This window comes from Halichoerus grypus, chromosome 9 (assembly GCF_964656455.1).
Source record: "Halichoerus grypus chromosome 9, mHalGry1.hap1.1, whole genome shotgun sequence".
NCBI lineage: Eukaryota > Metazoa > Chordata > Mammalia > Carnivora > Phocidae > Halichoerus > Halichoerus grypus.
The window spans coordinates 8,867,264-9,443,979 of record NC_135720.1 but is presented as its reverse complement, the minus strand read 5'-3'; the positions used below and the strand labels follow the sequence as shown (position 1 = coordinate 9,443,979).

At 45.1% G+C, this 576,716-nt stretch overlaps 7 protein-coding genes, 3 long non-coding RNA genes and 1 other non-coding gene across 16 annotated transcripts; 7 read left to right on the top strand and 4 right to left on the bottom strand.

The window, feature by feature from the left end:
• Positions 1-22,129: 22,129 nt before the first annotated feature.
• On the top strand, positions 22,130-104,322 carry TULP4 (TUB like protein 4). The gene is made up of 14 exons (XM_078055855.1): positions 22,130-22,231; positions 22,954-23,082; positions 37,045-37,206; positions 64,658-64,838; positions 67,292-67,426; positions 73,636-73,802; positions 81,194-81,418; positions 82,379-82,613; positions 86,926-87,070; positions 89,919-90,063; positions 91,301-91,394; positions 94,245-94,388; positions 97,014-99,514; positions 102,156-104,322. The coding sequence occupies exons 1-14, from the start codon at positions 22,130-22,132 to the stop codon at positions 102,270-102,272; spliced, it is 4,482 nt and encodes a 1,493-aa protein (XP_077911981.1). The 3' UTR covers positions 102,273-104,322.
• LOC118547013 (U6 spliceosomal RNA) lies at positions 42,734-42,840 on the top strand. Its single transcript, XR_004922890.1, has one exon. It is a non-coding gene; the product is annotated as a U6 spliceosomal RNA (small nuclear RNA).
• An 8,822-nt stretch (positions 104,323-113,144) lies between the features above and the next one.
• On the top strand, positions 113,145-117,531 carry LOC118546977 (uncharacterized). The gene is made up of 4 exons (XR_004922874.2): positions 113,145-113,780; positions 114,426-114,614; positions 115,426-115,502; positions 115,630-117,531. It is a non-coding gene; the product is annotated as an uncharacterized LOC118546977 (long non-coding RNA).
• Positions 117,532-134,396: 16,865 nt separating this feature from the next.
• Positions 134,397-206,391, top strand: TMEM181 (transmembrane protein 181). 2 transcript variants are annotated; one of them, XM_036110080.2, is made up of 17 exons: positions 134,397-134,646; positions 166,196-166,299; positions 172,556-172,611; positions 174,667-174,757; positions 175,978-176,099; positions 179,207-179,317; positions 189,701-189,781; positions 191,733-191,832; positions 192,330-192,460; positions 192,697-192,788; positions 193,823-193,880; positions 197,210-197,312; positions 197,928-197,979; positions 200,506-200,588; positions 201,699-201,788; positions 202,658-202,724; positions 203,145-206,391. In XM_036110080.2, the coding sequence occupies exons 1-17, from the start codon at positions 134,516-134,518 to the stop codon at positions 203,221-203,223; spliced, it is 1,551 nt and encodes a 516-aa protein (XP_035965973.1). In that variant the 5' UTR covers positions 134,397-134,515; the 3' UTR covers positions 203,224-206,391. The 2 variants fall into 2 exon arrangements, with proteins under 2 accessions (XP_035965973.1, XP_035965975.1); XM_036110082.2 differs by lacking the exon at positions 134,397-134,646 and adding an exon at positions 154,184-154,303.
• A 674-nt stretch (positions 206,392-207,065) lies between these two features.
• On the bottom strand, positions 207,066-214,336 carry DYNLT1 (dynein light chain Tctex-type 1). Of its 2 annotated transcripts, XM_036110083.2 has the most exons (5): positions 214,243-214,336; positions 211,117-211,158; positions 208,237-208,360; positions 207,759-207,836; positions 207,066-207,470 (listed from the first exon to the last, which is right to left on the bottom strand). In XM_036110083.2, exons 1-5 carry the CDS (start codon positions 214,267-214,269, stop codon positions 207,400-207,402), a joined length of 342 nt encoding a protein of 113 aa, XP_035965976.1. In that variant the 5' UTR covers positions 214,270-214,336; the 3' UTR covers positions 207,066-207,399. The 2 variants fall into 2 exon arrangements, with proteins under 2 accessions (XP_035965976.1, XP_035965977.1); XM_036110084.2 differs by lacking the exon at positions 207,066-207,470 and having other exon boundaries at positions 207,761-207,816.
• Positions 214,337-214,614: 278 nt separating this feature from the next.
• On the top strand, positions 214,615-308,106 carry SYTL3 (synaptotagmin like 3). Of its 3 annotated transcripts, XM_036110074.2 has the most exons (20): positions 214,615-214,737; positions 215,299-215,392; positions 215,567-215,710; positions 221,579-221,648; positions 228,938-229,128; positions 230,498-231,129; positions 233,357-233,575; positions 252,085-252,149; positions 270,707-270,758; positions 272,362-272,431; positions 275,408-275,486; positions 279,233-279,357; positions 285,777-285,911; positions 294,475-294,653; positions 298,626-298,728; positions 302,201-302,371; positions 304,250-304,355; positions 305,351-305,453; positions 306,356-306,561; positions 307,759-308,106. In XM_036110074.2, exons 6-20 carry the CDS (start codon positions 231,020-231,022, stop codon positions 307,866-307,868), a joined length of 1,833 nt encoding a protein of 610 aa, XP_035965967.1. In that variant the 5' UTR covers positions 214,615-214,737; positions 215,299-215,392; positions 215,567-215,710; positions 221,579-221,648; positions 228,938-229,128; positions 230,498-231,019; the 3' UTR covers positions 307,869-308,106. The 3 variants fall into 3 exon arrangements, with proteins under 3 accessions (XP_035965967.1, XP_035965970.1, XP_035965969.1); XM_036110077.2 differs by lacking the exons at positions 214,615-214,737; positions 215,299-215,392; positions 215,567-215,710 and having other exon boundaries at positions 221,478-221,618; XM_036110076.2 differs by lacking the exons at positions 214,615-214,737; positions 215,299-215,392; positions 215,567-215,710 and having other exon boundaries at positions 221,478-221,648.
• A 136-nt stretch (positions 308,107-308,242) lies between these two features.
• EZR (ezrin) lies at positions 308,243-361,302 on the bottom strand. The gene is made up of 14 exons (XM_036110078.2): positions 361,165-361,302; positions 360,168-360,255; positions 333,834-333,917; positions 328,550-328,645; positions 327,406-327,680; positions 326,682-326,765; positions 325,661-325,807; positions 318,388-318,484; positions 313,180-313,343; positions 312,742-312,872; positions 311,947-312,107; positions 311,504-311,596; positions 309,733-309,984; positions 308,243-309,627 (listed from the first exon to the last, which is right to left on the bottom strand). The coding sequence occupies exons 2-14, from the start codon at positions 360,177-360,179 to the stop codon at positions 309,463-309,465; spliced, it is 1,761 nt and encodes a 586-aa protein (XP_035965971.1). The 5' UTR covers positions 360,180-360,255; positions 361,165-361,302; the 3' UTR covers positions 308,243-309,462.
• Positions 361,303-404,104: 42,802 nt separating this feature from the next.
• LOC144379028 (uncharacterized) lies at positions 404,105-409,485 on the top strand. The gene is made up of 2 exons (XR_013441044.1): positions 404,105-404,289; positions 406,667-409,485. It is a non-coding gene; the product is annotated as an uncharacterized LOC144379028 (long non-coding RNA).
• Positions 409,486-463,514: 54,029 nt separating this feature from the next.
• Positions 463,515-482,475, bottom strand: RSPH3 (radial spoke head 3). Its single transcript, XM_036110149.2, has 8 exons — positions 482,265-482,475; positions 478,448-478,535; positions 471,276-471,417; positions 469,609-469,754; positions 468,469-468,672; positions 466,751-466,913; positions 464,765-464,851; positions 463,515-464,005 (listed from the first exon to the last, which is right to left on the bottom strand). Exons 1-8 carry the CDS (start codon positions 482,342-482,344, stop codon positions 463,674-463,676), a joined length of 1,242 nt encoding a protein of 413 aa, XP_035966042.2. The 5' UTR covers positions 482,345-482,475; the 3' UTR covers positions 463,515-463,673.
• Positions 482,476-482,666: 191 nt separating this feature from the next.
• On the top strand, positions 482,667-541,651 carry LOC118546970 (uncharacterized). Of its 2 annotated transcripts, none has more exons than XR_013441043.1 (4): positions 482,667-483,216; positions 487,646-487,768; positions 506,522-506,674; positions 538,602-541,651. It is a non-coding gene; the product is annotated as an uncharacterized LOC118546970 (long non-coding RNA). The 2 variants fall into 2 exon arrangements; XR_004922866.2 differs by having other exon boundaries at positions 506,294-506,674.
• Positions 516,411-525,889, bottom strand: TAGAP (T cell activation RhoGTPase activating protein). Its single transcript, XM_036110073.2, has 10 exons — positions 525,745-525,889; positions 525,069-525,153; positions 524,927-524,980; positions 524,544-524,610; positions 522,719-522,885; positions 521,941-522,102; positions 521,368-521,477; positions 519,752-519,947; positions 519,055-519,169; positions 516,411-518,438 (listed from the first exon to the last, which is right to left on the bottom strand). Exons 2-10 carry the CDS (start codon positions 525,093-525,095, stop codon positions 517,165-517,167), a joined length of 2,172 nt encoding a protein of 723 aa, XP_035965966.1. The 5' UTR covers positions 525,096-525,153; positions 525,745-525,889; the 3' UTR covers positions 516,411-517,164.
• Positions 541,652-576,716: the final 35,065 nt, after the last annotated feature.

Genomic DNA, 576,716 nt, shown 5'->3' with positions numbered 1-576,716 from the left:
TTTTGTTTGCAGCTGTTAACAAGCCCATTCCAGTTTTCACTCTAAAAGGGAGTGCTGGGCAGAAGGGAAGTCTCTTGCTTGTTTAAGGAATTCTAGACAATTCGGGTTTCAGCAGGGAGTGCTGAAGTTCTCTTGGCTCTGGGTGTTTGGAGACAGCTAAAAATGCCTTTCATGAAGAGGCATGTGACTAAGGAAGCCTCACCACCTTTTCTCTGTGCGCTGCTCCTGGAGCTCTCTGCACATACTCCTAGCATCGTGTGCAGCGCTCACTGTTGAGTCATTACTTACCTGCTTGTCTCCCTGTCCAGAGCACTTCTGGGCGTGTGAGCCCAGGGCCGTACTTAGCTATCTCTCTGGCTCCAGCATGGTGTCTGGCATAGGGTGAATGCTCTGTAAACGTAGGAAGTCACTCGGGTTCCTCTAGTACCTCTTATACGTTTTGTTTTTTAAGATTTATGTATTTATTTGAGAGAGAAAGAGCACGAGTGGGGGGGAGGGAGAGAACCCTCAAGCAGACCCCCTGCTGAGTGTGGAGCCTGACACAGGGCTGGATCCCAGGACCCTGAGAGCATGACCTGAGCCGAAATCAAGAGTCGGTCGATTCGCTGACTGAGCCATCCAGGCGCCCCTCTTTTATACATTTTAATTGGGTATAGCCAGTGTCACTTGCATATTAATTCTGTGGTATCACCAACCCAGTACTTGTGAAGAATTGCATTGGAAATGACTTACATCATCCTGGTAATAGTTTTGGCGACGCAGAATTTCATTCCTAGCCTTTCGAAGTAAGAAAGACTCATACTTGAATTTGATACGAAGCACAGCTGGGTTTTTTCCCTCATAGTTCGTATTTATTTTGTGTATTTCTGTATATTGTATAACTTAAAAAGAATGATGACATTTCAGTTCTTCACACAGAACCATGATGGAACAGTATGGTGTTCTCGGCTGTGTATAGAAGGCCTCAGTAAGGCCTCTGGATTGAGAAAAGCTACAGGTAGTTGCAGGTTGACCAGTTTTTCCTGGAAATGAACAAGTATTGCATAAAGCATAGTGAATGTGTGTGCCTGCACTATTTTATCTGTTGACCTTGTCCTGGGTTGTAAGTGTAAAGTGTCCCACAACCCGAGAAATAAAAGGCAAATGTCAGACAGCGGTGAGTGACAAGAGCTGGAGCTGTGGGGCCTCTTTCACTGGGAAGCGCCCCTAAGGAGTGAAACCCCGGCCTAGGGTGTGGGCGCGGCCTTCCCAGCATCCGCAGAGGGACAGCTCTCAGTGACTTAACGGCTCATCCTCATCCTCCGTCTGTAGCTTGCCTGAGCCAGGCCTTCTCAGGTATGTCATTTCAAGTGCTTGTTTTCTAACTTTTACTGTATGTTGGAAATGCCCTAGGAGGTGGGGATTACACCTCCACGCTCTGTTTTTTTATTTGTCATATCTTTTCAGATGTACACAACTTCTTTATAATTCTGAGTAACCGTCTGGTTTTTGTAAACGTGCCTCAGTCTCAATCTGCATCTCATTGTGGTTGAAATTAATCACTCAAAAGCAGTGTGGTATTCTGGACTGATGTTTAGGAGCTGGAATCTTAGTGTGGCACTAAGATTCTGCAGAAATCAGGGAAAGGTCTTAGATAAAACTTCTGTGTATTTTGTCTTCTATGCAAAATGCTCTCTGACTTACGAGAAAGTTATGAAGGTTCCCATGGATATTATGAGGACAAGTTAAATAAAATTCTTTTGAGCTACTTTGAGCTTCAGAAGCACAAACATCATCAAAAACCTAGTTCTGAGTTGACCTCCTGTAGATGATTCATGTCTTCCATATGGCATTATCTTCTTAATAACCATGCCTTTGAAAAACTGAAAAAAAAAAAAAAAAAACAACTGAAATGCTATTTTTAAGGCATCAAGGAGAATCCAACAATAATACTGGAAATGCTGAAGTCTTCCCCCACCCCCACCTCTTTAACTGGGAGGTGAAAGAAATTTCAGTTAATTTTGATGACCACAACTTCCTGTGCAGAACTACCCCATTGTCATTCCTATTTTCTCACAGGCATCCATGCTTTATTATCCTCAATTTTGTGCTACAAGTAATTTTGTAACAGTAACCATGGTCGACACTCTCTGCCCACGGAATAAAAGAAAAAAACCGATCCGTGACTCCGTCGTGCACTCACTGTCTTTTCCACTTCAGTTCCTTTTAAACTGCTGAGCACTGCCCATGGGGGAGGGACTGCTCTGGCCCCGGTCGCACCCACGGTCACAGCACAGCGTGGTGCCCACGGGAACTCGGCTGAAGTGGAGGAAGGTAGCTGCGACGTGGGGCATGGAGCACCAGGGCGAGAAAAGCTTCCTGTGGGAGGTCAGGTCAGCTCTAGCTGGCGCATGGAAGTTGGTCCTCTGCGTATGCTGTCACCTCTGCGCCCCCGACGGCGGGCAGTACCGGCTGGCTCGGGCCTTCATGCTGCTGCCAGCTGAGAACGCTGGGGAGCTCTCCCTCGGGGTCCCTCGTCTGACTGGAGGCTGTGCCAATTCCAGGAGCCCTGAGGAACTCTCGGTTGAGACAGCCCTTCAGGAAAGCTGCCAAGGACTGTTGAAGGTCACTCAGTGGTATCACTGAGGGAGGGCTCCTGTCAGTTTCCTCCAGGATGTCCTAGTTGGTTAACAAGAACTTTTATTAAGGGAGCTACTTCTCCCTAGCACCAGGGTCCTGTGATGTGGGGAGCAGTGCGGGGAGAGTGGTCTCTCTGCCCATGAGTTTGTGGGTTGGCTTAAATACAAAATACAGGAATGTGAAATCATTTGAGAACTTATTAATGTGTGCAAAGAGGTTGACAGGGAATGCAGTCACTGGGAGGGGATGCGAGGAACTTAGCACTTAGAGGAGGATGAATGCACATCTATTTGGATTAAGGTGTCGTGTATGTCCGTTCAGTGGGGAACAGAAAATATGAATCTGGAAGAATGTGCCAAATACTTAAGACAGTTGTTTTGGAAGTACCAAATTTCAAGGCATTTTCTATTTTTTTTTTTTTTTTTGTAACGTCTGAATTTTTCTTAGTGTATATTGACTACTTTCATAGTTAGGGAAAAAAAGATTAAAGGGGAAAGTTATAATAAATATTTGACAAAAATTTTAAGGTATTTTAACTTAAAGCGTAAATATTGAGCCAGATGGGGAGCAGTCAGAAATTTAGAACAAAGTGTGTTAGTGATTCTCATGTTCGGCTGTGCATTAGTCATGGTTCTCCAGAGTCAGCCCGTAGGACACGTTTTTCCTGCCCTCCACTGTGGAGCACAGCCCACTCTCCCCTGCTAGTCAGAATCAGTCCCCCAGCCGGCGCGGGAGCTTCCTTCTCTCCCTGTTGATTCCTGGGCACGAGGAGCCCAAACTGGCTGGGTGGCAGTCTTACCTTCTGGTTTAATGGGATCCTTGTTGTGTTTCCTGGTGGAAGTATTCCTCTCTTTGGAACCAGCAGAACGTGAGGTCGTGGAGATAGGAAGCGATATTTTGCTGGTGGGTCACTAGGGGTAATTGTGTGTGGTGCCACTATCATTTCTACCCCTCGATTCCTGAACCTGTGAACCCTGGCTGTGGGGGAGAGACGGCACCATGCCTTAGACACTGATTCAGAGCATATGCAACCTCTTAAGGAACCTTGTCCCAGCCCTGCAAGGTAGTGCCACCTGGCTGGCACTGTAACTGAGTCTTCAAAAGGCCGTTTCACTGTCTGTCGGACTGGCTGCTTCAGGGTGGTGGGGAACATGGTAAGATCAGTAAATTCCATAATTACGGGCCCACTGCCATACTCTTTTTACTGTGAAGTGAGTTTCTTGATCAGCAGTGCAAGGTGGAATACGATGGTGGTGGATAAGGCCTTCTACAAATCCGTGGTTGGTAGTTTTTGCTCAAGCATCGTGTGCAGGGAAGACAAATCCATATCCAGAATGTTTCAATAAGACCAAAATGCTTCCTCTTCCAAGATGGCAGCAGGCAGGTAGCTGGCAGATCTCCCTACGGTAATGGCACAGTACTGGGGCTCTGCGTTAGTCTCTGCTGCTGGGTCAGCCTTGGTGAGCGAAGTGCCCGCTGCTGAGCCCACGCATAACCTCCATCCCTGCTGCCGTGGCACTTTGTTCGTGAGCCCACTGGGACATGACAGGGGCGGCTGGGGAAAGAGGCTGACCGGTGTCCACAGAACGGGCCATCCTATCCACTTGATTATTAAAATCCTCTTCTGCGGAGGTCACCTTTGGTGGGCATTTTTGGGACACCGAGATCTTCACTTTTTTGAGGACAGGTCTGTCCACATTCCTGTCCCCCAAATTTCTTTCTCACCAGTTGTCCAGTCCTGTTCCTTTCAGGTATCTGACCATCCATCAGCCAGAGCATGGCCACAGCCCAGGAATGGATAGATACCCGCCCAGGAGGCCATTTCTCCTTCCGAGCAACGTGAGCGGCCGGGCGCACTGCTCGACGTTCTGCCCACGGGGAGGATGTCCCTCGACCGTGTCCTTCAGGCATGTCCCGGGGAGGGGTTGTGGTGCTGCACCTGTCTGCTTCCGGGTGGCGTCTACATCCGTGCAGAACCACCTGTAACCCAGGCCTGAGTCTTCTCTTCCTCTGTCAGCTGATCTTCGACAGCTCCCCAAGCAGCCGTAGGTCAGGCTGGGAGAGAGAAGACGGTGTAGCAGGAGTGGGGACCGTGGGCGTTTGGGCCACTTGTCCCTATGGGGCCTGCTTGGGCCTGATCACGTATGTACCACTTCCGTTTGATGATGGAGTGCTGCCGTGCGTCCCCGACTTCATGGCCCGATGGGTCAGATGGCACCCAGTTCACGAGGGGCAGCTCAGGTCTCGCCGTAACTTGGGGGCCCATGGGTAAGCGTTTAGTCTCTCCTGAGGCCCAGTAGCAAACAAGAGCTGTTTCTCACAGGGGAGTCGTTCTCTGGGTGGGGATAGCAAGGCTTGGCTCCCAAATCCTAAGGGCTCGCGTTATCACTCAGCCCTGCCGAAGGCTCCAGACGGCATCCCTGTCTGCTCGGACACTGCAGGTGCTGTTGGCTGCCCTGGATCCGACGGCCGCAGCCTGCACGGCAGCCTGGACCCGCTGGGAAGCCTTCTCTTGTTCTGGGCCCCACTCAAAATTAGCAGGTTTTTGGGTCACTAGGTAAATAGTCCAGAGTATCACACCCAAATGAAGAATATGTTGCTTCTGAAATCCAAAGGGGCCCCATCAATTTGACACATAAAATTAACCATCCCAGTCAATGTGATACGATGCTTAGAAACTCAATTTATATGTAACTCTTGAACTAATTATTTAACAAGTAACATACCAACTTTGAATTGAAATATTACTCCAGTATTCACTGAGCTCTCCCCTCCTCCATCATCTCTTCACCCACCTCCTGTCAGGTGCATGCCATGATCTGTGTGCTAGATTTTTTTCTTAGATGGTGAATATTTTAAGAGTTGTAGGATATTGCACTTAGAAACAGGTATGTTATATTTGCTTAGTACTTGACCAAATAGAACCTAATGTATCAAAATATTAGATCTAGAAGATTCCTTAGAAGTTATCTAGGCCATCTTGATATTTCAAACAAAATGAAGAAGCAGAGTGTTAAAGCACAGACTAGCACTCAGAGTTTCTGTCGTCAGCTGAGAACAGGTTCTCTCTTCTGGCTTTGCTGTGCTCACTTGGCCTTGAGCGGCGTGCTTGGGGCTGCGTTGATGGTTCGGCTGTCAGAGATGAGCCCAGGTTCTATCTTCAGCTGCTAGCCAAGCAAATTTGGCTACGGATCAAAGGCGGCAGCAGTGTGTTTGGGGCAGTGCCATTTCCTGACCAAATGCTAGATGCGCTCGGCTAAAAGGGAGGGATTTTAAAAATCAGGATGTTGAAAATCCTGCTGTCTTAACTGCTCTGAGAATTGAACATCTTGAAAATTAATGTAGTAGATTAAATGTAAATGATGACTACAGTATACACCTGGTTGACAAGATTATTATAATATTTAAAATATAAATTTTTAATCAAAGTAGCCAAGTTAATTGAATTTAACTTTAATAATTGAGTTTCCCTTGCGGTGCCTGGGTGGCTCAGTCGGTTAAGCATCTGCCTTCGGCTCAGGTCTGATATCGGGGTCCTGGGATTGAGCCCCGAGATGGGCTCCTTGTTCAGCTGGGAGCCTGCTTCTCCCTCTCCCTCTGTTCCCCTCCCCTCTGGCTCATGTGCACACACTCTCTCCCTCCCTCTCTTAAGTAAATAAATAAAATATTTTTAAAAAATCATTGAATTTCTCTTTAGCAAATTTAGTGGAGGTTGGGCATGTTTAAGAGCTTTTTTTTTTTTTTGAGGCCATACCATTCCTGATGTCAAGAGCACAGTTAATGTTGATTTGTGGTCTTAGAGTCAGGTGGTGACATGCAGGTCCTCCAGTTCTTAATCCACCAAACGCCCCCAGGTCGGTGAGCTGCCTCCAGGCGTCCTTGGCCGTGCTGTCAGGCTCTGCTTCAACCCTGTCCAGTGTGTCCTGGTTCCTGGTTCCTTTTTTTTTTTTTTTTAAATTCACATAAAGTTTAAGCAGTCAAGTTAATGAAAATGTCAAAATTTTTGAGTTAGTGTATGGCAGCAGAAATTTAATTTTTGTTGCAGCTAATACAGTATTTGGTGTTTCCATCACTGACAAGCTGTGCTGCTGATGGGGCAATGGCGTTGAATCTCGATTCCTCAGGGTCACGTTCCATAAACTTCTTGCACATTTCTATGGCATCCTCTAATAATGGGCATCACTAGTTTCCCCATGGTTAATTGGAAACGGTTTCCATCCATCTACTTCATAGAGATGCCCATCTATATGAACTAATGCAATAAAATGAAGATCTACTTTTTCATCTACACTTGGTGCCTCAGTCTGACCCCCATGGGCACTGGTCTCCTGAGTGACTCGAATAGCGTCATAGTTCTCTAGGTATCTGGCTCGTTCTTCAGGACTCACTGACACAGACTCCTCGAGGAATTTTTTCAGGGTTGATCCAGATTCAAAGTGCATCTTGTCTTTATTGTTGGCAATAGCATGATCAGTCCACTTGTTCCACAGGCGTTGCTGACTGTAGGAGACAGCCCCTCCCATTAAGGGACAGCACTCCTTGTGAGCAAGTTCTCTTTCGTAGTAAACATGGCTTTAGTTTGTGCTGACATCTCCTAGTTCTGCCCTGAGGTTTTTTCTGGTTTTCTCAGAACTTTTTTTTTTTTTTTTTAAAGATTTTATTTATTTATTCATGAGAGACAGAGAGAGAGAGGCAGAGGGAGAAGCAGGCTCCCAAGGAGCAGGGAGCCCGATGCGGGACTCGATCCCAGGACCCTGGGATCATGACCTGAGCCAAAGGCAGACGCTTAACCGTCTGAGCCACCCAGGCGCCCTCTCAGAACATTTTTATAGCTCATTTTGGATGATCAAAAGTTCTAGACCAGAAATTGCAGCTTTCTAATTTAAACAATTTGAGCATTCCTCACAAATACAGTCATTTTCCCAGGATGAATAGGTGTTCCCAAGTAACGGGATTGTCAAATGATTCTGCCTTCCTTTATTTTTAGAAAAGGGAGACAACACTGGGCCAGGAATGGAAATACCTGGTTTCTGGCCCCTGCTCTGCTCCTTGCTAATTGGGTACTTTAGGCCAGTTCATCTCTCCGAACCTCAGTTTCCTTTTTTGGCAAAGTGAAGATAATGCCTGCTCCAGGTCCCATTCCATGGGGTCCTTTTGAGAATCAGATCCTTTTGTATTCAATCCATTTCCTCCAAGTATAGGATGTTCACTTCCTTGTTTTAGAATGGAACATTTTGAATCATAAATATGATTTAGCAGGAACTTAGATAACACAAGGTATGTTGAAAAGAACAGATGATGCTTTCTGGCATGTCTTGAAACTCAGTGAATATGGTGGGTTGACAATTTAGTTCATGCTTTTCTGTATTTATTATAGAGACTGAGGAATTTTAAAGAAATTCAAGAATAAAAAAATGTATGAGTTATACTGTGGAAACTAACAGATTTGTCGGCTTAAATTAACATTGCATACGTCTAGTCCAGGTCTGTGTAAAGATCTTGATTTGAGTTGGGCTCCCTGCTACAAATTGGAACCAAATCTAAATGCAATGAGTGGGGAGTGTCATTTGCTAATAGACAATAATGACTTTAAGACATTAATGACTTGCTAATTTTTATGGGATTAATGCTTTTTATTCAGAATACTAATTTAAAATCACAGACAACACTACACCTATTAGAATTTATTTTAGCACGCTCTTTTCCTTTTCAATTTTTTTCAAACGCTATCTCACCAACTGAAAGTGTGTTACTTATTGAGGAATTAATTCCAAGGTATGCAATGGGATTGTTTCACAGTTGTTTTTTGGGAAGTAATAAATATGAGTAAAAGGAAATAGTGATACAGTGTTTTAATTGAAATTGGTGCATGTGACACTAGTTTTGAGCTTTGTGTGGGTGTGTAAATTACTGTTTTACAAGTAATGCTTAGGTTTTTTTTTTTTTAGATTTTTTTATTTATTTGTCAGAGAAAGAGAGCACAAGCAGGGGAAGAGGCAGAGGGAGAGGGAGAAGCAGGCTCCCTGCTGAGCAGGGAGCCCGATTGTGGGGGGGACAATTGGGGGGGGGACGGGACTCAATCCCAGGTTCCTGGGGTCATGACCTGGGCCTAAGGCAGACGCTTAACCCTTAACCGACTGAGCCACCCAGGCGTCCCATGTAACACTTAGTCCCATATGATAACCAGCTTTTCTTAAAACTCATGTCTTTTTTGGATAAAACTCTTACATCCTCCTTTAATATTATTTGAACTTTGAAAGGAAATGACTAAAAATCTATTAAAGTATATGTATTATGTTTCAGTAACACATTTTTAAAAAGCAAATCAAAGCAATTATACTTGATATGCTTTTTCACATGCCCCCCATTTGCCTCCCCTGCCCCTAAATCTTATGATTCTGGTATATTCTCCATTCCCTTGTTGAGATGCACTGCCTAGCATGTTATTGTAGGATTGAATGGATACATAATAAAATACAGCCTTAAGCCTCAAAAAGAATGCTCTTAGTACTCTTTGTATAATATGTATCACAACTATCTGATATCTATATAAAGTATACATATTTTAAAAAGAATAACAGCCTTAAGTAGCTTTTTGTTACCAACAGGAGAAAGTCCAAGACCATAGCGTTTCTACTGGAAGACACTATTGGACCTGACTTAATACTTAGGAAATTTACACCCGAGGGGGGTGGAGGGGGGGGCGCCTGAGTGGCTCAGTTGGTTGAGCGTCTGATTCTTGATTTTGGCTCAGGTCATGATCTCAGTCCTGGGATCGAGCCCCATGCGGGCTCTGCGCAGAGTCTGCTTGTCCCTCCCCGAGTGGCTCAGTTGGTTGAGCGTCTGATTCTTGATTTTGGCTCAGGTCATGATCTCAGTCCTGGGATCGAGCCCCATGCGGGCTCTGCGCAGAGTCTGCTTGTCCCTCCCTGCCCCCTTCCTCCCCACTTGTGAGTGCTCTTTCTCTCAAATAAATAAATAAAATCTTTTAAAAAAAATTACACCAGGAAAACAGGTATTATATTTCCTTTGTTTATATCAGAAGAATATAAGGATCAACTAAGAAAAGCTGGGATTTGAACACACAAGTGCTAAGTGTTCTCAGAAGTTAATGTTAGGCATTCTAGTAGTTGTAGAGTTGTCTCACTGTGCTTTTTTTTTTTTTTTTTTTTTTTTGAGTTCAGAAACGGCTTTTCAGTTTTTTATTAAAACGGAATTCTTCAAAGACTATAGAAATACACCTGGCAATGACCTGTTAGAAGTCAACCATCCGCTTCAAACATACATAAGAAATAACTCCCAAATTCTGCCTCACCAGAATGTGTTAAGATGTACATATATATTATCAGACCACCACCAAAGTGGCTACATTTGACAGGTTCTTCTAAAGTAAACACAATTTTCTGACAAATTATGTTTCCCCTGGAGAAACGTTGTAACAACTGTGAAGGTTTTGAAAGATAAGCCTGAAGGGCCACAGTTAACTATCAGGGCATGCACAAAGGGCCTGGGAGGTGGGGGGCGCCGAGAGGGTGTGGCAGCCCCCCGTTTGTGCTGAGCGCACACAACACAGCAAGGAGACACAACACGAAGAGGAAGGCTTTCCCTCTCCCGGGGAAGGGACTTTGGGTTCATATTCTGGAATCACAAGACACCACACCCAGGAAGAGAACAGGAAAAGGAAACTCCCTACACATAGCCTGAGCTTCCTCCGAGGGACAACAGGTCAGTGCCGTTTTAGGAAGTGATCCATGAGGGCCACTGCCGTTGGGATGTGGAAGGAAGTTTGCCGGTGAGAATGTCCACTTTCATTCAAGCTTGCTCAAGGCACTTCACTGTGCTTTTAGTTAGCATTTCCTAGTGACTAATGATGTTGAGTATCTTTTCATATGCCATTTGTATATTTTCTTCAGTGAAAGGTCTGTTCAACTCTTGTACCTTTTTTTTTTTTTTTTTTTTTTTTTTTTTTTTTTTTAATTTAAGTAGGCTCTTTGCCCAGCATGGAGCCCAATGTGGGGCTTGAACTCACAACCCTGAGGTTAAGACCTGAGCTGAGATCAAGAGTCAGATGCTTAACCTACTGAGCCACCCAGGCGCCCCAACTTTTGTACCTTTTAGAAAAGATTGGGTTGTTCTTATTTTTGAATTGTAAGAGTCAGATCCAAACAATATCCATTACGTGCATTAGATTAATATGCTTTTAAAAAATCTTTTAATCTATAGATTCCTCATCTCTTTATTGTTTTCCTTGGATTAGGAAAACCCAGAACATGAGAAATTTTATAGGATAAATGGATTTTTCTAATGACAGCCCCCCAGGAGGTTGTTTGATATGTTTTTTTGTGTTCTGTATTTTTTGTAAACTAGTTGTATAGGTCTAGAAACTTCCAAGTTTGATTTTTTTTTTTTTTTTGGTACTAATTTATGGGGAATGTCATGCACACCATCAGGAGGTATATAATATATGATTATCTGCCTTTTTGTGATGTTAAAATTGATCAGTTTGTTAAGGGTCGTCATTTGGATCATACTATAGTCCTATCAACCTTCCACCTAATGATTTTAGCAACATTGACAATCGTTGCCTAGAGCCATTGTTTCATTAGTACTTGCAAAATGGTGATATCTTACTTTTGTCATTTCTTCTTTACTTATTAACTAGCATACTTACACCAAGAAAAATTTTGCCGTGTCAACTATTCATTTGTTATGGGGCACTGTTTGCAAGTAATGGCAGGCTAAATGTAGATTTGTTTTTTTTCCCTTTGCTTACCAGTTTTCAGAGTAATACATTTTATACCATTCTTCAAAGGTTAACAGAATTGTTTTGTTTTGTTTTGTTTTTTGAGATCATGAACACATGGATTTTAATGCATACATGAATTTTAGCATACTTGTTTCAATGCCTTGTACTAATTCTTTTTGATGCTCAAATTGTCCCATCCTTGGTCAGTGGAAACCCCTTCAGGTTGGTTCTAGAGGACTTTTGTCTTTTTTTTTTTTTCTTTTTTTTTTTGCGGGGGGAGAGAGAGAGAGAGAATCCTAAGTAGGCTACACACCCAGAATGGAGCCTGATGCAGGGCTCGATCCCACATCCCTGAGATCATAACCTGAACCAAAATGAAGAGTTGGACACTTAACCGACTGAGCCACCCAGGTGCCCCAAGTTCTGGAGGCCTTTTGATATTTGCCTTGCCTTCTGGAATAACTAGATGTAACATGTTGTTGTTGGGTTTTTTTTTTTTTTATATCAAAAGCTATTTACCCATTCTAGCAAGAGTGAGCACACCTAGATCTTGGTTTCTTGGGCCTAGCACTCAGATCTTGGTTTCTCATACCATTTTCTAATAAAAGGAACCACACACTCCATGGAGAAATGTGTAATTCAGGAACTGGAACAGGAAATATACATGATGAATCTGGAGCATCATGTAGTGTCAGAAAGTAAGGTGATGCTCAAAAAAACAAAAAATAAATGCACACAATGATGGGGATATGTCAAAGGGACATGGGAGCCAACTGAAAGAGCTCCCAGTGGCCAAAGCTGGAAAAATTTGAGCAACGAAATAAATGAATAGTATCGGATTATACCCCAAACTATAAAGTAAATATCCGTGTGTCCATGCTGATAAAATAACTAAACAAATGGAGAAGAATAGGCAAATCTCCCAGGCAGAGGAGTTATAAATAATTTATGTAGATACCTCTCCCTCAAGGAGGTGGAGCATAATTCACTACTCCTTAAGTGTAGGCTGTCTGTGGTCACTCCCTTCCAAAGAGTACAGTGTGGAAAGGGGGAAGAAAGAGTAACTTGACAGTGAAGAAACCTGACAAATGCTGCTTCCAGCAGGTGAATAAAGTTAATATCAACATTGAGAAGTCATATTGAGAGTATACACCCAGTGATGTGATGTGATGGGAAGGGCACTTCACCTCCGTGGTCATCCTTCCTAAACCCTTACCTTCAGCCTAGAATGGGAAAACATCAGACAAATCTCAGTTGAGGGGTATTTAACAAAATACCTCATGAGCCCTCCTTAATACTGTCAAGGTCATAAAAAACAAGGAAAGTCAGAAAAACTGTCATAGTCAAGAGGAGCCTAAGGAGACGTGGCAATGAAATGCAGTATTCTGGATGGGATCCAGGAATAGGTGAAGGACACTAGACTAAAACTAATGAAAGTTGAATAAAGTATAAACTTCAGTCTGTAATAATATATCCATGTTGGTCGATGAATAGTGACAAATACACTATACTAATGTAGCATGTTAATAATTGGGGACTAGATGTGGGACATACGCTTTTTCTAATGACTTTCTTTGTACTATCTTTGTGATTATTCTGTAAATCTAAAACTCTTCTAAAATTTAAAGTTTATTTAGAAATCTAAAAAGTTGTTTACCCTTTGGCAGTAACTTTAAGAGCTCATATTTATATAGCGCGTCAGTGTCTTCAGACGCATTTACAATTCCTTTCTTTGAGTTTCTTCTCTAGTTTCTAGTTAGGCAAGGGAGTTCTTTTTTTATGAGCATTAAACTCATATCTAAAAAACATGTAGGACCTAGTACCACTGTTAAAACAGAACTGGGGTGGTAAAGATCAAGCTTTAAGGGTGATCTCTTTTGCACTGGCTGTTTTTCTTCAGTTTATTATTTCACCACCACAGAGGGGACGTGAGCACCGTGTGAAGCCGTGCCTGAGCCCGGGGATCAGCACCGTGTCTCTGCTCAGACACCTCTCCCCCACCCCCGCACCCCCGTCCCAGCTGATGACCCGGGGGGGCAGGGAGGGGAGCCTGCTTTGCTGTGTATGACTCCTGCAGCAGATGGGGTCCTTCATGTGAGAGGAGAGCACTGAGGAGGAGCAGCCTTACAGGGAAGGCCGCCCCCAGAACCGCTGGGGCTGTGCTACGTGTGTGGTCTGTTAGGCATCCAAGTGGAGATCTTGGCTAGGATGTGGGGTAAGGGATTGAAGGGAAGAATTTGGAGGTCATCCGTGTTTAGATTTCAAGATGAGACTAGATCACTAGGAAATCAGGTAGGATGAAGAGAGAAGGGTTGTGACTGAGCCCTGGCGCTCCCCAGCAGAGGATGGAGGAGTCCGAGCTAGCAGAGAGAAGGCTGAGGAGAGTGCTGGAAACCACAGGTAGGGGGCGCTCTGAGTGCTGGCTGCTGTGGCTCACGCTGCCCTCCCCCCATTCCCAGCCAGCAGCCAGCAGCCAGGGACTGACACCCAGGGCAGCACAGAGGCTGCCCCTTGCCTCAAAGCGGGACCACCTGGGGTGCACCCTCGAGCTCTCCTGGGATCAGGGTGAGTCAGCTGGTCCCTAACCAACACCCCCTTCCTGTGAGCACTGAGGAGAAACCACAGTAAACCGTTAAGTGCACAAGAACCCCTTTCTCAGGCTCGAACTAAAGATGCCAAGTAGAGAGGTTTATTGAGGACTGAGGAAAGCACCCTAGTAAGTGGCAGCTAGCTATTATTCCTCCTTTTCCCACAACAAAACCTCCCCTTTCCAGACAGCATGGGACTCCCTCACAGTGGATGCTCTCCCCACAGTGGGAGTACTCTTCCTGTCCCCTGCTCCATCAGGAAAGGGTACTGAGTCTGGGCTGTGTCAGACAGAGGAGGCTGCCTCCTCCCCCGAGGCTCAGGGAAGTGATGAGAGCACGGGGGCTGGAGAAGACCAGTGGAGGGCCCAGGCAGCACACAGGAGGGAGCTCTTAGTTCTGCCTACCAGACGCGGAGACATTGGCACATTGAAGGATATCCTGCACCAATTTCGAGGCTTACCTCGGGGCCTGTGGGGGAGAGGCCCCATCTTTAGCTCTAGCGGGCTCAGCTGTTTGGGTTTTACAGCCTCTTTTCAGAGCCACCTAAAGCCTCAGCTGCCTCTCTACAGCCTCACAGTGGCCTCCCATCTCGGGGGTTCTACAGGCAGGCAGCAAGTTGCCAAAAAGGAATGAAGAGGAGGACACAGGAATTATGTGAATCTACCCTAAGTTGATCACATCTTTTGGCCAGCCGGAAACCCGCCACCTTCCTAATCTGTCCCATTCTTCCAGGGCTGCAGTCTGTGCTTCTCAAGGGCACGGCCGTGCCTTCTCTCTCTGCAGCCCTCACAAGGCCTTGTGTGGGGTGTGTTGCAGATGCCTCGTAATGACTCCTGGATCCCCAAGACTCGGATTTCTTCTTCAAGGAAATCATGAAGGCAGGTATAGTCGGTGGAGGCATGGCGTGGAACGGTCATTCTTTTCCCTAAGCGCAGTGGAGGAGACCAGGGAGAAGGAAAAAACCTTGGTATGTCTGATCAGAGCATGAAATTAAGACCTTCCAAGCTAGAGAGACTCTAAGTCTGTGGAGATAAATAAAAACCAGAAACAAGATAAATCATTTTACACCTGTCAGATTGGAAAAAATTTAAGAGTCTGGCATCGCGTATAGTTAGGATATAGGGCCAAGGTGAAGTGCTGATAGGGTGTAAAGCGTTCTGGTCTCTAACCTGGTGAGGTCTGTAAGGGCAGAGCTGCACATGCCTTTAGTGCAGTTACCCCGAATGGCACTCGTGCACGGGGGGCTTGCAGCAGAACGTCCGTAAGCAGCACTGTTAGTAAAAGCAGGAAGGAAGAGGAAGGCAGCCTAAATGTTTATCAGCAGGAGAACGGATAAATAAATTGTGGTATATTCACACAGTGAATATCAACGAGTTAGAGCTGTCCATGGGGATGAACTTTACAACATGACACTGAGTTAAAGAACACATAGTTTTTTAAAGCTTAAAAATATGCAGAAATGTTCGTTTTAAAGCTGGATTATGGGCACATGGAAGGTTATTATCCCAGTTGCATTTCTTTGGTGTATGTTAAAATTTTTCTGTAATATTTAAAATTTAAAAAGAAAATATTTAAATGAGGATACATTCATATAATATGTAAATATAAAAATGCATGTGAATTGAAAACATGAACTACCCACGAAAGCATTTTTTTTTCTTAGAGGAGGAACCCTGAGGTATAGGAAGAACACATAGGGTCTTTCAAGTAGTCCTGCTGGTATTTTCCTAAGCTGAATGGGGAGAGTACTTTAAGGAGGTGAATTTTTTAAAAAATCTTTTATATATGTCATAAATATTGCCCAGTTTTTAAAAAGTCTTAAAAAAAGTTTGGGGAGATTTGTACCTTCTCTCAGCTCTGCCTTTTTAATCTATAAAATAGGAAGGTTATAGTAATGGTAATACCTCCTTTTAAGATACTTACAAAGACAAAGTAAGCTAATGTATGTGAAAAGGATGCAAACTATTGATTATCATTGTTACTGCTAAGAGAAATTTTTCAAATTTCCTGTCAAGGGAGTATGAAAAGCTGAAATATGTTCATTGTGGGAAAATCAGAAGATGTAGAAAAGTTCTGATAAAAATTGTAATCCACTAATGCTAACATTTTAGTTTATTTTTTCTTAATATGATTTTTGTTTCCTTCTGTCAGAACAGAACTTGTTGATAAAAGTTATTTTTCAGAAATGTATGCATCTCAGGGGTATGATAGCAAGAGTACATGCTTATTAATAAGAAACAAAAAGTGAGGTAACTTCTTTGAGCGTTATGTCATGTCCTCCTTGAGGGCGGGGCATCTCTTCCATCTGTGTGTGTCCCTGTGAGCAGCACCCACGTGGTGCTGAGTGATAGGTGGCTACGGGCCAGTCTGGTTGACCTTGGGAATGGAGACAAGTGCCCGGAATAGGGAAGGAGACTGTGGCTCTGGCCTGGACCCTGACCCACCTGGACCCTGCTGTGTGACCTCAGGCAGGCCTCTTCACCCCATTAACCTCCCTTTCCTCCTTGTGAGACTGAATGGTTGTGTTAGCTCTAAATCGGCTAAAGCCAGTAACTACTTCTACAGCAAGTACACTTTTGTGAGAGTAAGTGAGAAGTGATGCTGGAGAAAACATGCTAGTTCCTTATGGTAAGGTGCTTTGAAACCTCAGTCAGGAGTGTTTGTGATTGAACATCCTTTCCAGTAAAATTTCTCTTCAGGAGATGGCAGCTGAGATTGGATGGAAAAGAAAGGAAATTAGAACCGTCAAGAGTATTCTTGCCACTGGATTTTGAGGTGTGTACAAATCAGTGGCTGAAAGTGGTCAGGAGATGAAGGGGCTGCATGTTGGGTTTTCTACAGACTGTTCATAGCATTTTATATATTGCTTTCATGGGAGACTCTTACTGACACTGAGTGGATCAGGCTGGGAATGGTGATTTTGCATTTCTGTCAGGAGACCTGGTAGAGTTCTTTGTTCGTAATGCAGCCCTGCCTGAGGATATAGACTCTATCCAGTAAGAAGATGTGTTATTTCCCAACAAGAAGGTTTGGAAAACATCAGGAAGAAATGTGTAGCTGTGAGTTTCCTGCGCAGTGTCCTAGAGAAGCTGGGTCCGAGAAAGTCATCCCCCAGCGCATTCCCAGTCAGAACCATTCAGAGGCCCTGTGGTCCCTGGATTCTAGGCTCTGACCTCATTCCTTTATTGTGTCTGGCCATTTCCTTTTTGGAGTTCTTCATCAACAACTTGGAACTGGATGAATGCATGAATGCATGAATGGATTTGTGGACATTTAAGTGAGAGAAATAAGATTATAGGAATAAAAGCTCAAGTTTTTTTTTTTTTTTCAAATATGGTCAGTGTTTCAGTGGGCTTAACAAGAAAAATTTCTCCCACTCAGTAAGAAAAAAGACAACTGAATTAAAAAGGGGCAAAGGATCTGAATAGACATTTCTCCAGAAAAGATATATAAATGCCCAATAAGCACTTGAAAAGATGCTCAACATCATTAGCCATCAGAAAAATGCAAATCACAACCACTTCACCTCCACTAGGATGGCTATACTAAAAAAGATATGATAGCAAGTATTGGAAAGAATGTGAAGAAATTGGAACCTTCACCACCCAGTGGTGCTGGGAATATAAGTTGGTGCAGCCACTTTGGAAAACAGTTCCTCTAGAAGGTAAACATAGAATTATCATTTGACCCAGCAACTCCACTCCCAGGCATATACCCAAGAAAAGAAAAACATGTGTCTGTATAAAAACTTGTACAGAAATGTTCATAGAAATATTATTCATAATATCCAAACAATGGAAACAACCCCGATGTTTATCAGCTGAGTGGATGGACACAGTGTGATGTATCCACACAATGGGATATTATTTGGCCATGTGAAGGAAGTAAGTCCTGTTATATGCTTACAACATGGATAAACCTTGAAAACATTATGCTGAGTGAAAGCAGCCAGACATAGAAGGCCACATACTGTATGATTGCATTTGTATGAAATGTCCAGAATAGGCAAATCAGTAAAGACAGAAGGAAAATTAGTGATTGCTTAGGGCTGGAGGGAAGCATTGGGGGGTTGATGAAGATGTTCTAAAATTTATTGTGTTGGTTGCACAGCTCTGCAGATACAGTAAAACCATTAAATTGTACATTTTAAATGAGTGAATTGTATGTGAATTTTGTCACAAGCTGGTACCAAAAAAAAAAAAAATCTCATTTGAACTAATCTTAACTTGATTTTTAAAAAAAGATTGTATTTATTTGAGAGAGAGAGAGAGCAGGAGTTGGGGGGGGGGAGAAGGAGAAGCAGACTCCCCGCTGAGCAGGGAGCCCCACACGGAGCTCGATCCCAGGACCCTGGGATTATGACCTGAGCCGAAGGCAAATGCTTGACTGACTGAGTCACCCAGGCGCCCCTCATTTGAACTAATCTTAACATCTTATTGTTGAGAGAGAATATTATAAAATTCTACAGAAATGTGGCCAGTCATCATTCAGGAATAGTCCCGTTTAGAAGGATTTGTGGAATGCCTACTGTGTGCCTGGCACAGGGCTGGGCTCCAGGAACGTGGAAGCAAAAAAGTTCTCGGGCGATGAGGAACCGAGATGTTTGAGGGAGTAAATGCAGGTTGTGAACAGTGTGGAAGGTACTGTGGAAGTGGCAAGAGGGAGCAGTGGGAATGTCAGGGCAGGCGTTACCACCAGGCGTTACTACCCAGTCAACGGGCAGAGGGGTATGTATTTTCGGGCAAAGGTGCCAGGAAGTATGTGGTGGTGGTGGTGATTTTTTAGGTACAGACTTGGGTGGGGAATGCAAGCAGCAGCAGGTGGGCCTGGGAAGAGGGACTGACTTTCCAACTCTTTATCTTCTATCAAAGAAGACGAAACTATACATGTAAATGCTGTGCTGAACTCGTCTCTCTATTCTGGAATTTTTAGCTCACACTTGAATAACATGGCGTTCTCACTGACTGGGTGTTTGCTGTGTGCCTGGAACGGTGCTAAGTTCCTTTCTCAACATACTCCTCACACACATTAGAAAGATGTGTTGCTGTTGCCCCATGGGCAGAAGAGGACCCCAAGTCAGTCAGCGAGTTGCTCTGGTGAATGGCAAGGCCAGGACTCAGGTCCAGAGCTTGCACGCGCCCCCAGAGCACTTCCCGGCCCTTTGTGCTGGCAGGCGTCAGTCTGGAAAACACTATGCCTGTTGAGTTTTTTCCCAGCTTCCATTTCAAGACGCTTTTGGTTCTTTGTTAGAATGATTAACTGTATCTAAAATTCATATCATTTCTAAAACTCATTTTGTTTTATTAAATGTATCTAAACTTAAACTGGCACAGTTGAACTTATTTCTGTTTCACTTAACCAAAATTATAGAATAAGAAAAACTGAATGGTGATAATCACAGGGATTTATTACTTGAGCTATTTGTATTTAGCGTTCATTCAAATTACATTCTTTTTAGGTTGAGGGAAATATTTCCAAGCATTGGTGATACTGGTCATTCACTGGGGTGGTTTCCTGTACATTTCTATAAAATAGAATTACATTTGTGTCTCCCAACACCATTTAAAAGATTTCTGCCTGAAAAGGTGAACATCTTTGAGATGGGTTAACTGACACTTGTTTGTTCTCCCTAAAAATAGATGGGGTGTAGGAAATGAGGTGACTTACTTAGAGCATTAGATTACATCCCAAATAGACTTTCAGCAGACCTGCCCTATATTTTTAATGTAGATTTCTATACCTTTAATAGTCCTCAATAAATATTTATTCATAACAGTAACTATAAAATGATAGAATGTTCGTCTAACATTGGAGAGAGCGACAGGTTGGCATTTTTTTTTGAATAATCAAAGACCTGCGTCAGTATTTAGCTTATCTTCTGACTTTTCAGTAGAACATACCCTTCAGCTGGTGCCCTCAACGCCCGAGTTCTTTTGTGCCGAGAGTAAACTGGAGCCCCGTTTCCTTTAAGAAGAGAAGGGGAGCTCTGCCTTAGAATGCCTGGGCGGAGGTTGAACACCCCGCCACGTACTGCGGGCGGCTGGGCCCCTGGTTGGTAGTTTCTCAGCACTCTGGGATGTCCTGACGTTGCCGGCTTGACCGGAAGGACTTGGAGAACAGGAAATAAGCTGCTGGGAGATAAGGCAGGCAGCTATGAATTGTAGACGAGAGAGGAAATGAGAATTCTAATCCAGGGAAACAACATTAGCAGTTTGACTTTATTTTTAAACCAAGAATCACTGGAAAGATTTCTTTCTCTAATTTAGGGGAGCTACCCACCTATTCAGCCACACTGGTTAGAACTCACAGCAGAGGTGTGCAGATGGGGACCGCGTTCGCATCCACTGCTGCCTCTGCACTGATCAGGAACTACAAAAAGATGAAACTGAGTCTGTGAACCTTTTATTTATTCAACAACTACTACTGTGTTGTCGTAAGACGCAGAAATCTTTAAAGTGAAAAATAACTAAAATATTTTTTGCCTTTGCTCTTTTGTGTCTGTGTCATGCTGCGACTCCATGGCTGTTTTCATGAAGAAGAGGGGTTTTATGATCGATGTTAACCTCATATTCAACCATACCTGGCAATGGATGTTCAAGGCAGAAAGGCAAAAGTATAGAAAATGTGACCAGTTTTTATTTTCTAAAATACGACACCTTGTCATCAAATGTTATCTATAGGGAAGGCCATAGCAGATGAATGGGCTCTATGTTAACTTAAGGAAATAATTTAAAAACTGATCAGTTGTGTACTATCATGCATTATTTGTCCTATTCCCTCCTATGGTGGCCATTCTGAAGTACACTAGTGATTGTGGGCTTGAACAATAACTGTGTGTCTTTAAGGACCAAATTGGAGCTGCATGCACGTTTGTGGATTGCAGTGCTCGGACCAAGTCATTGTGGATCTGAAAGAAGTTTATGAAGCTGGCCTTGATCGACTGTTTGGAAATTCTAAACTTTATGACACATTCAGTGTCATCTAAAGACGTTTGTTGTTGATGATGTTACTGGTTGTTTTTTAATTAGATCAGTGATTTAAATAGAGAATTTTATTTTTATTTATTTAATAGAGAATTTAAAAAACTGGACTTAAAAAAATGAATCTGGGTTTGTCCCCCACCCCCCAATCCACCTGTGTTGAGGCCCCCTCCTGTGTATGTTCACAACTCTGTAACTACATTTAGAGCACTATATTACGTCTGTTCAGTGAACTGAACTCCACGAGTGCAAAGATGTCTTAATCTCTATCCTCAGCACCTACAGTTCATAGTAGGGAGGCAAGTAGTGTTGGCTGTTGTTAAAATGCCTTTGGGCATTGAAAATAGCCTTCTGGACGTAGTTTTCAATAAACTTTTATAGTTCAAAGATATAATTGAATAAGGATCATAACTTCTAATTGTGTATTACTCTTTGGCACAACACACTCAGAATTACTGCGTGTCAGTATTCAAAGATGAGCCTGCCTCTGTCCCTTTCCTCGGGTGCACAGCTCAGTGGGGAGGTGTGCGTATAAACCAGGGGTTAGGGAGGATGGGGTACGTGCTGCAGTTGCAGAGCTGTGACCAGAGTGAGGCAGCAGGTCCAGCAGAGAGAGAAAGTGGGATGGGGCTGCTGAGGGCGGGGTTGGCAGCCGCATCCATGAAAGCTGACTTTGGCAGGGGAGCCATCAACTAGGTGAGATTTGCCTGGTGATTGCCAGGTCTCAAAGGATTGCAGCCTCACAGCTGTTTTTTGATTCTTTGCAGAGTTTTAAAAAAAGAGCTACAATACCCTTACATTTCAAGGGGGTAATAATTTCCTCTTAGATTTTATTACGCAAGTGTGGCAGACCAAGGCTGGGGGCCTGTCCAGCTCTCTGGTACCTGAAAACCAACGGAAAGACTTTGAGAAGCGACAGGACTTTTGTGTTAGTCTGTGGTTTGGATGCAGGGGGGCGTGAGGAGGGGTCTGGCCATTGCAGAGGTCCTTGACAGTTTGTCCTTGGCCTTACTTGCTTGCTGTTTTAGAATGTGGAGACCATTTACTCTGGTGCTGCGTGTTCATCAGGGTTATGAAGTGAAGTCCTGGGGGGAGACGGGATTCAGATCTTTCTTATGAACAGCAGCTATGCTCTGGCTGGGTAATGACAGTGCTCGTTTGACTGACACACATTATTAGTATATGTCTGTGCATCCATGGATGTTCTGACTACCGGATGGACTTTTGACTTCCCGAGTGTGGGGTCTGGTGTTCTCCATCTGGGCATTGGTCACGTAGTGTCACACAGTGTGAACCTAGTAAGTACGAACCAGATGTCTGACTGAATGAATGAATTCCTCACTATCACCGGCATAGGCCAGTCAGGTGACACTGGGGGAACATTTCCCACAGTGAAGGCAGGGTACCGTTTTGTGGTTCATGAGCTCCCAGGACCACTTCATAGCCCTGTGTACTTACTGGTTTTATTGGACTCTGTGAGCCCTGCCCTCGGGCTCCTTGGGCATTTACCTAATCCCACAGAACACCTACCAGAGAGTCCACCTTTTGGACGAGGGAGTGATAGTTGAGAAAAATGAGAGTGATTTGTCCAGGATCAGAATTTTTCAAAGTCAAAAATTAAGTTGTTATACTCACAAATTTTGAAGCTTATAATTTCTTCCTATTTCCTCTGTGATAAGTATTACATAGCTGAGGCATAGCAACTGTATTTTTTTCCAAGTTTTCTAGATGCTGAACTGTTCTTGCACTTGTGGGAATGGGCATTTTTGTGCCACAGCTTATTGTTTGCTCAGGTGTGTGCCATTTATCAGGAAGCCTTGTTATGGGGGTCTAGTTCCCTGTGATTCTGCCACCTGTGGGTTGTGCCCTGCTCTCTCTGCTAATCCCCACACCTGCCCGCAGCCGTTCATTCCCCTGGACAATGCCTTCTCTTTGGTTCTGAAGCCTCATCTCTTCAGAGACGTTCTTCTGGCCTGCTGCTTCATTACCTGTGGTAAATATCTTCTTGGTTATTTTCTAGGTTGTGCTGGTGAGGTGGAATGAGCCATACCAGAAGCTGGCCACGTGTGACGCAGATGGAGGGATATTTGTGTGGATTCAGTACGAAGGGAGGTGGTCTGTGGAATTGGTCAACGACCGAGGGGCTCAGGTGAGTGGGCAGGAGTCTCTTCCAGTGAGACATTGCTGGAGAGAGAATGCAGAGTGTGTATTCCAGGACAAATGGAAGCTCCTTCCAGAAATAGGTGGAGTAGAAATAAATAAAACTAGAATCCTGCTTCTCATTCCTCCTGAGTATATCACTTGATAAAAAGAGAAAGATCATACTTCTCTATTCAACTATTCTGCTGTTGTGAGAACTCTCCAAGTTTTAAGCTTTAATTAAACCTGTGAAATCATTTTTTACCATTCATTGTTGTGATTACATGTTAAATTTGGATCTCTGAAGTCCTTAGGGCATATCACTTCTTTGCTCCCTTTGAAAGGTACTTTCCCTGTGTTGTAATCTTCATAGTTCTCTGGCAGGGAGCTCCACACGAACTGTTCTCACAACCTCCTCATCAAGCTGAGTTTTTAACACTCTTTTCTCTCAGGTTTCAATTAGCGTGGCCACCTGTTGTCATCCTTCAGCTCTTCCTTTCTGATACAAATTTGTCTCTGCTCTGAGGAAAACAGGCGCTCCAGGGACTCCCTGCTGAGTGATGCTATTTTTAAACCTGCTCCAGAGATTCTTCTGGTTTCTGGTACAGATCTGGCTCTTCCCTCTTCCCCCTGTGATGATGGGCCGTGTGGAGCTCCGTGTCTCCTCTCGTGTACTTAGGAACACAGGTCCCATCCCCTCTGGCTTCAGAACCAAGTCCTCAGGGGACCTTTCTCCAAGAGGGCTGTCTTAGATTGTTTTACCACTCCAGGGATGGTTTCCTTGTGACTGCCTTTCTATACATTTCTCAGGAAGTGGATTCTCACCCTCTTTTCTCCCATCTGTTGCTTAAATAAGCTACAAGCTCCCCAAGTCTAAAAATATGACCAGTGAAGTGACACAAAATTGCAAGGAACAAAGATATCATTAACAGTTACTATTATACTAAGGGTCTTTGTAAGTTGTCATCACAGAAGACAAATCTACCTCTAGGTAAAATAGAACATTCTCTTTTGTGTGAGTTCATGTATTTGGTAGAGTAAATGTGATAATTTTGACTGACTCTGAAAAGGCCTCATCAGTTGCCTGTATACCTCCATGGAGTGAAAAAAGGAAGAGGTAGAACCTCCCGGTGACTACTAACCAGCCATCTTAATACAGAGCCACAGATGAGGAAATCCCCTTGAGCATGAGACATTCATGCTACCCGGAGGGTAGACATTGTGGTCAAGAGCATGAGCTCTGGAGTCAGACCACACAGACCAAGAGTCTCACTACATGATTTCTTAGTAGGAGATACTTACTCTCTGTGCCTCAGTCTTCTCATCTGTTGCATAGGGACTCTAATGCCTCCAGCCTCAGAGGATCACTAGGAGGATTAAATAAGATTGAACGTAGAAAGTACTTCGGACACTGTACCTGATAGTTGTCACCTCACACTGCTCTAGTGCCTATAGTAATATGAGGCACTGCGACCTCGTACCCCTAACCACAGCCATGATGTCGGGGCACCTGGGTGGCTCAGCTGGTTGAGCGTCCGACTCTTGGTTTCGGTTGGGCTGTGGTCTTGGGGCTGGGAGGCTGGGCCACACATTGGGCTCTGTGATCATTGGGGAGTCTGCTTGAGATTCTCTCCCTCTGTTGCTCCCCCAACTCGCACGCGCACGCTCTCTTTCTCTTTCTCTCTCTCTCTCTCTAAAATAAAATCTTAAAAAAAAATAGTAGTCATAATGTCATCACCAAGACTGTCTTCAGGCCTTGAGGCAGCAACACTTTGTGGCTTTCTGTGGAGTGGAGAGACTTCTCTGAATTCGTCTGTAAGGGTCTCTAAAATGCTCTCATTCTCCCATCCACCAGAGCATGAACTCATTTCCTTAGGTCCAGCGATCGAGTCAGACATGTCTTCAGACTTTGGACGACTAGAGGTCTCTAAAGGATTGCTCTGAGAAAGACCACAACGAGGAGCTAGGACAGACTCTGACTAGGTGCTCGTCGTTTTCATGTGTTGTCTCTCAGTCTCCACAGGAACCCTACTGGGCAGATGCCATTCTCAGTTAATGGAAGGAACAAACCCTGGTCAGGGAGGTTGAGTAAGCTGCCCAGGGAACTTCATGGGTGGTGAAGCAGAATTTGAGGCCAGGTTTGAGTCCAGAACACTCTGTCACACTGTCTTCTTCCCAGACAAGACACTTTTTTCTCTTTTAGCAGAAGTGCGTGTATTCATAGTATAGCCAAAAGAGCTCAGACTTCATTACCGTTAGAGAGTCCAGCCCCACCAGCCAAGCGTTGCTGCCGCCACACTGCTTTTCCTGACGGTAGCCTGTCTGAGGACGGAACCTTCTGTCATCCCCACATAGCAGCTGTGTGGTTTCCACTACCACCATATCCCTCAGCTTTTCTTTTCATTGAGAATTTGGCACAAAACATTTTAGAAACAAGAAAGGGAGGATGAATTCAGACCTGGAGGTGAATAAACTCATATGGACCGTAGAACACCTGGAAGCACCTGGAATCTCACAAATGCCTATCCCTGCCATGTTCAAAAAGTAATCACTGTACCTGTGATCTGATCTAGACTTTTTTATAATTTTGTTGTATGGAACTCTGATTCTGCAAACCTTGAAACCCATTGAGCAGTCGTCAACAGTGAACACTTCTTTCTCGGGAAGATTTGGTTGCTTTGAATTGTGTTGGCATCAGAACTTACCTGAGTAGAGAAACATCATGCCCTGGGGATGATGACTCACTGGTTGAAGAAGTACTGGCCGTCTGTGCCCCTGAAACAGTGCCTGGTAGGAGGAAGGACATTTTTTTGGCTTGGACGAGGAGGATCCTTAAAATCTGCTCAGAGAAAAATAAGACTTTTTAGAGGAAGTGCCAGGTGATGCACGTTACACAGCATGACTTGCAGTGTTATAAAGGAATCAAACGTTTGGCCAAAGCTAAGTGATGTTTTAACAGTTTCTTTTTCAGGAAATGATTATGAATCCTTTATTTCGACAGTGAGTCTGGAATAGTGCGTGTGTTGTTGTGTAGGATTAGTCACCAAGGGTGGTTGTGCCCCACGCACGCATTGGCCATTGTGGTGAAAGCTGCCTCGGGCCGAGCTCTGACCAGGCTGGTGCTCAGACGCAGTTAATCCGTGTCTGACACCGTGCTCGGTGAGGCAAGAGCACACAGCCTCTGCCACTGAAAGCCAACCACAAGGAGGGGGGCTTCCTGCTTATTTTCTTTACAGCACTGGGTATCAGTTCCCTTGTTCTTATTTTTCCAGTTGTGGTATATTCCTAACACTCTACGCTGACCTAATTTAATAAACCCAGTGAGTTCACGGAAACATCCTTTGTTATCATTTTCTCTGACTGCATGACCGGTGGTGTCTTGGGGAAGCTTCTTTTCACTGGCCATACCCTTCCACCCTCTAGTAGGATGTTTTTCTTTTTAGGACAGATCTCTTCCAAGGTGAATGATTTAGAATGCATGTAAATAAGTAGCATTACTTTTGCAAAATGAAAAGACTTTAAATTTTATTGCAGAATTAATGTTATCTCTAAAAAATGTTTTTAAGTTTCGTAAGAAAAACTAAATAGTGTAATTAGTTGAAACATAGAGTCAGTGAAACCAGGGTTTTGAGTTTACCCTACTAAGCAAACAACTTTTTTCAGTAACCTCAGACCAGCTGTTGAAGAGCTATTTCACAAATCATGCCATTGTCACGGTGGAGACATGTTAACCACTGAATACAAACCTGTAACCCCTGCTGGGAAAACAGCAAATGTTATGTCCTCTTGGTGTTTGTCCATTTATTTTATTTTTATCTGAAATGTGATATGTCCAGTAATGTCACCGATTTTAAAGAAAGTCAAACATTTCCAAGTAAAAGCAACCTAAAACAGTTTTATGAATGAAAAGGTAGGTATAACTATAGAGATTACCAGGTAATCAAAGGTAATTAAAAGGTAATTCAGTGGGGGAAACAGTAGTCTTTTTTTTTTTTTTTATTGAGCTGTAATTGACACATAACGTTATATTAGTTTCAGGTATACAGCATAACGATTTGATATTTGTACATACAGTTGACCCTTGAACGACTACAGTTTGAACTGCATAGGTCCAGTTACACATGGGTTTTTCTCAACACAGTACAGAGAGAAGGGCGGGGGGTCGAGCTAAGATGGTGGCATAATAGGAGGACCCTAGGCTTGCCTCGTCCCTCGAACACAGCTAAATAATTATCAGTCAAATCATTCTGAATACCCAAGAAATCAACCTGAGAACTGACAGAACAAACTGTGCAACTAGAGGGAGAAAAGAGGCCACATCAAGGAAGGTAGGAAGTGTGGAGACATGGTTTGGAGGAGAAACAGATTGCTGGTGCTGCAGAAGGGAGGGAGCCCTGGTCTCAGAGAAAGGTGGGAGAGAGAAGAGTGCATGGGATTGTACAAGGAGAACACATCCCCAAAGCCATTGGCTGGGAAAACGAGAGAGGCTGATTTTCATGATTTTTTGCAGCCAGTGGGGCTCACAGACTGGAGTTCTAGAGGTGGTGGCGTGGCTGGGAGAGAGCCTTCAGGGTGCGGCCTTACTCCTGCAGAGAGGGCAGGCAGGGAACCCGAGGCAGATGGCAGGGTCTGAGGCTCACCTAAGACGCACAGGGAGAAACTGTCCCCCCTTCTTAGAGCGCCTCTGTGAGAGGTAGCATTGCCTCCCTGGGGACAAAAGAGCCGGTGGGTGCCATTTCCCTCCCCTGCCCCTGAGCATAGGCTCAGAGACACTTGCTGAGGGCGGCTAACCTGGACACTAGCTCTTTAGCCTGCTTTGCTCCAAATCCCATGCCCCCATGCTCTGGTGTGACTGCCTTTCTGGGTCAAACCTGCATCATCCCAGCACAGCGAGACCCTCCACCACAAGACCAGTGCAGGTCCCCATCACACCAGGTCCCTAAAGTTCGGAGTTTTGAAAGTCAGCCAGCTTAGCTGGGATAGAGCCCAAAGTGCACTGCACTGCTCCAGGCAGGCAGGCAACCTAGAGACAGTGTGAAAACAGCGATATGAAAAACACATGGATGCATGAAGGAAAATTATTTGCTCTTCTGGGAGGGCTTCCCTGAGAGCAGCGAGCACGTGCTCCCCTCACCCAGGACAAAGGAGCTGGCTGGCTCCGTTCCCCTCCCCCGCCCCTCTGCATAAACCAACCTCAGTAAATAGCACAGTGCCAGCACTGGCTGACTACCCTGCTAATGCCAAGCCCTGCCTCCCACCCGCCCCCGCCCCACACTCTGCTGGTACTGCTTTTCTCCGCCAAGGGTGCCTAACGATGAGCACATCGTGGGTCCCTTCCCCAGAAGACCAGCAGAAACCCACACACACACCATGTCTACCAACCATAGAGTTCTGCAAGCCTTCTTTTCTAGTGGAAGTGGCATCTGGTCTCATTTGACAAGCAGACCAGAGTACACACACTTAAAACTCACCACACTTTGGCCAAGGTCCGAACACTGTCCATTGCAGACAAGGAGAGCTTCTGTAGATGACTGACCTGAGGGACAGAGCAGCCAGAACACAGCAGCAGTGCACATACAGCACACACTAGAGACACTTCTGAAGCACTGGGCCCTGGACATTGTATGACCTCTTCTTCATAAAGCCATTACTCTCAGGAGCAGGAAACATAACAGGATTTTCCAGCACAGAGAAGACAGAGACCTAGACAAAATGCCAGGACAGAGGAATTCATCCCAAAGAAAGAACAAGAAAATGTCACGGCCAGAGATCTAATCAAAACAGATTTAAGTAATATGCCTTATGCAGAATTTAAAGCAACAGTCATAAGGATACTCACTGGGCTTGAGAAAAGCACGGAAGAACTCAGGGAGACCTTTACCACAGAGATAAAAGAGCTAAAAAACAGGCAGAAATGAAAAATGCAATGTCTGAGATTCTAAACCAACTGGATGTCATGACCACAAGGATGGAAGAAGTAGAGGAATGAGTAAGTGATATAGAAGATAGAATTACAGAAAATAAGCTGAACAACAACAAAAAATTACGGATCACAAGAGTAGACTTGGGGAACTCAGTGATTCCATCTAACCTAGTAACATTCATGTCATAGGAGTCCCAGAAGAAGAAGAGAGAGAAAAGGGGGCAGAAGGTTTACTTGAGGAAATCATAGCTGAAAACTTCCCTAATCTGGGGAAGGAAACAGACATCCAAATCCAGGAGGCATAGAGAACTCCCATCAAAATCAACAAAAGCAGGCCAACACCAAGACATATTATAGTTACATTTGCAAAATATAGTGATAAAAAAATCCTAAAAGCAGCAAGACAAAAGCGGTCCCTGACACAAGGATAGACCCAAAGGTTAGCAGCAGATCCCTCCACAGAAACTTTGCAAGCCAGAAGAGAGTGGCATGATATATTCAACATGCTAAGTGGGAAAAATCTCAATCCAACAAGACTGTCATTCAGGATAGAAGGACAGATAAAGAGTTTCCAAGACAAACAAAAACTAAAGGGGTTTTTGACCACTAAACCAGCCCTGCAAGAAATATGAAAGGGGACTCTCTGAGTGGGAAAGAAAGACCAAGAGTGACAAAGACTAGAAAGGACCAGAGAAAATGTTCAGAAACAACAACAAAACAAGTAATGAAATAGCACTAAATACGTATCTATTGATAATTATACTGAATGTAAATGGACTAAATGCTCCAGTCAAAAGACATAGGGTGTCACAGTGCATAAAAAAATCTGCCTACAAGAGATTCATTGTAGACCTAAAGATACTTGCAGGTTGAAAGGGGATGGGGAAATATTTATCATGCAAATAGGTGTCATAAGAAAGCCAGAGTAGCAATACTTATATCAGACAAACTAGATTTTAAACCAAAGACTATAACAGGAGATGAAGAAGGGCACTATATCACAATAAAGGGGACTATCCCGACAAGAAGATCTAACAATTATAAATATTTATGCCCCCAACTTGGAAGCATCCAAATATATAAAGTGATAACAAACATAAAGGAACTCATTGATAATAATACAATAATAGTAGGGGACTTTAACAACCCACTTACATCAATGGACAGATTGTCTAAGCAGAAAAACAAGGAAGCAGTGGCTTGGAATGACACACTGGGTGAGATGGGCTCAACAGATATATTCAGAACAGTCATCCCAAAGCAGCAGAATATACATTCTTTTCAAGTGCATATGGGACATCCTCCAGAGTAGATCACATACTAGGTCACAAATCAGGCCTCAGCAGGTACAAAAGGATTGAGATCATACCATGCATGTTTTCTGACCACAACGCTATGAAACTTGAAGTCAGCCACAAGAAAAAATTTGTAAAGACCACAAATACGGGGAGGTTGAACAACATGCTACTAAAGAAAAAATGAGTCAACCAGGAAACTAAAGAAGATATTTGAAAACTACGTAGAAAACAAATGAAAATGAAAATATGGTGGTTCAAAACCTTTGGGCTGCAGCAAAAGCAGTCCTAAGAGGGAACTAAATATAGGCCTACCTCAAGAAGCAAGAAAAATCTGAAATAAACAACCTAACCTTACACCTAAAGGAGCTAGAAAAAGAACAACAAATGAAGCCTAAAGCCATCAGAAGGGAAATAATGAAGATTAGAGCAGAAATAAATGACATCAAATAAAATAAAAAAAAACAAACAGTGGAATTAAGCAATGAAACCAGGAGCTTGTTCTTTGAAAAAAGTAATAAATTGATAAACCACTAGCCAGACTTATCAAAAAGAAAAGAGAAAGGACCCAAATAAATAAAATCACAAATGAGAGAAGACAAATAAAAACTAACACCACAGAAATACAATTATAAGAGAATATTATGAAAAATTATATACCAACAAACTGGACAATCTGGAAGAAATGGATAAATTTCTAGAAACATATAAACTACTAAAACTGAAACAGGAAGAAATAGAAAACTTGAACAGACTGATAACCAACAAAGAAATTGAATCAGTAATCAAAAATCTCCCAACAAACAAAAGTCCAGGGCAAATGGCTTCACAGGGGAATTCAACCAAACATTTAAAGAAGAGTTAATACCCATTCTTCTCAAACTATTCCAGAAAATAGAAATGGAAGGAAAACTTCCAAACTCATCCTATGAGGCCAGCATTACCCTGATTCCAAAACCAGACAAAGACTCCACTAGAAAAGTGAGCTACAGGCCAATATCCCTAATGAACACAGATGCAAAAATTCTCAACAAAATACTAGCAAATTGAATCAAACAGTACATTAAAAGAATCATTTCATCAAAATCAAGTAGGATTTATTCCTGGGCTGCAAGGGTGGTTCAATACTTGCAAATCAATGTGATACACCACATTAATGAAAAAAAAAAAAAAAAGGATAAGAACCATATAATCCTCTCAATAAATGTAGAAAAAGCACTTGACAAAGTACAACATCCACTCATAATTAAAAAAAACCCTCAACAAAGTAGGGATTGAGGGAACATACCTCAACCTCATAAAGACCATGTACGAAAAACCCACAGCTCATATCTTCCTCAATGGGGATAAACTGAGAGCATTTCCTCTGTAGTCACGAACAAGACAGGGATGTCCACTCTCACCAGTGTTATTTCACATAGTACTAGAAGGCCTGGCCACAGGAATCAGACAGCAGAAAGAAATAAAAGGCATCCAGATTGGCAAGAAAGAAGTCAAGCTTTCACTATTTGCAAACAACATGCTATTCTATATAGAAAACCCAAAGGACTCCACCAAAAAATTGCTAGAACTGATATATGAATTCAGTAAAGTTGCAGGATACAAAATCAACATACAGAAATCTGGTGCATTTCTATACACCGGTAATGAAGCAGCAGAAAGAGAAGGAATCGATCCCATTTGCAATTGCACCAAAAACCATAACATACCTAGGAATAAAGTTAACCAAAGAGGTAAAAGATCTGTACTCTGAAAACCATAAAACACTGATGAAAGAAAGTGAAGATGACACAAAGAAATGGATAACGTTCCATGCTCATGGATCAGAAGAACAAATATTGTTAAAATGTCTGCACTACCCAAAGCAATCTACACATTTAATGCAATCCCTATCAAAATACCACCAGCTTTTTCCACAGAGCTGAACAAACAGTCCTAAAATTTGTATGGAACCACAAAAGACCCTGAACAGCCAAAACAATCTTGAAAAAGAAAAGCAAAGCTGGAGGCATCACTTCAAGTTACATTACATAGCTGTGTAGTGATCAAGACAGTAGAGTACTGGCACAAAAACATACACATAGATCAGTGGAACAGAATAAATATCCCAGAAATGAACCCACAACTGTATGGCTAACTAATCTTTGACAAAGCAGGAAAGAATATCCAGTGGAAAAAAGACAGTCTCTTCAACAAATGGTGGTGGGAAAACTGGACAGCTACATGCAAAAGAATGAAACTAAAGTACTTTCTTTTACCATACACAAAAATAAATTCAAAATGGATGAAATGAATGTGAGACAGGAAACCATCAAAATCTTAGAGGAGAACATAGGCAGTAACCTCCTTGAATCGGCCATAGAAACTTCTTAATAGATACATCTGCTGAGGCAAGGGAAACAAAAGCAAAAAAACCTGTTGGGACTTCATCAAAAACTCCTGCGCAGCAAAGGAAACAATCAACAAAACTACAAGGCATCCTTCAGATTGGGAGAAGATAATTTGCCAATGATGTATCTGACAAAGGGTTAGTATCCAGAATCTATAAAGAACTTACAAAATTCAACACCCAAAAACAAATAATCTAGTTTATTTTTTTTTTTAAGATTTTTTTTTTTTAATTTATTTTGATAGAGCGAGAAGGAACAGTAGAGAGAGAGGGAGAAGCAGGTTCCCTGCCAAGCAGGGAGCCCGATGCGGGGCTCGATCCCAGGACCCTGGGATCATGACCTGAGCCGAAGGCAGACGCTTAACCATCTGAGCCACCCAGGCGCCCCACAAATAATCTAGTTTAAAAATGGGCAGAAGATACGAATAGACATTTTTCCAAAGAAGACATATGGATAGTTAACAGACATACGAAAAGATGCTCAACATCACTCATCATCAGGGAAATACAAATCAAAACTACAGTGAGATATCACCTCACGCCTGTCAGAATGGCTGTAGTTAACACAGGAAACAACAGATGTTGATGAGGATGCAGAAAAAGGGGAACCCTTTTGCAAAGCTAGCGGGAATGCAAACTGGTACAGACACCCTGGAAAACAGTGTGGAGGTTCTTCAGAAAGTTAAAAATAGAACTACCCTACAATCTAGCAATTGTACTACTAGGTATTTACCCAAAGGATACAAAAATACTGATTTGAAGGGGCACATGCACCCCGATGTTTATAGCAACATTATCAACAATAGCCAAATAATGGAAAGAGCCGAAATGTCCATCGACTGATGAATTGATAAAGACGATGTGGTATATATTACACACACACAATGGAATACTACTTAGCCATAAAAAAGAATGAAATCTTGCCATTTGCAACGATATAGATGGAGCTAGAGAGTATTATGCTATGCAAAATAAGTCAGAGAAAGACAAATACCATATGATTTCACTCATGTGGAATTTAAGAAACAAACAGATGAAATAGGGGCAAATTTAAAAAAAAAAGAGAAGCAAGCCAGAAAACAGACTCTTAACTATAGAGAACAAACTGAAGGTTGCTAGAGGCAAGGTGGGCAGGGGATGGGGTAAATGGCTGTTGGGGATTAAGGAGGGCACTTGTGATGAGCACTGGGTGTTGCATCTAAGTGATGAATCACTAAATTCTACACCTGAAACTAATATTACATTATGTTAACTAACTAGAATTTAAATAAAAACTTAAAGAAATACAGTATAGTACTGTAAATGTATTTTCCTTATGATTTGGTTAATAACATTTTCTTTTCTCTAACGGGATTGTAAGAATACAGTATATAATAGCTATAACATACAAAATATGTATTAATTGACTGTCTTTTTTGCTATTCGTAAGGCTTCTGGTCAACAGTAGGCTATTAATAGTTAAGTTTTGGGGGAATCAAAAGTTACATGTGGATTTCCAGCTGCATAGGGGTCAGCATTCCTAAGCCCTGAGTTGTTCAAAGGTCAAACATATTGTGAAAGGATCACCGTAATAACTCTAGGTAACATCCAGGGAATAATCTTTGACAAATGGTGCTGAAACAACTGAATGTCTATATTTTAAAACAAAAACAAAAAAACCCTTGGGGCACCTGGGTGGCTCAGTCAGCTAAGCGCCTGCCTTCAGCTCAGGTCATGATCTCAGGGTCTTAGGATCGAGACCCATGTCGGGGGCCTCCCCACTCAGTGGGGAGTCTCCTTCTCCCTCTTCCTCTCCCTCTGCCCCTAATCCCACTTGTGCTCGCTCTCTCTCTCTCAAATAAATAAAATCTTTAAAAAAACAAACAAACCCTTGATTCTGACGTTACACTCTGTACAAAAATTAACTCTAAATAAATTGCAGATGTGCAGGTAAAAACTAAACTTCTCTGGAAACCTTGGGTTTGCAACCTTTAGGTAAACATTAGGTAAACATTAGGTAATTAGGTAAACATTCAATGGATTGGACACAAAAAGCATGAAGCATGAAAGAAAAAAAATTGATACTGGACTTCATCAAAACTTAAGACTTTTACTTTTTGAAAGGTACCACTAAGAAAATGAAAAGGCAAGCCACAGAGTAAGAGAAATTATTTGCAGCACACATACCTGACAAAGGATTGTATCTAGAATTTTTATCACACAATAAGGTTGAAAACTCATATATTCATATATACGCAGACATAATATATACATCTGTATGAATATTCATACACATAACACATATATATGAATGAATGAATAGATACATATAGCAAGGGATTTGAACAGACATTTCCCAAGAGATGATGTGCAAATAATCAATAAGCATGTGAAATGTTGCTCAAAATGGCTACATTGGAGAAATGCACAGTGTTCTATCACTATGTACCTACTCGAATAGCTAAAATAAAAGAGACTGACAACACCAAGTGCAGGTGAGGAGTGGACATGCTGGTACTCTCATACACTGCTGCTGGGAGTATAAAATGGCATAACCACTTTGGAAAATAGTTTGGTCATTTCTTATGCAGTTAGGCATGCACTTACCATACAATCCAGCAATTAATTCCACTCTTAGGTATTTATTTACTCAAGAGAAATGAAACCATGTGTCTTCAAAAAGTCTTGCATGTGAATGTTCATAGCAATTTTATAATAGCCAAATACTGGAAATAACCTAAATGCCTGGCAGTTTGGGTGGATAAATAAATTGTGGTATATTTATACAATGGAATAGTACTCATCTGTGAAAAGGAATGAACTGTTAATGCACGCAAGAATTTAGAATACTCTCAAACCATTTTACTGAGTAAGAGCAGCCATACACAAAAGTGAACATATTATACAGTTCCATTCATGTAAAATTCAAGAATAAGCAGCTAGTGAGAGAAATTAGATGACTGGTTGCCCTGGACCAAGGGTGAAGGTAGGGGATTGACTTCTGAGGGGGAACTTTATTTTATTGTATATAAATTATACCTCAATAAAGTTTATTTTTATTTTTATTTTTATTTTTTTAAAGATTTTATTTATTTATTTGAGAGAGAGAGAATGAGAGACAGAGAGCATGAGAGGGAGGAGGGTCAGAGGGAGAAGCAGACTCCCTGCCGAGCAGGGAGCCCGATGCGGGACTCGATCCCGGGACTCCAGGATCATGACCTGAGCCGAAGGCAGTCGCTTAACCAACTGAGCCACCCAGGCGCCCAATAAAGTTGATTTTTAAAAAGATAATAAATACTATCAGCAACTACTTGCCAACAGTTTGGAAAACTTACATAAACTGGAAATTTTTTTAAAAATAATTTAATAGAACTGACTCAAGAAGAAGTAAAAAGCTTAAAAGTTTGACTAATACTAAAACTATTAAGTAAATTGAAGCAATGATTAAAAATCTTCCTACAAAAAAATTCAGAGCCAGATAGTTTTATAGGCATGTTATACCAAGCTTTCAAACAACAGGTCGTCCCAGTTTATACAAATTCTTCCAGGCAGTGAGACAAGAGGAAGTACTCTCTAGCTCATTCTGAGAGGTCAGCATAACCTTGATAAATCCAGACAAAAACATTACAAAAAAGGAAATCATAAGTTTATTTCACTCATGAATACAGCTGTAGAAGTTCTAAACTCATTACTAAACCAACTTCAACTGTGTCTATAAAAGACAATACTTCACCTCCAAGTTTGGCTGCTTCTGGCATGCAAGGGTAATATAATTTGAGGAAATCCATAGAAGTAATTCACTACAGTAATAGATTAAAAGATTTTAAAAATGTGGTTACTTGAATGAATTCAGTAAATGCATTTGATAAGTGTATGTGATTTTTCCAATTAAATTTTTTTTTTAATTTTGATTAAGGGAATATTGTTAGCAAGATTGAGAAAGTTATATAATAAGAAACTGAGAACTTTACTATTTTGATAAGTGACCCAGAGACACTAATGGAGAATCTGTTACTGTAGGTGGGAGGTCATAGAACAATGGCACTGGATCATTCTTGGTGAGGCCATTCACCAGATGTGTGTGATCAAGGATGTTACCTATCACCTTTGTGTCTGTTTTCTCCATAAGATGGGCATAATAACACCTCCCACGAACAAGGCTTAAAGAATTAACATATGTGAAGCACTTAGCACTGCACTGACACTTGCTTTTCAAATTTATCTTTTATATTATATATTAGTGTTACAATACATATATTCTATATATTTTCTTTAAGGCCACCTGACTCTTAGCCAAAGGCTAAGTTAATGACTGTAGCCTTTGATAAAAGTGCTTTCCCTTTCAGATTACAAATTGACACCTTTTTGTCTATGTGTGTCTCAAAGGTGAGTGATTTCACGTGGAGCCATGATGGGACTCAAGCACTTATTTCATATCGAGATGGGTTTGTCCTGGTTGGTTCTGTCAGCGGACAAAGACACTGGTCATCTGAGATCAACTTGGAAAGTCAAATCACATGTGGCATATGGACTCCTGATGACCAACAGGTAAAGCCTCTTAAATGTGGGTGTGTAATGTTAAAACCGTGTGAGGTGAGGAGGAAGTGAATTGCATACAGTCACGCACGGAAGGGGTAGGGATGGGGGAAGCTGGCTCAGAAGCGCCTTGCATCACAAAAGTGAAGAACAATGAATATGTCCAGGTGGAAATTAAAAACTAAGTGAACCACAGATTGGAGAAATAATATTTCCCATCAATATGGTAATATTGAGTTAACATTTTAATTATAGAAAATATTCTTACAAATACACTTTTAAATCTATATAAATAGTTGGTAAATGGATAATGGACATAATGATTCACCAAGGAAGTTCAGCTAGTCAGTATTCATATGGTGGAAAAGTATGCATTTTTAGGAGAAAAATGCAAAATAACATAGTGAGGATATAGTTTCACTTATTAGCAAAAAATAATAAAATGATACAGATGATATACTGGTTAATGATAAGAGTTCAATCAAAGGATTCTTATTCATTGCTGGTAATAATGTGTACTAGACCTTTGGGGAAGCAATTTGGGCAGAATATGTCAAAAGTCTTAAAAAATTGTTGTCCACTTTGACCTGGTAATATACTTCAGGAATTTATCTAAAAGAAACAAAAGGGAAGAAAATAAAAGTTATAGTCATTAAAGCATTATCTATGATAGTAAAAATTCAGCAACAGCCTGCTTGTCTAAAAATAGAATGATTAAGTGAACTGTGGTATTACCACTGAGAGGATTATATAATAAGTAGTTCAGAAAATTGTGGGTTCTGGTTATGAAGACAATCTGAAAGAGCTCTTATGATATAATGTTGAGGGAAAAAAAATCAGGATATGAAATGGTGTAGGTGGTATGATTACCATGTCATAAAACAACCAAAGGAAACCCATCCACATGCTAGAAAGACCTGGAAGGAGACAAAATGCCACAGGTCGGTTGTTTTACAGTGAAGAGCTTTTGGGTCATTTTCTAAAACCCAATTTTAAAATTTTCTTTAATGTATCTTTTTTACTTTCATGATAAAATAATATATAACCTAATAAAGTTATATATTGATAATTCATTTTTTAAATAAAAAGATTGGCCAGGTAAAACCTTTGTAAATATGAAGCTTATGTTTTCCAAGCACAACAAAATCCAGAAAATGCCAGGACATTTCGTAGCAGAGATTTTAGTTTAATATTGGTAAAAGCAAGCAGTATAATAAGGAATCATAACTTTAATTTTTGAATCTTTTTTCTTTTCATTCTTTTTTTTTTTTACTGAATTGCTTTCCACTAATCACTAAACATTCCATGTTTCCTTTTTTTTTTTCGAGTAAAAGTGGTCAATATTCTTTCTCTTTCTTCTCAAAATTACTATTATGAGAGGGGCGCCTGGGTGGCTCAGTTGGTTAAGCGGCTGCTTTCGGCTCAGGTCATGATCCCAGGGTCCTGGGATCGAGCCCCACATCGGGCTCCCTGCTCTGCGGGAAGCCCGCTTCTCCCTCTCCCTCTGCCTGCCTCTCTGCCTACTTGTTCTCTCTATCTCTCTGTCAAATAAATAAATAAAATCTTTAAAAAAAAAAAAATAAAAAAAATAAAAAAAAAATTACTATTATGAGAGCTACAAAGCAACAGTTGCAACTCCAAGTTTCTTCCATGGCTCTGAGGCTCCTAAGTATCCAGTAGCATATGCATGTAACTCTAAGAAGCACTTGCATTTACTGTGACGTGTGTTTGCAGGTGTTTACTGCCCCTGGAGTCTGCTCTGAGAAGTCGGTGCAGCCCATTCAGTGGCCTTGCCCAGACACCTCTCCTTGCACGTTTCCTCCTCTGTGATGGGGGGTGTGAATTATTTCCTGCCTGTTTCCCCGGGGCTTTTGTAATGATCAGATGAGTGAACAGATGTGAAAGCACTTACAAATGTGGAAGTGGAAGTCTTGGCTTCACATTCTTCCCTTGCCTCGAGGGATGGAACGTGGGAGGCTCATGTCCCAATCCCCTGATGAGCTCTGCCTGCCTGTGTCCCCAGCAGACAGCATACTTGGCGTGTGACAGGCACAGGACCCAGACACGCCAGGGGCACAGTAGGCAAGACTTGGCACCTGCCTTTTGAGGTGCTGGGGCCCCCAAACATCCTGTGCTGCGTCCCAGCAAAGTGGCTGGGATAGCAGACAGCATGGTGTCGTGGGCATGATGGAGAGCAGATGGGCTGCAGCTTTAAAGCCAGGAGGAGGCCCTTGGACTTGGCTCTGTAGACCCGTCTGCAGGATCAGAGAGTGGCTTCGGCTGGTGGTTGGTCTCCTGGCCCACAACCTCTGTCTGAAAAACTGCTTTTACTGGGTCTGTATTTGGGGCTAACAGGTAGGATGTCATTGAAGGAAAGCGCTGCACTCACTGCCTTTCCGAAAGGTTGCAGACCCCCGAAGCAATGAGGATCCTTACGGGATACTCCCGTCAGTCATATTTGAACCGAGACATGGAAAAATAACATTCCTTCCTCCTTGTCTGTCACTCTTTCATATCTCTTGCTTGGTTTGAAAATTATTAATGAGAAAAGAGTATGAAGACAATTTGAAATGTAATGCCCTGAGCTCTTACCATTGGGAGCTGATGTTTAAAGCCGCGCCTCCTCCATCTCAGGCTGTCTCTTCCCTTGTCCCCAAGAACCTCCTGCACTTTACATAGAGTAAAATGTTGTCCACGATGAAGCCACCTCCTCCCCTCTTGAGATACTGCTGATCATACGGGATTTTAGGTTGTTTCTTAACTTTTTAAAATATAAGCAGTACTATTTTACAAGGGAGTTTGAGAGTCTAGGTATTTTCCTACTTGTCATATATTTTCTTCAGTTTAGAGTGGTGATCTCTATACCCTTTTGGGGATTGTAGACTACTTTAAATATCAGATGGAAATTGGGAACCCTTTTCCTGGAAAAATGTGCACACGTACATATGTGATTATATCTATCACTTTGCATAGAATGTTGGAAGCTCATAGGATTCGATGTTCCTCCCCCTTCAGATTCCTGATCTAAACAGTCTAGAGGCCACATTTGGGATCATCTTCCCCAACTTTCTGATGCATATATTCAAACATTACAGAAAAGTTGAAAGAATATACCTGCGTTAAATTCAGCAACTAATGTTTTCCTATATTTGTGCACTCTCTCCTCCTCTCGCCCTTCCTGCCTCCCTTTCTCCCTCTCTTTCTCTTCATACACGCACACATTTTTGCAGTACTGTTTTTGAAAATAGGTTGTAGACATTGTGCACATCACTATGAAATATTTGAACATGCTTGTCATAAGAATAAGATCATTCCTCCTACATTATCACCCCCAAGAAATTAGCAGTGATATTTTCTGGTATCCAGGCTACTTCATAGTTCCCTAATGGTTACAAAAGTGTGTGTTGTAAGCTTTTCTTTCTTTTTTTTGTTATTTGGAACTGGGATCCAAGTTATGTACAGCAATTGTTTGTTACATCTTCAGTCTAGAAAAATTTCCTTTTTTTTTTTTTTTTTTAATGACATTACCTTTCTCACAAGTTTAGTGTGGTTACTTTGTAGAATATTCTACAGTCTAGGCTTGTACGATTGTTTACCCATAGTATCATTTAACTTCTGCTAGCCTCTGTATTTTCTATCATCTGGAAGTTAGGTTGAGATTAGGTTTGGATTAAACAGGTTGGGTAAGGATAGTTAATAGGTGATACCCTATCATTCACATTGAGCCACATTAAAAGGCATATAATGTCTTGTTATCCCACTAGGAGGAGAGCTGAGTCTGATGGAACTCTTGTAAAAACAAAACTATTTTTCAAAACTATTGTTCTTAATTTCATCTATACTTATAGTGAATTTTTTCAAGCAATGTGTTTCATGTCAGGCTAAAATTTGTCTTCCATTAAATTGCAAGAAGGGAAGGTGATTCTACCTGGAGTTTATATAGTAGATGAAGACTGTCTTAGTCTCCTTGGGCTGCCATACAGAATTCTACAGGCTGGAGGGCTTAAACATCAGGCATTTCTCTCTCACAGTTCTGGAGGATGGAAGCTCAAGATCAGGCGTTGGCAGGCTTGGTTGCTCTTGAAGCCTCTCTCCTTTTTTTTTGTTAAAGATTTTATTTATTTATTTGACAGAGAGAGACACAGCAAGAGAGGGAACACAGCAGGGGGAGTGGGAGAAGGAGAAGCAGGCTTCCCGTGGAGCAGGGAGCCCAATGCGGGGCTCGATCCCAGGACCCTGGGATCACGACCTGAGCCGAAGGCAGTCGCTTAATGAGCCACCCAGGCGCCCTGAAGCCTCTCTCCTTGGCTGGCAGTTGGCCGCCATTTTCCTGTGTCCTCACATGGCCTTTCCTCTGGGTGCTCATCCCTGGTATCTCTTCCTCTTCATAAAAGGACACCAATTCTATTGGTTTAGGGCCCTATCCTTATGACCTCATTTAACCTTCATTATCTCTTTATAGGCTCTATCTCCAAATCCTGCCACATTAGGGGTTAGGGCTACTGCATATGAATTTCGAGTGGGATACAAATGTTCAGTCCATAGCCTCATAAAAAATATGACTCTTCAACAAATATTTTAAAGAATAGAAAATTCACAGAAAAGACACTTACATAAATTTAGCTTGATAAACTTGAGATGTATTTATAAATAGAACAGTCTTTGTAGGGCTTGGAAGAAAAAGCAAATGATATAAATAGAAAATGTCAGAGAAATAAATATAAATATGACTGGGGAAAAAATTTCTGCGGGTCCTAAGTTGATCAAGAGTAATGCAGCAGTGAAGCTTTTGCCATTTCGAGGAAGTACCCAGCATCACAGCACAGTGCGTAGGAGGAGAATGCTTAGTCCCCTCTACGTTATCCAGGGGCGTGGGAGAACACCATGCCTCTTGATATAGGAAAGTGCTTTGAGACATACACATTTACACACATCCATCTAACCATTCTCTGAGTCTTAGGTGAACATCAGTTCACTTTGAGAGCCTTTGAACCAGAGAAGGTTGTTGAGAACCTGAGGTGCATTTCCATCAGGAGAGTTAGAGATGCCAGCACATGATCCTTGTGTGTAGACATGAGCATGACTCTCCTAGAAGAACAGCGAGTAGCTTTGGTGGATCTGTGTCCATGGAAGATGGGACAGAAGGAAAAAACCCCAGACTCACATCTAGGAATTTAGGTTAGATGAGGAAGAAGGAGCCCACCTAAACCAGTACGGGAAGAAAACTCTAGTTCCAGCCCTTCTTGGGAGAACGCCTTGCAAGAAGAAAGCTCCCAGAAACACCCTTCTGCCATGGGTACAAGGAGGTCTGCCAAGAACTGCTTCTCCAGCAGGTGGTTTGTCTTTTTCTCTTCCCAGGTACCCCTTATCTACCACAGCTCCTGGAGTGTGGCGCATGCATAGTTTGGGTGCCTGAACCATTTGGATTTATTTTAAGGGGATCCCGAGGCATCGAAGCTGTGTACACTTTAGGGAGGTCAGCAATACCCGTTGTCACTCACAGTGCAGCCCCCAGATCAGATGCTGTGTGGTTCATCCAGTGCTCGCTTCGGCAGCACATACACTAAAACTGGAATGATACAGAGAAGCTTAGCTGGGCCTCTGCGCAAGGATGACACACAAATGCCATATGGTTCATCCAGGCCTCGCAGCTTCCTCCCTCTCCCTGACTCAGGGATCCTTTTCAGGGATCTCAGTCCTCGCCTGTTGGCCTTTCCTTCTAGTTGCTTCTGCTTTCTCCTCGGGCAGACCTGTCTCTTTTCCCGAGGCCTCCAGGGCTGTGGGGCTCTTTCCTCTTGCGAAACCTGTTCTCCAAGAAGCCTGGGGCTTCACATTGCCCCACCCAGCCCCCCACCCCCACTCTGACTGAGGCGTCTGTGACCCCAGGGCGCATATCCAGGCCTCATGCTTTCTCGACAGTGCTCTCCCCCAAAGCCAGTCCCTCTTCCAGCCTTGTCTTGCCTCTTCCCTGTACTGTCCTTCATACCCTGCTCCTGGAAGCCTTCCCAGCTGCCGCCTTAGCCCACACATCCACCTCGGGCTCTCGTGCTCGTTCCTCGTTCTCACCTGGTCCACTTGTCTAGGGCTCCAGTGTTGGGCATTTCCCCTTTTTTCTCTCCTTGGGGTGATTTCTCCCACTGTCAGAGCCTGTCAGCTCCCACCTGAGCGTGCAGGCTCCCCAGGCTGCGAGCTGCGTGAGCCATCGGCCCTTCTTGTCCCTCATGCTGAGCACCCGCTGCCTGGACCCTGCTCAAATCCAGCTGGGTCCCAGCTTAGCTTGTCAGTCTTCCTCCCTGCCCCCTCCTCTGTTGCTGATCACTTGCACCCAACCTGGGAATTCCACTGGACTTGCCCTCTTCCTTGTCTTCACCCTCCACTTAGTCACCAACGCCTGGTGATTCCACTTCTTAAATCTTTTTGTGTCAGCGATTGTTTATTTATATTTAAACACTAAAGATGGTTACATTCAGACCAGCTTAAAGGCAAGTGTTTCAACTCTGACACACCTTGCATTCTGTAACAGGGCTGCTGGACTTGGCGACTTGTAAGTTCTTCCCATCTTCAGCTTTGCTCCCTGACTGGTTCCTTCTTTTTGTCAGTGGCCGCTTTTGCCGCGCTGGGCTGCCCCTTTCCTGGTTCCTGAACAGTGAGGGAATGAGTGACTTTTCCAGTCTTTGAAGTTATTTAAAGATCTCCCTTTGCCTGCAGCCGTGGCTTGCAAACTGTGTTCCTCACAGAATTCTGTGGAGCTGCGTTCCTAGGGCAGGGGATGGAGTGAGCTTCAGGGAGGAGGGGGCCTGGAGCACCCAGACCAGATCCCCGGGCAATTCCACTTCTGTTTTAGATACGAAATGGGGATTATGTCTTACATTTTGTTTTTGAGGGAAAGTCTGTAAGATAAACATATGAGTCTGGTCCCTCTTTCTATTTATTTTTACTGTTTATTAAATTTAAAAGCAGTAGTTTTTAAAAGTCAAATAGTACTACTAGGCTTATAATGAAAAATATAAAAAACAAACAAAATACCAGCACCTTTTCATTCCCTGTGCTATCCCTCCCACTCCCTGATCCCCGCTCCCCGAGGCAGCCACTTGTAACTCTTTGTGTTTCTCTCCATATTTCTGAAAGATGGGCTTGTTCTGTCAGATCTTGATGTTTTGGACTCAGGTGTTCTCTACTAACTTCCTACCTGGAAAATGAGAAGCTGGCTTTCTTGGAATGCCCCTTTCCATACCCAGCCTCCCAGCGTGCTCCCGTCTCCACGGTTAGTCATTCTGTGCTCAAAGTGCGATTCATAGACGACGGGCACACAAAACCAGGGTTGCATTGTCTGCCTTGTGCACTGTTGGCTTTGCCCACAGTTAGTAATATTGCCTTACTTATTGCTTAGTTGTCTGTATACCAATCACAGATTAATTCCTACACCCCCCCCCCCAAATATTAGAAATCTCCTCCGAATGTGTTCCTCTGCTTGGGACTTGGTTTTCTGGTGCTGTCCCTCCTGGGGCCCTCAGCTCCCTGCCCCAGCAACACACCTGGCTCCCTGTGCCGTGGTTCCCTTCTCTCCCCTCGTGTGGGTGCCCCTATTTCTGCGATCACCTTTATTTCATGGTCTGGTGGAACCCTCATCATGGTGGAACATGTCTTCCAGGTGTTGGAAATTTCAAGACAGTTGTATGTTTAGCTGGGACACCATGACCCCTTTGCAACCCGTCCTTTCAGCTCTTTGGTATTTTCTTTTCCCTTTCTGGAAATCTTATTACTTAGATGTTGCCCTTCTAGATTGATGATCTGATTTTAATATCTTTTCTCTCCCAGTTGCTTTGCTTTGCTTGCTTATCCTATTATCTGGGCAATATCCTGAGCTATATCCTCCCAAGTTTTCTTTGACTTTTAAAAAATTAATGCTATTTTTAATTTTTAAGAGTTCTGTTCTGTTTTCTGATTGTTCTTTTTTTAAAAAACACAACATCATATTCATGGAGGATGAAACAACATGAAGATATTGATCGGAGGTTTTGAAGTATCTTGCTGTATTCTTCATTGTCTTTCTCCTTCACATTCTCTGTGGCTTTGTTTTGGCTTCTTTCATATTAGATGCTTTTCTCAAATGTCTGGTTGTCACTGGTCATCTGCTCGTATTTAAGAGGTGGAGACTAAAAAATGATCTGGACACTAGGCAGTGGTGGTCCTCTTAAATGATGGGCTCCGCTGTGGGGCGACCACTGGACTTGTCCTTCCACATGTCCCTCACCTGGTGACTGAGGTGGGCTCGTTTCCGGCACCGAGTTGCCGAGCTTTCCCTATAGGCCCCTGAGCTGTGTCTGTGTCCTGCCCCCGCCCCAGGCTTCTGTTCAGTCCCTCCAGAGGGTCAGACAGACGCACGCCTCCTGTCTGTGTGCACGGGAGAGGATGTGTGGAGGTTTGCCCATTCTCTTTCAGGGCTTCCACCCAATCCTCCTGTCTTCTCCCAACCCTCATGTCCATTTTCAGGAAGGTCTTTGGCTTCTGTGGCACAAACCAACTTACTCCTAGTCTTCCTTGCTGTAGGTTTGGGCTTCAGTTTGCTCAGGTCTCTTTGGTCATTTAGCATGCGTCCCATCTGCTATCCAGTTTCTAGATGTTGGCTTCTCTGTCTGCTGACCTCCTCTCTCCAGTTCTCTGTTAGAGTTTCACGCACATTACTGTTAACCGAGGGTTTGGGAAGGTGTCCAGGCCATCATATGACTCCCCATAACTTTCTAGCCTCCTCTCTGGCCCCCACTACCCTCCACACTAGCTACAGTGGACTGGTTTGATTTTCTAAATTCATATTGCTCTCCTGCCTTTGCACATGCTGTTCCTCTTGCCCTTGTCCCTTGTCTGTCCAGGGAAGTTCCACCTGTCCTTGAAAACTCAACCCAAACATCACCATCCGCTGCCTTGCTCCCCTCCCCACCCAGGCAAAGTAACCGTTGGTCTGGCTCACTGGCTCTAGTGTTCCAGGAGCTCCTCCTGTGTACCAAGAGCACATTTTGTAACATTTTCCACATTATGTTGTAACTGGTGGTTGCGTGTTTTCTTCCTTACCATATGTGAGGGCAGGCATCACGCCTCATTCTTCCCTGTAGCCGGGACTCCTCAGGGCAGGAGTAGAGGCATGCAGTGAGTGAGGGAAGAATGCTTTCCCTGGAAGTGCCAGCTTCCCTCCTCTCTGTGCCTAGGGATGATTAAGTCCATGGCCTCACCTAAAGAACTGCCATATTCCCTGCCCATCCCCAAGTACTCCCACACACACACACGAGAGGAATCACGCACACACACACACACACACACACACACACACATACACACATACACACACGTACACGAGAGGAATTCCTGGTTTACCCCACATCCCTGCCCTGGGAGGACCCAGCGTTAGTTTTTCATTCATTCTGTTTTATACAGAAAATACTATTTTATGCAGAAAAGTCTAAATTGGGGGATTTTTCACATTTGCCAGTATTGGCGTGGAGATTTCATTAGTTATGACTGATTAGATTCAGGTATTTTTTGTTTTGTTTTTCATTTTTCAGGCTATATGGTTATCACTCCTTTAGAAAGCAGTTTGAATGGGGATCCTAATGTCTGAATTCTTCTTCCTACTCAAATCCAAAAGCAGTTTCTGAATGTGAATCATTGTCAGTTTAATCCTAACCCATGGTATAGAAAATCCAGCTCAGTGAGAATTATTAGATATTAGGATACCCTGCCAAGAAAATACACGTGATCTCCTTGGATGAAAGCCTTTGCAAGATGACATGTTCCTGTTTCCTGGCATGGTGCCCCTGCCATGTTGCCTGAGGACAGCAGGATAGAATTGATGACATCTTCACAGACCACCTGCCCTAAGACTTGTTTTCACCTTTTCTTCCTGCGTCATATCTGTCCTCTCTTTACCTCTCTCCGTGTCTTCTTTGCTCTGTAGAAATGACAATTTTTATTTATCCTGAGCCAACAGACTTTTTTTGTGTTACAATTCTGAAATTCTCCTCTTTATCCAGTGTGCCTATGACACATTCATGATGAACATCCTGGATTTACATTTAAGAAGTTTATAGCCACAAGAAGGAAACGTTAAGCCTCATTTCCTTTAATGAGGACACAAGTCAGTATTTTTTTTTTTTTAAAGATTTTATGTATTTATTTAACAGAGAGAGACAGAGCAAGAGATGGAACACAAGCAGGGGGAGTGGGAAAGGGAGAAGCAGGCTTTCCCACTGAGCAGGGAGCCTGATGCGGGGCTCGATCCCAGGACCCTGGGATCATGACCTGAGCCAAAGGCAGACGCTTAATGACTGAGCCACCCAGGCACCCCCACAAGTCAGTATTTTTAAAAAAATCATAAAGGCAAATGCTTGTTGTTTATCAATTTTGGAAGTATTTATAGTTACTTCATAGAGTTATCCAGGTGATGAAAGATACAAACCATGATTAAATTATATAGCAGAGATTGTGTGTGAGGATCATGAACTTAAAAAAATATATCAAGAGCACAATCTCATACAATAAAGGAAAGAGAACTAGAGCTTTAAAAATACATTTTCTTCTCCAAAGTATGTACAGACGGTCCCCATCTTATGATGGTTTGACTTATGATACTTTAACATAATAATGGTGCAAAGGTGGTATGCATTTAGTAGGAACCATTCTTCAAATTTTGAATTTTGAATTTTAATCTTCTCCTGGGCTAGCATGGCACTCTCTCGATGCTGGGCAGGAGCTACAGCTCCCAGTCCACTGTGCAATCATGAGGGTAAGCAACCAATACCCTGATGGCCCTTCTGCACCCATACAACCATTCTGGCTTTCCCTTTCAGTATAATATTGAATAAATTACATGAGAGATTCAACACTTTATTGTAAAATAAGCTTTGTGTTAGATGATTTTGCTCAACTAAAGGGTAAACATTCTGAGCATGTTTAAGGTAGAACATCATAGGCTAAGCTGTGATGTCAGTAGGTTAGGTGTATTATATGCATTTTCAGCTTAGGGTATTTTCAACTTACGATGAGTTTATTGGGATGTAACCCTATCATAAGTCAAGGAAGATCAGTAAGGCACAGTCTATAAGGGAAAATGATGATTTCAACAGATACATACTGTACCTGACCTTCAATTAATTACAATAAGTAGCCAGCGGTTTCTCGTTTGGAATGTTCTGTTAGGAAAAAGGTATTTGTCACATAGTTGGAGTATTTTAATTATTTGCTGCAGGTGTTCATAGTCCTAATGAAATACAGGTATACTTATATATAGTAGATTTTAAAATGTAGGTGAACTGAGTTTTTGGAATTGTGATTATATTTTAATATCCACATAAAGAAATCTTCCCTATTTAAGAATACTCAGGGGGTGGCTGGGTGGCTCCGTGGGTTAAGCGTCTGCCTTCGGCTCAGGTCGTAATCTCAAGGTCCTGGGATCGAGCCCCGCATCTCCCTCTCCCTCTGCTGCTCCCCCTGCTTGTGCTGTCTCGCTCACGCTCTCTCTTTCTCAAATAAATAAATAAAATCTTAAAAAAAAAAAAAAGTTTAAAAGAATATTCAGTAGAAATTGCCCTTGCTTAGAAGGTGGTGGTTTGGTGTGAAATGAGAATTCTTCACCTAATACATTTTTTGGCTAAATGTCCAGACTTAGTTTTCCAGGACTAGAGGTAATATTTGTTTGTAAACACTAAAACTCTTTTTAAAAGGAGGTCTTGGAGCACCTGGGTGGCACAGTTGGTTAAGCATCTGACTCTTGCTTTCAGCTCCGGTCATGACCTCGGGATCGTGATATCAAGCCCCATGTCAGGCTCCACACTTGGCAGGGAGTCTGCTGGAGATAATTTCTCTCTGCGCCTCCCCCAGCTCGGGCTCTCTCTCTCTCTCTCTCAAGTAAATAAATAAATCTTAAAAAAAAAAAAAAAAAAAAAGGAGGTCTTAAGTAATTAAATAGACCTAATACTTCCTTAGGCACTTTAAACCATGATTTCAAATTAAGTAGAAGTCTGGGTCGGTACATCTTAAACAGCCCCAAGATAAGAGTTTCCGATTTTCAGGTTTAGCACCTGCAGATGTGAGTGGGGCTACATCTTCTCCTCTAGCCTCTGTTCTAGTTTATTATTGTTTTATTGTTTTCGTATTCTTTGACCTAGGAAGAGGGAAGGTGTATTCTTTTTGCTTTTGGATTCAAAGTGTAGGTCCCAAGCCTCTTCTCTGATCTGATAGGTGGCATCCACTGATGTGATTGGTGACCCTGAGTCCCGCAGTATTTGTCCACCACCTTTAAATCCTGCTGGTGCCGGGATGGGGACAGCAAAGAGAAACATCACTGAAAATACCTGTCGTACTCTGTGGCATTTATGAAAGGAATGCTGTTTTTATGTACATACCTTGCAAAAAATAGGACATTTATTTCCCATTTGGAGTGGAGCAGAGTCAGGACTTGAGTGGTTAATGGAGCAAGGTCATTAAAAGGGGGATTTCAGTGCAAGCTTTTTAATTCATTTCATTCAAAGAATTTAAAAACTAAAAATTTTACATTGTTTCTATACAATATCTTTTCAGAGATACTACTTGCTGAAAAAGAGACTGTCATAGATACTAATATACACTTAAAGCTTTAACACATTAATCAGTTACAAACAGTAATTATTCATTTACTTTTTAAGTATAAGGTTATGATTGAAGTACCAACATAGAACTCAAGGAGATTTGCTAACTCTCCAGAAGTATTCTAAGTGATAAATAATTCCGGAGGGTTTTTAATTAGGTAATTTTTAAACTGTGATTATTAAACCAGTAGTATATAAAAAATAAATAGAATAAAGAACTCACTCATTTTGCCACATTTGCCTTTTTATCCCTTTATTCTTTTTTTTTTAATTTGCTATACTTAAAGTAAATCCCCAGTAGCATGGTTTACTTCATTGTAAACCTCTTCAGAACGTGGCGTTTCTTTCCGTAACCTCAGGGCTGTGCTCACACCGCCTGTTTACTTTGAAGAAGGCTCTTGTCAGATTGAAGTAAATAACTTGTCTGGTACTTGGATTAGCCCATGGCTGTAAAGGAGGACATCTGTTGCATCAGAGGAGACCGGGTATTCATTCTGAAGTTTCTCTTTGTCTTGCACTATCACCTAGGAAACGGCTTATAAAGGAAACTTTAAAAAGTCATGTAAATCTTTGTTTCTCGGCTAAAAAAGTGATGTTGCCACCACAGTTTTATAAATGAAAAGTAAATGGCTGGTATTTGACTAACACGTAATGACTACGTCATAGATGAGGGCAACTCTTTGACAGAATAAAAGTCAAACTTACCAAAACCAAATTAAAAAGAATCACAGTATATTATTTGCAAGGAGTTTTTTATTCACCCTGAGAAAATACTTCCCTTTGCTGGCCCATTAAGTGCTGGTGTTTGGAGTGACTCTGCCGACTGCCCCTGGTCCTCCACCTGGTCCTTTAAGGTAGTAATTACAAGTGCTATATCAGTTTTAGCTTCACTGGACAGACTTGAAAGCCATTGTGCTCAACACAGCAAGAAAGAAACGTGGAGATCTCTCTCACATAAGCTCCTTTACTTAAATTATTTATCATTTTTAATATCCACCAACTCAATAGAATGACACCTCAATGATCCATTCCTATGCTGAAGACCCTCAATCATGAGTGAAGTGTAAGTAGGTTAAAGGACCTATGGAGTAGAGCTCCTATCTAGCAGTTTGTGGGAATAACTTTGAAATTAGATTTAGTTGGAAACCATTGGAAAGAGTGATTTTCTTCCTTGCCTCCCCATTAGATTTTTTTCATGACTTTTCAGTAGAGTGTGTACTGCAAAAGGGAAGCCCATTTTATTTTAAGCCCTAAACGGAACATATATAGGAATGGTTTTTGCCAAAATAAGCAGGGAGGATGTGAATAACAAAGAAAATAATGGAAACATACTTAGGAAGAGAAGTCAGGAGATGGCCTCCCACCCTTCACAGCTATCTTTCTGCAACTATTGACACTGTTTAGGTTTTTTAGATGTTTCTTTTTGTGATTCTGGAAGTTCTGTTGAGCTCTTCATAGGAGAAAATAGATTTCTTTAGCAAAAGCAGGTGCAGCTACTATGTTTATACTTTTTTGGTCAATGCTATTTTGGTTGACTGACAATGGTAATTAAGATGTTTAAAAATTAGGGATGCCTGGGTGGCTCAGTCGGTTGAGCGTCTGCCTTCGGCTCGGGTCATGATCCCAGGGTCCTGGGATCGAGTTCCACATAGGGCCTTGCTCAGCAGGGAGCCTACTTCTCCCGCTGCCTGCCGCTCCCCATGCTTGTGCTCTCTCTCTCTGATAAATAAACAAATAAAAATTAAAAAAAAAAAAAAGATGTTTAAAAATTAAATTGCTCTTTGTTATCTCTGGACTCAGATCATTGATGAATCACTATATAGAACACTCAGTATAGATAAATTATAAAATACATTAAATTAAAATCTTTCTTTCTTTTTTTTTTTTTTTCTTTTTTTTTTTTAAAGATTTTATTTATTCATTGGACAGAGATAGATACAGCAAGAGAGGGAACGCAAGCAGGGGGAGTGGGAGAGGGAGAAGCAGGCTTCCCGCGGAGCAGGGAGCCCGATGCGGGGCTCGATCCCAGGACCCTGGGATCATGATCTGAGCCGAAGGCAGACGCTTAACGACTGAGCCACCCAGGCGCCCCAAGAAAATCTTTCTTGAAATTTACATTGAACAGTTTAAGAATGAAAGATGGAGGGACACCTGGGTGGCTCAGTCGTTAAGCGTTTGCCTTCAGCTCAGGTCATGATCCCGGGGTCCTGGGATCGAGTCCCGAATCAGGTTCCTTGCTCAGCGGGGAGCTTGCTTCTCCCTCTGCCTGCCACTCCCCCTGCTTGTGCACTCTCTCTCTGACAAATAAATAAAATCTTAAAAAAAAAAAAAAGAATGAAGATGGGAAGCAGTTATTCATACAAATGGATTATTAAGTATCGTCTAAAAGAGTATGTTGGGCAGGAGCAGCGTCAGCAAGGTGGCTGAGTAGCAAGTCTCGGACCCTCCTTCCCCCAACAAACACACCAAATCAACAATACGCAGACCAATTCCCTTTGTGAGGAATCCAGAAACTAGTTGATTGAAAGGCTCCTGTACCCCAGGTGAGTGTGAAACCAGCCACATCAAAGCTGGTAGGAAAATTCAAGATACCCTCTTTCCGTAATGACTACCTGGCAAAGTGCAGTGTGATCGAGAGAAAACCCCCAGCCCCAGCTTCTCCCCAGGAAGAAAAGGAAAAACTGAATCATATGTCTAATATTCTGATTTTTTCTGGGTGTGGCTGAAGCACTGGCTTCTGTCTCACGTATCTCAAAGGGCTAGCAGGATGGCTGGGGGCCACTGAGAACTAAGATAGTGGTTTGAGTTAGTGTGGCAGTACTCACAATAGTCCCTCCCCCTGGCCCAATGCAGAGTGAGCAAGAGAAGAAAATAAAGACAAAAGGACTACAAGACTGGCATAAAACAATTAACAAGATGGCAATAGTAAGTTCTTTCCTATCAATAATTACTTTAAATTAAACAGATTAAACTCCCCAGTAAAAAGACATGGAGTAGTTGGGTGGATTAACAAAACACAAGGTCTAACCATATGTTGCCTACAGGATACTCTTTAGGTTTAAGGTCAGATGTATGCTAAAAGTAAAAGGATGGAAAAAGATAACTCCGTGCAAATGTTAGCCAAAAGAGAGCAGGGGTGACTGTATTTATATCAGACAAAATAGACTCTAGGTCAGAAACTGTGACAAGAGACAAAGAAAGACATTATATAATGGAAAAAAAGTCAGTTCACCTGGAAGATAGAACAATTATAAATATATATGCATGTAACATCAGAAAACCTAAATATATGAAACACTAAATACATAAAGCAAACACTAATAAAACTGAAAGGAAAAATGAACAGCAATATATATAGTAATGGTAGGAGACTTCACTATTCCACTTTCAATACTGGATAGTATATCCAGACAGAAAATCCGTAAAGAAGCACTGGACTTTAACAACACTATGAACCAAGTGGACCTAACAGATGTATATAGAACATTTCACCCAACAGAAGCAGAGTATACTTTCTTCTGAAGCACACAAGAAACATTCTCCAGGATAGTTCATGTGTTGGGTCACAAAACGAGTCTTAACAAATTTAAGAAAATTGAAATTACATGAAGTATCCTTTCCAGTCACAGTGGAATAAAACTAGAAATGAATAGTAGAAGTAATACTGGAAGATTCACAAATACGTGGATATTTAAGAATACACCCTTGATTAACCAAATGGGCCAGTGAAGAAATCAAAAGGGAAATTAGAAAATACCTTGAAACTAATGAAAATGAAAACACAACATGCTGAAACTTACGGGATGTAGCAAAAGTTGTACAAAGAGGGAAATTTATAGTAATGAATATTGACAGTGAAAAAAGAAAGATCTCAAACAATCTAACTTTACACCTCAAGGAACTAGAAAAAGAACAAACTTAACCCAAGTTAGCAGAAGGAAGGAAATACTAAGATTAGAGCAAAAATAAAATGAAATGGAAAATAGAAAAACAATAGAAAAAAAAATGAAACTAAGAGTTGATTTTTTTAAAAGATCAACAAAATTGACAAAACTTTAAGTAAAAAAAGATGACTCAAGTAAAATCAGGAATGAAAAAGGGGCCTGGCTGGCTCAGTCAGTAGAATATACGACTCTTGATCTCTGGGTTTTAAGTTCAAGCCCCACAATGGGTGTAGACATTGCTTAAAAATAAAATCTAAAAAAAAAAAAAGGAAACGAAAGAGGGGATATTGCAACTAATGTCACAGAAATAAAAAGGATCATTAGAGATTACTATGAACAATTCCATGCCAACAAATTGGATAACATGGAGGACATGTATAAATTCCTAGAAACATACAACTTACCAAGACTGAATCATGAAGAAATAGAAAATTTGAGCAGACCTATAACTAGCAACAAGATTGAATCAGTAATCAAAAACCTCACAAGAAAGAAAATGCCAGGACCAGATGGCTTAATTGGTGAATTCTGCCAAACATTTAAAGAATTAACACCATTCTTTCGCTCTCTCTTCCAAAAACTTGAAGAGCAGGGAACACTTCCAAACTTATTTTAAGTGGCTAGCATTACCCTGATACCAAAGCTTGACAGAGACACTGTAAGAAGAGAAAATTACAGACCAATATCCCTGATGAATGTAGATGCAAAAATCCTCAACAAAATACTAGTAAACTGAATTAAGCAGCAAGTTAAAAGGATTATATACATTAATCAAGTGGGATTTATTCCTGGTAGACAAGGATGTTCAACATACGGAAATCAACTAATGTGATACACCATATTAACAGAATATAGGATAAGAATCACATGATCCCCCTCAAAGATGCAGAAAAAACATTTGACAAAATTCAGCACCCTTGCATAAAAAAAAAAAAAAAAAATTAAACAAACTAGGAATAGAAGGAAATTACTTCAACATAATAAAGGCCATATATGAAGGTCCCACAGCTAATATCATGCTGTAACAGTGAAAAACTGAAAGTTTTAGCTCTGGGATCAGGAACAAGACAAGGATGACCATTCTCTCCATCTCTATTCAACATAGTACTGGGAATTTTAGAGCAATTAGGCAAGAAAAGAAAAAAAGACGTTCAAATAAGAAAGGAAAAAGTAAAACTATCTGTTTACAAATGATATGATCTTATAGGTAGAAAACCCTGAAGAGCACACACACACACACACACACACACACACACACACAATCTGTTAGAATAAACAAATTCAGTATGGGTGCCTGGGTGGCTCGGTTGTTAAGTGTCTGCCTTCGGCTCCGGTCATGATCCCAGGGTCCTGGGATCGAGCCCCACATCAGGCTCCCTGCTCAGTGGGAAGCCTCTTTCTCCCTCTCCCACTCCCCCTGCTTGTGTTCCCTCTCTCGCTGTCTCTCTCTCTGACAAAATAAAATCTTTAGAAAAAAAGAATAACCAAATTCAGTAAAGTCGCAAGATACAAAATCAATATACAAAAATCAGTTGCATTTTTATATACTAGCAGTGAACTGTCTGAAAAGAAGAAAACAATCCCTGTGTGCAATAGCATTATAAATGAATAAATTTAACCAAGGAGATGAAAGACTTGTACACTGAAAACTGAACAGTAATGAAAGAAATTAAAGAAGACACAAATAAATGGGAAATATTCAGTCCATGTTCAGGACTGAAGACTTAATATTGTTAAAATGTCCATACTACCTGAAGCGATCTACAGATTCAATGCATATCAAAATCCCAGTGGCATTTCTTACAGAGATAGAAAAAACAATCCTAAAATTCAAAAGGAACCACAAAGAACCTAGAATAGCCAAAACAGTTTTGAGAAGAACAAAGCTGGAGGAATCCCACTTCCCGATTTCAGAATACATGACTGAGCTACATCAATAAAACAGTGTGGTACTGGCGTAAATGCAAGCATAGAGACCAGTGGAGCAGAATAGAGAGCCCAGAAATGAACCAGTGCATATACGGTCAACTGTCTTCCAACAAGGCTGCCAAGAATATACAATAAGGAAATGATAGTCTTGTCAACATATGGCTCTGGGATGACTATATTCATATGCAAAAGAATGAAATTGGACCCTTGTCTTACAGCGTATACAACACTCTACTCAGAATGGATTAAAGACTTGAAACTGTAAAACTCCTAGAAGAAAGCATTGGGAAACTTCATGTTGTTGGTGTTGGCAATGATTTTTTGGTTATGACACCAAAAACATAGACAACAAAAGCAAAATTATTCAAGTGGGATTACATCAAACTAAAAAGTTTCTGCACAGCATAGAAAACAATTAACAGAACGAAAAGGCAACCTGTAGAATAGGAGAAAATATTTGCAAACTGTGTATGTGATAAGCTATTAATATCCAAACTATATAAGGAGCTCCTTCAATTAAGAAGCTAAATAAATAAATAAATAAATAAATAAATAAATAAATAAATAAATAAAAATAGCCAGATTAAGAATGGAAAAGGACTTGAATAGAAATTTCTCCAAACAAGTAGATGAAAGATGCTTAACATCTCTAATCATCAGGGAAATGCAAATCAAAACCACAGTCAGATATCACACTTGTTAAGAGTGCTATTGTCAAAAAAAGAAAAGACAAAAGACAACAAACAAATGTTGTCTAGGATGTAGAGAAATCAGAACTCTTTATACTGTTAGTGGATTGTAAAATGTTGTAGCTGTGGAAAACAGTATGGAGGTTCCTCAAAAAATGAAAAATTGAACTACCCATGTGATGCAATAATCCCAAAATTCTTTTGGGTATTTTTCCGAAAGAGTTGAAAGCAGGTCTTGAAGAGATATTTGCACAACCATGTTCATTGCAGCATTATTCACAGTAGCCAAGATGGGGAAACAACCTAAATATCCATCAGTGAACGAAAGGATAAAGAAAATGTGATATATATATATATATATATATCACACACATATAAATAAAATGTGATGTATATATATATCACACACACATATACATACATACATACATACATACACACAATGGAATATTATTCATCCTTAAAAAGGAAGGCTGAATAATACTTGGATAAACCTTGAGGACATTATGTTAAGTGAATATTCCAGTCACTGAAGGCCAAATACTGCATGATCTCACTTAAATGAGGTATCTAAAATAGTCAAACTCCTAGAAGCAGAGAGTAGAATGATGGTTGCCTAGGGCTGGGGGAGGGGAAAACAAGAAGTTGCTGTTCAATGGGTATAAAGTTTTAGTTATGCAAGATGATTAAGTTGTAGAGATTTGCTGGGTAACATTGAGCCTGTACTTAACAATACTGTATGGTACACTTAAAAACTTCACAGTATAGATCTGTTAAGTTCTCTTACCACCATAATATATTGAGGGTCTAAATTTATTTTGAAGTCAGTTCCTTGTTCATTTGGTATTATATTTTCTTCATAAGCCTTTATTAATACCATAGCATGGTGGTGGCTGCGGTTGGATGCAGAGCCCCTGTATGAGTGCCAGTGTTTGTTCGGATGGCTGAACTACAAGATTAAGTTTGCCAGGGTTCCCTGTAGCATTCCTGAACCACAGATGCATTGTTGCTCTTGTCAGCCCTACCCTTGACATTGAATATATCCTTGTGTCATGTTGAGGAGAGGTGACATGTGTGCTGCTACCAGTGACATTCTCCTGATTAAATTCTAGGCAGGCCCCACTGAGCCCTCTTCTTGACTAGGCCTCAACCTTGGCCTATAAAACTGGATTCTTGGGGCGCCTGGGTGGCTCAGTCAGTTAAGCCTCTGCCTTCAGCTTGGGTAATGATCCTGGGGTCCTGGGATTGAGCCCCGCATCGGGCTCCCTGCTCGGCTGGGAGTCTGCTTCTCCCTCTCCCCCTGCCTGCCGCTCCCCCTGCTTGTGCTCTCTCTATCTCTGTCAAATAAATAAATAAATAAAATGTTAAAAAAAAATAAAACTGGATTCTCATCACAAATGATTTCATAGGCACGCGTGTGTGCACACACACACACACAGCCTAAGAGGCTTGAACACTAGCACAGTTGCTGTCAACGCAAGCTGTGTTGCTGAAGATGACAGCTCCAGCCCCCTAACTTCTTGCGTGGGGAAACGCAAGGCTGCCGAAAGGATCTCCTCTTGTCCCAGACAGCACCTGACTAGTGCCCCTGCAACCCGTCTCTGGGGGTGTGTAGGACCCTCACTTCAGCAAGCACCAGTTAGCAAGCCCAGATGGCCCAATCACAGGGACAAACCCCGCCTTCCATTTTTTGTATTTCTACTTCTGACTCTGCTCAGCAGCACCCCCTGCCGGCCCCCATCATTCCTTTAAAATGCCCAGGCACCTCCGTACAGATGGAAGTGGAGTTCAGTTCATGCTGGACTCTGTTCCTTATGGCTGTAGTTCCTACTGGTTAAAATCTGTTCTTACCTCCTTAGCTTCTGCTTTTATCTTTGACACCAGTCACAGGTGCTGATAGGTCGGCTCCCCTCACTGTGTACTCTGTACAAAAGCTACTGGTGAGCCAGAGACTTCACTGTCCTCAGAGTCATTTCGGAAGTCATTTCATCTTAGCCCTTTTGTTGAAGAAGTTTATTAGTAGCCACAGGAACAAATTACTATTTTCAAATACTGAGAAATATATTTAGATATATTTTTAAAACTTGGAGCATTTTAAAACAGGAAAGGATCTGAGAGCCCATTTAATAAAACTTTTTTAGCTGACAGAGGAGACCAACACTCAGGGAGGTAAATGATGAATTCAAAGTTACATAAGTAGTTAGGAATTAAAATAGAACCAGATACCTGGCCAGCTGACTCCCAGTACTGAGTCCTTTGCAAACAAAAAGATGTTTCCCCCAACAGAGTCAGACTGTCTAACCAATCAGGCTAAGCAGATTCCAGTGTCACTTAGCATCTCCTTCCCAAATTAAAGGTACATATTTACCCCCAAGGACCATGTGTGGTGAGTGCCTGTGCTGGGCATTTTCACCCTACTGCAAAGGTCTGATACAGAGCTGTATTCCTAGAGCATTTTTCTCTACCTCATTCAGTGCATACCTAAAGATATATGTTTACGTATTTATATATGTGTGTGTATATATATATATAGTGCATACTTAAATATATATATTTTTATATATATTTTAAGATTTCTGTTTACTTGAGAGAGCATAAGTGGGACAAGGGGCGGAGGGAGAAACAGGCTCTTCGCTGAGCAGGGAGCCCGATGTGGGGCTCAACCCCGGGACTCCGGGATCATGACCCAAGCCAAAGCCAGACACCTAACCGACAGAGCCACCCAGGCGCCCCTTAAATATATATTTTAATAGTACATTCACGTGGTTTAAAATTGTAAATGTTCAAAAGGGTATACGATGAAAATCCCCTTTCCTCCACTATCCCCGGGCCACCCAGTTGTGTTCCCCAGACGTAATGGCATCTCCACTTACTATGTATTCTTCTAGAGATATCCTAGTTAAATGTGTGTTTTAATTAGTCTTAGACCATTTCCCTCCACCCCCAGAACCCATGTGTGGTCATCTTAGAAGGGTGAATAAACTTAAAAATGGAGTCTGAAAGATATGGGGAAGAATGTTCTAGCAACAGCAGTTGTTTAACATTAAAATTGATGCCTGAGGCAGATAGAGTATTTCCTTCTCTGAAACTCTTTGAACAGGATAGTATGTCATCTTTATGAGGTAGTTTTTAAGTGGTTATTCTGCAGTGAAGCAATGAAATGACCAAAATTACATGTTTAGCCCAAAGATACAAATTTTTTATTGTATTTTTGGTGAGTATTTTTGGTGAGATTTCTTTCCCATATTTATCAGAATAAGTCCTAAAAAGTCTGTTTTAGAAATGATTGTTGGGGTGCCTGGGTGGCTCAGTCAGTTGAGCATCCAACTCTTGATTTCAGCTCAGGTTGTGGTATCAGGGTTGTGAGATCGAGCCCGGCATCCGGCTCTGCACTGGGCATGGACCCTACTTGCCCCTCCCTCCCCCAACTCTCTCCCTCTTCCCCCTTTAAAAAAAAAAAAAAAAAGAAATGATTGTTAGAGTCAACTGTGAAATTACATTTCATCCTTTTTATTTAAACCAGGAAATATTCTGTTAATCAGTTGAGGAATTCTGTCATTTACAACAGTCTGGTTTCAGTGACTCTTTTTCTTTAGTTTCAAAATACTCAAATCTGGCCTTGAAGCATTTGAAAGCTAGTGCTCTGAAACTCCAACAGGGAGGTCTTTCAAAAATAAAGTTTTACTTCAGTAGCATCTCTGAACAGAAGATTCCTTCTAAAGGGCAAAGGGAGATCATGGTTTGTCCCTTCATTCCTCTCTCCACTGTGGCACATTTAGACATTTGCCACCAGTGGGGCTGAGATTACTAGTAGGAGCGTGTAATCACTTTGTTATCCGCTCCCCTAGCTTATTCACAAAAGCAAAATACATGGACAAAAAGGTCAACTCCTTCTGGAACTAGTTCCAATGGCTGCTAGTTAAATTCTACTACAAAAGAGGTGAACATTTATAGTTAGGAATTAAAATAAAACCAGATACCTGGCCAGCTGACTCCCAGTACTGAGTCCTTTGCAAACAAAAAGATGTTTCCCCCAACATGTATTTTTATAGTTGAAATTTCCTAATGTGGTCTTTATTCAAAAATGTAGATGAATACCGGTCTCCAAAAATAAAAGTACTGATGAGATATTATCACCGGTTCCAAAAGTAAATCTTCTGAATGATTTTACATCTTCTTCTTACCACCTTTGGCTCGTGGCTTGGTTCATTTTAAATTACTGGTAATAATTGTGTTATATTTTTAAGTAATACATCTAAAAATAGTTTAGAATGGAGTACACTGATATTAAACACTGCCTGCAATGAGGGACAGCCATTGAATGGGTATGGCCTGAGGGCCAGCAGGTTTCTACCAGCCTGTTTGGTTCTCGTTGTAGACATGACAGAGGGAGTATTGTCCCGGCCCCTACGTGAAGCCTGCAATCCAACAGAGAAAACAGCAGGAAAAATATGAGACAGAAATTTACTTCGTCCATTATTGAAAGTAGTTTGGAGGCCAGTTTTATGGGAGGATTTGAGCATTGGTTTATAATTTAAAAAAGAAAGGAAAGAAGTTTTTGCTTCCTTTGTAGGAAGACTTTGGGCACAAATACATTTACCAATAGTCCCTGAGGATCTGCCTGTGACAGGCAGCATGTGAGAATTTGGGGTGCAGACCTGCCCTTGAGAAGCTCACGGTTTAATGGGAAAGTCAGGTGTGCGAAAACAGAGCAAAGTTGAGAGTACTGAGGGGCCATGGCTAAAGTGAGATTAATTCCGTGTGGTGGGTCCCCAAAGCCTTCCCATGTGATGTCTGAGCCCCTGTTATACTAGACATTGTACTGGACATTGGAGATAAAACACAAGTCACAGTCTTTGCTTTGTTGTAAGAGGACCTGGCTGTGTGTGTGTGTGTGTGTGTGTGTAGATTGGGGAAAGAATGAAGTCATGTATTTCATCTGGGACATGTTGGTTCTGAAGGGCCTTTGGCACATTCAGGCGTAGGTGGCAGGTAGGAAATACCAGATGTGGGAGCCTGGAGCGTAGGGAAGAGGCCTGAGCAGGGACTCAGCCCTGAATAGGGCCTTGGGGCCATGGACACAACTGTAATCTCCTAGAGAGGGAAGACAGCCTAGGGCCAAGCTGGGAAGGAGCCAGCACCAGCTTATCTAGAGCTCCAGAATGAGGGGGTAGAAGCAGAGACTGATGTATGTGCCTATTTGTGTATTCATGATTATTAGACTTTTCTGTCTTGTTCTCTTAACGTCCTTTGCTCACATAAGCTTTGTCTCATTGGAAGTGATTAGGCATGAAAAGAACTTGAAATAGAGGAGATTTTTTAAAATCTGATTTCGTGTTGTGTCGGTGTTCTTCAGTTATCTGTGACGTACCTGTCCCCAAACAAAGTAACTTCTTCCATCATTGCTTGACAACTAGACTGTTAGTGCTGCTTTTCCCCCTCTCTCTGATCTTAATAATGCATTATCTTCCCAGGAGAGCAGTAGTTGGGATTGATTCATGGTGGAGAATTTGGGGGCTGGCTTTAGTGTAATGTTGAACACTGATGCCTCACTAAATCACCCATCCTTTATCCAGAAATTCAATGTCTGTTCTATTGTCTGGTATCTGTTCTTCTCTAAAATGGAAAAATGTGAGCATTACTCAAAAGATTCTTCCATGCAGAGGCATTTCCTCCCTCCCTTCACAAATACTTACTGCCGTGTGTCATCTACTATGGCAGGCCCTGGGGAGACAGTAGTGAGCAGAGCACACATAGGCCATGTCCTGAAAAGCTTATAGCCTAGCACAGCAGTCAGACAGAAATCACATAATGGCACAGTAAGGTCTGAGAACAGTGATGATTGCACCAGTGGAAGACGATAGGGTGATGTGACCTTGTAACGGGGGGCTTGGGAACTTGTTTGGGATTGATACAGATGATTAATTGTGAGTACTTGTGAAGAATAACTGTTGGCCGTGGCCTGCTAACGAGCTGTCTTTGTTACAGCAGTCATAAATGATAAAATAACCCCCCCACCCAGCACCGAGGTACATGGCCTCTCTTCAGAGCAGACTGGAGCAGTGAAGGAGAATGTAGAAAGGGGGACAAAAACAGTCTGCTTCTTGGGGACATCACCCGTGACATTGGCCTTACAGTGAGGCTCCCACATGTCTTTTTCTTTTGAAATATATCAATTAGGGGCGCCAAGGGGGGCTCTGTCGGTGAAGCGTCTGTCTTTGGCTCAGGTCATGATCTCAGGGTCCTGGGATCGAGTCCCGAGTCAGGCCTCCTGCTCAGTGGGGAGTCTACTTCTCCCTGCCCCCACCCCTTTCTCAAATAAATAAAATCTTTTAAAAAAAGAAATATATAAATTGTACATTTCAGTTAAAATTATGAGAACTCCTGTTCCATCTTTATCACCACTGAAAACTGCCTGGCAAGCTCATTCAGTGCCTCCTTGTCCAGGGCTTCAGCAGGCCTGACCCAACTCCGGTGCCCCCGTCCCTCTGTGTCTGTGCCTCATGAGGTCTTCGAAGACATGCCTGCCAGTACTTACTTTCTCCATTGGCAGCCAAAGATTCAGCATCTTCTAAAAGGTTTCATTGTGTTCCTAGTAGTTTGTGTGTTTCTTCTTTAAGCTGAGTGCAGTAATAGATTCCTCACTGCCCCTAGAGAAAACCAATTTAGCCTTTTTTTTTTTTTTTTTTTTTTTTAGTTTTCAGTCATTAAAATGTAGACATGTTTAAAGGAATATTTGATGGACAGTCAATTCTAAAACAGCTCTGTAAATTCTGTGAGCTTTTTACTACTTAAATGAAATACATCTTCCCTTGCAGTTGATCTATCTTAATCATCAGGATTCATGTCCTAAAATGCCTTTCGATGGTCACCGACTTTACTTCATTTAACAATAAATACTACTAAGTGCCCTCTGTACCCAAAGCTGTTAGGTACCAGGGGGACAGCTGTGGACAGTCTTTGCCCCCAGAGCTTAATGTCAAAATCTTAACAGCAAAAAGAGGCAAGGACCTAACAAGCCCTAAATAACTTTCCCTTTGTGTAAATCCTAGTCTTTGCAGTAAGATAGCCTGGTGGCCTGACCACTTAATGGCCTTGTCAGCTGCCCTAACTTCTCAAGTTGTTTCTGCATCTGTAGAATGGAATTTGCATGCTTCTCACAGTCATTGCTGATGGATACACAGATCTCAGTAAACACAAAAGATGTAAAGTTTTAAATGCCAACAGATGCAGAAACTACAGAGCCCACCACACAAAGCAGAAGAGAACATGGTATATTCCCCCACAGAGGTCCCACTTTCCATTGGCCCCGAGCTTCCCCTTGGTGTCATCCGTGGATGAGCCAGCTAGAAGACACAGCTCCTGTCCGGGGCTTCTAGCAGCCGTGAGATGCTCCTCTGCTGCCCTGGCTGGCGGGGTGCGGGGGGATTGACCCTTCCTCTGCCCTGCCTGTGCTTTAACTCTGACCATGTGTTTACCTGCACCCCCAGCACGTTCCTGAGTGTGTGTGCTCCAGGGCCAGGTGAAGTGAGGGGGGGCAGCCCTCCACACACCCAGCTGTCAGCCCATCTGAGCTCTGTATCTACAGTGCTGGTACTTAACTCCCAGGATTATTTTGACAATACATGAGGTAAAGCTCTTAGTACAGTGCTTAGCACGAAGTAAGCACTCAATGAATGTGTTAATACTGTTAGTACATTATAACATTAATTATTAACTAATACATTAATACCAATATTATTCTTAGATAAATAGAACATTAGACAAGCTATTTCAGGAGCATCTTCTTTCCAAGTGTGGTTAGATAACCTGCTTATATAACCAAATATATTTTCTCTTTTGTCAAACATACAGCTGAAGTTTTCCTTCTAAATTTGAGAAATTCTTAACTTTTGCTGCTGCTTTTTTTTTTTTCCAAGAAAAAGAAGTGTCATCTTCTTAACCCTCGTTTTCTAACCAAAAAACCCAAACATGCAAACAAAAACAACCCACAAAAAGTGAGGCAGTGATTTTGCTGGTATTATTTGTAAATATCCATACAGCATAACAAATGTGTTTATTTTGCCATTAGTCACATTTCAGTATTAGAGGACTAAAATTCTTGCAGTAATAGCCAGCTAAGTTTCTGGTACGTAATGCTTTGGTATCCCCTAAGCTACTTAACTGCTCTGTTTTTTTAGTCCTAAATACATTTTGTCCTTCTAAACAAATTGCGGTGACGAGGTTTGCCGGAAACCTCAGCCCCTTTTCCTCGTCCGTCAAGGGTCCTGGTCCTTGCTTGCAGGTGCTGTTTGGCACGGCTGACGGGCAGGTGATCGTCATGGACTGCCACGGCAGGATGCTGGCCCACGTCCTCCTGCACGAGTCCGACGGCATCCTCAGCATGTCCTGGAACTACCCTGCCTTCCTGGTGGAGGACAGCAGTGAGAGCGACACCGACTCGGACGACTACTCTCCGCCCCAAGGTAGCCAGCAGGAAGAGAGGGGTGACATACACACAGCACACCGACTTACTGGGAAGGGCTCTGGAGATGCGCAAGGCAGGATGGCGGACGATGTGGGGCTTGACTCGGCTGTCTTCCTTCTGCCTTCCCTTTTCTCACGATCACTGCTCAGGTTGATGAAGCTCCATTGGCTTCGGTTTCACTAGACATGAAATGACCCTTTCCGTGTCCCTAGGGTGTTGTGGGGCTTGGATGCTTAGCAAGAATAAAGAGAGCTGGAGATGAGGAATACTGTGCTATTACTATAACTTAATCTGTGGTGTTCCAAATCCCTAATGTCATTAAAGCCCGTAGCTTTAGTTGTGTGAGAAAAGGATTAGTTCTGCCGGTAATGCAGGCCAGTACGCTGGGCTGCCATCCGTGCCCTGTCTTTATTTTGGGTGAAAACTTCCTGTTCTCAGCTCAGAAGAACCGGTCTTCCCCACCCATAAGCCTCACAGTGGTGTTAGATTAGATCCATTGGCATCCAGTTTTTTAACATTTGAAAAGGCAGGGAAAGGTTTCAGGCTCTTGGTGGGGGTAATTTCAGATTCCAGCCTCCTTTGCCTTTGCATGTCTTTTATCCCTCAAATGTGTAAGAGACACCCCCCCCCCCAACCACCACAGACACACATCCACACAAAAGCAGAAGAAGCCTTTAATGGCCACGCCGGCCATCACCGACAACAGCATTCAGCACTGGCCTGCTCGGGGCTTTGGCTCTTCCCCAGTACTCCATCCCTCTTTTTGTTAAAGGAAAATATATTATGAAATCGTGGCAGATAAGACGTGGCCAGACTGCTACAGGACATCCACCCTTGGCCTGGACAGCTGCGTCCACGCTGTTCACCAAGCGCCCTTAATGGGCTGGACGGTTTCTCCCCTTTCCTGGGACTATGGGCATGTTCATCCTGTGAAGGGCTGGTCTAGAGAATATTCTTTAATTTTGTCCCCCAACAGCATCTGCCTCCATTGGTACTAGGAGTGCTCTCATTTTGTCTTCTCCTGTCCCAGATGTGATATAATACACGATGCTTCCCAGAGACAGACACATACTCATTCAGTCATTTGTTTAAGGAGAAGATGATGTTTGCACAGGGAAGAAACTTTAGATGGGCGGTGGTGTTTCAGGATGGGTGGGGCTTGGGGAGGTGGCAGAGAGAGTACTTCCATTTGAGACCCTTTCCTAGTAGGACCCTAGCCCTGAGTGAAGTATTGATCATTTCTCCATCCTCATAGGAATAAAGTCAGTGTCTTACAACATTGGATACTTTTCAGCATACTTTTAAAACAGAACTTGACTAGATTGAATGCAGGCTTACTCAGCCCCATGTATTATGGGAAGAAACAAGATCCAGAGACCAGGTTTATAAAGCAGGTTAAGAATAAGTCCAAGAATAGAATTTAGTCCCTGGCTGCTACTCTAACATGAGCCATGGGGCAGTTTGGAGCATGACTGGGATTTGCCTTTCACATAGAAAAGGGTTTTTCTTGGTGGCCCAGGGAAGTTGAGCATCTTAAAGTGAGCAAAGGAAAGTAACATCTGAGGATCCTCCACAGGCTCACAACCCGAGTTGGGGGTGAGCCTGTGGATGTCAGGCCGCCCCAGCCTGGATGGCTGCCAGGGATGAACTCAGCATGGGTGTGAGGCCTCCAGGGTTCTTCTGAAAGGACCCTGATTTATCCTGGCCTGTGGGAGGGACTGACTTTTACGTTTGAAACAACATGTGGAAGAGTCCAGAACATGACCCATCACATCACGGCTTTTCCTTAGCGTCCGTGAGTACTCCTTGAACTTAGAAAGCAGAATTTTCTTTATACTGGCTACGCACTGCAGATGTAGCAGAATTCTTTACGAGCCACATCCAGCCTTGGCCTGTCTCCAGATTTGGGGTCTGTTATGGTAAAAACTTGACAAAGAGCTCAGCGTGGCAGCTGTGGCTCCTCGTTTCTTACAATGTTCAATGAAGGAGCATTAGCTTTGAAAAGCGACTTTTCTCTGTGCATTGGGCCAGGATTCAGAAATCGTTTCCATCCCTCTTTCCACCATCCTTACACATTATATGACGTTAAAATAATTGATGTTTACACATCATTAGAAACATGACACATTAACACACAAGTTAATAATCTTTTCACACATATTCTCACCACCATACGACAGAGCCCAAGGGACCCCACTTGGTGCCTCCAGGGTTAGCTGCCCCCGTCTTTCTTTGATTCCAGAGTTCTCTGGTAAGCATCTCTCTGGTAACCAACCTTGGGTAGGTTCTGAGTGGTATAGAACCCGGCCGTAATCGGTAACATCCCAGCCCAGAGTCTGATCTACAGTGTCAGGCAGTTTTTCAGGCCGTCTGCAGGACTACAGCAGTGCGCCCTGGATTGGGGTCATGTGTGCCTTGCCTCCTTTTCACTCAGCACTTTTGTCCCGGCAGACGGTCCAGCAGCGTATCCCATCCCGGTGCAGAACATCAAGCCACTACTCACCGTCAGCTTCACCTCGGGGGACATCAGCTTAATGAACAACTACGATGACTTGTCTCCTACTGTCATCCGCTCAGGGCTGAAAGGTACAGAAGGCTGCACGGGACCCCAGGCCCACACATCAGCCCTGTGTGTATTTGCCTTCCAGTGGGTGTCCTACGCCCAGTCCTTATCCGTTCCCATCCCTCTGCAGTGACCTCTTCCAGGCTTAATGGAGTCTGTTAATGAAGGCCATTTCCTTTCGCTCCTCTGCTTATCTGACAAGTCGATACCCAGGCTTATCGTGAGGAGGGACTCCTGAAGGTCTTCGTCTTTCTGTTCTTTTCCTGCTATGACGAGAGTGATCTTTCTCAGGTGTGTGGTGTTGGCCTCTGGCTGACATTATGTCTGGACAGTATCGGACCTCAGCACCTGCTGTTCCTGAGGCAGCAGACCGTGCACGGCACAGCTTCACAGAGGCCCCCGTTACCTTGAGGCTTATTAAGGAGCTGATGGTTGCGTGGTAAAGTTACCTCAGCAGCAGACTGTGGAGGTCCCACAGTTGCCAGACTGAGGCACTGATGTAAACATCAGCCGCCAAGTGCTGACACTTTTCCTGACAGATGTTATGAAATCTGTTATCTCACAAGAAAATCGCTGTCCGTGGGCATTTGGTGTGTTCCAAATTTTGCAGTTTGAGAATATTCACGTTGTGACCCTAATGAGTTCTTTGGAAAAACGGTTCTGTCTCTTCAGGATTAAATGGTGCATGTAGAAATTTCTGGACTGCCTCTGGTCTCAAGTTAAAGGGACCTACTCTAATCTGAATGGGAGATCAAGGGCAAATCAGAACCTGCAGTTCAACTTGCTACTTTCATTCGGAACTGGCCCTCAGACCAGAGAGTCCTGTCATGTGCTTCTTGTCTGAATTATTCAGGAATCACAGGGATAGGGAGACTCAAATCCATATACTTAACTGTTGATTGCCTGGAATGCATCATACCTGCCTGCATACCCCCAAGCACTTAATAATTCTATTTTAAAACTATAGAATTTTTTTTAAAGATTTTATTTATTTGAGAGAGAGAGAGAGAGAGTATGAGCTGGGGGGGAGGGGCAGAGGGAGAGGCAGACCCTCCACTGAGCCAGATGTGGAGCTCAGTCCCAGGACCCTGGGATCATGACCTGCGCTAAAGGCAGACGCTTAACTGACTGAGCCACCCAGGCACCCCAAAACTATAGAATATTTTTAGAAGTTCTGCTCCCTTTTTTGGGTGTCCCATTTTGCTGTTTCAAAACTATAATTGTAAGGAATTATTTAGCCTATAAACTCCTGAGGGACATGAACTATGTAGAAGTCCTTCTTTATACCACAAATGGGCTCCTTTAGAAGCTAAGTATTTTTTGTGTGTGATGATGATAAACTTAAATTCCTTGGGCTTTTCTGTGTTCTTTTCTGAAAGTTCTGACCTTTGTGGAGCTAAAATGCAGGGATGGTCATCATAAATTCTCACATATATTTAGTAATCCAAGCTCTTCTTTTCTTCTTCAGAAATTCTATTTTCAGGGGCGCCTGGGTGGCTCAGTCAGTTAAGTGTCTGCCTTCGGCTCAGGGAATGATCTCGGGGTCCTGGGATCCAGCCCCACATTGGGCTCCCTGCTCAGCAGGGAGTCTGCTTCACCCTCTCTCTCTGCCCCTCCCCCCCACTTATGCTCTCTCTCAAATAAATAAATAAAATCATTTAAAAAAAAAAGAAACTATTTTTAAACTTTTAACCAAGTTGATTAATTTCATCAGAACTTGCCTCTAGTCTGGAGTCCTGAACTTTGTTCCTTACTGAGTATCTGATCAGGACTGAAAATAGCATACTTACCACTCAGTCCCACTGTGTTCTTTATATAGCAAATTTTTCTAATTCTTTGCCATCTTGCTTACCTGTGGAAACTGTTTTTTTCTTTCTTGGACATATTGGTTTGTTTTCTGTCTTTCCGACACATCCCCACCAGGTGTGTGCTGGAAGATTAGGAACACATGTAAGGTGGCTTATGAAGGTAACCCAGGGTGGCCCTCCCAAATGTGCAAGTTTTTGACTTGAGTTTTATCCTAAAAATATGGTCACATTTAGCATTCTTTTCATTGCCTGACTAGAAATCTAAATCTAATATGAAAGTGTTTTCAACCTTACACGTTCATGGGCGGACATGCTTTTGCACAGACTCTTCTCAATTGTAAGAAGTTAGATGAAATTTAAGTGAGTCAGTGTCATCTGTTAGGTACTGGATATAGGCAGTTTCTCTCTTCTGTCTTGGTTTCAGAATATTATGAGGACTTGGTCTTGTAATATCAACACCAGTTTTTTTTTTTTTTAATTCATTTGTTTTTTTTTGTTCACTACTTCATGGGGTATGTTAATAAATAGTGGGAAGAAGTAGCCAGAATGCTGCCAAGATGGCATGTGGCAACTTTCTCCATCCACGGGAATCTATCCTACTGTAGACAGGTCAGTTGCTTATCACATAAGGTGGACTAAAAGGGTCTCATCTTTGTTACTGTTTCAAAAGAAATATCAGAGAACTTTTCCAGTGAATTAACATGACTCATGATATTTTCAAATTTATCACCATCACTGTAATTTGTGTCATTGCAAAAGAACATAGAATGGCAAAGAGCTCATAGTCCCCATGACCAGCCTCTTCTCCACAACTATCAAACTTCATTTTCATTGCAGATTCATAGGGTGGTGGGTAATTTTGCTTTGCAGATGTTTGCTGAGGAAATTCTGCCTTGAGGAAAAGTATGCAGGGTATCCCAACTTTGGGGACTTATGTTTATCACATGGTAAACCATAAATTAGTTTACCTTATTTGGGGTTTTTACCCTTTGTTGTTACGATACTCTTCCTTGACAATGTAGGGGAGGAAAGACTTTTTCCTCTAGAAATCTTAGGTTCTCTGACTGGGGCCCTATAAGTTAGACTGACAAAAGACAGATTGATGAGAGAAAAAGTATTTAACGTGTGCATTGCATTTACCTGTGGAAGTGTTCAGAGATGAGTAACTCAAAGGGGTGGGTAGAACTTGGGCTCATATAGCATGTTAACAAAAGAATAATATGTTTTTGGAGAAGTGACAAGACAAAGGGAAAGGACTTGAAGTTTCTAGGGCAGCAGATTGTGGGAAGGTAAACATATGGGCGTCTAATGGAAGATAGGGCTCCTTCCTGAAGTTTGTCATGTAGATTCTCCTGGTGCTGTCTGTGGGCTGATAAGGGTCTAGAGATGTCTCCAGTGATTAACTTCTGTCCTTCCTGGTGAGAGGGTGTGGTGGGGGAGTGCGGCCTTCCCAAATTTACATCCTGCTTTTTGGCAAATAGGGAGGAGGGAGAGAGGTTTTTTTTTGTATCTGTTGCTTCTCAATTGCCTTTAGCTCAAACTAGTTTTTATGCCAGTGTGGCGTATTTCAAAGTGGCATATTCTGCTACCCTTCAAGGAAAAACAGTTCAGTGATGAGCTCAGAAATTCTCTGATCTAACCAGTTCCTCTCTTGTAGTAAAGCAAGCTCTCAAAGGCACTGCTCATTTCACCTCACATTTGTCTTAAAAATCAAAGAATTTAAACCTCTAGGCTTTGTTTCTTTGTTTTACAGAATTTCCTCTTTTTGTCACTTCATAGAACACACTGAGAAAGTCAAGAGGTGGTTTTGATTTTGAGGTAGAGTGGTTTTGGTCAGTGGTCCTGTCTACTCCTATAGTTCAGGCTGGTAGAGGTTGTACCCATCATCCTCACTGAGTACATGCTGATGTTCGGTCCTTAGTATGTTCACCAGAAGCACTGTTATTAAAGAAAAAAATGTACGTGTCATTTTACCATTACACAGTTTCCTACTTTGTGCACATACTCACTCTCTCCCTCTCAACACACAATCCATGTACACAAATGCAAGTACACATGTATCTAAGGATTAGTAAAAAGGCAAATCATCAACATGGACATGCAAGGGACAGAGGCCCCTGTGAATCTCAGACTTCTAGCCAGCAGCTTGAGTACTTGTGGTGTTTGGTAAGAGCACTGTTCTTTCTCCACTAATACTTGGCTGCCTCTTTTTGACCCAGCGCTAATACCACATGAGGGGCTCTTGTTAACACAAAAGCACTGAATTTTCTCATTGCTTAATACATGTAAAATTTTGACCCTCCAGGCTTTTACCAAAAAAGATCCATAAGATTGTCTGGATAAAGTAGAATAGTGGGACTATGTTAATTTTTTCTGTGTGTATGGTGTTTAAGAGACCAAAACTCCACAGAACACCTCAAAATCATCAAGAAAGGGGTGCCTGGCTGGCTCAGCCGGTAAAGCATGAGACTCTTAATCTCGGGGTTGTGAGTTTGAGCCCCATGTTGAGTGTAGAGATTACCTTAAAAAAAAAAAATCACCAAGAAAAGTTGGTACTTCGGGAGGATGGGCTTCTTTTGTGTCTTGGAACTCCCTACATCCCTAGAGACTGACTCTGTGCTAAGAACTTCAGGAAAAGTGAAAAAAGGATTACTAAGTAAAGCGTTAGTTCGTTCTTTCTGGCTTATATTTTATTTTTAAAGATTTATTTATTTATTTGACAGAGAAAGAGAGCACAAGAAGGGGGAGGTGGCAGGCAGAGGGAGAAGCAGACTCCCCGCTGAGCAGGGAGCCTGACGCTGGGCTCGATCCCAGGATCATGACCCAAACCAAAGGCAGACGCTTTAACCGACTGAGCCACCCAGGCGCCCCATCTTTCCCTGCCTTATGTTTTAAAAAAAATTTTTAAAGGTTTAAAAATTAAAAAATTATTACTAAAAGATTGGGCAAAAGTATTGGGGATTATTTTCTAGTCTAACATAAGATGGGCATAGCTTACAAGAACTTTCTAGGACAGGAAAGGTTCTGTCCTGACCACGTCTAGGTTTCTGTATCCTTGCTTCCTTATCCTAGTGTAGAGTTTTTTTCACTTCGGGGTTGTCTGTAACTGCCTTCACTCAGCCCTCTGCTCCCTCCGTCTCTGGCTCCTGTCGGTGGCTCACTTGATGCTCAAGCTCTCTCTTCCCAGGTCCAGAGAGCCGTCTTGTGCCAAGGACCACTGTTGGGTCTTCTGAGGAAGTCAGGGAGCACTGGTGACCTCACAACGCGCTGGTTTTTGTTTTTTTTTTTTAAGATTTTATTTATTTATTTGACAGAGAGAGACACAGCGAGAGAGGGAACACAAGCAGGGGGAGTGGGAGAGGGAGAAGCAGGCTTCCTGCCGAGCAGGGAGCCTGATGTGGGGCTTGATCCCAGGACCCTGGGATCCTGACCTGAGCCGAAGGCAGATGCTTAATGACTAGGCCACCCAGGCGCCCCGGAACACGCTGTTCTTTACGTCAGAATCAGCACTGCCCATGACGAAGGGAAAGCGGTGGTGGTCACGTGTGACCTGCTGAGGCCCAGGTGCGGCTGGCTTCTAGACCTGGCTCTGACCTGCATCCTGTCGTGACCAAGGACCTTCAGGCTCCAGGCAGCCTTGCTCAGAGAGGCCTCTGAGTTGTGGATTTCAACAATCTCTGGATGAGCCAGATAGAGCTCTCGGGTCTTAATGGGAAAGAGCTATGCTGTAGATCTTACTAGTACGAGTAGCTTGTTTGACCAGCCAGAATAAGTAAATTGCTCACGTTGGGATTAGACAAACCATTTCATAGCCATTTCTTACAGGTATGGAATGGTTTGTAGGTGGGCGTCACATCTCTAGGGTGAAAATTTCTGAAAACACTCCCATCCACCAGAAGTGTTTATCTTCTTTTCTAAGCCCCCACAACATCCCAATGTGGAATAAAAGTCAGGGGCCTCATACGCAGATATGTCCTTTATCTGAACTTTATCTGCCCAATAGTGCACAGAAATCAAATGAATGTAAACCTAGACTTTGCTCTTGACCTACTTTTTGCATCTGTAAACTCCTGGAGTCGTCGCTGGGCATGGGGGCACAAGCAGTAGATGGACAGTCCTAGGTCTGGTCATCTTACCTGTGCTCTCAGAGTCTTGCTGATTTCGGAGTTAGATATTTAACAGGCCGGCTTCGGCATATGTGCTTTTACCTGGTAGAGTTGTGTTTCAGGGGATCTGCACTCCCCATCCAGGTAATAGACTCCTGTTTAAATAGAGTCTGTATCGTCGTCAGAGAAATGGGTAGCTGTTGTCTTCGTGAGAAAAAGGGGAAGAGCCACCTTATATTTGCTCAGCAGCTGTTTTCTAAACAGTGAAGTTCAGGGAGGATCATGTCGTCGTGCTGACCGTCTTCTTTGTGATTTCAGAGGTGGTGGCGCAGTGGTGCACCCAGGGAGACCTCCTGGCTGTCGCTGGTATGGAACGGCAGACCCAGCTTGGTGACCTCCCCAACGGCCCTCTTCTGAAGAGTGCCATGGTCAAGTTCTACAATGTCCGCGGGGAGCACATCTTTACTCTGGACACGCTTGTACAAGTAAGGATGTGTGTCAGACCTTCACTGTGTTAGTATGCTCCCCAAGCTCTGTGAAATACCGAGACTTGGGTATGCTTACTGTAATTATCTTCAACAGATTTTAATCTCTCATTGACCTTAATTAAATTATGGAGTATAAACCAGAAAAAATAAAGAGAGGAACAAGTTTTTGCCTTTAACCAGAATACTTTATTACATTCCCCACTCAAAAGAGTGGACAGTGAGTAAGCAGAGTGAGCTGGTGTTTATCATCAGTCCCAAGTAGAAGTTAGAAACTTAGAGAAGTGTGTGCTGAATCTTCATTTATTTGCTCTGATTTTATGTTTTTTTATGCCAACAATGTACTTTTACATCTGAACCAAATTATTAAACCGTAGGTAAAAAAGCTTAAAGATATTTAGGAAAGATGCACAGGTAGCCCTTTCCTGTTTGTTTTTATTTCCCAGAGATCTTTAGACCAGTTCACTTCTGGTCTGGATCAGCTGTCATGGAGGACGAAATTCTCAGTCAGGTGTAGTGGAGATAGGTCTGCCAGTGAGTTGAGGATTGACAGGGGTGATAACACATTAGAGACTTACATCCTAACCTTACTCAGCTCTAAGAGGCAGGTATACCAGATTTGGGGAAATTTGTAATTAGATATAAACATTCATTATTTAAATATGTCTTTTTTTTATTTGTGAAAAAATACACATGACATAAAATTTACCTTTTTAAATCATTTTTAAGTGTACATTTCAATAGCATGAACTATATTACATTATTGTTTAATCAATCTCCAGAATTTTTTCATCTTACAAAACTGAAACTGCCAGTGCATTCCCCTGCAAAATAGTAGGTACTCAGTAAATATTTGCTTGGTATGATTGATGGGTGGACAAGTTGTCAACATATGCTTTCTGTAATTCTTTCTGTTGACAGTTTGAACCCGTAGGCTCTGTGCCTTCCAGTCAGATGATATGCTGACTTTCTGTCCCTAGCCTCACTGAAAGGCAAGTAGGAGAGGATGGGAATTTCCAGCCCTTTCTGAGTTAGTAAGGCTTTTACATTTATTAGAATATTTGTGAGTTGCAGTGCTGTAACACACTGCAGGTAAATTCAGCATTGTCCACTATTCTGTCTGACTCAGGGCGCCCCTCCTGCTGGCATTCTGTTCCTTCTACAAGGAATGTCCTTCCCCGCCATGTCAGCGTGGGGAAGTCCATCCTCCTTAATGCCAGCACAGTCATATCCTTTTGTAAATCTGCCAATGATTGCAACCCCTCTTCTCTGTGAAGCATCCCCTTGGGATGTTTGATATTTCTGATAATTATTATACTTTTCTGTCTACTTGTTTTATCTTCTTGAAGTCAAAGATCACATTTTCTTCATTTCTCTGATCGTCATTGTGCCTAGAATATGGTAGAGGCTCAGTGACCTCAACCACTGCAGACGTTTTCATCAACTATAATGTGAAACTAACATAGGTCTTGAATTTTAACTGTTTGGGGCTCAGGGCTAAGAAGGGAGCTTAGCTGATCTTCCTTTCGGGAAAAATATCCATCTAGTGTCTCAGCATTTTAATAAATTATTCTTTTTTTCATTTGAGGATGTTTCAACCATTGAAAAAATTGCCTCATTAATATAAAGTTAAATAATGATGCTATTAAAAATCAAGTACAACATTAATTGTAGGTGGCACCATCCTAACTTTTTTCTGTAATGATTCTAAAATCACAGGTTATCTGTGCTATGCTATTCAAGTTGTCCAAAGGAAGGGACATTTTTATAGCAGGAAGGAAGTTAGGAAATTTATTGGGCTGTTTATAGAAAGAACTAAATGCAATTTAGATTGGATAATTTATTTCCAAGTTAATTAGATTGTAGGTTGTGTACAAAGCCGTTGCTGGGCACAAACTTGTGGCAGCCTCAGCTTTAAAATTGATTCTCCTGATTTACTCATAACAGCAATGCTAATGGCTGAAGCTCTTATAAGGAAATATACTGCAGTTTGTTTTCCTTTACTTTCTACCTGTTGTAATTGAAAATTCTGTAATTTACCTCATTAGCTATTTCTGTGACCAGCTATATGTAATTGCATATCTGTTAATCTGACAACGGATTTTTAGAGTTAGCATTACCTGCTGAAGTTCACAGACTTAAGTAATTTGGGTCTGGGGTTTTGGTTGGTTGGTTGGTTGGTTTTGTTTTAGCTTTATGAATGTTTTTTGCATGAAAGTCATGTTGGAGGGGTCAACTTATGTTCTGTAAGTTTCAGTTGTTAATATAAGATATCTGGATAAAAAATTAAGAGAGAAGGGAGAGGAAGAGGTGGTGTGGAAACAAGAAATGAAATGAGAGATTGCATTTATGGTCATTGACTCTGTACTCCAGGAGTGTCCATTAGCAAAGGTATATATTGCCCCCCTTTGTTGAGGACTCACTGTACCTATTCTTATGAAGCTGCCACAAGAGTGCTTTCTCCCCCATTTGCTATAAATAGATGGTACTTCCTGAGGTTGTCTGCTTTCAGAATACAAGAATGGTATGTTCTTTTAAAACCGAGATGTGGGTGCCTGGATGCTGAGCTAGCTTTTACTACTGCACCTTAGTGGCCAAATCATTATGGCTTAACATTCAAAACTGTCCATGGCTCCAGCCAATATAGTTTGATGGTGACCACTCACCCAACTTGGTCTATTTAAAAGTGAACTGTTGTAGAAGGCTTTTTCTTTGTACACACTTGTACAAACATTAGGCATTCCCTTTGTATACACTTATACAAACATTAGACATCCTCTTCAAATATTAGACATTTGAAGTGTATTTCCTCTAAGACAGAGATCATCCTACCTTCTTAGGGGAGCTGCAGAAGGGAGGGGTGGAGCTGCAGTGACTGTGGGAGGCCAGGAGGGCCCTCTGACACCCACAGGATCGGACGCGTCAGTGGTCCACATCCCTAGTCCTCAGCCCAGGGCCCTCATCAGCCAGAAACTGTGGGTTCAGACAGCCTCGTGGTCCCTCTCTTGGGACAGCTGGCTTTGACTCTTTTGTTGTCTGTTGTCTTTTATCTTGCTTGAGCAGCTTATCTTTAATATGGAAAGAACATCTTGTTTTTTATTCCTCTTAAATTTTTAGAGGACTCCATGCAACTCACTGCAGATACAAAAATAGCAATACGGTGAGGAAGCTTTCAGTGTTTTAAAATTTAAATAAACTCCATCTGAGTCAGGCCTCTGCTGAAACTGCCTTGTTGGAGCAGCCTTCTCTGCTCCCCTCTGTCTGAAATGACCCCCTCACTCTTTCTCAAGTCCCTTATCCTGCCCTTCTTCACTACCTGACATGAACAGGTAGTCCTCCTCGGAGGGACTAAGATACGCATCTCTCTCCCTGTCCCACCTCAGAGTGTCAGCTCCATAAGGGCAGGGAATTTATTTTATTCAGTATCAGGCCCCAACACCTAGAACGTGTCTTACCCATCGTATACAACTAACAGTTACCTGAATGACTGACTGGATGAGTGTGTGGTGTGTATTGTATAGCAGCAGGAGGTAAGGTTGGGAGGAATGTAGCTTGTCTTCATGTGCCAGAGGGGCTGAAACCAGCCATTTATTAATACAGTCCATGAGCTGTAGCCGAGGAAGTCAGAGGAGCAGACTACCCTGCCACCCTCACGTGGCTCAGCATCAGACGAGACAGGGAGATCCTTGAGAGGACAACCTGACTGTGTGTTAGCCGCTCACCAAACCTCCATATGAGTAGCCTCTCTCTGCAGCTGAGCAATACCTCTCCTTGTTCCATCAAACTCACCAAAGCACTTGATTTCTCCCACACTAATGCTCCCTGAAATGTAGCTCATTTTCTTGTCCTTTTGCCTTGGATTTAGACGTGCAAAGTATGTGAACTTCCCTACACAAATTAAGATTTGAATGTTACCAACTTCACAGTTCTAGCCATTGGTTCTAAAAATAGTCATTTTGTGTGATTTGAGAGATTAAGTCCACAGATTTACAGCTGAGTTTTTCCCTAGCAGATAGCAGCTGTTCAAACAAAAGCATTCATCTGTGGGAGTTGTGTTAGTGTGCACCCTTATCTTGTTCCAGGTTTACTGGAATTAACCATTTGGTACGTTTCTCTTCTGTCGTGAGTCCTGGCTGGTGGGCAGTTCTTAGGACGGCGCTCTGTGGGTGAGGGCTGTGGGCAGGCAGGCCGTGGATTCGTTCTCTGCTGGCACCACAGATCCTAGGGGACGGAGGGCAGAAAGCACTGATTGGGAGGCAGCTGAATCGAGACACCCCACACCCCATGTCTGCGGGCATGTGCGTGTACATCCACTTTGAGTCTTGTTCTTTCCAAAACAACAGGACATTTGTAGGGAGGGCTTTGTAGGCTGAACTACCCATAAACAGCACAGGAAATTTGGCACCAAAAGGAAATGAGACTTTAGAAAAGTAAGATGACACATAAAAACGGTATAAAAGTATTAGAGAGGTATAAAAGGATTTCCTGTGTGGTTTCTTATTTGTTGATTTCCAGCTCTGTTGAGTTGACATGAAGGTTCTGTAAATTTCAAGTATACAAGTGTGGATTTGATACACTTGGGTATTGCAGTAGGATTGCATCATGAGATTCACTAATACCTCCATCACAACACATAATTATCATTTCTTTTTTGTGGGAAAAACATTTAAGATACAGTGTCTCTTAGCAACTTTCAAATACATAGTATAGTCTTTGTACAGGCTTACAGGACTTAGAGGTATCCTGAGGTCATGGCCCCACTGCCGCCCTCCTCCACTCAATGGGAATTACAATAATCAATTTCCCCACATCAGAGAGACCTTAAAACCTTCAGGCAAGAAGATCAGCTCTCACTATCTGTAAATTCTTTATTTTTCTGTTATAGCCTTAACATTTAGTGTAGAAAGGTACCAGTATTTATTTTGCTACTTTATCATCCTACGTGGAGTATATGCTGAAAAAATAACTTATATGAGCATGTGTTCCCCTCTTTACTGAAACAGACAATCACTGATGTGGACAAGTAAGTGAATGCTCACCCCAAACGCTGTGCTATAAATCCCTGTTGGTATTCTTGGTACTTCCCGGTAACCTTGCTCCGGATAACAGTTCCCCCTTTGAGACTCCGCAGGTATCATGTCCTCAGGCCGCTTACCTCCCGCCCTTTGCTCTGGGTTCTGGTTTTCACCCTTTCCCGCCCTATGAGTCCTCCTTGCGGAGAAGTCTGTCTTAGTGGATATCATGCGCAGGACGGGAGCACGGTCCTTCCTCACCTTCCAGACAGGCTGTCTCTTGCTGTCTTGTGCACGTTAACAGCACTTCTTGGCTAATTTATCCCCACTTTTGGGCCCACGTGACCTGCAGATTCTTTCCTGCCGTAGCGAATCATTCTGGTCATTGTCCGTTTGCTAATGACACAGCCTGTTTCTCCTCCTGTTTGCCTCTTCTGCAGACATGTTGTCCGGTTTGTTTCGGAGTCAAATTGCCTTGACCAAATGGATTACGGGGACAATTTGGGTCTCTTACTTCGCGACTGACAGTTCAGTTTGTTCGTGGGGCATTTGGCATTCTTTAGGCCATGTGTGGTATATGGACAGGAGAGGAGGGAACACCCAGGTAAGGAGCACAGCCGTGGGGCTGAAGGAAGTGGGCGAGAACCATGGCTCTCCTGGGTACTCGCTGTAGCTTAGCCTCTCCAAGCGCCGGGCTCCTGGGCTTCTGGCAAGGTAGGTGAGAGTAACGATACCTCCATGGCAGAACTGAAAGGACTAAATGGGCTGCTGTATGTGCTTGTGAGGCTGTGAGAGAGAGAATTTTCATCCACCTTGAAAGTCTGTGTTAAGTGGTTTAAGTTCCTTTATACAAAGATATGAGCTACATACTTATCATATGATAATTTTATGTAAGATCCTCCCAAAACATGTTTTAACTGCTACTATGAAAAGCAGAAGGCAGGACAGAGGGGACAGGAGGACAGATGTGTAACCTGCACTTCCGGGGATTGATGATAGCAAAGGAATTTTTTGTGTATTTTGTGTGTGTTATCTGCTTTGTCTCCAGTAGTGATTACGGCTTACTCTGTGAGGTCTGCCCCACTTGTGGGATCCTCTTGTAAGGAGGCTCATCTGGAAGTATCTGGAGGCCTGCACACTTGAGTTCCAGGCTCCGTGGTCCTCCTCCAGGGGGTCGCGGCTGGGGTCCCAACCTGCACTGCCTGGGCTCACAGAGATGGAAAGAGAAGATGGAGTATCTTCAGCCTTGCATTTTGTTTTGAAGTTGAAACCAGGATTAGCTGACCCTGGAGGCTATTTTAAGCAAGTGTCTTCATCTGTTCCTTTTATCTTGATGTTTGTCACTGAAGTGCTGTGAAAATTCTGTTCCTGTCACTCCTATAACAGATCTGACACCCCACTTCTGATCTTTCCAGCTCCTCAAGACCTCACTAAATTAGAGCCCCATCCAGCTGGACAGGAATGAACCGATTCTCCCGCGGCTTCCCCGTCACAGCCCTCCGCCTCCTCCTCCTTTCTTGGTGGATCTTACTTAGCTGGCACCCTGGAGCCTCGGAGTTTTTTCACTATAACTAGTTTCTGACTTGCATATTTGGAGTTAGCATGCCTTTCAAAGCAGCGGTGGTGGTCCCAGCCCCCTGGAGCAGCCACCACAGGAACTGTGTGTCCCCCCACCACTGTCCTCTCCCCGGGGAGCTTTCTGTTTTCTTCTTCTGGCCCGTAGCCAAGGGGAACCGTCATTCAGGGACTGTGGGTTATAGCCTATGATAGGTCTTGGAAGTACCTCTGGCATCTTCCCTCTCCTTTAATCCTCACAGCTCCCATTTTACTCCTGAGAACATGCGAGACATCCCGGGGTTGTAGATGAGTCCCCAGGTCACACAGCATGTGACCCGGACCAGCGTCGATTTCACTCTGAAATGCTCCTTGTCAGGACCGAAGGGAAGGGCCATCTGGTCTGCCTCCTCACCACCTCCCCAGGCCACAGGAACAACCACTGGTTTCTTGGGGATCCAGATAACCAGAGTTCAGTAAGGAATGTGGGTTACTGTACCCCAGGCTAAGTGCATCTTCCAGCAGAGACATCATTATACAGAGCTAAGTTAGGTTTTACGGTACCGAATCAAATGAGATAATACACATAAAAGAACTTCGCAAAACTATTCCAGTGCTTTGTGTTCTGGCCTGGGGACCTGACTATTTTCCAATGAAAATAGTGAATTTCTGTGATGTAGTATTTCATTGTCTATTATACTTTTCAAAACCAATATTCTCGGCAACTATTAGGTCACTTTATTTTGCTTGACACACCCGTGCATGACCTCCTGTGCTTTACCGCAAGAGCAGAACCTGAGTGTCGCCTCCCTCACTTCCCGGCAGCGCCCCATCGTCTCCATCTGCTGGGGACACCGGGACTCGCGGCTGCTGATGGCTTCAGGACCGGCCCTGTATGTGGTGCGTGTGGAGCACCGCGTGTGCAGCCTGCAGCTGCTGTGCCGGCAGGCCGTGGCCAGCGCCCTGCGGGAGGACAAGGACGTCAGCAAGCTGGCCCTGCCCCCCCGCCTCTGCTCCTACCTCTCCACCGCCTTCATCCCCACCATCAAGGTAGAGCCTCTCCACCCTCCCCTGCTCTTCCTCGGCCCCTGCCGGCTCCCCACTCCCAGAGGGCTGGCCAGGAGGGGGGCCGAGTCCTAGCAGGCGGGCCGGAGTTGTGTGTGCTCCTCGGCGAGAGTACCCGGGTGACACTGCTTCCGATTGCGGTCTGTCCCTGGCACCGCTGTTCCACCAGAGACTCGCCTTGTGCGAGGGGTGTAAGCTTCCTCGTGGCAAAGGCGGTCTTGGAGGTTGAGTGCCATGCCATCCTGATGCTCATTCTGCCTTGTTCAATCCTAACTTCCTGGCAGATGCTTCAGAAAAGTGGGAAACCTGTTCCGAGAAGTTTGAGTAGCTTGCTCCATCGCCAGTTACGGGAATGGTCAGGTTGAACCCTGTCCTGAGGATGGAGCCACTGTGCTGAGGAGGGGTGACCCCCACCCCGCACTCGCTATTGCTCGTCAGGTTTTTGGTGGTGTGTGGAACAGATCTGCCAGGGGCTGTTCAGGTGCGGGTTTTCCTCTAACCTCGGGGCCTCCGCACCTTACATTCTTGTCTGTGTTCTCTGTTCTGTATTCTCTCTGTGCTTCTAAGCGTCAGATTGACTTGTTCAGGTGATTTTTTTCTTAAAACATCAGTTTTAGAATCTGTTGTGATGTATTTTCAAGTTGCTTTACAATCTTGGTTGTGTACCAGGGATTCTCAACCCTGGCTGCACATTAAAATCACATGGGGAGTTTTTAGAAAATACACATGCCCATCCCCTGCTCCCAGAGATTCCAATTTCATTGTTTGAGGTGGGATTCTAGCTTCGCTATTTTTTTTAAAGGTCCCAGGAGATTCTTCTGCACACCCACAGTTGAGAATCACTGTCCCACACCACATCGTTAACCCTCCCCGAGCTACCAGCCAGTGCTCTGTTGGAGTAATCAGTGACGTCCATACTCGTTTCTTTCCATGTCCTGCCTCTAGCCCCCAATTCCAGATCCCAACAACATGCGAGACTTTGTCAGCTACCCCTCAGCCGGCAACGAGCGTCTGCACTGCACCATGAAGCGCACAGAGGACGACCCGGAGGTGGGAGGTCCGTGTTACACCCTCTACCTGGAGTACCTGGGCGGGCTCGTGCCCATCCTCAAGGGGCGGCGCATCAGCAAGCTGCGGCCAGAGTTCGTCATTATGGACCCCCGGACGGATAGCAAATCAGGTGGGCCTCCGCGCCACAGAGACTAAGACCTCATTCTTAGGTGTGGTTGAGGAATAGTTTTCCTGACACCGTGCAAAGACAGTGCCTACTTAGGAAACGTGAGCCTGTGTTTTGGCTGGCATGGAACATCCTGGAAGCTGCCCCGTTTCCAAAATTGTATCGAAGTTAATGATTCCCTAAATGTACTTTCTGATGGGTTTTTAACAGATCTGCCAGGGGCTGATCTCCGTAAGGCTTCGTGTGACTGGGGCCGTGGATAGAGGAAACATCAGCTCTCTGTCAGGGGGAAGCTGGCCCAGGCTTTCTGGGAACAGTAGATTCCTCTTTTAGTTACTCATCAGGTATTATCAAGGGCCTTAATGTACTGTTGAGACCAGCTGATACTAACAGGGAGGTACCTCTCTGCCCTCCCAGAGCGAGTGATAGAATTAAAATTCTCAGACCTTCAGCCTACTCCTCAGCCTCCTGCTAGAATCTTACTTCTGCTCCTCACTAATCCACTGTGAGCTGCTTTTTAGCTGATTACCGAGGAAAATTCCTTGCTCATCCATGAAGATTTTGGCATGATGACTCACTCTACCCTTCTAAGAACTCTCTCCTGTACTGATCTTCGGTACTCACTTGGCGTGCTCCGGGTGCTCGCTGCATGCTCGTCTCTGCCATCCTAGAGTGGGAGCCTCCAGAGTAAAGGGACTTGGCTGTTTCTCTTTGCACCGTGGATGCTTGCCCAGTGTCCTAAGCTAGTGACTGCTGAGGCCCGCGTGCCTCCCCAGCAGTATCGGCCGGCTCCCATGTGCTACTGCCGCCCCCCCCACCCCCCCCCGTGAAATCCTGCTCGTCACCAGCCTCCTGTGCTGGCCACCTGTCAGTCGGGCTGCTGGAGTCCTGCGGGGCCTGTGGTGGTTGTTGGGCCCGGCTCCGTCTGAGGCCTGGGCGGAGGGAACGGCCTCCTCTCTCCACCCCAGGGCCTGGCACGCGCCTGACCTCGAAAGGGATTTGTGTCACGGGAGCCTACCGCTCTCCACTCCCCTGCTCCTGCTGTCTCTCCCGCCCGTTAGACCGGCCTCTGCCCCCTATGTCCCTGCAGGCACGGTGACGCGCTAGTGTCACGGGCAGCGGGCCTTTCCGGCCTGGCGTGCTCGCTCACTCGGCTCGGGGCCGCTGCCCCACCTCTGTCTGGTCTGCGTTATTGGTTCAGCGTCCATGGCGGCATTCTGCTGTCAGGGTCACCGTGTAAAACCGAAGGCAGTAAAACTGTACTTTAACACGTTGGGTATTAGTCCATTTGTTTGTCTTTTGAGTCATGCGATGAACTAGTACCAAAAGCAGGGAAAGTGAGCGGAACTGGAGGCTGGTAGGGAGGTGGGTAGAACGGAAGGAGAGAGAAGATTGAGAAGGAAGGCAGGCAAAGCGAGGAGAACAGGAGGGCAGTGGGCACTGACCTCGAAGGGGAGGGGGAAGAGCCGGTGCTGATCAGTGCTGCCTGAGGGCGTGTGGGGCCCGGCAGTCTTCTCATGGGCGGAGGTCGTTGTGTCTGAGGCTCCCCACCATGTGTACAAGTTCATAAAACCTCTCCTCAGATTGCATGTTGAGGGAACGGATGTGAAGAGCTTGCTTCTGTCCCAAGTGCGTAAATTCCGCACTAAAAACAGGACAGAAGACGCAGGCGGGGCTGCCGAGGGGCACTGAGGCCTCGAGCTCCCAAACCCCGTGCTGGCTGGGGGCTTCTGCTCCTGCTTACTGTTCGCGTCCAGCTCACAGCAAACGCGGGTGGACTCGACTGCTGGCAGTCCTCTGGGGAATAAGATGTCTTATTTTTGTAATTAAAAGAATCAGAACGTTATAAAGCAAAGCAGATGCACAGTATGTATTCAGTGCTCCCTTTGTCCACGATCGTTGGGTCTCCCGTGGTCATGGGGCAATGTCCGGGTGTCTCTGCTTCCAGGGGGTTCAGAAACCTCTTTTGGGTGACAAGACAACACTCGAAAAGTTCAGTAAGAATGTCAAGATTTTAAGACCTCAAGACAGACGCAGAAGCTGTGTCACGAGGCAGAACATGAGTAATTGCCAAGCGGGTGGTATACGGACGCGGTTCAGAGCAGGAGCGCTGACTTCTGACTTCGGGGAGCCGGGAACTTCTCGTGAGCTGATTAACTCTTCGAAGCCTGCACATCCGTGCTTCTCAGAATGTGGTCCTGGGGTCACCTCCCTGCAGATCCCCTGGGGTATTTATCTAAATACAGGCTGCCAGGCCTGCCCTTTAGCCTCATTCGGTGGGTCTGGGGTGAGACCTCCACGTGTGCACCTGCTGCTGCCCGGCTGGCAGTCGGGCTTCGAAGCCTGTGACCCACTGTCGTAAGTGTTCTCCACGCAGCTGAACAGACACACGCCTCAGGATGTGTATGTTTATAATTGAGAGCATAACATGAGAGCATATTTTTTTTAAGCAAAAATCCACCAATTTTTAAAAGGCATCTTTAGTCAGAACTTAGTGTGGGTGGAGTTGTGTCCCCCTAGAAATTCCTACGCTGAAGCCCTTACCTCCCGTGTTACTGTATTTGGAGATAGGGCTTTTAGGGAGTGATTTGGGTGAAATGAGGCTGTCAGGGTAGAGTCTTAACCCAGTCGGATTGGTGGCCTTGCAAGAAAAGAGGGAGGGCTCTGTCTCTCCACATGTACACACACATGCTAAGGCAAGACCCAGCGAGCACACAGCAAGAGGGTGGCCGACTGCAGGCCGGGAAGAGCGTCCTCACCAGAACATGATCACACCTGCGCCCTGGTCCCAGACTTCAGCCTCCAGAATGGAGACAGATTTCTGTTGTCCGTAAGCCGCCCAGTCTGTGGCGTAGTGTTAGAGCATGAGTCAAGGACAACAACAAATGGCATGACATACAGCAACTGTGAAAAATCCTGGATGAGCAGGCAGGTCAGGAGCTGAGTGGACAGCACGTTACTGCATTTCCTCAGGCCTGTGAGCTGGCTCCGTGTTCACGAGCACACAGAAGCTTCCTGTGCGTTTACATGCTTGCGTGACTCATGGCCAAGCGTCTTTGGACTAAGTGACTCCTCAAGTAATGTAAAGCACTGCTCAGGGCATGTGAAGTAAGCCTTTTTATTTGATCAAACGCAGGTGCACACCTCCACGGCTTGCTGTCCTCATGGGTCGTGCCTTCTGATGGGGAAGTCGTTTAAGAAGAGGGTGACGTGGGTCTCAGACAGCCTGCTTCCAGGGAGTGTGGCGAGCTGTTTCTGCCTCCAGGGCCCTCAGACAGGTCCCTGTTCACAGATGTCCCTTCCATATGTTCAGAAACACTAGAGATGAGCTTATCTTAGCAAACTCATCCTTTCAAATGTAAATAGCCCTTTTGAATGATAAAGTCCCCTCAAATTCCGTAAATGATTTCATTGCAGTTGGACAGTTGGGCTTTTTTATAACCTGGTGAGGTTCTTGGAGCCTTGAGGGAATGAGGCTTTTGTCAGCAAAACGAAGTGGTTTTGCAGATGGGCTCCCTAGAGCGAGGGCAGAGCAGGGCTCGGGGAGTGAAGGGATGTGGGGGGTGGGAGGAAGGCAGTAAAGGAGGAGGGATTCCAAGGAAGGTGTCAGATATGACCTTCATCCGCTGTGCAGTTTCGTGATGGCCCAACCTCTGTGCGCACCGTCTTCTGCCGTAGGACCTCTCTGACCTTCTGCCCAGTGACAGATGGTGAAGCTCGAGCGGCTTCTGTACAAACACCCCCAGCAGAGCCCAGGACTGCCACGGACAGGCCTCCTGCACAGGCCTGCCTTCCAGCCGCCGCTCAGAGCAGGCCAGCGTAAACGTCTGGGAGTCCCTGCAGTGGACCTGACCTTGTCAGGTTTCTAGTCCAGAGCAGGCCTGGAACCAGCGGGGGCCTTGGCAGGCCCCAGGTCAGAAACAGGGTCTTGCGGGGGGTCCGTGAGTCAGCAAGCCCCTTGCTCAGCCTGGGTCCCCCAGTTGCCTGCAAACCTGTATGAACCCAGATGGGTGGTTGTGCTGGGAGGTTCCCGCTTTTTGTGCAGTAAACACTGCTAGACTATTTTGTACATTCCAGAGACACTGAAATTCTATGCCCACTCCGATAACAGAAGTTGTTGCCTCCTTTTGCTTAGAAAATTGTTACAGCATAAAAACGTAAAAGGGAAACCATGCTCTGGTCCTTTCTCTTTCAACCTCTGAACTTAAAATGCTGGCCTATAGAGTCGGTCTGTCCTGTAGTTTCCAGGGCTACTGATCCTCATTAGGGTCTTCCTGATAGCACTTTCCAGAGTCTGCTGGTTGTGTCTCACCAGATGAAATCTACGGAAACAGCTTGATCTCCTCCATGCTGGACAGCTGCAACTGCTCGGACTCCAGTGATGTGGAACTGAGTGACGACTGGGCTGCCAAGAAATCCCCCAAAATCTCCCGCGCTAGCAAGTCACCCAAACTCCCAAGGTAAGCTCACTCCCCAGGGCTGGTCGTCCTTGTTTGTGTCTGCAGCAGAACCTCACTGAAGCCGACGCCAGAAGAGCCCTGCAAGAGGGCTTCCCTGCCTTTCATCAGGAAGGTCTGCCAGCAATAATTAGAGCTTTCCTTTCTTCTCCCCTTTGGGTAGACAAATCCACCCATGGGAAGTTTGCTAAGTCCTCAGAACTCAGGGTTAGTACTGACAATGGGCAGCATGGGGTGGCAGAAGCTCCCTGGCGCATGTGGTGGTTCTTCCAGTCCAGAAAAGTAAGGAGAAGGGTTTACGATGAGTGTAACATAATGCATTGAACAGAATGCCCAGTTTAAATACCTTCTAATGCTGTAATTGGAAATAAATCGTAAACTAAAAAAATCTCACATGCCAAAGGTTTGTCCTAAAGAGTGGCAAAAAGCTAAGAGTAGATAGAAGGGCCTGTTGTGTCCTAGGTGAGAGTCCCCTCTGATCCTGGCTCCACTCCCAAAGGCCGTATGACCTCGGGGTATAACCTTGAATGAACTCGTGACCCGGATGCCAGTGTCCTTATCTGTGGAAGGTAAAGGGTGGGCCAGATCTTCACTAAGCTGTCTTTAGCTCTAAAATTCAATGATGCTGTGCAAAATTAAGATATAATTTATGTACAGGTACATATCTGCCCAGATCTCAAAGACATAATTTCCTGCACAGTTGATAAAGCAGAATATTTACCACCCAGTTGAAGGTAACATTTCCATCCTCCTGAAAAGTTCCTCGTGTCCCTTCTCCAGAGTAATCACTGTTCTGACTTCTGTCACCGCAGAGGAGTTTGACTTGTTCTTGAATTTCATATGAATGGAATCAAACAGTATATACTCCTTTTTTATTTGACTTTTTTTTTGCTCAACATAATGACTGAGATTCATTCGTGTGGTGTGTATCAGTGGTTTTTCTTTTTTGCTCTGTGGTTTCCATTGGAATGGATATACTACAATTTGTTTATTCCTTTTACCAATTGATTGATCTTTGGTAGTTTCCAGTCCGGGGCTATTACAAATCAAACCATTGTAGACATTCTTATACAAGACTTTTTATGGACACCTGCACTCCTTAATCTCGGGTATACACTTAGGAGGGGAGTTGCCGGATCCTGGCACACGTTTATCGGAAACTGCCAATAAACGTATTCCACCCAGTATTCCAGGGTGCCCGCGCTGTTCTGAGTTCCCGCCAGCGGCGTGTGAGGCTTCTGTTCTCGCCCACGGTTGCAGTGTCATTGTTAGAAGATACTCTTTATCCATTCTGGTGGGCATGTCGTGGCATCAACATGTCTAGTGATTGTTGCTGCTAACCAGTTTTTCATATGCTCAGTGGCCATTTGGAGCTCTTCTTTTGTGAAGTGTCTGTTAAGTCTTTTGCCCGTTTTTTATCGAGTTGTTTTTCTTTCATCAAGTTTCAAGAGTCTTTATGTATTCTAGCTATGAGTCTTTGGCAGAGATCCGGAGTGCCACGTATGTGGTGGCCTAACTCAATATGAATTTCTTCACTTTTATGATTAGTGCTTTTTGTGTCCTGTTTAGGAAATCTTTGTCTACCCTTAGGTCATAAAGACATTCTTTTGTTCTTTCCAGAAACTTTGTAGTTTTAGCTTTCATACTTGAATCTCAGATTCATTTTTGTGCATGGTGTGTGTTTTTCCCATATAGATAACCAGTTGCTCAAGCAATTTGATTGATTGATTTTTTCATCTTTATTCTAAGCTTGTTAAAATCTCAAATAAAATTATGAACTTTCCGACACTTCTACAGTGTTTCAGCTTTTCCCATTAATTAAGGGAGAACATTTAACACATAAGCAACCAAATCTTTCACCTGTAAATGTCCTTTTAAAGTTCCTGGATGTGGCAGTCTCTGCAGCTGGTCCTCATTCCTTCTGTCTTTCCCTGTGTTGGATCCTCCTGCGTGCCACAGCCGGGACTAATTGTCCTCGTACAGAGTTTTCACCAGCTCGGGCCCCCTGTCCACCCAAACTTTGGGAGCCCTCGCTATCATATCAAGCTCTCAAGCAGTATCTGTGAGGCTCAGGGCTTTCCTCTTCATGGACTGCCATTGACCTTAACAGCACTCTCTGGGGGGTAGACCGGCATTAACACATGTGTCCCTGTGTTACAAACAGAACTGAAGACCAGAGATAGAATGTAGGATCAGAAGGCAGCAGGAAAACTGTAGACCCACAGATTTGATTTAAATATGATCGCTGGTGAAAGGCTAGATAAATCTGTTGAAATCCTAACATTGTAGTAGGAATTGTAAAATCACTGTGGCCTTAAGGTGAAAACTGGCTCTTCCCACCTGCTAGTTTCCCACATGCAGAAGGCGTGTGGATGTTTCTAAACTTAACTATTAGTCCATAGAAAGTGAACCACATTTAATTCTCTGAGGTTCCTTACAAATGAATCACTTTGTCTAATCTCACCATATTTTTTTAAGATTTTATTTATTTAATTGAGAGGGGGAGTGGGAGAGGGAGAAGCAGGCTCCCCGCAGAGCAGGGAGCCTGATGTGAAACTCGATCCCAGGACCCTGAGATCATGAACTGAGCTGAAGGCAGACGCTTAACGACTAAGCCACCCAGGTGCCCCTGATCTTACCATATTTTTAAATATATATTACTCGATATGCAATTCTGTTCTTCTTTCTTCATATTCACAAGGCAAGAGCAGACGGGAGAGGCTTGGGTAAAGAGGCCTGGCCCCTGGGAACGTGGCGCCCCTGGTGGCCACCAGAGCGCGAAGGCGAGGGCCACGGCAGTGGGAGCCTCTCCCACATGTGGGGCCTGACCCTCCTGACCTTGTCTCCACAGGATCAACATTGAGGCCCGGAAGTCTCCCAAGCTGTCCCGGGCTGCTCAGGAGATGTCCAGGTCTCCCCGGTTGCCGATGCGCAAGCCCTCCATTGGCTCGCCCAGTCTGACGCGAAGAGAGTTTCCCTTTGAAGACATCACTCAGGTAGCACCTGGGGTCCAGGGCGGGCCCGTGTTTCTGATGCTCCCCTGCCTGTCTTCCCTCCTCAGTGTGTGCCTGATGGGGACTGAGTCCTGGGCACATCACCCCTGCACTTGCCACCCCAGTCTCCGTGCCTGTCCCTGCCGTTCCAGACACGGGGCATGGAGAACCAGAGCCCTGTTTGCCTTCCTCACCACCCCTGCCCTCAGGGAGGCCCCAGGACCTCCATATCCCCCAGGACCTCCATCCCACCTCAGACACCCCCCTGTTGCCACATGAGTCTTTTCACAGCTTGAGACCTGTCCACACTTGTCCCCTCTGCTCCCTCAAGCCATGTGTGGACTTTTGGTGTCCACAGGAGCCAGTCCCTGGTGGCAGCCCCACAGTCTGGCGCTGCCTGTCTGTCTCTCCTGGTCCCCCTCAGTGCCCTCCAAGTGCCACAGCCTCACTGTTGACTGGCCTCCTTCTACGTTTGTGCCTTTGCTGCGACTGGGTCACCAGGGTCACCTGCCCACCCCCCCCTTCTTGCTTCCAGATAGAACTCATCACGAAGGCTTCCTTCCCCGGCTCAGCCACAGCAATCCCAAAGCATCTTGTTTGTAACTCCCTTATCACATTCCTCAGTGACTTCCTTGTCTGCAAATAATTGTAAGCCTGTATCCTCCATTGGGTTATAAGCTCTTTGAGGAGCCGCATTTTATTCATCTTTATTATTGCTGTTCACACACATATACACACGTGGCTTAAGCATACTGATCATTTTTAAAAAATTTTTTTAGTTGAATGAGGAAACAGATAATGGGTCGTTTGGGGACATACTGGCATCAGTGCAGCTGGTGTTTCCAGGAGGAATATCAAGGATAAAAATGGATTCAGAGCTAGGTATACCCTCTCTAGGTCAGTGACTAGAGGGAAAGGAGAGGGAAAGGAAAACGTGCCCAGAGCAGCTCTGTGGCCTTTTTAACCTACGCGCGTGCGGACGCGCTGGGACACATCTGCTCCTCACCCCCCACCTGCAGATCTCACCTCGGTGAGCCACCGTTCGGAAACACGTGCCTGACATGTTCTCCTTAGCTCCTGGTCTGAAAAAGGGTAGAATGATACAGAGAATGAGTACTTCCAGCAGTGCCCACCTGTGACCTTTTTAAGCAAAGATGTTAACATTCTTAGTTCCTAAGTGATCAATAGAAAATACGAAAATAGATGGTGATTTTTTTTTTCCTTTTTTTCCCCCCCACAGCACAACTATCTTGCTCAGGTCACGTCTAATATCTGGGGAACCAAGTTTAAGATCGTGGGCTTGGCTGCTTTCCTGCCAACCAACCTCGGTGCAGGTAAAAACCATGTCCGCTTCTCTTCCCGCTCTCCCAGCTGAAACTGAGGCTAGAAAGGCCATTCAGATGAGCTCTTACGGCACCAGAAGATCAGCATGTACTTTATCTACCTCTAAACTTTGAGTCTACCCACTGTGATTTTGCAGAAATTAGAATTACTACTCAAATGGGTTTTTGCCGGCGGTGCCTTCCTTTATTTGTCTACGTCCTGATTTATGAGCAGACAGAACCAGCCACAGTCTTCCAACAGATCTGGTAGGCTTCTGGTCACTGTGACTTCCGGCCTTTCACTGTGGGCAGGTTTTGGTACCAGTATATTTAGGTTCTTGAGTCAGAAGAAAATTGAGGTTCAGAAAGGGTTAAAGACTGCAAGAAGCTGACTGTTAGTACAGTTCCATGTGGTAAATCCTTATGGATTTCACCCAGAAGCCCCAGATAAATACCCTCTCCGTGCGAAGTTTGAGACACTGAGGAAAACAAAACCAAGGGAGTCATAGCTGGGCTAGCACCTGGCATTTGCATTTTTTCGGTACTCCTGCTCGAGTGAGTAGTAGTAATGTGTCATGTTTACTTGGGGACAGTGAAGGAATGAAATGACAGAAGGTCCTTTTCAAAGCAGCTTCATGCCAGTAGGCACATCCCTGGGTGGGCTGCGGACACGTGCTGTCCCCTCAGCCTTGCTGGATTGCCTCATCATTTGGCACGCACACCTCTCTCTGGAAGGCCGGGCCTGCCTGTGGGTGGTGGTCCCATCTTGCACATCTCTGCGTAACCTACTAAAAATGGTTCTTGAAAAATTCTGAATCTGCCTATTGGAGTTGTTTAAGACATAGTTAGATCCTTTCAATTAAATAAGTTTTGCAAAGCAGATGTTAAAAAGACCTATGCCATGTATCCATCTTAAGAGACTTATTAAATTGTGCTGCATTCGGATTTTTCATTTTGAGGTTTCTCAGCTCAAAGAAAAAGAGGAATAAAAGTAAAATATAAAACTGACTTAGAAAATAAGAATAGGCTGTTCCTGCACATAATGCAAAGAAATCTCTTATAATATTTTCAACAACCTGGAGAGGCTCTGATGACCACGAAAGCGTGTTCTTCAGTAATGCAGCCGTGTGTGGCTGATGCACATGGGGATTCTAGTAGCTACAGTGTGGGTGTCACGTTACCCCATGCATGAGCTGAGAACTGAGCCATCTGCCCACAGTACACACTGAAAAGAGGAATGGAGTCTTAATGCATCTTTTCCTTCTGGATGTTGAATAGATCCACACATAAGTCACCAAGGACCTTGAGACGGGAGAACCTGTAGGTGCCCTCAAGTACATGGTGCTCCAGTGTGAGGAATTCAAGTGCCCAGGAGAAAAGCTTTCTGTTGGACTGTAGTGAAATCATTGTCCTAATCATGGACTGTTTTTTAAAAAGAGCATTTTAAGCTATTACTATTCATTTGTCAAGCTAAGAGAATTTTCCACTTGATTCTATCTCTTGGATTCTAGATGTGTAAGTTACTTGTGGCACCCTATTAATCTTTGGCACTCTAATGGATTTTAAAAGTGAGTATTGTTGGATATATTTTATATTGGATAATTTGTTTCCTTCAGTTAGAATTATCTGACCCATGAAATTTTATTTTTGATTTTTTGCTTTCTCAATTTAAAAAATATAGAATAAATTCCAAATTCAAAAGATTTGAAGCGGTATGCAGTAAAACTCTCTCTCATCTTCACCTTTGGCCACCTAGTTTCCCCCCCCCAGCGGCAACTGATGTTATTTTTTTAATCCCTCCTGAGATTTTAAATTTTATTTCTTTTATCAGTCTGAACAACAAAGAATAGCACTTTAATGCATTAATTTTTAAGCTGTAGAGAACTGTCCCGAATTTTTAAGCCAAAGTTCATATTCTCTTTTGTGGGCAAGAGAGACGAACACACAAATAAGGCCTGTGTCTTACTGGAAAAGTCGCCTTAGCCCACACCAGCCCAAGCGCCAGCCTTACAGAGGCATTTCATCAGAGAAGGCCTGCTGGGCCGCGGGAGTTCGAGCTGGTCAGCCACCGGGCGCTAGCGGGGACAGCTGTGGAGACACAGCTGGGCCTAACAAAAAATGAGAATAACAGTAATAATTTGAGAACTTCTACTTACCTCAGGAAAGAGCATTAAACAAAAGAAAGTTGATCCTGATTTTAACCTACCGTGAAACCTAAATTCAGATTCATTGTTCTTAACCAATTTTGTCTCCTCCAAATATTTGAGTCGCCATCCAGGCATCGTCTTAAATGTCCCTGTTGATCAAATATAAAACCTTAGCATGTAAAGAAATGGTGTGGAAGTTCCCTAAATCTCTGTCCTGATCATGAAGTTGAAAGTCAGGAAGATAAGAATCCAGTCCTGAGTAAGGGCAGTGTTCTATTCCAACCTGACCCATGTCACCCCTGTGTCCTGGGTTGCCTGAGATCCCCCTGAGCTTGGCACTCTGCTTATCACAACTATTTTTACTAAATTAAAATTCTGATCGCAAATGAGGCTTTTAAAAAATATATTTATCCTATCCCAGTTCATTCCAGAAAAGCATTTAAGTCTAGGACAGGTTTTTGACATTTGAAATGTGTGGTTCTGTAGACAGACCACTTGGCAAAGTGATTACGCTAGATGGAGAAGTTGCCGTTAGGGAAGCACGGCTGGGGTGGCCAGTGGTGTGCGGGAGGGAGACAAAGGCCCGCTGTCCCACTCTCCCCTGCCTTCTGATGGCAGGGACACCGCAGCCCCATTTCTCTTCCCGTGACCTTGCTGGTGCCTTGGCTGTCCTCGTGCACGTCTCTGTTAACAGTGCTTTCCTCCTCCCCTCCAGTAATCTATAAAACCAGCCTGCTGCATCTCCAGCCACGGCAGATGACCATCTATCTCCCAGAGGTTCGGAAGATTTCCATGGACTATGTTAATTTACCTGTCTTCAACCCAAATGTTTTCAGTGAAGACGAGGATGATTTACCAGGTGTGTTCTTAGGGGGTCATGACGGGGGCAGAGCAGTAACTAATGGAGGATCACAACATGTCAGTCCGTGCCCACCGCCTTGGTTTGGAAAAGCTATAACTTCCTCAGCTGGTGGGTGTGGTGGCACATCACAGGAGAAAGGTCATACTGTCACTGGTTTGGGGAGGAGGGGAGCTACCAGAGCAAGGACGATGAAGGTGACCATGACACCTCAGGTCCACAGGGCATTCTACCATCTTGTTTTATCTTCACAGTAGTCCTTAGTCATGTGCCCAGCTAGAGAAGTTAACAGGACTGTTGAGAACTCCACAAAATCAGAACTGAAACTGGCTCTCGTTGGCTGTAGGCTAGCCCTCATCCTTTCAGCCCTGCTTAGAGAGCAGCATCACTCCCATGGTCCTGTGGCGCCCACAGAGCCCAGTGTCTCAAAGCCACCCCGTCTCCAGGACAGAAAGCCTTCACATTCACACATCTCTTTCCCAGTGTGCAACGCACATCTCAGTGTACAGAAGCCTGGTCTGAGTTAAAGGTGAATTTCGGCACAAGCTTTTAAAATCCCAGTTTCCAAATTTTCAAATATCTATAGCATCTTAAATTAAGTGTTTTCTAGGGGGAGGGGATCCTATTTTGATTAACAGAGTAGAATGATTTCTAAGTAGTCTGCCAGTTATTTCCATGTAACTGTTCTCAAAAATATCTACCTGTAATTTTATAAATATGAAGACTCCTCTACTTAGAACCAAGCAGGGTTCTGAATGTCTCTGGTTTCTGAGCCAGAGGAATCCAAATGGGCCACTGACTTCTGTATCTGGTGGTTCTAGAACAGAGGGGGCTATGGTCCGCACCATGGGACAGGGACGGACACGCAGGCCAGCTCAGGCTCTGAACTTGGGGGGGTTGTTTACCTTCTCTTAGCCCAGTTACTTACCTTCTTCACAGGTTTTTACCTGCAAAATCATTTGTACAGTACTTTCTGACAGTAGCTGTTTTTGGTTTTCTGATGGTTATAGCAGGTGGTGTAGACTATCGAAGTCCTAATGGGCAAGGTTTTGCAACCACATAAACCTGCAGTTTGGTGAAGCCTCACACACTTGAGCTTTAGAAAGCACATCCCCTGCAATTTCAGAATCGTGGATCTAGAAGTATCTTTTAACACTTTACGAATAACGCCCACCCTGTGCTCCTGGAGTGTGACTAATAGAGCTCCCCCCTAAGGCTCAGCCCTTGCTGCGGCTATTCCTGTCTGGGCTTCCCAGTCCGAGGGGGGAGCATTTTGTCTCAGGGCTTTCACTTAATGCTGGTGACAGAGAGGCTCTTCTCTTTAGCAGGGAAGACACCTGCCCTCAGTACTTCATGCAGATGAGTGCACATCTGGAGGAGGGATCGGAACAAGAATAATAAAAAACTTGAGATGGGACCCAGATTCACGCAGCCACGAGATAGTTACGTCTCACTAGAGGGCCCCAGGGAAGGGGGAGTCTGACTGGAACCAAGGGTGGGCTTAACTTTTTTTTTTTTTTTAATATTTATTTATTTGAGAGAGAGAGAGCATGAGTAGGGAGAGGGAGAGGGAGAAGCAGGCTCTCTGCTGAGCAGGGAGACCTATGCGGGGCTCGATCCCAGGACCCTGGGATCATGACCTGAGCCGAAGGCAGATGCTTAACCGACTGAGCCCCCCAGGGGCCCCGGGCTTAACTTTTGATGAACTAGCTAGCTGCCTTCATTCTGTAGTTCTAGTAAAAGGTCAGACAGCCTTTACAATTAGCTAGTTAAATCCTGTGTCCTGCTCATATACTAGTTGCCACATAGCACTTACAGGCCCAAATAAGCAAACTTGCCAGTGCTCGATGGTACTTTAGACAGGCACCTGCCTGTGGTGTGGAGATCAATGCTCACATTCATGCTTCATTAAATTCCCTCTTTGTACAAATAGGATATAGTTTTACAGAGGTACAGTACTGTACCTTACATACTGTTTGAAATGCTGAAAAGCAGATAAATTTTAGGAAATGATCCTTCCCTAATAATGCTTATTTGCTGGAAGATTCTTTTCATTGGTATCTCCACTACATTTTACATGGTTCTATTTACAGTCTTAATTTACGTACAAGTTTCACATACACATCTGCTACATAACACTTCCCATATTAACCAATCCATAATTGTGGATAAACCCACTCAGGACCCTCGGCATTATGAGTGCTCAGTGGAGTGTCATGCTATATACCATAGTTCTCTTCTTGCATAAAAGAGTGGGCCGTTTTATGAATTCATGGTAAAAAAGCATCTTTAAACAGTTAAATATTAAAAAATAAAAATAAATAAAAATAAAAAAAAAACAACAACGTTAAGTTATGAGCCATGGTACCATTTAGGTACCAAATTCGGAAGGTTCGAAAGTATATTCATTGAAAAGCTTTGCCTGTGTCCTTCCAGAAACCTTAGAGGGACTGTGCATAACTTGTGTGAGAGGTCTAGCTTCCCCAAGCAAACTCCTCTCCATCTACGGCAGTTGCATTTTGTAGCACAAGGACTGGATGAGTTGATTCGTCGCTGTATCACTTACTCCGACCCAGTTTCGCGGCCCTGTTCTGGAAGCAGTTCACTTTTCCCTTTTCCTTCCAGTGACGGGAGCCTCCGGTGTGCCCGAGAACAGCCCGCCGTGCACGGTGAACATCCCTATCGCGCCCATCCACAGCTCGGCCCAGGCGATGTCCCCCACTCAGAGCATCGGCTTGGTGCAATCCCTGCTGGCCAACCAGAATGTGCAGCTGGACGTCCTGACCACTCAGACCACGGCGGTGGGGACGGCGGAGCAGGGCAGCGACGGCGCCACCCAGTACCCCGTCTCCAACCGCTACTCCAGCCCGGGACAGGTGATCTTCGGAGGCGTGGAGATGGGCCGCATCATCCCGAACCCTGCTCAGCTGTCCCTGCCGCCGCCCGCGCAGGGGGCCATCCAGCTGTCGGCGGTGGACCACGGAGACCGGGACCATGACCACCTGCAGAAGTCGGCCAAGGCCCTGCGGCCGGTGCCGCAGCTGGCTGCCGAAGGGGACGCCGTGGTGTTCAGTGCCCCCCAGGAGGTCCAGGTGGCGAAGATGAACCCCCCACCCCCCTACCCGGGAACCATCCCTGCCGCCCCCACCACGGCAGCGCCGCCGCCCCCGCTGCCGCCCCCGCAGCCCCCGGTGGACACGTGCCTGAAGAAGGGCGATTTCTCGCTGTACCCCACAGCGGCACATTACCAGACGCCCCTGGGCTATGAGAGGATCACCACCTTTGACAGCAGCGGCAACGTGGAGGAGGTGTGCCGGCCTCGGACGCGGATGCTCTGCTCCCAGAACACCTACACCCTCCCCGGTCCGGGCAGTTCGGCCACGCTGAGGCTCACCGCCACCGAGAAGAAGGTCCCCCAGCCCTGCACCAGTGCGACCCTGAACCGCCTGACGGTCCCACGCTACTCCATCCCGACAGGAGACCCACCCCCGTACCCCGAAATCGCCGGCCCGCTCGTGCCCGGACGGGGCGCGGCCCAGAGGCCCGACAGTCTCATCCACGCCACGCTGCGCAGGAACAACCGCGAGGTGGCGCTCAAGGCGGCGCAGCTGGCCGAGCCCCCGCGGGCCCCGCCGCAGCACCCGCCCAAGCCCAAGGGCGCGGCGCAGTTCCCGGCGCAGTTCCCGGCGCGGCCGCCGCCAGCCCTGTACACCTGCAGCCAGTGCAGCGGCGGGGGGGCGGGGGGGCGGCCCGAGCCGGGCGCCGGCGGGGCGCACGCCGCCAGCTCCTCCCCGCTGACCTCGCAGTCGTCCTACAGCCTCCTGAGCCCGCCCGACGGCGCCCGCGAGCGCGCCGACTACGTGAACTCGGCCTTTACCGAGGACGAGGCGCTGGCCCAGCACTGTCAGCTGGAGAAGCCCCTGAGGCACCCCGCGCTGCCCGAAGCTGCTGTGGCCATCAAACGGCCACCCCCTTACCAGTGGGACCCCGTGCTGGGGGAGGACATCTGGGTTCCTCAGGAAAGGACAGCACAGACTGCAGTGCCCACCCCCCTGAAACTGCCCCCTCTTACAGTAGGTCAGAGCCAGCACCTGGACGTGTCCCGAGTGCCCTTCGTCTCCCCGAAGTCTCCCGCCAGTCCTACTGCCACTTTCCAAACAGGCTATGGGATGGGGATGCCGTATCCAGGAAGCTATAACACACCCCCTTTGCCGGGAGTGCAGACTCCCTGCTCCCCAAAAGATGCCCTGTCCCCCGCACCGTTTGCACCGCAGGAGTCGGCAGTGGTTCTGCAGCCTGCCTACCCACCCAGCCTCTCGTACTGCACCCTGCCCCCCATGTATCCGGGAAGCAGCACCTGCTCGAGTTTACAGCTGCCGCCCATCGCCTTGCACCCCTGGGGTTCCTACAGCCCTTGCCCGCCTGTGCAAAGCCCCCAGGGCACTCTCCCCCCCAAGGCTCACCTGGTGGTAGAGAAGCCCCTCGTGTCCCCACCGCCCACCGACCTCCAAAGCCACTTGGGTACCGAGGTGATGGTAGAGACCACAGACAACTTCCAAGAAGTCCTCTCCCTGACGGAGAGCCCAGTCCCCCAGCGGACAGAGAAGTTCGGCAAGAAGAACCGGAAGCGCCTGGACAGCCGAGCAGAGGAAGGAAATGTTCAGGCCATCACGGAGGGCAAAGTGAAGAAGGAGGCACGGACTTTGAGTGACTTTAATTCCCTGATTTCCAGCCCCCGCCTGGGGAGAGAGAAGAAGAAAGTGAAGAGTCAGAAAGACCAACTGAAGTCAAAGAAATTGAACAAGACGAATGAGTTCCAGGACAGCTCGGAGAGCGAGCCCGAGCTGTTCATCAGCGGGGACGAGCTGATGAACCAGAGCCAGGGCAGCAAGAAGGGCTGGAAGAGCAAGCGGAGCCTGAGGACGGCCAGCGAGCTGGAAGAGTTCAAGTGCCGGAAAGCCAGCGAGAAGGAGGATGGGCGGCTGGGCAGCCAGGGCTTCGTGTATGTCATGGCCAACAAGCAGCCTCTGTGGAACGAAGCCACCCAGGTGTACCAGCTGGACTTCGGGGGGCGGGTGACCCAGGAGTCGGCCAAGAACTTCCAGATTGAGCTGGAGGGGCGGCAGGTAAGCAAGCTTGTCCCGGGGCATGGCCAGAATTGCTGCGTTCTGGTCTTGACTGGTCCGGGGTGGGGGGGTGGGGGGGGGAGGTAAAAACCTGGTGAAGGCTATCCGTGCTTTGGCCTGCCAGGAGCCAAATGAGAAATACGGAAAACAACTGCTGTCTCTTGAGTGGGGCCGGTCGTGGTTGTACTTTATGGTGTGCCCATTGCTCGCTTTTATTTACTTATCATCAGAGCAACACAGGTACTGATTTTTCAAAGTCAGATGATTCTGCGAGATCCAGGAGGAGAACTAGCAGGCCCCTCCCTGCCCAGCCCCTGGCCCGCTCCCAAACCCAGCTCTGGTTCTTCTGGTATTTGACACTGTATTTGTAAAGAGCGTGTTCCCACTTCTGTTTATTGATTTTTCAGTTTTTCACATCATGCATTGACTTCTTCCTGAGGAATAGGACGGTTAATTTTCTTCACCCCCCACTGCCATACATACACACATGTGAACTTCCCCCTTTTCCTACTTTACGTAGTCATTGGTTATCTCATTATGCCAATATATATGATTTATAGCTGAGCCACAGATTATGGCTTAATTATATTTCCTTTTTTATTGTCTAGTTTTTCTTTCCCTAGACATAATAATTAGCCAGTGTTTGTTTGCTTATTTCTGTGTATTTATGACTAAGTCATTCCCTGATTCTCTGGCGTGATGTAAATCCTCTCTCCATACATTACACATCGGGCGATTTGTCAGTTCTTCCTGCTACAGCCTGAGAGGGTAGCTCCAACCCCACTGCATAGCTGTCGTTCCGGGAACACACCTCTTCACCTCGCATATTTAAACCTCATTTTCATTAATTCACTCAACAAACATTTACTGAGCACCTGCTATATGCCTGGCGATCCTCTGAGCCAGGAGTCGGCAAACGGTGGCCCACAGACCGACCTGCTGCCTCTTTTTATAAATAACGTTTTATTGGAACACAGCCATGCACATCCACTTAAATATTGGCTAAGGCTGCTTTTGTCCTACAACGGGGTTAAAGTTGTGGCAAAGACCCTGTGAGCTACAAAGCCTAAAACGTTTATCATCAGCCCTTCACAGAGTGTTTGCCAGCCTTGCTCCAAGCGCTGAAACTAGAGCCTTGAGGAAAATAGAGAAAGTCCGTGTCCCTGTCTTCCATTTTTGGTAGAAAGACCATAAACAAATAAATACATATACATCATGTTATGTGGTAATATAATGTGGTTACAGGAAGTACTGAAACGACAAAGGAAGACAAGCTCAAGAGAATGAGCACCAGGGGAAGGAGGTGGACTGCATTTTATCCCTCTCTGAGCAGTGACATTTGACCATGACAAATGATGTGTCTCTTAACCCTTTATTAGCCTATAGATTCTTCCTTATACTTTTTCGTTCTCCTTACTGTTCCCTTGGTGAAGAAACCACTTTATTTGACCTGTGGAGCTTTCCACGCTCTGAATTTTTGCTTATTATCTTCCCATTGCTCTTTTTTTTTTTTTAAAGATTTTATTTATTTATTTGAGAGAGAGAGAGAGAGAAACAGCATGACAGAGGAGAGGGTCAGAGGGAGAAGCAGGCTCCCCGATGAGCAGGGAGCCCGATGTGGGACTCGATCCCCAGACTCTGGGATCATGACCTGAGCCTAAGGCAGTCGCTTAACCAACTGAGCCACCCAGGAGCTCCCCCCACTGCATGTTTAACATGTTCCCTCCCCCTCTTTATTTCTGACAAACTCATAGTGAGATCAAGAAGCTTGATCAGGGTGCCCCGCTGCCGCCGAACCACCTGCCCGCCCGCCCGCCCCCGGCCCGTTCAGCGCATCAGTAGGCAAGAGTTTGGTGGTGGGTGTGGAGCCTGTGGCCGTTCCCGCGGCCTCCTTCTCCTCCCCTTACCCCTCACCCCATCCCATACCCCGTTCCCCATCCCAGCTCCGTCACCCTGCCGCCCCCCCACTTTCAGGACAAGAATGCCCTGCCCAGAACAACCTAGCAGCGCCTAGATGGCTCTGGCCATGGTCCAGCGGTCGCCTACCCCGGCACCACCTCCAGCCCCTGCGCCTCGAGCTCTCATTCGGAAGACAGTGAATCAGCAGCGTCACTTTGCTGCAAATGTGAAGAATCAGATACCTTTAGTGGTTCTAATGCTCATTTGCAGAGAGATCATTTCATTGGACTACATACACAAATATAAAAAGGAAAAAAGTGAAAATTTGTTGCTAAGGAGATGAGAGTTTTATTAATGGCCAGTTAGCCAGCCGCAGACCGCTGTCCCACCAGAGCTGAGGGTTATTTGAATTGTTTCTGCATCGCCCCTGCTGCGTAGTAGGGCAGTTACTGATGAGGGCACCTGGTCAGAGAACGGGGTACAAGTGTTGCTGGTAGCAAAAAACATAGTTTCACCATGAATGGTATTCCTATTTTTCCCTTTGGAGGGAGTCTGATCTAAACGAATAAATTTTGTTTGTTTGTTAAAAAAAAAAAGCTTGATCAGAGTCACCTTGGTCGGCAAACCTGTCTCCTGGGCTGGGCTGTCCCCTTCCCTCAGGAGCCACACAGACGTGGTTGTGTTTCCCACCTTGTGTTCTTTTCATGTCTTCGCTTCTCTGCCCGCTCCACCCCCACCCCAGGTGATGCAGTTTGGAAGGATCGATGGCAACGCGTACATTCTGGACTTCCAGTACCCCTTCTCAGCTGTGCAGGCCTTCGCCGTCGCCCTGGCCAACGTGACTCAGCGCCTGAAGTGAGAAGACTGGTATGGGGCGGAAGGAGAGGCAAAGGAGCCTTTTCAGAGAGGTCTCCTCAGCGCTGCTCGAGGAGTCGCCCGGGGCCCCAGGTGCCCGGGGACCAGAAGACAAGAGCAAAACTGGAAGACTCTGTCAGGCCCAGGAGAGGGGACTGACCTTTAATTGTTGTCATTTGTTTGGGCTTTTATAATCCTTTATTGTTTCTCTTTCTTCTTTCTTTTTAAACAAAAAGAGAATGCAGAAGAGTGGTATTTGGAAGCAAAGGGTGCGAGGCACCTGGTGCTCCTTTAGGAAACACAGTTGCTGTGGTAATGTCCTCCTGTGTTTGCTTCTGTCAGCTGCCAAGACAAGGGGCCCTCAGAAGGAAGGTAGGCTGCCTTCCCACCGCTGTTCTTTTAGACTAGGGAGTGTGCGTTATCTCCGTTCTCCACACGTCTAGCTTTATTACTCCTTATCATAACCACTAGTGTGAAAACAAAAAACTCTTTAAAAAGACAACCAAAAGTCCTGAAGGTACAGGTTCTTGTAGGGGGATATTGAATTCACACACGTCCTGTTACTTCCGCAGAGTGACGGATTGATGGAGGGTGTCCCGGCAGGTGCGCGGGGTTTGACTCGTGGAAGCGGGCTGTGTACAGGGCTGCTCTTACCGGCTGGAAATACGGTTTGCTCGTGCTGACACGGGAGGAAGGCGCACCTGCACGTGGACGCGTGGGGGTGTACGCGGTGGGACTTGAATAGTACAGGGGCTCTGCTCCTCTCTGGAGGCTGTCCGCATTGAAGACCCCACCAGCTTTAGAACGTGTCAGAATTCCATCGGTTCAGTGAGGCTTGCCTTCGGGAGAAGGGGAGAGACGAAATGGAGCGGTGCTGGTGTGTGGTGGGTAGCGACCTGGCACCCAGCGCCTTGGGCAGTCACTAGGTACTGGCCTGCTGAAAAGCAACCTTTGCCCCCTCCCCCTTCTGTGGCAGAAGACATTCTCCTTCCCAATAGATAAGTGTACCACACTTTCTCTTTCTAAAAGTGCTGAGGACACTGATCTGAAAGCACGCCTTCTTCTCAGCCGCATTAAAATTCAGTTGACTAGAGATGTTTCCTAATAGTTTAGAAATGTAACAAAATTGTAAGCATTTGCCAGGGTATTAAAAGATAGAGATATAGTCATCTCTTTGAAAAAAGTCCCACAGTTGTATCTAGGAGAAAAAAAAGTTCCTTATTAACTGTACAGACTATTGGATAAACCACTGGGAACACATTAGTAAAACCATAGTACTTAAGACAGCTGCTTAATTACCAAAAAGAAAAAAACCCAGAAATCCCCTGGGATTATCTTTCCCCTCCACCTCCTCCTTAGGGGACACTTTGGGCAGGGTCAGCCCTGATAGCAAAACCCAGTTCACTGTTGTCAGTTCCTCAAACCTGTGATGTTTTTGGGCGGGAGCACAGGAACCGTGTACTGGCAGAGAGTCCTCAATCTGGATTTTGTTTGGAGCAGACAAATGAAAGACACTGTAGAAAAGTCTTTTGAAAGTACGTATTTTTACATTCCTTGTTTTGGTTTAAAAACTAGAAAAGAAACTGGCCCATTCCTTCCCCACAGCAAGACGACATCACTCACCATTCTCTCCAAACCCTGAAGAAACACAGATGAGGACATCTCCCAGCTAACATCCAAGTTTTCCATCTTATATTTTAAAATACTGAACCTGATTCTTTGTGGTTAATTCTTTGAGAAAGAATTTAGCAATGTATTCAGAATTATATAATTCTTTTATAGGAGTTTCTGTAGCTTGGTAAGATGTTTCAGTGCTTATTATTAGTTGTGCAATAATGGTTATGGCCTATTTCTAAAATAATTTAAATGCAGTTCCCCTGTTTTGTTGTCCAAGAGATTATTTATCTTGCTTTAATAGTGTTCTTAGGAATTATTTTGTTACTATGTACTGGTGAGCTATGCCCATTTTATTTATTTAGAAAAATAGTGTGTTTGTAATGAGTTATTTGGTAGCAGCATATTTTGCTGCGAGAAATAAAGAGGATATGATAGAAGGTTTTTTTGCTGGACAATTTGTAACTTTTCTAATTGGGAAAAAATTCCCATTAGTCCTTTAAAGGTAATTTTTTTTTTTTTTTTACATTCTTTGGTATTGATTATATACAAAGAAGTCGATTTCTTTGAGCTGACATATCCTAAAATAATATTGCCCCCTCTTTTGAACATTTTATTTTTAATTAAAAATAAAAGGTGCTACGAAATGAAAAGAGGAATGAGAGCAGCAAAGGAAGGCCTTATTGTCAGTAAGTAGTGTCCACCTTCCAGATTCTCGGATTGGTTCTTAAGATACAGAGACCATGAAAAAATGCATTTTAGAACTTTTCTTACTAAGAGCAAATATAGGGAGAAATCCTTGGAATAAAAACTGCAGATATATTTGTGAAGAGAAAGTGAGTATTTGTAGCAAATAACTGAACTTTCTCAATTCTGGGCTCACTCCCCAAAAGGCAGGCCTGTTCCGCACGTGAAGGCAGAGGCCTGGTCCGGGGAGGTTTGCAGACCTGAGGGACAGCAGGTGCCCAGCTCCATACTCTGGCCCAAAGGAGGAAACGAGCTCATGCAGCTCATACTTCTAGGTCTGCAGCGCTCGTGACGTGGTGTCTTTGAAGTTGACGGTGATGGTTCCACTTATTTTAAAAATCGTTTTCGTTCAGTCTCAATTTATTAAATACTGCTAAAGTCAGTACTTTGAACAGCAGAATTCTACATGCTTCATGTTTATTAATAGCAACTTATGAATATTAAGATACCTCATTGAACCTCTGCATTTAAAACCATCAGCCCAGTCAACTCCGTAAAGAATCCATGCCTTGTCGAGGGAAGCAGTGTATTAACAAACATAAAAACCAATTTTAAATTTGTTTCAACTCTAACCTCATCAAACCAAAGGCACAGATTTGTGTACAGTATATCCACTGAATGTATATCCTAAGAAAAATTGGTGCCAAGGAAGCAGGAAAATGCCGAGGCTCTGATGGCTGCATAAGTCAGGGTTTTGCCGGTTAGTCTTTTCCCCCCGTGTCCATCGCTCCCCAGTTGAGTGTCCGATGAGGCCATGCAAAAACATGTATGTTCATCTTGTAATCCTCTCAATCCTGGGGGCAAGCCTGCTCTGCCGTGAAGTTGGAGGGTGACCTTGGGCTTCCATTTGTGCATCTGTAAAATGAAAGGGACAACCTCGCCTGGACAAAATTCTCAACTCCTGTCCAGCTCTAACAGCCTGAGGCTCAAAATGTGACCGGCTCCTCATTCCACTGTACAAACTTGGAAGGTATGTTTCAAAATCATTGCCTTTTTATAGAGAAGTTTTTCTTTTCTGGCATTAATGATCTATCTCGTGAATGTAAGCCCATGCATTTAAAATAACCTTTAGCAGGTTCACCTCTAGAAACAAATGCTTTTGGAATGGTGTCTGTTCTCCTAAAATCACACAAAAGCACCAGTTTCAGCGGGAGCCTCCCCATGCGTGTGCTCTGCTTGGTGGACGCCCTAGAGAACAGCCCTAAAATAATTCACCATATGCCCCCACAAACCATAGAGTGGTTTGAAAAAAGAACCAAGGAGTCTATGCCCAGGCTGGTTGGAATTCTTGAGTGTGTTCTGCAGTGTTCACTATCTGCAAGTTGAAAAGATTTTTTGAAAGGAACCCATCGTGTCCCTGTGTGGGCCATCCATCCCTTGGCCAAGTCCATAGTTGTGAACAAAGTGAGTTGAGACAAAATGTGTCAAAACTGTTCTTTGAGTTCCTGGGATTTTGTCATGGCACACAACTCAGATCTCGTCACCATCTGTATTCCCTTAGCTCTGGCTGATGGAAACTCTGAAGGGTTGTGGCTTATTTTGTTTTCATTTATTTGGCTTTGTGCAATTTCCTTGTAACTTGTACCAATATTTTCTGTTTACAAGTTCTTTTAAAAGGGAGGGGTAGGGTTCTAAGATCTCATTGTTTGTTGTAGATAAATTTTTTTTCGTGTTGTAGAAAAGCATGGGTTATGCGTTTGACTGAAAAAGGCACTGTATTATTTACCAAAGGGGTATTGTTTTTGCATTTGTTTATAAATGCGTTATTTTGGTACTGTAAATTTGGACATAATTTCTGAGTTTATTACTACTGGCATTTTCTTTTTCTTTTCTTTCTTTTTTTTTTTTTTTAAACTGTAAGTGCACGATGCAGGTGCACAGGTCCCAGACCAAACCAGACCACCAGCATGTTCTTATCCAAACCTTGGGAATAGCACGCTGCTGTGTGCGCCTCAGTCCCACCCGTGTTGCTTTGTTTTTCAATTCCAGCATCCTGCTTTGTTTTCCTTTCCAAGCAAGATCTGTTGAGATTCCCACTTGCATTCTAACAAGCTCACCCTTATTTGCCTCTCTTCTGATGTATTTTGTGTATTAGATTGTGTGGGAGGTATTCTAGAAGGCATTAATGGTTTGCATTCAAAATGACGTGGTTTGTCCAAATTATTTTCTGTCTTTATTATTGAGATGGATTAATCTCCTTATTTTTTTCTTGATGATTTGAAGTTGTAAAAGTTGTCCAGCTATTGCTTAATAAAATTTTGCAGATCAAAAAAAAAAAATTACTTGTGTGCAGAACTGAGGTGTGGGTCTTGAGTCCTCTGGGAAAGCATCACCGCTCTCCGTTGGCATGACCCACCATCCTCCCAGTTGTCCCTTCGAGCCCTGGGTTACTGCCAGTGCTGCCTGGACACCTTGGGATTCTTACCCTCATGACTGTTTTTGAGAGGTCAGGGTTGTGCTGTCTTTTTGATGAGTTTGTTTTGTTTTTCTTGTTTTCTGAAGAGGACCAGTTCAGGATGCATCTGGCCTCGCACCTACGAGATCAGAGATGCTAGATACACTGACACCTTCTTTGTTACTTCGTAGGAAACAATAAAACCAGGTTTTGAGCAACTCCGCTCTCAGTGCTAACATAACTGTTAACTGTTGTTTTTCCTGATGAGTCTTCGTGCACGTCCTTGCTCTGATCTAGAGTTCCCTCTGACCTCTCTCTGAGGGAGGCAGGGACTTGGAGGCCATAGGATGCTCATCTGTAAACACTTTAGTTCATGTGCACATTTACACAGCTACCCTTTTGGTTTTCTCAGAGATAAGAGTAGATGCGATCGCTCAGACTTTAGAAGACAACCAAAACCATTGTCACCTCTCACGCATTAAGTTTTAAAACAATCACAGGACTACAGACTTGCGATTTAAATAGTAGTAGTCCTACAACACTAAATGACCCGAACTATGTCTAAGAATCAAAACATATTTCGTTGTATTATGAAAGGTTGTGAACTTCAAATTAATATTCATTCTGTCTCCATTACTTAAACCAGGTAGCAAGGAGACCTGGCCGAAAACAAACTCCCTCTTTCCCTCCCCTCACAAAAGCAAGGGACCCAGACCCTGACATCCATGCTGCAGCTGGGTCTGTGCTAAGGACCCATGTGTAGGATTGCCTTCTCCAGCAGCCCCAGGTCAGCTTTGGGGCCATTCAGTGTGAGTCAGTGTTTCCAGAGTGATTTATTTCTAAAGCTCTGGTAAGAAAATGTAGTAAGTCCCTTAAACTTATTTTGAAAAGGAGTCATTCTATGTTTATCCTTGCATTCAGTGTTCTTTTCCTGGCATCGTTAAAAGAATAGGGGATCGGCTCAGTTCTCCTCCCCTAGCCCCAAAAATTCGTTGCGGAGAAATGACTGCTTCATGGAGGTTGCATCCCACTGCTCCAAGAATGCACAGCTAAATCTCTAAATTCCACTCTAAAGTAGATGTCTTTTGCCTTCCTTTCAGAAGAAAACGGAAGCGTTAAAAGGCTGAAATGACTTCTGGATTCCATAGAAAAAACCAATTATGAAATAGAATCCACAATTTCTGGGTCACTTTAATGAACAGACCTAGTTTATGCCCAGCTTCTACCCTGGTGTTTTGTGATAATTTGCCTGTAATGAGTTATGAGCTATTCACAGTTTTCTGCAAAAACAGGCAGCATAGGTGGGCTGCCCTCACCCATCAGGCGGTGAGCTCATCCTCCCACCAGCTGAGAGTGAATGCTCATTTTTGAGCCGTCAGTAAGTGGCACATGCAGCTCTAGGCTCTATCACTTACGGGGGTGGGGCGGGTAGGGGGGCGTCACAAAGGAGCAGGTCTATGTGGATTTGTTCCTCTGCCTATCTTAGAAACATTCTGCTCAGTGCACTATTTCGTATCCGAAACCGCCATCCACGTGAAGGACAGGGTTGTTTCTTAAAGTTCCTGTTAGACTGATAGCTTTGAATAATAGAGGGTGCCCCAGTGTAGAAGCAGGACTCCAGCAGGAAACTGGATGTCAGGTGTAAAAATACTTTTGCCTCATCCCTTCTGTTTCCTCTTTCTGGATCTCCTGCTTTCAGGTCCCCTCGCTCTGCAAGGAGTGGGTTCTCTGTGCTTTAGGGGACGTCCGAGCCACCCCCCTCGACTCATGGGAGCCTTCAGTGCAGCTTCAAGACTTGTTCCTAGTTTAATGAATTTATTAAACCTTAGCCACCTCTCAGGATGCTGTCCCAAATACTTTTCAAAGCACTTTTTAACATATGAAATACATTCTTTTTCCCAAAGTGATTGGAATCAGCAATTCAGATATCCCATTTGCCATTTAGCTTCTGCGCTATTCTGGACCCTTTCTCAGCGCAGTGGTTCTGCAGCATTTTCAGTGCATGCATGCCTGCAGCCCCTCATCCCCAGACAAGATGGGGGGAGCTTGGACGATAAAGGCTGGCCCCATAGCAGGACCTCAGACTACTACTGAGGTTGCCTTCTCAGTCGTGCTGGCCACTTCAACCACGAGGATGTGGAGAGAACCCCGCACTTTCTCTTTCCACTTTTCTCCAAAATAGAGGATGGCCAGTGCTGACTCCATTCCCCATCGTGTGCAGGGAACCAAGGGTCACCGTGTCTCCTTTAGGTTTGGCCTCCAATTCATTCAAATGGTCTGTGATTTCTCCTTTCTCACAAATTAACTCAGCGTTTTCTGCCTCCCCAGGTGTCATCTTGAGGGTCTTCTCTGAACCACCTATCAAAATCTAACACTTCACCCAGTAGGGGGTACAGTCCCTGTCATTAAAAGGAGAAATCCTTTCATCTCTGTTCTTTTCATGTCTAGTATCATGGAACCAAGACTCTACCAGTATTATATTTTCTTTCCCCAGCTAAAAGGCAAGCAGCCCAGACATCGCGGTACTTGAGATACAAACATGTGATGGACTCCTGTAAGGAGAAGGATTGTCCTTGAGAACTCATTTCTTTCTGTGCTTGAGCCCTACGGGGTCCTCTGAGTCCTGCTTCCCTCGAGTACCTGCGTGGACTGCAATAAGCCCTGAAGTCCTAGGATTGTGATTTCTTACCAGTATGAGGTTTAACTTCGCTAAACCTTGAGAGAAAACATTCCTCTGACAGGAAGAGACTGTCTCCATTCATTCCACTGGAATGACCAATGCCAACCAAGTCCTCACATCCAGCAGCATGGAAGTCTTTCTAGCACCACTTGGTTCGTTTGCTGACCCTGGATCCCAAGCCAGTTGGGAAGGGAATTTGCTCTAAAAGCTGCATAGCATTCAATTTACGAGCTCTCGGGATCTCTGTCCCCTCTTGGGCCATGTGGGGTTAGCCTGCCTTCTGTCCCATCAGCGACACGCCAGTGGGTCTCACCGCTGCTTCCAGGGCTTCCCACCCATGGGATGAGCTCAGAAACTCTTTTCCAACCCACACTTCCAGCAGGTGCTGAACTCCTGGAAGGCTGAGGGAGAGTGCGTCCGACAGTCTTTTGAGGGGATCAGCCAAATTTCTCCACAAACCATTCCCAGACGGCAATGTCCCCAGGAAACCATTGGACCAGACCCCAGTCCAATGACCCACTCAGCTCCTGGGCTGTGGCTCACTGGGTGGATTTTGCCTGCCAGTGGCCAGAAGCAGTGAAGGTAAAACTCTGCAGCCAGCCGGCCTCCCTCGAGGGCTGAGACAGTGGCCCAGGATGCTGGCTCCGCTAACCCAGCGATCTTGGCTCCTAGTGTCGTATTTTTCATGGTGTGGATCTCTTGAGATTGTGCTTGAAAAATGTGATTCATCATTCTGAAATAAAGAACTAGTAAGCTTAGATTCAAAAACAGAACTTCTAAACACCAGCGAGATGGGTACACATGAGTGATCTGTACCAAGAGACTTTTACATGGAATCTGGTACTTTTTTATGTTCTCAGTACACTGTATACATAACAGCTAAAAATAATTTAATAAGCTAAAGTCTTCTAGCTATACGGCACAAAGCAAGAATACATGGCTATACGTGTAATAACCCAAAATAAAGCAAAGGTAAAAATGACACCAGCAACCCGACTCCATTATAAATAACAGCGAGTTCTGCAAGCCACAGTGATAACGTATGCCCTCGTGATGTCATAATTCCCTCTTCTCCAACCCTTTGTGGGCAGGTTTGGTCCCAGTGAAGAGGTGGGGAAATCCCAGGTAGAAATCCTAAGCAACTTTGCTCAAAGCCAGGCGGGGTTGAAAGAGAGCCAGGAGCAAATCTCAGAGCAGCCAAACCCCAGTTCCTCCTGGAAGCCTCCTGTGAGCTTTATAAATGACAGAACACGTACTGAGTCCTGGTGAGTGGAAGCCAGTGCTCGGTGTGGAAATCTGCCCTTCCAGGAAAACAGATGCCATACCCCCACCCAGGGCAGGGCTGCACGCTGTCCCTGACGGCTGCCTTCAGCTCCCTTCATCCTTTGCAGTCAGTCTTCCAGGAGGGATATGATGCTCCAAACACGTGTTCATCTTGTCCAGACCCCTGACCTGCATATCAGTTCATCCAAGAGGAAGTAAAAAGAAACTCAGTCAAAATTAAAAGAAGAGAGGCCAACTCTTCAGTTGAGCTGACTTTTCATCAGGGAACCTGAGGAGCCAGCCAGAAAGATCCGCCTGGACTTAGGGGGAAGTGACATAGGGGACAGGAAGGTCACCGACAGAGTGGTTGAAAAGGGATCTGGCCAAAGAGAAGAACTAGAAAGAACAGTATTCTCAGAATTTTCCACACCAGCCACCCTCCTGAGGGAAGGAGAGAGTTGATCTCTAAACCTCCCCCAGGGGCAGAGCAGACAACTGCAGGGGAGAAGGGCCCGACCCAAACCATCCTGCACAGGGGTCTCCTGGAGGCCACTCTGTGCTCTAAGATGCTCCAGACTTCCTCCTCCTCCTCCACTTCCTCCTCCCCACAGAGTAGTAAAGTGCTCTGCCAGGGGCCTGGTCTCCCAAATGCTTCAGCCCCCCTCAGCCCTGGTACCCGGTGCACTCCTGGCCATCTCCACTGGGAGGCGCTCCGTGCTGTTCAGCTGTGACCTGGTTACCAGTAAGGGATTAGGGGCAAACCAGCAGGATTTAGGCATTTTTCTTGGGAACAGTTTTTATTTTATTAAAAACTCCTAAAGTATTTATCTCCTTAACAAACAGTGCTGTGCACACAATCTGTCTATGTGTGTGTGCCTTTGGAGGAGAGAGTTCTGAGACCGGGCTTGAATGGAAAGCCCTTGGGAAGGGCTGGGTCACGGGTCTCATTTTCGTCAAGTAGTGACAATACTCTACGAACCGTGTGAAAAGAATTTTAGATCAGTGAGAATAGCTGGAAGGGTGGGTGAGTCGCTGGCCCGGGGAGCATGGAGAGGCAGGATAGGGTACTATGAAAGCCAGGAGATCAGGGAGCAGGTCCTGAGTCCGTCACCAAGAGTGTGCAACTTTGGCAGGCCACTCAACTCTGGGCTTCATTTTGCTTAACTAAAAAATGAGATTGGACTAAATATTTCCCAATATTTAGGATATTCCATATTTCCTCAGTAATTGTGCACATTGATTAAGTAAAACAGGCTTCCTTTACTTCCATAGGCTAATGTGCTATGCATAGTGACCACCAAGGGGAAGAAATTCCGTGCAGTGTTTCCCAAATTTTCTGCCCTTGGAATCCTATGTTAAGGGAACATCTTTTAGGATCAATGGCACAAGGAGGAAATAGGCTTTGTGAAATTGGACTGATGCTCTCCAGATTCTTCCCAACTTCAGAATTCTGTGCGTCTCTGAATTTTATGGAAAACTTAAAGCAGGTTTCTTTCCTCCCTATTCCGCTAGAATAAAAGATCTACGTTGCTTCTGCTCAAGTAGGTAAGAGAGACCAGACCCTCGCTTGAGTCTGAAGTATGTTTGCTGAATTGCAAAGGTGTAGAGTTGTGTTTTGTTTTTACTGTGTACTTTCTCCCAAAGCCAAGCTGATTGAAACGCAAATGAACTCTTGTCCACCACAACCAACCAAAATGCAAACATTTACCTTGTTCAATTTGCAATTCTAACTTATGTAAATACAGTCTTCTTAAAACAACAGACTGGGGATGCCAGACTCATTCTGACCTAGCTTATCTTCTATTCCTAATTAATACTTTGAGGTTCTGCCTCCCATTTAATTGGTGGTCCTAGAAATCTTTCACTCAGTTTAGAGAAGAGAACCTCTTTCGACCAACCAGGCATTTATCTGGGTTGAAGACAGTGGATTGCACTGGGCACCATGCTGAGGTCTGTGCCCTCCAGCAGTTAGGAGTTCATATACAGAAATGTCATAAATAAAACTCCCAACTGGGTGGGTAGGTGATATACAAAAGTAACTGTCTCACCTGAGGTCTTGCCAAAAAAAAAGGGAGGGGGGAGGCTTCTTGTCACTTTAGTTGCCAAAAATAGAGATCCAAGGGCTGAGAATATTCATCTGACCTAAAAGTCAGATAGCAAATAATGTCCCCGAGGAGCCCCTAAAAGCTGGCAGCCACCTAGGGGACTGCCTGCATGGAAGGGGGGCCCGGGCTCACTGTGTTTTCCTGGGAGGCTCCGAAGCCCCCGGTGAGGGCCCCAAAAAGTGCCCCCGGAGAGATGCCACAGTGTTGGCACCGGTTCCAGGGAGACAGCCCAGGGGTCAGGGTTGCCTCAAGATGATCTGGAGGTTCTTTTTTCACTTTTGTGGAAATAAAGACCAACCATACAAGGACAAGCAAAGGCTATTGATTCAGCACTTGCTGTCACAAGGGAGTCGGCCACCATCACTTGCACTTTGGCAGAGACCCCAAGGCAGGCTTCTTAGGGAAGGAAGGACTGGCTTCCGATGTGCACTGTGGGAGGCTGTGGGCATGGGGGAGCTGTGGGCATTGGAGGCAGCTAACTCGGAGCAGGGCATCCGTGTGATGGCTTACGGGTGCGTATTTGGCTTTTCCTGGCTGCTCCTAAACTGGAAGTAGGGACAAACATTAGAGGTGCTGTTAGTTGTTAATCAAGTCCTGACCATTTGGGGCCAATTATTACAGAGGTTATTGTTTGACTTCCTCAATCATCGCTGGGGATAGCAGTCTGACTTCAAGCAAGCTGGCTTCCTGGGGTGATTCCCGGAGATTGTAAGTTTTTATATATGGTGTGGCCATATATATATTTATATATTTATATATATTTATGTATTCAGTCTCTCGTTTTAAATAGGCAAGTTTCTAATTATCTTGAATTTTATTGTCATAAGAATGAAACGAACCTACCCCTAATGAACAATGAATTAGTCGACATTAGTAAGAATGGCTTACAGTTGCATAATTCTACTTTTAAATACACAAAGAGTAACAAATGCTGCCCAGAAATCGTGCATCTTGCCCCAGTTTCTAATTTGAGTTTGCAAAAATGGAAAAAGCACCGTGAACTACGTGCACTTTCAGAAACAATAGTAAAGGGAAAACACATGAGGAGCCACCAGAGATAATGTAAGAAAGATAATGAGGAAATGCTCTGTAGATCATACTCTAGCGACATTAACACTTTATCACAAACCCCATTTTAATTTTACTGCCTGAGTTCACCCCCAAGGAACACAAAAACTACCTGCAGAGCTCATGGTGTGTTCTTGAAAGCTTCAAAAATTTCTGTGGCAGAGTTGGAACAATGATTCTCTTCACTGACAGAGCTTAGTCCAGGGAAATCATGACCGGGCTGTGCTGTCGCCAGGCTGCTTGCTTTTGAAATATTTAAATAAGAATTTCCCCACCTCTATATAGTAATACCGTCTTGAGGAGGAAAATGGATTCTGAATCCCACTGGAGGAGGGAGGGATAGAGGCAAGGCAACTTTGAGCGAGTGTGGCAGCCCATTACTGTTAAAGGCGTCCTGTTTCCAGAAATTCGTAGGGCATCTAATTCTCTACTGATCCAGTCACCATACCTGCAAGCATCTCAGGAGAAGCCGTGGTGAGTGTAAAATGTAAATGGCAGCTTTATCAGAACTCTGACTTCTCTGTGCTCCCATTTAAGTAATTCAGCCTGCCCATGTCCTAGCTGCTGGGTAAACATAATTATCTCTACCTCTGCCTAAGCAGCGATCTTGTTGTTTAGCTATTGTCTCCTTCACCTTACCCTCTTTATGAGAACAATACTTTCAGCTAAGGGTTGAATGCAATGGCATCCTGGTAAAATGTTTAGCAACCAGCTCTCCAGAACAAAACCCGGAATGCATGAATATACATACATAAGCATATAAGTTAATAAATTATAAACCCTAATGATGTGAAGGACGTGTAGCACACAATTACAAATAATAAAATAAGCAATACTCTTTATTATGATCCCATGGAGCCAGTTGATTCTCACAGAATGCTTTTGTTGATTTCTTCAACCGCTTGTATCCATACCCAATCTACGGTTGCTATTGGTGAACACGTGTAGTTCTGATGTAAATGTTGGCTGACGCTTTCATTATATTTATGAGCAAGACAGAAGTGAAACAACAAAGATGTATGTCCAGTGAAATGTCAGAACTTTACTTACACATTAATGACATGAGCAATTTCTTCACTAAATTGAATTAATAGTTTTCAAATATTTGAAGAAAATTTCCTCAATTCTTTATGCTATTCACAATGTGATGGCAAGGGACACAACACACTTTTCTATTTAAACTGAATTATTAACACTGTCTCCATCACTTTCTTAAGTCTAGAGCTTGAAACAGTAAACAAAACTAAATCAACCCTTGATTTATGGCTTCTACTGATTTCCACAGTGTAGATATTCCCACCAGAGCCAATTTGAAGCAACCAACACAGTGTCACTGAATGAGGAGTTGGAAAGGGATGCATAGTAAGTAGCAATTTAATGTTTAATAATGACTTTAACAATCTGCTCTCAAGACTCCTGCAAATGTAACCACGTAGCTGACTCCCGCTCATCCTGGTTGTGTGGTTGCGTGTGTTGTGTTGTGTTTCAGAATGCAGAACTAGCCCAGGTGCAGCCTGGATGGCAACTCGGGGATTGTTCAGCCGGGCAGGCGAGGTACTCAGCCGGTGGGCTCAGGACGTAGATGTTTCTCTTGTCCTTCCATTAATTCGGCAATATTTAAGGGGTGCCTACTACATACCAACCACCATGGCGCTTGTTGAGCCCGGTCATCCAGTGGTGAATGAAGAGGACGCAGCGCTGCCCCACCGAGTGTATGGTCCCAGCCAGCTCTCTGTCTACCAGACTCTGCAGAATCCCCTTCTCTCCCGCTGGAGCCCGACGCAGGGCTCACAACTGTGCCAGCAAGAAGCCAGCCTCGACGGCTCCCTCACCTTCCTTTTCCATAGCAGTGCACCCCCACGTCCCGCCCATTTCTCCCCCTCCTCTCCAGACCTGCTGCTGCCGCCCCGAGTACAAGCCCCCATCGCCTCTCACCCAGCCTTCTTCAGGAACCTCCTAACGGGTCTTCCTGCTCCCCGTTACCCAGGCCACCTCCACCCACCAACCGGGGTGCTTTTCTTTTTTTAAAAGATTTTATTACTTTTAAGTAATCTCCACACCCCGCGTGGGGCTTGAACCCACAACCCTGAGATCAAGAGTCCCACGTTCTACTGACTGAGCCAGCCAGGTGCCCCTAGGGTGGTTTTTCTTCATTTAAAACAGAACAACTTGTTTTTGTATCATTCTGCAGCTTTAATGGCAGTCAAGCTTGGTGGTGAGAGACATCACCTCCAGCCTACATGGCTGCACTGCTCACCAGCTGGGTGACTCGGCCAAGATGATGTGGCAGCTCTGCATGTGTTCCCCCAGCTGCAGAATGAGGACAGTATGGTGCCCGTTGAATAGGGTAGTTTTGAGGATGAGTTAGCATCTGTGAAATGCTGAGAACAGTGCATCATTACCCTTCTCATCATTAGCATTAGGATAAAGACCAAACCCCTTACCTGCTCCGCCTGCTCTTCCAACTTCACCTGTCAACATTTGCCCTGCTGTTCTGTGCTCCAGAACTCTGTCCTTCTCTGCAAGGTCCTCGCCACACTGGCCCTTGTCCAAGCTCCTCTCACTGCCTGTCCTGGTTGAGCTTTAACTCAACTCCTCCTTCGGAGCTACTTCAAGACCATGCCTGCAGAAGAGCCTTCTCTCGCCCCGGTCTGGATCAAGTCTGGTGTTACATTCCTTCGGACCACATCTGCCCTTGTACTCAGGCATTCATGAGGATGAATATGTAACAGTTCGTGGACTGCAGGAGAGTGCCCAGTGCCTTGTACAGTGCTTAAAACATGAGAGGTTTCAATATATATATACTAAATAGGGCTTATCTAAGACCCATCTGAGAGACCACTTGTCATAGCAATGTCTCATTCAGCAAAATTCCAGTACGGATTAGAAAGTATAGCTGTATGCCTGGATTTGACTAAAGGTAGTATTTGGCATCAACTCTTGCACCCTGTTACCCCTTTCCCCAAAACTACCAAGGGCCCCGCTTCGTTTCTGCCAGGTGCGCAGCATAGCAGGAGAAGAACAAGGATAATATGAAGACTTGGGGGCCTTGCCAAAGTATTTTACCCTACAGCGTTGCCAGCTCTTGAGCAGGCTTGACTTCTCAAGGCCATGCTTACGATTCCAGTGACTAAAAGGTTCACAGACACTTGCTGAGCACCCACTGGATACAGGACATAATAGCAGATGCCTCATGCACCTCGACTCTGTTCTACCAGAAAAGAGTGAACTGGGTCAGCTTCCCAAAGGAGAACCAGAAAACCACGGAGGTTGAACTCACCAAGACTGAGCAATTCTTTGCATACAGGCACCTAACACAATGGCCTCAGCATATTTTGCTTTTATGTGCCTTATCTAGAGAAACATACATAAAGTATTGGAGTGAAATGTTTTATCTGGGATTTGCTTTAAAATATCCCGACAACAAAATGGTGAGGGAACAGATGAAGCAAGAATGACAGAGTGCTGATGACCGAAGCTGAGCGAGGGGTGGTGGGTACTTGGGCAAGAGTGAGGGAAAATGGATGAAAGTTTCTGTAATGAAGGTTTTTACATAGCTTCAAAATATATAAAGCAAAAACTGATAGAACTCTAGGAATTCATTGACAAATCCACCATGGTAGTGGGATCTTCCAGCATACTTCTTTCAGTTATAGATTCATCAACCAAAAGCTAAATTCCGTGGATATAAATAAAACTTGGCACTCAACAACTAGAGAATACAAAACCTTTTGAAACACACATGAAACATTTATAAAACTTGATCATACATTAGACCATAAGACAAGTATCAACAAAGTTCAAACAATTTCTACCAGGTAGACTATGTTCTTAGAACACAATCCAGGGCACCTGGGTGGCTCAGTTGGCTGAGCATCCAACCCTTGATTGCAGCTCAGGTCTTGGTCTCAGGGTTCTGAATTCAGGTCCTGCATTGGGCTCAATGCTGGGCATAGAGCCTACTTAAAAAAAAAAAAAAAAAAAGAACCCAATGCAATTAAGGTATAAATCAATAAATAGACAAAACTGTCTAAATGTTTGAAATTTTGAAATCATTCAAAACGTCAAAGAACAAGTGAATGATAATGAACCAAAACTTGTGAAATGCCATGAAAAACGTGGAGATAAGTTTATAGCCTTAAATGCTTACTTTTATATAAGAACAAAAGCTGAAAATTAGTGAGCAAATACACATCTTCAGACATTGGGGGGAAAAGCAGCAGAAAACTGTTTTTAAAAAAGGATAAGGAAGCAAAGATAATAGAATTTAATGAACATAAAAACCAAAAATACATTTAAGAGGGCCCATGATATCAAAAGTTAGTTCTTAGAAAAGATGGACGAATTTGACAAATACTTGGCATGGTATATGAAGAAAAAAGAGAAAGCGCAAATAGACAATATTAGGAATGGAAATGGGACATGACTTTGGATAGAGATTTTAAACAGTTAAGAGAGTAAGAATGCTATGAACAGTTGCATGCCATTAGATTTGAAAACTTAGAAATGTAATCATTAGTAGAAAAGCTTCCTACAAAGAAAATATCAAGCCAAATAGTTCTACTGAGAAGTGCCATCAACTTTCAAGTAACTTATCCCTCCTCTCTCATACAAACATTTCTAGAAATATTTTTTCTTTTGGGGAGGGGGAGGGGCAGAGGGAGAGGGAGAATCTCAAGCAGACTCCCTGCTGAGTGTGGAACCCGACGTGGGGCTTGATCTCACAACCCCAAGATCATGACCTGAGCCGAAATCAAGAATCAGACACTTAACCCACTGAGCCACCCAGGCGCCCCTAGAAATATTTTTTTAAGAGGAAACACTCTCCCCCATCCCTATGAAACTAGCACCCAAATAAGACAAGGACAAAATCAAAAAGGAAAATCTAGGCCATCTGACTTAAGCCTGGCTCATTTAATTTCATCTCCCCTTCATCTCCCCTTCATCTCCCCTTCTCCTTCCCTTTAGGAAATCAGTATTTCAACAAATTGCATATAACCAGCATTTAATCACTGAAGTGTGAATTTCCTTTTTTGGGTTCACTCAAAACTGGGCAGACCAGCCTAATGCTTAAGATTGCTCTTTGGGCCCCATTTATTTCACCTACTTAAACAAATTGTTGTTGGTTTAGAATTCTTCACACTTAGTTTCAAGCAATAGGAGAAACAAGGTAAATTAGCCTTAGTTTTTCTACAGCTAGAAACAAGTTACCAATTTGGTTGTCAATTATCCTCATCTTCAGGCCCGCCCGTGGCTGTCAGGATGGGCCGGAGTCTCTGCCAGGAGCCTGAGCTGCTTGGAGGAGCCAGGCTCCACTCGCATCCGGTGCCTCTTAATTAAATGAAAAGGGCATCGCTGCTTGAAAAGCCCAGTACCAACTCCCAGAACAGTGCCCTGCAATTAGAAAGGGCCAGGCCCATAAGCCTCAATAAATATTTGTGGAATAAATGTAATACAGGCAGATTTATTTCTTATGTATTCTCTCCTCTGGGAGAAATTGATTCAGAGGTAAAGTTTATATTTTTGTAAAATAATTAGATAATACACATGTCTGGGGAGAAAAAAGTGCTTAGCTACATTCTATAATGAGATACTTGGATAAATTCATAACTTAATAAAAGCCAAAGAGAGAAGGGGAAGGGAAATTTAAAGCTGTTATGTGCTAAGATTTCTTCTTGTGTGCTAGCAATCTTCTAGGAATGCATTTCCTATCACAGCAGAAACAAAAACTACAGGATAATAAGCATTCTCTTACTCAGAACGCTAGTGTCAAATAATGTCAAATTAACTGTACATTGATGAGTCTAAATTAAATGGTGGTCAGTGTTCAATGGCATGGGTAGAACTTTATGGGTAAGATAATAAAGCGTCAAGGAGGCACTAAGTCCCAAGTACAGATGCTGTGGTTGGCATTTCCATACCACGGCTCCTAGTGATGAATGTCGAGATATCTATATATCTGTATCTATAACATCGAGATGAAGTGGGTATGAACAAGCAGCTAAAAGAAAATGTATTTCTGGAACTAAATTTTGGTGCGTCAATGTCAGCAGAGGTAGAACACAAATTAATCAGTGAGCTAAGATATGCACGACTGGGAGAAAGGAAAGAATATTTTCTCCTGAATCTTCATTCCTGTGATGAAAGAATTGTGAACGAGTGTGCAATATAATGTGGGCGTAGAGTTAATCACCAGAAATGAACCAGTTCTGCTAGGTTGATGTGAACCAAAGTCCTTTTTGAGGGTCAAATGGTTGACTATTGGCAATTCTGTCTGGGTCAACATCATACATCCCCCGGCCTGAGCATGAGCCACCTGGCATTGTGAGGCTTGTCCGAAAGTGGCATTTCACTGTCCCCACAGCCAGCAGGGCAGTGAGCTGTGGGTGGGGAGGCACCGGCAGAAAAGAGCGGAAGAAGCAGACAACACTTAGCACAGTGTGCCCTGGTGACCGCCAAGACCTGGTTAGTAATGGCTACAAAGGCCAAGCACGCTGGTACAAAAGCCAAGATGTAGAAAGTAATGAGAAGGGAAAGAAGGGGAAAGATCTAGGGAAGAAAAAAGGATTTCTTCGTTTTTTAATGAAGAGGAGAGAAGTGCAGACCAAGGCATCCTGCCAGCAGGGGAGGGATGGCTGCAGGTCCACCCACTGCAGTGATGAGAAGCCTTAGCTCCGACAAGAGCAAGAGACCCCCTCCCAACAGCTCTGGGGGCTGGAGCAGCTGCTGACACAGCCCGTGAGGGTCTTGATACCACGTTAATTGCCCAGCTGCTCGTAGGTCTGTGGGAACATTTGATGAATAGACAAACTAAGCCTGTCCCTTCAGTGGCCTCTGGAACGGGATGGGTTTCACTAACGCCCCACAGGAACAAGTGGGGGCTAAAATGAGGCAGAGGACGGATCTCTAGTTGGTGCTGCCTTGACTCCACTCTGCCTCCAGGAAGGCAAAGGGCAGAAGCAGAGGATCATTGTCAGTTCTAAGAGAGAAAATGGACCTCCCTCCAAACGTACATCTCTCAATACAGTGTCCATTCAATCATAATTATGTGTCATAAGGAAAATAGTCAAGTTGTCTCTAGATGGAGTCAACGTAAGCTGTATATTATCACTGCCTCCCCATGATGAGATAATGGGACGAGAGCATCAGGCCCCACTGCCTGCACTTGATCTCAGTAAGAGGACCAGAAGCACAATTCCATCTCCGGGGTGCAGCCCATGAGTGCTGCTCACTTGGGGTGCCCAAAGCCAAAGTCACCGTCATCCCAACGATTGGCACTGCACTACCAGTCACCCAAGCCAGATAAATGAATCACCCCAGAGATCTCCTCCTCTCCTACCCAGATTCCAGTCTAGCAAATTCCGCCTCCTAAATGTCCTGACAACGATGATCGTCTGCATTCCATGCCACTGCCCCCGTGCCCTGGTTCTGGTCAACATCACTTCTTACCTGGGCAACTGTAACAGTCTCCTACCTCATCTCCTTACCTCTGTTCTGCTCTGCTGCTCCCCAGGAACCTTCTTTCTAAAACTCATTTAATCCAGTCACTCTTAAGCCCAAAGTCCTTAAATGGCTTCCACTACATTCAGGACAAAGCTCAAAGTCCTTAGCATAACCGAGAAGTCCCCTCTAGTCTGTCCCCTGCCTCCATGACCAGACTCATCTCTTGCCACTCTGAAGCCAGCCCTGTAGTTCGCCCATGCCGAATTATTACTGGTTCCTAAACACATCACTCTCAGATGTGCTCTGGTGTACGTACCGTTCCCCCTGCTTGGAATTTTTCCTCCCCCTTTCCACCCAGTGAGCCCTTCATTCCTCATTTTTAAACACAGGCATTCCCTCCTCTGTGAAGGCCTTCTCAATTCAGGTACCCTGGACTTACCTCCGCTGTAGACTTCATTACATTGCTTGGATCTGTTTATACGTGTGTCCCCCACTAGACTATGAATCCCTACTGGGCAGGAACTAAATCTTACTCAATTTTGAATTTCTAGTATCTCTTATTGTCTGGGACAAATGGGTATATAATGTTCAGTAAGATTAAAATGAAAGTAAAGTGCCCAATTCTGCCCCTATGCTCGATTGAAAGATCAAGATCTATCTGTTGTCCAGTGTTACTGGTGCCACCACCTGTGGATTCTGAGGAGTGGCCTGGGCCTTTCACGTGAGAGATGGCGTTAGAGGGTTGGTGGTGGCTGATGAGAAATGATCAGCAAACCTCAAAGCCAGGGCTCTTCGTGTGTTTTGTGTGACTCCTCTCTGAGCCCAGAATCTCACTTGACAAAAGTGGCAAAATCAGAGCGTGTGATCCTGTGGGCGGACATCTCAGCTGATGGCACCCATGAATCCGTGTCTGAGTCTCGGCTCTGTAAGGACAAACTGGCTCAGTGGCACTTATAGTAAACTTTGGTGGAAGGATATTGTACTGCTCTAGATATTTCAAAGTGGTTACTTACAAATGACCCGTCAAAACATAGCTAAACCAATGCTATTTCTGTCCTCTCTGTATGCTTTCCCTCAGCACCACACACTTACCTCAAAAAGCTGCCCTTTCCTACAACAAGGTAACCACGGGGCTGCCCTGAGAGCTGAGTGGGTGGTGGCGATTCCTGTATCACCTCCTTGCCCACCCGTGTCTCTCAGTGATTCCAGCTACAAACCAGAGAGCTGGTCCTTCTATAAGATGTGATTAGGTCAAATTTCCCCTACGTGGTTAGTTCCCCACAGAGCACCATTGTTAATTTCATTATAAGACATGGAGTCATTTTTATGTGGCTTGTGGCTGAAATTGTGTTAAAATTAAATAGGAAGAAAGCTTTGAGAAAACTTGGGGCTCTGTGCGAGATTTCCAGAAGTGTCTGGTGATGATGATAGTCTTACGGGACTAGATGTGCCTCGAGACCTGTTTAGAAAAAGATGGGCAAATGACCCTCATCAGGAGACAGGAGGACAGGGTCTCGTTCCCACTCTGCTACCGACTGTGCTAGCTTCTATTAGCTGCTTAGTCACGTTGGATCTCGACTTCCTTATCCTTCACAGTGTTGGTTTAGTATTGTATTCAAGGGCTCATAAGCCTTGTCTTTCAATGCTCTAGCACAAACCTTGAAAGGTGACCACAGCTCTCCCCATGGCTCCCAGTGCTGCCCTGGGCCAGCTAGCACGCTTCCCTCTCAGCTGAGGCTACTCTTGGGGCTGGCTTTGATTCTCTTATATCAACGCTCTACCATCAAGCAGCAAACTTCATGGATTCATTGATGCCGGAGCAAAATTCCGCGAGCGCCATATGCTGGCTATTCTTCTTCGCTTCGCTCCCCAGATCCATGTTCCCTGGGATCCATGAGCCCATCTCTGCTGTCTACTTCTGTGTCCCAGAAGGCTGACATCTATGGACTGCGTCGCCTGGGCTCCCTTGCTCTCTGGCTGCCTGTCAGATTTGGGCTGTAGGAGGCCCTGGCATGAGCCTGGAAGGCTGGAGGACAGGAATACTACTATTTTTGTATGTAATATATATGTATGAATATTACTATCTATCACAACAGTAACAAGATTCTAGAAGTTTTAGCCTCATTTATCCTTAAGTATAGGGAGTATCTTCGATGGGTTGTGTGATGCTACATGAAATCAGGGAAACAGAGCTGTTTTTTAGTAGAACTAAAATACCTCAATCTCCAAACACAATTGGTCTTTAATGGAGTGCCTCAGTAGACGCTGTGCCATATATTGAGTAAAACTGAGTTTTCTGAATTCAGACATGTCTGGGATCAAATGACATTCCTGTTACTTGCTATGGAATTATGAGCATATATTCAACCCCTCTATGCATCAATTATTTCAAAATGCTAGTAATAGTACTAGCCCCCTGTGATGGTTAATTTTATGTGTCACATTGACTGGCCATGGGGCGCCCAAATTAAACATTATTTCTGGATGAGATTAGCATTTGAATCGGTGGGCTTAGTAAAGTACATTGCCCTCCCCAGTGTGGGTAGGCGTCATCCAATCTGTTGAGAGCCTGAATAGAACAGAAGTCAGAGAAGGGAGAATTTTCCCCATTTTTTCTGCCTCACTATTTGAGCTGGGACATCTTATCTTCTCTGGCCCTCAGACTTGGACTAATGCCATTGGCTTTCTTGGTTCTTAGGCCTTTGGACTCAGACTGGAACCACACCATTGGCCTTCCTGGATCTCCAGCTTACAGAAGGCAAATAGTGGGACTTCTCAGCCTCCATAATCACGTGAGCCAATTTCTCATCTATCTATCTATCTATCTATCTATCTATCTATCTATCAGTTCCATTTGGTTCTGTTTCTCTGGAGAACCTGACTAAAATACCATCTCTTAAAACTGTTGAGATTACTGTGTATGACAGTGTCATCAAGTGCTTATCACAGTGTCTAGCACATAGTACATGCTCAATAAAATGGGTCTATTATTATAGCTGTTGGCAATAAAACTACCACTAGTAGTGTATCCAGGGAATATCTCAGTTAAGAGCCAGAAAAGTAAGAAACATTGCATGGTTTCTTTGAAGAGCGGAGAAAAGAATTGCATGTTTTTGATTTAGCAATTAATTAATCATCCCACCATAGTCATTGCCCTCCCCACCTCATCTTCTAGTTAGATTTTCTTATGGCTTTACTTTTTTTTGTCCCTCTCAAAGGATGAAAATTATCTGAAGAGTATTTCTGATTTACTTATGCTTTGCAAAGTGCCTTATTGTCTCAGAAGGAACAATGAATGCCCTTTAACACCTAATCAATAAATAAGCCAGTAACCATAGGAAAGTCTGTACAGAATGTAAATGTGTTTAACTCTGAGGTCTCTTACAATTTCATATTTCAAACAGGAAGGGATGCAAAGGATTAACTTTAAGTGGCATTTCTTCTTTTTTGCTACCAACACATTTTACAGATGTATCAAAACCATGAAGATTTACAAACTGTATATTCAGTTAATTTTTATTTAGAGGGACAATGTAGTTCACTTAGACAATGTATAAAAGTTGCCAGTCCCAAATATTATTCAAAACCTCATTAACATGATCTTGATTTTTAATTGAACAGTGGTGCAGACAGTAATAGAATAATAGTAGGGGACTCTAACATCCCACTTGTATCAATAAATAGATCATCCAGATAGAAAATCAATAAGAAAACAGTGGCTTTGAATGACACATTAGATGAAATGGACTTAACAGATGTACATAGAACAGTCTATTCAAAACCAGCAGAATACATATTCTTTTCCAGTGTACATGGAACATTCTCCACAATAGATCACACCTTAGGCCAGTCTCAATAAATTTAAGAAGATTGAATCAATCATGTCAAGCATCTTTCCTGACCACAATGGTATAAAACTAGAAATCAATTATGAAAAAAAAAAACTGGAAAAAACACAAACACGTGGAGGCTAAGCACCATGCTACTAAACAACAAATGAGTCAATGAAGAAATGGAAGAAGAAATAAAAAATACCTGAAGACTAATGAAAATGGAAACTCAATGGTTCAAAATCTTTGGAACACAGCAAAAGCAATTTTAAGAGGGAAGTGATACAAGCTTATATCAGGAATAAACAAAAACCAAACTTAATAGAAGGAAGGAAATAATAAAGATCAGAGCAGAAATAAATGGAATGGAGACTTTAAAAAAAGATAGAAAAGATCAATGAAACCAAGAGTTGGTTCTTTGAAAAGATAAACAAAATTGATAAACCTTTAGCCAGACTTATCAAGAAAAAAGAGAGAAAGCATTCAAATCAGAAATGAAAGAGAATTAACAACTGACACCATAGAAATATGAAGGATTATAAGAGACTACTATGAAAAGTTATATGCCAACAAATTGGACAATCTAGTAGGAATAGATAGATTCCTGGACACATACAATCTTCTAAGACTGAATCAGGAAGAAATAGAAAATCTAAACAGACTGATTACTATTAACAAAATTGAATCGGTAATCAACCCCGAACAAACAAAAATCCAGGACCTAATGGCTTCACAGGTGAATTCCACCAAACATTTAAAACTTAAAAAAAAAAAAATTATTTATTTGAGAGAGAGCACGAGCATGAGGGTGAGGTGGGGAGGAGGGGCAGAGGGAGAGGAAGAGAGAGAATCTCAAGCAGACTCCCTGCTGAGCATGGAGCCCACCGCAGGGCACGATCCCAAGACCCAGAGATCATGACCTGAGCTGAAATGAAAAGTCGATGCTCTCAACTCACCCAGGTGCCCCTCTACCAAACATTTAAAGAAGAGTTAATATCTATTCTTCTCAAACAAGTCCAAAAATAACAAAAGAAGGACAACTTCCAAATTCATTCTATGAGGCCAGCATTACCCTGATACTAAAATCAGACAAAGACACAACAACAACAAAAGAAAATTATAGGTCAATATCCTTGATGAACATAACATTAGCAAACCTAATTCAATGGTAAATATCAAGTGGGATTTATTCCAGGGATTCAAGGATGGTTCAATATTCGCAAATAAATCAGTGTGATACACCACAGTAACAAAATAAATGATAAAAAGCTTATGATCATCTCAATACATGTAGGAAAAAGCATTTGACAAAATTTAACACATGTTTATGATAAAAACTGTCAACAAAGTGGGTTTAGAGAGAATATACCTCAACATAATAAAGGCATATATGACAAATACATAGCTAACATCATACTCAAGAAGAACTGAAGACATTTTTTAAGATTTTATTTATTTGAGAGACACCTGGGTGGCTCAGTCAGTTAAGCATCTGCCTTTAGCCCAGGTCATGATCTCAGGGTCCTGGGATCAAGTCCTGTGTCAGGCTCCCTGCTCAGCGGAGAGTCTGCTTCTCCCTCTCCCTCTGCCCCTGCACCCCACTTGTGCTCATTCTCCCTCTCTCTCTCTCAAATAAATAAATAAAATCTATTAAAAAAAAGATTTTATTTGAGAAAGAGTGTGCACACAAGAGAAAGAACACGCGCGGGTGTGCGCGCACGAGAGAGCTAGTGAATGAGCAGGAGGAGGGGCAGAGAGAGAGGGAGAAGCAGGATCCCAGCTGAGCAAGGGAGCCCTACTCGGGACTCGATCCCAGGACCCTGGGTTCATGACCTGAGCTGAAGACAGTTGCTTAACTGACTGAGCCCCCCAGGCACCACTGAAAGCTTTTTTTTCTAAGATCAGAAACAAGACAAGGATATCTACTCTTACTACTTTTATTGAACATAATACTGGAAGTCCTAACCACAACAATCAGACAAGAAAAAAATATAGGCATCCAAATTGGTAAGGTAGAAGTAAAACTGTCACTACTTGCAAATGACATGATACTGTATATAGAAAACCCTGAAGATTCCACCAAAAAACTGTTAGAACTAATAAAGGAGTTCAGTAAAGTTGCAGATACAAAATTATTGTACAGAAATCTACCGAATTTTTATAGACTAATAATGAAGCAACAGAAAGAGAAATTAAGAAAACAATCCCACTTACAATTACATCAAAATAATAAAATACCTGGGAATAAATTTGATCAAGCAGGTGAAAGACCTATACTCTGAACACTGTAAGACATTGATGAAAGAAATGGAAGACAGCACAAACAAATGGAAAGATATTCTGTGCTCATGGATCCGAAGAATTAATATTGTTAATATGTCCATACTCCCCAAAGCAATCTACAGATTCAGTGCAATCCCTATCAAAATACCAATAGTATTCTTCACAGAACTAGAACCAGCAATCCTAAAATTTGTATGGAACCACAAAAGACCTCTAATAGCCAAAGCTATCTTGAGAAAGAAGAACAAAGCTGGAGGTATCACACTCCCAGATTTCAAGATATACTACAAAACTGTAGTAATAAAAACAGTATAGTACTGGCAGAAAAATAGACACAATGACCGATGGAACAGAATAAAGAGCCCAGAAGTAAACCCACACTTACATCCTCAATCAATCTATGATACAGGAGGCAAGAATATGCAAGGAGGAAGAGTCTCTTCAATAAATGGTGCTGGGACACTGGAGAGCTACATGCAAAAGAATGAAGTTGGACCACTTTCTTACACCACACACAAAAATAAACTCAAATGGATTAAAGACCTAAATAGCCATCTGACTTTCTTTATGCCTGCAAGCTAATTTTCTTTCTTTTTTTTTTAAGATTTTATTTATTTATTTGTCAGAGAGAGCATAAGTGGGGGAACGGCAGGCAGAGGGAGAAGCAGGCTTCCTGCTGAGCAAGGAGCCCGATGTGGGGCTAGATCCCAGGACCCTGGGATCATGACCTGAGCTGAAGGCAGACGCTTAACCAACTGAGCCACCCAGGTGTCCCTGCAAGCTAATTTTCATTGCTGTTTGCATGACTCCTTTTAGTCTCTCTTATTCCTGGCTGGATGTCCATTTCCAGGTAAAGTTCAAGGAGTGTTATGTTATTCAGTCGATCAGCAGTATTTATTGAACACCTGTGTTGTGGCCAACACTATTTTCAAGGATAAAGAAGCAAGTATTGGTAGAGCAAGTGGTTACCTGCTTTGTGTGACTTGAAAGACATTAACAGGAAGGTCTCTGCTAGAGAAAAGTGCCTCCTTTCAAACACATATTAAACCAATAACTGTTGCCCTAAGTTCCACCATTAGACATTTATTATTTTGATTTAGCAAGCATCCTCTTTTAAATGTCAATTCCCATCTTGGAGCTGGTTGATAGGTATGTAAGGTTTATTAACTCGTCTCCCTATATTTTTGAAACTTTATGTAATGTTAACATTTATATTCTTTTTGACCCAGTAACTTCATTTCTGATTATAAGGATAAAACCTGAAATTAGAAGATGTGTGCATAAAGATGCTCACTGCAGCATTGTTTATAAAAGCAAAAGAACCAAAGGAACAAAATGGCCAAGAATAGGGGAATGGTTAAGTACATCCCTGAGCTAGAACACTATGCAACATTTAAAATGATATTTAAGAAGAGTTTGTATAATGATGTGTCACTATATTCTTAAGTGAATAAGCAGTATTCCCAATAGTTTATATGATATTGTTCCAATTTTGCAAAATGTTAAAGATTGAGGGGAAAACAGAGTTATAGGGAACAACAGAAAGCCAGGGGTGTGGCATTTGGAAAGTAGTATGCATACTGTAGCTGTGCGAGATTGTAAGGAAAGATGCACAAGGACTGGGAACAGAATGAGTGAGGCCGTTTCCACACACACTGCCTTGGCTTGAAGGTGAGTTTTTGCTCTGTCTTATTCTTAAGTAAGAAGTTGAATAAGCAGAGGGGCAAGGGAGAGTTGGCCAGCCAACATCTGCATAAATTATAAGGAGACTGGGTAGGAGTGGGATTAATGATTAGTTGAATGGAAATGACCCATGTCCTAGCTGTAGAGAAGATCCTTTCTGCGATCACATTAGCAGTGAGGTGCTGGGTATCAGTGTTGGCAAAGGCAGTTTCTCTAATAAACCAGTTAGTATGGTTTGAGTTTGTGTCTCACCAATTATTCTATAAGGTATGGAAATAGCCCAACCAATCACTAAAGGAACTTGGGAAGTAATTTAATGTATTACATATATTATAAGAAAAGTATTTCAAAATGTTAACAGTGGGGGTGCTTGGGTGGCTCAGTCGGTTAAACCTGGGCCTTCAGCTCAGGTCATGATCCCAGCATGCTGGGATTGAGCCCCCGGCAGGCTCCCCTCTCAGCAGGGAATCTGCTTCTTCCTCTCCCCTGCCCCTCCCTCCCTACCCCACCCCTGATCGTTCTTTCTCTCTCTCAAATAAATAAAATCTGTTTAAAAAAATGTTAACAGTGATTATTTCCCAGTGATGGATATCACTTTCCTGCCTAAGCTTCTCTGTGCTCTATATGTTTTTAAAATGAGAAAGTATGGGGGTACCTGGGTGGCTCAGTTGGTTAAGCATCCAACTCTTGGTTTGGGCTCAGGTGGTGATCTCAGGGTCCTGAGATCGAGCCGTTGGGCTCCGCACTCAGCATGGAGTCTGCTTGGGATTCTCTCCCTCTCCCTCTGCCCGTCCTGTTCGTGCACTCTCTCACTCTCTTTCTCTCTCTCTCCCTCTCTTAAATAAATAAATAAATCTTAAAAAAATAAAATAAAATGAGAAAGCATTGATATCCTCAGTCTTGGGAGAAGAAATATGTAAATACCCCTGGGGGAGTTAACCATTAACGAGCACTTACTGTAGATCAGGCATTGCATTAAGTGCTCTACATAATCCTTCCCACAAATTCGTGGGGCAGCCAGTATCATCATCCTAGTTTTACACGTGAAAGGATGTTTTACATCCTTGTTTACACCCAAATACATGTACAAGAATGTTCATATTCATAATAACCAAAAACTGGCAGCAGTAGAACCGATAAATTGTCCTATATCCAAGCAATGGCCTGCTGTAGAGCAAGAGAATAAAAACGAAACCAAAATTTAGAGATATTAAGTATTCAACACAAGTTCACATTGCTAAAAAAGTGCCACTCGTCTTTCTGATTTGAACCTGTGTTCTTTGCCACAACTGAACGAATGTGCTTTTTTTCCTCTCAGTTATGTAAGAGCATCACAAGATAATGGTCCTTCTGATGAGTGAAAAAGTAGAAGGGGGGTAACTTGAGGGTATTCAACAAACGTTTATTAAGTGCCTATCTGAGGTGAGCACCAGAATAATATTGTTAATAAGGCATGGCCAAAATGAAGGTGGGGGATTGAACACACATTACTTCTGCTGAAACCTCGTGAAAACCCTAGAAATGCCGGTAAAACAACAATAAAGGGATTTTTTAAAAAATTGTAAACCCACAAAGACAAGGAGAATGGAAGAGGAGATAATAGCAACAAAATTTTGCAAATCGTAGGAAAAAAGGAACAGATATCAAAACCCAGGTCCTTCGACAGCAGCGAGGAAAGCCCAATCCACACCACAGATGCTCAAATGTTTCAGGAACCAGCAGCACAAGCATCTTCTTTGGAGGTGAGAGAAAAGATGGAGCAAAACCCAGGAGAATGGACTCCCATAGCCCATAAATAAAAGACAGATGAAATTCAGATTAGCGAGGACATGGAGCAACTGGAACTCTCAGACATTGCTGGTAGGAATGTAAAATGGTGCAACCATTTTGGAAAACAATCTACTAAAGCCAACTCTGCCTAATCTATCACCCAGTGATTCCATTACTAAGTATAAACCCAAGTAAAATAAGTGCATATACTCACCCCAAATACATGTACAAGAATGTTCATATTCATAATAACCAAAAACCGGCAGCAGTAGAACCGATAAATTGTCCTATATCCAAGCAATGGCCTGTTGTAGAGCAAGAGAATAAAAACGAAAAGAAGACAAAAAGTTACTGCTATAGGAAACAACATAAGAAATTTCACAGACATAATATTCAGCAAACAAAGCCAAACACAGAAGAATGCAAACTGTATCATTCTATTTATATAATACTAAAAAAACAGGTAGAATATATTTATAGGGATAGAAGCCAGGATAGTGGTTACCACTGGGATTAAGGTGGCTATAAAGGAAGACAGAGCTTTCTGGGGTGTCCTATATCTTCATGTTGGTGGTGGTTACATGGATGAATACATACTTGAAATTTGGATGATCTATACACTTAAAATTGCACATTTTATGTATGTTGTACCTCAATTAAAGAAAAAAAACAGAAGGATTGATCAAAAGTCCAAGAAGCAGCTAAATCTCCCAATCTTTTTCCACTCTGTGCAACTAAGCAATTTTCACTCTCTAACAGTCAGGAAACTAGAGGTTGATTCCCTAGGGCTATAAAATAGAGGGTGTCTGGACTGGGACACACTGGCCACAATCATGGGCAGGGGAACTGTGTTGAAATGGGAATAAAAGACAATCTTCAAAGATAACCCCAAACAATTTCCCTCCTCTCTTTTGGGCATGACGCCACTGCTATCAAGGGGTTGAGTCATGGTAACTCCATTGAATCTGGGCTGGCCCTATATACTGCCTTGACTTATAGGATGCAGAGACCGTGATGTCAATGGGACTTTCAGGCACTTCTAAGATACGCTCCATCAATAAAGAGAAAGACATGGGACCCAAACAGATAAGGTGAGAAGATCTCCAGGATGATGGTGGAGTGATTGCTTAGATAACAGCCGTACACCAGGCCTAGGGCAACCAGTCCAGAGCTGGTCAGAAGGCCAAGAAGAGATTTCACAAAGATGAAATGGATAGAACGCACCATTGTGCCTGAATATCTTAAGAGGGGAGTTAGGCAATTTGTGTGTGTGTGTGGGGGGGGACCTGAGGTTGAATTAATGATCAGTACATAGACAACTAAGGAATAAAAAAAGACCTTGGTAATTCTAGAGGACATAAAATGTACAGAAAAGGAAAAGTAATTATAGTACAATATATGTATATTATATGTATGTAATTATAGTATATTTATATATACTAATATATATGTATGTAAATATAGTATATTTATATATTTATTTATATATTATATATTTATATATAGTATATTTTTATATAATATGTATTATATAAAAGTAATTATAGTATAATATATATATGTATGCAGGTGTGGACATGTGATATTTTATCTAGCATTTCTAGCTCTTTGTGGTGAAAGAGATCACAAAATAGATTAGTATCCCACAATTTTGGAGCAGGAAAACTTGCATTGTCCTCTAGGAGCTATTGTGGTTCAAAGGGAAAAAAGGCTCAGGCTGGAGAAGTTAGGAAGTCTTCCCAGAGGGTTTTTTTTTTTTAAAGCATTCTAGTGTATCTTTGAGGCTGATTAATGTTTTCCCCAGTGATAAGCTCTCTGTAGCCAATCACAAAATATTTGAAGTGTGGCAGATGCTGGTCTCACAGTCTCTATCTCATTTCAGGAAACAAATCAGCACGTGTGCTTTCTGAAGCTCCTCTTCTTAGCATGCGTCTCTGCACTGTATTTTGGGTAGAGTCAGTTCTGAGCTCCATTCTTTGTCCTTTGGAGATTGTTAAATACAAACACTCATGTTAACGAATTAAGGGTAAAACTGAACTGTGCAGGGTGCAGGATGATCACAATTTATGGAGTTATTTGCAAGACTTGACAAGAGAGCTTAGCTAGCAGATAAAAAAATTGTTCCAAAATGTAAGGAGGAGGAGGAGGAAATAAAACATGGGGATAGGGGCTGGCTCAGTAGAGACTGCTTAAAAATAAAAATGTAAAAAAAAGAAAAAATGGGGATAAAAAAGAGCAAGGAAGACTGGGTTAAATTAGAGTATAGCATGGGAATTCTGAGAATATGTAAAAGTGACTGATCATTATACTCACCTGGGGAGCTTTGAAAAATACAGATTCCTGGGACCTGTATTCTATAATTTATATTCAATAGTGTAAGTGGGGCCCCCCAAATGTATGTTTGTAAAATGTTTCCCCCAATGCATACAAGATCAACAGTGCATGGAAATCTTGCACTCAGGTGGAAACACTCTGATCTCATGAGGAACAATTGTTTCTTCACTTATTATTGTAAAAACTCATCAGAGATGACACCATCACCATCTTTAGATAGATAGTCCCATGGAAGACGTGTTGATTTGTGAGTTTTAATTTTATACTCAAATGTTGAGCTTGTAGAGGATGAGAAACTCCCTTGCCTTTCACCCCTTCCCTCCTCCTCCCATGGTGATAGAACGTGTGGGAAGAGTCATCTCATTTGGACACATTCCTTTATCGTTAAAAAATATTTCTTATGACATAACCATAATGGGCTTGGTTTTAAATGTTTTTGCATTAGGCCAAGTAGAACCCAGGGCCGGGGGGGGGGGGGGGGGGGGCGGGGAAGGAGGAGCAGTCTGGGGCTGTCCGTGGTGCTGAACGTGGGAGCTGGCTCCAGTTTTTGACCTGTTCAGTCCTCCTCCAAGCCCCATTTTCCTTTTTTTCCTGTCATCTCCGGTTGCTTCCTTTTCCCAATACGAGCTGTAGCGAGGGTGGCCCTTCATATTTTTGTCCTGGGCGGCAGATGACCTTGTGTTGGATTTCCACGCCCCGGCTCCTTCTCCCTGGGCGGGGGCCGATGGGCGCGGCACCCTCCGCTGCTTAGGCCCCCACGGCTCGGGGGCGGACCCCGTCCGCACCCCGGCAGGCCCGGCTCCCCTCGTCTCGCGGCGGCGCCCTGAGCGCGCCCCGCCCCACCTTCCTCCGCGCCCCCTCCCCACTTCCCCCGCCGCCTGCTCCTCCTCCTTCTCGGTCCCGCCCAGTGCGCTGGCAGCCCCCCGGCCGCCGGAGCTGGGAAGAGCGGGGCGAAGGAAGCAATACAAAGGGCGGAGCGGCGGGAGGAGGGGACACCGGGCTCGGCGCCGGGAACGCGGGCGCGGCGCGGGCATGGACGCCGAGTACCCTGCCTTCGAGCCCCCGCTCTGCAGCGAGCTCAAGCACCTATGCAAGCGGCTCCAGGAGGCGTACCGCGAGCTGAAGGAGGACCTCACGCCTTTCAAAGATGACCGCTACTACAGGTAGGGGCGGGCGGGCGCCGGCGGGCCGGGCTGCGGGGAGGGGGCGCAGACCCGGGGCTTCCGGCCGCCCCCGCCGTCCAACCCCGGGACTCGGGTGCGCTGCCGGCCTGGCGGGGGTCCCGCCCTTGGGTCGCCCTTAACCCCCTGCTAGTGTCGAGCCCGGGGAGGGGCGGAGAGGGCGCTGGTCTGCGGGTTCTGGCCGCGGCCGGTCGGGAAGCTGGGGTGAAGAGCTGTTTTCCATTCCCTAGAAACCTGAGCCGAGATTCTGAAATCCGGAGAAGGGGATCCACAGGCATTTGTCCCTGCTTTGCTCCTCCCTCTCTTGCTCCCTTCCTGTCATCCCCTCCTACCCCCCACCCGCGTGCCTACCGCCCCCACGGTCTTGCTCAGGCCTTGCTGAGTACTGGTTTGGGGAGAGGATTACTCCCCCTCCAGCGTCAGGCAGGGAGGGCCCTGGCCTCTCTTTTGGGGTACTCGGGCCCCTGAGCTTTGGTGAAAATCTCTGAGGCTGGGGTGCTCCTGAGCGTTGGGGGCAGATGGCTTCTGGGCTGAGTCGCACCTGGGTGAAGATGTTGCGGGAGGTCACGGTTCCGCACGCACCGCGACGAGTTGTTGGTTTGGGCTTGTCTGTGTTCATCTCTGTCACCCTCTCCGTGTAGCCAAGGTGACAGCTGTGGGGGTTGCAGATTCTCGCAGCAGGGCACCCGCCCCTTCCTGTGTTTCGCTGTTCTGATGGGAAACCCGCCTCCTTCGCTCATGGCTGGGCTTAGCTGATGTGTTGTAGTATCGTGCAAGGACCCAATCTGGAGTCTGGAGTCTGGGGCCGAGGTTGATCTTTTTCCTCACTAGCTCTGTGACCCTGAGAAAGTTATCTGCTAACTCGCTTTGCAAGCTTCCTCATCTGTGAAATGGGGAGCTTGAACCAGAAGGTTTGTGGAAGGTGAAAATTCTAGTGATGATGTACTATTCACTGTGTGCTCAAGGATGGGCAGTTGATTGCACAGCTATCTCTGAAGTGGGGATACTCGTTTTTATACAGCGTACCCTAATAGTCAACTGTGTGCTCAGAAAACTGTATGTCACACTTGTCATCAGATCTTTTCAAAAGGCCAGTGGCTTCCCAGGGGCTGACCAATATATTGGTCACAAAATTTGTCACAAAAAATGGAAAAGCTCATTTAAAAATATATGTAATCCCAAGACCCTATTGTGTGGCTCTGGATGGGACTCACAATCTGCCTCATGCAGCCCGCCAGGACACCTGACAGTATGGTAAAAACAAACCACAGATAGTTTTAAATCTTATGTTTAATGTATATTCCAGTCTCCTTTCCCCCTAACCTCTCCCCGCTCTATTTTTTTTTTTTTTCTCTGTATTTTATTTTCTTGGGAACATTTCTTTGGCAAAGGATCCAGTGAAGCTAAATGGTCTTACTTCAGGTAGCAGATAAGAGAACAAAGCCACACCACTGGTTAATCCACAATTGGATCATCCTATATTCATTCACCCATTTCTCCAACCAATAGTCATTGAAGATCTCCTATGTTCCTCCTGCCATTCTAGGGGCTGGAGATACAGGGTCCCTGATGTTGTGGAGCTTATAGGCAATAAACAAGTGATTACATGTCACAGTGAGCACTCGGAAGATAATAAACCAGGTGCCATGATAAAGAGTGATAGGGGTGCTACTTCAGAGAAACTGGTCAGAGAAGGCTCTTGGAGAAGGTGACATTTGACTAAGAATGAAGAATGACTTGCTCACTAGCCAACGAGCTGGGGGGGAAAGTTCCAGAAGAGGAAGTATAATCACAAAGTCCCCGAGGCCATAAAAACATGGTACAGTAGTCTTCCTTTGCTGCAGGGATTGTGTTCTAAGGCCCCCAGGGGATGCCTGAAACCACAGATAATACTGAATCCTAGATATATTATGGTTTTTCCTATACATACCTATGATAAAATTTAATTTGTAAATTATGCACAGTAAGAGATTGACAACAACTAATAATAAAATAGAACAAGTATAATAATATAATCAGGGTTGTGTGAATGTGGTCTCTCTCAAAATATCTTACTGTACTGTACTCACCCTTCTTTTTTTTTTTTAAAGATTTATTTATTTATTTGAGAGAGCGAGAGAACGTGTGCATGCATGCACGCGCAAGTAGGGGGAGGGGCAGAGGGAGAGAATCTTCAAGCAGACTCCCTGCTGACCATGGAGCTTGACCTGCTGACCACCTATCAGAAGGAGGATTATCTTGCTTCTGGCCTGCAGGTAACTGAAGCGGCCATGGAAGGCAAAACCACGGGTAAGGGGGGGGACTACTGCATGTTCAAGGAATAAAAAGAAGACCAGCATGGTCAGAGAAATAGGCAGGGCCAGGTCATATAGAGCCTTGAATGCTAGACCAAGAAGTATGAATTTCATTAGAATTCCAATGTGAAGGCATTGAAGGGTTTTAAGTGTGGGGGAGTGACATGAGCAGTTTGGCTGCTGGTCCTACAGCAAGCATCTGAATCTAGGGTCCAGGGGCAACTCCACTAGTTGATCTGGATCTTGAAGACCATGAATTTACCATGGTTGGAAGGGGAAAGTGATGAGTTCTGTCTGCCCCACGGACATGAGGACAAGTCAGCTGCAGAATGCTTTACAATATTGTGTGTTGGCAGAGCAGTTAGGCTGAATCACAAAGACTGGTTTATAGTGAGGAGATGTTTTAGGTCACTGAACTGCCTTCCATTGCTCCATTGAATTTTTATATCAATGGGTTGTCCCTTTACAAAACTAGGCGAAAGATTCTTGGGTTTCCAAGTTGGGAAGCTGATAGTTACAGCTCCTGCATCTGCCTAGCTGGAAGATGCATTTGCTACTCTAATTTTTGCTCCTGCTTTTCTCACTGTCTTCGTGTCCTCATTAGTGATTTATGACTAAAAAGCACCAGTCCTTTTTCCCCCGGAGGACCAGGGCCTTGCCCCGTGTGGCTGACAGTTTCCTCAGAACAGGATGCAGCAAGGAGACAGCTGCTAATCCCCTCTTGCATAAGATGGTTGGTCCCTCCGTTAACTGGCATGGCTGTTGGCATATTGGCTACATAATTTGGCATCATTGACAAACGGCAGCTATGTGATCAAAGGACTCGCAGTCACGTGCACAAACTGAGAGATGACAGTGATACCGCCTGCTAGGAAGGGGGTGCTGGCATGATGTAGGGGGCAGAGCAGTAGGCTGGGTCTGAACTCTACCCTTTGCTAACTCCCAGGCCTTCGGGTAACCGTTATATTTCACTGGTGATCAGTTTCCCCATCAGAAAAATGAAGCAAGGATGTGGTAGGCTCAAGTGCTTTTGAAAATAACAAGGAGGATGCTTTCTAATACAGACAACAGAAAAAGTAAAGCAGCTGGGAGGTAATGGATTGAGTTGTTTGTTGATTCAGCAGCTTAATGATGTCATCAAGTCCTTTCATTTTAACTTGATGACAATTGGCCTCAATTGGCTACTAGTCATCATTTTGGCTATTGCTTCTCATTCACATCCATGGGGAGAATGGGCTGGCTTCCTCTAAATGAGAAGAGATAACTTGAAGCCTGCAGCAGAACTCCTTGAATCTCGTCTATACCCCCACCAAAATGGTAACAGTGAAGAGGACAGACATGTGTTGACAAGGACATGGAACTTTCATACACTGCAGATGGGAGGAGAAATCGGTCCAGTCCCATGTGGGACTGTGGAAGGCCGTTTGGCTGTATCTCCTAAAGTTGAATGTATATATTCCCTTCAGCCCAGCAATCCTTCTTAGGTATTTACCCTACAGAAGTGCATATATGTGTCCTCAATAGACAAGGACTAAAATGTTCATAGCAGCACAATTTGCTATACTCCTAAACCAGAAACCAACCAAATACTCATCAACAGCAGAATGGATAAATTTGGCTTATTCCATCATGGAATATTATACAGCAATGAAAGTAAGCAACTTACAACTCTATGCAATAAAAATGAGTCTCTCACACACATAATGTGAGTAAAAGAAGCCAGACATGGAGTATATACTGTTTGATTCTACTTATATAAAAAGAAGTATAAAACAGGCAAAATGACCCTGTAGTGTTGGAAGTCAGGACAGTGGTTACCCTTGAGGGAATAGTGAATGGAAGAGGGCAGAAAAGGGCTTTCAGGCTGCGGGTGATATTTTGCTTCTTGATCTGGGTGCTGGTTACACAGGCATATGCAGTTTGTGAACATCTGTCAAGCTATACACATGATACATGCACTTTTCTGTATGTGTATAATGCTTCAGTAGAAAGCTTAAAAGAAAACCAACTCCTGTGTCTCATTGATGACATCAGGGCACTTGCTCTTTCTTGAGCTCTGGGGTTGGAAACAGACTGAGGCAAATCAGAGCACCCCAGGAGCTGAGGGTGGGGCCAATTTCCTCTAAGGCCTATGTCCTCAAGGGAGGAGAGGTAGAGAGCAGAGCCCAGTTGCAGTTCTGTTAGGAAGAAGATGTGGGGAATGGATGCCAAGGAGGCAGTCAGTCATGTCCATGAAATAAATAGTCAGGAGCTAAAGAAAAGTGAAGGACAATAGATACAGTCCTTTAGAGCTCAGCTCTTGGAGAATTTGTGGTTGGCCATTTTGCCGACCCATACTTTGTTTCTCACGTTATTACTTTACCTCTGTAAAATATAGGAACAACCAAGATGGACTTGAGTTTTCTTGGCCAGTGAAGGGACGCCAGTGGTGTCCTCACCCAAGAGGTTACTTTTTTGGAGGTAACATTTTATTATCTTGGTGAATTCCTCAGGGCCCAGGGGCTAGTCCTCAGTCTTGCTGGCCTATTTTAGTCAGCCACATTGAGAGAGAAGGACCTATTCTCAGGGAAGGCTTCTCATTTTTTATTTTATTTTATTTATTATGTTATGTTAGTCACCATATAGTACATCATTAGTTTTTGATGTAGTGTTCCATGATTCATTGTTTGCGTATAACACCCAGTGCTCCATGCAATACATGTCCTCCTTAACCCTAACCCCCCTCCCCTCTAAAACCCTCGGTTTGTTTCTTGGAGTCCATAGTCTCTCATGGTTCGTCTCCCCCTCCGATTTCCCCCCCTTCATTTTTCCCTTCTTTCTCCTAATGTCCTCCATGCTATTCCTTATGTTCCACAAATAAGTGAAAACATGTGATAATTGTCTTTATCTGCTTGACTTATTTCACTTAGCATAATCTCCTCCAGTCCCATCCATGTTGATGTAAAAGTTGGGTATTCATCCCTTCTGATGGCTGAGTAATATTCCATTGTATATATGGACCACATCTTCTTTATCCATTCATCTGTTGAAGGGCATCTTGGCTCTTTCCACGGTTTGGCTATTGTGGACATTGGGGGTGTATATGGTCAGGGAAGTCTTCTCATTAACTAAGCTCTGGATGAATATACAGAATCAGAATGCCAGTTTATGTAATTGGCTGATGCAGACCCACGAGAACACAGATAATGTTGGGCATGGCATCACAGCCAGGGGAATTAGCTAGATTAGGGATTCTCAATGCTAGCTGCACATCATAATCACTTGGGGGAGCTTTTAAAAAGACAAATGCCCAGGCCGTACCCTCGAGAACTCTGATTTAATTGGCCTGGGCTGGATCTCAGCCAGGATGGAGAACCCAAGAACGGTGAGTGGAATGTTTAAGAGCATCCATCTCAATGGGACAGGCTTGCCATCAGGACAGGAATATCTGTCCTGGAAATCATCAGTTAAGGCTCCTCCCCTGCACAAAGCTCAATGGCCACTGTCACCAATCACCTTGGCTTTTTCCACACTTTTAGGCTGGCCAACCTCCCTTTTTAGGTTAAGCATCTGTTCAGGTTACAGGCAGATTTAAAGGTCTGAGAACCATTGTTTCCATTTAAGGCAAACCTGCATATATGTACTGGTTTTAATGTTAGTGACCCATCTGACCTGACCCATCTGTACTGATTTTAATGTTAATGTTTCAGCTGGCTGACATTTCTCCTTGTTTTCAAGTTGTTGGAGACAAGTCATTGTAATTAGAGTACTGACCTCTCTCTCTCTCTCTCTCTGTCTTTTGTGTCTTTGTTGGTGGGAGTAAAGGGTAAGTATCTCTGATGAGACAGTAATTTTAGAACTAGCTTCTTTATCTTCATCACTTCAAAGGTAGAAAAATAATATCATTAAACTTGAGAACTTAGAGTGATGTACACACTTGAGAACATAAGTTATGTACAAATCTGGCTCAGTGAGAAAGACTGATTTTCTGTTTGGGACAAGATACAGGCCCCAGAAGGGCCCTGGACCAAGGACCTGAACAAACACATGTATGAGGGGCCAGCGGTGGGCACCAGGATAGCTCAGCTGCCCTCAGACCTACCCATGCCTTCATGTAGTCCTCCCAGGGCCGCACCCCTCCCCCACGACTCTTGACTGCTTTCTTCTCCCTTGCTCTGGAATCTTGTTCTATTAATTATCCTCTCTTGTCCTCATGGGTGCAACCACACTGTCTTCTTCAACATATGTTGGTCTGCCTTTTTCCCCTACCATATTGTCGTATAAATGAGTTAAGGATGGTCCCTGTAGGTTGGCTCCCATGTTGTTTGTTTCTTCACTTATTTCATAGCGGGTGCCTAACTCGCTCCCATAGGTGCCTAACTCAAATTCTTACATATCCCCTTGCTCTACATATAGCCCCATTATGCATATTTTTAGCCATTTAGAGTCTGCCTGCTTTGTATACCTATGAAACAGCGCTCAACATCTGCTAGCCATAGATATGGCAAACCTCGTGGCTATAAAAGACCCCAAACTGTTGCTGCCCTCAGGGGTTCTCTGATCCAGAGGCTCCCTCCTCTTGCTGCTGAGTGACATCACCTGTACACATAAATGATTCACTTCTGCCCCGAGGGTCCCCTGCCCTATTCTTTGTGGTAAGGTCATGTCTTACCCATCTGTATGTCATGAGCACCTGATACAAAGTACATCATACAATAGGTGCTCAACTAACATCTGCTACATTAAAAGCATGAATGGATGAGAGAGAACAGAAGAAATTTCACTAAATTACAGGAAGGCATATTTTGCCCAGTTTTTAATAGGTAGAAACTATGAACTGAAGAGTTCCATGTGAGCTCCCAGTAAAACTGGGAATTGCTTGCTGGGCAGTGGTTGCTCTGGAGCAACCACCAGGAAAATGACTAATAATATATAGCAGAAAATTATTAAAGATATTAAAATTTACAATAGAAAATATTCAGTTAATGTAAAAGAAAACAGTAAAGGAAGACTAGAGGAAGAAAAAGAACATGAGACACACAGAGGATAAAAAGTAAAATGGCAGACATAACTCCAGCTCTATCAATAATAACATTAAATATGAAGAAACAAGACAATCCATCAAGAGGCAGAGGTTGTCAGAGGGGATAATAAGCAAGATCCCATTACATTCCATCTACAGAAAACAACTTTTGATTCTAAGATACAAATGAGTTGAAAGTAAAAGGATAGAACAAGATATATCATGCAAACAGCAAACTTAGAAAAGCTGGAGTGGCTAGACTGCTATCAGGTAAAATAACTTTTTAAAACAAAATATGTTACTAGAGATAAAGAGGGATATTCTATAATGATAAAAGGATCAATCCATGAGGAAGATATAACAACTGTAAACTTATATGCAACGAACAACAGAGCCCAAAATACGTGAAGCAAAAACTAACATAATTGAAGGGAGAAGTAGAAGATTCAAAAATAATAGTTGGAGTCTTCAATACCCATTTTCAGTGATGGATGGAAAAACTAGCCAGGAGATTGATGAAGAAATAGAAGGCTTGAACAACAATATAAACCATCTAGACCTAGTAGAAATCCACAGAGTACTGTGCCTAGCAACAGCAGAATACAAATTCTTCTCACATGCACATGGAACATTCTCCAGGATAGACCATACACTCATCCGTGAGACAAGATGTAATAAACTTAAAAGGACTGAAATCAAACAAAGGAAGTTCTCCAACAACCATGGAGTGAAACCAGATATCAGTTACAGGAAGGCATTTGGGGAATCCCCCAATATGTGGAAATTAAATAACACACTCCTAAATAACCAATTGGTGAAAGGCGAGTCACAAAGGAAATTAGGATTTTGAGATAAATGAAATGAAGACACCATATACCAGAACACCTGGCATGCATCTAAGGCAGTGCTTAGAGGGAAATTTATAGCTGTAAATGCCCACATTAAACAAGAAGAAAGAGCTCAAATCAATACTTAACCTTCTACCTTAAAACATTGGGGAGGGACACCTGGGTGGCTCAGTCGTTAAGCATCTGCCTTCGGCTCAGGTCATGATCCCCGGGTCCTGGGATCAAGCCCCACACCGGGCTCCCTGCTCCACGGGAGGCCTACGTCTCCCTCTCCCACTCCCCCTGCTTGTGTTCCCTTTCTCGCTGTGTCTCTCTCTGTCAAATAAATAAAATCTTTAAAAAAAAAACAAAACATTGGGGAAGAAAAGAAAACCCAAAGCAAGCAGAAGGAAAACAATAATAAAGATTATGGTGAAGATTAATTAAAGAAAAATAGGGAAAATGAATAAAACGAACATTTGGTTCTATGAAAAGTTCAGCTGGTTTGATAAACCTTTAGCTAGACTGACCAAGAAAAAAAGAAGAAGATGCAAATTACTAAACTCAGGAATAAAAGAGGGAACATTGCTGTCAACCTCACAGGAAAAGAAAGGACTACAAGGGAATGTCATTAGATAAATGTGGGTCCCGATAAATTCTACGAGACACTGTTACTGTGATACCAAGCCAAAGACATCACAAGAAAACCACAGACCAGTATCTCTCGTGGACATAGACAGAACAGTTCTCAAACAAAACAAAAAACTAGCAAACTGAATACAGCAACAGGATTATTAAAAAGGGATTATACACCATTACCAAGTGGGACTTGCGCCACGAACGCAATGTTGTTTTAACACTGAGAAGATTGGTTACTATGTAATACCACCATGTAATCCCATGGTGTTTTATCGTTTGGTGTTTCCAGGTGGTACAACTCTGTGCTTAAGGGCCATCCCGAAGGCCTTGACCTGGCCGCGGGTACGTGTATGGCGCCCGCGGTTCAAACAGCAGACGCGCTGTACTCTTGTCAGCACTCTTCCTGGTGGTTCACCGAAGCTGAATTATTTTCACCTGTGCCTTCATGTAAGCAGAGCTTTGGCCCATGCAGCAGAGTTGTTTTGTTCTTTTTTCTTTAGAGCTAGCTACATCTTGCTCTGAATGGAGAGGAAAAGATAAAGATCTTCTTTGGGGAGCAGAGCAGGTAGAAGGTGCCGACCGTTCTCCGGGGCCCGTCATCATTCAGCTGCAGCAATGACTCAGCTCTTGCAGTAGAAAAGCCTCATCTGCCGGATGAGAAAAGGCCTCCGAGCTGGGCCAGGACATCCGAAGCTTGACAGAGGAGAGCCGGGACTCTGGATTTGTCTTATAGGGCGGCGCTGACACAGGACCACAAACCGAGCGGCTTACACAGCAGACGTTTTGTGTCTCCCAGTTCTGGAGGCCAGAATTCTGAGATCAAGGTGTTGGCAGGGTGGTTCCGCCCAAGGCTGTGAGGGCAGGGCCTGTTCCGGCCTCCCTGACAGCTCGGGGTGGGGGGTGGGGGTGCGGCTCAGCTCTTCCTGGGCTCCTACGTGGCCGCTCGCTCATTTTCTCTGTCCTCCCTCGCTGTGCATCTGTCTCTGCATCCAAATTTCCCCTTGTCGTAAGGACACCAGTTGTAGTGGAGCAGGGTCCACCCTTGACCTCATCTTAACTTGATCATCTGCAAAGACCCTGTTTCCAAATAAGCCACAGTCACAGGCACTGGGGGTCAGGACTTCAACATCTCTGGGGGACACAATTACCCCCATAACAGGCTCTCCTTGAGCGGGACCGCCCGTGTGTTGCTACAGGGCTGTGGATTTAGATTCCCCTCCGAATATTTTCTAAACTAGCAGCTGACTGTTTGATGAGCAAGAGTCAGGAGGCCAGAGTCTTGGCTCTGTTGCTACCATCTTGGAAATCAGGTCTGCACATCTCATAGAATGACCGCAGATCCCTCCTGGCTCTAAAACCAAGACCACAGAGAGAGAGGGGGGCTGTGTCTGAGGGGGGCCCAGGGATGGCCTCCCCAGCAGAGGCGACTGCAGTCTTCTCAGTGCTGCCCAAACTGCCTGGGCTTTATGAAGTTCAGGTTGGGAAAGGTGCGTGTGTGGTGTGCGTGTGTGGAGCGCTATCTACGTGGTGTGTGTGTGTGGTGTAAGGTTGTGTGGTGTGTGTGGTGTGCATGAGGTGTGATGTAAGCGCTGTGTGGACGTGTGTGCACTGGGGTGAAGGAGGACATGGAGTGTGGGCAAAGGACACAGGCCCCTGCCCAGCCCTCTGTGCTGGGAAACCAGTTTGCTGTTGGTCCAGAGGTAGCGTGACCAAACTGTCTGGCTTTAGCACCGGAAGTCCAGTGTCCTGGGAACCCCCTCAGTCTCAGGAATATCAAGATGGTTGGTGACCCCAGATGTGTGACTCCAGCTGAAGCTGGCTGAGGAGGCTGGGTCTGGGGTGTCACCGTCAGCGTCCTGGGCAGAGGTGACAGAAGACACGCCCTTGAACTTCTCCACTCTGGAATGGTGGTTGTCCCTCCTTTGTCCCGCTTTCTCCCCTGTTCTCTTGGCCCCAGGCCCTGTCCGTCCTCCGCATTGAATAAAGACAGCCTTGTTGCCACAGGGCCGTGGTTCTCAGAGGAGAGCCCCCCAGGGCAAGAGAACCTCAAGGCTCTTCTAAAAATAACCACTATGTTGTGGCACTTCCTTTCCTATCCTGAAATGAAATTCCTGGGTAATATCTTACATGCTTCCATAACTTAAAAAACAAAAATACTGGGGCGCCTGGGTGGCTCAGTTGGTTACATGTCTGCCTTCGGCTCAGGTCATTATCCCGGGGTCAATCATCCCTGGGATCGAGCCCCCACACTGGGCTCTCCACTCAGCTGGTGGGGGGACAGTCTGCTTCTCCCTCTCCCTCTGCCCCTTCCCCTCCCCTCGTGCTCACGCTCTCTCTTGCTCTATCTGAAATAAATACATAAAACCTTTAAAAAACAAAAAACAAAACAAATATACCTACCCTAAATGTAATCAGAATAGGCAATGAAAGAAATGCACCAAGAGTATGCATTTCACCCTCAAAATGCTCTGACAAGTCACTTAAAGGAAATGCGCCAGGAGGCCGGATTTTCAGAAGTCACTGCTTTAGGCCCCTCTGTAGGCCTTCCCGGGGTGGGTGGGTGCCTGCGCTGCTCCCCATGAACCCCTGCCCTGGGGTTGCCCAGCCCAGACTGCAGGGCATTGCTGAGCCCGGTTTCGGACTTTTCTATGCCAGGGCTCCTGCCGCATCCCCTTCCCCCCCATCCCGTAAGTACTTGAGTTTTGCACCATTTAGTCCACGTCCAGGAAATCAGGATAGAGACCTTTGTTCTGTATGTTCAAGGCCAAAGCAGAGGGTTTCTGGAGCCCAGCGGCCCCCAGACCTGCGGCTGGACAGCCCCTTCGTGTGCCTGGAACTGGCCAACTCGGCGTATACTGTAACTTGGCAATTTGTGGCAAATGGTGGCTCTAATTTGAGCCGCTTAGTTTGTTGTGTGGGAAACGGCTTGCTTGGGGCGGGGGCGGGGGGCGCAGGGGGGCAGGGCTGGTCTTCTGCTGGTAACAGAGTCTGAAGTTAGAGACAGGCCCCGTGGCGAGCCCGGCCCCGGTGGGTGCTGCACACAGAAGGGGGGACGTGGGCAGGGGCGCTCTGTCCTGCCCACTTTGTCTCCTAGGGAATGAGGGAAGCAAACCGAACGTGGAAAAAAATACCGTAACCTGGGCACCGCTGTGCTCTTTCAATTCCTTTTAACACCCCCACGTGGCTGGGAAGGGGCCCTCCAGGTGTTGTGGTTCGAGGAGGCAGGGCCTCCTAACAAAGTCCTGTTGGTTTCCGATCAGCAAGCCTGGGAGTACTCGAAGACGGGGTTATGTTTCTCTGTGAAGATGATTCCCAGTTTCCCCGGGTTAGTTGTCTGGCATTTCCGACCTGCAAGCCTATGCTCTTAGGTGAAGAGAGCCCTCAATTTTGATTCAGGCCAACAGAGATTACTTTAAAAGTCAACTGGAAAGGGCGAGCACACCTACTGCTCAGTGGTGAATGATCGAGAAGATCCAGACCTGGCATTCTTCTTATCCTCAGCGTCCTGCAGGGCGCGAAATGGAAAATCAAACACCGTTCCTCCAGGTTGCCATAGGAATGATGGCTTTGCTGTAGTTCTCGTGGTCGAGGGCAACGTCAGGGACACCTACAGGCATTCACTGTTGCTTTACGGAGATGTGGAACAACAGTGTTTAAGACTATTGATTGTGGGGCGCCTGAGTGACTCAGTCGGTTAAGCAACTGACTCTTGGTTTCGGCTCTGGTCATGATCCCAGGGTTGTGGGATTGAGCCCCGCATCAGGCTCTGTGCTCAGTGCAGAGTTTACTTGTCCCTTTCCCTTTTCCCCTCCCCATCCCCAATGCTCTATCTCTGAAATAAATAAATAAACAAACAAATAAATAAAATCTTTTTAAAAAAGACTATTGATTGCAAGTATTAATTTCAGCCAAAAAGAAGGAATTTATTACAAAGATACAGAGATAATTTATAGAATCAAAGGGCGAAAATGCCCCTGGATTTCAGGAAGGAAATGGAACTGATTCAGCATGGGTTTCTAATCTCTCGCCAGGGCCCCAAACCATTGGTTACCAAGCCTGCTGCACATGGGGATGCTTTGGAGAGCTTTAACAATGACTGAAGCCCAAACCCTACTTCGGATTCTGATTTCATTGGTTTAGGGTTCAGCGTGGGTATTGGGCCTTTTTAAAGCTCTCCAAGTGATTTTGACTTCAACAAATTTTGAGACCCATTGTCCTAATTTGTTCCTCTACCCTTTGTCCTAGCTCCCTGGGAGCCCCCAGTCTTTGATCAATACCAATACTCTCTTCTCTGTGCTTATGCTGCTCGATTGCTGGAGGAAATCACCACCAGGCAGGCATTCGTAGAAGTCATCATTAACATGAGCTCAAAGACATCAGCTGGGGCCTCCACGAAGCCCCGGAATCCTGTTAGATTTTCCCAGGACGCCGCTCACTTCCTCAGTCTTTGCAACAACAATTTCGAACCTTCTCCGCCTCTTTGTACTGGATCAAATTGACAAATCCCCAGAGCCACTGGGCCCTGCCCACGTCCTCCCATCCTACTCCACCATGGCCTGTGCCTTGCTTCCTCAACTCAGTCATCCTGATAAAGGGTTACATAGTTCCCGGCCTCTCCCACCTCCGCCCCACCGCCGACAGACAGGGGAGGTTTGTTCACCCCACATCAGCTGGACTGGTACCCACAGGCCCGGGATCCCCAGTGGCTGCTTGCAGGGGCCTGGAGTATAAGCTAGGTGTGTAGGTCAGACTCCGGCCCACAGGACACAGATGGCAGGATAGAACTAACAGATCATTTCCAGACACCATCGTTTCGGGCAGTCTCTCTGGAGCTATCCTGCAAGACGGAGCGATTAGATGTGTTGATAGTGAAGCCAGGGACAGCTTGCACTCCCCTCAGTGTACTCTCCTGAGCCCTGCCTCCATGCTCTCTCCAAGCTTCCTTGGGCTCATACCTGCTTCCCATAAAGTTCACATGGAAACTCTTGCCTCAGATTCTGTTTTCGAGGGAAGCAAGCTAAGATATTCTTGAACATGACAGTTTTGCCCTGTAACTCATAGAAGAAATTAAGGCCAGAAGTAGCGTGACCAACTGTCCTGGTTTGCCTGGGCCTGCAGGACCCCTGGGATCGGGGCTTTTCCGGACTAGAACTAGAAAAGTCTCAGGAAAACCAGGACCAGCAAGGAGAGGAGACCTCGCAGAAGGAGGGGCACACTCAGCTTCCCATCTCCAAACGACACACTCGCTGGCCTGGCAACTCCTACCCTTTTCTCCCCAGAGCAGGTGTCCCCACAGCCTCTAAACTGTGAGAAAACACACCAGGATGTTGCCAGTCATCTGTCCTTCCTTCAGGACACGTCTTGGGGGTCTTTCTGCACCAGGCTTGGTGCCGGGCCCTGGAAAGATGAGGACAAATAAAGGCGGCACAGCGAAGTCACAGGGGATGGTAGTGGAATGGTACTTGTTTAGTGAAAGGGAGGTCTAACTAGGCACAGTGACCTCCAAAGGCTGAAGAAAAAGGCTAAGTCCAGCTTGAGGAGAAGTGTTTTTTTTAAGGGGACTTAAAAACGACAATTTTATATTGTGAATAACCCACCAAACTGAATGTCTGTGTTCTGGCATTACGAAACTTGGTAAGAAGGTAAAGCTTTGGAACCGATCAGAGGTAGACCATTGCTTCTACCGATCAGTTCTCAGGAGTCAAGAAGACAGTGAAGAGTAAGCTCCCACATTTGGTGCAACAAGTGGGCCAGAAGGCATAAGGCCTCCTGCAAATGACAGGAGGAGGTTGTGGGGACGGTGGCCTGGTGAGACAGCTGAGCCCTGATGGAAACACCTTTGTTCTGCTCTGCTTACTGCAGAGGGGATGAGTCAGCTGGAAATGGGTGTCCAGGAGCTGCTGAAACCCAGGCCAAGGCATGTCGCTAACATCCACTGTCATCAACTATCATCAGGCTCAAGGGAGAAGTGAGACTGAGGTTTTCCTGCCTTGGAACAAAGAATAGGTGATCAGAGTTGTTGGTACTGAATTCCTTAGTCTCTGCACTGAATATGTAGGGCAGTTTTACTTTTTAAGAAACCTTCCGTTTGGGGGTGTTAGGGACTGACAGCTCTCATTCATATTTTGAAGCCCTAACCCTCCCACTGTGGCTGAATTTGGAGTAAGGAAGGAATTAGGTTTAAGGAGGTCATAAGGGTGGGGCCCTGATCTGATGGGATTGGCGTCCTTATTAGAAGAGACGCCAGAGAGCTCCTGCTCTCTCTTCTCTCACACATGCACCAAGGACAGGCCATGTGAGAACACAGCCAGAAGGTGGCTCTCTGCAAGCCAGGAAGAGAGTCCTCACCAGAAACAGAATCAACCAGAACCTTGATCTTGGACTTGTAGCCTCTAGAACTGTGAGAAAAAACTTACCGTGGAAGCCATTCAGTCTGTGGTATTTTGTTACAATAGCCTGAGCTAACTAACACAATGGTTAGAGAGAGTTGCAGTAAGCTCTTCGTTTCCTTCCTGTTTAACTCCGGGCTCAACTAGAGCATGAGTACTTGATGTTAGCCATTATTGATTCTTACTAATAAGATGTTAGGAGATCACTATAGTCTATCTACAAAATTCTAGACAAATGTTCACTGTTACATTAGGAAGGGAATTTGAGTCCCCTGGAATAGACAACTGATTTCCTAGGGTATCAAGAGCATTTGCAGATAAACCCCTTGAGATGTTGCCATCAGCCTTGAAAAATGGCAGGGAGTCAGCAAACTGCAGACCGGTGGCCTTGACTTTGTTTCAATTCTAGAGAAAATGATTTCAAGGGATGGTTTGCTGGCCCTAAGAAAATGAAATGAGGGGCACTTGGGTGGCTCAGTCATTAAGCGTCTGCCTTCAGCTCAGGTCATGATCTCAGGGTCCTGAGATCGAGCCCCGCATCCGGCTCCCTGCTCAGCGGGGAGCCTGCTTCTCCCTCTCCCTCTGTCGCTCCCCCTGCTTCTGCTCTCTCTCTCTCAAATAAATAAATAAAATCTTAAAAAAAAAAAATGAATGTTAGGTATGAGTAGGTGTTTTTCTAAGAATATGTGGTATCAGACTAATCTAATTTCTGACATTTTGATCCTTTTCAAAACAAGGCTAGGTTTCAGATACATATACACTCACTTACCCATGGGTCCAATCTCCCAAGTAAATGGGATTACTGGGGGATGCTGTGAAACATTGTATATATGGATTTTAGAAGGCTTTTAAAATAAGAACAAAGTTGATACATGTGGGCTGAGTGCCTCTGAGGTTAGAGAGACTATATATATCTAATGGTCTGTTTGGTCCTGGCCTTTGCTGGTCACTCTGACCCTGTCACATTCTTCAACGCTTGGGACATCAACATTGGAAGAGCATGAGCTTGGGGTGAGGTCGTCCTAGGTTCTCACCAGTAGTTTTAGGTTTAAGACCTAAACCTCTTTAAGGCCTTAGTTTCCTATCTGTAAAATGAGGATAATGACCATGGATAACTCATCAAGTTGCTGAGAGAATTCATTGGCTCGGGCCTTAGGCTTTGCAGGTGATCAGTAATTGCTGGTTCTTCTCATTGGACAGCATGACCCTGAGCAGAGATCCTAGGAGGCATCAGGAGAATGGAATCATCAGTTGAATGAGCAGAAGCTGCCAGAATACCAACTCATTCTCAGGCTGATACAGACCTCATCTGAAATGTGCTCCATTCTGAGCTTAGTGAGGAAACTTGCTGAACAGAAGCATGTTCAGAGGAGGGGGCCTGGAGGTGACCTGGAGGAAATCTCCTGTGAGGGATGGTTGACATGTTAGACAAGCTTTCTTGGAGCCCCAGGATATGTTGGGCACCTTTCCCCTTACCATATACACTATCACTGTGCTCTTCTATCCCTTTTCCATCACAGTTGTACCTGTGTCGTTATTCGGTTATTTGTTTGCTGGCTGTGTCCTTCACCAAAAGATAAGTCCCAGGAGGACAGGGATTGTCCCACGTATTTGTGTTGTGTTTCTACAGCTGAAGGAAGTGCGTAGCACACACTGAATACTCAGTTAATGCTGGAAGAACACATAAATGAGAAAATGAGGGATCAAGTGATGCTGGACAGCAGGTCAAGGGAGGACCAATGTGGAGAATTTACCAGGAGGGAGTTTGGGTCTCAAAGAGGTCAACTCTTTTTAAAACCTGGAGCCATATGAAAACAGCAAGAGATCAGTGGGGATGTCTCAGAAGAGGCCAGGCGGCTGGCCCAGTCTCTGGAGTAGGCATTTTTCCACCAGATAAGATTGCCTCAGATTGGAGGTAAAAACTGGCTGCCTCTGGGCAAATGCAGCCAGCAAATGTGTTTTGTTTAGTCTTCCTGGAGTTCAAAATATTTTTTAACTAATTTCCATTACTTCAGAATTGGAAGGTGTGACATGCAAAGTTGTATCGGACGTCAGAGTCTTTCCAAGGGCCGAGTGCAGCTCCTTTAGATGGTGCCCACTCTGGTGCACAGTGCCCACCTGGCCAGTGCCCCGTCACCTGCCTGTCCTGCAGTCACTGGTGTTTATGCTCCCTGGCCTTGTTGCCGGGAAGACCCCTTTTTCTCCAAGTGTCTACGAAAAGAATCAGAGGAATAATCTTTTGGTATCATTTCTTTAAGAGTTGTGGTTTAGGATTCAGGGTGGTAATGGAATTTGTCATTCTTACTTGGTATTCAGTCTGTTGCTTTGCCTGGTGTCCCCCCCCCCCCATTCCCTCCAACTTCTCAAGCCCGTCCCACTTCGAGATCAGCCCAAACATTGAGCATTCTCTCCCCTCTCCCACCCAACCCTACCGCAGGTGAGTTAGGTGCCCTTCCTCAGTCTGTGGCAGTCTGTGCTTGTCACCCTAGTTTTGGTAACTGACTTTGCCTGTAAGTTTGCTGAGGGTGGGAACTGAATGCTATTCGTGTTGGTATCTTCCTGCCAGTACCAATGAGCTTGTTGGCAGCTTAGTGCATGAACAAGAAAACATTAGAAAGAAAGCTTGAGTCTTTTATTTTCCTCATTTAGATTGACTTTAAACCCATGGCAATAAGTGGACAGGGGACATTTTGACAAATGCTCCAAAGAGAATCTTGGAAATATCCAAAACTGTGGTTCTCCTCTGTTCTTGATCACAGAAATTTAGGACTGTATGCCAGGATCTTAGATCAAGAAAGTGCTTTTGGTCAGCTGATCTCGTCACACTGTAGAAAGAACTGCAACAGGATTGGCCCCTGAAACTTGCTCCTACTCAACACCTTAGCAGGACCCGGATTGCACCATCAGTTATGTTTTCAGCTCTGTGGGATGTGGGGTGTGGGAACCACACCTGCATGCTTCCTGAGGGACGGTGTTTGCACTGGGGATGGAAAATCTGCATGCTATGGTAGCTCTAATTTAGAAAAAGCTTGCAGAAACTACCAGAAAGAGCCTGGAAAAGCTATCCTGGCATCATTTAGGGGTGTCAGAGGTTTGCTCTGGCATTTAAGCTCTTTAGGTCACAAACCTCTTTGAGAATTTGGAAAGTTATAGATCTTCTCCCCAGAAAAATGCAGACACCCATAGCGTCTTTCACGCATCTGTAGGGCATTCATGGACTCCTATGATCCATTCTTATGCCCTGATTAAGACGCCCTAGAAGCCAGAGGGTGGATGTTTTAATGTTCTGTCTCCTCAGCAAGGGACAAGGAGTAAGAGTCAAGTCATTCATTCATTCATTCAATTTGTGAACCCTAGACTGAGCCCACCCACCGCTCGGGCCCGCCTCTGTGCTCTTGGGGCGCAGGGGAGGTGGACGCGCCGCGGGATCCCCTCCTATGGGGCCAGTGAGGGGGGTCTGTGCGGGGCAGTGCGGCCCCTCTCCGGTCCCTGCCCCGCTCCCCGGCCGCACCCCGCCTCACCCGGGCCGCGCCCCCGCCGCAGCCCCCGCTCACCCCGGCCCCCCGCGCCCCCGCCGCACCCCGCCTCACCCGGGCCGCGCCCCCGCCGCACCCCCCGCTCACCCCGGCCCCCCGCGCCCCCCGCCGCAGCCCCCGCTCACCCCGGCCCCCGCGCCCCCGCCGCACCCCGCCTCACCCGGGCCGCGCCCCCGCCGCACCCCCCGCTCACCCCGGCCCCCCGCGCCCCCGCCGCAGCCCCCGCTCACCCCGGCCCCCGCGCCCCCGCCGCACCGCGCCTCACCCCGGCCCCCCGCGCCCCCCGCCGCACCCCCAGCTCACCCCGGCCCCCCGCGCCCCCGCCGCACCCCGCCTCACCCGGGCCGCGCCCCCGCCGCACCCCCCGCTCACCCCGGCCCCCCGCGCCCCCCGCCGCAGCCCCCGCTCACCCCGGCCCCCGCGCCCCCGCCGCACCCCGCCTCACCCGGGCCGCGCCCCCGCCGCACCCCCCGCTCACCCCGGCCCCCCGCGCCCCCGCCGCAGCCCCCGCTCACCCCGGCCCCCGCGCCCCCGCCGCACCGCGCCTCACCCCGGCCCCCCGCGCCCCCCGCCGCACCCCCAGCTCACCCCGGCCCCCGCGCCCCCGCCGCACCCCGCCTCACCCGGGCCCCCCGCGCCCCCGCGGCACCCCGCCTCACCGGGCAGCGCCCCCCGCCGCACCCCGCCTCACCCGGGCCGCGCCCCCGCCGCACCCCCCGCTCACCCGGCCCCCGCGCCCCCGCCGCACCCCGCCTCACCCGGGCCGCGCCGCTCCCCGCCCCTCCCGCCGCCGCGCGCTCGCTTCCGCGCACGTGACGCCGGCAGCGCGTCGCGCTCTGACGAGTTCCACGGGGCCGCAGGCTCCCGGGCTGCTGTCGCTCCCGCTGCGGCTGCCGCGGCGACTGTGCGGCGCCGGGCGGGCTCGGGGCGCGGGCGGGGCTGCGATGGAACCGTGAGTGCCGGGCGGGCGAGGCGGGCCGGGGTTCTCCCCCGGCTCCCGGGCCCAGCTCCCGGGAACCCCGACGCCGGGCCCTCCGCCCACGTGGAGCTCGGGACCCCGGGGAGGGAGCGCTGGCCGGGGGGCTCCGCGGGGGTGGCTCGGCGCGAGCAGTGGAGCGGGAGCGAGCAGTGGAGACAGGGTCGGGGTTCCGGGACCGGGCTCGGCCAGAGTGCACCCCAGGAGGGCCCTTCGAGGCCGGCTCCGGCCCTGCTCGCTCCGGAGAACCGGTGACACCGCCCCCTCCCCGTCCTAAATGAGTGTCCGTCCGGGAGGGACACCTCACCGCCTTTCCTGGGGCAGCCCTGGGCCCAGCCTCTCCGCTGGAAGGGCGTTGGCCCCCTGCCGCGGGCAGGGACCCTGTTCATCACCTCTCGTTAAAGGCACCCAGAGCACCCCGCTCTTTGTGATCTAGCCCAGCCGAGGGTAAGGGCAGGTGCTTTCCAGTGGCTTTTTGATGATGTTGGCACGTTGGGAACCTGCCACAGCCCTTTTAGATCTCTGGGACACCGAGTTTTATGAGTTTTAATTTGCTGACGTTGGGCCTTATTTCCTCTGTGAAGTTCAGGGGTTTTAAGTGGAAAAACCTGTCCAGGGCCCCATAGACGCCATCCCTGAAGCTTGCCTTCGACGCAGCAGAGTCACCTGGGTGCCTCCCAGGGGACATCCGGGAAAAGAAAGAGAGAAAATAAAAAATAAAAAAAAGAAGTTTAGCGCTTGAGTTGCAAAAAGTCAGAAGTCACAGAGAAGGAATGCCAGGGGTCTCTTCGCCGCATGTGCGCGGGGGGCGGTTGGGAGGGCAGGTTCCCACAGCTGAAGGCGACCTTCAGACAGGACTGTGTGAGTCTCTGTATGTTTGGGGTTGTAGAGGCTGGAAGGGTTTGCGTTGGAGCGCTGCCGGTTTCTCTGACTGTGGCCATAGAGAAGATGGGAGGGTGTTGCCAGAACGCAGACACGTGTACTGGAGGGAAAGCTTTTCCCTCCTGCTGCCTCAGAAGTTTCTGACTCTGGTTGTCCATTTAAGTAGAGGAAGCCAGGGTAGTATAAAATGTGGATGCTGTAAAGGTCTTTCTCTTAATTAAACCCCAGGCAGAGGGGGGTGGGCGGGACCGCCTCTGCACAACTCCGGGGCACCATTCATTCGTGGTGTCTGTCAATAGCACGCTTGGAATGCGCCTGAAGATGCCTTCTGGCATTGCGCAAGTTGTGACCCGGTAGCAGAGTGACCACGAGCATGTTTTAGGTTCTCTCACAGAGTGAATCTCCTCGGGTCCCCACAGCACAGCAGCCCTGGGTGGTGCGTGGTGGTGGTATCCCTTGTACTTGGACGAGAGAGGCCGAGAGCTGGAGGTGGCGCGGGTCTCCTGGGGAAGTCGGGTGCCGTCTGTTACGTGCAGGGAGCTAGAGCAGGTGGAGGCCGCTAGCTGAAGGAGGACCTGTAGAGGCACGTGTGAATGAAGGATTTCAGGGGAGTATTCAAGTGTGTCCTGCGGGGGAGGGGGAGGGGACAGTGGGCAGCGTGATGCTCTCCTAGTCGCCATGCCCGACTCTGGTGAGCAAGGGGCCCGGCTGGTGGGATGTTGGGATCTGGAGGTCAGCCGGCCACCGCTGTCTAGCATTCAAGATGACGTGACAGATGTGGAAGTCAGAAAAAGGCTTTGGCACACATAATAATCTTACGAGGAAACAAGCCTGAAGATCTGAAGCGTGTCCTGGATCCAGGCTCCTGGTAGGGTCAAAGTGCTCTTGTTGCCAGATGCCACAGAGAGCCCCGCGGTGAGAAACCTGGGAAGGGACAGGAGCAGGAGAAGCCACAGAAGGAATGCGGTGGGGGAGGGGTGGGGGAGAGCGGAAGAGAAAAGAGCAGCCCGGGGGAGCTCGGCTTAGCGGGTGGGGGCTAAGTTCGGGGCCAGTGGTGCCACCTCCCTGCCCGACCTCCCTGACCTCCCTGCTCACATGCGGCCCAGCCTACTCTTTTTCAAAGGGCAGGAGAGATTGCTATCCAAAGCAGTCAGGATAAAGAGTTCCTGGTTCTTAGAGCTGTAAGCTGAAGTTTCCTGCAAACCCCGCTCCTTTTCTGATAATGTCAGGCAAGGGCCAGGTGCTGGGGGTTCAGGAGGAGAGGACAGTGTAGCGCAGGGCGGAGCGGGTCTCGGACACTTGCTACCCTGACGTCCTGCTGGAGCTGCAGCGCTGCACGTCGTTGAGATTTCTCAGGTTCCTTTGTTGCTTTGCCCTCTTGCATTTCCCTGCAGACTGGAATAAGGTTGGTGTTTTGTGTGTGTGTTGCTTGATATTTGCAACCAGTTTTGAAAGAGTATATTTTACGTGTGTCTCTTTCATTCTGGGTGCATTTAAGTGTCGAAGTGAATTAAGTAGACTCCTCTTCTGCCTGCAGTGAAGGGTGGCACAGACAAATCAGCACAAACCTTGTGGTTTCTGTGTCCCAGGCCTTCCGAGTGTCCCATTGCTTGCGGGGACACCAGGCCTGGGTCAGTATCCTATTCTTGTAACGACAGAGTTTTTTAGGATTGTGTCTCTTAGGAATCTTTTTTTTTTTTTCCTTTGCCCTGAACCAAAATGATCTCTGGAGCTAATAAACAATAAGTATTTACTCTGTACCGGATACTGCTGTGAGCACCTTTATGTGGGCCATTTCATGGGCTCCTCACAGCTGCTCTCCCCGTGAAGAAGTTTCTCTTAGCATTCCCGTTATGACAGGTGACAACACCGAGGCTCAGGGAAGTCACGTGAGTTTCTCAAGGTCACAGTACATCGCAGAACTGAGCCTGAAGCCCGAGTGGTTGGCTCCAGAGCCCATGTCGTGGCATGAGCACGCCCACCTCGCAACAGCAGCAATGACGGAGCACTTACAGGGGCTTTGGTATAATCGCTCGTTCAATGACCACAGCAACCCTGGGCGGTGGGCCACCTCGGTGGTGGGAATTGTAGAGCTCAGGGAGTGGCGGTCGTGAGAAGGACAGTGGCGCACCCCAGGCCATCCTGCTGCAGCCCCGCAGTCTGTCCTCAGGTTCTTCACCACCAGATGCACTGCCTGGAGCTGGGCCAGGGTGCTGCCCTTGGCTGGCACCTTGCCTGTGCCGACCAGTGTGTGGCCTGCTTCCTTGTTCTCTTTGCCTCGGGAAGGGTGTTCGGTGGCCTAACTACCACGCTCCTGGGTGTGAGTCACTGGGCTTCCAGCCTGGCAAGGATACACATGAATTCCCTGTTCCTTGAGGAGTGTAGAGGGGCATATTGTTCACTAAAATACATATTGAGGTTGTTGGGCCTTGGATGTTTGCATAATGGCTTTTTTGAATAGGTAATGATAAGTGATTTGTAATATAGTCAAGTTTGAAATTTGAATATATTCAGATATATTCAATATATTTCACTGATTGAAATTTCAGAGTTCTTATTCTGTTCTTCCCGCTAGAGTTTCTTCTTCTCAAAACCCATTCAGTGGTAGGTTTAAAAAGGAAAGATTTTGGTGAGGGGGCCAAAGAGTGAGAGTGAGAGAGTGGTGGGCCTTCTTTCTGCCTCTGTTCTTGGGGGTTCAGATCCCACCTCCACCTCCTGCCAGCTGGGACCTCAGCAGCGAAGGCTGCCCCTGGCCTCTATTTTCCCGTATGTAAAAGGGCTGATAATACCTGCCTTGCAGGATAGCCCCTCGCCTGGTCCTGAGTAGGTGCTTAGGGAATGACAACTGCCCTTTTCTTCAGTTGGTTGAGCTCTGAGCTGGAGGAGGGGAGATATTACATAGTGGATCCTCAGATATTGGTAGGATTAAAACAGATTTTTTTTAAAGAGAAAGTGGGGGGGTGGAAACGCACAACTATTATTACTGTAACAAATCTGAGCTCTTCTTGTATGCTTGCTACACTGTCCTGGGCTCGTCATGCTTTCATTTATGCCCCCCAGCGGCCCTGGCGCATTCTGCTTGTCTCTGATTTACAGTGTCTACTGGGGCCCGGAGAGTCACCTAGCTTGCCCATAGTTGCCTGCCTCGTGAGTAGGGGAGCCAGGATCCGAAGCCAGGCTGACAGGCACCAGGCCAGCGCTTTGGACCACGGGAGAAGAGATTATTTTTATACAGATTATGAAAGAAAAACAAAATCTTTCCTTAAAACATGCGAATGCACTGAGAGATTGCAAGTCCCTTCCCACTGCCCCGATGCTAATTTTTTAGTTCTAGAGGGGGAGATCTGGGAGTGAGTTGAACGAGTAGCAAAATCTGTGATAACGGAAATATTTATAATAACAGGTCTTGCCTACCTACTGTATCGTGACTTGATGAGGCCAGATAAAATAGGTATTCACAGAAGCACTTGGGCCTGCTGGCTGCTGTTCCCCCCTGCCTTCCGGCGGGGGCTGGCTGTCACTGAGGGTTGTAAGAGGCCCAGGTTCCGTCCCATCTCACCCACATCGCTGAAGGCGCCCAGAGGTGTTTTCTCGCATTCTCTGCTCAACCAAGTCTGTCCATTTCAGGGTCATTGTGCTCCAGGCCCATGAAGGGGCTCATTGAGTGTGTGCCTCCCCCACGGCTTGTCTCTAGTGCTGTTTTATTAACTCTTATGGGGCCTGCGTGGGAGGGGAGGTGTCTGGTGGGAAAATAATGTTGGCTCCAGCAGTGCTGGAGGCTCGGCGGCCCTAATGGGGACACTGGCCTTCCAGCTGGCCGAGCAGGGGCCTGCCTGAGGCTGTGCGCCAAGGGGAAGGCACTTGCTTGGAGCTGCTCTGGCCAGTTCCCAGACCCAGAGGGCAAAGGTCAGGGCCATAAAAAACACGAAAAGACAACAGTGGGAGAAAAAGTTCAAGTTTGTGATTCAGTGGTGTGTACTTTGTTCTAGCAGGGAAAATAGTAGAACATGAGGAAACGAAAGTAAAACCAGGGAAGCATGCATAGAAATGGAAGGAATCAATAGTTATTGGACTAAGGATCTAGAGTTAATGGCCTGCCATTAGTAAGGCTCAGTGCTGGACACCGAGAGGCCAGAGGGGAGCTCCAGGTCACTGGAGGCGTGGAAGTCTGTGAACGATTCTCACCCACGTTGAAATCCAGAAACGGGCATGTGCCTCTGCCCTGCATTTGAGGAGACATCTTCCTTTTCAGAGTGGTTGTGGGCAGCCTCAGGGGAGGCAGGACCTCGGCTGGGCAGGGAAAGATGGGTGCCTAGGGGCCGGAGGGCAGGGAAGGCCTCAGTGACCAATCATCGATGGAACGAGGAAGGCCAGCATCTTAGTGACAAGGATGCTTGGTGGCTGTTGCACATTCTGACAGGACAGTTGCAGGTGCCTTGAACTGGGAGGTTTCTATAGCTGTGTGACTTAGTGTCTTGAGTTTCATTTTTAATTGTGGTTTTTCTTTTTTCGGTATGCGTATTGAAGGGGAAGCTTTTGGTTTTAAAAGAATACCCATGAAAAGGGGCTTAAACAACAAGTGTGTCGAGGAGTTGAAGTAGGCTTGTCCAGGGTTAATTCAGTGGCTCCATGTCCCTGGTGGCCTGAGTGGTGTCCATCTTCGGTTCTCAGTCCTGGCCTGTTGCAGTGTCCACCCTCTTACGTGTGATGTGGCCATAGCCAGTCAGCACTTTCCTGCACGGTTATGCCCTGAAGACAGAAGAGGCTTTTCTCACCCATCCCTTCATTAGGCAGGGAAACCTTTCCTCGAAGTGCCTGGCTGGTCTCCCTCAGGTTCTGCATTCTGGCGGGGACGGGGGCTGGGACAGTGAGGCTGGTCTCCCTGGCAGGAGAGCAGGGGAGGAGGGGCAGACAGCCGGGGCACCTCTGCCCTGCCCCAAAGAAAATCCCTTCATCTCCCATGGTTCCTGTTCCTTCTTTAGAATGAAGTGGGGATTATGGTGGGAGAGTTGTGTTCAAAGAAACACCCATAAATTTGTTGTGCCAGCAACAGTTGGGGGTGAAGTGTTTGGCTATCACTCAAGGTGACAGGGAAGCCACTGGAGAGTTCTGGACTGAGAGCGAACACACCTGGCTTTCAGAGCAGCTGGGTGGAGAGCAGAGTGTCGGTGCCAAGGCCAGAAGCAGGGGGAGCAGGGGAGGCCCACTGCAGTCCAGTGAAACATGGCAGGGCCTGACTGGAGAGCTGAGAAAGGCCGAGACTCCGTATATTTTGAAGGCTTTGTGGATGCATTCGATGTGGGGAGTGAGGAGAAGACAGAGGTCAAAGAGGACTGCCGAGTTGGAGTGACCACTTCCTGGGACAGGGAACACTGCAGGATGGGGTCAGCGGAAGATCTGGAGTCTGGTTCCGGAGTCTGGACTTGGATACCCAAGTTGGGGGGTCAAGTAGGTGTTTCCTGCCAGACTGGGGCTCAGCTGGGCTGAGCTTGGAACGTGGGATTGTTCGCACCTGCATTGTCTCTGAAGCCTGAAACAGGAGGAGGTCACCGGGGAGTGAGAGGGCAAAGGGCAGCGCCGTGCAGATGTGTCCCGGACAATGCTGATGTCTGGCTGAGCAAGCTCTACACGATGGTTCTCCTGCTCTTTTGTTGTGGGGCTTGATGGCTGCCCAGGCTTCATGGGACTTGGAAGCCGTTCCTTGGGAAATGGTTATGAATATGCACAAGACGGGCAGGCGTGGCTTGTAGTGATTTGGATTATGGCTGCAGTTTGGGGGACTGGCTTTCCAATAGAGGTGTTTTTAGTTTCTCTAGGAAATATGTCTGTGGTATTTTATTTTATTTTTTTAAAGATTTTATTTATTTATTTGAGAGAGAGAGAATGAGAGAGAGTGAGTACATGAGAGGGGGGAGGGTCAGAGGGAGAAGCAGACTCCCTGCCGAGCAGGGAGCCCGACGCGGGACTCGATCCCGGGACTCCAGGATCATGACCTGAGCCGAAGGCAGTCGCTTAACCAACTGAGCCACCCAGGCGCCCTGTCTGTGGTATTTTAAATCACCCACAAAATTGAGGTTAATTAGAAGGGACCTAAAGAGTCCAAGCCTACGCTAAGGGATGGTCTGTTCCATTGCATTTGGAAAGTCTTCCAAGGGCCCTGGGGCTTCAAGGAGGCTTGCATTTTCCAGTCTGCGTATTGAATGCCTGCATGTGAGAAGAGACGCGGGCCTGGAGAGGAAGACTGGCGTATGGTCCCCTCAAGAAGAGAGAAAGGAGGGACAGCCGTCCTGAGCTGGCAGGGTTTTGCTCCAGGCCTTCCTGCTCTCATTTTCCAGGGAGGAGATCCTACCAGCTGCTGTGCTTGACTTGGCCACGGTGTTTGGGGAAATGTTCCCTTGTAGCTTGTTGCCAATTTGAGGGAAGTACATAAACACTTTTGAGATAATGAAGGAAAGTTGAGTAGGTGTTTTTGCGTGTCTGGCATCCACACAGGTAGATGGGTACTTTGTCTTCAGGCGCTCAGCCATGTGGCTGTAATAGGTTAAAGATGTGAGAGACAGCGAAGGGAGGGAAAGCTTCCTGGAGGAGGTGGGGCGTGCAGGTGAGCCCTGCTGAGTCCGATTTCGATGCTTTGGTGGTGAGAAGAGAGAGCATTTCCCATCAGGAGAGCAGTGTATGCAAGGGCTGGTCCAGAGTCTGGCTTGACCATGTTGGGAAACAGAATTTAAGCCCCGGATGCGGATGCTTGGGTTTAAACGCTTCCTCAGCCTGAGCTCGCTCATCTGGGAAATGTGCGTGGTGGTAGTACCTACCTCGGAAGGCAGCCGTGATGACCAGGGAGGTGGTAATGCACGTGGGGTACATGCAGCACGGTAGGAATCCCAGGCAGGGATTTGGGGGGACCTTGGGAGCCATGAGGAGAAGTGGAACCTTGACGGAGTGGCCGTGGGGAGCCAGAGGCTCCCTGTGCGGGGCAGCGTCTGGGAGGCCGGCTCCGCGCTGGTGGTGGCCGGGCCCGGGCTGTGAGGCCCGCACTGGGAAGGAAAAGTTAGGAAGCAGGACACGCCTCCTCCTGGTCGGCTGCAGGTGCAGGGTGAATGAGAGGCGAGCATCCTCAGAGGGGACCCTGAGGCTTCAGGATGTGGGGCTGGAGAAAGGGTAGAGGCAGGAAATGGGCAGTGGAAGCAGCTTTTTCATTTGTTATTTTGTGCTTTAATGGGTTCAGTTTTAAACTTACTGACCATAAAGTGGTGTGGAGTCCTAAGTGAAAATGTCCTGGGAGACACTATCTCAGAACAGGATCAGGGGCAGGCAGGGGCTTGGGGATGGTTCCTGGAGGCGGGAAGGGGCATGAAGGAGGAAGCAGGGGTCACCTGGGGTCGGAGAGTACACAGTGTGGGTCCCAGAAGGGGATGGGAGACAGTAGAGGTTGACATGGGTTAAGGCTGCTCGATCAGAAGCCTCTTGGTCATGGGCTCCATGCCTTTTCTGCATCACAGTCTTGCCTCTGAGCGTTTACAGAACATTCCTTCTGTTGGTGGCCTGATCATAGGGCGTAAAGGCTGTCTCCTCACAGAGACTTGGCTGGGCCGCTGGTTAGTTTAGCTTGATTGTCAGAAACACATTGGTGTTTCGGGTGGGAGGGGAGGTGGGAGGTAGGCAGAGAAATGACTGGGTGCCTGGTTTGGGCTGGAAGTGGCTGTGGGGCAGCTGGGGCCGGGAGATGTGAGCGAGAGCGGCTGGGGCTGCCTGGACTCTCCGCTGCCGCTGTCTTCATGTGGGCATCTCACGGTTGCGGCTTTGACCGAACAACAGTGGAGAGCTGTGATTTGTCTCAAATAGGAAGATGTTCCTGAGGTTTTGGAAGTCTCTAGAGTTTTGGTGAACTGCTTCAAAGTTTTAAGACATGAAGTTGAGAGTGGAAGGAGCCCTGGGGAGGAGGCACCGTCGCGCAGAACTGAGCTATCTTGGTGCTGGCCCTGGCCCACAGAACCCTGTGGCTGGAGGCGGTCTCTGGGCCCCAGATCCCCCAGCTGAGGGTGCCTGGAAAGGTTTACTGCTGGTCAGGAAGCTGAAGACCGAAGTGTGGCTCCTTCCCCAGCCGGTCCCCAGCAAGCTGAGGTCATGGACGTGGTTGTGCCCAGTGGCATTTTCTCGGGCAGGGGACTGCTTTTGCTTTCTCTGTGTCTTTTTTCCATTGAATTGGATGAGGCCTGATTTCTGAACCAGGAGAATCTGTAATAAATTGGATGTAAGTGGCAGTTTTAAGGAAGGGAAGCACTAGATCTGTATTGAGCCCCAGAGTGGGGAATGGGCACAGCGCCCCCGGGCGGGCGGGTGCTGCAGGAACTCGACCTTGTGCTCTTGGGGCCTGGCTGGTCTCTCCTCCCGTTCCCTCTCTTCTGCTAAGTAACTGCTTTCCTAACAAGTTACTGATAATGTATTTTAATGATAGAGTGTTTTAAAAATCAGAATTTAAATATAATTATTCTTACTCTGTTTTTCTCTGCTTCCAAGTAACCTCTTCTGGGCTCTTGCCTGTGCTGGGAGCCCTCCGTGCCCCTCAGAGCCCCCGCATGGGGTGGGGTGGGTAGGTCGCCCTGAGAGCAGCAGACTCCGGTGCCGTAAATGACTCCGGGTAATTTTTAAAATAACTTCAGATTTACAAGGAGAGCGGCAGAGATAGTACAGAGTGTCTGTACACCCCTCACCCGGCTTCCCCTCATGTTGGCATCTCAGCACCGTGGCACGTTTATCAAAACTAAGAGAGCAGCACTGGTGCCGTCCTGTGAACTACAGACTTCAGTTGTCTTCCCCAGCATCTGATCCGTTTAGCGTTGTGTCGGGGTTTTTCACAGTGAGAACGCCCCGTGCTTTCCCTCCTGCAGACTGTGTAGAGGAACTGCATTCTTAGCCTCGACACCTGTGGACAGCAGAGCGGTGACAGAGAAGACCTTGTTCTGATGTCGGCCCCACCTCCCCAGGGCTTTCCCCAGAAATGCAGTCGTGGAGGTGGGTCCCCTCAGCTCTTCCTGCTGCCCAGCCTCCCTCCTGGGGACCAGCAGTTACCGCCAAGGGGCAGAGCTGTGACCCCTTGGGCAAGTGTTCTGCAGTCTTGGACCTCAGTGTCCCCGTGTGTAAGTTGATGGGGTTGGACGTCCTCACTGAGGTCCTTTCTGGCTCTACTATTTTAAGGCTTTCAGGCCTCTTAAAATCTTTAGGGTCCAGGAGTGCCTGGGTGGCTCAGTCAGTTAAGCGTCTGACTCTTGACTTTGGCTCAGGTCATGATCTCAGGGTTGTGAGATCGAGCCCCGTGTCAGGCTCCACTCTCAGCTAGGAGTCTGCTTGAGATTCTCTCCCTCCGCCCCTCTCCCCACTGTCCCCCACCCCCGCACTTTCTCTCTCTCTCTCAAACAAATAAATAAATCTTAAAAAAAAACCAAAAAAACCCTTTACGGTCCCAAATTGGAGTTGGGGTCAGCCTACTTAATTCACTGGCTCTCATTTCTCATGCATAGTAGGGTCGTTTGTGGGTTGGCCTTTGGACCTGCGTCCCCAAGAAAAAGACAGAGGCACTCATTCCTTTATTTCTTCACTGGTGTCGTCATTCCGTGAAACACGGTGACACTGACCTCCGAGTTCACTCGCCCAAAGGCCTGGCGGGTCCTCTTGGAGAGAGCCGGCTTGGTAATCGGCAAAGCCACGTCTCAGCGAAGGTGGCTTATGGGCCCCAACCTTTGCCCCAAGATACCACCCAGGTGATTTCCTGCTCAGGAACTGGAATCTTGAGCGATGTGGAGGAGAGGTTGCGTGTGTGCACTCAGCACCATAAAAGCAAATAACCTTTCCCTCCGTTTCAGTTCTAAGTCTGCTTTTCCCTGGCCTGGGGTGTGTGTCCTGTTCCTGAGGCATGAGAAGTGCCTCCTTCTGTCTCAGCTCCCAAGACCAGGAAATGCTAGGGGAATAAAAATAATGTAAAAAGCAAAGCAAAACAGCCTCCCCCCTCCCACTCTCGTCTCTTTGGATTTATGGGTTTCCACTTTAGGTTATAGGGCAGGGGTCCGCCATTTGGGGGCCAAACCTGGCCCACCACCTCTTTGTGGTAGAGTTAAATCGGAACCCAGCCACGCACACGCGAGCACATGACGTCTGGGCCGCATGTAGAGGCGCCGTGTGGACTGGAGACAGAGACTGTGTGGCTGGCCAAGCCTCAGACAGTCATCGTCTGGTCCTTCATGGATTTTTCTTTTGTTTACTGACACCTGAGGTAGGGAGTTCTGGAAGAGAACTGATCCCTCCGCCACTGCCATTTTCTTCTGAGCAGAGGAGAAAGTAGGCGTGATAGGCAGGGACCCTCCTGCCGGGGTTGGGGGGCTGTTGGGATGGGTCCGCGCAGTTGCTCTCCACACTGGTGTAAGTCACAGGCGAGTCAGGCAGCTTGCTCAGTTGCATCAGAACCAGACCCACAGCGAAAGTCAGGCTGAGCTTCACCAGGAGGGCTGATGCAGGCGAGAGCCCGGCCGGGGAGAAACCAAGCTGTGGGCCACTGGAGGACCAGCTGGTGGCACCCGCACTTCCCAGTCTGGGCTTGATTGTGCCAGCTCACAGCTCAGGCCGTGTGTTGGCCTGAATGGGTTGGGGTCCTCTGTGCCCTCGGGCTCTGCTGTGGCCGCTGAAGGTGGGCGCGTGTGGAGGGTGTTCAGCCACCGCGTGTGTGGCGTGAAACATGCTCTCGTGGGCACCGAAGCCACAGCGCGCTCCTGTGCCATGAGGAGTGGGGTCTGGCTGGCCAGTCGCCCACCCTGCAGTGGTCCCTGAGGTGACTTAGGCACTGTTGTCGGGCAGGTCACCTGGGTTTAGAGTAGGTCCGCTTCTGAGGGGGGAGGGGGCGGCCTGATGCAGCCTGGGGGTGTTGCTGGTTCGGGGAGGGGCCTCCTGTGGACTCAGCACCCCCCACCTAACCCCCCGCCCCCGGCTTCTCTGCAGGCTGGCGCCCATGCGGCTCTACACACTCTCCAAGCGCCACTTTGTCCTCGTGTTTGTCGTCTTCTTCGTCTGTTTTGGCCTGACTGTCTTCGTTGGGATCAGAGGTAAGGTGCAGTTCTTGGTCATTTTATCATTTACAGTCACCCTGGTGCGTGCTTTTCAGCCTGGCCAAGCTGTACCCACTTTCTGTCACCTGCTAAGGGCCCCTTGGCAGAGGGTGAAGTGCCACTTCATTCTGAACCCACTGGGCAAGGGGTAGCCCGGGTGTCTCCCCTCGTAGCAGCCAGGGCTTGAGTTCAGCCTGCCAGCACCTGGTGGCCTTGACTGCGTACCTTTTATTGGACCGTCAGACATTTCCGTCAAGGCTCCTGTGCTCAGGACCCAGCCTGGGCGCTGGGGAGTTCAGAACATGCTGATAGACGGGGGCCACAGGCCAGGAGTGCACATTCTTGGGGGGGCATGAGACAGCTATGAGCACGGGGCTGCGGTGACCAAGGGGAGCCGGGAGCGTGACTAGTGACGCCCTGAACTCTTGGCAGGAGGGAGCCTGCAGATTGGCTTTGGCCTTGTGTGAGGGCCTCAGTGCCCCAGGGTTCCATGGCATGCAGTGTGAGGGAAGAGCCACACCGTAATGGTCTTCGCTTCAAAAATGCCTTTGAAATCACCCAGTCCAACCCCATTTCACACAGATGGAAAACAGAATGAGAGAAGTCGGCCCGTTTTCATAAGGTTCCCAGCAACCCGGTCTCTTCGGCCCTATCCAGGGGATAGGAGACCAGGACCTGCCTAGGTTGTTTCTTCTTTCCCTCTTAAATATCATGTTTGGTGAGCATGATTTCTGGGAGGTGTTTGTTTAATTACATTTCATATTAAAGCGTGAACGACATTAGGCTCAGCCTGTCCCAGAGGCAGTTGCGCCTCCAAACGCTAGTTCCTGAACCTCAATGTGACTGGGGCTGGTGACTGGCCCGAGGAAGCTGGGGGTGAGGGTGGTTGCTTAGGTGGCTGTTTGCCCGCCGATGATGAACATCACGGTGACAGTAGCAGCTGTAGCCAGTCTCCTCTTTTCCTTCCCGTGAGGTCACCAAGGAATAAGTCACATTAATCCCGGCACAGTACATATCAGTCATCTTACTCAATTTTCATAGCTGTCCTTTGAAGATTGGTAGGAGAGGCATTGATAGGCTTATGATTGGAGTCTCACGGGACCTCAGCCAATTCTTGTTTCCCTAAGCTACTATCTGTTGCAATATCCGTGATTATATTCAGCCTTTTCCACTCTTGCAAAAATGAAGTGATGCACCCAGGCTGAGATCAGAGAAACGATGTCAGGATTCCCACATCCCTTTCCTTCTCCCCAATGGGTACTGGTGTTAGGGTTCTCCAGAGAAACAGACCAATAGGATATATGTAGATACCAAAAGAGAGATTTTTTTGTGCCTTCCGGGCCTGCTCGGGCCTGATCAGACAGGAACCACTTCCATTTGACGATTAGAGTGCTGCCGTGCGTGCCCAACTCACGATGGGCAGCTCAGGTCTCATGGTAACTTGGGGGCCCATGGGTAAGTGTTTAGTCTCTACTCAGGCCCAATAGCAAGCCAAGAGCTGTGTCTTGCAAGGAGAGTATATGTGGAGGAGGGCAAGGCTTTGCTCCAAAGTCCCAAGGGCCTGCACTAAGATTCATCCATAGGGCCCTACCAGAAGCTCCAAATGGCATCCCTATCTTCTCCTGACATTTCAGACACCTTTATATCTGCCAGCTCGTATGGCCCCAGCAGGCAGCCTGCACGGCAGCCTGGACCTGCTGGGAAGCCTTCTCTTGTTCCGGGCCCCACTCAAAACTTGCACCTTTTTGGGTCACTAGGTAAATAGGCCAAAGTATCACACGCAAGCAAGGAACATGTTGCCTCTAAAACGCGAAGAGGCGAGGCCCACTAGGCATTGTGCCTCTGTTTTGGTTGTAGGGGGAGCCAAATCCAACAGTTTGTCTTTTGCCTTAGAAGGGATAGCTCTCCATGGCGCACACCACGGGACCCCCGGAAATTTCACTGAGGTAGAAGGCCCCTGAATTTTAACCAGATTTATTTCCCGTGCTCTGACATGCAAGTGTCTTACCAATGAGTTTAGGGTGGTTGCTCCTTACTCACTAGGTCTAGTCAGCATAATGTCATCAATGCGATGGACCAGCACGATAGCTTGTGGAAGGGAAAGATGACCAAGATCTGTGCAAACTCTGATGTGTGGCTGGGGAGTGACATACCTTTGGGGTAGGACAGTGCAGTGAAGGTGTATTGCTGGCCTGGCTGCCGGTGGGCCTTATTCCCAGGCATGCAGAAGACTGCTTCGTCCTGTACTTGCTGGTACAGCAGCCGCCTCTCAGCTACCGGAGGATGTGTGACTTTGCTCAAGCTGTGCGGCAGCTGCAGCCGGGATCACCCCCTGGTTAAGCCGATGGCGGTCCCCTGTCCTCTCCAAGAGCCACCTACCCTCTGCCCAGGCCAGATAGGCGAGTTGAATGGGGGTGTGGTGGGAATCTTTCACGTCCTCGATGGGAACACTAATGTCTGCGGCCTAGGAATGTGACACTGGTTTTGATTGTATTTTTGTAGGTAGAGGCTGTTCTGGTTACTTCCATTTGGCCTTTCCCGCCATAATAGCCCTCACTCCACAAGTCAGGGAACCAGTCTGGGGATTCTGCCAGTTGCTGAGTATCTCTGTTGCAATTATGCATTCTGGAACTGGGGACTTAGCCATAGGGATGGGTTCAGGACCGACTGGGCCCATTGTGACATGTGCCTGAGCTAAAACCCCATTGATTACCTGACCCCCATAAGTCCCTACTCTGACTGGTGTTTGGGGTTTCATGAAATTGGGGTCAGTTCAGGGCCAGTGTCCAGGGGACCCCAACATGTATTTCCTTTTCCCCAATGTGCAGTTATCTTGGTAAAAAGGCTGTAGGTTCCTTTGGGAGAATGGTTAGCAGTCTACATTTTTGGCAGTGTACTGGGGTGCTTTCTTGAGGGAACCAGTCTTCTTTCCTTCATTCAAGGGGTTTGGGTCTGTAAAGTGACCCAAATCTGGAAACTATTGATGGACTGTGACTCTCTGTTTTTATGATTCAGGTTAGACTCTTGTTCACTTGACTTAGACTTTTCTGCTTACACAGATCAAGTCAGACTTTAGCAGGCTTCCTGTGGATTTCACTTCTAGGAACGCCATAATCAACTAGCCAGTCCCATAGGTCTGTGTGAATCAGATTCTTCTGATTGCTGCTTTGACTGTCCTGTCCATTACAGGAGTCATACCCACCTTGCTTTGGATAGGTGAGCACCGCTGCTTGGCCCCACCGCTCCCGGGGTCCAGTTACTCCCATTGCGCTGGGTTTCCCCAGTTCACTGACCATGGTTCCTGCTGTAAGATCTGGTCCACAGAGCAGGGCAGTCATAGAGCTCGTTAAGGATGCTGGGGCCTCCCTCACAAATTTATTTGTCGTAGCAGTGGTGAAAGCTCTGTGTCCTGGAATCTCCCAGCAGGTCTTCAATGACAAATGTACCCCAATGTTCCAACCTCCCTAAGCCTCCGAATCCCTTCCTTTCCATTAAACCAAGGCAGGTGTGGCATTTCTGATTTGCTCACTGGGGACCACCTTTTGGTCCACATTTTAACCAACCATCCAAACTGTTAGAGCCCTTCCTAACTCCCTGAGCTCCAACATGCAAAGCAGAATCTCTCCTTAGTGGGCCTGCATCCATAAATTCAGACCGATCCAACTTTATGTTCCTTCCACCATTTTCCCACACCCTTCGTATTCATTCCCACATATGTTACCCGGATTTCTCTCTATATAAACGAGAAAACTCATGTAGTTCTTTTGGAGTGTAGTGCATCTCCTCATGGGTCATACCTTGTACCTCACCTTTAGGAGCCTGCTGGAACTTGAGTCTAGTTATCGTTCTAGAATCAGAGAGGGGAGGTTGCTGAGCAGAATCGGCATTGTCTTGCATGGCTGTCAGGGGAGTCTGTCTCCTTCTACTGGGAATGGGGAGAACTCTTTCAGTGGCAAAGAAGATGCATAGGAATTTAACAGCTCCGTGCCCCCATCTTCATTAGGATCTTCCTGCACGTCCCCAGGCCAGGATCGCTTGAGCAGTGAGGCAGCCTGTGAGGCTGGTGTTCAGCTTGTGTTGTAATTCAGCCAGTTGCAGGATGAGATTCTGGGCTTGACTTGCAGCACTCAGCGCTGTGGCTACAGGAGGTCAGACTCTCCATCAGGGCACACCGAAGCCGTCAGATCACTTACGCAGCACTGGAGCTGGGAATTCAAACCCTGGAGCTCACCTTGTCCGGGGACATTAGGAACAACCAGTCAACCTCATTCTATTTGTTTTCCAAAAATATTCTAAAATATCACAAATAGAGTCACTTAGCTCCTTCTTATAAGTGGTTGAATCTAGGAGTATCCAGTGGAGATGGTTTGCATATTTTCATGAACCAGTGCTGTCTTTACTGGATGTAGAGTCACTACCATCTTTACACCTGATCAGATTAGAGAACCAGTTCCAGAAACCCCAGAACCAATAGGGAGAAACTCTTCCTCCAGGCACCTGGGTGTGGCTCAATCGGTGAAGCATCTGCCTTCGGCTCAGGTCATGATCTCCGGGTCTTGGGATTGAGTCCCACAGCAGGCTCCTTGCTCAGTGGGGAGCCTGCTTCTCTCTGTCTCTTTCTCTCTCCCCTTCTGCCCCTCCCCACTGCTCATTCTCTCTCCCTCTCTCTCTCAAATAAATAAAATCTTAAAAAAAAGAAAAAATTCTTCCTCTATAACCACTCTCAGTACCAAATTCTATATTAGGGTTCTCCAAAGAAACTGAATCAATAGGAGGCATATATATATATATATATATAGAGAGAGAGAGAGAGAGAGAGAGAGGGAGAGAGGGCAGGGGTGGAGGGGGAGAGAGAGATTTATTATAAGGAACTGGCTCATAGGATTATGGAGGCTGAGAAACTCCAAGATCTGTAATCCACAAGCTAGAGGCACAGGAGAGCCAGATAAGGTCCAGTCTGTGTCTGGAAACAGCTGAATATTGATGGGCCAGCTTGAGGACCGAGAGCAAGCCCAGGCAGAGAGCAGATTCTCCCTTACTCAGCCTTTTGCTCTATTCAGGCCTTCAACCATTTGGATGAGGACCCCCCCCCCCCACATTGGCAGGGAAGTCTGCTGTCCTCCATCCACTGATTCAAATGTGAATCTCATCCAGAAACACCCTCACAGACACAGTCAGAATCACCTTTAGCCGGATATCTGGGTACCCACGGCCCAGTCAAGTTGACAAAAATCACCGTCCTCAGTCCTCTGGTAATAGCGTTATTAGGATTTCAGAATTAGGAGTGCCTTAGAGGCCACTGACTCAGTTGCCCTCATTTTGCAAATGTGAAAACAGACTCAGAAAGCCAAGTTAGCTAAGACTAGAGTCTAGACTTTTCTGACTCCCAGTTCTTAATTCTGAGAAAGCAGACTGCCTTATTTCCTGGAACAGGGGTTTGCTCAGATTGTGAATCTTTTAGAATAAGCCTCACTGGGGGTGCAAGCCTCCTTCCCACACAGGGACAGCCTCCTCAGCATTCATGAACACATTCCAGACACGTGTCACTGCATTGGTTATGAACTTGTTACATAGTCCTGTGCGTACTTGTGTGTCTCCTCCTCTAAATGGAGGATACTTGGTCACTGAGGCAGCCCAGAAAACTAGCATCACAGCTGAGAATGATTTTAGATGAATTAAATTAAAATCTGCTTCACGCTGCTTTCCTTTGAGGCCAAAGCTCTGAAAAATTACCTTGTAAGATTCCGTGAAGCTTATATATCTGCTGTTTCAGGAATATACATTGAGTGTACATTCATATATTTTATGCTTTTTTATATCCTGAGCTTAATAAATATTTTTGGAAGACTGGATTAATTGGATGAACAGATAAATGTGTCTTAATTTTTTAGCAGAAATCTTTATACTTCACAAAATACATAGACGTTGTCTGTGTCATTAATAGTTTCCTGGATCCGAGCACTACAGAGCGAGCACTCATTGAAAGCAAAGGAGAGGTTTTGGCGTAGATGGATCCTGGGGGAATCACATGTGGTGTGTGGCGGTCATATCGTGTCCCCTGCGTTGGGAAGTCATGACGTGCAGCAGTGTGGATGTTGTGTGTCTGTGTGTTTATATGTCCCCTAAGGACAGAGCAGGACAATAAGACCACCGCTACATAATGTGTGTCTTTCTTGGCATTTGAAAAACAATCAATAAATTAATTAGCGATATAGATATAACCTGCTTTTCTCATTCTCTATTACACTTTTAGGGCCCAAAGTAATCCAGACGTCTGCAGCTAATTTTTCACTAAATAACAGTAAAAAGGTAAGACTGGGTGGAGGGGGCAGCTGTCGGGGTCACTCCGAGGGTCCTTGGGGCGCGCCACCCTTGATGTGCAGCTTGCTTCTTAGGCAGCACGCACGTCTCACACCACTGTCAGCTGCTGGCCTCTGGGCTCTGGTTTGCTAGAAGGACCTTCTCTGCTGCGGCAATAGCTCAGTGCTGGAGAGGACGGTGCTGTCAGCCCGGGCAGCAGCAGTTGCTTTCCAAATGCCGGTTGACTCACCCCGATCCCTCACGCCCACAAGTCTTCCTAGACTCTGAGTTCTGACAATGCTCCCGTGGGCATCTGGCTGTTTCTTACTATATTTACACAAGTTAACGCAGGTCTCTTTCTTTTCTTTTTTAAATGTGGTTGATTCTTCATCTTTAGAGAAAAACAAAGGTCTTTCCAATTGGAGAATTTCAGTAATCTTTAATAAATGCTAATTGTGAGAGCCCAAACAACTAAACCCCTTTCTTTTTCTGCATACCAGACATATCTTTACCTGTAAACTGAATGCAGTTGTCCCACGTTCTCATGGCACCATAACGTTTAAATCTGATTGACCCCAAACGCCTCCCTGCCTTCCTTCTCTTAGCTCTCTGGTAGGTTTTAACCCTTACAGTTTTCAAAAAAGCAAACGGAGAAAAATGTCCAAAAACTTACCTTTTAATTCTACTCTTGCTAGTTGGAAAGGGCCCTCTGGTTAGCCCACTGACATTTGAGTTTCTTGATTTTCTTTCTCTCTTGCCCTGAGGACCTGATTCAAAGAGGTGCTACCATTGGGATTTCCTGAACATAGTTTGGTCTTTTAAAATTTCTCTCAGGGGCGCCTAGGTGGCTCAGTTGGTTAAGCGTCTGCCTTCAGCTCAGGTTGTGATTCCAGGGTCCTGGGATCGAGCCCCACATCGGGCTCCGTGCTCAGCGGGGAGCCTGCTTTTCCCTCTCCCTCTGCCTGCCACTCCTCCCTCCTTGTGTTCTCTATCTCTCTTTGTGTCAAATAAATAAATAAAATCTTAAAAAAAAATAAAAATAAAATTTCTCTCAGGATGTCAGTCCTTTTTTTTGACCCTAAAAATAGCAGCCGTCCCACCAAACTGACTTGCTCCCAAAAGATCAGACTCACTTCTGAAGGATGATAGACCATCCTCTTGTAGGTTTCAATGCCTCGTGGCTTCGGGCAAGCCTTTAGTCACAGAGCATTTCTGTCAGTTCTAAAACACAGATACTACATATTTATGTTCAAAGATTTCATTCAAATAATGCATTTCTTTGGCACCGTCGGTGGGCTCCTTAAGCAATGTTCTCTGTCTCCCACGGCTGCTAGGAGCCAGTATTACGGTTTTCAGCACACACTGCAAAAGCATCATTGGCGATGGGGTCCCGTCTAATTTTTCTCTCCAGGGGCAGTAAGACTTTCCTAAAGCTGTAAACAATAGACCTCAAACAGCGACTGGTACGGCATATTGGAACTGAGGAAATGATTCTTGTGAATATCAAGCTCTATTCTTGGTGTCCTTTATTATCTTATGGTACATCTTATCCTATGTACTGTTAATTTTTTTTTTCTCCAGGATGGCTTTTCTTGCTATTTAAGTAGGTATATGGTCCCAAGGCTGCAGATGCTGGACATTGCCTGCTTAGAGGTTTTCATGAGACAGAGGGGGTTGCAATAGGAAGCTAGTCTTTTCTTTTTCTGGAAGGCAAAATTTTACTTATATTGTCTAAAGGAAAACCACACATTTCTGTTTTGAGCTTACACAAACCTTTTTTTTCTTTTTAAAGATTTTATTTATTTATTTGACAGAGACAGAGCGAGAGAGGGAACACAAGCAGGGGGAGTGGGAGAGGGAAAAGCAGGCTTCCCGCGGAGCAGGGAGCCCAATGCCCAATGCGGGGCTCGATCCCAGGACCCCAGGATCACGACCTGAGCCGAAGGCAGACGCTTAATGACTGAGCCACCTAAATGTAAATTTTGTACGTTAAGATGAGGTATTTGGTAGACTTAATGAAAAGGTCATACGGATTACTTAACTCTTTTTTTCTTTTTGCCTTAGCTGAAGCCAATTCAAATCCTTTCAAATCCATTGTCTACATATAATCAGCAACTGTGGCTCACGTGCGTTGTGGAGTTGGATCAGTCAAAAGGTATGAAGCCTGACATTTCGGAACGGTGTTTCTTTGTACAAAGCACCATATTTTAAAGATTGAGAGAGCTTTAAAATCTTTGAACAAGTGCTCAAAGATGGATCACAGGGATGTTCATTAGTCTTTATAACAGCAACAGATTGGAAGCCCCTTCCATGTCTGCCAGTGTCTTCCAGAGAAAGTTATGATGCAGCGCTCAGCGAGCGCCCGTCAGCTTAGCTCAGCGGCTCCACAGGGTAGCCACGGCTGCAGCGCCTTTTCCCTGGGGTTCTGGGAGAGGCTTCAGTTCTGATGCCCTGAGGTGAAGGTTCTGTCCCCCAGGGACACTTGGCAGTTGTCACCCCGGGGCAGAGGAGTGCTCCTAGTACCTAGAGGGTGCTGAGCATCCCGCAGTGCACGGGACAGTCCCACAGCAGAGGGTGATCTGGCCTCAAAATATCGGTGCTGCTGAGGCTGAGAACCCTGCCCCGGCGCGTCCGGTCCCTAACGCTGCAGCTCTGCGAGTCTGGAGCGGCACTAGTTACGCGTCCTCAGGGAGAACGGAGAAAATGGTCACACATTGTTTTCCATGTTCTGTGATGCAGATGAGGCGCTTTGGCTGCGAAAGAATTTGAAAAGATAACCCCAGAACCACAGTAAATTAAGTGAAAAAAAAATGTGTATTACCAAAAAATTAACCCCCTTTTGTAACATTTAAAAAAAAAAACAAATGAATTTGGTATCACTGTGTATTTGTATGCCTAGAAAATGGTCTGGAAGGATGAACGTAACATGTTAATTATGGTTATCTCTAGGTGGTGGGATTTAAGTGTTTAATGACATCTTTGTATTTTTTTGTTCTCTGATTTTTTTTAACAGTGGGCATAAAAACAGGAAAATAATAAAATATGTAATCAGAAAAATAAGAAATCTAATTTTATTTTAGTATAAAGTTAAGTTAGAAATTTATGTGGGAAATTAAAAAACAAAATTTCATTAGCCATGAAATGCTTGCCCTTTTATGAACCCAAACTGGGGGACCTGTAATGTAGGTTTTTACATAGGCCCCTGGGTAACGGGTTGGACATAGAACCTGATGGGAAGGCTTTGCTTTGCAGACAAGTGTGAGGTTTTTCCCATGTGCTGAGGCTGAGGTGGTTGCAGGACCCTTCTGGGCATTCACCGTGGCAAGTGTGATGTGCCTGAGGTGGTCTCTGACACTGCATCTCTTTCTTTTGTAGAAACATCTATTCAGACAAGCTTCCTCATGACTGTTAAAGTTGACGGTGTAGCTCAAGATGGAACCACCATGTTCGTTCATAACAAGGTTCACAATCGGACGAGGACCCTCACCTGTGCGGGGGTGAGTGCGTTCGAATGTCAGCGATTATTCATCATGCTGCCCTGTTACATGCCTGCTTTCCTGAGTAAAAGAATCGAACCATACCAGTGATGGTGCAGAACACTCACCTAACTCTCTACACTGATACCTTATAAATTCTTACACACACACATTCACACACACACACACACACACACACAGAGGGTGCCTGTTTTCACTGTGTACTGCCTGGGGTGTCTACAGATGGCTGTTCACGGGCTTCTTGTCGCCTGTGAAGGTCTGCGCTGCTCCCTGGTCATCCCGAATCGTCAAGGCTTCGGGTTTCCAGCCCTGCTCCACCCGCGGGCCTGAGGCCCCAGCCTTGTAGGGAGAGTGGCCTCCTTGTTGGAGCGTCTGCTTCAGGGTGCGGTGTGTGGTTATGCGATGGGAAACCTGGTGGTCCAAAGTGAGAAAGGAACCCTCACTCTTGTTTTTTTGGCACCATATTCTGTCAGAATCCCGAGAGTCAGAACTGGGATCGCTCTGTATATAGCAGGGAGGCCCCCTGGGATGAAGCCGGTCGTGGGGGGCATGGAGAACACAGGGAACATCAGAAAAGAGAATGCGTGGATTGGGGGGTTAGGAAAGTGGTTTCCCCGGCAGGCCTCATGCCAGGCTTCCCGTACATTCAGGCCTCCCTCAGTCCCCAGCGCAGGCCCACAGAGCCCTGTTACCAGAGCCCCGTTGTACACAAGAAGAAACTGAGGCTCAGAGAGATCAGAGCACTTGCCCAAGGGACACACACAGTGAGCAGGGGCTGGGATCTCAGCCCATGCTTTTGTGTTCTAGAGCTCGTGCCCTTAGCAGCCACACACCGCCTGCTTCAGGACAGGGAAGCAGCAGGCCTGTGTGTCCTGGCAGGAAAGGATTCAGGTGGGGGAGGGTTCCTGTTTCATGCTGGCCCCCGTCTGTGGTCCGTCCCTGCTGGCATCTGCCTGAAGATCCCGAGGCGGCCACTCCCTGACCCGAGCAGCGGCTCCGCCCACGGGGTCCACCTTGTGGGCAGGTGTTGCTTGGAAAGCCGCACAAGTGACCAGACTCTCGCTCTGCTCCATTGTCACCCGTGGGAGGAGGCCTGGGCCAGCCTCTCAAATGTGTTGTCCTCGTCCTCAAAGTGGGGTAATGCCCTCCCTGACCGTCCTTGTAGAGTGGCGAGGATCAAGTCGGACACCGGATGGGAGAGCGGGCAGTGCCCAGTGGGGGGCCGAGCACCCCCCATGTCTGTGTGCAGTAGGTGCTGGGCCAGTTCTGCTGCGTAAATGGCAGGGAGGACAGATGCCGGGTCTGGAAGGCCTGCACGGGTGGGCTTCGCCTCCACCCCCAAGCCGACTGGGGTCCCGCTCCCGCTCCAGCTCCAGCTTTGCTCCTTCTCGCACCGGGCGGGTGATGATGAACAGGCGGCTGGTGACTTTATCTTACGGCTAATGTGACTGATCTTTCTGGTTTGCGAGGACCAAGGAGTTTCCCAGGATGGGGGACTTTCTGTTTTAAACGGGATAAGTCTCGGGCCAGCGAGGACGACTTGGTCACCTTGTCTGAGGCCTGTACTTGGAACAGCGCCAGGCTGCCCACAGGGCTGCTTGTCTACTTCCTGGCAGTGCCCCCCACACTGTGCCCCTCGAGAGTGGCCCTTGGTGCCTCGCCGTGGTGTCTCCCCTCTCCCACAGTTTCTACTGTTCTCTCTCTGTGCAGGCCCCTCCCCAGCCCTCCCAGGAGCACTGCCCTGACTTAAAAAAAAAGGATGGGATTTTTGTGTTCTGGAGCTATTGACCACCCTTTATACTACCTTTGTCTTGACGCGAAGAGAAAACACTGTCCACCTCAGGTAGCAAGTGGTCCGCGACAGGCGGGTAAGAATGCTGTGCTCTCCCCAAGGATTTGCAGAGGCACATTGTGATCGGTGCGCAAACCATGGCTTGAATGGAGAACCTCCAAACCATCAGGTGGTCTCACTGTAGTTTTTATAAACTTGAAGATACCTGCAGGCTGAGATATAACTGCTTTGTTCATTCAAGCATCCTCTGAAAGTCCAGACTCGTAAGAAGTGGTCATCTGTGCAGCACAGATCCATTCGCCGAGTACTAAGTACTGCTCAGTACTTAGCTGCCTCTGTCCCCACGTGCCTCCTGTGACCTGACTGTCGGGAACGAATTTGGTTTTGCAGAGACCAGGGATGACACACACACTCACCCCTTCCGACTTCTTCCCTGGCCCTTAGGTCAGCATCCCCTGCCTGCCGATTGTTAAGGCTTCCCATGAACACCCAGATCTGTTTTCCTACATGACCTCAGACATTCACAGCTTGGGGAGCCTTTGATCCACAGTGTGGGTGACTGCCCTGTTCATAGCCACGGCTCACATGGGCGCCACCCAGAGACTGTCAGACCGCGAGAGGACTTCTGAGGGGTGCACTAGGCGGCGAGGCTGCGCCCAGGTCACTGGCTGCCCTGCCACTGAGTACACATCCGCATCCACCGCCCCAGCCATGCTGAAGTAGGGGGGACCTGGTTCCTAACTGTATAGGAGATGGGGGCTCTGGGCAGGCAGTGAGCACACACACCCGTGTAATCACGCTAGCCATTGTTCCTGTAGCCTTTGCCTTGGGTGCGGGCCTGACCTCCCCACAGAGAGCACAGGGGCTCCGTGTAGGGAAGGACAGGTGTTGGGGTGAGGGGGCAGGCACTCTGTATATCACGCAGTGGCTGTGGAAGTGAGCAGGGAGGAGAGTGAGGCTCGGGGGTCTGATTCGTTGTGTCTTAACCTACGCTCCCCCTGCCCCCTTGTATTCGTGTGAATGTCAGGTTTGTGTTGCCTTAACTTTTTTATGCAGGTGACATTATTTTGAATCGTCCAAAGTAGAAAGATTCTAATGATTGCAAATCATCTATTATTTGTTTCCAAAAATATCCATTTGGTTCTTTCTAAGAATTGTTTTTGGCTGGCATCTGAATTTTTCTGGGCTCTGGCAAGTTCCTTGGAGATGGTTCGTTCGGCTCATCTGTTGTTGGCATGTGTTACTTCATGGGTCAGTTGGTGGGGGAGCCAGTCTTGCTGCTTTAAAGACACAGCTCTTCCTTGCATCTTTGCAGAGGTGTGCAGAAATTATTGTGGCCCACCTGGGCTACTTGAACTACACGCAGTATACCGTGATTGTGGGATTTGAACACCTGAAGCTGCCCATCAAGGAAATGAACTTCACGGTAAGTAAGCCGGCAGACCTCAGTGTCTCCATGGCTCGTTTGTTTAGCACCCATTCTTCTGTCAAATGACTGAAATAAATCTCAGCATTGAAATCTTGTTATTTTGGACAGTGGAAGACATGTACAATTTCTAAAAACTATAGGGCACCATAATTTCTCAAGTATATGGAAGCGGGTATAGCTAAATGAAACAGCATGAAATTGGAAACCCCTTGTGGTGTTCTGAGATTGGGAACAGAGAGAATAGAGAGTAGCCTTCCCGTGGGAAGGTCAGCAAGAGTTACCGGGTGAACCCTCCTGGTAGAAGAAGAGCCAGGCGGGACCCCGTTCGCCATGCCTGGGAGCCGCCCTCGGGCCCCACCTCTGGCGGGGCGTGGGCTCTGCTGTCCCGGGGCCTGCCCAGTGCAGCTCACACGGTGAGACTTCGCTGTCCTGTGTGCCACTGAAATCAGCCTCTTTGTTCCTTCCACTCGCTTGTGCACCAGTGTAACCAACGGAGTGACCAGGAGTATGGTTTGAGCTGGTTTAGATCCTGGCGCCATCATTGGCAGTTGAACATTGTTGAGCCTGTGTCCTTATCTGTAAACTAGCTGCCTCATAAAGCCCTGTCGAGCGAGGGAAGGTGGTAACGGGCTCCTTTTGAAACGTGGCGCTTTACTGAGCTAGAACTCCCATCCCTTAGGAGAAGCCTGATAGCAGTCCATCCCCATTCCTCCCTCCCCCGGCCTCCGGGGGGCTGAGAAGCCGCTCACCTTCTTTCTGTCTCTGTGGATTTGCCTGTTCTGGGCATTTCATGTGAATAGATTCATCGCATATGTGGTCTTTTGTGACGGACGTCTTTCCTTACTTAGGGTGGTATTTTCGAAGTTCGCCCGTGGTTTTGAGGGTATCAGCACCGCGTGCTTTGCTGAATGTTGCACTGTGTGGGTAGATTCCATTTTGTGTATCTGCTCATCGGTTGATGGGCGTTTGGGCTCTTTCCATTTGGGGCTTTTATGAATACTGCTGCTGTGAACATTCACGTGCAGGTCTTACTTGGACTGACGGGTGCCGTCTCCTGAGAGGTTTTGTTGGGTAGGCCCTCTCCTGCATGCTGGACATGCACTGCCTCACCCTGCCCACCTCCGCGGTGGCGCCTGTGGTCCCCATTTTCCTGGGGGGCCCCTGGAGGTCGGCTGGGCGTGGGATCATGCACGATGCCTGCTCATTGGAGGCACTCAGCAAATGGCACCTGTTGTTAACATTCGTATTACTTTTTTTTCATGTTGTCTCCAAACTACCCAAGATGAGTTTTGTTCTTTATCTACATGATAGCTCTCCAGATATTTAAAAATGTTGCCTCAGCCCCTCGGAGATTCTTCCTTTCCTTCACACGGCCCTGGGGGTGGCTTCTGGACCCGTCAGGCTCCAGGTCTCCTTCCTGGGGCTGCCCTAGTCAGCCTGGCGGGGGGTGGGGGGGGGCAGCTTGTGAAGTAGAAGGAGCAGGTGGCCCTCCAGGTGTGGCTGGAGCCTGCCAGCTGGCTCCTCTGGCAGCCTCATCACCTGTCGGCTTGTGTTCTGCCAACTGCTAAACACCCCTCGGACTTTTTCCTCCGTAACTGCGGTTCGGTCTGTTCTCATTCCGCCCACAGTGAGTCTTTCTCATTCCCTGCCTCTGTGGTTTTTCTGTAACAGTTCTCCGACCCCGCTCAGGCATTGCACTGTGCCCTTGAGTTTCTTTTCAGTGGTTTTGGCTTCTGGGTCCAGCCTCTCCTCACCCTTTGGGTTCGAATCTGGATTCTGTTCTTTGTGGTATGAAAGATTTCCTAGAGCTTTTTCCTCAGAACATCTGGCCAGCATCCTGCCTGTGTCCTCGAGTTCATGATGCAGCGGTTGAACCCTGATAGGGTCTGAGACAGATGCCCTAAGCTCAGGCACACTGATTCCACGCTGTGCTAACCATCTGTGCTTTAGACTTTGCTATTTTAGAATTACCCCGAATCAAGAATGCAGAGAGCAAAGAGCACCATGTTTCTCAGACAGAGGACCTCTCCTTTCCATCTTTGTCGGGGTTTCATCCCCTGAAAGCCTTTATCAGCGTTCTCCACAGCTTTCCCCGCAGGCTCAGTCCACCCCAACCCTATTACATGGGTCCCTAATACATGGGTTCATTTTTGATTGGGGTTCTCTCCTTCCATTTTTTCTGTTTTATTTCCCCTTGGACTTACTCCTAAATAATTTGGTACATATTTCAGATAAACTTGGTACATGTCATTCCACTGTTGCTCAAGAAGGCAGGTGATGTGGTCTCACTGGAGGGCTCAGCAAGGAAATTGCCGTCAGAACGGCTCATCTGGAATGATGCTGTTAGGCAGAGCTGCATTCTGGGTAGTGCTCTTCAGCATCCAGAATGCTGATACATGAGACCCCTGCAATCTGCGGGGATGTTACCTAAGATTTTTCTCCATTTTTGTTCATTTCTGTATTCCCAGTACCCAACAGTGCGCCTGGCAACAGTTAGGCTTATAATAAATATATATGGGTTGAATTGAAGAATAACACCATAGCATTTCACAGATTAAGAAATTCAAATGGCCAACAGACTTGTGAAATGATGTTTATCCTTGCTATAAACCAAAGAATCAGAGACTTCAAAAAGGAATGCTTTTTTTTTTTTTTTAACCTGGCAAATGGTAAAAACACCTACAAGAAAAATCACACCTAGGATTAGTGAAATGCAAGTACACAAGTTCTTTCAAACAGGTTAATGAGGGGTCTAAATGAGTTTCAGTGTTGGGGGCAGTTTGGCAGTGTATCAAAGCCTTCTTTTTGACCTAGTAATTCTACTTCTGTGCATTTATTCTAATGAAACAATTAGAAAAGTACAGGAAGATTTGTATTTTTCATAGCAGAAAGTTGGAGCAATCTGTATTTCAGTGGAGTTCTGGTTAAATAAATTAGTTTTTCTGCAGCTGTTAAAATAATGAACTGGTCACAGAATAGATAGCATAATCTGCTATTGATTTTAAAAAAGGAAAAAAAGTTAATGAATTGAAAGTGCTGATTGACACTTTCTATTATAGAAAACTCCGGAAGGCTATCTCTGGGTGGTAGGCTTAATGGTTTATTTTTTTCTTCTGTTTCTTTATAATGAGCTTTTTATTACCTTTATAATCAGAAGAGAAAATTTTTTTTTTTTTAAAAAGGCTCCTGGGCGCCTGGGTGGCTCAGTCGTTAAGCGTCTGCCTTCGGCTCAGGTCATGGTCCCAGGGTCCTGGGATCGAGCCCCACATCGGGCTCCCTGCTCGGCAGGAAGCCTGCTTCTCCCTCTCCCACTCCCCCTGCTTGTGTTCCCTCTCTCGCTGTGTCTCTCACTCTGTCAAAATAAATAAATAAAATCTTTAAAAAAAAAAAAAAAAAAAAAAGGCTCCTAAGACAACTGATATTTGAGAGGGGAAGCCAACATACCCTCCGGCAGTTCACTCTGAGGAGCTTAGTTATGGAAGAGCTACCTCAGAAAATCACGGTTTAGTGTTGTGTCTAAAACTTGTACAGAGATGCGTTAAGAAACCAGAGAACCTTATGCAAAGTATGTCTGTATCTTTTATAAAATTGCTGTTGAAAAGCATCCATTATGTTGTGAACTCTGATCTAAACCTCCAGACAGAATTCCTTTTGACCGTTTGTTACAAACTCCTTTTATGGGACATAGACTGAAAGCTGTACGGCTCACTACATTTCCCTTTCAGCATGAGCTGCTAGAAATTTCAGGAATAAGTTTTATGCCAAACTGTGGTAGTTACTAATACCCTGGTATAGGTTTAATTATTTGCCCTCTTTCTTTACAATTTTACCTTTTAAAAAGCTTTTAAAAATTGTTCCCATCTAATCCATCTTTTTATCACAAGCTGACTTCGTTTCCATTTTGGAAGTAAAGAAAATAGAACAAATAAAATACATACAAAAAGTATGTCAGTGATACTGTTGTCCACGCACCGGAACGGCTGAGGTGAAGGAGTCAGGAAGACGCCGAAGCCGGCCAGGGTGCGGGGCAGCCCGAGCCCTTGTACTCTGCCCGCGGCCGTGGGAACACTACGCCGGAGATGCACACGCATCGGCCCTGCCTGGTTCCTCCTGGCTCCGCCCCGCGCCCATCAGCACAGGATGGCTCCCAGTGGCACGGTCGTGCCTGCTCTGGGGTGTCGTGTGGCAGGAAGGAGGAGCGGTGGCAGCTTTCACAGGCATGGTGTTGAAGGCGATAAGCCAAATACAAAATAGCACGTGGTGTGCGATTCCGTTTATGTAAGTGGTAGGAACGGGCAAAATGAATCTGCGCCATTAAATCAGGATTAGTGTTCCTTGGGTAATTAGTGACTCGAAGGGGGCATCCGGCCGGGGGGCTTCTGGGGCGCGGTGATGGTGTTCCTCAATCAGAACACTGTTCACACTGGTCTGTTCCATCTGTGACAGTTCATTGAGTCGTACACATGCAGTTTTTTGTAGGTATGGTACCTTTCAGTAAAAACTTAACAGGTTATGTGGTGCACTTGAAAACTCAGAGCTCATCACGTGGCTGCCTGTTTAACCACATCCATTTCTTCAGACAGTCCTTGCTGCTTTGATGGAATTTGACGTGGGAGGGTTTCTATTGTTGTTTGGCGTTTCCTTGGAGATCTTTGGCATCTGGGGACTTGAGTGTGCTGGTCGCCGTGGCTCTTACCTGCCCCTGGGCGTCCCCATCGGTTTCGCTAGCCAGTTCTTCCTCGTTGATGGAAATGGAGTTCAGGATGAAAACTACCCTGGTTGCTTCTCCAACCTACCAGGAGAGAGAATCATCACAAGGGCAGCCCCCAAATGTTCGGACGCTCTGTTTTTGGCAGAATACGTCTGCCCTTCTGCAGACACCTAGATGGTTGATGGTCGTTTTCTTGTCTCACCTGCTGTGCGGGGCTTTATCTTCTGTCTGGCATTGTTGTTGATGCCATGTACCCTTACGTTGAGAAGCTTCATTTCTTTCCTTTTGTTCTCATGCCCATACTCTGCGAACATCTGGTTCACTGATTTCTACTTACGTACACACCTATTTGAAGTGGAGTGGCACTCCTTCTATCTCTGCCTCCTCTCTCAGCTCTTGTTCTTCTCCGTGCGTCTTGCCCACATCCCACTGCCATGTTCAAGTCCAGACCACCCTCCGGTCCTGCAGGTGCATAGGAGAATACTGCTTATCTCCTGTGTCCTTAAAAAAGGGCTGAGCTGGGCATTTTCCCCTCTAATTAAGTGCCCTTTAGGTCGATTCTTGAGTGACACTGCCATCAGCTGTTCACATTTCATTTCCTCTTTTTTCTTCCTAAGCCACAACTTCTCCCTGGGGGATGAGATTAAAACAATAGCTCATGCTCTCGAGTCCTTCAGGTTTCTGTCTGGTAGATACCCTCCGGTTTCCATGTGAATTGAGAGGACTGGCAGCCGGCAGCACTTCGAGAAGCACTGACCAGATTCTTGGGTCATACTTGCCCTGTTGTTCTCATAGGACAAATTACAAAAGCATATGTTAGGCTTTTCCCCTCCAAATATTTCTATATAATATCTTTTATATCGGTTTTCAAGTGTTGGAAACCCAGGCTGTGAATCTGAGCCTGGAACCAGTTCCGGGGGTTGCTTAGTGCTGCCCTAGGTTGCTGGGAGTACCACCCACCTGAGCAGTGAGTACCCCGATGTGCTCAACAAATGTTGAATGGTGAATGGAGCACTGGACCAAAACTCTGTAGATTGTGATTAGGGAGAAATGGCCTAGGGCATAAAATGGATGCTTGTTCCGAAGTCAGTGTGCGGTGTGGCAGGGTGAGCCCAGTCTCTGGAGGAACAGAGGTGGCTTTGTGAAGGCCAGAGGACCTCGCTGCACATGCCAGTGAATGGATTGATGACTCTTAAGATTTCAAAGTAAATGTCTAAAGCCTGAATGTTTTCTGGGAGTTTACTCCATTTCCTTTTACTTATTTTACTTTTTAGTTTCAAACGTACACATTCGCGCTTAAAAGGAAACGCAGAAACAAACTCCCCTAATTCCATGCGGTGAGGCCCACGCAGCGGCTGCCGTCCCAGTCATGGTGCTGGCACAGGCACTGGCCGGCTGCTTGACGAGCCCTGTGGGCCCTCCTCCTAGTCCTGGCATCACTGCATCCATTGTCTGCAGCCGAGGGGCCAGGGCCCTGTTCTCTGAACTTCCCACATTCTTCTTGGGCTCCCTCAAGGGAAAAGAAAGACTTCCCAAGCCCTTGGCACAAGTGAATACCAGACTGGGTTGGGAGGCTGGCCCGGTCCCCCGAGAACACAGAGGTGATTCCTCTCAGCTGCTGCTGGCGAAGGCCGCCTCCCGCAGAGAAACGCCAGGTGGACATGGTTTCCCTGGATCGGGAAGGACAGGGGGAAGGCACAGCAGGAGCTAAGGGACCGTTCTGAGGGTCCGCTGTGCACCAGCCGCCAGCCCAGGGCTCCGGCCACAGCGGTGAGGGCCAGAATCGAGCGCTTTGTTCCACGTCACCCTCCTCCTCCTCCTTCTGTGAACTCTTAGATTAGACCTGAAGGCATGTTTTACGTTTAGCTACCTTTATTGGATAAAGCATTGTTTTCTAGGGTTAATTTTTAAAGTGAGCGAGGTGTTTTATACTGTTCTGACAGAGTCCCCCCTCCTTTAGGGGTTCCTTAGTTATTTTCCTTCTCAGTCTCTTGAGGGTCAGATACTTTCATCACTGTAACTTTAAACATATTTTGTGAATTTTTTTCCTGATGCTAACACTTTTTCTTTCTTGATTGTGCCTTACAATCTGTTTTTTCAAACTAAGATACGTATTTTTTCATTTGAATCTCATGTTGATGTTGATACCCCACATCGGTGCTCATAACTGCTACTGTGATGATTTTGTAAATGATACTTTTTAACAATTAAAGACCATAGCAATGATCATAATAGTTGCATTATGTTTCAGATTTATAATAGCGGCTGCTATTTATTGAACTTGTGCTGTTTGTCAGGCACTGTGCTAAACTTTTTGTAAGCATCATCTTAGTTAAATGTTCTGATAATTCTATAAAGTAGGTAATAGTATCCCCATTTTATGGAAGAGAAGTCTGAGGGTTGTAGATTAAGCTAGTTTCCCAGCTAGAAGATGGAAAGGCTGAGATTTGAACCTGAGTCTCTGACTTCAAAATTCATATGCCCTTAATCACTATGATTTCTCCTTTCTCATTAACATTTGATTGTTAATTGTTGTTTTTTGTTTGATGGCTCTGTTGAAGTATAATTGACATACAATGAAATGCACATATTTAAAATATAAAATTTGATCCATTCTGACATGTACACACCTGGGAAACACTCACCATAATCAAGACAATATGCATACCCCTCAGTCCCTAAAAGTTCCCTCATGCCCCTTCCTCCTGTTACCTTCTCATCCCCCCGGCCACCACTGATCTGCTTTCATTACAGATTCATTTGTATTTATGTAAAATTTTATATAAACACGGGGTGCCTGGGAGGCTCAGTTGGTGAAGTGTCCAACTCTTGATTTCGACTCAGGTTGTGATCTCAGGGTCATGGGGTCGAGCCCTGCATCGGGCTCCATGCTCAGCGGGGAGTCTGCTTGAGATTCTCTCTCCCCCTTTCCCCCTGCCCTCCCACCCCCTGCTTGTACTCTCTCTCTCTAAAGTAAAGAAATAAGTAAATCTTTTAAAAATATTTATATAAACATCATCTTACAATATGTTTGAATTCTTTCACTCAGTATAATTATTTTGAGATTAACTGATGCTGTTGGGTACATCATTTGTTCATTCCTTTTGCTCTGGTGTGCCGATACAGCATAGATTATTTATCCATTCACCTGTTGCGGGACACTGAGGTGGTCTCCAGTTTAGGGCTGTTTGTTGTACAGCCGCTGTGAACGCCTGTATATAAATCTTTGTGTGGACGTGTGCTTTCATGTCTCTTGGGTAAATACCCAGGATTGGAGTGGCTGGGTCATGCGGTAGGGGTGTGTTTGACTGAGAAACTGACAAACTGTTTCCAAAGCGGTTGTATTGCTTTACGTTCCCTCAGCAGCATATGAGAGAGCTCCAGTTGCCTCACATCCTCGTCGGCACCGGTATGGTTGTGTTTTCAGTTTTGGCCATTCTAGTCGGTGTGTAGTGGTGGTGTTTATTGTGTGGTGACTTTCATCTGCAGTACTTTGAAAATGTCCTCTGGCTGGCATTTTTCTGGCAAGAAATCTGCTGTCCTTCCTTATCTTTGTCCCCTGAATAGATGCTTCTCTCATCCCACCCCCTCTACCCTGACTTAAGACTTTTCTCTTTTACTTATTTAAACAATTTGATTCTGGTGTTCCTTGATGTACTTTACTTCCTTTCTCTTACTTAGGGTTCATTGAGTTCTTCAATTTGTGAGTTCACAGTCTTCATTAAATTTGGAAAAATTTCCGTCATTATGTCTTCAAATATTTTTTTTAATCCTCTTGCCCTGCCCCCCCCCCCCCCGCCCCTACACATCTCTTAGGCCACTTGGAGTTGTCTCACAGCTTACGCTCTGTTCAGTTTTGTGCTGGTTCATTTAAAATCATGTCTGTTGGCACGTCTCCATGTTCTCTCATCTCTGTCACATCTCTTCCACTGTTGTTGCTCCTCCAGATTCTGACCTCACGTGTTCAGACTTTCCTCTAGCTTCTTGCTGCCCTTATCTGCTAATTCTGTGTCATCTGGGATTCCTGGAGCAGTTTTGATTGATTCTTTTTTTTCCTCATTACAGTTCAGATTTTCTTGTTTTTTTCGTTAGGTATTTTTCTTTTTTCTTTCTTTTTTTCCTATCTTTCTTTCTTTTTTGAGTATAGTTGACACACACAGCGTTACATGTCCGGTATTTTTTATTTAATGCCAGGCATTATTAATGTTAGATTTTGTATTCTTATAGATGTCTTTGAGCTTTGTTCTGGGATGTTGTGAAGTTACTTGGAAATGGCTTGACTTTTTTAGGCCTTGCTTTTAAACTTCTCTAGGTGGGACCAAACCAGCATGAAGTCTAAAGCTACTTCCTTCCCACCACTGGGGTATGCTACCCAGTGACCCCTTGTGCATCCTGCCCTGATCAGTGTTCAGGTGGAGACATGAGGGGGACCACCTTTGGCAGGTGTCCAGAGCTCTGTCTTCCAGCTTTCCTCTCAGTACTCTGTACTTTGAATCACAGCCAGTGGATTGTCTCCCTGGACTTCCAGCAGTGTGTCCATGATTCTCTGCTTGGGCTCCCTCCCCACCATGGCTCGGGGCAGCTAGAGGGTGCACCTCTCTCTTACCAGCCAGAGATAACTGTCCTTCATTGCCTCCTGTGCAGTGTCTTAAACTGTGTGTATGTGTCGTGTGTGTATGTGTGTGTGTACCTGTGTGTGGGGGTGGGTGTGGGTATTTTAAATGTTTCAGGTAAGTTAGGTAAATCTCATGTCTATAACTCTATTCTGAAGTAGATTTTTCAAAATTGCTCAAATGATTTTAAATGCATTAAAACAGTGGAGCTCACTGGCCCAGTGCAGTGCAGTGTTCTGGGGTCTGGTGAGAAATCTGGCTTGTGACCGAGGTTGGAAGGGCTGCCTTCTGCCTGCCATCGGTATGTGGTGCATGCATCCTCCGCTCCGTTAGGTGTATACTTGATAGGAGTGAATCTACTCAGCATGAGAGCTGACACCTGTCATTCCATTGTACTTTTTGGTGTCAGATTCATATTTATGTGTTTCACTTAATCTTTTTTTAGAATATCCTACCTACTCACATTTTTGCATCTTTTAAAAATCTCTTTCTTTTAATGGAAAGCATGGCTTTTTCTAATAAAGGGATTGACAGTATTGATTTTTCTTTTTTAGAGATAGAGAGTGCGTGTGAGGGTAGGGGCGGGCAGAGGGAGAGGGAGACAGGGAATCTTAAGCAGGCTCCACAGTCAGCGCAGAGCCCGATGCGGGGCTCGATCTCGCAACCCTGAGATCATGACCTGAGCCAAGATCAACAGTCAGATACTTAACTGACTGGGCCACTCAGGCACCCCGACAGCATTGATTTTTTGATATGAAATTTATAAGCCAAATGCTCTTCTTGTGATTACAGAATAATTTGTCAGATTTATCATTAATATGACCATTTAAAACTATTTCCAACTCTTATAATTAAGATTTTCAAAGTCTGTGTTCTTTAATATAAAAATAAAATGTACTAAGTGTTAAAATTTTTTAGAACATGTAAGAAGGCATAGAAGAGAGAACATTTAAAATTATAGTATTGTATCTAGAGATAACTATTATTACTAATCTGGTGTACTTCCTTTTAGATGGATTTTTTTTTTTCAAATTATTTTCCTGCTTTACATTTTAGTGGAAGACTTATGACCCTGCATTTTCCCAATGGGAAATTTGGTTCCGATTCGTCTTTGTGGTGCTTACCTTCATTGTCACTGTAAGTCCCATTTGCCTGACAGACCACGTCAGAATCCTAACAAGGGCAGAGTTAATTTATGAATTATGATTATCACAGTGTGAACCATGGAGGCGAACCGTAAGAGCCTCTTAACTATAGAGAACAAACAGGGTTACTGGAGGGAAGGCGGGAGGGCGGATGGCTGAATGGGGGATGGGGATTAAGGAGGGCATGTACTGGGATGAGCACTGGGTGTTGTATGTAAGTGACAAATCACTAACTTCTACTCCCAAAACCAATATTACACTATATGTTAACTAGCCTGAATTTAAATTAAAAAAAAAAAAAATGTGAACCACACAGGAGATTTATCTGAACTCAGATGCTCCATCCAACGGGCCAACCTGATATTACCAAATACGAATGTCAGCTAGGTGCTACCGTGCAAAAAGAGAGCTTGGTATCAGTTTGTAAGGACCTCTGTGTGGTGTCACAGTGGTGACAGACCCCTTTCAAGTAAATGCTCATCAGGGTGCAATGACAGTGCCATTTCACCTGCCTTGTTTGAACCACCTTCTTTTTACGCAGGCAGATAACGGCACATGCTTGGGTTTTTACGTTTGGAAAATTGTACCAGACCTTTTGGTCTCTGGGCTTTTTCAGGAGGAAGGCCGCAGATGAGTGGGTTTGGCAGTACATGCTTTTGGCTCCTTTGGGCTCTGAGTTCAGTGTCTGCAAGCACCCTGTGACTTTGGGGCAAATACTTACCCTTGAAGCACACGCGATCCCCACAGAGGCCCAGTCAGTGAAGATGGGAATTTAAAACTGGAGGAAGGACATCAATCCATACACACATACATACTGGAGGAAGAGAGGACGTGTGTTGGTACTCCGTGCCATCTGAAGGGTGATGGCCCACCCCTCAGCTGCTTGCCCCTTGCTGACACGGAGGGTGTGCCATTCCGGAGATTATCCCCTCTTTGCAGTGAGGGAATTGCCACCCAAGCAAGGATCACTTCACAGTCCAACTGTACACAGAAGGACATAGGCTTGTGGGGACAAACATGTGAAGGAGGTGCCAGTTGGTGGTGACATGGGACCTGAGTGTGGATGGGGGGAGAGGACACAGCCGCTGGTGGACAGTGGAATCTGCAGAGAGCTGGGGATTGCGGTCCCGGCCATGCCCAGGGCTTCCCCTAACGAACCTACTAAAGCTGAGTGGAGAGCGGCAGTTGGTGTTTGGTCAGCAGAAACCCTTGCTGTCTCTTGAAGCGTCTCTGTTATCTGAGGGTCTGCTGCCACACTCTGGGGCCCAAAGGGCGGGGGCACCCATGGCATGATGTTCTTAAACAAGAGAAATGAGCCTGAGCCTCACAGGCTGGGAGAAATGGCCCATCAGCCCAGGAAGTCCAAATTCCCTGGGAAATCATTGGCTTATGTTAGATTACAGAAAAAAAAAACAAAACAAAAAACTCCAGGTCTTTTTATACAAATTGTGTAATGTTTTAAAGTACTTTAAAGAAACTCCCATGGCTCAACACAGCTTCTTCAGGGAGGTGTTTGAAAATAAACACATCCTCTGACCATGGTTATCGGCCTCATTTCCTTTTGTTCAGGGAGCCCTGGTGCCCTCCTTAGAAGCTGGTGCCATCTGCAGATGTCGCCTGGCTGGAGCGTGTGGCCTGTCCCCAGGGAGGTCCTCTGTGTGGGTGTGTGGGGCCCACCTGATAGCAGTAGCCTGTCCCGGGGGAGCTGGGAGGGGTGGGGGCAGGGGGTTATGGCCGGTGTGTTCCCTGCCCCCTCCTGCCCCTGGGAGAACAGCTTGTGACCCTCTTACCCGCAGCTCCTTGCCGGTGATTCACATCTTATCTCAGGGCAGCAAGGGGTTAACTCAGATTTGGCTGACCATCAGTCTGGGAAGACTTAACAACGTGCTGCCAAGCAAGGCGGAAGCAAACACAGTAACTTGCGTTGCTGATTCGGTTTGCAGTGCTTGTTCGCACATGCCCTCCGGAAGTTTTCCATGCGAGACTGGGGGATGGAGCAGAAGTGGATGTCCATTCTTTTGCCTCTGCTGCTGCTTTACAATGGTAGGTGCCCATTTTGTTTTGGAGCTTTCCCCCTTTAAAGCATGAAGCTGCAGAGTCTCCAGAAGAGCCCGGGCGCTGGAGGAACAGGGGGCCGCCCCAGAGCGCGGGAGCCGTGCGGCACCAGGCCGGGCAGATGCCTGGCAGCTCCCACAGACAAGTGACTGCTCGGGCAGTGAGAACCGGGAAGGGCCGCAGACACGGCCGTCTGTTCTCTTCCCCTGCTTCAGAAGGCGTTCGCTTGCAGAGCCGCCGACTCGCAGGCCTGCGGGAGCCGCGGGTGGTGCGAGCGGACGGCGCTCTGTAGTGATCACTGCAGCGATCTGTTCATTGGCTTTGCGGTGTTTTGAAAGACAAAACAGCCTTTAGTTCACTACCTCCCTTTGGCTCTGACTGAGGAGAAGGTGATGGTGAGTCCTGCCCTCACCGAGAGGACGGATGCCCTGTGCTGGGTGGGGAGAGCCTGCGTCCATCAGGCCCTTCTGTCTGTTGCCTTCCAGATCCGTTCTTCCCGCTCTCCTTTCTGGTGAACAGCTGGGTTCCGGGCATGCTGGACGATCTCTTTCAGTCCGTGTTCCTATGTGCCTTGCTGCTCTTCTGGCTCTGTGTGTATCATGGGGTACGCGTCCAGGTGAGCATCCGCCCAGCCCTGCCAGAGGGGGTCCGAGACCCCGTCCTTCTGGCCCACACTCTGGTGACAGTCCTTACGATCAACGTCTCCTTGAGAATCTGTCTTCAGCCTCCGTCAGCAGAAGAGTGCATGCTATGTAGAAGTGATCGGAGTGTCTGTGATCTAGTGTGGTCTACTAGGGGTTAATGGTTTGCTAGAATTACTAACTTATTTCTTACTTTTTCTTTGATTTTTAGGGAGAAAGGAAGTGTTTGACTTTCTATTTGCCTAAATTCTTCATTGTTGGACTATTGTGGTTGGCTTCTGTCACACTGGGAATATGGCAGACGTGAGTAATTTTGTTATGTGTGAAACCTCAGGCATGGAAAGCATTTGACAAAGGTGGACAGATCCGAAGTCTCACTGTATTTTGTGAACCCATCTGGAAAGGAATCTGTCACCAGGGTTTCAAGACTTGATAGTGTGACTTGAACTGAGGATTCATTTCAAGCCTGACTGGCATGTAGGTAACACAGTTCTAGTCTCAGCTGGAAAGATTTCTCCTTCAAAGTGGCAAAGACGTTGTCGTCTGTAGGAACGGTACTCGGGGCCTGGCTCGCTCCTCCCCACCAGAAGCTTTAGTTTCTCCTTGGGCTTGCACCCGTGAACTCCCCATCCCTGCATCCCCATCCCTGCACCGGCTCCCAAGGCTTATGGTGACATAGTGGTTTTGTCCTTCTGTAAAATGGGACCAACGCACAAGCCTAATGTGGTCACAGCCCGATGCACCTGAGTGGGATTTTCTGCAGAAAGGAGTTCCATTCCAGGGTTATGGTTTTGGCCCTCGGCACGTCTGACTCCATGGCCCAGTAATGACAGAATTCAGCCCGCCTCGTCTCCCTGCCCTGTCCCTGTCTCCGGCATTGACTTTTATAGCTTTCTTTGTGTACTCGTCTCTCCCCAGTGCCCATCCGTGCCATTGAAAAGGTGCCTGAAAACAGTTCTTGACGTTGCAGGAGAGATAGGGATTTTTTGTAATGAAAAATACTGTAACTTCACAGTATAGACAACTGCGGGCAAACAGTTCAGTAGCACCAGATGCATTTACAATGTGAAATTTAGGATTACTTTTTAAAATCTTACTGTTGGTTAATTTGTTTATGTTAATAAGATTTATTTATTTATTTATTTATTTATTTATTTATCATCTCTACACCTGATGTGGGGCTTGAACTCACAACCCCGAGATGAAGAGTCATCTTCATCTGACTGAGCCAGCCAGGCACCTCTGTTAAAAAGTTTTTGTAAAAAGCCAAATGAAAGTATACAATGAAAAGTAAGCTAGTTATTGATCTATGATTTTTTATAATATTGTATTTTCAGAGTTAATGAATTACACGATCCAATGTACCAGTATCGAGTTGACACAGGAAATTTTCAGGTAAGGATTATTAATGATGCCTGAGGGTTTTCTTTAAATGCAGTTTTTAAAAAATACTCAATTTGGTAACTTAAATTGTGCTGCTGACATGAGCTTGCTAACTGGCTATTTAGGGGAGCCTATAGAAGGTTCACGGGTGTAAAATTTGGAAAAATGTGTGAGTAGTATGAAAAATAAACTTTTAAAAACAAAGTTGTCGGGGCACCTGGGTGGCTCGGTCAGTTAAGAGTGTGCTTTCAGCTCAGGTCATGATCCTGGGGTCCTGGGATCGAACCCCTGTCAGGCTCCCTACTCAGCGGGGAGTTACTTCTCTCTCTCCCTCTGCAGATCCCCCTGCTTGTGCTCTCTCTCTCTCTTTCTAACATAAAAAAGATTTATTTGAGAGAGTGAGTGAGAGAGAGAATGAGCAGGGGGAAGGGCAGAGGGAGAGGGAAAAGCAGACTTCCTGCTGAGTAGGGAGTCTGATGTGGGGCTCCATCACGGGATTCCGGGATCATGACCTGAGCTGAAGGTAGACGCTTAACTGAGCCACCCAGGCGCCCCAATAAATAAAATCTTAAAAAAAAGAAAAAAGTTTGAAAGAATATTCGGTAGAAATCGCCCTCGCTTAGAAGGCGGCTGTTTGGGGTGAAATGAGCTTTCTTCACCTAATATGTCTTTTTGCTAAATGTCCAGACTTAGTTTTCCAGGACTAGAGGTAATATTTGTTTATAAACACTAAAATTCTTTTTAAAAGAAGGAGGTCTTGGGGCACCTGAGTGGCGCAGTTGGTTAAGCATCCGACTCTTGGTTTCAGCTCGGGTCGTGATCCCGGGGTCCTGGGATTGAGCCCCGCATTTGTAAGGCTCCCTGCTCAGTGGGGAGTCTGTCTCTCCCTCTAACCCTACCCGAACCGCCCCCCCCCCGCCCCGCGCCCCGGTCTCAGTGGCTCTCTCTCAAATGAATAAATAAAAAATCCTTTAAAAAAAAAGTTGTCACTCCCATTCCTTGGTTTATGGTTGAGGCACAGAAGGTGTGTCAGATTTTAGGAATATTGTAGAGCAATTAAGAAAACATTTTTGTTCATTTAATTCTCTAAAGTCGAGAAAGGTTTCCAAGCGAATGAATGGAACGGCCAGGCCAGCTTGTGTGGGCCTGCAGGCCTGGCAGCCCCAGAGCCCAGCACCCTGGGTAATGCGCTGCTCTCACCAATTTAGAATACTTTGTACTTTCAAACAAGGGGTCCAGTGTCTTTATTTTACACAGAGGTCCGCAAATGGCAGTGAACCCCAAGTGCAGCTTTCCCTCGAGTCTCCAGGTTTATCGTTATCCCTTGGCATCTCAGGGCAGCCCCTCCTGGGTGCAGCTGGCTGCTGAGCCCAGGTGCGGATGTGCGAGGGGCCGGGGGCCAGAGGGAGCCCTGCAAGGTGTCTAGGAGGCATGCTCCCAGCAGGGCAATCCCAGAGGTACAGAGTTGAATCCTGAGCTTGGGTGATATCCAGCATTTCTCTGGAGGCTTTGCAGAGCTTCCCGTGAAGTGGTAAAATCTGTGGTTCTTTATGGGAATGGCCTCTGAGAAAGAGGGAGGTTTAGTGAATGATGATATCTCGAAAGATGTGTAACTTCTGTTGAGACGACACATGTCCTAGCAAGTAGTATGAGCGAGCACCTGATTCTTAACCAGAGTTCAGCAGGGGAGTGCCGGTAGCCTTTCCATTCCATTATTTAGAAGTTTGAGGAGTTTTGAAGGTTGCTTGGTGTATGCCTTATGAACATCGTGCCATGATCTTTGTCCTCAAAGCATATAGGACCTTGTGAGGGAGAGAAAGCTTAGTAAGTACAGACCAGTGTGTGGTGTCCTGCCAGCCATGTCCTTACGGACAGTGGGCCCAGGTTACTAGGGGGAGAAGGTGTCTTTATTTGTGTTTTGTTCTTTTTTTAGACTCACAATGCTTTAGTAAGGTTTTTGGGGGGAGGGGTTGCGCCTGGAGCTGGAAAGCAGGGGCGGCATTCCAGGCCAGGGAAGGGAGGCGCTGTTGCACAGTTGTGTGGGGCGGCAGCCTCGGAGGAAGCCATGCAGGAGACCTGAGTCAGGGCAGGCCCAGTGAGGGCTGCGCCTGAGAGGGGCACTGGACACCCCTGGAAGGCTTGAGGCCATGTGTGTGAGGGGCTGGGCCTCAGAGCAGCCTTTTCTCCTTGAGGGCATGACACCAAAGGAAGGGACGGGGAAGAGCTGCTTTGACACATTCTCAGGGAAGACTGTGCAGACCCCAGTGATAGATCATATACAAAGGGCTGTTGGTTGAGTGTAACTCCCCAGATTTACATAAAATAATATAGGTTCATGCTAATCTGTTACTAGAGCTTTTGTCTGGTCCAGTCCCCTCATTTTTCATGTGAGGAAACTGAGGGGCAGTCAAGGGTCTTGTCTGAGGTCACACGGGGCTAGTACCTGGGCCAGTGTACCAGCTTCCTGGACAGCCTGCTGGTCAAACCTGTGCTCCTGGGGGCCCGCCTCCAACCCTCCCGAGTCTTCTGTTTTCCCTCCGCAAAAGGGGTAATACTGCAGTCTCTCCTAAAGAGTTGTTGCGCAGGTTGAATTGACCAGGAACGCGAAGCACTTGGCCAGCACTTGGAAGGACGTGAGCAAGGCTAGCCATCACCGTGGTTATGGTCACCTCTCCCCTTCTCAGTAAGTGGCCTATGTCTGTTACTAGAGGAAACACTGGAAACCAGAGACCTGCAGAAAACTGAAAAAAGCTGAAGACCCGCCACTGGTGTATTGAGCACCTGCCACGTCCAGGCCCTGTGCTAGGAGCTTTCCGTGCGTCATGGAAGGAGCTTGGATTCTGGCTCATCTGACTAGCAAGGGCTGGGGCTGTCCCCTGGTGAGCCACCTGTGCTCACAGACAGGATGAGAGGCCAACTCTAGCCAAGGAAGTCGCAGCGGTGGGAACACGTTCTTGTTCTGTGTTATGGAGTGTGACCTTCAGGATTCTAGGCTCCTATTAAAAATGTTTGGCTCTAAATAAATAAAATCTTAAAAAAAAACAAAATGGGGCGCCTGGGTGGCTCAGTCGTTAAGCATCTGCCTTCAGCTCAGGTCATGGTCCCAGGGTCCTGGGATCAAGCCCCGCATCGGGCTCCCTGCTCAGCGGGGAGTCTGCTTCTCCCTCTCCCACTCCCCCTGCTTGTGTCCCCTCTCTTGCTGTGTCTCTCTCTGTCAAATAAATAAATAAAATCTTAAAAAAAAAAAAAAACGTTTGGCTTCCCTACTTGTGGTGGTGGTGGAGGGAGGAGCAGTGCTGAGCCCCTGTTCTTATTCAGTTGCCCATCCCGTGTCGTTCTAGGGAATGAAGATTTTCTTCATGGTGGTGGCAGCTGTGTATATTTTATACCTTCTGTTCTTGATAGTGCGGGCCTGTTCCGAGCTACGTCACATGCCTTACGTAGGTAAGTGCCGCATCGCAAACTGCCCAAGGCAAGGTGGGCCAGGAGTTGACCTCACACAGTGGGAGGAGTGGCTGGGGTCCCCCCAGCAAGAGGCCTGACCTGGATGGGGACCTGTCCCACTCCCTCATGCTGGGGGGAACCACCAGTCCCTGGGGAGCCACCACAGGGCTGAATGGGTAACTGGGCCTTTTAGACAGGGCCTCAGACCAGCCGTGGAGGGAGGCCTGTGGGGTGGAAGCCCCCTGGGGCCCTGGGTGCCAGTGTGGCTACTGGAGCTGCCTGAATCCTTCCAGAATCGTACCTTGCAGAGGAGGTGGCCGGGGCCGTTTTCCTAGTCCTGAGTCAGGGCAACTCACCTGATCTCCTAGGATCCTTTCCCTCAATCTGTCACAATCAAATAATAATGGCCATGGTGTCTGGGGATCCTCCTTGACTCTGGGGAGGTGGGACAGCATTTCTTCTGGGCTTCAGGTGCACACAGGCTTAAAGTCCAGAGGGAGGAGGGGTTTTGTTCAGGAGGCTTTGTTCATTTTTTGTCTTTATTTTTAAGCTCCCTGAGATGAGAATGGAATTTACTTCCCAAGTGGTTTAATGGGGTATTTATTTCTTTTTCAGATCTCAGGTTAAAATTTTTGACTGCATTGACTTTTGTAGTGCTTGTCATTAGGTAAGAAGACTTTATTTCTTCAAAGAAGCAAAACAGCGAATTTGTATTTTCCTGTCATGAGTGTCTTTTCTCCCCTTTTAACAGAGTTAATTTTGGGGCATTTCTAGCCAAATCTGTTCAGTGGGTCAGAGGGCCGCTTGCGCAGGGCAGGCACTGAGTGTGCCCAGCGGCCGGGAGAGCTCCTGCTGTGCTGTAAACGCCCCGGGGAATGGCCAGGGCCTGAGCCCCTGCTTGCTCGGCCGGCGCCATGTTGGAGCAGCCACAGCCCAGCGCGGGGGAAAGGACTAGAATGCCATGCGTGTGTACTTGGCACCTGGCATCCTTTTGGTGCCCCAAGGAGAGGACCGTGCATTTGAATTCGGTACCGTGGGTGTCCTTGACCTGCAGCGCGGTGGCCCCGGGGGGAGGGGACGCTCTGGTGGGAGTCTGCGGAGGCTGAGGCCCGGGGACGACGCTGTTTCTGTGAATGCATGCCAGGTCGTTGTCGGGTTGTTCGTGGTTTGTCTCCTTCTGCTAAAATCCAAGTCCAGAGGGAAAAAAATCTAGTCACTTGCCTTTCTTCCTTGGCGGTTTAGATGGCAAATAAATGGCTGCCAGCCCTTTTCCTAGGCGGGAAGCGCACGGAGACTCTGAGAGGCTGGCTTTGCAGGGCAGCTCTGGGTTCCCCGGCTGCCCGAGCTGCGGCCTCCCGTGGGCACCCGTGTCCCCTCCCCGCTGGGTCGTGCTCATCGCTCCCCACACCACACGAACTCAGCGTGGACTTCCGTGAGCTCGCGCTTCGTTCAGCATCCGCGTTCACCTGGAAACCAGTGCCCGCGTCGTGGAGGCAGCCCTTCCTCAGCGCCTGGTGCACGGGCGCTCTCTGCTTGTCACACGTGCTCCCTCGTGCGCCCTCGCGCCCTTTTACACACACACACACTCCTCACACACATGCTCATACACCCCCTCACACACACACACACACACTTTCACTCACTCCCTCACACAGACTCTCACATCCCGTCTTACACACTCACCCCCCACACTCACACCCCCTCACACCCCTTCACACACACTCTCACACCCCTCACACACTCTCACACTCTCACATATCCTCTCACACTCCCTCTCATACTCCTTCACACACACACTCACACCCCTCACACACTCTCACATATCCTCTCACACACACTCCCTCTCACACCCCTTCACACACACACTCACACCCCTCACACACTCTCTCACATATCCTCACACACACTCCCTCTCACACCCTTTCACACACACACTCACACCCCTCACACACTCTCACTCTCTCACATATCCTCTCACACACACTCCCTCTCACACCCCCTCACACATACACTCTTTCTGTCTCTCACACACACCCTTCACGTCCCCTCACACGTCCTCACTCATGCTGAGTCCACAGGTTGACAGTGGGACACCTATGCTGACCTCCGTAGGGTCTGACTTAGAAGTCATTCTGCCTTTATGGTCTTTCTTCATGTAAGCTTCAAGGGGACTCATTTGTTTGTCCAACAAGTGTGTGTGAGTGTCTGCTCCGGTCAGCAGGCCAACAAGTCCCTCCCTGTCACGGGGCTTACATTCCAGTGGAGGAAGACGGTGATGAACAAGTAGATAAATAGCGTAAGTCCTATAATGAAAACCGAGATGTGTGACGATGGCAGAAGAGGTTCTGCTTTAGACAGGGACTGGAGGGGACGTCTCTCTGAGGAGGGGACACTGGCCTGGGGCCTGAGGGAGGAGCCCTGGAGACACATGGGGACAGCAGTGTCCCAGGAGGTGAGGACGTGAAGGGAGGGTGGCCCCCGGAGAGGTGAGGTCGGGCCCTGCACGCCGCCAGGAGGAGTCCCAGGTTATTTTCGGTGATGGGAAGGAACCCTTGGGAGGGGTCAGAGCCGGGAGGTGAAGGGCTCCGATTTGCGTTTTTGTTAGCGATCGGTCTTGGTCCTTGTGGACAGCGGGCCACAGGGAGGGCAGAGGAGCGCGGGGTGGCGATCTGGAGGCCGTGCAGTTGTTCAGGGGAGAGCCGCGTCGGCTGCGGAGCTCCCTGTGCTCAGAACCTTCTGTCCTCCTGTGTATCCGCAGGCGGGTGTCTGAACAGAGGTGCTGTGCTTCCTCACTGTGAGAATGGCTGAGCCCGAGGAGGGGCAGGGGACTTCCTCAGGGCCTTGTCGTTTGTGGTAGGAGCTGGTCGTGGAAAGGAGATCTAAGGCAGTGCGAGAAGGGAAGGACGTGCCGATGGGGTGCTTCCGGGCCCCTGATGGGGGCTGCGACATGGTCTGTGGCATGGCTAGCTGCTTCTGCCCCAGCAGCGGCCCTCCTGACTCTGAGACCAAGCCCCTGAGGCCGGGGTGCTGTGTGCGTGTGCGCATGTGCTCTCGCGGGCCCGGGGGTGCGCACGGGTCCGTGCGGAAATGGTAGTGAATGGACCACGTGCACGGGGTGAACGGAGTGAGTTCTGTGAAGCTGGTGCCATTTCCTCATCTCTGTTTACTTATTGTCCCTCCCCCTTTTTTTCAGCATCGTCATCCTTTATTTAAGGTTTGGAGCACAAGTATTACAAGACAATTTTGTAGCTGAACTGTCAACTCACTACCAGAATTATATCCTTTCAGTGGGAAGCCTTCAGGCTTCAGGACCACGCTCTGCACGGGGTGGTTAGCGTGTCAGGGCCGCAGACGTGAAGAAGAGGCGGGTCACCGCACCGTGGTGCCTTGTGTGCCGTGGGCCCCTCCACGGCCCACCCCCTGGGCAGCGGCTCAGGCTCGGCAGGGCGAAGCGGTCCCGAGGGAGTCACACTCCCCAGCTGCTCTCCCCACCACCCTGCTCTCCGGTCCCTGGGGATTCTTCGGGAACCCAAGCCCCATTCAGAACCTCGCATCAGTCCAAGGTGCCTATTCTCCCCACGGAGCACTGAGGGGGAGGCTAAGCCCGATTTGAGAGTCCTCTCTCCCCATCACCCAGATGTATCCAGCTGCGGTGTCCACAGGTTGTGGTGATTAGGGCAGTTTAAGCCTGTGTCCCCAGAAAAGGCTCATACGGTAGCAGGATGTCCTTCGGTTCCTGCGTGTGCCTGAGACCCGTGGGACAGGTTCCTTGTCCGCTGAACTCCTCTTCAGATGCTTGGCCGCTGACGGAGCTTGCCACTCCTCCTTTCAGTGATGGCGTCCATCAGGGGGCGCTTTAGAGTTGATCCCTTATATCTTAGCTTCTTTCCTTGGGGCTTCTTACATCCTTAGAAGTAATGCAGGATTTTTCAAATTTTAGTGGCTGGATTTCACACTGACCTTTTATCAACTTCTCAAAGGGGTCTGTAATGCAGAAAAGATGAAGAACGACTGGTTTGAGAGACTGTTCCAGTTCTTGATTTCATTCTCTATTTACCCATATGTGTGCACAGCCCTCCTGCCCTTTGTGAGTAACTTGATCACATCAGGTCCTGCCACCTCCAGAGGTTTCCATGGATAGAAAAGAGCCCGGTGCACCTGTTATTTACAGGTGACCTTGAAAGGTTATTGTAACCTTTGGCTGTGGGCTTGCCCTCTGGGGTCCTGCTGTTTGGGCCGTGGAACCCCGAGGTCCTCGCTGGTGGTGAGCAGTGGAAAGACCTGCTGGTGGTTAGAAGGAGCAGCCAGACTGAAAGCAAAGACCCCAGCTGAAATGTCCAAATACGTAGTGTTCCGGGGCTGCTGATTTCCCTTGACCAGTATCACCAGCGGAATTCTTATCTTTCTATGGCTTGTTGAACTTTTACCTCTACACTTTGGCCTTTGTGTATTCTCCATCGAAGAACGCCCTGTATGGTAAGCCACCTTGGGGCTGGGTTGCTGGCCAAATGGCTTCACAGCAGTTCAGGACCCACCTCCCGGGTTCCCTGTTAGTGCTGGGCCCCCAACCCTAGCACAGAGGGATGAGGTAAGCTGCAGGGTAAGCCCTGAGTCGTAGTGAGAACACAGCATGTGCTGTGTCATTTCAGCACAAGACGGGAACAGTGGTTCTGGTAGTGGGTCCCGGCACAAGCATGTCCCTGAGCCGTGTGAAGCCAGGTCTGTTGCACGCTCGTGCCATGGCCATTCAGAGAAAGCCAGAATGTAAGGAGAGCCAGACTGTCACACAGGCTGAAAAGGACGGGAACTTCCTGGCACTTGGGCAGGGGTGTAGCATTTCAGGCCCACCGCCTGACTTCCGTGCTGTGTGAGTTCTCAAAGCACCTTCGTGAAGAGGTCCCACTCGAGCCTCCCAGCAGCTCTGTGATGAAGATGCAGTTAGTCCCTCCTGAGATGAAGAAACGAGGCCGAGTGGCTTGCTTCCTCCCGGAGGTGGGAGGGAGCAGGGCAGGCGCCTCTGGTCTCCCGGGTGTTTTCCGCCCCCGCTACCCACGCGGACTTGGGAGAACAGAGCCAGATCAGAGCTGCCGTTGGAGGGTTCCTCCTGGAGCCTGTCTGTTCCGGGTGCTTCCGCCGCGCGGTCTGCCCAGCAGCCTGCCAAGTAGTGATGCTGCCCCGGGCTCGAACGCGAGAAACAGGCTCGGGAGCGAGATTCGTTCAGGTCCCACAGATAATAAATGGTGGAAGCGGGGATCTGAATCCCGCTCTTTCGGACGCCTGTGCTTTCCTGGTAGCATCTTGCCTCCCCGGGCTAATCACATCAAAATGCTTTTGTTGGCTTCCAGAGTCCCAGCTGAAAGACAACCCTGCGTTCTCCATGCTGAATGACTCTGACGACGAGGTGATCTACGGGTAGGTCCCTGCCTCTCTGAGGGCTGTCTACGCTGAGCGTTCCGCCTGGTTTTGTGCCTTTACTGAACAGGCTGTTAGTCATCCTAAAATGATTTTCAAGGCATTATGACATTTCTTTCACCTGGGGGTGTCCCGTGATCCCATGGGGTTCTGTTTTCACGTTGTTCTGACTAGATTGAGCGGTGTTCCTTTTTTTGAACACTTGGCATGGGTGGTGCCCACAGGAGGAGCAGTTCTCCCTGGCAACGGGCCCTGGTGCCCGGTGGGGGGTGAGGAGTGGGCAGGAGCAGCAGGCGGTAGAAACGGGGAGCGCGGAGCCGTGAAATGCCTTCTTGCTAAAATGGCATGTCAGTGTGGAAGAGAAGAACAGAAGATGAGCTGTCAAAAGCCGAATGGCATCAAGGGTCTCTTTTGTGACAGGAGTGACTATGAAGAAATGCCCCTGCAGAACGGCCAGGCCATCCGGGCACAGTACAAGGAGGGCTCCGAGAGCGACTGAGCCCCCGGCCGCCGGCGGGCCGGGCCGACGCTTTCCCGCAGCGCCGCTTCCTGGCCTTCCCCGCTCCTGCTGGTGTTCAGGCTTGTCTCATAAGCAGAGATTTCCTGGTCCTTATTTGTTTACGTATTTTTTAAAGGAAAACCAAAACCAAGGAGAAATTTAAACATTGGGCCAAATTTATTGTTAGAGTGGCTGCATTTGGGAAGAGTGGCGCTGATAAGTGTAAACAGCCAAATCCCTTTTCCGGATTTCAGATGAGAGAGTTCATTTTTAGTGGTGAGGAGGTAATTACTCCTCTTTTTAGTAGAGTGTTTTTTGTTTTTTTTTTTTTAATAATCTGCTAATTCTGAGTCCATGGAAAGCCCTTATGAATGAGGTCGTCAGCATGGTGGCGTTCTCCTCTTTCTTCCTTTCTTCCCTGCCCTGTACCAGTTTCAGCCCTTTAAATTCAAAAGGAAGCCTATTGTTGTGTCTGTCTCACAAGGACATTCCTTCCCCCTTGAGTGCTCTGGGTAACCAAGCATCCCAGGTGACCAGTAATTCCTGTCTGTTGTGTGAAATGCCTAAGTAATAGCTTATTAGGGAAATGGTGGGCGAGCAGGTTCTAGCCCTTCACTGCCACAGGGCAGAACTCGTGTCGTGAGGGTCTGAGGAGGACTGGCTGAGATTCATAAGGAAAGGGTAAGATAACCGACAAGCGCCAGCTCGGGGAGAGGTCCTGCTGCCGTGGTTTTCCAAGAGCTGTGTACACATGAGTGTGCATGTGAGCGGTGCATATCTGAATGTGAACGGATGTCGCTGTGGTTGGGATGGGGAAGAGGGTATCCGCTACAGTTCCTATAAGCTGTCATTTCTACAACTCCTTTAGAGATAACACTCCATGGAACTTTATTATTTTTTTATAAAAGCTAAACAAAGGATATATTATAGATTCTTTATTGTGAAAAAGTTTTTCAGTTTCACATTTGAAGCCTAGATGAAAGAAAGTGAAACATTTTCGATGATTTGTGGAAGCACATCTTTGGGTAGAAGGTCACTTGCTGGGAAGCAGGCCCCGCCCTCCAGTGGCCAGGGAAGAGGAGGGCCTGCTCTGGAAGAGGAAAGTTGTCTCGAGCTGCTGAATCTGTGGCATCATAGAAGGCCCTGGAGAGTTGCCAGTTCCTTTATGTCAAAGACTAAGTGTACAAGTCTGGAATCTCCTTTCCTTTTCCTCTGACAATGACGTCTTTCTTGAACCATTAACGTACCGTCACAGCTAACATCCTAATGGATGGCGTCTGGGCAGATGCAGTGCGTAGGATAGGATTGTTCCGCTCTGCAAGCAGTACCTACGTTTTCTTCATCCATCTATGCATTAACTCTCAAATCACTAAAAATTGTATTCCACTTTAGGTAAGGCTGGGCCCTTATAGAGGTTCATGAGAGACTTCTCATGACTTAACATCTGTTTAAATTTTAGTGATAACGTACCTTTAATATGGATTCCATTTGTTTTTAAAACCTTGTAATTATGAAAGTTTGAATTAAAACAACTGTATTATTGCAAGGGTAATTCAAGTTTACATGGTTTTTACATTTTCAATGGTGTGATTACTTTTTTTGATTCTGTGTACTCCAAGGTATTGGAAAAATTTTTCTGTTAACCAAATTTTTCAACTTCTACTAACTATAATTTTATGTAAATGATGAAAACTTCTGCTGATTAATGTATTCTAATATGTGATATAGTTTACAAGTTTTAATCATTATTAAATGTCCATAATTTGGAATGCTGTTATTTATCAGTAAATGTAAACTATTTGAAGCATTTAGCCATACACATTAGAACTTTTTTTAAAACTTGTCTTTGTCCTATAGTGTAATTATATTATAAACTGATGACGGATATCTTCATACTTGATTCTTCATGGCATCAAGTCACTGAAATGAAAATATGTGAGTCTTTATTTACTTTTTGTAATTAAGTTGGAAACAAAAAAATTATAAAAGGAAGTATGTAAGGGGAAAATGGTTCTTTGTTAAATCGTGCGTTTTCAGTCTTGTCTCTGGTATATCATAATATCAACGTATTATGTACTCCATGTAAAAATTTGCTTGAAGTATATAGCATTTAGCATGTAGTATATATGCTGTATTAGGTTAACACACTCAAGTCTGCCAGAAACTTTAGACAGGAGCAAGAAAATTGTTTTTTTCTTGGAGAGTATCAATTTTGCAAACTTCAGTTGTAAATTCAAAGGGCTGACTTTAGTTCTTCCATGGTAATGGCTTGAATAACATCATCTTTGGGATAATTTTTTACACTGGTCCAGTCTAGGGGAACCTGGAAGATGACCGTACGTATTTCAGCTTCCCTAGGGAGAGCATCATTATCCGTGTGGGTAATAGGTCTGCTTGATTTATTATTAAATCATTACAGCAGTGAAGTGATGCAGTTTTCTCTCTCTTAAGCCCCATTTGAAAGGCTAGAGAAGGGGATATATAAAATATATTCAAGGTTTGTAAGATTGTTCCTGTACATAATTACAGATTGCAATAAGAGTTTAGATACATTATGTAAACCCAGCCCACTAAAGGGGCAGGTTACAAGACAACTGTCACCAGCCTCAAGCATTCCATGAACTATTTACTGAAGCTACAGTTGTGTTAAGTCGGTCGCGGTATGGTCAGTGACTTACTTCCTGGAATCCTCCTCACAGGGAAAACCATGGAAGCTCATAGACGGGATGGTGAAAAGGGGCATCTGATAGTGAATACGAGTTAAGTCACTAAAGAATATTTATGTATTTTGAGGATTTTAGAAACCAGTTGCCTTAGAGGTTAGACTTTTGGGAAAAAAAGCTACAAATCTTTTCCCCAGGCCCAAGGGAAGTCGCTTTAGTCTGTGACATCTTGTTATCCTGTTCATGTTGACTTGACATGTTTTCGATATACTGGTAACTATAATACCACACAGTGAAACAGAATTTTCTGCTACTGGAAACTGCCTTTTTACAAAAAGACTGTATTTGTAAAATAAAAACAACTTTAAACTTTAAGTTCAAAAGGAAAGATAGAACTATGTAGTAGATCTTGGAACTTGTGTCCATGAGCACAGTAACCCCTGATCACAGAACGATCATTGTAATCAATCGAAAGTGAATAAATGTTTATTTATGGCAAACTTAACACTTTGGAAATGGCTTCATTCTGAAACTTCCTTTCTGGTACATGTTAATAAATTTTACATACTCGATCCTTACGTGATTTATTTGCTCGTGTGTGTGGAGTTCGTTTGGCCATTCAGGCATGAGTGCTTTAGGGCCAAAAGTAGAGCTTTCTTGATTTCAGCAAGTGGACACAGAAGTGTGTCTTTATTCCTGTGTGAAAGTGGCCCATGGATGAGCGCTGAAGGTGAGGTCACAGACTGGGGCTTGGGGCTCACCTCCCCCCCTTTAAATGAATCAGATAACCTCCCAACGTGGTTGCTGATTTATAAATAAGGGCCTAATTGTGGACACAAAATGATTATGAAAGCGATGGTGGAAGCCCTGCAGTACGAACACATTTTTGGAGGGCTGCTGCTGACAAGCGGGGACACTGGGGCAGGAGCCGCCGCGCCGCGGGCCGGGCAGCGTGCGCGGCCGAGAGCTCTGGCTGCAGCGGGGACCAGCCGGCTAGCTCCCGGAAGCCGCAGCGTCCTGGGCCCGACAGTCAAGGCAGCACATCCTGCAGTGGGGAGAACCAGCGCCAAATTCTAACTTTTCCTTTTTGTTTTTGCAGTTTTATAGATTTGAAAGTCACCAGTGAAATCTGAAGAACTCGTTTGTGGTATTGTTTAGACTATGAAGAAAAACACAAACTTTAAAGTGGAATAATTTATTATTCTAACCAAAGTACAAAGTATGGAAAATTAGTGTATCTGAGTCATCCAGAGAGTAGAGAAAGTTTCAAACTAGCAGATTTCAGTTTTTAGCACCTTTGAAAAGAAACAGAGTGAAGACGGGTGGCAGCACAGGCCTGAGCACCCAGGATGACCGTCCTCAGACTTGGCTGTGCCGTTCGCAGAACAGGGCAGTCACCTGGCTGTCGTCGACGTCGTGGGTGGTGCCACGAGAAACACTTGAAGAGAAGGAGAAGGGTGTTCGCGGCCCCCGCCGGCCGCTGGGAGAGGAGGAGCGCGCAGACGGAGGAGGCTCAGATGGACAGCCCGAAGGCGCTGACGATGCAGTACATGGTCTTGTTCTCCCACCGCACGGTGCAGCTCCCTGTGGGGAGAAGGCATGGCCCTCAACTCGGGGACGCGGGGGCTCGCCATCCTGACTTCTCAGACTTCTTTACGGCACATGAATAAAGAAGGCCGCTCAGACTCTGCTCTATAAAATGTGTCAGCGGGTGACTCTGATATGCATGCACTCAAAGACCTGAAACAGCCAAGCATGTTTCAGAAAACTCTGCCTGGAAAAATCTAGATCTCAGCAAGGTCGAGGCGGCGCCGCAGAGGCTTCAGCGCAAGGCCCACGACCAGCGTTCAGGGAACACGGGGAAAACCATACCGTCAGTAGAGCTGTCCCAGAAGCAGGAACTGGCCGTGTGTAAGCCCGCTCCGTTCTTCTGCATAATCACACAGGTCACTTCAATGAAAACAGGCGTTTATTAGAGAAACCCACCCGGCAACACACCTTCCTGTCAGCTGACTTTCAGCATTCCGGGGCAGATCCCGGGGAAGGGGTTCATGGGAACAGCTGCCGGGGCAGACTGGCCCCGTGACAGTGACACGCCACAGCCTTCCCTTGTCCTCCCCCCATGGCTGCTCTCAATGCGTCGGGTGTGGAGTGCTGGGAAACCCAGTGATGGGCGCCCGGCAACTGCTGCAGCCGCCCAACAGGCTGGCGGGCTGGTAACGCACGCACACAGCCCGGTGAGCTGGCCCTACTGGGCACGCGCTTTGAGGTCGGACACCACAGCAAGCACTCCTCTCGGCAGTACTTCAAGAACCACCCGCAGTATATACGAGAAGCAAAGGTGCATTACCGATGTATTTAAATGGCTTTCCCAGCTTGGTGAGTTGGCTTAAAGTTTGTTCTACGACATTTGTGGTCCACTGATTCACTTTGCTGTGCTGATAGGCATTGCCGCCGATTGCGCTCTCTATAGCCTGGAACGCGGGGCAGAGGTCACGGTTAGCAGGACACACGAGCAGCGCCTCCCAGCCAGTCCCGGGCTCCTCGCCCGAAGCCTGCGCGACTATACTCTGCATAAAGCGTGAGCGTAAGCCACGAGCACTCCCTTTGTTTAACAGTGTCCTGTTCATTAAGTTTTATATTCATTTTCTAAAATCCACACTTACATAGGATCTGTCAAATTTTAAAAACATGTTGACTGAATTTACTGTTGACTGTTGCAGTTGGTACCTGGAGATGGTAATTTTTGTTCCTACTGAGGCTAGAAAATACTTCCTTTGCCCGTTCCTTAAAAGTATAGCAGACAGAAAAATCTTTACTAGGTTGTACAACCGACAACGTACAAACCTATGCAAATAATCATGTGTTCAAAAATATTTCCTTTACTCAGCATTTTCTGGGAATATGTTAACACGTAAGTGCACTTTTCAAATAAAAAACGAGCCCTATAGATTACAAAAATTATTTTTTTTATTATTTTATTTTAAGGTTATGATGAATTTTTCTATTTGAAATAGTGCTCTTTCTGTGCTGCATCCTGGTGAGGGTTCATGCTGTGTACCTCAGAGGTTACTCAGGAATACGTATGGCTGCTTGCCCCTACTCTTGCTCAAGTTTGTAGTTAGGCTATGACCATTTTGTGATTTTCTGAGCCTCTTTATGCTGATGCCAGTGTGCCTGCCTCTAAGCAGCTTTCTTCTCTACCCCTTTTCTAGCTGGAAACCAGAAACTTGAATTCCGATGACAGTTATGACCTAAAGTAATTTGGTGAGGGCTCAGTTCTGTCCTCAGACATGCAGAGAAAAATGGTCCTGGGATCTGAGTTGTGCACACTGGAGATGGATTAGGGTCTACTGTCTGGGACAAAAGCCCAGTGATCTTGCTTTTGAGGAACAAAGCGCTACCTATAATCGCACCCTGATTTCTACCTATTTATCCTGGGATCTGAGCAGTCACATTAAATACACCTCGTTTAGCTTCTGGCCTTCCCTCTGCACCCCCGTGCCCCCCATTGTCATTGTCATAGCTCCTTCTCATCCTCTGACCTATTCTGCTCCCTTCCCAACTCAGAGCATAAAATGAGGTTGTGGGGACATAGGCATTCCTGGTTTAAAAGGACCCGGTTATTACTAGATCTGGATATTGGTGAAAGAAGTGGGGGGCATCAGTCAAGCTAAACCTCTAACTTTGGCAACTCTCTACACATACACTTTGGAATTCACTGTTTTTCAGGGAGGGAGGAAAACTCCCCTCCAATTTTGGACTCACCCAAATGTATTACTACCTGATCCTTACAAGAGCGCAAGGGAAGAATTAACCTATTGCCAGGGGCAAAAAAGCTGTTGCGGCCGGTGACCACGTGAGAGTACCACAGCAGTACTACTTCATGCTTTCATGGAGACAGGGAGAGTCTACTTTCAACTGTACTTGTTGCCTGGCAACTGAGTCAAAGATGACGCTGAAAACAAGTGAGATCACAGGGGACCTGTCCCCACTTCTCACAGTTCGACTGTGGCGCCGCCACCTTCCTGCCCCCCCAACACACTGTGTTCCATAAGAAACACCCTGTGTAAAAACAAAAGCAAACTGTTACAGATCCTGCACAACAACTAGAAAATCATCTGTGATGGTGAGTAATGTATATGGTAGAACAAAATCATTTTGCTTTTTGGTGTTGGTCACAAAAATAGGTTGTGGTTCTTGATCCCTCTGGCATTAGATAATAATTTGCATTAGAGTCAATTCCAAATTACACACATAATCTCAGCTGGTACTTTAAACTTAGATCACCTAATGGCTTTCCTCTGGCCGATGGCTTCACAGTCTGTGCTCAATTTACACAGGAAGAGAAGGGACTAAGGAAAATCTTTCTGGCCTCATTCCTGCCCCAGGCTCCCCCAGCACTCTGCACTATTCCAGCCCCATCTGCCTCATTTCAGTCCCTCAAACACACCATACACAGCCCCACCACAGGGCCTTTGCATACACCCACTTCCGGAATGTTTGTGCCCTCTTTTTGCTGAGTTAACACTATTCCTACTCATTCTCCAGATTCTAACTGTGAACTCCCCAGGTGCGTCAAATCCCTCATAGCACCATGTACTGTGGCAGTTACCACACAGGGAATCCACATTTACATTTTGCAGTGTGATGATTTCTTAAGTGCCTGCCTGGTCCTGCCCCATACTGTAAACCCCTTGATGGTCAGTCCCTAATGCCCCCTTGATATGTATTTTTCCAATGAATGAAGAACAAATACCCTATTTTGTCTTCCACTGCCATCATCTAAGGGAGGTACCATGGTCAATAATGGCAAAATAGGTAGTTTAGGAATATAAGAAAAATAAATAGGTAAGCCCCAACTGGATCATCAGGTCTTAAGTAACTGGAAGTTACTCAATTTTTTTTATATTCACTCTTTATTCAACACCAGAAATATTTACTTGTGTACCATGACCATGAGTCTTTTATGTTAAAAGGTTATAGAATCAAGCCTTAGTAATATTCAATAATAATGCTAGTATATAACATTTCCTGTCTGTTTTAAAATATATAATTTACATAATATGGGAGTAATTCTTATCTACATATTCACTGAAGAAAACTGTTATTTGAAATGCCAAAACACACAGGTTCATTTGAAACAATTCCAAGACAGTATTTAAAACACATTATTTTCACTCATAAAGCCATTAATCAACATTTTAAAAATAAGCATTCTTCCTCTTACCTCTTTTACAATGTTGCTCACTTCATCAACAACAAAAGCAGTCTGTAAGCAAGAAAACTAGTTAAGTTTGATGGCTTTAAAAGATCGGTCTCCACTGCATTGATTAATGCAAATTTAGGTAATGAACATAATTTAGAAATGACGACTTAGAAATAACCAAACTAAACTTTTCATTTTACCAAGGAAAACACTACAGAGACTCAGAAATGCCGAGTGGCTCTGAGGGTCACAGAGCCGGTGAGAGGCAGTCAGAGGAGTCTAGAATATGTATATAATTTAGACGGTTTTGGTTTGTTTTAATCATGCCATGGTCCAAAAGGTTGACTTCACTTTAGATTCAATCTCTCTATCCATTTCAACTGGCTACTAGGATCATTAACAAACACAGAAGTTTAATGAGTTACTTGACTTTTGTTTAAATTAGCTGACACTTTTCCCGATGTAAACTGATCAGGAGGTTTGAAACTTAAGACGTTTCTGTTTTTGTTTTTATCCACTATTAGTGATAAAGTATAAATGATTATACTATTTCCCGAGAATTATGTTTCCTCCTTAATGCTGTCCTACTTCAGGACTACAAAACCGGCTGCTTAGCACAACTATTCTCCACCAGTGCCTCAGGAGGAGCTGGGAGGTGGGCTGCCACCAGTAATCTAATGGCAGGAGTTTAAAGATGGTTTTCTTTTTATATAGGGTACATCTGAATGGGTACAAGGTTCTGAGTCCTGTGAACAGTACTTAGCTCTGGACATTCCTTCTAGAGGGCAGCCCCAGGCCCTCAGTCATTGTGAATCCTGGTGGAATAAAGTCCGAGTGCCCTGTTTTTGGCAGTGAGCTTTCCTCCCTGCTGGAGGCTGACTACCGTGGCCCTGTCCAAGCAATGCCCTTCTTTCCAGGACGATCAAGAGCAGACTGCCTGAAGCCCTCTCACTTGCTGTACTTAGAAGGTATACTTGGTTGACAAAACCAACTCACCAAATCAATGAAAATTTGCAGTATCTTAGAGATTAAATGATTTCTTAAGGTTTAAAGGATCCTTCCAAGGGACTTCCGTGATCCTCAACCATACGGAAAAGTCCCTGTGTAACAAGCCACGTGGCTGAACTATGAAGAGGGGCATTTCAGTGGACTTTTAGTGGAAAAGTAGAGCAGTTGTACAGAATCCCCTGGGCACTTTCAGCTTCTACAGGAAATATGAACAATGAGTTGAGAGTAGTCTTACAAAGGTCCAAGTATTTACATGAAGTTAAGAGGCTATGCAGAAAAGGCTCAGTTCAGAAGAGAGTGGAGTGGATTAGTAAATACCTAAGGCACGCCTACCAGAAAGAAGTCAAGGTCTCACCCTCCTAAGGGCCTAGGGCTTTATCTCCGGTAAGCAGATGCTCTGTTCAGCCCCTTCAATTCACAGATCTGCAAGTGAGATCTGGAATAATGAAGTCCCTTAGCCACCTCACTGGTGGGAGCCAGAATTAAAATACCAGTATTAATTCTCTTACAGTGTCATTTCCTTTTTTAAAAAGGTTTTATGGGGGGTGCCTGGGTGGCTCAGTCGTTAAACGTCTGCCTTCGGCTCAGGTCATGATCCCAGGGTCCTGGCATCGAGCCCCGTGTCAGGTTTTCTGCTCAGCGGGAAGCCTGCTTCTCCCTCTCACACTCCCCCTGCTTGTGTTCCCTCTCTTCCTGTGTCTCTCTCTGTCAAATAAATAAATAAAATCTTTAAAAAAATTTTTAATTAAAAAAAGTTTTATGGATATTCCTATAATACAAGCCATTTTCCTGTATTAGTTTACAGGGAAAAGTTTTTCCTTTGCTAGGTGCTCCTGAACCATGTCTTCTCAAAATTATCCACTTGGTTGTTCCCAGCATTCAAACACTGATAAGGGCACTGCCATTGTGTAGTACTTAGGAAATCAGATCAAAACTGAAACTCTAGCATCAGTCCTTAAGCCTTAGATTTTTTCTTTCCCTTCCAAACATTCCTGCTTAAACTAAGTTTCAAAAATGGTAAAACATCAAATCTCACCAAATTCATCAATAGTTTTTATTTTTGACAGGCTGCATAATATGTAGGACTCTATTTCAATTTCAACAAGAATTATTACTTAGCAAGAAGAAAATGGACAACTATTTTTCTGTAATAGCAGCATCCATCAGCTACAGTCCCTGAATGCATGTTAAATTGAAGGAAAGCCACTTTAACAGCACACCGTTAGAATAAATGTCTTCTGCCTGGCAAATAACTGTATGCTCTACCCTGCTTCTTCACTGAGGCAATGAGAGATTATTCCCCCCCCACACCAAAAAATAGGAGTTCTCACACTGACATCTCAAACTCAAACTGAAAATGAAACTTCAGTGATGGTGGCCGTGGCGGATGTAAGCCCCCCACTGAAGACAAGGTGTGGACCTGCAGACAAAGGGAGCCTCTCCGACTGTGCACTTCTGCATTTTGCAGACAGCCCGAGACCTGAAAGATACGACTGCATGTGCGCGTGCCTGTCACTCTGGAGTCGTGGGTGAAAACATCAGTCAGCAGACGCACACGCGGCCTTCAGTCTTCCCCACCCGTGGGCGCGGAGCACCTAGTCCAGGGTGGTGGTCCGCACCGCCGAATAAAGGGAGCGAGTGATAGCACTCTCCCGGAGGTCCCGCCTGCGTGGAGGAGCAGGGTCGAGGGGCAGCAGGGCGGCGGGAGGGGAGCGGATCGGGGGCGTGGCGGGTGAGCGCGGAGCCAGACTCTGGGCGCCGCTGGGCCAGGGGCATGGGGCGGGCAGGGGGCGCGGCGGGGCTGGGGCGCCGGGGACGGGAGAGACCCTGCCCCAGGAAGAAGTCCCAGGGCTGCGGAGCCCCTCCCGGAAGAACGACGGGGCGACGCCGCGGCGCGGGGAGCCCCCGCCCCGCCCCGAGCCCCGCCCCCCGGGCACGGCGCCGACGCCCCGAGCAGGCCGGGCCGGGGGTCACAGCGAAGCGCGGGGCAGGGCGTCGGTACCGTCAGTTTGCCCGGGGGACTGCCGCCGCCCACGTCCGGACGCGGCCCGGGAGCCCACACACGCCCTTGGCTGCCGCCGCCCACCCGCGCCAGGCGCTCTCGGCCTCCACCCTTCCCGTCGCCGACCCGGCCGTTACCTCCTCACCAGCCTGGTAGTCTTCCATCTTCCTTCCTGCGCGTCGCCGCCGCCGCCGCCTCCGCCTCCCTAGTAGCGCGCACTGCGCAGGCGCACCCAGGCTCCGCCCCTCGTGCTCGCGCCTCGCCCCGCCCCGGACCCGCCCCGCTCTAGGGCCCCTCCCACGCCCGGCTAGCGGGGCTGGGGACTTGGGATTCGCCCCTCCTCCGGTCCTCCCCGCGGTGGTTTCCCTGGGAACCCGCTCAGTATCCCGGCAGCTCACTGGACCACAGCAACTAAAACAAAACAAATGTACAAAAGCCGTTCTCCTGTCCGGCCTTTCCCTCCAGCTTGTACTGTGTGGATTAACTTGAACATTCAAATGGGTTCAGACATCTAGTAACAAATTGTAAAGGGATTTCTGAATATGACGAGCGGCGTGAGAAATTGCTCTCAGTCTTCCTGGAGATCCAGGATTAGGAAACTTTAGCTCTGAAGGAAACCTTCCTTTGGGGAGGTAAATTTTCTCTATAAATGAGTTTTTTCTTTTTTTCTTTAATGACCATTCAAAAAAACATTCTGGGTGGAAAATTTTGTAAAATGCTGCACACTTCCTGGCTGCTTTAACCAAACTGAGCCAAACAGACACTTGGATACAGGGGTCATTCTGAAAATTAGTAATTGTACAGCACTTTCCAAGAAGGGCTGGACTATGGGCATATGTTTGCATGTCCTCTGAGGCTAAGATCTTGGACTTTGGGGCTGGTTTTATTGGTTTTACTATGTCCTTGAAATCAAACTGTCACTTCTTACCTCTCCAAAGCCCAGTTGCTAAAATCTACTTCCCATCCCCCCAGGAAGAGCTGACCACAAGCCCTTGAGATGTGGTAGAATTAAGCTACAGAGCTCACTTTTCAATCCATCAGAGAAACCCTTGTTGTTTCTCTCCTATGAATCTAAGTTCCGTGCAGGCAGAAGCCATTTTATTCGCTGATGTGTCCCCTACCCCTTCAGTTGTGCCTGGCACAAGTGGGTGTATAATTAAAATTGATTGAATGAATGAATGATTTCCCCACAGGAAATCTGTCGGTTCTGCCTCATGCCCAACTGCAGAGAGCTGGCCAGTGGAGAAAGACGCCATTGCCTGCCTCCTTGTGGGAAGCAGAGGGCAGGTGAGCAGGGGGCCCAGTGGTGAGAGAAGCGACAATTCTGAACTGTATTTCCCTTTTCCGTTTTGTTCCCGCCCTAGATCTGGCTTCAACTCACCTGTTTAGTGGTTCAGCCTTGTGCCTCACATGTGATTCTAATTCTGACATTTCTTTGTCTTGGCTTCCTGACATTCCCAGCTTCACCTGAGATCCCATTTTAGGTGTCCTTCTGCCTGCCTGGTTCTGGGCCCCCAGCGGCACCACGCTCCTGAGCCAAAAGGGTCTTTTCACCGTCTTCCAGTTTTCTCTGGCTCCTCTGCGCTGGACCTGGAAGCCCACTAGGTAAGTGTCTTAGAATTATATGCAAAGCCAGAGTGAACAGGTTCTGAGTGCCAATCTGCATTTGAATGTTGTGAGGTTTGGGACATCTTTTAGAAATTGCTCTACGGGTGCCTGGGTGGCTCAGTCGTTAATCGTCTGCCTTCAGCTCAGGTCATGATCCCAGGGTCCTCCCTGCTCCGCGGGAAGCCTGCTTCTCCCTCTCCCACTCCCCCTGCTTGTGTTCCCTCTCTCGCTGTGTCTCTCTCTGTCAAATAAATAAATAAAATCTTAAAAAAAAAAAAAAAGAAAAGACATTGCTCCACAGCCTTTTAGGAACTTCCTAATTCAAATGAGTTATGAATGGCTGCTGGGTTGGTACATTAGTAATGCATAGACTTTGTGTTGTAACTGAAACTCAACCAGCATGTGCATAAATCAACAGAAAACATGTAAATGTGAATTTTTAAAAAAATTTTACATGACTTTAGCTTCTGTGCATTGGGTACTGCTCTCCAACTTTATCAAAGACCATTCATTAAATGATCTTGGCATATGGCCTATTGAGTCTGCCCCCAGAAATGGATAAATTGGTCTGTTTATCTTCTGAACTGTTTGTCCACTTGTTCAACACACGTACATGGAACACCCACTGTGTGTAAGCCTCTGAGCTGGAGCTGAGGCTACAAAGTTTACTGAGATATGATCTCTATGGCAAATTTTTAGAAACAAACTTTCTGTAAACAGGACGGCTGGAATTCTCTAGGCTGAGTGATGTAGTGCTTGGAAAAATTCAGTGATATGGTAGGATATTCTGCCTAATGGATGTACACTCTGTGGGGCTAAGGAATTTAAAATCACTGGGGCAGTTGGCAGTCCACTAGCTGCCATTTCGAGCATGCTCAATCCGCCAAGAATAAATGTCCATCACAAGTACTGAAGTACAAACACACCGACTCATAGCTGCTCATAAATCTCTGGTATTCAGCCATATTTTAGAATAACATTTAGTTTCTGTGCAGTAAGTCAATGGAGTGAATCTCTGGTTTGTTTTTCAAGGTGGGGGTTGGCCGTAGGTTGTCCGATGTGGTGTGCTTTCTTCCTTCAAGTAAAATCTCTTAAATACAAACTCTTTAAAATAGGCATTGGTAGTACCTTTATTTAGCAAGTGTGGGCCTGCTAGTCACAGCTGTGTCTCCTGAGAAAAGAGTATTACCAGGCACAATTGGGTCTCGCAGTGTTGTCTGTGATCTTCAGCCCCTCACCATCCAAATCCAATCTTGTGGACATTCGAGTTTTCCTGCCTTTTCCTGCCTTTCCCTGTGCCCATGAGTTTGTTACTTAGATGTACCATGGAGTCACACTAAGTCAATAATAATAATAATAATAATTCGATGGCAAAGGTGGCAATGCCCAGCACTCAGACCTGAGGAATTTAGTGCTGTAATGGAAAAGAAAATAAACCTGTGGCTGGCACATACCTAAAGTGAGAGTCCTCTGCTATGAAATTACATGGGAACCAGATTAGCTAAGAAATGCCAGTACTTAGATCTGCTGTCAGCTGGGAAGTGCTACCAGATAGGACTGCAACCCCTCCGTACCACCTGGAAATGGCAGTCGCTCCAAGCCCCTTGGGTCCCTCTTCCTCCTGACCCTGGCTACCTCCGCCCCACCCCTGAGACCCCAAGTGCCCAAGATCTAACAACTAAAGGATAACTTATGGCACAGTAGGGGCCTCCAGCTGGCCTTTCTTCTTGACTGGTTGATTTTTTTTTTAAGATTTTATTTATTTATTTGAGAGAGGGAGAGAGAGAGCATGAGTGTGGGGAGGGACAGAGGTAGAGGCAGAAGCAGGACCCTGGGACCATGACCTGAGCTGAAGGCAGACACTTAGCCAACTGAGCCACCTAGGCGCCCCGATTTTTATGCTCTAGTAGGTATTAAATAGTTGCTCAGTTCTGTGTATATGAAAAAGTATGCTAGATCAGTCAGCATAGGCTGGGTTAGCTGCAGAAACAAATGGCCCTCGACTCTTGGGGGTTGATAACAACAAAGTTGTATTTGTCACTCATACAACATGCCCATCAAGCATCTGCTATGGCTCCGTCCTGTGTCTTCTCCATGCCAGAATCAGTGAGGGAGGAGGAAGGGACAGGGAATGGTGGCCCGTGTGCTGGCCAGGAGGCACTGCTCATGAGGTAGGGGTCACCTCTGCTCACATTTTGTCATCCAGAGCAAGTCTCTTGACCAGCTTGAGTTTACAGGTAGGGCCATTTAAGGAAGAAAAGGGCTGCAGCCCGCCACACAGTGTGTTCAGAAGGTTTCTCTTGGTGATTTATCACGTTCACTCTCTTTGCCTGACTCCTGGCTGCTCACCAATTCCGGCGCTCTCTCCTTCCACTGCTACTCTGGTCTAACCCCCAGGTTGGCCCTGTGTCACCTTGCTTTAGTTTCAGATGGGATCTAATTGATATCTGCTCAATTTCAACACCCATGTCTTTTTCTTTTAAAGATTTTATTTTTAAGTCATCTCTATACCCAGTGTGGGGCTCGAACTCACAACCCCAAGATCAAGAGTTGCCTGCTCCACCAACTGAGCCAGCCAGCGCCCCTCAACACCCATCTTGGCAACCCTTCCCCGCTGTCCACAGTAGCCCGAGGCCTTAGGCCAGTGGTCTCCAAACTTCTTTAATTTTGCCGCTCTAGCAGAAATAGTTTTTGAGCATGTATCCCAAAGTTACATTTATTTCCATTGTGAGATGTTAAACTATGAATCCACTTATTATGTATTAATCAAGTTTAAGTTCTAGCTTTTTAAAAAATAAATGTAAATGGAAGTTCTAATATTTTCTTACTATATCCTGCTGTTACAGTCTAAAGTGTGTCCCTCCTCAAATTCATATTTTGAAGTCCTAACCCCCAGTACCTCAGAATGTGACATTCTGTATTTGCAAATAAAGCGTATTTGGAGATGGAGTCTTTAAATAGACAGTTAAGTTAAAATGAGGTCATCTGGGTGGGCCCTAATCCAGTAGGACTGCATCCTTATAAGAGGAAGAGATTAGGACCCAGACAGGCACAGAGAGATCTTGTGAAGAATACACAGAGACAATCATCTCCACAGGCCAAGGACGGAGCCTTCCGGGGGAAAAAAAAAAAAATCCTGCCAACACCTTGATCTTGAACTTCTGGACTCCAGAATTATGAGGAAATGAATTTCTGCGGTTTAAGCCACACGGTGTATGGTATTTGTTCCAGCAGCTCTAGCTAAGTAATACACCTACTTTGGAAATAATTATTATAGGGTACCCTCATTCTAGAAACATTTTCTTCGAAATATTCCTAAATGGATTCACTTAGTATCTTAAGCTACAAATAATACTATGACTACTAAATAGTTTTTATGTATCAGAGATCTTCTTGGGCCAGGAGTCCCCAACCATGGTCACTCCAGCAGTGCCTGATGTGCATAATAAATGTCTGTGAATGAATGGAATGAACTTGAAAACGAGGAGGGAAGCTTGTGACCCTCACCAGGAAATGGCTCTGAAAGGCCACATGGTTTGCTCAAGGTCAGTCTGCTCTGTCTCACCCCAAAGCTCGCCTTTTAAATTCACTCTTGCCTCACCTCACAGCCCACTACCCCCTCCTGACCACCCCTGCTCCTCACCTGGTAGAATGCACCATCTCAGGTCAACGTTCCCAGGCCACAGAGGAATGAGATTTCAGAATTGAAGAGCCAGAGGAATGAGCAAAGTGAACCTCATTTACAGTTGAGGAAAGCCAGGCCCAATAGTGTTCAGAGAGATCTGGTGACTCCCAAGGTCACACAGTGCATCTTATCTTTGGTCGTCATCTGACTTGCCTGAATCATTCTCTCCATTAGAATTCACACTAGCTCACCCTCACAAGTGAATCTGAGACCCTCAAAAGAGCCCCGTAGGAAAAACAAGTCCACAGAGTGGAAGAAGATCTATGTAATATAAATATCTGACAGAGGACTCCAATCCTACATGTATAAAGAACTTCTATAAGTCAATAACAGATAAGCCAGTAGGAAAATAGGCAAAAGACTTGAACAGGCCCTGCACCAAATGACCAATAAACATATAAAATAATGCTCAAATTGCTCAGCTGCCCTAAATATCAGGGGAATGAAAATCAAACCATAACGGGATACCAACACACCGACCAGAATGGATAAAATAAAGGCAAATAATATCAAGTGTTGGGGGGATGTGGAGCAACTGGAACTTGTTTCTGGTAGCGTAAATAGGTGCAACCACTTCGGGAGACTGTTGGGCAGCAGCCACTCCTATTGCGTGTACGCTAACAATTCCATTTCCAGGCCCCGAGCCAGCAGAAACACAGACAAGTATTCACCCAGACACCATGTAAGAATGTTCATAAGAGCACCATTCATACTAGCCCACATGATGCATAGCGCAAATGCCCATCAATAAATAGTACAATAGAGAAACTTTGTATAAATCCATGCACTATAATGCCACAACAGGAATGAACAAACTATAACTACGTGTGAAACCGCTTAAAAACCTAAAGTTGAACAAACATCAAAATGGCTGCGCTAACGCTTCAGCAAAACTCAATTTTAAAGTAACTTTTTCCTCTCCTCCGCAAACCTGCCCTCCTCCCTTCGTAGTCTTTTATTTCAGGAACCTAGTACCAGCCTAAAACATGACAAAGGAGGCTGACAGCAAGTACACAATTCCTGTCACAATCAGCTAACACCTGTATTTCCCTACAAAACCCCCCAGCCCCTTCCTCCAGGCAGGCTGGCAGTTTCTTTTTTTCTTTTTTTAAAGATTTTATTTATTCATGAGACACAAAGAGACAGAGACAGAGAGAGAGAGAGAGAGAGAGAGAGAGAGATTGGGAGAAGCAGGCTCCCCACAGAGCAGGCAGCCTGATGCGGGACTCGATCCCAGGACCCTGGGATCATGACCTGAGCTGAAGGCAGACGCCCAACCGACTGAGCCGCCCAGGCGCCCCGGGCTGGCAGTTTCTTGAAGGAGATAACCTGCTGCATCCTCCTTTGCCCGGCAAAGTAATAAAGCTATTGTTCCTCTTTATTCCCAACTCTGTCTTGGTGTTATATTTTGGCTCCAAAGCACAGAGGTCGGTTTTCTGACACCTCGTGCAATAGTGTGGTTGGATCTCATAAGCATGCTGACCTAAAAGCCAGATACAAAAGAGTTAATATTATATACGTTCATTTACACAAAGTGCCAAAACGGGACAATGAATCAATGGTGTCAGAGGTCAGGATAACAGTTATCTTTGGGGGGGAGGTAGTAACTGGAAGGGCAGATGAAGGGGTTTCCGGGGTGCTGTTATAGTTCTGTTTCTTGATAGGGGTGTGTTCACTTTGGGAAAACTTAACAAGCTTGTGCTTACAATCGTATCCTATTCTATATGTATGCTATACTTCAGCAAAATGTACCCCCTTCCCCCCCCAAAAGAAGTTGATGCCGGGCTTGTTATTCTCCAGTTCACAGCTGTTCTTTGAAATGTAGTTAGTCATTCACACTTAAGGTCAATGTGAAACCCCTTGCAAAGGTGAACACATTTGAATATTTGAAGCCTCTAGTCTCTCTTGAGGTTTCCTTGGTAGGAGTGCAACGGTTTAGGGTTTCAGGAGCGTCAGCTTCGTCTGTCCTCCAGCTAAAGATGTAAACTGTTGGCCTGCAAGAGCCCCTGGGTGTGGCTTCGGGTGGCTTCGCCCCTGGGGTCCTGGGTGATGTGGGGACAGCCGCAGACGCCCTGGGGCGGGCCCTGAGGGTGCACTGCTTCAGCTCTGGCCTGACAGGAAGGAAAGAGAAGTGCGTCAGTTGTTCCAAGGTGAAGAAAAATTGACTTCCTTCTCTCCAGGACAGGCGCCCCTGTCTCTTCTCTTGAAGCAGATGCAAAGGTAGGAGAGTATCCGAGTCCAGCCTTTCAGGTAGGTTGTTCCGAGGGCGAGGCGGGTAGAGATTACAGTGATTGTAACTTTTCCTAAATTAATGACCTGGAGAAGGTGGGAGACAAAAACAGTGATAAATTAGACAGAGGATGACTTCTAATTTATTGAATAGCATACATTTAAAATGTAATCTAAGTGGAATGGAGGAAGTCATTGAGACTTAGTTAAAAATCAAATCAAATCAAAACCACTATCTAAAAGTTATATGGTGTGAATTTTTTTAAGGTGATGTTTGTCTTGATTGTATTTATATTGGGTTTATTGCATTTGTTTGCTTGCTTCTGTGGCTTGTAAATTTGTGACGGTTTATTACTGTTTTGCTCTGAATCTACTTCATAGATTCAGATTGTTTTGATCACCCATAATTTGGACGTGGGACATAAATATACTTTTAAATTAAAGAAAAAAAAAAGTAAGTTAGTTGGAATCTAATTTAAATTTCTTTCGGTTAAGCTTCCTTAACCTGCAAATGCATTTCTTGGCAAGAGGAGAGATTAGACAGGAAAATGTGCACTGGATATTAAGGATCTACTACGAAGTTAGAATCCGTGTAAGAAAAAGATTACTCAGCCAAGATAATGGGAGATTCTAACTTCTTAGCTTTTCTGCCTGAATAAAGCATAAGGCTTTGAAGTTAAACAGCCCTGAATTGGAGTATGATTTTAGGTAAAAAACTTAATTGCTCCAAGCCTCGCCCTCCTCATCTGTAAAATGGGCGTACTTATTTCACAATGTTGTAATGAAGACTGAGGTAATATATGCAGAGCCCTTGTCAGACTGGGCCAGAGTAAGTGCTAAATAAATAGTTGCTTTTGGTCCAACAAAAAGGATAACAATTGCTATGAGTAGGATCTCTAACAATGTAATAATCTTAATTCTCATTTCTTTACCCTTCCATAAAAAGAGGTCAAGTTTAAGCCATAGAAATCATGGCTTAAATCACGATGTCAGTGTTTAACTTGGATTCTGAAACTGCACTTTTGGGGGGTTTTTGGTAGCAAGATGAAGCTCATTCCCCTTTCTCCTATGTTGGGTAGGCTTCAGGTCTTCTAGATTTCTAGATTTCCACATACATAAAACTTCATATATTAAGGACTTGACATTTATACAGCTCGTGGGGACTTTTTTAAGAGAACAAATACGACATCAGGTACGGTGCCTTGGACATGCCGTGCAAGCAGGGGGAGGCCGGAGCTTGAGCTTTACCAGCTTCCCGGAAAATCCACCTCTGATTAAGTGACAAGAGAGACAAAGAATTGAGAGACACCCATCTCGCCTCACCTTGGCAGAAACGAACCCAGCCCAGCTGGGGTTGGGACCACAGAGACCAGCGCTGTTCTATATTCATCTCCTATCTTAGCCACGTGCACTGGTGTTCCTTGTGGCTGCGACAGGCTTCCACAAAGAACACACACGAGCAAAAAGGGATGATCTTGTCACGTGTGGCGTCAGGGGCGGTGTCGTGACACCCCGATCCCCCCACCTATGTCCCAGGCAGGGTAGCCTGGCTGTGTCCTCAAGCTGCAGCCTCTCAAGGAAACCGCTGTGGTCAGAGCAGAGCAGCGGGGCTTGTGGCCCCTGAGGTGACCTGTGCCGTGGCCCATTGCAGGGCTGTGGCTTTCAGGCTTTGAGAACATTCGGCAGTTTCCCTTGAGTGTCCCAGCAGCATGGACAGTCCTGGTCACGTGCACACACGCCCCCGCAATTTGCCACATTGCCACTGTCCCGGTCCCCTGCATCACGGTCAGGTGCAGAAGCTTTCTCGCCTGTGAGCTGATGACTGGCTGCTCGGAGACAGCAGGTGATGGGGTGGAAGGACAGGGGACCCCTGCCTGCAAACAGAGAACACCTCCTTTCCTGGCCTCCTTGCTCTTCTCCCTCAGGGCCATGGTCCTCGTGCTGCCCCCTTGGCAGGTCTGAAAGCCAGTCAAGCTTTGCTGTGAGGCCGAAGAAGGAGACCAAACATTTTGCAAGCATTCATTCCAGCCATTGCCCTAGGTCTCTACCTGGATGACGTATTGAATTCCCAAGTCAACCCTGTGAAGCAGGGACAGCTTTCTCTAGGGCACAAGGAGGCAGAGAAGGAAAGTAAGGCTCGCAGGGATTAAGCAACTGGCTCAAGAGCACATGGCTAAGCCTGGGAATTGGGTTCGATCCCAGATTGTCCGGTACCCCAACCAATGCGGAGATGGGACAGCTTGGTGTAGAGGGCTTCTCTAAGCGGCTGTGGGAGATTTTTCCTTCAAAATGGTGCTGTGGTATTGGGTTTCTTTTTTAATTGTTAAATATAATTAGGCTGGTAGGTGGAGTGCTGTAAGCAAAGGTAGTTAGCACTGCAAAATTACAAACGTGCAATGGAAAAAGGAGGTCGGGGCTCCCTGTAGGTAAGAACAGAGCCCGACTTCTTTCCTTGGGACAAAATAAATGCAATTTAAGAATCTGCCAGGTGAATGGGACAGTGACTGCATAAGGAGCATCTCCGAAAAATGGCTCTGGGACACTTCATCCCTCCAGCTAGGAGGCTGTGACTTTCTGCATGAGATCATTAAAACAACACTTTGGAGCATGCTTCTCAAATTCCAAAATAACTCAGATTTTCCTGTGCTTTTCAGTTTCCCAAACGCTGAAGCTTTCAGAACTGGGTGCTTGCTTGCTCACCTGACTATCGTGACTTCCCACTCTGCTTGAATTCACGCTTCCTGCTTTGCAAGCAAACCCACATGTCACAACATTCACTGCATTTCTCAACACACGCCAACCATTAAGGACCTACTTTCTGGGTGGTGAGGGATCACTAAATCCCAGTGTCACCACTAGAATGGACTCTTGAATACAAGCCAGAATGAAGTCAGGGTCCCAATAGAGAAATATACAAAGGAGAACGAACAGTGTTATAATGAAGAAGGAGTGACTAATTTTGATTGTAAGTAAGGAGAAAGTTCCTGAATTAGGTAGCAATTAATCTGGACCTTGAGGGGCACCTGGGTGGCTCAGTCGTTAAGCATCTGCCTTCGGCTCAGGTCATGATCCCGGGGTCCTGGGATCGAGCCCCGCATCGGGCTCCCTGCTCAGCGGGGAGTCTGCTTCTCCCTCTCCCACTCCCCCTGCTTGTGTTCCTGCTCTTGCTGTGTCTCTCTCTGTCAAATAAATAAAATCTTTAAAAAAAAAAATCTGGACCTTGAAAGATTAATATTGATAATGATACTATTACTACCACTACTGCCAATTAGAGCTAATATTTTTCAACTGCTTACTATACACTTGCCATAGTGATCTGAGACCTGGATATGTATCAACACGGTTAAGCCTCACAACGACTCTGGGAAGTAGGTGCAGTAGTTCTCTGGATAGGCAAGGAAATTCAATCCCAGCCAATTTATGTAACTCACCTAGCAGTTAGTGAGGGGCAGAGCTGAGCTACTCCCCCACACAGCCAGGCTCCACACCTGCTTTCCTGACTGTTCCCTCATGGCCTAGGAGTGGATTAGATTTTGGTGGGCAGAGGGAAGAGCAGGAGCAACTGCATGATGTGCTTGGGGAATAGTCTCGAATGAGTTCACGACGGGAGCATCGGAGCACTCACTGGGAAGTGGGGATGCAGAAGTAGGAAGACACCAGATCGGGGGGTCAGGAAGACTACGTTTGTGCTTTGGAGCTTGTTTATGGGCAGTGGACAAGCTGGGCTCCTGTGCTAGTGGAAGAATGCCACATTCCCACCCCATATTGGTACATACACCGTCCCCACCTAGAGAGACCCCTTCTCCATTCCTCAGACCAGCTTCTCCTCCTCCCCCAGGCTCAGCGGGCCTCACCTTTGCCATGAAGGCTACCCTGTCCCCCCTGTTGCCTTCTCCCTCTTCCTCGCCATCCACTCAGTTCCTGTCACTACTGCTCCTGTGGGTCACAGCCATCAGCGTGCAAGCCAGTGGGCACAGTCCCCTCTCCCCCCAGCAGCTCTCCCTGTGACCCACTTCGTGAGGCTTACAAATGTTAACCTCTCACCTGACTCTGTCATCCTAGACAGTAGTATGTAACACAGCGCGAGGAACACACAACCGATTTTCATAGATTTCATGTCATTCTTTTACTACCTCCATGTTCTACTTCAAAACATCACATCAATCGAAACATCCACGCAAGAAGTGTATTTGTTTTACCCGTGTTTCAAAGAATATGACAAATATTCCAACATGGTTTCTACTACAGGTGAGTAGGAATGGAATTTGTAAAGGTGTACGTACCCCGAGAATACCAGGAAGTGGTTGAAATTCTGATTTTCTTGGTGTTCACCATGGACCTGTGCTGCCCACTGACTCCATCTGCCGCCGTAGAAACCTCTATTGGCTAGGAAGTTCACTAAACAACAACAACAAAACTTTAAAAAATTAAAAATAAGTAAATTGTTGCCAGGGGTCTGGGGGCACTTTGTCTTGGATAAGTAGACGATGAGCTAAGAACAGTTTCAGTGAAGCGTTTTTGAGTGATTTGCAAGATGGATCACACAGTAGACTGTCCAAGTTGGCAGTTGATACAAAACTTCTAAGAATTCAAATGCCAGCCTCACTGGGATGAAGTGCAGAAAGAGCCCCAGAACTTCGATTGAAGAGGATTGAAAAAAATGCAGCTAAAATAATTCAAAGATTTTGCATTGCAAGAACTCTGAGCTCTCAACTACAACCTGGAGATCAGATCCAAAACTGCATATGCAAATTCATAAACTGAAGCTCCCAAACACAAAACACCAAACAACCAATGAGAACCAACCATTCTCTCTTTCCCAAACCCCATTCTCCTACAAACCCAATAATGTGTTGAAACATGAACAAGAGAATTATATAACTTAATTTGTAAGTGACCTTAGAAATGATTGGGTCTTCTAATTCAGTGGTTCTTAAAACTATGAAACTTCTTTTTTTTTTTTAGGTAGGCTCCATGCCCAGCGTGGAGCCCAATGTGGGGCTTAACTCACAGGCCTGAGATCAAGAGTCAGACGCTTAACCAACTGAGCCTCCTAGGCTCCCCTTAAAACTATGAAACTCCATGCTCACTCATTATAGGAAATATATTGTAGTTCACCTTTTACTATCCACAACCAGAATTCATGTATACTGTAACCTACCTACACACTACTTCTACTACAATGCAATTATCATGATAAAAAGGAGAAATAAGAGGACTGTATAAATTATATATTTATAATTACCATATAATGTGAACTTGGACATGTAAACTACATTAGAAGACCCAGTGAAGTTGTCAGATGTTTATGTAAATAGAGTCATGTTGAATATGACATTTATAAATGCAGATTGTTACCAGCAAAGGGCAGGAGTCTTTCAGATACTACAAGCAATGTTGCCTTTGGTAATGCAACTTTCTGCAATGATAAACAATTCTTGTTAAAGTTCTAAGTGAAACAAAGTTCAGTTTTCCTTCAATCTACACAATAGTTGCATCCTGGAAAACTCAGAGTATATTAAAATCCTGCAAAATACACTTTGTGTTCATATAAGAGTTACATTTTATCAGATAATTATAATTTTTTTTTCTAATCGAATTATCTGGTAAGGTAGTCAACATTTGCATGGGGATGCAATACAATTTTTTGTCACTGTGACAACCAGAAGTGCCCCACAAATTTCTAAAGATGTAAGTGTGGTACTGCCCCCATGAAAATCCTGGGCAAGTCCCAATGAGATGAAGCAATCGTGGCTCAAATGTGGTAAATGGAATATCTAAGCCACCAAGCCAGGTGGGACACTAGGAGGTCCCTGGACACCAAAGAGAAAACATCTTCCTCAGTTTCTGTGAAATCTTGCTGTGAAAGATCCTGTGGTGATGCCCGATGAACAGAACCAATTTATGATCCTGGCGTGATGCTCCCTGCAGTACCAATGGCATCATTTTAAAAAGTCACCCCTTGTTTAGAGAGGATCTAGAGGCAGATCCTTCAAGTTAAAGGAAAAAGTACATTTCCATCTAATGATAGAAGGCTTTACTGGTAGTAAATATTAACCAAGTGCTTGAATGGCTGAAGGTTTACAGAAGCTAGAATCAAATATCTGAAAGTCAAGAATAAAAAACACAGGGGGATGGATACCAAACACTGATCCTCTGGTTTTCTAAGCTTTATGCCAACATCACCTTGGAATATCAGGAAGCACCATGTTTTGATCTCTATTTGAAATGCTTTCAGTGAATTATGATTTGGTTCTAGCTTCTTAGCTTTAAGATCAATATAATAATGATCCCTCAAGCATAATTTTGCTTCTTCTGCTGAACCATGGCTCAAATAATTGATTGTTTTCTCAGTCTATGCCCTTTATACCTATGAGAAGGAGGTCCTTCTCATCTTCCTTCAGTTTATCAGAATGATATACATCACCTTGATTTTTGTTTTGTTTTGTTTTGTTTCATTTTGTTTGGTTTTGCCTTGGCTACTAGGAAGGTCAGAAATACATCTAATACTCAAGCACGGTGACTGTCTCACTGCAGATTTCTGGTAGAATGATCTCCCCTTTCCACTCTGACTGCTGATGTCTCTCTGACTTTAATTGTCCTCTATGTGCTTTTATTGTAAGCAACATCATAGTCTTGTTACACATGGGATAGAGTGTAAATCACCAATCAAGTCATGTGCTCTAAGCACTTGAACAGTGTGTGGCACTTGGAAGGGGCTCAGTAAATATTTACTGAATGGATGGATGGATGGATGGATGGATCCGAGAAACAACCCAAATTTTACTTTTCTGTAAGTAGGAGTGAATGGCCACTTGGGGGAGGATGAGCTCCCCCTCATCCATGAAAAGGGCCCTTCCCACTGGAGGCCCATAGCCATGAATTTGATAGAGTATGAGGAGTGTTTTTACATGATAACTGAATCCTGTATTTCTGTAAAACCCAACCACTTGGATGAGTAAACATTTGCGTGTGCCAGGATTCCCCCAATGAGTCCACTTGTTAATGTCATTTCCACCCCTGTACCACATGACCAGAGCCAGAGGGTGGAGCACAGAAACCCCGTGAAAAGAAAGCTCGGTGCACACAAATCAAGTGTTTTGAGCCAAATGCAAAAATCTTCATTGAAAATACTTGAGAATCGGGTCAACTGTATAGTTCTTGGCCCAGTGGTAAATAAGAAGGAGGAAGAACCAAGGGGCAAGTTTAGAAGAAATAGGCTCATAAAGTTGGCGACATATTGGCCAATTTGCACCTTACCACTTGTTACTTGATGATACGTTATTGTATATTGCTTTCCTGTTTTCCAGAGACTCAGAGCCTTGGGGAACTAAGATCTGCAAGTTCCATCTCTTCATCCAGAAACTGGGGACCAAGGAGGATTGAGGCTGTGCACCAGTCATACAGTGATTACCAGCCAGCCTGGGCTAGAGCCCAGAGTCCTTGCTGCTTGGTCATTTTCCCATCTTCTGGATAGGAAGCCTTTTGAAGACACGCACTGGTGAGTACTTCCCTGAAGACGAGAGGCCAAGAGTGCCCCTTTCAGAGCTCTGCGACTTCCTACTCTTCATGCAACCTGTGCATTTGGGCGAGCTGTGCATTTGAACTTTGTCCCACAATAGAGTAACTGACAAATCTAGAATCCCTTAAGCCATGAGTCCTTAGCCTATAGGGCCATGAACTTGGATTGGAAAAAGATTACTTCTTTATTTATCTACCTCTAACTAAAATTTAGCATTTCTTTCCATTATGAATACAGGCACCAAACCAGAGTAGAACTAGCAGAACTGGTAACTGTCACTAATAGAAATCACACATATTTTCATACCACGATGTATGTTGTAGATATCTCAAAATATTACTTATAATCATCATTACTTTGAAATTATGGTAGTTGTTAGATCACTGCTAGATCTCATTATTTCATGCATCAGTGAACATATATATTACTATAGTAAAACATTTCAGTATAAATGATTTCCTTTGTAATTCAATGTATTTTATTTTATGCATTAAATACACAGGCTTCACCAGACTACCAAAGATTAAGCAGAGATTCTTAACCCTTTCTTTTCTTAAAGAAGATGATCCCTTAGGGCTCTATTAACCCCTTATTCAATGATTTGTTATGGATCATAAATTAATATAATGTGGATTTCTGTTGAAGCCCAACAAAAGTTTAGCTTCTAAAGCATTGAAAGGAAGTCTTATTACTAAGGAATTCATGTAGATTTGATTAAAAAATGGCATTACAGAAAGTATATTGCTTTGATCTACACTTTCTGCTTTTCAACGATATGCATCTAGCCAGTGTGTTTTATCAATTCAACACCATCTTCTTGGTTGGGGTGGGGGAGGAACAAATTGAAGGTCATGTGAGCCCAGTGTCTCCAATGGGGAAAAAAAAGCAGGGGGAATGTATGCAGAACCTTTCAACCAGCATTAGACGGAAACAAGACCCCATGCATGTGACATCCTTGAAAACCGTTAAAAACCATAAATAATTGATAGATAGAGGTTGTGGGATATTCCTACTTTTTTTGAGTTTTGAAGTTAATTGTAAAAATAAGAGCTAAGTGTTGGGCACATTGAGTCTTCTAATGTATTTTCCATTAGGATGATATCCGTTAAACATGGACCTTTTTGCTTCTCTGATCACTGGAGATACGAATAATTCAAGAATAATTCAAGTTCAGAAGTGTGGCTTTTAGAAACACGAGAAGGCCAATTTTAATAAAATTTAAAATCTTACATCATCACGATGGCAGAAGGTGCAAAGGTCTGTGTGGAACATTTTGTGTGTCCAGAAGTGATGCCGCAGACATGCACAAGCCAGGAAAATGAGGTCATTTTGTTGTTCCTTTCTACAGGCTTTGAACTTGCTGGGCTTTTAATGACCATAACTGCTGACCTGAAGGCATTGGAGGGGAAGGTCAGCATCTGAATGTCCTCGATACGCTTCTGCTGCCGTTTCTAAGTTCCCGCAGATTGGGGCTCACTTCTGCTTTGCAGAAATTATCTGCTTGGAGCCATGTCTGGTTTATAACAATCTCTGGCAAAACCTCAGAAAAGAGATATGCTTTGGGGTTAGACGGACATCAGAGGCAGCAGTAAGTCTCCGTGGAAAGGCTCCCCGGGTGGCATGAGGCTCGGGGAGCCACGAGTCCAGCTGAGGGGCAGCCTCTTGGAGCTTTCTTCTCCTGAGGAGTGTGACACAGTTAAAAAGGACAAAAAAAAAAAAAGAGTCACGAGCCAAACAGTTGCCAATGAAATAGGAGAAGGAGCACTTTCAAGCACTTGGGGCTGCTCCTGGGCGCTCTGAGCTCACCCACAGCACAGGGGTACTCGGCCATGAAGTGACACTCGGCTCAGGTCTCTGCACGAGAGAAGGAATGGCCCGGGACATCAATCTGAATTCCCTCCAGGAGTTGGAACGCGAGGTCATCCTCCAGGTTCTGTACCGAGACCAGGCGGTTCAAAACATCGAGGAGGAAAGGATCCGGTAGGCTGTCCTCCACATGCGTGCAAGTCCCTGGGTTTTCCTGCTTGCAGCCTGCTGCCACCTGCTTGCTGGCCACGGGGGGTTCGGGCGTCCCCTCTGCAAGTGGCCCCGTGAGGGGTAGAGGCCAGGTAGCCCTGCCCTCTAACTGAGCTCCCCACTGTAAGGGCAAAGGGAGGCTGCTCTTGTCATTGACTTAGAATAGTGCCTTTTTGTGCTAAGTGTGTTGTGTGCTGCTTGTCCCTTTGCTACTCCGTGGGACTAATTCAAAGGAAGGTTTGCAGGCTTCTACTATACCCCTCAAGGGAAAGACCTCAGCAAAGGTTTGCCTAAATTGTTGGTGGGGGTCTCTGAAGGCATACAGAAAAGCCGAGAAAGCAGCATAGAAACAGCAGGTCTGCTGCAATCCATTCCTCTTTTTCTTAGTGTGCTTTTGCTTCCAAGTTGGCTTTGAGGGGAGAGGGAGTATAAAATATGAACCTGCTCAGCCTGTTCCCTGACTGATCTGTCAATAGGAATTTCCTTTCCTTGTCTGTCTGGAAGCTGCACGCACTGTTTGGTATGAGTTAACACTCAATAAAGCAGGGCTAGACTGTATGAAAACTGCTAATTGGTAGCGGTCCAGATCCACCCTTACAACGGCGACGCCTCGTTCCTCAATGTCTGTAAAGGACGCAAAGACTGGAAAATAAGTACGTGGAATAGGCTTTTGATTTTGTTTTGTTTTTAACGGCAGAACTCTTTCAGAGTCTGCCAAGAAAAATACACATATAAATAAATAAAATTCGGGGCAACCCAATGCTTGAGGAATGAGAGAAATGTGCGGGGTACCTGGAAGATACGGTGTCTTTTTTCTGTCCTTCCCTGTTATCCCAAAGCTCCCTAAATGTACTTGTACTTTCTTCCACTAAAAAATAAAAAACGCTGAACAAAATGGAATTGTCTCTGATGATTAGAGGCCTTTTGGTGATTTAGAAACATTGTTTTGAATATCAGCAGAGTAACTCGGACGCTGTGGTCAGGAAGTTTTGTTCCAGACTGTAGAGCCAATCCTGCAATTTCTGCAAATTGAATGAACTACACTTGTTTTTGGGGATTGGCTTCTCTCTTCTAAAAGTAGCTAGCAGAGACATTTCTTTTTTTTATTTTATTTTTATTTTTATTTATTTATTTGAGAGAGAGAGACACAGCGAGAGAGGGAACACAAGCAGGGGGAGTGGGAGAGGGAGAAGCAGGCTTCCCACTGAGCAGGGAGCCCGATGTGGGGCTCGATCCCAGGACCCTCAGATCATGACCTGAGCTGAAGGCAGCTGCTTAACGACTGAGCCACCCAGGCGCCCCTAGCAGAGACATTTCATACAAGAGTGTTCTGGTTAATAACACCTCTTTGGGGTCCAGTGTAAGGTCCCTTAGCACACTTGGGCTATTATCTCGGGGAAATAGGGACTGGAAGTGAACTGACCACCATTAAAAAACAAAAAACAAAACAAAACAAAACAAAACAGTAGCTGGGACGCCTGGGTGGCTCAGTTGTTAAGCGTCTGCCTTCGGCTCAGGTCATGATCCCAGGATCCTGGGATTGAGCCCAGCATCGGGCTCCCTGCTCTGCAGGAAGCCTGCTTCTCCCTCTCCCACTCCCCCCTGCTTGTGTTCCTGCTCTCACTATCTCTCTTTCTGTCAAATAAGTAAAATCTTTTTAAAAAAACAGTAGCAAAAGCATAACATCAGTTAAATAATTTTATTGGATAACTTAATTACAATAGCAGGCATGTATATCTTTATAGATCTTTCCATGCCTTCTATATTAAAATTGATGCCATTTTCTCTGTGTGCGTGTGTGTGTTTTGTTTTGTTCTCTCTCTGTCCTTGCTAACCATGATGATGTCCTTTGGGCATGGAGGGATGAGCCTAGAACCAAACTAGAGACTAACTCCTCTGTGCCGGCCACTTTTTAGGCTTTGCCATTGAATCCTCCCAGCATCTGTGGGAGGTGAGCTTTTTCTCATCTCCGTTTCACTGTGGAGAAAATCTCTGAGCCTCTTTCTGGAGAGATTGAGTGAGATGCCTAGTTCACACAGCCATGTTGTTACCCGGGTGTGTTGGATGCCAAAGCCCCTTGTTTCTTCTCTTGCCGGGGGTGGTACTGTTGGGGCCCTCGCCATGTAGGGGTATGTCTGGCGTCTGTCCTTTCTTTCAGTCATAACTTACCATTTGACTCTTTGGGCCACAGGAAACTGAAGACGCACTTGCAGCATCTCCGGTGGAAAGGAGCAAAGAGCGTGAGCCCGGAGTACAAAGAGAAGTCGTGTGCACGCTGTCAGCGTGAGCTGGGGCTTCTGCTGAACCGGGGGGCCGTGTGCAAGGGCTGCAGCCACCGCGTGTGCTCGGAGTGCCGAGTGTTCCTGAGGAAGACCGATGCCTGGAAGTGCACCGTGTGCTTTGAGGACAGGTGAGATGGCTGGGGCCTTCACGCCCCCCGCAGACTCGGCCCCAGACGAGCTGCTGACAAAGCACTGTCGCTGCTCAAGTTCAACTGGTTCATGTTTACAGAGGGCTTCATATGAAGCTACCTTTCTAGACTCGGAAGTTACAGTAATTCAAAAATAAATTTTATTATATAAAAAGGTTCTTTTTTCCCTTTAATTTACAAGTGTTTGTTTATAATGGCTAAGGATGGGTTAACCCAGGGGTTAAGATGCATTTGGATTTCATAACTAGGTGCCTGTTTCCTTAGAGCTTAATTTATCTCTTTCAGAGAAAGTCAAGTGAATTTTAACACATGGAATATTAGAGTGATCCTGTGTAGTGTTATATATTTGTCTTTAAAGATTTTATTGGCTTATTTATTTAGTTAGAGAGCATGACCGGGCAGTGGGAGAGGAAGAGAGAGAATCTCAAGCAGACTCTCTGCTGAGTGTGAAGCCCCATGTGGGGCTCAATCCCAGGACTGAGATCATGACCTGAGTTGAAATCAGGAGTCAGATGCTTAACTGACTGAGCCACTCAGGCACCCTGCGTTATTTATTTTTTAAAAAATATTTTGTTGAGGGGCGCCTGGGTGGCTCAGTTGGTTAAGCAACTGCCTTCGGCTCAGGTCATGATCCTGGAGTCCCGGGATCGAGTCCCGCATCGGACTCCCTGCTCGGCGCGGAGTCTGCTTCTCCCTCTGATCCTCCCCCTCTCATGCTCTCTGTCTCCCATTCTCTCTCTCAGATAAATAAATAAAAAAAAAAAATCTTTAAAAAAAAAAAAAAATGTTTTGTTGAGGTATAATTGACCCGTGACGTTATATTGATTTCAGATGTATGGCATAATGACTTGATATTTGTATACATTGCAAGGTGATCGCCACAGTAGATCTTGTTACCATCCTCTTTATCTGTACTTCAATTCTGAATGATAACCTTGCCGGGTAGGGTATTCTTGGTTGGAAGCTTTATTCCTTTCAGCACTTTGGATTGGATTTATCATCCCACAACACCTTCTGGCTGCAAATTTCTGATGAAAAATCTGCCAGTTGTCTTCTGGGGGTTCCTTGCACGTCCCAAGTTGTTTTTCTCTTGTTGCTTTTAAGAGTCTCTTTTTATCTTTAACTTTTGACATTTAATTAGGATGTGCTTGATGTGATCTCTTTGGGTTCATCTTATTTGGAATTCTCTGGGCTTCCTGGACCTGGATGTCTGTTTCTCTCCCCACGTTGGAGAACTTTCAGCCATTATTTCTTCAAATAATTTTCTGCTCCTTTCTCTCTCTCTTCTCCTTCTGGCCCGTGTAATGTGAATTGTTATTCCATTTGATGTTGTCGCATAGGTCTGTTAGGCTGTCTTCATTTTTCTTTTTTACTTCTTTTTTTCCTTTTTTGGCTGCTCTGTTTGGGTGAGCTCCACTGCCCTGCCTTCCAGATTGCTGATCTGTTCTTCTGCTTCATCTGGTCTGCTGGTGAACCCTCCAATGTGTGCTTCAGCTCTGTGACTAATGTTTGGCACTTGCTGATGTTTTCCATCTCTTTGTTGAAGTTCTCACTGTGTTCATCTGGTCTTCTCCTGAGTCTGGTCAGCATCTTTATGACCATGGCTTTGAATTCTTTATCAGGCAGATTACTTATCTCTGTGAAATTAAGGTATTTTTCTGAGATTTTTACCTTGTTCTTTTATTTGGAACATACTTCTCTATGTCTTCATTTTGCTTGACTCTCTGTGTTCATTTCTTTTTTTTTTTTTTAAGATTTTATTTATTTATTTGTCAGAGAGAGAGAGCATAAGCAGGGGAAGTGGCATGCAGAGGGAGAAGCAGGCTCCCTGCTGAGCAAGGAGCCCAGTGCAGGACTTGATCCCAGGATCCTGGGATCATGACCTGAACCAAAGGCAGACACTTAACCGACTGAGCCACCCAGGCATCCCACTCTGTGTTCATTTCTATATGTTTCTAAACAGCAGCCTCTCCCCATCTTAAAGGAGTGGCCTTGTATGGGTGATGAACCTTGTCACTTAACCTTGCCCTAGGTCTTGGTTGTCTTTCCAACTTTTGTGATTGCCCAAGCAACCTGATTTATTCTTGATGGTTCCATTGGTGTGTCAAGACCTGTTGATGTTCCAAAGGGAAGGATCTGTTAGAACCTAGTTTCAGGCTGATTGGAAGCCAGACCCATAGGCAGCAGCTTTTATGCAAATAGATACAGTCCTGTGGGACCATAATCATAACCTCTGCTGGCCTCCAGGCCAGGAGATCCAAAGGTGTCCTTTGGATGGAGGTTGCAAAACTCAGGGTTCTAGCCAAGTGTATAAGCTCCTTCCTAGGAGGTACCAGAGAGCTGAAGCAAGGCCAGGGCTGCAAGGATGGTGCCTCCCAGCCTGTGTTCCCTGAGAACACCTTCATAACCTGTGGTTGTGTGGCAAACAGGAAGTCTGCCCCTCAGGCTAAAGCTCCAGGACAAGTAAATAGGCCTTTTTCGCAGGGAGACTGGGGATGTGCTTCAGTTTACCGTCTGTGCAGGGCGCTGGGGGTTGTAGGCTGCCAGGAACTGTCTTCGCAATTCTTATAGTCCCATGGAGCCCAGGAACACAAGCGCCCCCTGGCCACGAGGGCCAGGGGATCAATGGGTGCCCCCTGTGTGGGCTGCATGCACCTGCTGGCTTTGCGACGCAGCGGAGAGCACAGGGGGTGGAGCGCACCCACCGGCTTTAGAGAAGCCCTGGGGGACTGCCTGGGCTGTGCGTGCCCTCTGGCCTCGGTGGTGCTGCGGGAGGGCACCGTGTCTGTTCTTGCCCCTCAGCAGCAAGGCTGTGGGAGAACGCCGTGACCACCTGCAGCCTCCAGCCCCAGTCCGGCAGCAGGAGCAGCTCACGTGCCCGCTGGCTTCGGCCAGGCAATGGGAGAACACCGGGACCGTTCACCCCACGGCAGCGGGAGAGTGCCCCGTCTCTGGGCGCCGCCTGCACTAGCAGGGAGAGAGAGAGAGCAGAAATGGTGCTCATCTCTGGAGAGCGTCCCACCTGCCCCCCGCCCCTCTGGCAGATGCTCGAAGATTAGCAAATGAATCTCCTTCACATACAGTCTAGATGCTTTTCAAACTTGCTTTTGTCCTGGGTCTCTATGTGAGAGAGACCACATGCCTCTGGGACTTAAGTAAGCCCCACTGTTTTTTCTAAGTGAGACCTTTTGGGGGCACATCTCTCTGGTGCAGGTCCCAAGGGTTGGGGTGCCTGGTAGGGGGCACAATCCCCTCGCTCCTCTGGGAGAAACTGCCCTTGTGAGATCCCTCCCTGCTGTGGGTCTCTGTGCTGGGGGGGAAGGGGGCGGCTTTTGCGAGACCGTGTCTCTGCGTCTCCTACCCACCTCGGTGTGGTCTTGCCATCCTTTGTTGTGGAGGGGCAGTTCGGCCGGTTTTCAGCTCTTCTTCAAAGGGAGTTGTTCCATATGAAGCTACAGATCTGGTGTCCGTGGGAGGAGGTTTGTTCGGGGTCTTCCTACACCACCACCTTCCTGCGCAGCTTTCCATAAGGCTGTTGGGAAGGAGGTAGGCTGACTTATATGGGATACTCAGATAAAGAAATGAGTATTCTTTCTATTAGTGCCAGACTGAATCTTCACATATTTCAATCTTTTGGCATCGTGAGGTTTTTTGTTTTTTGTTTTTTTTTTTAATTTTAACACGGAATTGGTATTTGGAACTACCCATTTCGAAAATGATAAACAGCCTGTTTGGCTCAGACTCCCACTTTTCAAAGCAAGAATGGGCTGGTCATCGATTACTTGAAAACACAAGAGAGGGTGTTTCTGTTTGTTGGGGACGGTGCACACAAGGACATCGCAGAACCTAGAGGAAGGGAGGAACATTCGTCTGGTGTGAATCTAGGAGAATAATCAGAGACTTGGGGATTTGAAAACAGCTCCTAAGTGTTGCTGCAAATGTGTGGGTGCCCTGGACAAAGATCACGAGAGGCACCCACACTGTGTGGGGCGGCGGCTGGGTTTTCTCTCCCCCTTTGTCAGGAGGGTTGTGTTTATTGGGCCCCTGACATTAATGTCCTCAAATTTCCTGTCCCTTTGCAAGGCTTAATTTCAGTCCCTCATCCAGAAAGAAGTGAAGTTGTTCAACCAGATTTCTTTGCTCCGGAACAGCACACCTTGTATTTGGACAGCAGCTTGCCAAGTCACGCTGACTCAATCAGAGCTAACTCCGCACATTTCACGCATTTCACGTCTCTTTGGTTTGTTGAGGCCAATGTCCTTCAGGCTTTGCTTTTTTCTTTTTCTTTCTTTCTTTCTTTTTTTCTTTTTTTTGATTTTTAAAAATTTATATATATATATATTTTTTTTTTTTTCTTTTTTTTTTTTTTTTTTTTGCTGGTACAGCTACTCCAAAAAACAGTATGGAGATTCCTCAAGACGTTAAAAATAGAGCTTTTTTCTTTTTTTAGTGCTCCGGGCTCAAGGCCTTCAGGCTTTTCTTATCTTGAGAGGGAAGGACAGGGAGTTGCTGGGAGCTGCCTGGGCCCTTGAAAGAGGAGGTAACAATTCCCAGTAACATCTAGAAAGGTCTTAAGATTTTTTTCCCTCCTTTCAATCATCCATATGTATTTGAAGTCTAAAGGTAAACAGTGCCTGGTAAGGGGTTAAATGCGTTGGCGTTTTTTTGTCTTCGAATAGTTCACTGTAAACTAAAAACACAATGAGAGGCGGGATGAGACTGAGGCTGTCTCCGGGGAAGGCGGCCTGTGTTGAAATCTGCACCCAAGAGGGCCTCATGCCCTGGCCATTGTAACTCTACCCTCTAAGTACACAAAGTGTGATTTCTAAAACCCTAGCTTCCTTATTGTGAAATAAGGATGCTTTTCAAAATACCGAAGATAATTGCATTACGAGGATTGCCTCAGGAAATCATATGGGGGACAGAACAAAATGAAATAATTTATAACAACACGTACTCCACCCCCCTCCTTTCTTGGCAGTTCTCTGTTCTCTCTCTGGTTTTGTACACCCTGGACCCCCATCCTAGAGAGAAGGCTGGTAAAACTTTAGAATATTTGACAGTCATAACTGATGGGGGACAGGGGTCCTGGACGGGAGGTGGATCCCAGAAGCTTTCCTCTTCCTGCAGCTTTGTCAGCTTGAGACTTGATCCTTGGGAAGAAGTGGATCCATTGTGGGACAAGGAGGAGGGAAGGAGGTTTGTTAAATCAGGAAAGGGGAAGCTGTAGGATGGTTATTTTATTTTATTTTATTTTAAGATTTTATTTATTTATTTGTTAGAGAGAGAGAGCGTGGGCGAGAGAGAGTGAGCGAGAGTACAAGCAGGGGGAGCTGCAGGCAGAGGGAGAAGCAGGCTCCCCGCTGAGCAAGGAGCCCGACACAGGACTCGATCCCAGGACCCTGGGATCATGACCCGAGCCGACTGAGCCACCCAGGCGACCCAGGATGGTGATTTTAAAAAAGCAAAACCAACTAACTAGTTGAGGCAATCAGAGCAAAAGGCCTGCGGGACATGCTGGGCTCCGGGTTGTGTCGAGGTTGCAGGAGGCCTTTGAGGTTTCTGCTTCAAGGCAAGTCTCCTCTTAGAGCTGCTAAGAGGATACCTGGGTGGCTCAGTCGGTTAAGCGTCTGCCTTCGGCTCAGGTCATGATCCCAGAGTCCTGGGATCGAGTCCCACGTCGGGCTCCCTGCTCAGCGGGGAATCTACTTCTCCCTCTCCTCCCTACTTGTGCTCTCACTCTCTCTGTCAAATAAACAAATAAAATCTTAAAAAAAAAAGGGCTGCTAAGGGTCCCAGGGAGCTCAGAGGAGGGAGGGGTGAGCTGGCTCGAGGTGACTTTCAGAACATCTGTGTTTGGAGTATTTCTGGATGAGGGTCAGGACCAGAGAGGGAGACGGGCATCCTTAGGGAAAGAGGATAGCATGGGGATGAACGTTTAGCATTTCTTTATACTGCATGTTTCTTTCTTTCTTTCTTTTTCTCTTCCTTTCTTTCTTTTTATTATGTTCAGTTAGCCAACATATATTACAACACATAGTACATGTAGTACAACATATAGTACATTAGTTTTTGATGCAGTGTTCAATGATTCATTAGTTGCATGTAACACCCAGTGCTCATCACAGCATGTGCCTTCCTTAATACCCATCAGCCGCTTACCCCATCCCCCCACCCCCTCCCTTCTGTAACCCTCAGTTTGTTTCCCGGAGTCCAGAGTCTCTCAGGGTTTGTCTCCCTCTCTGATTTCTTCCCATTCAGTTTTCTCTCCCTTCTCCTGTGGTCCTCCGCACTGTTCCTTGTGTTCCACACATGAGTGAAACCATGTGATAATTGTCTTTCTCTGCTTGACTTATTTCACTTAGAATAATCCCCTCTAGTTCCATCCATGTCAATGTGAATGATGGGTATTCATCCTTTCTGATGGCTGAGTAATATCCCATTGTATATATGAACCACATCTTCTTTATCCATTCATCTGTTGAAGGGCATCTCGGCTCTTTCCACAGTTTGACCATTGTGGACATTGCTGCTATGAACATTGAGGTGCATGTGCCCCTTCTTTTCACTACATCTGTATCTTTGGGGTAAATACCTAGTAGTGCAATTGCTGGGTCATAGGGTAGCTCTATTTTTAACATCTTGAGGAAACTCCATACTGTTTTCCAGAGTGGCTGTACCAGCCTGCATTCCCACCAACAATGTAAGAGGGTTCCCCTTTCTCCACATCCTCACCAACACTTGTTTCCTGTCTTGTTAATTTTTGCCATTCTAACTGGTGTGAGGTGGTATCTCATTGTGGTTTTGATTTGTATTTCCCTGATGGCTAGTGATGTGGAACATTTTTTCATGTCTGTAAACCATTTGTATGTCTTCTTTGGAGAAGTGTCTGTTCATGTCTTCTGCCCATTTCTTGACTGGATTATTTGTTTTTTGGGTGTTGAGTTTGAGAAGTTCTTTATAGATCTTGGATACCAGCCCTTCATCTGAAATGTCATTTGCAAATGTCATTCCCATTCCGTGGGTTGCTTCTTAGTTTTCTTGACTGTTTCCTTTGCTGTGCAGAAGTTTTTTATCTTGTGTGTTTCATTTAAACCTTAAAACAGTCTTACAGGGCAATGACGACTATTATCCCAATTTTATAGGTGAGGAAACAAGAGGCTAAGAGACAGAAGGTAGTTAGCCCAAGGCCTGGGAGTCAGTTAGATTAGAGCCCTGGTCTCCTGAATCCCTCCCCTTCTAGATCTCTGCCTTCTCTTGCCTGCAGGGAGAAAAGCCACTCAGAAGACCTTGGATCTTGGGCTGCAGGAAATGGGGTGTGGGCATAGATGCTTAGCCAAAAGAAAGCCATACCACAGTGCGCCAGTGTTCCGGAGGGTGGAGTCAGGGGCTGGAGTCAGGGGCCGGGGAAGGTGAAGGCCAATGATCCGCAGGAACATCTTCTCAGTGAACTGGGCATGAAGTGATAAGGCTGGAGGTGAAGTGAAATTGAGAGCAAAAGAGAGGCAGCAGAAAGACTTCAGGAAACAAAGACACGTCAAAAAGGACTTGGAAGAACAAAGTTGGTTGAAAGTTGCTTCTAGTTGTGGGGGGCCTATGTTTTCAGTAGGAGCCATCAAAAGAGTGTGATTTGGGAGAAAGAAAAAAGAGAAAGAGGTGTAAATGCGTCCTTGCTTCTTTGCTTAATGTCCCCTTCCCCCCTCCATGTACTGACAATTTCCACGATGAAATGGTGCAAGGTAACAACCATGTTGAAATGTCAGAGAGACTAAGCTTTATATTTGCTTGTTTGCTTTAGCTTTGGTTTTAAAAAATAAGATTGAACTTGATGACTTAGGTTCACATTGATTTTTTTTTCCCTTCAAAATTATTTACTGTGCAGTAGTATCCAATTTCATGTGTCTAGAGAAAACCTGCTCATCCTCCTGAAGTAGACGGCTGAGGAATTACAGGTGCTCAAGACGTTTGCCCTTCAAACTGTGATCTTTTTCTCTTGCTTTGTAACTGGCTGTGAGCATAAGCAATCATTCATTCTTCAGTCTCAGATACTTGTTGGGTTGTTCTCTCTCTGTTTCATTAGGAATGTTTGCTATTTATAAATAATTAGAACAGAGATTTTAGAGTTAGGGTTTCAAATGGTGGGAGGCAGTCCTGTTGATTTGAGGATACTTTCTTGGGCTGCTCACCTGTCTCTGATGTACTATGCTTGAAGCTAATGGAGAGAAACTCAAGAGTGCCTAGTTGCAAATTGATATACAGACCTTGGCATTTATTATCACATTCTTAGTTCTCCGGTTGAGATTTGAATTATTGCTACAGAGCAGTAAGGGTTAAAATAAGATTTTGGAATTTATTAAAGGGGATTTTTTTGTTGTTGCTCAAATACATTTTAGATTAGGATTTAGATGTAAAGATATCATTACAGAATGATGTACTAGATCTTTTGCATTGTGTCAAATAATTTTTGTTGAAAATCAAATGACATTTCAAGACAAGTTTTATAGCAATTGTGTTTCCTGCTTAGAGCAAAACTTCCCAGAGTTTGGAAAAATATAATCTTTGAAATTTCAGACTGATAGTCCCAACATTTTCCTAATCCCATGTTTTGATAAAATACTGAATCCCCACTTCATATCCACCAAGGCAAATAGCTAATGTATGAGAATGGAATAATTTGCAGTCATTATTGTAAATACTTCTGCTCTTCAAGTGAATAAAAGGTCTACCTCCACTAAATATTGAAAAGAAATTGAATGCTGGATATGGTATAGGGGAGCTGGCAAGGAAGGATTTTAGCTTGGTGCCAAGGTTAAAGTGACATGTGTGTGCTGCCTAGCTTCTATTTCAAAACCTGATTTTTTTCTAATCTGATTTTTAACTCTGCTGATAGAAACTCTGTTCATGTCAAAAAAGTATACACAAGTTGAATATATTGAGTAAAATATTTCACATAGTTTTACATCTGCACATTCTCAAGAGATTAGCCGCTAAGACCTATTTCACAAGAGAAAAGCCTTGTGTTCTTTAAGATAAAATTTTTTTCTTCTTATTTCTGACTTGGAGATGGCATCTGTTTTTGTCCTCACAGTATAGCTTGGCTGTTTCCCAAGGTATATGTACATTGCTTTCTGAAGGAATATGATAGATGCTAATTGTATGTAGGATCATGACATTCTTTTTAATCCCTTGGCCACATGGGAATAATGACCATATAATATTCTTTGAAGCCTTGTGCTACTAAAACGTATAGTAAAAAGTAGAAATGTCTAGGGCACTTTTGGGAAAAGTTTATTTTTGAAAAGTTTATTTTGTACTTATTAAAGGGAATGCTTTCACAGTAATTTGAATATCATTCCTTTTGTTGAAGCTGAAATTTCTTCTGTGATCAGTACTTGATTAGTCACACAGGCCTTGCTTTTAAAACCTTTCTTTGGGATTAGTAAGCCTTCTGTATCGTTAATTCCCTTGTTCATACTTGACGTTGTCACCACACTCAGCTCTGCTGAAACTTTTCGCCCTCTGGGGAAGGTCAGCACGAGGAGGCTGCTTTCCTGGGCTGGTGCTTTGCACAGTACTTGGTTAACACTCTGAGCTAGTGTTAAGGGTACTGGCAGATGTAGGGATCCTGGACAGGTTTGTAGTTCCTTTGAAGTCATGTGTTCCTAGGAATTTTCACAATAGCATACCCATGTCCATAGAGCAGACCAAAGTGCATTCCAATGCCAAAGAGAAGTTGTGTGTGGATTTAGTGGTTTTAGATGATTCAACTCCTGTACTGTTCCATTAAAACAGATGGTTAAGAATAGACATGTTTGTTGAAAGAAAGTTGCCCATGGATTTCTAGCTAATGTTAAAGCTGACTTCAGTATGTTATACTCCTCTGAAATCCCTTCTGTCTTTGGGATGCTTTGGCGATGAGGGGATTAGAGTTTGTGATATCTTTGTTAGCTTCAAGCTTATACTTAATGATTTTTTTAAAGAAATTAACAAGGGTCTTCTTTAAAAGGAAAGAAATACATCTGCCTAATTCTGCTATGTACTTTGCTACTCATACGAACAGTACTTTTATAACCACAGAAATGAAGTCATCAGATAAGAAATCAGTTATTCCTTCCCCTTTTAAAATTGTAAAAACTTGCTAACAAGGCAGTGAAACTGTTACCTTGAACAGAATCCTCAAAGCCTAGTGTAGATTTTGCCACCTCTGAAATGGTTACTTTGTGTTTAAGGCTCCATAATCTAGAGGTGGTAAATTTATGTTGCCTAGTGCTTGGGAAAGGAGGTAGGATGGATATAACATCCTATGGAACATATAATCTTACATGTTAAACGCATCTGGGTTAAGTTTCAGATTGATTTAGGAAACCTGAGTATTTAAAATTTGAATCTTCTTATAAATGCTGATAGATCCTGGGGCACCTGCTGGCTCAACCAATAGAGCACGCGACTCTCAATCTCAGGGTCATAAGCTCAAGCCCACATTGGGGCTGGAGCCTATTTAAAATTAAAAAATAAATAAATTTAAGAATGCTGACAGATCCTAAGAGCTAGTATATTGTAAAACCTTCTGCCACCTGAAATAACAAAATGAAAATATTAAGGTTTTCTTTTTATTTTTAAAGATTTATTTATTTACTTTAGAGAGAGAGAGCGCTAGCATGAGCAGGAGGGGCAGAGGGAGAGGGAGAGAGAATCTCAAGCAGACTCTGGTGAGCACGGAACCCAACTTGGGGCTGGATCCCAGGACCTTGAGATCATGACCTGAACTGAAACCAAGAGTTGGTTGCTTAACTGGCTGTGCCACCCAGACACCCCTTAATGTTGGTTTTGACAACAACCTTGTAGCTTTCAAATATTCAAATAATAAGCCAGTGTTCATAGCAGCATTGTTCACAATAGTCACAAGGTGGAGACAACCCAGTGTCCATCAACAGATGAATGGATACACAAAATGTGATATATACATGCCATGGAATATTATTCAGCTACAACAAAAGAATGAAATTTAATACATGCTAAAACATGGATGAACTTTACAAATATTATGTTAAATGAAATAAGCCAGAAGGAAAAATGTATGATTCTACTTACATGAGGTACCCAGGGTAGAGACAGAAATTTTTTTTTTTTAAGATTTTTTATTTATTCATTTGACAGAGAGACGGCGAGAGAGGGAACACAAGCAGGGGGAGTGGGAGAGGGAGAAGCAGACTCCCTGCTGAGCAGGGAGCCCAATGAGGGGCTCGATCCCAAGACCCTTAGATCATGACCTGAGCCGAAGACAGACGCTTAATGACTGAGCCACCCAGGCGCCCCTAGAGACAGAAATGTTTTATAAATGTTATTCATTTCATCATTTTGAAATATTTATATTGTGATAAGTTATTACTTTTATGTCCTATAATATCTCCCTCAATAATTATTTTTGTCACCTGCATAGTTTTATGATTGTATTTACAATTATTAAACCAACTCTAAGTTTTAACACATTCAAGCACTCATTGCCAATCTTTTGAGACCATAATTTCCCAATTTGCAAGTTCTTTATTTTGATTCATTTTTCAATCATCTGAAGGGTCTCTTGAGGGATTTTTTGCCCCAGAAGAGCATGTCGGTGGCATAAGATCTGAGTCATTGCAAATTTAAGGTTGTCCTCCATAGCCTTCCCTCATGAGTAATGACTTCACTGGGTTTTAAAATCTTAGGTCCCAACCTTTTCATCTCAAAGTTCAGGAAATGTGTTCTCATTGTCTTTTGGAATTTAATATGACAGAGACATCTGAAGCTATTTTTATTTTTATTTCTTTAGTGATCATCTGGTTTTTATATGTTACAAGCATTGTTTTTTTTCCCCCTGTATCCTTGTAATTAAAAACAGTTTCTTGTCCATGTCTGGGTGTGAGCTCCTCTATGTTGGTTTTATGGAATAAAGTTCCTTTGAGCTTCTTATCCCTTGGATTTGCTTGTTTAAAAAACACATATTTTTAGGGACACCTGGGTGGTGCAGTTGGTTAAGCATCCGGCTTCTTTAATGGCTCAGGTCATGATCTCAGGGTCATGGGATCTGGCCCCATGTGGGGCTCTGCGCTCAGCATGGAGTCTGCTTGTGACTTTCTCTCTCTCTCTCTTTGCCCTTCTCCCCTGTGCACCCTCTCTCTCTCAAATAATAAATAAATCTTAAAAAAATTTTAAAAATGTTAATTGTGGTAAAATACATATAACATAAAATTTACTATCTTAGCTCTTTTTCTACCTACAGTTTAGGGGCAGTAAGTCTGTCCACATCTTCGTGCAACCATCACCACCATCCATCTCTGGAACTTTTCCATCTCACAGAACTGAAACTTCATACCCATTAAACAACAACTCCCTATTTCTTCCTTCCACTAGAAACCAGCACTCTATGTTCTGTTTCTCTGAATTTGTGGATTCTAGGTGCTCATATAAGTAGAATCATATAGTGCTTGTCTTTTTACAAATGGCTCATTTCACTTAGCAGAATGTCCTCAAGCTTCCTCTGTGTTGTAGTTTATTGCAAGTTTCCTTCCTTTTTCAGGCTGCATATTCCAAGGTGCATATTCCATCGTGTGTATATGTCACATTTTGTTTGTCTATTTGTTTGCTGATGGACACTTGGGTTAATTCTACCCTTTGGCTATTGTGAATGGTGTTGCTGTGAACATAGGTGTGCAAACATCTCTAAGAGAAGAGACCCTACTTTCAGATCTTTTGGAGATAGACCCAGAAGTGGAATTGCTGGCTCATATGGTACTTATATGTTTAATTTTTTTCATACTGTTTCCCATAGTAGCTGCACCATTTAATAATCCCACCAAGAGTACACAAGGGTCCCATTTCTTCACATCTTCGTCAACACTTGTTCTTTTCAGGTTGTTTTGTTTTGTTTTGTTTTTGGTAGTAGCCACCCTAATGGGTGTGAGGTGAAGGTTTGCTTGGTTTTTGACTCAGTAACATTTTCTTCAGTTAGGTATGATTCCTATGATCATCTTTTATGCCACTGGCCCTTGCTTCTTAGGGAATAACTTTTATTTATTTTTTTAAAAGATTTTATTTATTTGACAGAGAGAGAGACAGCGAAGAGGGAACACAAGCAGGGGGAGTGGGAGAGGGAGAAGCAGACTCCCCACTGAGCAGGGAGCCCAATGCAGGGCTCGATCCCAGGACCCTGGGATCATGACCTGAGCCGAAGGCAGATGCTTAACGACTAAGCCACCCAGGCGCCCTGGAATAACTTTTAATATGTAGGTTGACTTTGTCTTCCAAAATCTGATACCTTCATTTTTTCTGTTCATGTTCTGGAAAAGCCCGTCTACTGGGTGAGCTCACTGATTCAGCTTTCCTGCATCTCCGTTCTGCTCCTGTGAGTTGGCAGACAGTCTGTTCTGCTTTTCTCTAGTTTCCTAGATTTGTCTTTGTTCTAGTCTGATGTCTCTTCATGTCAGCGTGGTTTCTCCTTCTGTCTTTCTGTCTGCTTCTCCTAGAGGCGGGTCTTAGGTGCTTTTGAGGACAGAGTGCTTTCTGAAAGGTTCCCTGGTTCCCCCAGTGCTGTGCGTCCCGAGAAGCCTCCGGCATTTTGTCAGAGGCTCTCCATTGTCTCTTCAGGTTGAAGAATTGCCAACAAGCATGGGCTCCTTGTTTCTCACCCTTCCTGTGGTCCCTTTGGTGGCGGGCGGCCCTTCCCAGATCTCTGGGGAAGATAGGGCAATTCGTAGCATCTAATCTGATTTTTTGTCAAGGCCTCAAGCACAGCTCTGTCCGGCTACAGTGGAATTTTTCTCACTTTTGTCAACTAGTTATCTGATGTAACAAACCAAGAATCACAAACGCGTGGCCAACAGGCTGCCGACAGCCCCTGGGCCTTGTGTGTTGGGCCTGCATGAAGTATAATATGTATCATTTTAATGCCTTGCAATGGGCCACGGGTTCTCCTGCTCGTCACAGTCCCCACCCCTCCTTATTGTCTGCCCCCAGCTTGCTTCCCTTGTTTACAGTTTCTGGTGCCTGAGTCCGTGCCCCCCCCATGTGCTTAGAGGGGCCAATACACATTAGATCTCAGTGTGCACCCCAGCAGGATCCCAGCTTCTCCCTACAGTTCTCAAGGTGCTCCCCACAGAACTGGGGCTTTTTATTCATTCACCAACCCACATGGATTCACTGGCCCCTGGGATGCACCCCAGTCACGCTTGGGGCTATGAATACAGCCCTGAGTATGACACAGGGGCACCCGTCTTCTCTCTGAGGTCAGCTGAGGGAGAGTTACTAATGTTTTGCAAGGAGGGGAGGCAGCAGCTCGATACAATCATTTCTTTATCTTCATCTTGATTCTCTGAGTCCTCCCCTAGTTACCTAGGATTTAATCACTATGATCAGTATTTTTTTCCTGTGAAAATGTTGAAAGCGGATCAACTGAGCTGGCAGGAAAAAAACCTCACTGCTTTGCTTTGTAACTAAAAGCCATCTTAGATGTGAGATTATTTGAAGTAAAAATAAAATAAAATTCCACTGTATGCTTGCCTAAGACTACTTCAGCTGGGAACTACCCAACAGGTGGATAAGCTAGCACAGAGCAGTTGGGCGGGGCGGGGGGGGGGGTCTCAGTTTTACAATATTCGGCTTCTTCATTTGGACTTTTTGCAGCTTGTTGGTCTGATGAGCCACCAGGGGCCTCCTGAGGCTTTCTGGCCATCAGGACATTGGTTGGAGAGCAGATCTGCCCTGGGGAAAGATGTCTCTGTAGGCGTTCCCAGAATCCTGACTCTGCAGACCGATTTTCACCTCTTGTCCCTTGCATGCTGGAAAATACATTAAGCAACTCTGGGGCGCCTGGGTGGCTCAGTCGTTAAGCCTCTGCCTTCGGCTCAGGTCATGGTCCCAGGGTCCTGGGATCGAGCCCCGCATCGGGCTCCCTGCTCCGCGGGAAGCCTGCTTCTCCCTCTCCCACTCCCCCTGCTTGTGTTCCCTCTCTCGCTGTCTCTCTCTGTCAAATAAATATATATATATATATATATATATATATAAAATACATTAAGCAACTCTAGGGACATCATGCTGACTTTTAGAAGAGTGTAAGGTGTGGATGGGACAGTTAACTATCCGCAGATGCAAGTAATTTAGATGCAAAGTAAAACTGCATTCCAACAGGCCTGTTTGGCTCCCTGCTTGCTCTGATAGTAACAGGTCAAACGATCTTTCTGTTCCGGGTCATCCATTCATTGTATCATTCAACATTTGTATGCTGGGATTTGCAAAGTGCTTTTCAACAGTCATTTCTTGTTTGCTGATGAAAGGGCAGCATGAGCAGAGCCCAAGGCTATGGAGAATGGATGGCGGGACCTCCAGTAGTTAGAGCTGGCTCTGCACCATGTGCTGGGCATTTATGCCAATGATCCTCACGCAGAGTCAATGGCAAGGTCAGATACCAAATTCAGCTCTCCCAATTCCGGAGCTTCTGCTGTCTCCACAAACCCTAGGCTTTTGCTTTTTGAGATGTATTTGTCAATTGATTGAAAAAGTTTTTTTTAACTTTTTTTTTTTTTTGGTATTCATTTGAGAGAGAGAGCAAGCATGAGTGGGAAGGGGAGAGGGAGAGAGAGAAGCAGACTCTCTGCTGAGTAGGGAGGCCAACTCAGGACTCAGTCCCAGGACCGTGAGGTCATGACCTGAGCCAAATGAAGGCAGACTCTTAACGGGCCGAGCCACCCAGGCGCCCCTGATTGAATAAGTTTTAAAGAAGCAAGTCTCGATTCTGAGGGATGTAAAAGCCCGTTAGCCTATTGCTGAGCTCAGAAAATGTTTCAAGAAGCTTTCATAGCCAGGTTCTGATTAATCATCTGGGAAGAAATAATAAACACTTCCTCTGGTTGCTGTGAGTCAGGCTACCCTGGGTTGGCCCTAACGAGGACAGAGACGTGCAGGTGCCGCTACTGTAAGGTCTGCTCCCCGCCGTCTTAGACGGTAAGAGCAACAAAGGGTTCCCCTTTTTGTACCTGGGGATTGGTGTGGACAGGGAGCCTTTAGGAAGGGTATCAGGGAATCATTGCTTAGGAACGGCTGATTCTGCAAGGACTGGGAGATCCAGCTCAAATCTGTTCTCAAAGGAAACAGCCTCAAATGCAAAAAACATGCTGTTTGGCACACGGTTTAGGACTGTGCTGTTTTTATCCTTCTATTCTTTAATCACAGACGAGCCTGAGAGACCTGAAGTCTGTGTCCAGATCTGTCCTGCCAGACAAGCTCCTGCTTGAACTTCACAAGTAGTCAGTTGGGATATGCAGTTAGAGGACCTAGCACCAGGGGACAGATATTTTAATTCACTGCATAGATTCTGAAGCCAGGGCTGGAGGAGGACGGTGATTTACCCAGGTGTCTCCACCTTCCCCCTCCCTCCGCTGAGCTTTCCTTTCGTGATGGTGTTTCCGTGTGCCCACTTCACCGCGGCAGGCTGTGTCTGGCTAGCCTCGGCTGACCGTAGGGGGTCGTGGTTTGACGCACCGCTGAGTTCTCAGCTCTGACCTCCTTCCAGTCCGAGCCCTGCGCCATCCCCGCACCGTCTGGTACATGGATGCTGTTGGTCCCAAGGGTAACAGGCTGCAGAGCAGGACAGGGTAGATTGGCTGAAAGGGTCACCACCACCAGGAAGAAAAGTCCAGGAAGGGGAGTTCATTTATTAGATGGAGGCCTCCTGTTTCCACATTTGATTTTGTTCCTCAGCTCTCTTCATCTGATGGTTAGACCTCGTCCTGCGGATGGAAGAGTTGCCCACGAGCATAGGTGGCAAGTGGGGTCCTTCAAAAGAGCGTGAATTCACCACCTGCCCCACTCATCTCTCCAAACTTCGCCTGGTTTTTGATCCCATGCTTGCTTTCACGCACCAGAGGGGGAACTTCCAAGGAGCCGAGTTCTCAGTGTTTCGTGTCGGTTTAGTAGATTAGATGTTCGATTTTATGGTGCAAACTTTTCCCTGTCTCTCTAGAGACATATCACAGCTGAACATTTTATATATTTTGGCTCTGAAGGGTAGTGACTGATTATCAAAATTCTGTTATCACAATTTATAGAAGTCCTGTGTATTTTTCCCTTGTTCTAGTCACTAAGCATTGGGAATCATAATTTACTTACTCATCAGAGAACATAACAGTTTCTTACTGGATAAAGGGGAAGAAGCTGGTTGGTGTCTTCTAACAATTACTAGAACTCCGTAGAGAAAGAGGGTATTTTAAAAACATACAGTTGGACATATATTTGTGAATTGACTTAACATTTATAGCAGTTGTAAGCATTAGTTAAGAAAAATCCATTTGAGTTCATATATAGCCTAAAAGAACCTAATGGAGAACTTATTTTGGTACTTTATAGACGAGAATTCGTAAGTTGAAGTTTTATTTTTTCTTAAACTTTCATAATCCAGGAATTGGCAAGTTTTGTGGCACATTATTTTAAGGGTGTGAAAAACTTGTAGCATCTGTGTGTTTACGTTTTTACATCCTAAAATGATGTTAACAATTCTACATTTCCAAGGTTTTTTGACATTGAGGGTAGCTTCTCCCGAAATTTGGGAACTGTCAAGAGCACAAGGCATTTGGGGACTTTGGTTTCAAGCAGTGCGCATACAGAGGGCCCTGTTCCTCCTGGGACCGAGACTGGAGGGGATGCAGGGATGCCAAGGAACCCTAGCACCGGCTAGCCGAGCAGCTGGCCAAGAAGAGGGCATTTCTCAGGTGGTCCACTTGGACCCAGGTCCCGGGTCTTCATGAAGCACATGGATCCCACATTCCAGACTTCAGGTCCTTCCAGGAAACTTCTCGGCTACTCTGTTAGCTCTTAGGAAACGTGGTTAACACAAACTAACCTTGGGACGCCTGGGTGGCTCAGTCGTTAAGCATCTGCCTTCGGCTCAGGTCATGATCCCAGGGTTCTGGGATCGAGCCCCGCATCGGGCTCCCTGCTCCATGGGAAGCCTGCTTCTCCCTCTCCCACTCCCCCTGCTTGTGTTCCCTCTTTCGCTGTGTCTCTGTCAAATAAATAAATAAAATCTTTAAAAAAAACCCAAACAAACACAAACTAACCTTAACCTAGGATTTTTTGTTGACTATCTTTCATGCCATTGTTCACTGCCGTAAAAATAGTAATTGATCATTTTGATGGTAATTTTGTTTCTCCTTGTATATTTATTCAGAAAACATGAAGTACTTAATATGTGTTGGTCACACACATATGTTAGTATGTACACATTGCATGCACATGTTACATATAGGATAAAATAGACCCAAGCAGAGACTCCCAGCTTTGCTGCTGACTGGTCAGATCATTTAACCTCTACAAGAGATCTGTAAAGTAAGGTTTGGGGCCAGAAATTTGAACTCGGAGGACCCTTGCAAGACGAATCTTATGTGATAGTATCTACCTACCTCTCATGAGCCAAATACAGCCCATCTCTGTCTGAGGCTTCCTTTCTGCTTGTTTTTCAGAAATGTGAAAATAAAAACTGGAGAATGGTTCTTTGAGGAACGAGCCAAGAAATTTCCAACTGAAGGTAAATGCTCTTAAGTTTTTTTCTAAGGTAAAATGATATACTCCCAGTTTTAAAATATTTGGCGTTAAGACTTTTGACTAAAAAACTTTACAGGCTGGGGGCACCTGGGTGGCTCAGTGGGTTAAGCGTCTGACTCTTGATTTCAGCTCAGGTCTTGATATCAGGGTCGTGAGTTCGAGCCCCATGTTGGGCTCCATGCTGGGCATGGAGCCTATTTAACACAAACAAACAAACACTTTACAGGTCATGGTAGGCAGGCCGTGCCCTTCTGAGCTCCTGTTCTGTTTGGTTGTGCTTTCTGCGCTTACCCTTTGGCCCATGCTGCTCAGCATCTTTCATTGCGGTGTTCCCCTCAGTACCCCAGCTCTCCCTGGAGTCTCCCCGACTTCCTGCTTGTGGGAGTGAGCTCTCCCTCCTCTGAGAGTCCAGCAGCTCTGGTTTGTCCATCCCTTCCATAATTGGGGAAAGTGCCTTATGCTGTATTATTTGTATACTTCTCTTTCTCTCCATATGCAGCAACTGTGCTTTTCAAATCTTGTTAGCCCCTTACATCACTGAGCACAAAACCTTGTTCATGATACTTGAACAAAGTGATGGAATAGCTGAAGGCCCTGGGTGGTGGATGGTATTAGAATTTGGCAGAGGTTGATGATTAGGAAGTGAGAGCATGTCGTGAGTCTCTGAGTGCAAGTGTGCATACGGTCCGGGCACCTGGAATATCTTATGAAGTATTTGTGAAGCTGATGTAATGGTGTAATTGGTAGCTGGGGCCAGAAGCCATGGGGAGAACTAATTCTCTGGTAACAGCAATGCCATGTCAGGATGTGAGCTGCACAGACAGGAGAACAGCTTATCGGACAAAGGCACACACGTGTCATCAAAATCCAGTGGAGCCCGCGTGCTCTGTGACTCGCGTTCATCCACATGGTAACACACATCCTCTGTGATGTGGGTCAGTGGGGACTGCACACAAGGAGCCTAGTCTGACCTAGAGGGAACAGGGTGGCTTGAAACCCTTCTTTCTTCTGGAAAAAGTGACCGTTTGAGATAAAGAAGCTATTTAGCCACAACCCAAAATGTGTTGGCAAGGAAAGGAAGCCATGTGTTGGAGCGCTGACACTCAAGCTTTTATAAAAGGCACTGTTAGCTGAGGTTGATAATCAGTTGGCATTACATTCTCTCCTGGATTATATTCCAGACTCTTCTTACTCAAGCAAAGATTATGTTTCTGCAGAGTTTCTTACAAATCTGGAAGGAAGTACAATGCTAAGGGGTATGCTCGAGCAAAGGGTGAGCAAGTGCGTGTGGTCTCACCCAGGACAGTGCTTCTCCACACTTTTCCTTACAGTCCACTCTCCTGTCCCAAGCAGCCTTGCTAACACTTTTTCCTAAATACTACCCATCCATGAAAATTTACTACCCCAGGTATATTTCTGTTTCTGTACTGAGACCTTTTGGAGCACACTAAAATTTGTCTTATCCACTAACCACCCTTTTTGCCTCCCTGGGGCTGTCATCTCCATTTAGGGCATAATCTAGACAAGCATGGCAGCATGAGGTCTAAGTTGTATTGCTTTATTTTGTGTCTTTAAAATACTTTTTTGTTGGGGCACCTGGCTGGCTTGGTTAGTAGACATGTGGCTCTTGATCTTGGGGTTGTGAGTTCAAGCCCCATGGTGGGGAGTAGATTGTACTTAAAATTAAAAAAAAAAACACCTTTTTGTTATGGGGCTGGGGTCTTCTTCGGGTGGTAGATTGTCATTTTTTCACTCAGTTCCTACTTCATAAACGGTAAGACTGGGGAGTGAAATTTCTGTAATTTCTCAAAACAAGTCCATGAAGACCTCTCCTGGAAACTTTTTAATACACTGTTGAAAGTTTTAGTACTATTATTTCAATGAGGGAAATGAGCTTGCAGGCCAGAACACAGGTGTGTGGCATGCATCTGTTGCACACACGTGTGTGTGTGCGCGTGTGCGTGCTCCTTACCTTCTCATCATCTTTCTGGCACTCTTCTGGTGAGTAAAAGTGAGCAGAAGCAGTTAGGCTGGCCACCTGACATAAGAAAAGGTGTAGGACAGGAATGAACCTGAACTCCTGGGTTTCTCTTTTTTGTCCTGTGACTTTCCACCAGAATGAAAAGATCAAGAAAAAAAAAAAGTAGACAATGAAAGTCAGCCTGAGAAGAAATCATCCTTTTCTCTTACTGTCTCTCCCAAGGTATAAAAGAAACAAACAACAACAAAGAAAAAACAAATTGCTTCCTCCTCTGCACTTGCTCCCTCACATGCCGAGGTGTCCCATTTTCTTATTGTCCAATTTTAGGCGAGTTGGGCTCCAAAGGCGGGGAGAGCCCAGGGCAAAGTGCCGAGCTGGGGGAACACACGTGTGAGCTCGGGTGGGTGGGCGGAGGTTGGCAGGCGAGGAGCCGGGAAGGGCCGTCGGGGTGACGGTTCGCCCGGGCAGGTGGGAACCCCCTCGCTTACACCTGTGCCCCCACCAGACGCTGGCGCTGGTACAGTAATTGAGTGGACTCTGGTCCGCGTGCTGTATCCGCTGAGGGCCAGTTAGGAAAATAGAAACCACGTGGGGATTTGAGCGAAGAGGATTTAATTCAGGGAACTGGTGAAACAGGTATTATCGGAGGAAGAGAGGCAAAAAGGGAGGCCTGTGGGAAGCCCCGAGGTGCTAACTGCAGGAAGCGGACCCCTCGGTTTCGCGGGGGGTCGGACGTGCTCGGGAACCTCGTGCCTTCCGGTCTCTCTGGCGCCCCCTGGCGGGCCTGGTGGGGAGCCCGCCGCAAGCCCTGCTGGCCGCTGTGCTGCAGACTGAGATTCTGCACGTCACCTAGTGTTTGCTGTCATGCTGGGAATGCGGCTCTTGCCAGCCTTCCACATCCTCATCGGAAGCTGGGGAAACGAGATGGTGGTACGAGACACCGAAGAGTACCAGATGGCTCAAATCTGTGCCTCTTTCTATTGCTGGATAGCAAATGCCTCCAAATGTTAAAACAATCAATATTATTTTATATGGTTTCTGTCTTCAGCTGACGGGGCTGGAGGATCTGCTTTCTGGGGGGCTCATGCACATACCCGGTGTGCTCGTGGTGCTGATGGCCATAGGTCTGGGTTCCTCCGCACCCCCGCCTCTGGCAGGGCCGCCTGAGTGTGCTCACCACGTGGTGGCTGGCTTCCCCCAGGGCCCTGGCGTGAGAGACAAGGCAGAGCCCTACCTTTTTTATATTAAAAAAATTTTATTAGGGACGCCTGGGTGGCTCAGTCGATTAAGCGTCTGCCTTCGGCTCAGGTCATGATCCCAGGGTCCTGGGATCGAGTCCCACATCGGGCTCCTGGCTCAGCAAGGAGCCTGCTTCTCCCTCTGCCCGCCTCTGTCTCTCTCTCTGATAAATAAAAAAAAAAAAAAAAAAAAAAAAAAATTTATTATTATGGTTAAAATATACACAACATAAAACTTACCGTTTTAACCATTTTTAACCGTACAGTTCAATGGTACTAAGGGCATTCACGTTGTTGTATAACCATCACCACCATCCATCCTTAGGACTTCATCCTCCCGCAGTGTCCCCTGCCCTCACCTCCCCAGAACTCCTAGGAACTTCCATCCTACTTTCTGTCAATCTCTTCTATGCCCGTGCTTCACAAAGCACACCCTGTCATTTCTGCTCGATCCTGTGGTGACACAGGTCTGCTCTATTCAGGGTGGGAGGGACGGTACAGGGTGGATCAGGAGGCAAGGGGCCCTGGAGCCCGTCAGAAGCTGGCTACCGTAGGCTGTATTCCTTACCCTAATCCACGCACCTGAGACTCATACCTGACTCCCTCCTGGCATCCAAAGGTCAGCAAATCCTGACCTTTCTGCCTCCCCAGTATCTTGAACCTTTCCCCTGCTCTTCATTCCCACTTCTAATGCAGGAGCTCCTAGCTGGTCCCCACGAGTCCACCTGCTTCCCCATACTCCATCCTCCATTTAGTGAAGAGGGAACTTTCTTTTCTCTTTTAAAAAAAGTTGTTCATTTTCTGATTATAGAAGTAATGCATACTTTTTGTAGAATATTTGGGAAATTCAGAACAGTGTACAGAAGGCAATAAAAATCCCTCCACTCAACAAACTATGTTAATTGCACACACACACACTCTTCCAGTCTTCTTTCTAGGTGATGCTGTGCATGTGTGTGTGCACATACAGACTTACATTTCTTTTTATAAAGATTTTATTTTTAAGTAATCTCTACACCCAAAACATGGGACTCAGACTTCCAACGCTAAGATCAAGAGTTGCGTGCTCCTCTGACTGAGCCAGCCAGGCGCCCCCAGGCTTAGAGGTTTTTTGAACAGATTTATGATCAGACTATATATAGATTTTAATCTTGCTTTTAAAATTCAATACAGCTCAAACATTTTCTTATGCTATTAAGAGTTGTTCCAACATATATTGACCCTGCATAAAATACATCAGATGGATGCACTGTCTTTTATTCAACCTGTTCCCTCTTGTCAGGAAGTATATTATTGTATTCAAAATGTCATACCACAGATAACTCTGTGATAAACATCCTGTACGGGTATCTTGGCATCTCTGGTTATTTCCTTTGGAGAGATTCTAAGAAGAAGGACTGGTCAAATGTGTGAACACTTGAAAGGCTTTGATGTGTTTTGCCAAATCACCCTCAGGAAGTATGTGCTCATTTACACCACCCTGGGCAGGGTACGTGAGCTGTCCTACCACACTCTGGCCACCACGAACTCCTATCCCTTGAAACAGGATTTCAAATTACATTTGTTCTGAATGTAAAAGCGATATATATTCATTTAAAAAATTGAGAAGTGAAGAAAAGCATAACAAATAATGTTTAAAAGACAATGACTTCACCCTGAAAACTTTTGTTAACATTTTGGTGTACATCATACATCATATCTGTTCTTTGGTGAATCAATACATCTATGTTTGTGAGGGTATATGCATGTATGTGTGTGTGTATACAAATATACACATATACACACATATCTACACACACACATTTTTAAAAGTATTGAAATTAAACCATTAAGAAATTGATGTTTTTAGGTAAAAATTATTGAATGAAGGCAATTTTATATGTGCCAAGCTAATAGACTTACATAATTGGGATCAAATTGTATATACAGTTTTATACTATTTCTTCACATAATAATTTACAAAGAACATTTTTCCATATTCTTATCCATCATCAACTACATACTTTCTGATGACTGCATCTCATTCCAACATTGGAATGTGACTTCATTTACCGAACCAAATCACCATTGTGGTACAGTGAGGGAACTTCCGGTTTTGCTGTTACATTTTTGGGAGTTTATAATATTATTAAAATAATAAATACAAGTGCAATGGACATCTTTGTAGATAAATCTTTGGCACATCTCTGAATATTTCTAGAAAGAGAAGGATAAGATGAGAGGTTAGGAACATTGCCCCTGGGAAGGGTGTACCCTCCTTACCAGTAGGAATTGTCCTTAGGTGGTGCCTGGGTGGCTCAGTCGTTAAGCGTCTGCCTTCGGCTCAGGTCATGATCCCAGGGTCCTGGGATCGAGCCCCGCATCGGGCTCCCTGCTCTCCGGGAAGCCTGCTTCTCCTCCCACTCCCCCTGCTTGTGTTCCCTCTCTTGCTGTGTCTCTCTCTGTCAAATGACTAAATAAAATCTTTAGGAAAAAAAAAAAAAGGAATTGTTCTTAAAAAACAATCCAGACTGTATCAGTTTGATAAAACCACATTGGTAGTCTGAAATGGTTTCCTGTCGTTTTCATTTGAATTCATCTAATTCCTAGTGGGGTTGAATATTTCCCACCTGTTTGAACTTCTGCAGAAGTTCTTTATATGTTAAGGCTCTTTGCTCTTTTCTGTCCTGTTAGCTGCACCTATGTCATTATGTTTTTTGACAGAAGAAGTTTTTTCTTGGGTACATACAGTCAACCCTAGCTTTTCCTGTAGAATTCTTTGAGGGTTGGAGCTCTGAGTAAATGAGTGAATGAGTGAATGAATGAAGTCAGTAAGGATGGAGCTGTTTGGAGATGCAAGGTTATGTTCTCTGTAGAGAGTTCTTTTCCTTTTTAGCATCCAGAAACCTAGAGCCAAATTTAATGTTCAGTTTAAGGAATTCCAAGAATCATTATGCTCTCTGTCACCCCATTTCCTTTTTATATGCCTATTTTAATGGTTCTATTGGATGTGTGCCATTTAAGGTAAATTCTCCCCAAATTTCCTTGAAAGTAGACAAAGTGTAAGTAATAATCCAATGAAGTATAATAGGTATTAATTGTAGCAGTTTGTTGGGCTACTTTTCCAACCCTTAAAAAGATTTAAAAATAAGAAAAGATGAGCTCCAATTTTTTATTTTGCACATAGATGATACAAAAAATATTTTAAGTATTTTGCTTTTCTTACATTTTTTTTCTGATTATAGACTGGCTTTTGTTCCCCTCTAAGATTTTATAATTTGCTATTTAGTTTTGTCGTCTTAAAATAATTCCTTGTATGCCGTAGTTGTGGTTCATCTGGGGTGCATGAGAATGATCAAAACATACAGACCTTCATAGGGTCGGCAGTGTCCTGTAAGCAGCTAGCTACCCAGCCATCTGGCATAATCACCTCCTGCCCCTCCACCCTCGGGCAGTTGGCTATCTCTGAGCCTAGGGTTTTCACTGTGGCTTCTGGGAACCCTGCTCCAGGACCAGCTGCAAGCTGTTTCAAATTCAAAGTTCCCTATTCCGTGGGACCGTGACTCCAGAGTGTGTATTTAACAAGTCCCCAAATAATTTTTTATGCATTTTAAGTTTGAGAGCCACTGGTAAGGTAGCAAATATAATAAACAATTATGATGACACTTTTCTAGATCACTAATAACTTAGAGAACTAAAACTGAAAACCAATCTTATTTTTTTGGCATCTGCTAAGCTTATAAAGATAGTGCCCTCTTCTGGCTCCTTGCTGTGAATGCATCTTTTACTTTTTTTTTTTTTTTTGCTTTTGTTTTTTGTTTTTTTTTACAACCATGACATTTTTTTTAAAAGATTTTATTTATTTATTTATTTGACAACCATGACGTTTTATTGCTTGATATTTGAGTTTAAGAGCAGAAAGATGACAATACTAATACTCTTAGTACTAATATTTTTTCAAGTTTCAGAATGGTTAAATGTTACATATAAAACAATCTGTTGTGACTTTCACTCCATGGTTAGTAATTGGGAAATAAAATAATTTAGGAAGACTGTACCTTAATATAGCTTTTTTTTTTTTTTTAAAGATTTTATTTATTTATTTAACAGAGAGAGACACAGCAAGAGAGGGAACACAAGCAGGAGGAGTGGGAGAGGGAGAAGCAGGCTCCCCGGCTGAGCAGAGAGCCCTATGCAGGGCTCGATCCCAGGACCCCGGGATCATGACCTGAGCCGAAGGCAGACGCTTAATGACTGAGCCACCCAGGCGCCCCTATTAATATAGCTTCTGATAATGGTCTCAATGATCCATGATATAGCTATCCAGGACCATATTATGTCTCATAATCATGAAGGAAAAGAAGTTTTATCACCCCCTCCCAGGAGTGTGATTTCACTCATGTGACTTTTTGGAGCTCTCTTCTTCTACACGGGCAGTTGGATATGGCCCATCTGATTGCAGGGCTTTGAGAAGAGCTGGGAGGACTGGCTGTCTGGGGGTTGGAGCACTCAGGCTCACGGATTACAAGAAGGAGGTATGAGTAAATAGGGGTGACCCTATCACAAAGCCCTGCCTTGATTGCCTCTCTGCTTGTTGGCTCAGTAAAGACCTCCCACCCGTGCAATTCAGCAGGTGGATTTTGCAAGGATGATTGAGGAAAGCTTTCTGGAGTTTACAGACCAACTGCCTAGTTGATGTACTTCTGTTCATGAGAGGGCATCTTTATGAAATCATGTTTATTTCTCAGATACATAATTTTGTATATGGCTTTGTCTTATTTAAAAGAAAATGTGGCATCTTATCTCTTGAATATTTCCTTCTCACTACTGTCCTTCAGAGGAAAGACAAATTGAACACAAACCCACAGGAGGGGGTGTGAGCCCTAGAGGTGATTTTCCCAGCTGATTGGATTGCTCGCCGTGTCCCAGACAGATTTTCAAACCCGTCCATTTAAATCAGAACAGAGACTGTCAGGTCAGATTTTATGACTCCCATGTGAAGTAAGCCCTTGACCTTCAAACCTTTGATTCTCACCCAGTGTTTCTAGGTAATAGTCTTCTGAAGGCAGGTTCTTGAGTGTAGCCATCTTTGATTTCATGATGCCTTTGGCTTTGTTCACAGTAGCAACTCAAAAATTGAATTGTTCAGATTGTCCAAGGTGCTTTGAATACATCAACTCAACCCAGATCTTTTTTTCCCCATATTCTATCTCAGATGTCCCCCCAGGCCGCTAGACTATCCCTGCTGCTTTCTGAGCACCGGTGTTCCTACCTGGACCATTTCTGCGTCTCTCTGCCTCTGCACCCTCTCCACTGTCCTCTGCACCCTCTCCACTGCCCTCCAGGATGAGACCACCCTCGGCAGTTTACATTTTTGGTCCTGAGTTGTCATGACTACCTCCCTATTTTGATCCATTGCTTTTAACATGGAGGGGAAACCGTGATTACATGGGCTAGTTATTAGGCTAGTCAGTGTTTTATTTTACTTAATACTCCCTGCTCCGTTGGGGGTTGGCAAACTACAGCACGCAGCCCAAATGTGGCCCACCAGCTGTTTGTATAAAGTTTTATTGGAACACAGCCATGCTCGCTCCTTTCTGTCTATGGCCAACTTTGCAGTACAATGGTCGAGCGGTTGCAACAGAGATCGTATGTCTGGCAAAGCCTACACTTTTTTAACTTGACCCTTTGCAGAAAGTTTGCTGGTCCCAGCTCTGCGTGATAGGCAGGTAATGTGATGGCATTTGGTGAGCATCATTATTTCCCTGCTTATGAACAGAATGGGAAACCAAGGTAAAATCATTGAACTGAGTAGAATTTCTGAGTTAAGAATCCATGTGTTCATATGTTGAGACCAAATTATTGGTTAGGGTAGTTTCTAGGGAGTATCTTGACCATTGGACGTTAAGCTATCTCCTTGTGTGAATACATTTTTTGAAAAGACTAGACCCCTACATATTTAATTGAGAAATCATTTTGTATTTAAGAACTCCATGCTCATCATTTTATTGCAGTAGAATAGACATACCATAAAATTCACCATTTTAACCATTTGTGAGTGTAGAGTTCAGCCACACCAAGCACGTTCACAGTGTTGTACAACCATCACCACCATCCGTCTCCAGGACTTTTTCATCTTGCAAAGCCGAATCTCTCTTTGCCATTAAATGCTAACTGTCCAGTCCTCCCTCCCAGCCAGCCCCGGTGACTGCCATTCTGCTTTCTGGCTCTATGAGGTGGACCACGCTAGGTACCCCGTGTAAATGGAAACATAGTCCATTTGTCCTTTCATGTCTTTCTTATTTCACTTATGATGTCTTCAGGGTCCATCCATGTGGTAGCATGTGTCAGAATTTTCTTCCTTTTTAAGACCAAATGAAATTCCATTGTGTGTATCTACTGCATTTTGTTTATCCTTTCATCCCCCGGGGGTGGGGGTACTTGGGTGGTTTCCACATTTTGGCTGTCGTGACCAGTGTGGCCATGAACATGGGCGTGCAAATACCTGTTTAAGTTCCTGCTGTCAGTTCTTTTGTGTTTATACCCAGACGTGGCGTTGCTGGGTCACGTGGTAGTTCTGTATTTCATGTCTTGAGTGACCACCATACTGTTTTCTGCAGTGGCCGCCCATTTTATGTTCCACGAGCAACGTGCAGGGTTCCAGCTTCTCCGTATCCATGTGGATACTTGTTATTTTCTGTTTTGTTTTTTTTTTAAATAATAGCCATTCTAATGGGCATGAAGTAGTATTTCATTGTGTTTTTTTTTTTCTTTTACCTCATTCCCTCAGTATTTATTAGGCATCTACTAGCCTGACATTTATTCTATTCTGTGTATGGATTTTGTTTTGATGATTTGATACACACAAGTATTGCAAAACATTTACCACATAAGGTTTATTAACACATCTTTCACCTCACACAATTATCATTTTGCCATTGTTATGGCGAGAACATTAACAGTCTGCTCTCATAACAACTTATAAGTCACAATATGGTATGGCAAACTGTGATCACCATGTGACTATATATATTAGATTCCCAGAACTTATTCATCTTATAACTGAAAGTTTGTACCCTTTGACCAATATCTCCCCATTTCCCCTGCCCCCAACCCCTGGTAACTACCATTCTACTCTCTGTTCTGAGTTCAGTGTTTTTAGATTCCACATGTAAGTGACATCATACAGTGTTTGTCTTTTTCTGTCTGACTTATTCACTTAACATAATGCCTTCAAGGTCCATCCATGTTGTTGCAAATGGCAGGATTTCTTCCTTTTTATGGCTGAATAATATTCCCTTTTAAAAAAATATTTATTTTTAATTTTTTTTTTTTAATTTGAGAGAGAGAGCATGAGAGACAGTGAGAGCACGAGCAGGGGGGAGGGGTAAAAGGAGAAGCAGACTCCCTGCCGAGCAGGGAGCCCGATGTGGGACTCGATCCCAGGACCCTGGGATCATGACCTGAGCCGAAGGCAGAAGCTTAACCAACTGAGCCACCCAGGTACCCCAATATTCCTTTCTAATATATACCACATTTTCTTTAACCATTCATCAGTTGAAGGACACCTAGGTTGTTTCCATGTCTTGGCTAGTGTGAACAATGTTGCCGTGAACATGGGAGTGCAGCTATATCTTTGAGATAGTTATTTCATCTCCTTCGGATATATACCCAGTGTGGGATTGCTAGATCATATGGTAGTTCCATTTTTAATTTTTTTGGAGGAATCTCCACACTGTTTTCCATAATGGCTGTATCATTGGGGTTTCCATTTGCATTTCCCTAATGATTAGTGATGCTGAACATCTTTTCATATACTTATTGGCCATTTGTGTATTTTCTTGTCTATTGAAGTCCCATGCCCATTTGAAAAATTGGGTTATTTTGTTTGTTTCTGGATAAAGAAGAAGAAAGCCAGAAGACTCACACTTCCCGATTTCCAAACTTACTACAAAGCTACAATAATCCAAATGCTGTGGCATGGGCATGGGAACAGGCAGAGAGGCCAATGGAATGGCCTAGAGAACCCAGAAGAAACTCTTGCATATGTGGTCAAATGACTTCCAACAAGGGTGCCAATATCATTCAAGGGGGAAGGATCAGTCTTTTTAATAAATGGTGCCAGAAAAACTGGATATTCACAGATGAAAGAAATTAACTCAAAATGGACAACAGACCTAAAACTATAAAGCTCTTAGAAGAAAAACACAGAGGGAAAGATGACATTGGCTTTGACGATGATTTCTCAGATGTGATGCCAAAGGCCCAGGCACCAGAAGGAAAATGGGCAAATGAGGCTACATCAAAATGAAAAGCTTATGCATCAAAGGACGCTGTCAACAGAGTAAAAAGGCGACCCATGGAAGGGAAGAAAATATTTGCAAATCACATATCTGATAAGGGATTAATATCCAAATTCTTTAGGAAAGAGAACTCCTAAACCCTACAGTCAATTTTTAGAGAAAATCAAAGGACGCAGGAAGGCAGTCTATATTCTGTTGTCCCCAGGTCCTCAACAAGCCTGGCTGGTTGTTCTGTCAGCCCGAGGCGTATCTTTGTGGAAGAGTTACTGCCCAGCTCCTGGTGACTATTATTAACGTGGAAGCCATCCAGAATTTCTGCTGATAGAATATAGGGAGCTTAATTAAGGAGAAAAAATTATCTTTCTCTCTTGCGACTAAGCAGAAGAGTAATGTCTCGTAGCAGAAGGACACTGGCTGAGAGATATTTTCTGCCAACAGGATTATAAATCGACTATTATTAATTTTTGTTCTCCTGGAAGGCATTAGTTGCTGATTCACAGTTGTGCACTTTATCTTCTTTCATCCTGGGGCAGGATGAAATCATCCTTAGCCCCACTGCTTTAAGCTCAGAGCTTCTCTAAGGACTAAAATATATTTTAAAATGGCTCTGGATTCTACTCCAAAACCATTTATGACAGGATATGATGATTATATGCTGAGGGATTTCTAGGTCAAATTTTTTGAGACATTTTCCATTTTATGTATGTGAGCCAAAAAAATTGGTTTAAAACTTTATTGTTCTAGGGATTTTTTTCTTTCCTATTAAAGAAAAAAGTCCTAAAACACACCGTAATTGTCCAATACCCCCTGCAAATCCTGGTTTGATTGATTGATTGATTGATTTGTTTGTTTATTTTCAACTCCTGGTTTTATTCATCTTTTCTAGAATTTCGAGGATACTCAAGCACCAGTGTGGACCAACTATTAGGACTGTCACATACAGTTGAGCAGGTTGAGCACTGTACTAGGGAGCCACCTCTCAGGGGGCACAGTTCACATCATAGACATCCAAGACTTGTGTGTTTATTATGATGATTTTTCTGGAAGAATCAGCAAACTGTGTTGTTCTAACAAAATCCATATATTACAACCAACTCCTAGGGGTAGACAAAATTAGCTTGAGGAAGGGGCACGTTTGTGTTGTTCACAGGGAGGCTCTATGTGGGGTCGCCCCACCTGTCTTTTGCTTTGGGTCACACCTGGCATTCTAGAGTGTGGTTTCCTACCTGGGATGCTGCTTCCCCTCCAGGGGCACCAGCAGACAGGTGGTCACGGGTCAGGCCACCCTCCTGTTTGATGGTCTGTTAGCTCCCCAGCTGGATCCCACATGGCTGTACGGTTGTGTAGGACTTCTCTAACAAAGGGCTGCTGTGGGGCCTTACGGTCTAGCAGGGGAGGTTAATGGTGATGTCTTGGAAGAAGAATAACACACAGGTCCCAGAGTTCAGGACATGAGGCTGCTTGGCCACCGGACAAGATGATTTGCTGTTTGGCTGCGTTGCACTGAGGCTGCTCTGGGCCCGCGTCACCTGAGTGGGAAGAGTCCGGGTAGCAGGGCCTGTCCTCCAGGGCACTGGTAGGTTGCAGCGAGTGTGCAGTGAGCTCGCTCACCCCGCGTGACAATGGAGCCTGGCTAAGATGAGCATCCGTTCTGTAATTTTTGTGAGCGCCTGAAATGAGGTACCTCATCCCTATTCTTTTTCGATCGAGAAGTAGTCCATAGATAGATAATGACTTGTCACAGACATGTGTGCCAGATGCAGGACGGGTTTGGATCTAGAAACCGCAGCTGTGCTCCGTGGTGTGCACGGATCCGTACAGGACCGGGAGCTCCTGGGTGGGAGCAGAGCTTGTGTCTTCCTTATCTCTGTGAAGTGCTCCCGTGCTTTCGACACGGTGGATGTGGACGAATGGGTGAGTCACATGTAAGCCAGGTCATGAAAAAATAGTGACCTTCTTTTTTTTTTTTTTTAAAGATTTATTTATTTATTTTAGAGAGAGAGCGCGAACAAGCGTGAGAAGTGGGGAGGGGCAGAGGGAGAGAGAATCTCAAGCAGACTCCCCGCTGAGCACACAGCCTTACGTGGGGCTCGATCTCACGACCCTGAGATCACGACCTGTGCCGAAATCAGAGTCGGACGCTTAACCGACTGCGCCACAGGTGCCCCGATGACCTTTTCATACATATTTGGTCGTACGGTTCACATGAGGAGGTAATGCTTTGTGTTAAAATAGTTCTGGTCGCTGTTGTTGTATTTGTAACCCCCACCCCCGCACGACATACTCTGCTGGTGCTGGTGACACCAACAGGCGTAAGAGGAGACCTGTGTCCTCGGGGTGCTCTCCGCCTGGCCGGGGAGACCAACACAGATGCACACGATGACAGCGAAGCCAGAGGACTGGTAGAGAAGTGTGCACGGCAGTGTGTGAGGACAGCTCGGGTCCCGGAGGATAAACCACTGGCAGCCAGGGGCACATGAGCAAGGAGCATGGAAGAGGAGAGTCCAGTGGGCACCGGGCATCTTCACCAGCACCTCCGAATGGGACGGGGGTACATACTCTGAATGGCAGAAGGAGACCCCGGAGAGGCATGCAGGGACGGAAGCACAGAGGACCCTGTAGGCCCTTCTGTGGGGCTGCTGGAACTAGCCCTGGAAAGTACTGGCGGCTCCGACCAGCGGAAGTGTGTTGCTGGCTCACTGTTCTGGGGGCTGCAAGTCCAAAATCCAGGGTCGGGGGACCACGCTGCCCCTGCCAGCGCCAGCGGAGGGTCTTTCCCGCCTCTCATAGCTCGGTTGCTTCTCCGCCATCCTTGGCAACCGTTGGCTTGTGGACACATCACTCCAGTCTCTGCTTCTGTTGTCACATGGCCGTGTTCACGTCCTCTTCCCTGTGTGCGTGTCTACCTCTGTGTCCAGATTTTCCCTTTTTATAAGGACACCAGTCATATTGTGTTAGGGCCCATCCCAACGACCCCCCCTAGCTTGCTCCGCCAAGACTCTCCAAATAAGGTCACAGTCACAGGTGCTAAAGCTTAGGACTTCGGGGCACCCAGGTGGCTCAGTCGGTTAAGCGTCTGACTCTTGATTTTGGCTCAGATCATGATCTCAGGGTTGTGGGATTGAGCCCCGTGCTGAACTCCGTGCTCGGCGGGGAGTCTGCTTGAAATTCTCTCCCTCTGTCCCTCCCCACTTCTCACGCCTGTTCGCGCTCTCTCTAAAATAAATAAATAAATCTTAAAAAAAAAAGATTAGGACTTCAACATGTCTTTTCAGGGGATACAACTCAACGCATAGCAGCCTTGGATGCTGGTCAAGGAAGTTCATTCACAGAACAACTTGTCGTATCCACATAGACGGAGCTGCAAGCCAAGGACAGCTTCTCCTGTGCTCTGGGTGGGGGGGCTGCAGGGGGGAGGGGGCAGGCGAGGAGAGAAAGGGGAGCCCGAGAGGGGCAGGGACGGTGCTCACACCCAGGGCTGGATGCCCCAACCCCGGTGCAACCCCGGGCTTGGTCCCTTGATTTACGTGGCCTGAGATACACAGGACAAATAGAAAGCATGTCTAAAATGAAGAATCTCAGCATTTTCTGGGCGTTGGCCATTGGTTTATAAGTGGTTGTTTCTCCCCTTGCTTTTTATTATGAACATTTTCCCTCGTGAGGAAAGTAGAGAGAATGGGAGACCCCCGCGTACCAGTCACCGCTCCCCCCTTGTGCGTGTCCAGCTTTGTAGGCAAGTCATGGTACGAAAGGCAGGTTTGTCATTTGTATGTATTTTGTCATTACAAAATGTCCCCGGGCCTCAGTTTTCGTTGATAAAATTGAGACGACACCTGGAGACAACCCGAGAAGCAAAGGCCCGTGGAGCCCTGCGCCTGGCGCAGTGCAGTCTGCTGCTGACCAACGGTGGCCGCGCCTTCTCGAACGTGCTCTGGGAGCCTGGACTCCGCCGACCCACAGCTGCTCCTCCGCCAGCCTCTGGCCCAACGAGGCAGCCAGAGCGGCACAGCGGGGCCCCTGCTTCAGACACCCCACCTCTCAGGACGCCTGGGAGGGCATCCTTTTCTCCGCGTTTCCTCCCTGTGGTTACATGCATGGTTATTTTATTTTTTTTGGAGAGAGAGAGTGTGAGATGGAGCAGGGGGAGGAGAGGCGGAGGGAGAGAATCTCAGGCCAACTCTGTGCCGAGCGTGGAGCCCAATGTGGGGCTCAGTCCCACGACCCTGAGATGGTGACCTGAGCCGAGATCAACAGTCGAGCCCAGGGCTGAGCCACCCAGGCGCCCCTGTGACGTGCATTGTTATGTTAACGAAAAGTCAGTAGGGCTTTTGAAGGAAGCCTCTGATAAGAAACAAGTGAGGGAATAGAGGAGGAAGCAACATGGAAATAAACAGGGCAGCGCTTCCCAAACTTCAGCGAACGGACCTCGATTCTGTGCAGCGGGGCTGGGCCCGGGACTCGGCATTGTTGACAAGCTCCCAGCTGGGACTGCAGTGCTGCCCACACTTGGAGTAGCAACGATATGGGGGTGCAGTAGGACCCGAGGGCCAAACCTGTCCTTCTGCCCGTTTTTCTATGTCCTGTGAGTTAAGAATGAGTTTTACATTTTGGAGTTGTCAAAATAGTTGTAACCTGTAAAAAAGCCATGAAATTCAAATTTCAGTGTCCATCAAGTTTTATTGGGGCACAGACATGCCCACTCTTTATTTTTTTAATTTAATTTAATTTAATTTAATTTAAATTTTTTTTAAAGATTTTATTTATTCATAAGAGACAGAGAGAGAGAGAGGCAGAGGGAGAAGCAGGGAGCCCGATGCGGGACTCGATCCCAGGACCCTGGGATCATGACCTGAGCCGAAGGCAGACGCTCAACCATCTGAGCCACCCAGGCGCCCTATTTTTTTTTTAATTTTATTTTAAAATTTTATTTAAATTCAGTTAACTAACATACAGTGTGTTACTAGTTTCAGAGGTGGAGTTGGGTGATTCATCAGCCGCACGTAACCCCCAGTGCGCATTCCGTCACGTGCCCTCCCCAGTGCCCATCACCCAGGTATCCCATCCCCCCGCCTCCCCTCCAGCGACCCTAATACTGTGCATGGCTGCTGTCACAGCTGCCGAGGACAGAGACTGTGTAGAGCCCAGAATACTTGTCTCTCCGGAGGGGGTTTGCGGAGCCCACAGCGCGGCCGGCCAGGCCCGATGCGGCCAGCAGGGGGCAGCAGAGAGCCGTTTGTGGCCAGGCCTTCGCTGGGACCTCAGGAGGGGTATTGGGAAATGGGGTGTCGGGGGACTAAGCTGAAGCTGAAGATGGAGGTAGGGGCCTGAGGTAGAAATGCCCAGGCAGTGGGCGCTAGGAGGTGAGGTGGGGGTAAGTGGGAGTAAGTAGACAATGTCTATGCAGGCAGGGAAGCCGGGCCGGAGAAGGGGCGCCAGGGGCGCGTGTGGAGGCCCCGGGACGCTGCATGGGGCTTGGACTTTGGGCAATGGCAGTAAGGGGTCACTGAAGAGCTTTCGGCAGTAGAACGATAGCATCGATGGGGGGGTGCTCTGTGCCTGGTGGCTGTGCCTTGGGGACACTGTCACCACAATCCAGGGACAAGATGCTGAGCGTCTGAGCAGACAGGCGGGCGGGAAGGGAGCCCCAAGCCGCGGTGAGCGGTGAGCGCACCCGCCGACCCCCAGGAGGGCTCCGAACTCGCTGTCCCCTGTTGGGGTCTGCCTTTTCACCCAGGACACCCTGGATACACAGTGTCTCTAGTTTTTCTTTTTCTTTGCCTTGCTTTTCTCTGCTTTCATGACAACCGACCGTGAAGCAGTTAGGGCCGTTCTCTTTTTCTTCTGGCCTCGCGGTTTTCTTTCCAGCGGCTCCTCGGGCGTGGGCTTTCACCCGTCTCAGGCCGGTTCTGCAGGTGCCCCTCTTGGCCTGTGGGGCTGCCTTTCTGATCCGCCTTAGAGCAGCCTTAGTGGGGGCGGGGGAGGGCTCACCGACGCCTTCGAGAATCTGGCGAACACCATCATCGACCCCCGCCCCCAAATGCACACAGACAGGGAGACTCAGAGCTTGACGTGTGAGTTCGGGGCTCACACACTCCCTGAGGCCGGCTCCAGTTAGGAACCCCTCCCCTGGGGGTCAGCTTCCTCCTGGCTTTAGGGTTCGGGCCTTGATATCAGAGCCGCTTGCCTCCCGCCCCCCTCCCCCAAAGTCCTCCCTGCCCTGCTTCTCCTCTGATGGAGGTGATGTGAATATGTATGTCAGTCTTTCTTGGGGGTGGATTAAAACCTTCACACACACCCCACGGGCGCTAGACAGCATGGCAGGCTTGGTGGCTCCCAGCCCTGTGTCGGGCAGGGTGGAGGCGGGCTGGGCAGACTAACCTCTTCCTATGCACTGGGCCAGGAAACACTGTGTTCACAGAACTATGGAGAGTTCTATTTTTGGGGTCTTAATACATCATAAAATCCCCTTGCCTCGAAACAAAAAGAGTACTATATCAGAAGCGGTCTTATTTAGGAAATTATTAGCTTCTTCAACTAGAAATAAGGAGATTACATTTTTTAACAGATTAATTTAATCCCCATAACAAGGAATGTTTAAAGGAATATAGTCATGCTATTATTAAATGTTTCCAAAGGACAAATGGAAGCTTGGAAGCTTGGACTGCTTTTCAGATTTTCCAGATTTAGAAAATCTAACCCTACGTCAACTCTTAATAAAAGCAGTCGTTCCCAGCAATTATGTGTATGTATGTGTTTATGTCTGCATTTTTAACAACTTTTGTGGTTGTAGTTTATAGAGCATAAACATCATCTGTTTTTTAACATATTATATAATTTGTTTTTAGCAAATTTACGGAGTTGTGTGACCATCACCACAGTCGAACTTTAGAGCATTTCTATCACCCCAAGATGGTCTTTTACTTTTTAATTGCAAGAAGTGGTATTAGAAAAATAATAATTTTAATTGATTGCTTCCTGTGTTTGCATCACCAAGGTTGTCTTCTTACTAATGAATGACCTTTGCTGATATCTCTTCCAGGCAAACACGGGACAGCCGGAGCAAAGCTCTTGCAATCTTATCAGGAGCTGAGGTGAGTGCTGTACGAGGGCAGACCGTCCTGGCCCTCCCCTGGCCTGGGGAGAAAAGGACGCTGAAAGAACTTCTAGATCTCCTGACTTTCAGACGTGGCTGCTCTGGAATGTGACTTTTTTTTTTTTTTTTTAATGATAAAGTGCCTGGAAAAGATTGAAACAGAGATCTTTCCAGATTCTTATGAAGGGCCTTCTTGGGAGCTAGCAGAGCAGTTTCTCACTAAAGGTTTTATTTCCTAAATTCTCCTGAAATGTGGTACGAAAATGAAATATTATTTTTGAGGGCATTTTAAATGAAATTCTGAACCAGGCATTTGCTTTTATGAATCATTCGTATCTCCAACATCATGCCCAGTGCCTGACTCCTCAGACATCCGTGGAATAAAACTGGCAGCAGTGAGGCATGTCTGCGAGATGCTAACTTCTTTTTTTTTTTTTAAGATTTTATTTATTTATTTGAGAGAGAGCACAAGCAGGGGAGAGGGAGAAGCAGGCTCCCTGCAGAGCAAGGAGCCGGAGGTGCTTGCTCCCAGGACCCCAGGATCATGACCCGAACTGAAGGCAGACGCTTAACTGACTGAGCCACCCAGGCACCCGGAGATCTGACTTTTTTTTTTTTTTTAAGATTTTATTTATTTATTTGAGAGAGTGAGAATGAGAGAGAGAGAGAGCACATGAGGGAGAGAAGGGTCAGAGGGAGAAGCAGACTCCCTGCTGAGCAGGGAGCCCGATGTGGGACTAGATCCTGGGACTCCAGGATCATGACCTGAGCTGAAGGCAGTCCCTTAACTGACTGAGCCACCCAGGCGCCCGAGATCTAACTTCTTGATACAAAATCCTAAACACCTAGCACTCTTGGAGCTAGCAACAATTCACGCACCTGATTGCACCAAATAAATTAAAGTATTACTGAAAGCTCCCCACCCGGCTTTTTTTTTTTTTTTGGCCCATTATGAGATTTTCCAGTCTTGGGACTTCATTTTTCTTTTTTTTTACTCCCCCATCAACTTCTTTTTCTTCTTTTTTTTTAAGATTTTATTTATTTATTTGAGAGAGAGAGAGTGAGTGAGCAGGCATGAGCAGGGGGGAGAGGCAGAGGGACTCAATCACAACACCCTGGGATCATGAACTGAGCTGAAGGCAGATGCCTAAACGACTGAGCCACCCCAGTGCCCCTCCCCCATCAACTTCTGATTCCTCTCATGCTTGATTTTGGCATGGCGTTTTGGGCACTTCTGTTGGGATTTCTGCTGAGAGAACGCACACGGCCACGGGGGACACACACCTGTTCTGGGCTCTGGAGCGGCCGCGCTACTTTAGACAACATGCGCGGCACACAAGGCTTGGGCACGGGGCAGCTCGGTGCTCATTTGCCGCATCCCGATACCAGGAAATTACACCCTGCCTAGAGGAGCAGATCCATGCAGGGCCGCTGGATCCTCTTCTAAAACATGAGGAAGTAAAAGCAAAAAGCAAAAAGCAAAAAAAAAAAAAAAGTCAGAGAACTTGAACGAGAGGATGATGGCGAGTCCCATGCATTTGTAAGACTAATCGTTGGATCATTCATAACCCGTTTCTTATTCCTGTATTTTTCCTTTGCAGCAAAATTTCTGTGGTTCCTCCTACCCCACCTCCTCTGAGCGAAAGCCAGTGCAGTAGCAGCTCAAACAGGGTAATGTGTCTGTTCTGTGTGCCTCCCTGGGGAAGGGGCAGTGGGAGAGAGGTAGAGGAAGAACGGGGTCTGAGAGGTTGGGCCAAGGTTGTCGGAGCAAAGGGATCCATGTGTAGCAGAAGCAGGCCATGGAGGGAGGCAGAGAATGGAGGCCAGAGTGCTGGGCCTGCCCAGTGTCTGTGCTCCCACTATGCTTTGGGGGCCATGGGATCATCTGCATTAACAATGACTCACCTTCTGTTTGCACCCCCATCCTCACCTGCACCCCACATCCTCACCTGTGCTCCACATCCCTGCCTGTGCCCCACGTCCTCACCTGCACTCTCTGTCCCCACCTGCACCCCACATCCCCACCTGCACCCACATCCCTGCCTGTGCCCCACATCCAGCCCCTACCACTTTACTCTTGTCATTTTGTTGGCTGTCTTCCCTATCTGTGCGCTGCGCTCTTGAGTGTGGGGGTCTGAATAGGCTGCAGTGTGTTGGGGGTCTCTGGGGATGTGAAGAGAAATAAATACAGGTTGATTCACAGGTGTGTGATTCATAGGTGTGGGAGTGCCTGGGGTGTGTGTGTGTGTGTGTGTGTGTGTGTGTGTACCTTTTGAGTATTTATAGATGCTAACATAAAATAGGCCAGGACCATTTCTGTCCACAGAAATTAGTGGTGTCATCTTAGAGAAGTTACCTGGATTCCCACTTGGGAGATGGAAATAGTTATACTCCTCTGGCTTGCTTCCCAAGGCTGGTGTGAGAAACTAATGAAATAATGTCTGTGCTGGTACTTAGAAACTGTAAAGTGCCATGAAAACACATGGTCTTGATTATTTTCATTATTATTATTCTGTGAATTAAAGAGAGTAACTATATCTGTACATAGAAAGGCATGTTCATGTTCATATGCTAGTGAGAAAGAGAGTATATTTATTCTTTTTCCAGTTTCAAACTGAGTCCCTGGAATGACCTTCAAAATTCTGCTCCACTTTCTCCTTGAGATTCTAAATCCTCTGAAGTTGTCCCAGCAGGGATGTGCTCAAGACATATTTCCTGGATCGATGGATGGATGGAGGGATGGATGGATGGATAGAAGGATGTAGGGCGGGAGGGATAGGAGGGAGGGATGGAGGGAAGCAGGGAAGGAGGGAGGGATGGATGGAGGAAGAGGTGGATGGGGGGACTGATGGAGGGAGGGATGGATGGATGGAGGGATAGAGGGAGAGAAGAGTGGGTAGAGAGAGGGAGGGTGGGATGAATAGAGGGATGAATAGTTAGATGGAGGGATGGATGGTTGGAAAGGTGGAGGGAGGAATGGATAGATGGATGGACAGATGGATGGATGGATGACAGATAGATGATGGATGGATGGAGGGGTGTATGGATGGAGGGGTATATGAATGGAGGGATGGATGGATGGAGGATAGATGGATGGACAGAGGGGTGGATGGATGGATGGAGGGGTGGATGAGGCAGGGTGTGTGGATGGAGGGATGGATGGATGGATGGATGGATGACGGGTAGATGGATGGATAGATGGAGGGGTGTATGGATGGAGGGGTGTATGGATGGAGGAATGGATGGATGGAGGGGTGTATGGATGGAAGGATGGATAGATGGAGGGGTGTATGGAGGCGTGTATGGATGGAGGAATGGATGGATGGAAGGATGGAGGGAGGGACGGACAGATGGATGGACAGGTGGATGGATGGATGGACAGATGGATGACAGATAGATGGATGGATGGATGGAGGGGTGGGTGGAGGGGTGTATGGATGGAGGGATGGATGGATGGACGGAGGGGTGGATGGATGGACGGAGGGGTGGATGGATGGATGGAGGGGTGGATGGAGGGGTGTATGGAGGGATGTATGGATGGAGGGATGGATGGATGGATGATGGATGGATGGAGGGGTGGATGGATGGAGGAATCGATGGATAGATGGGAAGATGGACAGAAGGGTGGATGGAGGGGTGTATGGATGGAGGGATGGATGGACGGAGGGGTGGATGGATGGATGGAGGGGTGGATGGATGGACGGAGGGGTGGATGGATGGATGGAGGGGTGGATGGATAGATGGGAAGATTGACAGAGGGGTGGATGGATGGATGGAGGGGTGGATGGAGGGATGTATGGATGGAGGGATGGATGGACGGAGGGGTGGATGATGGATGGAGGGGTGGATGGAGGGGTGTATGGAGGAATGGAGGGATGGAGGGATGGATGGGTGGATGATGGATGGATGGATGGATGGAGGGGTGGATGGATGGAGGAATCGATGGGTAGATGGGAAGATGGACAGAAGGGTGGATGGAGGGGTGTATGGATGGAGGGATGGATGGACGGAGGGGTGGATGGATGGATGGAGGAGTGGATGGAGGGATGGATGGATGGATGGATGGATGGAGGGGTGGATGAAAGGAGGGATGGGGATGGGGAGGGATGGAGGGATGGGACTTGAAGGGAAAAGTGACCTACTTTCTGTCATTTTTGCTTCCTCTTTCTTCTCTCTCCTGCTTAGAGGGGTAGAACTAACTCCTTGGCTCCAGGCTGGTGCTCTGAGCCTGGTACCACCATGGGCCACTGTGTCCTGTGCCCCTTGCCGTGTTGGCATCTGCTCTGTGTGGGGTTGGGGTGGGTCATACAAGAGCTGGCTAAGGAAGCAGGAGTCTACCCGAGCATGGCCTGAGCCAGAGAAATGTCGGTCATTATTCCTAGGATGTAGTTGTTACCATGTTACCCTGCTGCTGCTGCCCCTTCCTGAAATGGGGTGTCAAACCTCAGAGGAAAGAGGCTGAGTAAGAGGGTCCCCTCTCCCGACATGCACGCACACACACCTGCATGCACACACACCCGCACGCACCTGGAGCCCGTGCACTCTGCTCACACCTGCCAGTGTTTGGGGGGCAGCAGCCTGCAGGCTGCTGGGGCAGACACGAGTCTCCAAATATAACTCTCGTTCTCTCTCCTCTGTCTGTTTTAGTTACAGGAACTTGGTCAGTTTAAAGGATTTAATAAATCCGTGGAAAATTTGTTTCTGTCTGTTACCACCCACATGAAAAGTAAGTGGATGCCTCTCCATGTGTTCTCCCCACCACCAGCCAGACCAGCCAAGCCCACCGGGAAGGGGACCTCTGTCTCCAGCTCCTGGGGAGAGCCACAGCCCTGGCCCTTCACCCCTCCACCTGCAGAGCAGGCCTCTGGTCTCCTGGGGGCAGAGGAGACCCCCTTCGGCCCCCTGGACTGGCTCAGTTTACCCCCACTGCTGCCCAAACCTGGCAGAGCTCAGCACGTGGTGGGAAGGAGCCGGCTCGGACCAGTGCGGGCAGGTGCTGCAGCCTCTCCCACGGCCCCACAAAGACGGGGGGTGGGACGGCTCCAGTGAATGAGATCTGGGAGCGAGCTCTCCCGCCGGGCATGGCCCAGTGTCTGTCGTTTGCACGGAACTGCTTGTCCGTTCTTCTTTCCGTCTTGGTCAGTTTATCTTCTTCAATGAGCAGTAATCATGTGATTTGCAGATGCAGGGGACCCAGAAATACCACTGCTTAAAATCTTGCCTCTTTCAATGTTCTTTCTGCTCAGATATTCTTCCCTGTTGATCTTAAACCGCAAACCCCAGAGAACAGCCCCTGTGCAGGCCTGCAAAGGTGCTCAGAGAGACGGTCCCGGGGTGGGGGGCAGGGGGTCTCGGGCACCCACTCCCTTTCACGGTGCTTCTGTTTGGCTTCTACCCACGCCTGTGCATAGGGATGGGCTCAGTGTTGTCCCTTGGCCTTGAGACAGTCTTATTACTTGATTTTAATTAGTTCTCCATATTCCCCACGAGCCCTTCTGAGCTGCCTCGTGACAACTCAAATCAAAGCACCACTTTTCAGACAAGCAGAAAGGTGACTGTCTCATGAGACAGTCTGTCCCCCTCTGCTTCAGAAAGACGAAGCAGCCGAATTTCGTGCCGCCTGCTTGCTAACAGAGCTCGGAGGTTTAAAGTCACCCCGTTAGTCTGCCTGGCTTTCAGACGACATCTGCCCTCTGTGTGCACCAGCCTTGGACATGGGTTTCCAGCTGTAACAGCTGCTTGAACTCTGAGCCCCTGGCTCTGTTCCTGCTGCCGCTCTAATTGCCGAGACTTCTCAGCGTCTCTTTCTAGAAGCACAGCCTCTACCCAAATCCATGCGGCTTCTGTGCATCCCCTCCCACCGCCGTATTCTGGAGTCCTGCCTCAGCATTCACTCTGACCTGGTAATCCCTCAGCCAGACACCCAGAGAGGCAGGACACACGTTTCATCTTGTCCCAGGTCACACGCCCTCCGACGCATGCTGGGACCCACACACGGGTACGCTTGGATGGCTTACATACCCATAGCCCCGCCTGAGACAGGCTCACCCATTTGAGACTTGCCAGTTTAATACCTTGAGTGTAATGATGATGCCATCCGTATAAATCAGCAGACCCAGGTGGAGAGCTGGGGCTAATCCCTGGGGGGTGGAGGTGGGGGGTTCCAAAGAGCAGAGTAGCATCGTGTCTCTGCCATGGGACATGGATTGAACCCCTTAACCTGCGCCCCCTCCCTGTTTGTTCAGGCTCTAGTACTTCATGGGATGCCAAACCCTCAGCCCAGAGGCAGGGATGAAAAAACCCAGCTTTCTGGGCCCGTGGGAGGGATGGTCTGCCCACCGGCTCTCCCAGGTGCTCCGGGGGCTTCGGGAAGGGGCACAGACTACAGACCCTTCATCCGGTCTCTGCCTCAGGGTGCGCAGCAGGGTAGGGCTGACTCCCTTTTCTTCAGGTCCTCAGCTGGTGGGCACATGTCCCTCTTGATCCTTGGTGCGGCCTGTTTCCTACAGAAGTGGTACAGAGGACAGCCTCTTTCTGGTGTCACCTGGGGTCTCTGGGGGGACGGCTGGAGGGGGTCTTGGCCCAAAGAGTTTGGGAAGCTGCCCCAGGGCTACAACCCCTGGCAGCTGAGGTTGCCCAGGGAAGCCAATCTGGCTGGAAGAAATGAGCAATTCCAGCCCTTTTTATCATGGCTGCATTTCTAGGAGATTCCAGCACCCTGGCCCTGCTTCGAAGGGGAGGAGGAATAAGAACGTTGATTTTCGCTTCAGGGCCCTTCTGTGCTTCTTGCTGTTAGTTTTCCTTTTCACCCGATAATGCCGATTCCGAGCCTAGTCCTTAGAAGCTGAATCGCTTGGGAGGCACCCCCACCTGCCTCATCTGTGCACGTAAATGGACCAGATGAAGGCACAGGCTTTGGGGTGAGTGCCATACAGATGGCAGGGGGAGGCCACCGTCCCCCAAGGCGGGGGCTTCTCCTCCTGGGGCTCTCACACCCTTCGTAGCGGGGCTGGGGTTTGGCGTATGAGGAGTTCATGTTCACTGTCAGCTTCGAGGGTCTGGTGTGTGCTGGGACGCCGCCAGCTTCCGGGCGCGGAAAGATGCCCCGCGGTTTCCGGAGGGTAGACCTGAGGGCAGTGTGGACAGTAGTGCTCTCAACAGGAGAGGTCCCACACATCCTGGTGGGAAGGAAAATGCCCCGAGGTTTTGGGGGGCAGGGGAGGTTCTCCTCTAGAGAAAAGAGACGCTCTGCAGACGTACGCCCTGGCAGCACATGCAGGAGGTACGCAAGAAACAGCATCTAGAGGAGCGGATCAGGAGGCAGGATGCTCTGGAGCCGGGCTGTCCAGTATGCTAACAGCAGGTGGCTCCTGAAATGTGGCCTGCCCGAAAAAAGGGTAAAATACACACCAGATTCCAGAAACTTAGTGTTAAAAAAAAAAAGAAGTTAAAAATTTCATTAATTGTACAGCACGGGGAAAACAGTAATATTGAAACAATCTTACATGGGGAAGGATGTAGGCTTAGTGGGGTGATCACTTCATAATGTGCACCAGAAACTAGGATGTATTCTGTGTCCATTACCCAATTAAAAATTTCATTAATTTTCATATTGATTATATATTTTAACAATATTTTGGGTATATTGTGTTACATGAAACATAGTGTTAAAATCAGTCTTACCTGTTTCTTTTTTAAATGAGGCTACTAGAAAATTTGAAATGGCATACGTGAGCAACATTATTATCTATTGGAGAGCGCTACTCGAAAGATAGTTTCAAGGTCATCTTTGAGAGAGACAAGGGTCCCGGGGAAAAGGGAAGACGTTTTGGGGGGACAAAATCATCTTTGAGGTGGTTTGCTCGCTTCTGGGTATGGATTTCTTCCTTCTCACTTTATTCACCTTTATTCTCGGCCACTATTACACTGCAAAAACAAGTTGTATTTCCAGGATTTGCTTATTAAAATAATTATAGGGGTACCCTGAATGTGCTTCCACCTCTCTTCAAAGGGTCCCAAGAGATGATATTTGGTTATAAGTCTTTGTAAGGAACCCCTAAAAAGCCGGCTGGTTTGTGAAGTTGCCTTTTTTGTGCTTGGACAACCGGCTGCTCGTGGTGTGTGGCCCAGGATGCAGGGTAATCTGTCCAGAAGACCTCCTTCTCGCTCCCACCCTGACGGTGGCTCTCTGCCCACAGAAGCACGTGGCCACGCGGTCACCTTTTGGGAATCCGGCTCTTCTGTCCTGTGCACGACGCGGTGTGGCCCGTGTCCAGCACGCCGTGTCTGGGGACGCTCCCCCCAGCCCTGGAGCTGGGTGTTGGATGTGCCATCCTCCCCACGCAGCAAGCCTCGCCTTGGGAGACCTTGGGGGGTCCTCGGGGTGTGGTTGCAGGGGCTCCCAGAGGAGGGCCCCACGAGTCTGTCAAAGCTGTGCGCTCCCACCTGTCATCCCTTGTATTTGTTTTCTAGAGCTTTCCAAGTCCCAGAACGACATGACCTCTGACAAGCAGCTCCGGGCCACGGGTCCCAGGCAGCGTGCTGGCCAGACGGAGAGGAGGAGCCAGTCGGACACTGCTATCAACGTCACCACCAGGGTACTCCCGAAGGCGCCCAGGCCGCCCCGAGAGCCGCTGCCAACCCATGTCCTCTATAGATTTAGTCTTCCTCTTATTTTATAGCACCACATTAAGCATTCTGAAAAAAAACATAATTATAAACTCCTCTCTATTGGGAAGGCCTGGCCAAATGATGGTCAAATTTCAGGGTCGATTTGGAAAATAGTTGAGAGCAGGGAAAAGCTTCAGCCTAATCCCGAGCCCCTGGGACTTCTGGGTGTCTGCCGGAACTCCCTGCGGGCTTCAAGGCCACCCCAAAGGCAAGGGGCCCACCTGCAGGGCCGAGATGGGCCAGGTGATTCCCTCATGGGGGGTCAAGAGGCCTTTCTACTTGGCAACAACCTCCAGTTAAAATCTGTCCTGCTCTCTGATAGAAACCACTAAAAACATAAATGCTGCATGACCCCCGGCAATCACGAGGGAGGCGCTCTCCGGGCATCTAAGCTGCAGGAGAGAGCGCACCTAATAAAGGCTTTTAAGGAAATAATTAGCCTGGCTTCCACCAGGATTAACCAAGTCTGAAGCACATGCGCTGGGACAGGGGAGAAAGCGACTTTAGAATCAGAACACCTGCATTCTGGTCCAGCTGAGGTGACCTGGCTAGGGCAGGTCCCACCACCTGGCTGTTGACAGGGTCAATAGGACCACTCTGGTTGGCTGGACAGGGTAGGTGCCCCTTCCTGCAGCTGCGGGCTCCACTCAGGATGTCCCCAGATAGACTGCTCTGGCAAGCGGAGGGGGTTAGCCCCACTCTCCTGCGGGAACTTCCACACACAATCTCAGGGTTTCAGATTCTGCCTCCATCCATGACCCTTTACCTTGGGCATGTCACATGAACTCCCTGAGCATCGATGTGCTCTTGGCGAAATGAAGCGGATAATTCTCGTTCTGCCCAAGGCGCAGGCCGCTTGTAAAGATCCCCCAGATAATACAGTATCTAAATCGCTACCTAAGCCATCTAAATATACTATCTAAATTGCCAGTCTTTCTTACTATGTGCCAGACTCCACTCAAGGCTTTCTCTGGATCATCTCATTTTATCCTCACACTATCCCATGAACCATGGATTGCATTTGGCCCTGTTTTGCATTTAGGGAAACTGAGGCTTAGAGCGACGAAGTCACATGGCCGGGGTTACATAACCAGAAAGTGGTGGGCGGTCTTGCTTTGGAGGCTGAACTCTGGAGCAGCTGTTCTCAAGTTTAATGTGTGTGTGAGTCACTTGGGAATGTTGTCGATATGCAGAGGCTGATCAGGAGATTTGGGGCAGGTGTGAGATGCAGCGTCTTCGATGAGTTTCTGAGGAGCTGTTGGGTGAGCAGGTGATGCTGCTGCCGCCCCTAGGACTCCCTAGATTGAGGAAAAGGCATCTAGAGCTTGTGAGATGTATTCGGAAGGTCTTTGAAACTCCGAAGTGCGAACAAGTGTTCGTTCCCGTGGGCACCCCGGGGTCTACACAAACACCATCCCAGCCACTGTCCCTGGGTCAGCAGATGGAGCATAAGTTAGTGCGCATTCAGGAGACCCTGTGTTAATTCTTACAAAAGTACTGAGATAGATAATGTTACTCCCATGGTAAAGATCTAGAGCCTGAGCTTTAGCCATAGGGTAACCGTCCTGTCAGATAGATAGATAGATAGATATAGATGGATAGATAACTAATTAAATGTGGAGCCAGGAGTAGGGTCCAGGTTTGTATGGTTCTAAATTCTATACTCATAACCTCCTCATTCTATGCCCCATGTAAGGAGGACAAATGAGGGCCACAATAATTGAGATGAAGCCCCTCTGATGCTAACTCTCACTAAGGTTACCAGGCACCGTTGTTGGCCTGCTGGGTAATTGCAAGGTTGTCTAATGGGACCAGGGAGCTTGAGGGTAGAAGCGAGGAAGACCAGGGACGGCCATGGCCAAAGAGCACCCATCCTGCAGACACTCCGCCATGCACGTCCGGTTCGCTGCCATGCTCTTGGCAGGACGTGCTTTCTACTTTTTGCAGGCATCCTCTCTCCCCACCTTACTTGAGGATATGGCTGTTTTAAGGAGCAATTTAGCTACATGTTTATAAAGTCCTCAGCAATCATGGCCTGCTCTATAAATGCTAAATAATTACGGGGTTGAAATATAAAGAGTACATCTTTAAATAGGACATTTGTCAGACTGCAATTACACTGCCCTAGCTGGTGAGCTCATAAAAGTCACACTCACATCTTCATTGGAGCACTCGGGAGCATTTTGCCCACATCAAGCACACGACGTGGTGCCCTTTGGGAGTAGGGGACATCAGTGCCCACTTTGCAGGTGGCTATGCTGAGGCACAGAAAGAGCAGATAACTTAAGACCACATGGTGACGCTGGGCTGGTAACTGAGAAAGCAGCTCAGGCTCGCTTCTCTGACCATTAGGTGTGAGCGGCATGTTCTGAAAATGTCCTGTAAAGACCCTCCCTTCAGCATCTGGGCCAGGACTCTTGAAAGGTGACTTCTCTTCCCCGTCCTTTGCGAGCTCCTGTGCATCCGCGTGGGATTTTATTGCGCATCTTATTAACATGTGGCGGATCTACAGTGGCCGTAAAGACACGCACCTGTTAACCAGGAAGGAAACCCAAGAAGGGTTTGGGAGGGGCTATCTCTGAGGAGAGGGAACAAGGACGCAGGCGGGGAAGAAACCTTTCTTTCATTCTATGCCCCTTTATGTGAAGTTTTCCCACGTAGGTCTGAAATCTGAAGAAACCACCGGGCCCTGGGCGCGGCGCTCCTGCCTACCTTCTCTCCCCGCACCTGCTGGCCCCACTCAAAGCTGAGCAGCCAGGGGAGAAGAGGGGAGGCAGCAGCCTTGGGTTCAACTGTGCAAACACTTGGTCCTCAGACTTGAGGGCTGTGGATTCCGGCCCCCGCCCTCCCCTGCCCTGGGATGGTCCTAGGAGAGGCAGCCTCCCTCTCAGCTGGGATTTGATGTTGCTCAGAGCATGGCCTGTTGGCCAAGCCCAGCCCCGGGGTTTTCTGATACTTCAGCTGCAATCTCAGCGTGGCAGCGACCGCTCCCTTTCTCTTATTTAAGGTCAGCAAAAAAAAAAAAAAAAATCCCAAAGGCACAGATCGTGTGGTTTCAGGGAGTCCATAATTTGATCAAATCAAGCCTAATGTTTATTGATCTTTCAGCATAGAATATTAAACTTATTAACTCCGTGCAGAGTAGACCTCATTCGGGGCCATCATTTTTCTCTGTAATCTGGCCCGAACTAGATAGTTATTGAAATACATTAAAAATCACAGGGGGAAAAAAAAAATGCCTGTCTCCACAAGGTCGATAAGCTGCTCTTTGAGTCTTGATGCCCTTTAATGGCACGGACCTGACAAAGTCATCCAGGCCCTTCTGAATTTACTGGGGAAGAGTTGAACACGACATTTCAGGTTGATTCCTTAGTCAGAATAGGCATGTTCTTCAGAATAGTGTCAACTTTTCTAATAATTTCAAAATATGTATATTTGCACTTAAGCTTCATTAAAGGTTTTCCAGAATCCTAACATATTTAGAAGCACAGTCATCACTGGCTATGAATTCGACCTGCCATGTGATCACTGTTATAAGGATAGTTCTCTTTGTTCCTTTTCAGAACTGTCATCAGTATTTTTTTTTTATGATTTAAAAACTATGTTGCCTTAGGGAAAATGGAGTTAAGTGATTATTGAACACCTCGGTGTCACAACGCTTTATATTAATATTTAGCTCATTTTATTCTTTCTATGCTGGACTGATGGCTGCCTTGTTTGCTGTTTCAAATGGCATCTTCCACATTCTCCAAGGCCATCCCCTGACGTGCTCAGAGGGTAGAGGCCTTGCGGTAGGAGAACCCTCTGACTAATTCTTCCTACTTCCTCCCACTTGGAGTTTCTCTGGAAAACTTTCCTCCTGCCTCAGAAATGGACGTTCCTTCCCAGGCACGGGGTCCATCCTCCTCTCTCCCCTCTGGGACCTTGCTCCTTCAGCTCCACGCTTTTCCTGTCTCCGTTTCTCCTCAACCTGCAAGTATGCCCCGATCTTCCCCACCTTAAAAAAAGGAAGCAGCATCTTTGGAAAGATTCCCTTCAAGCTGCTCTTCCATTTCTTTGTCACAGCCTAAATCCATGAAAACATCCTCCGCTCTTGCTGTCACTGCACTTGCCCTGCTTTGCCCTCTCTCCTGTTCACTCCTAGCTTCCGTGCAGTCCATTCCCCATGCCAGTGTGACACTGTTCCCCGGGGTGCCCCTAGGCACCCCTGATTGAAGAGCATGTGGCCAGTTTGAACATCATCCTCGTCAGTGACTTTGTTGCCTTTGGCACAGTTGACCAGAATTCTATTCTTTTCTTTAATTACAAAAATGATTTTATTGCTTTTATATATAATAATACCCATGCCTATGCACTAATGAGAATTTAGAAAACAGACGAGGAGGAGGAAGGGAAGAAGAAAAAGCAGGCACAGCGTTGAGCCAGGACAGTCACTTGGAGTACGCATGGACACTCGCTTTATGAAAATGGCATCATGGGGCGCCTGGTGGCTCAGTCGGTTAAGCAACGGACTCTTGGTTTTGGCTCAGGTCATGCTCTCAGGGTCGTGAGATTGAGCCCCGCATCAGGCTCCGCACTCAGCACGGAGTCGGCCTGGGATCTCTCCCTCTCCCTCTGCCCCTCCTCCTACTCACTCTCTCTCAAATAAATAAATAAATCTTTTAAAAAAAGGCATCATGCCACACATCTGCTTTTGTAATTTGCTTTCTTAAGAACCTCTAACGTTATATTTTAATTCCTTCCATGTCAATACATATATATCATCATTTTTTACAGCTACTTTTTAGGGCTTATAATTCATGCTGCCAAACTGCCCTCCTCTGGGGTTGACTCAGTTTACCAGACCACTAGAAGTGGAGTAACCCGCTTTTCAGCACTTTTGCTGGCACTAAATGTTACACTTTCTATTTTAATATTTGCTAATTTGACAGGCAATTTTTAAAAAATCTGCATTTCTTTAATTTTAGGTGAGTCTTTTCTCATTCTCTTTTCTCCTCTTTGAACATCCTTCATCCCTGAAATCCTCCCCTTGGATCTGCAACTCTTCCAGCCTGCTGTCTCCTCCCCTGGACCAGCTCTTTGGTGTCCCCAAGCTACCTGCTCTCTGGACAACCTGACACATCAGGAATCTGTCTGGCCTCTTGAGTCTCTGCGGTTGCATGGGCGCTAGCAGGTGTAGGAACATGCTCCATACTTGACCCTCATGATGGGACCTCCACTCGTGATGCCCCACCTTTGAGTCTCTTCCCAGCCAGGCTTCAACCTCCCACTCAGGTCATACTTCCCCCAAAGATCATCCCAACACCCTCTTCTGCATCAGCTCTCCCTCCCCTCTTTTCCAGTGACATAGCTTGTGACTCCATTTCAGTGGTGTATCTATTCCTGACCAGCTAGGCGAACCCCTGGAGGGCGGACAGTGCATCTTCTCCTTCCCCTTCTCCTCTGTCCACCCCTTTCCGCCCCAGTACTTAGAGCAGTGGGTCAGGGATAGTGTTGCTTAACAAATGTCGGACGGACCTGAGCTGGCGCTCTGGGGATCGAGAGCACAAACCGTAAGAATAATCTGGAGCTAATCACTTCTTTCACTTGCTCGCTAATATTCTCAGTCTTTCACTCCTGAAAATTACAACTACGCTGCAAATGTTATATTTCTGAGTCCCACTTCCAAGCCGGCACCAAAACCTAAAGTCTAGATTCACAAACTTCGTGTGAGTTCAGCCAGGAAGAGGTTTCCTACCTTGTGCGTTGTGTTTGGGAGTTTCTAACCTCTGCCACGTGTGGCTCCTGAGCATTTGAAATGTGTCTAGTGCAACAGAGGAGCCAAAATTATTGACTTTATCTGCTTGTAATGAATGGGAATTTAAATTTAGCCACACGTAGCTAGTACCTACCACATTGGAAAGCACAGCTGTGTACATTCTAGAAGAGGTACTGACTATTAAAGTATTTTGATAAAATTAAGAGACATTTTGATTTTTCCCTCTTTTATAAGCACATTAGAGCTCAAACTGATAGGCTAAATATTGGATTTCATGTGATTTAATGCAGGGATCCTTATTAAGGTCAAAATGTGGACTTAACTTCTTTAAGACTTATTACTCCATAAGTGATCCACCCACCACTGCTCATGAATATCCCAGTGCTTGCTGGTGCCTGCCGGGGCCCCGCGGGTGTGTGTGTGTGCATTTATCCAAGCAGAAATGTGCTCTCTTACTCAGCACCCAGAAGTTTGCGAATGAGTGTCATCGGGTCATAGATGCAGGCTCTGCTTGTTGTAGTTACCACATTTGAACAAAATCACACTGGGACGCAGACCCCATTATTAATTCTGTGTTTCCTTTTCCAGAAGGCAAGCGTGCCGGATATTCTGAAACCTCTCGATCAAGAGAGTCCCAGACGCCTTACTAGCCCTGTTTTGAAGCAAGAGGATCTCTCATCCAGGCCAGCTCCCAACGCTTTATTCTCAGGAGGCTTGAGACACGTGAGTCTCATCTAATTCCCTGGACCCATGATGCGTGCCTGTCAGCATGATGTCAGGTTGGGTTGGTAAGCAAGGGTAGGAGGGAAGTGTCGTCCTGTGGGATGAACTGGACCAGGACAACACAACTTGGAGGTAGTATTTTCCCTACACTGAGAGCAGGGAAAACCTGGCTATACTTTGATGGTTTTTTTTTTATACACACAGATTTAATAATAAATAATGGTATCTTTGGATGAGAAGTTTTTACTTTCAAAGACATCTAATTTATCAGGTATTTCTCTTACAATTATTCCTGGGTCGTGTCTACCCACAAGTCATGAAGACATCCTCCTGTTTTCTTCTAGAAGCTTTATGAAAGTTTCATTTTTATGTGTAGGTCTGTGCTTCAGCTCCTTGATGTCGTGAATGGTGGTGTAGGTTGAGGCTCCTTTTCCCACATGGATACTCAGTTATTCTAGCACCAGTTATTTAAAAAAGACTCTCATTTCCCCCATTGACTTTGGTATTTGTTGAAAATCAAGTAACCATGTAAGCATGGGTCTTTTTCTGGGTTCTCTGTTCTGCTCTGACCTCTCCGTGTGTGCTGTGGCGAGACCACCCCGTCCTGATTACTGTAGGGAGCCGTGAAGTCAGGTAGCGTGGGTCCTCCAGCTGTGCTCTTCTTTTTCAAAATATTTTAAAGATCGGGCGCCTGGGTGGCTCAGTTGGTTGGGCGACTGCCTTCGGCTCAGGTCGTGATCCTGGAGTCCCGGGATCGAGTCCCACATCGGGCTCCCTGCTCAGCAGGGGGTCTGCTTCTCCCTCTGACCCTCTTCCCTCTCGTGCTCTCTGTCTCTCATTCTCTCTCAAATAAATAAATAAAAAATCTTTAAAAAAAAAAAATATATTTTAAAGATCATCTCTGTTAAGAGGCAGGCCTTTTAGTCATTCATTTGTTTAGTTGAAAACATCGAAGGAATGCTGGCTTTATGCCTGAGATTGTGGTATGTGGTGTGACAGAGCCTCGGAGGATGGGTCACCTCACTGTCACAGCTCTTGAACTTACTAAATAATCTTAGACAATCACAAAGACTCTCCAAACGTCAGAGTCCTCATCAAGGAAATGGGCATCAAGTTTGTTCTTTTTATTTCACTGGGTTGTGTTGAGAATCAAAATGCACTCATTCCGTGGTGTGTTAGAGTGGTTAAGAACTCAGCTTCTAGAAACCACCTTCTTGGTTCGCATTCCAGCTCCCCTAGTGTGACCCAGAGCGCACCCTTCAACCTCTCTGTGCATTGGGGCGGTTGGGTTTTTACGGAAAATGGCATTCACTTTAGAAAATGATAAACTTCCCTCCGTCCCCCAACTACATGAATATCTGGTGAAACGTTAAAAAGTCGAGGCAGAAGCGGGCCAGACTGCGCGCTGAAGGACGGCTAACATCCCTGCCTCGGTCTACTGACTGCTGGCGGCCCCCACCCCGCCCGTCACTGTGTGCGCCTGCCTCTCTCCGCGCCACTACTCTGCACCCTCACTCCTCACAATGTGGGGCCCAGCAGCGCTGGCATCACCTGGGACCTTCCAGAAATCAGGGTCTCTGGCCCCGCCCCAGGCCTACTGGGTCAGCCTCTGCAGTCTAACAAGAGCCACCTTGCCCAGGAAGCCTACCCCCTGCCCTGCCCTGCCCTGCCTGCCGTCATCCTTCCCTTCTCTCTGTTACTCATGGTCTCCTCACCTTCTACCGTGTCCTTGCTTTCCCTGTTGGGTATTGTGAACTGTAATTCCCGTGCCTGAGCTGCACCTGCCACGGAAGGCGCACTCAGCAAAAACTTGCGGGACCATGGCACGGCTCCTTACCCGACCGACTGTGGATGGGAAGCCTACTGTGTGCAAACTCCTGAGCCAGGTGCTTCCCCATCAGTCGTTTGCACAACGATCTTGCCAGGTGGATACTATTACCTCATTTCTCAAATGGGGAAAACTGTTTCCCAGAGGTCGAAGCGAACAGTAACCTTTGGAGCTCTGACTCAATACCCGGGAGCTGTGTGAGTCAAAGCCCGGGCTCTCTGTGCTGGCCCCCGGATTTGGTGAGCTCTCCAAGGGAGGGTGTCCCCTGGCCGCACCCCCGGTTCAGCTGCACTTGCCTGGGGCGGACCCACACCTAGTAAACCTTTCCCACTGGTGGAAAATGCTGCAGCGGTGAGGAGAAGCGGGTGAGTGTGTGTCTCTCACCCAGGCTCGGTTTCTTAGGGCAAGTCCTTCGAAGCCACCCTGCAAATTCAACACGGTTCCCTTCTCCCTGTCTTCTGTCTGGTGTGCTCTGATTTGTGCCCTTCAAGTTACCCTCGTGAGGTTGAGTTATTCCGTGATTACGCCTCACCTGTTCCCTTTAGACTGAAGCAGTGTTTGTCTGAGGAAACTAAACTCCCACAGAGCAAATACTGATTATTGCTTCGAGCCCAAAGATGTTGCCCGTTCTCCTGACAGACATTGACATTCTTTAAGAAGCAGGAAGTCAGAGCCAGAAAAAGCTTTACTAAATCTCTGCTTAGTACAAGAGGAGAAATACAAAGGGGCATTAAGTAGGGGAAACAACCTCCCAGGTCGTTAAATCAGTGCAAAATGAAAGCAAGTGCTATTTTGGGGGTCATCTTAGCCAATTTTAGAAGTGGTACAGGTCAGTGTGGGCAAGGGTCTGGAGCTGCAGACATTCTTAGAAACTGCTTGGTACGTTTATTCAGAGGAATATTTGTAGCTATGAAAAATAACGTTGAAGAATATTAATATAGAAAATACACATTGGTAAATGAGCCTATAAGGTTACAAAATAGTCTTATAGTAGCACATATTTATAAAAACAAAATGGTTCTCCTACAGACATTGCAAACAAGTGAAAGGATTATACCAAAATTTGACCCCGGAACAATGGGGTTATGCTTTTCTCTGAAAATTTTTCTGGGGGCTCATCTGTATTTCCTGTATTTTTTCCATAAACGTGTAATGTTTTGGGAGGAAAAAAATAGTTTGCTTTACAAAAAAAAAAAAGAAAAAAGAAAAATCCAATCAGAAAGAGTGGGAACTTGGTGGTGTGAAGAAATACATTAATTTTTTAGACTTCCTACAGGAGAAAAATTCCTACCAGAGTTCCTGTCTGGTTTTTAATTTTGTTTATACTTCTGTTTAAAAAAAATCTAAAAAGGAATGCATTTATATCAGTGTTTTCATGCAGTTTACATTTTTCCTGCCAGAAGGTGTTGTGATTGGCAGGAGTGACCATGTGAAGTTCACGTTGGAACTCCTTAGATATAGAGGTTGGCAGAAGTTTGAGAGGGAGCAGATTTTTAATCAAAGAATTAAAAAGTCCAACTCCCCAAGGTGTTTTCTTTAAAGATAAATTTGAGACGTGGGATGTCATCCTGGCATTTCGGTCACTTCTAAATAGGGACTGGCTCAAAACTGTTCACTTGGTCCATCATACAGAGGTGTGTGTGGAAATTCTTCATTTTTTTTTTTTTAATTTTAAAGATTTTATTTATTTATTTGAGAGAGAGAGAATGAGAGAGAGAGAGCACATGAGAGGGTGTAGGGTCAGAGGGAGAAGCAGACTCCCTGCCGAGCAGGGAGCCCGATGCGGGACTCGATCCAGGGACTCCAGGATCATGACCTGAGCCGAAGGCAGTCGCTTAACCAACTGAGCCACCCAGGCGCCCTGAAGGCAGTCACTTAACCGACTGAGCCACCCAGGTGCCCGGAAATTCTTCATTTTTCCAATAATATTTCTGAACTTGTCTGGCTCTACTGATTTTTTAAAAGAGTATTGTATTTAGCTTTCTACCCATATTAATGTGTTTTTGTTAAAAAACAGAATAAAAAAGGATGACTATATTATGTCCATTCATCTAATGGAATACTGTTTGGGAGTGACAATGAATGAGCCCAAACCACACCTGACCACATGGATGAATTTAAAAAACAGAATATGTGCACAGTAGGAATGCTAATTATATAAATTCCAAAATCAGGTGAAACTAACCAATATGTTGTTTGGGGGATATATACATATGTATTAAAACCATAAAGAAAAACAAGGATGATTAACAGGAAACTTCGAAACAGCATTTACTCAGGGACAAGAATGAGGAGATTGGACGGGGCCGGGTGGGGGCAGGGCACTGCTGAGGTCCTGCTTATGTTATTTTTCGACAGCTGAGTGGTGAGGCGCATGGATGTTCATTCTATAGTTACTATTTAACTAGAGGTATCCATTATATGTACTTTTAAAATATGTTTCACAGTGAAATAAAAAAGGAGAAAAACAAAGGAAATGATTCGCTTAGCTTACGAAGGACGACCACATTGTGTGGCATTTTCCAAATGGTAATGAATGTCCTATACTCAGTATGCATGGGGACGATTCTAAGTCTCTACGTGCATTAACTAACTGAGCCTCATCCCAATCTTATGAAATAGATCCCCATTTTACAGATGAGGAAACTGAGTCTACCGTGGGTAAGAATATTGCTCAAGATCACACAGCCACTAAGTGTTGGGACCCGGGGCCGAATGGAAGCCTGTCTGGCTCCATGGCCACCATCTTGACCACTCGGCAGTAATGATCTCAGTGTGCTCTTGGTGATCAGGATTTTTTATTTATTTTTTTAAAGAATACAGTTGACGGTTGAACAACGTGAAGGTCAGGGACACTGACCTCCTGTGCCGTCGAAAATTCGTGTATAACTTCCAACTCCCCTAAAACTTAACTCATGGTCTACTGTTGACCAGAAGCTTTACTGATAACATTTACAGTCAGTTGACACACATTTTGAATGTTATATGTATAATGTACTGTATTCTTACAGTAAAGTAAGCTAGAAAAAAGAAAATGTTAAGAAAACCGTAAGGAAGAGAAAACACGTCTGCAGTACTGTACTGTGCTTACTGGAAGATTCTGCATAGTCAAACCCACGTTGCTCAAGGGTCAGCCGCAGCTGTGGTTTCCGCTGACCCCTTGCTTCCTGCCTTTGTGAAAGGAAAGGGCATCGAGGCTTGCTTGCGGTTACCGTAGCTAACGTGTGCCCTTCGGAGAAATCACCGAATGCTCCCTGCCTGCCTTAGCTAGTTCTCCTTTGCTTGTGCTCAGATTTCCTTTTCTTTCAAACCCCAGCAGCACCAATGGCTCGAATGAAAGTCTGGCAGAATTCTTAGTGGCTCTCCTCGGCCAGCACTTCTGGGTTGCCTCCATGGGCTGCTCAAAGTTGCAACTTGCTCCAAGATCCTGTTCTGGCTACAAAGAAAATAGAACCAGAAAACCTTCCCAAGGCAACAGTGGTAGAGACATAAATTCTCTCGGGAGTGTGGTTGACCAAAGGACGTGCTCTGCTGTCCTTTCATTATCTCAGGCTATACTTTCCCTGGCTAAGCGGGCACAGCAGCCGAATTGCTCAGACACTACGGTAAGCTGGTGGCCCAAGGAGTTCGGCACCTCCGTCCTCTTCCAGGTCTACTTCTGATTCTCTGTGCAACTTTTGGGTGGGTCCCAGCCTACTTTGAGCTCCGCTAATGTACTTATGAAATGAAGGATGAGTATTATAATGCTTTCTGGGTGCATTATAATTCTGGTCACCAAGCTGGATGAGCCAGGGGCAACCTTCTCCACACCCCGCAGTAGGGCAGTCCCCATGCCCAGTGTGAGTGTGCGGGGGTCAGATCTGCCCCGTTTTGTCACCTACAGGCCAGTCGTCCCGGGCCTGATGCGTTTCTCTGGGTAGCTCAGTTTCCTGCTCTCAGAACGTTTCACACCTTCCCCAGTTCTTTCGAAACTCATTCAGATCTTCTACCCTGCTCCTCTTCCTCATTTTCAACAAATAAACATCCTTTTTACTTTTCAAAAAAAAAAAAAAAAGAATTAGCTGAGAATTGCCTAACCTTCTTGATATCAAAATTAACGTCACGGTCTGTACCAGCCTACTCTCCTTTCCCTCCTGAACAGAAGCAGCCAGTCACCCGAGCGACACCTGGGCGCCCACCTCTCCTGCCCCTACTGTTTCCTCCATGAACGATAGCACATCTTTTTTTTCTCTGCCTTTATGGTTTTTCGTCTTGATTTTCAGCAATTTTATTATGTGCCTACATGTGGCTTTATTTAAAAATAGTTTGCCTCTGGAATCCGCAGTTATTGACTTAAGGAAGTTCTAGAAGATTAGGACGACCACCCGAGTGAGCCCTCTCACTTCAGTTCTGTGGCTCCTTCAGGCACAAGACCGCGTACCCCTTCATGCCATAATATTTACATAGAGCACTTCTAAATCAAAGTACTTCAAGTGCTTTCTCTATTCCCTTTGTAAATATTTACTGAGGATCTACCATGAGCCAGGCTCTGAGCTGGGTGCCGGAGATGCAGTGAGGGCAGGGACGTGCAGGGCCCTGTGCTCTTGGAACTTCCAGGGGCACGGAGAGGTGGGTGGGACCCTCCTTCCGAGAGAATGTTCTTTTGCTTCCAGCAGACAGCTAGAGTGAAGGTAAACAGCCCTTACCCATCTGGTGTTGAGCTCGTTCAAAGCTGGGTGTCGGGCTTTGTGAGGACCGCCCCATTTCCTGTGGACTCTTGCTCCTGGGAAAGAAGCCGGGTGGGGGTGGGGGGTCCCCACTGAAAGTCTGGAGGTCACCAAGCGCCTCCTCTGTGGTGGGCTTCTCCAGGAAGAACTTTGGAAAGCGTTAAGTTTCTCAGTTGCTCAGTGAGAGCTTCCAAATCAGCAAAGCCCTTGAAGGGCAAAGAACCATCTAGTGTCTCTCCCACTTCGCTGCATTTCCGCTTTCTCTGTGAACTTGGCGGCTCAAGCTCTTTGTGCCTTCAGGGCCCCAGACACCAGTTTTTGTCTCCCAGCCCTTGGCTTCTGAGCCCTGCGGCTGCTGCGTTTAGCTTGACTCCCCTGTCTTCCAGCTCTGCCGGCTCGCAGGGCTGTGGACAAACGCCTCAGAGGGAGACACAGAGCATCAGCTTGTGCCCCTGGGCTTCTCTAGTAGCTTGGACCCTTGGTCCTGGCTGTCCTGGGAGCCCTACGACGCCTTGAAACTGTTTGGGGCTTAATTCCGTTTTCTGTTTGTTCTTGGCAGAGAAGTTGCTATACTGCAACTTAACCTGACGTGGCCCGAAGTGAGGTCCCGGGACGAATGCCATGCTAATCACTGGAACTGCTGAGCCCCTGCACTCACGCCCTCCTTCTGCTCTGCCAAGCATCCCTACTGTCCCTTCTTCACTCTTGGGGACCTCCCTGATTCCTGCTGTCTTACCGCTCCTTGCCTTTGTGAGTGTGAAACGTAAAGACTGTTCTCCACTCGAACCAGTGTGTGGTGTTGGCAGATCCCATTTTTCAGAGCCAGTGACTGGGTGCGGTGAAGTTGGTTGGTTCTTGGCCTTAGTTAACTCAGCCCTTGGCTTCCAGGCCCCATAGAGGTTAATTCTGATGAGTTGTAGGTTTGGTTTGGTTTGGTTTGGTTTGGTTTTGCTCTCTCTGCAGTGAGAGAGAAAGCCCCAGACTTTCTTCTTAGTTTCTTCCCAGGATGTTTTACAGCATGGAGGATCTCGCTGGGAATTAGAAGTGGAAATCCTTCAGGCTTCCCTATTTCTAGAGAGTCAGCACTGAGATTTCGGCCGGGGGGGTGGGGCAAATATTTAAGCAAGTGTAATAGTGCGACAGTAGTTGGTTTGTCTCTTCAGGCACGGGCATTCTGTGCCACTTAGCCACATCACCTAAGCTCACAGTGCCTTAACTTATGGTGGCAGTTCTGTTTTTCATTGAAATACCCATAAAAATTTAGAATTTATTGTTGTCTTTGGGCTACGTCCTTTACACATTTTATTCCATTTACTTTTTTTTTTTTTTAAGATTTTATTTATTTATTTGACAGAGAGATAGCGAGAGCAGGAACACAAGCAGGGGGAGTGGGAGAGGGAGAAGCAGGCTTCCTGCCGAGCAGGGAGCCCGATGTGGGACTTGATCCCAGGACCCCGGGATCATGACCTGAGCCGAAGGCAGATGCTTAACGACTGAGCCACGCAGGCGCCCGATTCCATTTACTTCTTACCGTGACCCCAGGAGACGAGTATTCATGTGTCCGTTCAGACTTTGACACAGCTCATCAGCAGCAGCAGGATAGGTCAGAACCTGGCTGTATCCGACTCCCAGTCCTGGTACTTAGCACCCCCGCTCTGCTGCTTCCCACAGGGCTGTTCCTGCCACGGGTATTATCTGCCCTCCTGAGACTTATCTTTGCAGAATTTCGCGGGAGATAATCCACTTCATCCCAACTGATTTGTGTTAAAGAATGAGATTGTGTAACCTTTATTGCTGGGCAAACACCGTATCTGGGCAAGACCGGGCTTTCTGAGGATTTCCCATCCCCTTAGGACAGACTGTGTGACCACTTATTTCGGCAAAGTACAAACTGGCGTAGTATTAACTTATTATGAGTCAGGATGCATGTTTTGTGCAAAGTTTGATTAATTTGATATCTCGAAACCAGAACTGCAACAAATAGATTAACTGTGAAGTAATTTATTGTATCTGTCCTTCTTGATTTCAGGCCAGTCTAATTAGCATTAACAGCACTTGTACGGAGATGGGCAATTTTGACAATGCTAATGTCACTGGAGAAATAGAATTTGCCCTTCGCTATTGCTTCAAAACCTGTTCTTTAGAAATATGCATCAAGGCCTGTAAGAATCTTGCCTATGGAGAGGAAAAGAAGAAAAAGTGCAATCCGTAAGTTTCTTTTTCTAAGTTTTGACATTAGGTGGTAGGCGTATTGGGTCTGAATTTTATATGGGAAAGTAAAAGTCCTCAAATAACCAAGACAATTGTTTAAAAGAACAGAACTATAAAGAAAACCTATTGAGAATGATTTTAAAGCTGTAGTAATTCAAACAATGATAGATAAGTAGGTCAGTCAGTGGAATCAGAAGTCCAGATGCAGAACTTGGCCTACTTGGAAACTTCTAGAATTATGAACAGAGATGAGCAACTTTTTATTGCATGCATTAGACACATAGGGTTCCCCTTTTGTGAACTTCCCATTCATATCTTTTGGCATTTTTCTACTGGGTTGCTTGCCATTTTTTAATTTATTTAGAGGAATGTTTGGTTTGGTTTGGTTTTGCTCTCTCTGCAGTGAGAGAAAAAGCCCCAGACTTTCTTCTTAGTTTCTTCCCAGGATGTTTTTGGATACAACTCTTCATTGATTGTATGTATTTTATATATCTTCTAGTTGTTGCTTGTTTTCTAACATTGTTCATGATGGCTTTTCTTGAAAAGAATTTGATGTCAAATTTGTCAGTCTTCTCCTTTAAAATGTCTGTATTTTGAGTCTATAGAAAAATTCTACCTGAAGGTTATAAATATATCCTTCTCTATTTTCATCTATTAGAGTTTTTTCATACTTCGATCCCTTCACCTTAGAACTAGAATTGATTTTCTATGGCCTTTCTTTTTTCTTACATGGAAAACTTTGAGCACACTGTTTTAATTACCAGTCAGGGAAAGGGGATGGATTGTTGGTCCAGCCAAACTCTGCTCTGCTCTGAAACCTTCAGGAGCTCCTCAGGGCAGGACACATGAAGTGCATTGCTGTGGAGTACTTAGGGTCTCCATAACAGTGTCCCTCTTGTCCTTCTGGTTTCTTAACTTCTGTTATTCCCCCAACTTATACCTTTTGCTCCAGGAAAATTGGAATAGTCGTTTCAAAGCTGTCCCCTGATTTTTTCCAAAGAGAGGCTTTCCTCATGTTTATGTTGTGACTACTTTCCCTACAGCACTCCCACAAGTAGCAACCATAATCCTGTCCATTCTTCAGACTACTGTCCAGTCCCATCAGACAGGATGGGACATTATTCTGCCCATGACTGTTCATGCATGCTGAGCCTCTCTTGTAATTCTCAAAAGGACTATAGTGAGGTGGTTGAGGGTATGGACATTGCACCCTGGTCCACCATTTATGTGGTTTGACCTTGGACAAGTCACTCAACCTCTCCATACCTCACTGTAACACAGGGAAAATAATAGCACCTCCTTCAAAGGATTGTTGTAGTGTTTCCTGGAATTTGCCCATGTTAAGCCTTCAGAACATTGTCTAGAACATAATAAACATTCAACAAATAGGAAGCAAGTGAGGCACAAAGTGCACAGAGAAGTAGACCCAAAACTCCACAGAGGGAACCCCTTGAGGCTTTGGCCAAATACTCAGGGCTCATACAGACAAGATTTCATGAGGTCTGCCACAGCGCAGTTACGGGGTGGTGAGCCACTGGGCGTGGCGCAGTGATGGGGAAGATGGGAGCTCTGACCAGCGGGAGCGGAGACTGCTGAACACCTGGGGCACTCACTGGGATGCAGCTGTAGGATTTTTCTAGCCTCAGAGTAGGGGCTACTCCAACTCTCCCTACCTCAGCAAAATCAAGCCTTGATAGGGTCGAACTGAGTTGCCCGTCAGTGAAATGCCTACTAGAATATTAGTCAATACTTTTTAAAGGAGAAACAGCCCAGAGAGGATTCTGGGAAGGTGGCAGGGTGGGAAGCCCTAGGTCTCCCCTTGTAAGACAGTGATTGCACTGGTAGAAGCTCTCTCATGAAACGGTTTTGGAACTGCAGTCTCTTGAAGGCTTGCAACTCTCCTTGGAACACTTGGATGGTACATTGGGGTTAATTTCAGTCAATTTCCGCTCTTAGCCTAATAGCTGCTCTCCCTCCCCCCACTCCCAGCCACATGGCAGGCAGCCGGGCTGGTGTTCCCGGAGCAGCTTACGCACCGCTTGCAGGAGTCAGCGTGGGCAAATAAAGGGAGTCTGTCCTCCAAATATCAGGGTTGTGTGCTCTGACTGCAGACTGCCGCTTCTGATCACAGAGGTGCAGACCCAGAAGCAGGCAACCATTGTGGCAATTTCCTCCAGTTGTTGAGGTCCCCTTCCCATCCGGGCGTCCTCAGGAGGATTACCAGCAGATTTCTCATCAGATCTTTTAGAGGCCAGGAGGCAGTCAGTAGACCTATTCAAAGTGCTAAAGGGAAAAAAAAAAAAAAAAAAAACAACCCACCTGTCAGCCAAGAATCCTATATCCAGCAAAGCTGTTCTTCAAACACGAGGGATAAACTAAAACATTCTCAGATAAACAAAAGCTGAGGGACTTTGTCCTGCAGGAACTAAATACTCAAGGGAGCCCCCTGCGGGGTGAAATGGAAGGACACCAGACGGTATCTCAAGGTCATGCGAAGAAATAGACCTCAGGAAAAGCAAATACACAGGCAATGATAAAAGCTAGTATTATTTAACAATGGTGTGTACTTCCACCTTATATATTTTAAAAAATTATTTGTCTCTTATTACTGCTGTTTGTTTGTAACTTTGGTTTGTAACTCCACACTTTGTTTTTGACCTAACTTAAGAGACCAATGCATTTCAAAGAAGGATTAGTTTGTGATTTTGGTTACACAGTGTAGAAAGGTGTAATTTTGTGACCTCAGCAATGCAAAGAGGTGAGGTTGGCACTAGGAAGGAGCAGAGTTTTTGTTTGCTATTGACGTTAAGATGGTAAAAAGTCAAAGTAGAGTGTTATAACTCTAGGAGATGAGATGTAATCCCCTTGGTAAGCGCAAAGAAAGCAGCTACGGAACATAATACAAAAAAGAAATGAGAATGGACTTTAAACATTTTACCACAAAATTCAGCTAAATACAAACGAATGGGGGGTGCCTGGGTGGCTCAGCTGGTTAAACAGCTAAATTTTGGGTCAGATCATGATCTCAGGGTTGTGAGATTGAGCCCGGCCTCCAAGCACAGCGGGGAGTCTGCTTGAGATTCTCTCCCTCTGCCCCCCCCATTCACGTGTGCACATGCCTTCTCTCTCTCTCTCTCAAATAAGTAAATCTTTAAAAAAGTAAATACAAAAGAATGACTACAGTACCACAGTAAATGGGAGACACTAAAGCTAGAAGGTTTACAGAAACAAATAGGAAATGACAGAATAAGTCCCTCCTTATCAATAATTACCTTCAATGTAAATGATCTAGACCCTCCCATCAAGAGGCAGAAATTGTCAGAATGGATAAAAACACAGGGTCCAGCCGTTACCGGAATCAGTAGTCCTTGGCATCACCGAAGTGGCCAGAGGAGCCAGGAAAGGGCAGTGTGAGGACCTCACCGGAGGGGTCAGTCTAGAACAGGGTTTCAGGGGACGGGCAGAATGCAGGTGGAGAGGCCCCACAAGGGGAGAGTAAAGGGTGAGGCATATACTTCCTATTTTCACTTTTTTTTTTTTTTTTGGCGGGGTGGAGGAAGTGACAGGTGGAGAGAGGACAGGCTGACGCAGGACCTCCACATCCAGGCAGGTTCTCTAACCTGCCACCCGTGGAGCCCCAACAGCCCTGCCTCTGGATCCGTGGTCATCACCACATAGGCAGGTAATAAGTGATGCAGATGCTAGGGGTAGGGCAGGGGGAGAGCAAGGGAGCTTTACAGCCCCAGGAACATTCCAGAGGATTATGGCCAAAGACTGTGTGAGCCAGGAGGTGTGTAGCCAGCACTGTCCTTGTTCCCCACCAAGCTCTTTCTGTCAACCCCCAATCCAGGGGGAAGCAGGGTAAAGAAAATGCTGAGGTCTGATTCTCCTCCTCCTGAACCCTTTGTCCCCGTGCCCCCTACCCCCTTGCTGAGCTCTCACCTTGTCCTGTCTGTGTCTGGCCACTAGGTACGTAAAGACCTATCTACTGCCTGACAGATCCTCCCAGGGAAAACGCAAGACTGGAGTCCAAAAGAACACGGTGGATCCAACATTTCAGGAGACCTTGAAGGTACTTGCTGGACAAGTATTCAGGTGCTAAGTCTCCCCGTCCCAGGCTGGGCACCCGGGGCCAGAGTTCAGCAGAGTGTTCTTCTAAACTCTTGAGTCAGTTAAATCTAAGTACAGACCCTTATACGTTTCTGTAGAGCTCTGTCAATCAGTGGCAAGGTGGCAGAAAATAAATTTCAGCCTTTGTACAGGAAAAGTGCAGAGTCTGCTGGACTCGAGAATGGCTCTTGATTAATGATTTCTGAGAAAATGGTGAAAAAGAACCTGGTTGCCTCTCAGTCTCCAAAATTGGTTTGTCCTGTTGAATTTTTATGGCTCCCAGAGAGGTACTCTCAAGCAGGCTCCGCTGTGAACTACTGAGTTACTATCTTCACGAAAGTGTTCCTTTATTGTAATAATCTGGCAGCCCTAGGTTTCTTCTTTTATGAGCAAAAAAAAATAGTCATCTTATGAAAAACATTTTATAGAGGAATTGTTTGGGTTTTCACTTTCTTTGGTGCTAAGAAACAGGATTTGCAATGTGGGGCAGAGAGATAGGGAGCGACTACGGGGATTTAGGGTGGACGATTGGAGACGATGTGTGGCAGAGGCCGAGAGCTAGGTGTGGGAGGCTTTGCACTGGAAGAACCATCCAGATGCACAGGGATGTACCCAGTCAAGGCTGGGCAGCCCAGGGACCCCACATGTCAAGCCTGCACAAGGAGAGGGCTTGGTTTGCCTTCCTTGGCAAGTAGGGGCATTTCTGAACTCCCAGCCAATGACCATCTGGCCAGTTGGCAGGAGCCCCATTTGTTAAATAATAAAAGCCATTGTTTTCTGTGTCCCTGCTGTGGCCAAGTGACCTGAGCTATTAGAATCCTCGTTTACCAACGGGGAAACTAAGGCTTAGAGAGTATTCAGAATTACAGCTCTAACTCACGATGGACTGGCATTCCTTCACAAGATTTATGGTCATGGGACTCCCCCAGAGGATTTTCTAAAAAACAGACTATGATTCAGCAGGTGTGGGTGGTATCCAAGGGATCCCCGGCTGAGACCCCTCTGGTAGCAAGTCAGTAGACACGGGTCTTGGCGTAGTTTTGCTCCGTATCTGCTGAAAGAGTTTTGAAAAGCTCCGTGCCCCCTCAGACATTTTAAGTTCATATCCAAAATCACTCATTGTAAGTTTAATTAAGGTGTTTTGTACTAAACAGGTAAACAAATAGTTCACATTTTATGAAATGAGGCAAAATGAGGACTGAGTATATTTTAAATATTATATAGTTTGATTTTTTGAACTTTTAACTACCTGATTTAACATGCAGGCAGAATCTAAAAGAAATCGCCCCCAATTTTTATCCGTTGGTTTTTACCCAGTGTATTGTGGATATTTCGGTTGTCCCGGAAAACTTCCCAGATACACTGAAGAGAAGCCACGTCCCTCATCTCGTCTAAAGTCTAGAAAGCGATCCTCCAGGTTTTCTAGGCAGGCGCTCCACGGGAAGGCCACCGTAGGGGCCTGGGAGGGTGCCACGCGACACCCGATCTGGGGTCTGTGTCTGAGGCTGGGTGCCCAGGAGAGGCGGGGGCAGCCGCACAGCCTGCTGGGACCGCCTTGGGGGTGGACCAGGGCGCCGGGGAAAAGGTCCCTTTCCAAAAAGGGATTCGGTCAACCGAAAGGAGTCGTGTTTGTTGGGGGGGGGCCACCGTGTGTGAGGACCCCTGAGAGGCAGGCCCCCTGCACGGGGCGGATGGGGAGGACGCCGCCGCCTGAGGGGGTGGCCGTGGGGGACAGGCAGCTGCCCGCCTGGGACAGTCCATGCTCAGGGGAGCAGGGGTGGCGCCGGGAGCTGGCAGCCTCGGCAACTGACTGGCCGTGTGGCCGTGAAGGGGACAACGAGACAGACTGGGCGGCTCTGAGGGCAGAGTCGGACACGGACCGTGGGCGCCCGGCTGGCTCGGACGGTGGAGCGGGCGACGCTTGATCTCAGGCTTGTGAGTTCGAGCCCCACGTTGGGTGTAGAGATCACTTAAAAAAAATAAAATCTTTAAAAAGAAAAAGAGATTAAAAAAAAGAAATGGACCATGGACTTGAGGGAAACCGACTGGAAATCAGCCCAGGGCGTAGAGGGATGTGGCTTCTGACCACAATGGGCACGAATAATCCCAGAGGGAAGAAAAGGAGGGGCAAGTGGGGCAGGCAGCCTGGCCCCGAGGGGTGTTCGCGGCCTGTGTGGGGGGCGGGGCAGGGCAGACGCGGCTGCGGGCCGTCCCTGTTGGGGAGACCGAGGGGGACAAGTTAGGACTGCTGCACGCACCCGTGTCGCTCCCCTCTCAGCCACCAGTGGACGGGCACGGACGGTGTGCAGATGGGTCTCAGGCAAACCAGGGCGGCCACTCTAAGTGGGGGTGAGGCCTGGCCGTGTGACAGGCGGTCCCGGGAGGAGCCAGGACGCCAACCCCAGGGGGGAGCTGCCGAGTGGGCGTTTCCCCTGTAAACGGTGATCGCTAACACTGACCTCAGGGGACGCTCCTGGCAGCTAAGGAGCAATGTAACCAAAAGCCTGGCGCAGGACAAGGGTTCAGTAAAGTGTAACCTTTTTTTTTCATTATTGAGAAAATCCAACGAATAGGCTTGGACCAGGCTCGCAGAGGCCGAATGGAGTCAGCGGCTCTTGGGAAGCCTGGCTACAGCGTCCTGGCCCCTCGGGGCACTCTCACCCAGGGCCTTTGGCCTCTAGTCCCCGTGGGGGCGGGGGCCCACCCTCGGCTGGAACGGGGGTGGGGGGACAGACTTTCTTGTCCTCTGGCTGTGCTGAGGCTCCTGTCGGGGGCCAGTGAAGAAACAGCTCTGTGTGACCCTGAGCACCAGACAGGCCTGGCATCGTCCGTCTAGGCAAAAGCCCATGCTAAAAACTCAGGCTTTACATTAAAAAAAAAAAAAAAAAAAAAAAAAAAAAAATTCCTAGCTTTCAGTATCTTTGAACAACCCTGGCCAGGCAAGTTCAATTCCTGAGCTGGGACAGATCTTGGCTTCAGTTGGATGGGGCCTTCCCTCCTTGCCTGGGGCACAGATCTGGATTGTGGGAGGGGGACTCTGTAGCTGCCCAGCCTTTCCCCCAGGCTGAGTGCCGGCTACACGGCTGGTGGAGGAGGTGGTTCTGTGTTTGAGAAAGCAGAGACCACCCCCCACCCCCGCTCCAAGCTGCTCAGCCCACCCTGACCACACCAAGATGCTCCAGCCTGCAGGAGGAAGGCCCCTATGGCCCGGGTCCCCGGAAGCTGTGGGTCTGTGGAAGCTGTGGGTCCCTGGAAGCTGTGGCCCCAAGGGGCTGTGGACCACCCCCGCACCATGCCCCAGGAGGCTATGGGCCCTGGAAGCTGTGGGCTTGGGGAGCTGTGGGTCCCCAGGGGGCTGTGGGCCCTGGAAGCTGTGGGCTTGGGGAGATGTGGGCCAGGAACCAAGACCAACTGCCTCTGCTCTGTCTTTGCAGTACCAGGTGGAGCCCGGCCAGCTGGGGACCCGGTGGCTGCAGGTCTCTGTGTGGCACCTGGGCACGCTCACCCGGAGGGTGTTTCTTGGAGAGGTGACCATCCCTCTGGCCACATGGGACTTCGAAGACAGCACAACACAGTGTTTCTGCTGGTATCCACTGAGGGCCAAGGTGAGGTCTGGTTTGGGACTGGACTACCCTACTCCCACCATGAAAACAAAACTCCCTTTTCAAAGGGGTTCTGGAAGAGAAAACCTACCCGGGAAGCCTCGGACCCAAGACACCACCACGTGCTTGCCTGCTGGGGCTCTTCAATAGGAACTTCCCGGGGAGGAAAGGCTCCACGTCAGGCTCTCCCGGGTGGGGTAGGGAGCTTTCCCTGCTCGGGTTTGCTCAACTACCTGAGAGCCCCTTCCTCAGTGTAGCCTGAACATCAGCCTGGGTCAGGGCTAGGGGTTTGGGCCTCCTGTGATGGCCTTGTGGGCCCACATGCTCCCCTCCCCAAATTCAGGGTCACTTGGTTTCAGCCCGGGAGGCCTGGGCTCGCTGCTCCTGCGGCCCGGAGGCGACCACGTGCGCCCGGCAGCCTGCCCCCAGTCGTGCGGGCCCGGCTGTGGCTTCTGCACTCCTGCCCCAGGCACTCCCAGAGCAGAACCGGCCGAGAGCGGTGGGCCGATGTGGTCAGGAGGGCCGGGGCTGCCCCGACCTGCAGGGACTCAGGGCAGGGCACGGGGGCGCCCAGAGAGGAGGCCCGCTCGCAGGCGGTGCCCCTAAGAGGAGAGCCTGGGGAAGAAAGTCTGCATTTCTTGGAGCAGCTGCTTTGCACTCTCTGTGAAGATCCAAGCACAGAGGGGAGAGGGGACCAGGGACGGATGAGATAAGAGGGGCGGAGGAAGCATGGGCTCCTTCATCTCCTAAGAAATGACCGCGCTGGGCCAGTCCCAGCAGCCAGAGTCTGGCCGCGAGGCTGAGGCTTTCCCAGGCCTGGGCCAGGTTCTGTGCGCTGTCTCACCTCCCCGGGCCTCTCTGAAGCCAGGGGCCTGACTGGCCGGCTCTCGGATTTCCGGCTACTGTCGGGTCAAGCCAAGGGTCTCCCGCCTGGGAGCCGCCCTGTCCCACCTCTCCTGCCCCTTTTCCTCTACACCGCTCAGCACGGCCCCGGCATCCACATCCCGCATCGTGCTCACCCTTCTCAGAGCCCGTCCTCAGGCATCCACTTGGGATGTCTACTTGGAATGCTTTCTTCTAGCCACGGTCTGCCCAAGACTTAGCCGAAATCCCACCTCCTCCATGAAGGCTTTCCTGATTTTCATTTTTCGTGATTTTCCCTGCCAGTGTGTTTTCCCTCAGGATCCGCCCATCTGTTCCCTCTAGAGCCTTGCTCAGGACAAGACTAGTGGCCACCAAGGCTGCTGGTGAGAGGAAGAGGAGTAGAAGGTGCCAGGCTAAAGGACGTCCTTCCTAACACCAGCTGATAGTGACCCCCCTGGCTGGATTGGGAGTATCCTGCTTCCAGGCCTGCCCCCTCGGCCCTGACAGGAGCAGCCCACGGGGTTGGCGCAGGTTTCCAGAAGTTGAGGGAGAGGCAGCTTTATCTCATCTGGCACCCGAGGGCCAGCCTCCTTCTGGGGAGGCAGCCAGGAGCCCATGAAGAGACACTGCGGAGTAGACAGGGGCCGGCCCTGCCCTCTCCTAGGAGTCCTCGCCGAGTCCACTGACCTAGAGGGGCTCAATTTTACTTCACACCCCGGCTGTGTGTAGGTTTTCTGAGGACTGTCCTGTGGGCACCTCCAGGGCCTTTGAGCCCCTCACCTCCTCAAGGCACGGGGTGGGAATGGAGAGTCACCACAAATGGAAGAGTGACCAGCCCTGCCATGGGCATGTCCACTCCGCCCCAGGGCACTCCCCAGCCTGCAGAGGCTTTGCAGGGGTGAGTGGGGGGGGTGGTGGAGGTGGGGCACTTATGGACAGAGCTGGGGCAATCAGAGGAGCCCAGAAGGTTCTGGGGGCTGAGGAATCCTGCCTCTGAGTTCTGTCTCTTGGCCCCAGGCAGAGAAACTTGAAGACAGCATTCTTCCCAGTAATGGAGAACTTGCAGTCCGGGCCAAACTGGTCTTCCCTGCAGGGCCCAGAAAGCTCCAGGAGGCCCAAGAAGGTAGGTGGCCTCCAGCCCCATGACTGTTCATCTGTCACTGTTTCCAAAGCCTGGAGCAGCAGGTGGGTTGAGGACTTCCCTTCTGCCACCCACTAATCCTGCAATGCTCCAGTAACTTTCCAAGATCTGTGAAGCTCAGCCTGGAACGTGGGTTCTTGGAACCTGTGGTTTGGAAGGGAAATGAGGAAGCAGAGCAGGCCAAGCCTCTGATGCCCACTGCACAGGGAGGGCTCTTAGGACACCAGCTCTGGGGCTTTCCTCCCAGGGGGCTGGCGCGGACCGTCTCCCTGGTGTGAACCGTCCCACTGCCGCCCCTCTGGGAGAGGGAATGCTCCCATGCCCACCTGCGTTACAGTTGGGAGTGTGGCTCCTTGGGAACCAAGAATGCATCTCGAGGCGCTGGGGCCTGCGGGGCCGAGTGAATGCACCCCTGCTCCCAAGTTCTGTGAGCTGTCGCCCAGCAAGAGAAGGCCTCAAGGACAGGCTCTCGAGGACCTTATGGGAGGTCTAAGTGAAAGAAAGCGGAGCGTACAGAAGAGGAGCGTGAAGAAAGAACACACAATTCTGTGATGTAGTTAGTGATCTCTTACTTGCCTGAAAGGGAAAAGTCTGCTTCCAGAGCTCACAGGCCACCAGCATCTGCAGTCATGGCTAGTGCCCTGGAACACAAGTCTTAGGGCCCTTACTTTCCCCAAAACCACTGCCTGCGCTTGACTGCAACCTCTACATCCTTCCTCTCCTTGGATCCCTCTCTTATCTTTGTAGCGTCCCAGGACTTTAGTGAGCCCTTCCTCCTGTCACCGAGCTGGCTTGCAGTGGGACGGCACGTTTGCAGGGCCAGCTGAGCCTTCCCACCTGGATACGCTCCTCTTCCCGTCTGCGGTCTTGGGCTCTCCAGGCTGTCACACACCCTCCCGCTGAGCTTTCAGATTTGGGGTGGTGGCATTGAAGCTCTGGGAAGTAGGGCTCACAGCAAATGCCGGCTTTTCTTCCAGGGACAGATCGGCCATCCCCGAACGGTCAGCTTTGTTTGGTCGTGCTGGGAGCCAAGAATTTGCCCGTGCGGTCAGATGGTACCCTAAACTCATTTGTTAAGGGGTAAGTATTTAATCAATTGTTTACTGATAGTCTATACATGCATGTGGCATGGTCTTAGAAACTCCAGCAAACACCAGGAAGTGTAAGCCATTCTGAACTTGTATTTTAGCTTTCCCATGAAAATCCAACGTAATGTGTTCAAGACTCTGATTTCCAAGAATTCATGGGATTTGGACCTGTTGAGGCTAGATGTGGAACACTGTATTTTAACCTGAAACCCGTATTTTATTGGTTCTTGTTACTACATCAGCATTTTCTGACTCAAACAGCTTGGAAAAAGCAGTGTGGTTGGTACTATTCCCTTGCCTTCCCATCTCTTGGATTAACTAACAGTCAGGTGGGCTCTGCTTCTGTCATTCTTACTCACTACCGGTATGTTGGTGTGTCCAAAAGCAAAGCAAACACCATTAATTATTATACAGAATTGCTGCATCCCTGGGTCAGGGACATAATGGGAAACACTGGCTTACCATGCCAAGATCTGTGTTCCTGTCCTCAAGCTGCCATTATCGTAGAACCTTGGGCAAGTTACGTGGCCCTTCTGAACTTGTCTCCTGAGAATAGGGTTAAAATGAGAGAATGTGTGTGCAGAGTCCTGGTCCCTGGGTAGCAAGTGTAAAAGCCATGCTTTGCCTGGTGGTCGGCCTCCCAAGGAGGGGGATTAAGGCAAGGGCCATGTGGCCTGGAATCCCAAATGACCCTTCGCATCTGGTGCAGAATTCAGCCCTAACTCTGGAACATCCTAGCGAGAGGTCACATGGCCAATCTTGCGATTCACGTTCTTGCTCCTGGCTTGGAATTTTTCTTTGGGAGCAGATCTAGCCCTTGGTCTCACGACGGCCAGCACCGCCAGGGGAGGAGGCTGGGCCGGCAGGCAAAGCCAGTGTCTCTCCCTCCTGCAGCTGTCTCACTCTGCCAGACCAACACAAACTGAAACTGAAGTCCCCAGTTGCGAAGAAGCAAGCTTGTCCCCAGTGGAAGCACTCCTTCGTGTTCAATGGCGTGAGCCCCTCCCAGCTGAGACACTCGAGCCTGGCATTAACCGTCTGGGACCAGGCCATCTTTGGTGTGAACGACCGCTTGCTGGGGGAAGCCTGGCTCGGTTCTAGTAAGTCTGAGAGATTTATTGGGCCTAAGTAGTATGCTTTATCCTTAGCGAAGATCTTACACGGTGACCTTAAAGCCAATTATGCTTCCACATTGGCAGGTGATGTAACTAGCTTGGAAATGGCCTCACTGTTAAATGGAGATTGCGACATCTAGTTCTTACTCTACAAGGGAGCGATAATACAGCCAAGTATTTCAACAATTTATATCAGATTTAGATCTGCTAAAGGAACAAAAATTACAGGCCTCAAAATGGGCTGGGTACAGTATTTGCTTTTGTTTCTGGCATCAATCATAAAAGGATTTTCTTCTTCAAGGAAAATACCTTAATCCAAACAGATGGCAATTCATAAAGTATTTCATTAAGAGTGGGACAAAAGAGCAATGCTTTTCAGCATTGCTCAACTGGGGTGCTGGTGGCATAGTGTGGGGGACAGCCCTTTGTGGGGAGGGCTTGCACACCCTGGCCCCTACCCGTGGTGCCCCTCAAACACTGTGCCAACCAAAAATACCTGCACACATCTCTAGGACCTCTGAACCAGATTCACTGTTCAATTAAAAGGAACATTGTCCCGAGATGCCTGTGGGTGGCTCAGTCGGTTGAGCGTCCAACTCTTGATTTCAGCTCAGATCCTGATCTCAGGGTCCTGGTATCCAGCCCTGGGTCTGGCTCTCCGCTCAGCGGGGAGTCCGCTTGTCTCCCTCTACCCCTCCCCCAGCTTGTGCTCTCCTTCTAAAATAAATGGGTAGATCTTTAAAAATAGAAGGAATATTGTCCAAGGACACACACCCCCTTCCTATAAGGGAGTCCTGTCTGCCTGCAAATCTGGCCCCAGGTCTGAGGCCACCCCACCAAAGCACGCCCATCGTAATGTGTTAAGACTGTCGAGTCCCCTTCTTGAAGACACCCCCCCCCCCCAAACATGTCTTCTCCTTTCAAACTATGGGAAAGGCAGCAGCTTTGGGCTCTTGAGGCTGCACAGTATTTAGGAATGAATGAGTGTGTCCAGTTCTGAGTATGGTGTTGGGGTGGAGGTGGTCTTGGTCTTCCTCACCAGTGGTTGGCATTTTCATATGGTCTTGAGGTTAAAAACACTTTTTTAAAAAGTTGGTCCTCATTTTAAAAAGCCGAGAAGAGGGCTGTTAAGGGGTTATGCATATCACCCATTACTAATTAGTCACTTCACTCCCACCACAGAGGAAGACAGAGCTGGTGGTGAGGACTCAGGCTCACCGTCAGAGCGTCAGTGGCAGAAAGTTCTTTCTAGCCCCAATCTGTGGACAGACCTGACACTCATCCTGCACTGAAGCCAGGGTTCCAGTCTGTGGCGAGAGGGTCAAGTGCCGCAGGCCTGACGGTTAGCTGAAGCCGTGGGCATGGACGCTCGCCGCCCGCAGCTCTGTCCCGGAGCCCGCACGTTCTTCCACATCCCTGTGGATACAGCGCTTGTTGCTATTGTAGAAATAGGTCTGTTTGGTTTTCTGTGCTTTGAGACATGTGGAAAACGGCCAGATTTCAATAAATGTTTGCTACCTCTGTCCCCCAGCGCCCTGCCTTGTTATATGCATTTGAAGGACAACTAGAGCCCGGTTCTGCTTTCCGGAGGGGCACCCCGTGCGGGGCGGTCAGCGGCCAGGTCCCCCGCCCCCGACGCACGCCCGTACACAGCCACGGCCGCCTCTCGTCTTGCACAGCTTTTATTTCTCAGGTCTGGGGTGCAGGGCTCACCTGCACACGGCTCCCACCCGAGCAGGAGGACGAGCCGGTGGAGTGTGAGAGCTGACATTTCGACAGGTTTTCAAGGACGCGGGAGAGAACTGGCGAGGTCAGAGCCGGTTCTTCTTGTGGAAACAGACAGACAATACCAGGTGGGAAGAGTCCCTCTATAGCTGGAGTCTGGACGAGCCAAGAGCATGTGTGTCTTTTTCAAGGAAGCTCGGATAGAAAACTGAAATGCGCAGTTACAGGCACAAGGGCACTCAAAGTAAAAAAAAAAAAAAAAGTCATTTTTGTGATTACAGCGGTTAAGCCACCTCCTTACTGCCGTCACGTCAGATCAAGTGCCATGGTAACAGGGTTTTTAATACGTAATTCTTTTATTCTGTAAAAGGTAACAAAATATACAGAATGAAACTTTCCCTTTTTTAAACTAATGTTACAAACCCATATTGTCACTTACATATAAATACTCTTCTCTACAGCTGATCATTAATTAGGTGTGAGTCCAACAATGTGGCCCTCTGTTAAGCAAAAAAAAGAAAACCCCCCAAAACCAACAAAAGTTTATCCAAGGCTGGAGTATCCTCCCTGCACTACTGATCCTGAACTGAAGGAGCAGAGAAGAAAAATCACTGTGTGCATGTGTGTGTGAGTGCTTTAGACGGTCTTCAAAATAATTTTCACCTCTCAAAACAAATACACAAAGATGGATCCTTCATGGAAATCAAAATCTGAGCTAATTTCAAATGCAGAAGGAAGTATGGCACGGACTAGAAGCCACGATGTGTTTTACTGACGCTGAACCTCGTGTCTCACAAACCAGCCTCAAGTTTGTTACTCAGACTTACAGGCATCGTTCCTTAATTCAGTCAGTCCTGCTGCAAGCACAAACAGGAAGTGATTCAATAACAGCAATAAAAAAAATCAGGCCTGTTTGGCACTATGATACAAATGGGAAAAATAAACCAGGGAAGCTTCCACTGACCCCAGCCCCAGAATAGTCCCACTGCAATAACTACTCTCTTTTTAAAGGAACTGGAATATGACGGGGGGTGAGGGGGAGGTGGGGGTCCTAGATTCAAAGAACTACAAACACCAGCTTCAGAGATTGACCGCGACCCCCCCCCCCCACAAGCCCGGCCATGAGCCCTGCCCGCCCCCGGCCCCAGTCCTGGCCAGGCCTCACATGGCCTCGAACTCGTCGATCCGCTGCTTGGTGTTGCCCTGCCGGATCTGCCGCAGCGTCTTGTACTTGTCCCGGCCTTGCCGCATGTTCTCGTTGTGGATGATGTCGTTGTGGGTCCTTTTGTTCTCATCTCTGGCCTGGGACAGCTCACTGGTCAGGGTCTGCAAGGGGAAGCAGCTCGTGTCAGGTATGGCCGGGGAGCTGGGTGGGACGGCTCCTCCCCCCCCCCCGCCCCGCCCGGGCCGCCCCCGCCCCAGCGCCCTCACCATCAGCTGCCGCTGCACCCGCTCGTTCTTCTCGGCCTCGGTGATGCGCTTCTCCTCGTTGCGGTCATCCAGGATGCCCTCGCTGGAGAGCTCGGCGCTATAGCCCGTGTACTCCGTGCCCTCGTCCTGCAGGTTGTCCTGCACGTGGTAGCTCACCGGCTCATACACCGGGGGCGGTGGGGGCGGGGGGGCTGTCATCACTAGGTGCAGCTCCTCCTTGGTCTTCACCAGGTCATCTTGGGCTTCTTTGGCCTTTGAAAGCAATCCGTACACAGAACCCAGTGTTTAGACCATTTTCGGGGGAATCCCCTTTTCAATGACGAGAAGGCTTCTGCACCTTCTCTCACCACTCCCCTGCCTTCTCCCGGGCGGGCTGGACGCGTGCGCCCTGAGTGGCACGGGGGGGGCGGGGGGGCGGGGGGGGGGCGGCACCGTGGCTGAGGAGAAAGCATCCCCACGCAGGATCTGCCCAACTTCTTCCGAGTCCGAGGCTCTGGATCCTGTGAGCAGTTCTCAATTGTGCTCTCAGCACAAAGAGGGAAAGCCATGTCAGGGACTTTTTAAAGAACCATAACTTCTTTTTTTCTGTCTCTAATTCTAGTATATGTTCACTGTATGTGTTTTTGAAAAAAAAAAAAGGAAATTATTAAACAAAAATCCTCCAGCCATGAGAAAATGCCACTATCCCGTTTTAGAGTACAGCCTTATTCTCTTTCCTTGTGTGGCCACTATTTATCAGGCTCCTCGCTGCCTGGCACAGTGCTCAAGCACTTTCCCACCTGCTGTGACCCCTAAACCTTCCAGCAACTTCTCTTGGGTACACATCCCCAGTCATGCCCACCTCACTGCCATTCCAACCCCGGAGATGAGCTTAGTTTGAACCTGTTCTGCAACCAGCTTTTCTCAATGAATACTTCCTCCAAAAACCTAAGGACGGAACCAAGTCTTTTGCACACAGCCTGTGTTCGGGGGGCGGGGCTTAAGAGTGGTGAGGAGAGGCCCCAGGCGTCCCCAGAAGGGGCCAGTGCAGATGGGGAAGCATGGGCAAGGACAGGTGGGAGGGCTGGGGGGCTGCCACAGCTTGGCAGAGGTCTACACTGAACATATCCAAAGCTCCCCTGGGGACTGTGCTTTCCCGGTGGACGTGGGGGCTCAGCTGGAGAGACAGGCTCTCTGGACACTGCACTGGAACATGGGTCTCCCTATTACAGCTACAGTTTATTCAACCTCTCCGCAGGGTGGTCCTCAGAGCAACCTTATAAGGTAGCTATGACTCCTCATCTCTAACAAGGAAACGGGGGCTCAGAGAGGTCAGGACACTTGCCCCATACACAGTGGATGAGAGCAGAGTTGGAAGCCTTGTCCCCGGTCTCGAGACCTCCAAGTCCAGATCTTTCCATGGTGCCATGCTGCATACACCAGTGGTCAGGAGAGGTAGGAGGTCTTGTTTGAGGTGCTGTGGCCTGTCGCTGGGAGCACCCACGTGACCAGATTTAAAGCTAGCTCCTGATGGGGGCTGCCTGATGGGGCTCAACAGCTTGGGGTGGCCAGAACAAGTGGGTGCAAATGAACAAGAGGCTCCTTGTTCCCTGCTAATCCAACAGTGGATTCCCCAGTGCACAGAGCAGCCCATTCCTATGGGGATTTCAGCCTGAGAAGCACAGCTGGGATTGGCAGAACATTGCACAACATCCCGAGCCTTCCTATGCGACCCCCCAGCCTGGCCCCAGGCTGTCTTCCCCGCCCTGAGCGCCTGCACCCGCAGACTCACCCTGTGCTGCCACTCCTCAACCTCGTCCTCCTTGCGCCGCCGGGCCTCCTCCAAGAGGGCGATCTTGGCCGTGTACTCGGCTAGCTCCGCGGCCTGGTGAAGGGCACGAAGCTGAAATGATTTCTGGGGTCTTTGGGGAGAGCCCTTTTGCAAATGGACAGCCACATACTTTGGTGATAGGCCTTGTCCCCACCTCCTCCCCAGTCAGCAGTGCCCATGGCTGCCCACCGCGTCCTCAAGGCCATGCCTCCACGTCTGGCCCCCCGCACTGCTGCACCAGGGCCGCCTGACGCCCCACCCCCAGCACAGCCCCTCCCACCAGGCTTTTCTCCCTCGAGCAGATCATCTTACAGTCCCCGACACCATTATAAGGCAGGTGTCACTCTGTGGCCCCCCGCGGCAGCCTCTCGTAATTCAGCACCGTGCGACTCCGGGAGCCCTACCAGCTGCTCCTGGCTCTTCATCTGATCTGCGGCCTGCTTCTGCAGCTCCTCCTTGGCCCGCACAGCGGCCACGCGGTCTGCCTCCAGGCGCTCAGCCGCCTCCTGGGCACACTGCCTCTCCTCCTCCAGCTGCAGGGCTCTCTGAATCTGGTCTGAGAGTTCTGGAGAGAGCACAGGGCCCTGAATTCCCAGCCTGGATGCCTGGCATGGGGTCCAGGGTGGGACTCACAGCACAAGCTACAAAGCACTGCTTCTACGGACACAGAGGAAAGCCCACTGCAGTGTGTTCCCTGCCGTGCATATAGACAACGTCCTTGCGGCAGTTAGAAACTGCTAGGGAGGGTTTCCCCCTCCCCTGGCCAGGGCTGGGGTAGGTTGGCAGACATGCAGAAACCATACCACTCGCCCAGTTTTTAGTTTATAAGACAGGAGGCATCGTAGCATGGTCTGGGCACTCACTGGCTGAGCGACGTCAGGCAGATTAATTTCCCTGCTAAACCTTAACATCGTCATCAGGAATATGGGGATGACTCAGTACTAACCTCAAAGGAGCAAGGGAAAATTCAAAAATGTGCATAAAGCATTTAGCACAGAACCAGCACAGCATCAAAAGTATCAAGATAATCAAAAGATTATCTTCTAATCCAAACACCCGTGGTCGGCTCTCAGCCTCGAGTCTCTCCTGTGGGTGCTGTGTTAAGCTGAGACGTTCCCGGCTGTGGGCGTGCTGACGGTCCATCTACTCCTCGCTGCGGAATGCACCCCTGCATGCGAAAGCACTGGGCACAAACCCACCTTTCTCTGCCTTCTTGGTTTTCTGCTCGTAATCCTGCAGCCTGAGCATCAGCTCCTCCTTCTCCCGCATCATCTGCTCCTTCTCTCTCTCCACGGTCTCTCTCCTCTTCTTCTCCGTCTCCAGCTGCTGCCTGTCATAGGGCGAGGGGCAGTGCAGGAAGGTCTAGGTGCTGGCACACACCTGCCATGTCAACATGCGTCACCAGTGCCCAGTCCGGGCCCCACCTCCGGATGGTATGGACTCGGGAGGCAGCTCCCTGAGCGGGTCCTTGGGCCCCACGCAGTAACTTCCGAAGGTCCTCGCCCCCTGAGGCTCCACCCGTGTTCGCGAGGTGATGTTCCCCTGGCGCCTCGGGTGCAGAACAGTGCAGGCAGGGCCGCCCTAGGGCCCTAGTCTGGGAGAACACCGCCCCGCCTGCTGGCCTCCACCCCGCTCACCGCTCCAGCTGCTTCTGGTGCTTCTCCTCCCGGGCCTGGGCCTTCATCTGCTGCACCTCGATGGTGTCGGGCTTCCTGCGGCGCATGTAGAGCTCATGATTCCCCATGCAGAGCTGCAGGATCCGCTTGTTAATGCGCAGGCGGGGGGCATAGAACACGAAGTCCTACAGAACAGAACGGGGTGGACTCTAAGCAGGAGGAACACTTTCCTTTGGCTTTCTTCTTCCAAACCCGACTTCACAGAGTTCTAGATGACCTCTTCCAAAATGACAAATGTAGCAGAGTATGGGGCCAGAAAGGGACTTCAAGGAAAAGCCACTGACTCCAAATGACGGGACAGAAAGTTCCTGGTGCCGTGGGATTTGGATTCTCTGGGACAAACAGAGCAACTGTGTGTCTTTGTGGGTATGCATGTGCACACACCCTGAAACCTCTCTGGCTGGACGGTAAAGCTTCTCCGAGGCAAGAGGTCTTGCAGCCTTGGGAAACCCGGGACCGAGGCCCAGCGCTGCCTGGTCTTCAGGCTGACACCCTCTGGCCCCGCCAGCCAGAGAACCACCATCCCCCAGTCTTGCCTGGGGTGCAGCGACTTCTATTTGAGCTTCTGGTCTCCTCTGCCTCAACCCTGGCCTCCCACACGGCCACCAGTGCATCCATCGGGTCACTAGCGGACACCTGACGCCAGCCTGGTTAGCTCCAGGCCCAAGTACTGACGCCGTGGCTGGGCACGTGTGCGGAGTCCGGCCCCGCAGCCCCCGCCTACCCCTTGTGCACCTGAACTGCACTTGCGTGCCCGCCAACTTATTTGCTCAAAGCAGCCCTGCTACTTGGGATGTCCTGTCCAAGCCCACAGACCCGAGGAGATGGCACGGAGGCTCCTGTCTGGAGTGCTCCTGCTTCCGGCTTAACTGGCACACCTCCCGTGCCCCCTGTGCTCCACGGGGGAGCCAGCATGTCCGCTGACGCACCTGGTTTGGTCTCTACCTTCCCCTGGACGGGCAGCTCCCCTGACAGCAGGGCTGTGCTCATTCATCTCTCTATCCCCGGGACCCAACAAGTGGCCTGGATTTACTGGGTGCGGGAGTTTACACAGCACTGCACATCTAAGCCTGTGACCTTCAGCGAGTCACTTCCTTGGAATCTGAACACCTTCCGCTGCATGGTGGGGAGGACAGTAATCTAACAGGACTGCTGGGAGGAGTAACTCAGACACTGTCGGCGGGACAGGAGGCTCACTCACAGACTGCTGGCTGCCTGACAAAACCGCTAGGGAAGAGCCTTCTTGAACAGAACAGACCAAGGCATCCGAGAACCTTAGGACTGTGACTGTAGAAGTCTGCGACGTGGGACAGGAACGGCACACGGCCTTGCCTCCTAGTTCTTGCTACTGCTGCTATTAATGCAGGGGATGGGAGAGGAGAGAGGGTTTAGAAACTCTTGTTAAAAGTTATTTTAAAATGCCAGTCTGCGGGGCGCCTGGGTGGCTCAGTGGGTTAAGCGTCTGCCTTCGGCTCAGGTCATGATCCCGGAGTCCTGGGATCGAGCCCCGCATCAGGCTCCCTGCTCAGCGGGGAGGCCTGCTTCTCCCTCTCCCACTCCCCCCGCTTGTGTTCCCGCGCTCGCTGTGTCTGTCAAATAAATAAATAAAATCTTTTAAAAATAAATAAATAAATAAAAATAAAATGCCAGTCTGCTTCCTCTTTTTTCCCTTTCTCTTCTCAGCTTGGGGCCCCTGGCATCCAGATTCTGACCTCTGAACAGGGGCAGGGTGGCTGAAACAAAGAAACAGTGTGACGTGTTCCACAGCGACTTCTGAAACCAGAAAGGACACGCCAGGGAGCTAACCAACACACCCCAGAAGGCCCTACGTAGCTTCTCAGTTTTCTCATCAGTTCCAGAAATGCTGGACAGACAGCACTATCAAACCCGCAAGCCCACGGAGGTCCCAGGGGGAGCTTTCGCACACTCGTTATTAAGTCATCGGGTTTCCCAGGGAGCGTCTGCAGAGCTGGGAGAAGCACCACCTCTATTACATAAGAGAAAACAATCTTTTGTTATGGCCACACAGACGTGCTACCCACGTAGGTGTTGGCTGTGGCTCCTAAGCATTGCAAAGGAACTCTGATTAGCACCAACTCCTCCTTAGAACAAGGTCAATTTAAAAACCATCAAGGGCAGACGCTGCAAGCACATCACCGCAGCCGGCGGGCCCAAGACAAGGCCTGCACATGGCTGGGGACAGTGAAAGCAGCAGGCAGAGGACATTTCCTGGGCTGCCTAGTCTCAGGCTTCAAGTTAAAAACAAAAACTGAAACCACTATTTACTTAAGGATTTCTAAGTCCGAGTACCCAGCCCAAGCCTCCTAATGCAAAACCACAACACCGAGGAGATGTGGGGCAGGGCTTTCTAAACTCTGGCAGAGACAGATCTTAAAAACTGAAACTCGAGGCAAGAGGAAAGCTCATGGAAATGAATCCAAGTCCCTAAGAATACGAGAGAAAAGGAGATGGAAAAGTAGCCATAAAGTTGTCGAGCAACAAGCTCAGGAGCCTCTAGGATACTCTCCCACCAGGCCCCACCCCGGGGCTCCCCTGGGCTGAGGGCAGAGCTGCTCCCAGGGATATGGCAGTTCTTATAAGCTGTTAAACAGGTAGCTGCCCAAGAGCCTTCTCCAGCTTCCATGAGGCCACAGGGACAAAAGGCCCTTTTCTGAAGGAAACAAAGCTGTTTTAACCCCACACAGGACTACCGGGCAGGCTTGGAAGATTCAGTGTTTCAGGTCCATCCCCGCAGTATCCAAGCTGGCAGGAGGAGAAACTGGCTTTTCTATGGGAAATGCCTGGTCATCGGGAGCATGACAGGACAATGGCTCATTTGTGAGCTTGCCATGGAAACTGCCCAGCGTCGGGGTGCCCTCCACAAAAGTCAGCCCGAGAAAAGGAATCCCAAGCCTCACCTATGAGCCAACTCGGACCTTTGGGGTTTCCCTGTCCATCTTGCGGAGATAGTTTAAACTTGGAAATGTGACTTTCTGCCGCCCCAAGTGCAAAGCCTGAACCCGGGAAATGCCACAGAGGAAGGAAGGAGCAGAGCGAGCCTGGCGAGGTGCACAGGGCCATGGGGACTCATTCCCTCAAACCAGCTCCTCGTGTGAACCCCCCACCTCCACGACAGGAGTCTGACAACGTCTGCCCACTTGGTCAGGCCTTCCTGACCCAACCATCTGAACGTTTTCAATAAAGGAGAAAATACTTTCACGACCCACCCCACACTGCCCCCCGCCTCTCATCGCCTCATCCTGGTGGGTGATTAAATACAGCTGCACTGTGGAAGTCACAGCCAGAAAGCACATCACTTGTGTTCATGCATCTCTTCCACCAGCATGCAGACTTTGTAAGGGTGGGAAGCCCACTCCGTTCCTGCTGCGCACACAGTCCTAGAATACAGCTCGACTCGTAGTACGCAACCAACACATGCTTCTCTCACCTTGTTTTTTCTTTAATCAATGGCTCCACATAAAACTAGTAAAAGTATGCTCAACTAATTCAACCAGAAGCACTACAACTGCTTTTGCTTGGAATTTTAAGATTAGGAAAAATTCTGCAGCTTTTCAAAAGCTAAACTATGCCAAAACACACACACAACTTAATCCTTAAATAGTCCAGTCCAGTCTGCTTGCTTCTGTCGGTCACACGTCTAAAAAAGTTCTGAAAAATGAGCACCACCCTGTGAGCAGACAGCAGCCTAGCCAAGGCCCTCAGGATCTTCTTGCTATCCTGACTGCCCCGATCTCATGGCCCACGTTAACGTGGGTACACTGTGACCCCCGGGCTGTGGTGCTGAATGTTAATGTGGCCTGTTTCCATGGAGCTGCAGAGTCTATTAAATGCTGCTTTAATTGTCAACAACTGTGCAACTACCCATGGAGTAGAAGTCAAGAGTTTACAAACAGCAGGAGACGTTTTCAGTAAAGGAGAAAATACTTTCACGAACAGCGTCAAGCGTTCTGGTTTTCACTTACGCCAGACTAACCGGCCTGTGGGGAGGAGCATTTGGACAGTAATGCCACTTGCTGTTCCACGTGGGGTGCCCCTCGCCCCATGGGGCCCCAGCCCTGGAAGGCTCCAGACGGCCCCGGCCTGGACCACAGCCCACGCTGGCCTCTCTAAGCCCCACACCATAACCAAAACACCAAGTCCTTTCCAATCTATAATTCTGGTAAAAATCATAGCAGCCTCTAAGAAGGAAGAGATTATTCTTCAAATGGCATTTTTAAGAATCAGATTTCTGATTAGAAAACAAAATCCTCACCCATTTAATCACACTACAGTATGTATGTTATGTCAAATTTTCTGAGCAATCAGCTGAAAATTTAAATGTCAGCAGAATCAATAAAACTGAAATGAATTTCTGTTAACACACCAGTCTTTGCAGTTACTAGTTCACAGCCCAGATTCTTCAAACTCCAGGAACTGAAATCCCTTTTCTAGCCAAGCCCTCCCAGGAAGACTGCCCCACCAGCCTCCTCATTGTGAGGAGCCACTTCCCACATCAGCCCCAAAGAGAAGGCACCTGCAGAAGAGCGCTGGAGAGGCCAGGAGGGGGTCAGAGGAAAGCAGAGTTGAACATTCTTGGAAGAGAAGGTGAGGCACAGAGGGACCGTAGGGCCCGGCAATGCTCCAGATGCAGGTCTGACTTTTCCTAACATTGGTAAGCTGCAGAGACAGCTCTGAAAGCCAATGCTGGCCCTTGAGGCTTGTAAGCAATCATGTCTGTGCCCCAGCTGGCTTCCAGGGAGGTGCGGGGGTGAGCCCCCCTACCCCAGGTACACCTTCTGGAGGTAGGTTGGTTTTCCACAGGAACATGAACATTTCACAGCCCAGAAATGCAACATTTCGTAAGATGCTTATCATTTGGCAAAGGTCAATGACTCCAAACTGCCCTCTCCTTCATAAGGAATGAAGACCACTTGAAAGCTCAGGGGACACAGTCCAGCTAGCTGTTGAGGGACACCTGGGCCCCCGTGTACCTCTACTTCAAGGGGTCCTTGAACTTCAATGTAACCTGCTGGCAATTCGTTTACCCCACTCCCTCCATACCCCTCCCCCCAAGTGCTTGTCATATAGAGAAATCTGTTATCCTGAAAACACATTTGGCTGTAAGAATGAAAAACTGTAACCCCTCGCCTGAAATCCATAGAAACTTACAGGCGCCTTCTTGTCGATGGGCTTAATGACGAACTTTTTGTCATTGAAAGAGATGTTCCTGATTTCACTCCATGGAAAGCCAATCTTTGGGGTCAACCTGAGGTTAAAAAAAAAAAAAAGGAGGGGGATAGTTAGGTGTGTGCTTGGATTTTTTTTACTTCAATTTGAAAAAATACAAAGCTAGCGCAGGAAGCATAGTATTTAATATAGGTCATTACCAGAGGTTCTACCTGTGCTGGGTAAGGTCAGGTCCAAGCTCTAGGAAACCTCCACAAGCTCATGTATACTAAGTCTTCCCAACCTTGGGCATCCCCTGTGCCCGGTCCACCCCAGCCGGCAACCTCAAAGTCAACTCCAATCCCCAACCCAGCACACCCCTTCCCCGTGAGAGCTCACACAGCCAGCTTCTGTAGCCTAACTGGGTCCTTGTCCCCAGAACCCCACGTCTAGTCATTAGTCGGACTCATTTCCCTTGTAGTCAATCCACTCCTCTTCCAAACTGCCAACACCCTCCCCAGGTTCCACAGCATGGAATCCAGGGGCCTCGACTTAGCATCCAAGAGCCTTCTAATCTAGCCTCAGTTTCCTGACACCCAGGCTCTCACAGGCCCGCCTTGCCTGAGGAGCTCCCTCCTCCCCCCTCCCCTTTAGGAGCCTGCACCCTTCAGAACAGCTCAGCCTCCTTCAACAACCTTGCCCCTTCTCGACCTGTAGTCTCTTGTGCTACGTGAACATTTTTTCAATTCTTCCATTCTTATTTGCTCTTTGAGGACCACGCAGGTAAGCTTTCTGATGGCAAAGATCATGTCTTGGGTTTTCTAGGCATGCTCTAGTCAGAGCGGCTGCTCACCAATGGAAACAGAAAAGCCGCTGGTGTGGCTCCAGTCCACTGCTGGAAGTGGGGTAATAAAGTCCCCTACTCTTTTCTACTGTGGTCTACTTCCCCCTCACATCTGTTAGGATCTGCTTACTGTATTTAGGTGCTCTGATGTTGGGTGTGCATATATTTACAACTGTTCAATGTCCTTGAGGAGCTGAGGGCTTGGTATGGATTCTGCTCTTCTGGGTCTCATTTAGTGCTGTGTGGTGTGTTCACCTGGCTGGCCAGACACCCTCCCGTGTCATCCTCCGACTTCTAAGACAGCACTAGGACTGACTACTCACCCCTAAGGAAAGCCCCAGTACTGCTCACTACTGGCTGAAACTCTGGCTCTTTGGCATCCCCAGGGAAGTTCAGCATATGATTTCAAGACCACATTGCTCTACTTAACTTCATGACTCCCACCCTATTTTTTCAACACATTTTACATGGACACCATTCTAGAAGTAATGACAGACCCTCAAGCCACCAAAGATACTGCCATCAAAACCCAACCTTTCCCACAGTCCATAAAAAACTTTCAATTTAGAAAATAAGCAGGAGAACCCACTGCCCTACCAACATATTTAATAAAAAACTGATGGGTAGTGTAGGTCTTGCTATGACAACCTAAGCCAGATCAAGTTGGGGGGTGGGGTGACTTCTGAAGGCCAAGAGAGGACACCCAAGCCCCACAGATGGCTCTTCAGGGACACAGTGGTTCTGCACCCCTGGAGGAACTATGTCAGGGCACTGGCCACACTGTGGTTTTAAAGCGTCAATCCTTCTGGGCATCTGCCTTTTCTAGCTGTCCTACAGGGTCACCAATGCCTGCTGAGACACATCTGGCCAACAGGCTTCACAGCCAAACATGCAAGGGGTTTGCTTTGCTATTGATCAGAGAGGTCACTGTGTCTGCAGGCCTTTGAGCACTGGGAGGGAACTAAGGATAGCACCTAGTCCCACTACTGACCGTAACCCGTGTCCTTATCTGGGGCGGCCGGAAGAGCACCAATAGGTAGGCGTCTGTTTGCTGCTTCCGAGCACCTCCCTCCACGGCACAAGAGCCCCTCGCGCTCGTTTCTCAGCTGGGCGGCTACTACCGCAGCCAGATTTCCAACTCTCAAAGCGCCCAGGAGGCAGGGATTGGGCTCCTAGCTTTATACGAGGTCCTCAAAACCCCGCCGATCCTAAAAGCCCTCGACCTTCAGGTTAGACAGGCATCTTTCTTTCAGGGTTGGGTGTCCCGTCACCACGGCCTCCAGCCCTCTGTTCTGTGGAGTGCCTGTAAAGTTTGTCTTTTTTTTTTTTTTTTTTTTAAGATTTTTATTTATTTATTGAGAGAGAGAGAGCGAGCATGAGAGGGAGGAGGGTCAGAGAGAGAAGCAGAACCCCTGCTGAGCAGGGAGCCCGATGCGGGACTCGATCCTGGGACTCCAGGATCATGACCTGAGCCGAAGGCAGTCGCTTAACCAACTGAGCCACCCAGGCGCCCCAAAGTTTGTCTTTTTAAGACTCTGAAAAGCTCATATAACAATTTACAGCCATTCAGAAGCATGAGTGCAGGTCAGAGACCACAGTTTTTTAAAAAGTGGGATTCTCCAATAAAAGGGACCAGAGCTCTTTAGAGAAATAGTGGATTCCTGGGCTGGAGCAGGTAAGTACAAGATGATCCTGAAACATCTTGAGGTGCCACTAAATAAAGAAGTACTCAAACAATAATGGGATCAGAGCAGAAGGGCACAGGAGCCAACTGAAAGGGATCCTAAAGGCAAATCTCAACAATCTGAACAATAAAATAGTAGTAACAGATTTATAGCCCAGAGGGTGAAATATCTGAGTCCATATTAATATAAATAACTGAATAAATGAAGAGAAATTGGCTGTGTTCAGTAGACAGATACATGTAAAATAAATTTTAAAAAAACACTGTTTCTCAAAAGCCGACTCCTGAATGGATGCTAGAATAGATGAAATATGGTAAGAACCAGGATATTTCCATAGCTTCAAAATGTCTCCTTGAAATACACTTAGGACTACGAAGGGAAGGTAGGAACTCCACAGAGCAGTCTGGCAGAGAGTGCCTTGACCAGTAACCAGAGTTAGCACCACCGGGAGGGAGATTTCTGACATCACATGCTGCCTCACGAGAGGCCCCAGAAGCACAAGGGAGACTTCTGTGGGATTCTGGCCCAAAGAGCATAACTCAAATCTAACTATGAGAAAACATTACACAGATCCAAGCTGAGGGACTTCTTCTAAAGAGTTAATGGCCATTATGCTCTTCCAAAGGGTCAAGGTCATGACAGACTGGGGAGAAGGTGACTAAGTCCAGGTGTGAGTCTGGGCAGGATCCAGGGGCAGAGAAAGGTCATTAGCGACAACTGATTAAAATGGAAATTGGGTCTGTATATTGTTCACAGTATCATGTCAGCGTTAACTTCCCGACAGATACCTGGACTACGGCTCTGTCAGATGTTACAACATGGGGAAGCTGCGTAAAGGACAGATGGGAATTCTTTGTACTCACTACTTTTCGAACATTTTTAAAGTCTGAAATGATTTCAAAGTGAAAAAATACATGGCTACAAAATTTAAATTCAAAGTATGCAGCTGGGGGTGATGATAATGTTCTTCGATGTCTTTACCGGAGCCTGGATTTTACAGGCACACATCGGTCTAAACTCATTAAGTTTAGACTTAAAGAGCACTTAAGAATCGTGCATTTCACCTCAAAAGACAAACAAGACATTGAGCTCCAGTAAATAATATGCATTTTGGGGACAGTATACAGATGTCTGCAGTTTACTCTGCGACAGGTCTGAGAGAGAGGGCCAGAGGGTACAGTGACACGCAGCTGGGGAGACGAAAAAGCGAAACGCCAAGGAAAGAATCTTTGTTTGAAATTTTTCATTAAAGTTTAGAAACGGTCTGGGGTGGGATGGGCTGGAGCTCACCGCGGGCCACACGGACGGCTCTGCCTGCATTCTTAAACGGAAGCGAAGACACTCATCGCTGTCAGCAGGGGCCAGTGCAGGGGGGACCCCCACCACTCTGCAGGGCAGGCACGTGAAGGAACTTTCCCACGCGCCCCTCGTGCGCGCCTGCTGCCAGCCACACTTAGCCAGGCACCATGCTTCTCCCCCGCCCTCGCGCATGTCCAGACACACGGGGCCAAACTCTTCTCTGCCAGTCTGAGGTGAACTTTTAAACTTCTTACTCTCGGTGGACTAACGAGTCCCTGCAAAGTCTCTGTAAGAGACTAGGAGGTTTTTTTTTTAAATTCTGTTCCACGTTCAAGTTAGGGTCCCAAAGGCCTGAAAGGAGAGAAGATGCTGACAACTGGGATCTTGGCGTATTTGATAAAAGAAAACTCACACAAACCAAAGAACTGTCTTTTGCTCTCCTCGCTCACATAGATCAGTAACCCACTAACGCGGGAGCACAGAGCTGTAACGCACACCCAAGGGAGGGGGCAAAATCAGCATTCTGCCCATTAGCGTAATTTTAATTTTATAAACTGGAAATATAAATGACTGGCTTATTGGGACACCTGGGTGGCTCAGTTAAGCGTCTGCCTTTGGCTCAGGTCACGGTCCCAGGGTCCTGGGATTGAGTGTGGCATCGGGTTCCTTGCTCAGTGGGAAGACTGCTTCTCCCTCTGCCTGCCGCTCCCCCTCCTTGTCTGTGCTGTGACGAACAAATAAAATCTTAAAAAAAAAAATGACTGGCTTATTTTAAAATATTATGATATACATGCTACTACGTACACTACATTACAGTTCACTGTCATGTATGTTAGAGCATGTACACGCTGCATACTGTAATAACCACCATGATGACTGGCTCATCACATATACAGTAAAGCCAGTAAGACGGAAATATACATCAGAGTAGGTGATTTACAACTCTGAGAAATTTAAGGGAAAAAGAGACTGGCCCTTGTTTCGGCCCCAGCTTGTCTGCAGTCTTCTCCAGCATCCTCTCCCTTAAAGGGCCCATCGAGTTACCTGCTGGAGCCCGAGTCTACCGCCCAGACTCCCGCCTCTGGGAAGACCAGGAAGACTGCGGGACTCAGGAGTGTGGGAGGGGTGAGCCCTAGAAGGGAAGAAGTGCTCTCACAGGACTGAAGAACTTGGGGGCAAGGGCACGTTCCTCTCATTGTTTTGTCTTTGTTGGTTTTGGTCTGATGATGCCAGGTAGGATCACATCACACGGCTAATCTCAATGTTCTCTGTTTCCAAGCTGACACCTTTCAGGGAAAGGGTCTGCCTATTTCCTCCCCCTCCAAGTTCCTTCCTCATCTACGCGTTTACAGAAAGAAAAAGACAAATGCTTTCAGTCCCACGTGCTCCCACTCAGTGGTTACATATACAGTGAAAAGGGACCTCAAGAGACATTTCCCAACCAGGATACGTTTAATTCTAAAATATGGTAATAAAGGTATATCTGTTTATTTGCAGGTGCACTAAGTCTCTCATCGCCCCACTCACACACTCAATAGATCCGCTCTCTCGGGCGCCTGGGTGGCTCAGTTGGTTGAGTGACTGCCTTCGGCTCAGGTCATGATCCTGGAGTCCCAGGATCGAGTCCCACATCAGGCTCCCTGCTCAGCAGGAAGTCTGCTTCTCCCTCTGACCCTCCCCCCTCTCATGTGTTCTCTCTCATTCTCTCTCTCAAATAAATAAATAAAATCTTTAAAAAAAAAAAGATCCGCTCTCTCACTTGAACAACACTCCATGAGCGCCCAATTGTCCACTGTCAGCTGTACGGCTGAGGGTGGTGATCCCACACTTATCCCAGCTCAGAGTCATCCCCGCATTCCTCAGACCTGAGCCAGCCTCCTCCTTATCTGCTTCAAAGGCCTCCTGACTGAATGTCTGGGTAAGTCTTTCTTCCTGACTGAAAAGGGGCAGGGAGGAAGTGAGGACTGCCCGATGCCCCAGTGTCTTCTTGGGGGAGAAGACCCCTTTGAGAGAACTACCAGTTTCACTGGTAAATTGGGGGAGTGGGAAGAGAGCAGGAAGAGACTGAATGAACTGCAGTACTCAAATTTTCACTTGGAAAAAATTAACATTTACGTGGGCTGGAGGTAGTTACAAGCTGACATCAGCAAGTTCCTGCAGCTGGAAAAACCTGTTTAGACAGCCCTGGCCACAGCTACATTACAGAATCGGGTCATTCAAGAAATGAGTTCAGAGACAGAGGCAGTCTCCCACATCTGTTCCCATGAGGGCACTGCCTTGACCAGCCGCCGTCCTCCAACTGTGCGGCTTCCGGAAGGACCAGGGACTGGTTTCCTGAGCCCCCCAGACTGCTCATGTTTCTGTACGACACTGGGTCCAGCACACCTGGGGGAGGCAGCAAACCGAGAATCCTCGATAATTCACTACCAGGTTCTCGGAGGAGTTCCTGTGATTGACTGGGGTCTTTCCTGACTGGAACCATGCTTTCCAGCAAAGATGATTCTCCTCCATCCAATTCTGGCCCCAAGTGGAGGGTCTAGGAAGGCCTGAGACAGGCCCCTGTCCCACCCAAGTGAAAGGCATCTGTACCCCGGTTCTGGCAAGAAGACACGTGGCTGAGATTGAAGGCAGAGTCTTTGTGTGATGTCGTCTGTTCCAAGTAGGGGCACACCCCCCATGAAGGCCAGAGAGATGGTTTTTGGGGAGCACTAACAGCGGAGAGGAGGGGAAACAGGAGGAAATGTGGGAGAGCCATCACTCAAAGGCACAGGGAACCACCATGGAAAACTTGCCCTCACTGAATGAAAAGGATCTTTTCCCTGTGTATCTAGCTGGCGGGCACACACAGGCACATTCGCAGTGTTTGTGAGCACAGGGACAGGCAAAAGCAGCCAGCAGGGCCTGGCTTGCTCTCTACTGCTCTTGCAGACCTTACTCCACACACACACAGAGCTAACACGTGGCCATCAGACACCTCTCACAGGTTCAGAGGATTTAGCTAAACTGTACATAGGCCACTGTTTACAGAACCTTAAGAGCTCTGATAGCACTGTAACTACTCTTGCTTGGATTACCACAAACTAAGCCACCAGCAGGGCGAGGGCCGCCTGGATCTGTGGGTGTGCTGCTGCCTGGGCGGCCGGCGGCAGGGCCTCCGTCGGAGAGCAGGGGAGGTCTTCCTGCAGCTCCGGTCTGTGGGGTCATGGGTCAGCGCATGGAACTGAGCTGGCGGACAAGCTATGGTGACAGAAGACAAACAGCGCACACCTCGAGCCAACCTCTGACAAAATGTGGCCACATCATAGCTGAAAAGCCCTTGAAGATGCACACACTGGTCCGGTAAGCCACCAGAGAAATACTTCAAAAGAAACCACATGCATGGCTGCCAATGTCTCCCTTGTTTCCAACCCCAATCCCCCACCAACTGAAATTATAAAGTTCAACTCACTTATCATCTTTCTCATAAATATTCAGTCCGAGGGCATCAACTCCAAGCCAAAGGTCTGTTCCTTTCTTATTTTTTATCTCAAAATAGTTGATTCCATACATTTCCAGGTCCTGAGCAATCTTCAGATACTCCAACATGGCACTGTCCCTAGCAGGGAGAACAAACAAGGACACGGTCATTCATGCGTGCGGTATCCGGAACTGTAAAACCGCAGCTCTGGCAGGATGGGCTGACAGCTGTGGGTTTGGTGCTGTCCCTCTGTTGGCCATTCACACCTGGGCCCTGAGCTGTTGGACGCTGACCACTGATGTACTCTAGACCTTCTGAAAGAACTGAACAGACTCATGCTGGGTTCTTTCTCTGGACACAGGAGGTTTTCCTTTTAGACTGTCCTGGTAGGCAGTCTTTCTCTCGCCCACATGCTGCTGCAGAGACTCCCACCGTCCGTGTCACTAGCAGCCACCACTTAGGCCTTGAGCTCTTTCCCTCCACAAAGACACTCAGGACAGATGAGAGCTGAAGGACGCAACGTCTGTGAGGCCCAAACTATAAATGAACTTCTGAGGTTGGGGGAATGCACAGAATTGCTTCTAATGCCCCAGGTGAGGATTCTAGGGCAACAGAGAATCTGCCCATTTCTTACCCCTAATAGCCACATGTCACATCATGTTCCTCCTTCATGCCTCCTTTGTGCTTCTTTCATAGTAAGTGTTTCTCATTTGGGATCAATTTTTTCCCATTGTGAACAATGCTCCTGCCCTCTTGACTAAAACAAGTGTTTTAGACCCAAGACCTTCTCTCCTCTAAAACAAAGGAGAAGGCTTTAGGGCCTGAGGCTGAATCTAAACTGCTTCTTACCCCCAAACATGAACACCTGGCTTTATTTAAGAGAAACCTCCTGAGCAACTAACTGTTACCTTTCACTGCTCTGCCCGCTCCGGGAGCTAACCACCCCGAGGACCCTATGTGGGGTTAATGCCAAGGCAACCCGCTGGAGAGGCAGGAGCCAGTCCACACTCACTTGAGCATCCCGCGGTGCTCGGCGTGCCACACCTGGATCCGGTCCTCCCACTGGTCCCTGGTGAGCTTGTGCTGGTCCATGACTCTGAATTGCAAAAAAGGCGGCACAAGAAGGTCACCACAAAGGGCCATGAGAGGCAAGCAGCGGGCCCCCACCCACCTGCAAACCTTGAGTTTTCTTTCAAATAAAACCACCCACAAAGAGTGTTCCTACTTCCTAATATGCAGCATTTTGGACAATTAACAACTTAAAAGACTCAGAACTTAGAATGAGACATATCCAGTCTTGCTGGAAAAATTTTAAAATGGTATTTTATATTTTAAGGGGACTCTTCTTCCAAAAGGGGTAATTTATATGACCATTAGTGAATAAAAACAGATTTAACAGGGCCCAATGTCTATGCACCAGGGGAAGCCAGGAAGTGTGACTATGTATACAGTAACACAGCTGCTCTTCCTGGGGAGAGCGGCCCCCCTTCCTGCTGCGGTTCTTCATCACGGACCGTAGAGGAGGCTCAGTGCCCGAGGGGAAGGCTCTGGTAGGTCAGTGCCTCTGGAGGCCACAGCACGTGCTGGTTAAGCACACAGAGCAGGAAGTGCTCGAGTCCCAGCCTCAAGGATCACGCACCCTCGTGCTTGCTGACTGCTTCTGCTAACACACACCACTTACGCCCTTCAGGGATGCAAGCACTGCTCTCGTCCAGGCCTGGCCGTCCCCTGCTCACCTTTGGGGGATCAGCCGCTCAGAGCTGAGGTACCCTGACTTGTGCGTTTCTTTGTTATAGTCTCCAAACTTGGCCTGCACCGCATAGGAGCCCAGGAGCACCGCCGTCTCAGGAGGGCAGTAAATCTCATCGCTGAGAATTCCCTCCTTCACTTGGAGGAAGAAAAGCTTTTGCGTGATGTCCTGGATGAGCTCCTCAGACACATCTTCGGGGTAGAACTTGGCCCGGAACTTGAACTGGAGAGGGTTCTCCTTTCTGACCTCCTGGGCCGACACCTGCACCACAAAACCAAATGCTGCCTGCAAGCCTGGACGCCAAGACCTGCCTCCCTGAACCAGTTCCTCACCACTGGCTCAAAGGGCTCCTGCAGGCCAGTGTTCAGAAGGTACATTTACTCGAAAGTCACCTTGTAGACTAAAATGAGAAAAGGCCAGCTGAAGTCCAGCAGCAGCCAGCTGGTGACCCGCCAAGCCACGAGCGCCGGCCGCTACCTTCTGGGGAGGTGCTCCCAATTCCAGAGAACCATTCCAGAGAACTCAAATTTAGAAGCAGCCTGCTTAGGGACCTGTGAACCTGGCATCTGCCCCCGTGGCCAGTCAAGCTGGGGGCCCCTGGAACTTCCATTTAAAACTACTCATGTCCCCTCCCCTCCCTTCCCTAATGGCCCCCACACTTACTATAGTAATATGGGAAGAAGGCACAGGTTTGGGAAAAGGGACATTTTCAAATTGTGTGGAGAAAACACATTTAAACTTATTGCTTTTCTTTACAGTTGTTAATGGAATTATTCCGTCTTTGGAGCCAGAAGATAACCTAACACAGGTTCAAACAAAGCAATAACCGGTTCTTACAAAACAGTGGATTCATGGTTTATAAGATTAACAATCTCATTGGGGAAAAAGAAACTAAGGTCAACTAAAAGCTAAGCAATTAACCATCATATGCCCCAATGAGTGAGCAGGAAGGAGAAATGCCAGGATCTAATTTCCAACCAGTATCCCCCATTTACTGGAAACCTGCAACCTTTTTTGTCTGTAAAAACTTTTACACAAATAACAAGAACAAAAAACAATCCAGTTTTTCAAAGTTAACAGAGCAGACCAACAATCAAACAACAGCCTGTAAATAGTTAACTCTGACTTACCTTTTTATCAAGTTTCAACCAGGTAGGAAATCCTTTATTATCCACATACTGGAGGCCAAAGTACCACACTTCCCGAAGGCCGATGGTCTTAACCACCTGTGTGAGAGAGACAGCGGGGCAGGGACTGAAGCAGCCAGGAGAGTGAGGTGCTGGCCGCCCCGTCACACCGAGCATGCCTCTCCTACACCATCCCAACAAGAATCCCAACCTATTACTAACAGAGGCTATTCCCCCAAAGCCGTGAACAATTTATTTTTAACATACACGAGCAGATTCAGGATTAACTTTAAATCTCAGAAAATCTTAAGACCTTATATATTCGCACCCCTACTCCTCCGTTCTCCACTAGCTTTCCCGAGTGAAGACAACCAGCTGAGTTAGAGTAAGCACTCATCAGGCACCCCCAGGGGACACCAGGGCAAGTGTGCATCCCAGGCGTGAATGTCTCCTTTCACGTGTGCCCACGTGAAAAAGGGGTTGAAAGTCACCAAGTGAAGGAAAGCAACACTTGGGTCTCCTCTGGTTGCCTGTCCCTGCTTCCCAGTCAGTTGGCCCAGGCCTCTGCTTAACTAGGAAGAGAGAAACAGCAGTCCCTGGAAAGGTGGGCAACGGACGGCGGCAAGCTTCCAGGGAAACTGGGGAGGTAGGGGAGTTATGCTTCACACATGCCAAGGGGTGACTAGCATTCTCCCAACCTCCAGAAATTTGAAATTCTGATATAGGAAGGCAGAATTCAACCCAAGGTCATAGCAAGAATTTTGTTATTTTAAAATTCTCCTCAGAGGGGCGCCTGGGTGGCTCAGTTGTTAAGCGTCTGCCTTCGGCTCTCGTCATGATCCCAGGATCCTGGGATCGAGCCCTGAATTGGGCTCCCTGCTCAGCGGAGACTCTGCTTCTCCCTCTCCCACTCCCCCTGCTTGTGCTCCTTCTCTCGCTGTGTCTCTGTCAAATAAATAAATAAAATCTTTAAAAAAAAAATTCTCCTCGGAGGCACCTGGGTGGCTCAGTTGGTTGGGCATCCTTGATTTCAGCTCAGGTTGGGCTCTCAGGCCACGTCAGGCTCTGCACTTAGCAGGGAGCCTGAGATTCTCTCTCTCCCTCTGCCTCTCCCCCTGCTCGTGTGAGCGTGTGCACACATGCTCTCTCAACTAAATGAATAAATCTTTAAAATAAATAATAAAATTCTCCACGACAGAATCCCACTGGTTATTCTTGTGTCTTAGAAGCCTTTATAAGGAGGTTACCGTTCTTCAAATATATGGCTTCTATCACATTTAAAGGGAAAGAGGTCTGAACACATGAGAAATGACCAATCAGGTATCTGGAGCACTTGCTTAAAATAAAATCTGAAATTCCAAATAAACTCCTGCTCTGAGCCTGTTTTCTCATCCACTGGGGGACCAGATGCTTGTGGAGCTCCAAGAGCCTGTTCACCATACACCAAAGATGGACCCGTTCATTGGCTCCCTCACTCCCCCAGAGTGGGAGGCAGGCTCCATCATGGGATGATGTGGAAGAACTTGGACTGTTCTGTGCTAACTCCCAAGTCTCTTGTGAACCCTGCCTAGGTCTTGTTAGGGTAGCTAATATGAAGACCAGGTTTTCTGTACCCTATCCTGCTAATTTCTCCCTGTAAACCTCCATCTCAACATTTGGATATAAAACCTGCCTTGCCTTCCTCTTGGGTTGTTTCAAAATTGTATAGGAAAGCCCCACATTCATAAGCAATCTAGTCCTGTACTCCATCCACCGAACTTAGCCTTAGTCTGGGTCCTAACCAGTTTGAAATGATTTCCTGTCTGCTTGTCTCCCCTCCCCATCCCAGTCAGACCCTCGCTGATTTCCACGGCCACAGCACAGATGCCTCTTTACCTCTGCTATGATGTGGCCAGCCCCCTTGACGAAACAGATCACAGACCCTGGAACCACGCCATGGACATAACCCAGGGCTCTCACTCACTCAGTGAAAAGCCTGTCCCTGGGCGCCCCGATCTGCCAAATGTCTCCGTGGCATCTTCCATCACATAGGAAGGTAACTGTCTGCAGCGTGTTTCAAAGCCTTACTTCTATTCCTGTGTCTTCCTCGAAACGGCACAATTGAATTAACCTGCTTTCATTCAGTCCATCTAAAAATCAACGCCTAAGTCCTCCTTATGGGGAAATCCAATATTCCTGGAAAAACGCACCTCACCATTCCCTCCAACGTCCTTAGTTTACCCTAAAGCTGATATACATCATAAAAGCACAATGTGAACAGGTGTGGGGTCTATTCCTTTATCTCTGCCTCGGCGGTGTTTTAAATGGCAGTTTTGGAAAGGAAAATGCAGGGACAGGTCTACTTGGCTCAATCTGAAGTGACAGCTGGAACATATGCTTTGATGATGGAAACAATGGGCACACTGAGTCACACCCTTCTCGCCACCTCAGGAATTTTGGCAGCGGGAAGGCACTGCTCGGGCCCTCCGTCAGATCCCTGGACTAGTATCTAGGCGCAGATAAAGCAAGAGCCCTGGGGTGGAGTTGGGCCAGTTTTTGCAGAAGAGACCGAAGTAACTCATGGGTTGGGAGAGAAGGGTTCTGACTAACTCACCTCTAAAGTCTCTTTCAACCCATTCCATTTAAGGACCATATTCTAGGGACTAGTAGTTTGGCCCATGAACAACCTTCCCAGACCTAGAAGGTCATCAGGTGAACAACAGAGAAAAGGACACAGACTCTGAAGACATTAAGAAGAAAACATGCCCAGCCTGGTTGGGGTGTGGGGAAGGAGCCCCAGAAGGCACCCAGGGCATCCACTGAGGAACTGTCCTGACCACCCACACACAGGAAGGTGGGATGTTCTCTGCGTCATGTGCTATCTTGGAAGGATGTGGAAGGATCAACAAATGGATCTTCAAAAAGACAAGTGTAAGTAGGGTTGGACACTGTGGAGCAAAGCCCTGCCCCCAGCCCTGGCAAGCTACAGAACCTGGGGCAATTCTCTTCTCTCTCTGGGCCTTGATGTCCTCACTTATGACATACAGACAGCTGTTTCCCAGGTCTGCTCCAGCCTTAGCCTTCTCAGATTATGTGGTACTTTTCAGGACAGGTACACCGAACTGTAAAGAAACTAAAAGTGAACTCTGACAGAGAGCTTTGTGATCCAGGTCTCATGGCTGAAGGTGGAGTTCAGGATCTTTCTGTCTCCCACTACTTCCCTTTCCATTAACTGATCGGTGGTGGAATTTCATTACCTGTCCTGGGAGGTTGGCGGAGATTCAGGCAGGAAACACGACTTGGGAACAAAGAGGTCAAAGTGGGATGTGGCCCTGCTTGTTGTTTAGCACATGGAACCAGGGGGCTTGACTTTCTGGGGTGGGGAATAACAACAGGTGCTTGAATAGGATCGTTGATGGGACTAATGAGCTTTGGAATAATTTAGATACAGAGCTTATCAAATCTTGGCATGTTGACTGGATTTATGTGGTTAGCACTTTTTAAATAACCCCTATCTACTGATTGAGTTCAGGGTCCACTTTTTGTACACCTATTAATCCACAGCTCCATGCTATGGTAAGCAGATAATCTAATATTAGAAAAATACCTGGCTTAAAACCAATCTGAACACCAAACTAGATGCAGTTATTCAGCATTTAGGAACATGTAGACTTCTATCAATATGGCACCCTGGATCAAGAAGTGGAGATAATCCTGTGCAGTATGCAGCTCTGTGCCTAGCACAAGAGTGTGCAGTTAAAAATGTCTGTAGAACTGAACCATCCGAGGGGAGTATTTGAAGGAACAGGGCAGGCCTCTCCCAATCTCTCCATTCCCTCCCCGCTTCCAAAGGACCCCAAGGAGCAGACAAGGATCTTCTAAGAGACAGTGGCCGTTCTATCTTGCGGAAGTACCACAGACTCTTCTGATGGCTTCTTCACACAATTTCTGAGAAGCAACACGTGAATGGAACAAGGCAGACGGAGGCAAGGGCAGCTAAATGGCTGAGACATCAAAACTCTATAATCTACCTAACCTAGAGTTTCCAACTCTGCTCTAAAAATTGCTTGAGGACAGCCCAGCTCTCATTTACAGACAAGAACTCTGGGGTGACCGAGGGTCTCCTACCCATCCCTGTTCTAACCACTGACCCACATGGCACTCAGCTGGCTCCATTTAACTTACTTCCAGATTATCTTTCCGGAGGAACCTTTAGATTTTTGCCCCAAGTCCAGCCTCACCCAGAGCAGTTAGATGCCTTTATCCTTAGAGGGTAAGGCAGAGCCAGGGATGACCTCGCCACAGCAGCACAAGGAGAGCTGAGAAGGTGTCCCCGCCTATCGCAGGAGGCCCGGGGGGGACACACCAGCACCAGTGCTGGCTCCTGGGGCTGCTGGACACAGCTGGCCCAGCACACGGGGGAGGGGAGGTGGAGAATTAACCTACTAGGTGCTCACTTTAGGGGATAAGAGAAGGAGGGATCATCAAGCATGGCAGGGAATCACCAATACCTTTTAAATTTGCTGGAATTCTATCTCCCACATTTCCCATCAGCACCCACTCCCATTTCTGGGTTTGGTGCTAGGGTACAGAACATCACCTTTCCGATCAGTGGGACCTCTCAGGGGGGCAGGCTATAGCTCAAGGGACTTGTAAACTCAGTCTGCTCCTGCTGCCCTCTTGGATCCTTGGCCCCAGAGCAGAATTTACTCAGCTCAGAGAGGCAGATCTTGTTCTAAAACTTGGAACTGTTCCATGGAAGAATTATCACAGCTTTCCTGGTGGCTCATGATTATCAAAACTCTCTGCATTCACCTTCAGGTCTCAGGAAGAAATATTCAGGAATGTAGTTGTGCTCTACTGCCCAGCTCGAGGAAGAGCATCTGCTGACACCTGAGTGAGTTCACAGATGCCGCAGTTGGACATGGAACCTATGGCCTGCCTGGTTCCAGCTGGGCCCTCAAGCAGTGTCTGGCCCTCGCCGCACTGTGACCTGCTGACCAGATGGCAGGAGATGGCTGCAGTGACCGTGAAGACCCCTGGGGGTGAGGGATGGGAGCCAGAGCTTTTGGATGTAGCACTATGCTGATAAAGACTTCAGAGCATTCCCTAAATTTCCTCTCACAGGGCTGTGAACACTCTACTCCTGCAGAGTTTTACAACAGTGTGAACCCTTGGAAGGAGGGGAAAATGTCCTCCTCTACAAAAAGAAGTAAGGAGCAAACCAATATACTCAGCAAAATTATTCAGATCTGCAAAAAAATTTTTCCTAAATGGGAGTTCTCTCTCTAAGCTCACAGAGACCAACCTGATCAAAAAGCTGTTTTCCTGTTGTATTTGGCTGGATGGCGAACTCCAGCTCCGCATCCATGGTGGTAACTCGGACATTGATCTAAAAAAAGAACAAAATGCATTATACTTAACTGAGTGTTCCTTTCTCCTAATAATCTGAGCCTTCTGCAAAAACTCAAAGCTACTTAGCAACACGGCAAGAGTCAATTCCATCCATCCTCATGCTGTCACCACACACACATGCACACCCACGGAAGCCGACGGTAGACAGCTGCTGAGTCTCAGCATTGCAGTCTGGACTCAAATGTATGCCCTCTTTGCTTTAATAAAGCACATTCACACTTCAGTCTAGGCTGTTTTTCTACAGAATACTTTGATAACCATTAACATATTTTTCCATGTGCCAGCTTGTATTGACCTTCACGACAGCCAAGGAAGGCACCGGTGGGGTGGTGAGCCTCCTCAAGAATTCAGACCAAGACAGTAAGTGAAAGGAGAGAAGGAACAACATACCAGCATGTTTAGAAACACTGGAAACTAGTGAAAAGAGAAATGGTCAGATGACTAAAGACCCATCAAAGAGCATATCCTATAGTAATTTAAAATGCCAATTATGAAGAAGGTAGAAACATGGAAAACTGCTTCAGGAATGAAAGACATGAAAAGCAAAATGGTACACATGCCCTTACTGCAAACCTGTGAGAGCCTCTAGGCAGAGGACGGAAGTAAAATGTGGGGATGGACGCATCATGGGATGGTCAGCTCACAAGGAACTGAAGTGGGGGTGAAGAGGGGCCTTAAAAAGGTCTCTAATTCCCATCGAGTTTGTTTAAAAAATTCACTTCAAGGTAGTTTTCAAATTTATCACTTGAGAAAACTCAAATTTACTAGCCATATGAAAGACAGACCAATCTACTTTACATCACTGTCCCAAAGGAAAACACCACAGCCACACAGCAACAGTAATGCTTAAGATTAAGAAATGTTTGCTTTTGACCATTTTTAAAGTGAAATATGTAAGAAGCTGGATAGACATGTACCCTAAATTCTCCCTGCCTCGGATGTACGTACCACGGGAACACAGTAATAGAACTAAAGCTTAGCTGACAGAGGTTCAAGTGTCCGGCCAGCACAAGGCACACACTAGTTCTTACTTTAGGAACAAAATCCATCTTCATGGATTTTTTCTTCTAACCCCCAAGACTGGTAACTAAGAGATACTTTGACACAAATCTACTGTCTTTTAAAGGTTCTCTGGCTGACAGTAAAGAGAAGTGAGGTGTAATTTTCCACAATTTCAAGAAAGTCTCCCCTCCGATCTCAAGTTTACAAAAGATAAAGCATATTTTAAATTCTTCAATTGTATTAAAATATAAAAACTGAAGTTTTTTTTTTCATGCTGGCAATAATTTGTTTTTTAAAAAAATCACAAAATGGCTGTTATGAAACATAAAAGATAAACAGCTTTCTCGATTATGGTTCCAAATGCACATATCAGAAATGAAAAATCAGCTCCAAAGTCAAATATTCCAGGAGACAAATGCAGCTCCATTATACACTCATAAGCCCACAACGACACATCACACCTAAAACTAAGGTTGGGGGGGGGGGCTTACAAATACAGGGCCTTTGATACGCTTTGCTGAATAACTGATTGCAAACTGATTAACAGGAATATAGAAAAAACCATTCTAAGGTTTGAATCAGTTTCACATTTGACTCAAAGCTAACACAACTCTTTGAAAAAGCAAATAAGAGGATGGATGTAACAAGCCAGTAGTCTGTAAAAAGTAAACTAAGTATGATGAAAAGGTCTGCGTAACCTCTATAAACTACATCTGCCACCGCGAGACCTAATCTGCTATCCGCTGCTCCAACGGGGCCATCCTGCCCAGTTCTAGCGGGGCTGGTCTTCCAGAGAATTCCTTCTGGGAGCTCCAACACCCATAGGCTATCATGAAGCCTGGCATATTACCTCAAACAAAGATGGCAAGCCTAACGATCAGGTTGAGTTTTTCTGGCACTGCAATAACAAACAAAACTGGGACAAACAACAGGAAACAAATAGGTTTTTCTCCATTGTTTGGTCCCTTGGCCCTGTCAAAAGGAGTAATTCCCAGATCTGATTTGGGGACACATCAGAATTTTTATTTTCAAAAATGCCCCTAAAATTAAAGTCAAGTTAATTTTATCAATATATAGCTCTACAATCTGCTGAGATGAGAGAACTCATGAACTTAAACAACCCGTGAGAGACGGTGGGCTGGCGGCCTGCAGCTGAGCTGCTCTGAGTCACAGCTGTGCACGGTCCTGGACTGGTCACCACCCTTACTAGGTTTCCCACAGGGGGCACGACTGGCACTCTGGGCGCAGGTGTTCCTTCCGCAAGACTATCTCAAGTGCATCCCTGAGCCCACCTACTAAACACAGCTGTCCCCAGTCACCGGGGGAATCTACAAGTGCCCCCTACCATTTCCACATGCTCTGAGGAGAAGGGAGGTTGCTACCCAAACTAAGGACCACAGCAGGGCAGCCTTCATCAGAAGCAGGTTAAAGAGTTCCACGTTTATAAAGCCTGTTAAGAATATTTTCAATTTTATGGATCTTTAATAATGAAATACAGCATAAACTTGTATCAAAGTTTAAAATTAAGCATTTACGCAGATGACAGGACCATTTATATACATATTTTGGTCCACTTATCCAGGGGCTTTAAAAGAAATCAGATTTGGGGCGCCTGGGTGGCTCAGTTGGTTAAACCACTGCCTTCAGCTCAGGTCATGATTCCAGAGTCCTGGGATCGAGCCCCGCATCGGGCTCCCTGCTCATGCGGGAAGCCTGCTTCTCCCTCTGCCTGCCACTCCCCCTGCTTGTGCTCTTTCTCTCTCTCTTGCTCTCTCTGTGTCAAATAAATAAATAAAATCTTTAAAAAATATATTAAAAAAAAAATAAAAGAAATCAGATTTTAGCAATTAAGGAAACCTATCTAAATCCCAACTATTTTTTGAGACAGAGAGAGGGCGTGTGCGAGAGCTCAGGTGAGCAAACGGTGGGGAGGGGCAGAGGGAGAGGGAAAGGATCTTAAGCAGGCTCCATGCCCAGAGCAAAGACCTGAGCTGAAATGAAGAGTCGGACACTTAACCAACTAAGCTGCTCAGGCGCCCCCCGCCCCTTTAATTATCTTTGTCTTGAGTTTTCATGGAAAGCAACTGTTTTGATGGAAGCTGACGCTCGTATCTGCAACAGGGCCACAGAAATAAAGTGGGCTTGTACGGTCCAGCACGATAAATGTGAGGATGGTCCTACCAAGAAACCAGAGGTCCACAGGCTTAAAACCTACCCCCACACACACCCCAACCGGGTGCAAAGGCTGGGAGAAAGAATGCGTGTTTTGCAATTTTTATTGCCTTGGTAATTACCCCCAGATCACACTTCTCATCAAAGGCAACTATTTGCTGAAGGCAACAAGATCCCACAGTAACATGTGGTACAGGTGTGTATATAGAATATGCAGCTAGTCACTGAAAATCGAACCCCTAAGGCAGTGTTTCTCTTAGGCCTGACAAAACACTGAAAACCTTTTAAACATTCTGCTTTGTTTGGGGAGGATGGTGGTGATTAAAGTTTAGTTTTGCTCATGTACGTCCACCACACCCACACCCACACCCCCCACTGCGGCTGACAGCGTAGATGGTACTTTAATTCAGGTCTCCTCCACATGCTACCACAACTGAAGCTAAAAGACAAAGCCATACCGAAAGTCCTGAAACGTCAGAACATAGAAGGAACCAGACCTAACTGTACCCCACTATGTGTAATGGGAATTCATAAATAAGTTAGATAATGGAGTTAACAACAGGTTTTTAAACTCCACAGATTAAAAATAATGAGGTCGTCCTCCTATATACTATGTCAGAATTTTAGAATACGAGAACTTGTCTTAGACCCAAGTCACAACACGTTAATGAAGATGCCTGAACCCATGCAGGGAAATGAGGTTCTAATGAGTATAATAATGCCTATTTTCCAAATAGGCCATATTTAGCAGAAAAATCTTTTCTTCTTTTGTCCCAGTGAACTAGCTTAGTAGAGGAGTTGTGTTTTCATTTCAGTAAGACAGAATATCAGTATGTGCTGCTGGTTTGTATCTTCAGCGAGAGAGGGAACACAAGCAGGGGGAGTGGGAGAGGGAGAAGCAGGCTTCCCTCTGAGTAGGGAGCCCGATGTGGGGCTCGATCCCAGGACCCCGGGATCATGACCCAAGCCGAAGGCAGACGCCTAACGACTGAGCCACCCAGGTGCCCGAGAGAAAGGTTTTAAAAACAAAAATCGGAATGAACTTAAGTTTTATTTCTAAAACAAGAACAAAAATTGCCAGTAAAAATTCTTACATCTAAGCAAAATGCCATGCATGCTTTTTTTTTTTTTTTTCCACGACCATGACTACTGAACAGTATACTGAACGGGTACATGCACCACACCTCTAGAGAATGCATAGGTTATTTGATATGGGAATTTAATACATAAACCTATCTTTGCCTTAGTTAATGAAGTTAATGAAAACCTAACTAATGCTGTCTCTGTCCTCCCTCTGCTTAATAATCTACTCTTTAAAAAATTCTCTTTGCTGTTCTTATGGGTTAGCTCAGCTCAAGACTGTGACACTACAAGCCAACGAACCATAATAGCTTCATTCCACTGTTCCCAGCCCGCCCCAGGTAGTGAGCTCTGGCATACCTTTGGGGCTCACTCACTCTGCGAGGACCAAATACCTACCGGGTGCCCCAGGCACCAGGGGGGCCCTGCAACAAAGGGAGTCACAGCAAACAGAGATGGGCATCGAATAGCTTCTATTCATCATAGTTGTTTCCAAATGGGCCCCAGAGCAGCCTTTCAAATACCCGAGTTTCTGGGCCTTAGCCCAAGAATCTAAAGCCATGCAAGTGAGGACCAGCTGAATTGAGGGATCACTGAACCAGAGGCAAGAGAACACAGCCAGGGCTGGGTTTGAGAGCTCGTGCTGCAGCCTGAGGACTTTCCCCCACTGGGCCTCACCCCCCTCAACTGCAAACCAAAGGTTTGGACTAGAAGTCCTGAGGCCCTTCTGCCACTGAAATGCTAGGTCTAGAGTCCAACAGCACAAGGGGAGGTGTGGGGGTGCAATTAAAGCTGGAGCCATGAGAACAGGCAGGTCGACGACTCCTCTTAGGGAAGGTGTGGATGGACCGCGAAGACTCATGAGAAAAACAGCTAACTGTGATGCTATTACGAGCTGGCCAGGAGATCGTCTTCATGGGGAAAAGACAAGCTCACACCTGTTTTCACACTTCCAGGAGGGAAAACGCAATTCTGGCTGGACACACAGTAGTACAGGTTTTACTGCTCCAATGCAACAGACATCTCTCTTTCCAATAAGAGAAGGTAAAGGTGTTAAACCACAATCTGTTTTTTAAGTAAACTCAGTAACAATTTATACTTTTAAAACAAAAATAAATCCTCTGTTCCCTTTGCTTACTCCCCCAAACAACTGAGCAATCATGAGCACAGGCCTGACAGCAGGTAGGCGGCCAGGACCCACCTCCCTAGGCATCCCAGCCAGCCCCTGCCCAGTGGTCCGTATCTTGCAGAAAGCCACTTCCCCTCATTTGTAGAATGAAGTACTGTAACTGGAAACGTTTTATCTCTAAGGGATTTCCCAAATGTAACATTCTAGGACTTAAAAATTATCTGAATGGCTTCTGACACCATCCAAGTCAGTGGCTGTGCTGTTCTCTGGAACATCATCTGACCTTCACAGGGAGAGGGACAAAGAGGTGATAAAAAGGGGCTATTTTGAGGTCACACAAGTTAAGGTTGGTTCTGTTTCCTTTTTCTTTAACAGAAAGACTTTTGAGTGTTTTTGCTGTGTTAATGTCTTTGTTACAAAATCCCAGGACGCCGTCCTAGTCAGGATTCCCTGGGACCATTCTAGCCACAGAAGTTTCTTCCACGGAGTATCCCAAAGGACCAGTAGAGAAAACATGGTTTCTGAAATCTTCCCAGTTTTTTTTTTTTTTTTAAGATTTTATTTATTTGACAGAGAGAGACAGAGAGAGGGAACACAAGCAGGGGGAGTGGGAGAGGGAGAAGCAGGCTTCCTGCTGAGCAGGGAGCCCGATGCGGGGCTTGATCCCAGGACCTTGGGATCATGACCTGAGCCGAAGGCAGATGCTTAACGACTGAGCCACCCAGATGCCCCTTCCCAGTTTAATTTTATCAAAATAGTATCTAAAATGCCTTCTAAAAGTCTCAGAGATATGAAAAAGAGCTGACAATGAAATACTGTGTTTTACTTCTAACCCATGTGTGACTACTGAGTTTTGGGCTGCCAAATTACCTCCCAGTTCTTTCCTTTGGTTTGGTAAATAAATCTAGTCATGTAATTTTTCCTTTGGGAAGTGCCCATTTCCTTCTGAGATACTTTAAAGAAACTTGGTTTAAGATTACCTCTCTAATCACAACTTTTACAGAATTAACTCATACCGTACTAAAGACCAAGACAAGAAGGAAACATTCAAAAGACCAATTCCTCCACAAACTTTATAGGAAAGGCAAGTGGGTATGTCTCCTCAGACAAGGCAATCAGCTCTCTCTTTTTTTTTTTTGTAGCCAGAACGCTGCAGCGGTAAGAAAGTTGACAGTGATTTTCCTAGTACTTAAGAAGTAGGAAAGCCATTTAAGATAGAAAGGGAAATACAAATGATTGCCTTTGAATGTCTGAATTTCAGGCAGCGGATTCATTGATAACAGATTAGTCCCAATACTATCAACACCTGCATTTACTCAAAAATTAGTCTGAGTAGAACCATCCAAGCACCACCAAGATTACATTGAGAGCTTGATCTTTCATAATCACTTAAAAATGTCAAGGCTGTTTTCCAACATTCCAGCTCTCTTCCAAAGGTGCCACTTCAGCAACTTCCAACAGCTTTCAAATATTTGGATAAGACCTTTCAAATACTTAGAAATGCTCTGATAGGAAGTAGAGTAAACGTTCTCCCACAAATGGGGGAAGTAGGGGAGTGGGACAAGGAAAAATTCGCACAACAGATAATGTTATAACAGTTTTCTGAGATGCTATTTTGGTTTACGTAACTGAATAATTATAGAGACTATTGTATTTTGATTTTCATGTTGAGTCATTATGTGCTCTTTTTTAATAACAGCTTTGGTGAACTATAACTTACACATAATTCACCGATTTAAAACGTGCAATTCAGTGGTTTTCAGCACAGTTATGCAACCAGCACCACTATCTAATTTTAGAACATTTCATTCCCCTAAAAGAAACCTGGTGCCCATTAGCAGTCACTCCTCCCAATACTCCTCTCCTCCCCAGCCCCGAGGACCACTAATCTACTTTTTGTCTCCATAGATTTCCCTGTTCTCAACACTTCTTATAAACATGTGGCCTTTTTTTGACTGCCTTCTATCACTTAGCATGTTTTTAAGATTCATCCATGTTATAGCCTCTACAGTGCTTTGTTCCTTTTTTATTGCCAAATGATAGTCCACTGTATGGATATTATCACTTTTATCCATCCATTCATCAGCTGATGGACATGTGGGTTAAGTATCTTAGTAACTAGGTCCATGTTGCTTTAGTGATTATAGAATATGAAACACCTGGAAAACAATGTCATTGAACTAGACTATCAATCTGATATTCAAACTGATAATAAAAATTCTTTAGGAGGAAACAAAGATGAAAGAAAATTTTTAAGTAATCGCTACACCCAATGTGAGGCTTGAACCCACAACCAAGATCAAGAGTCCCATGCTCCACTGACTGAGCAAGCCAGGCAACTCAAAAATGGATTTTTTTTTTAAGATTTTATTTATTTAACACAGAGAGAGACACAGCGAGAGAGGGGAGGGAACACAAGCAGGGGGAGCGGGAGAAGGAGAAGCAGGCTTCCCGCTGAGCAGGGAGCTGGATGCGGGGCTAGATCCCAGGACGCCGGGATCACGACCTGAGCTGAAGGCAGACGCTTAACAACTGAGCCACCCAGGCGTCCCTCAAAAATAAATTCAATTTAAGTTTACTGTTTTTAGTTGTAAATGAAAATATTCTGTTTTCAGGAAGAAGGTCCCAGTTGCCAAACAAACTGATGTGAACACAGTAGAAAACAGACTCCTAGTTCCCACGCTTATACTCTCCCAAAGCCAGCAGTATTTCCAGCCATCATGAATTCTAGTTCACTCCTTCACTTCACAAATGAGGGAAGAGCACCAAGAGCTGTCCCACCAAGGAACAGAGGTGAGAACCCAGGCTCTTGTTCAGGGTTCTCCCAAGTAAATCATGTTCTTTCCCTAATTTTTAAGCAGGGGATGAGTCTTCTGTTCCACATTTAACTTCGATGCTGAGCATGTTATAGCTAGTCAGCACTCAATTTAAGCACACACACACACACCATATATATAACATATACATATATATACTTGTTAAAATGAATACTACCTTTATATTTTGGACTTTCCTGGATTAATATAAACGCCTCCAGAGCCCTGTCCATTGCTGCACAAAGAAACGTAGCAATATCAGACATGTTTTATGAAGTCTGGTGTCCCTTAGTAATGGTTTAGGAAATCAAGCCAGCCGCACCTTATAAACTATTCCCCCTGGGCCCTCAGTGCTCCTGAGGCAGTGGTTCTCAAACCTGAACATGCAAAAGACTCACCTAAAGAGCTTGTTGACACAGTTTTCTGGGCGCCAGCCCCAGAGAGTCTGACTCAGTCAGTTAGGATGGAGCCCATAGGTCTATGGCTCTACCAAGCTCACAGGTGAGGCCACCCCGGGACAGCCACCGCTCTCATCAGGGAAAGAGATGACTTTCCTGAACATTCAAAAAGCCACAACGCCTTTTGGCAAAATTAATGCATTTACTGTTACTGTTTATAATCCATTATGTGAAAATATCTTCACTAGCTTTTTCACTAGGACTGGAGTACAGTTACAGACTCAGGCTTGCATATCCCATATACTCCATATCCCAACAGATGGACCCCTGGTTTGGTCGTCTCTCTGGATCCTGATCTTATCTTCAAGATAAAAATCAAGTCATTATAAACAAGACTCCAACTTAATAAATCATAACATCAGCTATGACATGCAGTGGTCATTTTTCACAATGACTGGCTAACAAATAACCAACTTCTGTAAAGACATTACCATGAACTTAGCAAACCTTAATCAGCTTAGTGCAGAAATGCGGACACGTAAATTCAGCCAAGGACAGCACAGCTCGAAAACCACAAAGGCAAGTGGATTTTATTTTTTAGTTCTCCCTCCCTATCACCAGCTCTTTTTAGGGGGTCAAAGTAAAGGCTACTATTGAAAATAAACTTTGTTTCTACCTATGATGTAAAATGTTTGTCTTAAATGGGCATTGCTGCTCCCAGTAACAATGTTTTATATAAACAACAAAATTATACAGAAGTAGCTGCCATTGAAAATCCATTGACCGTATTTTACATTGTTATAGTTTCTAATAAGCATATAATTTAGAGGATCCCAACTTTTATTCAAGAAAGACAGTCCAGAAACCACCCTGTTGTTGTACACCATCCTTTAAGAATGGAGGCCCAAAAGAAAACCAACATGTTGCTATAGGGAGGTATTTACCAACATAGCAAACACTGCTGTACAGAGAGAAGACAAGTAAAATACAAATGAGGTCCTTAAAATACGATTTTGCATACACTGGAGTCAAGGCCACAGGGACCGGATACTGCACTGGCACGAGCACCAACACCCCGGGTCCCCAGGCAGAGCAGGGGAGGCAGGGGTCCCTACTTGAACGTTCCCCACCTGCGGGAGCCACGTGTCACCACATGCCCAGAGCAGGCTGCGCTCACAGTTTAAAATTCCAGAGATGTATGTTTAAGTGCTAGCTCTTAACACCAGACTTCTTGAGTTCACTGACCTTTAGAGAACGTGGAAGTAACAGTATGAATACATCTCACTAATAAGATACTGGCAAGTCTGTAAATCAAAGGAGAATGACTTACAATACTGCTATTCTTTTCTTTCAAGCTCCTCTATCGTAACAGGTAAACCATACCCAATCACATCATTTTATATGCTCTTCTCCTTCAAGATTAAAGAAACTGAGAGTGGCGGTGAACAAACTGGCTTGATTGTTAGGCGCAGGAAAATTTTCAGATGCCAAAGAAAACTGGTCACCTAGCTTTGCAAATGTAAAAGTGTGGAATTAATTAGAACAAAAATGGTCAGGTAGTTCAGTAAAAATTCTGTGTAGACCACAAACCACTGAAGACAGATGGGCAGAAGAGATATAAAGCTCATGCTGTGATAAAGTTTTCAAACAGTTATACAAAACTAGGACAATGTACTAGCCTTTTATTGCCTAGTAATAGGAATAATAAAATCATCAAACGTTAGGGCTGACAAGAGTCCACTTGTGACAACTCTGATAACCACTATACAGCACTTCTACAGAGGTCAAAGTGCTGACCCACAGTTCTCAGTAACTCCTATAACCTTCCTAGGGGTCATGGACGGGTGCTCCCACTATTTCTGGGAGTAAGTACTGAAAGTCACAGAGGACTGGGTGATGTTGGGGGTGGCTGCTCTCTGGTCTCCTGGTGCCCATCACGCAGCTCCAGATACTCTGTTCCTGGTGGTGATGGTCACTTCCCCAGCAGGACAATTCAAACTTGGCTACATGTGGGCTGATGCTAACAGTTAATGAACACTGAGAATGTCCTACAGGGAGTATCTATCAAGAAACCAAATGAACCTGCCACAGTCTAGTGCCTCAGGCTGGGTCATTATCCTTCTGGATTAAAGCAATCCAGTGCCCCCCCTCCTATTCCTCCTAGATGGGGGTATAAAAAAAAGCAGTCACTGGTCAGCATTTGCCCAGGTGAAAAGTAAGGTCATAACCAGAGAGTTCAATGACCAATGAGCCAGTTCAACTCCATTATAAACCAAGTCGAGCTTCTCAGTTCAGCTTAAGCACAGTCCTTAGTTTTAGGAAACCTGAGTTTAAATGTTAACATGGAAATACGGGGGTGGGTGTGCCAGGCCACTGCCCCCTACTCCAAGAGCGCTGCGACACCATCGGGTGGGCGCCTACCTCATTTTAACAATGAATTCAGTATCACTTTAAGGAATTTTGAAGGTAACTTAATTATAAAAGTCAGTACTACATACCCCTCACCTCCTTTCTTAAATTCTCAATGTGCAGCAGACAACAACAGGGCAGGGCATTGGGGCGCCTGGGTGGCTCAGAAGTTAAGCTTCTGCCTTTGGCTCAAGTCAGGCTCCCTGCTCAGAGGGGAGTCTGCTTCTCCCTCTCCCTCTGCCCCTCACCCCTGCTCATGTGCTCCAGGGCATGTGCGCGCACTCGCAGCCCTCCTGGTCTCTCAAATAAATAAAATCTTTAAAAAATAAAATAGGGCAGGGCATTAACATGGAAGCTGGGTCTTGGGATTTCCAAAGAACTTTCATGTTTCAGGTATCTACATGTTACACTTTATATCATTTTTTAAAGATTTTATTTGACAGAGAGAGAGACACAGCAAGAGGGAACACAAGCAGGGGGAGAGGGAGAAGTGGGGAGCCCGATGCGGGGCTCCATCCCAGCACCCTGGGATCATGACCTGAGCCGAAGGCAGATGCTTAACGACTGAGCCACCCAGGTGCCCCTATTTTGTATCATTTTTGTTATATAAATGTACATGTTGTTGACAACTAAAGTAGTGATAAGGTCCAACTATTTTGTAGGCTGATTCTAAGTGGGTACTGCTTGGTGAGGGGAAAAGTTATCCTGGTCTAACCACTTTTTTTTTTTTTTTTTAAAAAGATTTTTTAATTTATTTAACAGAGAGAGAAAGAGCACACAGGCAGGGGGAGCGGGAAGGAGAAGCAGGCTCCCTGCTGAGCAGGCTGGGATCACGCCCAGAGCTGGAGCCAGAGGAGGCAGACGCCTAACCGACTGAGCCACCCAGGCGCCCCTAACCACTTTTTTTTTTTTTTTTTTAAAGATTTTTTATTTATTTATCTGAGAGATATAATGGGAGACAGAGAGCATGAGAGGGGGAGGATCAGAGGGAGAAGCAGACTCCCCGCTGAGCAGGGAGTCCGATGCGGGACTCGATCCCGGGACTCCAGGATCATGACCTGAGCCGAAGGCAGTTGCTTAACCAACTGAGCCACCCAGGCGCCCCCCCAACCACTTTTTAAATTTTTTTTTAAGATTTTATTTATTTGACAGAGAGACAGCGAGAGAGGGAACACAAGCAGGGGGAGCGGGAGAGGGAGAAGCAGGCTTCCTGCTGAGCAGGGAGCCCAATGTGGGGCTCGCTCCCAGGACCCCGGGACCATGACCTGAGCCGAAGGCAGACGCTTAACAACTGAGCCACCCAGGTGCCCCTTAACCACTTTCTTTTAAAGGCCGAGGAAACAGGCCCAGTAAGGTGTATGCAACTGCAACTTCTAATAATCAGCTACTAAAAATATTTGTTTATATTTATATGGCTCTTAAATGTTATTCTTAAAGTTGTGTCTTTCAATGTAAGTCAGTGGTTTTAAATTCTGAATTGAAGTTTGTTCCAAATTCCAGGGTGAAAATTATGCAGAAGTATGGATATATAAGGAACAGCCCAGATCAACTAATATCCATCACATAATTTCAGGAGCATGTAACGAAACCCCAAGTCTTTCTAAATGGCTCCTTCCACCTCTGAAAGTTAAGCCACTTCCTGCTCCCAGACCCACTTCCTGTCAGGCAGGACTGCAGACAAAAAGCGGACAAACCAGTCCTGTTTGTAGTCATTATAACCAGAGAAAATCAAAACCCCAGAGCTAGAAAGGAACTTTTTCTGAGCAGCCCCATTAAAAAGAAGGTCAGTTCCCTCTACTTGAAAACTGGGCTGGGAACATTTCGTGCTGAGCCCTTGCCACTATTCAACGGGCTCAGGCACGCCTTCTGGAAAGAGGGAACTGAGGCAGGAAGAAACAGCTTTCCAGACCTCTGACAGATGGAAGGGCCATCGCTCTCACCCGGTTCCATCTATCTGTGCTGAGAGGCATACTGGGGGGCATCCTCCTATCAGCTGAGGGTATTTAAATCATATTCCTCATACCTACTAGCTGTGCATTTTAAAGAACCTTTTTTTTTTTTTTTTTTTTAAAGATTTTATTTATTTATTTGAGAGAGCGAGAGAGAGCACATGAGAGGGGGGAGGGTCAGAGGGAGAAGCAGACTCCCTGCTGAGCAGGGAGCCCGATGCGGGACTCGATCCGGAGACTCCAGGATCATGACCTGAGCCGAAGGCAGTCGCTTAACCAACTGAGCCACCCAGGCGCCCTTAAAGAACCTTTTTTGTGAAAGTCTGTAAGTAGGAACCAACTTTACACTAGGAATGACATACACTCTATGTGTAGATTTAATATGGGCACGAACTGGCTACCAAGCTTTGACACCTGACCTAGGAGAGGGGAAGAATCGATCAAAGAATGTCACATTCCACAAAAGAAACCATTTCTTTCCAGAAACATAGATGTGGTCTACACCCTTCTTTTCTCCCCACTCCAAGGTCACTTTCTCTTTAGCTAATAGTCTTGTGAAGTCTTGATTCTATAACATGTGATTTCAGTTTTGCTAGATGTGTCATACATACTTCAGCACCAATTTAGTTCACTGAAAAGGGAAGTTAATTATATCCACAAACTTAGGATCCCATAAAAGACAAAAGGGACAGGGCCAAGATGGCTATCACCTGCTGCAAAGATTTTTAATTCTAGACTCATAAAATACAGGAAATTAAAGGCCTATAGATTAGACTTCACTACCCACCTGGAATGTACTGTTTTCTTTGTAAAGTTAGAAGTCTCTGAAGGGTTTTTCCTTTCTAAGCTGGTGGGGGGGAAAGCCTATCAAAGAATGGAAATGTCCAAGCACTAAGATAAATCGTACCTTAAATCTTGTGCCATTTCTTTGACAAATCTTTGTCCTGGTTAAGAACACACGTGCAGTAGGGGTGCCTGAGCCAGCGCAACTCGACCTCGGGGCTGTGTGTTCGAGCTCCACGTTGGGTGTAGAGATTTAAAAATAAAAAATCTTAAGAAAAAAGATCACACGTGTAGTAATATTTTGTGTTACTTAACATTTCTCCTGTAATGATGGCTTTTGCCATCTTGGAAAATAGAGAGCAGGGCCCTAACAGCTTTAAAAACAAAAAATCCAGACTAAATCAGTAAGCTTACAAAATTCACTTACAGAAGCAAACGTCAATAAAAGTTACTTTAAACCGCCCAGGTTTCTGAAATTATACTAAGTTAAAAAAACAAACTCTCCTCAATTTATACTTGATTGAGATCCAGGATGTCAGGTCCAGGACGGATTGCAACTAGGCACATAATTAGTGGGAATGAGGGCGGGGGGGGGGAGGGGAGAGACGACTTGGCAACCCCCAACCCCCAGCTCAGGTCTGCAGTGCTTGCGTTCCCCCCACCACGGAAGGCAAGCCAGCCTCCAAAGGGCTGCACAAAACCCCGCCCCGGAATGCCCCACACTTTGTTATGCTCACTTCCAATTTTCAGCTCCGCAAAAGCTGCCTGTGAGGCGATGACCTATTTCCAGTCGGAGCACGGGGGCACGCACAACCCCCCCCCCCCCCCCGCCAAGATCCTGGGAATACAGAGTAACAGTAGAACTAGCTGGGACAAACAGTCCTGTGTGGTTTCCAATCAACTGCAATTGTGACTGGAGGTCCCCTTGAATAAAATATGTATGTGGGAGGCGAGACAGTCCAATCTGGGGTTAAACCAGGCACTGACCTGATCACACCACCAAAGCTCTCCCACGAAACCAAGTGTACTCAGGGATCCTGGATCGTGGAGAGCGGTCAGCAGCAATCGGGAGGGTTCTCAGGCTCCCGCAGGGACTCCACATCCCAGGGCAGACCTTCCCTTCCCACTTGCCCTCCCACCACACTCAAGCGTTTGGCCATTGGAAAAATGACAGCATCTTTCCCTTTCACCCCTATAATGTGCTTTTATTTATTTATTTTTTTAAATCTTTTTTTTTTTTTTAAGATTTTATTTATTTATTTGAGAGAGAGAGAATGAGAGACAGAGAGCATGAGAGGGAGGAGGGTCAGAGGGAGAAGCAGACTCCCCGCCGAGCAGGGAGCCCGATGCGGGACTCGATCCTGGGACTCCAGGATCATGACCTGAGCCGAAGGCAGTCGCTTAACCAACTGAGCCACCCAGGCGCCCCTTATAATGTGCTTTTAAAAAACAAACTTTACTTTGCAGAATTTGGAACATTCACAAAAGTAGAGAGGACACCGCCCACCCCTCCTGTACTTTCACCTAGTCGGACGCCATTAACTTCCTAACATTTATATATATGTTTGTGTGTAGCTGGCATATTTTAGGCTGCCATAGGATCACTTCAACTGCAAAAACTTCAGTATGTAGCCCTAAAGAACTGAGTACCTACATGTGTGTTATACACCCACCGTATCACTATCATTTTAATATTTTAAAATTCAGTCAATATTCAATTATCCCCCATTGTCTCAAAAAAATCTTTTTACAGTTTTTACAATTGTTCAAATTGTGTCATGCCCTCTGCAGCCTTGTCATCACACTGTATTTCCAAACTGCCCTGTTTGGCCAGTTTCTTAACAAACATCAAGTTTTCCCCACCCTATCTCCCCATCTAAGTCCCACTTGAGAGTCTCACCCAAATAGCAATGTATTATGTAAGCAGGTACTTGAACAACAAGAAGCAACATCCGTAACTATTTAACCAAGGCAATTAAACACCTCAACAAAAATACTATAATATACATAATGCATTTTCATAAATAAGAGGTGATTCCAATATAGTATTTATGTTCTAAGCTTTTACCAAGTGATTTGTGGTTCAATTTTCTCTTTAAAAACATAATGAATACGGCCAGATCTCCTTTTTTTTTTTTTTTTTTTTTTTAAAGATTTTATTTATTTATTTGACAGAGACACAGTGAGAGAGGGAACACAAGCCGGGGGAGAGGGAGAAGCAGGCTTCCCGCCGAGCAGGGAGCCCGACGCAGGCCTCCATCCCAGGACCCTGGGATCATGACCCGAGCCGAAGCTTAACGACTGAGCCACCCAGGCGCCCGGCCAGATCTCCTTCTAAGATGTATTTTACAAGAAATCTATACATGTAGTAATGGTGCAATAGCCAAAATATTATTCAAAAAAATTAATTTCCTTGAGCCTCAATGCCTGAGAAATGATAGAAGAATCTACATGGGTATGGCAAACGATGACTTGCTTATCATCAAACCTATTTGAAAACAAGTTCTTAGAGAAATATCTTGGCTCACTGTCCAGTACAAGAGTGATTTACCAAACAACAACAAAACAGACAAAAGCAAACCACTCTCTGCCCAGTGGTTTTAACTCTTCGCCCAACAAAGAGTGAGAGAATAAAAAGTACCTCTACCTCTTGGCAAAGCCCGGATGAAAACGAACAGCAGTGCTGCTATTACTCCCGGACTTTATGTTAGGGATTTGTTCACCAGTGTACTCCTAGGAGCTAAGAACCTGGCACACAGTTAGGGACTCTATTTGTTAATGAACAAATGAGTGTTAGAGAGGGATGGGGGTCATGTTCCATGCGGTAGCAAAAGGACAAAAAGCAAGGTAAATTCTATTGCATTATTAGGCTATGTCAGAAAAAAGAATGCCCATCATGAGACAAAAGCTTTTAATCAGATTAGAATTTAGTAGTGACAAGTAGAGTCCCTCTTCATGTACTCTGTCCTCCGTGGTGACAGAGAAGACTCAGTGCTGGGCACAGGGCCAGGAGCTGCCGGTGCTGGGCTGTCCTGCCTGGCCTCGGCAGAACCTCTGTGGTGGATCCCCTGGACAGTGTTCCACAGCTGAGGGGGCAAGCACAGGGAGCTTGAGAAGCTCGCCCCAGAATACCCTTTAAGAGGCAGGCATGTTTACGTACCAATAAAGCAGTAATTTAATAAAACCAGTAAAGCAAGAACTGAAAGTTTGTTCTTGAAGCCGGTAATGGTGTTTTTCTTTTTTTTTTTAACCACGGTGCATCTCGCTCTGTGGCCAGGAAAGAACAAAACGAAACAAAAAAACCTCACAAAAACAAACCTAAGTATCTAAAATTGTTATAGGTAGAACTAAGTTCTATGAAGTAAAATAAAGCAGGGTAAAGGGTGGACAGTGAAGGGGGTTCTATTTTAGATGGAGTGGTCTAAATTAGGGATTAAATTATAAAACCATCTACAGTCAGAAATTCATACACAGACTATAGGTCAAAAGTTAATTTCAAATTGTCAGTGATAAAAAACTCATTTATATAACCTTCTCCTTTCAACTCAAATATCAGATACAAATTGCTTTCTTTTACCATGCGCCAGAAATCTGTCATCATACAATGGCTTAGCAAGCGTGACACAAGATACTACCACTTTCTCTACAGAACAAAGACCTGCCCGAGCACCAGCCTTGCTTAAAATATTACCTCAACACCAGCCGTGCGCCTGCTCTAGGTCATGGCAGCTTTCCCGGTACCTGTTCAGGCTCACGGCCCGTGCTGCACCTAATGTTAGCTAACAGATTATTTGCTCTTTGATTAGAAATTTTTAAAAATTGGAACAGCTGATGTGGATCTGGCTTGGAAATATTATTAGCTTAGTCATAAAATATATATAAGGATAACCTATTTAACAATAATTATTTCAGGGGCGCCTGGGTGGCTCAGTCGGTTAAGCAGCTGCCTTCAGCTCAGGTCATGATCCCGGGGTCCTGGGATCGAGCCCTACGTCCAGCTCCCTGCTCAGAGGAGAGCCTGCTTCTCCCTCTGCCTGCCGCTCTGCTTACTTGTGCTCTCCCTCTCTCTGTCAAATAAATAAATAAAATCTTTAAAAAAACAAAAAAAAAAACAGTAATTATTTTATACTAAAGCAGGGATTGGCAAAAATTTTCTGTGAAGGGCCAGATAAATATTTTAGGCTTTGGGGGCCATTTTGGTGTCTGTTGCATATTATTGTTCGTTTTAAACAACCCCTTAAAAATGTAAAAACCATTCCTAGCTGGTAGCGCCTACAAAAACCAGTCACAGCCAGATTTGGCCATGGCCTATTACCATCGCAAAGTAAAAACAATTACTGCCAATAATATCTGATGACAATTTTTTTTTTTTTAAGATTTTATTTATTTATTTGACAGAGAGATAGCGAGAGCAGGAACACAAGCGGGGGAGTGGGAGAGGGAGAAGCAGGCTTCCTGCCAAGCAGGGAGCCCGATGCGGGGCTCGATCCCAGGACTCTGGGATCATGACCTGAGCCGAAGGCAGACGCTTAACGACTGAGCCACCCAGGCGCCCCTGATGACAATTTTTTGATATAGACAGTCTAAACTGACTTTCAGGCAAAAATAGAAAAAATAGGAGGTGCAAAGTGTCTTCAAAGTTAACAGAAAGGTAAGCAAAATCTGCTACACTTGCTATTACAGTTTGATCCTCAGGTGGTATCTATTCCTTCCTGTTATCTATCAATAAAAGTTGGGTCAAGGTCAGGAAATTTTCATTTTGCTTTTAAGGTTTGTTTTATCAAATGCATTACATTAAAAAGATTATTATGTTAATACAGTCTTCCATGTTCTTTGAACCAGTATTACCATTTATCTGTTAGGTACTAAGAAGAGCCTAGAGAATCAACTCTGACTCACAATCCAAGGAAAATAGAACCGACCACTGAATGCTGTTGCCTTAAATAACCTTCTGCTCTTGTGCACTGGTGAGCTCCTATGCACCCCTCAACACGTACTGAAGCATCTCACTGGCTGCGACTTCTTCCCTAGCTCCCCAGAGCACACTTAAGTCTTCTTCCCTATGTAACTCTATTAGCATACTTACTATACTGCATTGTAATTCTTTGCTTACATATCTGACTCCGGTATTAGACTGAGAATCCCTTGATGGCAACAATCTATCTTATTTTTATAGTTCCAGCACCTGGAATGTAATGGCATAAAACAGGGCTTCAACTAATAAGGAAAGAACGCCTATGACTTCCCAGGGAATTCTGACAACTAGAATACATAGAGGATGAGAAAGAGAGAGAGGTAACAGTGGTGTTCCCTTTCACTAAATAACCCGAACATTTCACATTGCTGTTTTTCTTAGAAAGGCCTAGTGACAAACTTTGCCTGGTTAACAGCAACTTGGAAACTAAAACCCTTAGTTTTAGCTACATGTCACACCGAAATGTTTGTAAAGCAAGTTTCCAGGAAAAAGATGTACACAAGACATACACAAAGCAGATAGCATCTGGAGATAAATTATTTGGATTTCATAGACACAAGCTTTGTCTGTTTATTTTATGTAGAATTCTTTTCACTTAAAAACTTTACTCCCATTTTACAAATGACAAAATTGAGATTCTTAGAAGCTAGATGACTTGCCAAAGTACAGGTTAAATACTAAATTATGAAACTATTCTTTACATGGCTTTGCATTTTTATTTGGGAAAATTATATACATTAACTATATATTAAGCATTTTTAGTCAAAAGTCTCTTAACCACATTATAGATTTTCTTCCCTAAAACAAAACAACACAACACAACACAACTAGGGGGGCACCTGGATGGCTCAGTCAGAAGAGCGCGTGACTCCTGATCTCAGGGTCCTGAGTTCGAGCCCCAGGAGTAGAGGTTACTAAATAAACTACTTATCAAAGTCCGGAATAAGAGCTTTATTCTTGGGGCACCGGGGTGGCTCAGCTGGTTAAGCGTTTGCCTTCAGCTCAGGTCATGGTCCCCCCCCCCGGCTCAGTGGGGGGTCTGCTTCTCCCTCTCCCTTTCCTCCTGCTCATGCTTTCCTCTCTCAACGAAATAAAATCTTTAAAAAAAAATTCTTTATGTCACAGGCATGAATAAGTCTCTTCAATAGTAGCAACCACACACTTAGTGCTTAAATTAAAAACTGGAGGTGGGGCGCCTGGGTGGCTCTTGGTTTTGGCTCAAATTGTAATCTCAGGGTTGTGAGACTGAGCCCCAGTTTGGGCTCCACACTGGGCATGGAGCCTACTTAAAAAAAACAAAATGAAAAAAACAACAACAAAAAGCAAAACAAAAAAACTAACTGGCGTAGCTGGGGGCTCCCAAGTGTAGTTACCACTGAAATCAAATAAAATATAAAGGAATAACTCAAAATGCATTCACTGATTTTGAAAGCAGACTGTGAATTTTACTGCTTCAGATTAGAGGTGAAATGTCTGAATACTCTAAGAAAGCAGGCATATATTCAGTCATCCTAAGAATCTTCAAATTGTCAAAGATACCCGGAAGTTTAAGTAAAAAAAGAAAAATAATTACAATTCAGTAAGAATAGTAATATTGTTTTCCTTTCCCAAATTGTAAGTATTCCTAAATTAAAATTTTTGTTACAAATCACATTACTACTTAGGACAGTAACTAACAAGAGAGGCCAGTGTGGAAGGCCAGGAGAGAAACAGAGGAACCAGGAATGGGATCTCTTTCTTCCCTGCTATTTAATGGAAAATGGCCGCCTCTTTTTCCCCTTTAAAAACAAAGAGCCAAAATTTGAGAGAGCCCACTGGTCACTGCCAAATTAAGCTCTGCAACTGGACTCCTGCAGAGAGAAGTTCAAATCAGAGAGATTCAATTAGACATCTTAGCTCCTTGTCTTTCTGGAGTTTGATACCCATCCAGCTATCTTCTTTATCCCCACCTCAGCCACATTCCAAATGCCAATGATGGCATTTAAGCTGGAACTTTTAAGAAGGCGGCTGTATATCCACTCCCAAGCCTGCAGGAACATTCGCCTGAATGGATGCTCTGGAATCACACTGGGTTTTGCTGCCCCCTAAACACACCATGGGCTCTGGTCTCTGCTCACACACAACCACCAGGATCAGCCCCATCAGGAGGGCCTCACTGCATTGTTGGGGTTCTGAGGGAAAGAATATATAAACTGCTCCTTTCTTATTTTTTTTATTTTTTAAAGATTTTATTTATTTATTTGACAGACACAGCGAGAGAGAGAACACAAGCAGGGGGAGTGGGAGAGGGAGAAGCAGGCTTCCCGCCGAGCAGGGAGCCCGATGCAGGGCTCGATCCCAGGACCCTGGGATCATGACGTGAGCCGAAGGCAGACGCTTAACGACTGAGCCACCCAGGTGCCCCAAACTGCTCCTTTCTTATGAAATCAGCAGTTCCCAAAGTCTGGGGGCACTTAAGAACCAACTGGGGAGCTTACTGAAAGCACGAGGTGCCCAGTCTTACCTGGCCCTGGAGATGGGGATTCAGTAGTACTGTGAGAGACCCAGGAATCTAGGTCTCCAGATAATTACGTATGCCAATGTTTGAGAACACAGCACTAAATTAATCCTAACTTTTAACTTTGTGTGTGTGTAGTGTACACACACACTCAGAAGAAACCTAAGAAGCTGTTGGATTACTTTTCGTTTATGTGGATTTAAAAAATACTGTAGTTTAAGAAAAATACTGGTATTTATATATATTTTAGGAGATAGCAGTTATAATAATGAAAGAAGGCAAGGACCCCTTTCATCCATGACAGTCACAAACTTGTCAGCACAAACCAAACTCTCAACCCTCCCTCCCACACCTGGTCCTTTTCCAGGTTCCTTATCTCAGTGAATGGCACTACCATCCATCCAGTTATGCAAGCGAGGAGCCAGAAGTCAGCCTTACATTGCCCTCTGCCCCCACACACCCAATCCATCACCAAGTCCTATCAAAGAGCTCCCCAGCGCCTGGGTGGCTCAGTTGGTTAAGCGACTGCCTTCGGCTCAGGTCATGATCCTGGAGTCCCGGGATCGAGTCCCACATCGGGCTCCCTGCTCAGCAGGGAGTCTGCTTCTCCCTCTCCCGCTCCCCCGTCTTGTGCTCTCTCTCAAATAAATAAATAAATAATCTTAAAAAAAAAAAAAAAAAAAAAAAAAAGAGCTCCCAAACACATCTACTTCTCTCCATTTGCATCACACTGCCTTGGTCCATGCTATTACCACCTATCACCTAGGCTATTCCAATAGTCTAGGCCTGCGCCTCCTCCCTCCTACTGATTCTCATGTTGCAGCTGCAGTGACCATTCAAAAGCCAAATCTGATCAGGTCACTTCCTTCCAATCAAAACCCTTCAGTGCTTCCCCCTGAGCTAAGTCCTGAAAATGCCCTCTTAGGGCCTACTTGGCTCTGCACAGCTGGCCTCTGATTTTTCTCTCTAGCCATACTCGTCCTTATCAGGAACCCTGAACTCTTCCTACCCTCTTCCACCACAGGACCTTTGCACAAGTTGTTCCCTGTGGCTGGTATGCTCCTTGCCTCCCTCCTTCACCTAGGGAAGGTCTCTTCATTCCTTGTGTTGCTCTGACAGTCATCGCCTCCTGGGGGTGCCTTCCTGTCCTTCCTGATTAACACTCCCCCCAACAACCACCACCCCACACATACCATTATATACACTCAAGTTATTCTAGGATTACTGTCTGTCCCCCTCACCAGACTGTAAATCCATGATGACAGGGAGTATTTCTGTGTCTGCTCATCTTGGTAGCCTCAACATCTAGCAGAGTAACACACAGATGCCTGCTGAACTAATGGATGAATGTACAAATAGACTCATTGTGCCTTACATAGAGAATGTGATGATGACAAATGACTAATCCTAGCCAGCACTTCTCACCACCACATGGGAAAATCTTAGCTATCTAATTCACCATCTGCCCATGGTAAAGGAGGAGGGATACACAGAAAACACATCCCATGAGTCCTCCTCAATTGATTGGGTGGGGGGTTTGGAAAATGTATCAGTATATTCAGTAAATCCTGGGCCTGTTAAAATATTTAATGGACATTGTCTCATGTAACATTATGAATTAGGTACCGCCAACAGCCCCATTTTATTGACAAGAAACCTGCAACAAGAAGCTAAAAAACAAGGACTTATTCCACACTGGATATATACCCAAGAGAAAAAAAATTAGTGGAAAAGGCTATATATTCCCAGAGAGGCAAGGTAATCTCAGAAATTATCTTAAAATTTTGGCACAGGGCAGAATTTTGAACATGCTTTCACAGTTTTCCAACTGAAGGGAAAATCTGCTTTTATATTAGCAACTTCCACATCAAAACTTTAGAAATGAACAGCTGCGGCATCTGCCAGTGCCCCGTAAGGCAGTTCAGCACTAAACTCAGAAAAGATTTGAGAGAACTTGGCCTTGCATCATTCCTAAGCTTGACTGCTGTGGTTTTCCTTCCTACCACCCTATGCCTCCTTCCTATCGCAATGAAGAAAGCAAGTGTGGTGGTAAGGAGGAAGGGGGACCACAGGTCACCCTTGGCTGAACCAGAGGCACAAGGACTGCTTCCTGAGCCAGCTCCGTGGACAAACCTCCACACCTTTCTCCCGATGAGAAGGACCCACAAGACCAAACAATCAGCTGAACAGAGGGTGTGCTGTCTTCTGGACCTCAAACCATCCTCCTTGGGAGTCTACAAGTCAGACATGAGTAGAGCCCCAAAGCAGTTGTGGGAAAAGCAAAACCAGACACACCCTTGGAGTGCCCAGGCTGATCAAATCCTACCCACAGCCCTCAAGCAAGACTCAGCTGAAGGGTAACTTCTCAATAGTCCACCCATTTCCCCATCAGATGGTTTTCCTTCTAATTGTGTTCACTTGACCTAAGCCTCTTTTCCTCTTTGGTGGCACTCAGAGTGTTCCAGCTTCTATTTTAGCATTTGCACATGTCCTGGCTTGGGTTCCAGACTGTAAGCCCCCCAAAGACAATCTTGGTCTCCCCCATCTGTGCCTTGCACACACAGCTTGCAGGACAGATGCTTGCTGAATGAACGAACACTCACTCTAACAAGTGGTGATCTGAGAAGCAGTATTAAGAGAAAAAGCAGCAAATATTTCATTCATACTGTTTCATAAATAAAGTCCACTGACAGAGTTTAGATATCAAAGATACTTTTTTTTTTAAATTTTATTTATTTATTCATGAGAGACAGAGAGAGAGAGAGAGGCAGAGGGAGAAGCAGGCTCCCAAGGAGTAGGGAGCCTGATGCGGGACTCGATCCCAGGACCCTGAGATCATCACCTGAGCCGAAGGCAGACGCTTAACCATCTGAGCCACCCAGGCGCCCTCAATCAAGAATACTTTGCCTGCTGAATTCAAGGGATCAGGTAGAAGCCCAAAACCGCAACTATTCAATGTATGTATCTTTATACATACCACTAGAATATACCTGCCATACGAAATTAAGAGGGAGCCTTAAAAAGTGAGGAAATTCTAACACATTCTGTAACATGGATGAACCTTGAGGACATTATACTAAGTGAATTGAGCCAGTCTCAAAAGGACACAAACTGTGTGATTCACTTATATGAGGGACCTAGAGTAGTCAAAGTCGTAGAGACGGGAAGTATAAGGGTGGATCCCAGGGGCTGGGGAGTTAGTGTTTAATGGGTAGAAAGTTTCAGTTTCAAAAGATGAAAAAGTTGTAGAGATGGGTGGTGGTGGTGGCGGTGAATGTACTTAATGCCACTGAACTACACACTTCAAAATGGTTATGATAGTAAATTATGTTAATGTATGTTTTACTACAACAAAAATAAATTACAGTTCATTTCGAGAAATGAGAAAGAAAAGCAATGATGGAAACTGGTTTACTGCCTTTTTTCAGGGTGGTATCTTAAAAGCTGAACTCTGCTTCCTTTCCTTCAGTGAAAGAAAGAAAACCATACCTACAGTAATGTCCTGACTGCCGCTCTGCAAAAGGCTGCATAGGGCTGTGTGTCCTGAGTGAGTGGCTGCCATTTACACCAGGTTTATTATCACAGGCATTGTAAATGCCTGGGTGCCATGTGCAAGTTTCAAACGAAAAGAAGAATTTTGTGTAGGAAAAAAATTTTCTCATCACAAATGATCATCTTAATTATGTAATTTAGGCAAAAACTCTATTGGCTGCTCAATCTGACAGCATATTAACAGAGAAATATATTTAACCTAACAGTAAAGACTTGATTAATCAAGACCTCCTTTTAGAGAATCTACGATTTACTGGTAGCAAATCAGCATCGACTACAGAACCAACTTGCTTGAAAAACTACAATTCCGTATGTCTTTTATTGCAATTTTTAATGAATCCAGGTATCTTCTCCATCATGATTCAGAACAATTAAAAAATGTGAAATCCTCTCCCCAACATCGAGTCACAGTTCACCCATGTCAAAGCAGGTAAATATATACAACTTTCCAAGAAACGCTGGTCACAAAGAACCTGCCTTGTTCCCACCACTTAAACGAAAGCGTATCCCCCAGGCCCGGCCAGCAATCGAACCCTGAGAGCAACATCATCAGAGGCAAGGGACAAAGGTGCAGGCCCTTGAGTCAGCTGGTATTTATGATGCGGACCAGGAGCGCACGACCGGAGAGCAGGGCAGCCTTCCTTCATCTGCAATTCAAGTCCACAACTCGGCCTCGCTCAGAGATAGGAATCCTGCTGCCACCAGCAAATTCCCGGGTTCACAGAGCACAGCTTCACAGGCCTGGCGTAAACCGGGCTGGAAAGGAGCTGCCCGCCAGAAAGCCCGAGCCTCCTAAGCTCGAGGCCCTTGAAAGCATCGAAGAAGATTTGGGGGCGCATTTGGTTCCGACCCATGGAAGGACTCAGAGTTGATGGGCGTCGTCGGAAGCCACCTGACTCTCCGGTCATTTAGACAACTTTTCTTATTAAGAAACTTCCAAGTTGCGGGCGCGTGGGTGGCTCAGTTGGTTAAGCGACTGCCTTCGGCTCAGGTCATGATCCTGGAGTCCCGGGATCGAGTCCCGCATCGGGCTCCCTGCTCGGCAGGGAGTCTGCTTCTCCCTCTGACCCTCCCCCCTCTCATGTGCTCTCTCTCATTCTCTCTCTCAAATAAATGAATAAAATCTTTAAAAAAAAAAAAAACTTCCAAGTTGCATTAGAAGACACTTTTCAAGCAGACAGAACTTTTCTTCTACAAACGACCACAAACTACTGGGGCGGGGACGGGGACGCTCACGAACAAAAAGACCGCAGATCGAAAAGCAGCTCAGTCGTCGTTTTCTTCAGGAGTCCCACAAAAGGACCAACCAATGACCAAGGAGGGGGCCGATTCCCTCCCTCCTGCCCCCTCGCCGTCGACAGAAGAACCCCGTCCCACCCAGAAGCGCCCCAACACGTCGCCCAGGTACCGCCGCTGGAAAAAACGCGTGAAGCATCCCCACCCGCCCAGACACCGGGCTACTTACTGGTTTCGGCATCTTCGGTTCCTGACGGGTTTTCCTCAGTCCCCTGGAAACACGACTCTGCCGCAGCAGCTGAGACCGCTCTCCGGACCTGGAGGCACAGGAAAGCCCTTCAGAGCGCACAGCAGCCCGCAGCCTCCTGCCGCCTCCTCCCGCCGCCGCGCCCGACACTCGGCGCCCGCCCGGCGCGCCGCTGCTTAAGAACCGGCCGGGCGGGCGCCGGCTGAGTCACCGCCCAACCTGCAATTACGGCGGGCCGGGCGGGCCCTGCGGGGGAGGGGGCCGGGCCGCGCGGGGGAGGGGGCCGGGCCGCGCGGGGGACGTGGGCGGGGGGGGAGGGGACCCGGCGGGGTAGGCGCGGGGCCCGGCTCGGGGACGCGGAAGCGGGCGGGGCGGTACGCCGAGGTGCTCCTCGGACTTCCAGGAAGCCAGCCGGGAGCCCAGCAGACACCAAGTTTCACTTTGTGAAGCAACCGTTTGCCCCAGGGCTGAAACCGCAACCGTCAAGCCTTTGAGAAACGTTTTTAAAAAATGGTCCCCGCCCCGGAGGGGCCAGAGGGCCACGGGCCGAGCGAGGCGGGAGGGGCGCGGGCAGGACGCGCGCCCACGCAGCCCGGGCTCCGCGGGCACTTGGGGAGGGGCACCCCAGGGGGCAGAGTCGAAAGAGGAAGGTCTGGAGCAGTAGGGGCGGCCACACCGGTAGGTTCAGCGTCACCTGCCGCTGATTTGGGCCGAAAGAGAGAACCAAGCGCCAAGGGCCGGACGGGGACCCCCACCAGCCCGGGACCCGGGGACCCCGAATCTGGCCGACGGCGGGGCGAGCCCGGCTCTTCCCGGGGACCACCGGCTCGGAGCTCGCGCGCAGACCTCCTCCCCCACCCCCCCGCCGGGCCGGCCCAGCCACACCTGTCGTCGAATCCCGGCCGCTGTCCCCCCTCGGGGCGCGAACCCCTCGACCCGGGCCCTCCGCCCCCCGACCCCGGCCGAGCGCCCGGCTCACCCGCGGCGCCTGCAAAGGACCGCTGCGCTCCCGGCTGTCGGTGAGTCCGTGCAGTGCGCCCGCGGCCCGCGCTCCCGAGAGTCCTCGGCGGGGCGGGGTCCCGGGGCCGCGCCCCTGACCGCCCCGCCCGCCGGACCTGCGAGGTGCTCCCGGCGCGCAAGATGGCTGCGACTGCTGCCCGCGTCCTGGGGCACCCCCCGCCACGCCACGCCCACCCCGCGGGGCGCCCCCCGCCCGCCCAGCCCCACTCTACCCTACCCCACCCGGCCGGGCGTCCGCCGAGGGCCGCGGAGACCCGGGTGGGCGCGTCTCCCGCCGCCTCTCCTTGTTGCAAAGACCTTTCCCTCTTCGCCGCCTGTCCCCTTGCCCTTGCGGAGAACTTTGCCGAATTTGGTTCAACTGCTGATAGCAGATGTAAGGTGTGAGATCGTTTGCTCCACAGTGGACCGAGGGAAATAAAAAAAGTGTAAATAAACCTGGAGGAGCCGGAGGCCACAGTGCCCCGGGTGCTGGGCCATTTGAAGGTGGGGCTGCCCCGGTGGTCAGGTCATTTCGTAGTCCTTGCGCCACGACGAGGCCGGGTTCCCAGAACCCCGGGCCGCTGTGTCTCGGCGCACGTGGTCAGAGCCCCTGCCTTCGGATTCGGCTGAGGGGACACAAGCAAAGAAGACGCTTCACGGTGGAACGCTCTGCTTAAAGGACACATTGTGGTCTCGTTTGAGTAACTATGGTAAAATCTCCACAAAGACTGAGATTCTGGGAATTATTTTAAATAATTTTTGCAAATGGTTCTCAAGAGGAATTTTTTTAAAAACACATGTACTTCGGTGGCCAGTAGGATTTGTTGCACAGTGATTAAGACAGCTAACTCTAGGGCAGTGGTTCTCAAAGCGTGCTTCCCAGACTAGCTGCCGTGGACCTCACCTGTGAACTTGCAGAAATGGAAATTCACAGGTACCGCCCTCGGAATCAAACTCGGGCCAGGGCCCAGCAGTCTGTGTCTTCCTGCGCTCCAGGTGATGCGGGCCATGCTTGAGACCAGAGCCGCCTCTGAATTCCTTTCCTGGGCTCACCACTAACTCCCTACTAGAGAGAGTTATTTAACTAGTTTGTGCTTTCACATCTGTAAAATGGCATAATTATGGCACCTATTTCACGGGGTCATCATGAGGATTAGAGGTAATATATGTAAGATGCCTCGAACAGTGCTTAAATCTATCCTGGTACAGAGAGTAACCCGTGACTTTCGGCAAAGCACCAAATAAGACAGTTTCCCAGTGTGTCTAGCAGCACCACCTATATGGGCTTGTAGGGATTAAAGGATTTAATGCAATAATGCATGCAAAATGCTTAGCATAGCGTGGGCCTCCTAGTAATGCCTCAGCTGCCCAAGGGACAGACCACTCATGGGGTAGGCACCTGGCACCCCTTGTCAGTAGGCACCTGGACCCTCTCTCAGCTGCAGGTCCACGGCATTGCAGAGGTCCAGGTGAGGCCCCAGGCCTTTGTCCTGTATTCTGACAAGTGTGTTCCTTCTGAGACTTTCTTTTATATTAAAATGGAGATGTGAGGGTAACTGCAGTAGGAAGACACTATGAAAAGATATTAAATAACCTACAATGATAATGGTTCGGATTGGATATGTCACTCCAAGCACACTATCTCTACCTCCTTACCACCGCCTAAAGCCTCGTTAGCCATTTTTGGTCCCCAACTCTTCTGATAGGGTAGGTCTCTAAACTAGATGTTTAAAATAGCAGTGGCCCGAGACCTTCTGGAGCATTTCTGAACTTCACCCTTCAGGGGAATGCTTAAACTGGCCTGCAGCAGTGTGATCAAAATGAAAAGATTGCATTCTCACAACATGTGAATCTACAGTTATCTCAAAAAGCTTAGTGAAAAGAAAAGATCGCAAGTTTCAGGAGCAAATAGAGCTAAGTCTGAATTCTGGGTGCAATACTGACATGCCGATCCTTTTGGGCAAGTCTCTTAAAGTGATTGAGCTCCCACCTCTTCATCTGTAGAGCAGACATAATATATATTTCGTGGTGTTCTTGTGTCACTGAGTCGTATAATGGAGCATTTAATTTTGACTTAACTTTTCTCCTGTAAGCTAAAATAGTATAGAGACACAGTTTGCATACACATTCCTCATGTGTCTTACTCTAAGTATTATACTTACATGCTGCGCTGCAGGGTTTTCTTCCCCTATGAAAACATTCGTGCTGTATCTTATGAGTGTTTTAACGGGATTTACCAGGGGTAATTTATTTTCACCTAACCTTGGGACCTAAACCCCTCCCTTGCCCCTGCCCCGTCCCCCAACAACACAGAAGACTGAATTCCAAGGCATCTATAAGAACTGCTTAGTACAGTGGTACTGAAGCTTTAGTGTGCATTGGAATCACTCAAGGAGCCCCCTCTAGGAATCACAGGCCAGTAAGGCTCAGGTGAACCCTGGGATCTATGGCTTTAACAAGTCCCCAGGTGAGTGATATATTTGAAAATTTGAGAACAGCTGACTTAGGGTGGGTCAGGATCCTGACAAATATTACTTACCTTGCCTCGAGGCTTCACGCTCCTTTTGTGAAGTGATCCCCCTGTATTTGTAAATCATGGTTTTGTTCCTGTTTGATAATCAATGTCATGGAAGGAAGGAAGAAAAGGTGGAGCTGGGAGTCTTGGATACCATTCCCTGCTCTCATCTAACCTAGCTGTCACCTTGAACGCCCTCCTCATTTCAGGATTTCCATTTTTCAGCTAGAGGAGGGAAACCGTATGTCCCCCCGAGAACCTGGTGAAAGGCTCTTGGTAAATTGGTTGGAGTTCTTCAGCCAAGGTTATGCTAAAGTGAGTTAGGGAGGCTCTCCTGGTGGCTTTAGACACAGCAGCAAGGACAAGAACATCCAGGTCCCCTGAGGGCAGCCTTCCTGTGAGATCACCCCTGAGCCAGTCTCCACACTGGTGCCAGGTTATCTCAACCAATAAAAAAAGTTCACAAATAGTATGACGGTCTCTAGCTTCTTTTGCTGCAACAGAGCCGTCAATCGGCAGTAGGGAAATACATAGGGTACCCTTGGCCAAACAAGGATTGGGGTTATTTTTCAGGACTCAGTAACCTTGTGTGAAAATTCAGGACAGTGGGCAAAAGAGCAAAGTATGACTAAGAACTCAGACGGCCGGACAGGTGGCCACTCCCTTGTGTCTAGAAGTAATGTTTAAGGGTCTTGGCAGGACAGTAAGCTGGGAGTCCCTTGGTACTGTGTTGATGGTACAGCGTATATAATTTGGATCTGCGAAGAATTCTGGCCACTCAGTGTTCTATTTTAAAGTTTCCTTGGCTTATTTAAAAATTTGCATAAATAACCTTATGGAGTTTTTATGTAGAGTATTAACGACCACGCAACTTTTTGACTAATAAACTCCCTAATGGCATTGCTTCTTTTATCATTTTTCTTATCTCTGACCATTTTATGTTTGTTTTTTTTTAAATTCCAGCTTAAAAGTGGTACAGTGTGGTAGTGGACAGGACCTCAAATATCATATATTCCGTTACCCGCATTTCACAGAGGAAATAGCCCCACAGAAATTAAATTAATTGTCCGCACTCCTGCACCCAAACTTCTCTTGTCAGGATGCCAGTGACTTTCATCTTGCTAAATCCAGGGGCCAAACTTCTCTGCCTCATCTTATCCTTCTCCTAAGCAGCCTTCCGCACATGGAACACTCCTGGGAGCATTCTGTCCTTAAGGTTTGTTTTTTCCTCTGTCCCCTCTCCAGTACCCTCTCCCCAACCTCCTACCTCAGGCTTAGCCCTTACCTGTGCACAGTCACTTCCTAGGTCCTGTCAGCTGATCCCAAGGCTTACATAACATTTCCAGCCCTGACCTCTCCCCCGAGCAACAACTTTATACTTGGTATCTCCAGTACTCTTGATCTTTCGAAAACTGCCCTTCTCCCAACATTCCCGTTCTCAGCAAACAGCGCGATCAGCCAAGCCCTGTTGCTTGGTCCCAAACCTAGAAGCCAGCATGAATTCCTCTCTTTCCCTTGACCCCCCCCTTCATCCCTCATTCCTCTTGCATCCAATCCAGCAGACCTACCAGCCCCTTTCCAGAATGTATCAAGTCATGTCACACCCTACCAGTGGGGTTTAACGTAACATTCACACCCTTTTCTTGGCCCTGCCAGATCCTCTCCCGCTTGCTTTTCCACCTGCATCTGCTGTCAGTCTCCCTGGGGCTGTGGTCCCTCTTCTCCAGCTGCCCAGCGTCTCAGTTCCGTGAATGCATCAACCCCATTCCTGCCTGAGGGACCTCACACGTGATGCTCCCTCTGCCTAGAATGCCCCTCCCCCATCTCTGACCTCTCCAAATACTGCCTTCCCCGAGAGCACTGCCCAAATTTCTCACACGAAGTGCCACCTCCCAGGTCACTCCCTGCTCCTTCACCTGATTTGCTGTGTTCAGAGCACTTCACACTCTGCCCTTGTCTTGCTTGTCTGTGTCTTGTATTTTCTGTCCCCCCTACAAGAATCTGTTCATCGCTATGCCCTCAGCAGCGAGGACAGTGCCTGGCGCCTAGTAGATGTTCAATGTGTATTTGTTGAATAAACAAATGAATGAACACTGCTAGTTAGTACTGAAGCCGGTGTAGTCAGGTTAGTTTTCTTTCCAGTGTAACTTCCTTCCTAGACCTGGATCGCTAACCGTGGAAACACGTTACCTGCCCAGGTCCCAGCCACCCAAAACACCATCAAAAACCAGATGATGGTGGTGGGGGGAAATGTTTAACAAAATTCATCTATTTAGAATCTTTCTGTGTTTCCCTTAATTCCCAGTTTCAGTGGGGGTTCTAATAAGTTTGCTTTGCTCTTTTCCCAGAACATGGCAGATTAGAAGGGAGGGTGCAAGGTATAAGCAGATACTCTGATAGCAGTAAGACACAGTGCTCGACAGCAAAGAGGCAGAAATATTACACAGAACAGAGAAGAACACAAGTATAGCCGACTGGGGTTACGTAGCCCAGAGACAGATGGCTCTACATTCCTCAGGAGCCCCGAGGTCACAGTGTTCATAATGATAGTTTTCTCAGGAAGGGGCTTACGCCTGCTCTGTATTATCAGAAAGCATGTCGTTTTATAATTTGTAAAAATTATAAAATATTGTAATTGTCAGAAAATAATTCAATATACAACTATGTACCCACTATCCAGGTTTAACAAATGGTAATATCTTATGGCATTATCTTCAGATCTTTTTTAAAAAGAAAGCAGTAAAGCCCACCTAGCCCTCCCCTGGAGAGGCCCTTGTTCGAAGGGCTCCTTTGCGTCTCCTCTGTGCATGGTTTAATGTTTTATAGGAAAAAAACATCCACCTATGTGAAAACTGACTAGCTCCCAAATAAATGAGTTATTGGTAATCAGGTGTTTGGTTGCAGAATATATAAACCATAAACCTTTTTATATCATCATGACATTCTTTCTCTTTCTTTCTGTTTGGTTTTTCAAAAGCTAACTTAATTAAAGTGGTTAATGAGCTAGAAATGCCCAGCATGGCAGAGATGGTTTTAGCCTCTGCTTGGAATGCCATCTATGAAGACCGTGAGCTCCTTGAAGGTAAGGCCAGGGTATGCTGTCTTAGCATCTCAAGTACCTGGAACGGAACCTTGCATATAATAGGAGCTCAGTTAATATTTATTGGGCTGAATCAAACCCAGAGCCCTGTGTGTTTGTAGCGACTACATTATTTCATCGAGCATTGAAATGTCTGGATCCTAGAGATTTGACATGTCCACTGAAGATTTGGCACTTAAAATTAAAAAATAAATAAATAAATAAAAGCTGTTTGCTAACAGGGCAAATTTTTGTAGCAGGTGATGAATGTTACCTGACCTGGCTGGATCTTACTGAATATCTAAAGGACTGACTCCAGAATGAACTCATCTTTATAACATCTTGAGCAATGCTTTGGGATGAAACATGGACCACATACGTCATTCGGCAAATATTTATTGAGCCCCTGCTTCTTGTCATGCAGTGGATTGCAGTGGGGAGCAAGACGGATGAAACCCCTAAAGTTCACACTTAATAAAACTTGGCCTTTGGCTGTTTGGGGTTTACCAGACTTCCCATGAATTACCATGAAATTGGCATTGTCCCTTGGCCAATCTGCAATTCCAAGCCACCTCCTGGGACTAGGTCCTCAACTGACCCCCAACAATCTGATTCAGGAATGCGGTGACGGCTGGGTGTTAGAGTCCAAAGACAACTGTAAGATCTGGAGCTGGTCCCAGCTCTGCCATGATCTGGGATTGTCGGCACACCACTTCAGACTGCGCTACAGACAAAAGTGCTGGCAGGGCGGCAGCTCGTTACAAGGGGAGCAGCCAGACTGAAGGAATGGTGGTCGTTGGCGAGGCAGGACGGGCTGGAGGACCAGCCACGACCCCTCAGTTTCGGCCTGTGGCTTCTGCCATGCTGGAACGTGGACCTCTCCTGCCACACGCCTCACTTTCAAGACAAGCTTGAAATCCTGATTGCAACCCGACTTTTCCTAATTCTTAAATGTTGGCAGTTAGTTAAAAAATTTTTTCCGAAACACTCTGCAAGCCAAACAAAACATGTCCGTAGGCTGGGGTGGGTCCGTCCACTGCTGTGTGCTCTGTAGACTGGCTTTATCAGCCATGGTACATATGGGTTCAACCCGGTGCCGGGGAATATGCCGCTCAGCTCCAGAGTGCTGTCCCTCAGACATGCTCCTGCCATCCGGGCCGTGTGGCCGGCAGGGGCTGCTCTCCACGTGTCTGGATGTGGCAGAAAACAGGCTGTCCCCGGGCCTTGCCACCCAATCTTTCCATTCGGCACAAACGTAAAGACAGTGCTTGTGGTCATGCTTTCTGTTTGGGGGAGTGTCTGTCCCAGCTGATAACTCAAGTTCTTAGATTTAAGGGATGTTCAGGGAGGGGGTCCCCTCGTTTGTGTGCACATGCTCCCTGGCAGGCCCTGCCTGTGTCGACCGGTGTGGGGCCGACCGAGCTGTCTGTCCAGCCCCTGTCCTGCCCTTTCTTCCTCTACACACCCACTGAACGAGAAAGAGGAGCTTCTGGCTTTCTGCACGTCTCCTTGCCAGAACAGCGTGTTTTGCGTCTAGACTGGCCACGTCGCACAGCCTTGTCGTCGGCTAGCTCCTCTGATTGTTCATCGCTGTCGCCACAAAACCTGCTCCGAGAGGCCACAGAAGCAACCTAGCACACTGTGTGGGTCTTGGGTACAGAGCTGCTGCCCTTCCAAGCAGCCTTGTTCTTCTTCTTTTTTTTTTTTAGGTTTATTTTATTATGTTAATCACCATACATTAATTACATCATTAGTTTTTGATGTGGTGTTCCATGATTCCTTGTTTGCGTATAACACCCAGTGCTCCATGCAGAACGTGCCCTCTTTAATACCCATCACCGGGCTAACCCATCCCCCGACCCCCTCCCCTCTAGAACCCTCAGTTTGTTTCTCAGAGTCCATCGTCTCTCATGGTTTGTCTCCCCCTCCGATTTCCCCCCCTTCATTCTTCCCCTCCTGCTATCGTCTTTTTTTTTTTTTTTTAACATATAATGTCTTATTTGTTTCAGAGGTACAGGTCTGTGATTCAACAGTCTTGCACAATTCACAGCGCTCACCATAGCACATACCCTCCCCAATGTCTATCACCCAGTCACCCCATCCCTCCCACCCCCCACCACTCCGGCAACCCTGTTTGTTTCCTGAGATTAAGAATTCCTCGTATCAGTGAGGTCATATGATACATGTCTTTCTCTGATTGACTTATTTCGCTCAGCATAACACCCTCCAGTTCCATCCACGTCGTGGCAAATGGCAAGGTTTTGTTTTTCTAAAGAGGTCTGGCCACCCTAGAACAGGTTTCTCCTCCTGGACCCACCTATCGCAAAGCTGGGACGTTAGGCATGCATCTCCTGAGACTTGCATTTATTTTGAAATTGTTTTTACAGAAGAAAGCAAAGCAGCCCACCCACAATCAAAAAGCTATGTTAAGTCCTAGAGCAGAGTTTATGGGGTTGTCATTCCGCCTTTCATAGCCTTTAGGGTGGGTACTATCTAGCAGATAGGGATCAAACAGATCGCAATGCTGACATACTGGTTATTGTGACTCTCCCAAAGCTCAGAATTCTGGTGTTATCTGTCCTCTTCCCTATATCCCAAGGCCTGGCCATAGCCTTCTAGATCTTGCAACTGAGAAAATCCCATAACTGAGGAAGACCTCGCTTCCACGCGGAAGATAGACTATTTCCTTCCTTCCCTCTGAGGGGGCTCCACAAGGGTAACCCTTCTGGCCTCCCCTGTTCCCTCAATGGAGAAGGCTGATGTGCGCTGACATGGTGCACTTGGAAGGAGAGCTTGGTCACGTGCAGACTGTCCCTTTGTCTCTCTATCTCTTGGGACCCAGCCCACCTGCGAAGAGGACTGCTCTGCCCCTCCAGGCCAGACTGGTGGTAGGAATGGTGGTCATTCCCAGCTGGGAGAGCCATGTGGTGCAGCGCCCCCCCTCGCAGGCGGCACGCTCATCTAACTCTGTGCTTCCAATTTAGGATGTCCACCTGCCCTCAGATCTAGGCCGCATTCCCAATAGTGGCTCTATCACAATAAAGCTCTCAGGTGTTTCTCCGTTGTTTCAAAAGCAGGGTGGGAAAGAGGAGCATTATGTATTAGACACCTTCAAACTGTAACGGGAACCTCCAGTCTCTCCACCAGGCTGCTCCACGCAAGCGGAAAGCCATGGTCATCCCTCAAGCACCATTTCAGGGCCTTGAACTTCCTGCCTGGACTCTCCCAATGCCTCCTGAGACAAGGAAACCTCTTTTCATTAAAGATTTCAAGACACTCAGCCAGTAAGGCTCCTTATCTGTTTCTGAGCCCTGCAATATCAGAGAGAGTCCGGCCTCTTCCATCCAGCACACCTCCGATACCCCTCTCCCACATCTCCCGCTGCCCTCGAGACACCTGTTCCCTCCTGGCTTCTCTCTCTTCTCCATTGGAAATACCCATCTTCAGCCACTATATCTTTCCCCTGTTTTAAAACACTACTCAGGAATCAAGTTTCCCCTAAATAACGATTTGTACTTCATTCTTTCTAAGTACTGTGCCAAATCTCAAAGCATTTAAGACTAGACTTACTTGGTCCAAATATTTATGTTTATGGTTAGTTACATCAAAAAGTATTTTTCATTAGTCTAAGTGTTTTAATTTAAGGCAGGAACTTGGTTATGGCTCCTTGAAGTCATTTGTCCTTATTTCCTGGTGACCAGTTCAGTGTCTGATACTGGGCAGAACTCAATCAACATTTTTATTCTATCAGTGTGATTGAATGGACCGAGGTGTTTTCCCTTCAACTCCGCGATAGCACTAAAAGTTTTCAGCAAAAGGTAGCAATTAAGAGGTAGCAATGGGTGACTCACTGAACATTTATCCGCGGAGACCTTTCAGAGAATATTCCACCTATTGGAATTGAATCCAGCTCTTTATGTTATAATTACCCCTTTTTATTCCTATTTTCTGTTTCCTTATCATCCTAATATGCTTAATGCATATCTTTGTTTATATGTATTTTCTGCAAAATGTATATTGTTTGTGTACACATACTTTTAATTTATATAAATGATATAAGATTGGGGCACCTGGCTGGCTCAGTCTGTAGAGCGTGCAACTCTTGATCTCGGGGTTGTAAGTTTGAGCCCCATGTTGGGTGTAGAGATGACTTAAAAATAAAATCTTTTAAAAAATTATATAAGGGGCGCCTGGGTGGCTTAGTCGGTTAAGCGTCTGCCTTTAGCTCAGGTCATGATCCTGGGGTCCTGGGATCAAGTCCCTCTAGCAGGGAGCCTGCTTCTCCCTCTGCCCCTCCCCCTGCTCATTCTCTTTCTCTTTCTCTCTTTCTCAAATACATAAATAAAATCTTTTAAAAAATGATATAAATTGTGTATCTCCTTCTGATGTATTTTCTTTATTGTTATTATCCACCTGTGCTGCTATATGGGTTTCCTCACACTTACATCATCCTTCCAGTGAGTCTCCACCACGCATCACCTGCCCTCTCTCCCAGGTTGGACATTCAAGTTATGCCCACAGATGCCACAAATACTGCATACAGATTTCTACGGACCTGAGCATTTCACTGGTATGTATAATCACCAGTGAAATTGTTGGAGCCTAGGAAGGTGGTCATATCACTTATTATTCGAATAAGGACAATTTAGAGAATGAAAGGGGGCACTATTAATAATTACTCCAGGACAAGGGGCATAAACCAAGACTGTGCCAGGCAAACCGAGATGAGTTGTCACTCTAGTCAAAAGTCTAAGTGTATAGGGGCGCCCGGGTGGCACAGTCGGTTAAGCGTCCCATTTTTGGTTTTGGCTCAGATGGTGATCTCAGGGTCGTGAGACTGAGTCCTGCATGGGGGCTCTGAGCTCATCGTGGTCCATCCTTTCCCCATTGATTGGTGGCATCATCTCTATCACGCATGAAGTTCCCGCGTGCACCTGGGTCTGACTGCCAGGTGGTCTGTGTGTTCAGGCATCTTACTGCCTGTGGCTCTGAGGTCAGCATAACTTAATATCCGACAGGGCAGATTTCTCTTCAGTACTCCTCTTTGCTCAGTGTGAATCTTTATGAGGTCCCATTATAAACAAATGGATCTCATAAAGATCTCTGCTGGGATATGTCCAGAACAGGCTTAGCTGCTCCATTTGGATTTTTTTTTTTTTTTAAGATTTATTTATTTATTTGAGAAAGAGAAGGAGAGAGCGTGCATGAGTGGGGAGAGGGAGAATCTTAAGCCGACTCCACACTGAGCATGGAGCCTGCCACGGGGCTGGATCTCAGGACCCTGAGATCACGACTTGAACCAAAATCAAGAGTCAGATGCTTAACTGACTGAGCCACCCGGGGACCCCGGATAACTTTTTTAAATTTTGTTTTATTTTTTAAGTTATCTCTACACCCAAAGTGGGGCTCGAACTCATAACCCTGAGACCAAGAGTCGCACTTTCTACCAACTGAGCCAGAGAGGTGCCCCTCCACTTGGATATTTTATCCTAACTTTTATCTCTTACTATCATGCTCAATGTTTGATCATTAAATATGAAGGGTTCTTTATAAATTTAAAATGTTTCTTGTAGAATTCAGAGGGGTATTTCATTTCTATTCAATTAAAATTGTTGCGAACCTTTGTAGCACACACCTCTGAAAAAGCGAGAGCAACACACTGTGTCATCTGAGAAGGGTCCCTTTGCTGCTAAGAGACAGGCATGTGGCTAGGATGGTGCTTGGCTTGCCTGTTGTGTGGAGAACTGGGAGAGCATCCTGGCCTCCTCCATGCCCAGGTACTCTGGGAGCGAGTGGTACAAGAAACTCTGCTTCTGCTCCAAGGATCTGCCAGGCAGGCCACAGGTCAGATTACCCCTGAAGACGCTCAGTGCCCACTTGGCAGTCAGATTGGTTGTAAATATCTGCGTCATCCACAGCTCCTTTTCTCCTTCCCATCCACACCCTCCGGACTTATTCTGGACAATTCCACTCATATCTGCCCTTTCTTTTTCCAGCCTGAGTCCCACTGCTATTTTTCCCAGCCTGGTTTCCAGCCCTTTTCTCCCCCAGCTAGAGTCACTCGGTCCACACTAGCCCTCTGCCAGCCCCCAGGGTCTGTGTGGACTACGGTCTGGGCACTACGACGTGCATCAAGGCAGTCCGGCTGGCTTTGGGCTTCTACTCTTCATTTTCATGTCACACCCAGATCTGGTCATTCGTATCATTGGTCTGTATTTTCTCAGCCATCTTAGTAAGTGCCAGTCCTCTGCAAGGCACTAGACCAGCCCTTGTTTTATTTTCTGAGTCTGCATGCTTGCCAGGTAACCCTCTTCTCCAGGTATCCCAGACCCTTGAGAACGTGGGTGATGCCTCATTCTTTGATTCTTCCTCTGAGTAATTAAAGTCTCGGGTGAGGATCTATTACCCACTGACCCATTTCCCCACATGCAGACCACCACAGACTTTAAAGGGCCCCACATTTACTCTTCCCAGTGGCTCTGAGAGGTGGGTGTTCACAGGTCAGTGCCATGGGGGAGGAAGCTGAGGCTTGGAGGTGAAGTCACTTTCCCAGGGCAGATGGCCAGGACTGAGGCCAGACTATTGAACAGCGAAGCCCTCACTCTCCCCTCGGCATCTCAGAGCCCACGGCCCCCCATCCCCTGTCCTGCTGTCATCTGTATCTAAAATGGGGCAAGGCCACTTTGAGATGCTCAGTACCTCTGTCCTGGACAACCCCAATAATCTTCATATTGTGGCTTTTTCATCTGTTCATTTAGCCAACAAATACTCATTAAGTGCCCCGTTCCTGCCAGACAGCTTCCACATGGTCTATTTTTCAGTTCAACATTGACACAGCAGCCAGAACTATGGCTTGGATCATGTCACACTCCTGCTCACAGACTTTCAGGGCTCTAGCTCAAGGCAGGGCCTGCTGGAGTGGCTGGAAGAACTGGGACCTGGACCCAGGCCATCTGTGGGGTCAGAGAGGCTGGCCCAGCTGGGCAGAGGGCACAACCAGGCAGCTCAGTGGGAGTGACCATGGGTGGAAGGTCCTGGAAGGAGTCACCAGACTCAGGGAAGGTTCAAGGCCCAGATGCCAGAGGAAGGACTCGGTTCCCAGGGAGGGACCTGCAAATGAATGGAGGTCCCTGCCCAGAAGACCTGACTACTATACTGAACAGCACGAGGAGACTGGGGAGCAGGGCGGTGTCATTATGAAAGCAAGCAGAGAAGGGGGTGGACTGTGTCCTGTCTAGCAGAGAAAATCTGCTTTGGGGCAAGATGGCTCTTGGGCCCCGAGGAGACACCTTGGACTTCTCATTGAAGAGGGGGTGCCAGACAAGACTGGGGGCAGACAGCCTGACAATCTCTCCCCACCCCCTTGCTGCACTGACACAGGGCCTTCTCCCCTCCAAGGCTGGCTGGAGGCCCCTCCTCTGTGCCCGGGCTTGTGCCTTTCCAAGGCCCAGGTATGCTCCTCAGCCCCCCTGCCCCACCTCTTCACTTCCTGAAGCCGACTTACCCTTTAAGACTAAGCGCAAAGGCAGCATGCTTTTTTTTTTTTTCCCCTTTCCAGGTCTTCCCAGTCTGTTTTTCCATATAACAGAATAATTCTTATAATACTTGCTGTAGACCTCTATTAAAACACTCTTCGTTTTACCTGGTTTATTAGCTTCCCGGGGCTCCCATAACAAAGTGCCACATGCTTGGTGGCTTAAAACAACAGAAACTGAGGCGCCTGTGCGGCTCAGTTGGTTACGTGTCTGCCTTTGGCTCAGGTCATGATCCCAGGGCCCTGGGATTGAGCCCCGCATTAGGCTCCCTGCTCAGCAGGGAGTCTGCTTCTCCCTCTACCTCTGCCCCTCCCTCCTGCTCATGCTCTCTCTCTCTCGTGCACTGTCTCTCTCAAATAAATAAATAAATAATCTTAAAAAAATAAAAAATAAAATGACAGAAATTTATTCTCTCACAGTTCTGGAGGCCAGATGGCTGAAATCAAGGTGTCAGCAGGGCCCTGTTCCCTCAGAAACCCTCTGGGGAGGATCCTTCTTCACCTCTTCTGGCTTCTGGTAGCCCCGGGCACTCCTTGGCTTATGGCCACATCATCCAGTCTCTGCTTGGTCATCACATGGCCGCCACCTCTCTGTGTCTCTTTTCTTCTTATAAGAACACCAGTCATGTTGGATTAAGGGTTCAGCCTATTTCAATCTGACCTCATCTTTCCTTAACTGATTACATCTGTAATGACCCCAGTTCCAAATAAGCTCATATTCTTAGGTACTGGGGATTAGGACAACAACATATCTTTTGGGGGGCACAATTCAACCCATCACACCTGGTAGGAGAGTTAACTGTATGCAGGCCACCATCCTTCACAATATCCCCAGCTCCTTGCCTACAGCTGGGTGTTTCTGGAGTGAACCAGACCTGGATTTGTCACTCACCCTCTTATAAAACCTGAGCAAGTTCCTTAAGCCATGTGTCTTTTCCAGTCTGTAAAATAACCACAACCACCTAGAGCTATTGTGATATTTATTAGAGTCAGTTCATGCGCCTAGTGTTGCCCAGGAAACTGTAATTATTAGTCGTAGTATTGTGTGTTGAACAGAGTAGGTACTCAATAAATAAATGTTAGTCACTTCCTCTAATAAATATTTACTAAATTGGCAGGACTGCAGAATACCTGAACTGATGAGCTGTTTCCAAGAGAGGCCAACAAGCCCTGGAGACTCTATCCCATCCCCTGGCATCGTGGGAATTGCTGAGGTGAGGAATGGTGGCAGCCCATCCATGCTTGGATGGCAGGAGATTCTGGCTCCCATCCCCATAGCACGAATCCTGGCTGGCTCTGTGGGAATGTGAAGGTGAAGCAAGCAGGGACTCCGCAGTCTGCTCTTTGTTCTCTAGACTGCGGTGTGGGGTGGGGAGAGTGTGCGCGCATGCGCACGGGGGTACATGTCTGCGTGGGTACACGTGTGTGCTCTGGAGGACGGTGGTCTGGAAGACAGGGGCCAGAAGGTCCAGGCACCTTTCTGAGAGAATATAGTCAGGCTGGAATGAAAGACAGCAACCAGAGCTTGACCTCCAGTTCTTGGGTCCTTCCTGATTTCTATGAAGAACCAGATTCTTCTCCTGAACGAGGGTGGGTCGTGGGCACCGCGCAGGAGATGGAATCAGAGACTTGGCTCTGAAATAGAACTCTACCTTGGAGTGGCTGGGGTGACCTCGCTGACTGCAGTTTTCTCTTGTATCAAGTAGAACTGATAAAATCTGCCCTATCGAATAAGAACATGATTCAAATACCAGCTGTTAATATTTATGTCCCATTGTTGCCAACCCTTGAAGACACATCTCCAGGGCACATCAAAATTTACAGAGTACTGTCACTGCTTTGCTTTGTTTTGATCTTCATTTTTACAACAAGAAGTGAAAAATCTATTAATTACTATTAGAAAGAAGAAATTATGTCTAAGGCCAGTGTCCACCTGCCACAGGATGAAACTTGGCATCCCTTATCCTCTCTATATTTCATTAACACCCAAAATTGTATGCTTCTGTTTCAAGGGATTTCTTTTCCTTAAGAAAAAACACTGACCTGGCTGGCATATGGCCTCCTTAGATTCTAAACAAGACAAATACTTCCACTGTAGAAATGAATCACCAACTCCCTGAAATTTATCGAAAAATTGCTTCAAGGAGATATACCAAAGTGGGATGCACATTTTTAAGAAAGAAGATAATGATGGAATTTCATGCAGGAACCACACATTTAAGAGTCAGACATCATTGCACCAGGCAATCATGCGTGCTGCACAACCCCGAGACACACTGCAAACGTAGGAAGTTTTATGATGGAATTTACATCCCTTAGCCTAGCCAGTGAGGGCAAGGATAAGATGTGCATAGATAACCAGAACACCGCACAGATCTAGGAAACTTCTGTGAGAGTTACAAAGTGTGGTGAGGTCAAAGAATAAAGAGCTCACATTCTTTGGAGCAATAAGAAGGGCACCTGATGTCTTTCTCATCTGAGAGCGATCAGGGCCAGATAAAGAGAAGGGAGAAAACTGTAGGAAGCAGGTGAGCCAGGGGTAGAAAAGCAAGCTCTAAAAAGTATGGCCTGGATCCCAATTTGTATGTTGATTGCCACATTCAGTTTCCATTCTGGTTCTGGATTTTTTTACCGAATTTGCATTTACTCAAATAAGGCAACTCTCCAATACACAGCATGTGATTGTCTTGTGTCATGAACTCTGCAGTTTTAACAGAATGTTGTAAAAGTGCTGGATTCTAAGTTGAGAAGCCTAGAAAATTATTAGCGAAAGCTGCCCAATAATGTCACCAATAAACCATATGACGAATGCAGAGGCTATTGGAGAGCACTTAATTTGCGGTAAAAAGTACCTAAAAGTTCAACTGTGCTTGGATGGTATCCAGGAAACAGATACTGCTGTTGGCACGTGCCCATATACACCACAGTGATACAGAGAACATGGCAACTCCTTTCAGAAAACCATAAGATATTTTCAGCATCAAGCCTCTATGTTTGTTATTTATAACTCCGCGGTCTGCGATAAACTAAAAAATAGCTCAAATTGTTTAAATCCCTAATTGTTTGACTAACATAATTGCTTTAGACTTTGAGAAAGTTGGTTTCCCATTTGAGTTCCACAAGGTGCTTTAGAGAAGGACAGTCCAGCAGGGATCTTTTGAAGAAGTGATGTCTTAAAGCTTCCCTGCCGAAAATCTCCAGGGTTCCAGGACCTCTGCTTTCCAAAACAGGACATGACACTGCAGAAGACATCAGGCGTGGTCCCACCAAATGCTCACCATGAATGGATCTTGGAGGATGTTCTATTTTGATGGGTTCTGAGTGGTGCAATCACCGAGAGAAATGCGCTGAGGAGAAAACAATTTATTTGAGACTCTTAGCTGTTAGGTCTTTCTAAGACATGAAGATTGGGATTTACCTCTAAGTTCAGAGACTAGGTGTGGGCGACCTAAAATTCTGGAAAAATCCAAGAGACTGAAAGCAGTTTGAAAAAGATTCAAGCTGGGCGCCTGGGTGGCTCAGTTGGTTAAGCGACTGCCTTCGGCTCAGGTCATGATCCTGGAGTCCCAGGATCGAGTCCCGCATCGGGCTCCCTGCTCAGCAGGGAGTCTGCTTCTCCCTCTGACCCTCCTCCCTCTCATGCTCTCTGTCTCTCATTCTCTGTCTCTCAAATAAATAAATAAAATCTAGAAAAAGAAAAAGAAAAAGATTCAAGCTTAAAGGAAAATAGCATAATTATTAAAAAAAATAAGCCATGGTGCGCCTGGGTGGCTCAGTTGGTTAAACGTCCAAATTTTGATCTCGACTCAGGTCTTGATCTCAGGGTCATGAGTTTGAGCCCCACGTTGGGCTTCATGCTGGGTATGGAGCTTACTTTAAAAAAAAGCCATAAGAAAGAACAAAAACAAACCCCAAGCTTCTGAAGTACCAGGACTTTGCCAAATAGAAATTTATATATATATATACTTTCTTCTTAAAATGAATGACTATTAAGGAGGGCATGTGATGTGATGAGCACTGGGTGTTATATGCAATTGATGAATTACTGAATTCTACATCTGAAACTAATGATGTACTATGTGTTGGCTAATTGGATTTAAATAAAAAAATAAAATGAATGACTTGTACAGCAACACAAAGGCAAATGAAAATAAGAAAATATAAAGTTCTCTGATTAAGGTAAATACATAGACAAATAGAGAATCCCATAACGTTGTAACGGCGGTGCATAAATCACTTTTAATTCTGGTGTAGGATTTAAAGGCTAAAAGCCTGAACTATAAACTATACAACCATGTTAATGGATTCAAAATATAAAAAGATGTTATTTGTGACATCAAGAGCAAAATTGGTGGACATTTCCTGATTTTATTTCCTCAACATCCTCTCTTCCTTCTTCCAGTAACAGAATGAGTGCTTGCCTTAGAGATCTGTTCACTCCCCATCCTTGATCCATGTGGTTTGGTGAGCTGCCTCAAATCCCTGCTCTAAGTTTGGGCATGTGTCTCAGAATGGCCAATGAGGAAATGGAATCCCCCGTCCACAGCAATTGCTTTCAGCAGGGGTCTTCAATTCCTCCAGTGGGACTGAATTCTGGGTTTTGTTTTGTTTTAACTCTTGAGACACTTAGAGATGGACTTCCAGCTATTCAGATATCTGCTTGGCTCAGCTGAAAATGAAGAAAAAATGGAAGAAAGCATAACCAAGAGAAGAAAGAGAGGCTGGGGTCCAGATGATGTTATTTGAACTCCTAGGTCCAGGTTGGCCAAACTCCCTGAAGTTTTCAGTTAGGCAAAGTAGGAGATTCCCCTTTCTTTCCTACACCTATTTGGGTTGGGTTTTCTGTCACTCACAACTAAGAACTCAGAGTAGTACGGCTTTAAAATTCAGCTAATTGCAGATCATTGTGACTGATCTTCACTTGGATATGAATTTGGACTATCATACAGCCACTGAAACATCAGGACATAAAGAGCATTTCTGCAACCTCTTTTTAAATTCTAAACTGTGATATGTCAGTAATAGGTCCCTTATATCAGCTCTCATCAGACCTGACCCCTTCCTCTGCTTTAATTTCTTCATATCACCTAATGCTACCAGACATTAGAATAGTTACTTGTTTACATATTTATGGTCCGTTTCACTTGCTAGAAGGTAAACTCCATGAAGGCAGGCACTTTGCCTGCTGTGTTCTCCGCTGTTTCCCCAGGGCCTAGAACAGTGCCTGGCACCAGAGGGTAGTCAATAAATATTAGTTGAATGAATGAATGAATGAATGAGTGAGTGAGTGAGTGAGTGAGTGACTGGCTTTCATATCACTCTCTCTGTATGATTGGCTAAGGACTCATTGCTGGGGTCCAAGGAAACAGTGACCCAGAGAGCAAAAGAGGCCACTGTCCACCAGCAGGCTACCACAGAGCCACCCCTCCTCTCGGGAAGGGACATCTCCAGTTAACTAATTATGTAATAGGAAACTCTACTTTCTATAAATTATGAATGCAGATACCATATAATAGCTTTACTTGCTAATATTCTCAGAACTTAATTTGGACCTGACAGGTTAAAAAATGTATCAGTGAAAAACATTTGGACTAACCTGAACCATTTTACCCAATGGGGCCAGAAGAGAAGCAGTTAGTAATAAATTATGTTTACAGCTAAAAGAAAGCTTGCCTGTATGGATTAACAGTTTCAATTTCGATCCCAATTTCCATGTTGTTTAGATAGCTGCGTCAGGGCACCGGGGTGGCTCAGTCAGTTAAGCGTTTGCCTTCGGCTCAGGTCACAATCCTGGGATCGAGTCCTGCATCAGGCTCCCTGCCCAGTGGGGAGTCTGCTTCTCCCTCTACCCCTCCGCCCTGCTCGTGATCTCTCTCTCTCAAATAAATAAATAAAATCTTTAAAAAAAATTTTCTTAAAAAAAAACTTCTTTAAAAAAATAGATAGCTGAGTCATATATACTCTAAACCAATTGAAAGATTGAACCTGTTTTTTAGGAGTCTTACTTCACCATTCACTCTGAGTTCTTAAATATTTAGATAGGGAATTGGTTTATTTGTATTTTTAAGAGAGCCAGGAATCAAGGAGGATACACTGGAAAGTCAGGTGATTTAGGGAATAGGAGTTCCTCTCCTTAGGGAACTCAGTGCCAAAAGACCAACTGCAAAGTAAAAACATAATTACACCCTGGGGGAAAGGCACTGGTGAGGGTGGGGGGGGGGGAGTGTGTGTGGGGAATACAAAGAAATGACAAGAGAGGAAGGGGCATTCTCAGGGAAGCTGACAAAGTAAGAAAACACGTTAGCTTACTTTTTCTAAAAGGTGAGGAAGAATAAATGTCAAACTATTTGTTCTGCTTATAGGAAAACTGTAGTTAAGTCTTGTTTTATTCAGCATGTTTTCTTCTCCAGTCGTGATTCTTGTTAAAATGTAGAGAGTTAGAGGTGCCTGGGTGGCTCAATCGGTTAAGCGTCGGACTCTTGATTTCGGCTCAGGTCATGATTTCAGGGTCCTGAGACCGAGACCCGCCTTGGGCTCCGCACTCAGTGGGGAGTCAGCTTGAGATTCTCTCCCTCTGCCCCTCCCCTCTCTGCCCCACCACTCCGCCCACCCCTGCACACATGCTCTCTCTCAAAATAAATAAATCTTTTATAAATAAATAAAAAAAATGTGGAGAGTTGGGGTGATTGCGTTAAGTCTTACATTTTCCATTTGCCTCGTGAGGTTGATAGCATTTCGAACACTCCTCTGGTGTGCTTATCTTGCTGTGCTGTAATATATGTTTACATCCACATGCCTACAGTAGATCACCAACTCCTCTAGGGTAGGGGGGGTGGGGAGGGGGGTGGGCTGCTGAGCTCCTCGTAATGCTTTTGACACCATCACAAGGCAATGAACATTTGGTAGATCAGTGTTCTGGAACAGATGCACCTTTGCCTTACAGTCCCTCAAACTCATTCCGTATTCAATTAATTTAAATTTATTCAGAAGGCCTGGAAAATTCTTAAGTCTGGCAATGAAATCGATTAACTTGTCACCAGTCAACTGGTATCTGACTGTTTTAAAAAGAGAAGATTAGAATTAATTAAAAATTCTATAACATGTATGAGAGATTTTGTAGTGAATAGACTAGTAAGTAAATATTCAGAAAATGTATTCAAAGTGTAATAGGAGGAAATTGATTTTCAAAGATAAGGAGCTTCTTAACAAGAAACAACTTTGCAAAAAGTTTATTTCTACAATAATGCTCAAATTTGTACTGACTTTGTTCGTATTCACTAATACTTGACTATTTTTCAAATACTATAGCTTGCTTGGAAATTCTAGGGGTCCGTACTAACCCACTCACTCATTTATTCATTGATTCATTCAATTTTTATTGAGCCCCAAGCACGGAGGATATTATAGTGAATGGATATAGATAGGCCTTCATAGAGCTTAGAATTGCACAAATAAATAAAAAAATCCCAACTACGATAAGGAGGTAGATATACACGGTGCTAGTGAGGACCATGGGAGATTTGCTCTAAGTTGGGTGTTCAAGGAAAGCTCTCTAGGAGAAATGATGAATAAACAAGTTCTGTAGTGAGGTAGATTGACCAGGTCAAGAGAGGAGTGAAGGGGGATTCAGGCAGAAGGAGCAGCAAGCCCAAGTTGTTGTGGAGGAGTAAGGTCAGCATGGCTGAACCAGGAGACCATGCCAGGGCATGGGCGTGTGCCATTCTAGGGAGTTAGCTTATGATTAGAAAATGTGAAATCACTGAAATGCTTTAAGCCAGAGAGGAGTGGGGTGGTTGGAGCTGTGGCAAGACCTGATTTGCCTTCCCAAAGACTCTGATCCTGTGTGGGGGAAGGACTGGTGGGTGGCTAGATTGGAGGCTGTGTAGGGCAGCAAGCAAGATACTGAGGGTGATCTAATGTCCCCCCCACCCCACAGAGAATGATATCTCCTTAGCAAAAGTCAGTGTTTTGACACCAAATTAAAACAAAAACTGAAAACCTATTTCCTGACCAACAAGGAAATGGAACACCAGCCACATCGAACCCAAATGATTTAAGTTTGTTTTTTTTTTTAAGCAAACTCTATCCCCAACATGGGGCTCAAACTCACAACCCCTCACGACCCTGAGATCAAGAGTCAAATGCTCTCCAGACTAAGCCAGCCTGGTGCCTCAACCCAAATGATTTTTAAATGTAATTGTTCACCCTGCAGAGCCTACAAACTTCTTAAGGGTAGGAGATGTACATCATTCATCATTGTATCTTAGGGCCTGGCACCCCATAGAAACTAAGGAGGTAGCTGTCAGGCAAATGAAGGAAGGATGGTACGTTGGGTTGCTGGGGCCGCCATCACAAAGTGCTTGCTTAAACAGCATTTATTTCCCCACAGTTCTGGAGGCTAGAAGTCCTAGCTCGAGGTTTCAGTGGGATCGGTTTCTTCAGAGGGCTGAAGGAAAGACCTGTTCTTGACCTCCCTCAGGCCTGTAAATGTGTCTTTATACCATCCTCATGTATGTGTCTTTGGGTCCAAATTTCCCCCTTTTGCAACACAGTTGTACTGGATTAGAGCCCACCCGAAACACCTCATTTTAACCTTGATTACCTCTATAAGGACCGTATCTCCAAATAAGGTCACATTTGGGGAACCGTAATTCAACTGGTAACACGTGGAGCTGTGGGTTTGGGTAGCTGGTTGGTGTCAGAGGACTCCATTTATCAAGGCAGGTTTTGCTCGTTCCATTTCATAGTGCTGGCTCCTTCATGGGCCAGGCTCTGGAAAGCAGACTTGAGAGTGGGTAGAGCGGAGCAGAAAGATTTCCTTTTCCTGGTCGCTTCCAAGCTTACGTCATTTCCCTGAAAAAGCCCCACCAAAGCAGATAGGTTTTCCAAACTGTTATTGGTTAAATTGTGCCCCCGCCACCTCGGATTCATATATTAAAGTCCTAACCTCCAGGACCTCAGGATGTGACTGTATTTGGAGAGAGGGTCTTTAAAGAGGTAATTAAGTTACAATGAGGTCATCAGGGTGGGCTCTAACCCAGTATGACTGATATGACTGGTGTCCTTACAAGTAGAAGAGATTTGGACACAAACACCCACAGAAGGAAGACCACGAGAGGACACAGGGAGAAGGTGGCCATCTGCAAGCCAAGGAGAGAGGCCTCAGAAGAAACCAGCTGGCACTGTGATTTTGGGCTTCCATCCTCCAGAATGGTGAGAAAATAAATTTCTGTTATTTAAACCACCTAGTTTGTGGTATTTTATTATGGCAGCCCTAGCAGCTGGTGCGCAAACCAAATGGGTCAACACTCCTATTCTCAAAACCCAGTTTCACTTGAGCATAAGACAGGTGAAGTAACCTGCCTGAGATTATCCAGCAGGAACAGTACAGAGTCGGGGGACTCCAATACTGTGCCCTTACCCTCTGAGCCCCTCTGCGCCGGCCTGAGGATCATTCTGGAAGGTGGAGCTTCCCTGCACCCTAGAGTTACAGGCACAGCTGACACATCTGGGTGTTTAGCTCATGAAGCGAGTGAATTACCCCTTACAACTACTTTCCCTCATCAATAAGAAAACAAACAACCTGATTAAAAAATCGGCCAAAACCTTCATAGACATCTCACCAAAGAAGATATAAACATGCGAAAGATACTCCACATCATATGTCATCAGGAAAATGCAGATGAAAATAACAATGAGAACCACTACACACCTATTAGAATGGCCAAAATCCAAAACATTAACAACACCAAATTATGGTAAAGATATGTAGCCATGGGAACGCTAGGTCGTTGCTGGTAGGCATGCAACATGGTACAACCACTTTGTAAGACAGCTTGGCGGTTTCTTACAAAACTAAACATACTCTTACCATATGGTTCAGCATTCCTACTCCTTGGCATTTACCCAAATGAGTTGAAAACTTATGTCTACACAAAGCCTGATACTTGAACATTGATAGCGGCTTTATTCACAATTGCCAAAATTTGGAAGCAACCAAGATATCCTTCAGTAGGTAAATGGATATAATGTGGTACAACTAGACAATGGAATATTATTCAGCACTAAAAAGAAATAGGCCATCAAACCATGAAAAGATGTGGAAAAAATGTTAAAGCATATCCCTAAGCGAAAGCAGATCATCTGAAAAGGCTACATACTGTGTGATTCTAACTCTGACATTCTGGAAAAGGCAAAACTATGGAGCCAGTAAAAGGATTAGTGGTTCCCTGGGGTTGGAGGGAGGGAGGGATGAGTAAGTAGAGCACAGAGGATTTTTAGGGCAGTGAAACTTCTCTGTATGATTCTGTAATGGTGGATACATGTCATTATACATTTGTCCAAACCCATAAAATGTACACTACCAAGAGTGAACCCTAATATCAACTATAGACTTTGGATGATGATGATGATGATGTGTCCACGTAGGTTCATCCATTGCAACAAGTGTCCTATTCCGGTGGGGGTTGTTGCTAGTGGGGGAGGCTGTGCGTGTGTGTGGGCAAAGAGTATATGGGAAATCTCTGTACGTTCACCTTATTTCTGTGAGCCTAAAACTGCTCTAAAGACTGATGTCTTAAAAGAGAAAAAGTACTTCTCCAGTCTCTTGGGTCAGCTCGGGACCCTTAATTCTTGCAGAAATCATCAGCCTTCCATTAACAGTATTAAGACTATACCAACAGTATTAAGACTATACCAACATTTCAGGGCGCCTGGGTGGCTCAGTTGGTTGGGCGACTGCCTTCGGCTCAGGTCATGATCCTGGAGTCCCGGGATCGAGTCCCGCATCGGGCTCCCTGCTCGGCAGGGAGTCTGCTTCTCCCTCTGACCCTCCCCCATCTCATGCTCTCTCTCTCATTCTCTCTCTCTCAAATAAATAAATAAAATCTTTAAAAAAAAAAAAAAGACTATACCAACATTTCAGAGCCTCTATTGAATATATTGCCTTTGCTATTATCACAAGTCATTGGGCTCCTGTTATCACTGAACTTAAGCCCAGAAAAGAAGATTGGAAGAAAATGACAAGTCATCAAATCACAAACACACTGGGGGAATATGTCCTTAATGACCAAGGCTGCATGCATTCATATTGATGCCCCAGTGGTGTTGCTGTTTATATACACTAGAGAACATTTACAAACAGTCAGGTGGTGCTGAAACAGAGTAAGGAATGCAGACCTCTCCCTTCTATTCAGGTCTTTAGCTGGTATTAGAAGCTTAAGACCTTTGATGCTGATGAGAAAAAATACATGTTAAATGTCTTTCAGAAAGGATCATAAGTGGGATGGGGTGACATGTTGAAGAATACTGAACTTTTCTTGAATGTAAAACTGCCTACGTCGCTAGAGATGAGTTACTCCTGTTTTTGCATCTAATTGCCAAACTGCTGGAATTTGCATTTTCCCATAATCAGTGCCCCTGCTGATAGCGGAAACTTCTATTGAGAAACAAGTCCTCATGCTCTGAGATGAGGTACCTCTGGTGAACCCATCGTCCCTACCCAGAAGGGTCTGCCTCCACTCTGAGGCGTCTGAGATGTCGTGGGGGAAAGAAGGCACATGGGATTTCTCCATACCTGGAAGGGTTAAGGCCTGAGTCAATCTACAGCAAACGGCACACCCAGTTTGAGGTCCATGAAGGTGAAGTAATTTATCTGTGAGTCATATGACTGGATACACTCTGTTCTATAGAATGTTGATTAGCAACTTGCTCCCAAACATCGTGTCCAATGGTTCTGTTATACACGATATTTGAAAGGAAGAGAGTTGCTCATTTGACTTAGCATTTGGCAATGAAATGAAGCTGGCATTGCAATGGACATGGGTTTTCACCAATGGATTTAGGGGCTGAAGAGAAGTGTTGTGTTGCGTGACTCCATTTTCACACTAAGCATGAAAGCCAGAGAAGGAGGACCACCTCGGGGCCCCTGGCTAAGGGGCAAAAGAACAACACTCCTGAGAAACTGTCAGTATAGAGAACAAAACAAAACAGAAAAGAAAAGAAAAGGAACCTGGCTGAATGGCCCTCTTGTTTTATTGTATCATGGCTTTTGCAAAGGCTCTGACTTAATGATTAAATTCTTAGCAATTTTCAAAACTTCCATACTGATTCATCCTTTTAAACCAGAGGCTTAAAACCCAGTTCTCCCAACCCCAGATCCTATCAAAAGAGCCCCATACTGGTTACTCGGGAGGAATGAGCAGGTGAGAGGGTGAGGCTCCGTGTGTCCTGGCTGGAAGAAAGGTGTGAGTTGTTGTTGTTTTGTTGCTAGGCAACAGGTTCTCTGTGACAAAAATTCCTTTTCTCTGAAGAACCTGAGAGCTCTTTTTTGTTTCGGGAAAGCAGTTCCTCTTCTTGGTACAAGAAGTACACGTGGAGTTTACGCGAATTTGTCATACAATAGTAAATAGCATTTATGAAAGGGAATGATAATCTATTTTTGAATTCTTTGATTTACTTTCCATTGCCACCTGAGAAATCATTTGCTTAAGGGAGACATGGTTTGTCCCTTTTCTCAGCTGACGACCCTGGTTTGGTTTGTCTGGCTGTGGTTCTGTGACTGCCATTCTGTCCAAGCCTCTAAACTACCCCAGCTGAGTAGTGAATGTGCCTTGGAGCTTCTCAACAGAGAATGTGTTTACATTTGGAAACGTTATTGGATTAGATGTGATAATTTCAAACAATTAGCTAATCCTGATGTGAACATGTTATGGAATCTCCTATATTTCTTCTTCTTTTATTGATTCTATCCTAACATAGTACATATATGTTGTGTACTGGTAACAGTCTTCCCAAGATTAGGGCCCTAGATCTCTGGCAACCTTATAGCCTTCAGAGCATCTAACATAGAACCTGGCATGTAGCAGATGCTTAATAAATGCTTGTTGAACAGAAGAATGAATGGACGCACAAAGATTAATATAGTGCGGTGTTTTCCAATTACATGGATTTTAAAGAGATTGAAGGCAGGCTCTGAAAATGAAGTGAGGATTGGCTTTACAGGTATTATAGAAAGATACAAAAATTGAAATACACTTAATTTAGAGACCTGTTCTCTCTCTGTATGTAAAAATCATATGTTTAACGTAGAAATAGCAATCAGAAACTCCTGGGTATAGACTCAGAATGCTGATACTCTTTTAATCTTAGGAGACTATCAGGTTACTTCGAAAAGTGGAAAGTATGTAGGCTTGAGAACCAGCCCACAGATTTAATGTTTTTTTCCTAAGATAATGTATTCTAGAGCAGAGTTAGGGCTTTGCTACCACACCACAACGTCATCCGAAAATGCTTCCCTGCTGAGAGGAAGCGGTGTGTCCTGGTCATTCTTTTCTTTTTGATCATGTAGAAAAATCTTTGGATGAACTTTGTCTCTGGGATTGAGGAGATTAAAATGGTTCCCCTAACCCATCCCTGCTGCCCTCTGGGACATTGATTTTTGTTCCCAAAGAATAATGGTTAATATTCATCGAGTGCTTACAGTGTGCTGGCCACTGCTCTAAGCTCTTTATGTGAATTAATCCCCTAATCCTCCCAACAATCCCGTGAAGTGGATGATGATATTGTCCTTTTTCTAGAGGAAGGAACTGAGGCACAGAGAGGTTAAGTAGCTTGCCTGAGGACTCTGCATCCAGCATGTGGCAGAACTCAGCTTGGAACCAGACAGGCTCTCCAGACTCCACTCTCCAGACCCTTCTATGGCACCACGTCTGAAGTGGAGAAGGGGAAAAGCAAGTCCTAACACTCGAACTGTCACCGCGCCAGGTGTGGACTCCCCGGCCAACTGCTGCCTCCCACACTGCACTCTCTTGCCTTGTTTGGACAGGTCTGGGGCTGATGGCCCACTCGCACCAAGGCTCGAGGGTCTTGCCAATGTGAGTGAATGCAGGTGCGGCTCAGCCCCAGAGCTCCCTTGTCCTTGCCCTAGGCCTAGGCCTATCTATGCTGCCGCTGAGCCCAGCCTCCCTGGGCTTGCCTCTAGGCTTCCCCCCTCCAGACCTGCACTCTGAAAACCTAGGACTGGCCTTCGTGGGGAGCCAGGCGAGGCCCTCTGACTCCAAATGTATCTTCCAAGAGGAGGTTCATTTCCCACAAGGGCAAGCCTGGGGCTGCGCCCAAGGAGAGGCATTGACTCTTGTGACAGAGAGAACGTTCTGGTGCCTTGGCCCTGCCAAAGGCTGTCAGAACACGGGCTGCCCTCTCCTCCAAGGGGTTGGGGGTGTGGGGGCACACACACACACACACACACACACATACACTCCAGTGCTTTTATGTAACGGGTTTACCTTCTACATCACTCCTTCATCAGCAAACACTTCAAAAGGTACAGCCCTACCTGCATTCCAAAGACCACACAAATCACTTCCCTCCCCACTGAAAGGCCCTCACTCCCAGAGTGAATCATAGCAACTGCTGAAGAGCGGCCGCTGGTGGGCCCCACCCCGCCCACAGGAAGTGAGAAAGAGTAAATATATCGCTTTTCTCTAAGGGCCGGGACATGTTAAATAGGTGATTTTAAAAAAGCGAGAGTTGTTTTAAGAGGTAGTGACAGCTCTGGAGAAGAACAATGAGCCAGGGGCGGCGGCTGTAGCCAGGCGGAGACCACAGGATTCTTGTAAACTCTTTTATACACAGGGCTCTGAAATTCCAGAGCCCCCAGGAGGTGGCTCCTTCTTTCACTCAGCACTGCTAGGCCACCAAGAATGCGCCCAGGATTGGGGCACTTGGGACACCTGAGATGTGGGGTCAGAGCCCTAGGGGGGAATTTCTTTTAGCATTAAAAAAATCAAAGTGTCGATTCTTCCATGAAGCTCTTGGCAGGGCCCTAGAAGGCCCTCCGTAAAGAAGTGCTGTTTTTGCGCCTCTAGGACCCCAACAGAGGTCAGGGGGAGGTGGTGTCTGAGAGGCCACTGGAGTCCTTGAGATAATACTGATGTCAGGCTGCCATTCAGCAGGGTTTAGGAGGTAATCACTCTGGGGGCAAGGAGCCCACATTACCAGTTCTATTCCCAGTATGTGGTTCAGACCGTCTGCAATGATTGGGGCAAACCAACATTCCAGTTCTAATTTCTCCAGAATGACAAAGGGGTCACCAACAAATAGCTCCAGAACCACCCAGGAGCATTGATAAGTGAGGAAGACCTAAATTGCAAAGAGCCTGGGAGCATGGAGTCACCTGGGGCCTTGTTTCAATGTGGATCTGGGTTAAGATCTGAGATTCTGCATTTCTCTTGGTTGGGGTGCAGGCTGCTGGCCCACGGATCACACTTCAAGCACTGGGGTGCTAGAGAACACGCAGGAGGGGTGGTCAGTGGAGATCAACCCTGGGAGAGTCTGGGGGAGGCTTCCTGGGGCGTGGGGATTGAAGACAGGACTTGGTGGTGGCATTGGATGGGGAGAAGAGTAAAGATACCCAGATCCACCTTGTAAGGCAGTGGATGACCTGATGGATTCCATGGTGAATGGCAACTGCCCCTTGTACTAGGACCATGCTCAGCTGGGAAGTTGAAGGGCTGAAGCAGTTAGGAGCTTGGACACTGGACTCTGCCAATCAGTAGCTGGGAGACTAGACAGGTCTGAGAAAAGGGGATAGTAGTGCCAGTGGCTTAGGATTGGTGTGAAGATTAAATAAGATGATATATGAAGTACTTAGTTCAGGGCCGGGTGCAGCATAAACAGTCCATAAATAGAATACTTGTTGATATTATTATTATTGTTATTATTATCAACAGCTGAAGTAAAGGAGTGGAGTGTCTATTTACCTGTGAGCCTTGGGCCAACATATCCCACAACAGATGGCTCCCAGTTAAGGCAGGCACTCCTTTCTCCCCATTGTGTCCCCAGGTGTGGGTTGGCTAGTGATGCTAGAATGGATGGGAGGAGTGGACTGGAGGCAGAAAGGCCTCATGCCCAGGGCCTGGGAAGGACAGAGGCTGTCCCTGCTCCTGGGCATAAACAGGGGAAAGAATTCAGGGTACTCAAGACTAATTGACTGGTGGAAAAAAAGTTACTCAAAAGCTTGTCATGACATTGCGATGTCGCCATAGGGCAGATTCTGTTTTAGCCACAGATACCAGGCATGTTCTAACCCGAGGTGCACCCGATTCAGGATGGAGATCCACTAGCTTCAGGTTTCCTGACGCTGGGTATCTCCAGGGCCCACCACCCGCCCTGGCCCTCCGCGATAAGCCAAGAGCTGTGCTGGAGGCAGCCCCTAAGGCTCTTTCGGCCGAGGGTGGAGTTCACCTTTCCCAAATATTTCCCTTTGAGAGTTAATCCAAGAGATAAACAGAAGGTTTCGGCCATGCCACGCCCCAGCCAGGCCAGGCCTCTGGGAGAGCCGCTGGGAGCGTCCATGAAAGTGGGCAGAGTCTTCACAGCAATGATTTATTTTCCAACGTCTCTGGCAGTTTTTAATCCTCATTTTTCTTCTCCTCCCCTTCTCTTTAACAGGGCAGGGCAAACAATCTTAAGGCCAATTGGCCAGGCTTTGTGTTTTCCTCAGATGGCTTTGCATGTGACCCCGTGAAGTTTTTGCATGGCTGTTGGTGCCTCTCGGTACTCTAGCTCTTCATCTGCTCTTGCAAGGACTGAGCCAACATGCAAAGATGTTTCCTGGTTTTAGAGGTAAAGAGACACAAGGCCGCCCGCCCTCCCTAAGCCCTGTGTCCCCTCTCCTGCCTGGCACCAGGGCCGGCTCTCCTTGCCCCGTCTTCCTGAGGGGCCCCGCCCGCACCCGCAGCCCGGGAGGCTCCCACAGTGGCCTCTGGCTGACCAAAGTTTACCAGCTGGGAGCCCCTCCCACCCCTGGACTTCCTCTTGCCAGGTCTCGGTCCAAGATGACGGTTTAATTACCTCACATTTCACTGCAGGGAGGAAGTCTCCCAGAAGCCCCCCACCCCTCCTTGGGTCATCTATGCATTTTTAGCAGCTGCTTTGATTGGTTCAGGAAATTATTCAGGAAATAACCTGGGAGAGCATCCACAGTCAGTAAATAGATGCTTGTTGATATTTTTATTACTAGCTGAGGCTCATTGAAACAATGGAGTGCCGACACAGTGTAAGGGTGTTGGGTCTACCGAGAGTTGCAAAATGTGGCCCCTGCCTCTGGCTGTTTCCAGGCCGCTGAAGAAGATGATTGACAAACTGAAGGCCATGAAGGTAGAAGCGAGAACACAGTGCTCAGTGCCCCACACGCATATGAGGGACTGGCTGAGTCTACCTCTGAGAGGTGAGAAAGCCTCACACAGGAGGTGACATTTGGGCTGTGCTCTGGTCTGAGGAGGTGACATTTGGGCTGTGCTTTGGTCTGAACGTGCCCCCCCCCAATTCATACGCAAAAATCTCAAACCCCCAAGATAATAGTACTAGGAGGTGGGGCCTTGAGCTGTGATTAATTAGGTCGTGAGGGCAGAGCCTGATGGAGAGGACTAGTGCCCTTATAAAAGAGGCCCCAGAGAGCTCCATCACCCCTGCTACCACGTGAGGACTGGCTAGAGTGGGGAGGGAACAGGGCTGAGGGGAGGGGAGGCGGGAGCGGACCTAAATGGGAGAGTGACCTTTTGAGGACCATGGCGGTTCCACTGCTGGACCCTGAGACTTGACTGGAGGTGGGTGGTGCTGTGGAGGATCCGGTGGAGAGGAGGCTTAGGGCTTCCCCATCGGGAAGGGCTGCAGTACCTAGTAAAGTACCTACACATGCCCTGACACTTAGTGAATTTTAGGTAGGTGGTACTCCCTCCAAGGTACCAGTGAGGACAAGATGGCAGGCAGTAAGTGGTTGCCAGGCTTGGCAACCTTGTACCATTTTCCCTAGTGCGGAGACAAATTACACCATGGAGTCCGCTGTTGTTCTCTAGGCTTCATCACATGATCTCCGAATGTGAAGCCTGACCCCAAATAAATGGGTTTGCCTGGCTGACATAACCACTGGAACTCTGGACATGCTACAGAGCACATTCTTTAAAAGTGGGTACAGTCATTCTGTCGATACCAAGGGGGTGCCTAAAGGGACAGCCAATATAAAGCCTCGGATTTAACTTGACAGAAATGCTTCAATGGGAAGAATGAGTGGTTTGTGTTCACTGTGCTGTGGATTCTGAATGTAATAGACACTTGATCTCAAAAGTAAATTTTTGCTGCCAGGCCCAACTATGCAGAATCCTTTTTTTTCAGGGGGTGGGCAGAGACCGGGTAAGTAGGGGTGACTGGATAGACATGTATCCCACCTAGTGCCCAGTGGGGGCCTACTCTAGGTTTAACGAATGAATGGTAGCATTTGCAGTAAAAACTTACTACCTGCTTGAAGTCCTTGGGTTTTTGTATATTTTAAATAATTTCAAAAATACAAAAATGTTGCAAGAATAATTCAAAGAACTTTTTAGTTCATGAACAAGTTTAGAGCAAGTTGCAGGCCTGATTTCCCCTTACTCCTAAAAATTGTAGTACGTATTGCCTGCAAACAAGAACGGTGTTCTATATACTCGCAACCTAATGGTCAAGACCAGGAGATCAGCCCTGGAACATTACAACTTCCACCGACACCATTCAGGCTTCACCAACTGAATAACGTTCTTTATAGCCAAATGGTCCAAGCCAGGAGTAGATGCTTCTTTTAGCTGTCAAGTTTCTTTAATCTCCTTCAATCTGGAATGGTTGCTCAGTCTTTCCTTATCTCCCAAAACACTGACATTTGAAGATTGCAGGTTAACTAATTTGTAAAATGTTCCTCAATTTGGGTGTGTCTAATGTTTTCTCAGATTCAGGTTAGGCTTTTTTGATAGGAATTTTACACATGTGATTCATATTCTCACTGCATCCTATCAGGTGGGCACATGATTTTATTTGCCCCATTATCAAAGATATTAATTATTTTCTGACAGCTCCTGCCTCAGGTTATTTGTACAAAGAGCAGAGGAGGACAACTGTCCAGGAAGCCACCAGTCCTTTCTTCACATGGGCGCATGGAATCCTCTACTGCAGGGTCTTGGTGGGGGGTCGGCGCCTTTAGGGGGTCTGAGCTAGAGCCAGAGCTGGAGCTGTAAGCCTTGGTCCTGGCCCTGGCCTCTCTCCAGCAGAGTCTGAGACTCTTGGTGCTGTGGGCACCAGCATGCTTCCTGAGCTTGGGGTGGACAGTGTAGGCAAGTTAACTGAACTTGGCGTCTGATGCCTTCTGGGATTTTGGGCTTGATCTACTTGGGCTTTAAAAGGAGATAGCCTTTGGCATGATAGCCTTAGCATGCACACTCATGGCCTTGGCATTATTGGTCTGCATTTTCCTCAGGCCCTTCATGTGCTTCTTGGCAAAGAATTTGGGGTCTACCTCACTAACAGATTCATTACCTTTATAGTCTCTTAATGCCATTTCTGTGCTATTTTGGGGACTATCTGTGTGTGGTGTGGTTCTTGGACTTGGACTGTGGTTCTTGGTTCTTGATGACTTGATTCCAGTATCTGTTAGGTATTTCCACCATGAACTTATTTATTTTCTCTTTGTTTTTAATAAGAACTTATTTGAGACTATGCAAATATCTCATTCTTCACCAAACTTTCATTCACTTGGTTGAGCAACCATTGAAATTTCTTGATTAAATTATTACTATGGTGGTTACCAAAATTCTACCAGAATTCTATCATTCCATCTACATTTATTTGTTGGCATGCTACTATATTTTTGAGCTGTCTCTTCTTTCTATCATCTATCTAGCTAGCTAGCTATCATCATCTATCTATCTATCATCTATCTATCTCAGTATGGAATCATGGTTTTCTATCTTATTCAATGGTTTATAATTCTCTTACTACCATTATGTATTTTGATACCTGAATTGTCCCAGATTCAGTTAGTAAGGCCCTACTCAAGTTAGCTTCTGTGTTTTTTTTACTTATATCCATCCTATTCCAAGTGCTTCTTTACTTTCTAGGCCAACAAAATGTTCCAGGTTCATCTTATACTTTCCCTGACTCAACCCTGGAATCAGGGAATCCTGGTTGCTTTTAGTGGTGAATGGGCTTTGGAAACCAAGATTTAGGAGCTAGGGATGCTCATTGCAATTGGGCTCTCAGTGCTTTAGGCTTTCTCCATACTCAGAAGTAGAAAATATCTGTATAATCTCACACACACACACACACGCGCGTGCGCACAATGCACACACACACACACACACACACACGCACACTGTATATTGAAAACCACCAGTACATATTAATACTTCCAGTTCAAATGTAACACTGCGTGGTTCATTCTAGCTTTTCCCCTTTCCACATCTGTAACTCCTCTTTTCAACAGTGAGAAACTTGACTCCCATTATCCTCAGTATATTTGCTTATTTGCTCAATCTCTTTGTATGAAGCCAGTCTCCCGACTCTGCCAGGCCATTGCCCTGCTCAACGCATCTTTGTGTGGGCTACTGATCCCAAGGGCTTTGACACTGAGTTATTAAGGAAAGAAGGCTTTGCTTTGTTTTTAGAATGGGATGGATTGTATATACTTTGTATTTGAGGATAAACAACATCAACAACAGGGATCAGCTTAAGAAGATGACTTCAGAAATTCTGATTTTATGTCTTTCACTTTTTATAGACAAACTCTGTGACAAACTTTATCTATAGGGATGAAGTAGGGCTTCCTAAAATCCCCAAGCCCTCGGTTAACTGAGATGATCATGTCTTGCTAGTTTAGTTATGCATTTAAACACAAATTTGTTTTATCTTATTCAGTATTTTTAGGTGTTTTATGGTGAAAGTATTTTCAAATTAGATTGTCCAACTTACTACCAGAAACTTCAGTCCTGAACAGCTAGCTTGAAATTACTGTGAATAATTACTCTTTAAGGTACCCTTCTACTGGCAAGGGAGTTGTCATGTGGCCAGGTCTAGAATGAATGTCACTGGCTCCCCCCTTGGAAACTTCCAGTTCTTGGAGAATGCCGAGGAAAACTCCAGACAACAGCCAGACATCAGGCTTTTTCAAAGTCTGCCCATCTTGACAACCTATTTCTAGTGGTGTGAACCAGCTCCTTCTTAAAAGGTTTTTCATGTACCTGGTAAAGCTGACCTATCTATTATCTATCTATCTATCTATCTATCTATCTATCTATCTATCTATCTATCATCTATCTATCTATCTATCTACCTACCTATCTTCCTTTAGTCAAGAGTCCCATGGCAATCACCACAATGTCCCAGCCATTGATCTTTGTCATCTGAAGTGAGATTTGGAGAAGGGGCTTTGTGACCAAGGACTATGTGAATATATGTAATGATTGCTGGCTTTAGCCAGAGAAGGGTTCATCTTGCATTCTAGGCACTTTTAGGATTCCTACTATCAAATGCTATTGTCATGAACCATCCTGCCTAGGTCCACTCAACGTGGTATAATTCCTTAGTTTCACCATCAACAGAATAATCAAGATTCCCCAGTGCAAGGCACAGCAAATGGCCAGGAATATTTCTATATTTCATTCTGTTGGATTCTGAGTTACATAGTCTTTGGACACAGCCATTCTTGTAGAATCAGTAACCAGCATCTTCCTAGCCCACATGTGCCTCTGAACTGATCTCAGGTGGTCATTCCACGATGTGCATTTCTTGTGCTCTACTAATCCTTTTGGTAGGAACACTTGGCCGTCATCTTACCAATAGTGTTTCCATTAGAATGCGTCCCTTCAGTGACTGTGGCATTTTGTAGTGCAGCCTTGCTGGCTAAGGCCTTGAATGAGCCATTTTAAACTCCCAAGTATGTGTCAGCAGAAAGCATCGCCATGGATTTCACAGTAGAGTGAGCAATGTCAGTAAGAAAGCCTCAAACTTGTAGTTTTTAAACAAAAGGCCAAGTCTAAATATAATACTGCATGTATGAAATGTGGTCATTATCCCCCAGGCTACTGGAACCACTTTTTTACCGTTAGAGAACAGTGACTGATATCTGGCAAAACAATTTCCCTAAAAACCCCCAAAAGTTCACCGGAAGTTGTAACCCTGGGTAAAACAGAGACAGTAAAACACCTTACCATAGTGAATATTAGGGGGAAGAGAACCATACACCAGATCTGAGTCCTCCATTTTTCTTTCTTTAGTACAGCATGGAAAGCCAGCCAGCAGAATCTAGGAGCCGGCTTTTCTGACTTCTTAACTTCCTTTAGGCTCCACACTACCTGCAAAATGGTGGTCAGATGCTTTCGTGTGGCTCTCAGGCTGTTGTGTTCTGACTTCCTTCGTTTTTTAACACCCCCACATCCTGAGCCCTTGTGCTTGGTGTTGCCTATAATCTCCATCTCTCTGCCCTTGCACACATACTTAAAGTCCTCCATTGTAGTAATTAGTTCTCAGCTGCATTATTTGTTTACTCATCTCTCATCCCCTCTAGACTGCAAGCCAGTCGTAACAGGTACTATGACCTATTCAGATTTATTTGTATGCTTGGGATATATACAGAGGTTAAGAATTATTTGTTGAATGCATAAATGAGTGAATGAATGAATGCATGCCTGCTTCAAAGGTACCACTTGAAATGTAGATTCTCATGGGCTCAGGTTCCAGGCTGGAGGTTGTGTTCATTCCCTTAACAATGGTACAGAGCACTTTCATTACCTGCTACTCTTTGGTTCCTTGGTTTTGTCAATAGATGTTGTTGTATTGGGGCAACAGTAAAGACTTAGGGGATAGATGGGTTTTTCAAACGCAGCCTTTTATTGGAGCAAAAAATAATCTGAGTGAATCACACGTTGAATCACTCTTGCTGGCAATGAAAGGAATTAAAAGAATGAATCAAAACCATTATACTGAAGTATGTTAGCATCCAGCATCTATTACATTACACACTCAGTTCACATTACTATTTTTGTAGCTAATAACATCAGTTTTTTGCCATAACTGATTTTGTATATTACATGTTATATATTAATTTCTCATATCATATTACACATGATTGTATGTCAATTTCTCATCCCTAAAATACAAGTTCTATTAAAGACTGCTATGTCTTAAAGTATAGGTTAATGTAATCTAACAAAGTGGGTTTGTCTAATTTCTTTTCTATTGAATTGCTTGCTCATTTGACCGAATCAAATAATCCAAACAGATATTCGATGTCAAGTACATGCTGCTCAAGTCACACACTTTTGAGTTAGATAAAAATAGCTCCACTTAAACTCAAATCATTTAGTTAAACTTAATGCTTTGTGAGTTTCTGGAAACTCAGTTCACTTAAAACATACAGGCTGTGTAATGCTTTGCAAAGTGTGCATTTTTGAAGTAATACCCACTGCTTCCTTACTGTGCAGCACACACATGCACCCACACACTCAGGACATTTTATAACTTTATACGTGAGAAGAGGATGTAAAAGTCTCCCTTTGACCGGCAGTGATGAAAACAATTGATTATGCAAGATCAGTGGACAAAATGGACGACTTTAAAAGGGCATAACATCCTCTAAATTATGTATTTTTTAATAAGCCTTCAATTTTTGTTAATGCCTTAGTTTTTTGTGTTTGTTTTCCTTTTCTTTTTGGTCTTGGTAAACAAAATCATTTTCATTAAGAATTGTAGTCAGAGTTAGAGCTTGGGACCAGTTAGAAAGAACAGGTCATTATTACCATAAAAGTATGCATAATGCCTGTTTTTCGTGAACCAGGCTATTTTGCTGAACTGTTTCAGAAAGCTCTATGAAAGAATAACTGATGTCTCTACTTAACGGATTTTCAGTGACTGTTAAATAAATGGCAAACATAATTAAAGCTGAAGTTGATATTTGTTTTTTGTTTTTGAGAGAGAGAGTGTGTGAACGTGTGCACATGGGGGCAGGGGCAGAAGGAGAGAGAGAATCCCAAGCAGACTCCCTGCTGAGTGTGGAGCCCAATGCAGGGCTTAATCTCACAACCTCAAGATCATGACCTGAACCGAAATCAAGAATCTGATGCTTAATCGACTGGGCCACCCAGGCGTCCCTGAAGCTGATATTTGCAAATGATGTTATGAAGTTTCAATAAGGATGTTTAACGTTACGGATGGCAAAACTGGTCTTAATGTGAATTACTACCTGACTGTAAAATTCAGTATGGTAAATGTAGCTCTCTAAGAGGAAAAATAAAAGCATACTCATCAGAGCTATGTGCTTTCCTTCTTAAACATTCAGGGGAAGGGGCAAGGAAGAGAACTAATATTTTTGAATACCTATATACACCACAAAAGGATCTCGGGGTTGTGAAATTGAGCCCCAGATCGGACTCTGACCTTAGTGCAGTCTGCTTGAGAGTCTCCCTCTCCCTCTGACCCTCCTGCTCGTGCAATCTCTTTCTCTCTCTCAAATAAATAAATAAATCTTTTTAAAAAAAGTTTATATACACCACAAAGGAATCCAGGACCTTCACATATCTCACTTAATCCTTGCAGCAAAGTGGTTTACAGATAAGGAAAACGCGGTTCGGGGCGCCTGGGTGGCTCAGTCTGTTAAGCATCTGCCTTTGGCTCACGTCATGATCTCAGGGTCCTGGGATCAAGTCCCACGCTGAGCTCCCTGCTCAGTGGGGAACCTGTTTCTCCCTCTCCCTCTGCCTGCTGCTCTCCCTGCTTGTGCTTTCTCTCTCTCTGTCAAATAAATAAATAAAATCTTAAAAAAAAAAAAAAAAGGAAAATGTGGTTCAGAGAAATTTGGAAACTCACACAGCATTAGGCATAGAGGGAGAGGGGTAGGGTGGGGATCACCCCCCAAGCCTGCCTAGCTCACAGGCAGTCCCCACTGCAAGTGTCTGCTGCACTTGGAACTTCAATCAGGTAGTTCTGGTAGCTGTTTAGGGTAAACTGTAGAAAAATATTTGAAAGTCATTCTAACCAGTTTGCTTCTTGGTTCCTAACCAACCAAGTGGATCTAAGTGAGCCACTTTGTGAACAGTCCAGTCTCCATATTGATGAGCACAGTAGAATACAGAATCTTTCCAAAAAACTTTGTACTGCAGGTTTAATATGACCTAAGGGGAGATTTTTAAGACCCCTGGCACCATTATTTTCCCTTAGTATTAATCCTTTTCTGAAGCCAGCATCAGGACAAACAACTCACTGAGGATTTAGAACACTTACTGATCTCAATTCAATTTTGTGCCAGCCTAAGACTGAATTTCCAATTAGATAAGGTGAAAAGAACTACAGAACTTAGTAATTAAGGGTACAAACACGGGAGTCAGACAGGCTTTTGTAAAAATCCTGGGACTGCCATCATACTAACGTGTGACTTCAATCGTTATTCTATTGTTCTGGGCCTTAGTTTCCTTTTCTGTAAAATGGGTACAATAATGGCATCGAAGTCATAGGTGGGGATTTTGTGAGAATCAAAGGAAACATCTCTTAAGCATTTGCAATGCCTGGCACATTGAGATTAATGAATGACAATTTTTAGTGATGTTGTTCATGTTCAGTTGTCACTAAGTTATGTTCTTTCTACACCCAACTGCAAATGATAAGGCTGTGAGCTAAGGAAATCACAGAGGTCTTTATGGGCTTTGCAACCAGAGGTGACAACGTGTGATTCTAAGGAGGATCGGAACTCATTAACAGAACCCCTTTCAAGCTCAGTTACCATCCAACAGGGAGTAATGGCTTCAAATAGTCCTTTCTGCTTATGTAGTGTTACAAGGATTTTCGGTGAACCACACTTGGCATTTATTCAGTAGCTTTCACCAAAGAAGCTCAAAACCAGTCCCCGAAAAGAAACTGAAAAACCTTGAGACTCCGAAAAGTAATGCTGCCGGATGGATGGACAGCCAGAAAGCAGGGAAGGCCAGACGTGGCTCTGATCACGATATGGAATGTGAATACAGGGGAAATGAGCTCCTTCGGAGATTTCTAAGAAGTGCTTCGTTCCTCTGGCTTCAGAGACGGGCAGATGACAGCACTAAGGAAAGAGAGGACGTGAGGCCCAGCGACTGCTGGAGGAAGCACAGAGAAGGCCTCCGAGGGCTGGTTTAGCAAAGGGAGAGGTGAGGGTGGCAAAGACAGGTCTGCAGATGGAGCTGACAAGCACTTCTAGACAGGAAATGACACTGGAGCAGTTCGGGCTGGCATCTGGTAAGGTTCGTGCTGTTTCCACCATGTGGTTTGTTAGGAAGTGTAATGCCATCTGGCAACTCCCTCCCAGAAGCATGAATTAGCTCGGTTCTTCGCAGCCCTTTCGGCCACACGGGCTCCATCACTAAAATATAACTCGACCGACAGATTGTGGAACGGGCATGGGGGTCTCGAAGCACCCCTAGAGACTCTCAGAGCCTCGCGACCGCGGACGACCGTCACCCACCCTCCACGGTCCCCAGTCGCGGCCGAAGCGCCCCTCCCCCGGATCTGAGCTCTGCCCCGCGGCGCGCGAGCGTGTCGTCACCCGCAACTGGCCAATCAGGGCGCGTGACCAAAATAGCGCCGTATAAAGGCGTGCAGGCCCGAGCAGCCGTCTCAGCGCCGCGCGCTGGGGCGGGGTTGCGCGCGCAGGTGAGCGGGGCGGGGCCGGCGCACACCTGCTTCCGCTGGACGTGGGCCCGGAGAGCAGTCCGCGGCGGCCCCGGCGCTCGCAGAACCCGCGGTGTCTGTGTAACACCGACGCAACTGGGCTCTAGTCCAACAGAAGTCGTCACTACTCTCCCAACTGGTTTCCAAATCGGAAAGAAGCGCCGACCGCCACCTGCGGCTTGCGTAATCAAAGGGCATGCTTAAGGAGCAGACCACAGTCGGGCTTCCAGTGGCGACTCCTTGCCCCGCCCGAGAACGTGTGAATGTAGCCGGCGCTAAGCCCTGCCGGAAGTCTAGGATGAGTGCGCGCGGCTCTGCCCTCCGGAGCAGGCTCACAACTGTGGGTGGCAGGCAGAGGGTCCACGCCCAAGGGAGGCCCATGGTAGTAAGATGGACGTCCTTCGTGGAGGAAGAGATGAATTCAGGTGGGAGGCATTTCTCGAGGTCCCCTTTCAGGAGGAAGTGACTTTTGAGCTATTAGATGGGGAAGAAGTTTTGACGTCGCGCACACGTGGGTTCAAGCCTCTGCCCGGGTCACCCACCCGCTCTGTGAACACTGAACACAATTAGCAAACCTAAAAGCCTTCCCTTCTTTAAGGTGCAGGTAGTAGATGTGTGGTAACGTTTTTGAGGCGCCCCTCCAGGTGATCATGTTCATTTCTCCCTTTTTCCCCTTCCTCTCTTCTTTCCTTAATCTCTTCCTTCATTCTCTTCATTTTCTTTCTTTTCTCTTTCATCCCTTCATCTTTTTTACCTTTTTGCTAATTGAAGTATAACCTACACATAATAACCCGCACAGATCTTATGGGGACAGGTAGGTGAACTTTCATGTATGTATATACGTGTAATCAGTTCCCAGATGAAGATGTAGGACATTTCAATCACCCCAGGTTTCCACCTGCTCCTACCCAGTCAATGCTTATCACCCCAGAGGTAACCACAATTCTGAAATCTATTAATATACTTTAATTTGACTGTTCTTAAACTTTATATAAATGCAATCAAGCAGTGTGCTTTTTTCTGTCTGGTTTCTTTCACCCAACATAATGTCTGTAAGATTTACCCATGGTATTTCATATATCAGTGGTTTGTTTATTGCTGGGTAGTATTCTTTTGTACGAATACACTACAGTAATTTATCCAATTCTTTTTTTTTTTTTTTTAAGATTCCATCTATTTATTTGACAGAGAGCACAAGCAGGGGGAGTCGCAGGCAGAGGGAGAGGGAGAAGCAGGCTCCCCACAGAGCAGGGGGAGCCCGATGTGGGACTTGATCCCAGGACCCTGGGATCATGACCTGAGCCAAATGCAGTCGCTTAACCAGCTGAGCCACCCAGGCGCCCTAATTTATCCAATTCTACCATTGATGGGCAATTTGGTTGTTTTCAGTTTTTGTCTGTTATGAATGAAGCTGCTGTGGACATTCTTACAGTCTTGGTGAATAAATGCGCTCAATTTTATTGGGTGTATAATGGAATTTCTGTCGTAGGTTAGGGGAATGTTTAGTTTTAATCGACACTGCCTAACAGTTTCCCAGAAAGGTTGAATCCATTTATGAAAGTTAGTTAATATCCTTGCCAACATTGACATTAACTTAAAATTCTTGGTGAGTAGGTAGGAGTATTTTCTTGTGGTTTTCATTTGTATTTCCCTAATGAATAATGATCTTGAGCCTCTGTAATGCCTTATTAGCCATTTGGGTAACATTTTTTTGTGAAATGGTTGTTTGAGTCTTCTTTTTTTTAATGGGCCAGTCTGTCTTTTCCCTAGGATTTCTAGGAATGCTTTGTATTTTCCAGATATGAGTCTTTTGTTAAGCATTATGTGTCATGAATATATTCTCCCAGTCTGTGCCTTGCCTATTCAGTTCCTTATGGTATCTTTATTTTATTTTGTTTTTAAAATGAACATGCAATAACACTGAGTTTTTAAAAATTTACAGTTCTATGAGATTTGACACATGTATAAATAGTGTAACCACCACCATAATCGGGATCCAGAATAGTTCCATCACCCCAGAAAACTCCCTTTGCTGTCATATCCTACCCCACCTGTTACCCCTGGGAATCACGAATCTGTTCTTTGTTATAGTTTTGCCATTTCCAGAATGGCATATAAATGGAATCATATAGTGGGTAGCCTTTTGAGTCTGGCTTCTTTCGTTCAGGATAATGCCTGTGAGATTCATACATGCTGTTGCATGGATTAGTAGCCCATTCCTTTTTATCACTCATTCCATTGTGTGGATATACCACTGTTTATTTACTTGTTGAAGGAACTTTGGGTTGTTTTCACTATTTGACAATTATATCTAGCACTGCTATAAACATTTGTGTACAGTTTGTGTGTGTGTGTGTGTGTGTGTGTGTGTGTAAATACCAGTTTAAATACCCAGGAGAGGGTTGCTGTGTCATTTGGGAAGTATATATTTAACTTTATACAAATCTGTCACACTGTTTCCCAGAGAGAACCATTTTGTTTTCCCATCAGCAGTGAGAGTTCCAGTTGCTCTGTATCTTCATCAGCACTTGGTATTGTCGCGTTTTATTTTAGTGGTTATAATATGTGATGGTGGTATCTCATCATGGTTTTAATGTGCAATTTTATAAAGGCTAATGATATTAAGCATCATTTTATGGGATTATTTGCGATGCATTTATTCTCATTGATGAAAGGTCTAGTCAAGCCTTTTTCCCATTTAAAAAAAAAACAACAACAAAAAACAGATTGGGGGCACCTGGGTGGCTCAGTCAGTTAAGCAGCCAACTCTTGATTTCAGCTTGGGTCGTGGTCTCAGGGTTGTGGGATTGGACCCCGCGTCGGGCTCCACGCTCAGCTGAGAGTCTACTTGAGATTCTCTCCCTGTCCTGCTCCCCACCTCAAATAAATAAATAAATAAAATCTAAAAAAACAAAACAAATACCAGGTTGTTTTCTTACTGTTGAATTTTGAGAGTTCTTTGTGTATTCCTGATACAAGTCCTTTGAAAGACTTCCTTCCACGGAATTGATATTGCATCTTTGTGAAGAATCATTGGCCATATTGTGTGTCTATTACCATTGTTCTTACATGTCTACTTTTTCCTTGTATACATAAAAAAATTCCCTGTCTGATAAGCCCACTCTGTGGCATCTCTGAGTCAGTTTCTGATGCTTGGTCTTTTCAAACTGTAATTGTTCTTGTCTTTTACCATGCCTGGTAATTTTTTTGTTGAACGCCAGACATAATGTGTCAGGTAAGAGGAACTGGGGTGATCAGGCTTTTAGGGTAAAGTTTCCTGTTCATCTGCCAGGAGTTGCCTGTGCTTAATGTTTGCTCTAGCCGTAGGTACCAGAGACTTCCTCTGGTTTCCTCATTTTTTTTTTATGCTTCCCTGCTGTCTTTGGGTTTTCCTAAGAACTTCCTCAATAGAGTCTGTGTTTTGCAGCTCGCTCTCTCCATTGCAATGTCTGCGACTGTATTCCGGAGCCTTGTTGATGTGGCGGTAAGGTGTGAGGGGAGGGAGGTATTCTGTAATCATATAATTAAATCTGTGTTTAGGGGCCTGAGTCCTTGGGCTGTGACCTTCAGAAGCAGTTCTTAGCCTTTTCTTTCCCTCTCCTTACCTGAGAGAAGAAGGCTTGAGGGTGTTAGAACTGGCTAATTGCCATTCCTTCAAATCAGGTAAGACTCCCTTAGAGGGCAGGCCTTTGTTGGGGAGACCTCTTTGGGTGTTTTTTCAAGATGGTGAATTTTCCTCTTCCCCCGCCTGAAAGCATGTGGGGCTTCCAGAGGTAAAGCCCGCGAAAATGTGGGGTCCCTCTAAGACTGAGTTCCCAGGAGAGCTGAAACCAGAAGTTCTGTTGATTAATTTTTAAGTTTGGAGATTTGCCAGTTATCTTTCTCTTACTGATTTCTGATTTCCTTTGTGGCCATAGGACGTATTTTGTATTATTTCAATTCTCTTAACTTTACCAAGGCTTGTTTTATGACCCTGGATATGGTCTATTTTGGTGAATGTTCCTCAGGAAGAATGTATTCAGTGAACTATTCTACAAGTATCAATGACATTATTTGGTTGATGGTGTTTTTCATTTTTGTGTCCTTGCTGATTTTCTGTCTACTTGTTCCGTTGATTACTGAGAGGAGTGTTGAACTCTCCACCTATAATTTTGGATTTGTCCATTTCCCCTTTGTTTTATCAATTTCTGCTGCAGGTATTTTGAAGGTCTGTTGTCCGGTGCATGTACATTTAGAATGGCTGTGCTCTCTTGGCAACCCTTTTATCATTTGCAAGGACAGCAAAGGGTATGAGGTTTTACCCCACTTGCAAGCTTAATGAGTTAGCCTGTCACAGTTTCATGGATGCTGGCAGAAGACACAGGAAGGGGGCGCCTGGGGGGGCTCAGTTGGTTAAGCGTCTGCCCTCGGCCCAGGTCATAATCCCAGGGTCCTGGGATCGAGCCCCGTCTGGGGCTCCCTGCTCAGTGGGGAGACTGCTTCTCCCTCTCCCTCTGCTGCTCCCCCCTGCTTGTGTGCTCATTCTCTCTCTCTCTGTCAAATAAGTCAATAAAATATTAAAAAAAAAAAAAAAAGACACAGGATGTTATTCGCCACAAGAGCAGTAGCCACACTGTCAGCCTTTGCACCACTTCCTTGAGCCCCATTGCTCAGCGGCTGATGCAAACAGGGCCGGATGGCACCTGTGCATACGGTGGGCCACAGCACAGCAGACGATCCCTGGGGGACCCAAACTTCTGATTACAGGCAGGAAATCTTCCTGACCTTGGCCGTTATTATACTGGACTGAAAGCAGACCAGCCACTGTCTTACTCGAGAGGGGAGCAGTTTCTGTTTCCAGTGCTGTTGACTGCACAAACCTCCTCGAAAAGATACTCCAGATCCAAGACAGTCGCTGCCTAGGCTCACAAGATGTTCAGAGATGCAAGGGCCTTTAGAGAACTGTCTTTCAGCAATAGTGTCCCTCTTTATCCCCGGTAATTTTTCTGGCTCTGAAGTCTGCTTTGTCGGGTATTAACCTAGACACTCTAGCTTTCTCTTGGTTAGTGTTTGCATGGCACATTGGTTTCCATCTTTTTATTTTTAACTTCTATCTTTATATTTAAGATGAGTCTGTGTGGGGTACTTGGGTGGCTCAGTTGTTAAGTGTCTGACTTCAGCTCAGGTCATGACCCCAGGGTCCTGGGATCGAGCCCCGCATGCATCTCGCATCTCATCTCGGGCTCCCTGCTCAGCGGGGAGCCTGCTTCTCTCTCTCTCTCTCTGCCTGCTGCTCCCCCTGCTTGTGCTCTCTCTCTCTGTCTCTGACAAATAAATAAAATCTAAAAAAAAAAAAAAAAAGATGAATCTGTGTGCATATGTACGTTTTGTTTTGTAGACAGCATATAGTTTGGTCTTGTTTTCTCATCTAGTCTCAAAATCTCTTATCTCTTAATTTGCATGTTTAGATCAGGAAGGGGGGGTGCAAACTGCCTGTGGGTCAGATCAGGTTAGTGACTTGTTTTTGTAACTAAAGTTTTATTGAAATGTAGCCATGCTCATTCATTTGTATCTTTGGCGGCTTTTCCCTTACAGGAGCTGAATTGAGTAGTTGCAACAGAGACCATATGACTGAGAAATCCCAAAATATTTACTATCTGGCACTTTATAGAAAAAATTTGCAGACCCTGGTTTAGATTATTTACATTTAAGGAAGTTCTTGACATGTTTGAATTTAGGTTATTTTAAAAAATTTTTTATTTCTTTTTTTGATTCTTCCCTGTTTTTCATTCTTTATTTCCTGTGTCCTGCCTTATTTTGGATTATCTGAATATTTTTTAATGTTCCATTTTAATTTTCTTTCTTCTTCCTTTTTTTTTAAGATTTATTTATTTATGAGAGAGAAAGAGAGAGCAGGGATAGGAGCAGAGGAAAAGAATCCCAAGCAGACTTCCTGCAGAGTGCAGAGTGGGCGTGGGGCTTGATCCCACGACCCCGACCGAGATCACAACCTGCGCTGAAATCGAGAGTCGGACACTCAACTGACTGAGCCACCCAGGCGCCCCCTCCATTTTAATTTTCTATTGCATTTTTCATTGTATTTCTTTGTACATGTTTGTAATGGTTGTTCTAGGGATTATAATGGACAGACTTAACATTTCACAATCTAATTAGAACTAGTATTTTATCACTTCAGTTGAATGTGGGTACATTACCACCATATAGATCTCTTCCTCCTTCATGTTGGAATATCGATTTCTTTGGGTCTTCTGATTCTTACTTCACGATGTCTGTTTGTGTGGCTGCTTCCCTAAGTCCTCTCTCTGCTGGGGAGGAGCCTACAGCCCAGCTCCTTCATCACCCATTCTCCCTTATCTGTCCTGCACAGATCCATCTCCCTAAAGTACATTTTCAGCTTATCGCGGGGCTGCTCAGAGTATTTATTTGACTCCTTATCACTTACAACATAAAATCCAAATTAATCAGCTGCTCTTCCATCTCCTCCTACCATCCTGTCCATCCTATCAAGAGATGCATCTTGAGCTTCTCTCTAGCCTCTGGGGAGAAGGAGCTCCACCTAAATTCTCTGCTCCAAGCCAGATGGGTTTCATCATAGTCCTGCCTCCAAGTACTTGCAAACTATCTTCTTGCCTGTCGCAACTACATGCAACTTTCCAGGACTCGGTAAGCCCACTTCCTGCAGAGAAGCCCCTTGGGCATCCCAGGTCACCTCAGACTCTTTTCAGTAGCACATGATCACCAAACCGAGTATAGAATGGAGTCGAATCAACATTGACATGATTTTAAATTGTGGCAACAACCACGGGCTCCCCAGTCAGGAACAGGGAAGTAAGAGCAGTCAGTGGGAAATAGAGTTGGGTCAGGGTGACAGTGGCCGAGTAGGTGGGAGAGGCTTCCTGTCCCATCATGGAAACACCTGTGCAACAGCTGACTTTTTTGCAGAAACCTACAACCAGAGGATCTCTCCTTAGATTTGGAGCCTCCCGAGGGCTCTGATCTCTAAGTACTTTTAAATTCAGTAGGAAAGAGTCTATAGAGCCTTTCCTGGGAACAGGTGTTGAAAGGGAGGAAGAGCATGGGACGTGAGGGCCTGGTGGCTTGGTGGCCTGAGGTAACCACTCCCCCCTTGCAGCTCTGTGCCCAGGGTCCACCGTGTGTGTCGTGCTGGAGAGAATCCAGCACATTCTGTTCATATGTGTGCCAGAGCTCATTTTTTTTTCTTGGCTACATCTTCAGTAATTTGTTATCAGGAAAAAGACCCAGCAAAATCATGTTTCTTGCACAATCCCAAAGGTGATAAATCACCCAAGATGAACATAGACCAGAGTGGGCTGACCTGATCTCAGCGAAGACCGGGGCAGAGTGATATACAATCAAAATGGAACAGGACCTGTTGGGAACTGATGTGTGTTGTGTACTTCCTACTGCGAAACGTTGTTCAAGTGCCATAAGCACAAACAAAACACCCTCTTTTTTTTTAAAACACCCTCTTTTTCTTATTGCAGAAATAACACACATTTGTTGTAAAAAAAGTTAGAGAATACAGTCAAGCAAAAAATAAAATCATCCATAACTCTATTATATTTTAGTGCACATCTTTGAAGTCTTTTATGCTCCCGCCTGCCATCCATCCATCCTTCCTTCCTTCTTTCCTTCCTTCCTTCCTTCCTTCCCTCCCTTTTCCTTCCTTCGAAATGGGAGATATTTGACCACTGTCCCTGCTTAGTAATTTCTTGAACTAGATCCTTTCAGTGTCTCTGCTCCCCACTTCTCACCTCCATCCCTTTCCTCTCCTGGGCCACATCCTCCTTCTCTCCACCTTTTTCTTGCCCTAGGATGATTCCAGATGGGGTCATCCGCATAGGTAGGGGTGGAGACCAAGGCAAATCTCAGTATGAAGATGGACATATCCAATGGCTTTCTCACCGGACTCCACGGGCAGGGCAGCTGTTACAGCGCTTGGGTCAGCTCAGGGAGGAACATGGACTGAAAGAAGCTGCTGCCGCATAGACTAGCTCTTTGTCATACCTCTCTCCAGACAACCAGCATGTGACTGACCATCTGCTCCAATATGAGGGTAATGGTGCTTGGGGGCAGGGAACCGGACACACCGGCAGAAAGATTTGCTTTTTCTTTGGGTTTTAACACGCAGACAATAAGGGGCATGAGGAACACTCATCTTAAGTGCATAGCTCAATAAAGTTTTACATTTGTGGGTATTTATATTACTGCATTTGAGCTTAAGCTCAACTTCGGCACCCAGAAGTTTCTTATGCTCCTCCCAGTCAATATCCATTTTCCCTGAACCCTCTCCACCCCAAACACATAAAGGCAAACACGATTTTGGATTCTTTTAACAGGTGGTGTTTTAGATCTCGCTTCTTTGGCTCAAAATAATGTCTGTGAGATGCTTATTGTTTGCTAATATTTTGAAAATATTGTTTCATCAGCTTATTTTACCAAAACTGGAATCGTCTTGCGCATGCTGTTTGTCGCTGGTCTTTCCGTTTAATATATTGGCAACAGTTGCCCTTGTCTTTAGCATTCTTGTACTACAGATTTTTCAAAGTTTGGATAATGTTCTCTATTATGTATGTGCTGTAATTTATTGGACCGGCCCTCAATTGTTCAACATGAGATAATTTCCTTTTTAAAAAATTACAGACAATACTTCATTGAATATTCTTGCAAGGAAATCTTTGTGCACATAATTATTTCTTTAGGATAAACTATAAGAAGTAGAATCACTAGGTCAAAGGTTGTATACATTTTTAAAGCTTTTTTTTTTTTTTTTAAAGATTTTATTTATTTATTTGAGAAAGAGAGAGCGCACATGAGAGGGGGAGGGCCAGAGGGAGAAGCAGACTCCCTGCTGAGCAGGGAGCCCGATGCGGGACCCGATCCTGGGACTCCAGGATCATGACCTGAGCCGAAGGCAGTCGCTTAACCAACTGAGCCACCCAGGTGCCCCATTTTTAAAGCTTTGTTATCCAGAAAGGTTGTCCTGATTTTCTCTTAGCAGCAGTGAATGAGAGTGTCTCTGTTTCCTCAAATCTTTACCATCACCGGACATCATATTTTGAATATCTGCCAACGTGAAAGGTGAAATGTATCTTTTTGAAAAAATAACTTAAAAAATTAAACATGTATCATTTTAATTTGCATTTATTCAATTACAAATATAGCCAGACCCGTTTATATTTATTAATCACTTCTTCTGTCTTGAGACTCTTGATGTCTGTGTCAGGCAGGGTTCAGCTGTAGGTAACAGAAACCACTCTTTCTATTTTAAGGAGAAAGAGCTATGACAAAGGGAATTAGCTTCTTACCAAAATCACTGGGAGAGCTGGAGGAGCAGGGCTTCCAGGAACGACTCGGAGGACACTACCCCAACCTTCTGCCTCAGGAGAGCTGCTGCTTTTACCCTAATCAGCTTCACTCTACATACTGGGCAACCGCCCAGGACTGTTGGCCCTTGAGCCATGCAAGGTCTGCTAGAGCTTCACCAGCAAAAATAGGGCCCTGTACCCAGCTCCCAAGACACATCTGTTGTTAACTAGACAGGAACCTCTGCTGATTCCACCATCAGAACAGACAACAACAACAACAACAACAACAACAACAAAGTGAAAACAACACAAATATAAAATACCAAGAAATGCTAGGTTAAATGTAACAAACGTCCTTTTCAGAGTATTTGAGGTCAGCGGAAGGCCAAGGAAACTCCCAGGAGTCACAAATGGAAAGGGAACTGGAAACTGGAGTTGTAAGTGAATGCTGGGGGTACTTAGTCTGGTAAACTAGATGCATGGATGGTCCTGTGGGCCTGGCAGACAATGCCTTGGGGGGCCCATGCACATTAGAGAGATGAAATGGAGGGTTCTAGACCCTCACGGGGCTATGGCCTCTGGGAAAGAATGGACTGAATAAAAAAAAAAAATCTGATTTTTAACAGAGAAATAACAAGGACATTTGTCTTTGCCCGTGCTCTGAGTGGGGAAGAGAAGTAGTTTTCAGGAATTTGTGATGATACATTGCCACCTGTATGGGTTCTGGGTTTGAGGTTTGAAACTACACTGCGTGGTTTGAGAAGTTAATTTTATGAGCCTGAGTTGGTAACAGTTCTGGACATCTGACAAAAGCCATGCAGATCTTTCTGGGGAGACATAGTCTCAATCTAGGCCTTACGGGATTTCTACAGACAAATCCCAGCTGAATATAAGCTCCCACTCCAAAATTAAAAAACATACAAAGAAACAAGCCACCATAAATTAAGAATTAACAAAAACTCCTAAGAACTTATGATACTGGATTTATCAAATGCAGAATATAAAACAAGAATGCCCAAATGTTTGGTTAAATTTAAAAATACACACAAGAAAGGAACAAGAGTACTATATAATATAATTATATAATATACATACCCCAAAGTACACAAATTATAAGTGGACAGCTTAATGAAATTTCACAGTCTGAACACATCTGTGTAACCAGCACTCATAACAAGAAACAGAACATAACTAGCACCCCAAATCCCCCATCCCTCATATTTCCTTCCAGTCATTACCCATATCTCTTCTAAGGGTAACTACTATCCTAATTTCTTTTTTTTTTTTTAATTTCATTTATTTTTGAGAGAGAGAATGAGAGGGGTGAGGGTCAGAGGGAGAAGCAAACTCCCAGCTACGCAGGGAGCCCGATGCGGGACTCGATCCTGGGACTCCAGGATCATGACCTGAGCCGAAGGCAGTCGCTTAACCAACTAAGCCACCCAGGCACCCCTATCCTAATTTTTAATAGCACTTTTAGATTGATTTGGAAAAGCACTAAATAGAATGTCTAAGAGTTTAAAAGTATACTCAATGAAATTAAAAAAACAAACCACCAAATGGGTTAAATAGATTTGACATATCTAAAGAAAGAATTAGATAGGGAATTAATTGAATTAGAGCTGAATAATTTTCCAGAACACAGCACAGAGAAACAAAATGATGGAGAAAAGGCAGGAGTGAAGAGAAAGAGACATGGAGGATAAACCACGGGATCTAGCATGCTTCTCATCAGACTTCCATAAGAACAGTGGAGAGAACAGGTGAAAGATGATTTTCCACAAGAGAATGTCTGAGAATTTTTCAATAATTGCTGAAAGCTATGAATCCTTAGATTCGGGAATAATACTGAGTCCTAAGCAGAATAAATAAAACAAACACCTTGTTTCAGGAGAGTGGTACTGAGATCACTGAGGAAAAACAGAACTACATGCAGCCACAGAAAAGACAGATGCCTTAAAAAGGAACAACAGTGAGACCAACGCCAGGTTCTTCAAAGGCGTGGAAGTGGAGACAGGAGAGGGACGGTACCTTCAAAATGCTTAGACACAGTTAACTGGTAATAGAGAATTACATGTCTCGCTAATCTATCCTTCAAGAGTGTGGGTGCCAAAAAGATGTTTGCAGACCCTCCCCCCGCAAAATACCCCACAAACAAAATGGACAAATACAAAAATCGCAAACAAACAATGACAGCAAAAAATCTTGAGCATTTACTGCCAGCAGACCCTCACGGAGAGAACTTCTAAAGCGTGCAATTTACAAGAAGGAAAAGAATTCCAGGAGGAAGTTCTGAAATGCAAGAAGGAACACTGAGCAAACAAAACTGGTAAGCATATATGAAGGGCTTCATAACCTCCACCTGAAAACAATAGGCTCTGATTTGGTAGTTAAAAGACAAGGTCGAATTAAAATCCTGGGTCACAAAAACGTGTGAGATGGGAGAGGAAAATCAGAGTTCAAAATATTTAAAGTCCTCATATTTTTAGGAAGAATAGCAAAAATGCTTATGAATTTTATGCTTTGTTAAATATGAATGTTAAAAATCAGGGGTGCCTGGGTGGTTTAGTCGGTTAAGCGACTGCCTTTGGCTCAGGGTCCTGGGATCGAGTCCTGCGGCGGGCTCCTTGCTCAGTGGGGAGCCTGCTTCTCCCTCTGCCTGCCGCTCCCCCTGCTTGTGTGCAATCTCTCTCTCTCTGACAAAAAAATAAATAAAAATCTTTAAAAATCAAAGGCTGAGTACTAAAAGAATAGAATTTAAGCAGTGTTTCTCAAAGCGTGCTCCCTGGGTCAGCATTATCAGCAGCTCCTGGAAATTTTTTAAGAAGTGCAAATTATTGGGCTCTGTCCCAGAAATTGGTCTGGAGACCAGCAATCTGTATTTTAACAAGCTCTCCAAGTGATTCTGATGCCACTAACATTTGAGGACCATGGAATTAAGTATGTACGTTTAAATCCAATCGGGGAAAACAACTAAGTCAAACTTCTTAATCCAAAATATGGTAGAGAAGGTGAAAAAAGTAAGAGCATAAAATGAGCGGGGAAAAGAAAGAGCAAAATGAAAATAATTCCAAATATATCAATACTAGTACTACCAATAAAAAATATAGATAGACCAAACTTGCCTCTTCAGGCAGATTTTTAGGTTGATTTTTGACAAATCTATCCTATGCTATTTATAAGAGACAACAAAAAGTTGAAAATAAAAAAAGTAAAAAAAAAGATACTAGGTAAATAGGGAGACACAATTTCATAAAGTCCACTCTCTCCAAATCAATCTATAAATTCAATTCCAAATTCAATTCTAATAAACATCTAAACCAGGGTTTTCTTGAATCTTGCAAGCTGATTTTACATTTCTGTAGAAAAACAAAGAGCCAGGATAACTAGGTTTGAAGAAGCACAAGGCTTAGGATGGTTCTACTAGGTTTAAGGGTTTCAAAGTGGCATTGATAAAGACACAGACAAATAGATGAATGGTTTACAGTGGAAAGTACATGGAAATTTGACAAACCTCAGAGGGCATGGAAGATCAGTGGGGAGAGAATGGTGTCCAGACAATTGGTTAATCAGATGGGAAAAAATAAGAGTGAATCTTCAGGGGCTCCTGGCTGGCTCAGTCGGTAGAGCTTGTGACTCTTGATCTCGGGGTTGTGAGTTTGAGCCCCATGTTGGGTGTAGAAATTGCTTAAAAATAAAATCTTAGGGGTGCCTGGGTGGCTCAGTGAGTTAAGTATCTGACTCTTGATTTCAGCTCAGGTCATGATCTCAGGGTCCTGAGATGGAGCCCCGAGTCAGGCTCTGCACTCAGCTCAGAGCCTGCTCAAGTTTCTCTCTCCCTCTCCCCACCCCTGCTCCTCCCCTGCTCTCTAAAATAAATAAATAAAATCTTAAAAAAATATGTGAAGTTTACAGATATTAAAAAAAAAGATTGAATCTTCACATTATAAACAAAAATAAATTCCAGGGTGGATTAAAGATCTAAATAGAAAAGGCAAAAATTTCCACCTTTAAGAAAAAATGGTTAGGATCCCAGGTTAAGGAAAGACTTCTTACAAATCACAAAAAAAGCATAAATAACAAGACTGATAACTTACTGATATTAAATTTTAAAACTTCATCAACAGACAAAATTAAGGAGTAAAAAGATAAGTCATTGGCTCTGAGAAGGTTTGTGTGATGTATTTTATCCACGGACACTAGCAGCAGCAGGTTAATATACAAGATACAGGAAGAACCAATGTTAATCAGGAAGACGAACAAACCAATGGAAAAGACAGGCAATTTGCTCAAGACAGAAACAAGAGGGAAAATTAATAGAAAAAGTTCCTAGTAATCAGGCAAAGGAACATTAAAACCACAAAGAAATATTTTATGCCCTTCAGACTGATGAAAATTCAAATTCTGATGATAGCAACTATTGGTGTAGATAAGGAGCAAATTGTCCAGAGATATTTGGAAAAATCTAACAAACTGAAAAATACAGATATGATAAGATCCAGTAATTCTTCTTTTAGGTACGTATCCTAGACAAGCCCTTGCACATGACAAGGAGACACGTATAGGAGTATCTCAAGTATCATTCTTTTATACTGGAAAATTGGAAACAAATGAAATTTCTATCATCAGGAGAATGGATAAGTAAATTGTTGCCTATTCCTATCATGGGAATACTAAATAGCAATGAAAATGAATGAGCTAAAGTCATGCTGGTCAACATGGATAAATCTCACAGTGCTGAAGGGAAAACGTGGACTGCGGAAGTATATCCACTGCATACCAGTACCAGTCTTAGACGGGCGCAAGTGGGGCCCCTGTCCCAGGTCCCTCTGTCTAGGAGTCCCTGCACTTTGGATTCCCTTCCTTGAAATTGTTTACCTCCCCAACCAGTGCCTGGGACCACCTGGAGAGGGTGGCTGCTCTCTGCACAGGGGGTTCAGCGCTTGGACAGAGACCTGCGTGGACCTCCCTCTTCACAAACCCCTGCACAGCGCACCGAGGTGGGGAAATCCGAGGAGCTCTGGACTGTGCCTTTCGGTGCCAAGCCAGGTTCCAGGAAGGACTATCCGCAGATCGCTCTAGCTGGCTGGTGCAGTTTTTCTCTTTCGCGGCATAGAGCAGGACTGGGCGGCCAGCATGGTGCGGACACACCATTTTGGGCCGCTCAGGTCGATGATGTAGACAGGGACCCTGCCAAATTCAATTCAAGATAGGAGTTGCTTCTTGAAGGGAGGGAGAATTAGGTGAAAGTTAGAGTTACACTGGGAACCAGTTTTGAAATGTTTTATTCCTTAAGCTGTGTGGTGGTGGATCGAAGGGATTGATTGCATTACTTTTTATGCCTTTATGCATGTTTGAAATTTCATTCACCAAAAAAAGCGGGGGGAGGGGGGGAAGAAGGCACTTAAGCCCCTCTCCGCCTCTGTAGAGCCCGGGGTGGGGGGTGCGGGGCAGTGGGCTACGGGGCTGGCGGGGGCGGGACACACCGGAGCCTTTCTGTTCTCCCGCGCGAAGATGCACCCAGCTCCGCGTCCGTGCACCCGGGCTGTAGGTGTGCGGGCCGTGCTGGGTGGCTCTGCCGTGCGCTGTCAGCCCCTTCCCCAGCAAATACCTGCTAAACACGTAAATCTTGCAAATGGAAAGAAAATTCCACGGTGAGGTTCAAAGTCAGAGCCATCCAAAATTCTGAGCGTTGGCCAAGACCGGTGAAAAATAGTTTCTCGTTGAAACTTTACTATATTAAATTCAGTCGTTGGAACTTCTGCGTTGCTATGAATCTTAAATATTTAAATATAGGAGTTTTCATTTGGTGGTTCTTTCCAGTCTCCCAGGACAGGGAAGGAATCCCTGGAGATAAAGGAGCCACGCTGGGAACCGGCCCGTGCGGCACACATTCTCTCCTCGGTGTGGTTTCAGTTCCAAGCCAGACCAGTTCTGCAGCATGCTTTTGTACCTTTCCAGGGCCCGATCTGAATCAGCTTGCCAAGGCTTTCAAACCCTTTGGATTCGTTCGTTGCTTAAAAGCCTCTTTCTTTGGAAGGCCTTTGAGTGAATCATAAAATTAACATCTAAAAAGACTCCGCAGCCGCTGCACCCGGGAAGGCTGGGGGCTTCTGACCAACCACACCACACGGGACCTTCCTAAGGGCCTCTGACTCGGGAGGGAGCTTTGCAGGTGGAAGGCATGGCGGCTGCGCAGAGGTGGAGGTGCCCAGGCACGGGGGGCAGCGGTACCCCTGGCCTGAGCCCCAAACTCCCGCCCCCCCGCCCCCCACTGTTCTCACGCGCGGCCGATTAGCGGGCACCCCGCCCCCCCTCACGTCCATCCTTTCTCTGGCTCAGTTCTAAGCAGACCTCAACAAATGTTTAAACAAAGAATGAGGGAAGCCTATTTTAGAAACTTTCACTTCTCTACATGTTTTGTTGCTTCAGTTAGGCGTGACATTATTTTTGAATTTACATTTTCGATTCTACTTTATACTTGCTCTATAACACGTTAGACTGTAGACATTTTCTTTTTGATGAAAAAGAGGAGATTGATTTGGGGATTCACATTCAAAGTGTTTGATTAATCAGGGCTTGGTTTAGCATTCAAGAACGGTGTCCTGACGCTTTCTACTTCTTTGTTTCTGCCCTAGATTTTTCTTTACCTCTTTTGTCTCCTGTATCTTTCCAGCTCTGTGGACTTCTTTGAGGGCAAGAGGGCTCTGGGGATTGAAGACAGAAAAGCTCATCTTCAGTCATATATTATTATCAAGACTTCTGATGATTGAGTTCCTTGCATATTTAGGTCCTCGGGAAAAATCTGAGCATATCTCTACCCTTAGAAACTCAGGTAACCCTGACTCTAGTCTGGCTCCTCTGACTCTTTTTCAAGTAGGCTTGGCCCTTGGGTCTGCCAGCCTTAAGTTAGCTTACCCAGAACCCCCTGCCTCCCGGGGATGCATGATGTCCTCCATGTCTGACCAGATTCCTCACCGCCAGCCCCCAGGCAATGGATACCCACTCACCTGGCCTGCCTTCAGCAAGGATCCTGTTGGCTTGTTTCAACCAAATCCCCCTCACTTCTGATGTTTCCGCTTACTCAACTTAGATCCCCACCAGCTCCTTGGCTACAAATCCCCACTTTTGTTGTATCTACTGCAAAAGCTCATTGCAGGGGTCCCTGCACCTATTGAGACGGTCCTGGAGAAAGTCTGCCTAACCATTTTAACAAGTATCAGAATGAATTTTTTCTTTAACATGTGGACAAATTAGTTGCTGTGTGCCAAGTGTGATGGCAAGTTTGTGATTGCTGGCATTAAGCTTCTCCTGTGCTCTGCCATCACAGGAGTTCTGTCTGTATGTAAATGACAGGATAAGCTATTGAAACATTATGTTTGTCTTCTCTTTTTGGGAAATCTGAAAGAATTCCTTTTCCTATTCCCAAATAGGAATATGTAATTGTTCCTTTTCCTGTTCTCAGAAAGGCAGCCGAACATTTATGTCCTACGGCCTAGATCCAGAAGTGTAAAATTCAGTTCTCACAAGTAGGCAATGTAAGTTTGTGAAGTAGCCCCAGCACAGCAATAGGGAGTGGTGGGGATTGTGGCAAAGCAGAGAATGCTCGTCCCATAGAAAGCCATTCATCAGCTCCAGCCAGTCATGGCAGGTGGGAGTGTGCACCTGGCATTTCCAGAGCACCTGATCTTTAAATAGAATATAGGGAGCTGGATTTCTACATGAAAATTCTAGACTTTTTTAGGTGTTGGCAGGTAACACAGGAAATAAACACAGCGGGGACAAAACAACTCAAAATTTTGCCTTTGGGCGTCAGGTTTGTAAGATCTCATTACCCCCCTCTAGTTAAGGGAGGGCAGTTAGGAGGCCGAAATTGCTCTCACACCTCTTCCACCACAAGTATAGAGGAAGGAGGCTGCTTCTTGGATAGGAAGAGGGAAGTGGTGAGGGTGGGGGCAGGGCTTGAGTTTAGGGCCATAGGAGTCTCCAGAACTGTGCCCTGCATACGCACAATGTCTGGGATGGGTCCCCAGAGTTGTGTGCCCTCGGAGAGTAGCCAGTCCCACCTGGAACCCTTGGCTGGGATCCTCACGCTGATGCTTAGTGGGGAAGGAGGGTGTGCCACGGGCCTTCATGAAGCCCACGTGGCCCTTCCTCTAGTGCTCTGGACTGCTCAGGCCCGGGGGGGGGGGGGGTCCTGCACGCGCCCAGGGGTGCCGAGAGAGGAGAATCCCCAAAGCACAGCTCAGGCGGGATTTTCTGCCAGGCTGGTGGCTCAAGGCCAAGACATCTGATTTAGAAAACAGAGATGCAAATAGATACCGGGTGTGTTTGAATGGCGGTGTGTGGGACCCAGCTGGGAAGCCCGAGAGAGTTCTGAAGACGCGGATGCCTGAGAGTCTGGGCTTCACTCGGCAGAGATTTTCTCCTCCTTTTAAAGGACTTGTTGTTAGAAATTCTAGGGCTTGGAGTTTCCTATCACCTCCTCCGTGTGTGCAGAATTTAGGAAAGCATGCAGGTACCTCCTTTCTCTGCACAAACACGCTGCCCGCTTCCTTGTCCCCCACTCTCTGCGCCCCTACGTTTTTATTGCTCTGTCATTTATTTTATTTTATTATTATTTTTAAAGATTTTATTTATTTGTCAGAGAGAGAGCACAAGCAGGGGGACTGGAGGGCAGAGAAGCAGGCTCCCCACTGAGCAGGGAGCCCCGATGCAGGGACTTGATCCCCCCGACCTGTCCTGAGCCGAAGGCAGATGCTTAACCAACTGAGCCACCCAGGCGTCCCTCTGACATTTATTTTAATAACTTCCTCTTCCTGGACTGAGTCTCTTTTTCTGAATTTCAGACGTTTAAAATGGAATTTGGTTGGGGCGCCTGGGTGGCTCAGTCGGTTAGGTGTCTGCCTTCGGCTCAGGTCATGATCTCAGGGTCCCGGGATCGAGCCCCGCGTCGGGCTCCCTGCTCAGCAGGGAGCCTGCTTCTCCCTCTCCCTCTGCTGTTCCCCCTGCTTGTATGCTCTCTCTCTCTCTGTCATATAAATAAATAAAATCTTAAAAAAAAAATAAATGGAATTTGGTGAGGGTTTCCTACCACCGGTTTCCTTATTTGAATTTAGAAGTGCGGCAGCCGAGGCTGTTCGGTGACGAGGCTTCTATTCTTCACCTCCTCTGCGCGCTCGGAGCCCTTCACACCAGCCCTGTGCTGTCACCGGTGTCCACGGTGAATGGGAAACACACGATTCTCAACAAAAGGCTGTTCACGAGGCCCAGAACACCGTGTCCCGTCTGTGAAACAAAATGCACGTTTCCTTGGGGGGAGGGGGGCAAGAGCTCTCCTTTCCAAAGCCCCAGTGGGTGCTGATTCCTGCTGTTTGAATTTAGGGCCCTGGAAAGTTCCTTCGAAGGGAAATCGAGGGCATTGCCTCTTCGTGGTTGGATGTGTTCTCCTCCAATGGAGCAATTAAATAGGGGCCAAGAATGGCCGACTTCTCTTGAGTTCTGAGTTCCAGAGTTTACCTTCGTGTCCTGAGGGCTGTGACTGCCTGCGTTTTAGGAACTGAAGATGCATTTTCGGAACCGCAGTTTAGGATGTAATACCGTCTTAAACCGTGCCTCTGGCCCTTCTGTGTGGCCTTTCTTACTTGGTCGCCCCCTCGCGCAGCCTGGACTTCTCAGCTCAATCTGCAACGTACTTGACATAAAACATCGTCAATGAGTCTAATGGGAAATTGCACCCGAGAAGGAAACCTCGTCGCTAATACGGAACGGCCGGCTCTTAACGACAGCCGGCCCGAGCCCTGTGAGCTCCTTTCCTCGATGGTGCTCGGAAGAGGTGCAGGTGAGCGCCTTGTGCTCCGAGGAGGCTGTTTCCAGGCGTGTTCGCTCGCCCTTGGGGAGCAGCCTGGCCTCTCCCTCAATGTCTATAGTGAGTGTCATCCAAGTGAAGCACTTCTTTCTCCTTTGTGTTCTTTTTTGTGGGGGGTTACCTCCCAGCAGTGGGAGCGTCAGGCTGGCGGCTGAATACGGAGGTGATGGGCTCATGTGGCAGTTCCCTCACGTGGACCACAGGCGTGACCCCGAGGCCTACAGGCTGGGACGCGGGAGTCCCATCTCTCCGAGATGCCACCGGGGGCTCTGGCCGTGCGAGTGGAGGGAGGTGGGACGTGACAGAATCCAACATTCTTCTTTCACCTGATAACTGCGTACAATTTCAGCAAACTCAAGGGATCCAGAGAAACACTAATGCAGCTCGGCATATAGTATTTGCGGGATGCTCCAGGCGCTTTTCTAAGTGCTTGTTGCCAATTGACTGCTTTCATTCTCTCACAAAGCCTGAGCGGAAGGTGATGTCATTAACCCGCACGGCCGTGGGGGACAGAGGCACCCAGAGGCCCACAGCACAGGGCTCCCTCCTAAGGGGCAAACCTGGGCCTGGCGCCCAGGCGACTGGTCCAACCACTCTACTGCTGGTTTTTGTAGAGCCTGTTTGCAGTCATTAATTCACTTAAGTCACACTAAAGCCTTGTGTTTTCAAAATTTGCAGCCACTCTGCACCACAAAAATACGGGGTTGGTCAGAAAAATGGTTCTCACCACAGACTTAGAGTGACTTTCTCATTCCGACGTTATTCATTTACTCAATAAACATACGATGGGTATCTATCATGTGCCAGGCACTGTTTTAGACACTTGAAATATGGTGTATTCATTTAAAAAAATTTTTAACTTATTTTTTAAAGATTTTATTTATTTATTTGTCAGAGAGAGAGAAAGAGCGCAAGTGCACAAACAGGGGTAGAGGGAGAGGGAGAAGCAGACTCCCCACGGAGCAGGGAACCCGACGTGGGGCTCGATCCCAGGACCCCGGGATCATGACCTGAGCTGAAGGCAGCTGTGTAACCGACTGAGTCACCTAGGCGCCCCGAAATATGGTGTATTCATAATAAATACATGGACAAAACATAGAAGCTACTCAAAACAAAGAACCTGGAGGTCCTGGAGGGTAATTTACCTGAGCGCTGAAAGATGGAGATACAGGGAATCCCTCAGGCTAGCAGAGAACAGGTCTTTGTGTGAGAAACCACGAGCTTTACAGGGTCTTCCCCAGGCCAGGCCCCTGAGTAATTGCCATGGGTCAGTTGCACTCAGTCCCTCTCCTTCATTTTTCGTTGGATTCTAGCAGTTCTCCTTTCCTGCCTCCCAAAGGACCATGCTATCTTCCCAAGTCATAGCACCTCCTGATGAGACACTGTCCATCCATCCATCCATCCACCCATCCATCCATTCAGTGAATTTTTTTAAAGTATTATTTATTTAAGTAATCTCTACACCAACATGGGGCGAAGACTCATGACCTTGACCTCAGGATCAAGAGTCACATGCTCTTCTGACGGAGCTGGCCAGGCACCCCGTCCAGTGAATTTCTGCAGCCATTCGGTAGCCTTTTCCTGGGCTCCTCCCAGGTGCCAGGTGCTACAGCGGGGCCCGGGGACGCACAGGTGACCAAGGCGGCCCACGGCCCTCAGTTGCGCAGGCAGCAGGACGTTCAAGCGGCCACACTGCGCATGTATGACACAGTGAAGAAAGTGGGATGATACATTCTGTTTGTGGATTTAAAGGTAGAAATGGAACAAATGTTGAAAAACACCTTTAAAAAGAATGTCTTTAAAGAATTGTTTCCAGTGTCTCCAGGTCTCTTCTGGACACATCACAGAAGGTTAGCGCAGGAGGGGGATTTGGGAGGTCCTCTAGCCCACCCCCGGGGGGTTGTTGTTTTACAGGAACTTGAAGAGAGTCTCAGACTGAGAACCTCTCCTTAGATGTTACAGATACACAGTCTGCGCACACAGGGAGAGGGCTGTTGTGCTTCAAATGAGGGTTTAAAATGGGTGGGCTATGCCATCATCCCTGACCCCCTGTTCTGTGTCCCCACCCCAGTCACTTCCATGTAGGCACAATGGTAGGAGCTCTGAAATAAATACTTAGTTAGCCTTAGAATTCTTTTTCAATTAAATTCTTGGTCTACAGAAAGAAACAGGGCCAGAAGATGATTAGGCGTTCATTTCAGTTCATTTGAAGCCTTTCCCCCCGCCTCCCTCCGCCTCCCCCAGGGCAAAGCATGGCCAGGAGGTCTGGGTTGTGCGAGTGCAGGTTACTTAGCCGCTGTGTCATTGCCCAGGGAAAGGAGAACTTCTGGGACTGGCCCACCAGACTTCGGGTAAGGAGATACATCTTAGGTCAGAGGGGTTACAACAAATGGAGACACTGCCCTCTTCCAGTTGAGCTTTTTCCTTAGGAAACGTGTAGGTGTAGCTGGTTGTGCCATCTAGGGTAAGGATCAGCGCTAGAAATAGCTTTAGAGCTCTTAGGATTACTCTTTTATTGTGGTAGACCATTAAACAGCTGCATCAAATTACCCATTTGAATTAGGAACTGATCCGAGGTCCATTCCATGGGGCCCAGGGGTTATTCTATGACAGGTCATGCGAAATCAAGTATGGGCATTTTCCTGCGAATTTTGCCAGCCAGCCATTTCTCGATAAGAATCACTTAAAGCAAGACCTCACATTTTTTGTCACACACACACTTTTTTCCCCCCTTCAGGATATAAAGATGTTTTTGAAGACATAAAAGCTCAACTTCAGGGCGCCTGGGTGGCTCAGTCGTTGGGCATCTGCCTTTGGCTCGGGTCATGATCCCCGGGGTCCTGGGATCGAGCCCCTTGTTGGGCTCCCTGTTCAGCGGGAAGCCTGCTTCTCCCTCTCTCACTCCCCCTACTTGTGTTTCCTCTCTCACTGTGTCTCTCTCTCTGTGTCAAAAAAAAAAAAAGAAAAAAAAAACTCAACTTCACAGAAGACCAGAGAAATTTGCACCTGAGCTTAGGTATCAGTGACAAATTCAAAGATGGCTCCTCTCTTCTCAGAGAACACTCTCCTTCATGTGGGAACCTCCCTCCAGGCTGCTTGGTCCTATTCTGCTCAAGTGGGGAGTCTATAGAACTATTATGACACACTTGACATCTGCCCTACAGATAGGCACGTCTCCCACCCCATGTCCTAGATGTTGGCATTCCTCCAACACCTAAGAGGAAGTAAGTTATCATTCCCATCTTGAGTGACTCATTTGACAGAAATTAGAAGCTCCCATCTCAAGTAAGAGTTGGACTATGAGGTCATAGTCCAACAGCTGGTGAACAGATACATGAATTGAGAGGTAGCCATGCTCACAGCAGTGCTCACTGACAGAAAAATCAACTCCTGAACATACAACAACAGGGATGAGCCCTGACGTAAGTACGATGAGGAAGAGAAGCCAAACAAAAAAAAGTATATACTGGGTGGCTCAATGTCTATAAAATTTTAGACAATGCAAACACATCTATAGAGACAGAAAGTAGATCAATGGTTGCCTGAGGATGGGGGACAGGTATGGATTACAAGGGGTGGGAGAAACCTTTTGAGGGTGATGGATGTGTTCATTATCTTGATTGTGGTGATGATTCCATGGACATATACCTATGTTCAAACTCATCAAATTGTACACCTTAATTATGTGCTGTTTATTGTATGTCAATTATACTTCAATAAAGATGTATAAGCAAAAAAAAAAAAAATCTAAACTTAGCGTAACCTGCAGTAATTTTTGATGACCTAGGAAATGATTACGAAGATCTGTTGTAAATGCTTGCTAGCTCTCATGAAAGAGTTATGGAAATTCAAGATGAGTTACACAATTTTCTCAGGTAAAGAGACAGTATTCCCAATTTGCTAATGTTTACTGATGTGGCAAATTGTTCTCTGAGATACAATTCCTGAAGGCTATTTTTGAAAACCAAAACAAAAAAAAGTTTAATCTGATCCTTTGTGGTTAAAGGAGATATTTTAACATTGAGTATGTCAGTAATTGCTTTTTTAAAAATATTTTTTATTTTATTTAAGTTTTTTTTTTTTTTTTTAGAGAGAGAGTACAAACAGGGGGAGCGGCAGGCAGAGGGAGAGGGAGAAGCAGGCTCCTGGCTCAGCAGGGAGCCCGATGTAGGGCTCGATCTCAGGACCCCAGGACCATGACCTGAGCCGAAGGCAGACGCTTAACCATCTGAGCCACCCAGGCGCCCCTATGATATTTTTAAAAAAGATTTTATTTACTTGAGAGAGAGATAGTGAGAGAGAGCACAAGCACAGGGGAGAGGGACTCAGCAGGGAGCCCGACGCGGGGCTCGATCCCAGAACCCTGAGATCACCACCCGAGCTGAAGGCAGATGTTCAACTGACCGAGCCATCCAGGTGCCCCAGTATTTGCTTTTTTAAAAGAAAGTTTAGAGAGAGCACTTTATTTATTTATTAAAGATTTTATTTATTTGACAGAGAGAGACACAGAGAGAGCGGGAACACAAGCAGGGGGAGTGGGAGAGGGAGAAGCAGGCTTCCTGCGGAGCAGGGAGCCCGATGTGGGGCTCGATCCCAGGACCCTGGGACCCTGACCCGAAGGCAGACGCTTAACGACTGAGCCACCCAGGCGCCCCGAGAGAGCACTTTAAAAACACATGTTTGGAACTGTTTCTGTCATTATGTGATTTTGTTATTGAAAACGACATGTGTCGCTTTTTAAAATTTTCATATTTTCCCATTTCGGAAGTTGGAAACAGAAATTTCTAACCTGCTTAAAATGTTCCTAATGAAATTTTCAGGCTTTCAAATCATTTGCTAAAATTATAAAAGTGGAACACCCTCTGATTAGTTTGCAAGAACAACTGATGGGTATCAGAGAGGATCGACATACTAGTAGAATTTCAACAAAAAAAACCTTTGTGTAATTAGTGAATGGGATTGATACATGAGTATTGTAAATTGAACATAGTTAATGACATCTTCCATTTGGTTCTATTCATCTTTTTGAGATACTTTTTGAGCTAAAGGCACCCATCAAATGCAAGTAATGAAATAAAATGAACTTAAAACCACACCTTCGAATTGCTGTACCATAAAGTATTAAACCAATATTTTAAAAAAGTTATGAAACATTTTAAATCACATTGCTCTTTCTAAAATGTTATTAGTATTACATATACTATTAATATTCTTAAAGAGGGTAAAACATTTTTTTGGTACCATTAACAAATAAACAAAAACATTATTTTAGAAAACCCCTAAAAGGGATATGAGAGAAAAAATGTGGTGACCTCTACTCTAGGTATGTTTCTGAAGTTGCTCTCATTCTCTAGGTACTTTCCCCTGTCCCCTGGGGGCTACCCTCCTCCCACAGCTAGTGACTAAGATTCATGGGAATTGGCCTAGCTGACAGCTTGAACCCAGTTTCGTTCTATAGTTATGGGCTATCTAATAGACAAATTCAATGTGCTGTCTTGGTTCTATTGGAGCAGTCTCGGGTTTAAAGAATCTCCAAAGCAATCAGTAGTCATATGCTGATATTGTGTTAAAACATGTGGTTATGGTATAGTTTGAACAAATGACCTTCCAAAAAGAGTAACAGTCATGATGATGGTAAATTATTAATCAAGTCAATGTGGGCTGGGAAACACAGTTCCCAGAAGCTGTTGACCAAGCAAATCTTATTATAAAGGACAGTCCCTAGCTGTCCTTGTACATAAAAGAAGCTGTCAAAACCCTCTTCATGGGCTTATTCAAGGAATCCAGAGTGTTTGAGGGAATTACTTTGCACTAAATGAGAACAAGAAGCCTACAATTTATGAAAGTGAGAAGCCAGAGTAGAGACACTGTGATGTGCTTTAGACAGCTTCTCAACCTTGGCTGTATCTTCAGGTCATCTGGAGAGCTTGTAAAAAGTCCTCTGGGGCACTAGGATTAAAAAAGAAAAATCAGGGGCGCCTAGCTGGCTCAGTTGGTAGAGCAGGCAACTTTTGATCTTGGAGTGGTGAGCCCCACATTGGTTATAGAGAGTATTTTTAAAAAAAGAAAAAAAGAAAAATCATTAAGGTATTCCAGTGTGCAGCCATGATTGAGAACCACTGTTTCCGAACCATAATCCTCATACCTGTTCAACTTCTACTTCTGGCCATTGTAGAGAAACTCACAGTAGGCTTGTTCTTCTGCTGAAAACAACTATAAATAATGAACAGAATATATGAGTCAACTGTTTTGAGGCATTGAACAACAGACCATGCACGACTGTCATCTTGAGATAAGGGCAACACACAACATGAATTTCACGGTGACCCTGGTTTTCTGCCTGCACCTATACAGAGAGGTAGAACCCAAGCTGAGCAGCAACCTTACTGAGACAAGGAGGCAGAGAGTGGCATTCTGGGCTGCTGAGGCAGCTAAGGTTTACATAGCAGGGTACTAGAGAAGAGGGAGCGATGCAAGATCCTGGGGACAGAAGTTTGTGTGGGGATTTGTTGTGTGAATCCTTAACCAAGATTTAGGCTCTGCCTGTCCAAGGCAAGACTCCATAAGGCTTAAAGAGAGATTGCCTGTTGTGAAGCCAAGAGCAGAACAGTAATACTTGGAGCTGAACATTATAGATGTTGGAGTTCTGGCCTGGCCTGAATAGAGGGAACTCATTGGACCTTTGGCCATTCAAGGGAGATCTAGAAAGTCTAGGGAGTAAGAATTATGTCATAGAGTAAGAGTGATAGCTCAGGACTAAGTTCAAATCCAAATTAGATTCCTTTCTAACAGACAATAATACTAGCCTATCCTGATAAAAAGATAAGTAGTAATTTATATTCCTGCCAGAATAAAACTCAAACATCTTCTAAAAGAAGATGACATAATTCAAACTCCCTGCAACATATGATTTACAATGTCTACCATACAATAAAAAATTAATAGACATACAAAGAAGGGAAAAATGTGACCCATGATTGAGAAAAAAACAGTCAACAAAAACACTCCAAATTGATGTAGATGTTGACATTGGATGTTAATATTAGATGCTGCAGATAGGGACTTTGAGCAGCTAACACAAAATTAGCTGGACTTAAAGGAAAAGACCATCCTGAGTGGACATAAATGGAAACTGCAGAAAAATGGGACTATACTGTGAACCAAATGGAAATCCTAAAACTAAAAAATACAATACATAAAATGAAAATTTCACTACTTAACAGAAAACTGCAGAAGAGTTAGTGAATCTGAAAAAAGGTCAATAGAAATGATCAAATCTAAAGAATAAATAGAAAAAATATTTAAGTAAAATAAGCAGAGCTTTAGTGACATGTAGGGCAATTTCAAGCAGTCTAAAATACAAGTAGTCAGAATGCCAGTGGAAAAGGAAAGAGAAAATGGCAGAAAAATTATACAAAGATATAATGGCCTCAGCCCTCTACATTTGATGATAAACATGTAGTTCCTATTAGGATAATAGTAATATTGGATCATGAAAATGAGGCTACGAATAATTTTCCGATTCTATAGATCCAGGTAGCTCAGGGAACCCCAAACAGGATTTAAATAAAAAGAGAACCACACCTAGACCTATCAGAATCAAACTGTTGGAAACTAGAGGTAAAGAGGAAACTTTAAAAGTAGTGACAGGAAAAAGATGTATGGCATATAGGGAAATAACAATGTAGATGATGGTCAACTTCTCTTGTGAAACAGTAGAGGTAAAAAATAATGGACTGACATGAAGGAAAAAAACCCCTGTTATCCCAGAATTCCATATCCAGTAAAAACACTCTTCAGAAATGAAAGTGGGAAAGAGAAAGGCATTTTCAGATGGATGAAAGATGAAAGACGTCACCAGCAGCCCTATGCTATGAGAAACGCTAAAGGATGTTCTTTAGGTTAAAGGGAAAGACATCAGATGGAAACTCAGATCTACAGGGAGGAAGGGAAAGCTCTGGAAATAGTAAATATATAAGTCAACATAAAACACTTTTTTCTTCTCCCCTTGATCACTGAAAAGCAACTGACGACTTAAAAAGCCGTGTCCAGCAGTGTTATTTATTTTATTTTTTTTAGATTTTTTTTTTTTTATTTATTTAACAGAGATAGAGAGAGAGCACAAGTAGGCAGAGCGGCAGACAGAGGGATAGGGAGAAGCAGGCTCTCCGCCGAGCAGGGAGCCCGATGCAGGGCTCGATCCCAGTACCCTGGGATCATGACCTGAGCCGAAGGCAGCTGCTTAACTGACTGAGCCACCCAGGCGCCCCGTCCAGCAGTGTTATTTATGGGTAGTAAATAGTTTAGGCTTGCAGGCCGTATAGTCTCTGACACAACTACTCCACTCTCTGCCACTGTAGCAAGAAGCAGCCACAGACAATACATAATCTTTATTCATAGAAATGAGTGCTGATTCATGGGCCATAGTCTGCTGACCTCTAGTTAAAGCAAAAATTATAACATTGCATTGTGGGGTGTATATATGTAGATGTAAAATATATATGACAATAATAGCACCAAAAATGAGGAAGGGAATGGAATTTTATTTGTAGGTTCTTAGACTTTATGTGAAGTGACAATATTTTTTTTTTTTTTTAAAGATTTTATTTATTTATTTGAGAGAGAGAGTGAGAGAGAGAGAGAGCACAAGAGGGGGGAGCGGGAGAGGGAGAAGCAGACTCCCCGCCGAGCAGGGAGCCCAATGCGGGACTCGATCCCGGGACTCCAGGATCATAACCCGAGCCGAAGGCAGTCGCTTAACCAACTGAGCCACCCAGGCGCCCCGTGAAGTGACAATATTAACTCTCAGCTGACTATGGTATAGTATAGTATACATATTGTAATCTCAGAATAATGACTAAATAAATAAAGAGGTATAGCTAAAGGGACAAGAAAGAAATTAAAAGGGAATACTAAAAAAGATTTTATTATCCCAAAAGAAGCCTTGAAAGGAGGAACCCAAACAAACCAAACCACATCAACAAACCAAAAAAACCAGATGGCACAACTAGAAAAGAAATACGGAGTGGTAGACTTAAATCCAATTATAGCAACAAATACGTAGACACACCCAATTGCACAATAATTACATTAAATATAAGTGGATAAAAATTTCTATTAAAATCTGCAGATTGTCAGATTGGAAAAAAGGAAAAAGACTCAATTATATGCTGTATATAAGACGTACTTTAAATACAAAGAGGCAGGTCAAAAGTCAAAGTTGTACTATATAATCAGTAAGTGTAAGAAAACGGATGTGATGACATTAGTATCACACAAAGAAGACTTCAAGGTGAGGAATATTACCAAAGAAAAGTTGGAAATTTTATAATGATGAAGGATCAATTAAGCAGAGGGATTTAAATTAGGATTAAAAATCCTAAATGTGTATATACCTGATGAAAAAGTTTCAAAATGCATGAAGCAAAAACTGACAAAAGAGAAATAGAAAAATCTGCAGTTATAATTGGAGATTTCTAAGACCCCCCCCCCCGCTCAGTAATTGATAGAACTGGTAGACGATCAGTATGTTATAGAAGATTTGACCCACACTATCACCCAGCTCGATCTGACACTTGCAGAGCACATCACCCACCTGCAGAGAAGGAACAGAGTCATGCAAGTCCAGCTTTCCTGACGAGAACAACCACTCACGTGATTGCTAAAGTCCCTGGGCTCCCCTCCAGACCCACTAAGTCAGAATCACCTGGAGACCTGTGTGGTTAACAAGCAACCAAATAATTCTTGCTATGAGGAAGTTTGGAAAGTGCTGGAATTTCTCTTTACTGAAGAGTGGACCACCTGTGCTTGTCCTAGAAAATAAGAGAGGTAGTATTTTCTCAATGTGACAAATTTTAGATTATCCTTTTAAAAGAAATGGCATTTACTTTATTTTTCTAATGTTTCAGAATTGGATGTCACTGAATTAGGCAGAAGGATGGATGTAGCACAAACTTTATTAAGTAGATGGGGATACATAGCGTGATAATCATTTAGCTACAGTTTATGAAAATCAAATGTACTAAAATTAATATATTTTGGATAGCATGTTCTAGTTTTTGCTCCTTATCCAGTCAATACAGTCAAACATTTTAATAGTGTGTAAACTCTTCCTTTTGCCAGAAGTGGAGAGAGGCACACACATAGCGTGATTTTGTGACCAGCTAAACAATATAACAGGGGCTATATCTTCCTGCTGTTATTTATGTGAAACTGTAGGAGTCAGACTATCGTTACTAAAAAACAATTCCTTTAAAAATGGAACAGGAGCGCCTGGGTGGCTCAGTTGGTTAATTGTCTGACTCCTGATTTCTGCTCAGGTCATGATCTCAGGGTCATGAGATGGAGCCCCACATTGGGCTGATCCTTACTGAGCACAGAGTCTGCTTAAGATTCTCTCTCTCTCCTGCCCTCTCTGTCCCTTCCCACCCCCACCCCTCACACTCTCTCTCTAAAAAAAAAAAAAAAAAAAAAAAAAAAAAAATATATATATATATATATATATATATATATATATATATAATCAGGTTGTGTTAGTACGCAAACAAAGTATGACCAGTGTAGGAGAATACATTCGAGCTAGGTTTGGGTTACTCCTTCAACTCTCCAAAGGGGGTTAGAAAATCCTTTCTGTTTGAGAAGATAGTGGCAGGAGGTAGAGAGATGATCATTAAGTGACTTTTTAAACAATTATTACAACCATCCAAGATGTCACTCACCCCCAGTAATTTCTGCATTCACTGCATTTCATGTATTTAAGCTTTGGAGTAATCTACTTGTAATTGCTGAGCTTGTTTGGGTTTCCACTATCAGAAACCAACTCTGTCATTACTTTGAGTGAAAGGGAATTCATTGGAAGGAGGCCAGGGGATTTCAGGGAATCTGAACAACTGTACTTTGAAAAGGGTGGGGCCAGGGGAGGCTCTGGAGACCTGGACAAGTGGAGGCCTCTCTTAGTACACTGCCTTTCATGTGACAGATACTAGCAGAGGCCAGGCTCTGCTTCTTTCTGTCTCTTCAAAATTCCAGCTTGCTATGTGAGAGTGGGTGATGTGCCTACCTTGGATCACTTGTCTTCTTATGGACCAGTCAGCAGAGCGGGGATGGAGGAGGGGGCACAGGATGCCATAGTGGCAACATCCTCCAATATGTTGGAGATGCCTACTCTCTGCCCCCTGCACATGCCCCCACGTAAGCTCGTACGACAGGAAGAGGGGCTCGTTGAAGGAAACTCTCAACTCCTGCAGATTGTTCTCATTCTTTTCTGCCTTGACACCTGGTAAGAATTGTGTCCTCTGGGCAATCTTCTTTATCAAGGAGTTGGTAATGCTACATGCCATTGAAATAAGTTGATCATTCCTATTCTCAAAATCTTGCAATAACTCTGCATTTCACCCAGAGGAAAGCCAATGGAATCCTGCGAACAACCCTCCAGGCTGAACATGAGTAAGCCCTGTTACAGCTTCAACCTCCTCTCTTCCTAGTCTTCCGGCTCACTGCCATTTCGGTCTCACTGCCTTGCTATTTCTGGAATGCCAGATTCTTTACTTGATAGAGGTCTCTTCAGATTTTGAAATTTCTTCTTGAATTTGGTAAGGTGTATCTTTCAAGGAATTTGTTCATCCCGTCTAATTTCTTAGATTCATTGACATAAACTTTTCATAACATTTCCCTATTATACTTTTAAGTTGTTCATTAATATCCTTCTTTGATTATCTGTTTAGTGATGCCCCCCTTTTTATTCCTGTTGTGTCTTGTTTTATTCTTGACCAATCTAGCTAAAGATCTATCAGTTTTGGGACACCTGGGTGGCTCAGTCGTTTAAGTGTCTGCCTTCGGCTGAGGTCATGATCCTGGGGTCCTGGGATCGAGTCCCACATCGGGCTACCTGCTCAGTGGGGAGCCTGCTGCTCCCTCCCTCTACCCCTACCCCTCCACCCCACTTTTGCTCTCTCTCTCTCTCAAATAAATAAATAAAAATCTTTAAAAAATAATCTATTAACTTTATTTTTTTTTCAAAGAACCAACTTTTGATTTCACTGACTCTTCCCTTTTTTCTCCTCTGTTGTTTTTTGTTTTCTTTTTCATTAATTACAGCCCTGATCTTTATTATTTCCTTTCTATTGCTTTGAGTTGAATTTGCTCCTCTTTTTCTATTTTCTTAAGGTTGAAGCTCAGATCATTGATTTTAGGCCTTTATTTTTCTATTATAAGCCTTGAAAGCTATAAATGTTTCCATAACCTTTCGGTAGAGTGTTCAGATTTTGATATGTTGTAGTTTCATTTTAATTCAGCTCAAGATATTTTCTAAGCTCTGCTGTGATTTATTCTTTGATCCGTGAGTTATTTTAAAATGTTATTTAATTTGTACTCTTTGCTTATACACTTTTAAATTTTTATGTCGGCAGATTCCAAATCTGCAGGGAAGTTGTAAGAATAACACAGAGAATAAAAGCTTCACCTAATTTTGCTGTTAACATTTTACCACCTTTTTTTTTTTTTTAAGATTTTATTTATTTATTTGAGAGAGAGAGCACATGAGACAGGGGAGGGTCAGAGGGAGAAGCAGACTCCCCGCCGAGCAGGGAGCCTGACGCGGGACTCGATCCAGGGACTCCAGGATCATGATCTGAGCTGAAGGCAGTCGCTTAACCGACTGAGCCACCCAGGCACCCCATCATTTTACCACTTTTCTCTCTCTCTCTCTCCCTCACCATATTGTTGTTTGTATTGCTTGTGTTACACCCATAGTATTTGGATATTTGAGAATATTTTGCTGGCATCATCCCCTCCCCCCCCATTACTTCAGCATATGTGTCTTATGACCAAAGCCATTCTCTTACCTAACAACAACACAAGGATCAAGTTGAAAACCTTTAATACTGACATTATACTTTTATCTAAAATGCAATCTATATTTGAATTTCACCAATTTTCCCATTATGTCCTTTGTTGCAGTCTTTTCTATTTTTTTCCTTATCCTGGACCCACCTGGAGTCACCTCTTGCATTTAGCTGTCCTGTGCCTTTAATTTTTTTTTTTTTTAATGAAACATTCCCTCGGCCATGCTTTGTTTTTGTAACATCGACGGTTTTGACAAGGCCAGGTTCTTGTTCCATCGAAGGTCTCTCTATCTGGGTTTGATTGTTTGATTTGAGCCAGGTTCTGCTCATTTGGCAGAAATGCTGCCTCACTAACTGACGGCCGTCGTGTCCTTCCCAGGGCATCAGCAGGGAGGCCCATTTTTAGTGATGTCTGTTTTGATCACGTGGTTAAGGAATTTGCCCGAATTCACCTATGCCCTGGTTATTTTTGAACAAGTGCCAGATGTCACGTATAAAGTTTTTAGTGATAAGTGGAGACTCTACATGACGTTATCTTCCCTCTAGAGAAGATTCGCTCTTGCCGTGGGTCTAGGAAGGACCCTGACTTTGTCAGAGATTGAGGGGACTCATGGCTGGGCTCCAGTCTTTTTAGAGCTTGTCTATTTTTGGTTTATCCTTCTTCTAAGGATCTGGCTGTTGGGGTTCCCCACCAAAAACCCAGAGTGCTTACAGGGGCCCTTCCCCTGGGGGGAGACTCAGAAGTGCAAGTGATATTCCTTAAGCCCCTGAAGTGGTCAAAAGCTCTGCTTGGCTTCTTCACCTGTCAGTCTCTGCTTTTACTTTCTGAATTGACTCTTGCCTCGAGGGTAGAAGCGGCCCCAGATGTTGGGCTTACTTCTCGTGGCTTCCCACTGCTTTCATATCTTAGCTTTGAAGACACTCAGCGTCTGGGGAGTGCTCTGATACCTTCGAACCCGTTTTTGTTATATTCTGTCTGGGTTTCCTAATCGCTCTTAGTAGGAGGGTTGCAAAAACAACTCAGTTTTGCCAGAGGTGGAAACTTGACCACCATTTTTAAAATAATTACTGACCTCGCCTCAATTGCTTCGGCTGCTTGGGAAATTCACCGTATATAACAAGGGCAGTGAGGAAAGGGACAGTGCGTACAAAACAATGAAAACTGGTATTTACATGAAAACCGAGCTTCCGAAACTTAAAATTCAAGCTAAATCTTTTTCAGGGGTAGCAAGCTCATCTTACTGGACTGCTGCCACCGAGCTGGTGAATGTATTGACATCGGTGGTTTTGTCTGCATGCTGGAGTTAGATTTCACGAGTGTGGACCATTCTACTTTTCTCAAAAGCAGAAAAGCCACAATGACTTTGTTATCAGATAAGAGTATTTTCTTCTTCTGCAGTTTTAGCAGCATTAAATTAATTGTATGTCAGGAGACATGAAAAATAGTTTTGTGTGTTCCTTTAGAAGGACAGTGTCTCTACAGTGTAAAATGCATACATGTTTAATTCGTATGGGTAGTAAAGCTGTTGGATTTCCCAAGAAAATCCTTGTTTAAAATAGTTGCTTGTAATTGGTCACACAATGGGGAAAGTGATCATGGAATGTATGTAGTAATCCTTTTGTTAGTTTGCCTTCATATGTGATAGCGGATTATGGGCGATACCATTTTGCACTAACAATTGAGAATGACCGAATGAGATTTCCAATTAAGCACTCAGAGTCCTCCCACACTGCCCTTACGACATCCCCGGAGAATGTGTGTTGCCACTAATCACAGGGGAAGGACAGAAGGCGGGGAGTGTTCAACCTCAAGCCCTAAGAACAGACTGAAAGCCTCATTTGTATTTTTGCAAGTTACTTTGGTTTCAGTGAAGAATGTTAGACCAAGAACTTTCTTTACCAAAATCTACTGACTATTTTTATTCAGTACCAGCAACAGTAAGAACTCAAAAATATTTTTTAAGTGGTGCATTTCCAAAATTGCTAGAAAAGTATAGATTAGACCTTCTTGTAGGTAAGTCAGTAAAATTGATTCTGTTATTTTTAAATTGGTAGGGACTCAAGTATTTATCAGAGCATGATTGCATAATTTCAGAATCTTTGGTCCCAAGGGTTTAGATGGCAGCAGAAAGCTCAGTTATCTGCGTTCCCCACATTTCAGGGCCCTGGAACCCTGCGGCTAACATCTGGGTCCTCTGTCCGTGTTCTCTGAGACGAAGCAGGTAACTTATACCGGTTCTTTGGTTACCCTTGCACTGTGGATGCAATTGAATTCAACTGAATGAACTGTGTGAGGCTCTTTCCCAGAATCTCAGAAGCTCTGCAAAGGGGGTTTAGGGTTGAGTGGCTTCCAGCGAGCGGCAGCCTAATTGCTCTGCTTCCACATCCTGCGGGGCTGAGCTGATGCAGCCTCGTTGGTCTGAAAGAGGCAATGCGCGGACCCAAGGGTCCTGGGGAGTGCCTGGTGCGGTCCGCAGTTAGTATCAGAAGTTTGGCAGGTGGGGTATCCTGTCTCTTAACATCGAATCCTCGGTCAGTGAATTAACCGAGGCTGAAGGAATATGGGTGAAACTAACACCCCCTCAGCCCGGGCTCTGGGGAGGATTAGGTTTGGGGGTAATGCAGTCAGCATCCACGATAGTTCTGAACACTGTGAAGAATGCGTTCCCAGACCTGCTTAGATGCTAAACAGCACCGTGCTTCAACGAACTAAGTTCTCCTTAAGTGCAGTTGTTAAGGCTAGTTTTAGATATTTAAACAGTGTAATTTGAATTTTACAAAAAAGTCTTTCCACTTTTTGCTTCCTTTAAGATTACTATGAAATCAAAACTCTCTACCATTGTTAATTCAGTTCTCAATGGCGGATATCGTGGTGTGGATGGCGTTTGGACACACCCCGGGTCGTTCTGCAGGAAAACAAACTGAAGTTTGGGGGGCCACTCTCCATTGCCCTAGTGTGAGCTCTGCTGAGGCGCGGACGCTGTCTGTCTTGTTCCTCCTTGTGTCTTGAAGTCCCAGGAGCCCGATAAATGTTTGCAGAAGGCTAAAGGAATGAATTCACGGAGAAAAGGAATTTATTAGTGGTCTCTGACAAATTCCAAACAGATTATAGGAGCATAAATGGTTTTTATCCAGACTTCTATCCTTCCCTTTGTTCTCCCAGACAGCAATTGAAAATACTTAGTTTTGCTTAACTTGGAAGCTCTTAAAGTGTAAGGAGGGATTCTAGTTTTAAAAGTGCTATCTTCCGGGTGCCTGGGGGGCTCAGTCGGCTAAGCATCTTTGGCTCAGATCGGGATCCGCGGGTCCTGGGATCGAGCCCCTTGAGCCCCTGGAGCCCCTCTCAGGCTCCCTGCTCAGTGGGGAGTCTGCTTCTCCCTCTGCCCCTCCCCCTGCTTATGCTCTTTCTCTTTCTCAAATAAATAAATAAAAAATATTAAAAAAGATAAAAGTGCTATATTCTGCATTGAGTATGCCTCGGTACTTATGAAATAGTTTTAAAACAACATGATATGAGGTTATCAGTCAATAAGGTAAATGTCAGGATTGCTCAGGCCATACTATATGCAATGTGAGGCTTTTCTCCCCTGTCAGATTCATTACAACTAATAGTGTGTTAGCAAGTTAGAAGCTCATAAACTACCTCTCGTCAAAATTACATTTTCAACCAAAGCAAGTATGAGACATAAAAGGCATTGTAGGAATAATATATAAATGTATGTGTATGTATATATGTATGTATATCTATATGTATTTATCACTCTCAAAACTGATTAAGACAGATAACTTTTATTTAAACTTGAAGCTTTAATACTTCATTGATTTTTATTATATAATACTAGTTTACCATTGTAATATTGGCCAAAGCCAATAAATCCATGACTGAAAATAAACCCATGACTGTGTTCTTAAAATCTAGATATGTCCTAAATTTCTGAATAAAAATGGATAGCTATCTTTATATAATTTTAGAAAATTGTTTTTACCATTACCAAAGTAAGTAAGGTACAAATTGGTTATAGTCCTTTTAATTATAAAGAAGACACATTTTTGGCATTTCCCCCCAATGGGCACAGATTCTCATTCATGCTTCTGAGCACTTTCTGTAGCAGACAGCTGGAGAAGGCTGATGGGGTTAGCTGTAACCCTATTCTCCCCAGGATTGTATATAGGGCCCATACCCTCCGTACTTGGGTGTTGAGAGATTGGCAAGGATTGCTAAAGTCTACCGGCAGTTCCTAATTTGCTGGGTCCAATTCCAGTGTAGGAATTTTAATTTCTGTAACATTGGGAAGTATATTCTGGGTCAAAAGAGAATAAAGAAACCACCATTTATGAAAGATCCCAGAGAAGAAACAACGCTCAGAGGCTTTCAGCTTTCCAACTACATGTCTGCACATTCCACTATCTTGAGGAGCATTTATTTTTATTTATTTTTAAACTACATGAGCCATACATGTGCTTTATTTTTAAATTTTTAAAAAACATTTTATTTATTTATTTGAGAGAGAGAGCGAGCAAGAGCAGGGGAAGGGGCAGAGGGAGAAGCACACTCCCCACTGAGCAGAGAGCCTGATGCTGGGCTCGATCCCAGGATCCCGGGATCATGACCTGAGCCGAAGGCAGACGCTTAACCAAATGAGCCACCCAGGCGCCCCTTGAGGAGCTTTTAAAAATATGATCCCCAGGCCCCACCCCACCCCAGACTAGTTGAATCACAGTACATGTTCACTGAAACAAGGGCTGTTTAAAAAAGTGTTTTTAGGTGTATCTCGTCATGACCATACTGTGGCTGGTGGTGTTTTCTAACTGAGGAGGGCTGGGTTTTATTTATTTTGTTTCCCGAAGATGCAAAAGTCGGGGCAGCAACTTCATGTGTTTGTTCACCATCGTGTTCCTAGCCACAAAAACAGAGCCTGATACATGATAGGCACCAAATAAATATTCATGGAAGAAATACATGACAAGGTGTAAAGACCAAATGGTGTTTTCTCTGCACGACATGGATGTGATAGATGGATGCTCTGGGCTCTTCCTTCAAATGTGCAGCAGACGCCACCCCAACCGCTCTCCCCACAAGGCACCATTGGTGTGATCAGCAAGACCGTAAGCCTTTTCTTATTGAATGCTATCTTTTTATGTTGTGCTTTCTTTATTTTGGAAAGAGTAGGTAGTGGCTTATGTTTTTTTCTGACTCACAAATGAAAACAACAGTATTAAGGAAAAGGTTTGGTGAATAATCTATAGAGTGAATGGAGAAATCAACCACAAAACAGAAGTCTTCATGCTTTTGTTTGACCCTTCTTCCCCCATCCAAAAAGAAATAGATGATTCAAAATGTTGTGGTCAAAATCTTCTTGATGCAAAGGATGAAGAATGATCTCGGATAAGGTAGGTCTCCTGTGAAGATATACACAATATGTAAAAAATCATATTAACACAAGACAGTGATCTCATTGAAGAGATCTAGAACATGGACCAAATGGCGTGATTTTCCATGGGACCCACTTATCAGATACAGAAAGAACAGCTCAGCTGAGGGAGTCCAGTGGAGATATGTTAGCTGGCACACACCCCTGATAGAAAGAAATGCAGGGACTTATATGAAGATTAATAAGTAATGACCAATATTTTACCCATGAATGATACATTTTTTAAAGATTTTCTTTTTAAGTAATCTCTAAACCCAACTTGGGGCTCGAACCTACAACCCAAGATCAAGAGTCTCATGCTCTACCAACTGAGCCAGCCAGGTGCCCCTACACATGAATGATATTGAAGCATTTAGAACACTGTAATCTCTAGATCTTCTAAAATTATTTATTTTATAATTTATACTAGGTATGCCATATAAACATATTTCACTTATTTGTGATTTTGTTAGGAATAATTTAGCAGGTACACAAGGAGTGAAAAGTATTAGAAATAACCGAATTTGTGCATTTATGAGTCCTTTGGATAGTTTGTTCTTTAGGTGCCAGAGATATCTTTTATTTACCATTACTTTTTTTTTTCTAAATAGAGGAAATGATTTTTTTGTTTCATTGTTTGTTTTGTTTTTGTTTTTAGATGATCAGAAGTAGATGAGTCATTTCACGGATATTTTGTTTATATTAATTGAAAAATGGGAACCTGATTTTTTTTAAGGTGCTATCCTCCATTTATTTATTATTTATATTTTTAAAAAAGATTTATTTATTCATGGGGGGGGGGCAGAGGGAGAAGGAGAGAGAATCCAAGCAGATTCCCCGTTGAGTGCAGAGCTGGATCCCACGACCCTGAGATCATGACCTGAGCTGAAACCAAGAGTCGGACGCTTAACTGACAGAGCCACCAAGGTATCCTGGGAACCTGAATTTTAAGAAAATTTTATTTTATTTAAAGATTTTACTCATTTATTTGAGAGAGAGAGAGAGTGCAAGCGAGAGAGCACAAGCAGGGAGAGCGGCAGGCAGAGGGAGAAGCAGGCTTCCCACTGAGCAGGAAGCCCAATGTGGGGCTCGATCCCAGGACTCTGAGATCATGACCTGAGCCAAAGGCAGCCGCTTAACTGACTGAGCCACCCAGGCGCCCCAAGAAAAGTTTTAAATGTTAAATTTTCCTTGGAATTAGGGGCTTCTTTGTTTACAAATATCTGTAGGAAAAATCCAAGCATAGCAACTTATTGGATACCACTAAGAAAAAAAGAGGGAGAGAGAAAGAAAAGGAACCAAACCGTTCTCTTGACATTCTGGGAAGACTATATAAAATATTCCAGTGTCCTGTAAACTGTTATCCAACTTTATTTATATTGAACTAGCTCTATAATTAATGAAATACTGAAGTATGTGAATGCAGTCACTATTTTAAAGTGATACAAACTTTCTGAGGTTCGGTATGGTCTAATATGGTCTAATTCTGGTCTAAATATGATCAGAAAAATAGCACCAGGGTTAATCTTGAAAACCCAACTTTTTTCTTAATGCAGTGTCAGGTCTCTTGAAAATTAGCACATAAACATAATTTCTGGAGGTAAGCTTCCCGTTCCCTAATTCACTTAGCTGATTGTCACTGCCCAGCTCAATGGGAGGCAGTGCGGGGAGGGGCCCCTGGAGCCAGCCTGCTGGGTGTGAATCCTGTGTCCCTGACTTAACCTCAGCGGTCTGAGTTCCCCATGTACCAAGGGGGATAATGACAGTGCTCACTGGCTCTGGGGCATTTGGGAGGCTGCACACGGAGCGTGGAGAGCTTAGCTGTATCACTCTCCACACCTGACGAAGCCTCCCATGCTCTTGACGTTATGTGTCTCTGGGCGCTTGGCACCGCTGTGTCTGTTGCCGATGTCCGTGATTGCAGCAGCCGGGATCCCGTCACGTTTGCTGCCGTGGCTGGAGCCCCACCGCACTGCCCGTCTAAGCCCTGCAAGAAGGGCTCCTTGCAGGATGTTCAAGAAGCACGAGGCAGATGACATTTGTATTGACGTAAAAAGTGGGCATTTGCGGGAGGGTCACAGATGAAAGTGGCAGAGGACTTTGACACCATCTTCTATATCCGCCTCTGACTGTGAGAAGTAGACCCGAAACAGCATGATGCTGTCATCCACGATACTCAGACATTCCGGGGACACTTCAAACAGATGCTCTCATGGAGGCCCTCAGTGGGCAAATGCAGGAAGGGGAATGAGAGAACTGATGGACCTTCCCCTTCCATAGGGCCCACTGCCTTCCAGGGGCTGCGCCTCACACTGCTCGTTTATTGAACAGCATTAATTAAGTGCCCACTGCGTGCAAGGCTGTGCTGATGGCTTGGGGCAGTGCAGGGAGCAATCATCGACCCGTGTTTTCTGTTATAATGGGTCAAGTGCTTGCATAATACTTGAACTTGGAAGAAGAAAAGGTATCATATGAATCTGAACATGGAAAATAAAACAAACGCGAACACCCAGAGGTTTCTAAGGCCACACGTGTTCAGATTCTCCTGGAGGAGCCTTGACGGGGGCAGTCGAACAGCAACATGGCAGCCGGCATGTCAATGGTTGGTGTCCTCCAGAGAATAGGTTTGCTTCTTGTTACTTGCTTTTGTTCTTGAGAGTCTGTGCAAATAATGCCCAAAGTTTTAGAAATCTTGACAATTTACTCATCTGACTTTAAAGGTCTCTCTTCCTCTAAAAACGTTACTTGAGTCTATTAGTTTCCTATCGCTGCTATAACAAACGACCACATGCTTAGTGACTCTGGAGCAGCACACGGTCATCGTCTTACCGTGCTGGAGGTCAGAAGCCAAAAATTAGTCTCCACCGGCTAACATCAAGGCGTCAGAGGGCTGATTCCTTCTGGAGGTTCTAGAGGAGAGTGTATTTCCTTGCTTTTTCCAGCTTCTAGAGGCTGCCCACATTCCTTGGCTTGTGGCCGCACATCACTACAACCTCTGTTTCCATTGTCGCATGGCCTTCTCGGACTCCCGCCCTCCTGTTCCCCTCTTATAAGGGCCCTTGTGATTACATTGAACCCACCTGGATAATCTCAGATACCCTCCTCACCTCAAGATCCTTACTTTAATCACATCTACAAAGTCCCTTTTTTTGGGAAAGCCGCCATCTTTACAGGTCCCGGGGGCTAGAGTGTAGACGTGTTTGGGAACCACCGACCACTTGGCAGCACTCTTTCCTGTGGGGGAGGTGTGGTAGTCAGATTCTCATAGACGACTATGCCCCCGAATGAGGAAATGTAGCACTGTGTTAACTAAATCATAGAAAGAACTGCTGACAACTCTTTTCAGAAACCAGCTAGTCAGGTTTTGATATTCATTTCAGAGAATCTGATATTCTTTGAATATTCTGTTATCACCGAATATTATTTTTTGGTCCAAAAATGTGAAAAATTGAGATATGGTTTTCTTAGATGAAGTTAACGTCTATCTAGAGTCTATATGAAATTTGATTTTTGTAAGTTTACTTTTAAAGTAAGATGAAAGGCTGGCTGCCTAAAGGAATCTTTTTTTTTTTTTTTAAGATTTTATTTATTTATTTGACAGGGAGAGAGAGAGAGAGCGAGAGCACAAGCAGGGGGAGCTGCAGGCAGAGGGAGAGGGAGAAGCAGGTTCCCCTCTGAACAGGTAGCCCGATGCGGGGCTCGATCCCACGACCCCGAGATTAAGACCTGATCTGAAACCAAGAGTCAGACGCGTAACCGCTTAACAGACTGCCACGCCGAGGCGCCAAAGCAGTAGTGCTTACTCAGCATTGTTGTCGCATTAAAAATGAACATTCACCAGACACACTATGTGCCACAATGGTCTTGGATGACCCATCAGGCTGAGCTAGTCTACTAAATAATATTGCCTCATTTGTAGACCTCGTGGAAATAAACCCCTACTTTTTATTACTTCAGTGTCTGAAGTTAAACAAGTTCAAGAGTAGCAGGCTAATGCTAGGCTGGAGCCATAACCTTGCTTGATGACCTGTCAGCGCACGGATGCCGAGTTCTCGTGGTGCTGCCACTGGAGCTGGCCCGGTGCTGGCCTGCCCTGTATCCCCTCTGAACTCAAGTACGCCTTTAAGGTGATTCTCTTGGTTCAGCTGTCAAGGGGCTTAAGCTTTATGGGAAAGCCTTTTAGTTTTACTAGTTTACTAGTTTTATATTTCTATTTATATATGTAAAAACTCCATTCTCATTTTCTGATAGATTTTTAAAAAACAAGATAACTAGATACAGCTCTTTGAAGCTAAATAGTGAGAAGTCTCAACTAAATTGATTCAATTCAGCATTGTGCAAAATGCTGTGGATTCCTGTCATTTGGGGAAGGTTTTAAACCTCTAAGGACTTTTCCTAAAAGGAATCAGGATAAAAGATGTGAAGTTGATACCTTGTATTTTCTATCGATTATAGTAGTTTTTCACTCACAATTCAGGGACCTTGTTGGCTGCCGAGACACTACAATTTACCACGGCAAGATGGCCCCTGGGTGGTATGTGTGTTTAGAAACTCAATGTTCTATACACATGGATGTTTGCATTTCCTTTGTGTTATGTTCAGAGAAAGATAAACAGTTGTGAAATGAAACAAAAGAAACTAGACAGGGTGGTATTGTCTGCAGGCATTTAATGAATACATACCCCCCTCCATCCTGTAACCAGACTATGGAGCAAGCTAGCCTGGACAGGAGGCAGGCAGAACACAAGTTTATGCTTCCCCACTGGCTTCTTAAGCCCACTCTGTGGACCTGTTTCTCCTTGTTTCTTGGATGAAATCTTGGGCAGATACTATGGCTTTTCTGGTCACTCTTTATTTATTTATTTATATTATATTATAAAGATTTTTATTTATTTATTGAGAGAGAGAGAGAATGATAGAGAACATGAGAAGGAGGAGGGTCAGAGGGAGAAGCAGACTCCCTGCTGAGCAGGGAGCCCGATGCGGGACTTGATCCTGGGACTCCAAGATCATGACCTGAGCCGAAGGTTGTCACTTAACCAACTGAGCCACCCAGGCACCCCTCTTTTTTTTTTTTTTTAAAGATTTATTTATTTTAGACAGAGAGAGAGAGAGAGAGGCTCAGTTGGTTAAGCATCTGCCTTCAACTCAGGTCATGATCTCAGGGTCCTGGGATCGAGTCCCAAGTTGGGCTCTGTGCTCAGTGGGGAGCCTGCTTCTCCCTCTTCCTGCTCTGCCCCCCTCTGCCCCTGCTCGTGCTCCCTCTTGCTATCTCTCTCATAAATAAATAAAATCTTTAAAAAAACCAAAGTTATACATGATTTTTGATTGGGGGGTTGGCCCCCCTAATCCCCACATTGTTCAAGGGTCAACTGTGCTGGGTGCTTGCCACTGCGGCCACCTGGTATACCATGGCTCAGCCATGGCTGGCACTTCGGCTTGTGAGATGCTCCAGGGCACCAGGCTGTGGGTCAGTGGGGCTGGTGGGAACATGGGAAGTGGTAGATCCTGCCCTAGAATGTCCCAAGGGCTCTGAATGCTCTTGTTATAGGGGCTTATGGTGTATAAATCCATTCTTTATTGTTTGGTGATACTTCTTTCAAGTTTTCGATAAACCCTTCAGTAGCATTAACTCCAACTCTGAGGAATACAGGAAGCCTCTTTCCTGCCTCAGCCCTGCACAGCACACCAGTTAAGTACCAAACAGGCCCTCACAGGAGACTTGAGTCCCTAACAGCCTCAGAGGGCGAAGCCCAGCAGCCTCTCTTGGGCCCGCACGTAGACGGCTTTCTGCCCAGAGAAGCAGCCCCAGCCTACTGTGTTCTTCTCGGCCTTCGGATCTGGGCATAACCTCTGGGAACAGAGTCCTGTTTGCCCTCCTGTTGCCTGACTCTATCACAGAGAGCACAGAAACTAAACCAAGTGGCATTTTATAAGTTTGCCTATAAAGCTCTGAATAACTTAGTTTTATCCAACAAGGTAACTAAGAGAAATAAAGCACTGGTTAACTGAATTGATAAACTTACTTTTTTTTTTTTAAAGACTGTATTCATTTATTTGAGAGAGACAGTGAGAGAGAGAGAAAGCACGAGAAAGGGAGGGTCAGAGGGAGAAGCAGACTCTCCGCTGAGCAGGGAGCACGATGCGGGATTCGATCCTGGGACTCCAGGATCATGACCTGAGCTGAAGGCAGTCACTTAACCGACTGAGCCAGCCAGGCGCCCTATAAACTTACTTTTGAAAGGAATTTTTTTTAGGCGATATTAGTAACAGCATCTGAAATAATGTATCTCATTGATTCATCTTATAAAAACACAGGACTGAATATTAGAGACTCAGGAAAAACCAAAGCCATTGGGAGAGGCATGAAAAACAGGTTGACATAAAAAACATTCCTAGTTGTAGGACAAAAGTGAACAAGGTGGTGGTCATTCGGGCAACCAGTGTTCATTAAAAACATGAGCTATGAGTTGAAGTGAATTTTAAGCACAGGTCCCTGCAAATGAAGGGTCAGTGGAAAACAGTGAAGCAAGGGGGTCTGATGTAGCAGCTAGGTTCACCTTGAAGCCAGGGCTGGCTTCTTCTGGCCACTCCAGCCTCCATTTATTCACGCAGTGGACGTTTGCTGATGCCTGTTGCATGCATACTGGGAATGCAAATGCAAAATCCTCACAGACCAAGACTAGTGGTAGAAACAGGCTCGTTAACGGTGCTAACACCACGTGACAGGGGCTAACAGTGAGGTGAGACCAACTGCTGGCAATGGACTTCTGGCCCTGGAGCCAAGCAGGCCATCCTCATCCTGCCAGGATGACAAGAAATGCCATCCGGGAATGCGTGGGAGCAATGCTGCCGACCATGGTCTCATGGCATCCCGCGCCCATGGCTGGGGAGAATGGCCAGCTTAGGGTATGTCTGCTTGCTGGCCAGCACGTTGTGTTGCATATGGATCAACACCGGGGGTGAGGTAGAGAAAGGATGGCTGTTTATGATATCCCAGTGAACACCTCTGGGCAGCTGCTCCCAGTTAGCCAGCTCTGACCCTGTGAAGTCTTTCCTTGACTGGATCTGGATCTGATGGCCACTGGTCTGTTCTGCAATGCCTCTTGAGAGTGATGTCAAGGCTGGACTCTTAGTCCTTGTGGTTGAAATGGTGGTGAAATACTGATGGGATGAGGTGTCCTTTGAATTTAGGGAGGTGAACTGAGAGGTAAGGGTCAACTGGTCCAGGACTCATCCTTGAAGACTGGAATTCCAGAGATGGAGCTGGCCTCCTGTGGAACAAGACCACTGGAGTCTGGACCCTGCTCCACAGAAACTGGCTACAGCTGGATGCGTGAGGCAGGACAGTCAGTCCTGATAGAATGCTGAGGGGCAGATCGGGGCATGGGTCCCAGACTCCCATCGTGCCAGGGGAGGACCTGGCACTTACACTATTAGCAGCTGCTCATATGCACGAAGTAATGCAGGGCTGAGCTTCTTCTCTTAGAGGTGAATGCCAGCTTAGTCCCTGTGAGCCGTCCCGCGGTGGTACGGGATGGGGAAGCTCTGCAGGTTGCTACTCTTGTCTCTAGGTCTTCCTCCCCCAAGTGTTCTTCAGGTGTGCTCTGTGTGCTGCCAGAATGCTGGAGCCCCAAGGAAGGGACGCTCACACAGAGTATTTAAGGATGAGAAGTTTGCTAAGTAGGCAAATGGCATGTGTGTGTGTGGGGCGGTGGGGTGGATGGTGGAAGAGATGACTGTGGGCAAGAGAAATAACAGGTGCAAAAGTAGGGAAGTAAAGCAGAGCAACTGAAACTCAGGAAACTGTTAGTCATTCAGTTTGGTAAGAACAGAGTGTGCATGTGGGATAGTCATGAGCAATGAGGCTGGAAAGACAGGAAGGGACCATATCAAAGAGAGCCTTTATTTTCTAGCAAGGACTTTGGGCTTTTTACTGTGCACATAATGATAAGACAATGAAGGATTTTCAGGGGGAAAGTGACACAATCAGATAGGAGTTTTGATGGATCGCTGCAGCAGAAGTGAGGGATGTGAGATGAAGCAGGAGGTCACAAGGCTCCAGAGGAAGACGATAAGAGAGGGGACCCTGTTGGGTTGAACGACTGCTCATGGGATTATGCCAAAGAGGCTCTGAAGCCACAAAATGGAAGAGCCATAAGACAGAAGGAGCCTGCATACTTTATTGAGCTGCTCAGGAGAGTCACTTTCCCAGGAACATCTGAACTGGGTTTTGCATAGGAGTAATATAAAGTTTTATTGTGTTTAAGCCATTGAAATTTTTGGATTTATTTTGTAAGTATTTTTTTGGCTTTTAGCCTGTACTGATGTATAGAAGTAAGGAAGTCACTGGTAGTACCATTAACCCAATATAGTGAAGTCAGAAAGGCACTGATTGGAAAGACGATGATGAATTTGGTTTAACTCTGCGTTGAATTTGAGACTAGTGGGATAGTAAAATGGAACCTGCTGAGAAACCATTCTCCACGAGTCTCTTGAGTTTCTGCAGATCTTAAGAGCAAGGCACTGACTGCCCTTTGTTTTAGACTATCTTTTCAGGGATGTTTGTACAGCAAACAACCTGAAGAAACTTGAACAACTTTTGAAGAAAAAGATAGCATCTCCCCCTGGAGTGAAGAAAGGGAAAGACTTGCATCCTCCAAGCTCAGGGCTCCTCTCCTATAAGGCAATCCGTTGCATGTGCAAGTCTCACCTGGCCTTCTTCATCTGCTGGGTGGGGAACTTTAATGTCCGTGGAAGTCAGGGAGATAAGCGCTCTGGATTTGAAACTTGAGAGCTCACTGGAGACTTCAGTATGACCAATTTCAGGGGGTGATGAAGACAAAATCCAGATTTCTATGGATTGAGGAGCCAGCAGGAGATGGGAGTGGGAGGGCGCGTGCATCCAGAAGAGGATGTGAAGGAAAGGGGACGGGGTTATAAGGAATGAGGCATCTAGGGTTTGGAAAAGGGCTTCTAATATGATACACGCATGCACGCATGTGCACACATATCCCAACACGTACACGTGCACATATATATGTGGCCATACCTTACCTTGTGTCCTGGGTTTTCTAGTCTGGCTCCACTTTACTTTTCTAAACCAATTTTACACCTGTTTCCAGCATGAAATATTAGTGTAAGTTTAATAAGGTTACTCACTCCATACTCCCTCCCCAAAACGATTTGCTTATTCCTACTTGAATGCCAGTAGAAACCCTAACCACTGTTCAAGGCCTATTAAAAACCCCTTTCTTCGCTGAGGTTTTCCCTGCTTCTCTCCAGTCTCTCTCCTGTTAACACTGCGGGCTCATCTCTGTATCTCTTTCCTGGCTCTTCTTAAGGCATTTCCAGGTGTGTCTCAAATCTTCTAGAACAGATAGGTTGGTTCTTCCAGAGGCAGGAGGGTATAAGCAGTTGAGAGCTCGGGCTTGAGGATCAGACAGAATTGGAATCAGGTACCGGCTCTGCTGCGCATGTCACCTGTGTTCTCACACACACACAGTTGCCTCTCACGTAAAAAGGGGATTCTTATCTTACAGGACGACTGCGACAAATGAAATTGGTGCATGGAAAAGGCTTGATATGGTGCCTGGCTCATAGTAGGTATGTACTATGTACTGTTGTCCACATAGATGCTCATTTGCTGCGTAAATAAACATTTAACTTTTGATTATCAAGAACAAAATTATTTTTATAATTTTTGCTTTAAACAACTCCATGACTTTTAAGAATTTAAAAGGAGGGGCACCTGGGTGGCTCAGTTGGTTGAGTGTCTGCCTTCGGCTCAGTTCATGATCCCAGGGTCCTGGGATCGAGTCCCGAATCAGGCTCTCTGCTCAGTGGGGAGCCTGCTTCTCCCTCTCCCTCTGCTGCTCCCCCTGCTTGTGCTCTCTCTCTCTCCTGCTCTCTCTCTCTCTCAAATAAATAAATAAAATCTTAAAAAAAAGAATTAAAAAGGGGAAAAGTGGAGAGAAGAAAACCATCTTTTGCGTGTCTCCAGATATTTACTCTTTCTCATCCTTTTTATTATTTTCGAGGATCCAACTTTCTCTCTGGTATTATTTCCTTTCAGCCTGAAACATTAGCATTTCTGGTAATGTAGGTTTCTTGGTGATGAATTCTTAGTCTTCTTTCATCTGAAACTGTCTTTGTTTCATTTTCATTCTGGAAGGATGTAGAATTCCAGGTCGATTGCTATTTTTACACTTTAAAAATGTTGGTCCATACTCTTCTGGCCTGGATAGTTTCTCAGCAGATTTCATTTGTTAATTAGATCGCTGCTCCCCAGGATGTAATGTGGTTTTTTTCTCTTACCGCTTTCAAGACTTGCTATTTATTTTTGGCCTTCAACAGCTGGACTATTGATGTGTCCTAGTGAAAGATTTTTCCTGTTTATGCTGCTTGGTGTTCATTTACCATCTTATATTTTTCTTTCTTTTCCTCTGTTCTTCACACTGAACAATTTTTATTGATCTTTCTTCAAGGATGCTTACTTTTTTCTCTGTCATCTCCCTTTGTCTATTAAGTCGATCCAATAATTTTTAAATCTCAGATATTATTTTTCATTTCTAGAATTTCATCTGGTTCTTTCTTTAATCATTTTTATTTCTCTCCTGAGATTTATTTTATACTCACTGAAAGCATGTTTTATTGACTTAATCGAGGAGAGTTCTTTTTTTAAAAGATATTTATTTACTTATTTGACACAGAGAGAGAGAGAGAGAGAGCACAAGCAGGGGGGAGCAGGAGAGGGAGAAGCAGGCTTCCTTTTGAGCAGGGAGCCAGATGTGGGGCTTGATCGGGTCATGACCTAAGCCGAAGGCAGACGCTTAACTGACTGAGCCACCCAGGCGTCCCCGTTGAGGAGAGTTCTAATAGCTGTTTAGAATCATTGTCCACTACTCCCAATATCTGGAACATCCTGGCATTAGACTCTGTTGATTTTCTTCTCTTTTGAGAATGTGTTCCATTTTCTTGGTTCTTCATATGATTGGGTAGTTTTTGATTATAGCCTGGACATAATAGATGTTAAATTGTGGAAATTCTGGATTCTGTTATTTTTCTCTCATGATCATTGTTTCTTTTGTTTCACCAGTCAATGATCTGCTTGAATTGCAAAGTCTATTTTTTTGGGTGACAGCTCCAGTCTCAGTTCGGATATTTTGTCTAGATATGCTGCTGAGTTTGATTCACGCATGCACAATTCAGGGATCACTCAGACATGTGGGTGGGGACTTTGTGAAACCCTCTCTTGCTTTTTCCCCTCCGAGATTCCTCCATTCTCTTCAGTGGCCGTGATTCCGTAGTTTCAGGCTTTTCTGGCCAAAGAGACTGCTGTTTTGAATTAGCGGCCCCTCTAAGACCATGTACTCTTCGTGGACTACATTGAGCTCTGAAATAGAAGCCACGAACACAGGGGACCTCCCTGGTACAGCTCCCCTCCTCTCCTCCTCATTGAGGGATTTGCTTTTTGTATCCTGTCCAGGATGTATACTTGTTTTCTGGGGGCAGTCCTGCAGTCAGGTCTTATTCTGTCATTACTGGAAGCGGAAGTTCCTATTTGTTGTTTAGCATAAAAGATGATTTATCACAAGAAGGCAAAAATATAACTTATCCGAATTCCACTGTCCTTGATGGGAAGGTAAAAAGCTAGTCCAATCTTTCTGGAAAGCAGTTAATATCATATGTATTTAGAACCTAAAATTCCTTAATGACAAAGAGTAGGACATTGTTAAGTCAATGTTTTCGCTTTAAGTACTGTTTATAAACAATATCAAATAAGATGGGAAAATGCAAAACAAATTGAATCTACCAGTTTATTTATCCATTCACCTACTGAAGGACACCTTGTTTGCTTCCAATTTGGCAATCATAAATAAAGCTGCTATACACATCCATGTTCAGGTTTTTGTGTGAACCTGAGTTTTAAACTCCTTTGGGTAAACATCAAGGAGTGCAACTGCTGGATCATATGTTAAGAGTATGTTTAGTTTTGTAAGAAACCACCAAACTGTTTTCCAGAGTGGCTGCACCATTTTGCATGCCCACCAGCAATGAAAGAGAGTTCCTGTTGCTCCGTACCATGTCAGCATTTGGTGTTGTCAGTGTTCTGGATTTTGGCCATTCTGGTAGGTGTGCCGTGGTATCTCTGTGGTGTTCTAAGTAGCATTTCTCTGATGACATATCATGTGGAACATCTTTCCATATGCTTATTTGCCGTCTGTATATCTTCTTTGGGAATGTATCTGTTCAGGTCTTTGGCCTACTTTAAAAATCAGGTTGTTTGTTTTCTCACTGAGTTTTAAAAGTTCTTTGTATATTTTGGATAACAGTCTTTTATCAGGTACGTCTTTTGCAAAGATTTTCTCCCAGCCTGTGGCTTTTTTTTTTTTTATTCTCTTGATAGTGCCTTTTGCAGAGCAGAAATAATTAATTTTAATGAAGTCCAGCTCATCAGTTCTTTCAGGGATTATGCCTTTGGTGTTGTATTAAAAAGTCATCGCCAGGGTGCCTGGAGGGCTCAGTCAGTTAAGCATCTGCCTTCTGTTCAGGTTATGATTTCAGGGTCTTGGGATTGCGGGCTCCCTTCTTTGTGGGGAGTCTGCTTCTCCCTCTGCCCCTCTCCCCACTCGTTCTCTCAATCTCTCTCTTATTTATTCCTTACCAATTGGATGCCTTTTATTCCTTTTTCTTGTGTGATTGCCATGCCTAGGACTTCCAGTACTATGTTGAATAAAAGTGGTGAGAATGGACATCTTTGTCTTATTCCTGATCTTAAGGGGAAAATGTTCAGTTTTTTACCATTGAGTATGATGTTAGCTGTGGGGTTTTCATATATGGCTTTTATTATGTTGAGGTATGTTCCCTCTAAACCTATTTTGTCAAGGGTTTTTATCATGAGTGGATGTACTTTGTCAAATGCTTTTTTTGCATCTATTGAAGCGATCATATGGTTTTTATCCTTTTGATTTGCAAATATCGAACCGTCCTTGCATCCTGGGCATAAATCCCACTTAATCATGGTGGATGAGTTTTTTAAATGTATTGTTGGATCCAGTTTGCTAATGTTTTGTTGAGGATTTTTGCATCTGTGTTTATTAGAGATGTTGACCTATAGTTCTTTTTTTGTAGTGTCTTTTTTTTTTTTTTTTTTAAGCAGGCTCCATGCCCAGCATGTTGCCCAATGGGGAGCTTGAACTCATGGCCCTGAGATCAAGACCTGGGCTGAGATGAACAGTTGAACACTTTATGACTGAACCACCCAGGCACCCCTGTAGTGTCTTTATATGGTTTTGGTATCAGGGTAATGCAGGCCTCATAGAATGAACTTGGAAAACTTCCTTCCTCTTTTATTTGTTGGAATGGTTTGAGAAGAATAGGTCTTAAGTCTTCTTTAAATGTTTGGTACAATTCACCTGTGAAGTCATCTGGCCCTGGACTTTTGTTTGTTGGTAGTTTTTTTGATTACTGTTTCAATTTCATTGCTGGTAATTGGTCTGTTCAAATTTTCTATTTCTTCCTGATTCAATTTTGGAAGGTTATATGTTTCTAGAAATTTATCCATTTCTTCTAAGTTGTCCAATTTGTTGGCATATAACTTTTCATAATATTCTATTATATTTTGTATTTCTGTGGCATTGGTTGTTATTTCTCCTCTGATTTTGTTTGAGTCATCTCTCTCTCTGTCAACAAATTTGGCTAAAGTTTTATCAATTTTGTTGCTTTTCAAATAATCAGCTTCCGGTTTCATTGGTATCTTCTATTGTTTTTTTTTAGTTTCCATTTTGTTTATTTCTGCTCTAATCTTTATTATTTCCTTCCTGGTTTTGGGGTTTTGTTTGTTCTTTTTCTAGCTCCTTTAGTTGTAAAGTTAGGTTGTTTATTTGAGATTTTTCTTGCTTTTTGAGGTAGGCCTGTATTGGTATAACATTTCCTCTTAGAACAGCTTTTGCTGCTTCCTAAAGTTTTTGGACTGTTGTGTTTTCACTTTCATTTGTCTCTATGTATTTTTTGATTTCTTTGTTGATTTCTTGGTTGACCCATTCATTGTTTAGTAGCATATTATTTAACCTTCATGTATTTGTGTTCTTTCCAGACTTTTTTTTTTTGTGATTGGCTTCTAACTTCATAACACTGTGGTAAGAAAAGATGCATGTAATGACTTTGATATTCAACCCTGAGATCATGACTCAGATGCTCAACTGGCTGAGCCCCCAGGTGCCTCCTATTACTGGTTTTTTGATTTACAGTTACCAATCGGTTTGTATATCACATCTTCTGGGTATAGCAGTTTATATTAAGTTGATAGTCACTTACGTTTGAACCTATTCTTTACTCCTTTCCTCCCCATGTTTTAGGTATATGGTGTTATACTTTATATCCTTTTGTGAGTTCCTTGACTGATTTTTACAGATATAAGGTTATTTTTATTGATTTTGTGCTTCCTACTTGCCTTACTCTTGCTTATGGTCTTTCCTTTCCACTCAAAGAGTCCCCTTTAACATTTCTTGTAGGGTTTGCTTAGTGGTCATTCTTGGGAATGTTTGGGAAATTATTTCTCCTTCTATTCTGAATGATAGTCTTGCTAGATAGAGTATATATTCTTGCCTGCAGATTCTTTTCTTTTTTTTTTCCCCTTTCACCAGTTTGAATATATCATGCCACTTCTTTCTGGCCTGGAAAGTTTCTGCTGAAAAGTCAGCTGATAGCCTTATGTGGTTTCCCTTGTAGGTAACTGCTTTCTTTTCTTGCAGCTTTTAAAATTCTCTATCACTACTTTTTGCCATTTTAATTATTATGTGTCATGGTGTGGACCTCCTTGGGTTGATTTTTTGGGGGATTTGTGTGCCTCCTGGATCTAGATTTCTGTTTCCCTCCCCAGATTTGGGAATTTTTCAGCTATTATTTTTTTCAAATAAATTTTCTGCCCCCTTTTCTTTCTCTTCTCCTTCTGGGATCCCTGTAATGTGAATGTTATTATGCTTGATGATGTCACTAAATTCCTTAAATCTATTCTCATTTTGCATAATTTTTTTCTTTCACCTGCTCAGCTTGCTTACTTTCCATTACTCTGCCTTCCATATCACTGATTTGTTTTGCTGCATCTACTCTACTATTTATTCTATCTAGTGTATTTTTTTTTTTAGTTCATGTCTTTTATTATTAACCCATATACAATTACTTGTCTTCTTGTTTGTTGAAGCAATAAGTCAGACATTTGCCACAATAATGTCTGTCGAGTGGCTAGCCACGAAAACTCCAGCACCACACTCATCTAGTATATTTTTATATTTCATTTATTATTTTCTACATCTCTGATTGGTTCTTTTTAATTTTATTGTTAAGGGTCTCACTGATGTCCTCCACTCTTTTTTTTAAGTACAGTGCATATCTTTATGATCATTTAAGATCTTTAAATATTCTTTAACAGGCATATTACTTGTCTCCATTTTGCTTAGGTCTTTTCCTGTGATTTTATCCTCTTCTTTCATTTGGGGCATAATCCTCTGTCTCCTCTTTTTGTCTATCTGTCTGTGTCTGTTTCTGTTTCTTTTTTTTTTTTTTAAAGATTTTATTTATTTATTTGACAGAGAGAGATATAGTGAGAGAAGGAACACAAGCAGGGGGAGTGGGAGAGGGAGAAACAGGCTTCCCGCTGAGTAGGGAACCTGATGAGGGGCTCGATCCCAGGACCCTGGGATCATGATCTGAGCCGAAGGCAGATGCTTAACGAGTGAGCCACCCAGGCGCCCCCCTCTGTGTCTGTTTCTCTGTGTTAGTTAAGACAGCTATGTTCAGGGCAGTGTTCAGTTCCTGTGGTGTTAATTGGCCAGTCTGGGCTGCCTTGGGCTTGAGGTGAGCCAGACTGGGCATTTGCCAAAGATGCAGTAGCACCAAACTGCAGGGCACTTTCCTTCTGTTGTCCCCTGAGAAGATTTCATTGGTGGGCAGGGCCTGCAGTCAGACCAGATATCTGCCTCCAGACCACTGCTGGGGGTTCCATCTGACTGGTGGGTATGGTTATCTTTCCTTCCTCCCAGGGCAGGAGTCACTTGGAGTGGTGCTGGCCACTGTGGGGGCTGCTTGTGTGTGGCCAGTCCTGTGGTACTGCCCTCTATGGACTCTGGCCAAGAGTGCATACGAGAGGGTAGATCTGAGGAACCACAGTTGGGAAGGTGTGTCAGGGCCCTGGTGCTAGCAAGCTTTGCTTGCCACCATTCCTCTGTGGGCAGGGCTGTGTAGCACAGGGACTGAGGTGGGCCATCTGGAGGGGTGGATTGGTGGAAGCACTGGGCAGAGAGGATGGGCAGCAGTGTTAACCAGCTGGGTAGCAATTTCTGCAAGGGGCTGTGTGTTTACACTGGGGGGCAGGGGAAGGAAATGGTGCCTGCCAGCTCCTTTGTTCCTGAATGAGTACCCCAGAGTTTTCTGTCCCTCCGAGACGCACTGTGACATTAGTAAATACTCTCCTTCCTGAATGGATTTTCAAACCACTTCTTCTATGCTGTATCTCCATGGGCTATTTGTAGTGCCATCTATTTAAAGGCAGGGACTCAGTCTCCTCTGCCCACTGGCTCTTCCAGAGCCGAGCCTGCTGATTTTTAAAAAATTCCAGGTTTTAAGTCCCACTGGTTATAAGAACTCATGAAATTCAGTCCCTCTGGTTTTCAAAGCCAAATGTTATAGAAATTCATCTTCCCCATGTGGGCTTCCCAGCGTGGGGGTCTGTTCTCTTCCCTTTCCATGCCCATGGCATCCCTCCCTCCTGTGGATAGTCCTGTAAGTCCATTTAGTTTCTGACCACTTCTCTGCCTTTCCAACAATCTTCAATGTGTCATCTTCTCTACATTTATTTGTGGAGTTTATTCTGCCAGTCTTCAGGTCATTTTTTGGGTTATTTATACTTATGTGAGTGTTATCTAGTTGTATGCATGGGATGAGGTGAGCCTAGGGTCCTCCTACTGTGCCATTTTCCCCAGAAGTCCGGACTCAGATTTTCTACATAGACAATCATGTCACCTGTGAACAAAGACAGTTTTATTTCTTCATCCCCAATCTGTATACCTTTCATTTCCTTTTCTTGTCTTATTGCATTAGTTAGGACTCCCAGTATGATGTTGAAAAGGAATGGTATAGGGGACATCATTGCTTTGTGCCTGATCTTAGTGAGAAAGGTTCTAGTTTCTCACTTCGATGTTAGCTTGTGGCTTTTTATTCCTCAAGTTGAAGGTTTCTCCTCTGTTCCTAGTTGCGTGTTTGTTTGTTTGTTTTTTTTAAATCATGAATGGGCATATTGAATTTTGTCAAAATCTTTTCCTGCATCTATTGATACAATCATGTGATTTTTCTTTTTTAGACTGTTGATGTGATGGATTATATTAGTTGATATTCAAGTGTTAAGCTAGCTTTGTATACCTGAGTTAAATCTAAGTCATGGTAAATAATTTTTTTTATACATTGTTGGACTCAGTTTGCTAATATTTTGTTGTGGATTTTTGCAACTAGGTTTATAAGAGATACTGGTCTGTAGTTTTCTTATAAGGTCTGGGTGGTTTTGGTGTTAGAGTAATGTTGGTCTCATAGAATGAGTTAGGAAGTATTACCCTCCCTCTGTCATGGGAAGAAATTGTAGAGAATGGTATAATTTCTTTGTTACATGTTTGGTAGAATTCACCAGTGAACCTATGTGGGCCTAGTGCTCTGTTTTGGAAAGTTAATCATTATTGATTCAATTTATTTAATAGGTATAGGCCTATACAGACTATTTCCTCCTTCATTTTTTTTTTTTTAAGATTTTATTTATTTATTTGTCAAAGAGAGAGCCCAAGCAGGGAGCAGCAGGCAGAGCAGGCAGAGGGAGAAGCAGGCTTCCTGCTGAGCAGGGAGCCTGATGTGGGGCTCCATCCCAGGACCCTGGGATCATGACCTGAGCCAAAGGCAGATGCTTAACTGACTGAGCCACCCAGGTGTCCCATATTTCCTCCTTCATTTTTAAGAACAGTTTTGTTGGACTTCTTGAATGGCAGCATTTTCTTTTTTAGTACCTTGAATATACTCATTGTCTGCCCTCCATGGTGTCTGATGAGAAATGAGCTGTTAATCTTACTGAGTACTTGTATATAAGTTATTTTTGTCTTAACTGATCTCAAGATTCTCTCTGCTTCTGTCTCCTGATAGTTTGACTATGATGTAATTGTGGATCTCTTGAGTTTATCCCACATGGAATTGAGTCTCTTGGATGTAAATATTAACATTTTTCATCAAGTTGAGGATGTTCTCAGCCATGGTTTCTTTGAATGTTCTTTCTGCACTTTTCTCTTTCCTCTCCTGGGATTCCCATTATGTGTCTTTAGTATACTCATGGTGTCCCACATGTCTCTGAGGCTCTGTTCATTTCTTTTCATTTTTCTTTCTGTTCCTCAGAGTGGATTCTTCCAATTGACTTAGCTTCAATTTCATTGACTCTTCTGCCAGCTCAAATCTGTTATTGACCCTGTAGTGAATTTTTCATTTCAGTTATTGAGCTTTTCAATACCAGAATTTCTATTTGGCTCTTTTTTATGATTTCTAACTTCTTGATATTCACTCTTTGGTGAGACATCATTCTCAAACTTTAATTCTTTAGACAGGGTTTCCTTTAGTTTTTTGAACACATTTATACTAGTTGATTAATGTCTTTGTCCAGTAAGTTTAAAATTTGGACTTTCTCAAGAATAGTTTCTATCAAGTGCTTTTTTTCTTTGCATGGGCCATACTTTCCTATTTTTTTGTATGTTGGTTTTTGGTTTTTTTTTTTGATTGACATTTGGACAACTTAAAGAATGAAAATATGGTAACTCGATATCAGATTCTTGTTCTACCCCTCCAACCTGGATTTTTTTGTTGCTGTTTGTTGTTGTTGCTGTTTATCTGTTTAATGGCTTTCCTGAATGAATTCTGTGAAATCTGGATTTTTTGCTGTGTGCTACCTCTGAAGTCTCTGCTCAGTTAGCTTACTTGGTCAGCTAATGATTAGACAGAGATTTCCTTAAATGCCCTGAACCGGTAAGTCTTTCACCCTTTGCTGAGGGACTTCTATGTAGGTTGAGACATGCCTTCAATATTTTGGCAGTTTACAACCCTAACTTAGCTTTTAACACCTGCTTGTGCAGATCCTCAAGGTCAGCCAGAGGTGAGAAATTAGGGCCTTCTCAGGTCTTTCCTGGGCATACACACAGCCCTACAAAGCACCCTACATATGTATATGTATTTTCAGTAATACACTGAAGCTTTTCAAATCTTTCTATGGTCATTCCATTCCTCAGGTTTCCATTTCAAGTTTGCTGTTTGCTCCAACAGATACTTCCGCCTCAGGCAGCTGCGATGTTAAATAATTGCTGATTTTTTTTTTTTTAACACAAATGCCCTGGTGTTAGGACTTTCCTTACTGAGCAAGCTCTGAGTCAGGTCAAATAAAGATAAGCCCTGTTAATGGACTTTTCTAGGGAGCTGCCAGACAGGTCAAACATTGACAATTTTCTGGGTATATGGCTTTTGGGGGAGCTCTAAGCCCATTTTGCTTCTTTTTAATGGCTGATAGGCTACTGGTTTTCTCAGTTACTGTGGTTCTGAATCTGTTGGTTTTCGTGGTTATCATGGAACTGGGAAGAAGGAGATGGGAATAGGGCAAGGGGATAGGGCAAATGCCACAAGGCTTACTGTTTTTACTGAGATTCAGTCATTTTTCTTGAATAAATGTTGTTCGTTGTTGTAAATTCTTGGTTAATTTCCAGAGTTCTTAAATGTTGATTTTTGACAATTTTTGCCTGTGTTCTCCTTGCCCTTATGGAGGAGATTTCCAGAGGTCCTTACTCCACCATTTCAGAAGTGTTTACTCCATAAACAGTAATCTCTGTACTGTGTTGTAATGTAATGATGTATTCAGGGCATGCTGAGGAACATTTAACTTTGGCTCCAGACTGCTGTGCTTTTTGAGTTATTGCTTTTTTCTCTGCCTTTTTCTTATAAATGTTAGCCTATGGGTCTTCCCACAGCAGTCCCTCTTTCCTTGTTAATATGCTACTTCCAATATGTTGTGGAGTTAATAATCAAATAGCTGAATTAGTTAGCAATATTTAAAAATAGCTTTGGATGGTCCACTGCAATGTGTGTGGACTTTGTGACATAGTGACTGCTTACAAATCATTTGGCCTTTTCTCTCCTATGTTTTAAAAATGAGGTTTCTAGATATCTGAATTTGGAAGTGAGTTGGTGATGTCCAAATCATGGGAGAGAGCAGTCCCACAGTACTCCCTGCTGAGTCAAATTACATCTCTAGTAGAATAGCTAATTCTGGTGTTTAAGATGATGTTGAACAAATAGAGGAGTTTCGAGGTAACAGTAACCAGGATGGAGGGTGAGGAAGCTCTGAAACTGCCATATGAGGAATAATTGGGAAGAGTGGTGATATTTCACTCCGAGAAAGAAAAACTTGGAAAAAAGGAAAAGCTTATTGGAGTGTAGGATAGGGCTGAGATGGCAATAAAATTATTCTGTTTCCCTGCATCACACTCAGGCCAAATGGCATGATTATGACAAAAAAGCACAGGCTATAATGGGACAGATTCTGACCCAGTAGAAGATAAATTTCTAAAAATGAGAACGATCCAACAATGTAATTGAGTAAGCATTTATTTACCACAGCCTGGGCCTGGGCAGACAAAATTAAATGAGATAGAATCACTATTCTAGAGCTGCTCATCAAGTGAAAGCCTCCTCCTTAGTGATTAAACCAGGACTAAATGATCGTCTGTTAAACATAGTGTATTGGATAGAAGACTGGGGTATATGACAGCTAAGGTCCATTCTAAAACTACCATTTTCGGGGTCTGAGATACAGGCTGGAGTCCACTGGCATCCCTGCAGAGCTGGCAGATGAGCTTAGGGCAAGAGAAAATATTCAGTGTGAATCTAGAGTCTCCAAGGAATACAATGTATTTTTGAACTCTTTGTCTCCCAAGGTCTCTCTTTGTGGTTACCATGTGCGAAGCTGGAGGCAAGTTAACTTTACCTTAGAGTTTTACTGACACCTAGTGGTAAATATGGGTATTAATAAAATCTAAAATGTTAGAAGACCATACATAAGTAGCACAAATAAAAATGCTTAATATTTACAAAAATTATAAATGTATATAGTGATAAAAATGTATTCATGCTTTGAACTATCTTCTCAAACAATATTTAAAATTGTTTAAATGTTATCTTCAAGATATTTTTATCCTGGAGTTTCAAGCTCTTTAGTACCTTCGTAGGTTTTATTTATAGGCAAACTTACAGTGTCATTACTGTCTCTTCTAACTCATATATTTCATTTATACTATTTTCATGAACTATCAATGTACTAAATTTTGGTTACAAATTAATTAAAGTTCGTATCACTAAACCACAAAGGTAAATATCCTCCTATTCAAAGGGAGAATTACAGGCACCAATCCAATACCATTAACAGTATTTTTCACTGTAGTGACACCTGATTTTTAACATTCTTGACAAGCCAGGAGAAGGTTGGTTCTGGTTAAATCTAGGAACTACTGCTAAGAAACAACAGGTGCTAATTGGTCTGTGGGGAAATTAAACCCCTGTTTGGGCCTCTCCAGAATGCCTTTATGCTAAATAAGTTGAGATACATGGCTACGGCTACTGAGCTATAGAATATATATAAAAATTTTCTGTAATTCACCTATAAACAAAATAGAAAAGCATAATGTGCCAAGTTTTTCATAGTAAGTGAAGCATAAGAATATTAAGATTATAGATAAAAAAAATGTAGCTGTTGTGGTTGATAACGTTTAACGACATGATAAGAAAATGAAAGTCTTCTAGGATAGAAGAAGGTCTCATTAACATTTTGATGGTTATGGTACCATAACATTTTGATATGATATGAAAATGCCACTTGCCCCTTCCCCATTAAAACTTTCAAAGGAATTATAACCTCCAAATACTTTTTCCTTCTGCAGGTCTTCCACCCTCCCACATTTCAAAAATAAAACATGACTGATAAGCCAGTTTTTTCCTTTTTTTTAAAAAAATATTTATTTATTTATCTATCAGAGAGAGAGAGAGAAGGAACACAAGCAGGGGGAGTGGGAGAGGGAGAAGCAGACTCCCTGCTGAGCAGGGAACCTGATGTGGGACTCGATCCCAGGACCCTGAGATCATGACCTGAGCTGAAGGCAGACGGTTAACCGACTGAGCCACCCAGGTGTCCCAAGCCAGTTTTTTTTCCTAATTACAAAAGCAAACCACCTTATGCGTGGAGAAAGCAAGCCCGGGCGGCTTGGCTCTGGTGTCTGAGCTTCCAGGCACCACCCTGAGCTGCTCTGAGTGACTTTCAAGGCTGTGCCAATATCCCTCAGCAAAACAGAAGTCAGAATGGTTTGCACGCGATGATGCCTACACTGGAGAAAATTACTTTGATTTCCCTGACCTATTTTAGTGATACGGGAATTTATCACTATCAGGGCTGGCAGTCTCTATAAATTCATTACATAACATGCATTTTATTACTATTTAGCTTCTATTAGCTTAGTGTTACAAACAATGGAAAGGAACAGAACTCATAAAAACAGTATTAGCAAATGTAGGCAAAGCCAATTTAAAGTTTCCATTCAATATTTTTTCTCCAGATAATATATAACCTGTTTCTCTAAGTTTTCTCACAGAGACAGTGACCTAACCTCTACTTTTTTTTTTTAAGATTTATTAACTTATTTTTGAGAGAGAGAAAGAGAGAGAAAGAGCACGAGTGGGAGGGGCAGAAGGAGAGAGAGAATCTGAAGCAGACTCCCCCACTGAGTGGGGAGCCGGACCTGGGGCTCCATCTTAAGACCCTGAGATCGTGACCTCAGCCGAAACCAAGACTCAGATGTTTAACTGACTGTGCCACCCAGGTGTCCCCAGACCTAACCTCTTAATCATTCCTGTTTCTCTCTAGCATTGAATAGGATGGCAGTTAAGCTTAACCAATTTCAGTGTGGGGTCTACAGATTTTCATATATTTAATAAATTGAATTAATTCACGGAATTACAGAGCACAGGTCTGGATGTTGAGCAGAACATCTGTTAAGTGTTTAGTGGATTAGGCTATTGTAGAAGAGGATTAGAATTGTAGAAGATAATCAACCTCTAATCCAGTTTGAAAGCATTTTAAAATTGTAGGTATTTTAAAATCAGTAACAATAATGATTCACCGTGACCCCAATTAAAAAAAAAATGTCTTGCTCTTCTTGCCAAAATTAAAATCTTGTATATTTTAGGATGCTCATAAAGACTTAACAACATGGAATAACCTAGCAATGGTAACAGGTGTGATTCTAATTTTTAAAATGCTACTAATGCAATAATTTATTGAAAGTTATTCTTGGTACTTCACAAGGGCTCAAGGCTATTTACAAGAAAGTACAGTGGATTAGAAGGAAGAAGATTTGGGTCCCAGCTTTCATCCCATTACCTACTAGGCTTGTGACTTAAGGCAAATCACTTAGAATCCCTGAGCCGCTGTTCCTCATTCATACCCTACCTCGTTCAGCTCCACCACTAGGCTGGCGTGCACGCTGCTGGCCTCCCGCACGGCGCCCAGCACACCTCACGCACGCAGTTAACGTTTGCTGGCTGACCTAACCAACAAGATTGGTTGAAAATGAAAATAAAAATATTGTCATGCATATCTCAGAAGGGTTGTTACGAGGTTAAAATGAGGAAGTGGTATAATATACGGGAAAATGGTTTGAGAACCATATAATGCTATATAGACACACGGTGTGTTTCTTTTCAAAAATGGAGGAAGAAGTTCTTTCTCCATTTTTAAAATGTGGATACATTTTTGGTACCTAACTTAAAAAGAAATTAAGATAAATGTGTTAATAACTGCAAGTTATTTCAAATCACTACAGCTTACAAATCTATAAGTATTCTGAGAAAAATAGGCTATATCTACCTACAGCTTCAGAGGACTTCAATGATTGCTTAAGATTAATATGACTTTAGAGATAAAAGATCTGTGATTTTCAATAGCACAGGTAAACTTTTCAGATAAGTTCAGGTTAAAAAGTCACATGTGGGGGCGCCTGGGTGGCTCAGTCGTTAAGCGTCTGCCTTCGGCTCAGGTCATGATCCCAGGGTCCTGGGATCGAGCCCCGCATCAGGCTCCCTGCTCAGCAGGAAGCCTGCTTCTCCTTCTCCCACTCCCCCTGTTTGTGTTCCTGCTCTCTCTCTCTGTCAAATAAATAAATAAAATCTTAAAAAAAAAAAAGTCACATGTGAATTCCCTATAACACGGTCATAATATAGAATAGCTTACCATATTTTAAAAAGAGATTTATATGGACTAATGTTTAAGGTCTAAGATTATACCGTTAGGTGAAAAATGCAAACTAAATATTTATATTTATATAAAGAAAAATGAACCCACATATTTTCTGATGTTCAAATATATATGTATATGAATATCTTGAAAAAGGCCTAGAAGGTACATACCTAATTATAGCAATGATAACAGTGATTATCATTGAGGAGGGGAATGGAATTGCCTAAGGGCAAGTAGGGACTTTTGCCTTATTGGTATTGTTTGAAATGTTTTAATAGCAGGAATGTGAAAAAACAGACAAGAGCATATTACCAATTCATAGAATCTCTCTTTTTTTTTAAAGATTTTATTTATTTGACAGAGAGAGACACAGCGAGAGAGGGAACACAAACAGGGGGAGGGGGAGAGGGAGAAGCAGGCTTCCCACTGAGCAGGGAGCCTGATGTGGGGCTTGATCCCAGGACCCTGGGATCATGACCTGAGCCGAAGGCAGACGCCTAATGACTGAGCCACCCAGGTGCCCCAATTCATAGACTCTCTTGAGCCTTACGTGAATATTGAAGATGGAAGGGGTAATGATCTATTTAGTATTACACAACTAAGGGTGTATGTGTTGGTCCTTGCAAGGAGGGAGCACTAAAGCTTTCGGTGACATGACATTTAGGTGTTCTTTCATGGAGTAGGTGAAAAAGTTTTCCTATAGAGCAGACAGTCTCAATGGCTGACAGCACCAATATCTTACATTAAATAGGATACTAAAAAAGAAAAAACCCCACAAAATTAGAAAAATTAAGGGAAAATATATTTGTTAGTTATAATCGTGGTAATGGAAAGCTGGTAATTAGACATGATTCTCATTAGAGTTACAACATAGCTTCTAGATATTCTACCATTAAATAAATGAATTAAATTTCATTTTGAATTAGTTTTATTATTTCAACATATTTGATTTGCCCAGTCCATGAGACAAAAAGACATGTTGAGTAAATACAACATAATTTCCATAACCTGAGGGGACCTGCGCATCGTTACCTGGTTGCTCGCAATGCTGACTGGCCGCTGAGTGGTGTCATGGCTCGAAGACTCCCCTCGGTTGCAATAGTTCTCTCCCTGAGGTTTTCCTTATTGTTTGTTCATCCTCTCCTTCTTCCATAAGCTTCCTTTCTCGGGATGACATGTTCTCCGTATACCTTCCATCGCCTGGTGTTCTTTGCAGGGAGTCTCTGTCCGAAAGGGGCCTCTGTGGCTGTGATGTACTTTGCTCATGGAATTCATCACCCATCAGTGGTTCTCCCATCGCTCCAGGGCCACCGAGCCCATCCTCAGGCTTCACATATGGGGGCTGGTCCTCCTTATGCTCGTACATAGACAGTCTCTTCTCGACCACCTCACGGATCAACACTGAAACATTATATGTGCAAAATCACTGTGATTGTTCATATTTGAGTAGTTATAATGCTGACTTACAGATGAGCATAAAGCAGGCCTCAGCCCTTCCCTGTGTTACTTTCATACAAAGTCAGCACATTTAACTTCTGTGCCACTTAATGCATTGAATATGAATTATAGTCAATGCCTGTTTTAACAGAGTATCATTTATAAAGTAATGACAGAAGATATTAATTCTGATCAAATTACACAAGAACCAAAAATATTATTGAGGGTAAAAATTTGTGCCTTTGTTAATTGAGATAATGAAACTTTAAAAACTAAAACTATAAAATTTAACATCTTTCTTCTATTTATTCTTTCTGCTGAAAAATTTCAGAAATGACTTTTTTTTCAAAACATTTTATTTAAAAAAAAGATTTTATTTTTTTAAGTAGTCTCTATATCCAATGTGGGGCTCGAACTTACAACCCCAAGATCAAGAGTCGTATGCTCTACCAACTGAGCTGGCCAGGTGCCCCAGGAATGATTTTTTTTTTTTTTTGAGGGAGAGAGAGAGTGCAAGCACACTCGTGAGTGCGAGGGTAGGGGGTGGAGCGAGAGGGAGAGAGAATCTTAAGCAGGCTCCATGCCTAGCACAGAGCCTGATGCGGGCTCGATCTCATGACCCTGAGATCATGACCTGAGCTGATATTAAGAGTCGGATGCTTAACTGACTGAGCCATCCAGGGGCTTCCAGAAATGACTTTTAAATAAAATAAAAGAGCTTACTGTCAAGCACTGTCCTTCCCACCATACTGTATTCCATGGTTTTGTCAACTTCATTCATTAGCCATGGAAGGAATCCTATCTCAATATCTGTAATAAAAAAAAGTTAATTTTGTTATAGTGAAATTCAATCATTATAATGATTTTTATGAATCATTATAGATAGGAAGAATCTGTGCTTTCTCCCTAATTGTTGAAGATTCATCAACACTGTTTTCTTAATACAAAATGTCAAATAGACTTAATACAGCATGACTTTTGCCACATTCTCTATGCATGTTCTGGTCCATTTCCTTTCTATTGTAGTTAAAATAGTATTTTCAAAACTATGAGGTCTTCCTTGGCGTCCAGGCCTTTGGAGCTAACTGCACAGGTGCAATCTGACGTGGGTGAAGGAGGTAGGGTAGGGGAGTGGGGAGGAAGATGTGGGTCTGCGAGCAGAACTCTAATCCAAACGTGATACAAATCTGGGATTGAACCATGCTGATAGAAAGAATGCCCCCATCTGAAGCCTGGGGCCTAGGAGAAGCTGACCAAGAATCAGGGGACAAGGGCCAGAGAGTGTCTGAGAAGAAGGCCATCTAGAAATGGGTCAGAAACTAGGTGCTTCCATTAGTGATAAATTTGTTCAAACTGAAATGGAAATCTACTCTACTGTGTGAGCCTTTAAAAAATACGGTCCATTACAATATGTACTTTAATGTTTCAAAATAGCTTTTTAGGGGGGCTGGCATCTGTTACTTTTCAATGAGGTGACAAGAGAGTGCAATAGGACATTATACTCACTACCAGAAATAATATTTTTAATCTGAGGCATAAATCTCATTTTCAAGCTTCTAAATGATCCGTAACTGACTTTTTCAGCAATTCATGAGAGAAAAAAGGTTGCTAGCCTCTTTGACTAACAGCAGAGGTCTAGCTAGACCCCAGGGGGTGGCAGGGCAGCGTGGAAGGAGCACTGGATCTGGGGTCAGAGTCCGAGGCCTAACGGCTCCCCCTGGCTGTTTGGGAGAAGGCATTTCACTTCTCTGAGCTTCAGTTTCTACTTCTGAAAAATGGGAATTAATCTGCCCTATCTACCACCCCCCCCCCCAGGGTTACTGGGAGGGTCAAATGCTATCGTGTATGGAAAATACTACAGAAATGGTAAAGTACAATATAAATGTAAACTAGTAGTTGTGTGTAACCTGACCTCTCTCTATGTATGTGTCCTGAATTGAATATGTATTCAGTGAAAATTAACATTACTAAACTCTGCCCCACAATACTATTAGCCATTTGAAAAAGGATATGCATACAAAAGCAATGTGGATTTAAGTGCTTTTGGAGCTGAGGAAGGAGGGTGAGGAATGGCAACTCCTACCCTTCATTTGGCGGGGCTAGCTGAGGGGTGGGTCTTGGCTGGTGCTCACCGAGAGCTGACAGGTGTGAGTTCTCTAAAGGTAGAGACCAGGTCTCCTCGTTTTTATCTCCCACACCTAATACAGTGCCTGGGATGGTGGAAACACCTAATTAAATGAATACACGACTTTCATTGTTGCCCCCAAAGGGTTTTTGAGTGGAACAGGAAGTCAGCTGAGAAAAAGCAGAAAAACTACTTATGCACACATTTTATACATATTATGTTCCATACATATTATGACATTTAGCTCCCAAATAACCCTTATTTCAGCCGTGAGGAATTGAAGGTCATATAGCTGATTGATGATGAAACTGGGACCCAAACTCAAGTTTTTGACATCAAGTCCGTGTTTCTTCTTACTATCCAATGTTGCTTCTTAGTAAAGACAAACTGACATCCTAAACTCACGATCTTTATAGTATACCTCTCATTAATAATAGTACTTACTTAAAACAACTATAATTGACTTTAAAAATGTGTTTTAAAGAGAGATTCCAGTTCAACATAAACATGGGCATGGGATTCCTTGGAAGCATTAGGAGGATGCTTCTTGTAGCAGGGATCTAGCAACACCTCCACGAACGAACCTCTTTCAATGGGATCATAGAAGTAGCCACCGTCCCTGAGACTGCCAAACACGGACGGGAGGAGGTCCGCCAGGTAGCGCTGCGCGAACGCCCGAGCGGCCACTTTCTGCGAGGTCTCGTTGTGCTTGTAGACCACCTCCCACTGCTGTTGCTTACGCCGCTCCTGCGCACAGAAAACACCGCAGTGCACGGTTACTTAGCTGCGATGTCCTCCCCAAATGCCGAACCTAGTGAGTGGAAGAATCTGGACACGTATATGTATCAAAAAATGGACAGCAAGGAATCTATTCATGGTTCACAGTTTTCATCAAGATTTTAGTGAATTTCAACAGCTACTGGGTGGGTATTGTTTTAAAAAAAGAGATGGAGCTTAAGGTAAGATTCATCTCCTGATCCATTTTTAAGTAAAATCATTTGAAGATGTACTTGTTTGACTATATGGATAATATCAAAGAATAATAATAGTTATATGTATTTGTAATTAGTATTATCAGAAATTATTATCAATATGAAAATTATAGTTGCTCAGACATCTTCAGTTAACTGTCAGTGAGTTGTCTCATTTGTAAGCTTCTTTGAATTCATTGAGCTCTGAAAATTATAAACCTCTCTTTTGTTGTTGTTGCTTCTTGTAGACCACAGGATATCTATAAAGCTAATGAACCGTCTCCTCTACTCCCATGTGGAAGTGGGAGCATTAATATGGTTACTTATGAAGTCTATTTTCAGAGTTTAAGCAGATATAAATCTAGATGTTTGTACTCATTATTTTCATAGTATATTTCCTAATAGTAAATAAACAAGTAAGTTTCCTTTGATAAAGATTTCCCTGATTATTTCAACAAAGCTAATTTTGCCTCTATTCATTTCACATTCGTAAAAAAATAGTATTGCATTTGCATAATCTCTACCATAAGCCCTATGCCCTTTACACAATTAATTATTCATTTTGGAGAAAAATTGAAAGTCCATTTGATTAGGTATTGAGTAGAATATCCCAACAACTAAGCTATTCTGTTCAGTAAACTAGACTCTTTGGGAAATTATTTGAACTCTTTTAGGTATTCAGGCACTCATATATAATTTATCCATTCAGTGTCCGACATAGGGCAACAATTTTTGCCAGAATCAGACAGACTCTTAAAGATTACTGAGCCTAGAGTTTCCTAACTGAATGTTATTGGCATATTTTAAAAACTAGATTCTAAAAGTTTTCTTACTAAAAGTTCTAAAAAGCTATAATGTAAAATATTCTATAAAGAAGTTCTGGAGAATCCCTGGGGTATAGGGAAGGGCCTGGCCACTGAGAAAAAGATCCAGAATTCCATCCAGATCCTCTGCTCCTTCACGCCACCTATCCCCAATATACTCCACTTTTCCATTTCACTTTTTGGCACTGGTGTATGGCAAACCAATATATTTCCTTCGCTAGGAATCTTGTTATTTAAGAGTGCCTTTCAGTTGGGATATGTGTAATTTATTACATTTAGAAACTTTTGGAAACTCTGTTTAGGTACATTTACGTAAGCTGGTGTTTAAAGAATGTGATTCTGTGCATGAAAGACCTGTGATCTACAGAAGAGGAGATAACTGAGCAACAAACTCTTTTCTAACGTATTTGCAAAGATCTTTAGCTCTATAACATACCACATGTGATTCAGAACATAATCTGTTAAATAGCCAAAGACTGTCTAAGAAAAAAAACTAGAATGCTATACTTTTTCTTCTCTGTGCCGTCTCTCTTGCTCTTCAAGTCGCTGAACTTCAGCTAGTTCGACATTGCGTAACTCTTCATATGCATGCTGACTGGCCCGCAGGTTAGCCAACTCTTCTTCTTCCATTACTTCCAGAAGCGACTGCTCAATGGTCTTTCCCACTAGAACTTCTAACATTGGTTTTACTTCAAGATCAAAATCAAAGAGCTTAAACACACAAGACAAAGCAAATTTAAAATTTTAAACATGAACCAAATGCTCAAAGAAAAAATATCCAGAAAAGCAGTCATGACAGGGTTCTATTTATTGAGGATCTTCTTTACTTATGGTTTCCAAAACTCACAACGGCCCTGCAGGGCACACAGAATATCAGTCAAGAATTATAAAAAGACGTATGTAGTCATCAAAATGAACCCTGTTACTCAACAATTTTAAGATCAAACTCTGAAACCCAAAGGAAATATCCTTATATTTCTTAATTTTTGCCCTATTAGATTTTCACTAGTTTTCGCCAACAGTTTGAAGAACTGAGGAACTAAGAAACAAGAATAATGGGCATTTTGGTGATTCCTCTCTAGGATTTAGAGGCAAATATACCCTTCTATATAGTTTGTGAAGACTTAATTTATTTCCCAATTTCAAGTTCCTTCAAGTAAGTCTTAAATCTCACGTAAGTCATTATGCACGTAAGCATTGTCTACTCTTCAATTTCATAGACTGGCCTATTTATGCATTCTACATTGACATGAAAATGTAATTATTTTAGGATTTTTTCTCTAACATAGATTATCTTCATGAAAACTATATAATTTAAAAGCAACTAATAGTGGAACCTCTTATACCCGAGATACTATTTTTCTTTATTTGGTACAAATTTACCTTGTATCCATATATTAAGCATGCAAACACACAAGAATCAAGGTGCAGATATTCTATAAATATTTCTAATGATTTTTATTTCTGATCAGCGAAGAGGGGAAATTAGAACACTCTATTTCAGGATAAAACTATTATAGGTACATTTGGAAAGAAATCCAGTAAGTGGAATCTTTCTGATTATGAAGTGGTTTGTAAGCTTTTAACTAAACCTAACTTCACCTATTTGTAAAGAAGATAGAAGGAAGTCCAAATAATGTACTATACCTCTCCTTCTAGTATTTGGGTGGCCACATCTTTGCCAGTTTTGGCAGGAATAAAGAGTGGTGTTGGTGGTCTGTCCAAAAATGCATCTGTTTGGCATTCCATATCAACTTCTATTATGCGGTCAGCAATTTCTTCAAGGTATATTTCTAAGAGAATACCATATACATTGAGTTTGAAATTCTTGTCTATTTCAAGCATATATGTGTATTGAAACTTTAGCTTCTACAAAACAGAATTAAATGGATCAGAAAAGAAGCGCTCAGGTGTGGGATTAAATTCACATACTGTACTAAGCAGTTTTATGTATTTGGAAGACCACAGAGTCAGTCAGCCTAGGACATTTATGGAATGTTGAGAAAGCACTGAGTTTTGCACTTGAAAATGGAAGTAAAGAAGAACATGAAGCCTAGGTGTATGTAAGATGCAAAGGATGATCGGGAATGGAAAGTTAATAATCAATCTATATAACTGAGTCCTAAGATAGTAAATGTATAAAGATTTCAAAATTCCTGAATATTTAAAAAATTAGGCACCATGTCACTATGTTACTTGATGTTCCCTTTAGGCTATAGATTATAAACAGATACATGAAAACAAATTTCACTTTAGGAATAATATATGTGAGGCAAGGGCAGTGTGGTATCATGCAAAGAACATGAGAACTGGAGTCAGATGTTGAACATAGGACCTAGTCAAGTTATATCTTCTTAGAGCCTTAGTTTCTTTATCTGTAAAAGGGATCATAATTATTCGTCACAAGGAGTCTTTAATAATAAAGGAGATACACAGGTAGAACACTGGAATAGTCTCTGAGATATAGGAAAACTTAAAATTCTGATGGTATAAAGAACACTAAAATTTAGCTCACGTAGAATTACAGCTACATTGGCTAATTACAGACATATATGCATTCTAGACTTGGCCTCACGGTAGGAAGGAAATGCGTGGAATGGTTCACTTCCTTTTGTACTAACTACCCAGCAATAACTGATAAAGCCACTCACCATCTTGGCAAGATGCAAGGTGAATCCTGAACAGTTACGTCAATCTAAGGAAAACACCAAGTGTTGCCTGATTATCAAGATTCTGACAACAACACAGCTCGGCCCTAGAGGTCCAGGTAAGCCTCCCCTAGCTGAGAACAGCCAGACAAGTAGGAAAGCCTGGCACTGGCCGAGCAAGCCTGTGCGGCCTTGGGGAATGTGTGCAGTGAAAGGAGAATAAAAGGAGAGAAGAGAGAGACTGTGGGGAGAGAGATGGAGGACTCAGATCTGGATGAGTTCAGGCCTCTCAAGAGAAATAAAATGCCAAAATAGAACTACATTGCTCTCTTCTCCTGTAGGTCCAGCAGTGATTCATGTTGGGGTATAAAAGAAAAAGTGAGAAATAATCCCAGTTTGAGAAAAAAGTATGTGAAAAGGGCTGAGAATTAATTTGGTCATAAAATTCTTTTTTAACCCCATCTCATACCTCCAGCTGTACCCAATATAATAATAAAATATAGTCTATGAATTTGTTTAATGAATGCACTCCTCTGACCATGTAACTGGGGCAGTACTGAATAGCATAACAGATACATAAGTAATATAAAAGCCAAATAAAAAATGAACTGACTTAGAAAACTGAGCAAACCCAGGAGCCACAATGCCCGTGGCATGGTCACGTACCTGTTTGCACATCCACATGCTTTCTGCCTTCCACGGGTTCGGGGGTTCGTGGTCTGAGCTGTTCTTGGGCTCGTTTTCTGGCAAGAGCCCTCCTCTTAGCCTGCTGCTGTCTCTGAACCTCTATAGGATCAGGCTGCCCAGGCTGAGTGACAGAAAAGGCTTCTAAAATTTAGAAGATATTTCTCAAAGCATACAGAACTGCCATTCCAGAAGTGATTCCTGGATAGCATAAGAGCATCTTTCATATAATTCTCCCTGATTATCAGTGATTTCATGATTAAAGTTCTGTTTGAACTTTGTCAGGTAATTATAAAGTTATCTGATGAAGCACATAAGTAACTTCAAAGTATGACTGATGACTAGAATAAACAGCTGCAGAATCCTATCTAATAAATTGTTTTTCCTCATTCAAGCATTTTTACCATGAATTCCTTGAATTCCTAGTAACCAAGTATACTATAGAATTACTCGGTTACAATACATTTTAATGTGTAGTTAAGGAACTGAAAAGCACTAGGATTTAAAAAAAAATCTGAATTTCTTTTAGACAAAATTCCTGAAAAAATATATTAGCTCACAAAGAAAATATTCTCAGTCCAAACAAAGCCTGTCCCAGTGCACAAAACAATAGCTGATTAAGGGTTAAAATATATAATTATTTACAGTAGTTCTGCAATATTTGGAGGTCCTTGATTTCATATCTGTATCTCATTCTATGGTCATTTCCTGTAGCTAACCTGTCTTATCTCAAGGTAAATATGAAAAGAGAGGGGAAATAATGAAAGTACTTTGCAAGAAAAAAATTTTAATATTTAAAATTAGAATTGTAAAAACATTTTAATTGAAATAACAATGTGGTAACATTAAAATTTATTAAAAATATCCCATAATCCCATTTCCCTAATACAATGGCCATTGTCATTTAAATGCATAGTTTTTCTGAAGTTGTGATGATATCATAGATTTATTTATTTTTTTGAGAGAGAGAGAGCGAGCACATGAGTGGGGTGGGGAGGGGGAGCAGGAGAGGGAGAGAGAGAATCTCAAGCAGACTCCTTGCTGAGTGTGGAATCCCCACTGGATTCTATTTGCTAATATTTTGTTGAGGATTTTTGTATTGACATTCATGATAGCTATTGGTCTATAGTTTTGTTTTTAGTGTCTTTGATTACCTGAAGTGTTCCTTCCTCTTTTATTTTCTGGAAGAGATTGTGTAAAGTTGTATAAAATCAATGAGAATTTTTTTAAATGTTTGGTAGAATTTTCCAGTGAAACTATCTGGACCTGGATATTTCTTTTTTGAAAGCTTTTAAATTAGAAATTCAATTTCTTTAATCGTTATTAGACACTTCAGAATATCTATTTCATGTTAGGTGAATTTTGGTAGTTTATAGTTTGAAGAATTAGCTCATTTCATTTAGTTTGTTGAATTTATATGTATAGATTTGTTTGTAATATTCTATTATGATCCTTTTACTCTTTTAATAGATGCAGAATCTCTAGTTATATCCCTGATATTTGCTTATTTGTTTCTTCTCTTTTACTTCCTTTTTTTTTTTTAAGATTTTATTTATTTGAGAGAGAGTGTGTGAACAAGTGGTGGGGGGGGCACGCGGGGTGGGGGCAGAGGGAGAAGCAGACTCCAAGCTGAGCAGGGAGCCAGACGTGGGGCTTGATCCTAGGACCCCAGGATCATAGCCTGAGCCAAAGATAGACGCTTAACCGACTAAGCCACCCAGGCATTCCTCTTTTTCTTTCTTTGTTAGTTTTGCTAGTGGTTTATCAATTTTATTGATCTTTTCAAAGATAAGAAATGGTGTTTAATCTTTTCATGGTTGCAGGATCTATGGTTATACCCTCTGAAAGTCATTCTGGTATTTGCTATTTGTCTCTTCTTTCTCTTTTTTTCTTTGATAGTCTTGCTAGAGGTTTATCAATTTTATTGAGCTTATTCAGAGAACCAGCTTTTGGGTCCATTGATTTTCTCTATTGTTTTTGCATACTTTTAAAAAAAGATTTATTTATTTGAGAGAGAGCATGTGCATGCAAGTGCACATGCATGGGGGGGAGAGGGGCAGAGGAGAGAATCTTCGAGCAGACCCCCCACTAAGTGCAGAGCCTGAAGTGGGGCTCAGTCTCAGGACCCATGAGATCATGACCTGAGCCAAAACTAAGAGTCCCATGCTTAACTGACTGAACCACCCAGATGCCCCTACTTTTTTTTTTTTTTGAGAGAGAGAGAGAGAGAGTGTGCAAGTGGGGTAGGAGGGTAGAGAGAGAGAGAGAATCTTAAGTAAGGCTCCACACCCAGCACAGAGCCTGACTTGGGGCTCCATCTCACCACCCTGAGATCATGACCTGAGCTGAAATCATGAGTCCCATGCTTAGCCAACTGAGCCACCCAGGGGCCCCTACTGCTTTGTTTTCAATGTAAGTGATTTCTGCTTTTATCATTATTATTTTCTTCCTTCTGCTTGCTTTGGGTTTATTTTTCTCATCTTTTCCCCATTTATTGAGGTAGGAGCTTAGATTATTGATTTGAAGTCTTTCCTTTTTAGCTTTTTTCCATCTCCGCACTATTCTGGCATGAAACACAAATTTTGATTTGTTGTATCTTCATTTAGTCCTGAGTAGTCTTTCAAAATTCCCTTTAATACTTCCTCTATGGATTATTTGGAAGCATGCTGCTTAATTTTCAAGTGTTTGAAGATTTTCCTGTTATCATCTATTATTGATTTCTAGTTTGAAATTTTGAAAGAGACATTATTCCATCATGGTATGATTTCAAATATCTTAAATATATTGAGATTTGCTTTGTAACCTAGGATATGTTCTATCTTGTTCAATATTCTACAGGTGCCTCAAAACCATATGTATTCTGGGGCACCTGCGTGGTGCAGTCAGTTAACCATCTGACCCTTGGTTTCGGCTCAGGTCATGATCTCAGGATCATGAGATCAAGCCCACCATTGGACTCTGCGCTCAGTGTGGAGTCTGCTTGAGGTTGTCTCTCCCTCTGCACCCCCCTGCCCCCACTCATGCTCCCTCTCTAAAATAAATAAATAATCTTTAAACAAAAGCATATGTATTCTGTTGTTGTCAGGTGAAGTGTTGTATAAATGTAAATTACAACCTATTGGTTGGTGGTGTTGTGTAGTTCTTCTACATTCTTGCTGATTTTCTGAGAGAAGGATGTTGAAGTCCTGAACTAAAATTGTGGATTTGTCTATTTCTCCTTTCAATTTTAGCTTCATGTATTTTGAAGCTTTGTTGTTTGGTGCATATACACTTAAGATTGCTAGATCTTCTTGGTATATTGGGACCTTTTTACCATTATGTAATGTCCTTCTTTGTCCCTGGTAATATTGTTTTTCTTAGGTCTACTTTAGCTGTTATTTAGATAGCCACAACTACTTCTTAAAAATTAATGTTTAATTTGTATATCTTTTCCTTTCCTTTTACTTTTGACCTACCTACATCACTATGAATGAAATGAGTTTCTTGTAGACAGAATACAGTTGGGTCATTTTTTTTTTTTTTTTAATCTACTCTGCCTCTCTGTCTCTTAATTGGCTTATTTAGACCATTTATATTTAAAGAAGCTATTGCCATATTAGGGCTGTCTGCCATTTTACTTTTTGCTTTCTATTTGTTCTGTTTTTAATTTTTCTGTTTTCTTTTTCTTTCCTTCCTGTGAATTAGCTGAAACATTTTTTAGAATTCTTTTTTTATTTATCTGTAATCCTTTTGACTATATCTCTTTCCATAGTTTTTAAAAAAATAGTTGTTCCAGGTTTTACAATATACTATGTACCTGATCACAGTCAACATTTAATATCAACATTTTACCACTTCAAGTGGAAGGCAGAAACTTTACTCCCACTTAGATACCCTTATTTTCCTTACTTTTAAAATATAATAAAAATCTAATCATCTTAAATATTTTACCTACATATACTAAGCACTACATCAGATGATGTTATAATTTTGCTTCACAATCAAACACAATTTTTAAAACCCAGAAGACAGTTTATTGTATTTACCCCTATTTTCACCTGTTCCATTGTTCTATCTTCCTATTCTTTAAGGGTAAGTCTGCTGGTGACAAATCCTCTAGGTTTCCTTCATCTGAGAATGACTTGATTTCCTCTTTATTCCTGAAGAATATTTTCACTGGATTAGAATTAGGGCTTGATAGTCCTTTTCTTTCAGGACTTGAAAAATACTATGCCACTTTTTCTGGCCTCCATTGTTTCAAATGAGGAACCCACAGTTATTCAAATAATTGTTCCCCTTCTGGTAATGTGTCATGTGTCTATAGCTGCTATCAAGATTTTGATTTTAGTTTTGAAATTTGATTTTGATGTGTCTTGGTGTGAATTTCTTTAGGTTTTTCCTGCTTGGGGTTCAACTGACTTTTCAGATCTGTAGGTTTTTGTCTTTTGCCAAATTTGTGGAATTTTCAAACACTATTCTTCAAATATTTTTTCAGTCCCTTGGCTTTTTTCCTCTCTGAGACTCAGATAACATGATGTTAGACATTTTGTTATTGTTCTTCAGCTGTGAGGCTTTGCTTTTTTTTTTTTTTTTTGTGGTCTGTTTTCTATCTGTTGTTCCAACTGGGTAATTTCCATTGATTTGGCTTTGAATTCATTGATTGTTCCCTATGTCATTTCTGATGAGTCTGCCCTGTGACTTTTTAGATATTTTCCATTTGGTTTTTTTTTTTTTTTAAGATTTTTATTTATTTATTTGAGAGAGAGTGAGCAAGAGAGAGAAGGAGCAGGGGGAGGGGCAGAGGGAGAGGGAGAAGCAGACTCCCCGCTGAGCAGAGAGCCTGATGTGGGACTTGATCCCATGACTCTGGGATCATGACCTGAGCTGAAGGCAGATGCTTAGCCGACTGAGCCACCCAGGTGCCCCCATTTGGCTCATTTGTATATCTTCTATTTCTTCGCTAATATTTTGTTTTTTCATTTGTTTTAAGAATGTTCATAATTATTCACTTTTGATTGAAGCGTTTTTTTATGATTACTGCTTTAAAATCCTTGTCAGGTAATTCCTACATCTGAGTCATCTTGCTGTTGTCATCTCTTGATGGATTTTTCCCATTTAAGCTGTGACTGCTCTGGTTTGTGGTATGATGAGTGATTTTTTTTTTTTTTGTATCCTGGAAACTTTGGGTATTAGGATGTGAGATTCTGGATCTTAATCTTTTTTAGCAGGAAGTCATCCCTTTTTGTTTTAGCATGCAGGCATGGGTGGAGATGGAAGTTCAGCATCCTGCTAGGCCCCATGTGAAAGCAGAGGACCAACTTTTATCACCTTATTGGTGCCTAGTGGGGGTAGTATTTCAGATCCTTGCTGTGATCCACTGACACCAGTGTTGGAGTATAGAGGAGTGGAGCTCTAACACTGCCTTATCTCACCTGTTTCTCTTTGTTGCTGCCAGATAGGATTGAAAATTCAGCTCCCTCCTAGCTCTGTTGCCATCACCCCAGGAAAAGTAGGGTACCAACTTGTACCATCTCTTACCATCTCATTGCCCCTGGGTTAGAGTGGAAGGTCAGTTTCCTGCTCTGCCCTTCTTGATACCACCTCAGTGAGTGAATCAGAGCACCGATTAGTACTGCATTGTTGCTGCCATGTGGGGATGGAAGTCCAGTTCCCCAGCTCCGTCTTGCTGACTCCACTGGGAGGGGTGGGACAGTTTTTCCATTGGAGTTTGGCTGGAGGAGGGGTAGTAAAAAGGTTTCTGTTCTGCTAAGTTACCCTTTTGCAGTCTTTTGGATAAAGGGAGCAGGCTTGTGCCTGTTGGTTGTTCTGGGTTGCAAGCTTCTCCAGTGCTCTGAATGGGATATAAGAAGACTTAGGGAACTCATCACTGTGTTACTCAAATCCTGAGGTCCCTAGCCAGTCCACTTCCTTTTTTCCACTTCCAGAGTCTTCCTGTGTTTGCTTGTGCTATTGGCAAATTCCTGCTTGTCTGGAACTGGAAGTCTCAGTATAGAGTTTTTAGGTAAGTTGTTGAATAATTGACTAAAGAACTAAAAAAAAAGGTATATCAAATCATCACAATATTAATTAAAAAAAACTAAAAAAAAAGGTGATTCTCCTTTTTAGTTGAGTTCTAGGTGTGCCAGTGTTTATTGCTACTGCCACAAGATGTTGAATCACGTATCTATATCGCATGTTTGAGCTGTTGTTTTCAAATGTTGGTCCCTGAACTGGCTGTACCAGACTGCCTAGAGAAGTTTATTAATGATGCACATTCCTGCATCCAACCCTTGAAGGTTCTAATGCAGTAGATCCAGGGTATGGCTGAAACATACAATATTTTTAGTGAGTTTTCTCGATGGCTTTGATGTATGTGCTTCAGAATGTCTGATATTCCATATATCACCATGTATATATCATACAGTGTTTACAGATTAACTTAACTATATTTCATTTCAGTGCCAAGAAATCATCACTTTTAATATCATGCCACATCCTAATCATCTCTGTATCCTAGGTACTCAGCACAGGACCTAAAACTCAATAAATATTTGTTGAGTGAATTAAAGAAAATAATTTTTGATTAAATAATGAAGATAGTATTATAGTATGAAATAATTTAAACAAACCTAAATATGTTATACCAGTGCTACTCAAAGTGTTGTGTGTGAACTGTTTAAGCTGGTCTGTAAAAATTTAATTATAGAAATTGAGAGTAAAAGTTTATAAGCTTTTAGAGCACTTTTACAAAGTTCTGTTAATCTAATAAAATATTGGGGCTTTTGTATTTTTAACATTGTTTTTAATTGTGGTAAAGTACACATAAAACTTACCATCTTAGACATTTTTAAGTGTAGAATCCAGTGGCATTAAGTACATTCACATTGTTGTACAACCATTACCACCATCCATCTTCAGACTCTTCTTTTTGTAAAACTGAACCTCTGTACCCATTAAACACTAATTCCCTATTCCCCCACTCTCTTAGTCCCTGGCACCCACCATCAGCCTTGTATTTAGCATGTCTTTTTTTTTTTATTTAATTTTTCTAGTAATCTATCAGTATTTTATAACTGTTTTAGTCTGAAGCAAATTAGAAATTAAAACAAACAAACTGGTCCTTCAGCACAAGTAGTTTGAAAAGCTCTGTGTTAGAATATTCAAATTATGCTTACCAGCGGTCCTGTCTGTAGAGCGTAAGTATTGCCTCGGATCACCCTTCTGTCATACATTATGTTTCCATAATGCATAGGTTCTTCAGCTCTGTAAAATAGCAAATTCTAAATAACTATTGTAATAGTGTTGGTCTATGCAGTTAACTCATTTTTAATTGGATTTAAACTAAGATACAAATGTTATGAAAATAGATTTTTGTTCTGGCACAATTTTAGTCTGGGAAATGACTACCATTTATGGAATGCTTATTATATGCCAGGCCCTTCACATATTTTATTTATTGCTCACAATAAGCTTCAAGTTGGAAACTATGATTTCCATCTGACAGAAGAGGAAGGAGATTCAGAAAGGAATGTGCCCTAGGTTACCTAGCTAGTAAGTGGCAGAGCTGGATTTAGGGCTGTAAATCTGTTAGACTACTTGACAAATGTGAAAATGGACAGTTGGAAAGGGGCCTGCCTTAAAGTACTGACAGTAGTTGGATTCAAGGATTGAAAGGATTCACAGAATCAGGCTTAAGAAATAAAATAAGTCCAATTTCTCATTGTTTCTTTAAACTCAAAGATATGTTTTAAATTTTAATAAAATTTTAATTTTGAGGATCAGAATATCAGTAGTGAAAACCATACAGTTGATGTTTTCATTCAAAGTTCTTTAAATGATATATGTATGGCTATGAAACCAAATATTGACCTACACCAATAATAGTACTCTACCAGAAATGATTTTGAGAGGGGTAGTAAGTTGCTTTTTTTTATCATACATTAAAACCACTATTGGATAACCTGACTTCGTGTTACTTAAAAACCAGGCCTGTAACACTGCTCATCTTACGTGATCTCGGGGCAGTGTTTAGCTCAGCTGGCTACTGCTTTACTGAAGCACTCTCTTTTCTAGCCACTGTGATACCACCATAGTCTTAGGATTGTTTTTCTAGGACTTCTTTGACTCCTCTTTCTCAGCCTGTGTTTGCTGGCTCCTCCAGGACTGGAGGATTTCCTCTGGGCTAGGTCTTCTCTTGCCCTTCCCTGAACTCATCCATTCTCAAGGCTTTACTCATAATCCATATACCTAAAACTCCCAATTTTATTTTACCTTTAGCTCAGAACTCTCCTCTGTGCTCCAGGAATGTATATCCAATTGATATGCCCAGTGACATCTCACTGAGATGTCTCAAAAGCAACCTCAAAATTGAACTAATTATCACTCTCCCACTCCAACTTGTTACTTCTTTAGTGTTCCCTATTTCATTAAATGGTACCACTAACCACCCAATTGGCTTAATCTAGAAGTCTGGGAGTCATCCATGATTCTTCTCTCTTCCTCACTGCTTGTATCCAGCAAGTCTTACTGATTCTACTCCCCAAATCGTTTTCATATCTCTCCATCGCTCATTGCCACCACTATCTTTTACCTGGACTGCTGCAAGAGTTTCTTAACTGTCTGGAACAACATTTTTCTCTGAATCTGTCCTATACATTGTACCCAGTGATCTTTTAAAATAGAAAAAATCTAAAGGACGCTTACTTGATTAAAACCCCCTAGTGCTAATGAACATAATAATGAGGAAAAATTTTGGTTTTGGTTTTGATTTCATACTATCAAAAGCCAAAAAGAAGGAAAAATCCATAATGCCTATTGCTGGTGAGGATGTAGGGAAAAAAGATATGTTTAAACATTACTAAAGAAAAGGCATATTGTTCCATCTGTTCATGTTAAAAATATACATGACCTAACAATCCCATCCCAGGAATCTGTTTCATAGAAATAAAAAGGCCAGCAAATAAAGTTGTTTATTGAAACCTTCCTCTTTGTGGTAAAAACTTGAAGCAAACTGAATACCTATCAAAATCGGAAAATTTTAAGAATGCGTAGTACATCCATACCCCAGGGGATATCATGCTATTAAAAATAATTGGAGGGATTTTTGCAAAGAATTAAGTGAGAAAAGGAAGATGTTGAGAACTGTGTATAATGTTAGCATTGCTATGAGGTAGACAAACCCGTGTGTACTTGTATGTATATATTTATATATTCATACAAAAACATGTGAGTGTGGAGAAAAGTCCAGAAACATTCATGTAAGGGCATTAACAAGGTTTACCTTGGGGGCAGGAGGGAAAGAGCAAGTTTACAAGGGAAGGGGGTTGGGCACTAAGAATGTACCCAAGCATGAACCACAGGAATCTATTTATATAAATTAAGTATGTATGTATAGGTATATGTAAAGAAATTAGGAAAAAAAAGAATTAGAGGTTATAAAAAAGGGGGGGAAGCTAATTGCAGATTAATATGTTTAGTATGATTCAATTTTGGAAATAAACCTCCTATATAAATGTACATATGCTCAAGTACGGAGGTGTAAAAGAGTAATATAAGAACAAGCATATATTACTTTTATAAATTGAAAATCACCACTGAGTATAATTTTAAACTGAAAAATCAAATACACACACATACACATATACTTCTTCCAATGGCTTTAATCAACAGATTGCTTCAATATAAGCAAGGTCCTGCAACTTGCTTATCAACTAGCTATAAGAAAAAATCATTCCTAATGAACCACCATTGATTCTTATTTCATTTGTTGGTGTAATTTAATAGTAATGATTTGTGAGCAACTACTTAAAGCCACCAGAAAGTGTTTTTAAATGGAATCCTTTTATAATATAAATAATCCCTCTATAAATTTAAATTTTCCGGGGTGCCTGGGTAGCTCAGTCAGTTAAGCATCTGCCTTCGGCTCAGGTCATGGTCCCAGGGTCCTGGGATGGAGCCCTGCGTCTGGGCTCCCTACTCAGTGGGGAGCCTGCTTCTGCCTTTCCTCCCTGCTGGCGCTCTCTCTTTATCTCTGTCGCTATCTCTGTCTCTCTCTCCCTCTCTCTCAAACAAATACATGAAATCTTTAAAAAAAAATTTAAATTTTCCATTTTGGTTTCTTTAAAGTGACAGGCATTTCTTATTTAAGAAGGTCTTTATTTGCCATAATAAGGTAATTATGAATTTAGACTTAGTGTTTGAAATACGCATCAAGAGTTACTTGGCTGATGTGTTCAATCAGTTAATTCAACAATTTGTGTAAGTGCTTCCTATAGGTCAGGAACAATCCCAGGTGGACAAAAGACACAAAGGTTCCAGCTTCCGTGGAGCCCGCATGCTTGGGAAGTTTGGCTGGTTCCAAAATTTGAGGCTTATAGAAAGAACTACAAGCTTCAGAAAGGCCCGTAAACATTATTATGGATAATAATGAAGTGGATATTTGAATATTTGCAAATAAATACTCAGTAATGTAAAAATACAATTTGGGGTCCAGCATGGAAAGATAAGCTGATTCCTGACCAAAGACTGGTGTGGGAAGAGCTTTACTTGGCTGTTATTCCGGACATGCTGTCGCGTCTGACACCTTAGTACCTGTTTCTCCATTTGCATAATGGAGCTATTAAACCAACTTCACAGTACCGTGGACTGAGGAGAAAATGTACATGAATGCCCCTGGTGAGGTGCATATCGTTGGCCAACAGTAGTTAGCTGACTCGAAAGTTGTGAAACCAGTGGGTTTCCTGTACATGCTAATCGATCACGCCCGCAGCTCATTATCACTAAAAGTTCACTAAGGGAGGCCGGGCCGCCGTGCCCCTTCTTGCTTCATTCCTCCACGCCACGGGAGACTTCTTTAGGGAAGAAATTTTATTTCGGCAGGGTGTGGAGGGGAGAAAGCAGCACAGGCAGGTTTGCCAGGGCGAAGGGGCCCGCGGCCCGCGGCCCCGGGACTGGGGCAGGTGGAGATCACACAGGGGCTGGTTGCTCACTCACGGCTGCATTATGCTGTCCCGGTAACGGCGGCGCTGGCAGGGCAGGGCCCGGGGCCGGCTGGTGTAGGTGTAGGTGCCCATGGCTGGGGGGGTGCGGTCTGTGAGCCTGGAAGCCACGCCTGGGGCCCGGTCGCTTCGCTTCGGGTGGAGACTGGCTTTCAGGCAGGTGGGCGCTAAGTGGTAGTGGGAGCCGGAGACGTGTGCGTAGTGCCAAGGGCAGGGATTCCGCGACGCAAGGAGAGGCGGCAAGAAGGAAGGCGGGCGGGACGGGAGGTTGCCAGGACAAGAGGTGGGAGCTACACTCGGCTGGTTCCAGGGAACACTGAGCCCGCCGAAGGCGCCCTCTTCGGTTGCCCAGCAACCCGGAGTTCCGCCTGGGGGCGGGACCTCCTGGCAGTTCCGGCCGGCGGTTTTCGCGGGAAGGCCGGCCCTCCGGGGCACTTCCGGCCCTTGACTCCGCCCATTGGCACCTCCCCGGCCGGTGAGCCTACGGGTTAGGAGCGCTCTCCTGACTGAGTCGGGCTTGGGGGCTTCGGGGAACTGGGCAAGCACCGCGGCGGTCCTCGTTCCCCCTTTGGAGTCTGGCTTTGCCGGGCTGGTGTCGGCGCCATTCTTCCAGGCCCACGTGCTCCCGTTCCTTAAGGGGCGCCCTCGGCTGTTTCTGCTCCCGCCACTGCCGCCGCGCCGCTGCTCCGGGCTGCTCACCTGTGGTCGCACGCACGTGGCCCCCGGCTCCCAGCTCTGTTACGTGCTAGGGCGCGGCGAGGGCTTACCGATGTCTCCCAGCACCCACACCTCTCCACTTTGGGCTGCGGGCTGCCGCCGCGCTGCGCAGCAGTGTCTCCATTTCCCGCCTTCCTTTTCCTCCTACCGCTCCGTCGCTAGCACCTCAGCGGATCCTCGGGCGCGCGAGCAACAGGGGCGCCCCGCAGACATCTAATTTTGGCAAAAGGGTGGGTGCTTTGTTGAGTCTCTTAGGCCTCCTGTATCTTAATCTCTCAGGCCCCAGACTCTGGAGAACGAAGCATCATGGCGTGGGTCTGTGCTTAGAAGAGCAGATGCTTTGGTTTTAGTATTAGCAATGCTGATATTATAGCCTGTGTAAGTGAAGTGTATGCATCCCTGAATGATCAGTTATTTACACTTGCATTCACTCCTTCAGCTCAGCTAAGTGCTGTCTGGATTTGAATCCAGGTTCTGCAGTGTACCGAGCCCACAGCCTCTGGCAGGCTTTTGTGCTTCATTTTCCTGATCTGTAAAATGGGGGTAGTAGAATTTTATCTGTTAGGGTTTGTCGTGAGGGTTAAAAGCGTTTGTAAGTATAAAATACTTAGAACTGTGTCTGGTAAATGATGAGCCATTATATTAAGATCTAGATTCCTCCTGCACTTTGAAGATTAAGATCTAAAGCCAGTGTGTAGGTATGGTATAAATAATCCTAACATGTCAGGAGAAAGTGACATTTTAATAGTGTTTGATGGGTGATAGTGTTTTGACTGGTGAGAGTCTTGGGGATGTACATTCAGAATGGCTTGATCAATGGCTGAAAAGCCCAACGTCCTTGGAGAACTCTAAGTGAGTAAAATATGTATGTTAGATAATTATAAGAGCTAAAACGCAGGCTAGGAGGTGTCAGAGAGGGAGGGGGACCTAAAGATTTTAGATTGGTCAAGAAAGGCTTCACTGAGAAGGTGACATTTGAGTAAAGATATGAAGGAGGTGGAGCAACAGAACTTGAGACTAACATTCCAGGCAGGTACAAACCAGGTGTGTTCAAGGTAAGACTAAGGAGGCTAGGGTGGGTGGAGCAGAGGAGAGCATTAGGAGATGAAGTCAGAGGTAATGAAGTCAGTGTAAATACGAACTTTTACTCTGAGGTTAAAAACTCCAGTGGATTTTGAGTAGAAGCTTGACTTTATTTATTTATTTAAATTTGAGAGAGAGAGCCTGCATGAGCAGGGGGAAGGCCAGAGGGAGAGGGAGAAGCAGACTCCCCGCTGAGCCTGGAGCCTGAAGACATGGGGTTCTGTCCCAGGACCCTGAGATCATGACCTGAGCCGAAGGCAGACACATAACCCAATGAGCCACCCAGGTGCCCTGACATAATTTAATTTTTTAAAAAAGCATTTCTATTCTAGTTGCTGGGTTGAGAATAGACTGAAGCGGGGCAAAGCAGAAGCAGAGAGACCAAATCGAACCAGTAAGTCTGGCTGAGAAAGTGGTTTGGATCAGGGACCAGGCAATGGAGGGGTGAGATGCAGTCAGAGAGATCCCGAATCTATTTTGAAGGTAGATACACATAGATTAGAAATGGAACACTAGAGAAGGAAAGGAGTTATAGATCACTCTAAAGTTTTTGATTAGATGTTAAACATTGTGTAGAAAAAATTGTGGAGAGGCTCTGGCTGATGTTCTCTTTCTGGAGGGTTTAATTTTATTCTGGCTGGCAATTAGAGTAGATGACCTTTAATCAAGGATTCAGGCTTTGGGAGGGCTGACTGCTTTCTGGTTTGCCCTGATCTCAGGGCATAGGCCTTTAGGAATCTCAGCAGAAAGCCTGGGATGTTCAACAGGTACCCATCTCTGGGGACCTTGCACTCCAATTTTTGTATTCCCAAGTCTGTGAGGTTATTGAAAGGTTTGCTTACCTTTTTAGCCACTTTGCAGTGTTTTGGTTTCTTGATTTCTAGTGTCCTTGCAGCTTAGAATTCCGCAAATGCCATAAGGATAAAAGCCAAACAAATTGTCAGTCTTATTTCTCTGTGATCCCCCTTTGTTTGGGGTCTTGTCCCTTCAAGTTCTGTCTGTAGTTCTCAACTATAATTTTTATTTGCCCGGATCTGAAAGACTCCTGACACCTCTGACCACTGCTTTCTGCTTGCCCCTAAATGCCCTGCTCTGAAACTCAGCAAACGCCCCAGGAGAAAAGCAATGGAGAAGTTCTGTATCCCTATGAATTTTCTTTCTCCCTGGGATCCCAGTCCCTCATGTCCTCGCTGGTTTGGTTCTCAAGTGCCTTCAGTCTGTGTGGTTTTTATTTTTGTTTTTAGTTTTAGTTTCGGCCTTTACAGTTATTCCTGTAAGAGTGTTGTCTGATTCAAGCTACTGCTCAGTCCTAGCTAGAAGCTATACCAAGAATGGAGTTCCCACTTACTGATAGAGGGAACAATGGAGAGGAACAGGTTTTGGAGCAGGAGCATTTTTTGGAGGGAGTTCAGTTTTAGGTACACTGAGCTCAAAAGGCATGTTAGTCTTCCAAGTGGAGGTGTTGAGTGGACAGTTTGACATGGGAGTCTGGGGCCTCAGGGGATTGGTCCAGAATAGAGATCTGGATTTTTGGGTTAATGGCATAAAGGTGCTATTTAAAGCCATGAGATTTGGTGAAAATGCTAAGGAGCATAGAGAGAAGACAGATGAGCCCTTGAGCAGAGTTAGAGGCTGCAAAGATGAAGAATAACCAACAAAGGATCCTGGCAAAGAATGGCCAGAGAGATGGAAGAAATTGCGGAAAGTCTGGTCACTGGGAATCACGTGATGAAAGTGTTTCTCGAGGGGAAGGGAGTAAGGATGGCTAATGCAATTCATGGGTCAAGCAAGCTGTGCACATTGGATCGAACAATGAGATCTACATTGGCTCTAACATAGAGATGGTTGGTGGTGGAACAAGGGTGCCTGTAGTGGAGTTAGGGAGGACAAAGTTCAGTTAGAGATTTAGAAGAGAGTGGAGGAGGGAGGTTTGCTGCAAAGGAAAAGAAAGAAACACGCTGGTAGCTAGAGGGAAGCTCAGCCAAGAGGAAGTTTTATATTTTTTAATGGGAGAGTTGACCGTACTTGGGGATGCTCTAGGAGTGAGTAGAGAGGGCGGAACGGACATTGTAGGGGAGAGAGCCAAGAATTGATGCGATGATGTAGGCAAGAAGGGATAGGTTCTCGTGAACAATTGGAGGGGCTGGCCTTCCCTGGAAGCATGTACAGTTCATCCATAGTAATACAAAAGGTAGACGTGACTGCCGATGCAGGTAGGTAGATAATAGTTTTCAAATTCCTTACTAATTAATGGGGGTGTTTCTGATACAGCAGAAGCACTTTACATACATGATTTCACGTAGTTCTTACAATGACCCTGTGAGGTAGGTTCTTAGATCATTTCTACTTATAAGGCAACAGAAGCTTAAAGAAGTTCAAGTCACTTTACCAAAGTCATACAGCAAGTAAGTGACAAAACAGATATAAACCCTTATCGGCCTGAGTCTAGAACCTATGCACTGAAGTATCAGCTTATGCTAATTAACTTCCCATCCCTAAACCTCTCTTGCTATGCTTCTCTTTTTCTCCCTCTTTTTCTCTCATTCCCCATATCCCCAATAATCACCAAGTCCTGCCCATTTTACCTCCTAAATATTTCTTGATTCTGAGACCTCTTTGCATCCCTACCTACTATTCTTACCAGCTTTTGACCTGATCCAGACAGCCTGAGTTGGCTCTTCTGTGCAACCACAGAATGGTCTAACTGAAATGCTCCTCTGATCATGCTAGGTGCCTCCTCAAACATTTCTGTAACCTCTGTGCCCTGTGAATCCAAGTTCCTTACATGTGCTGTAAGCTCTTCACTACCTGGTACTGCCTATTTTTCCAGTCTCTGATCTTGCTAGTTTCTCCTTGTACTTTTCCCCCCAGAGTAGCTGAACCTGCACAGTAGTCCCACTGTGCAGACTGTTGTATTTTCTGCCTCTGTGATTAATGCTTTCCCTTTATCCCTTCTTTTCCTTTTTTAAAAGATTTATTTATTTATTTATTTTAGATTGGGAAAGAGGGAGAATGAGCATAGGAGAACAGGGAGGAGTGGCAAAGGGAGAGAGAACCTAAAGCAGACTCCACGCTGAGCATGGAGCTCGATGCAGGGCTCGATCCCATGACCTTGAGATCACGACCTGAGCCAAAAACAAGAGCCAGGCGCTTTAACAGACTGCGCCACCCAGGCACCCATCCCTTTATCCCTTCTGGCCGATTTTCTGCTCATCCTTTAAGCCACAGCTCCTGTTGTTTTCTCCAGGGACACATTTCTGAAAACTTGAACTGAGGCTCACACAGTCCTCGATCATATTTCCATCTTTTATTTGCCACGTGGCATTTACAGTAACTTGGCTAACATGTTTGCCTCCTCAACTAGGCCACGAGGTTCTTGAGCATGGGAATTGGCCTTACCTCATGGCTCAGTGTCGGGCTCTAATAGTTTATTGAATGAATGAATGAACGAATGAATGATTGAATGAATAGCACAGGTTTATCCAAGAAAAGAAGGGGGCACTTCTTTTCCTTTTAGAGTATGAAAATGAGTGAATGGCTATAGTTTCTGAAATATTTCTTTTTTTTTTTTTAAAGGTTTTATTATTTTTTAGGTAATCTCTAAACCCAGTGTGGGGCTCAAACTCACAACCCTGAGATCAAGAGGCACGGTCTTCTGACTGAACCATCCAGATGCCCCTGAAATATTTCTAAGCATAGGTAAGAGAAAGTAAGAGAGAACTTACACAGCACTTCTTTTTCTTTTTTTAAAAAATTTTTTATTGTTATGTTAATCACTATATATTACATCATTAGTTTTTGATGTAGTGTTCCATGATTCATTGTTTGTGTATAACACCCAGTGCCCCATGCAGAACGTGCCCTCTTTAATACCCATCACCAGGCTAACCCATCCTCCCACCCCCCTCCCCTCTAGAACCCTCAGTTTGTTTTTCAGAGTCCATTGTCTCTCATGGTTTGTCTCCCCCTCCGAATTCCCCCCCTTCATTCTTCCCTTCCTGCTAACTTCTTCTTTTTTTTTTTTTCTTAACATATATTGCATTATTTGTTTCAGAGGTACAGATCTGAGATTCAACAGTCTTGCACAATTCATAGCACTTACCAGAGCACATACCCTCCCCAGTGTCTATCACCCAGCCACCCCATCCCTCCCACCCCACCCCCACTCCAGCAACCCTCAGTTTGTTTCCTGAGATTAAGAATTCCTCATATCAGTGAGGCCATATGATACATGTCTTTCTCTGATTGACTTATTTCGCTCAGCATAATACCCTCCAGTTCCATCCATGTTGTTGCAAATGGCAAGATCTCATTCCTTTTGATGGCTGCATAATATTCCATTGTATATATATACCACATCTTCTTTATCCATTCATTTGTCGATGGACATCTTGGCTCTTTCCACAGTTTGGCTGTTGTGGACATTGCTGCTGTAAACATCAGGGTGCATGTACCCCTTCGGATCCCTACATTTGTATCATTGGGGTAAATACCCAGTAGTGCAATTGCTGGATTGTATGGTAGCTCTATTTTGAACTTTTTGAGGAACCTCCATACTGTTTTCCAGAGTGGCTGCACCAGCTTGCATTCCCACCAACAGTACACAGCACTTCTTATTCAACAAACATCAAGCACCTTCCTTGCTCCAGGCACTTTAGTAAGAACTAGGAATAGAGGGGGCTTTCATTCTAGTGAAGGGAGACACATAAGAGGCAAATGAATTGAAAAAGAAACAATTTCATGGAATGATAAAAGCTGTCATGAAAACACAACAGTTGTTAGGATAGGGGGTGTCTTAGGGGCTGCTTTAGATTGACTGCAGCAAAAGGCTGAGAAGGTACTAGTTAACATGAGACCTGTCTGCCATAGGAAGGAGCCAACTATGGCGAGTTGCGGGGGAGAGCAGTGCAGGCAGAGGGGAGTAGCTGGTGCACTGTCCCAAGGCAGGAGCAAAGTTGTCATGTTTAAGTAACAGAAGGAAGGCCGGTGTGTCTAGGACATGGAGAGCAAGGGGAAGAGAGGCTGGAAGTGAGTTTTTAGAGGTAGCTAGGAGTCCAGTCAGGTAGGGCCTTGTAGAATGGGGAGGATTGGATTATGGGGAGCCATTCAAGGGTTTTAAGGTGGGATGATGATACATTCCGAGTTCTCTTTTACAAAGATCACCGATTGCCATGTGAAGAATGGATTGTAAAAGGTGAAGAATAAAACTAGTCGGGAAGGTGCTAAGGCTAAGAGAGGAGATGTGGCTTGAGTTAGGGGATCATAGGGAAAATCGACAGAAGGGGCACCTTGGGGACATTTTGGAGAATGAGTCCAGGTAACTTACTGATTGATTAGATAGAGGGGGAGTAATAGAGGAAGAAAAGATGACCTCTAAGTTTTTGACTTGAGTAAAATAAACATGATAATCATGTCATTTACTGAGATGTAGTCGATGGGGTGGAAGAAGCAGGAAATCAAGAGTCCCATTGGGGCATCTTAATTTTGAGAGGCTATTGAACATCAAATGGATGTGTCGTGTTGGTAGGTTGGAGATGTGAGACTGGAGTTCAGTGGAAAGGTTGGGGCCAGGGATGTAAGTTTGGTACTTGTGAGCACTGGGAAGTCTTGAACGGCTTTAGAGGTAGGAGGGAAACATCATAACGTTGCTGAAACCCAGGGTTTCAAGAGCAGCGGGCTCAACCTGGTCAAATAGTACGAGGGCTTAAGTAAGATAGAACCGAGAAGTAATCATTGGGTCTGCCCACATGGATGGCGTCTGGAACTTGAGAGTAACAGTAGTTTTGGGACGTGGGGACTGAAGCCCAAGTAGAGCGAATTGGAGAGAGATCTAGTTATGAGGAGAACCTATACATTTAGATTATTCTTTCCAGAATTTTTGCTGTTGTCTTAACGACTTAATAAGGCCTTTGGACAAGTCTGTCAAGTGAGCGTGGGTGATAGCACATGAATCCATACGTTTTTGCCACAAGGTGTCACTATTCTTTATTAGCTTTTAGTAAGTAAAATCGTAGCCGTGCAAGTAGACCTGGCGTTAAGGAGATGCTGTTTAACAAAACCACATTACGAAATAGACCAAGTAGAAAGTAGATCTTTACATTGTGGGAAGGTTTCCTTTCTAGAGCCAGTCTCTGTAGCATATTTGACCCATGTGCTTAGGTGTGGAGTGATGCACTGAGCAGCAGGCTAGGAATGAGCACATGGGCAGTTGGGGGGGGGTGTAGACACCCCCCCTCCCCCCAGAAGACTCCAGCTCAATTCCAGTTTTGCACCTGCTAGCTGTGTGACCTTGGGCAAAATGTAAATGATTCTTTGTCTTATCAATAAAGACATTTTTTTGGTTGTTATTTTTAAGTAATGCTATCTCTAGGGTCGACGCTGCTTTACTATCTCACCCAAAGATTTTTACGTATCCAAAGAGAATGTGCATAGCAGTGTTTAGACAGTTGTGGAGAGCTGTGTAAATATAAGATTAAAAATTATAAAAATTGTTTATGCCCAACTTTATAGCAAAATAGGTGTTACATAAAGTGGTTGTGTTAGTGAAGGTTCGGTTGCAGATTGTAGAAACCCAGTTGGGACTTGCCTGCCAAGAAGGGAGTGTTTTGAAGTTTATAAGGGTAGTTCATGTGACTTCCGGAATGGTGGCTCTGGGATGGAAGCAGTGCGGGTGGGGGGCTTTGAATGTGTACCCCCCTTCTCTACTCTTTTGCTTCCATCCGGTGTCTTTCTTCTCTTTGGCTCCAACTTGCTTCCTCTACCTGATAGGGAACATTTTGATACTCTGAAGGTTGTAGAATATGCACATGACAACATCCTATAGGTTGAGAAGAAGGCAGAGCTGGAGAAGTAGATGCCATAGAATTACCTTGATTCTGGTGAAGAGAATATGAATTTCAAATTTATGAAAGCCAATGTCATTTAATACTAACCTTCAGATTTAAAAAACTAAAACCCAAGTGTTCTGAAACAGTCTAATATCCTAGGGTCTGCGTGTCTTTAATTTTTAAAATTAGACCCTATTACATCATTATCTTTTTTTCAATAAATTGACATTATAAAGGGATAGATGCACCTAAATTAAAAAAAATGAAAGATTTTAAAAAAATGAAAATTTACCTAACATAAAAAGACAGTTATATATATATATATATATATATATTTTAAAGATTTTATTTATTTATTTGACAGAGAGAGACACAGTGAGAGAGGGAACACAAGCAGGGGGAGTGAGAGAGGGAGAAGCAGGCTTCCCGTGGAGCAGGGAGCCCATTGTGGGGCTCGATCCCAGGACCCTGGGACCATGACCTGAGCCGAAGGCAGACGCTTAACGACTGAGCCACCCAGGTGCCCCAACAGTTATATATTTTTTTAAAGATTTTATTTATTTATTTGACAGAGACATAGCGAGAGAGGGAACACAAGCAGGGGGAGTGGGAGAGGGAGAAGCAGGCTCCCCGCAGAGCAGGAAGCCCGAAGCGGGGCTTGATCCCAGGACCCTGGGATCATGACCAGAGCTGAAGGCAGATGCTTAACCGACTGAGCTACCCAGGCGTCCCAGACAGTTATAATTTTTCAAAAGAAATCTTCACTTACAAAATTTCACAATGTAATTTTTTTTTTTTAAGATTTTATTTATTCATTTGAGACACAGAGATAGAGAGAGAGAGAGAGAGCATGAGCAGGGGGAGAGGGAGAAGCAGACTCCCCGCTGAGCCAGGAGCCCGATGTGGGGCTGGATCCCAGGACCCTGGGATCGTGACCTGAGCCGAAGGCAGACGCTTAACCATCTGAGCCACCCAGGCGCCCCCACAATGTAATTCTTCTAAAAGGAAATGTGCTCTGAAATATATGTTAATATAAGAACCTGTTTTTACAAAACTCTTCAGGAACATACACACCAGTATTATGAGGCAGACTTGCTAGATATGATACATATATTTAACTTCTTCTCAACCCAAACAAATATGGTAATTGCTTTTAGCAAAAGAATCACAACTAGAACCGTTACTAAATGTTTTTTCTACATATGCATTAGTGAATCACAAGCCATTTTAGTTATCTGTGAGATCTTACCGGAAAATAAATTCCCGTGACCCGAATTCCCCCAGCAGGAAGCAGAAGCCAGTTTTCATACATGTTCTTGTATTGAATGAATGGAATCTCTCAGCCCTGAGATTCTGTGAAAATCCAGGAGATGGAGCCGCTGGTAGGTGAGTTCTCTGCCTGCCAAAAGGGAGCCATCTCGAAAGCGGGGACCATTCTCTTTCCTGGGAGGCTGGTGTCTCCCTCCTGGCTGTACTGCTTACCTGATGTCTGAGAATACTCGTAACATTGGTGCAATTGCGCTTTCGTGTATGTGTGCCTCAGCTGTCTGCATATCCCACAGTATTTAGGTCTCTGCGGTAAGAATCTCTAATATAATATATGGACATAACGAAGGCTCGAAAGTGTGTTCCAGGATGCTTCTTGAAATGTAATGTCCATGTCCCTGAGATTTGTTTAAAAAGACAGAGTCAGGGACTCCTGGTTTAAAATGGCATTGACCAAAAGGAGAAGGCCTTCCGACTTTGAACTACCTCCCCAGGGCGGCAGGGATATGGAGTGTCCCATTTCTGTCTAGCAGTGAATGTGGACGAGGGGAGGGGGGATGGGAGTTGTGCAAAGCAGGCTGGGTTGTAGCTTGAGAAGGATGTTCCAGACACACCCAGGTAGGCAGAGTGAGGCCAGGGGCAATGATGATGCTGTGTCTGCTAGTAAACACCAAGTGTGGATTTATTTCCCTTCTTCGAAGGTGAGGGTGAGGAGGAAGAGGAGAAACATGAACTTTGCCAGGTGAAGTCAGGGGGGATGTGTTCTGGGGAAAAGAGTACCACGTGAGAAGCCCTTGAGGTGAGAGAATGCCTAGAATTTGGGGGAGTTGAGAGCTCAACATGTCTGAATCAGTGCAAGGCAGAGTCTCAAGAAATATGGGATTAAAGGAAAATTAAAGACGCAGTAACAGAGTTCAATTCTACACACTCGAGGATGTTGTCAAATATCAAATCAGTCATTTAAAGAACATATTGAGGAAGGTTCTCAGAATCTAGAGGAAAAGATTAAAAATAGTGACCCAGCCTGGGAGGTGATAGTTAGGGGATAATAATTCAACCTATGATTGCTAATCCTATGGGAAAATAGAAGTCACAACTAAAGACTTAATTTAACACGGGTTTCCTAAATACACAGATCAAGAGGGTTCACTGCATTCCAAGAAAAAGAATGGCAACATTTTTATATTACAAGGACAAAGGAAAGAGATATTATGAGCATTTAGGCAAAAAGAAGCAAGTTAGCTATGCAAGAAATAAAAATCCCACTGGCCTTAGGCTTTTCGGCAGTATCCAAGATCAGAAGACAATTAAATGACATCTAATAGTTTCCAGGGGAAAGTGCTGGGAACACCTTATATCAAGCTAAGTCTGTTGTCTTTCAAGGCAATAACGCTTGCTTTCAGATTTGCACGGCATCATGGGCCATCCTGTCCCTTTGTTAAACAATGCTTGAAAACTTCTACTACCTAAAAGAGCGGTCAAACTCAGTAATGAACAACTCAGTAATGAGGAAATGATGAGCCACAGGACTTAAAGAATAGCCTTACTCACTTTGGACCAAAATGCAGCTATTCGATCGGCCTGCGCGTGCTCTGGTTGGTTGTGTTCAGAGGGTGAGTCTCGGTCTGCAGAGCCTCCCTGATCTGTTCCTCCTGAGGCTCCTCCCATTTCCCAGGAAATGTCTTTCTTGCACCTCATGGTTTACCCCGTTTCAGAACTATTGTTTGATGACCACTTAAACTGACTTGGTTCTAGTATGTGTTAATATTGGCTTAACTGTTTACCTGGTTGAGATACTAACACTCCCCCTTTCTCAAAACGAGGGCTGAATCCTCTGGCCATGTGGCATGTTGATCGTTTTCGTTTCCAAGAGCCTCACATGTTTTCTGCATCTGTTAAGACTCTGATGTTTGCCTGACTTGTACTTTTAAATGGGTGAGTCTAGTAAATCATGTGTTAGCAGCCACTGAGTTAGAAGGCTTTACTTCGTCTCTTCTTCCACCTGGGACTTGGGAATGTCCCGTGTTCCCTATGGTTGGAATCGTTATATTCATTTTATACGATGCTAATGTTTAGAAATGTAGCTTATCTCCTTTCCTATTTCTTAAAGAAAATCTCAGAATCAGATAAACAATTTGTCATTTCCTTTTGATCTAAGAAGTCAGTGACTCACTTCAGGGAGATATAGTTTTAAAGGTACATTAAAAAAAACTAAGAACCGTAACATTTCTAGGTACTATTTCTGTGTAACTAGTTCCCCCATAAATGAGTGGCTTAAACAATAACTGTTTTCTTGTGCTCCCAGGTTCTGTGGGTTGGGAATTGGGACAGGATGCAGTAGGAATGCTTTGTCTTTACTCAGTAGGTCTGGGACCTCAGGTGGTAAGACTCAAACTGGGAATGACTTGACAGTTGGGGCTGGAAGCATCTGGAAGCTCCATCACTCCCCGTCTAGTGGTCTAGTGCCTGGGCTCGCATGACTTGAATACTAGCACCCTTGAGCAGAGCTGTCATCACCTTGCCCAGACTCAAGGAGAGGGGACTTGGATCCCACTTGAAGTGTCAAAATAATTTGTGGCCATACTTTTAAAAACTACCCAATAATCAATTGCCAGCACTGGTTTTCTTTCACTGATAGGTTTTGGGATAGTGTGATGGGTTGAATTTGTCTCCCCTTCAAATTCGTGTGTCAGCTCCCTAACCCTTGGCCGATGTGACCTTATTTGGAAACAAGATCTTTGCTGATGTAATTAGTTAAATCAGAATGAGGTCATCCTGAAGTAGGATGAGACCCTAATAAAATATGACTGATGTCCTTTTAAGAAAGACATAGACCTGCACACAGGGAGAGCACCGTGCAGACAAAAACAGAGACTGCCAGAGACCCCCCAGAAGCCGGGAGAGAGGAGTGGAATTGATTCCCCCGACAGCCCTCAGAGGGAAGCAGCCTTCCTAACAGCTTGATGGTGGATTTCTAGCCTTCACAGCAACGAGAACATACATTTCTGTTGTTTTAAGCCATCCATTTTGTTGGATTTTGTGATAGCAGCCCCAGAAAACTAATACAGATGGTTTTCAGTGTCTTTTCAAGATTTTTCCTATTTTTGACAAGGAACATATGTTGCTTTAAAAATGAGGAAAAATGGGTTTATTTAATGTAATAATTTCAATTGCTATGTTCCATAAAACATGAAAATATACCAAAATCTTATTAAGGTTGTGTCTAGGTGATGGGGCTATAGGTAACTTTTTTTTTTATCCCTTCTTCATCTCTATACTTAAATGTTTTCTATTCTGTGGGAAAAAAGACTGTAGGAAGCAGCCTTTGAACATAGAGTCAGGGCTTCTGGGATTTTGCCCTGGGTCCTGCTCTGCTCCTTCGTGACTCTGAGCCTGTTTCCCAGTCTGAATGTGGGGGTAGTACTCCTCAGTGTCGCTGTGAGAAATAAATGAACGTGTATATGCGAAACCACCTAACCTGGTGCCGGATGTCTGTGCTGACAAGACAGCACTCTGTCTCCACTCTCCACGACTGGGATTGTGGAGATGAGTTCTTGAAGAGCTCATGCATGTGTTTTTCACTGATTGGTAGTGGCATTCTGAGGGCCGAAAACGCTAGGGAGCCCAGAGGTGGCTTTTACTGGGAAGTAAAGGCAGCTTGAGCTAAGTAAGGGCCTGTCACTTCCCCAGGTCCCTCCTAAGGCTTTGGAAAGGGTCAGGTCAAAAATGGATTCACATGATGATATGGTTTATAAAATTTGCAAAATATATTTTAACTATAATCAGTTACGACTCCTGTCTCTTTCCACTCGGACCTCTGTGTCCCCCTCACCCACCCCCTTTGGAGTGGCCATGGGGATTTTGGGATTGGGCTCAGGGACAGTTGACTTATGGATACTTTTAATTTGGGTTCTGTGAGATTTATGTATGTGGTTGGCAGTTAGTTCCCTGAATAGGTGAGCTATTGATAACTGTCCTGGGGTGCAGAGGGCTTCCAGAGATACTCCCACTGGCTATGGTGCCTACTCACTCAGCTTTCTGTACAAGAACACGTACACGAATGCTTTTTGCAGAGCCTCGTGCAGAAAGTATGTGGGTAGTGGAGGAGAAACAAGATTTGAAATACATGGAGCCAGTAGGTAGTCTGTGGGAAAATTTCCCAGACCTTACAGCTTCTATATGAAACTTGAGGGGCGCCTGGGTGGCTCAGTCATTAGGCATCTGCCTTAGGCTCGGGTTGTGATCCCGGGGTCCTGGGATCGAGCCCCACTTCAGGCTCCCTGCTCAGCAGGAAGCCTGCTTCTCCCCATTCCCCCTCCTTGTGTTCCCTCTCTCACTGTCTCTCTCTCTCTGTCAAATAAATAAATAAAATCTCAAAAACAAAAAGAAACTTGATAGGGATTTCTCCAAATTTGACAATCTTAAAACTTTATATTAATAATGAGAAGCTGAAATTTATTTTAAGCTATTAATGTTGAAGAGAATCCCAAGTTTTAATCAAGCTAAAAAAAACCACAAAAACTCTCCAGGATTAACTTTTATTCTCTCTACAGAAAATCATACAAAATATTTACAGGAAGAAGTGATTAAAAAGGGTACATAGCCAAAAATTGTAGAAAAAGAAGCATTACTGAAATGTGTCAGGAGGTTGTTAATAAAAATATTACATAATTTTGAGGGGGTGGATTTTGCTTGTTGTTAGATAAACCACAGCTTCATTAAATTTATAATTTATCTAATGTCACTCCCATTAAATTTATGATTTATGATTTTGTTCCTCATTCTATGTAAATATTTGTGTTCATTCTTAAATTTGTGTTTGTGAGTTTGCATTCTTTTTCTTACAGGGGGTCTCCAAAATTGTATGAGTGGCAGGCCCCCTCAAAACCCGGGTCTGACTTGAAAGAGCCTGTTTCCAGATCAGTTCTTGCTCCTCTGCAGAGTTGTTCTTTGAACCTGATGCTAACATTTAGGATTGCCCCTTCTCCGTTTTTCCATTTGCTACAGAAGAACTCAGAATCGAAGCGTTTAACGATCATTTCCTTTTTGTCTAAAAGGTTTCAGTGGCTCTCTCTAGCAAGGGTTTCAGGATGCATGCTGTTTACCTCATCAGAGCAAAACGGTGACTCAGAGTGTGAGAAATGGCTCTCTGCTTCCTAGGAAGTTTTCAATATAAAAACATGCTGTGCTTTTGAATGAAAAGTAAAATTAAAAGCCAACGGATGGAAATTTCTTGTAAGAGGATATAAAAAACCCCCCAACTCTTCCTATTTGTAAAAATAAGAGTTGTTTTTGTCAAAGGGTCTGAGACCTGAATGACACTTTTTGAAGTGCCTTTGGCAGATTGTGAAAAGGCCCATGAGTGTCTGGTCCTTCCTTGGGGAAGCCCCTCCATTGCCCTCGTTCTGCACCCACTGTGCTAAAGACCAAGGAAAACTGGGCTTGAGTAATACAATTACCTTTGCATACATGTGGTTTTAACTCAAAGCTGGGAGCTTCTTTGCTTTTATCTCTTGTCAAAGATAAGCTTTACCCATTTTGATGGGAACTACTCTGTGGCTTTAAAAATATTTCAAGTCTGTGAAACATAATAGATGTATTATAGGAAGGACGGAAAGCCAGTATCCAGCCTAGAATATTTGTCCCTTGGGTCCCATGCTGGGATGGAGAAAAGGAATGTGTCTTCAGAAAATGGTCGATCCATGTTCAAGTGCTGCCTTTTTCTCTCATTACTGATGTGGCCTTGGGAAAGTTACTTCATTTTCTCATCTGTAAGAACATGAATATTAGTATTCACCTCACAAGGTTGTTGTGAGAATTAGATGAGATACCCCTCCATCCCCATTTAGTTCTAGCACCTGGTACAAAGAAGGAGCGCAGTAAATGTTTGAAGTAAAAGAAAGATAATGCCTTCAATATCTTCCCCCCCCCTAACCCCCCGCCAAGGGGTTTGGGAATCTAGAATATAGTAGGAAAGAAGGATCAAAGCGAAAGGGTTGAGACACAGAGCCTTTGAAGTTGATGAATATCGAATGAAGTGGCAGAAAGATGAGTGGTTGTAGTTTGGGGAAATTCTACTTCAGAGGAAGTTTTGTGTAAAGCTGAGATGTAAGCAGGTGAATTATGTGTAGGGAACCACTGTCCTATTTTCCTGGTTGAATTAAAGAGTACATGTTGATGTATCTGTTCTTTCATGAGCTACATTTAACATTGGTAACAGCATGTAACATGTAACAAACATTTAGCATATGTGAGGATGATTTTTAGGACTGGGGAATACAAAGAGAAATGTGATCCATGTTTGCCCTCAAACAAGTTAGACTCTACTAGGGGAGAGAGAGCCATGAAAAAATAAGGACATTAAATTGTGGGGTACAGAAGAGGAAGGGTCAGTTTTACATTGGAGAGGAGGTGGGCTCCATGAAGGGCTTGGTGGAAGAGATAAGGTGTCTTCACGGCAGGGTAGGCAGGGGAGTGTGGACTGTGCAGATAGTCCAGGTAGAGGAATTGGAATGAACAAAGGCACAGGTGTGGCTTTGCATGCTTTGCATGTATGTGGGAGCTGCACGCAGGGCCAGGGCAGGTGGTGCAGGGGGCACCCAGAGCAGTGGGCTGGGAAAATAAGCAGAGTCAGATGATGGAGAGCCTAGCCTGCCATGCTTCCGTGGGGCCCCATCCAGGAGTAATGACAGTGACTATGGAAGGGACGCCATGAGCAAATAGACATCCTCTAGCGAGTCAGGCAAGAGGGTGGGATTTGAAGGTTTTGGTAAACACATTGAGGTGGGATTTGGAAGATGAGGCTTCCAATCATCGCATGCTGTATAAATTGGATGGGGAAGACAGTTGAGGCAAGGATATTAAGGAAGAAGACATTTTTTTAAGTCTAGGAATTTGATATGAGCTGGGGCCAGTAGATTGGAGTTTAAATTTTGCCTTTCAGTTTTCTAACTCTTTAATCCCTGCAATGGCTGGAAATGTAGAACAATTACTGTCTCTGCTATTGGAATGAATAGTCAGACACCAGTGTTCACAAATTAGACTTGAAATCTCACTCTACTTGTTTAAAAGCTTGTGTAACAAGAGGAATCTTACACATGCAAATGAACACCTGTGAAATTCTTAGGCAAGAAGTGCTAGATTTAGCAACTCCAGTTTAGCAATTTGAGAAGGGATGAATTTTACAGATTGTTTTGCTGCTTGGATCTGCCATAATGTTTGTTGGATAGACAATTCCTGTCTTTAAAGGAGTTATTGAACTTTCTTTATAAATTAAATATCCTGAAAGGAATGAATTTAAATAGCATGCATCTCAGTGTACTCAGGCCTGTGGATGTTTGTTGTCTTTTTAAGCTTTAGATTTAGACATCGAAGTCTTGCCATATACAATTTTTCTTAGGAACTAAGTATATACAACTCAAGTGTCATACCACCTACAAATTTGCCAGAAACCAAGCCACACTTTTTCTCATTTCCAACCACAGCGAAAACCTTATCACTTTTTTGCTACAGATTCATGGATAAAAATAATTAAGGTCATGAATGAAATGACCAGATGGCCTCCCCATCACCCTAAAGCGAGCATCTCCCCACACCCGTGTTTCCGGTTCCTTAAAACTTCAATATATTTTTCTTAACATTTGTTTGAGCCATATTTACATCTTTGGAAACTGGTCAATTTCTACATATGTCTAAATGCCTCTTTTTACTTGACAGTACATTTAACGTGCCAAAAGAATTCTCCAAGTTCTGATCACATTTTATCCTTTTAATAAGTCTAGTGGGGACCAGGGACACCAGTCCATGTTATGTTGAGAGCTTTTCACTAGGTAATGCATATTCAGTGCTGAAGAAGAAATGTACCCAGTGTCACAGGGGAGCAGGCTCCTACCAGACCGACCATTTCAGAAACTGCAACTATAAACTCTAGACAAACTACAAACAACAACTACCCAAGGGCTCTGGGGAGTGAACAAAAGCAGATGGGGGAGTTGAAACTTGGGGGAGGAGAGTTTCCTGGTATTCAGCTTTGGCCAGAGAACAGGTCATGGTTGCAAAGATTGTGTGGGTGGCTAAAATTCCAATAGAAAGCTTGTCATGTTTCTGGCCTGATAAATCAGAGGTTGGAGGACAACCAGGAGAGAGTGAGGGATCACCCAGAGAAGGAGTGACCTAGAATCTGTATTTGAAGTCTGTCCAAGTCTCTAGCTGACCCACACACTACACATGCACAAGGCAAACTCAAAGCTCCTTGCAGCTAAGGTTTAGAGTAGTGAACTGAGATTTAATTGCTACCCACCACAGGTGAGGCAAACTTTGCAGTTTGAGAATCTAACCAAGTCAATTGCCTGTTGAAAAGAAATTTCAGTGATGGAATCAATCCATCAATACCACAGAAGTCAGTTTTGATGATATAACATTCACAATGTCCAGGATACAATCCCAAACTATTCAAAATATGAAGAAGCAGGAAAATGTGACCTATTTTCAAGAGAGAAGACAATCAAGAATTTTAAAGCAGCTATTATAATTATGTTCAGTGGGGTAAAAAAGAATGCTCCTAATAAATGAGAAGACAGGAAATCTCATAAGAGAAATTGGAAATGTATAAAGTAAACATTTTAGAACTGAAAAATATAACATATTAAATAAAAAAATATGTAAAGACAGGGGCTCCTGGGTGGCTCAGTCGGTTAAGCATCCAACTCTTGATCTCAGCTCAGGTCTTGATCTCAGGGTCATGAGTTCAAGCCCCGCATTGGGGCTTGAAAAACAAACAAAAAACACACATAAAGACACAAAAAAGTTGAAAATAAAATGGATGGAAAAAGACATATTATGCAAAAAAAAATTAAGATTGAAGTGGCTATATTAATATCAGATAAAATAGACTTCCAAACAGAGTATTACCAGAAACAAATAGAAACATTACATAATGAAAGAAAACCCCTATTAGGATGGTATAATAATCATAAATGTGTATGCATCTAAAACAGACTCTAAAAAGAAACAAAAATTGATGAAATGGTATCATGATCACAGTGGGAGACTTAAACATCTCTTAAAGAGCAACTGATATAATAACTAGACAAAATGTCAATAAAGACATAGGTGATCTGTAGATCAATTATCTTGACCTAACTGATTTTTAAAATTAATTATTTTTATTTAGACATTATTTTTTATTTTATTTTATTTTTTTAAAGATTTTATTTTATTTGACAGAGAGAAACAGCAAGAGAGGGAACACAAGCAGGGGGAGTGGAAGAGGGAGAAGCAGTCTTCCCGCCGAGCAGGGAGCCCGATGTGGGGCTCAATCCCAGGACCCTGGGATCATGACCTGAGCCGAAGGCAGACACTTAACAACTGAGCCACCCAAGTGCCCCTAGACATTATTTTTAGAGCAGTTTAAGGTTCACAGCAAAATAGAGGGGGCCAGAGATTTCCGCATATCCTCTGCCCCCCAACACACAGCCTCCCCATTATCAGTATCCCCAATCAGAATGGTACATTTGTTACAATTGATCAACCTACATTGACACATCACCCAAAGTCTATAGTTTACATTATGGTTCACTCTTGCTGTTGTACATTCTATGAATTTGGACAAATGTATAATGACATGTATCCATCATTAAGTATCAAACAGTATTTTCACTGCCCTAGAAATTCTCTGTGCTTTGTGTATTCATTCTACCCCAGTTCCAACCCCCAACCCCTGACAATCACTGATCCCTTCACTCTCTCCATAGTTTTATGTTTTCCAGAAGGTCATATAGTTGGAGTCATACAGTATGTAGTCTTTTCAGATTGGCTTCTTTCACTTAGCAATATACATGTAAAGTTCCTCCATGCCATTTCAGTTTTTCATAGTTCATTTTTTTTTAGTCCTAATAATATTCCACGGTTTATTTATTCACTCAAGGGCATCTTGGTATTTCCAAGTTTTAGCTTCAAGATTCTCTCCCTCTGCCCCTCCCTCCTCAAAATAAATAAGTAAATCTTAAAAAAAAAAAAAAAAAAAAGAGGCCCAGGAAAGAAGAGCAAAGCAAATCAAACAAATTGGAAGGAAAAAAAGAAGATCAGAGAAGAAATAAATTAAATGGAACAGATTAACTGGTAGAGGAAATTAACAGAACTGGAAGCTTGTTTGATGAGAAGTTCAGCCTAACTGATAAACCCTGACTTAGATTGATGAAAAAAGGGATATAGAGAGAGAACACAAGTTACCAATATCATGATTGAAAGAAGTGTTATCACTACAAATCCTACATATATTAAAAGGATAATAAAAACAAATTGATTATGAGCAACTTGATTCCAGCAAACAATAATTTTGATGAATTGAATATTTTGAAAAATACAACTTACCAAATTGACCCAAGATGGAAGAGAAAATTTGAATAGCTCTATAGCCATTAAACCACAGTAACTCTGTAACTATCAAAAACCTTCCTATAAAGAAAACTTCAGTCCTGATGATGTCACTTTTTTTTTTTTTTAAGAAGATAGAAGACAAGTGAACACTTTGCAACTCTCTTTTGTCTTTCTCCAAGGTGGGCTGCTGGGTCTTGGGGGAATGGTGACAGGAGTAATGTGAAGCTGTCTTTCATACCTACTTCAGTGTATCTTTTCTTATTCCTGTGCTCCATCCAGGTGCTGTAATCCCTTACCTGGAGTCCTTAGCCTTTGTAAAGGTATTTTTGTGCATGGAGTGTTTTTCTAAGTAGTATTTCTGTGAGGGTATGAGTGCTGAAAACTCCTATTCCACCATCTTGCTGATGTCACTCCTCTCTCAAAGTTGTCTTAACCTTAGAAAATCAATGTTTTGCCATATTAATAGAATGAAGGAGAAAACCATATGATAATTTTAATACATAGAGGAAAAAATATGACAAAACTCAACATCCATTCACATGAAAAATTCTCACCAAACAAAGAATATAAGGTACTTATTCAACTTATAAAGAGCATCTATGAAAAACCTCCAGCTAACATCGTATGTTCATGTTGAAATATTAAATTATTTTCTACTGGAATCAAGAACAAGGCAATGTGCTCAATTTTGTCACTTTTACTCAACATTGAATTGGAGGTCCTAGCCATTGCAATAGAGGAAGAAAAAGAAATATAATGATAAAGATTGGAAAGGAGGAAGCAAAATTGTACTCATTTTCAGTGTGAAATAATATGAAAAAATATATATTGGTCTCTGTCCCCAGTTCTTGGCACAGAGCTTCTAAAATCCGTGCAATTTCCTAAGTGGTATTAGAACTAGGAACATCTTTTGTTCTAATATTTGGTCTTTGAACCTGGTTCCTGACACAGGGCTCTTGAAACCCTTGTAATTTCCTGAGTGATAGGAATATTTTTTGTTCTAATGAGTTGACTCTGGCTGGGCTCCTTGATAAGGACTGATCACAGGAAAGACCAAGCTATGATTAGAAGCTTGAAATTTTCAGCCATACCCAACCCCACCTGCATTCTCTTGTGAAGGGAGGAGGACTAGAAATAGAGTTAATGATTGATCAAACCTATGTGAGGAAACCTCCATAAAAATTCCCAAAGTATGGGATTCAGAGAGCTTCCAGGTTGGTGAACACATCTACATACGGGGATGGTAACCCAGCCCAACAGTTTCTGTACTTGCATCCTCCCGACCTCACCTTATGTGCCTCTTCATCTTTCTGTTCATCTGTATCCTTTATCATATCCTTCAATAAACCTGTTAACATAAGTAAGTGTTTTCCTGAGTTGTGTGAGCCACTCCAGCAAATCAGTAGAATCCAAAGGGGGAAGAGGTCATGGAAACCATGATTTGTAGCTAAGTCAGGCAGAATTGTGGGCAATCTGGGGACATACTAGTATTTGCAGTTGGTATCTTGAAATAGGGGGCAGTTTTGTGGGACTGAGCCCTTAACCTGCAGGATCTGATGCTATCTCCAGGTAAACAGTGTCAGAATTGAGTTAAAATGTTGGAAACCCCACTGCTATCACAGAGAATTGCTTGTTTTGGGGAAAACCCTCATCTGGTGTTGGAAGTATTGTGAGGGTGGTAGTGGTGTAAGAGTAAAAGAGACACACAGGAGGAGGACTGGGTTTTTCTTAAATAGCAACTAACATGATTGTTTACATAGAAAACCCTGAAGATCTACAAAACAACTAGAAGTAATAAGTGAATATGCAAAGCCATAGTGTATAAAGCTAAAATTTATAAACTCAATTCTATTATTATCTTCTAACAGGAAAAAAAATTGTGAAATGTAATGGAAAAACAGTTCTGTTTATAATAGGTCCCCAAATCAGATTATTTAGAAATAAATGTAAACAGATATACACTGAAAACCACAGGGCATGGCTGAGAGATATTTTAAGACTTAAATGAGTGGAAAGATATATTATCTTCATGGATTGGAAGACTCAATTTTAAGATGTAAATTTTTCCTAAATTGATCTATATATTTAATTTAATCCCGATAAAAATCCCTAGAAGTTTACAAACTGATTTTAAAATTTATATGGATGCAAAGGACTTTGAATTGCCCAAATAATTTTTAAAAAGAAGAACAAAGTTGCAGGACTTATTATAAAGTTCCAGTATTTAAGACTGTACTATAAACAAAAGGATAGGTATATTGATAAATCAACAAAACATCAGAGTCCAAAAATATCTCTACACATGTCTAATCAATTGATATTTTTAAAGATTTTATTTATTTGTCAGAGAGGGAGGGAGGGAGAGAGAGAGAACAAGCAGGGGGAGTGGTAGAGGGAGAAGCAGGCTCCCTGCTGAGCAAGGAGCCTGATGTGGGACTTGATCCCAGGACTTTGAGATCATGACCTGAGCCAAAGGCAGCCGCTTAACCGACTGAGCCACCCAGCACCTCTAATCAATTGATTTTTAAATAAAGGCACAAGGCAATTCAATGGGGAAAGGAAAGTCTTTATTTGAAAGTTAATAAGAGTATAGATCTTAAAATTTCTCATAACAAAAAAATTTTGTGACTATGGTGATGGATGTTGATAGAATTGTGGAGATCATTTCACAATACATACAAATAATGAATTGTTATGTTATATACCTGAAACTAATATACTGTTACATGCCAATAAAAACATGGTCTTTCAATATGGGGAAAAAAATGCATTGACTCTTACCTTATATCACACACAGTAATTAACTTGTAGTGGGTCATAAACCGAAATGTAAAATCTCAAACTATAAAACTTCTATCAGAAAACAGGAAAAAAAATTTTGTGACACTGGGTGAGGAAAAGATTTGTTAAACAGAAGATGAAAACACAAAAGAAAGACATATTAGAATGCACTTCATTAAAATAAAAAACATTTACTTCCCCAAAGACATAGATAAGAAAACAAAACCAAAAGACAGGCCATTGATTGGGAGAAAATATTTGCAAAATGTGTCTGTCAAAGGGTTTATATCTGTAGAATACGTAAAGTACTCTTAGAACTCAATTCTTTTTTTTTTTTAAGATTTATTTATTTATTTATTTATTTGACAGAGAGAGACAGCGAGAGGGGGACACAAGCAGGGGGAGTGGGAGAGGGAGAAACAGGCTTCCCGCGGAACAGGGAGCCCCATGCGGCGCTCGATCCCAGGACCCTGCTTAACGACTGAGCCACCCAGGCGCCCCTCAGAACTCAATTTTTAAAAGAAAGACAACCCATTTTTTAAAAAAATGGGCACAGGATTGGATATTTCACAAATGACTAGTAGACACATGAAAAGATGCTCACCATCACCAGCCAATGGAAGATGCAAATTAAAACCACAGTGAGATAATACTACATACCCACTAGGATGAATTAAACCAAAAAAATCTGACAATACCAAGTATTATCAACAATGTGTTCTTTATTTTGACAGTGATGTTTTCATGAGTTTATATATAAGGCAAAATTAAAGTGTACATTTTTAATGGATATATCTTATTGCATGTAAATTGTATCTTAATGAAATTGACTTAAAGATACACCTATGGAAGAATAACAATTTATTATCCCAATGGGCCAAGATATAAAGATGCTTGGGTACTTACTAAAGTAGTAAGTGTAGCTGGGATCAGACTTTAGTTCTCAACCCAGACTGTTTTCCCTTCCAATTAGATCACGGGGCTGAGCATAGAATGCAGAATTGAAGGAAGGAAGAAGAAAGAAGGGGAACAAGTGTCCTAAGAATGGATCTGCTGTAATCCAGACCCTTAGTCTTGTCCCAACCAGGGATGTCAACACATTTCCCCACGGGACTGAAGACACGCCTTGCTGTTAACTTGAACATTTTTCATCTTTTAAAATAGCTTCCTTATTTTTCTTTCTCTTCCCTAATCATGACAGAGTCACTTTGAATGATACAGACATATATGGAAACAAAGTCCGGGTGACTTATACTATGTACCATTAAGGGATGTGAATAAAGAGCTCTGGACACATCTCCTCCTGCCACTTGATGAGTGAGTGCTCCTTGGAACCTATTTCATGGATTCCAAAGTACGTAATTAAAAGAACATAAAGAATTAGATGGATTAAAAGTACGTAAAGAATTAGAATCAGAAAATGCAGAGAATGTGTTGAGTTAATGCTTTTTAGAATTAATATGTAAATTTGCCAAATTTCTTTCCAGCTTATTATTTTTAATATTTTAATATCCTATATATTTTACATGTGTTTTCTCTATGCTTTTCTTGGGCTTAATAATAGGTTCATTGAAATTTGATATTTTTTCTCTAAGAGGACATTTTATCATCTTGAAATTACTGAGGTACTAAACTGTTGTCACATTATATCTGATGTTAGTGTGCAGATTCCACTGTAAGAAAAAAATGAAAGATAATCCAAGGGAGGAGCACTTACTTAAATATGCGTTCACCGGCCTTTGTTATCAAACTGAAGTGAAATCAGGTCATCTTTCAGGATTTCCAATACGGAACTGTGTCCATGAAGGGCTTGAACTGCATAGGTTACATTTCTGAAAAGCTCCTGTGTTCAAATAGCAAAAAATCACTTTGAGAAATTGAAAAATATCCTCCGTGAATCTGAATTTTTATAGCATACTTTATTTGAATTTATGGGAAACAAATAATGTAACAAATGAGTTCATGGGAAATAATCTAAATTTGACGTTCCAGAGAAAACTAGCATTTATTGAACACCAGCTGTGCTTTGGGTACTGTAAAGTACTTTATGCATATGATCTTATTTAGCCCTGTCAGCCTACAGAGTAGGTAGTACCATTATCCCCATTTTGCAGATGGGAAAATGCAGGCACAAAGAGATGATGTAGTTTCAAGATTTTAACCCTGGCCTCCTGTCTGTGGAGCCCGCACCCTCTCACCCCTGGCCAAACACACAGGAGTAGGTCTTCGCTCTTCCCTGCACCTGCCCTGTTCCTTCCCACCTGCATTCATCCTGTTCGTCCTCCTGGAGAGCTCAGCCTGCCCTCTCTACTGGTCGCGTCCTGTCTATCCTTCACTGTCTGGGCACTTAGACCTTCTGTATTCCCACGGCAGCTACTCTGCCTGATTTCCTATTGTCCAAACATAATTGTTCCCTAATGTTTGGGTACTAACCTCAGAACCAGCTGTCCTGCCTCACATTGCCCTTCCTCCAAACCAGCCTTGGGTGGCTCCCACTGTTGTCCTTGGAATCCTAGTTTGGAGAACACTCAAGGCCTTCCAAAATCTTTGACACACTTCCCAGTTCTAGTCAGATGTGGAAACATCAACCCCAGACAGATATTTCTCAGGTCATTTCAATGTGCTTGGCATATAATAAACATTTAATGTTAGTTTTCATTTTTTGTATTTAATATTTGAAGATAATATTCATAGTTACATAGTTCAAACACTAAAAGTATAGAAATGGATCATTGAAATGTCTTCTACTTATTCTTGGCCCCATCATCCCACTTCCCATTCCCCATCCCCCACACATTAAACTATTAAAATTAATTTCTTTTTTTTTAAGATAAATGACAATATACATTGACCTACATGTTGCTTTTTTCTACTTAATATATCTTGGACATCTTTTTGTATCAATAGCTGAAGAGCTTGCTCATTTCTTTTTTTACAGCTGCATAGAAATTTTTATAGCTGCATGGACATATCATAATTAACCATAATTATTCCCTGATGATATACATTTATGTCATTTCCAGGTTATAAACAAAGCAAATATCCTCATTTACACTGTATGCATGAAAACTTATTTGTAAAGTACATTCCTAGAGGGAGAAGTAGGAAAATGATTTATGCATTTGTAATTTTATTTATTTATTTATTTATTTATTATTTTTTACGCATTTGTAATTTTAATAGATACTGCCAAACTGTCCTACTTAGGGAACATATCGATTTCTACTCCCAACAGAAACAAATGAATCAACAGTTTCCCCACAGCCTTGCCAACACACTGTGGTATTAAACTTTTCATTTTTGCCTATAGATGGGAGAAATGGTGTTTTAGTGTAGTTTTAGTTTGCCTTTAAAAAAACGAGTGAGTGTGAGCATTTTTCAAATGTGTAAAGGCCATTTGTTTTTCATTTCTGTTTTGGCTGTTCATACCCTTTGCACATTTTAAAATTGTTCTGCACTTTCCCTTATCAATTTACAGGTAGTGTATATGTTATGGAAATTAGCCCTTTTCCTGTTATACGAGATGCAAACATTTCCCCAAGTTTGTCATTGGTCTCTTGTTTATGGTGTTTTATTTCCTGCAGGTGTTTTTGATTTTGACATTAACTTGTCATTTTCTTTCATGCCATCAGGACTTTAAGTCATGTTATAAATGCCTTTCCCACTCTGAGATGATATGAATTTTCCCTTATTTCTCCTAGAAGTCTGGTTCTTTGACTTCCCACATTTAAATCTTTGAGCCGTCTAGAATTTATCCTGGCACGTATTATGAGATAGTGTTCCCCCTTTTTCCCAGATGGCCGCCAATTTATACCAACATCATTTATTAAATTATCTTTATATTCCCCACTGCTTTGAAATGCCATCTTTACATGCTAAAGTCCTGTATGCACCTGCCTCTATCCTTGGGCTTTCTATTCTGTCTGGTTGGTTTGCTGATTGTTCATGTGCCAGGACCCATCTGTTCACATACTAAGCATAGTTGAAAATCAAGCAGGGCTGGCTTTCCCTCGCAGATCCTTCTTTCCAGAGATCTCTTTCCTATCAGCATTTACTGATTCTTTAAATGTGGTTTTCAGTAATTAACAACAGCAACAAAAAACGACAAACAACAAAAATCCTTCCTGTTGGATATTTTTTCGTGATCATATTAAGTTTATAAGTTAACTTAGGAAAACTTGATGATTTTGAATCTTACTCTCTAAAAATATAGTCAGTTCTATTTTTGTTCCATTCTACTCCTTTGTCCTGCAAGAACAGTTAAAGATTTTTGTCAAATTGGTTTTGTTATGTTTCTTCCTAGGTATTTTATCCATTTGTTGCCAATGTGCATGGAGCCTTTTCTTTCACTATATTTTCCATTAGTACGTATGGAGACTTTTGGTTTCTGTATATTAATTTCACAGCTTGCTAGCTTAATGTATTTTCTTATTTCTAGTGGTTTTTGTTTTTAATTGATTCTCTTGATTTTCCAAATAGTCATATAATCTACAAATAGGAAAGCCTTGCCTCCTCGTTTACAATATTTATTCTTCCAGTTTCTTTTTCATCTGGTTGCTTTATTTTATTTTTAAAGATTTATTTATTTTTGAGAGAGAGAGAGCTAGCACGGGGGTGAGGGGCAGAGGGAGAAGGAGAGAGAATTTTCATTCAGACTCCGTGCTGAGCCCAGGGCTTGACCTGGGGCTCGATCTCAACACCTTGAGATCACGTCCTAAGCCGAAGCCAAGACTCGGCTGCCCCCACCAACTGTGCCACCCAGGCGCCCCATGTCTGGTTGCTTTAGATAGTACCTCCAGAACAGTGATAGTTAATGGAAATAGTACCAACCTGACCTTTTTCTGGCTTCAACAGGAGTTCCTAGTGTTTCCTCAATAAGCCCATGCAGCCTTTTGGTCTAAGACTGACATCTTAAAAAAAAAAAATCATGTTCATCAGTTTCTCTTTCATTAAGAATCTTTTAAAAATTCAGTACTGGAGATTAAATTGTGATAGGTGATTTTTCAGTATCTATGGAACTGGTTATATTTTCCCTGTAACTTACCAAAATGATGAATCATGTTAATAAATTTCACATCGAATTAGACTTGCATTCCCATACTAACTCCAATTAGTCTTCATACATTCCATCTACTATATTTTATTTAGGATTTTTGCATCGATATTCATAAGATTGATCTGTAATTTTCTTTGTTTCTTATATAAATTCATCTTTTTAGATTTTCCCTCTCTTCTGGAGTTAGATTGGTAAATTATGTTTTTCTTTTTAAGATTTATTTATTTATTTTAGAGAGAGAGAGCGTGAGTGGGAGGGGCAGAGTGAGAGGGAGAGAGAATCTCATACAGACTCTGCACTAAACATGGAGCCCCATGCAGAGCTGGATCTCACAACCCTGAAATCATGACCTGAGCCAAAATCAAGAGTCAGCCCTTAACCGACTGTACTACCCAGGCGCCCTGGTAAATTATGTTTTTCTAGACATAGATAAACTCATTCACATTTTCAAATGCATTGGCATGGAGCTCAGCAAAGGAGTCCTTCGGTCCTTTTAATTTTCAGTTTCTGTTGTTATTTCCCATCATCATTTCTCCTGTTGTGTACTTTTGATTTCTCTTTCCCTTGCCTAGATTAGGCAGAAGTGTGTTTTCAGGGAGCCAGCTTTGATTTTACTTATTAGTTCTACTCTTTTTTTTGTTTTTGAAATTACCGATTTCAACTTTAGTTTTTATTTTTATTATTCCTTTTCTACCTTCATGAACAGTATGCTGAATACATTTACTTTTATTTTTGTTTATTAATATAATTGTATAAAGACATGAATTTTCATCTAAACACAGCTTTGGCTTATCTCCAGTTCTGAAAGGTGGTATTCACATGCATTTTTCACATTAGCTATTGTTATTATTTATTGTAGAAGTCACTGGAGATTAAGGAAAGAATTAACGTTGGGTCCCAGGATGGAGCTAGGTTAGGTGGGCCTTGAGTGGTAGGTGGTAGGTGACAGGCTTTAGACTTGATGAAAATGGTATTAAGAAGCCGTTGGAGGGACACCTGGGTGGCTTAGTTGGTTAGGCATCTGACTCTTGGTTTCCGCTCAGGTCATGATCTCATGGGTTGTGGGGTCAAACCCCAAGTTGGCCTCCAAGATCAATGGGGATTCTGCCTGAGATTCTCTTCCTCTGCCCCTCCCCCCACTCACACATGCTCTCTCTCTCTCTCTAAAATAAATAAATAAATCTTTTTATAAAAGCCATTGGAGGTCTCTGGTTAGGAAAGTAACAAGATGTAAGTGTTGTTTTGAAACTATGTGCATCCACATATTAGTTATCTTATGTAGTACTTCATCTTTTCCAAAACCATTTTGGATAGGAAATGCCTTTTTTGACAAGAATGGAAAAAAGAAGTCGTCTACTTCCTTCTAAACAGTGATGTGCTCTGATCACGTAAATGAACGCCTTCCTGGAACCTCTCATGATTATTTATTTATTTATTTTTAAAAAGATTTTATTTATTTGAGAGCAAGAGAGTGCATGAGCAGGAGGCAGGGGCAGAGGGAGAAGCAGACTCTCTGCTGAGCACGGAGCTCAATTTGGGGGCTCGATTCTAGGACCCCGAGATCATGGCTTGATCTCAAGTCAGATGCTTGATTGACTGAGCCACCTAGGCACCCCTTATGATTATTTTAAATGTCGTACACTTGGCTGAAATCTTTTGTTACTGACTCTGGAGTTTCACATAGGAAGCACCTTTAAATTTGAAGTATATCCTAAAATTAATTGGACCACAAGCAATTATTCATTTCTACTATAGCACTTGATGTTATTTCTCATTTGGAATGTAGCTTTGCCTTCAACACTGTCTTATTTCTCTACTAGATTGTGAATTCCTTACATAAGTACAATATGTTTTAAGTTCTAGGAGGTTAATTTGTATTTGTTAGTAATTTATTTTACTTAAAACTACTCATATAATTATAGAATTCTCACAATGTGCATATGCATGATTGAAATACTCCAAAATTATTATCTGCCTTGTCTTTATATTATCCCTAATCATATTCAACATTTTCGGTTGTCTCATTATCCTAAATAATCTGTGCTTTATCCTGCTTTCTATTATTAGAGCAACTAAATTAGTATGTGTTGTACCATATCCATGATCTCTTTTACTTGATTTTTGTGTCAAGGGCTAATAATTCCCACTCCTACTGATTTTGTTGGGGAAGGCAATATGACCATGAGAAACTATTTTCTAGACTCCTCCATGGGTAAGAGTAGCCATGGAAATAATTTCTGGCTGCTGGGATGTAGATAGAAGTTACTGAGCAGAACGTTCCTGCCTGGAATTTGGAGGTCACGGCTGGAGGAGGAGGTTCTTGCATACAGAAATGATGGAAGGCCACAAAGTGTGAATAAGATGAGCCACCTAATTTGCAGAGGGTAGCACAAAATGAAAGTGAGGGGCCCTTGTTCAACAGTTACTAATAATGAAAAAATGCCAGCAGCAGAGCATTAACCCTAGTGCTGGGGCCTTCTCGGCATGGGGCCCAATGAGACAGCACAGGTCCCATGCCTGTGAAGCTGGCCCTGGTGTGAAGGAGCCTGGGGCCCTGGGATGTCCTGGAGCTGCCATGTCAGCCTGGACTGCTCTCTGCTCTTCCTCTAATGGAGAGCACAACCCCCTTCTTGTTTAAGGGGGTTATCTCAGTTTTCTGTTATGTGCCTCCCACAACTGATGTGTTGTGATTACCCTCATTTTACAGATGAAGAAACTGAGGCTCAGACAAGCTTAGTACCTGGTTCTGGTGGGCCATTTGGGGTGTGGACTCGGGCCCTGCGAATTGGGTCATGTACTCTTGGGTCAACACGGTGTCTTTCCTTTCCTACAGAGATGGTATCATTGTACATTTCCTTTTTCCAGCAAGACTTCGCACTCTGCAGGTTTGCTTGTCTCCCAGGGGCCCCTCTTTGTAGTCTATTAATAGGAGGAGGGCAGCACTTCATCCCACTGATTTTTCCTCCTTCACATTTAATTTGTACTCTGGAGTAGACAAGATGCAGAATCTCAGTCCAGATTTAAAATATGGCCCCAAAAAAGTGATTCACTTCCATCTCTAGCAAAATGTTTATAGCTTATTCCTCTCCCTTTGCAGATAAAGAGTTAAGATCTTACATAATTCAATTAAAAAAGAAACTCAAAATATGTGAAATCCCATCTGATGTGGGTTTCTGTCTGCTTGACCCTTCAAGAGGAAAGCATGTACTGGCGGTCCTTCCAGTGAGATCCCAATCAGGAAAATGCAGCTAGAACTTATTCCTTTAATGGTGCATCAGGGTAAATAAGTGTTTACTGCCCTTGGACATTCTCATCTATGATCATGGGAAGCACTGTGACTGCTATGAATTCTTTGATTAGCACACAAGCTTTGGCTGCCACTTCACCTGCTTGGGGACCCCATGTGACACAGGTGTTGTATTTGCTAGACTCTGAGATGATTGCAGTTTGGCTGAGCTCTAGCATAAGCACCCAACCTTGGTTAACATCCACAAGTCAACATTCTGGACCACATCGTGGGTGGTGTTGGGGTGGGGGTGGACACAGCATGTCTTCACTGGTAATCACAGTGCATCATGTGGGAGGCTGGCAATGGCATGTGGCAACCCACTTCTCTCCCTCTTTATAGGAGGAGAAAAAATTCTTTATCTTCCCTAAGAGGAAGAAATTCTAGTCTGTTCAGTCAGATTCCAGGGCAGTGAATGCTGGGTATTTCCCAGTAGGCACAATAACTGTACATGCTTCCTCTCTTTCATTTGGTAAGAGGGCCAAGGTCCCTATTAAACTAGGCCCAGGAAGGTAATGCATGGATGCTGGGGAGGCCCAGTGGCTCAGAGGCTGGAGATCAGACCTGGATTTAGGTCGAAGCCCCTACTTAGCCCTTGACTTCCAAACTGATGTTACCATACACCTTGCAATGGGGTGTCAGGCATACTTGTGATTGTCCCATTTGCGATTGTGTGGCCCTCAGGAGGTCCATGGAGGACAGGACTCTGGTGTTCCTGGGTCCTTCACTAGAGCATAATTTTTTTTTAAATTTAAATTCAATTAGCCAACATATAGTACATTTTTAGTTTTAGATGTAGTGTTCAGTGATTCATCAGTTGCGTATAACACCCAGTGCTCATCACATCACGTGCCCTCCTTAGAGCATCATTTTAATATCCAAATCTTACCATAAGCTTGGGCCCTCTGGTTATGGTGAAGTATTAAAAATTGTTGGTATAATGAAGGTCTCATGAAGTACTAGTCTGTGAAACTTAGTGTAAGGGTTGAATTGTGTCCTTTCCCACCCTCCATTCATTTGTTGAAGTCCTAACTCATAGTATGTCAGAATGTGACTATAAAGAGGTAAAATGGATCACTAGAACCCTAATCCAATATGACTGGTGGTGTCCCTCAAGAAAGGGAACTTTGGGGATAGATATACATAGAGGGAAGACAATGTAGATACCCAGAGTGATGGCTGTGTTCGAGCAAGGAGAGAATCCTGGAACAGATCCTTCCCTTGCAGCCCTCATAAGGAACCAACCTGCTGATACCTTGATTTCAGTTCTAGCCTTCAGCACTGTGAGACCATACATTTCTATACTTTAAGTTACTTGTTCGTGATATTTTGTTATGGTAGCCCTAGCCAACTGATGGGCTTGGCCAGCAGGGTGGGCAATCCTAAAAACCATGGATAGATGTGGGAAGACCACTCTGCAATATTTGAAGTAGTCACCACACCTATTCCTCCGCTGTTCAAAGACAGGAGTATTAATGACATTTGCTTGACTGCAAGAAGCTCATAAATGTTTGCCAGCAACCGTACTACTTACCTGGAATGGGTAGACGACTTCAGTCTCACACCTGCTTTTTTAAAATAAGGAAGTTTAGGACAGGTTTTTTGTGATCTGCAGTTTGGTCACACAGAGGTCAGGTCAGTGTGGTAAAGTGGAATAGATTGGAGGCTTCCAAGTCTTATTTATTGATGAGAATTCTGATTCTCAATAGGAAGTTGCTATGCTTGTTTTAGTCCTGAAATACTTAAAACAGTGCTTGGCACACGGTAGATGGTAAAAATTATAACTATTACGATTCGTGTCCAACTCTGGAAAAGGATTGCTTTTTTGAAGTTAGCAGTCAGAGGGGAGTGTCTGCCCCTTGAAATCTGTACACTTTTGGTGTGCTTAATAAAATATTTCTAATGACATTTTGAGGTCTGAGCATGTTGCCTTGAGCAATCTGGGTTACATTTTTAACTTTTTACCACATTATAAATAAATCTCCTTTGAAAAGAATAATAGACCTTCACCATCTGGTGGTTGGCCAATGCAAAAATATTTCTTGAACAAATCAAAAACATTCAGTGTTTTATGAAAGAGGTTGATAAAATAAGGAAAATAGAAATCTAGTATCTCCAAGGTACTAGATAAATATCTTAACCATTGAGCATTAAAGTTCCAATATATGACAGATATTTTACCATTATGTTTGTGAATAAGCAACCTGAGCATCATAAAAATATGGTTTGTAAAGGTACTGAAGAGTTTAATTCACTAAACAAGAAATATTATATCACCGTGTATTTGCATACTAAATTTTTTTACCATCTTTTTTTTTTTTAAGATTTCATTTATTTATTTGAGAGACACAGAGAGAGAGCACGAGAGGTGGGGGGAGGGGCAGAGGGAGAGGGAGAAGCAGACTCCCCGCTGAGCAGGGAGCCTGATGCGGGACTCCATCTCAGGACCCTGGGATCATGACCTGAGCTGAAGGCAGATGCTTAACTGACTGAGCCACCCAGGCACCCCCTGCATTCTAAATTTTCTGGCCTCTGAGTTACTATTGAAAAAATGGCTTCAAGTAGGTACTTTTTATGGATTTGCAAACCACTGGAGAACTGGATTTGTCTTTTCTTTCTAAAGACAAGATCCCAGACTGCCTATTAATCTAGAGTAATGAATATATATTCAATAAATGTTGTTGAATGAACCAACGTGTGAGTGCTTTTCTTGGGTTTCTATAGAATCAAGAGAGAGAAGGCAACATATCAGTAAAGAATAAACATTTTTACTTTGAAACAAGGAAGGCAATTTATTGTAGTGAGATTACATTGAAATTCTATATATGATCCCCAATGCATATAAAGTAATTTCCTGCACACTGTTGGAGAAGACATTACTGAGTCACAAAGAAACTCAAAGTGCTATAAATCAGTTAATATTGATGTATTGCATTTTTACTCATCTATCCACATTGAAAATGAGATGATTTAAAGGACACATTTAAGTATTTTTCATAAATTTTAACGATGGCTTTTTCATTTCCTGGAGTTTGTAATGCCTTTGATAACTCCAAACACAGAAGTCTATTCCTTGCAGTCTGCTCCTTTTTCTTACCATGGTGAGTAGTTATCACAAAGCTGCTTACTGGAGTAAACTTCTAATAGCTTTAAATGTTTTCCCCTAAATGGAGTTTGTGGAAAATATGAAAAATGGCATGATATTGGAGGTAACAAAAAAATAGAAGAAAAATTATTTTTGAACACTAACCAATAGAAAAGTGCCCCAGGAGGCAGAGAACAGCAGTGCCGTTCTACACTTGCTACATGTTGCACAAGTTCAGGCACACAGACACTACCTGAGTGCGCTTGCATAGCTAGCTCCACTGAGGAGGGCTCTACACAGCTTCTCTAAAGGAGCTTATTCTCGACTTTTTTGAAACCAGAGTCTAAAGCAGTTCTTCGTACAGTCATGCATTTACAGAGATACCACAAGCCATGTCATGGTGTCCGGTCTGCCTTCCTAAATATAGGATTCTTTAGCATACTGGAGTTGGTCAGCCTCAAAGACCGGCTGACTACATCGCCGCACTAAGTGGTCCAGCTTAGTCTTCTGATTTGACTCAGATATAGTTCTTAGCCGGTACAGCTCTGGTCTCCCTGTGACAGTCACTTGTCCTATCGTTTCAACAGAAGCACGGACAGTCCTGCTCTGTTTCCAACTCTCAGTCCTGGGAGATAGTCTGTGCCTGTCAAGTGGCTCTTGACTGCATATATCTCTTGAATTCCCTCCGTGGTGAAAAGGTAGGAGAGGTGGTAGTTGAGTGCCCCGGCTGAGCATTCTAGCCCTCATGCTGCCAACTGTTTGGCCCCTGTAGGCCGAGAGGTCCAATGCCTGGCACCGAATGGCCTCTTCATAAGATGGTGGACTCCCAGGGCTTCTCTGATCCACTTGCTGGACCACATCCTCGACTGAGAGGGCATAGGATCTGGAGCTAAAGTCTAGAGCTGTTTGGCCCTGGATTTCAGACAAGTTCTCTTGGATGATTCGCCCAGCAAGCTGGCTTTCTTTTTTAAAGCCTTTCTTTACTTGGTCTCTTGTAAAGCCTTTGGATTTCACAGACACACAGCTGGGGGTTTTGGTCAACACTCTTTTGTGAGAGGCAAAAGAGAATGACATGGAATGTTTTTTAATCTCTCTGTTGGGCTTACTTTTCTCTGCCTTTGTGAAAGACTGATGTCTGGTGAAGAAATTTCTTTTGGGACTGGAAGGAGAAGCCACGGGGGAGCTGTCAGAGGAAGCATCCAGAGAGCCACTGGAGGAGGCTTTGGGCACCAGTCCCCACAGTAACCCCAAACCCTGAGTCGAGTTCCTCACCTTCAGGTCCTGTGGCCTCTGAGTTTTGCCTTCAACTGCAGGAAACACCTCCTCTGGAAATGGGTCTTCAGCTTCCTCACCTTCCAAACAAGCCCCTGCCTGGGCCATGGTGAAGTCATCCTCACTTCGTGTTAGTTTTTGGTGAGTTTTCTGGCTCTCAAGGCTCTCCTGTGAGGATGACATGCTGGGCTCTGAGTAGCTCCTGTCTGGTTCCCTGAGGGAGTTTTTCAGCCTGGCTACAGTGCTGACAATGGGCTCCGGGCTCAACTCCCAAGCGAGCTGCAGGCCTCTGGGCTCCCAGCTGGCAGCCATCTCCAAGGGCACCTGGGGCCGCCTGTTTGGGGATCTGATGGCACCGCTGGATTCCATGTCAGGATCATTGCTGTCATAGGCTGAGTCATTCTGCAGCGTTGACATGTCTGGAGGAAGTTAAGGGACAGTTGAGTTTCTGGGTCAGTTTCTTTGAGAAATAAACTTTAGTACCATTCACCCTACTTGTATCAAGTATGGCACTAGGTAATCTGGTGAAGCTACTGGGGGCTTGATACGAGAGAAATCTGTCACATTAAAATTTTGTTTCTTTCCTAGTTTGAGGTGCAGAAGAGAAGTAGGAAAAGGAAATACAAGTGAGAGAATGAGAATGAGAAAAGAGACAAAACAACATTTCATTGAACATTTGTTGATCTTAAATTTAAGAATTAATCCTTTGGATGGCTCTTTGATTGGATCCATTCCATTTTAATGGACCCATATCCTATTATGTGGAAACAACCCTCTAGCTAAAGGTAACTTAATAAAATTAGCAATTCTTTATGATTCAGAAAGAAGCTGAAGGAGTGTCAGCTGAATGAGAAGCCTGCAGGAAAATTTGAGAGCAAGTTTCCATGTTAATGGCATCCTATGAATTTGATTTGGTGACTTGTGCAGGTAACTTGTGCTTCAAATGCCAGAGATACTTTACATTACTGGCATGGACTGGCAGACTGGAATGGACGTCCCCCCACAATCATAATCAATCAAGAACACATTCAGTACCTGAACTGTCAGTGTGTTCCAGGGAGTCATCAGAAGCAGTACTGGAATGTGCCGGAATGTTCTCCCCAAATATTTCCAAGCAGTTATCGATGAGGAATTCCACCAATGTTTTAACCTGTGAGGAAAAAGAAGCAAGTTGTCAGCCTAAAGACATCTTTCATTCTTTTAAGGGAAGAGGGGAAGGAATGGGGATATAATGAGGGCCCACTGTTAGGGAGGTGCCAAAATGAGCATATGAGATCTTTATGTTTTTGAAAAGAACATATAGAAAATTGGTAAAAGTCATATATATTGAAGTTATTTTTGGGACATGCATTTTTTGAGAATTATAAAAAAAAAACCCTCTGACTAAAATTTTCACTTAAGTAAGGAGTTTCCCAAACTGATAGTTGGACTGACAGAGTGCAATGCGCAAATGAAAAACAACCCAACCAAACAAAGGGGCTTTTCTATCCTAAGAGACAGTGAGACTTAGGCTTAACAAAGGACACCTTTGAAATCCTATGAGACAGGATTGTTCCATTTCATTAAATGAATAAATCTCAGAGAGCAGAACTATGACAAAAGCATTTTGCATCTCATATTTCACTGTGAGCTTGAGTCAGCCAGAGAGACTCAGGCATTTTATCACTTGGCTTTTTCAAACAAACGGTGAGATCATACATTGGGAGTTTCTCAGACAGAGACTGGAACAAACCTTGTTGTTCAAGTCTTTCTGGGCTTCGAAAGACAGGTGTTGGTCATTCTCTTGGGTCAGCATGTTGGGTCCGACGCAGATAGCTAGATTGCTGGCATCCATCTTATTGATCTCGGAGTTCTTGCTGATCAGGTAGAGCACGGAGATCAGGTGCTTGAGCAGCAGGAGGTTGGGCCGGGGGAGCTTATCTGCAACCCTGGAATGAGGTTCAGGAAAGCTGGTTTTAGAGGACTAATGTTCTATCTCAGTTTTAGTGAGGCAAGTTGAAAATTTCTGCTTAACCCAGACTTCCTTCAAAATGAGGAAGGTGCATTTTCATCAGTAAGATTGTGAAATGTTCATTCAGACACTTCCAGTGGCAACTGATGTGGAATGAAACTGGTTAACCACGAGATCTTAAAGACCTAAGACACTGGTTCTTTATAATTAGGACACCGATAACACAGCCCTTTATTATTTGTATAGATCTTACATTGGGAAGCCTTAACTTCTGCAACAAACTCCATAGTTGAATACATTTTGAAAACTGCTTTGTAGAACAATCGTGTAGCCAGGCAGAATGTCTTTCTAACACTGCAAGACTGGTATTTTGGGAGCACGATCATTTGCCTTTCTTGATCTGTGACCATCACACAAAGATGACCCATTTTTATGCCATTCCGAGAAATCTTTATGGAGAAGAAATCAGTTTCTAAGGGCATGTTCATAAATATGGTCAGGTCAGCACTTAAACGGGAACATTGGTACAAAGGATAATAAATGAGATGTGTAAAGCCTCACTTTTTCAAAATCTGCAATGGTGACTTTAATATAGGGACTGTTTTCACTTCTCATAAGAAGTTACTATTATGGAAGAGCTTAGTGTCTTTAAGGAGAAACTTGCGGTAATCTTAGGATTTTCAATTTGGGACAGATACTCTAATGCCTTTAATTCAGTAACTATTTCACTAGAAATATTTAGCTGCGTGGGACAATCATAACAGAGACAGACTCATAACATTTGGCAAAAGTGCTGATATTTTGAAATTAGGGGTTTGAGATTGTCTAGTTGCTAACAGGTTACAGTTTCATTTACAAATGTAATCGTTTTTGTTCTTCGGAATTTGTTTTTATAGAGTTTTCTTTTGGTTAATTAGAAGAATATGAACTATGCTGTGGAATTTTATGATCAAAACAATCCCTTCCAGATTGTTCTCCTGTGCTTTAAGGGATGTTTTATGGGGGAATTTTTGCCTTGCCTGACACAAATCTATTAGGTTAAGGATAACCGCACGTTCCTATACTTGGCCACCTAGCCTGTTTTGAGGCTTCCATCTATGGTTTTGTCTCATACCTTCTTGAACTACTTATGTTTTAGACTCTTCCATCTCTTGAGGTTTGTGAATATTGAGGTTCACTTTCTACTCTTTGAAAAAGTGCTTCCTTTCCTTTGGCTAAAACTACTTTAAAAGGAATGTCCAGGGTACCTCGTGATTTTTATTCTGGGAGTAGATAAATAATTCCACTCTGATTCCCTAAACACGTCAATGTTCCTGAAACACTCAGAGAACTGTGTGAAGAATCAGAAGATGGAGACCATGTGGGCCTGGCCTCTGGCAATGACTCTGGCCACTTACTGTTTCAGGGCCTCAATTCTGTCCTCTTCATTCTGCCTCTCCAGCGCGTCCATCCACTCCTCAAACAGGTCACATGAAAGTAGCTTCTGTGGGATACTTCTGAGGAAGTCCTGAAGGGTGAAAGGGGGGTGGTTGGGCCTGGTTAGGTTACATCATGCACTGGCGTCTTCATCTTCCCCTTGTCTGGTCCAGCCCAGGGACCCTCTGATCATCCTACCACAGGCTGCGCCCCCTTCCTTCCTGCATTTGAACACTCTAGGGAAATCTCTCGTAGCAACTTCCTGACAATGGACAGAGTGAGGCCATCCTCTGAGGGGCTCCCAGCTTCAGGAGCATGGACTTGGCCTTTTCTCATAAGAATTTGGGGAGAATGTACTGTATCATTTTCTGTTGGAATCTGAGATCGTAGACACAGAGATGTTTATATAAGAAAATAAAAGGCTTCACTAAAAAACTTAAACTCCAAGATCAGTTTACTTTGATTCGTAGGGAGAAGGGCCTGTTTTTTATTCCCAGAGACTTAACGTGTCTGAGCCCATTGGCAGATTTTTGGCAGCAATGCTGTGACCTCACCTTAAAGACCACAGCCAGAAGGTGCACAGGGAGACTTTTCAGATCTACCATGCCTCCCGAGTTGAGCTCCTCCTTGATCTCTTTGCGAGCTTTCTCATTGGCTGCTTTCCTGAAGATCCCTTCCGTGGAAGGTCCTTTAAGGCACAGAATAGTGAGAATATCCTGTAGGAAAGAGATGTAGGAATAGGAAAAGGTTACCCTTACTTTGAATACATGAAACCATGTGAGGCTACTACTACATGAAAAGTCGATGTTTAGGTATTAAAACGGTACATGTGAACAGTAGCAAACTTCACCTGTCATAGATAATCCTCTCCATAAAAGATAGGTCTCTGTGATACCAACATGGTCTTTACAAGAGACCATGACTGCCAGGTTTTCACAGCCCCATTGCTATCAACCTCCTCCCTCCACTCTGCTATTTTTCTAAGAGGAGGTAAGTTGTAAATGCTCTAATTTTGTACATTCTAGAATTATTTCCGGTCTCTCTTCTTTCAAGTCATTCTATATAAACACTGGATTTCTGATCATATACTTTATACCCCATCTCTATCCATTGACTTCTCAGAAGCTACACATCTTTTAGCATTCTTAACTCTACGAAATCAGGAGGATGAAGGGTTGGATTTCTAGAATGTAAGCAGTTAGATAGTCTCCTGACTGCACTCATATGTGGAAACACCATTTCCAAAAGTGGAAAAACCTACAGATTGGCCCCAGCAAGGATTTTTCACATCTGACAAAAACCTGAAGTAGGTTTGCGAGTACATGCACCTACCTGAATGGGTCTGGGGAGTGTGTCATCCTCACCACAGATGATTGACAAGCGCTGATCAAATAGTGATGTTTTTAATTCAGGTTCTGAAGCCCCAGAAAAATCTGACACAGCAGAATGCCTTCTCATGAGAAAGGGCCAGGACAGCACCTTCTTTCTTTTCTTAATTTCTATAGCCAGGAAAACAAGGCAAAGAGAAAAATTAGATTCATAATTGTTAAATTATTAAATAATTATTAAAGATCCATATAAGACCAGCCACATAATGTCATCTATGGTATGCCACGGGGGTGGGGGTGGGGAACAATTTTGAAAAACTGAGAAAGCAAAGGGCATGAATTTTAATCTAGAAAAATGAACCCGCAAAGCAAACACATCGTTACCAGAGCAACCAGCCCCTAAATATCAACACCCAGGTTCCTCAAAGTCTCCACCTTTCCTGTTTTTACTCTTCACTGGCTGTTTGCTACAGAAAATCAGCAAAACTAGCCGAGCAGATCACAAACAACCATCTTCATATATTGACCTTAATAACTATGGTGGGTTTTTCTGATGCGAAATAGATTATTTTAATTTTCTCCTTTGACTGGCAGAGGAAACAAAACTTAAAAGGAGAGGAAGTGACTTGCTCAAGATCTTCTTTTTTTAAACTGGAGTTTAGTTGACATAGAATGTTACATTAGTTTCAGTCACGATGGGAGACAATATGGAGTTTCCTCAAAAAATTAAAACAGAAATACCATATGATCCAGTCATTAAACTAGGTTTTACCCAAAGAAAAAGAAAACATTGATTCAACAAGATTATGCACACCACTATGTTTATTGCAGCATTATTTACAATAGCCAAGAAATGGAAGCAACCAAAATGTCCATTGATTGATCTATAAATACAGCGGAATATTACTGAGCCATAAAAAAGATTGGAATCTTGGTCAAGATCATTTTGAATGCCCTTAGCGGGGCGGGCCAGTACACCTCCGCAGCCACACTAGCATCAACCAGCCACTAGAGGGGGCTACAGCAGTCTGCAGTTCCCCTCAGGATTCCCCCAGAGCCCCCCCGCCCAGGGTGGGGGTTGCTTGAGGACAAGGGCTGGCACAAATTGCCTCAGAAAGGCTTGAACCTAGACTAGGCAGTTGGGAATTATCACGAAAACATTAGTGAGATGTTCTGTCTTTGCAAAATCCTGAAGACGTGTGTGCAATGGATATCGCATCTCACGCATTTCTTTCTTTCTATTCTCCCTCATTTTCCTTCTCTTGTTTTCCCCTACATATAAAAGCTCTATTTTCTAATGCACTGCAGTAGGTTTCCACACTGGCAAGTGGAAGAGGATGGCTGGAGAAGTGGCTTGTCCCTTACAGTTGAGGAGAACTGGGTCGCGGTTATGTAATACAAAACACATCATGAAAACAGTGAAGAGTGAATGGTGGGTTCCTGGGAATTGGAGATCAGCACCAATTGCTTCATGGGTTCTTACATTCATTCTTCATTAGAGAAGGAAGAAAAGGGAAAAGGAATCATCTGTTTTTCATATGTATGCCTGCTTTAGTTGTCAAAACAGAAGTGGCTAGGAGATCTGACCCCACTAAAATTACTCCTCGGAGAGCTGGGGCCTTGGCTGTAGGAAGGATCTTTCCTGTCAGAGTGCTCTGATGCTCTAGTGAGCTGGAGTCTGCTGGCCATTTAAGTGTTAATGTTCTGCGGTCTTTAGAAGAACACTTAAAAAAAGAAATTCCTAGTAGGGTAAAGTACTGTGGTTTTGCAAACCAAGAACATTTGTTGTGAGCACTTACATAAAAGACCAGTATGTTTTCAAAACTCACCAATTAGCTGGCAAATATTATCTTCACTCTCACATGATGCCAACAGAGGATGTTCCTTGATATCGTCCTAAAAATATATTTATTTTTGTTAAAAATGACTGAAGAGATCTATCCAGTCTTTCCCCACAAAATACATGGACAACATTTTATTCATATTAAAAATTAGTCAGTAAAGTCCAATGATCTTTTTCTAGCTTCTAGAATCAGTAATAAAGTCTTGATTGTCATCATATAAGGTCCCAATTAATGTATTTAATTAACTACATTTAGGATGTTAGTTTTCTACTCTGATAATTATACAATCCAAACAACACTCCATAAAAACAGAAAGTTTTCCATGTTCTCACAGTGCAGATGAAAAGTTTTAAAAATTGCTCTCTTACCTCTGACTGACATTCGATCAATGTCTCCATATTATTGGCATTTAGTGTTTTTGACTGAAAGAGAAAAAATTAAATTAGGTAAAGATCGTTTGGCTATTACCTCTGGAAAATATGAATCAAGAAATATAAGAGGGGTACTTACAGCATTGCAGCTGCTTATCAACTTCATTAGATTTTGGGCTGACTGTCCAGGGATGAATTTTGCTCCCGTGTGGGCTTAGCTCTGCCTGTGAGAAATCATATGGGAGAGAGTGAGGAGGGAGACACATGATAAGTTGGCCAATTTTGGTGCCGAAACACAAAATCTGAAACTATTAGACAGAAAAGTTTTCATTTGAAGTCTGTGATATGTTTCCAGATGTCTCCGGCTATTAAGGATGCACCTGAACACACTTATTTCTAAATTTTTTAAACCTGATATCTTTACCATGCCAAACTTTGTTATTCATTTATTCCATTCCCACCAAGAGATAATCTAACAATCATATGATAACTAACGTTTTTTTGGGGGGGAGGAGCTCACGTTGTCAGGTACTGTATTATGTGCTCTGCATGGATTAGCTCCTTTAACCCCCAGAGGAAAAAACTTATTCCCAGGATGCTACTTGCAGTAAACATAAAACAAAGTTAACGTTGACAGAATTCTTATACTGAAAGAGTGCAGGCTTCACACTGAAGGAAAGCTTTCAGTGCTCAGCGTCTTTAACATTATTTGCTGCATGTTTTGGGGTACAGCTGTTTTCTGTTGGAGGTGCTCTCAAAGACCAGTGATTTGCCAGCTAGCTAATTTTCCAGTTATGTTAATTTATGGTACTCACCCTCGGAGGGCCTCCAGCCAGAGTTTTCTTATCTCCGGGGAACGGTGCAGAATGGGAGAAACAGCATAACACTCTGCTCCTACTAATCCACCGATAGAGAGAGGAAGACTGAACTGCTCTAACTTCACGTGTTCTGCATTATAAACGAGAGGGGGCGGGCAGGTGGAAATTCAGAATATTACTGAGACCGGAAAGAACATCATGGGTTGTCACCCAGACATAGCTAGACAGACACTGTGGAGAGCTCTCACTTCCTCATTCCTTTTAGGGCAGCTCTGGTTCTTTTTCTTCTTCTAACACTTCAAAGTAAAAAAAAAAAAAAAAAAAAAAATCTATAAACTAGTAAGGGTGGAAAAGATGACATATGGCCCATAGGTGAAGGCTCTGATTAATGTCACAGGTGGGATGTGTGAATAAGAAATTGTGTTATTCTGTGATAAACATAATTTTATTTTGTAAAGTGGTGATTTCAGGTGCCCTTATTTTGTATCCTGTTTGGGTGCTGTCTCCCCTCCCACCCACCATCCACTCCGTTCATCAGTCACCATACATTGCCTGGCAACCCTCTGGGTGCAGGATGCTCTTCCTCTAAGGAGTCCCAGACACACTGCCTCGTTTGAGAAATGGTCACCATCAGTTTCCTGTGGAATTAGGAAGAGTCCTCTAAAGTCAGCTGCCAAGATATAACCCCCTTCTCCTTTCTCTAACTCCTAGTTAAAATTGTTAATACTTAATTTGTAGTTTGACCATCTCTAGTCCTGACATGGAAGGAAAACCAAAAATTCCTTTAAAAAAAAAAGATTTTATTTATTTATTTGAGAGAGAGTGAGAGAGAGAGAGCACAAGCAGGGGGAGGAGGTGCAGAGGGGCAGAGGGAGAGGGAGAAGCAGACTCCCTGCTGAGCAGGGAGCCCGACATGGGGCTCGATCCCAAAGTCCTGGGATCTGACCTGAGCTGAAGGCAGACACTTAACCCACTGAGCCTCCCGGGCACCCACCAAAATTCCTTTGATCAGACCAATTTCAAGTAGAAAGGAGATGGTGAATTTCATCTGTGGATCTTTCCTTCTGGATAAGAGAAAATCTCTGGTCTTTTCTGTGGCTAAAAGGCTATATATAAAATGACTAGAGTACCTGAGGAGCAGAATGTGGCATCCATTGTGACATCTTCACACAGTGGAGTGTTGCATAGCACTGAGACTGTGTGGTCTATAACTACATCCAACAGTGTGGCTGGGTCTCACCATATAACGTTGAGCTAAAGAAGCCAGACACAAAAGAGTATACCTTGCATGCAAAGCAAAGTCATCCATGCTGTTAGGAGCCAATCTGTGCCATTATACCAGTATCCTCGGGGTGGGTAGTGACCACCAGGGGCCAGAGAGGGCTTCGTGATGCTCCATCTCTTGATCTGGGCGCTGATCATCTCAAGTTCATATTTCTGCATATGTGTTATTCTTCGACAAAAAATTAAAACTACCTTGTCTTAATTCATCATCAGAAGGCTTTAATTCCAAGACTTTCTCAGATTGATAGCTCTGTTGTCTCTATACCGAAAGGAATACTGATTAGGTGTTCTTCGGGAACCTGGAGCACAGAGCAGTTCAAATTTGCCCCCTAACTCAGTGTTTCGGTGGGCGGCGTTCAGGTCTCCAGCTGGAGGCTCCCTCTCTGAAAACTGCCACACAGCCGGAATTTCTAGCTGTGTCCCCGCAGAGTCTGTGCACGTTACTGCCTTTCATCCTCTCTCCTGCCTTTACGAACCTTCAGAATGACTCATGGACTTTTTTTTTTATTACCAAAAAGGTCATATATGCTGTTCCTAGCCTAGAGACAAGCAGGTAGTAGGTACTCAGGAAATAATTTCTGAACAAATACATTTACATATAAAATAGTCCTTCTTTACACTAATATGTATTTCATGAACTTTTTTTCATTTGGCATACTTTTTGGGGTTTTCTAAGAAATTTCATGTTGGCATTGCTTTAACTAATGCATCAGTCCTCAATCTAAATATTTCAAATGAAGACCATATTTTTTTCTTCTTTCTGTTATGCACTATACCCCACAATACACATTCTATAGTGGTTTAAAAACTGTTTTTGTTTCTGTTTGGCCATGCAATTCTATATTCAAAGGAAGATGAACCCAGAATCCTGATGCGTAAAATGTAAAAGAACAATTTTTAAGGGGCGTCTGGGTGGCTCAGTTGGTTAAGCATCCGATTCTTGATTTTGGTTCAGGTCATGATCTGAGGGGTCGTGGGAATAAACCCCACTTGGGCTCTGCACCCGTGGGGAGTCTGCTGGAGTCCCTCTAATGACACAAATGCCATCAAAATATGGCAACGGAGAAAAATGAGGAAGTTCGTTGGACAGAAGAAAAGTGCTATTTCCCTTTGGATATGTAATCCCAAAGCTTTTTGAATTTTAAAAAAAAATCTTTATTCAACTTTTAACCCTCACCAATGGGCCCTGGAAAACTTTTTTTTTAAACTAATCTATACCCAACATGGGGCTCAAACTCATGACCCCAAGATCAAGAGTCGCACGCTCCACCAACTGAGCCAGCCAGGCACCCCCCTAGAACTTTGTGAATTTTTAAGTGAGATTTAGTTTTTGCTGGGGTATTATTTTTTTTATTATGTAGAGAATCATGTTTATAAATTTATTATGAAATATACTAAGAATTAGACCTAACTAAACATGTATATTTCAGTAACAACTCTTGAAAGAGGAATAACGGTTTATATGTCTGTTAATGCTATTGTGGTGACTTTGGACATTTATAAAGAAGAAGTGATTAAAATGCAAATGCTATAAATTACATTGGGTATAAAATTTCCTGTAACCTAGTTTACTGTTCTTCTTCCTCTCTCCTCCTCCCCTTCTTCTTCCTCTTCTTATTCTGGGACTGAATTATGGGACTAGACGTGGACATTTGTTGACATTGAATTTCAGGGCTGAATAGGGTTTAAGTGAGCAACTAATTTAAAGTCCTGTCCCTCTTTTGATTTTTTTACCTCTGCGGCACCCCACCAAATTGTCTCTTTATGGTTGTTCTCGAAGTTCTCCCATGCTAAGGGAATAAGCTCTTCTCTATTCTGGCAGAAGGCTTCTGCATATGTCAGAGGGGAGCCCACCTTCCCAAAACTCTCCTGTCTTAAATCCCGTCCCATTCTGAGAGAGAGTTTTCAGCTTCCTCTGCTCGGCCCCTGCCACCCCCACCTACCGCCCCAAGCATACAAGCCTCTCTTTTTGAAATGAAATGACCCCCAAGCCTTCATTGTCCCAGTAGGAAATGTTCTTTTTAAACATCGCCGTGGTTTTGGGCATCCATCCTTAGCTCTGCATTCTGGGGTGTGAGACCTACTTATTTAATACCTGTTACGTGCTGTACACTCTGCAGTATTTTCGAGTGTCTTATCTCACGTAATGACTGAAACAATGCTCTGAGTATGTCATTCTCTGAGGCTTACAGATGAAATAGCTGGGGCTCCACAGATCAGTTAGCTCTCCCAAGGTCATGCCGCTGGGTTTGAACCTGCTCTTTCCAGCTTCTCTCAAGGATAATCCTTGAAGGGATTCATTTATAAATGGAAATAAGATGTCTAGACCTATTCTATCCATTTATGCCAGATGAGTCCTGGTGAATCCTTCTAGGGAACTCTTTTTACCTAGCACGAAGAGTCAGCTTTGGGCCTTGTCCTGAAACTTCAACTCTCCTTCCATTAGTTTCTTTCTTTCTTTCTTTCTTTTTTAAATATATATATATTTTTATTCATTAGAGAGAGAGAGAGAGCATGATCAGGGGGAGGAGCAGAGGCAGAGGGAGAAGCAGACTCCATGCTGAGCCGGGAGCCCAATGCGCGACTCGATCCCAGGATCCTGGGATCATGACCTGAGCCGAAGGCAGACGCTTAACGACTGAGCCACCCAGGCACCCCTCCTTCTATTAGTTTCTTTAATAATCATAAAGAGAATGCAGTTCACATCATCTTAAAAAATATATAGCACTGAAGGTTCAGTGACATGCAGAAACTCTTATATCGACAGATTAGAATTTTCCACTTGTCTGTAATTCTTCCATCAACCTACCATGCCCCACTTCAGCGAAGAAGGAGGTACTGAGCTATCTGGGGTGGAAGTTAGTCATAAACAAGGCAATAGAAATGTGTGTCAGGGCCCCCAGTGTTTTCTAAGGCAGGAATATCTTTTTCTTATAGGCTAGATTGTTGATAGGGGACCCCAAAGCGAGGTGTTCTTGGTGCCTCTCGGAGATGTTGACAGTCACCATCTAATTAACAGATGTGTTTGTGACTGATGGAAAGTCACCATGAGCAGTTGGTCCAGGTGGCGGGTGGAGGAGATGTTCTCCTATCTTTAGTGCCGGCCTGTCCCGCACATGGTTCCTGCGGTGGAGATAGAGTGGGAGGGGCAGTTCCTGCCGTGCTGAGTCCAAAAATCTCAGAGTAAGTTTGATGGCAGTTTTCCCAGCCATAGGAGAAACATTTGTAAATACAGTGTGAAATGTGGGGGCAGGCATATATATATATATATATATATATATATATACACACACAAAAAGATGGAAGGATTAGCTTCACTCTCTCCATAGTCTTGCCCCGTACAATTTCCTTAGAAAAGCAAGCTCTTATCCTGTGTGACAAGAGTTTTCAGAACAGGGAAAGGGACTTAAGTGGCTTTTGCTAGCAAGCAGAAATCGACAAGACTGCCGCTTCTTACCCCAGGACTTTTATCAGCTCCTGATCACAACCGATTTTTCTCCAAGAACTGGCTTTGTTTTTACTGTGGCGACTGTCTAGACAGAAACCCTGCGTCGGGGACTGTGATTCCTGTGCTGAGTGAGCTCAGTTACCACTTCAGTCCTGACCGCTGTGTGTGCGGTGTTACCCACCTTACCTGTCGGACGCCAACTCCAGAACCAGTCTCTTCATTCCCAGCTCGCTTTCCCCTCTAACCCCTTGACCGTCCAGTGGCCCGGAGCCCCACATTCCTTAATTACAGCGATAACAACTATCTCCTGCAAAGAGGATGGTTTTCCCGAAGAGGTCACAGTTTCCTAGAGGACTTCTACATCAGCCACTGCCTGGCTGCCTAATGATTGATTAATACATTGATCTTCCAGAAAGTTCTCCAAGTTACCAAAAAAAAAATTTTTAAAAGCTATCCAGCCTTTTCGCTGATCATGCCTCCTCCTCTCTCCCCGACTTGTGTTTTGGTCATTCCCTAAAAGTGCACTCTTGCTTCTCCAGGCCTGTGAGGAAGCCGTTCCCCGCCTGGAATGCTGTTCACCACACATTTGTCTTTCAGAGTAGCCACCTTTTCCTCCCGCTGAGCCCTTTTCAAGTCCCCTCTTCTCTGAGAGCACCGCACAGACTCTTCCAGAAGGAATTAGGCTCCCTTTCCCAGTTCTCCAACAGCAGCTCACTGGGTGGCTCCAGAAAGCAGGGGCCGATTTTTCGCTCTTGTCCTTACGAGCGCCTTCACAGTACTCTGCTCGGAGCTGGTATTTATTCCTTCCTATACTTTGATTCTTTGCCACATGAAAATTGTGTTGTTAAATGAAGCACTTGATTTCACTGTGTGTTTACTGGTATCGCAGTGTTACTTAGCCTCTCTGACTCCTTGCCTCCTGGAGAAAGACCTTCTCTTTGTCGGGATGGAACAGTGACCGTGCACATTAGCTGTGATTAAAGTGAGGAGGACATGTCCCTGCAGGCCCTGTCCTGGGGACCAGCAGGCTTACGTGATGCCAGTACTTTGGACTTAGGCCCCTGGGCCTCTGGGATGGCGACTTCTGTCGATGAGCTTGGAGGGCAGTCATGACTGACTGTCCCTCGGTCCCTCCACGGACCAAAGCTTTCCCTTCTCGGAGGAGGAACTCCCCGGATGGGCCCATCCTGGATCCTCTAGCTCCCTCTGCCCCGGGTGCCTCGGACGGAGGGCAGGTGGGGACTCAGTCCGGCCTAGAGTAAATCTAGTCCGTGTCCTTAAAGGTTATTTCTTTTCCTGGAAAAGAGCTGTCCTCCAGTCAAATTTTAACTCATGCTGTTGCATGAGGGTTATCTGGATGTCTCTGAGGTTTGCTGGGACCACAGTGTCCCTGAAATATTACAGAGTGTCTTTGTGTCTTGCAGAATTATTTGCTGTACCTGCAAATGCCTGCATTTCTGTGGTGGATTCACATGTTTTAAATTTGCCTCTGAGATCTTTATGATAATAATTCATCTCTGCATTGGAAGACAAATACAGCCTCAGCATAAAATCATGTTCGAAGAACACTCTGTGTTTTCAGAAAGCTGGCTCAAAAAATAAGAAAGGCTAGAACAAAATGTTCTTTTTAAACTGCCTTCCTCACTTATTGAGATCAAGATGAAGAATTAGAAATAAAATATTCTGAGATTAGGAGATTGTAATCTGTGAATTGCTGGTGATACAAAATACCATAGTGTCACGGGTAATGCTCCAACTTGCTTGCATGTATCACTTGAAGAACTAATGAGTCCTTCCCTTCTGATGATATTTTGGCTCGAAAAATTACACAAAAAAACGCAACGTCAAAAAGGGTATGTCAGCAATGCTGAACATCACTAAACTAAGATATAACCCAACCGATTTGCTGTTGAAGAGAAAAAGAGAAACTTATGAAAAATGAGGTTTCTTTGTTAGCAGCCCACAAAATTCATGCGCAGCCTTTGTCAAAAATCTGGACAAGAAAAGTAGAAATGATGGGAAATGTTTAGTTAGCCTTATCCTCTCAAAATGTTTTTTACAGAGATATTTAGTTTACTTTCTTTTTTTTTTTAATTTAGCTCTTTTTCCATTTGTCATATGAAAAAAAAAAATTACCCAGAGCTTTTACCTCCCTGTTTAAATTTTAAAAACAGAAGACTATTTGTCATTTTGAATGCGTGTGGTCCCTTTCTCAGATACTGTGCCTTATTTGGCGTCTCCCGAGAAAATGTCCCAGTAATGGCCTCTGAAGGCAGCTCTGGCTCTGGGGGCTGGGGTTCAGGGCGGGGTGGCCGGAGACAGATGGGGGGTGTGGCCAGCATCCATGCAGCTCCCACCTGGGGAGATGGGGGAAGGGGTCTCCATCGAAACCACAACCTGGCCTGAATGCAATTGTGCAGACTGGTTCCGACTTCTAGTCTGGGACCGGTCCCGGGGTGTTGAAGAAAACATCGTGTGATCCAGGTGAGAAGACTTTGCACGGAGGGGGCAAGGTTAAGCCTGATGATTCTGTTGATCCTGATACAGCTTCCCTAGAGGAAGGCAGGGGAGTGAAAATGAACAGAGCGCAGCCACATTTACGCTAGGCCACGGAAAGATGTCTTGTCATCTGTGTACCCAGTTATATTCACAACTGCTCGGCCCTCTTCTTCGGGGGCTGGAGAGAAAGGACCAGGCCCCTGCGGGGCTCTATTTTCAAACATTCTTGCATCTTTCCTCAATGTTATCCACGTGGACTGCAAAACTGAGCCCGCTGATGCCCTTTCTCTGAGATGTAGCCTTCGTGAGATCTTCAGGAAATCCTCAAGGACGATCCTTTTTCAGATGTGCAGTACGGTGGCGCTCAACCTTGAGCACCCTTTAGCATTCCCTGGGGACTCAGGGAAACACAGACTGTGGGCCTCACCCCCAGAGCGTCGCATTGAGCAGGTCTGGGAGAGGCCTGAAGGGTGTATTCCTAACGAGGTCCTGGCGATGCTGCGGCAGCCTCGGGACGGAATACACAGTGAGCACATTGGCCTCCTGCTCGCCCGGAGCACCAGAGTGCCTGACTGCGTGGCATTTTTATAATCACTGGGTTATTCCACAATTCTAGTACTTTGCTGGCTTTCACTCCTATGTCTTGGCCCTGAAATTAGCCCGCAGGCCCTTCCAATGGAGAAATTCACACTGACACCGAGGCAGGCCCCTGGGGCCCACCCAGCAGGAAGGGCACGAATGTTCATTTTTAAGAATGAGTAAAATGGCGGGTTCCCCAGCAGAAGTTATACTTCTGCTTTTATCAGATATTTCGACACATTTCTCCTCCGATTGCTCTGCTCAATGCTGGTTTGTTTGGTTTTTTTAAAGATATTTTTTAAGTAATCTCTACGCCCAACATGGGGCTCAAACTCACAATACCGAGACCAAGAGTCACACGCTCCGGGGACTGAGCCAGCCAGGTACCCCTCAACGCTGTTTTTTATCAGAAAAAAGTTGGGGACCGTTCCAAAGGAGTGGTGCAAACTTTCACGTTCAGGATCATTCCAAGCACCTTTACTCGGTAGACAAAGGCAGCTAAGGCATCTATAGCTGGACTCAGAGTCCAAGATCTAACTATACAGAAGCTTTGCTAGCTTTATTTTTTTTCAAATAAATGTGGTATTCCCCTGTTGGTGACTCACTTCCAGCGGCCCTGGGTTAAGGAAACCAAATGGACCACAAGACACTCTAGCTTGCTCTGAAACTTAGAGTCGGCTGTTTGCCCACAGGGTGTCTTATTCCTCAATAAGAGAGCTCAGTTCTCCACAAAATATACCCTTCTGCAAATCCCTAAACACTTGAAAGCAAGCTTCCTTTATCACCATCTACCAGAACATGCCTTGTGTGTGTGTAACATTATCCTTCTACTTACACATCACAAATGACCAGGTAAATAGAATCAATAAGCATTGGCTGAATCTTTCTTGCCAACTGAGACAGGGCAGTTTCAAGTTTAAACACCAGTCCTTGGCACACTTGGATACACGTTAGAATCCCCTAGGGAGCTTTTAAAAATCCCCAATCCCCAGGCCACACTCTATACCAGTGAAATTGTAATTTCGGGAGACGGGACCCAGACAGACATCAGTATTTTTAAAAACTCTCCAGAGAATTCCAACATGCAGCCAAATGTGAGAAGCAGTGATGTCAGCAACAGCTTTCTGGGTGAACCCATCTGTTGATTCTCTAACTGGATTCTTTCCTGCAGCTGTGGGCACCGGGCCATCTCGGATGCAGCAGGTTCATTCTTGACCAGGAAGGAAGACTGGGCCTCAATTTCCCTCCACAGAAGAGCACCAGCTCGGGACAACCGTTTCCCTGACTCACCCCTTTATGCTCACCAAGTGAGAAAGTGGGGTGACTTTGCATCTGCTGCGATCTTGTGGTTGATTCAGTGTGGCTATAAATTCTCTGCAGCTGCTCCCATGAAGAGATGGAGTCTACTTCCCCACTCCATGAAACTGGGCTGGTTTCATGACTTGCTTTGACCAGTAGATTGTAGCAAAAGAGATGTCACGTGAGTTCTGGAGCCTGGGCCTCCACCTTGCCCTCCTGAATGTGGCCCTGAGAAGCCTGCATGGGAAACTAGCATATCCTCCTTGAGGAGGAGAGGCCAGGCTCCCCCGGCCGCAGCCGACACCACCCCCAGACCTCAGTGACTCTCCAGCAGAACGTTGTCATTTGAGTGAGCCCTGTGAAGCCAGCAGAGGAGTGCAGCCCAGCCATCCACAGGATCAGGGAACATTGGAAATTGCTGTGGTTTTGAGAGACAGAGTTTTGGGGTGGTGGTTACTCAGGAATAGAGGCCTGAAACAAATAGTGACTTCGTACATCCTTCTCATGACTTTATACCTGTGCCACGAGGACAGCTGTGCATTGCCCTGCAAGTACTGATTTTAAAATGCACTGATTTAATCTCTTTCTTGGTGGGAGTCTTTATTTTAAAGCAGCTCCATGATGATACGGTATTTCTCACCATGAGCCCCTGATGCATTTTTCAGTGTGTTCATGCTAATATGATTTAAAATAGACTGTAGAGGTGGTGCCTGGGTGGCTCAGTCATTAAGCATCTGCCTTCTGCTCAGGTCATGGTCCCAGGGTCCTGGGATCGAGCCCCACATCGGGCTCCGCGGGGAGCCTGCTTCTCCCTCCCCCTCTCCCCCGGCTTGTGTTCCCTCTCTCGCTGTGTCTCTCTCTGTCGAATAAATAAATGAAATCTTTAAAAAAAATAAAATAGACTGTAGAGATGTAAAATAAACATCGATCAGTGGTAGATGTTAAAAAAAAAACAGTACCTAGGGATACAAATTATATATAAGGGAATTTCCAGGATGCAAAGTTGAAGGGTAGAGTATCTACAACTTTGAGTAGGACATTTACAAATTCCAGAAAAGCATGACTTTCTCTGAGGATGGGAGGTATGGAGCTGAGATACTTTTGTAAATTTAGTCCTGATATTATTTGTATTCACTCAGTGTATATATATATAGTATATACAATATGTATATATTGTCCCTGCAATGGGCAAGGTGCTTTCTTTATTGGATGTTGAGGAGGTTCAAAAAAGGATGCTGTTATCAAACTCAGGAAGTGTGTATCATGTTCCTATCCCATCATTTCAGTTTTCCAAGTTATTAGCTGCTGACAATGTGCATATCTCAGTTCTAACAGTTGGAATTCAAATCTAGCTCTTCTGGAAACTGTCTCTCGTTCTTCAGTGCTAAGGAGGGGAGCTAACTTTTCTGTCAGGGCTCCATGGATTGACGAATGGATCAGCAAAGATGGGACTTTTCACTCACCATCCTTGGCAAGGGGCTTCTCCTGGGCAACATAATCATGTGACTCAGCAATTTAGAATTAACTCAGTGAGAAGGTTTTGCCTTGCAACTAACCACTCACATTTTTATCACCTCCTCACGTTGTGTGCATGTGCGCACACACACACACACACACACACACACACTTTATGTTGCTGGGGCTACCACAGCAAAATCCCACAGACTGGGGGGCTTAAACAACACAAATGTATTTTTCACAGCTCTGGAGGCTGAAAGTTCATGATCAAGGTGTCTGCAGGGTTGGTTTGTCCTGAGGACTCTCCCTGGGCTTGCAGACAGCTGCCTTCTCCCCGTGTCCTCACATGGCCTTTCCTCTGTTGTGAGCATCCCTGGTGTCTCTTTGTGTGACCTAATCTCTTCTTATAAGGACATCAGTCATTTTGAATTAGAGTACATCCTAATGGTTGCATTTTAACTTAATCACCTTATAAAAGGCCTCTCAAAATATGGTTACATTCTTTTTTTTTTTTTTTTTTTAGATTTTTGTTTATTTATTTATTTGACAGAGAGAGAGAAACAGCATGAGAGGGGATAGGGTCAGAGGGAGAAGCAGGCTCCCCGCTGAGCCGGGAGCCCGATGTGGGACTCGATCCCAGGACTCCGGGATCATGACCTGAGCCGAAGGCAGTCACTTAACCAACTGAGCCACCCAGGCGCCCGGTTACATTCTTTTTTTAAAAGATTTTATTTATTTATTTGAAAGCGAGAGAAAGGGAGAGCACGAGCAGGGTGAGGGTCAGAGGGAGAAGCAGACTCCCCACTGAGCAGGGAGCCCGATGCGGGGCTCGATCCCAGGACCCTGGGATCATGACCTGAGCCGAAGGCAGATGTTTAACCGACAGAGCCATCCAGGTGTCCCAAAATATGGTTACATTCTATGGCACTGTGAGTTAGGGTTTCATCAGACTAATTTGGTGGGGGACATAATTTGGCCCACAGCTATAGGTATATAGAGTATAGAGATATATATTACATCTCTCTCTCTCTTTCATTGACAGAAAGTATGCCTGTATTTGTTTCTTTGTCAAGGGGTTAGCATCAGCTCTTTGCCTTATGTTAAAACCTACAGATAAAGACAAAGGGAAGAGGACAGCAGGTGTTTTGAAGCAGCAGATAGTCAAGACTGAATCACTGGAGGTAAACGCCAGGAAAGCTGTAGGAAGCCTGGTGGGCTTGGGGTGGGCAGCAAAGCACTCTATGCAAGGAGGTGGGCTGCCCTATGCCAGTCCACACACTATGAGGCGGGCATCATTTCAGGCACTCCTGAGCACGGGCACTGGGGCAAAACCCCCACCTTCTTGAGTAAGATTGCTCAAGTTCCTATTCAGAAATAATTGTCAAGGAGGAAATTACTTTTTTTTTTGGCGGTTCTTTTCTTCTCATTTTTAAACTCTCCTTAAGATGATAGGCAGATGGGACTTCCTTAAATGAAAGTCACTTAGTTCCCATTTTCTCTAATTGGAGGCACTTCAAATAAAAAGCCCAGTGGTCAGATAGACACACATACACAAGACGTTTCTTAACTGAAGGGGAATTCTGCAGATAACTAGGAAATCTGAGAGCAGGGTCGAGGGCGTTTGCCCAAGCCCCACAATGTGTATTAATTTACAAACACAACAGACTGTGTTATAGAATCCATTCCATACTCAAGTCTGAGGAACCTCTTTCCAAATGAGTCTAGGAGACCTTCACTCAACTTCCATGAAGCCAGCCAGAGAGAGGCGAGACTTCCCACAGCCTTCCCCAAGAAGGGCTGGAGCCATCCCGGTGGGAGGTGCTGCCCTCCTGCTGGCCATGGAGGGAGACAAGACATGGTTTCAGAAAGGAAATATGAACAGCCCACCCAGGAACAAACAGTGAGACAGTGTTACATTGCAATCTCAAAATTGGAATTGTCAACAAAATGGCCCAAGGAAAACATCAAATCCTGCAGACGCTGAGTCCCACAGACAGAGCTCAACAGGAGGATATTGGGTAGATGCTGGCCGTGTCCCACAGGAGTCCCAGACAGGACATCTTATCTCCGTGGATTTTAGTTTTGTAGTTAGTTTGCCTTCCTGCACACTTTGTTTGTTTGTTCTGTTTTAGGCATGATCGGGTTGAAAATGTTAAAGGAGGCAGACTCTGAGAGCTCACACAATATTTCAGCAATGAGCCCGGCACATACAGATGATCAACTTTACTCAGAGCTCATTGAATGAGTAAAATATGTACATATTTTCTGTACTGCTTTTTCTCAACAGAGAAACTACTTTCCCCCAGAAGAGGAGCCGCCTGTGGGACATACATCACACCAGAGCCCTGGGTCTCTCTCGCGGCAGCGAAGGCACCGTGTGGGGTGGATGTGACTGTCAAAGGACTGAGGGTCTCCTCATGTCTTCCCAGGGAGCCTCCTGGGGCTCCTCAACTGCTCTTCAGTGCTCTGTGGCTAAACAGAAGAGTGACGGTCTTTTCCTGATTCACAGACAAATCTGAGACATAGAACTTGCTTAGTTTTAAGCCCCCACCCTCCATATTTATTATGAATGTGTCACTGACATTTGTCTCTGTTGAAATCTACTCTGTGATGCTATTTGATTTGGTACAAAATCACACAGCTACTTTACAGTCAATGCATTAACGTTTCATGGTGATCAAGACCCTTTCTTATGACTTTCAGGCACCCGGACGCTCAAACAAGTCTGATAACCAGGCCCTGAGGGTGTCTCGTGCAGTGGTTTGCTTCTCTGTCTCTCTATGGGGGCAGGGGCTGTGCGTTATTAAAATCAATATTCTCTCCACCCTGGCCGGCTGGTAGGGAGCAGCCAGTCAAGGCTTGTTGAATCCGTGAATACCCATCTGTGAGCGTGAAGCAGGTGTGGTTGGACTTTGCAGCTAATGGCAACGGGGTGTTGTCAAACGGCAGCAACTTCACTAGTTGGGCCCATCCAGGGGTCAGTCCAGAGTCAGGAGGGACGAGGAAGCAGAGTCATGTTCCTCTGGGGACTTCACCGGAAGGAGAAGACATTTCCGACACGGTACTGAGTCTGGTTTTCTCTGTGGTGCATCTTGGCGATCACCTTCTCAGCATGACCAGAGGAGAAGAGTCTATCCCAGCTTCCCCCCCTTGAGGAACCGTTTGGAAAACTTTTATAAGAGTCCAGGCGAAGACCTGATGATGGCAGAAGGTGGCCACAGAGCCAGGAAAATAGCTGATCCCCTAGAGTCTCTCTTTTGTTCTTTGATGCCCACAAGCATAAAAAGAAATACCTGTCCGAAGCTGGATGGGTGGGTGGGGGGCATTCCTTGCTCTTAAGTGTTAGTGAGGAACCAGTCTCTGCTAGAGCGACAGGAGATGATCTGATACTGGGGATCCTTGACCAGTTGTGTGGGGGGTATGAAGGTTTTCCACTCAAAGTTCCTTCATGTCTTTCTTAGAGACATATGGTTTACACAGTAATAACTATTTTTCTCTCAACGGGAAGAACTATCCCCAGTAAGAATTGATTTTCCCTTCTGAAATCTCCAGACCTCTGCATCCTTTTTCGAGTTTGGAGATTGGGGTGGTAGTGTCCTAAGACAGTAGTGCTCAGTACTGCCCGGGGAGCTTCTAATGATCCCGGAGCCCAGAAGGGCTGGAGCCATCCCGGTGGGAGGTGCTGCCCTCCTGCTGGCCATGGCGGGAGACAAGACATGGTTTCAGAAAGGAAATATGAACAGCCTACTCCAGTCTGGCTGGACCCAGACTAATTTTTCTGGAGTCTTTGGACTCAGGCATCAGTATTTTTTTTTAAGTATTTTATTTAAAAATATTTTATTCTTAAGTAATCTCTACACCCAACGTGTGGTTCAAAACCACAACCCCGAGATCAAGAGCTGCACGCTCCACCAACTGAGCCAGCCAGGCGCCCCGGGCATCAGTATTTTTTAAAGCCTTTTGAGGATTCTAATATGGGGCCGATACTGAGAACCACTGCTTAGAGTCTACTCCAGTCCTCAAATGCAAAGTTTTTGTTAAAAAGAAAAATAAGGCCAAAGATATCTTTTAATTGGAAAAAGTATCTTTTTTTCATATTCTCGTATCTCAAAAGCTACCAAAGGGATTTTTCCCAGCCCTGAACTTTCCATTAATAAAAAACAAAACAAATTTATACTGAAAACAATGATGAGAAAATTCAGCCAAAAGTAGAATTTTCCAGAAAGTTATGGGCGAGTGAAAAAAAAAAAAAAAAGCAAAGACTATCATTGAAAAAATGCTTTTACAGGAATTTCCTTTTAAATCTACTTGCAATCAATGTCTCATTTCAAAGATGGATAAACAGCATTTGCCAGAAAGTCCCACCTCTGGCTATTGCTAAGAAGCTCAGTGTCGAGTGATGGAAATGCCCACGGCAGAGTTCACTCAGTCTGACTCAATGTGGGTTTTAAAGAAGAAGTTAACAAATTTTTAACAGTAAGAGCACAAGTGGGTAACAAAATGACTGGCAGCTATATGACTAGTTGAAAAGGATTAACTTTAACAGCTTGGAGTGATGGCTCATCTTGCAAACACAGCTTTCTAAAGACCGTATCAACCCTCTCTTTCGGGGGCAAAAGAAATGTGTGTCTCCAGTTGCTCAGATACCACTGCTTTCCACGTGGCTCTGAGCACTCAGAAGGAGGAGAGAAGGGGGCATACGCTACGAGTTTCTGACCCTGCCCCAATACATCAAGTGCTTGTCCATCTTTTGCTTTACGTTAATCTGGCGCAAGTTGACCTCACTGATTTCTAAGGCAACAGCTTCCCACTGGCTCTAGGAGAAAGCAGAAATCCCTCAGGCTGACATGCAAGGAATGGGGTCCCACCGTGCCTTCCCATCACTGCACCAGTGGGCCAGTGCTCCGGAAACCTTTCTAGTGAAGAGACTCAGTGGCAAATGAGAGCCCAAGATGGTCTCCCAAACTCTTCTGGGTTTTGCTTTTCTACCATGGCCAGCCTCATCCTATAGGCTGAGCACTCTGTGAAGCATTGTACAGACTTGATCAAGTAAGCTCCTTACCGCAAACCCGAGAGGTGGGAATTATTGCCCCCCACCTTTTCCTTAAAATCTCAAGTAATTGTTGTAGTCTCCTCCTTCAGAGACCAGGGTGTGTTTTCTTCATAAAAATAATACCTTTTCAGGGCACCTGGGTGGCTCAGTCGGTTAAGCATCTGCCTTCGGCTCAAGTCATGATTCTAGAGTCCTGGGATCCAGCCCCTTGTCGGGCTTCCTCCTCAGTGGGGAGTCTGCTTCTCCCTCTCCCTCTGCCTCTCCTCCTTGCTCTGCTCTCTCTCTCTCTCAAATAAATAAAATAAAATAAAATAAAATAAAATAAAATAAAATAAAATAATACCTTTTCATTCTTCAAGCACCTAGTGAAGTTGAGGTGCAGGGAGGTGCTTATTTCTTGAGTCACACTGGGTTCTTGGGATACTTTCGACTGGGCACATTTGTAAGGGAATTGGAGCAAAACAACTCAGGACGTGGGCAAGCTGGAATTGCTCTGAAGGAATGGAGGAGAGGGGCATTCCTTGGTCCACGTCTCTGCCACATGGCTGAACTCAGTGCTGGGTCATGACAGGGACGGTGCTCATGACGGAGACGACTTAAGGAATCACAAGGAAGGGACAGTCAGATGCACAGTCTTCATTCAGCCCTCCCGTGACATGGCTGGTGTCCTCTGCGTGTGAATGGCGCTCTTGCGCCTCTGGACCTTCGCTCCTCTCGCCCCTCTGCTGGGATGTCCCTTTCCCACCTCTCCAAAGGCCCAATCCTCCGTCTTCCTGCAAGGCCAGCTCAGATGCTACCTACTCCCCACCCCCAAATCCTCCCTTGTTTCTCCCAACCTGAGGCAAACTGCTGGTCATGGGTTGAATTGTGTCCCCCAGAAAGTTATGTCTAAGTTCTAACTCCCAGCACCTGCGAAAGCGTCCCTGTCAGGAAATGGTCTTTGCAAATGTAGTGAAGGGAAGAGTTTTGAGATGAGCTCATCTGGATGAGGGTAGATGCTCAATCCAGTGAAGGGGTTCCTTATAAGAGACAGAAGACACACGGAGACACAGAGGGGAGGCTGTGTGAAGATGAGGCAGAGGTTGAACTGATGTGTCCCCAAAGCCAGGCCCACCGAGGATTGCCAGCAGCACCGGAAGTTAGGAGAGGACCCAGAACAGGTTCTCCCTCAGAGCCTCCAGAGGGAGTCAACCCTGCCGACACTTCAGCATTGCCCTTCTGGCCTCCAGAATGGTGACAGGATAAATATCTGCTGTTCCAAGCCTCCAAGTTTGTGGTGATTTGTTACCGCGGCCTCAGGAAACTAATATACCACCTCTCTTGGGGTCTCTCCTATCATCCCATCTGATCTTCTCCTGAGACCCATCAATTTTGACCCCATGTTTTATCTTCTCCCGTACACATTGCCTGCTCCTACCAGATCCAGCGGGATTACCCTTTGGGTCTCCTGTGATGCTTTCTGCAGGGTTGGTGCTCTGATAATATTTGCAGGGTGCTGTGGGGGGCTGGGGGGTTCGGGGAACAGACCAGTGCATGCTCCTACAGTGACTGGAGCAGCTCAGGGGAAGGCTTGGACTCAGGCTGCTCTTACCCTCCAGCTGGGGGCTAGCCCAATTCTGGCCCCGCCCTGAGGCCTCTCTGTCATTTCAGGACTTTGGGGTGACCCCACCCCACCACAACCCTGCTAGTACACCCCAGGCTGCACTGGGTGAGGGGCTCCTGCCTCTGTGTTCCCCATTAAAATTATTATTATTATTTTATTATTCCCATCATTAAAGTACACGCCTGGCCCACTATTCAAATGATCTCTTCAAGGCCTGTCTTCACCAGACTTGCAGCCCGTCAAGGTCAGAGGTCATGCCTTATTGACCTTTGAATTTCCTCAGCCCAGTACTGATGACATATTGATGTGCAGTGAATATCATTTAAAGCTCTTAAGGATCTGGTCTCCAGCTAGCTTTTCAGGATCACTTTGTCTTATCTGTTCATTCTGACTGATCCCCCTTCCCCCCACCTTGGACTGCAATCCAGTGAAACCAATCTCTTGGCTAAGCATTGAGTTGTTCCCCCCTCTGCGGCCTCAGATTCATATGTTGGAGCACTGACCCCCAGTACCTCAGATTGTGGCCCTTTTTGGAGATAATACATTTACAGGGGGAATCAAGTTAAAGTGAGGTCGTTAGGTTGGGCGCTAATCCAATATGACTGGTGTCCTTATAAAAAGGGGAAATTTGGGCACAGAGATACACATAGAGGGAAGGCGATGTGAAGACAAAAGGGGAAGGCAGCCACCTACAAACCAAGGAGAGAGTTCTAGAACAGGTCCGCTGCCTTCCGAAGGAACCAACTCTGCTGACACCTTGCTCTTGGACTTGGAGCCTCCAGAGATGTGAGACATCATTGTCTCTGTTGTTTGAGCCACGAAGCCTGTGGTCCTTTGCTATGGCAGCCCGAGCAAACTAGGGCACCCTTGTTCTCAGGTCCCTCAGCCTCTCCCTCGCGCCTTTGCCTTTGCATGTGCTGTTCCCTTTGCCTGGAATGTCCCTCCGTTACTGGGCAGAAAGCTCAGCTTCTGTTCTGTGTGGCAGGCTCTGTGCTAGGAGGCTTACAGGCATTACCTCATTGAATTCTCAGGGCAACACGGTATTTGGAAGTTCCTTTTTATAAAAAGAAGCGCCGCATATGCTGGCTGGCTGGTACTGACAGGAGAGCTGGAATTCATCCCAGTGAACCAAAGAGAGCAGTTCCATGATTTCGTGGTATCCCAGTGACCGCACTGAAGGGACCAGTCACAGGGCATCGCCATCCTTGGGCGCCATACCCTGGGCCCAGCATGACACCAGGGCATGTCGTGGTCACCTGATATTGGATGTGGTGGGACTTCCAACATAGTAGGATGAAATCATTTTTTTGTGTGTGTGACTTAGAGGAAGCCATTCTGGAAAAAGAAAATGTGTGATGCCCTGTTTGAAAGACTCTTACCTCACTCATGTGAGACTAGGGCATCTGTGTCAGAAGGAAAGTGGGTGATGTGTTGTGTGTCAAGTGCTCAGAGTGGTGTTGGGCACTTAGCAAGCACTATGGAACTCCTGGCTGTTACTACTATTAATCTGCCACATCTCTGCCAGGGGCATGCGGCACAAACGTTAACTTTGGTTCCTCCCTTGTGTATGTGAGCTGATCCTACGAAGTTTATGGGATCACAGTTATCCACCACAAGGATGAAATAGCAACTGTTTATCTAGGATATTGCAGCAAGTCAAGGGAGGTGATGCAATACCAGCCCTTTCTTGCCAAGCCCCAAATCTGGGGCTCCGACCTCTCAATACCTACTTCCCATGGAACGATGCTCAGTGAACAGCTCAGTTCTTATGTGTGACTCCAAGCTTTTCAGGTATAAATCGAGCCCTCTTTTTGGCCCCTTCTTTCGCACGTGTGCATCTCTGCTCTACACCACAAAACTCTTCTCCACGCTTTGCCAGTGAGTGGTTTGCCAGAACAATTTGAAGCAAGTAGGGAGGTTCTTGGAAGGTTTCCAGTCACCCCTGAGAGACCAAGATCAGAAACTGTGAGGCACGGTTCTAATCTGACCCATAATCTTGGCAGTGAAGCCCAACTTTACTGACCTGGCTTTTCCCTCCACGAAAAAAATTAGCGGGCATTTGAATCATGCACCTGCTAAGTGCTCGGAATTTTACTTAAGCTGCTTTCTTTCTCAATCCTCAAGACTCTGTGTGGCAGCAGCTCCTTTATTTCTTCTCACAATTCTGTACAGCACATATAGTTACTTCCTTAACAGTGGAGTAAATTGAAGCTCAGAAATGTGGGAATTTGCCCCCGGAAAATAAACAAGTACATACTAGAATTTCGATGCAGGTCTTCTTGGTTTCATATTCTAGACCATTTCTAAATCCCCACAGAGCTTCTCAGCCTGGGAGAACCAGAGTCAGGGTGGGCTATCTAGACAGGGAAGGATAAGGCTGATGAGATGTATGGAGACCCCTCTACCAGGTCTCTCCAGAGGGCTGGAATTCCTTAGTCAGAGTCTCTGTTTCCAGCCCTTTGTTTACAGAGGGTGAGCATCCAACTTTAAGTCCCTGATGTGGAGGGGAACACAGGAGCACTGCCCATGTGGGTCTCTCACTCACATGGCTCCTGGCGGCCAACTGAGAGCACAGTGAGTATGGGTGTCGAGGGGAGATGAAGAAGGCTTCATGGAAATCACCAGAAAGGAGCAGGAAGATTCAGTTAGATTCAACACGTATTTTTTGAAGGTTATTATGTGCCAGTCTCTGGGCCAATAGTGAATTGCAGGTTGGAGCTACCTGTTTCTGTCGGGGATACAGATGGAAGGAGACGCAACACCGTGTGTGGGTTGTGAGGGTCACTGGCGCAAAGAAGGATGATGTTGAGGACAAAATGGACCTATATTTATGTTGCCTTCTGTTCCACATTGAAGGGAGAATGCTGTCCTTTCTGAGATTTTATATAGCTGACATGGAATAATGATAATAATGCTTATGTGCATATATGCATATAACAGTGCAGACCCTTCCTCGTTGGTTCTCAGGAAGACGTTGTTATAGCAGTCTTGAGTTACTTAAAGGGCCAGGGCCTTCCTGAGGATCTTAGTGTTGTACACCTGCATTTGAACTTGATGGCACTCAGAAACTCAGGGACACAAGGAAGGGTTGGAGGCCAGCGTGAAGAAGAGAGCATTTCCTCCACCGATAACGAGGTCACTGGCTTTGTTCTCATAATGAGGTCACCAGCTTCATTCTCTTTCTGCTCTTCCTCTTTGTCCCAGGAGACTACACTCAAGACAGAGAGATTCAGCATCTGTTTGAATCTGTAGCTCCTGGAAAACCTGGATAAAAGACAATGAGAGTTTGGTTTGTGTTTTCCATTCGACTCTGAAGTACAGTGGAAATGCTCCAAGTTGAGCCAGCCACCTTGTGAGACCCCTGAGCAGCCCCAATTTAGAAGCTTAGTCCTCTTGTCTTCTTTTATATCCATAGCTGTCACTTGATTAACCATCTATTCAGACAGTGTTGGGAAAGAAAGGATAAGCACTAGCAAACATGTTTGCATCTGTGGGTGTGGGGCACGTGAGGAAGGAGCCGTCAGTGGGTTTGGTCTTACGTGACACCCAATGGCACAAATGACTTGAGATTTCCACCAGATCCCCAGTTCCAAGTGGAGAACGGACTTATATTTTAGATTTGGCATAGCACCAGGGCTATGGACTCCTTAATAGAGCTGAGTGGGGACTGCCCCCACTCACCCCCGTCTTATGCAATGACGTACTCAGTGGCCAAGTGTTTTGATAATAAAAACAACAATAATAGATGAGGGTTATTGTCTTCTCCATTACTTTTTTTTTTTGAACGCACTAAAAGCCAGCAAAAGGACATTTCCTCCCAGCTCATATTTAGGAGATTCCCAGCTTTGTTGTGGATGTAAATAAAAAGCATAATATAATAGATCAAAAGAAAAGTATAAGGCCAGGCAGATAGTAGGCACTTAATAATGAAAAGAAAAACTTATGGAAGAATCAGAACTTGCCAGGCACTTTGAAGGATGACAAAAAGACTCATGAGTACGCAGAACTATTGAAACATTCCTTCCTGACAAGGACAAACTTGAAAGCTGCCCCTTCAATCTTAGTGGCCGCCACCATGTACCGTAACAGAATCATTGTGAAGCAGGAAAGAAACAAATTCTGAACGTGCAGAAAATAGTCATCCTAGAAGCGAGATATTTCTTGGCTTATGGACTCTTCTCAAGCTCTTTTTCTGTGAAGATCCTAACTTGGATGCAACAGAACTGTGGGAAGGGGACAACAGTGGCTTTGGTTGGGAGTTACCTGTTTCTGTGGCTCAGTGCCAAGGGTGGGGGTGGTCCTCCCTGCCCCGATTTACGAGAGGAGAATCGCTCTATCTAGATGAGCAGATCTGAGCCAAATAAGGAGAATGGAATAAATAGTGAGTGCAAAACTAGGGACCCATAAATATCATTTAGCCTCGGCATGTTTTCAAAATATTTCAACCATCCCAGAAACATGTGGCAGCTCTAATACATAACAGCAAACTTTGATGATGCCAGGGCATTGGGAGGACTGCTGGTTGGTGGGGAGGGAGAGGCTGAGGGCAAAAGAGAGTGTAGGGGCAGTTCATTGTAGCAATTCTTTCATGTTTCCGAAGATTAACAAAAGGGATTCTGCTGGCTATCTGCAAAAAGTCCAGTTACTCTTCAGGGCAGGCTGACCTGCCATCTGAAATATATGGATTTGCAACAACATTTTTCTGCTTGAAATAATAAATAAGAATTAAGGTTGCAGTTGGTCTTCTCCTCTTACATTGCCACCAGGGCACCTCAGGTTATTTTCACTGCAGAGATCCAGGGCAAATGGCCGGTGGTATCCCCCATTTAGGCTCCAGGGAAGAAGTTGCCCGACATTTTCCTATAATTCTTATCATTTGGAAATCTATCCTCTTTAAAGATGGCACCCATGCCGTGTGATCACATACTGTTTCTTTGGAAGTAAACAGACATCTGAGTCTTCCTCCAAAACTCATTTTTTTGAGCACTGGAGTATATGAAAGACCCAGACTTTGCTAGAACTTGGTCTTCAGTGCCTACTCTCCTTCCCCTGACTCAGCACATTTTTGTTTTCAAGGGAGCTGTGTTTTGTCACATGTGGTCTGTCAAGAGCAATCAGAGACGCTGGGTGTTTTTTGAACTCAAACTCTTGAGACAATGCCGTCCTTCCACAATGTGAACATTTAAAAACTATGCTCTTGATTTTCAACAGTTGCCCTCTCTTCTCCTATACCCTCCTGCCCTCACCCCCATACCAGCCTCTGTGTTTTATGATCTTCAGGACAGGTTTTTTTATTTTTTTTATTTTTAAAGATTTTTATTTATTTATTTGAGAGAGAGAGAATGAGAGAGAGCACATGAGAGGGGGGAGGGTCAGAGGGAGAAGCAGACTCCCTGCCGAGCAGGGAGCCCGATGTGGGACTCGATCCAGGGACTCCAGGATCATGACCTGAGCCGAAGGCAGTCGCTTAACCAACTGAGCCACCCAGGCGCCCCTTCAGGACAGGTTTTTATCCACCACCTTCTTAAGCGAGCAGCAGCCTCGGGGTACTTTGTGTTTATTTGCATTATTTTGGTTTGTCTCTAGATTGCTGTGCAAACTACAAGGCAAATAACACGGTTCTGCCTTTTTTGCAAACTCGGTCAATGGCAAGACAAAAGGCCACTTTGCCCCAGCACGATGGCATGCCTTTCGTTCATGTGAAGGAGAAAGAAAATCAAGAAATGGTCAATGCTTTCTCTCGTAGGAGATGAGTTCGGGTGTTTATCCCCCCAAATAAGCTCTTGGCTTCTTTTGGGGGACTCTCTTTTTATATTTGTTAAGATAGAAGATGACACCATGAGCCGTGAAATAGGATTATAAAGTAGTGATGTGCCAGAAACAACAAAGTAGACCGTCTCCTCGTTCTCTAGCTACATGGCACATGTGGTCATTAAAACATGGATTCCAGTGGGAGGAACATGATGCCTTAGGGCAGGGGAAGGCACAGAATCAGGCCTTTCCTAGGAACAGGGTTCCATGTGATGTGTGAAGTGGCAAAGCTCTCCGAAGGGTCTGACATATTGCTTCACTCAGAGGGGTTATGAAACAGAGTTGACTCAATATCATGTGTTGTCTTCAAGTGATAACGCAGCTCAAGGCACCAGGAGGGATGCTTTCACATGCTCATGGAAAGTACTGCATTGCTTTTCTGGGGAGACATTCCTTTGTGCAAAGGGGATATCCTTTCTCTGGCAACTGGATGGCCGTGGTGTCTGGGGATAGGTTAAGAAATTCAAGAGGCTAAGCCTGGCAGTCCCTTAGGCTAGGGAAATATAATTAAAAAGCTGGATTGTCTGCAAGCTTGCCCTAGGTGGGGCTGATTAAACAACTGTGGGATGCCTATGCAGCTGAGGAGAAAAAAATAGGTAAAAGTGAATTGGATTCACTTTCCCCAGTTGATGGATGTGATCTTGCTAGTTCATTGGGTTTCATCAAACAGTGATGAAAAAATAAAATTCCGCCTTAGACAGTATTCATGCGTCAGGAATCCCACAATTATACCTGATAATACACTTCTAGAATTTTTGCTTCCTGCTGCCCCCAATTTAAGCTCTTCTAGGAGGTTTTATTTTATAAGGGAGGAATGCTTCCCCAGGGGAGCCAACAGTGGTTCCTTTGAATTGGCAGTTCAGACTACCATCTGATCAGTTGGGGCTCCTCACACCACTGAACCAAAAGGAAAAGAAAGGGATTACGTGTGAAATGATAGAAACCATGCATCTTGGTCTCTGTCCCCAGTTCCTGGCACACAGCTCCTAAAATGCTTATAATTTCCTAAGTGATAAGAGCATTTAGGAACATCTTTTGTTCTAATATTTGGTCTTTGATCCTGGTTCCTGGCACAGAGCTCCTAAATCCCTTGGGATTTCTTGGGTGATTGGAGTGTCTTTTATCCCAATAAAGTGACTTTTGATGGGCTCCTGAATGGCCTCAAGATGGAGGCTGGTCACCAGAAAGACCAAGCCATGACTAGAAACATGTAACTTTCAGCCTGACCTCTCATCCTGTGGAAAGAGGAGAAGGGCTAGAGACTGAGTTAATGATTGATCATGCCTATGTGATGGAGCCTCCATAAAAATCTCAAAAGCATGGGGTTTGGAGAGTTTACAGGTTGGTGAACGCATCTACATGCTGGGAGGTGGTGCACCCCAATGCCTTGGAGATAGAAGCTCCTGTGCTCTGTACCCTTCTGGACTTTGCCCTCTGTACCTCTCTATCTGGTTGTTCCCTTGTATCCTTTGTCATACCCTTTATTATATAATAAACCAGTAAATGGTTCTATGAGCTGTTCTAGCAAATGATTGAACCTGAGGAGATGGGTAGTTGGAACCCTGGTTTATAGCATGGGTGACAATCTGGTCTTGTAGTTGGCATCTGAAGTGAGGGCAGTCTTGTGGGATTGAGCCCTTAACATGTGGGGTCTGCCCTAACTCCAATTAGTGTCCAAATTAAATGGAATTGTAGGATACCCACGGGTGTCACAGAGACTCTCTGGGTGTGTGGGAAAAGTCCACACACCTGATGTCAGAAGTGTTGTGTGGTAGCAGTGTGAGTCAAGGAGAAACACTGAGTTTTCCCCACAGGCTATGGTGGTCATCCAACCACCGAAAGGAAATTTGGTTGTTTGGGCACTACGGGGGCAGGGAGGACTATGTCTGGAACCCAGAGAATTTTCTGGGCTGTCCCTTAGTACTTCCATGCCCAGTGGAAAACTATAGCAGCCAAAAAAGGAGAGGGCCACTGAGGATTCTGACTCATTTGGAATGAAGGATTGAGTCACTGTGTCAGAGAACTTCAAAAAGCTGAAGCCTTGGTTGAGAGCAAAGGAAGCACAGAATGGATCGTGGAGGAAAGGAGTTGCACATATTAACCAGTTAGAGAGGAAGACTGTAGAAACCAGGCATATTTCTTCACATGCTCTTTGTGTGTGTATAAGGGTGTGCGTATATATTCATATGTCTCCTCTTTCCTCCTTCTCTTTATGCCTGTGAACACATCTCGGAGGCTGACTTAAAATTCTGTTTCTGGGTAACACAACATTTGGCTAGAAATGTGACTGAATTTGAGGAATAATTATCCATCTCTTGCCTGCATCTTCAAGCTTTGCTTCTTTTTTCCCCTCCCTTCCTGCCTTGTGTCGAATTCATCAACTTTTCTTTTACCTCCTCATTTCCCCTTCTGTGTTTGGAAAGCATACGTTCTATTTTTATTATTATTGAGGTCATCCATTGATTTTTAACATGCGTACTTGACCTGATGTTTTCCAGAGGTGATTTATGTTTCTGTCTTCTCCTTGAACAAGAATGGTTTAGCTTCTTTCTGAACTCTTCCATCTTTTACGATGTTGGCGGCTATTACATGAGCTCCCCACCCTGATTTTAAGCAACACAAAATTAGCTGTGATCAGTGTCTGTACCAGTCAGTAATGACTCAGATCCCACAGGACATTTTACTGAGTTATTTGGCCACCATTGTTTTGGGCGTCTTCATCTTTCCTTTTGGATTCAATTTCCTTCTTGCCGAAATACACCTCTTAGTAATTTTTTCAGCAAGCCTCTTTGGCACTCAACTAACTCTCTTCATCTCTGTATGTCTACAATTATCTTCATTTAGCTTTAAAATTTTAACTTTGAATGATAATTTAGCTAGAATTTAGATTTAATGACAATTGTTTCTCCCAAGTATCTAAAAGATATTATTCGTGGTCTCCGGCATCTACTTTGGCTTCTTAGAAATCCACTGGTAGTTTAATTATTATTCCTTGGTAGCTCATCTGTTTTGTTTTCCTTCGGATAACTTTAAGACTTTCTTTTTCACCTTGGATATCCTGCAGCTTTATTACCAAGCGCCCATAGACTTTTATTTCTACTGGTCTACTTTCAGTCTACTTACACAATTCGAAGACCTGTTTTTCTCCTTTTGTAAGAAATTCAGCTGTTATGTCTTGAATATCACCTCTCCATCTTTCTCTTTTATCTTCTTGTTCTAGAACTCTGATTAGACATAGATGGGCCCTTTGATTCTACCCTGTGTCTTTTATACCTCACACTTTATCTTTCTGAACTACATTTTAGGTGATTTCCTTAGTGCTATCTTCTAATTCTCTTCTCTTCAACTGTATATAGCTTACTATTAAACCCACCTATTGAGTCTTAATTTCCATGCTTTTTGTTTAATTTGTATACTTTCTGTTTGAGTTTTTGGGGAGAGATTATTCTATCTTTTTCCCCCTACACTATTTTGTTACAGTAAATGTTTTATCCCTAAATGTTTTAAATATATTTAGAATCTCTTTGGGTTGTTTTATTGTCTCCGGTTTTGATGTGCAAATGTTCCCATTTCATGTGCTTGCTAACTGCCCCTTTTGGTAATTTGCTTCCTAATGTGATTTGGACTCTGAACTCATTTTTAGAAAGGGTTGTTTTCCATGGGATGCTATTGCTTATGGGGATATCCTATGGAGAAATTCGGCATTTCGCTGAAGCCTCTAGTAAAGCATCTATAGGCATCTTTAACCAGATGCCTCGTCTGGCTTCTCATTAACCAGAACGGAGTCACATGTTGTATGTCTATTCCTGAGCCAGTCAATTGCAAGGAGGAGAGAATTACTCTTGGACCAATCAAGTTCACCCCAATCCAGCTGAGAGTTGTTCAGCTTCGTCTTAGGAACACAAACTACTGAGGAGGCGTGGATACCTGAGCAAAATCGGGGTTCTATTAGAAAGCAGAAATAGAATATGTACACTCAAACTGTAACTCTCCCAGAGATTTCAAATTTGCAGAGTCACTTAAGAGTTAATTCAGTAGACAAGTCTTCAATGGTGGTGGAAGGAGAAGGGAGAGAAAGAATAATTAAAAACAAAACCAAATATTTTGTAGGACATATTTTGGTGGAGTGTCATTTACTATCTTCTCCAGAAATGCCTCATGTTTTTGTGAAAGGGCAACTTTGGTTTTCGTTGCTGGGTATGGAGCAGCACTATACATCCCACTGTGTGCCTTTCTTTTGTCTTTTTTCCCCTTCTATTTACAGGGAAAAAGTATAAAGGCAACAAAGAAAATGTAAATAAAATGATCTCTAAATTTCAGATCCGACAAAACAAAAATTTAGTATTAACAATAATTGGAATTAATCTGTGAGTACACTGTGATCCTTTGAAGGGTTCAAAGTCATTTGAAGAGAGGAAAAGCCATAGTCACATTTTGGATACAGAGCTCTGCTTGGCCCTCGGTCCCACATATGGTAATTAAGTATCATAACAGGGAACAGAGTGTCTGGCTCCTGGTTCTAGCACCCTGACGAGCCACACAACTTTGGCACTAGCTCTTCTGTGACTTGGAGCCAAAGTCAGGATAACAATAACAGAAGAACTGAGGTGGGGCCAAAAGGTGAAGTTTTGCTAAGACTGGTCCATTTTCCTCTGTTCAGTGGATGTTTGATGAGTGCCTACTGTATGTCAGGAATTATGCTAGGTGTTGATATGTTAAGGAATAAACAAAGTCTCTGCCTTCATTGGAGCTGATTAGAGGTAAAAACATTATGTCAGACTTCATATATTTTTAAGTCTATGGATATTTGAAGTCTTCATTACTCAGAGATATGTGCCACCTTATTAAAAAGTAAAAGCAATACTAATCATAGTGGTATGGGCTAAAACACCCCAAATTCAACATTGTAGATATCCAGACTCTCCATTTCCTTGTGCAACTTCTTCCTGCCATTCTACACATTCATTTATTTAACAGATGTTAGATAAGGTGGCAGAGAAGACCTCTCTGCAAAGGTAACAAGCTGGGACTTGAGACTAAGTGGAAGAATGATGGTATTGGTGGGAGTCGGGGTGGGGTTGGCTGAGGCAAGAAGATTGTTCCAGAGAAAGGAAGCAGCATATGCAATGAACCTGAGGTAGGAAAGAATGTATTCCCTTCTTTTTTTTTTCTTTTTTAACTAGAGTAGCTCTTTTTATTTTATTTATTTATTTTAAAAGATTTATTTATTTATTTCAGAAGAGAGACAGAGAGCATGAACAGGAGGGCAGAGGGAGAGGGAGAGAGAATCCCAAACAGACTCCATGCTAAGCACAGAACCTGATGTGGGGCTTGATCACACGACACTGAGATTACAACCTGAGCTGAAACCAACAGTCGGACACTTAACCAACTGTGCCACCCAGGTGCCCCTTTTTATTTATTTATTTATTTTTGATTTCTTATTTTACTTCAAATTTTTGTTTAAATTCTAGTTAGTTAACATACAGTGCAATATTGGTTTCAGGAGTAGAATTCAGTGGTTCATCAGTTACATAAAACACCCAGTGCTCATCCTCCTTAATGCCCATCCCCCACCTAGCCCATCCTTCACTTCTTCCCTCCATCAACCCTCAATTTGTTCTCTGTTGTTGAGTCTCTTATGGTTTGTTTCCCTCTCTCCTTCCGCACCCCCATATGTTTGTTTCTTAAATTCCAAATGAGTGAAATCATATGGTATTTGTCTTTCTCTGACTTATTTCGCTTAGCATAATCCCCTCTAGCTCCATCAGCGTCCTTGCAAATGGCAAGATTTCTTTTTTTTTTTTGATGGCTGAGAAATATTCCATTGTATATATATACCACATCTTCTTTATCAATTCATCAGTTGATGGACATTTGAGCTCTTTCCATAGTTTGGCTATTGTTGATACATATTCCCTTCTTGTATGAAAGCCACTGGGGGGCCCAGCCCCCACATCCCTCAGCCTCCTCTAGTGTTCCCATCTTCCTCTTGGGAAGGTGGGCTTTCTCCTAGCCTTCCTCTTGCCTGTGCCCTATCTTTTTTTTATTACTTCTCCTCTTATCCTTTCTTGTGTCCCCTCACCTCACATCTTTCCTATCTTCTTATCATTTCATCCTTGAACTTTAAGTCTGCCTGGAATCTGGTTGTTTTCTGGCCATAATGTAATTGTTTACACTGAAATCTATTGAGTCTGTGAACTTGCTTGGAATGGTTGCTGGGTTTTCCTGTAAACCCATATTTAGACACCGTACTATAAACTTGTAACAATCTCATAGATAAACCCTGTGAAGGAATCAGCATTTGTTCATCATGTTGGAGTTTGCCTGGTGCCTTTACAGACTTTACCTCATTTAATCCCAGCCCTAACTTGTCAAGGAGGTGTCCTCATGAGGAGATCAAGGTTGCAAGGAATTCGCTGAAATCTAAAAGCTAATAAATGGTGGAGGTGGGTCTGAAACCCAGGCCTTCTGACTTCAAATTACCTCTTTGCCTTTTCCATAGACAATACCATCACCCTGAATAAAGATTGCAGATTTAATTTTAATAACTACAAGGCACCTTACACAAGGCTTATGTTGAATAGGATTCAGGGTCTCAACTGATTTTTGAGATTAAGACTCTTTAATTTAGATCAACTACCCTGTAAGATGGCATGAGCAGAATGAATGAACTCATTTTTATCTCCCTCCTCCCTATGAAACTAGGGTTGTATCTATTTGTTCAAGTGGTTTTTTGTTCAATTGATTTTCTGAATTTTCTAAATCAGGAGTTGACAAACTTTTTCTGTAAAGGGCCAGATAGTAAATGTTTTTGGCTTTGTGCAACTGCTCAACCCCACCATTGTAGTGTGAAAGCAGCCATAGACAGTGGGTGAGTAAATGAATGGGGCTGTGTTTCAATAAAACTTTATTTATAAAAATAAGCAGCTGACTGAATTTGTCACCCATGCAACCCTTATTTAAGATAAATGATCTAGATATTTATTTATCGTAGTACTTAGGATTTTCTTCAACTATGAGTAACAGAGACCCCCCCCCCCCAAATAACAGTGGCCTAAACAAGAGGGATGTTTATTTCTCTCTCATAGAATGCCCAGGGATGGGCAGTCCCAGGTTGGTATGGCAGCTCTGCTCTGGGAAGTCCTCATAGATCCAGGGTCTTGCAGCTCACCATTCACCATCCCTCATTCTTAGATCTAAGATGACAATATCCAGTTCCAGGTCATAGGATGGGAGAAAGAGGTGAGAGAAGGACACATGCAGACTGACTCTTCAGGGAAGTTCCCAGAAGCTATAGCATGACACGCCCTCTCTCATCCTATTGACCGGAGTTAATGGCCACTGGTTTCACTGCAAGACAGTCTGGGAAATATGATTTTTATTCTAGGTGGCCTTGTGCCTGACTTTGAATCTATTATGTGAAAGTAAGTGGAATTGGATATTGGGAGAATCTGTCTCTGCCACATAACTCTTACTTTGTTCGGTAGCTGAATTTCATTTGTGTTATTGCCAATATAATATTAAATAGTGGGCCCCCTTTTCTTGTTTGTCCTTAATAGGAATGCTGCTAATGTTTCACTTTTAACTATGATTATAGCAGATTTCTGGTAGAGATCCTTTATCAATTTAAAGAAATTTTCTTTTATTTTTGGCTTGTTGATTATTTTTTCAGGATTGTGTAAGCCTTATGATCTTCTGATGAGACAGGCCTGGCTATCCCCCTCTGTGTGATTCATAAGAATGACTTTAAGACCATCTGAATGGAAAAGTATAGGATTCCCCATGTAGATGAGCCGGGCTTTCTCAATTCTCCTGGGATGGCTGGCCAGCTGCCAGTGCTCAGTCTCTGATTCCTCCCTGGGGCAAACCAAAGATGCCTTTATATGGAATCTGCTCTGTCAGACTTGTTTGTGGCTTGTGTATAATGATGGTTTTCTATGCTTCTGTGTGCTATGAACTGTAAAATAGTTTAGTGAGCATTTGCATTGGGCATCCCTCCCCTGTTTGTATAGGCTTGTCTCAGCAGATGTTGGGACAATTTATTGCTTTCTATAAGGATAAAGCCTAATCCCATATTCCTTGCTGAAATCAGAGTCCCCAGCCTCTATGTTTAAAAAAACTCCCCAATCCCCAATAGACAGTCCACTAGAAACGCCTGTTGGAACAGCTTCTTCCTCTCTGACTTAGTCAACCTTCTGGGCATCTGTATTTGGCCTGGACCTATATCACCTGCCTTCTCCTCACTACTTTGAAGAGATCTTGATTTTTTTTTTTTTTCTGATGGTACCTACTTGCCCCTTCCTAAAGAAACCACTGCTATGGTCTGTTTTCATGCCAGGTCCTTCCTGTGGGAGAGAGTCCTATGTCTGGCATGCCTAACCAGCTCTGTGGCGTACACTCTTCACATCCAGGTGGAATATCCCCTGTGTTCCTAGGCTGCCACAGGGCACATACCGCCATCCATTTAAGCCAGATGAGCCACACCCTATGTGTGTTCATCACACCTCTTCTCCCTTAACCTGGTGACGAGCCATGCTTGCGATTGAGCATGTTCCATGAGCCTGTGTGCTGTAGCTGAGTCACACCTGACCTTCTGTGTGTAGGTCCCATGAGCAAGAAATACCCTTTCCTCATCCTTAGCCACAGGTCCATATTTGAGTTGTTTCCTGCAGCATAACTTAGTCCATCCTGACTTATACAGAGAGTTAAACAGATTCTTTATGGCAAGACTTCTCAGGCCTTCTAAGACACTGCTGTGCTGTGTGAATCTCCCAGATGGAGATGAGGCGTACTTCTTTCCTGGCCCTAATGCCCAACACGCTCTTAACGGAAGCATCTATTGAGGCTTGGACTCTTGTTCCAAAGAAGACAAGTGGATACATGGCTGTTCATGTTTCTCCAATTAGGTCGAAAGCCCCTCAGTGTGCACCCAGGGACTAGCACATGTCTGGCACAAGGTTACGTTCAACGGAAGCTTATTGATAAAAAACATGAATCCATCCCTGTCACCTCCATGCCCACCCACGTGAACTATTTATTTATTTATTTGTGTTGGGAATTGAGTTAAGTACTTTATGCCTCTGGCTTGAGTCAAATGAGCCCACAGAGGGACCGATGACCTGGACAGGTGCTCCTTCGGGGGCAGCGCTTAGGAGGCAGAGAGCTGTGTGAGAAGCCAATTTCCAGAAGAGCTGAGGAAGGTCAATGAGTAGGATTCTAATGCTAGAAACTGGGCGGGAATTACTGTGGGACAGAGATGCAGTTTTCAGGCCTGTGCTGAACAGTCTACAGCTCTTAGAACCCTTTCTGAAGCTCTTCCCAAGGGGACAATGGCCATCGCTTCTTAATGGATGTGGTTGTTACGGGGAGGGGTGCTGCCATTTTTTCTTAAAAAAAAAAAATGGGACAGGCTTTTCGCAAAAGCAGCTGCAAGAGAGATCCCTGTGTTCGGGAGAGAAGGGAGCAGTGTTGGTGGGAGACGCGCCAGCCTCCAGTTAAGGCCGGAGCCAAGCTCTGGCAGGGTCGGAGGCTGCTGGGGCCTATGACTTCCGCCGCCTCTGAGCCTTGAGGGCCCCAGCACCTGAGTAAGAGCAGCAGCCCACTCTGAGGCGAGTGGGAGGACAGGAAACATCAAACCCCAGAGTGGGCTCCTCAGCTGCTGGAGCGGTGGCCTCTGTCCTTACACTTGAGGGGGCTCAGGAGGCCCTGGGGGAGGAAGGAAGGCTGGGTGTTAATGTGAAGGTCCTGTCATGGTTTCCGTGGTAAACCGTGGGTTTTCCGGGCCCTCAGGTTTCAGGGCCCACCCCTCGGTGGCCGCCCACCCTCCAGCCCCACTGACCCAGCCAGGTTTCTCTGCCCCAAGCCCCACCTCACCGAGGAAGTGGGCATTTGGCCCTTCTCACTGAAAAGGGAAAGCACTTTGCAAGTTCAATGGTGATTTGTGAGGCATGAAGGAAAAATAAATAAATAAAACGAGAGCTTCATAGATCCAGGCATTTTTTTTCCCCCAAGCTGGTATTTATTGGGTACTTTTATTGTGCCTGGCACCGTGATAAATACTTTCCAGTCATCACGCCTGCAAGCCTTCCCACCCGCACCACGCGGCACTTCTGCTATGGTTCCCATTCTGCACAGGACGAGACTGGTGTCCCCCGAGGCAGAGGTGGGACTCGATTCGGGTCCAGCTGAGCCCTGGGCTTCTGTTCTTTGCTGCACCGCTGCCCTGGATGGCCATTCTGAAATGTTCTGGCTGAAGTAGTGATGTCACGGGAACAAAATACCCTTACCGGCTCAGCATCTCTCTACTTGCCCAAGGGAGGTTTGTCAAGCACCTGCTCGGTGGGAGTCCAAGGTGAATGAGGTTTACCCCCTTCAGGAGATGCCTTGATCTTGGGCAGTGATAGGGGGTTGAGGGGATTTGTGGTGGAGGAGTCAGCAGGGGTGAAGGCCCAGAAAGGGGAGAGCACAGGGTGTTTCAGAAGCTGTGAGTGTTCCTGTGCTTGTGTTGGGGGTGGGGTGGAGGGCAGGAGATGTGTGTCAGACCAGAGAGGAAAGTGTTCTTGATGTTGTACAAGGTTGGTGGGCCTCACGCAGAAGGCTTATGATAATGGAGCTGGTGTTTGACATTGAGAATTGGAAGTGATGGGAGAGGTGACGTGGGCTGCTTGATGGAATCAGAGTCTTAGAGCAAAATATCCCGCTTTTATGGCACTGGGTCTGGAAGGGAGAGCAGGACAACTGTCCAGAGGAGAGAGGAGGAGGGCCTGGCATAAGGCGTGAGGCAGGGGTTAGGTGCACGGCCTCAGGGGCTGAATGGATTTAGGAGAAGGAAAGGACAGAAGATGTTTTGGCTTCTATCTGGGCCACACTGTTCAGCCCCTCACTAGAGAGGACCCTCTGTCTTGACCTTATATGTACACACCCCCTGAGTGAGCTCTCAGGGCAGGATTATCTCAGTGGAGGGTGGTGGGTTTTAGGCTTCCATATTTCATTTGCTCACCTCTGTTATTTGTCCCACTGGCATCCATTTGCAAGTAGACCTCCCCCCAGTGAAAACTCCTGAAGGAGGTCAGAAGTCACTGGAGACAGGGGCGCCTGGGTGGCTCAGTTGTTAAGCGTCTGCCTTCGGCTCAGGTCATGATCCCAGGGTGCTGGGATCGAGCCCCGCATCGGGCTCCCTGCTCAGCAGGAAGCCTGCTTCTCCCTCTCCCACTCCCCCTGCCTGTGTTCCCTCTCTCACTGTGTGTCTCTCTGTCAAATAAATAAATAAAATCTTTAAAAAAAAAAAAAGTCACTGGAGACACAATGGGATTCAACTGGTAAAGGTGGCATCACCCTCCCCATTGGTCTTCCCTCACTTTGCTCTGGGTTTCCCTGCATTACAGAGAACAGCATTCTGGTGCTCAGAGTTTGCAGAAAATGGAAACACACTTGACATTTAGTAAAACTGAACAGAGGCCTGCAGGGAAGAACTATTAACCCTGGACCATTTAAGGATAAAGTCTCTTGTAAGACATCTGAATCACTAAGACATAAATGATGCTTTCAGAGAACACGTGGTTATACAGGCAGGAGGAGGAGGGGAAGGCAAATTCAGATGACCCCTTTAGTTGGCGTCCTTGGTAAAATTGGGTTATAGCCTCCTGGCACAAATTGTTTATTTTATGATTTTTCCTTAAGTTTTGTTTTGCAGTTTTCACTAACTATATCAAAAAAGTCTAGCCCAAATTAACTATTGACACCTGGGCCCAGACCCATGAGACCCCATGTAGGGTCCAAACCATAGGCTCGGTGTGGGGCAAACCGGGTTCAAATCCCAAACCCACCGCTTACTTGAGTTGTGATTCTCAGTAAGGAAGTAACCCAAACATTGGTTTCTCCATCTACAAACTGAGAATAAAAATACCAGTGATGGGGTACTATGAGGATCAAATTACAGACATAATATAAAAATGTTAGCACAGTGCTTGGCACATAACACAGAATAAAATGTTAGCTCATACTGTCTCACTTGACCCACAGGAACCAAACTCACATACAGTGGCGTCGGGGCCCACTGGTAGGCACAGAAAAGGTTTCGTGGCCCAGCAGAGGTGCTTTACTCGACTCCTCTCTGGAGACAGAAGTGAGCAGCCAGTGTTTGTTGTGTTAACAAAACAGAGACGGGACCAAGCCCCATGCAGCATGGGACTGACACCCAGCGGGGTCCATTTCAGGTCGGGCTTTAACAGTACATGACAAGAGACACGGAAACTTCAAGAAATTTGAGAATAACCCATAGCCCTCCCCCACGTCCCACTCCATCTCACCTCTGGGCCTGTCGCCCCTTGGGCACGGCAGGAGGTGGTCCCTCTGTTGGTGCTGGGCTAGTCGCTGCCCACATCCAAGTGGGAAAGTGCCTGGCAGGGGATGGGGGGTCATGGGCTTCTCCTCCGTAGAAAGGGGCACACCTTCAGCTTGTGGGAAAGGAAAGGTCCCTTCTTTACCTCTGTCCTTGCCCTGAGTTAGTGTAATAGTGTTCACTGAAGGGAAGAGATAATCTCAAGGGTCTTCTATTTTTTTTTTTTTTTAATCTAACCCTCATTCCTGTCAGTGCTCCCTAAGAGTCATCACAGGGAGTGGAGAGGAAGAGGAAGGGGAAGAGGGGCTGCCCTCCCTCCGTGTTGCCTGGCCCCCAGCCCCTCTCCTGGTCCATGCTTTGTGACTGGGACATCCACCCTCTAATCAACTTTCCCTCATCCTTACATTTAGAGATCCTGTGAAAAACAGACCTAGAACAAGAGAATCCATGACTAGAAAGAAAGAAACTAAGAAAGAAAGAAAGAAAGAGGGAGGAAGGAAAGGAAGAAAGGAAGGAAAGAAAGAAAGGAAGGAAAGGAAGGAAGGAAGGAAGGAAGGAAGGAAGGAAGGAAGAAAGAAAGAAAGAAAGAAAGAAAGAAAGAAAGAAAGAAAGAAGAAAGAAAGAAAGAAAGAAAAAGAGAGAAAAAGAGAAAAAGAGAGAAAAAGAGAGAAAAAAGACCTTACCGGAATTTTGAATTACTTACACCCCCCCATACTATTTTAAAAATTTACTCACTTTTGGTTTTTAAATGAAGCACCAAAAGCTTGACACATTAACATTAGATCTTTACTCACACCTACAAGGGAACTCGATAACCTCAGTTCGTGGGTGTGCGCACAGAGCTCAGAAGCAACAGGAGAGGGACTGAGACTACCTACCTGTGTGTCTATCTCCAAAGCTCACATTCACTTCAAAACTCTGCTGGCCCACCACAAAACCTGATAGCCTCAACTAAGGGAGACAATCCAGTAATCCCTTGGTCAGCACTCATCTCCCAAGAAAAGAAGATAAAGCAGATTGCCTTGGTTAATGAGCCTGTTGTCTCTGGAGCCGGGCTGGAAAACGACGGTGCTCCAGCAGGTCCTCGGTTCTCCACTGCAAAGTGGCAGAAAAGAAAATATCCCGCTTTTATGGCACTGGTTCTATGCTTTGCAAAAAGGACTCTGACGTTCAAATTAACATTAAAAAACAAAATTTTTAAAAAGGATTGGCGTCTTGGTAAAGTGGATTGCATTTGCATTTATTTTTCTTTTTTCTTTTTTTTTTTTAAAGATTTTATTTATTTATTAGAGAGAGAATGAGAGAGAGAGAGCACATGAGAGGGGGGAGGGTCAGAGGGAGGAGCCGACTCCCTGCAGAGCAGGGAGCCCGATGCAGGACTCGATTCCGGGACTCCAGGATCATGACCTGAGCTGAAGGCAGTCGCCCAACCAACTGAGCCACCCAGGTGCCCTGCATTTGCATTTATTATAACCAAGATGATTTAGCAAGATTTTGTTTGTGTGAGAATGGTAACACTGGGATCCACTGATAGCAAATGTAGGCATCTATCTCCGCATCTGGCAGCAAGGCTGTGATGATGTGAACATTACTAGGTCACTTGCAGAAATGTGACCTTAGTGCCTAGATAGAGAATCGCATACTCAGTTTGCCGAATCACTTCCTAGTGCGGCCACTTGTCAGCCCTGCTGATGTTTCTAAGTGTGTTTTAAAATCACCTCGTGTCTCTCAGTTCCTCTCCTACCTCTGCTTTGTTCCTGCAGTAACTAGATATGTTTATTTTATGCAGCTGACCCTAGGACAACGCAGGGGTTAGGGGCACCCACCCCCGGAAGCCAAAAATCCACATAAAACTTCGGACTCCCCCAAAACGTAACTACTAATAGCCTGCTGTTGACCGGAAGCTCTACTGATAACATAAACAGTTGACTAACACACATTGTGTATGTTACATGTGTCATATACTGTATTCTTGCAAAAGTAAGCTAGAGACAAGAAAATATTATTAAGAAAATCATAAGAAAGAGAAAATACATTTACAGTACCGTACTGTGAAAAATCCTTGTAGAAGTGGACCCATGCAGCCAAAACCAGCATTATTCAAGGGTCAACTGTATATTTTCTTTTCAGAGGAGGGTGACTTTTAAAATACAGACAAGAAAAAAAGCGATCATCCATAATACTGCTATCCAAAGACATCCATTCTAATTTCTATGGGTTTATATTTTGTTTTGGTAGATGGTAGATGGTGGAGCCTGTCTTCCTTCTTTGCTTTTCTTCACGAACTTGTGTTGGCTGTTTTTGCACATTTAAGAATTTAAGAAGCAGTTATGTTTTCTAAAAAAAATCCCCTGGGGATTTTGATCAGCACAACAATAATACAGTGATTTGGGGGAGAAAGAGAGCTTCATGATTGAGTCTCCCCATCCATGAATATGGCAGAGCTCACCAGTACTGAAGTCTTCTTTTATTTCATATTTAATCAAAACATTCTCTATAAAGGTCTTGAACATTTTCCTTAGATTTATTTGTATATTCTAATGATTTTGTTTGCTATCCAAACTAGATATTTTTTTATTTCTATTTTTACATTCTAAAACTTTTATTTCCAACTTTTAATTTTCTTTTTGCTTTTTTCTACTCATCAGGGTCCATTTTAATTTTGCTTTCCTAAATTTCTGAGTTAAATGATTGATGCAATTGCATGTAAGATGTGAAATACATACCATAGGCTAGTTTTAAAGTTTCATATCCAATAGTCAAACAAGAGATCCCATTTTCAGACAGTAAATTTATTTTAATAATATGGCCAGAAGTTTTACCACAGTTATATTTCAAGATTTTGGAAAACAAAGGTAAAATTTGTGTGTACAATTATCTGCACCTAAGAGAAATGAGTTTCACAGGGAACCAGGGTGGACAGATCAATTGTGCAATGACATCAGTCATAAGAATTCTTTTTGTTTCTATGAAAGTACCAGTGTTGCATCACCTACATATTAAGCAATTCAACTAGATCTATTCTGGGGTTAAAACAAGATCGTCATTTCTCCTTCAATGGTATTTTCTTTGAATTACTGTTTCATAATCTGTTAGCCTATTATGATTTGATTTGGTCAACAATAAGAAACTGATTGATAGGGGTGCCTGGGTGGCTCAGTTGGTTAAGTGGTTAAGCCTCTGCCTTCGGCTCAGGTCATGATCTCAGGGTCCTGGGATCAGGGTCCTGGGATCAAGGCTCCCCCCGCCCACCCCGCTCCCGGGCTCCCTACTCAGTGGGAAGTCTGCTTCTCCCTCTACCCCCCACCCATGCTTGCTCTTGCACTTTCTCTCTCTCTCAAATAAATAAATAAATAAATAAAATCTTTTAAAAAGAAACTAATTGATAGAAGAAGACTGATTGTACTTCACTGAAATTTTAAGAAATATTGCCTAAATTGGAACTATTTTGTGTAATAGAAAATCAAAATATTAAAATTTTAAGACATAAAAACCTCTCCTCACCAGTCTGAACTATACTTACCTTATTTTTATTATAAGCACTTATTTAATGTAGTTATTAAAATTAAAAAATGAGTTATATTGATTTTATTACATTTTTATCTATTGCACACAAAATTGGTTACAGTATATAGAAAATAGTTCTTGAAGCACTTGAAATCTATTCCTGTCCTAGACATGCAAATGGAGTAGATTTTTAGGTTCTAATAAAATTCTCAAAACTTAACAATTGTAAAGGGAAAAACCTTTGGAATTCCGTGAACTACAAATATATAAACATATTCAAATCCTAACAGAAAAACTTCCCATGAGCCATTTCTCAAACAGTGGAGAAATACTACAGTTATATTTTTAAACTATATATTTATTTATTTAAAGTTGTACTTTTGTTTTACTCATTGCAGACAACTTGAAACAACAGAAAAAATATGAAAAGAATAAACTTTTGGATAATTGGTGGAATTTTGAAAAGATTTTAAGACTAACTTCTCTATTTGGGGGTGTAAATTTGCCAATTTATAGCCAAGAGCAGGAGCACTCTATAAGCCTGTGGATAAAGACTCTGGGGGAGACGTGAGATCAAAATGGGCAGGGTTCCTCTTAGGCTGATCCTGGCCTGCTCCTTCCCCTGGCCTTTTCTTACTCTCTGTCTGACCTTTCATGTGTCTTTCCTGGCCCACAGGAGCATTTGCCTTGTTCCTGTTGAGCTACCCTGCATAAGAACTAGGGTCTGGAGCTGGTCTCTTGGGTTTAAATGTCAGCATCTCTGCTTAACATTAGAGGGACTCTGGGCAAGTCTTCTAATCCCTCCTGGTGTCCTCATCTTTAAGATGAATATAATGATAGCACCTGTGCTGGGTCTAGTTTTTGGTCCTGATCTTTATGCCCCTGTAGTAATATTACATGTCCACATCTCTGACATGGTCTCCTGGTGGGCAGAGTGTACATCCTTGACTCTCGACCTTGGGCTTGGCCACTGGACTTTTTAGACAAGAGAATGTTAGTGTACGTGAGACCCGAAAGAGACATGCTCGTGAGGCTGGGTGTGCCATCTCGCACTTCCGCCATCACCATTAGAAGCACATGCGCTGAGTGTCCTGCAGGTCCCAGAAGAATACGAGACACTGGGGAACACCTGAACTTACCCTGTTGTAGGTGCCCAGCTGAGCCTAGCTAGATCAGCCAAATGCTAGATGACTTGCAGATGCGTGAACAAGTAAATGCTTGTTTTTGTAAGCTACTGTGTTTTGAGATTATCTGTTCCATGTTATTGTTATGACATTAGTGACATTGGCAGACTAATAGTAGCTGATATATAGGGTGTTGTAAAGATAAAATTAGGTACTAGGCTAGGTAAATGGCTTCAGAGTTTACAGCAACCATTCAGTGAGTGTTGGGATTTTGGTCTGTTTGCAGCCCTCTGTGTCATGCCATGGCTCGCTAGCTGCCTCTTCCCAGGGGGCTGATTTTCCAGCATGGCACTCTTGTGAAAGGCTCCCAACTGCACCTAGAGTGGTCAAGCGGTCATGACCCCTAGCCGATTCCTCAGATAGAGCCCCATAGTCAGAGCGCTGATACCTATAAGGTAGGATCCTCCACGGATACAATCATTTCATAGTTTCTGATAGTTCAAATGAGAACATGACTCAGATAGAAAATACTTAGAAAGATTTTATAAAAAATTGTCATTTCTACCATCTACCTCACCATTGTTTACCTGAGCAATCAAGACACTAGCCTGCTCCTATGGATGGAGATGCCTTTTTCAATGGAGCCAATGACCCCAAGAAAAACATTATTTAAGACCAGATAAGTAAAATGAAACTTAATGTCAGCGTTCCATTTCTTAATAGTGCCAAAAATGAGCCAGAGTTTATTTTTCAACAAAGGCAAATAATGCATCTAAGTAATTGTTCACTTGACAAAAGAGAATATACCACAGGGTACTGCAGCTCCGTGACCTGAGCAAGTATGCAAGGTGCAGCGCAGGAACCACATGACTCCACGGAGCTGTTGTACGTGATGAAATATGCTAAGATTTGTAAAGCAATAAACATAGTGCCTGGGCCATAGCAAGGAACAAGGAAGCAACAGACATATTCAAATTTGGCGTAGGCTAAGTGGAGACGGGTGCATTGGAGGTCATGCCTTTCTGAGTAGCCAGCAGGGAAGGTGAAAGCAGGGACAGCCAGCCATGGAAGCTGGGGACAGGCAGTAACTAGAGCTTTTTTTTTTTTTTTTTTTAAATACATTTTACCAAGTGAAAAGCATTTCATGCATAATTATGAATAAATAGGACTCTTGGGATGTCTGTTTCTATTTTATCTACTTGGATCACATTGAAGATGGTTTTTTTGCCAGTTTGTCAAATTAGTTTGTTTCGACAACACAAAAGTCTATCAGTTCTGTAGCTTTGTGATAGTCCTAATTTTTTCCAGATTGCTAATTCATGAAGTAAGTTTGCATTAAAGCTGTACTTAAGCTTTAGTGTAATCTCTGATTACATCAATTAGTGATTGAGAAGAATTAAAATTTAGTGAACTAATTGCCTTTGTGATCTATAAAATCTTATTTCAGTTTGGTATGTTATTGCATATATTTATGCTAATCTTGGCTAATATTTTACATAACTCTTTAATAACTTTTAATAGAAAAAGTATTTTGAATGAAAAGGATGCTGATATATTATTACAGTGAATCACTAATTAGATGATCCCCCTCTGGTTACCAATAACCTCTCCGTTGCCTCATCCAATTCCCAAGTCTCGGTGCTCATACCACTTGACTTATGTATGGGATGTCCATATAATTCATCATCAGACTGGGCTGTGTTTCAGGGTGAAAGGGGGCCCTCTTAGCAACAATACCAGGATAAAACCAGAGTGAGCTGGGATGGACCTGGGCAAGCCAGGATAAATGGTCTTCCTGCCTAATGGCAACATTTGACAGGGTAGACCACTCTCTCTTCCCTGATGCACCTTTCCACTCAGTTTTAAAACATCACACTCTCGTGGTGTTCTTCCTACTTGACAAATCTTTCATTCTTGATCTCTTCTGATGGTTCTTCATCTTCTCTGCAACATTTTAACGTTGAAACCTGGGACTCCATCTTTGGTCCCCTTTTTTTTCACACTCACTCTTCTGGTGAGCTATTCTGGTCTCACGGTTTTAAATATAATCTGTGCAGATTATATTGAAAGCCATGCAGATGTGATGGTTTTAAAAATATGTCCAGGAATCCTTTGGTATATCTGTCCTTAAGAGCTGGAGGTGTCCTTAATTTCACCTGCCTTGAGTGTGAACTGGACTCGTTGGTTGGCTTCTACTGACTAGATTATGGCAGAATTAATTGAAGGTCCTTTCCAAGGTTAGGTTATAAAAAGACTTTAGCTTCCATTTTGAGTAATTCCTTGCTGTCTCTTGAATCACTCTTCTTGAGGTAAGCCAGATGCCATGCTGTGAGAGGCCCATGTAGTGAGGATCCAAGGCTACCAACAGCCATGTGGGTATATGGAAGTGGATCTTCTGAGGTCTGCCAACAGCTATGCAAGTGAACTTGGAAGCTGATCTTTCCCCAAACTAGCCTTCAGATAAGACTGCAGCCCCACAACACCTTGTTGCAGTCCCTAAGCCAGAACTACCCAACTAAGCGGCTCCCAGACTTGTGGCCCACAGACACCTTGGAGTAATAAATGATTGTTGTTGTAAGCTGCTACATTTTGAGTAATTTGTTACCTAGCAACAGATAATGCAGTCAACTCCCATATCCATCTGTCTCCCCACTTTTTCTTCTAGATGTCTAACAAGGATCTCAAACTCAACAGGTCCAAAACTGGACTGCTGGTCTCACATGTCCAGAACCTACTCCATCCCAGTCTTTCCCCTTGCAGTGGAAGCCCACTCCATCCTTCTGGTTACCTGGACCAAGAAATTTTAGTCCTTTTAAAAATTCTCTCTTTCGCAAAACAGTGAGTGGGGGGACTCTTAAGAGAGACTCTTAATGATAGAGAACAAACTGAGGGGTGATGGAGGAAGTTGGGTGGGAGATGGGCTAGATGGGTAGTGGGTATTAAGGATGGCATTTGTTGTGATGAGCACTGGGTGTTGTACGTAAGTGATGAATCACTGAATTCTACTCCTGAAACCGATATTGCACTGTATGTTAACTAAAATTTAAATAAAAATAAAAAAAAATTCCTTTCTCTAACACTCCACCTCAAATTTGGCAGATTGGCCTGATCTCCAAGGTTTGTTCAGAATCCAGGCACCTACATTGACTGCTCCTTCTCTGGGCTGAGCCGCCATTGTCCTTGCCTGGATTACTGCAGTGATCTGCCAACAGGTCTCCTTCTTTCTGCCTTTGGCATCTCCCCTGACCTAGGCTATTTGCAGTAAAGCAGCCAGTGTGCTTCCTTTAAAACATAAGTGAGATCAGGGGCGCCTGGGTGGCTCGGTCAGTTGGGCATCTGACCCTTGGTTTCAGCTCGGGTCATGATCTCAGGGTGGTGGGATCCAGCCCTGCATCAGGCTCCATGCTCAGTGGGGAGTCTGCTTGAGATTCTCTCTCTCCCTCTCCCTCTGCCCCTCTCCCCCCAAGCCCATGTGTGCACGCTCTCTCTCTCTTTCTCTCAAATAAATGAATAAATCTTTAAAAATCCCCAAAACCCAAAAACACATAAGTGAGATCCTATTACTGCTCTGCTACAATCTTTTTAACGGCTTCCCATCTCCCTTGGCCAAAAGAGATGAACCAGAGTCCTCCTAAGGTCCCACAAGGCCCTGCTTGACCTGGCACCTGTTACCTGCTGACTTCATCTCAGCCTCCCCCTCCCTCGCTCCCTCCCCTCCTGCCCCATTGGACGCCTTGCTGCTCCTTTACCATGCCAGGCACACTCCAGCCTTCAGGGCTCTGCTCTTGCTGTTTTCTCTGCTAGGAATGCTCTTTCTCCTGATGTCTTGGCAAACTCTTTCATTTCCTTCATATGTTTGCTCAAAAATGCCTTTTGCAATGAGGCCTATACTGTCCATTCCATTCACTATTGCAACTGACCCTCCTCTTCCTATGATTTGCCAATTCCTTTTACCCAATTCTATGTTTCCCCCATTGCACTTTCCAACACACTAGATCATTTATTAGTTTCTTATCTATTTTCTATTGCCCCTTGCTAGACCATAAACCCCATAAGAGCAGGATTCTTTGTCTATTTTATCCCAAGTTCCTAGAATAGTGCCTGACATATAGAGATGCTCAACAAAAATTTGTTGAATAAATGAATGAATGGTTATATACCTAGCACCATCATCCGGGGGGAGAAACATTGAGGCCAAGAACCCAAGAAGAAATAACAATTTTCATGGATCTTACCCACCATACCAAATGGCAAATATCAGTTCGTACACTTCCATTAGTCTGCTTATTTGCTGAACTTGGGCCTTGGTGGTTTCCTTCAGAGCGGCAAAGTAATGAAGCACATAGGCTCTGAAACCTGACTGTCTAGGTCCTGGGTCCAGCTCCACCCCTTGCTGGCTTGGTGACCTTGGGAAGTTGCATAACTCTTTTGCCTATCTAGAAAACAGAAAATTAACCTTTTAATGCTGAAGCCTCCAACGGCTCACTCTTTGGTCTCCCTTACTATTTTCTTCATACTCACTCTTTTGGTGATCTTATCTGGTCTCATTTCGTTTTAAATATAATCTGTATGTCAATGAGATGGTTTTAAAAATATGTTCATGATTCCCTTGGTGTATCTTCCCCCAAAATGTGAAGCTTAATTTTCCTCCTTTCCAGTATGGCTGGACTTGTTGACTTGTTTTGAAGAATAGATGATGGCACAAGTGATGGGATGTCATTTCCTACCTGAAGGGAATTTTTCTGAGAACTAAATGAGTTACTACAGGGGAAGGGCTTCGAACAGTGCCTGGCACAAAGTAAACACACACTGTTGTGTTAGCAATATTCAGCAGGTTTGGGGCACCTGGATGGCTCAGTCGGTCAAGCACCCGCCTTCGGCTTAGGTCATGATCCCCAGGTCCTGGGATCGAGCCCCGCATTGGGCTCCTCACTCAGCGGGAAGCCTGCTTCTCCCTCTCCCTCTGCTGCTCCCCCTGCTTGTTCTCTCTCTCTTTGTCATATAAAGAAATAAAATCTTAAAAAAAAGATATTCAGCAGATTTACTCTTGGGGTGGCCCTTAAATTTCTCTTTCCAAATGTGTTGTTCTGGATAAGTTTTGATGAGTAAGTTTTTGCAAGGTGTGGGAAATAAATAGGTATCTGTTATTTTAGTCAATAGGAACAAGCAATCTAAATTTTTCCCAGTCCTGTTGTTTGATAGTATAGCCTTTATAAGATGAGAGCCAGGATGGGTGAATAAGGGCACATAGTGAAATCTACACTGAAGTCCCATTTTCAGCCTAAAACAATTACATTTATTTAAGTTGACAGAAAACATTTATATAGCTCTTATTTTTTTTAAATAAGAAAAATGCATTTATATAGCTCTTACTTTTTTTTTTTAAATAATGCTGTAGATGTATCTGTTTTATTCTAAAATACGATTTTGGGAAAAGAAGATCTTTTGTGAAGCAAAGGGAATGTTGTTAAATATTGATAAATATGTCAAGCAAAGGTGTTAAGCTTTAAAATTCCTTAAATATGTTAATACATTAATGTTCATGTTAAAATATATTAAATCAATAAGAGGGGGCATCTGGGCCAGTCTCATGGACACATGACCTGTGCAATCACACAGGTCCCCACGCTCAGAAGACACTTATACTTGGTTTCATGTTCTGCTCTTTGAACAAGGCACCCCATATTTTTCATTTCACCCTGGGTTCTGCAAATTATATAAGCCAGTCTTGGGGGGTGGAAGGTATTAACTGTGAACTGCTATTGCCTCAAGGGTAAAAGGAGATTTCAAAACCATCTGGTCATGTTATGAAATACACTTAACTTCTTTGTGTCTCATACTATTTATAGTGAAACGCAACTGAAAGCATTTTTTCCTTTGGCTGTGGAGGCAAAGGGCGTGTTCTTGTCAATAAATTTCTGCGGCTATCATAGATCTTCACTCATTGATGCTAATAACACATAACTATGGCTGTGGCTCATAGTTCTATAATGCTTTAAAAATCAGATATCAAATCCTATAAAAATTGAATAAACCTTCTTCAAAATAGCTCCTCATTATACATATTTGAATATGGTACCAAGGACATCCTAAAAGCATATAGAACATTCTACTCTAAACTAAATTAGATAAATTGGATACATTTCCCAAACACACAGGAGTTTCACTCTCCGAATTAAAAAACAAACAAACAAACCAACAACAAAAACTAAAATAAACTAAAGAGTTAGTCATCATTCCTTCCCTTTTGTCCATCAGGGCGGGTGAAATATGAACTTTCCTGCTACATTATAAGCTCCTCCAGAGCTTGGGCTCTCTTCTCTGTCTTACACGGCCAGAGTGCCCCAAAATGCTTGGGCAAAGTAGACCCTCAACCCACGCCAGTACTGATTAGCTAATAAATTATTAACAATGGACTTTTAGGCTAGTGGAGGAGATTGAGATCTCTTCTCTTTTGGGCTGAGGGTGAGAACCTCAGAACCCTTCCTGGAAAGCTCTTCAGAAAGGAGTCCTCTTCACAGCGAACACAGAACATACGTGCCAGCCCTGTTCTAACCTCCTACATGTCATTCTTTTCATCCGCATCCCAAGCCGTCCTGTGGGGTAAGTCCCATTTTTATTCCCATTTGACGGACAAGAAAACCAAGGTCATGGTTAGTCTTTGGTCATGGTTAAACTTTGGTCATGGTTAGTAAATGGCAGAGCTGAGATTCGGTTCCAGAGCGTGTGCTCTGTGCATGGAGCCACATCCCCAAGCAAGAGTTAGAGCTAGCCACAGGGAGGGTGGCCTCCGACGTGGCCAGAGCAGCGCGGACAGAGGAAAAGAGGCATGAGGAGCAAGACCCATTGGAGGGGATGAAGGTAGTTCATAGGGCCAGGCCATGGAGCCACGGAGAGTGTGCGCACATCTAATATATCTTCTACAAAAGTGCTGTCACCCTGATTCTCCTTTGGGCAGTGTTAGAGAAGGATTCCTGTATTCAAGTCCTTTTAAAGCAGCGGTGTGAAGGCTCAGTCCCAGGGCTAAGGGTTGGCTCTGCTGCCGCCCCACAGCCAAGGGGAGGCCACCTGGCGGGCCCCAGCGAGGTCTCCGGGCAGCGGGCATCACGTGCCTCCAAGTGGCCCAGAGCGCCCCCTGGGTGCGCGGCGGGGTGCTCGCAGCTGGCCGTCCTATGCAACAGAGGCAGGCTGGCAGAGCTGAATGGACCCAGCACCCTGCATTCCTTCCCTCACCCGCCCGACTGCCCGACTGCCCGACCGCTAGCCAGCACGAGCCTGGGGGCCGGGTCCGCGTGGCCCCGAAAGTGGGAGGGGGCGGAGTTCAGCGCGCGCCTGCGCAGCGGCCCGGCGGCCACGGGCGGGGAGGGCCCGCTTCCCTTTCTCGGGATCCGCTGCGCTGGGACTGAGAGGGGTCAGGATTTCCCCGCTGCTGTTTGTGACTCCGGGGGATTTCTCAGGGCTCCGAAAACAGCACAGCCCTGGCCGGGAGGGATACGGGGCGGAGGATGCCAGATGTTTTGAATTCTTTGAAATCTCTCAGCATCTAGAAAAAATAATCATGGTGGGTAGGTGTGAGCAGCTCTTTAAAGTGTGGCACATTTCCCCCCCAGAGCTTAAAATAGAATTTTTCAAGGGAAATCAAAGTATAAAAAATTCGCAAATGCTCTTCTTGCTATAAAACAGAGGCACAATGCTACAGCTTTCTCCTCCCGCCCCCCCCCCCCCCCGCAGGGTGGCTACACTCATCATCATCCGTGCAAAATTGGTCCTTTCCTCCGCTGACGCAGCAGCCACCCATGTCTTTCCCACGGCTCTGGGACATGCTTTGTGTGAAGACCCTGCTGCTGACCCTGGACATCGGAGCTGTCCCTCAGGGGGCCCCACCATTTCCCCGAGGAATCCCACAAGCCTAATGTGCGTATCCCCCTTCCACCCCATGGCTTTTCTCTGCCAGTGTGGTTTCTGGAAGGCTGTCAGACATTTCCCTGTGCCTGTCTGTTTCTAAAAAACACACAGAAGCCTCTGTGATGTGCACAAGCCACTGGGGAGTGTGGCTCACGTCAGATCCCTCCAGGACCAGAGGGGAGGGGGCTTGGCGGAGTGGTGCACTTGGAGAATAGGATGCAAGTTTAAGGTCAGCTTCTGCCACTTGGGGAACTTGGGCAAGCACTCATCCTCTGTAGAGCTTCACCTCCCCTCATCTGTGAAATGGGTGTGATGATAAAGCGAGTCGATGTGTGTGATGTTCTGGGCAGGTGCTCAGTCCTGAAAGTGCGCTGTGAGGGTGGGTGTTCCCCCCTCCCCGACACCGGAGCTCTGTGATCTGCTCTAGTCTAGTGCTGTCTGGATTGTGTCATGGGAATAAAGGACTCGACAGCTGGCGGGCAGACTCACTTCCAGAGGACAAACCCTGACCAGCCCCCAAGGTGACCTTCCATACAGTCATTGCCCTGAGATTCTAATTGCAGCCTGGATTTGTTTGTGGTGGTGGTGGGCGGGGGTCACACTCCCTGGTTCCTCGTGTGTTCTTAGGGCCACTGTATCTCTCACTCAGGCTCAGAACATTCTTTTGCGCCCAATGCCTGCTGGTGGCCTGCCAGGTGGCTTCCTGCCACTGCTCCTTCTTTGAGCTGCGGCCTTGGAAACTGCCTGAGGCCAGGGGCCCTCCTCCGGAGGGGAGGGTGCTTTTCATTTCCTTTAAGCTTCCTGATCTTCTGGAAGAGGAGAGGAATCCCCCAAACCAAGGGGAGAGGAATGCCAGGCAGGGAGAGATGAGGGGTCTGGTGCTGCCCACTGGGTTGGCCCTGTGGTCATCTTTCCCACTCTGCTGCCTCCACAGGAGGATATTCTTTTTTTTTTTTTTTTAAATTTTATTATGTTATGTTAGTCACCATACAATACATCATTAGTTTTTGATGTGGTGATCCACGATCCATTGTTTGCGTATAACACCCAGTGCTCCATGCAATACATGCCCTCCTTAATACCCATCACCGGGCTAACCCATCCCCCCACCCCCCTCCCCTCTAAAACCCTGTTTGTTTCTCAGAGTCCATAGTCTCTCATGGTTCATCTCTCCCTCCGATTTCCCTCCCTTCATTTTTCCCTTCCTTCTGATGTCCTCCATGCTATTCCTTATGTTCCACAAATAAGTGAAACCATATGATAATTGACTTTCTCTGCTTGACTTTTTTCACTTAGCATAACTCCTCCAGTCCCATCCATGTTGATGTAAAAGTTGGGTATTCATCCTTTCTGATGGCTGAGTAATAGTCCATTGTATATATGGACCACATCTTCTTTATCCATTCATCTGTTGAAGGGCATCTCGGCTCTTTCCACAGTTTGGCTATTGCGGACATTGCTGCTATGAACATTGGGGTGCATATGGCCCTTCTTTTCACTACATCTGTGTCTTTGGGGTAAATACCCAGGAGTGCAATTGCTGGGTCATAGGGTAGCTCTATTTTTAACTTTTTGAGGAACCTCCGTACTGTTTTCCAAAGTGGCTGTACCAACTTGCATTCCCACCACCAGTGTAAGAGGGTTCCCCTTTCTCCACAACCTCTCCAACATTTGTTGTTTCTTTCCCTGTCCATTTTTGCCATTCTAACTGGTGTAAGGTGGTATCTCAATGTGGTTTTGATTTGAATTTCCCTGATGGCTAATGACGATGAACATTTTTTCATGTGTCTGTTAGCCATTTGTATGTCTTCTTCGGGGAAGTGTCTGTTCATATCCACAGAATGGGAGAAGATATTTGAAAATGACACTACAGATAAAGGGCTGGTATCCAAGATCTATAAAGAACTTCTCAACTCAACACCCAAAAACAAAGAATCAGGGCACAGGAGGATATTCTTAACACGCCACCAGCCTCTTCGGCCCCCTCCCCTCTTCCCTTCCCAGAGGAGCTGCAGGAGTTACTTAGTCGGTGGGTGACCCTTGTTTCCATGGTGAGTTTGGGTGGAGCTAACATATCACAATTGTAAGAGGGGAGTGGAGGAGGGAGAGGATGCAAAGTGGGGAGTGGGTTTGAGGCCACTGGGTCTTTCTCCTTCCCTCTCTGCCCAGAGTAGTTCAAGGCAGCCACCCGGGGAAGGAAGGGTGTTTGCTCTGCAGGCTCAGCTTTCTCTGGGGGTGAGTTAACAACCTGGGTCCCTGGGACTAAGGCACTGTTTGGGCCCCATCAATGAGCTTAACTAGTAACTGCTTGGACAGTTGTAAAGATCTGCTGGGTGGGCACTCCTGTTTCGGAGAACTGTGATGAATTAGATTGGATGAGTATCCTGAACACCTATACATCTTACACACATCTATACACGCACGTGAGTGTTCCGAGGAGTGGGCGGGAAATCGAGGAGATGTAGCAAGTATGCCGTGATCCTGCCGGCAGGAAAGTTAATATTGCACTTCTGTTGACATAACCTCCCCTAATCTAATGCAAATATTGAAAATGTATAATTGCATACTTTCCCAGGGAGAAAAAATGATTATCGTGGTCATTAATGTTAACTCAATTAATGAGTTTCTAAATTTCTGAGTCCAGATTTGTTGCTGAGAACACACTATACACCTGTAAGCAACCCGAAAGGTCAAGTTCATGTAGGATTTCTTTTTAAATGATGGATTTCCTATGCGCCTCCTGGGTCATTTTCTCCCCACTAGGTCCGTGATGTTGCCTGAGGGACGCAGCCTCTCGACCTCCGTTGCCAGGTGAAGGGCAGCTCTGTGCGGGCCTGCGAGGCGGCGCAGACCTGGAAGGTGTTGACTTTGAACCAAGAGGAAGACAGTGATGGTCTTTTGACTCACCTCCACTCTGCAATGCCCAGCTAGTCCCTGAAGAGGAGGAGGTGCCTCTCGTGGGTCTCAGGGCTCAGGGTCAGCACGTCGGGGTGATGGAGGATGGGCTCACCCTGCTGGTTGGGGACCCCAGGCTTTTCCGGGGAGGAGGATAGGAA

Coding starts and splice junctions, on each gene's coding strand:
- TULP4 (XM_078055855.1), top strand. CDS start 22,130: ATGGATGTTCTGACTACCGGATGGACTTTTGACTTCCCGAGTGTGGGG. Junction 22,232..22,953: donor TGTCACACAGTGTGAACCTA/GTAAGTACGAAC, acceptor GTTATTTTCTAG/GTTGTGCTGGTGAGGTGGAA. Junction 37,207..64,657: donor GGACTCCTGATGACCAACAG/GTAAAGCCTCTT, acceptor CCTTGCTTGCAG/GTGCTGTTTGGCACGGCTGA.
- TMEM181 (XM_036110080.2), top strand. CDS start 134,516: ATGGACGCCGAGTACCCTGCCTTCGAGCCCCCGCTCTGCAGCGAGCTC. Junction 134,647..166,195: donor AAAGATGACCGCTACTACAG/GTAGGGGCGGGC, acceptor GCTTCTCTGCAG/GCTGGCGCCCATGCGGCTCT. Junction 197,313..197,927: donor ACGTCACATGCCTTACGTAG/GTAAGTGCCGCA, acceptor TTTCTTTTTCAG/ATCTCAGGTTAAAATTTTTG.
- DYNLT1 (XM_036110083.2), bottom strand. CDS start 214,269: ATGGAAGACTACCAGGCTGGTGAGGAG. Junction 207,837..208,236: donor AAAGCCATTTAAATACATCG/GTAATGCACCTT, acceptor TTTTCATTGAAG/TGACCTGTGTGATTATGCAG. Junction 207,471..207,758: donor CTGGGACAGCTCTACTGACG/GTATGGTTTTCC, acceptor TTCTCCCCACAG/GGAGCTGCACCGTGCGGTGG.
- SYTL3 (XM_036110074.2), top strand. CDS start 231,020: ATGGCCCGGGACATCAATCTGAATTCCCTCCAGGAGTTGGAACGCGAG. Junction 231,130..233,356: donor ATCGAGGAGGAAAGGATCCG/GTAGGCTGTCCT, acceptor TTTGGGCCACAG/GAAACTGAAGACGCACTTGC. Junction 275,487..279,232: donor TGTTACCACCCACATGAAAA/GTAAGTGGATGC, acceptor TTTGTTTTCTAG/AGCTTTCCAAGTCCCAGAAC.
- EZR (XM_036110078.2), bottom strand. Junction 325,808..326,681: donor GAGCACCGCGGGATGCTCAA/GTGAGTGTGGAC, acceptor TCTCCCTGCTAG/GGACAGTGCCATGTTGGAGT. Junction 312,108..312,741: donor AACCAAGAAGGCAGAGAAAG/GTGGGTTTGTGC, acceptor TGCTCTCTCCAG/AACTCTCAGACCAGATTCAG.
- RSPH3 (XM_036110149.2), bottom strand. CDS start 482,344: ATGGGCACCTACACCTACACCAGCCGGCCCCGGGCCCTGCCCTGCCAG. Junction 478,536..482,264: donor CGGGACAGCATAATGCAGCC/GTGAGTGAGCAA, acceptor GCTATTTTACAG/AGCTGAAGAACCTATGCATT. Junction 469,755..471,275: donor GCATGTGGATGTGCAAACAG/GTACGTGACCAT, acceptor GTATTCTCTTAG/AAATATACCTTGAAGAAATT.
- TAGAP (XM_036110073.2), bottom strand. CDS start 525,095: ATGAAGTTGATAAGCAGCTGCAATGCT. Junction 524,611..524,926: donor TGATCGAATGTCAGTCAGAG/GTAAGAGAGCAA, acceptor ATATATTTTTAG/GACGATATCAAGGAACATCC. Junction 519,948..521,367: donor AGAATTGAGGCCCTGAAACA/GTAAGTGGCCAG, acceptor ACCTCATTCCAG/GGTTGCAGATAAGCTCCCCC.